This window comes from Pezoporus occidentalis, unplaced genomic scaffold (genome assembly GCF_034315485.1).
Source record: "Pezoporus occidentalis ecotype Australia unplaced genomic scaffold, CSIRO_AGI_Poc_V1 ctg37, whole genome shotgun sequence".
Taxonomy (NCBI): domain Eukaryota; kingdom Metazoa; phylum Chordata; class Aves; order Psittaciformes; family Psittacidae; genus Pezoporus; species Pezoporus occidentalis.
Genome location: NW_026915691.1, coordinates 3,898,547 through 4,467,515, shown reverse-complemented (window position 1 = coordinate 4,467,515; position 568,969 = coordinate 3,898,547). Strand labels below are relative to the sequence as shown.

At 44.7% G+C, this 568,969-nt stretch overlaps 16 protein-coding genes and 7 long non-coding RNA genes across 39 annotated transcripts; 14 read left to right on the top strand and 9 right to left on the bottom strand.

The window, feature by feature from the left end:
* The first annotated feature begins 37,587 nt into the window (after nucleotides 1-37,587).
* LOC134170224 (uncharacterized) lies at nucleotides 37,588-51,142 on the top strand. Its single transcript, XR_009967167.1, has 2 exons — nucleotides 37,588-38,996; nucleotides 49,479-51,142. It is a non-coding gene; the product is annotated as an uncharacterized LOC134170224 (long non-coding RNA).
* Nucleotides 51,143-65,042: 13,900 nt separating this feature from the next.
* On the bottom strand, nucleotides 65,043-68,895 carry SDF2L1 (stromal cell derived factor 2 like 1). Its single transcript, XM_062631440.1, has 3 exons — nucleotides 68,656-68,895; nucleotides 67,696-67,892; nucleotides 65,043-65,722 (listed from the first exon to the last, which is right to left on the bottom strand). The coding sequence occupies exons 1-3, from the start codon at nucleotides 68,822-68,824 to the stop codon at nucleotides 65,444-65,446; spliced, it is 645 nt and encodes a 214-aa protein (XP_062487424.1). The 5' UTR covers nucleotides 68,825-68,895; the 3' UTR covers nucleotides 65,043-65,443.
* Nucleotides 68,896-71,819: 2,924 nt separating this feature from the next.
* On the top strand, nucleotides 71,820-73,442 carry LOC134170221 (uncharacterized). Its single transcript, XR_009967163.1, has 2 exons — nucleotides 71,820-71,891; nucleotides 72,332-73,442. It is a non-coding gene; the product is annotated as an uncharacterized LOC134170221 (long non-coding RNA).
* A 2,033-nt stretch (nucleotides 73,443-75,475) lies between these two features.
* Nucleotides 75,476-90,328, top strand: YDJC (YdjC chitooligosaccharide deacetylase homolog). Of its 3 annotated transcripts, none has more exons than XM_062631438.1 (6): nucleotides 75,476-76,113; nucleotides 79,404-79,576; nucleotides 86,780-86,939; nucleotides 87,653-87,752; nucleotides 88,655-88,832; nucleotides 89,708-90,328. In XM_062631438.1, the coding sequence occupies exons 2-6, from the start codon at nucleotides 79,419-79,421 to the stop codon at nucleotides 90,036-90,038; spliced, it is 927 nt and encodes a 308-aa protein (XP_062487422.1). In that variant the 5' UTR covers nucleotides 75,476-76,113; nucleotides 79,404-79,418; the 3' UTR covers nucleotides 90,039-90,328. The 3 variants fall into 3 exon arrangements, with proteins under 3 accessions (XP_062487422.1, XP_062487423.1, XP_062487421.1); XM_062631439.1 differs by lacking the exon at nucleotides 75,476-76,113 and adding an exon at nucleotides 78,601-78,620; XM_062631437.1 differs by lacking the exon at nucleotides 75,476-76,113 and adding an exon at nucleotides 78,627-78,792.
* A 1,610-nt stretch (nucleotides 90,329-91,938) lies between these two features.
* Nucleotides 91,939-110,345, bottom strand: UBE2L3 (ubiquitin conjugating enzyme E2 L3). The gene is made up of 4 exons (XM_062631441.1): nucleotides 110,229-110,345; nucleotides 101,992-102,087; nucleotides 97,983-98,169; nucleotides 91,939-94,711 (listed from the first exon to the last, which is right to left on the bottom strand). The coding sequence occupies exons 1-4, from the start codon at nucleotides 110,253-110,255 to the stop codon at nucleotides 94,557-94,559; spliced, it is 465 nt and encodes a 154-aa protein (XP_062487425.1). The 5' UTR covers nucleotides 110,256-110,345; the 3' UTR covers nucleotides 91,939-94,556.
* A 506-nt stretch (nucleotides 110,346-110,851) lies between these two features.
* LOC134170220 (uncharacterized) lies at nucleotides 110,852-329,644 on the bottom strand. Of its 3 annotated transcripts, XR_009967159.1 has the most exons (7): nucleotides 329,425-329,644; nucleotides 327,742-327,923; nucleotides 245,833-245,994; nucleotides 184,624-184,700; nucleotides 175,938-176,032; nucleotides 138,848-138,928; nucleotides 124,039-124,450 (listed from the first exon to the last, which is right to left on the bottom strand). It is a non-coding gene; the product is annotated as an uncharacterized LOC134170220 (long non-coding RNA). The 3 variants fall into 3 exon arrangements; XR_009967162.1 differs by lacking the exons at nucleotides 124,039-124,450; nucleotides 138,848-138,928 and adding an exon at nucleotides 110,852-110,920 and having other exon boundaries at nucleotides 329,425-329,641; XR_009967160.1 differs by lacking the exons at nucleotides 124,039-124,450; nucleotides 138,848-138,928 and adding an exon at nucleotides 159,701-160,073 and having other exon boundaries at nucleotides 329,425-329,641.
* Nucleotides 112,286-121,593, bottom strand: LOC134170223 (uncharacterized). 2 transcript variants are annotated; one of them, XR_009967166.1, is made up of 4 exons: nucleotides 121,275-121,592; nucleotides 120,635-120,759; nucleotides 113,748-113,983; nucleotides 112,286-112,767 (listed from the first exon to the last, which is right to left on the bottom strand). It is a non-coding gene; the product is annotated as an uncharacterized LOC134170223 (long non-coding RNA). The 2 variants fall into 2 exon arrangements; XR_009967165.1 differs by lacking the exons at nucleotides 112,286-112,767; nucleotides 113,748-113,983 and adding an exon at nucleotides 115,563-116,259 and having other exon boundaries at nucleotides 121,275-121,593.
* On the top strand, nucleotides 182,590-235,306 carry HIC2 (HIC ZBTB transcriptional repressor 2). The gene is made up of 4 exons (XM_062631436.1): nucleotides 182,590-188,139; nucleotides 197,858-197,927; nucleotides 222,231-222,374; nucleotides 228,517-235,306. Exon 4 carries the CDS (start codon nucleotides 228,553-228,555, stop codon nucleotides 230,263-230,265), a length of 1,713 nt encoding a protein of 570 aa, XP_062487420.1. The 5' UTR covers nucleotides 182,590-188,139; nucleotides 197,858-197,927; nucleotides 222,231-222,374; nucleotides 228,517-228,552; the 3' UTR covers nucleotides 230,266-235,306.
* On the bottom strand, nucleotides 242,521-244,046 carry LOC134170222 (uncharacterized). Its single transcript, XR_009967164.1, has 2 exons — nucleotides 243,739-244,046; nucleotides 242,521-243,325 (listed from the first exon to the last, which is right to left on the bottom strand). It is a non-coding gene; the product is annotated as an uncharacterized LOC134170222 (long non-coding RNA).
* A 1,045-nt stretch (nucleotides 329,645-330,689) lies between the features above and the next one.
* PI4KA (phosphatidylinositol 4-kinase alpha) lies at nucleotides 330,690-387,610 on the bottom strand. 3 transcript variants are annotated; one of them, XM_062631429.1, is made up of 55 exons: nucleotides 387,380-387,610; nucleotides 385,033-385,149; nucleotides 383,751-383,844; nucleotides 382,992-383,080; nucleotides 382,415-382,487; nucleotides 381,872-382,131; nucleotides 381,122-381,188; nucleotides 379,907-380,055; nucleotides 379,241-379,306; nucleotides 378,182-378,278; nucleotides 377,604-377,795; nucleotides 376,795-376,895; nucleotides 375,953-376,082; nucleotides 375,051-375,183; nucleotides 374,234-374,329; nucleotides 373,416-373,599; nucleotides 373,143-373,246; nucleotides 371,987-372,155; nucleotides 369,568-369,618; nucleotides 358,020-358,128; nucleotides 357,379-357,515; nucleotides 356,427-356,560; nucleotides 355,741-355,823; nucleotides 355,393-355,463; nucleotides 355,150-355,274; nucleotides 354,628-354,709; nucleotides 353,874-353,957; nucleotides 353,452-353,541; nucleotides 352,176-352,295; nucleotides 350,484-350,576; nucleotides 349,987-350,143; nucleotides 349,585-349,712; nucleotides 348,291-348,449; nucleotides 347,885-348,036; nucleotides 347,662-347,769; nucleotides 346,814-346,941; nucleotides 346,614-346,733; nucleotides 345,892-345,971; nucleotides 345,554-345,747; nucleotides 344,747-344,837; nucleotides 343,770-343,937; nucleotides 343,172-343,225; nucleotides 342,185-342,305; nucleotides 341,765-341,894; nucleotides 339,912-339,982; nucleotides 338,975-339,047; nucleotides 338,784-338,854; nucleotides 338,090-338,199; nucleotides 337,388-337,492; nucleotides 336,831-336,956; nucleotides 336,393-336,513; nucleotides 335,572-335,731; nucleotides 334,191-334,280; nucleotides 333,238-333,321; nucleotides 330,690-331,387 (listed from the first exon to the last, which is right to left on the bottom strand). In XM_062631429.1, exons 1-55 carry the CDS (start codon nucleotides 387,584-387,586, stop codon nucleotides 331,336-331,338), a joined length of 6,360 nt encoding a protein of 2,119 aa, XP_062487413.1. In that variant the 5' UTR covers nucleotides 387,587-387,610; the 3' UTR covers nucleotides 330,690-331,335. The 3 variants fall into 3 exon arrangements, with proteins under 3 accessions (XP_062487413.1, XP_062487414.1, XP_062487415.1); XM_062631430.1 differs by having other exon boundaries at nucleotides 375,051-375,180; XM_062631431.1 differs by lacking the exons at nucleotides 379,241-379,306; nucleotides 379,907-380,055; nucleotides 381,122-381,188; ... (4 more) ...; nucleotides 385,033-385,149; nucleotides 387,380-387,610 and adding an exon at nucleotides 378,584-378,728.
* Nucleotides 331,275-358,514, top strand: LOC134170214 (uncharacterized). Its single transcript, XR_009967158.1, has 2 exons — nucleotides 331,275-331,412; nucleotides 358,342-358,514. It is a non-coding gene; the product is annotated as an uncharacterized LOC134170214 (long non-coding RNA).
* SERPIND1 (serpin family D member 1) lies at nucleotides 359,473-368,311 on the top strand. The gene is made up of 5 exons (XM_062631435.1): nucleotides 359,473-359,595; nucleotides 361,607-362,478; nucleotides 366,190-366,463; nucleotides 367,420-367,564; nucleotides 367,991-368,311. The coding sequence occupies exons 2-5, from the start codon at nucleotides 361,623-361,625 to the stop codon at nucleotides 368,180-368,182; spliced, it is 1,467 nt and encodes a 488-aa protein (XP_062487419.1). The 5' UTR covers nucleotides 359,473-359,595; nucleotides 361,607-361,622; the 3' UTR covers nucleotides 368,183-368,311.
* A 385-nt stretch (nucleotides 387,611-387,995) lies between the features above and the next one.
* SNAP29 (synaptosome associated protein 29) lies at nucleotides 387,996-397,568 on the top strand. Its single transcript, XM_062631428.1, has 5 exons — nucleotides 387,996-388,228; nucleotides 389,659-389,855; nucleotides 390,582-390,664; nucleotides 391,607-391,711; nucleotides 393,409-397,568. The coding sequence occupies exons 1-5, from the start codon at nucleotides 388,007-388,009 to the stop codon at nucleotides 393,564-393,566; spliced, it is 765 nt and encodes a 254-aa protein (XP_062487412.1). The 5' UTR covers nucleotides 387,996-388,006; the 3' UTR covers nucleotides 393,567-397,568.
* Nucleotides 397,569-399,188: 1,620 nt separating this feature from the next.
* Nucleotides 399,189-409,272, bottom strand: LOC134170209 (uncharacterized). The gene is made up of 3 exons (XR_009967153.1): nucleotides 409,069-409,272; nucleotides 401,340-401,468; nucleotides 399,189-399,329 (listed from the first exon to the last, which is right to left on the bottom strand). It is a non-coding gene; the product is annotated as an uncharacterized LOC134170209 (long non-coding RNA).
* A 471-nt stretch (nucleotides 409,273-409,743) lies between these two features.
* Nucleotides 409,744-446,564, top strand: CLTCL1 (clathrin heavy chain like 1). 5 transcript variants are annotated; one of them, XR_009967155.1, is made up of 34 exons: nucleotides 409,744-410,026; nucleotides 418,315-418,522; nucleotides 422,588-422,856; nucleotides 423,127-423,288; nucleotides 424,058-424,171; nucleotides 425,417-425,590; nucleotides 425,866-426,063; nucleotides 426,446-426,646; nucleotides 426,770-426,922; nucleotides 427,571-427,693; nucleotides 428,341-428,478; nucleotides 428,681-428,845; nucleotides 429,248-429,428; nucleotides 429,806-429,969; nucleotides 430,678-430,803; nucleotides 431,109-431,251; nucleotides 431,848-432,082; nucleotides 433,955-434,077; nucleotides 434,484-434,629; nucleotides 435,007-435,190; nucleotides 435,750-435,942; nucleotides 436,445-436,602; nucleotides 436,696-436,860; nucleotides 437,206-437,313; nucleotides 437,648-437,815; nucleotides 437,899-438,048; nucleotides 438,848-438,979; nucleotides 439,330-439,440; nucleotides 439,997-440,167; nucleotides 440,954-441,175; nucleotides 441,876-441,896; nucleotides 444,138-444,213; nucleotides 444,573-444,707; nucleotides 445,233-445,365. XR_009967155.1 is itself a non-coding variant. In XM_062631432.1 (33 exons), the coding sequence occupies exons 1-33, from the start codon at nucleotides 409,985-409,987 to the stop codon at nucleotides 445,346-445,348; spliced, it is 5,040 nt and encodes a 1,679-aa protein (XP_062487416.1). In that variant the 5' UTR covers nucleotides 409,749-409,984; the 3' UTR covers nucleotides 445,349-446,564. The 5 variants fall into 5 exon arrangements, 3 of the variants coding, with proteins under 3 accessions (XP_062487418.1, XP_062487416.1, XP_062487417.1); XR_009967156.1 differs by lacking the exon at nucleotides 441,876-441,896 and having other exon boundaries at nucleotides 409,747-410,026; XM_062631432.1 differs by lacking the exon at nucleotides 444,573-444,707 and having other exon boundaries at nucleotides 409,749-410,026; nucleotides 445,233-446,564.
* A 6,223-nt stretch (nucleotides 446,565-452,787) lies between these two features.
* SLC25A1 (solute carrier family 25 member 1) lies at nucleotides 452,788-466,767 on the top strand. Its single transcript, XM_062631426.1, has 9 exons — nucleotides 452,788-452,944; nucleotides 463,087-463,194; nucleotides 463,346-463,445; nucleotides 463,667-463,805; nucleotides 464,271-464,355; nucleotides 464,507-464,611; nucleotides 464,814-464,929; nucleotides 465,259-465,332; nucleotides 465,436-466,767. Exons 1-9 carry the CDS (start codon nucleotides 452,866-452,868, stop codon nucleotides 465,548-465,550), a joined length of 921 nt encoding a protein of 306 aa, XP_062487410.1. The 5' UTR covers nucleotides 452,788-452,865; the 3' UTR covers nucleotides 465,551-466,767.
* A 101-nt stretch (nucleotides 466,768-466,868) lies between these two features.
* Nucleotides 466,869-470,162, top strand: LOC134170205 (somatomedin-B and thrombospondin type-1 domain-containing protein-like). Of its 2 annotated transcripts, none has more exons than XM_062631425.1 (6): nucleotides 466,869-467,304; nucleotides 468,022-468,204; nucleotides 468,351-468,441; nucleotides 469,102-469,260; nucleotides 469,599-469,713; nucleotides 469,802-470,162. In XM_062631425.1, the coding sequence occupies exons 1-5, from the start codon at nucleotides 466,935-466,937 to the stop codon at nucleotides 469,702-469,704; spliced, it is 909 nt and encodes a 302-aa protein (XP_062487409.1). In that variant the 5' UTR covers nucleotides 466,869-466,934; the 3' UTR covers nucleotides 469,705-469,713; nucleotides 469,802-470,162. The 2 variants fall into 2 exon arrangements, with proteins under 2 accessions (XP_062487409.1, XP_062487408.1); XM_062631424.1 differs by having other exon boundaries at nucleotides 469,087-469,260.
* Nucleotides 470,163-470,549: 387 nt separating this feature from the next.
* LOC134170204 (tRNA (32-2'-O)-methyltransferase regulator THADA-like) lies at nucleotides 470,550-484,713 on the bottom strand. The gene is made up of 31 exons (XM_062631423.1): nucleotides 484,397-484,713; nucleotides 483,572-483,749; nucleotides 483,259-483,345; nucleotides 482,948-482,975; nucleotides 482,461-482,609; nucleotides 482,147-482,269; nucleotides 481,797-481,917; nucleotides 481,422-481,573; nucleotides 481,209-481,293; nucleotides 480,778-480,914; nucleotides 480,166-480,363; nucleotides 479,093-479,777; nucleotides 478,863-479,015; nucleotides 478,676-478,785; nucleotides 478,378-478,538; nucleotides 477,985-478,151; nucleotides 477,582-477,767; nucleotides 476,897-477,045; nucleotides 476,157-476,300; nucleotides 475,807-475,911; nucleotides 475,418-475,618; nucleotides 474,875-475,025; nucleotides 474,531-474,765; nucleotides 474,149-474,388; nucleotides 473,789-474,014; nucleotides 473,463-473,669; nucleotides 473,029-473,267; nucleotides 472,326-472,508; nucleotides 471,598-471,864; nucleotides 471,296-471,501; nucleotides 470,550-471,196 (listed from the first exon to the last, which is right to left on the bottom strand). The coding sequence occupies exons 1-31, from the start codon at nucleotides 484,516-484,518 to the stop codon at nucleotides 470,925-470,927; spliced, it is 5,667 nt and encodes a 1,888-aa protein (XP_062487407.1). The 5' UTR covers nucleotides 484,519-484,713; the 3' UTR covers nucleotides 470,550-470,924.
* Nucleotides 484,714-488,253: 3,540 nt separating this feature from the next.
* On the top strand, nucleotides 488,254-490,129 carry GSC2 (goosecoid homeobox 2). The gene is made up of 3 exons (XM_062631427.1): nucleotides 488,254-488,598; nucleotides 489,079-489,326; nucleotides 489,853-490,129. Exons 1-3 carry the CDS (start codon nucleotides 488,289-488,291, stop codon nucleotides 489,955-489,957), a joined length of 663 nt encoding a protein of 220 aa, XP_062487411.1. The 5' UTR covers nucleotides 488,254-488,288; the 3' UTR covers nucleotides 489,958-490,129.
* Nucleotides 490,130-490,895: 766 nt separating this feature from the next.
* ESS2 (ess-2 splicing factor homolog) lies at nucleotides 490,896-500,075 on the top strand. 2 transcript variants are annotated; one of them, XM_062631419.1, is made up of 10 exons: nucleotides 490,896-491,074; nucleotides 491,266-491,434; nucleotides 492,349-492,444; nucleotides 493,054-493,220; nucleotides 495,139-495,256; nucleotides 496,005-496,138; nucleotides 496,274-496,376; nucleotides 497,669-497,778; nucleotides 498,691-498,806; nucleotides 499,360-500,075. In XM_062631419.1, the coding sequence occupies exons 1-10, from the start codon at nucleotides 490,940-490,942 to the stop codon at nucleotides 499,643-499,645; spliced, it is 1,434 nt and encodes a 477-aa protein (XP_062487403.1). In that variant the 5' UTR covers nucleotides 490,896-490,939; the 3' UTR covers nucleotides 499,646-500,075. The 2 variants fall into 2 exon arrangements, with proteins under 2 accessions (XP_062487403.1, XP_062487404.1); XM_062631420.1 differs by lacking the exon at nucleotides 490,896-491,074 and having other exon boundaries at nucleotides 491,312-491,434; nucleotides 493,032-493,220.
* Nucleotides 500,076-500,464: 389 nt separating this feature from the next.
* On the bottom strand, nucleotides 500,465-501,685 carry TSSK2 (testis specific serine kinase 2). Its single transcript, XM_062631421.1, has one exon. It carries the CDS (start codon nucleotides 501,593-501,595, stop codon nucleotides 500,666-500,668), a length of 930 nt encoding a protein of 309 aa, XP_062487405.1. The 5' UTR covers nucleotides 501,596-501,685; the 3' UTR covers nucleotides 500,465-500,665.
* A 5,791-nt stretch (nucleotides 501,686-507,476) lies between these two features.
* DGCR2 (DiGeorge syndrome critical region gene 2) lies at nucleotides 507,477-551,847 on the top strand. 3 transcript variants are annotated; one of them, XM_062631415.1, is made up of 11 exons: nucleotides 507,477-507,800; nucleotides 525,021-525,053; nucleotides 529,733-529,855; nucleotides 538,928-539,053; nucleotides 540,363-540,573; nucleotides 541,560-541,636; nucleotides 544,361-544,537; nucleotides 545,628-545,831; nucleotides 549,484-549,636; nucleotides 550,306-550,542; nucleotides 551,339-551,847. In XM_062631415.1, the coding sequence occupies exons 1-11, from the start codon at nucleotides 507,722-507,724 to the stop codon at nucleotides 551,578-551,580; spliced, it is 1,662 nt and encodes a 553-aa protein (XP_062487399.1). In that variant the 5' UTR covers nucleotides 507,477-507,721; the 3' UTR covers nucleotides 551,581-551,847. The 3 variants fall into 3 exon arrangements, with proteins under 3 accessions (XP_062487399.1, XP_062487400.1, XP_062487401.1); XM_062631416.1 differs by lacking the exon at nucleotides 525,021-525,053 and having other exon boundaries at nucleotides 507,478-507,800; XM_062631417.1 differs by lacking the exons at nucleotides 507,477-507,800; nucleotides 525,021-525,053; nucleotides 529,733-529,855 and having other exon boundaries at nucleotides 538,952-539,053; nucleotides 540,314-540,573.
* Nucleotides 551,848-561,318: 9,471 nt separating this feature from the next.
* LOC134170197 (carbonic anhydrase 15-like) lies at nucleotides 561,319-568,468 on the top strand. Of its 2 annotated transcripts, XM_062631413.1 has the most exons (8): nucleotides 561,321-561,523; nucleotides 563,117-563,152; nucleotides 565,215-565,385; nucleotides 565,591-565,751; nucleotides 566,415-566,507; nucleotides 566,816-566,882; nucleotides 567,068-567,234; nucleotides 567,883-568,468. In XM_062631413.1, the coding sequence occupies exons 1-8, from the start codon at nucleotides 561,457-561,459 to the stop codon at nucleotides 568,099-568,101; spliced, it is 981 nt and encodes a 326-aa protein (XP_062487397.1). In that variant the 5' UTR covers nucleotides 561,321-561,456; the 3' UTR covers nucleotides 568,102-568,468. The 2 variants fall into 2 exon arrangements, with proteins under 2 accessions (XP_062487398.1, XP_062487397.1); XM_062631414.1 differs by lacking the exon at nucleotides 563,117-563,152 and having other exon boundaries at nucleotides 561,319-561,523.
* Nucleotides 568,469-568,969: the final 501 nt, after the last annotated feature.

Genomic DNA, 568,969 nt, shown 5'->3' with positions numbered 1-568,969 from the left:
TATCATCAGAGTCCATGTGTGTGTTCTTCCTTCATAGTTCACACTGGAGGATTTAAACAAAAAGGTCTGGATTCAGTTACAATCAGAGATCCAAACCTTGTTCAGAATAAATTGAATCCAAATTCAAATACGTTGAATTCCCCATGAATTTAGGAATTAAACTAGAATTCAACATTTACTTTGAGCACTTCAAAAATGTACTTCATAAGTCCTGGGTACAAACATAGTACACCAATGTAAAATAGCTTGAATTGCGAGCAAGAAATACTTTTGTTGAATTTCTTGTGAAGAAGCTCCATATAGAGCAAGCCTTGCTGGCACAGATAAGACTGGATAACTCATCAGTGGTAAGAAAGCCTTGTAATCAGGGTACTGGCAACAGGCAAAGAAAAGAGGCTGGAAATAGCAAGACTTAACAGGTGACTTGATATGGATGGCTCTCTCTGCTACAAAGCTTTTAAAAGCAAACAGTTCACATAATTTATGAATGGTTTCATAGGAAGGCTCACGTTTATCCCAAGAGGCCATGCCTCGGCATAGCAGACCTCCCAGGAGACTTTTCAGGTGACTATGCCTTTATCAACCTCGGTTTATTACTCCTGGCTCTATTCTTCTGCTGTTTCTCATCATATCGCTTGATATTTTTAAGCTCATCACCTACTGGCAGCTTGGCATTAGATTCCATTGTTCAGAGGAGCTACACACCCTTATTCTGAAATGGACAACAGCAAGAACCTGACCCTTCCCAAGGCAGGGGAAATGCATATAAAAAGAACTGAGGAGGTCAGATTCTGCACACGGTAGGAGCTGAGATGCTGCTGTTAAGCTGAGCATTGTATAACATATCTCACTTGCAGGCTAATGCTCACCCATTGCTCCACATGCACCATCCTCCACCTCTTGGCTTTCACCTGATATTGTGAGGAGTTAAGGAATGGGAACATACAGTGAACAAGATCATTTCCCCCACACTTGACATCAACCATCTCACATGTGGTGCAACACAGCTACTTTGTGTTTCCTGCTGACCCTCCTTACACGGGCTCAGAACCTAGGAGGAATTTCACAGCAATCCTTGGGATGTCTTATTCGCCTCATTGCCTCTCCTGACCTAGCAAGTGGGGGGCAGGATGGGAGTGATCTTCATATCTAGGTCAGATCTTAATCTTTTTGTCCTTTACTCCAGAATCACTCCCTCCTAGTTCCTCTCAGCTCTTTTTCAGGTTTGCCTTTCAACTGCTGCTTGAACACTTGTCTGTCATTCCCTCTTCTACCCAGGGCAGAATCATTTGTACTGAGCAGGGTGGCACTTTACTTCATTTTCTGTCTCACACTTTTCTTTTTCACCCCATCTTTCATACCCCCACATCTGACTGGTGCAATACAAGGAGGCATTTAAAACCACAGAAATTGTGCAAAACAGATTATTTTTTCCTCTTTACCTAATGGCAGAGCAGAAACCAGCTGGGGAGCCACTGATGTAAAACTCACTTTACCACTGAGACTCACTTGGCTGTCTCCAGCCCCATGTTCCACTTGTCAATGAGGCCACGGAGCAGGTGCCATTACTTTATCTTCAGTCCAGCAACTGCTTCACCCAGCATAGAAAGACATAGAGGGAGCTGGGCCAAAGAACCTGTTGACTTTCACTCCATATAGTTCTGATGTTGGGCATACCCCTGCTGCCTGACCCTTCACCCTGCTCTGAACTGTATTACCATGAGCACAATGTTCACAGTTGCCCATTCAAGGAGATTTGGTCCTGTTTTGGCTCACAGCCACGCTGGGACTTGCCCCACACCTTATATGCAAAGCCTTGGGCAAACCTTCTTGCAGCCTTGATTTTTCCTTGGGTAAGTGGCAGACTGATGCAGAGACTTGCTAATATAACTCTTGCACACAGCACACAAGCTTTGAGTAGAGCAAGCTACAATCACCCATTTAACAGGTATCAAAATAAAACTAAAAACAAATTACCACAATACAGGAAATTGCAGAGCAGTGGCAACCACAGGAGGAAAGCAGAACACCACCACAAAGGCCAGGCAGAGACATGGCTCTTCCTGACCCCTCTCCTCTCAAAGGGAGGAAAACTCACCTCCCTCACTCAGCCAGGGGCCCAGCCTGCAGTTAGTCACCCATTTTGGATGACCACAGATACATTCATTTAGCCGACTAGCTAGAAGGAAAGCTTTTGAAAGGAGTATCAAAAAAATCATGGGAGCCCCATGTGTAAGAGCAGGCAGCATGACGTGAAACCTCAGCACAGGCCAGCTGTGATCTGCGTTAAACCACTGAGGCTCTGGCACTTGAGAAATGCCAGTGAAAAAGGTTTGAGATGGTTGCTAAGTTGTACAAGAACTGCTGTGATGAGCTTCCTCTTCTATCTGCCCCTTCTTAGGGAAGAAGGAGCTTGGAAAGGCAATCCCAATTGCTTTTCTTCCCCTCTTCTTCCATTTGCTTGTGGGCTCTGATTCGCAACATGCAGCGGAGCCAGGCTGTGGGCATACATCCTCTTCCAGCTGCCAGCGTTTCAACTAAGAGGTATGTCTCCTGGTTTGCCCTCATTTCTCATCTTCACAGCCTCCTCCTGACTTTTAGAGACGACTGCTATTTGAGAGCTGAGCATCTTGTGTGGCATGCAAGAGGAGATGAGTTAGTTAAAGCAGTAAAGCAAACTAGCCCGACCTGGCTCTCCTAATTCAGACTATGCCACAAGGGGAGGAATCACCTCCAGCAAAGGGAAGGATAGCAAATAAATCAGAGCTGGGGAAGGCTGGAAGAGTAATCAGACTGAGGATGACTCTACAACAGCTAACAGTCCTGGCTGCCAGACTCAGATTCTTCCATCAACAGAGACAAGTAGGTCCCGTATTTTGACCACATACTTCTTGCTGTTGCAGTTTCTCTGGGGGGTGTGTGCAGGGATGTGCCAGAGCTGAGCAGCAGGCTGGCTACTAAGCAGCTTGGATCTCAGCCCATTGCTCAAGAAATGCATGTCAGGGCAGAAAACTGGCATCTAACCCCATCTCATCCCTCTCAGCTTGCCCTCTGAGTCCTGCTCTCCTGGTAGCATCTATACATTGAGTGCTCAGTAATGCTAGGAAAGTACCAAAATTTACTCCTTTACATTTGTCCTTTCCTCCCCTGTTTGTTTTAAGGAAGGGGCAGGAAAGCAAACTCTAGAAAGTGTTTGAAACCTGCCAGTCCCTTGGAGGCTGAAACATTTTCCACTCACATGAGTGTTACTGATTTAAGACTATAGGGCAAATTGCTCATTTATGGCACAGCTAGTGAAATGTTAATGTGTCCGTACCCCTGCTAAGGCTGCAGGATACTTTGGCTACTGGTGAAAGCTTAATCATCCAAGCTTATGTGAACAATTTAGCTGAAGTGAAGAGTTGGTTTCATGCTTCGCTTACTGAAATTCTCTGAGCTGTGAGCTCCCCACTTGCTGCAGTTTGCTGTGTACTCTATGTGGCTTGCTGTCCACATGTGCCACTTGTGTCTGCTGCTCCGATTCTTGCGTGCACCATTAAATTGGAGCAACAAGAGACTTTCAGGTAGACAAAGCCGTAGCTGGGAACTTCCGTTACTGCCCCAGCAGCTGGCACTCATGGCAAGCACCATGATCTCTGTGGGTTCCCAGCAAAGAGGAGAATCAGCCACAGGATGAGTGGTTGGGTTCAACTGCCTTGTGAAGGCAGAGGCTGCTTCCACAGCTCCTCTGCTCCAGCACCTGCAGAGTTCTCCCTCTTTTGCTCCTTGGATGAGAAGTTATTTTTGGCTGTGGTTTGCTATATTAAATATTAGCTCTAGGCTTTCCCCTATGTACTGTGTAATCCTGTTCTGTGCAGGTTTTATATATTGTTCTTTTGACATTATCACTATTGCATATTAATAAATTAAACTTTCAATTCATGTTACTCTCTTGGGCCAATGTATATTGCTAGGGGGTGAAAAGAAGGGATTAAACTGGCTTAAGGTGTTCTGCTCTTGTACCATGTTACAGCAGATGCATAAGAAGGATCATGGGGTTTTCTTGGCTCTGAATTGTTATATTAATAGCAGAATTGTGGGGTCATAATTTTTATTACACTATTTTACTAAGCTGTTGATGCAGACACATTTTACACCTATGGGGAAATATAATTATGCTGGAATTGTAACACTGGATGTTCTTAGCAGAGTATCACAAGGTTTTAGCAAGCCTAGGAAGGGGCCAAGATTCAAGTGGGGGGAGTGAAGATTGAAGATAGAGAATGAAGCATAAAAACAACCTGAATGTCTCTAAGTTTGGGCTTTGAGTTACTGATCAGCATAGCAATCGGGGAGCTGGTGACACAGACCTAACTCTTCAATAGGAGCCTATGCAGGTGTGTGATGTGGTGCTGCATACAGTCAACAAGCTCCAATAATAAAAATGCACTGGAGAAAATCCTCCTAGTAAGATACAGTTTATACTGGGGCTTCAAGACACCTGTCATATCTCTGGTTTACCAAATGCAGTGTCAAGCTGTGGAAAGGCAAAACCCCAACAGATCAGATGTTCCTGTAGCCTGATAAACATACAGTGACTAAAATATGTACAGTGCAATAAGTAGACAAATATGACTTATTTTTAGTAAATGCTTATTTTAGTAAATTATTACTATTTTTACTTATTTTTAGTAGATATAACTTATTTTTACTATGACTATTATTATTTTATATACTGTAGCATTACAGAATATAAAAGTCTCTTTACAAACATTTTAGGAAGTCACTTCATTGCTCTAAAAATCTCACCAAGAACAGAAAATTATTGCCTTAACTCTTTTATTTTGTGATTTAGCACTTGCCATCACTTGACAGGTGAGATACAGGCTCGTTCTATACAGAACTTTGCATTTTTGTCCCAATTGGTGACTCCTGGGTTATGATTCCTGCTTGAAGCCCTGTCAAATGTATCTTAATCTGTTAACAGTTTTGCTCCATTAGGCTGACTCTGCTAAAAGGCTATAAAAAGTAATAGTCCATTTGTGAGTTTACTGCTATTAGATACAAGTGTTAATTCATGTCCAAAAAAAACCTATATAGCTATATAGGTTCAGCCAGTAATGAAGTAGAGGAGATTACATAGTGGGTGAGGAAATGATTCCCATTGTATATTTGGTGCATATTCATTTGTAAATAGTCACCCCTCTGCCTTAAGAAAAAGTGGTAACTTCTTGGGTTTAATCACACTCTGTCAGTTCTAATTGCTTCACAAACAATATCCCGGGGTGGGTAATTGGGCTCTGCAGCTTCTCCATCATAACAGTGTGACTACTCAGGACAGGAAAACAAATCCTTACCCACTCCAAAAGCTAAAGCAAAGAAAGGGATGGAAAGGGACCCTTCTAATTTCAGTGCAAGGTAACACTTACATGTTAATGCTTCATTAACCAAACAAGAACAGGGATCTCCCCAATGAGCTCCTTGCCTGGGGATGTGTAGACAAAACAATTGCATTTGAGAAAGCAGACTCAAACCTACCACCTGCTTTCACACCCATGCAAAGGAAGATGAGCTCGTTGCCACCTTTCACTGTCCTGTTTGTCAGTGCTTCTCCTTTCCAAAGTCTCCTTTACAGAGATGAAAATGAAGCCTGGAAGGTGCTGGGCAGTAATTTTTCCTGCAGAAGTGCCTGTTGCCTCCTCAAGCACCAACACAGCATCCCTGCCTGGCACTGCCTGCCAGCACTGAGCAGAGCCTAGACAAGAGCCACCGAAGTGCCTCTGCAGCAGCCAAATATTAGGGGCTTGGGGCTGGGTTTTTTCTACCAGCAAGAACAAAATCCTGCAAAACTAAAATTCATCAAGGATACCAGTGGAAATCAATGTTCCCTGGCCTTGTACAGCAAAGCACTGTAGTTTCTAAGGTGAGTCCTAATCATATCCCTTTTTGGGAGACCACAGAACAAGGAAAGCCTGACAGCTCAGCATCCCACTGCTGCAGCCAGAGAATTGCTTTAACACACTGCAAAACTTCACCAAGGAAAAGCCCCAGTCCAGCAAAGTGTGTAGCTATGCTATGTAACTATGCTATGTAACTATTACACGTGCTATGTGTAACTTCACTTGTACATACAAGCCATACCTCTGGAGAAGCATTTTCTGGTTTTTTGGGTACCGCTCTGTCAGCACTGTAACACCAAGAGTATTTTTGCCTGGTTTAAATAGGAAACATAAGCATGGCTGTGAGGATAAGATGAATACAAAAAGAAATTATCACAGTTACAGCAAGGCTCGAGTGAGACCACATGGAACGAGACAACAGGGAAACCGATCAAAGAAAAACATCGGAAAAAGCCAGGCCTTATTCAGTGGAATAAGATCCTCAAAATCTGAGGATGTTTGCAAAGCAGTGCCAGTTCTGGGGGGATACCAAGGACTAAAAACCTGCCAGAATTTGTTATCCTGGGTTTAAAACCAATTAGTTTTTAGAAAGTAACAATGTTCCCAATTCTTTTCTTTTTAAGAAGAGGCAGCTCGCTGGACAAGTCTCCAGAAGAAGCAAAAAAACAGGTTGCAACTATGGGTGCCAAGAAAGCAAAAATAAAGCAATGTGCATGCAAGAACCTCATGCTACATCCCAGAGAGCAGAGGAGAAATGTATATAAGCCCTAGGGAAACTATTCTCACCACCCCCTATCAGAATGGTAAAACAAAACTAGTTTTGTGACACAGTGGTCTGCAGTGGCATGTAGGCACATATTTTCTGTGCCCTAGAGCTTATTTTATGGTCATATGCACAGAAACACTATGGTACCTTCTGCCATGTCAAATCTGTCCTGACTGAAATGCCTGGAAATATTTCATTCAGAGCTTAGTCCCTGAAAACCAACATGTGCCTGGTCCAGAAGTTTTGCTTGCTCTTATTTGAAAGAATTTTCAGAGGGTAAAATTTCTAATGATGTTTTTGTTGAATCCCACCTTGTTTGCATTACATCACATAAAAATGCACGGCAGGAAGGTTCTTCATAATGCCATTATGCTATTAGTGATAACGGGAGAAACTGCCATATTTAAGTATCAACAGCAATAACTTCAATGTCTTTCAGAAGAGATGGGAAAGAGAAAAAGGGACAATCAGTTGATATATCAGACATCCACAGACAAGTGATGATTCAGAGAGGGGTCTGATGGTACCAAGGCTAATGAGACCCTGCAGATAATGAGACAAAACTGAGTTCACTTTATAATCTGAGTGTATTATAGAGCTAATCAAAGGAGGAAGAAAGAAAATAAATCACTGCTTGTAGAAGTGGAGAAGGGGTAAAAAAAAAAAAAAAAAAAAATCAACAGATGACTCCTGTTCCTGCGTTAATCCAATTTCAACTGTCCATTGACCTGCCTGGAGAGGTTTGAAGAGTACTTTTTAAAATGTGTTAAGTGTACACTAGATTTTTCCTTGCTGAAAAGACAAAATCAGGACAAGAGATATTTCTAATCTGCCATTTACAGCTAGGGAAGAAACACAGCAGAAGAGGGAGTCTTGACAGTGGCCGATTATAGTTGTGCCTGCTGTGGGGCAGTGTGCACTCATATCAGCTGATGCTGCTCTGGTGATCAAACCTTTAATTTCTTCATTAAAAAAAGTATTTTGCATCAGTGGTCTTTTAATAACACAAGGCATTCGGGTTTAAGTGTTAGGTTTACATCTCTTTCATCACCCTGCTTTCCCTGTATGGGAGGGAACTTCTGATGCTTTACACTTTCTAAAGTGTTCCCCTGCCAGCAAAACCTATGCAAGCAGCAAGCATCCAGCAGTCAGTCGGTTGAAAGATCTGAGAAACACCCATCCAGGATTCACATCTGACTACTGGAAATGCAAATGAGCCGGACTCGGTGCACCAGATTCACTGTAGCTCTGGGAGCAGAGCTCAATACAGTGAAATCCTGACACTCCTTATTGCCTGCCTAGGTTCTGAAAACTTGCTGAAAGTCATAAACTCTTCCCATGCTTTGCTTTCCAAACATCTCAGAAGCAGAGAAACCAGTTTGCAACTTCTGTAGCAAAGTATTTGATGCTGTCTGATTCCATTGGATATCGGTACTGGGAGACTCTGGTATTAAGTTGCCAGGAAGAAACTATTCAAGAGCTTCTGTAACTGGAACTGGTTCACCCTCTATCAATTTAGAGAGAAATTCACTAATATACTGTAGCCTTTTGTAGTCAATGCATTATATTAGCTTGTGTGTCTTGTCATGATCTATTCCAAGTGATATGTGATGACGGCAAATCTGTTATCCATTAAAAAGGTGCTGAAGACCAGCTTGTTGGAAGACTTTTTTCCCCCAGTTTTACTCTTCATTAGTTTTTGAAGCCTGGAAGTTACCGAACAAAGTTCATGCTAAAGGCTACCACTAATATTATCATGCTGCTTTAATGCTGAAGTAATCAAATACATGAAAACTATATTCCCAATTCCTAGCACCACATTTTTACTCTAAACATGAGAAACACACACACACCCTGGAGAGAAAAATGTTTGCAGCTGACTGGTATTTATCTGAAAAGTGTGATTTCCTCTAAAGCAGCTTGATGCAGCTTCCCGCCTGCATGGCTCATGCCATTGGGGCTCTGATTCAATACCTGCATACTCTGCAAGAGGACACTAAGGGGTGTAAATTCATCAGCTTCTACTGAACTTCGTATTCACATGCTGCTGTAAAGTGAGGTCAGAATAAGACTCCAGGCTTTGTTTAGCAGGGTTATTCCCTTTTCATGGCCTTAGGAGGGGTTGTTTTGTTTGTTTTTATGGGTTTTTTAATAATAAAACCACTGGAAGGCAGAATTGATTTTATTCTCAAAAAAACACGATCTAATGGATGGGGGGTTGATTTTTGTGGGTGGTTTTTTTTTGGTTTGTTTTTATTTTTTAGGAGGAAATGATTTATATTCAGGCATCAGACATTTTTCTCTGACTGAACCAACTCAGGTGCTTTCCACCCCACCCTTCACACACTAAAGTTTTGGAACTAACTTTTAGAGCTTTCTCCTTGTATCAGCTAGCAAGAAATCCTGGACACATCCACTTAGTCCTTCCTTAGGGAGCTCAGGATTTATAACAGAAGATTTTGCATATCAATCATTTGGCAATAAACCTCCTCCCTGCCAAGGTTTTAAAATCATCTTTGCATGCTGCTCCTATGCCTTAATACATCTGATAAAAAGTCTATTACAGACCTTTGCAGGATTTATTTGGAGAGAGAGTTCAATGCTATATATCAGAATTCGTGATGATTTAGAACTATTTAATAAATCAGATAAAGACTGACAAAGAAAGTATGATCTTGTTCCAAATGATGCTATTGAGAAACATCACAAAGGAACTTAATAACGTGGAGGCAGAAACTTGTGGAATTCAGAGTTCCCTAGCAAAGCCACAGTCCCAGGCTACACAGAGGGAAGAGCAGAGATACTGGATATCTGATAAAGAATATGATGAAAATCATATGGTAGCACTCTGAGTGGTCTCTTCCAAGTACTTGGACAACAAATTTCTTGAGGTATACATGCAGTTTACAGGCTTTGCCTGGTGCAGATAATGTTTGCACCACCACCACCACTCTATTTACTCCAGAAACTACCTTATTAAGTACTCAATAATAAGCATTATTAAGACTTCTCGTCACCAAAGGTACCTACCCCATAAAGGACTGAAGCCTGCCCATGTAGCTATGCACAGCTATAACAGTAGGAGTGAGGTCTATCATGGTAACAGGGAAGGGCTCTCAGAGCTTTAGCCACTTTTGTGGAAAAAAAGCAAGCCTTGGAATGGACCCTCAAAAAGCTTTCCTGGTCAGACACAGCTATTCTTTGTTCCTGAAAAGCAGCTATTCTAAGACATCTCTTTGTAAGGACAGCCCTGTGAGAGCACATGGCAGCTTTCCAGTATTAACATTCTTTTACTAAAGGTAAAAGAACTTTATCAAGTAGTTGGGCTTTCCTTATCCCTTAAACGATCACTTGCAAATCCCTCCATATACCTGTAAAGGTTTTTAAAGAGATCTCTTTAAAAAACAGAAGCACAACTGCAGAAAACCTCTCTGTGGCAGGGGTCCCAGAAAGATTTTACACTTCTGTTCTGCAGTAGTCACTTTCAGCCTTGCTCTCACTTAGAAAGTGTTGGAGACCTTCCCTCACATCTCTGAGTACAAGGAAGTTCCAGCATCATTTTAAAGGGTGGGAGCTGACAGCAGGCACCACCTATAGATAGGACTGTTTATGCTGATGCGGGATAAATGGATGGAGATCTCCATTAACTGCAACCACTGGAGTAAACCTGGAAGTGTTTTCTTGTACAGAGAGATAGCAATGCAGGCAAGGAGCATAATGGGAGCTGTGCTATAGCTGCAATTGGTTCTTTGCAAGGAAGGTTCCTGCTGTTAATATTATTGCTATCATACCAGATAATACAGTAAAAGGCAGCAGTTTGCAGAAAGACTTAGGCTAGAGTAAACCGAGGAGTACTCTTCTGATTACAGTGTGGGGTAAAGTCCACAGGGTGTTCTCATATCTCTGCAAGCTAACCATTTGTTGTACACCAGGACAGTGCTGCTGTTTGTATTGCAGTAACACCTTCAGACTGAGCAGGAGCAGGGACTCTGCTAGATGCTGTGTAAAACAGAGTCAGACCTGCGCCTGCCTCAGGGAACAGAGACAAGGTAAAGGCTGGGAAATGGGAAAAACCTGTGGTCCATCGCAGTGCGCTGGGACACATCCCGACCCCTCCAGGGAAGGCAGGTGTCCTGTGATCTACCATCAAAGGCAGATGAGCTCCCCCAGAGGAGACAGTGACACTGCTTGGGGCCAGTCCCACTCGTCCCTGGCAATGCTCATGGTGGCAGAGGGATGCTGTTTGTCTCCAAGACGCTTTGAACCCTTGGAAGAAGCACAGCTCTTCTCTTCATGCACCAGTCTTTCCTGATTTACTTTCAGTTCCTTCCTGCAAAGCAGCCCTGTGCAGCATGCATGTCAGGGATGGAGAATATTCGCACCCTGCTTGAGTCCTCTGCAAGTGGCTAATTTACTACAACATAAAGGCAGAAAGGAAGAAGGATAGTGAAACACAGCCAGCCTGGGCCTCGGAGCCATCTCAGGTTCAGAAGGGAAGGAAAGCACAAACAGCTCAGAGACCCCCCAGTCTGGCTTTTTGCAGGACCTCAACATATCAAATTGAAATGGGCCTCTTTTTGCCCCTGGCTGTTCCTATAGTTTAAATGCTTTAACCTTTGAAAGTAGCGTTCAGGAACCATGCTACTTAAGTGTTAAAGCTAACTTGGAGTGTATTTTTGCAAAGGGGAAGGAGTTTTATGGGAGCTTTTACCTCCCAGGCTTGCATTTCATTTCAGCACAGGTCATATGTGTTGCTGGCTCTGTGCATAACCTGTCCATGGTTCCTTGTCTCACCAATTTCCTTAGTCTTGTCCTGAGAAGATCAACAGATTAGGAGCAAAGAGGATTTAAGGCTTCTTTCACAGTGGTGCTGAGAGCCTGCTACTCCTAGTAGTTTTGATAGGAAGGGTGATCAGCACTTCTGCAGGAGGCAGCAATTAATCTCTATCAGTGCCTCTCTATGCCCTGGTCTTTAAAGTTTATTTGAGACACTGAACAAGAAATGAAGAAAAGCCTTTCCCTATCAAAAAACATCAAAACTCTCCTCAATTCTGTTGATACCAATTATCGCTAACTATAGCCCCTGTTCATCCTCAGAGCTGGCCCTGTACAGCCTTTCCTCCTCTTAAACTTTTTTCTTGTCCTGCTATTAAGTAAGCCTTACCCCATGTCAGAAGTGCCACTTTCTCTCTGCTCATTCAATCCTCTAATTCCCATTTTTTATCTCCTTGTCCTCTTCTCTCTTTTCATATCTACTGTTATTTTCTATTTCCTTTGTTTGATGTACAGATCTTGGAAAAGGCTCTCTTGACACAACCAGCTTTCTGCCTCCTCCTTCCTGTTGCTTTCTAAACTTCACCGTTCTTCCATATTGAGTCCCTTTTCCATTTTGGGTTCAAAAGTCTCCTTTTCACAATCACTCTGAGGTACTTGTGTCCTCCTTACAGCCAAGCCAAAAAGGGACCTTTCTCTTCTTACACACGAAGATCACATCCTCCTCAGACACAGGTCAGTGTTCCTTCTTTCCAGACCTCCTCAACTACTAATTTCCCCTTTCCCTGTCTGATGCTCAGGCTCCAGTAATTTCTTTTCTGTCTTGCCAGTATCCTGGCACTCCATGGAGTTCTGTCTGGCTGCCATGCCCTATTACACAATTTTTACTGCTTATCTTAACTACCAGCAACTCTCTCTGCAGGTGACCCCCCACTCATCTGGCAGTGAGAAAGGAGCTCGTTTTCTGGGACAGGTCACCCATTTGAGTCTGTCTGCTGACATCAGCCACAATAGCGCTGAGAAGCTATGTTTTCTTATAAGGATACCTCTACATTAAAACCAAGCAGCAATCAGTTCTTTTCATGCTCTGATTTGCCATTTAAATAGTTCAATTTGGGGCAGGCAAGTATTTATCTGCATTCCTTATAGAACATGAATATAGCAAAATTTCAGCAGCAATCTCCCCAGGACAGAATATTCACTGGGCAATAGCCAGTCTTGCATCCGAAATCAGGCAGGAAGGTGAATATCTCTATATTCCATTACAGAATCAGGCTTCCAGCAAGGCTTAGCAGCCAATGGCTTTTCACTGCTTCCACAACTGTATATCAGAGTAGGTAGCTGAGCACACATGCATTGCTGAGCACACATGCACAACCAATCCCACCCTCCAGGCACTCCATCCCAGCAAAGCCTCAAGAGCAAATGTATTTCTGGTTTCCAGCTAATTCTTCTCTAAAATTGGAAACCAACATGTGATACCTCCTCTTAACCAGGCATAACAGGTCAAACCCACTTCCACCCACACTTCAGCAAAGCCCTCCTACTCCTGTCATACCTCCATGATTTTACAATTTTATTAGTCACTTCTCTGGGCAGAGTTATCCAAAGCAAAAGATTAACTGTAGTAGAAGCCAAACCAAGAATTATTTGGGGGATTTAACGGCACATGGACATAGCTTGCAGCCAGGTTCCCAAAATAACACAAGACATTCCCCCTGTTAGCATGGTGGTGGAGCAGATCCTAGAGGGTCTAAGTCTTCCTCCAACCAAAAAACTCAGCCTTGAGACTCACAAGTGAAATACAGGAGGTAAGATATATGTGAATTGCTTCTGAAATAAAACCAAAGAAGCACAAGATCTCTTTATCACAGAGTAGCCTTAGCCCCAGCTAAGCTCCATGTTAACCATCCCCCAGCGCTCACCCAATGCCTCAAACCAGTCTCTAAGCAGCCAGGCTTTCAGAAAAGAGCAGAGGCTGAATGAACTCAGCACTGCTGAGTGACTCCAGCACTTGAGACAAGAGCAAGCCCTGCAGTGCTGGCATCCCAAGAAGATGCAGCAGTCGGCCAGAAAGCAGAGCAACCTGAACAATGTGTTTCCTGCCTGTAGATCTGCACTGGATCAGTACTAACAAGCTTAAATAGGTTTTCAAATCCAAGGTAGTTGATTGCACTTTTTCATTGGTTTTCTTCTTTTTTTTTTCCCCTTTAAGTAGTTGTTTTTATGAAATAATCTTCATCTTTCCTAAATTGTTGTTGTCCAACTTTCTCTCTTCCTGGTTAAATCTGGGCTAAGGCTTGGTAGCTGTAGGACAGAAGTATGTTAGGAAATTTGATGCAAAGGACAAGAAAACAAAAATCAGAGGTATTTGGTCTGAAAAGAGGCTTTGTCCAAGGCATAATTCTTGTGTATTTAAGGACAGAGTAATAGATTTGGAAGGATAAGTCATATATCTTAGGATTTTCTTCCCTGCCCCCTTTGATTGATTCATTCCAGTCTCTTCAGATCTTTGCCTGTTCCCACAAACCTGGAATCTCAGGATTGTTTGATTAAGTCATGGTTACCATGACAATAAAAGTGCCTCTGGCCAGTTTGACCTTTGACTGGATTCAATTCACTGAGAGAAATGGACAGAGACTATAGAAAAAGCTTCAGCTTCATGTCCACTACTGCATAAAACGGGCTCTCCCGCACTTTCAGATGGCGAGCTGGTCGCCTTTTTTAAACCATAAATTGGGCTGGAATGCTCTGGAAAGCATGGCTGAGGTTTTGGTAACCGGTGTCTCTAAGAATATCACTTCAGATATAAAATGCACGCAATCATATGGTTGGAGACGCATTTTAAAACATGGTGTTTAGCACAAGCAGAACAAAAGCTGAAACGAGGCTTCACACGTCTGATACATGCACACACAGTTTAAAATCACGTCATAGCCATACCCAGCAAATATTTTAAAGGTATCTACAAGTACCTAGCTCCCTGTAGATACGTAGACACGCATAAAAGCAGATTTCAGACTTAAGGCTCATTTCTTGTGGCCATGCCCCACCCCCATGCTGCAGGCTGCAGGCGTTGTGTTGCTGTTGCTCATATAGATAATGATTCCTTCTCAAATACTTTCATTGTAAATCCATTTCAGCAAAAATAAGGGGAGGGTGCGGGGAGAGAGAGATTTCAAAATTAAACCTGTGATGCGATTTGCAAATGGGTCTGACAGAATGACAGCCGAGTGGCCGTTGCAAGGCAATTCATGCATGCAAGATTGCCAGATCCCTGGTGGGAGAGTACACGGTGCCCGCGCACGTGGGGGCTCCACTTGGGCTCTGCTCCTTTCCACTTTGAGCTATGTAGCCCCCTTGATTTTATTGCTCTTTCTTTGCAAAGGGGGGAAATCCTTTCTTTACGCTAGCTCAAAGCAATGATTAAAGACAGCTAAAAGAGGGCTTGCTTCTAGTCACCAGCTCCACAAAATGCAGTGGGTTGACATGGTGGCAGAATCAATGGCATGAGCCACTAGGGAAGAGTGGGCTTCACTGGGCACACCGCAGACGAAGCAATGAACATCCCTTCCTCAGTATATCCAGCCAAGGTGAATGTTAGCCAACGAAATGGCACAGAGCCAAATAAAGGGAAGAAAAATAAACCCAGGCACTGTGAAAACAGAGTGAAAAAGGGTGTCTGGGCTGAGGTAATAGCTGTGATGACCTTACTTGGGTAACAGACAATGCTAGATGTAAAGACAGACCAGAGTGGGCAAGCTGGAAATTAAGGATTAATTTTCCCAGTTTAAGTGAGATGTTTTTTTTGATTTGTCACTTATTTACTGTCAGGAAGTTCTTCCTTCTTCTCACCTAGTTACCTTGATTTCTAAAGTCATGGCAAATAACTGAAGGGGATTATTTGAGCCCTCCCACATAGGCTCTTGGATGTAGAAGCCTCCTGCTTTCCATGCTGGCCATCAGGACCGTATTCTGTCAAGTGGCACAATTTCAACAAGTTCAGTAGAGAGCTGCCATTGTTAAAGGATTTTGGTTCCCAGTGCAAGAACTGAAGAATTGGAAAAGATACTTGTCTGGGAGGGGATAGGGAAGGGAGGATTTTGTTTGGCACCCCCACCACCACCCTTTTTGCTTTTCTGGTGAATGATAGCAGGGGAAATGTCAAGAATGTATACAGAAAAATGATCAGACTGAAGAAAAATCACTAGAAAAGCATTTGTGCCTCCAAAAGAAGTCAAAGATAACATTTTCAAAAGCACCTACCTGACTTTCAGGGAAAATAAACTCCTAGAGATCCTCTGACTTTAGAAAAACATATCTGAGTCCTTCTACTTCCATAGTTCATAAGCGGAACTCTTTGATTTGGAGGACGATGATAATTTCACCTCTGAAGAAATAGCAGTCACCCACCTCACTGGCTCATTCACCATCCCTCACCACAAGATGGGAGAACATTATTAATGTAGAATTTTCCCGTTCCATCTTGGCCTTTCCCTCCCCTCATTCTTTTGATGCTGAGCACTTCCAGTTGTGCCACTCTGCAAACTCTCGGCGGTATTTTGTATTTTCCTTCAGTCTCTCCCTCTCTGTAAGATTTCACCAGCCTATTAGTGCTAGAATGTGAGTGTTTATTAAATCCAGATATCTATTTATCTATTGGTCTATCTTTATGCAATTCATACACATGCATGTCTGCTGAAGCACAGTCCTGGGTATAATGTTCCATTAGAGTGAAATGTTTATGTAAAGGAAACTGAGGAGTTTAGCTATTATAAACCTGGACACTGTCAGTTTACTTACAAGAATGTCATATGCGGTCCATGGCCAACCTTAAATTGAGACCCTATCACATCTCCCCTTCCATGTCTGCCCCTTTTTGTCTTCACTTGTGGCCCATCACAGACATATCATGGATTAGTTCAGATGCAACAGGAATCTTAATATTAGTTAGTAGTATGATTATTGGCAAGACACTGTGTCTGTACAGAGTGAATATCAGACTATTTCTTTTTGTCCAAGAGGATATCTATTCCTATAACCTTGGAAAATTATCACAGACTATTACATCTGTCTCTCCCTCAGAAATTAATCCACACACAGCTACTAATTCTTTTTTTCCCCATTGAATAAAACCCCTCTATTGAAATAGATGACAAGCCCCCAGTCCCCATCCATCCAAGGTAAGCAGTGATTTAAGGAGGGTTAGGGAGGAAGCAAGAGTCACTGGATGAACCAGGGGTACCTACCACAAGGAAAGCAATTTGGAAGTACCTGCCTTTTTGTACAACCTAGATTCTCTGCTCTGTGAAAACACACTTTATTTTTAGATCTAGTAAATAACAGGATGTTAGGTGATCACCAAAGTCAGGGACTGCGATGTTTAAAACCCTGCCAGCTAACTGTTCTCATCTCCAGAGTAACCTTCACCATAGTCACAAACAGCTGGTGTGATTTTAAACGTGTCTGGGCATGGCTAGTAATGGCATTAGCTGAGGGGAGTAAAAACTTCTTTCCCCTCTTGTCCCGGTTGCCAGAGACTGCTGCTCACATGGTGGCTCTCGCTCCCGGCAGTGCAATGTTGCTGCCTGCCCACTCTGCAGCCCAGCTCCCTCCTGCCTCACCCCCCGAAAGGCAGCAGAGCTCTAATGACCTCCCATGCACCTACATCTAACAGATACGTTTTTGAAAACAGAATCGGACCTCACACATCTACAACCACTTTAAAAGGCTTCTCAGCGCACCTTCTGCTCTCTGTTCTCTACACTCAAGTGGAAGAATTGCACAGATCCCCCCCTCTCCCCTCCCTTTTCACCTAGCTCTTCCCGACAGCAAGGAAAACTTACAAGAGCCAAAGGAAAGCTAAAGAAACAACTCTGGGTCATGTCTGCTCAGGGAATAATTTCCATATCTGGCTTTTGATGCTGCTAGAGGGCTGGGTGCAGCTTTACTATCACTTCTCTCCCTCTGTGCCCTCTGCTTTCCACGGCTCCATGTGGGAAGGAATCTGCTTGCTGAGTCAAGCCAGGCAATAGGAGAATCTTTCCTTCACCGCATCCCAAAGACTGTGCCTCTTTCCCTCAGATGCTCACCCACTCATGAAAAAGGGAAACAAGAAGATAATCCCTGAGTCAGTCTTGGTTCACCTCTTCTCTCTTTCTTTATTACTCTGTTACTTCCAGCTGCGAGATTTATGGACTATCTTTTATTGACTGGTGTGGGCTGAGTCATGAGAGGACAAATTTACGGGAATGCATGAGCCTGTGTGTGTCACAAATGGCATATGTCAGAGACTGGAGACAAAGCCGGATCGCATCGCTGATGTGTTATTTGGACTTGTTCACCATTGCACTGGTTAGTGTGGATACTTGAAGTTGTACAAGAGCTTAACAGGCTTTTTCTCCACTCTAAAATAAACAAATAGAAACACTGTGGTAACAAGCCACTGCATGATGCTTTAGCTGGTACAGCCTCGTACCATCTACATGACAGAGAACAGAGGCAACAGGATATACCTCTGAACACACAAATTGATAGCAGAGCCAAAAGCTCTAATCAGTCCTTAGATAAGTAGTAACATAGTGGAAACTAGTTAGGAGGTTTTTAGCATTGGTTCAGAAAAGCCACAACTCCATAAAAGACTTTACTTTGATATAAACTCAGTCTATGAACCCTTAATTCGTAACAGTTTGATAGGACAGCCCTCATACTGAGAAGTTTTACACCAGATCAAGTATCATCTGTCTGTACCATTTCCTGGTGCTGTGCTAGGCATCATACAGCAAAAACTCTGTTGGGTGCTCTTGGTAACTCAGCAGGACCATGTGGCCATGCCCAGTTTGGATAGACCCTGGGCTGCCAGGAGGTCTGGCAGTGCACAGTGACACCTGAGGTCCCTTCGTTTGCTTGTTCCAATTGTGACTTTCTTAAGTAGTTGCAATAAGTTGTTTTCCAAAAGTAAACCAGAAAGACAGCTACCATCCATTTACACTCAACTAGGAGTATACCTTCCTCCATGAGCCCCTCTGCTTTGTTACAATCCCCTCCTTTCAGTGCCACCCCTGGGGCTTTCTCCATTTAGCACCACTTGAACCCAAATGGGTTCTTGGGAAATGGTTTACCTTCCCCAGATGGAAATCTGAGGTACTAGTTGTTTTTTACAGTACTCATTTCTCCCACTAATCATTCCCCTGCACTTCCAAGGTCAAATTGCCCGCCCTTTGCTACTGTTCAGTCATCTCTTCTGTAACGCCTCTTTGGTGCCTAGAGGAAAACAGAACTAGAGAAGATGATTCAGACAAACTAGAACAGTGCTTGGACTTCCTTCAGTTCTGCGTGTTCTCTGAAACAGAGCTGGGGAAACTGCCAGCCCAAAGCAGAGCATCCTCACCCAGTGCGTTCCCTCACTGCCACCCAAACATTACCCCCATTTTTTCTTTGGAAAGAAGGAGATTCTCTGCTGAGAAGCACCTGAGGTGATGATTTTTCTGTTGTTCTGAGGCCAAGGGAAGCCTCTGACGTGCCCAGATACAAGCTGGCAAATTTAATTCTTTTAGCTGCTTCTTCACTAGGTCCGCACTGGCTGCTCATCTGCTGCACCCCTGTAGAAAAGGCATGACTGAGGACCCAAGTTGTCAAAACATCACTTGTCTTTTCCACCAACGCTGGTGGAAGCATGGCTGCGCTCAGCCGGAGCAGGGTTGAGGCAGCTTTTAGAGGGTCCCTGTTTCCAATTTAGCACAGCTCCCAGGAGGTATTACATTTCCTGGTGCAGAGCAGAAAACGCTTTGAGATCCTCAAGCACAAAGCCTTGTTGTTTTATTCATTTGTACTGCTGAGCAAATTCTCTTTTCAAAGCTTTCAGTGGGGAAATTTCCTTCAGTTTCTCCATAGCAGAGTCCAGATTAAAGCTACCTTTATCCTTTTAATGTCTAGAAAGCAAGATTCCTTCAAAGACTGGTTTTATTTCCGGTATTCCTGGAAGATCTTTTTAATTACAAAAAAAAAGAACAACAAAGAACTCTGTTCCTAATTACAAAAGCATTTGAGCTCATCCTCTATTCTGTTGTGTTGTTGGCAAAGCCCCTGGAAGAGCTCTCCAACCTGAAACTTCCAAGGAATCTATTAGGAAACCCACTGCAGCTTCCAGATAACACACTGCCAGCTTTACTAAAAGAGCAATGCTCGAGCAGGCTCATACTCGCATTGCAGTCATTCTTGGCACTCCTGCAGCCTCCTCCATCCAAGTACTCTGCACCGCTCATTCCACTAGCTGCCTCTTCCAGCCATCCCCACCACAAACCTACACAAGCACCTCCAGGAGCACCTGAAGCACATGTATTTGGTAGCACTTCATGAATTGCACCTTATAAAGACTCCCTGCTGTCATTGCCTGCTTTTCCCCAAGAGAGAAACTGAGGCAGGGAGCCAACCGGAGCAGCAGCAGCCCGAGAGGTCTTTGCACCAGCGGCCGGGGCAGGCTGGCTGTCTCGTGAACCCAGGGCAGGCTCTCTGATGTTTAACATGCTTAACACAGCCCTGTCCCTGAGCACTTGTGCTGCCGTTAACTGACCACATCCCGGGGTTCTTCTCGAATTTTCCCCAGATTACAACCAGGGCAAGTTTGCTGCTGCTTCACAGCAACGTTCCTCTGATTACAACCTAGACTGACAATTATAGTGATTTAAAACCAAACTAATTGTGAAGTACTTTGATCATGCTTAGCACAACTTGTGGTTTGTAGGCTGCAAACAGTTGAAAGGAGCCATTGGGCTCACAATTTCCTTGAATATAAATTTTATGTTGATGCGTAAGGTATGATTTTAATATTAAAATTAACCTGGTGTTTGTTTCCCCTTCATCCCATTTCTCCTTTGAATGTTATTGCTGCTGTAATTTTCTCTCCCTAAGCTTAATATTTACCACATAATTTGTTTTAGCTTAAACCCAACTTTCCTTATTAATTTGCTTTTATTTAGAAGGATTTTCTATCATTTTGTTGTTGTTTTGTTTTGGGATTTTTTGTTTTCTCCATCATAAAAATTTTTGGGTTTGGTTTTTTTGGTGGTGATGGTAAAGTTTTTGTTTATCTTTCTTCAAAGAACCTGGCCTGGCAATGCAAGTGGCTTTCTTGCAGGGCAAAGAGAGAATGCATCCAAGCAGCAGCTCAACTGACTCCAGACCTGAGTCACTGTGAGGATCTCTGCTGGTATCACAAAAGTCTTAGCAGCGATTTGCACTGCATTAATACAGCCCATGCACAGGTTTTCACAGTATCACAGTATGCTAGAGATTGGAAGGGACCTCAAAAGATCATCTAGTCCAATCCCCCTGCCGGAGCAGGAACACCTAGTTTTCTTAACTTAGCATGGGAAACAAATCCTTCTATTTCTTTCTCATTTCTTTGCGTTGTTGACAGTGTAGTACATTTGCTTCTGCAACAGCAACAAGCTGCATCAGTTGGTTGTAGCCAAAGCTGCCCTGTTTCTTGCCAAGCACTTGCATGGGTCCATATTTCAGATCACATTTGTTTGCAGCATTCCTTGAGTATAACTAGCAAGGTAGCATAGATGCTGACCCTCTTTAGTGAGATTCCACGTTTCCCTCCATTATATTCTGCTGCTTCTGCCTATGCCTGGAAGAAGCCTCCATCCGGGGCTGCTCTGGCCTTTTCCTGTCTCCAGCCCAGTGCGTGCTTGCTTTCAATGTGATTTCAGGTACGAGTGGCTGGTTCAAAGGGAGGTGCACATGTTGGCCCCATCCCCGAACTGGCGCCTCTCTGCCTGGGAAACCTGAGAGTTTCTGTCCTTGCTTATGAACCGTGACATCTGCGCATTCCTCGGGCGCTGACCCCCGGGGGCCAGAGGTCACCCCAAGGTCAAGCAGTTTCCTCTTTCACCACCAATAGAGACCTTGACTAGAGGTAAATTATGTTGCAGTTTAAGGAAATAATTTGAAACACTCTTGTAATTATAATAAATTTTGCTGTTTACATTTTAATCTCCAACCCCTTCACCCTCTGCTCCTCTTGTTTAAGGAAAAAAGTGGGGAATTATATATTTAACAGAAAAACTCCCGCCATGGCGGACAGTTGAATAAATAAGCGGAGCTCCAATAACACAACAGCTCTAAGGTCTTTGTCTGCCTTCAGCATGAGCATGCAGTTTTGTAAGTGTAAAATCTACTTAATCTTCAGATAAGTATGTTCATGCAGCAAGAATGGAAACATAATATTGTGTTAGGAATGTCACGTGATTCCCAATTCTCCATGTTGAGTAACTGTAAAGTTACTTGAAGAAAAATCTCAAGCACCTTACTCAGGCAAAATTCCAGTTGACTCCAATGAAATTTCGCAGTAAAACAGACTGACTCATGGCTCCAGAAGGAGCAGCTGTTCTACCGAGCATACACTGCCGTTTGATCGTTCTCTCTTGCTGCTCACAAGTGCTGATGGGCTTGGAAAACCTCTCACTCAGAGGAACATACTCAAATAATCACAATGAAGCCCTGTTAGCTTTCAGCAGGGTACCATTACTCCATCCGATATTTTAAAACAAGACCCTGGACATGTACAACTATTCCTCATCTACCTGACACCCACCATCTTCTGAAAACTGGATTTGGAGCAACACAGAGAAGAAGCAAAGCAATTACAGGAGCAAGATCTAAAGTGATGTTAAGAGTTGCAAGAACGAACATTTGAGGAAAGCGAAGGAAACAACAAAACTACTCAGCACAAAACATGAATTCTCACAACTAAAGCACACAGCTTTCCTTGCAAGGATACCTGAACTTTGTGCCCATCACCACTCTGAATGAGAATGAACCAGAGCTCCCATCTGTAGGTGTCAGGGGTTTTGCAGTCCTATACCTCACTCCAAGCACCCCATTTTTGTGCTACGTAGCATAGGCACAATACAATAAGGCCAAGGAAGCAAACATAACAAGTGCAATTAGGATCAGTGGGCTCTAATCTTTGCTCTATCACAGAGGAGATATGCATCCTAAGGCAGGCAACTTAACTTCTCCTTGCTTCATCAATGACATTTGCAAAGCAGATAAAACAACCACCTTCATAAAACATCTTGAGATTTACAATTACAAGCTGCTATTCTTAGCAATACCATGACTGCCTTAGGTGTTATTACAGAGTGCCACGTGTTTTGAGAGCCTTGGATAACAACAGCTTATGAAAAGATAAACATTGCCTTCACAAAAGGAAAAAGGAAACATGGAGAAATAACACAGGCTAAAGGTACTCACTCACCAGCAAATAGAGAAGAACCTGCAGCAAGGAACAGTCAGAACAAGAGCAAAGTGCCCTAGACCTGCCAGACTTAAAACCTAACCCCAGTGCAGCAGGGCTTTCTGGGGAGGGAGTTCCTATAACTGGGAAACTTGGTGCAGCTGGCGAAGTGTTAAGGGGTTTTGCCTGCTGTAACGAATAGATCACTAACACCAGGGGATCTTAAAGCATGGGCAAGATAAGGCACAGCACTGGTTACTGGAGAGAGAAAATGGAGTATAAGGAATCACCGACCAATCAATTTGTTTTTATGTACTTGCTCCAGGGCATGAGTGGTCTCTGCCCCACACAGCTCTGCAGGGACAGAGCTAAGGGGCAACTTCAGTTCCTCCCTTCCTGGAGCAGCCCTGTTTGGGGCAGCAGTATAGCCCTGGCTACCCTGCTGCTGAGCCCACCCATACTTAATTCTGTGAGCTGGTGGATGCACAGGCAGCTGCCTGGCTGTCCTCAGTTGAAATAATCCTTTTCTGCTCTGAAGGGGTAACAGTGGCAGGGAGTAAGAGTGGACCTCTTCCCCTGCAGAAGGATGGCAGGAAGGTGGGGAGTGTGGGGAGCAGAAAGATATTGCTCTGAAATGTAGCTGGTGAGTGCTGTCTTCCTGTTGGCAGGGCATGATCTAAGCCTCTTTATCCTCTTATTTTTTGCTTCCTGGGAAGCCCTTCCCTGGCCAGCTGGAATAGGACACTAGTATCTTGGTCTCCTGGCTTGGCGCAAAATAGAATGCTCTTGTAGCAAGCACTGAGGACAGCGTCCTGTGCCTTTGAATAGATACTCTCCCTTGAGACATACACGCAGCCTCCAGCTAAGCCAATGAATGCTATGCACTTGTGTTCAGAAGCAGGGTTTCAATCCTCACACTGATCCACATCAATGATTTCAACACAAGATGCTGTTGGCGGGATAGGAACTGGAAGCTCTCCAGACCTCACTTCTGGGCTCTAGTGGAAAGTCTATTTCTTTAGCACCCTGGTGCACTTGTTGTACTGCACAAACACAGCCTGATTGTGTAATTCTACCTGCGTCCAGAGTCAGCAGCAAAAGTCCCACTGCTTTCAGAGGGAAACCGTTCCAAGCTCTTCATCTTAATTAAGTGACCAAATTAGAAATTAATCAGCCTTCCATTTTCAAAGAGTTGAAACCAGTGATACCCCATGTCTCCTTAAAACAAATGAACCATTTCTAAACACGGTGTATAAAACAAGACTGTACAGAAAAGCATTGAGCTGGCACACAGACAGTAAAATAGAAACTCCTTTATATTGAATGTTGCTGTAGAATCTGGTCAGTTCCCAGGTCTGACCTCACTGACAGTCCATACCGAGCCTAGGAAATGAGATTTGGTTTCTGCAGTACTTGCTTTTCATTCCTAATGCCCATCTGATGCTGAGAGATTTCTTAAAAGCAATCTCCATCTCTCAGTGCAGAGGACATCCCAGCAATAGCTGAGTTTGGCTACAGGGATTAAGAGAGGTTTTCTCATCCCTAGTTTCTATGAGTACATTGAATTAGATCAGCATCTTCCTTCAGGACAAACCTAGGTAGATTACTCTTTTGATGTACTGTGGCCATGCCATGTTCCTCTGATGGCAGGATATCACAGAAATCATGTAGGAGTTTCCATGGATCCTCCCAAGCAGTAGCAAGTATCTGTCATTCCTATCAGTAGCACTCAGAGACTTGGCAGCAGTGCTGATCCAGACCCATTGCACACATGTAAACCAGTGGAGACAGCGTCAGACCCTACATCACAACAAAATGTTTTGCTGTTTAACTTTGATGAGGTTTTAGGAAACAATGTAAAGCAAGGGAAGGCAAGTGGAAACCTGTCATTAAATAGGCTGGACCACATTTTTGTCCAGCCCTCAGCTGAACCCAGAATTCCTCAGTTACTTTCCCCAGAGAAGCCATTGTCTCAGTCAAATTCTAGAGACAATTTTCTCTGGGAATTCAGCCACAGGACTTCTGTCCTGCATTAGCTGCAAGCATGAGACAAAAGGATATAACTGAAACCCAAGAAGCCTGGACTAAGGACACGCCAGATTATGAAAGCATCAGGGTACTGTGATCATTAGCAATCTCAGTGTCATGTGCTAAGAACAGGTATTTAAGCAGATCTGTGTTCTGAGGATCCTCTCATTTGTTTTCCTGTTGACCATGAGACAGTTTATAAGACTCATGCACAAATCTTCAGCTGCCTCTCCCATTTTCTCTCCAGAACGGGGAGCTGTAAGCCGCAGACACAGCTAACCAGATGGCATGGATATGAGAAGTAGGGATCACTATCAGTAGAGATTACTTCGCCCAGTAGTACATACACCAGGATAAGTCTTGCCTGATTTTATCCTCCAAGAAACAAACAAACTTCCTAGTGGCAAACACATTAGAATCCACTGATTGCTCAGAGCATTTTCTCTTCTTGCATCTGAACATGGATGATCATGCATGACCAAGTGTCAGTCATCTTGTAAGAGGGGTGTTCTACCGTGGGGAGATGGAGAGAGGGACAGGAGGAGAGATGGGGAAACATTCCCCTGGAGAACCTCTGTACCCAGCTGAGCCAGGTCCAAGGTGCCAGTGATGAATGCCCAGCACAGGAAAAGGCAAAAAGAGGTTGTCTCCAAGGAGTACCCAAGTTCTTGCCTTTTACAAACTGTACAGATTTACAAACCTGCTCTTTCCTTCTGTGGAGACATTTGAAGTCTTTGTTTTCCACCCCTCCTTCCTGAGCATTCGTTTTCTTCTCTTACCACCCTAGTTTTGATTCTTTTCTTATAACTGATTACTATATCTCTAATTTTAATTTAGTGATTAGAAATATAACAGAAAGGGTTTTGCACCATGGGTTAAAGACTCAATCTGATTTATTCTATCTGATCTATTCTAGCTTCTTTCTCCTTCTTGAATTAGCAAAGGTAGCTGTTAAAATACTTTGGTAGGTACTCAAGGAAACCCAAAACTCAGGTCATCCTGTGGCCCACAGAAGAGCATTGTGGGGAAGCAAATGGAGGGCAGCTGATTCATCTTTCTAACCTCCACATTTCTGTATGTGTTTGGTACTCAAATGAGAAGCAAAACATGCTGCCCACTCTCAATGTGCTGTCCTGGTTGCCTGTAAAGCAAAAACCGGTTGTGTTGGGATAAACTCCTTGCCTGAGCTTTAAAACAGTTCCAGGAGTGGAAATGGTCTGTCCCAGCCAACAGCAGAAGGAAAACCAGAGCACAGAGTACACACCCTGGCACAGAGGAGCAGAGCCGACATACCTCATGTTCTCTTATGTCTGACTCCAGATAGACCCTTAGCCATTTACCAAGGCTGCTTGCAACAGTGAAAGGGCTCTAACCCCTGTGGTGCTTGTACAGTATAAACTTTGCCCACTCCCTCCTTTATCAAAACAGCTATTCTTCTCCTGAGCTGGTGCAAGTTATTGGGCTCTGGTGTTTCTCTCACTTACTCTTCCTGCAAGCCAGAGTTCAGGAGCCCACTTCTGCTTCTGTTCAGGCAGTGCAGATAATTCATGTCTCTGATGCCTGACTTAACCCCTTTTAGCTCCTATATCCCCATCAAATGTATAACTTTTGTTCTGTTGTGTAGGTCAGTGCTGTCAGGAACCAATGCATCCTGGTGCACTTCACATCTGAAGAAGGAGGGAATGGCAAATTTTCATAGAAACTGAAGAAACCAGAGTAGAGAAAGGAAGGATTGCAGTCATGTTTCATGTACAAGGGTTGCCTTACAATGAGCATGTAAAGCACCTGGCACCAGTAGCCCCTGCCTCATCTGCTGAAAGGCACAGTGGCAGCCTAGGAAGAGTGGAAATCTCTCTAGGACAGATATTTATGTGAGTGACCTGTTTGGCCAGTGAAATCGTTTTGAACAATAAGACAGCTTTTTTCAGTCTGAAGAAATCAGTACGTTCACCCCAGCCACTATTTATTTTATAAGTGTCCTGCATATAATGAAAGGAACAATCTTTCTTACCATCTGCCTTACTGAAAGGCACATTTTGTGTGTTGAACAGTTTCAGAGAGCTAATGGCAAAGTGCACATTACTAGCCCAGCAGTGAAAGCATTTGTAAACATCATCATCATCAAAGAGGCCTAGAGCTGCAAAGGCTGTTTTTTGCCTTGTGAGTTTATGTCTGTAAATGACTAATTGGTAAAGTTTTATCTGCAGAAGGTGGTTGGTGGTGGAAGATATTTACAAGAAAGAAAAGCAGGAAATAATTCATCTTGAGAAGCTGAATCTAATCTGAGATGCTCATGAATTAAAATGGGCTTAAAAAAAATTAGTCTTTCTTTTAGAAAATATATATCTAAAAATACAGGTTTACTTTTTTATGAAAGAAGAAATGGAAAAGCACAGGCAGAGGGTGTAAAAACCTGGAAAACAGGTGACAGTAAAACTCTGTCTTTGCTCAGTGTCTGGCTGCTAGAACATGCAGGAGACACCCCACAGGAGTTTTTTGGGCTTGAGGAGTTGAGCACTTGCACCCACTTGCTCCACTTGCCATTAATATCTGAAAAACAAATGGGATACCAGATTTTGAATGAAACAATAGCTCAGCCCTGGAAAATAACCACTTACATGTTATTGCTTTATTTAGTTTCACCCTCCAGAAGTTATTCTTCTTTGAATGAAAACAAAAAAAAAGAAAGAAAACTGGTCTTGTAGGCTGGAAAACAGTATTTTCCTTTAGGCTATGACATTAAAATCATTTCAGATGAGCTTGGTGTTTAGACTTCACTGCAGGAAACATTGCTCTACCTGTCTGAAATAGCTCTGATCAGGAAAACAACGCTCACTACCTCTGCTGAAAAATCCAGTAGCAACTCTTTAAAACAGTTACACAACCTTTAAAAATTACACAAAATAAATGAACAACAAGGATGCTGGAATCCCCATTACTGAAATGGCCTCCTAGGCTTTCATTGGGTTATGGATGTATTTAACTAATAGAAAACATTGCCCAGTCTGATTCCTGTCTTAGAAGCAGAATAGGGATAATTTAGTATCAGGAGTGATTAATGTCATTTACTTCCCTATTTTGTTATAGCTGTTACTGAATTTAAAATGCTACTCACAAATTAAATATTTTACAACCATTTTGCTCCTAATTAGTTGCAGATCAGAGATTTCCTTTAAACATAATGGCTGGTTGGGGGGGGGGGGGGGGGGGGGATGGCACAATGAACATTGGTTTTTTACAGTCCTTTTTGACATTTGGAGAATTTGTTTAATTTTGATTCATTTCAATGAGATGAGCAAGTGTGATCTCTCTGGAGTGGTCTGCTGTTTGAAAGTGTGGTTTAAGGACACAACATCCTTTAGCATATTAATTTGCACACTTTGCCATATACACATTGGCTTTTAAGGGTCTGAATTAATGTAGCTTAAAGAGATGTTATCTTGATTGTTATTTGGATCAGGGTAGTTTGACATACCCTTAATAAAAACACATACCCTGTCACATAATGAGACTAAAGATTTTAAGGGTTTATTTTGATGGTATCTTTTAATGAAATGTTTAATTCACATGAGAAATAGGGAAACAGAGGGTGCACATCCTCTATGTGAGCAGCAGAGAAAAGCTGGTTACTCCAGCAGGCTAACAAATAGCAGTTTTAGGATGCTAGTGACTTTTGAAAGTTGTACTGAAGCTGAGATAGCTCTGTCAAGAGCCAGGCAAGAGCAGCAGACAAACTTTGTACTGTGTTTGAGTCAACCCCTGTTAGACAAAGCTTATATGCTTATTTAAGAAACCCTGTTTGATTTAAGTATTATCAAGGTGTTCTTACAATGTGGACATTATTTTTTTTTTTTTTTGTTTTAATCCCAACTAATTTACACCTTTCTTCTCTAAAATTTTTACGTGGGGAAGAGAAAAACTCTCTGAGCTCAACAAAATGATGCCTGAAGTTTCCACTGCCTGGTCTTAATAGAGCAATTTTTCTCTAGAATTCTTGAATTTTTTTTTGCAGTATCCACAGTACCAAAGTAGCTTCCTTCTAAGTTTAGGTCAAAAGACATGCTATCTCTGGTTCCTGCAACAAAGTCCACGTCTTCCTCTTCATTGGGAGTATTAAATCAAGTATTTGGAAGAATTGGTGAACTGATTCTGTCCTGCAGTCTCTTACACTTTTCTCTGGTTCCCTGTGCATTTTGTCCACACAAAAAAACAAACCTTCCTTGAAGGCACTGTTAATTCCTCCCAGTTTTTCTCTGCCTACTGGAATTGTCCAGTCATGAAATCCTTCAAACATCCTCCTGCCATTTGATTAGTGCTCCTTTCCTTGCCTTTCTACAGCAGCTTTGCCATGGGACATCTGCCCACCTTAAACCATGTCTGATGTCCTACAGCAACCACACACAGGATACATTTGTCCCTTCCTTCCAAATTCAAACATTTGCTCCCTGATCATCCAAATATTGATTTAAACAGTCTTTGATGTCATTTGGGGAAATGCATTTAAACGTTTTAAATGTGGACTCAGTCCACTACAAGGGATACTCAGAAGATTGAGACAAACAGGGACCCTTTGCACTCTGTTAGCTAATGTCCTACTCCCTGCAGCAGTTACTAAAATCATTTAGTCACAAAGATACCACGGTGGATAAGGAACATTTTTAAATGTTTTGGGAAGACACTGCTTTACCTGTTTGATCTTGACAGATGACTTCTACAATCTAAATTCCATCTTCACCAACAGAAAAAGCTCCTATTCTCTAAGAGAGTGTTTAGAGTGAATCGTGTCTGAATTTGTCCCGGCTTTGGTCACAGGCACCTAACAGGTTTGAGCTGTCATTGAAAAATTCATTCTCCTTATGGGATGTATTTTTTTCCAGGTACAGATTTCAATTGGCGTGAAGAAGCTTTCACACTCTCACAGAAATGTTCCCAGCTACAGACTGGTATATCTAACCAGTTCCTATGTGTATAAACACCAACATTTCATTGCTATTTTCCTCCCATTGACATGAAAGGCATACATAAACATGCTCAAGAGCTAGCTGTGTTGACTGAAATATTTCTGAAGAGTCTTTTACACCTTAAGCACCCACCACTTTCCTGTGGCTAAATGCACAATGTGGGTGAGACACTAACCAAAGAAATTCTGTAAGTACAAACATTACTGCGGGGGCTTTTTAATTCATTTATTCCTCTTTTGCCAACAAAGTCTTGCTTAACTAGTTCAGTACCTTTCATTAGAAGTGATGAGGAATGTTAGATTATAATTAAAGGTAGGTGCTCTGCTCAGTTAACCAGAGGTGCCTGCAAACTGGATGTGAAGTAAAAAGTGATGTTTTAAATATAACTGAACCACAAATCCTTGATGGACTTGAACAATTGGCATACAGCTTGAGAGAAAATAATTTAACTAAATGCCAATATTAAATGTTTTGGATTTGTGAGAAGAGCAAATCACACACGATTTAAGGTAAGGGGAAATTAATCTTGAAACAAAGTTTTTAATAAATGTTGTTTAAAATTAAGCTTCTCTGGTGCTAGTGAGCAATACAAAGATTAAATTTAACTTTGGAAGCATTCACTGAGGCTGCAAGCTTAAAACAAAGTTATATTGGTTAACAGCTAAAAGCAATGGAAATGAGTTTTCAATTCTGTTCTAGAATGCAATTCAGTAGCCATGCCAAGCAAAACTGTGAACACTTCTTTCTGCAGTTTTCTATTTCGTTTTGAAAAGACAGTTTATGGGATAGTCAAACCAAGATCACAGCCACATGTTCACCCCTCCAAAACCCCCAAATTCAAGCTGAAGCTTCACAAGCCTTTTGAACCAAACTGTTTGATAATCAAACCATAATTTCATAATTCCATTTGTATCGATCAGCTCCTTTTAAATATACCAGCAGCATCTGCACAAGTGTTTACAGGTGGGGGTTTGGAGTTAAAAGAAGTGGAAAGGCTAATTTCTGTGTTTAGCAGAGAAACAAACAGCTCTGCTAATACTGCCCAGATACTGCCCTCACACCTCAGCAAACACACAATTGTCTCCACATTTAGCACATATTTTACAGATGCCATAAGAAAGAGAAAACCTTTCTAACTATGTATTTTCATATTAAATTCTGAACTCAGAAGTGAGATGTGCCCCTTGGATAAATCTCCCATAATACCCTGCTGATTCCTCCCGTTTGGTCAGGGCAAACAGATTCATATTAATTGGCAATTCTGCTGGGGATGAAGAGGTGGGGTTTTGCTTCAGTTACTTTTCCTGAATGTCAAACAGATTAGTGCACTAAAATGTCTGGGAGATAAATATGCTGCAGCTTTCAAACAAATGAAATGCCAAAATTGTTTGTTAAGCTAAATTCAGTGAATGAAGGAAATAACTGTCCTTTTTTCATGCTCTCTGAACTGCAGGTCATACACTTTGTTTTAGGTTGGGGGTTTTTAAACTGCTTGGGAAGGACCCTAAGAAATAGGTTTGGAAAGAAGAACTGAACCCCAGGCTTTACTCTGGATCCAGTTTTGTGGATTGTCCTTAAAAAAAAAAAAAAAAAAAAAAAAGCTAAAATAACCTGAAAGTTCTTCTGACACTAAAGCGAAGAGTCAGATCCTGAAACACTTTCTAGTGCAGGTTTTGTCGCTGTAGTGCACTCCTACAAAACTGCTCCAAATCTTTCACAGCAGAGCTCTCTCCTCTCCCTGTCCTTTTGAAAGCACATTTTAATTGTTTGGTACAGCAAAATGACCTTTTAACTGGTGTTCCAAAATGAGTTTAAAGTACAACTCCACAGAATTCTGTGGAGGAGCACATCCTAGGTGTTTTAGGAAGGCATTTTATTTTGTATATATTTTGTTTCAAAATGTACATACAAAAGCTTGTACCATGGTGAAAGGGTGAACTCTCTGGAATTAGCTAATCCTGAAACATATTCTTTCTATTTAAAAAACTTGGTTTGTAACAAAGAAACCCGAGTTCTATAAAACGTCCTGGAAACCTTCTTGTTGCATATTCTGGACAACATAGAAAGAAGTGTTGCATGTTAGTGTGAATTAATACAAAATGTATGGGCAGTTTTCACTGAATAAAAATCATTAAATAAAATTGAGAAACATTTGAACTATGATTTAAACAAAATTTTACATTAAACTCTCTATAAAGAAAAGCTCCTGAATTTTAATAGTGAGTATTAGATAGAAAAAAATTATTTAAAATACTTTTTGTTTTTTTTTCCATGTACAGCTCCACTTAAATTATCTCATTCAAAGTTGTGCACTTTTGAACCAGTAAACTCATTCTTCAGTTAGTGTTACACCGATAAACTAATTTCAAACAAATGGAACTCAGTGCCAACACACAATTTCAACAAGAAACAGAATTACAACAACAAATATCAAACAAACTATTTGACTGTTCGAGCCTGTGTGAAATCTGAGATAGGTGGATTTCTCAAACAATTATTATAGGAACTTTGGGCTGTTTGTTGCTTCGGAGGTTTTTTTCTGTTGAATGCAGTGACGTTACCTTTTACTGATGGAACATTTGCAAGTTGTGTTTTGTTGTCAAATTTTAGGTTTAAAGGAATCTTCAAGGCACAGCTATGCGTTTGCTTTTAAATGATGACTGAGAATGACTTGCTTTCTAAGGAGAGAACACAGCTATTCACTTTTATACCCATGCCAAACCTCTGCAGTATTTCTCTGAGCTAACCTTTATCCCCTTTCTGGACTTGTATCGGTCTCTGCTAGAAAGCAAGTCAGCTGTAATTACTTACAGGTGAGTTATTCCATACTAATGAAATAGCTCTATGAAAACTATGTTATTGAATTGAAATGTAGATGGCAGAAACACATTGATTTATTTTGCATGGATTTTTAAACGCTTAACGATCGCTCCCTCTCCCCTCAGTGCTAAAGAAATTAAGATCCAGCAGGGAGAGAAGTGAACATGAGGTTCACTTGTAAGTTAGACTGGTATCAGTTTTGCACGGTCTGGGGGCAGAATGAAAACTAAACTTGGTTTAAGAGTTTCCTAACAAACTGTCTCGGTTTTTGCTTTCCCCAAGCCCGGCGCTGGCCGCAGCAGGCACAGCCCCTGCACTCTCACCTTCCTCCTGACACTGACTGAAAGATGAATTTGTTTACTCTGTTGTGCTTTTTTAAAAAGTGTGGGTAACTCCACCCATAACTCTGCAACTTCCCACTCACCCAGTCCTGTTTAACCTCTTCAGCACTGCTCCTGCTCCTCCAGCCTCCCTGCCACTGGAGCAGGCGTTTTCAAGCCAGGTCCACTTTTATTGACCAGAACCAGCCTGAAACATCCAGCTCCCAGGTGCAGCCCCCTCCAAAAGTGCCCCCAGCAGCTGTGAAAATAGGGTCTCGTTCTACACCGGTCTGAAGGCGTCTTGCCTGGGGTTGGCAAGAGGAGCCAACTGCCCCTTGAGTGTGTCTGCAGAGAGAGGGCTGCTCTTATGGGGCTCTATTTTCTCCCCCTATGTATTATATAGATATATAATTATTATTTTTTGGCGGGGGAGGGACAGGATTTTGTTTTGTTTTTACAGCAGCCATCCAGAGCCCTGGGTATTGATTTTCGGGCACATGAAAGGGATTTTTTACAGGCCTTCCCTGTGGAAGGGAGCAGCAGTAAAAGGTGATACCACCCACTCCGAAGGAATGCTGTGCATGCAATTAGGAGCAAGCTCCCAGCCAGGGGGTTAGAATTCAAAGCAAGGCAAAAGCTCCCCACCTCCCACAAACAACAAATCCATTAAAACTACCAAAGCCATCAATACTAATCAATGCATCCAGGGGCCATTAACTATTTCGGTGCTCGGACTGGGCTTTTTTTCCTTCCTCCTCTCCTCCCTGCTCCGCTCCGCAGCCGCGGAGGCTGCATCCCTCTGGTGAAATATTCCCAGTTTCGGGTCTGCTGGTGTTTTGTTTTACCGCTTTTCCCCACGCCCGTAGCCGGCCGGGCACTCCAACCAGCCTCATTAAATACCATTAAGTGCAACTGACTTCAAAGGGCTGGCCAGGAGCGGCGGGAGCGCCGGGATCGGCGATGGGAAGCGTCCCCGGGGCAGCCCTGGCCGCATCCTCCCGCCGGCCCCTGGGCAGACCGGTCCGACCCGGCTCGGCTCGGCTCGGCGCAGGAGGAGGCAGGACGGAGGGGTAGCAGCGAAGTGGTTAATCAATACCAGGGCTGCAGGCAGGGGAGGGGCGGGGTGGAAGGGGGATAAAAAATGCAGAAAGGAAGGAAATGGAGGGAGTGAGAATTAGACTCACTATAAAACCTCCCCATTCTGATTTACAAAAGAGGGAGGGGGGGAGAGATGGGGGACGAGTAGAGAGGGGGGGCGGGGGGAGATGAAAATGTGAGCCAAGAAGCACAATGCCCCTCTTTCCTGGAGCGAGAACGTTGACGGGTTTGGGCTAGGGATGGTTTTACTACGACTCCGCAGCCGCGGTGGGATCGCGGGAAAAATCTCATCAATGTAAAACCTAAGGAATTAAACTGATTTTTGCATTAGCTGTGTCTCTCCTCTTCCTCCCCCCTCCGTTTTTTTCTCTTCCCTCCCGTCCAATCCCTCATTCATAACTCCATTTAGTCAATGTTTTTCTCATTGACGCTCCCTCCGCTCGGATCCTGTCAAGCCGAGCACAGGAGCCGCGGGCAGAGCTCAGCTCAGCCGAGTGCAGCTCCTTGGGCTGGCTGCACTTCGGTTCCGTTCAGTCACTTTTGAAGCTATCGATTTGGATGTGTTTATGGAAACATGGAAGGTATTTTGGCCATCTGCTAGCTAGGAAATGATTTAAGATTATTTCATTTTTAGGAAAGAAACAAGGAGTTTTCTCTGCCTGTTTTATTTTCAAGTCTGCAGATAGGAAAAAGTCCTGAAGAAAATGATGTTGCTTTATCACACTAAAACGATTGTTCTGTTAAATAAAGATGTGGCTGAGGGGGGGTGGCTCTGGTGCATTTAAAACTTTTAAAAATCATTTCTGACAGTTTTTCAATTGCTAAAACGTTTCTGAGGATGCCTTTTTATTGTGAATAGTGCTTTTGTTTCCATTATATTTTTATTATTATTTAAAAAGTCCTTCAACGAGCTCCATTTGTTGAAAAACTGTAAGAATCTGGGGGGAAAATAAAGAGTAATTTGAATTTCAGTGATATGCAGCCACAAACATGTGGCTAGAGATAGACATGCACTGAGTAATTTGAAACTGGTTTATTCTCATGTGTCTGAATCAAAGCCCATTCAAAGAAAACTTTTTTTTTTGTAAACTACTTGGGTAAAAACATGGGGCTGGTAAGATCTCACCCATTTTAGGGACAAGTTTTGGGATAATACAAATCAGTCTTTAAATAAAGGGTCCACTTCACTTTGCAAGTATGTGTGTTAAAAAAGAGAAGCCAAGGTAGCTGTGCTAAATGAGAGTGAAAGTTTTAGATGAGCTCAGAGGTGACTGATTTCCAGGCTCTCTGAAGGAGTTGTGATTTTTCTTTTTGAAGTTGATGCAAACCAAAAGTCCATTCTCTTTAAGTTTAAACATTACTAGTCAATGCTGCCCTGTGGACATTTTATGTATCTATTTGTTCCTGTCTCCCATGGAGTTTTATCAATTAATTTTGAATCCAGCTATACAGTTTTGTTCACAGGAGCAAATGTTTGCAACTAGGGAGTTGGGAATAAAAGACAAAACACCGAAAATCAAACCTAGCTTTCCTAAATGTAGCAACCTTCCACGAGGATGGATTTTAAAGTTAATTTATAACAGCCTCTGTAAATATCTCTGGAAACTTCAGCGATTTTTTTCTTGCCCTCCTCTCTTCTCTTTGTTTCTGTCTGTCACCCACATTCACAAAGCATATGTATGTTCAAGACCTAATTAAGAAGGTTTTATATGAGTTTGTACATGTGTTTTCACACAGACGGTAACGGTGAAGTGTGTTACTGGGCTGTTGGTGTGGGACCACGTTAACCTTGCAGATGGGAAGAGTGTTATGAAAGAAATGGTAATTAATAGCATTAAGAAGCTGATTAAAATAAAAAACGCGTTATTGCAGCAGGGGTCTCATTAGGGAACAGTCATGCCTGTCTGCCACAGATTTAAGAACTTTCAGCCACAAGGCCTTGAACTGAGGCAGCTCCAGTTTAAGCAAACGCAGCGGAGACTCCACCCCCCGTGACATCAGATTGAGTTACACTGCAAAAACACCCCAAGATCTGGAGAGGAAAAAAAAAAAGCAACTTTTCTCCCTCCCCTCCTTGATGTTTAAAAATGATAAAAACGCCATTCTTCTCCAGCGCTGGGCGTCTGCAAGGAGCCCTTCTTTAAAGCAAACCAACAGCAGAACAAATGTCTTTTCTTAGCTTTCCTTTCCAAAGGGGGGAAGAGCACACCACCAAAGCCAAAAATAAAACCCCAAAGAATTTCCCGACGCCCCCCAGCCCTGAAATACCAAAATCAAATCAATCACTCCAGCATTACAGCAGAGCAGTTCTCCTCTCACAGGGCAGGCAGGAGCCCTGTGGAAGGACAGGGCTGGGATACACAGCGACAGATCGGGGCTGGGGACCCAGGGGTGGCGGTGGGGACCTTTCCTTGACTTTATTTGCAGTTTGGCGAAAATTAAGCTGACAAACCCGTTCGGAGCTTGCTGTAAAAGTTACACATTTTTCACGTAAACATCCAAGGCAATTGCCTTTCTCTAGGATGTGTCATTTCCTGTGTAGCTATAATAATATATTAAGTAAAGGGATAGCCACGAATTTACATATTTACATATGTATAGACGATGTGCCTAGGAAAGCTGGCAGGATGTTGTATATATACCACAGCAGAAAGCATTTTGTTAAAAAGTTTGGGAAATGACCACGTTGAAATAAGAAACATGCTTCAAATATTATTGGCATTCAAGACAAGGCTGGCAAGGAAAGATTTACAGGCGAGTCAGTGTGGAACAGGAAAGCTGCTGTGTTTAAAGATTCGGGGAGGTGGATGTCATGCTCAGGACACAGGTCACCACAAAGAGCTACAAAACCAACTTGGTTCTTACCTGGTCCCCAGGGGCTTTGTTTTACTCTGAATCTTTCAATGCTAAACATTTAGCAGGGCAGTCCTGGGAGACTCTCTGGCGACTGATAGCGAGCTGAAGGAATGAACTGCGGGGATATAGGGGCTCACCTTTGCTCCAGGAAGGACATCTTCCCTTTTGCTGTAAGATATCTACTTTTTTTTTCCTCCCCAGCAGTAAAGTGTCAAACCCACAAAGGAAGCGATATAATTAGTGCTGGTACCTACTACAAACTCGGAGCTCTGAAGGAAGACCAGTGCAGCTTTTCAAATGGCTACCATTTTGAAATCAGAAAAACATTTTCTAACAGACAGAAGAATCCCTCTTGAATCCCCCCTGGCCCTTTTGAATTCACGCCCTGCCTTACATCAAACGCTTTTTTGCTGATTAACTGCACAATCAGGTCCCTGCAGATCAGGGGAAGAATGGAGAAGAGAAAAGCAACCTCTTTTCCAGAGAACAATACCATTATTTCAGCTCCATTGGACAGGAATGTGTGATTTCACAGCCCACTGCCCTTCTCTCCCATCTCCAAAAACACTGCCAGAGATCCACTGCTCCAGGTCCCCACCCATTAGTACCCAGACCCAGCATTTACAACTTGGGTTCAATATTTGTGCTTGGGGGGCTATGCCCATGCACGCAGATATATATGGAGAAAACATCCAAATCAGAACCAACTCCCAAAACCAAGAATAGATACAAAGGAAGTTTACTTTATTTTTAAAAATAGCTAATATCCTTTTTCTTGCATAATATAAAACTCTAGTTCACACACACACAAGTTGTATTCTGGGGGTAAATTTGATAGGAAGTTAGTTAACAAATGAAAAGAAAAGGTACTTTAAAATTAAAATCATTCAACAGATGAGAGGAAAAATATAGTATTTCCCAAAGACAGATTGTTAATAAAATACCAGTAAATCTATTTAAGAAACGATTTGAGAAGCCTTCTTGCCCACAGCAGTGTGTTGCTGTCTCACAGTTCACCCAGTGCCTTTGCTCTTAAGTTTGTCTCATTGGAGTATGAAAATATTTTCATTTTGCAAACATCTGTTGAAATCAGTTGTTGAAGATCTGATTCCACAAGAGGAACCGTGTCCTTTAAAGGGGAAGCAACCGCCCAGTTGTGATTTTGTTAATTAATGATATAGCAGAAATCTTTTCAGAGAAGAAACTCACCAAGACATTCCCCTCTGAGAGACTCTCAATGACTCTCCCAGTCTTTGTTCAATACTTTATCAACGATTCCTGTGTTTTACAATTTGCAGGGCAAGAGGAATACCACGGAGCTTCCTTCCCTAAACCTTCAACTTTGATATCGCCCGATTTCAACCCAACCGCGCAAACCAAAGGGAAAGCTCTCGTTGTCATAAAGCGCACTGAAGTGACCTGGTGTGTTTTAGGCGCTCTCAGTTCAGACCCTGCCTGCCTTGACGGGGTGCGCGGCTGCGGGAGGAGCGGGCGGGGAACGTGGCGGCCCCGCAGCTGCCCGCCAGGTCGGGGGAAGCGGAGCCGCTTCTCCGGTGGGCACGGACACCCCCCCCCCCAACCAACCCTCTCCACCTCCAGCAATAATTACGCTCCTAAATGTGACAACCGTAGCTGTTTGTTTTGCCCGGGCAGAGCTCGCTTTTCGACTTGCGGGAAAGAGGGTGAGCTTTGAAACCGAAATAGAGGCAAAAGAGCTGCAACCTCTCGGGCAGGGCAGCCCCCCCCACCCCCACCCCGACCGCACCGATCCGGGCCGGGCCCGCTGGGGATAAGGTTTGTTCCCCCAACACCAGCGCTGCCGAACAAAAGGGAGAAAGAGAGAGAAGATAATATTTGCTCAGGTCCCCCCTCTGTTCGCCTTTGATTTATCTGTTTACAAGCGGGACCCCCTCAGTTGAAACAAAAAATCAATGAAAATGTAGTTGGAGAAAAGGCGGGCAAAGTCCTGAGAAAAAAAAAAAAAAAAAAAAAGAAATTTGTGAATGGAAGAATGTGTTTGTGCATTCATTGTTAAAATAAAGAGCGAGCCGTGACGTGAGCGCCCGCCAGCCAATGGGCGCAGGGATAATATTTTTAAATATCCTCCCCGGGAGCCAATGGCGGAGGAGGTGGCAAAGACTAGCGCAGGGGTGAGCCAATGGCGGGGGTGGTATGCTAATGAGGAGTTGGTCAGGCAGGAGCTGAATGTCAACTAGTCAAAGATGGAGGCTGGAGCGGGGCGGCCATGAGGTTGGTACCGGAGGATTTGCCCACGCTGGGATCGATCAGGGACACCCGCCGAGGCGCGCCCGGGGCGGCGGCGGCCGGCGGCGCGGGGCGGCGGGAGGTGGGGTCCGAGGGGTGCGGAGCCGCGGCCGCTCTCACCGCCTCTTTTGCGCCTCTTTTGGCAACTTTCCCCCCCGCGGTGCGGGGATCCGTCCCTCCCGCCGCCAGGTACCGTGCAGCGAGCGGGGCCCGCCGGTCCTGCCGCCGCCCGGGGGCCGCATCCGCCTGCCCGGGCGGAAATGGCGGGAGCTGCGGGCCCCCCGGGCGGAGGGGGCGTGGGGTGACGGCGGGGCGCGCCGCGGATCTGACAATGGCCCGCGGGGCCAGCGGCGGCTGGGCGGGCGGCCGAGGGGCGATCCCCCCCCGGGGCAGTGAGGGCGCGGGGGGGGGGGGAAGCCCTACGAAGAGAGCGGGGCGAAGCGAGGAGCGGGGTCCGCTCGCCGGTGGACCCCGCGCCCTCGTCCCGTGCGGGGGCTGCCCGGCGGGGCCGCGCCGCTTCCCGGCGAGGGCTGCCTGCGGCGCGGGCGTTGCGGGAGCCTCTGGCTCCCCCGCGGTAAGCGGAGCGGTTTCCCGAGCGAAGTTCTCGCTGGTCGGTTTGCTCTCTGGCGTGCGATCGATACGAGGTGTTGAAAAGAGCCGGCGGCCGGAGCCGCCTCGGGCGGCAGCGGGGCTGGGAATAAAACTTGGGAGCGTTAGAAGCGGCGAACAGCGGTGTGTGCCAGCGGAAATAGAGCGGGAGAGGGGCCGGGGGGTGTGCGCCGTCCGTGCGGCTGGCCGGAGGAGCACTGGAGAGACGGCTGCTGGCGGGCTTGGCTGCACATCTCTAGATAGTGGTGAGCTAATTTATTTTTAACCCTACTCTCTCAAACCTTTCACCTTTGCAAACTCTTCTAAGGAATGGAGTGTGGCCCCATCCTCCTGGCCGGGCCGAGCCCGCGCCCCTAGCCCCGCCGGTCTGCGCTTCCCGGGCGGGTTTGCCTGTGCCCGGAGCCGCAGAGCTCCGCCGGGAAAACGCGGTTCCCGGTTCGAAACGCAGGAAAGCTCCTGTCTCTCTAGGCAACATGTTTTGCTAAAAGATCCTGTTAGAGAACACCCCTCTCTTTTTTGCTTAAAGCCCCGAAGAGCGAGGCAGTTAAGTCACATGCTATCTCCAGCCAGTATTTATATTGGCTTAATATTTAAATCTCGTAAAACTAATGCTTTGCTTAAATAGTGTAGAGTTTTTGCAATAAACCAGGGTGCGCAGCCCAAAGTGTTTCTTTGGCATTCTTGCACTTTGCCCCAATTCCGCTCCGTTTCCCTCCAGTGTGTGGTCTTCGAGTTGTGTAAGGAAAGGCTGTACCCTGAGCACAGACCTGGGGCTCGAGAGCCCAAAAACTTCCTAAAGTTTACAGCACGTTCTTTCTTCTAGTTGTTTTCTCTTTCTTTCTCATCCTTCTTCCTTTCTTTCTTTCTTTCTACATTTCCCTTTTTCTTTTTTTCTTTTTAACATTTCCAAACTAGCCGAGGATTCTGTATTAGAGCTAAATTATTGAACAAAAAAAAGGAGGAAGCATTCAAATTAAAGCAAAAAGTAAGAATGATCTAATTCAAGATTCTAACTGAGATTGGACAATTCCAAATCAAATGGCTTTGTTAATATTGCTCTGAAAATCTGACAACTAGAATTCATTTAGAGCATTTTCTAGCTTAGCCCCCCCCCCCCAATCAGTTTAATTCATTTTAGCATTTGCTCTGATTCTCACTTGTCTATACAGTTTATGGAAAGTTGCTTTCAAGTTTGGATTTCTTTGCATCGAATTTCTTTGCATTGTTTGAAGTTTGAAATAAAAGTATTTTATGATTTCTCAAGCGATTCTTATTTAACAAATAGTTACATTTTCCAGCTTTAAGTTTGAAATTGTTTAGAGAAACAAATGGTAAACAGTTGGCAGACTAAAGACTAACAAATTGACTTTTAAATGTTACTTATTGCTAAAATTATTTGGAATGTCTGATTTTTAATGATTAACGGATGTTTTTTCCTTACTACCCATATATCCTTTCTGAAAAAGGAAAAATTACAACAGTAATGTTTTTATGGTGCAAGTAGATGATTTTTAAAGGTCTCTCACTCGTGGGTGGCAGTTGGTTTGGAAGCTTGTTTAGATGCTTGTGTAAAAGAGCAAGACTTCCCTAGCAATTAAAACCAAATAATTTAAGCTCCTACAAGCATGTGTATAATAAATAGCAAATATTGTAGCAGACAATTCAGGTGAAAGCAATGGCAAGGATATGAACATCTCCTCCGTTGTGTCTTTAAGATCACATTTAATTCCATTCATTACACCTACTTTTGTACCATACTGGGGTGCTGAACTGCCAGGAGGACAACCCCAATTCCGGTCTTTGCTTTCATATGCTCTAATGCAATACATTCACAATTGAGAAAGAAAGAAAGAAAAAAGTCCCTAAAATAAGCTTATCTAAATTCTTGCTGAATTTAATTGGAGATGAAGTTGTGAAATACTGAAATCTAATTTTAAAGAATGACATTGAAACCATGTGGTTGTTGAAGAAACTCCTTTTTTTTGACTGTAACAAATCTGTTTTAGAGGAAATCATGCATAGAAGGCCATCACTTGGAGAAGTTTCTAGCTGATTTATCATTTATTTTGGAAAGTCTCTGAAGTATGCTGTTGTCCAGAGCCCTTTTTCTGTTGTACTACTGGCAATTATGATGAGCAGTGCAATATTAAAAGGGCATTGGCTGGCAGAAACATGACCCCCTTTAGCAGCCCACCCTCTTCAGAGTGGGCAAACAACCCTAAAATAGATGCCTCCTCCAGTGTATTTATGCACGTGTGTGAAATAAGGTTTTATACATGTGGGAGTGGTTTTAAATAAGGAGAGAGATTCTGGGTGCTGCATTTTTAGATGTCTTTCTATCGACATGGGCTGGAATGATTTAAACACATCCTATTTAAAACATAAGCTCCAAACATTTCTGGGAGCTTTCAAGGCATCACATTACCTGCTTTGTTTACTTGTAATTAATTATTAACTTCTACACACTTCCAACAATATCTACATTGAAATTTTATAAGGATTCCTTTATAGTTTTTGCCCTGATAGAAACTTTCCCTATATGTTTAAGGTCCCTGTGTCTATAGGGATTTAATGTTGTTGATTTGTTTCTGTAGTGTTTCTACTCTGATTTTTGGGTGGTGACACACACAGATATATGTGAGATGGAAGCACAGGCGCTAGGTATTTTTGTACACAAGTCTCATTTCTGTAACATTTTCCATAGTAAATCAAAGTACTGTGTATTTATACCACTCTATATATACACACACATCAGCCTTTTGCATCTGTACTGGTCAACCACCATAAAACACGCAATACAAATAAGAAAACTTCTGAAGACACAGGAAAGGGCTGGCACTGAAGTGATTTGTTTGAATGGTGTAGTTCAGATTCATTGACTGGCCAATCTGGGCTTTATGGAAACACATACATTTGGGGATGCTGAATTATGGCCCTTGTTCCTTTCTTCTCCATTACTGTAGCAAAATATTTGATTGTATAAAACCTTTATAACGTACCGTGCCTCAATATACTGGGCATGTAGCAAAAGACTGGAATGGTTTGTTTAACAAGCCATACTAACAGTGGTCTTTCTCTACCTCTCTCTCTTCCCCCCTCCCTGTCATTTTTTTTTTACTAACTTTTTGTTGTTAGTTTCCTTTTTTCCCTTTTTTTCTTTTTTTTTTTTTTTTTTTTTTTACCTTGTCTAATTACAATTGCAAATAAACTTTGTCATGCAGAGTTTTATTGGGGCTAAACATAAAAACGTTATTGTGGTTAACACTGTAATGTAACAGTCCCTTACAAAAGGATGCAGGGACAGCTGTGCAGAACGTGACAGTGGCTGCTGGTATCGCTGGCTCTGACAATGTTGCACTACTGTCTGCACAAATAAAGCAGTGCAATAATATTGTCAAAGCATTTGGTTCCAGTCCTAATACATCCTTTATGATCAGTTACTGTTGCACACCCAGTCCCTGACATTATGGGATTCTGTAGTTATTTAATACATTTTAGCAGGGAACCAGCCCCCTCCTCCGATTTCTTCCCCCCATCACAAAGGCTCCAGCGAGCATTAAAATGTCAAAATCATGTAGAAAATGCTTTAAAAACCCAAAACAAAAGCCAAATCCCTACCCATGTGTGTGTTTGTTTGTTTGTTTTGTGTTTAGGTTGCGTGGTCTGTGTGGAAATTCCTTGGGTTTTGTTCCCCGGGTTGACTGTTTCAGTGTGCAAAATGGATTGCCCTTTCTGCCACTAGCCTGGGTCTCTGTGTCCAAGTTGTAAAATAAAAAGCTGGCCTATTCACATTTTAAAGCCCTCTTGTCCTCCTTTAGAGCAATCTCCACCTTGAAAAATACCCTGTCTGGGTTTGAATATTTTCTTGCTTCTGTTTTAAAAATTAGAGGTTTATGAACCTGAAGATGTTATTGTTGTGTATAGAATTCAGTGACTTTAAGATATACACGTGCATTCACAGGCAATTTAATTTTTGCTTCCTCTTGATGTATTTTTCAAGTTCCATCGTATTTCACTTTTGGGGGAATTACTGTTAAGATTAAAGCAATATTGATACCTTCATTTTCATTAAAAAAAAACAAACAAACAACTAGAAGGCACCTAAATAATAATCAATAGGCTTTGAAAGACAATCTTTCCCTGCACTTCCCAATAGAACGCAGAGCGAGTCTGAGAGACGCAGGGATGATGTAGGCCTAGGAACAGCAGTATTGCATTTGGAATTGATCTTTAAATAACAATATGTTGGTGACTGTCACTCGTGGTGCAGTTGGAGGCAGATGTGGTATTTTTGCCTGCAGCTGCTAAGAAAGGGGTTTGGAGGGCTGGGGGATGGGACCTTCCTCCCTTTTTTTATCCTGAAGCCTTGAGCTGTTACCTTGGGAGCAAAGGGTGGGGGTGGGGAGAGCCGTCATATTGGAAATCAAATCTAGGTAAAGGAGCGTTTCCAGCTTGTACCACACATTCCAAGCCAGAACGGGGTGTGCTAGTGAGTGAGCCATGGGGAGGCAGAAAATGGAGGACCACATCCTGGGGGGGGGGTGTTCATGTCCTCTTTTGGAGGGATGAGGGGAAGCTGAATCCTCAGTAGCACACTCCAGTTCTTCAATGAACAAGGAACCAAACAAAAGGCACCTTCTCAGTCCCTCTGTTTCTGGTGGGGAGCTGAAGCCTGTCTCCCTTTCACGCCCAGAGGAGAAGGCTAAGATCTCTGCACCCGAACCAGAGGCAGTGTACTGGTGGTGGATACGGTTCGGCTTCCAGGCCTCAGTGCCGGTAACCTGAGCCGCCATGGCTGCCTTCTCCAGAGCTTTTCTTTTCATCCATCTCTGCATTGTAGCACGGTTGCCATTTTTGAGGGTGTTAAGGAATGAGGAGTCCTGTTTAGCTTTGGCACTTGGCCTCCTCCTCCTAATTTCTGAATAATTAAAAAGTAGGAGAGAGTGAAATCTCTTAAGGGCTGGGGGGGTGTGTGTCCTCCCCCCACCATCAGTAAGAGCGCAAGAGTGACCAGAGTGGAAGCACGAGGGGCCCTTCGCTGCCCCTGACCAAGGAGGATGGGAAGGAGGGTGGACCAGTGGGAAGCTGGAAGCCACCCTGGAGCAGGGCAGTGCTTTGTTCTGTGTGTGTGCTCGTGGAGCCCATCAGCGAGTGGAAATATGTGCTAGTGAAAGCCTTGGTGGGGCTGATGCGGGGCTGTAAGATGGCCTCTCAGACGTGTGAGCCTGCCTTGTTTGGAGGTGGAGAAATCACAGAGGGAATAGATGCGTGCCTGTTTCCCTATATAAAGTTACGTCTTTAAAAATAATATGGTTGCCACACTTGAAAACCTCCCCTGGGCGTGGGGGGGATTTGAGGCTTCTTGTGTTATAGGGAAAGGCCTGTGCGGTGACAAGACCATGTCCCATTCACAGAGGGTGAGGGGACATCTTCTGTGGGCTCCTGCCGGGCACTAGAGCCCATGGAGGGCCTTTCCCTGATCACCAGCTCTCCTGCAGACAGGCTTCAGGGATGGGGGGTGGGCGAGGAAGGGGATCCCTGCAGATTTGGGCCTGGGATGGAGGTTCCACATTCCAAACCCTCCCTTCCCCACTCTCTCTTTTTTCTTTTTTTTTTTATTAACCCTGCCTGGTTGAGGAATGTAACAGTAAAAAAAAAAAAAAAAAAAAAAAAAAGGCACTGGAGGAAAGCAAAGAAAAAAAAAAGAGAGGGGGGGATTCGGAAGCAAAGGCCCCTTCAGGAGTCTGTATTTGTGCAAGGGAAACCATTTGCATGTGTGTGGAGATGCCAGAGTTTGTCTCCAGTTGGGTCGGAGGGGGAGGGCGCGGGAGGAATGCGGGGAATCAGGTCGGGCTGCGGGGGGAAGGGCTTCGGCAGAGCCTCCATCCTGTTGTTGCATAAACTTGTTAAAAGAACCCCTCCTCTGTGGAGGCAGCACACATAGGGTATTAGTGTGGTGGAGGAGGCCAGACCTGCGCCCTGGCTACACAACCAATTGGAGCGGAAAGTGAAATCAGATGGTTTAAGTTTTCAGAGGGATTTTTTTTTTTCAGGGGGACGTTTTGAGTCATTGCATTGAGCGCTAGAGCTGTGTTAAGGTCGCTCCTGCTCTCGCTGCTCTTGGGTGGTTTGGGGAAGGGAGGTGGCCGGGGGGGGGACGACACAGGAGGTGCTGCTTCCCCTTGTGTGGTGCCTGGGTTGGGCTGTAGAGACTTGAGCTTGGGGCCCCCTGAGAACTCACAGCCTTGCCCTGAAGGCGAAGGATGGGCAGTGTATGGGCAGCAGTGCTGTGCAGTGAGGGGAGCCTGACCCCCACCGCGGGGAAGAGTTATCTGGAGACCCTAAGACCAGCCCCTTATGCGCGCCTTCCCCAGCCAAGGCAACCACAAGACCTTCCACTTGCCCTGCGGTACACTGCAGGGCCAGAAGCAGATCGGCACTTCCAAGGTGATAGGGTTTAGCCCTATTTTGCTCCTACATTTAGTACTATAAGTCTTTCTTTTTTTCCTTTTTTTTTTTTTTTTCCATCAGACAGCAAAGCGCTGGTAAACACCATGCAGAAAAGCCGTATTGTGGGGTTACAAAGTCTAGGCTGTTTAAGGAGCTCTGTCATTCCTTTTAATGGAGCTCACTGACGCAGATCTGGCTTCTGCCAGCCGAGGAAATATTGCTGCTGAGAAAAGGGTTATTGAAACCCACAAACTAAATATTATAAGCAAGAATCAAATGACAGGACATTCTGGAGTGTAATCCCTCCTGATTTCAGGAGAAGGGGAACGTGTTGGTAAGTGGCCATGGGTGACAGAATCCCCAAGCTCGGTGAGTGAAACGCTCTTGGGAAGGTGGCGTTTTCAGAGAGGATTATCAACCCTTACTCTCTGGAGTCTCTCACACCTGGACAAGTTGACTCTTGCATGGAAGCAAGAATCCCCTTTTTCTCTGGATGGATTTGTACAAACTTGTTGGATAGACTTAAGGAGCCAGGACTGGAATGCTAAGAATTTTCTCTCTCTCTCTTAAAAAAAAAAAAAAAAAAAAAAAAAAAAAGAATTAAAAAGGCAACACTTCCCAGCTTTAAAACAATGATAAAATTATTAAATAGAAAACTCTAAATCAAATCTCAGCCTACAGCTGTTTCCAAAGTGTTTGCTCTGACCTTTGGTAATGGTGTCAATTCTGCTGCAGAAAACATATTGTAGACTATATAATGTATTTAATTGCGAGATGGCTTTTAAATGGTCTCCTTTCCTCAGGCTAGCAAAATGGCTGTGGCCAGGGAAGCAAGGCTGGCCTGCAGCTCTGCTGCCCTGTTATGTTTTGTGAGGTTGTGACTGAGAGAAAAATTTAAACAACCCGATTGCCCCAAGTGGCATCTTTAACCACAAGAGAAACAAACAAAAAAACAGCAACAAAGGGAAGGGGAAATGGCTCCCTAAACTAAGCGGGGAAGACAGGGTCTGATCCCACAAGGAGCAGAGGCCTCTGAGCTCCAGCGAGTCAGCTCACTACTTTATTTATCTCAAAGCTTCATCGCAAGGACACTTCCAGTCTATTTGTCTGCTAACATCAGAAAAGGGCGGCTTAAACATACAGCAGTGACTCCACTACAGTAAAAGATTCCCCCCATCACACTGCCAAAAAACCAGCTTCCATTATTGAGCAACATATAAAGTGTTATTTCCATACTAGTCTGGGTGACATTTCCATTTAGTTTCTATAACTGTGATTAAAGCCGAGAGAGGTTTCTAAACATATCTAGAGATGCTGAGCCTCCTGGTGTATAAATAGCATGCATTTCATAATCTCGTGTTTAAACGTTTATTTTAAAATAACCCCCATATACATTCCAGAGGCTCCCTGCTATAGGGCATGACATGACCCAGGATTTGCATATTGTTTGCAGACTGGGGGAATATTATTGGAGATTGAGTCAGTCCTGATTTTTCTTGTCTTGTTAGAAAAAAGAAATAGGGGAGGCTGGGGAGTCCTGTGCCAATACAAGTCCACTTGGAGATAAGGAAATTTTTGAGACACATCTAGGCTCTCAGCACAAATCCAGAAACATAAAGTAATGTAATTGCCTTTGCTTGGAACTTAAATTGTGGCTGACGTTTCTAATTACATCCTTTACCCTCTCCTGCCAGTTGTAGCTTCTGCAACTACTGAAATGCTTAAGTTGTGTAGAAATTGTTAAATGGTGCTACACACACACACACTATTGGTGCATTAGTAACGTCACTTGATGTGCAGATTGTATGTTTCCACTGTAAACTTGCCAGTGGGTTTGTCTCTTGGGGTATTGGAGAAGTTAAATTGTGTGTATTAAGTTTAAGTCTTGTTTGAGATAACATCAAGGCTGAAGAGTGGAAAAGACATGGTAAACAATAAACAAAATAGAGACTGGACGGGAATAGATGGAAAGGTAAGGCTGAGCCTAGTTGAGTCTTTTTTTTGTGTGTGTTCTCAGTCCAACTGGATGTCTAGGTTGCAGGGGTAGTGGAGAAGCAGTGGCAGGATTAAACCTGAAGTTTTCCCAAGGTAACAAGAATACAGAAGTTTGATAAAACTCATTCTGAGCTGCTTACAGCCATCTCTGTGAACACAGCCTTTTAGTTAGCACAAGCAAAGGTTAATACAAATAAACAATGTGGAAAAAAATCCCTGTTTGCTTCCACAAGCATCACAAAGTATGGCGAGAAGGAAGGGTTAGGGCAGAATGGAGATTCTGTTTATCAGTCCATTAGGAAAACCACACAATTCAATGGAGTTTCCCCTGTTCCCCATTCTTTGTCATGTCCTTGGGGTTTGGCTGCTTTGAGCAAGTCAGGCAGCATCAAAGAGAATGCAGGGCTGCCTCACACCAGCATGCCAAATGCCAGGGATCTCCAATGGCAAAGACCAGATCAGTGTGGTGTGGATAAATTAGCCAGGACTCTATGAATTAGGGGATTGTCTCTCCATTACACTCCTATTTAATCCACTGGAAAGCAGGCTGAGGAAAGAGAAGCTTAAAGTGTCAAAATCATGACCTGGTGTGGGATGACCTGGGAATGAAGTTTCCTTCCTCCTCTGGACTCTCAAGCATTCCTACGTGACAAATGCATTGGGGCAGGTTAACTGGGAGCCAGGTTGCAGAGCAAGAGCCTAAGTTGGCAGAGCAGCTCTGAAGCTGGAGGTGTCTTGCTTGGCCCCTCCCTGGGAATCATTTCTATGGCTGTTGGTGTGTTCAACACGAAGACAGCCCTAGCTGAAGATTTCTGTCCCTAGGACAGAAAGGGGGGGGGGGGGGGAGAAAAAGCCAAACAAAACAAGCTAGGGCAAAACACGTGTGCGTCTCTAAACACTGTTTAATCTGTGTGCAATAATGTGAAGTCAGTGCTGGAAAGCCAGCCCTGGAGATCCTGTTTCGCTTTCTAATTTTTGGTGTGTACTTAATCCTGTGATTTCCAATGAAGGGTGGGATATTTTAAAACACTGGGCTCTCCAAGTAGGACAGCCCTAGAAAGGAAGTTCTTTAAAGGTTTGATGCCTGTTAGTAAGAGGTTCAAAATACAACTATCAGTTAATCAAATAAATAGCACTTCCCAGCCTCTAACAGGTAACTGAGGTTATTAATAAAGGAGAAAAATTCACAGAGAAGAAGAATGTGAGAACTGGGGATGGAGGTGTCAAAACCTGGATAAAATCCACACTGCAGTTAAATATGCCCTGGGAGAAAGGGGTAGTGCCCATGCACAGATTCTGTGGGGTCAGAGGTTTACTCCAGTCCTGCATCCCCACCCTCCTGGGAGCACATGGTGCTGTGATCCATAGGGCAGTGCACTGCTTTCTAACTTTTTACCCCTTCCCCATTTGCAGGCATGGAATGAAGCTCCCTCCAGTCACCTGCTGCAAGACACATTATCCAGCTTCCTAACCTTAAGGATGAGACCCTATCAATATTGCCTCTGCTTTTGTGATCAGGGTAGTAGTGCAATATTGCTTATAGGGTCTTTTCTTTTGAGGGTTATTCATCACGGACAGAAGAAAGCCACAGCGGGAAAAAAATAATACTATGTGCCCATCGAGTTAAGGGAAAAGTTGTGAAATGCTGAGCGCTGTTAGATAGGCAAGTAACTGCAGAGATGGTTTTTGTGACAAATAATCGTGCTATTATGGTGACTCCGGTTGTGAGTAATGGGCATATTTTTGATGCTATCACACGGGATTCAAAACGGCCTCTTGTCTAAAATGCACAGGAATGATTGAAACCGGAGAAACCCATCACGGCTCCATTTTAAAATAGTATGAGTCCCGAGACATTTGAAGGGTGCCTGTTTTACATAATGATGTAAACACCCACCAAGGGATGGGAGGAGATACATAGCCACACTTGCTGTTTCTGTGCCTGATCCCAGCCCGAAAACCGGTGGTGATGCGAAGCAGAGCACAGCACAAAGAGACAGAGGCTTTAATCCCAGTAACCTCCTCGAAACAAAGCTCATGCCTCCGTTGGCGAGCCGGGCCCGCTAGCTACAGATCTGGGCTCAGCGGCCGGGCCGGGCGCTGCCGCCGGGGGCTGCTCCTGGGTGCAGCGGGGCTGGGGACGGCCTCCGGCCCTTCCCGAGAGCTGCGCACCGAGGTACGTGGGAACGGAGCCGGCATAGGGGTGTTCAATCTCCTCTGCTTTGTGAGGGATCAGCTGGGGGTTGACAGCAGCTGGGATGGCCGAGTGGGTGGCCCTGCCTTCCATTTCAGGTGGTCCCCGCGGTCCCTTTCGGGACCTCAGGGGCCCAGGGAAAGGGTTGGTGGGAGGGGACTGGAGGCCGGATCAGGGCGCGGCGGAGCAGCCGCTGCCGCGGAGCTTTCTGAGCCGGTCCCCCGGAGGCGCTTCTCCCCGCGGCTCGCCTCGCCTCGCCTGCCCGCGGGCGTGCAAGAAAGGGTCCGAAGCCCTACGGCGGGGCCGTGCCCGCTGCCTCCCCATTGAACGGCTGACCCTGCCTCTGCCCTCGGTTTAAATCCACCTCCCCAGCATCATTCTGGGGGGAGGCGTCCAGCTTGGGGACAAAGCCAGGATCGCCCCCCGGGCTCTCCCTCCGTGCACCCGGCCGGGCTGCAGGCCGAGGGGCTGCCGCGGCTGCTGGGCCAGCGCTGGGACCACCGGGCGGGCTGCCCCTCTTTCCCTGTTGCACTACTGTCACGGTCGCAGCGAGCAGTGCAATAATGAAAGGGCGTCAGTGCGCCGGGGAGCGGCGAGAGCCGGGGACGAGCCGGTGACAGCGTGCGGGGACGGGACGTCCCGCCGCCCCCCCGAGAGCCACCTTAACGGAGGAAGTGGGGGGGTTCGGTTGTGCAACTTTCTTTGTTTAAACACGCAGCGGCGGAGCGTGTGCGCGCAGGGGCAGGGCAAGGTGAGCGGCTCCGCGCACCGCCCTGGCCTGGGCGCGCGGCGACTCCCGTCCCACCGGCCCCGGCGGAGCCCGGCCGTGACGCCCCTCCGCTGTGCCCGGCCAGCGGCAAATAAATAAAGTGACTCCTACGTCCCCTGTCGCTGCCTTTTCTTCCTGGTGGGTTTTCTTGCAGGTCTCCAGCCCCTCCCGCCTCCCCCCGCAGCCACAGACCCCCTCGACAGGCTTTTGTCCGGCGATCCGGTGTGCTACGCGCCCGCTGGGATTGGTGGGGAGAGGTTGGAAACGCTAATAGGAAAACGAGCTTCTTCCTTCACTACGGAGCCAAAAAAACGGACTCGAGTCATGCTCTGATGCTGTGTTCAGCGATGGAGCACGGGTAGGAAAGCAAGCATGTGGGGTGGGAGGGTTAGGGTTTGCAATAACGGAGCTGAGAACAGCACTCTGCATCTAGGAACTGTGCTTGGAAGGCCAGGAAATAGCCCTTTGATTATTAGTGGCCATGGTGAAATGGATACTTCTATAAAAGAGAGCTGGTGAGGGGTATTTTCTTTGGCAAAGGACCTTTCCACTCTGGCCTTTTGAACCTGTGCTTCTCCCTGGCACTGTTTCTGCTTCATCATGACTTTTTGCAGAGGAAGGTGAATGCAGAAAGCAGGCAGGCTGTGGAAGAGGGGATGCAAGCTACTCCTGATGAAAAGGTTTTTACAGTCTATGCTTCATTTCCTATTTCTTTTGGATTCTGTCTTCTGTCCCTCACACACACAAGCAGATAAAAAAGCCGAATCCTTCCCTGCAGTCTTTCTCCCAGGGAAAAGTCAGCCCCCTCCCCAGCTTCACCTTCAGGCATTGCGCACACAAAATGGCTGCAGCAGCCTGTGGGTGGGCATGGAGAGCTCAGGAAGCTGCTTTTCTTTTTTCCCACCCTGCCTGCCCAGGAAGCCCTTCTGCTTTTATTTTCTGTGGCATTTTGCTCTTGCATAGCTCTGTGCAAATCCAAGGGGGTCTCCTCTGTGTAATCTATGCATGGAATGGGAGCTGGGGAGGGAAATGGCCAGTTTGCATGAGAAGGGGACCTGTCGGGCCCCAGTGTTTATTTTTTTGCTGACCTTCTGGGGATATGGTCAGTGAGAGCTGTGACAGCTGCTGGAAGCGGCAGGGGCTTTGAAGATTGTGAAGGTTGTGACCTCGAGGCCCCTTTCCTCTCTCTGTCCCAGGAGCTGCTGAGTCAATCAGGGAAAAGGGGAGGTGAAATGGGGGCTGCTCTTTAGCCATTTTTCAATCGGTGAATGAAACAGGAAAGGACAAATGCAAGAAGAAAAAAAGAGCGATTACTTCCACTTTGGTGCATTACTGAGAAGGGGGAATCTCTCTTTGGCAAAAGATTATAACAATAATGGGAAACGACTGTGCTCCTAAGATCCAGCACCTTGAATAAAGGATTTAACTGGGCAAGGAGCTGATGGCAGATCAATAACAGTAAATTAGGGGAAAGCCTACAAGCTCTTCTTGCTTCAAAGCAAGAGGAAATCCACCTCTTATTTCCACCTGATACCAGCTCTAGATAAAGCAGCAGGAACACATTCTCAGTTGGTCTGCTAGCTCCCACCATCTCCTTGACCCTACACTAACACGTCTTCATCTGTGCTGAGCTCAGCTGAACCTTATGGCTGAGGTTGCAGAGGCCACTGAGACCTGCTGCACCACACATGCCAAAATAAAGGGACAAAGTGCATTGTGCAGGGCTCTATCCTTGATGTGCATGTGCTTTCAAATGGCATAAGCTCCCTCGGCAATCCACAGCGCTGGGCAACCCAGGAGAGGGCCATCAATCGGCACCAGAGCCCTCTCTAAGCCCAGTGAGTGGAGTTTAAGTCTTTTTCACTTTCTGGATAACATGATCCTATGGATTTTTCCTTTTAAAATAGTAATCAGAACAGCAAACAGAGCGCCTGGCTTCGGTTGACCAATACACAACAGAAGCAAGGAAGGCAAACAGCAGGCTTTTCAGTTAGTTTACACAGGGGGCACTTAAATACTGTATTGGTTACATAATACCATTTGGGGGTTGGGGTTTTACACATTCTTCTACTAAATATATCTATGAGATTTGTTTTAAAGTGATCAACATAAATCCAGACACAGCTTTAATGGGAAAACTCCTGTGATTAGACCTAATACCACTAGGTAGCTCGAAGCACATCTACTGAGGACTAAGGCACAATAGAATTTTCCCCTGGACCTGCTATTCAGCAGTGTGCTCATTCTGCTATGGTGGAGGGTGTAAGCTGCTCTAGAAGGGCTGCCCTAGACAGCAACTTCCCTGCAGGAAGCACAAGCTGCTGGGTTTTAGGGCCATATCCTGCCACCACTTCACATCCATTCCTCAGGATTCATCCCAGCGCAGACTGAAGACAGGATATGTTCTGGCAATTATGACAAAAGTGCTATGCAGAGGAGGAGGCATGTGAAAGGAAAAATAAATCTAAATCCTAGCTGTGAATGATTATGGAAAAGGTATTCACTGTCAACTCCTCCAGAAAACCCCTTTCATGTAAAGTACGTAGAAGTATATTCCCTTCCTGACAAGCCCTCCAGTAAGCATCTTGCTCCCATCTAAAGAGAGTGGCAGGTGGCCTAACTGCTTCACTGGAGCCTTGACCATGGCATTATCCACCTAGCTTTTCAGCTGAAGACTGGCTCAATCTGTATACAACTTCTGAGATTCCTGCTATACCTTTCCTGGGAATGGCAGCTTCCCCAGGCAAAGCCTGGATCTAACAGCCCTGCTTCCCTGCAAAGAACCTGTCCCTCTGATCAGAAGTGAACAGATGGGAAGAAGAGTCTCAAGACATCAGAGCTTTAAAATCGTGCTCTTTAGTGTGTTGTCACCAGAAGCTCCACGGGCAGGGATCTCTGCCATAAGGAGCTCGCAGAACAGCGGGTGGGCGGCTAATTGAAAATGGAAGTTCCTTGGGGCAAACCAAAATAGTCTTTGTGGCACTGCATGGAACTAGGTACGACACGACATGATGCCTGGGTTCAGCATCAACCACTGACTCAGTACAAATCCTGCTTCCTCGCTCACCTGGGAGGTGGCAGAGCTTGTAAACCTCCTTAGATCTTGTCTTGCAAACCTCCTTTGGCACACAGATCAAGTGATGATGATAAGCCGCTGTGCACAGTGCAAACTCAAATGTACCATTTTGTATGGTGTATGTAATAAGCCGAACACTTTAGAGTCACCTGCTACTACTACAGCAAATGACACACCCCTGCTTCCCTCAAACACTGATCTGCTGAGAAGCAACACTCTTGCCAGGAATCACTACATCTTTGCAAAGCAGTTTGCCCAATCAAAAATCAATCGGGAGTTACAGCGAGTACCATTGCATAGGGCTAGAAGACAAACTGGTTTATTCCTTCACAGTGAATCCCCATCCTATTTCAGAACAAGTTTAGGGTGACAGCAATCTGGTTTTACATAGACCACCAGCAGAAAATTCCAATGCTTGGTTTTTCCTTTTACAGAGGTCACACCTTTAGCATACCTCTAGATTATTTTTTAAGAGGTCAAACAAAAGGGAGGCTTTTGCTCCTAGAACAACATTAAAAGACTCCCATCCCAAAGGAACAGAGAATCTCTCAACAGCCCTAGAAAAGTATGGAGGCCTCCTTCATGAGCAGCTGTTACAGACACTAAGTAAGAGCAAAGCTAAGGATTCCTCACTGCAACACCCCCAAACACCAAGTGATTCATTTAGGGCATTTATAGAAGCGTTTGGAGCAAGTGAAAGGGTAGTTTTGATGTTCTATTGAACCTCTGGACAAATTCTCTGATCAGAATCAATCCCCTTTTCCCCTCTTTTCCCTCTTCATGCAGAGGCATCCCTACTGAAAGGTGTTTACAAGAAAAACAAGCCAACACTCACATCCCCCTACCCACCCCTCCCCCCCCAAAAAACCCAACCAACCGAAAAAAACCCTCACACAAACACACCAAAAAAAACCCCAAAACACCAAAAATACCAAACGCCAAAATTCATCCTGCTCAAAACCAAACACACAAACAAAAACCCCCCAAAACCACCAAAAAGCAGGAGAGAATTTACAGAGGGGCGAGAGAATCAGGATAATATTTAAATCGGGAAAAGTGAAGGTGAGCTGTTTTCCGTTTGTACCCTGTATGAGGGAACCAGTGGAGTAACGGGTCTTCCTCAAACCTCGACCAGCCGAAATGCCCTTGGCACCACAGCAGGACAACCCCTCGCAGTGGGTTAAACCAGCAGCCTCCCCCCCCGACAGAGGAGCGTCCGGCGGCTCCGGCCGGAGGTTCTCTCCGGGCTCTGCTCCGCGCCCGCTGCCCCGACGGGGCGGGCAGCCCCCAGCTGCGCTGCCGCCGGAGCTAAGGAAGGGTTTCGGTGCCAGGGGCTCATCCTCGATGCTCAGGGGAGGGTCGGTACACCGCAGCGGGCAGAGCACGACAGCTACCGCCGGGTGAAACCAGCCACGGTGGGGATTTCGGAGGGTCTCTGCCTCGTGCCTCTTGAAAGAACCCGGCGCTTGGCTCCCACGGCTCTTCCCAAAGAGAAGCCCGAAGAGCTTTCCCCGCCGGGCTGGAGCGGTGCATGCAGAGGGAAAGGGAAGGTGCCCGAAACCACTGCCTTCCCCTCCGCGGGAGGCTCACGTCTACCAGCCCTGGCAGGGACGAGGGGGGGAGGCTCGGACGGTGAAGAGGATGCATCGACTAAAGCCACTTCCCGGCAAAGAGGTCTCAACATATTATCTTGAGGACACACAATAAAATAGATTGGGGGCTGGAGAGGGGAGAAAAGAAACACGCAGCAGGAGAGGCTGTTCGGTAAGTATTGCTCAGGCTACTCATTCACACGTTTCCGATTATTTCTGCCTAAAATAGCCCTGAAATCCAAACACATCCTTTCCTGGCTCTCTATTCAATTGTAAACCCACTGATGCACATAAATGCCCCGAAGGACCAGGCAGGAGGGAACCCGCTGCTGCTCCGACCGTGCCGCCGGGAAAACCCTGCCCGGGCACCCCGGGGGGCTCGGGGCGGTCCCGCCTCCGCCGCACTGGTGTCGCTGCGCTTCCCGCAAAGCGGCGAGCCCCGCGGATCTCCCATAAGCAGACGGTCGATCCAGGGGGGCAGAAAGCACAGGGCGGAAAGACTGCGAGGCATGGGGAGCCCATCACCCCTCAGTGCCGAGCAGCGGCCAGAGCAGTCACGGGAAGGGTGCTCGCAGGACACCCGGTCCCCCTCAGGTTCCTGGGCTGCGGGGCAGGGCTACGCAGGAGCTGCTGCCTTCGAGGGGTAGGGTGCGCTTCGCCATTTTAACTTCTGGGTCCGAGCAGACCCACAGAAGAGAGGTGCAAGTGATCTTCCGCTGTGCTTCCAGCCACGGGGGAAGGACACTGGGGAGATGCGGGGGTCACCTGGGCAGCCCGGACCATGTCCCTAGCCTTCCCGGACTCCAGCCCCGGGTCCTGGCGCACCGCTCACAGACAAGGCAAAGAAAACTTATTACTTCTCTTCCAGCTGGGACGAAGAGGTACCAACATGTTGTTTGGGATCACTTGGTTCTGCAGCTATGAACCGAGTGCTGGTCATCAGTCCAAACCCAGTACCCTAAGCATAGCTTCACCTATCGCTACTATAAGATTCCTCGACTTTCAGTACAAGCCAGTGGCTCGGGGTGAACAACAGATAATTTTCCTTAGGTTTCTTAAAGCATAAGATAAAAAAAAAAAAATATAGTGTCAAGGTGGTTTTCTGGCAAGAGTGATCTAAACTGGGCAACCGTTCGTAATTATCCCTTCTAAAGCGCCTTTCAATGTAACGTCCCACCCAGCACCAGCCCTCCCAGCATCCCTTCCCCGTTACGCCGGTGGCACGCAGCCGGCGGCAGGTCCTCTGCCGGTACTCCGCCGCGGGGTCCCTGCCAGGGGCGTGTTCCGAGTAGGGCGAGGGCTGCCTGACGGGCAGGGCAGGGGATGCCGAGGCTCCCCCTCCTCCCAGTGTGCGTCCCCGCCACGCGTGCGCCCTGCCCTGCTGGGGACCGCCGGGCGCGGAAACCCTCATTTTCCGTCACTTCATTGTGACATCCTCCACATCGGGGACGCCCCTCCTCTTTCCCGTCCCCGCGGAACACGCGCCGCCACCCCTCGGTGCTGCGGGGCTCGCTCCCGGTAGGGCAGGTCTAGAGGCAGGGGTAGCTGTAAAAGCTGCGTGCGATACTTTCAGTCTCGGGAGGGTGTTCAGGCTTTGCTCCACTATCCACTAGAACTCAGAAGGGTATCACTTCCAAAGAAAATCACAATTCCCTCTGCCCTTTCGGGAAGGGAGGAAGAAAGTTGTGCTCTTCCAGCTGAGCACCCCAAGCTGATACATTTGCTCCTTGGGGTGTATCTCTTCTGGCCAGCCCGGTGACCTCACCGTGCTGAGCATCCCTCCTGCCCTCCAGCGCCCGGCTCTACCCCCAGGCGAGGCAGCTTTCCTAAGGTGAAACACGAAGCACTTTCACCTCCAGAGCCGAGACCGAGGGCTCCGAGGCTGCTGGCACTTCTTAGCAAAGTTTCAGTTAATCACAGCAAACAGCCTCTCATCTCGTGAAGAAAATCAGCGGCCACGTAGGGAGACCGGCAAAGATTCTGACGTTTGAAGGTGTTTTGCCCCAGAGACTGAAGTCCCTCAGCTCGACTGAGAGCCCCCGTGGGTTTGTATTGCTGAGGAAACGCAGCATAACATAAACGTGTTTTTCTGTGTAGCTTTATAGAAAAATTGCCCCCAGCTCGGCAGTAACCACCTCCACACCCAGGGAAGGCAGAGGTGATGCCTTCAAAAGTGCAATAGAGACAGCAGCAGTGCTTCCTTGGATGCAATTTCAGGAGAAACCTCTAATTCTGCACTTCCCGACGTCTGCTTCAGCCGCACGGCTGTAAGAGCCCTTTTCCGGCAATGGAGTCACAAGCACACAGGATACAAGCCCAGTATAAGATGCTGCTGGCACGAATCACGAGCCTTCCGGCTTTGAACAAGCGGGAAGCATATGAGTAGAGTAGACCGGTAGGATAGGAACTGCTGTAGGTGCATTACGGCGCGTTTCCCCCTGTAGTCCCAGAAGCCCGGAAGGGCTGGAACCCTCTCCACAAGCCCTCTCACAGTTAAAAGCCTCCATCAGCACGAAGCCCCCCGGACGTCTTAGATGCGGGACAACGCTCAGGACCCCGCGGCTCCCTCTCCCGGACAGGTACCGACGTGCTGCTCGGTCTTGTCGGCACAAGGAGGCTCCTCTCCCCTCTAAGTCCCCAGCCCAACGCTTGAGCTATTAGGCTTTAAACTTGCCACTTGGCCAGAGGAAGTCGGATAGAGGCAGCGGAGGAAGCGGGAAGGGACCCGAGGGCACAGGGCGGGCGTTCCCGGGGCTCAGCCCTGCCACAGCCTCACGGCGAAGCATCACAGTGCCCAGCCGGCGAGGAGCTTTCCTTTCCTCCCAGTGTCCGACTTCCCAGGGCTCCTGCCCTGAGCCGATCTCTGCTCACAGCCGGTGCCCCGTCTGCAGGCCTTCCTCCCGGTACCCTTCGCCTCGCTCTTGCGGGCAAGGCTGAATAAAGAGACGATGACCGTGAGCAGGCAGAAGCCGGGCAGAGTAGGCATGAGGGAAGGAGGCAGAGTGCGGTGTGAGGACAGTTTCGCAACGGGAAAGCGGGAGGAAGCCTCCTGCCATCATCACCCAAGGACCGCTGTTAGCAGAGGCTGGCTGGCAAGGACTGGTACCCAGCAGGAGCCTGCTCCTCAAGGATCATCTTTCCGTTAGACCTGAAGGAATATCGGCAGGCGGCTGATGCTGAGAAACCGAAGCCGCACCGCCGGGCAGGTCTGCCGAAAAAAATCTGCCTATCCGGTAAATGAACAAAGCCCCGGCAATAAGCGCTCCGTCCCCACCGAGGATGGCTGGGTGACCCACGCAGGCAGAGGGAGATGCAGCCCCGCAGGGCGCCAGGGAGGAGCCCCGGGGAAGAGCCTCCCCCCGCTCGCCAACCGATCCCGTCTCAGTAAGAGGTGGTAGCTCGTCTTTCATCCTAACGGCAAAAGGAATCCGCGGCGCATGGCGCAGGGTCTGCTCCTGGGGAAGCAGCGCAGGCAGGAGCCGAGGAGCGCCAGATCAGTTACACTGGGGACCAAGGATGTTCATGTAAGTACTGCCACTGACGTGCGATGTATCTTACACAGATGTCAAAGTATCAAACAGATCGTTTGATTTTAGTTTTTGCTTTTGAGATCTCACAAAATGCAAGCTGATTGTTGTAGGTGATGGATGGAGGCGAGTTCCCTGTTTAGCGGATCCTTCTGGGTCGTGTCGCGTGTTCCGTTCCCATTCGTGTCCCCCCCTTATCTCCTCGAGCGGAAACCGGCATTTAATTTTATGATACAGGTAATTGTCTCAAATGCCTACTGTAAGTGAACAGACTTCAGCCTTTACCGCACTGTATCCAGACTATAGAAAGGCAGCAAACAGAAATGCCTAAAGCATCACTTCATAGCCTACGCCAGTGTCTTACGTTCTTTTCAAATCACCGAGCAGTCAACGACTTGGCGGAGCACACTCAATGCGAGATGCGGCCGCGCAGGAGCTCTCATGACAGTTGCTCGCCTCAGCAATGTAACGAAGGGCAGGCGCATGTTCTTTGGTGTCCCGTCCCCCCCCCCCGAAGAACATATATTTGCAGGTGATGGAAACTACGCTGCTGAAACGTTGCCGGCTGCCAAAGGCACACGGCTCCCAGGGAGCCGCCCGCAGCGGCGAGCCGGCAGCGCTCGGCGGAGGAGCAGCGCTAACTAGCGGCGGCTGCACGGTCCCCACGACACCAGCGACTCTTCGAGCCCCAAGCCGGAGATAAGAAAGACGCGCCCGCCCCTTTCACAACAGCCCTGCTCAGTTACACAGATGATGCAAAGGGCCGTTTCCTTGGCAGGACAGAGAGCTCAGCTGGACTGCACCGAGTGTAAAACAGGCTCCAGTGCAAGAGCGCTGGCGGCGCCTGCACTGTCAGGCAGCAGGGGGAAGGTGGTTGCAGTGACCGCGACTCTGTCAGCCTGCAGCAAAAGGGTCAAAAGGTACTAGTAGAATAACATCATTGGGTACCTATTACATGTTATGTTTAGCTGTGGTTTGACTTATACTTCGATTTTCAGTACCACACATACCTCTGCCACTATTCAGTACTCTCAGAAAATGAAGCTTAGGTGAATAAATACACGATCATCTTCTTTAAGATCAAGCAAAGAGCCTTATATCCAAGTTGAAGCTCAAAAGGTCTCCAGACAGGCAAACCCAACACTCGCATGTTGTTTCTATAGTCCAAAAAAGCATATAGGAACTAAGTAGGTAGCTTTCTAGCTTGCACACATTCTGATTAATTTGTAATGTGTTTCATGAGGGTTTGGTACCCTGGAGATGTCACACAGCTTCTAACCTTAATGAAGCAGGACACCATTTTCCCAAAGGATTGAAGACAGATGAATCCTCACAAAACAGCAGCTTGAATCAACATCAAAGCTGTCATAGGAGAACTCCACTGTGCACTTTATGCTAATTTATAATTAGTACAGTGCCAAATATAGGAAAAGGCTGTTATAATGAGTTTAAGTTGCTGCAATTTAAAGAGGAAGAAGCATTGAAGTGTGTGACTGCTTTAGTCTACTTTCAGGGCGCTTGCTATATTCCCTCCTTGTTTCACACCCCCCCAGACTAAGTCAGTATTATCCTCACAGGAATTGGTTGACCATCTCCTAATCAATTCCCACACATTACTGAAATTATTGGAAGTTTGATTCAGGAAACAGATTAGTATGAGCTAACCTTGGTCCCTGGTGTTCCATCTTTTGCATAGAATAAGTTATTAGGTGTAAGTACTTGAGGTCCTGATAAGGTACTTATAAACATGGAAGCACTCAGATGCTTAGAATGTCAATGGGAGGAGGGGAGAAAGCATAAAATATTTATTCATCTAAGTATTTAAAATAACCTTAGGACCCTAAAGTTTATTACTGTTTGTGACTTGCATACATAATAAATGCTACATACCCTAAAGGTAAGTTTGAATTGCCTTGTGTTTCCAATGCAACTTCAAGGTTGGTAAGGTTGAACATTTTATTCCATCTTGAGGAAGCAAACCCCATGCTTCCCACCCCATAGAACACAATCAAGGGAACTGTAGGAAGAAAGCACCTCCTTAGCTTTGAGTATTCCTGTTTAAGGGTAACTTTATTTTTAAAACTGTTTCCTTAGAAAGGTTTAATGATACAACCATGGGTGTTGTCTGGTAAGCCCAAACATACGGGTTCCTGAAAGGCAGCTGATGAAAACAGCTGTGTTATGAAGCAATTAATCATCAAAGATATTGAATGGTGGCCCAGAGCTGGCTTACAGGAACCCGAGTTTAAAGACAGAACTACAAAATCAAAAGGGCACAGGTGGGAAGTCAAAACTAGGAAAGAGGGGCAGCCAGCATTGCAGCACCCTGAACACACACAGCTCTCACAGGCTCTTGGCCAGTTTCCAGCTGCCAGCAGGGAACCTAAAAGGCTAGGAAGTGTGCCAACCAGGGAGCTGGACACCTAGCAAGGTGCTGCTGCCAGAAGGAGAGATTTCTGAGGTTCAGCCTCTGTCTGGTACAGGTGTGACACAGCATATCTACACTAACTGGCAGTGTTTCAGTACTGGCAAAGAGAGACACAAGAGAAAGATGATTCAGCAAAACTGACTCCAGAATACTGCTGAGTAGCATCCTAGAATCATAGAATCATTAGGGTTGGAAAGGACCTTAAGATCATCTAGTTCCAACCCCTCTGCCATGGACAGGGACACCTTACGCTAAATCGTATCACTGTTATGGGGTTGGTTTGATTGTACTTTTTTTTTTTAATTTATGCTAATTTAAACAAGAACAGACACACTCAAATACTGTTCCCAAGCATACTCAAGAACTGAAATTAAAACATTGGTTTATGTTTAGCCTCAACATTCAGAATGAAGAATTAATGAGCAGTACTGCATTTGTGCTGCCTGAGAAGTCAAAATGTGTGGCAAGCACTTATATGTTGAGCAGTTACACAAAGCTTTAGAAAGCCTTAGGAAATAAAGAGTAAAGATGTTTGTGAACATACATTTCGTGCATCCAAGATTAACATGTTTAAGGAACTCTTTGTCATTTTACATTGACCTAGATATACACATGCATAAAATGCAGTATTTGATAATTTGGGATTTTTTTCCAAAGTAGAGAGTTTAAAGCATGTAGATAGTCTTTAGCAATTATTCCTGCTGAGAACAACTATAAATACACATCTCTCCAACTCTTTTCCCCAAAATAATTTCTAATTTACTACAGGAAGAGTAACAACTTTGGCACAACTTTTCAGAGTTCTTATAGTAGTAGAGAACAAAAAATTGGAAAGCATCTGTCAGTTATTTGAAATAATTATTTTCTGCTACTATCAGAAGCCAAAATAGTTTTCACTTAACCTGAAGTGCATAGAGAATTCTGTCAAGAAATATTATCAAATTTAATTTATCACCTTAATGGGAAAGAAAGAAGCAAACAGCATTCCCAGGTTTCACCTCTCAGTATTTCATGTTTTACCCAAGTCTCAACATCTTTAGGCAGATAAGTCATATAAAAAACAAACAATAAAACCTAACAAGCAAGAACTTGGATTCTCCAAGTCTCTAGTCCTCAGCTGCGGGGGAAGGACTGAACAGCTGAACTGTAAGCAGCCAAAGTAAATAAAACCACCTGAATCAGATTCTGAAATCTCAGTACTTCAGTTTAAAGCATAAAACATGACATTAAACAGACACTAATGAAAGTCTTTTAAATCTAGAAATTGTATACAAAGGAGGGCACACTAGAACAATCCATCTTTTTTCACAGTTACAAGCTTTTGCACTTCCTACATTAACTTAGAGCTCACTAAATGCAGACTACAAAAGTTGTGAGTACCAACAGGTATTTTGTCACTATATCAGACCTTTCCAAAATAAGATTTACTTCCACTTGCTTCATTTAAGAGCCCTTCAACACAACTTTCATAGCAATGAGAAAAAAAGTATCTATTATGAAACATGCATAAGTGAAATATTAAGGTCCAGTGACTTTTACACTTTGCTTAGAATAAAAGTGAAGGAAACTCAGTTCACAGGAATATTGCTGAACACATCTTTAAATAAGGCATATATGGATACATGGGTGTGGCAAAGCTTGGTTCTTCAGGAACAAAAGGTACAAACGTTTTCAAAACTGAGATCGTATTAGAAAGTAAACAGTAAGAACTAGCTTCTTTCTCAGTCTCACCAGACCAATCTGGCTCAAATCCAGAACAGAAAGAGGAAGGTCCAGTAAGATCCCACTCAAGCAGAGTAAGACAGATAAATATCTTTGCTAAAGACAGAAACTCCCAGGCAGAGATAAACGTTGGGTACAAATGGCACCTAGCACACAGAGCAAGATAAGACATAACAGTTCTACCCCTTCTCAACCAACTCAGTATTCCACAAGTGCATGAACACTTAGCCCATATGGTTTATGCATAAAGCTGTTAGTGACAGAGAACTCATTGCCAAATTAATTTCTTCCTCCTACCAAATGCTGCTACACTTTCTGTGTTTACTCATACACCAACTTCAAAAGAAAAGCTCTCCATTTTAATAAAGAAAAGTCAGCTTGTTTATGCAGAAAGTTCGGTTTGTTCATAAATAGTTATCTTCCATAGCTACAATTTCAATACCAATTAGTCAGGAATATCACTAAATCCCAAACATTCATCACACAGAATTTACTTCTAACACAAACCAGCAAAAGCTAATGTTACTCTCCAAAATGTCTGTAATCCTTGAATGCCCACATGCAAACAAGAGTAACAGAAAAACAGTCTTACCTTTTTTGTCAGAGGAAAATAATCAGGTGCACAAAACAACTGTCACAGAGGTTTCTTGTTCCATAGGGTATGAAGGATCAATCACTACTAGTAAGCCCTTAAATAAAACCTGAATCTAGCCTGTACAGCATAACTGCACGCAGCACCACAGGGTATGAAGCATGTATCAGTAAGTATATTTATAAAGCTTAACTGCAACTGCCTGCAGCACCTTCTCAACAGAGCATTCTAACACTGCAGCATGTGACTAGAGCTGTAAAAGCCGTAAATCAGTTTCCTGCTTCTTTAACTGATTGACTAATTAAGACCATCATCAATAAAACTACTTACACATGGAGACAAGAACAGCTGAATTTTCTGAGTTTTCACACTCATCTCATGAACTAAATTTAAAGCAAATAGAAACTGTATGGCACTTTGAATTTTAAGCAGTATTTTCAGTAACGCTATGTAACAAACACATTCAAGAATTAGGTTTTTTTCTCTTTTCAAAGAGGGAACGCACACAGAAATTCGTAAGTTGTGCAAGGAATCTTCATTGAACCATAGTTCAAGATTCTTTTTTCTCTTCTGGATTCACACAAAAAACACCCCACCTGGGCATATACCCCAGTATTTATTTAACCGGATTCTCATACTGATCTTGCACAGTTGACATGCAAGTACAACAACATAAGTAAAACTGAACTGTTCCTTTGCACCACATGGAATTTTATAAAACTCTAATATTAATCAAACAAAAGCAGCTTTCCACACCAGTTCATCCTGCAGAACAGTTTTACCATTTGACAATTAGGAGTATCACCACTACCAGACAATCTGAACTTCCTGGAGAAAGTGAGCAAGTTAAAACTTTTTCTTCTTATTCCAACATACACAATGTTTTCAACTCTTCCAATGCAAGTACACAAGGAAACTCACAAAAGACACTGGAAGCAATTTTCAAATGAACCACATTTTCTGGAAGGCTGAGTAGCTGACTTCAAGCTATTCAAAAGATACCAAATTTGAAAATTATTTTTCCCTTTCTAAACTTCTTCCATCTCCTCATCAATAGCATTCACTAAGAAGTAGAAATCAGTTTACAAATATTTAATTATAATTGGAAAAATATTACAAAATGCAAAATTTTATTGTACTTGGGACTACAGAAATGCATTACTTCAGTTTATCCATTTCCTTCAGATTTGAGAAAAAGTAACAAGCAAGACAAATGACAACGAAAACCAACAGATTTATGAACCAGTTTCACCAATTAAGCTCAAAAATTCAGACAGTATTTTGCCAAATATTCAGATTTCAAAGGCTGAATCTGGCAGATGCCATTCTCCACATAAGTGCTGCATTCCTAGAATGAACTAATGCCCTCCAGTAATACAGAAAGTCAGTCACTCAGGCAAGGCGGGACTTATAAGAGACCAAGAATTAGCATCTCCGAACACTGGAGTAAGCTGAAGCATTTTGGATCCTCTGTCAATTCAGAGCTCATCATGTTTTGCAGGGTCCATACTGGGTTTGATGAAGACGCCCTCCATTGCTTTCCAATAGTTGTGATGATTAGCAGTAGGCATGCCATGAACTTCCCGTTGGCCTCTAATGGGATGGCCATACTGTTCCCCAGTTATTGAAAGGAACACCTCAGTTCCTACGTGCTTGAAGCGCACCGCATCCTCCCGCTCCCAGTAAGTCCCACTGCATTGCACAATCCATATATCGAGGTCATCTCCTTCGCCATCATCACCAAAGGCACTTACTTCCTGTTAGAGACACAAGCTTTCTGAAGTCAAAATGTAACACCTTCAACAGACACACAAAACCATCAACCACAAAGTCAGCAGAGTTTCAAGGCAAGGATGGAGAGAAAAGAAAAAGTGCTGCTGCACTGCTTTACAAGAGTTATCAAAGGCAGAAGCAGTGACTTTCTACTGCTACAATCTGAACACAAAGTGCCAACAAACACTAACATGTTATCTGAGCAAAAGTGCCAACAAACCCCAGCACACATTACAAACAAAATAAAAAGGTGTACTTGAGTACAGAAATCAGAACAATCCTTCTGAGAAAAAATTCAAAAGAAGCAACACTAATGCTGAAGCAAATTTTTCTTCACTCAAAAACATTTATAACTGTAGACATTTAGTTTTGTAGTATGAACATCTTCATAGCTACCATTGCAGCGCTTTTTTTCAGCATGTGTTTTTATCACAACACCCCATTTAGCTTATTAAATTATCATATCCCTTTTTCATTTAATTACACCAAGCTTTCAGTTGGGTCAACAACTATCCTGGTTTATACTATTTCTTCAGATACACTTCTGAATAGCTCTTAAAAAAACATAGGAAGACCATAAAAGTAATTAAATTCTTGATAAAACAAAACAGACAAGATGAGATTTCACTATGTGGCCCCCCCAAAAAAACCTCAAGCATTTCCAGAAACTGGATAGGCTAAACTCCAACTGTTTAGGACTTTTGACAACCTTTAATTCTTAAAAATCTGATAACTAGAAATGATGACCAACTTCAAAACTGAACTGCAGCAGTTTGTATCAGTAACCTAAAATTTCAGGGTCATGTTAGTTCAAGTTCCTGTAGTCCAAAAAGTGTGAAAGACAACATACTAACTGAAAATCCAACTTCTGTTAAGAACATGAAATTAAAGTTTGTGTTCATAACTACGTATTTCAACAATTCATAAATCACAGGCCTGTCAATCTCTGGGAAGTCATGCAAATTTTCCTTGCTCTTAGATACTGTGCAAAACCAAAGAAACACAATGACAGTTGCTGAATATTTTTACATAAATGACAATGTTATACAAATTGTCTAAACTGAGAAATGAACACTGGGAGAAGGTTTTAGAGTCAATCTGTTCTTTAAATCATTATTCTGAAATGCCATTTTCCACCCACTTCTTTTGTTTTTCACAGTCAGTCCAGAAAACTGGACTTTATTGTTTCACCCCTGTTACTCATGATAAAACACAAACCTTTTTCACAGAGTCAGATCTTTCAACTTTGAATGTAATGGCCTATCTACATAGGCTGAAGGAAAACTAAAGTGACTACTACTGACAAAATTCCACGAAGTTTGCATTACCTATTTTAAGTGAGATTTTCTATGTTGGAGAAGCATTTGTTCAAGGGTAAAACTTGAATCTAACTACATTCAGAAATTATGCTCTCCTAGATACATACAAAATGACAAATAATTGCAATCGTCACAGCAGATTTATTTTTCCTGTAGAAAGACAACATATAATTAAGAATATTGAACTGAAATAGGGGTAGCAAGAAGATGACTAATAGATTGGATCACCAAGAAACTCGCATCTAGGAATGCCTAGTGCTGCAACATGATTAGCTGCCTTGCTCTAGAGCAATCTTCGTAACATCAAGGGATGTGCTCAGTCTCCTACACCTTGAAAGTGCTAATTATTTCCCCAGTAGCAATGGTGCATAATAACAATAATAATGATAATAATAGCAGCAGACGTTAAAACTTCTGTGAAATACCGATATTGGTACATATTAAATTTTGCCTCTGTCAAGAACTTAAATACATTATTCCAAGATGCAGAGAAACATACACTTGAATTCTGGATGTGCATAGACTGTTTCTGTCAGCTGGTATCCAAGTCTGATTCTTCAAAAACACGAGAAACTGGAGAGACTATTGTCAACAGCATGCACTATTTATACAAAAGCTTAAGATTTAAAACAACTTACTTGGTTACTGGAAAGTGGTGATGGGAAGTGATGAGTGTGTAAATTTTTTCCTGTGTTAACATGGGTGAGTCGTATGGCTTGCCCACATTTCACCGGTGTCCCGCGCTGGCAACTGCCATCACGCTTCCCACGAATCCGCCAGTAACTGTTAGCATCATCCGAAGCTTCAACTCCTGTCACTGACTGTTGCCCACTTCCTGTTTGAATAGAATTAAATAGCAGGAGACTTAACCCACTTCCCAAGTTCAGGAAGTCCTGAAAGAACTAAATAAATTTGTTTAAATGCTCTCATGTTTTCATGTTTAAGAGATGTTTAATTCTCTCAGTTCATTTACTAACTGTAATGGGCATACAGGTACCAAGTAATCTTTCAGATTGAAGAAGTTAAACACAGCATGCAAAATACATCCAATTCACATTCATTTCTCAAAAATACTACCAAGTTCTTTAGGTCCCCAAACAAATCAGCACCCTTGTTGCCACAACAGATGCTGCCAAGGTAACGTCAAGGCCCTAGACACAGAACAGGGACCACTTTAGAAATGAGGGCAAAGCATCCCTGTCACATCCCAGCTCCAGGACCTGCAAAGCACAGCTGCAATATCTTCCCATACTCCAGGCCTCAGGATCTGCCTCTCCTTACTGGGCTACCATGTCTCCAGTGCAGCCCTCAGCCCCATCCCTGGCCTGCTGCTCCCTCTGCACCAGGGACATAAACCTCAGTAACCTCTGACCACCTTCTCCTTCCCTGCTCCCCTCACAGGCTGCCCCCCCCCCGCCATTTTCCTGCCCCTCACACCCTGCCCCCCGCCATTTTCCTGTCCCCTCACAACCTGTCCGTCCCCCCCCCCCCGCCATTTTCCTGCCCCTCTCACTGTCTGTCCCCTCAATTCTGCCCAGCTGTTGCCATTTCCCAGCCCGCCCCCCTCACGGCTCCCCGCCCGGCCTTGCCCTGCTCACCGGATCCATACTTGACCTCATGTGAGTGGAGCCGCACGCTGTGGCGGGTGTTGAGCAGCTTCAGCACCGAGCCGCAGGTAACAGCGCTCGGCGCCGCTTCCCTGCCGTGACACAGCCCGCGCAGCAGCGCCAGGAGCAAGAGCGGGAAGAGTCGGCAGCCCGCCTGCATCGCGGCGCAGCCCGGCCGGCACCGCCGCCCCCTCAGCGGAGCGCGCTTCCGCACCCCCCTACAAGAGCACAACCAATCGCCCCGCGCCAGCACCATGGCCGGCCAATCCCCGCCCGCCCTCTGCTCGGCCTCGCTTCCGCATTGGGCTTCGGTTTAGTGACCTCACCGCCGCGAGACCTATAGCAGTAGTAGCTCATTGGGCCAAGGGAAAAAGGTGACCAATCAGAGCAAGCGGCGTGGCACCTCCCAGGGAAGGACGCGAAGGAGGATCGCGGTGCTTTTACCTCAGTGGCGCCTCACGGCTGAGCGCGGCTCCCGGCCGGGCCCGCGACGTCTGGGGTGGACCCTATGGGCCGGGTCAGCGCCCAGCGGGGCCCGCAGCGCCTCCACCCGCCGGTGCCTTAGCAGTCAACCTGGCAGCAGAAGCCGTGAGCAGCCCGGTCTGCGCTGACAGGACTGCTCCTGCATCTCTCACTACTGCTAATTGGCTGATGCCGGAGCAGAGCAGGCCATGTTAGTTACAGCAGCCTCTCGTCCGGCAGGTAGTCCAGGCTGTGAGAAAAGTAGTAGCAGGGTCACTGGACTGATTGCTAAGGACCTTGGGAGAAAACGTGCTGCAAGTAGGACTGGTCAGTCGATTACCATGGGAGCAAGGGAAGAATAAATGTCTTCACAGTGAGAGCACTGTCCAGCGTAAAGCAGCTCTACAGTTACTAGCTCACGTACAGGTAATTGTCCAGATACAGTCCCAGGGAGACAGAACTGGCACACGTAGGTCAGTCAGCTTGTGTCGCTACTACATTAAGGACACTTCCAGCTCAGAGCTGGCACATTCATGTTTGCTCCGCCCTGCAGTTCTGGTTCTTACAGTTGTGTAGATATGTACCCATCTGGAGATTTACAGACAAATGTGACATAATGCTGAGAACCAAAGGATATTCGTGGTAGTGAACTGTTTTGTATGATAATAGAGTACTGGTCCTGTAATTTCTGGATTATATGAGAGCTTCTGATGATGAGGCATAAATACTATACAAAGAGCGATTACTGTATCATTAGCTGTAGTGATCACATCTTTGCTTTTGGATCTGGAAGTTCACCTCCTATGATTCAGTCTCTTTTATGAAGTTTTTCTAACAAAAACAGATTATTAAGATCTGTTCAGTATTAAAGACAGCTGCATAAATTTACATACATACTGTCCTCATTGCATATTGCAGACTGAATAAATCTAACCACCCCAAAAAAGTCTCCTTTATCAATAGGCAGCAACCATGGACATAGGATACAGGAACTCCTACAATGGTCCATTAGCTTTTGCCTCTGAAACTGCTCACTGGATCGACCCATATATCACATCACAGTCTGGTGGGAGTGTCATGTAACACTGAGGAATACAAAGTAATTTAACAGAGCAAAAGCTTTTGACCTTCTTAGCAGCAAGGAAGCAGATAGAAGGGCACCTGCCTTGGCACTTAAGTTTGTATAATGATGGTATTCTGTATGTCCAACAGCAAAGAACCGCAACACTGCAGTCTCTATGACAGGATGATTTAGAAAACACATTAATGTTGCTGGCTAGCAGAAACATCATAAGATGCTCAGCTGACTATCTCTTCTACCCGTCCTGGATCTGTGAGTTTTTTTTCCCACCCATGTGATAGCAGTCAATTGAGTGGTTAGTTTTCTTTATGCTGGTTTTTACCCATTTTATATAGTTATATCTATATCTAAGAAAAATCTCTGATTTAAATGTCAGGACTGCATTAAAAACAAGTCCGAGTACTAAACTCAGTCACACACACGCGCACACACACACACACACACACACACTCATTTTTATGAGGACTAAAACCTCGTTTCCTAGTGCCGGAAGTATAAATGTTTGCTCATAGAAAAGCAAAAGATCACCCATTGATAGTCAAATGCGATATTTCTATGTCATTCTAAAAAGCCTTGCAGTTTTGACTAAGACAACAGCTTGCATTTGCTGTTCCTGTTATAAATGGGGCAAAACCAGATGTCTGTGATTGCCATTCTAGCCGTGGAAAATCAATCATATGGGGCTTTAGCTGGCACCTGTCTATCTTTCTGGGAGGTCGCTCAGTCTTCATGCATTTAGTGCCATTTACATGATGCTTCCTACAATGCTTTTCAGTCTTACTTTAGAAACATAATTGGGTTTGAACGGTTGCCAACAAAGAACTTCATCAATGCGAAACACCCATAGCAATTAACTGCCACCTTACTACTACAGGGCCCACTATTGTTTCTAGTAGATTGCTGTAAGCTACAGGTAAAACTGCCACAGAAATTATGTGAGTGCATACTGGTAGCGGCAACATCAGCTTTTTTGAGAGAGATCATTATGATTCTTGTTTATGGACACAAAATAATTTAACAGTGCTGTAAAAGGGGAGAATGTAAAACGTAACTAGAGTGTTTTCTGCCCTCACTTAACTCTGCAGTCCTTCTGCACACTCAATTTTCAAGGATTTTGAAAACACCTACCCTTTCCACTCAGATGCACCTGTAGGTATAACCTGGCCTTCCCTGACAAACACATTTTAGTGGGATTTGGCAGTGCCAAATGCTTTTGGAATTCAGGAATGAGAAATCTGTGTCAAATGAAAACTTCAGAGGGTATATGCTGGCCCAAAGCAACATATAGAAAAGGGTTTTTCCTCCTTTTTATATTGCCCTTGTTAAACATGCTGTAAGCTTTCTGTTTGCTTTGCATGACAAAAGCAGTGACTGGCAACTAAAGCAGCATAGCAGGCAACTCTTGGTCTTGATCTACACCCCAAAAAAACGCACTGGTGCATCTTTTGGCATCAGATCTCATTGATTGGTGGAGAGCACTACAGTAACATCGTCCAGATTCTTTCCCAGACCGTCATTAACATTAGGCAAAACAGATCAGGCATGGTTCTGAACATCTTAGTACCTGATACAAAACCAAGTCCACATGAGCTCTTCCATTGACTTTTCTCTGCAGCTGGTCCTTTTTCCAATATCAGTAAAGATGAACTACACTGAAATCAAGGGAGTAACAGTAGAAAATCAGGTGTGTAACCATTCTGTAATTTTTTTCTGTGCCCTTCTTTCACCCCACACTGATGAACTCCGGTGGTTATAAACCTCATTTCAGATCAAACATTTGTATCTATTGGCATGCCTTACAATAGAGCTCTTCTGTGACCCCTAAGGATAATACAAAGAGTAAACAGTAGTAATAACAATAAAATGCTGAGAAATCAAAATGACAAAAAAGCTTGCAAAAAACTTAGGGAATTACAGAGTTTCTTTTCACTCAGTCTTTCAAGGACTAGAGACTCAAAATCAGCTATTCAGATTTTGGCATTCAGTAGACAGAATAAGCAGAGTTAGTAAAGAAGAAGACATTTGACAAAAAAAGTATCGACATACACGTATTTAAATTGAAGAACTTTTCACCTGGGAGAGAAGAGATGATTAATTTTTTTTATTGCTGTCTTCTGTTTCTAGTTTTTGAGGAAGAAAGGGCTTCCTTGAAAGTGCTGCAAAGCCCTGGTGATCTGTGTCCAGTAGCATTGCCAGCATCTTTCAACTCCTCTCTGACGCCAGTCCTTCAAGATGGAACCTCTCTTCAGAGCTCCAAAAGAATTATCATACATTTCCACTCAACCAGCTGAGATTTTCCAGGTGCTTTCAGTGATGCTGGGAGACAACAGTCGCTGTAAGTGATCTGCCAGAGTAACTTACACTCGTAGTAACATTGCTGAGGACTTCCTGATGTTCTCAATGATAACAGTAGTCCTTTTGTAGAAGGAACTCTTTTGAGATTACAATGAATACTCATGGTTCTACAGCTGTCTCTTCTTCCATGTCTGATAAAATAGGTAGTCCTCCCTGGCTATCATTTATACTAGTAAATGTTTTAGATGTTGTTTCTCTTGAAGCCCAGCAGTAGCCTGCTTTAGTTAGTCTTCCACCTCTCATGGTAGACTTTCAGGGAATTTTGGAGGCAGTAGTTCTGTCATATGCGGCAGAGGAGTGGTATTTTGGCTAACGGGTTTCTTGATTAATTCTACTTTGCCAATACTCATTTTCTGTTTACACAGAAGCTTTTTGTTTCCCTTTTCTGATGTAAGCTTTTGAGATTTATAAGAACTTCAGATTTCCTTGTTTCAGCCCTATCAATTTGTGCTTACAGCCTTATGCCACTACCCTGCACTTTTTTTAAGCCAAACATTCTCTCAAGGTGCACCTTTGTAACAGGAACAAACATAAATCCAAGCTACTCTGGAAGTAATTTTCCACAGTTAGATAAAAGTGTATCTGACTGCATTTTCAATGGGACACTTGCCAGTCTCCTTGTGCTTTCTGAAAAGCCTGTATCCTCCTAACTTTACATTTTTGCTTCCCTACTCCACCCCTTTAGGAAGTGACCTGTTCCTTGTATCTTTAATTAATTTTAATGGCTTCTAATCAACATTTGTAAAAATCAGATTCAGGCTTAACCCTGTTCTTGTTTATACAGAGTAAATTGAAACTGAGGAAGTTATTTTGAATTTGATATTGTAGTTTTGATGACTTTCTATTTCAGCATCAGAAAGTAAAAATGTAACCTATGTTACATCATTTCAGGTAGCTTTTAAAGTAATTTTGTGCTTAATGGGATTTGAAAAACTTCTAGATTTTTTTTATCTGATTCAATAGTAGATAAATATTCATGTAATTCTGAAAATTCCACTAAGGATCTATTTTATAGAAGGATCTTTTATAAAATCATCCACTTTTTGACCTCAGTGAACGTGTTATTTTGCCTAGAGATAATTTCCTCTAGGTACTTTCACCATAAATACAAAAAAAAATGAACTCCAGATACTATAATAACTTCCAGAGAAGGCAGACTTAAGTCCTGAGTTTTGATACAATCAAACAGTTAATCGAATCAGATAGTCTAGTTTAAGCTATTAATCCCCACACTTACACAGCACTCATTTCATTTAATCATCCAGTTGAAGGATTCCCCGTCCCAGCTCTTTTTTTGACCAGGCATCTTTGTATATTTAAAAGACCTTAACATCGGGCAAAGCAGCATCTGGAAAAGGAATGGACAGGCTTTACTTCACCTCAAACCCAGTCAAAAATCACAGATACTAGAGCTTAAATTCAAATTTAAACACTAATCTTTACTCCACATGAGACACTCTGAAGGAAACATAGTGGAAAGAAAGTAACCCTCTGAAAAATGAGAAGGTGGATTAAAATGAGCAATACATAGTCTCTCTAAAGACCCCAAGAGGAGGATTTGCATCAGGGAGCATTTGAGTTTGGTACTTTTAACCAAACTTTACACACATTATAGTATGCCATAATGTAATGCAAGTGTCAAGTTAATAATAAGGTCATGATGGCAATATTGCCTTTATCACTTTAAGCCACCTTGATAGTGCCATGAACTTTGTCAGGTATTGACATTATTTTGTGCTGGTGTGAATTCAGATGGCTTCAGAAAGGGGAGGGAGAAAGTGACAGGCATACTGCCTAGCACATGGTGTGCAGGGAAGCCATTCAGCTCTTGACAGAGGTACCCTGGATTTGGGTGACTTCAGCCCTTTTTGATGCAAGAGGGAGGCAGCTGTTAAATGCAGCAGATTGCAAGTCACAAGTAAGGAGTCTAATCACAGCGTTTTGATGGGTTTATCCAGCATTATAGTTAGTTTTGAATCAGCTTGGAACAATACTCTTTGCTGCTTCCATCTGGAGTAGCAGTGCTTGTGCCCAGGATTTCCAAGAGCTACCTATGGGCAGAACACACCCGCCGTGTCCCCTCCCTCCTGGGGATTTGGGCAATTAATTCAGCCGGCATGCCCTGCCACTGTGCACACCCAGATTCGTGCATGAACTCCTCCGTGCAGTTGCTTTCTAAGGTGGGCGTCATAGGAAGGGCTTGGCACCAAAGCACCCCTGCTTCATCACACAGCTGCACATCCTAGTCTGAGCTCCGGCCCTCCAGAGGAGACCCTCTCAGGCACTGTCAAGCACACCCGCTTGGCAGGGAGGCCCGCATGGTTAGAGGGCCGCTCAGCGGCGGCTGGAAGCGGGATGCCGCCGCTCAGCCTTCCCCTCGCCCTCACTGTCAGCTTCACGAGCAGACACGGCCCCTCCCTCGACACAAAATGGCGCCCACGTGCCTGCCTGCGCAACCGCAACGGCCGCCTCCGCGCGCGGCATGCCGGGAGTTGTAGTTCGAGCGGGTACCGCGGGACAACCGCGATCCACAGCCAGTCTCGTACCTTCGTCCTGGGTCCGGTGCCCCGAGAGCAGTGTCCCACACCCTCATCCATGCCCTGGCCCCACGCTGCACCCAAGTTTCCTGAAAGACTGAGGAAACACTTTTCTGCCTCACCCTAGGCTGGGCATACCTGCGAATTTGGGGAAAACTGCAGTGCAGCTCTGTTTCATCACTGCTGTTCAGGTTCACTTAGCTCAGATGCCCAAAAATTAACACATACTAATGAACACATGTCCCTACAGCATTCTTGCACATCACCTACCTCGGTCTCTGCAAAAGATCCCTTATTTTCTTCTCATTTCTGTGCTATGCCTCGCCACGGTGTCCTACTTCATGTCCTGCCCTGTCAACTGACCAGACAGTTTTGTATCTGGGACTGCAGCCTCAGAGACACATGCTGCATTAGGCTGTTGCATGCTCTCCATCTCTTCTGCAAAGGAGACTGGAATGCAGCTCACTGCTACTAAGAAGAAACTGAGATGAATGCTGACAGCATGAACATAAACGTCTTGTTTTCTCTGAAAACCAGCCTCACTAGAAGAATGAAAATGCTTTAATTTAAGCATTTCTCCAGAAGCCACTGAACTTCAAAGATTTTGTAAATGTTTAAAGCTGGGGAAGACAAGACAATGTTGACACCCTTTGATTTAATGAAAAATGGATTTTACTTTGTCTCATTCAAACATCTTTTAGAATTCCCACTTTCAACAAAATTTCAAGCAAGGAAAAGACAAACCAAGTCCTACTGTGCTACCATTGTAATCCCAAATGAACTAACTCATTGCAGCCAAGGGAACAATAAAAAGAAAATATATTCTTTCTGTCAACATATCAACAGATGGCTTGATGGAAGCAGTAACTGTTATGAAACGCTTTTGTGAAATACAGGAAACCTCTAAAACAGCTACTGAATAACTCAAAGTTCAGGAAAAGAAATTCAAGCTCAAAACCAGTGAAGCAACTGAGGGTGGAGAGAACTCCTGCTCGTTTCTGCAACTAAGATAAGGTATGGCTGTATTTTGTTTCAGTTAAGCTGGAAGATGCAGCCTGTGCTTAGTACATGTCCTGGTTTATGGGGCTTTGCCAGAAATGCTGGCCAATACTTTCATTCATGTCTTCATTGAAGAGGAAAGATCAGCCAGAGGAGCCTGCCCTGCCTTTCAGCTTCAGGCTGAATTTGTAAGAGACTTTCCTCTGGACCGTGTAGGGTTGGCTGCAAGGGGTATTTTGGCAGCCAGCTAGGGCATGCGGAGGAAACATTGTGCTGGGATCCAAGGGGATCATGGCACAGTGGCAAGATTTGCTTGCTGGGAAGATTTTGCTTCCAGTCATGGGAAGAAAAGCTGGGTAAACAGGCAGGAAATTGGAAAAGAAAAGTCTCCAGGAACTTCATTCAGTATTTAAGAAGGATGTTACCATTAATAGCATTAAACACATACTAAGGTTAAGAAGCCTGAGAAGCTTTGTCCAAGATTCTTACATAGTACCTCTCACCTGTGTAGAGGCAAGCACCACGGTAGTACTAGAAAGAGGCAGGAACCCCCAAAGTTTTCATTGGCAAAGGCAGGAGGTGCTTGGTTTTGGTTGTGGACATTACTTCAGAGTTGTGCTGAATTCATCTGCTACAGTACCAGCCCTCATCAGTAGCGAAGCCTTGGGGGAAGGTGGTTTGGCTGTGAGGGTCATCTCCCAGAAGGGGAAGCAAGTACCAGTTGCAAAATATCCACTCTGAAATGCCAAGAGCACTGGAAACCCTTACAGAGCATTAAACACTTCTCTGTAACAGAAACATACAACTATTAAATGATGGAAATGCTCACAGGAATTGCTAGAATGAAAATTTAGCAACTCCTATACAGTATTTTGGTACAGTTTGTTGGAAATTTTATTCTGTACAAGTTTTCCATGAGAAAAGGAATCACTAAGGGGCAGAAGGCTGTCTCCAGCCCTCACCATGATTTCCTGTAGTCCGTGTTCATTTCCTTTTTAAGGGAGAATAAGCTCCAGAAGTGACAGACAGCTGATATCCAGTCTAGATTAAGCAGAAGTCCCCATGGTGCCCATTTCAGTGCTTATAGGGAGAGCACAGCCTAGGAACCAAATTCTTCCAGGACTAACATTGCCACCCCCCCTTCTACTTTTATTTTCCTCTGTCAAAATATTAAAATGTGCTTGCAAACAATCATCCAAATCTTAGCTGCCCCTCAAAGTGCCCTCAGACTATGGAAAAACATTTTTTCCTGCTGCAGAGCCATCCAAGGTGGGAGGCAGAGACTTTCCCCTCCCAGAGTCCTGTAGCAGTTTGCTACATGAACTGCAATTGATGACAGCCTGAAGGTCAACAGGGCTACAACCTACCTGATTCACTGATTCCAAATTCCTTGTGAGGAGGTGCTCATGATCAGATATCTTACACCTCAGCTCTGGGTGTAAAAGCGGTGCAATTCCCTTCGCTAAACTGCTGCTTTGTGTCCACAAACTGATGGTTCTTCATTTGCTGGGAAGGACAGTCAGTCTGGCTGTGCCTGCACATCATTTCCTTGACCTTGGGGCTTCAGTACGCTGTCTGTCTTTTAGGAACTGGATTCTGCTGAAAGGGGGAACACCCAGAGGCTTTGGTTTCTTTATGCTAGGACTGTCCAGAGCTGAGAACAGGGATGCAGTTGGGATGAAAGAGCTAAATTAGCGCAAATGACTTTGCCTTAGTCATGAATTAAGTAACAGGATGGTCTGTCCATTCACACAGAAACAACCCTTGAAGCCTTTCTCAGCTAGTTCCATCCCAGCTGCTCTTCCAAGAAGCTTGTGCTTGGCTTGATGGCTGCTGCTTTTCTTATTCAGCCCTCTTACCTGCACATTGGCACAGATTCAGATGTGGAAATCGCCATAACCCACACAAGGGTTCCATTCACAGCATGATCCCTGCTTCCTGGGACAGGTTAACAGGACGTTACTCTAGCACTTTCTGAACTATCACTCTCTTCCTGCCCCAAACAGCAGTTTGTTGCTCCCCTTGCAATAGCAGGAGCGGGTGAATATCTTGGGATAACATCACAGACCAAAAAGGGATGTGTTCTATTTTGACAGAACTTCATCTTCTTCTACAGGTGAAAAATGCAGCTGTGAAAGTGAAGTGGTTTCATTCTGGTAGGTGAGGATTAGCTTTCCTGCGGTAAGAAAAAGCAGCAGTTCAATGCCAGGACAAACAGGATTTTACATGCAGCCTGAGGTAGAGCTGGCTTTCACTCGGCACTGAAGCACGACAGAAGCTGCCTCTGTTCTTCCTGCCCTTCTCCAGCATCAGGAGCCGCAGGCACTTCCCGACCAGGCTTTACTGACCTGCAGCTCTGCCCTCACGCCGAGCTCACGCTGCCCGCAAGCCGAGGAGCCGGGGGGGGGGACACAACGTGCCTGTCCGGTCGGCGGTGCCAGCCGCGGCCGCCAGGGGCCGCCCCCGTGCTCGCAGCAGTGCGGAGGCGCCGGGCTCTGCAGCGCTGCCGCCGCTCCCCGCCGGTGAGCTCCCGGCTGGGGCTGCTCGGCAGCACCCGGGGACGGGGGGGATGCGCGGCGGGGCGCAGTGGGCAGAGCTCCGCCGCCGGAGCCAGCATCCCCACCCACCCCGGGGCAGCGGTGACGGGGACCGCTGCGCCAGCAGCGACGTCCCTGGGAGAGGGCAGGAGCGCAGGTACGCACTGCCCCGGGGAGAGGGCTGGCGGGGCCTCCTCTGTCCCCGCTGCAGCGGGAGGGCAGGGCCCGAGCCGCACCGCGGGAGGCCGCTCCTTTCCGGTTCTCCTCGGGGATACGCGTCTGCCATCCCCCTACAGCGCTGGATGGCGGGGTCGGTGGCAGCGAGGTGTCGCAGCAGCCTCACATGCCTGGCACCGCTGCCATTTCCCCGGGCACCGCGGGAGAGGATGGGTAGCGGGGAAAGGAATTTGAAACCCCTCCCCCTGTCGGTTCAGTCAGTTCCCGAAGCCCCTGACCCTCTGCACATCCTCATTTACTGCAACACAGAGTGCAGGCAGGCGAGCAGGCAGGCCTGTGCTCCTGCAAAGAAAGGAAGGCTCCGGTCCTCTCTCTGCGGGAGCAGGCAGGTATGGTGTGAGCAGGAAGCCACGCCAAATCCGGCTACTGTGGAAGCTGTGAGACAGCGGGAAGCTGAGGTGGAGCAGGAGGAGTTAGTCAGGGGCTGAGTCACGCTTGGGTTCACCTCCGTTGAACCAGTGTTTTCCTGTTTGCCCGTGATCTGCAAACTACCGATTGTTAAGATTTTCCCTCCTTTACTTTTTTTGCTAGGGATGACCTCCAAGAATGCTTCAGGTGAAGCTAATAGTAACTGGAGATGACTTTGGCTACTGTCCTCGGAGAAACCAAGGCATCGTGGACTGCTTCCGGGCTGGTGCAGTATCTAACGTGTCCCTTCTAGTCAACGGAAGTGCTGCAGCAGATGCAGCCGAGCTGGCACGGAGGTAAGCTACTTTCTCTAGCTCCTTTGTGGACAGCCTCCAGAGGCTATCAAAAGCCTTGCCTTGTAAAATCTGGTCTTCTGTAACGCCAGTATAGATGCTGTATCATAGCCTAGGGTGGCATAAGGAAGCTATTCCAGGCACACTTACTAAGACTCTTCATAGTAAAACCAATTACCTGCCAGCCATACCTGTAATGGGTATCAGGATAGAAAGCCACTTATACAATTTTAGTAGTAGACTTTGGGTGGGCTTTGTTTTCCCACACTTCTAAAAGATGCACCATCAGAATGAAAGTCCACACTATATGCCCAGGCCAAGCTGCTATCTCTAAAACTAGTAAAGCATAAAAGCACAAATCTTTAAATCTCATTTAAGTTGGTGCATTTGGGCAAGGCTGAACACAGGGTCACCCAGGTTCATTGCAGAATCAGGGAAAGGTGTGATTCTGCAAGGGCTTAGTTACAAATCTAGACAGTGGACATTTTTTTCTACCTCAGAAGCCTTTTAAACAAGTACCACAATATTTTTATAAATTTTAGGTTTAATAAATCCATCTGTAAAAATTGCATACACAAAAAGAGGGACCATACCTCATACGTGCCACCTTTACTCCTTCAGGAACTTCTCAGAGGTTGCTGGTATAGTTGTTTCTGTAGCAAATCAAATGTTGTGTTGGCCTCATGGACTAGCCCAGTAAATCCTTTAATAGGAAGCATTACTTGTGTTTAGAAGGTAAAACTCAGCTAATGCTTCAGCTCCAGTGTGGGCATGTGCTTGGAAGCAGGAATATGTCCTGGAAGAGAGAATAGCAGGGTTGAAAAAAAATTCAGAAAAGCAGAAGAGGAAAGGAACTGTGCTAGTAGTAGAGAACTAACCCTTATGCTTCAAATATAGATGCTGCAGGGGACAGTTTAATGAAAGTCATGCTGTCCTTGTTCTCCTTGAGCATCTTTCTTCAATTTGTCTGTGATTTTAGGAGTACTTGGAAATTGCTTGCATCTTGTAGCTTCTTTGGTGTTGGGTGGTATAGGAAAACCAGGGTGTGGTGTTAGTGGCAAACTAATCTTCTGTTAAAAAGGTTAGAAATTACACACAAACATTGAGAGAGGAACTGCCTCTGAGATGATAAGAGAAGACACTGTTGGGATGACTAAAATCCTGTTAGTAAACAAAACAAATGAAATGTAAAACATGAAGATAAAGCCAGAACTTCTCAGACACAGAGGTGCCATGGAAGGCTTTAAGCCTCAATGCTCTGGTAATGTTGTCAGCTATTTTAGTCATGGTCTTTAGCAGGCTTTTAAATATAGAATCCACCTGGCCTCATTTCCATAGTCAGAAAATAGACCATGGAGGTTTAAAAACCATCTTTGAATCCAGTTCATGACACTTGTGCTGACAGCTGATACAGCTGTGAAAAGCCAGGTTGGAGGGGAGGGGACAGGAGAAGATGCAACCTGCTGCTACTGTTTCATTCTTTTGGGGAATAGTTTTGAGTTGTGTCAATGAAATGGATTTAAATCTATTTCTGACAATATAAGCAGGGTGACTCTGGGGACATCTGTCAGCACTGAAGATAACAGCCCAGGTTCTGCAATTCCTCGTTTGTGTAACTCTGTACAGCTGTATTCAGCCCTACTCACCACAGATTTGCCACAAGGGGTTGGTCATGTTCCAATTCAGGTGCTGGTAGTACACCTTAATTGGTACCTGTGCATGCACCCACCCCTAAGATACTTGTTCCTTTATTGCAGAGGTTCACACAAAATCTTTTTAGACACAGGTGTCCAGTAAGTCAGACTTACTGGAAATGTCATTGAATCCTTCTCATCTTGTGGTGTAAAAATGGGAAAGTATAACTGTTGCTTGACTGCCTTTCCACTGTTGTTCTCTCTTCCCCTTGCTTGGTGTTGTCTCCCATCGCACTGTGAATATTGAGGCTTTGCAACATTTTGTGGTTTATGGGATGAAAGCCTGCCCCGTTTTTTTGATCCTCTTTTATCTTTCTCCACAGATCCCAACTAAGTAAATATGTATATACACAATATATATGCACACATGCATATATACTTAACTCCATAGCAGACATTTCAGCCTTGACCAGTGGTATAAGCAGAGACTGGATCTGTCACCTTTCAGGACAGTTCTTCTTAAGCACCTCACACTGCCCTACAATACCAGGATTTGGTATCCTTCAAAAAGGATCACAGTTCCTCTGGAATTCCATTCCTCCCTTCATTTCACAATAATTCTGTAGGCTTCTGGGTATATCAGAAACCCTGTTTTGATAGAAGCATTAGCAGAAATGCGATGGTAGTCAGCAGACCTTTGTACCAGTTCTAACAAAAACTAATTGCAAACCAGCAGAACATCTGGGTTCTGGATCTTGGGGACCCCACTTACTTGAGGCAAAAGAGAAGTTTCAGCATCCTGATCATCCGGCCTCGTCCATCCCCAAATGACAAACCTATTGATAGCGACTGCTGGAGCAGTACATAACAAGAGCAGCAGGCAGGGAACAGACTGCCATTGTGGGGGTTGTCCTTCAGTAACTCGAAACTTTATTCCCCATGGGGCATAGGCTGGCTGCAACTTCCTGGTTATCTATATAATATAGTCTCAATTTTCTACTTATCAAGCCCCACCTTGAAGTCAGCCAGTCTTCCTAGTGATTATTCCAGAGCCTCTCCCTGAGATCTAAAGGTTATTTTGTACCTGAAATTAATAGGTCCATTTTTCCTTAGAAATACAGAAAAAGCAGAAATAGACCTAAGATTGTTTCCTGCCATATTTCCCCCTTTTTATCAACCAGCTTAGTCATGATTGAGTATTAGGACCCTTTTCCAGATGATTATATCCAAAAACTTGATGAAAAGTGACATATTTTAGAACACAACTTCAGTCTTCCTGCCTCTTTTTTTTGCGGTTTAAATGCTGAACATCAGCTATACAAAAGCTGAAGCCCCCACAACATCTGGGTACATTTAGCAGAAGAATCTAACAAAACCACATTTAATTGCTGTCTATGTTTTCACTTCCTTTCCCATCAACACTAATTGCAAAATGTATGTGTAAATTGTGACTTAATTCTGACCCTCCCAAGTCAACATCTGACTAATCCAGAAATCTCTTATGCTTTCCCATCACCCTTTTATTTGACTGTTTATCACCTGGCAGACAGTTCCACAGCTGAGTTGTTTGAATTAGAGGTGGGATCCCAGCTGAGGCCTTAAACTAGAATCTGAGATCAGGTTAACTTTAGTGGCAACAGCGCTTTTTGCTGATGTAAGGTCTCGGACACAGGAGCTTCAGGTGATACAAAGATGTAATTAAAAAGAAAGTCACATCCTTAAGCTATGTTACAGTACCAGTTCCTAACAATACAGAGGCTTTGGAGTGTTTCTTCCAGCAGAAGAGTGGAGCAAGACAAGATGCTATTTGATCTATACAGTTAGATCTTAGCATTTGCTGAAGGGTGAAAGTGGGGTGGTAGGGAAGCATACAAATGCCAACATGGAGAATCCGAGAGGTCTACTTTTTCTGCACTAAGCACAGCCTGGCTTTGTCTGGCTTGAGATACATAGATGTTTACTGGAGCAGGATGTCTAGATACAGATATTTATGTGAGGTTCTTTATTGTGTCACACTTGGGCTGAAACCTGGTGAACCAGTAATTTCCCGGATAAGAATACAAACAGGATGTTGAAAGTGGGATCTGTTTGCCCATGAAAGAAAAGGGCAAGTGCCCTCTTATGCTGCAGCATGCAGCCTTCAGCAAGACAATTGGGCCTGTGCTCAGCGAATTGTATGATTCCCACAGCCACTGCTCCCAGGAATGCAGGGCCTGCACAGAGTCCCTGCTGCGTCCAGGAAGGGCCCAGGGCATCCAAGCTCATCTACCAACCTCAGAAATGTGCAAAGCCGGTGGGCACTTTAAAGAGTGACTCAGTATAGTAACAGTTTCCAGGGACCCTTTACCGCTAAGGATATGAATGAACAGGGATTGCAACTGCACAAAAGCCCATTGCCTTAGCAGAGACATTTGTTCAGAGCTCTAGTGTGGCAAAACAAGAACTACTTGAAAAGGAAGCAGTTTAGCTGATTGCATTTCCTCTCTCTATTTGATGACTGGGCTGGGCTTGCTGTCTCAGAAATCTTGCCAGACTGAACTCTTTGTTGTCCCTTGTAACATTTTTTGTAAGAGGCTATCCTTTCCAAGATAGTCCCATATCTTGACTTTTCTCCATGCCTTTTTTTACAATACATCATGACTTGGCATTGCTCTTTGGTTGCAGAAGCTACATTTCAGTGGTGAGAAGCACTGTGGAGCAAGAGTTAGTCCAATGTGTGTAAATAGGGAAGAAAGCCTGTTGGTTCAGTGTTAAAGCTCAAGCCTTTGGTCAGAGCAGAGCATGACTGGAACCCTTTCTTCCAAGGTACAGCCTTGGCTAATTACTATAATGCTTTAAGTTTTGCTTATGCTTTCATCTCATTGCACTCAGGATATCAGATACTTATGCAGTGTCAGGGCTGTTAGGAATGAACACCAGGCACAGGACATTTGGTGCTGAACCAGAGCATCATCTGGCTCGCTGGATCCAGAGGGAAAGCACATATTTAAATACAGGAAAATGCTAGCTAGCCACAGAATCCTGCTGCGCCCTCTGTGTTGTCCTTCCCATATCCTTCCAGCCTTCCCAGCATGCCTGCTTCTGTGCATCTCCCACAGGGGAATATTTCTGATCAAGTTCCTCACATGCTGTGTTTTCAGTTTTGGTTTCAATCCCTACATTCCAGAGCCTTTAAACACTAGCAGTTCCTCTTTAGACGCCTCAGCATAGACAGTCTGGCAAACCAGCCAGGACTAACTCTAAGAGAAAACTATTAAGATATTCAGCTGGTGTTAGCCAGAGCTCCAAAACATGCTCTTATGTTACAGTCAGAGTCTCCCCTTACAGCAAGAACAAGGGCAGCTCTCTCTGCACTTCCACATTCTGTGCATTCCCCAGCTCTGGGGCTGGTTTCAGCTCAGGCAGAGGAGCAACTCTAATGTTCTCCAGTGAAATGCTTGGCTCCTTGGTGTCCCACACCTGTCAGAGGGGCTTGCCTTTCCTAGAAATAGCTTCCCTGACAGCATGTGAGGCATTGCACAATTGGAGGTAGTTCATCTGATGCTCCTGGGAGACAACCCTGACAGGCTCAGCTGTTCATTTCTTGCCCTCCCACAACACATGAGGAGGAGAGTGCTCAACAAAAAATCTCCCATCTGCTGATTCATGGTAACACATGAATCGTTTTTCTTGTAGACAGCAGTGGTGGTGGTACAAATAATGCTGTCAGCTGATGCAGCTAGAGCTTCCCAGAGACATGATAAAGAGTCTGGGGTGGCCTTCCAAAACAAAACCATGGGCTCCCCTTCCGCCTTTGGGCTCATGAAGAGTGCAAAGTAGGTCACAGGATGAAGGAGAAGTCCTCTTGCCACAGCACTCCTTCTGACTGTGGCTGCCTCCTGCCCTGCCATCAGCCACCTGCTGAAGAGCCCCCACTCCCAATGACAGCATCTTTCAGTTCTTGTATTAGAGAGGAGTTAGTGTGCACGTCATGTGCTCAGCCCCCATGTATGAAAACAAGATGAACATTTTATCAACTATATAGTCAGGCCCTGCTGCAGAAAGAGAAATCAGAAAAGCCAGAGAGGACCTTTCTCTCCACAAGATGTTTTGCTCCATTCAGGAGACATTCAAACTCCCTAATCGCAGAGTGGACTGGAAAGATACGGACTCATTTTGTTTCAGAGCTGTCCATACAATTTGACTTATAACATTTATGTCTTTGAGAAGGAGCAATATCTAGCAACAGACTATACCATCCACCTGGAGCACGAGAGATGGAGGAGCCAGGAAAAGAGTTTCAGTCCTGCAAGAGCCAAAGCCTTAGGATCGGAAGAAGCTAAATGATTAGCTTAGTCCAGTCCATCCACAGACCTGTCCCAAGTGACATGGTGCTTCACTAGTCAGCTTCAGAGCAGCAGACAGAAGGGGAAAATGTTTTTTGCACACTTTGCCTAAGTGGGGATTGCTTTTGTTTTCCCAATTGTTGTATAAGGGCTGTAACAGGAACAGGTCATGCCCAGTTTTAACAGCTCCATGCAGAAGTTCCAGGAAGGATTTAAAGCATCACAGGCTTTATGCCTTGAAATTAACTCTGCATCATGACTCAAAACTGAGAAGCGGAGGAACACTGCAGTGCTGTCGTTTACTTACTGGGGCAGCCAGAGGCCAGGGGTTGTCTTGGGAAAAGTTTCAAAGCATCATTTTGGCCACTGATTCTGAAGATCTCCAGAAGCACTAATGAAACTCAGCACAAGTCTGAGCACACGCAGGCCCTGTTTTTGTTGTAGGGGAATCCACGGCATAGACTAAGAAAGAAAACCAGCACCTTCAGAAGAGCCTGTGGCTGAGAGGCGCTCTGCCAATACACTGCACTGTTTCTTTTTTTAAATGTTGCAGAGTGCAACTAGTAAATAAATTGTACCCTTGTGGTCCCTTAGCAGGGCTCTACTCTTATGCTGGGCCTCCCTGCAGTAATCCTTTGTGCCAGAGGGATGCACAATTCAGCCTTGTCACTCAGTGAGTGATCATCTGCACCAGTAGACAGAAACCCAGACACTGCAGGCAGTTCCAGCTGCAGCCTCTTGGACCCTTTAAGGAAACCCTTAAAGTCAGACAGCATTTACATTTGTAGCCTATGCTGTTGCCATAACAGCTGCTGTGGGCACTGTTTATACATGACTGGATTCTACTTAGGGGAAGCTTTGTAAGTTGTCAATTAAAACTCAAGTGTTTCATAAATGTAGCATCTTTAATAGGGTGAACAACTCTGCCAGTTACTAGTAGCATTCAGGTATTTAGTCTCAGACACCTCATGGCTGCTCTCCCCATATGAGTCAGGGCGGGAACAGAGCTGGGAGTCTCACAGGCCGGCCCTTGGCAGACTGCACAAGGATTCTACCTGGAGATACTCTGCTCTGGTTAGTGTTATTCTGCTTTCCTTTCTAGATGGGTAGAGATACAAAGATGTACTCCAGTGAGCACAGGACCACTTTTTGGATCAGTCCAAGTCTTTCACGGCTATCTTCGGCCTTCAGGCACAATAAGGGAGGTAGAGGTACAAAGCTTAACAGATATTTTGTTCATGTTACAGACACAACATCCCAATAGGTCTCCATGCCAACCTCTCCGAGGGCTCTCCTGTGTGTGAGGCGCTCAAAACAAACTCTTCGCTGCTCAACCAAGATGGATTCTTCCATGGGAAAATGGGATTCAGAACAGCACTATCAAAAGGTCTCCTGAATATGTCAGAGGTAGGAGAAAGCCATATGCAATCACGGAACTTGCTTTCCTGACATCGATCAGTCTGCACTTATCCCAGTACATAACAGCTGAAGATCTTCCCTATGTCCCAGCTGTGAGTAAGCTTAGAGATGAATTTTGAATCTGGGCAGCTGGAGCTGGTTTTCTGGGTCCTTAGCCTAATTCTGCCAAAGGCTCTGCAGCCTTTGAGAACTCATTTCTCCCTGCTTCAGACGCTCATGTCCTGTTAAACTACTTCTCTGAGAGTGCAGAAGGGGCATTGGAACAGATATTTACAAAGAACCTAAGCATTTGTAAAGGGAAAATGACAGAAGTGCTATGCAGGCAGTAAGCCTTTCATCACTTCATGAGAGGATTTTGTTCTCTAGTGAGATGGCTGGTTTTGTCCCATTAGAAGGATGCATGGTGATCAAAACTGCCTATGGGATATGAGCAGCCATTTCCCCGTTCATTCTAAAGGGAAATGGGTATTCAAATGTCCAGTATTTCTAACATAGAAAATCCCAGTGTTGCACCATCCACATAAACAGTACCACAGAGACCACGCCTAGGGGAGGTTCTGGGCACTGCATGTCCATTTAAACATCACAGCACTTTATGCCTCCCAGAGCTGTGTCACAAGTAGAAGCCAGCAGGTCTCCCTTGCACCCTCCTGACCTCACCCTGCTGAGAAGGCTTACTCTGACCCTTCTCTACTGTGCAGGTAAAGCAGGAGCTAAAGGCCCAAGTGGACCTGTTCCATGAGCTGACAGGTCACCTACCTCCTCACATGGATGGGCACCAGCACGTCCATGTCCTCCCAGGTAAGAAAGGAGTCCTCTTCTTCCCAACACTGCAAAGATGAGAGTCAGCTCAGACTGGATTCCCCTTGCCACAGCTCCCTGGTTGGGCAGTAAATCTCACTGAATACCCATTCTACAATTGCAAATTGAATGTTCCCCCCTGGGCCTCAGCTGGGTGCTTGGTGATCTGGGTCTTTCTGTAATATCAGAAGGGGATTAATGGCACAAATGGCTCAGGTTACACCTTTTCCTCCTAGGACTGATAATTCACCTCAGCATCCTAATTGCATGCTCCTGCCCACATCAAGGAGTCCAGTAGCAGGCTGGCCAGTTTAAACTGGAAAGCTTGGGTCTTTCAGGTGCTATAAGAACTCTATCCTGCCAGTTGTGTTTCCACACTGATGTCTGCAGGTGTCAGCATGCTTTACAGAGATAGGCAAGTATCTTTTGTCCCTGTTCTGCAAATAAGGTAACTGTGGTACAGAGATGAAAAACAGAGAGCAAAGCCACCCAGATTTCCCCACTCCAGCACTCAGCTGCCTGTGGGTGTCATTGCTCTTGGCAGTTTACCCTCACAGCAAACCTTGCTGTGCAGGGACTTCATGAAGAACTTGTTCCTGGCAGTGCAGTCACCTCTGGTGCACTTGAGGACCAGAGCTGCTAAGGTAGAAGGGGATGCTGGACCAAATGCTCAGTGGTGAAAGGAAAAACAAGGCACCCACACACATTGAGGCAGTAATGATTCCAGGACAGAAAGTGGCTCCCATCCAGATGAAGAAAACCATTTCAGCAGAAAATAAGCCAAATAGGATTATATTTTCTTTAACATGGAACAGAAAGATGTCTCTGTGCTAACAGTATGCAGGGACCTGATGAGCTGGTTATGCAATTCCTGACCACAGTGTCTGTGTTTTCACTCCCAGAGGTCAGGCACATATTTGCAGAGGTGTTAGAGGAATATGGGATTAAGTACACACGTGTCCCAATAGAGCCAGGCCTCCATAAATGTGACTGGATTTCACCATCCCTGATGGAGTTTTACCTGGGAGTGGAAGAGGATTCTTTTAACACAGTGGATGTGTTTACAAGTCATGGAATAAGGTAAGACAGGCATTACTCATCCTTTTTGTAGTAAAGCTTTAAGATCTTATCACTTCCTGATAGCACCTTTCCAGAACTGAAGACCACCTTTCTTTCCACTTTGGGGCTTAGAAGGTTCAAGAGGAGAACAAAAGTGCTGGGGGCACTAGGGCTTTGTAAGTTCTGCTTGCACAGATGATTCACTTCTCACCTTGAAGGGAATCTTCTTTCCAGGGCATGTTTCTCAGGCGTTCTAGTGAAGCTGGCACCTGGCATGGCAGGAGGATGAGTACTGCACTGACTCCGCATCAGAGTGGAATTCTGAAAGTATAATCTAGGGAAAGTTTTCAAGAATAACTTTTCATCTCCCTGCAATAGTGGAGAAAGGGTTTTAAGTAGCAGGAAAAAGATTAATTGGAAAGAAGTGTTTGCTGTTAAGGGGAGGCAAGTCCAGTGTTCTGCCATTGTTATGGCTCTTTGATATACTTGGGCAGAATGCTCTCTTAGCAGGTTGGTTTCTGTTTTATTTCAGTCACTTTGCTTCCCCTTAGCCAAGGGTTATTAACTAGAGATGGCTATTGTTCAGGCTTTAATTGGCTGGGTGAGTTATTTTGATAGCTTAGAATTGCTCAGTTTAGTTCTCTCTTCCCTCCTGTGCCAACAAAATGCACCTGCGAGCTCGCAGATGCCAAACCCCCTTTGTGCTGTCCCACAGCACATGTAAATACAGTAATAACAGCAGTGCTGAGGCTTTGCTGGGCCTGTCAGACTGAACCCCCTCCCTCTTTTCTATCTGAAGTTTTAGCTTAATTTTGATTCCCAACCCACAGGATGTAACACACTTTTCCTAACCACCTTGTTAGCATTAATATCAGCGTTCCCTCCTCTGGCTACAGGTGGCCAGACATTTACATAGGGTTGACTACCATGGGCAAGAACATGTCTGTCAGTAACATCTGGAGCGCCATCGACAGTGCCATCGCAGAGTTCACATCCAAGGCACCCTCACCCACCGAGCCAACACCACAGAGCAGGACCGTAACGATCGAACTGATGGTGCATCCCGGGTACCCCAGTGTCCCACCCGTCGGCGGCTGCGGGGAAGGACCGGATGACTTCTCGCAGTCCTGGGAGCGCCTTCATGAACTCCAGACGTTAATCAATCCAGAGCTGCAGAGCCATTACAAAACCAGGAACATTCAGCTTTGTTCCTTCAAAGATCTTTAGGCAAGCGACCATACACACCTTTGTTCAGGCTTGCAAGACAGTTACCAGTGCAGTACCTCCTGGTGCAGCTGACAGGGGAATGAACAGCCTGGGGACAGCAGCAGTGTTCATGGAAGAACACCACCGTCAGCAGCTACAGGTAGCACCCCGGTGCCCCGACCAGGAGATTTTAGGTCACAGCCCCCGCTCTGAAGGTGACAGACCTCCCCTGCACCCCATAGCCCTGCACCCTTCCAGCACAGTGTGGCAGCCAAGGCCCAGCCCTCCTCCCAGGGCCCAGTTCCTATGACACAAGCTTTGCTGTGAGACCAAGGAGGACACAGGCACCACCTCGCTTGTATCTGGCGAGACACACACGAAGGTGCACACTACACTGCCTTCAGAACATCTCATCAGAATAGTCAGATCACGCCTTCAGCATGGTGGCATCTGCAGCCACATCCCACGTACAGCCTCAGCCAGCAGGGATTACAGCTCTTCCCATTTACACTGTCTTTTGGCATTAAGCCACTGCAGGACAGTAACATCAGCCACAGCCCCTTCAGAGAGGCTTTCCTTTTTTTCCCTTCTGGATGACTTTGCAAGAACAGCAACTGTTGGGCCATCTGCTATTTCAGTCACTGCTGCACATGAGAGCTCCCCAGCAACTGTTTCTGCACTGCCCACTGCCTCTCAGGGAAAATGCATGGGACAGATGTGGACCAACCACGAGCAAGGTTCCAGATGGAGAAGGTGCATGTGTTTGTCCATCTTTATGTCTGTCATCAGGGTGTTTGAACTTAAGCAAGTCCCAGTAGTCCCAACAGGTCTACCTGCAGCCCGGCTGCTGGCATGCCACTTTCACAGGGGAAGAAGTATTTTTGATTGTTTATGCTCATTTTCTGCCCAAACCTGATCCATTTAATGTAACCATTATTGCCTAAACGTTTTTTTTTTTTCTTTAAATACTAAAAGTGTCAATATGATCATCATTCTTTTAAGTAAAAAATAAACTCAGGTCTTTTTCTAGTAATGCTGCAGGAGGGATTTGCTTTTAGTTATAGCTGAAGGGCAAAGTAAACCCACTCACCTACTGCTGCGGCTGCTGGCAGGGTGCTGAGACACCTTGTTCTGTTCATAATGGAGCCATCTGACCCCCCTGCAAAACAGCTGAGGAAGGCTTTTCTCTGTAAAAGGTAACAGCAGGGCTACTTTAGAAATGTTTCCAGGTTCCTTCCCAAGTCATCATCACAGAATTAATTTGATACAAGCTTGATTTTAACACCCCCTCTGGCAGCACCAAAGAGCCGAGTCTTTTGGCGTGACTCGATGGCTAAAGCCGGGCCCGTCGGTGTTCGACGTCGAAGTTCCTGCTCTGTGGTAACAGAGAACGAATAAATCCCGGCAGGGACCAGACCTGCTCGGAGCAGCCGCGGCCCCCGGCACAGCGAAGCCCGTGAGAGCCACCTAGTGACTGACGGTACTTTGCTATCGTGCAGGGATAAACCCCGGCTATTTAATACCAGAACCCAGTTCACGTTCTGTGACCGTGTTCTGACGAACATCTGTTAACATTTAAGCGGCTCCAAACAAAGGATGTGCTCTCATCACAGCCATCAGGACGTTACCCATGCCCTGGGCACTGTTAGCTGAACACTGAAACATGACAGCAGACTTACCTCGGTTACATTTTGCAAATTCCTTGTTTTTAAATGAACAGTGCTGAACCCAGAGTGTTCTTTTAAATGCAAGGGAGTTTTAAATAGAGAAACTAATAAAGAGCTACTAAAAGACTTTGAAACAGGGAACTTTTAAATTGCCTAAAGCACACAGAGATAAAGGAGGAGCATCACTATACCAGAACACTTAAAAAAAAAGTCTAAATCCCCCCTTTCTGAAAAGAAAACCATGCCACAAAGCCTTTGAGAGCAAATTTTTATTAGGGTAGCAGAATGGAATTGCAGGAAGCCTATACCAGTACTCCTGGGTGTAGTTTTACCAGCATGTTGTATTTTGGATATTAAACTGCACGTTTAGAATTCAGCATGGCTTAGGGAACCGGAGAGAACAAGAGCTTGATTTCCTGAGTTAACATAGGACTTCATACTGTGATTTATTTTCCTCAGACTTCAAGCATACAGCACAGTATCTGATCTTTTTCCAGAGGGCTGCCTACAAACAAAAGCCATCACTTGGGTTACACATCTTGTAGTTTAGAAAATGAACTATGCCGAGCACACCCAGAGAACTGATGGCGATATCTGTCTTCTATGTGACCTTTGCAGATGAAATCGGAATAGCTGGTGTAGTGCTGCTGTAGGCCTGCAGGGATGGAGTGGAGCTCCTCGTGTTACACAGCCCTTCCAGCTCCCTTCAACGGCATCCGAGTCACACCGGTTCAGAGAAACGCAGTCTTTGACCTGAGAGGCTCACAACCAGAAAGTATGCGATTGAGTAGTAACGAGGGCAGCCAACTAGTGCTACAGTCTTGTTTTAACTAAAATCTCAAGGATGGCGAGTTTCCATGCCCACAGACATGATCGGAAGGTACAGTGACTCACGTGATGCGGAAGTTACACACTTCAGCTTGACAGATAATTTGGCATTGTTTTATTATGAATCCGAGCGTGAATGAAACAAAATCAGTACCAACTTTCTGCAAATGAAGACACAAGAGATGTGAAAATCTGGTAATACAGTGCTCTCACAAGCCTGAAAACACTCAGGAAATGCAAGTTTCATGTAAATAAGGTGAATGTGGTTTATTTACCTGCCAAAGAATCTGTCTAAGAACACTTAAAACATAGAATGTCTTAGCTTCCTAACTTATAAAAACAAAGTACTTTCAGAGGTGAGGTACTGAGCTGTCATTGTTTACACTAAGTCGAAATGAAAGCCGGATGGGAGGGATGAATGAAGAAATAGCAAATATACAAGACATTAAAACCAAAAGAGACCTACTGCTTGACACACTAGTTCTGAAAGGTTGCAAAGGCAGAGGCTGTATTAAATCTGAATTTAGGAGTGCAGACAACCACCTGGGTACGAGGGATTTTCTAACTCAGCTTCCTGCATATCACAATGATATGTGCTCCCCGATCCCTGTGGATTTGTGGAGATTTGCTTAGTAACCTACCCAAGTTCAAGAGGCGGGAGGAGGCGGCAGTTTGACTGCATGGCAGTTTGACTGTAGCTACGGTCACGCTTTAGGCTGGGGAAGAAGTGGCGTAGGCAGAAAGCAACAGGCGCAGTAAAGGACGCGCAGTTCTGAGCAGAAAGGGCTTCCCCCTTCAGCATTTGCAGGGGGCCCGGCAGCAGCAGGAACACAGCTCTGCCTGATGAGGTTAGAATGACACAATGAGACCTGATGCACTCATTACATCATCTAACCTGTGTGGTTTCACAACACAGGAGCAGCAGCAGCGAAGCGCACTCCCTTACAGGTCAGTGCTCAGCCCTGCTCTCCTCCCATTCTCAGTCAGAGCTGTGCAGCAATTGGGCTGGCACATGGCACAAGTGCCATCCCATTAATACATGGATATTTGTTACGCATTCTGATGGAGAAGTGTTCCAAGATGGGCAGCAGTGCTGCCAGATTTAGTACTTGAATTCAAAATTAGCATCTCCAGATGACCAGTTTTTAACTCAAAACACAGTTTATCGCTTTGGTACCTCTTGGTCCCCAGTTTCTGAAACTCTTCTGAACTGGTTGGGCTGTTGTTCTGTGGGTGCGCGTCCCCAGCTGCTCTGCAGAGGTGTTAGGAACAGAAGTGAAAGAAGTTTGTAATCACATTCCACTACTCACTTGCTATAGAATTTTTTTCCCCAAAGTTTTCCAAAAGCAGGACATGAGCCGTATTTTAATTCAATGACGCACACAAAAACTTGGGTTTCCCCGTTTAATAAACATTTGGTGGTAACATCAGCCAGATTTACATGAGACCTGGACATTATTTCTGATTGGTTTTGTGGGATCTGTTGATTTATTATGTTACAAACTGAAGTTAAGGGGAACTTGCAGCAAGTCCCACAAAGCACAGTGCAACATTTGGAACGAAAAGTAAACAAAACTGCCAAACACTCAATCATTTTCTGCCAGAACTGGGATATTCTTTCCTAAGACATCGGCTTGGGGAGGGGGATAAAATCCAATAAAGAACTGAGTGAACTCAAGATAGTGGGAACTGCAGAAAAAATAAGTGACAGCCGCAACCTTTTCAATTTAAGGGCAGAATATAAGTCTAAGATATTTTTGATAAATTCTGACAAGAAAAAGAAAACAGCATACTTTAAAGTATATTGAAGCAGTGATTTTTAAACAAAGAAAGCAGAACTAGAACATCTTAAATTTTAATCCTTTCTTTACAGGTTACCTAGCCCACTTTTGATTAAGAAAACTGTAGAAAGTTAGTAACAGCCACAAGTTAACACCGAAAGGTGGCACTTGTCAATTTTCCATAGAGTCCTGCTTTACGGGGTGTCTCAAATGCACTGCTCCGATCTTCTATCATACGTTGCTGACACCAACTGTGTCAGGTTTTAGTCCACTGGTCGCTTTTCACCATATTTCTTTGTAAACTCTTCAGCGTTCTTACAGAATTTTTTACGGTCCTTAGAGTATTCTTCAGCTAGGTCAGCCCGAAGGGGGTGCTCGGGCTGTGGATCATTCACCAGTGCTATGAGGGACTGGATTACTGTCAAAAGAAGTATAAACACCGTCAGGCCAAGATGGTTCATTTCGAAAACATCAAAGTGCAAGCAAAATTCCCCAGTGAGAAAAGAGCTTTAACTGCCTTTAAATACGTCCCATAAACCTGGGTATGAATGAGCCATAGCAATGTGCCAAGATTTAGTTCAAGGACTGTGAATGAACACCAGAAAATCCTACTTGTAAACAAAACTTGAATGGAGACCAAAACACACTACAAACTATTTCCCATGTAACTGGCATCCCAGCCAAAATACTATGGCTAAGGAAGAGCCCGTGTTTCATGGACAAGTCCATCTAAAAGGGCTTGGGTGATGAGGGGATTTCCATCGTGAAGCATTTTTCCTATCACCTGTCACAATAACACAGCTGTAACCAGACTGCATTTGGAAACCATTTCTCAGCTTTCTTTATCTACAACTCTTACTTACAGGGAACAACTCTTCCCTTTTTTCTGAACTGCCAAATGCATCCACTGGCCCAGCCACCTACGCTGGTCAAACAGATGGGTAAGAACTACAGGATGCTTTTCACCCCCCTGTGTACAGCCATTTCATCAACGTTCCCCATCACTTTCAAAGGAAATGTCATTCTTAAAGTAACTGAGCTATACTCAACGCTCAGGCAGCAAACCTCACACCACAGTGACATTTATTGCTACATTTTCCCCATATACATTCTCCCAACCAATTAAAGCCAGACAGGTCACAGCAGGCAGGGAGTTCCCATGTCCATCTGCTAACAGGCACACGTGTAACTGGGCAAGTCTACAGAAAGTGTGGACACAGGAAACGCACTTTGCTGTGCAACAATATTAATACTGCATTTGAGATAAGTTTGGGCTACCCAGAGTAACACAAAGCAGCACCCCAAGAGTTTCCGAAGTAAGTGGAACAGAACTGTTACCTTTGTGCATCGCATGGTACAGCCAGCTGCCTCCTGCTGTGCTCCCCAAACAAACCAACCCCTTAGCCACAGGGAGCTCCACAATTCAGCTACACATCAGAGCCCATCGCTTGTTCTGAAGCTGCCGCTTTGCAGTTTAACTGGATCCTCCCTACTTTTGCAGTGTCAGCTCCTACAATGCTGGTCACTCCAGTAGATGCCAGGATACCAGAGTGGCTTCTTTAAGAGCACTGATTTTTTTCATGCTCATATTCTTTTCCACCCTGATCTGACAGGAATGGGGAAGACACCTCAAAACAAACACTCAAAATCCAGAGAAGCACACCCATCACTATACTGCTGAACAGGAACAGTTCTTACCACAAACCAGAGCTTAAACTGCAACAGCTACCTAAGGAATTTATAAATGATACTAGCTCACTTGGCAGGAACTCACCAGTCCTGGACTTCTAACAACTGTCATCATACTGATCATTACTTATGAAATCAGCATCAATACCACATGCAACAATCTCTTCTCACTGAGAACAAACTTGCTAAAGCACTATAGAGAAAGTGTTACTGTGTAAACACACAAGCTGTTGAGGGGCTTCCTCAATACCCACAGCATTTTAAAATGACACCACAAAAGTCTGTATTAATAGTAAGCATAAACTAATAGAAAGTGCAGCAGTAAGATGCATGTTTAGTCCATGAAAGGCAAATCAGTGACTTACACTGAACCTAATCTCTCCCTGTTCTTGACAACTGACTATCAAACCCAAACACTTGGATGCTACACTTATCACCTTGCATTACTGGAGTTCATTTCTCAGTGCAGAAGAGTTCAGGAGAAAAGTGAACAGGCACTTGAGCAAGGCTGTAATAACATTGTTGCAGGTTCATACAACCATGTAGTAACAACAGATGCTGACACTAAAACAACTTCTTGAAGAAAGAGTTAAAAGACAGATGGAAGACCAGAAAACAGCAGAAATGGAGAGATCTGCAGTATTTTGGTACCCAGGGTTTGTTCCAGATTCTGATTTTAGCACAGCTTTTATTCACTCAGTTAAAAAAGGAACTGCTCTTTCTCAGGGAGACACTGACTACTTCCTGCATGCAAACCACTGTTTCAGCAGTTCCACAACCAACGCCACTTGCATTTCAAGCTAGGCAGATGTATGGTTCCTTTACTTCACAAGAGAAGTGCCAAGGTGTTAACAGAAACCTGCTACATATTGTTTCCATTTCATGCCTTCCAAGGATCTTTGTCTTGTATAATCGGGAATTAATCAACCACTCACTGACCTATTTCACAGGTTCCTTTTTGCCGCCCCTTTGGCTTTCCCCAACATGCAACTGCTTGGTCTTTACTGAAAGAACTACAGGGATTTTCCCATTTCATCTTTGTGGCAAAATCATGCAAACTGTGAGTAGTTTTGTTAGCACACAGAAAAAAGCAATCTTCCATACAGCATCGCCTACTATCAGCAACACAGTTCAAGTGAAAATAACCTTACAGAGGACTGAAAGAAGAAACTACCTCTTCCTACAGAGCAAAACACTTCTGTGTCACTGATGCTCCTGTAATGAACACTACTCATTTGAATTAGTGTTATTAAAAAATACACAGTTCAAGGATGTTTGCTCTTTCTACAGGTAAAATAATAAATGCTTAATATCAAACCAATCATTACCTTACCAAAAACATGACATTCTCACCCCAACTAAAGGGAAGCAACAACAACAGAAATAAAACCCAACTCGGATCCCACTCTCAGTCTGCCACAGAACCTGATGGAACTTTTTTCCTTAAAGTGTTTGAATTCTTACCCAAAGGCACTCGACACAGCAAACCTCACAGCAGCGATCTTTTAAGATCCAAGAGTTTATTTGCATTATGGCATCAGGTTTTGTTTACGACTCCCTATGTATTTCAAACCTTATGTTCAAATCACTGAGCCACACGGCACAGAGCTACACAAAGCCTTGAGGTTTAGGTCCTTAGGTACAGGAACGTCATGAACACCTCTGAACTATAAAGTTTCTGTTTAAAAAGAAACAGGAAATAACCCCCTGACAAAATCCCACCGGAGTTTTTAGGCACATCGAGCACACGCCCGCGATAAACTGCTCGGTCACGAAGAGTGTTGTGGTTTCCAAAGGAGGCAGTGCCACGCGTCAGCGTCATCACCTTACGTTCCAACAACAAAACGAGATTCCACAAGAGTTGCTCACAGCACCTGACTCATGACACAAATCTTATGACAATGAATACGCCGTAAGCGCAGTGACCAGATGACGAGCTTTACATTTAAACACAATATATGGGTTTTGATACCCAGCTCTTTCTCCACATGGAGTCCTACCTTGGTCAGTTTTGGTTGCTGGCTTCCAGTTTTCAGCACTAATTACTGGCAGACAAACCTGCCCCTTTTCATCGATGTTAGGGTGATAGATCTTTGTTTTAAATGTAATCTTAGGAGGTTTGAATGGATATTCTGCTGGGAAGTTGATTTCAATTCTGAAGGCTCCTTTATCATATGGAGGATTGTCCTGCAACAGGAAGGCAAAATGTCAAGAATCTGGCATATTCTAATGGATACAATTAAGTAAAAGCATGCTCCGGGCTTCTATCAATCAAATGACCTCTTCTAAAGGCACTTTTTTCCAACACATACTGCTGTATCTGTGCGTCAGGAAACATCAAAACCTACTTGGTAAGAGAAAGGCACGACAGCCTCTACCTCTGTGTTCACCCTGGAAAAAGAGTTATCACTGTTTTGAAATCGGCTGACATTTCTACTGGTAAGAAAGCACCCAGTCCCATTTACTCCAAAGTCAAAGTCCTATCTACTAGGTAGCTTCACTCCCAACTTTGTGTTCCAAAAAGCAGTGTAAACCCTTTGAGATACAAACAGGAAGCTGACAAGGAAAATTGCTCTCTCTAAACCTAGCTATTTTATGTGTCTCACAACACAGCAAAGCAATTTGATTTGTCAGATTTCCCTGTACGTTCCGAGAACATTTTTGTGCTGACTACACAGAAATGTGCTGAGTATTCAACAGCACTAAAGATAGATATTCACTGCGTCTGCTGATGAGAACATTCTGAATTTGTACGCAGTTTTAGCACCCACTCTTATCAGATCATTGCTGAAGGAGCATGATGAGAGAAACCTGAAGTAAGCCAAGTAGTGCTTCATGCTGCAACAGAAAAAACAATGCCCAGAATCTCATTTAGAAAACCTGTGAGACTATTGTTAGTGCTTCAGATGCTAACTGCAGAAGAAAAATAAACTATTGCTACATGTAAAGCTTATGAAAACACCATTCTGCACCAAAAACAGTAACTATGGCATGAAGCCTTTCCAAACACTCTGGGAACAAGAATCAAAGGATGAAAGTTTCCAGTTAGTGTGAAGTACAACCACACACATTCTTCATGAGCAACCAAACCACTCCCTGCAATCAAACCCACCCCAGGAGCTGAAAAAGGCTTACTAATATTTGGAGGTGAAGAGCATTCTATTAAAATACTGTTCAACAGAACACATTTAGTTTTAGTTTTATCCATATGGAGACCCCTGGCTGTGCGTTTCTAAGTACGGCAATGATTTCTGTGGTCAAGGAAAGGTAACTGGAGTGGCCTGAAAACCACTTTTTATCCAAGCAACCCTAAATGCTTTGGAAGTTTTACAAGTAAGTTGTGGTGGTGGTAACAACTGAAGCAGTTAGTGCCCTCTTCCCCTGCAGCTCACTTGCTCTTGTCTCCATCACATGGTATAGTTTGTGAGGATGTTCATTGAACTGATACGGGGACTGCCCTGGCTTAAAACTGTGCATTTTCTGCTTGACTTTGTCAGAATAGTCCTTCACTATAACCCACCAATAAATTGAACAAAAAATGTATGTAAAGAGCTGTTTGTGTTTTCAACAGACAAACCAGAATATGCAAGCAATCAGTCTCCAATTATTTGCTGTATTTGTTTTGACACTGACAAGGGAGAGAAGCAGAATCATAAATACTAAACCACAAGTGACAAACATAACTAACACTCACTTGGAGTATTCTTAGTCTGCAAAAGTTTGTCCATAGCAAGCAGCTTTGCTTGAGTGACATGAAACTCACAGTACACCAACTGTACCTGACAAGAACATGGAGCCTGGGGCAGATAGACTTGTTTTGATGTTGAAATCAGTGTACCTTTACCATGCACAGTACAAACTACATAAACTACCTTATTCTACAGAATAGGAAAAGGAGTTGACAAGCTGTCTTCAATTTGCTGCTCAACTGAGTAAACACCCTTAAGAACTAACGGTGGTTCAGAAGAACAAAGTATGTTACACACAACAAAACCTTTTAAAGCAGTATTGCTTGCAATAATTCTGGATGAACACTGGTAAAAATACCAACCTTTGCATCTCTCACACCTTCATTAAGCAGCTACCCAAAGTAATGCCTAGTTATAACTGATAACTGGTTAGTCCTGCTAAAGTAGGAGTGACAGATCTTTAAACACAAAGCAGGAACATTTGCTAAAATGGAAGCAGCATGTAAACCTTCAAAAGCAAAAACTGAACCGACAACCAGCTTGTGCATTAGAGCTTGAAGCCATCAACTGCAGCATTGCAACAGCTACAAAATTATGCTAAGACTAAAGCATCTTCTATAGCGTACCCTGAAAATAATAAACCATACTCTTTGAACACTTACAACACAACAATTAATTACTATAGGAATTGTAATTTCATGACAAAATTCCCTCTTAACTTGAGCAATCATTAGTAAATTTAAGGTTATTTCCTCTGTAACAGGGCCTGTTATAGACCACAAGGCAGGTATGAAGCATGGTTTGCGGCATCTAAACACTTAAAATGTGAACTTCTGCAAAACAAACAGTAGGTTTCTAGTGAGCAGAAACTTAAAATAGATGCTGTACACCACATATTGAGGATTTTAACAGGAATAAATATTTTGGTGTTTTGCTTTATCATTCACATTTACCAGTCTTGTACTGCTTCACAGTTTTATCAAAGCAGCAAACTGTTACACATGAACCACAAATATCCAGGTGGCTTATTAAAGATCTGTCATATTTTAATGTCAAATCCCGCTTGCTTTATTTGCAAGGGTAGCCTCAGCCACTCCAAGGAACTCCTCCAGGAATATAAGTAAGCAGTAAACTAAAGGTGTCCTACAGTATTTAAAGGCCTAGCTATTACCTCAGCATGCATGACCTGAATTCAGGAATGGCCTCCAACTAACAAAGCAGCAGCACTGCTAAAGAGATGTCTCAAGGTCTTATAATACAAAACCAGATTGCCACTGGTTGTGGTTTCAGGGTGACCATTCAGGCAGCTCCCAATGAAAAGCAGAACCAATGCCCAGTAGTGGCACAGCCTCTACTGCTGCAGGCTTAGAAGTAGCTCATGTAACAAAGGGAGCACGGGCCATGACAGCAGAAATTACAAGAGGTGAAAAAAACAAGTTGACTGTCAACCAATGAATTTAATATACCAGATTTCCTGCTTTCCCCTCTCTATTTGACCGATACAGCAGTTATCTACTTCTGTCAAACATTCTCTTACAAGACTGCAGTGCTTTTAAAAATATGAATTGTGTTTTTTAATTAATGCCTAAACAAAGAGACTTCCTTTTAAAAGCTCACTTCTGAAAACCTAAGCCCTTTCCTGGCATCAAACCTTTTCCAGTACTCAATTTTCTCCTAGAAACGCAGCCAGTCGATTAAAAAAAATTAAGGAGTAAACAAAATTTTTCATCTTTTTTTTTTTTCAGATATTGTACTTTAAGCTTAATGTAATAAACCACAAACTTCATTTGCTCCCTGCTTCCAACACCCCTCCCAAGTAACCCGGTGCCAGCAGAGTCCACAGTGCTTGCCAGCTGTGGCCCCATGTTGGACCAGGCCTACAATAAGGAAGCATCCAAGTAGGTATTGACCACAGACCTTTCAATTACATATGGATTTTTCTTCAGGCTAGTTGCAAGAAATAACCTCCTAACATTATCAGTCTGGGATAAAACCAAACACAGAAGACACTCAAATAAAAGGAGACAGGGAGATCACACAAGAGGTCTGAAAAGAGACAAGAATGAAATCCAGGAGCACATTTCCCTGCCCAGAGTATGTTTAAGATGCTGCTGAATAAACTTACACTGTATTTATGAACAACCAGCTTTTGCACAAGCCCACAGCTGTGAAAGCCAGGGTTTATAGAAATCAAAGAGATTGTCAGGGTGCAAACATTATCTAACGGTCACCAGCAGTGCTACTGAGCTATGGATCTGAGGGAGAAATGATCCTCGCTTTATTTTAAAGCTCACTGGAATAAAGAGTGATCTATACTCACAGGAACAATAAGCCCTTGCCAGGTCAATAAATTAGCTTCATCAACCTGGATATTACGGAAGTTTTTCATTCCACATTTGCGGATTTCTTCAAGCTCCTGAAAAAACAAAGTGTAAGTTAGTGACAGTATTAAGAAAGATGCTCATGTCCACTCTTCAAAACACTCAGAGGTCAACATGGGTTTCTTTAACACTAAGAAGTTTGAGGTTTCAGTGGTGCAGCCCACACAGACAAGAAACGAAATTGCGTGCTGTGAGAAGTAAAATTCTCTGAGTCAAGGGATTAGAAACCCACTTGTGTGTGTGCATGCCTGTGTGTCAGGAAAATACAACCCCACATTGTTATTAACACTGTTCCAGACACAACAAAGTAAAATGCATTTAAAGGTGTTTTTGTATCTCAAATGCAAACCCATGCCTTGGTAACAGACTACCGATAACTGCGAGACACAGAAATAGAGTGTATCAGCTGGTGATCCAGGTATCACCAAAACAAGTATTTAGACATTTTATAATTAAAACTATGTATAAGCCCTACAGTAGCAACCACTTCGTGGGGTATTTCATGAGACCTAGCCAGAAACACCTCAAGGTTTCACTTCTGCCCACCCCCAAACAGCAACTGTAGCCCTTTGCTGTTGAATTCAGCAGTTCTCTCTTTAATTTAACTGAATTCAAATTTAGAAGTCCTCTATAGTTACATATAAAGCTCTCCTGGTGCTTTCAAAACTGAAGCACATGCCTGCATGTCCACATAGGCTAGGAAAAATGTCGCTTATACAGCAACACTGGAGCACTCTGCAGCACATAGCTCCTCACTGGGCACTAGTGCATTTGCAGAACTGAGCTGTGTATCACTGATAAAACACCAACTACAGCAAAGGCACTGTGCCTGAAAACAAAGAAAGATCAGTTTTCTTGCTATGAGTGCTCTACTGCCCAGGTGTTTTTCCTAAACCAGCTCTGTGTTCATCAAACCTTTCTGCATCCGACTGGCAGAGATTTAATACTTGCAGTAATCTCTTGCATAAACTTAGCATCACGATAAAAACCCAATGGGAAAATGAGATTTCCAAATGCACATTAAAAAACCCAACAAACCCCACATGACAGCCACGCATCAGATGAGCATTTAGATTCCCACCCACTGCACTCACAAAAGCAAGAGCATACTCAGAACACTATAGTTTTAACCTCAGAGTCTTGGATGCTGAACAGATGCCCAATACAGTCTCCATCACACTGCACCCAACTATTTAGTCTAGGCCTGTGGACTAATCCCCAGATTCCACTGCTGTTAGATTTATGCAACATCACACACAGTTTGGGTGGTTTGTTTTGGGGTTGTTTTTTTTTTAGAAAAGGATCAGAGGATTATCCTATTTCCTTACAGCAGGAAAACATCTTAAACCCACCCAGTAATCCCATGAAGCACATTTACAGGGATACAGAGCAACCCAAAATACTCAAAAGAAAATAACCTTTATTATCACAGCTATAGGAGATCCTTTCTGCCCACTGAAACTGCAAATCCAGCCTCATGGTAGTGCTGAGTGCTCAGAGCAGCAGCTGAGGCAGCGTCTGACTGAACCAGACCATCTCTCCCATCAGGGTCAGGACAGTAACCCAGTTGTGAGCAGTTCACTTCCTACACATACAGAACTGCGAAGTCCTGGCAAACCACTACTCCACAATACGTAGAAGGGATAAATCCCATTCCACACTAGATGTAATGTACCAAACACTGGGAACAAAATAAGCTAATTAACCACTAGGTATTTAAGCATAAATAAACATGCATCACAAGTACCTTCACTCTAAAAGAAGGAAAGAAAAACGGGTTTGGACAATTTTCTAGTTACTACATTAAAAACATTATCCACAGGACAGAAATGCCCCCACAATGTCCCAGTGGGAGTGCAGCTTCCATGCAGAACAAGTTCAGATGATAGCATTAACACCGTTTCTGGCCCAGAGAACTATTGCCCAGGCACAGAAAGAGGGAATACTGGGATTCCACAATTCAAGCGTGGCTACTAAGCTAATAGAACAAACTGGAAAAGCATGGCTTCGCATTACAGGAGAACTGAACACCTGATTTCATAACTAGATTCAGGTTAAAAAAACGGATGCAGAATTAAGAAATGCGAGAATCCAACACAGAGATCATTCCAAACTGTAAAACTCTGTATGAAATGAAAGAAAAGTTTAAAACAAGTATGAAAATTGCTCCCCATTTTCCCTCAAGTCCACCACATGAGAGAGGGAAATAAACAGTCTAAAGGATACTAAAGAACTAGCTGAAAACAATTCAAACATCTTCCTCTTTACACTGACCTGTGAAGCCTTTGCAGGAATTCACTTTCAGAATCAAGAAAGTGCTAAATTACTTCAGTGTATCAGGACTATATCCTGTGCTGCTGCTGCCTTGGGTCCAACACACGAATAGATGGGGATAAATGAGGCAATTCTTTTCCTCCCACACAGGCAGGCCTGCAAAGAGAATCAAACCTACCTTGGCAGAGGACTTGCCTGAACTCCATGCTTAAGACAGATTCCAATTCATTTATAAGAGAAATCACTTACACCCAAAGTGTTTAAGATTTCATGTCACTCCCAACTAACCAATTCCATGTCAGACTTGCTTACAAATAGCTTGGTTTTCATTCTACTGTCCCCACAAACACAATGCAATATTATACTCCTAAGTCATGCTGTTAGAGGTCTTGTGTCTAGTGCTCCATAAGATTCACCACTCATTTAAGGGTGTGAGGGGAGGTGTTTTGTTTTTTTCTTCTGGCAAGTATCAAACCCCACAGTAAAGCTCGAACTGCCTCAGAGCTCCAGAGGCAGACACAGCTACACTATAAATGTACTGCTAAAAAAGTGAATGAACTACTAAATACTTCCAAACAGCACAGATTAAAAGTGGACACCGCATTTAACATGGGCTTGAACAAGTCCAAAGGGACAAAAATTACTTTATGTGGTAAAAGGATACAGTCCAGATATTTAATTCAAAATACTACTTAAGAGTCTAGGCAGACAGTAAATAGATTAATTCCTTTTCTTGTCCTCCACCCCTTCATTTCATCAAGTAACATAATTAAAGGAGCAAGTGAGGAGTGTAACTAAAGGTTGAAGGACTGCAATAAGGGCTTCAGTCAGCCTTCATGCCCACTGTTATCAACCTTGCACGTGACCTTGCTGCACTGGGCTTCCCCATTTGTGAAATAGAAAAGCCTTATTGCACAGGCTCTCGAGAGGGGCTGTTTGCAGTTTAGCTGTATTCAGTGTTACACACAGCGCACGAAATGGAGAAAACATTTCAGAGGTGGTGCCTGATCTCCAAGTATAACGCTGAAGGTGGCCATAAAAGCACACGCTACCTCTCATACAATAAGGATTTAAAACTTCGATTTGCAATATTGTGTAATCGTTCATGGTGTTCAGCACAAAATTCTGTTTCTGAAATTGAAAATTAGTTACATCAGCTTAAAATGCAGTTGAGTCATTTAAAACCCTGCAATTGTTTTGGCCATCCATCTTTCAACTGTTGGGACTTCTCTAACAAACCAAGCCAGATAGGAAAATGCAGACAAGCAGTTGTAGGAGTGCAACCCAGGAATATGGGAATACGCCTAAGAGCTCACATTGACTTCGGTAAGCTCTGCATCAAGCCCAAAATGCTATTAAATGCCAAAGAAAACCAAGCCTCCTGAAATACCTCTAAAACATGACTCTCTACTGTTTACAATTTGTGCTTCCCTATTTATAAACACGCTCTCTAAAAGCAGCCTGACAAAGATAAACAGGCTCCCCAACACTGATAAGGCACAGTTTTACTTTCTGAACCTCATACAGAGAAGTGTTAAAACACCTTAAAACAAAACATGACTTTAGCAAAACAAAGCCACAAAACCACCCAAAAAGCAAACCAAATTCTGGCTCTTACAAGAACTATCAGCAAGTTACCTCTGCAACATTACAATCCTGCATGCTCCCGTCTTCTATCGACCGAGTAATTCTGCTTTTTGGCAAGGTATTTTCATTTGATTAAAAATCCTTTTGCCAATTCTCAGTTTCAAAACGGGAAAACGAATCAGCGTTCTCCTGTCTGCATCAGAACAACCGTACAGTGCTCAAAGCCACATTTCCCTTGTTACTGAGAAATGGTGATGGAGCCAATTTAGAATACCAAAGTTGTTGAAAGCCCCTTTCTTTGGGAGGGCTACAGTGTGCACCAGCTCCCAGCATACTGGGGATCACAGGCCATCCACAGCAGGTACCTGGGTGTGGCCTCGTGTACCTGGCTTTTGTCACAGAGTTCACCAGTTGCATAAACGTCTGACTGCAATTGTGGAAGCAGAATGAACACAGTAAGATTAAAACAATCGCCAGCACACCTCACTACGCATCTGAAGTGTTATTTACGCTTCAAATCCGTTTTCAATTTTTAATACTAAAGATACTTTTTAACAACTACACCCAAGAAAACAAAAGCGTGGACTTTAGACACCTCAGCTCGATCACATCACACATCAACACAGAAGGGAGCAGCTCCACACATGGGACAGGACAGCCTCCTCCAAACGCAGCCGTTGAAGGTGCATCTCAGTACCGCACACTAGTACACCATCAGACAAGTACTCCAACTATCTAGCACCGAAATAGCCTTCCCTTCACAACTACCCACTACCTCTCCACATAGTTTTTGGCTACGGATCTCAGCTGGAGAACAGCTTGTTTTACATTAGCGGGTGGCAACTGTGAAAAGCATTTCACTGAAATCTCTGGCATGTCTCTTGGAGATCTATGTTCCCAATCATACATGTTTGGAGACAGTCTGCTTTTCATGAGAAAGGGTCATGAAGCAAAGGAGCTCCCTTCAAAGAAGCAGCCTTAGATCCTTCCCTAAATATAATTACTCTACACTGGTCTGTTTTTACCCTGAGAGATCATCCATAACATATCCCTGACAAAGACTGCTTTATTCCCACCTCTCACATTTCATGAGGAGTCAAGATCTGACAACTGTGGCTCTTTGAAGAGGTGTAATGGTGGCTCACAGATCAAAACTCCACCTCAGATGTCACTGGAATATGATTCATTAGCTATGTTTATTGCACATTTCGCTAACCTAGGAGAGCTCCTGGGAAGGGCACACCTCCACCGATTTCTGTGAATCAGCACAGAGAACTTCACTTAGCCTATTTGATGGTAGAAAGCTCTGCAAAAATAGGCCATAAATAAGGTATTTGGCCTAGGAAAGGTAATTTGCTCAAACAGACCCTGAGATAACAAGACAATCTTATTCTTGTTATAACTTGACTTTCTGTTTCAAAGTGAACTGTACAATGGCAAAATTGTGCTGCTTCTTTCACAAGGAGGCTTGCAAACTGAAGATACAAAGGCTTTCAGAAGCTGGAAAGGACTCCCATTTCCACCTGGAAGAGGAAAGCTATACTCATAGTCCCAGTTTTCTACAGGCAGACAGCATGTTATTACGAGCTCACTACATGCAGCCTCTCTGAGCCACTGTGATTAACACCAATAGCTACGATGCATGACACGAGCCCAGAAAAAATGCAGCACTTCAAAACGTTGGCAAGACCTGAAGGAAATGGTAATTGTTTTATTTTATGTGACCTATAAAAGGGTCAAAGTTTGTTCTCACTTACTGAAGACAAACCTGATATTTAGCTCGAAGAGAAGACAGTTAATGCTTATCCTAAATTAAACATAATTGAGTGGCACACTGAAAACCTCTGTTTCCTTTAGTTATAAACACTCATTCTACAACCCTGAGAAAGACACACCAGAGACTCTTCCACAGTGCAAAACACCACTGTGAAAGACTTTTTTAAAGCAGGTCTATGCATTTGGAACTTTAACGATACTGAGTTGATACACATGCGAGTCTGGACCTTTGAAACATCATCACACTGCAGCAACCCAGATTACATCATCTGTACCAGAGCTCTACCGTGTTCCTACCGAGTTGAATGGCAAAACTCAAAGCCATTTGGGCTGTGACTCGACTCTCCAAAAGGCATGAAGGTGGCTGCTTACTGAACAGCCTTTACAAACCATGGGATGCAGCACCTCGCAGCTCTTGAACTGGCACAAAACACACACATGCAACCCACAAACGTCAGGCAATAGAAATGAAAGTAAAAATTTAAGAGGGAAGCGACTGATGCCTTCTTCCTTCCTAGACCCCTCCCTCCGAGCAGCAACTGCCACACTGTTCTCCAAAAAAGAAGGAGGTCATGTTGTCAAAATCCATTTTTACAGCATTTCAGTGGCAGATTAAAGCACTAACTAGCGTTTCAGAAGGACACTGGAACTGCACTGAGGAGCAGGACTGAACAGCAAGAGGCTCTGCAGATAGTAAGAACAATTTTTTTTTACTTTAATGTCAAGATTTTAATGTTCTAGTTTAAATTTCAAAAGAAGGAATGATTGGAAATATGTTTCCCCTACCAGAACAATAATGACATGCTTTTGGAGAATTAACACTTTGGTTCAAAACAGGCAGAAAAGCTGGCTTGCAAGCATACAGAATTAAATGGTTGTTTACTATCAGAAACTAAGGGAAACCTCATTTCAGTATAAAGCTACAGACTTTAGGATAAGCATAAATATCCGCTGATGACAAAACTAAAGCTGTGCCAATACATAACTATCAAAAATGAAATACAGAAATGAATGCCCTCTCATCAGGATCCTTCAGGACAATTAAATTGTTACTAATTTAATATATAGGAATGACTGCACACAACGTATCCACCAGGTAATGTTTAATCACTCCACAGCCCATTTTAAACAACAAAACTAGCTTTGTGAAAGCACTGCTGAGCTATTTGTTTCTTCAAAAATAACCAGGCTGCAATGGTTAATTATGTACCTGCACAATTAAGGAAACGCAACTTCAACCATTCTACACATCCCAGCCCCACCAGGGCTCCACGTTCTCAAAGCCAGCTGCAAACCTGATATTCAAATACTAAATTTAACAGAAACGCCCCGTATCTGTCAGATCCTAACGCAGGGATACACTGCACCCCACAGGGACAGGGGGTTTAGTACACCAGACAGTTGCCGGGTCTTCCCCCTACGTTTCACAGGACCAGCCTGTGAAGTTCATTGATTTACGCTACAGGCACTTCGCATGCAAATACTGTAGGGTATTGCCACAGCGCTTTATAGATGACTAAATTTAACACCGCTGTGTATGCACGTCCCAGGCAAACCCCACTGCACGCAGCCTGTGATGTTAACTGGCAATTATACACAACACATAGAATAAACTCGCATGCTTTGGGGTCAATGGTCACCATTTTCTGAAAGTATGTACTCCTCAAGCTAAATGAGGAGAAACACAATCCCAAGCCGTATTTCACAACAAACTAAACGTGCTCCCGGTTAAAGCCCAGCTGAGGCCGCGTTTACATTTACGAGTATCAGCCACACTTCCGAGCAAACACAGCGAAAACAGAAACAGCACCGCGTCCGCAGTGAATAAGGAAACTTCTGAACCCAGGTCCACGTTTCAGCGCGATAAATCTCTTACTCATACAAGGAAGAGGTCACCCTCCCATACAGCGAAAACGAAATTATCTCACCCATGAACGCCCGGGGAAGGTTCCTCAGCAAGGGGGGAGCGGGGCAGGGGCGAACCCTTTCCCGCAGGGCGGGAGGACAGGGCGCTGCCCCGCGCCCGGCCGAGCCCTCCCGCGGGCAGAGCCGGCGACCGCGCCGCGGATGCGGCACCACCGCCGGCGGGGCGACCCCTCACACCGCCCCGGGCAGCGCCCCGGCCGGGGGGCGAGGCGTCCCGGCAGCTCCGTTTCCTTCCCCCCCTCGGCCCTTCCTCTTTGCTTAGTCACCGCAGGAGCCCCCCGAGGGAGGGGGACGGGGCGGCCCGCTGCGGCCAGCGGCAGCCGCTGAGTGCCCCCACCCAGCGCCGGGGGGCGGCCGGGGGCTGCGGAGCGCTGCTAGAGCACCGGGAGGCGGCGGGAGAGACAGCGCGGCCCCTCACGGCCGCGGCCTAGGAGCCGGCGGCTCCCGTTCCGGTCGCTCCAGCCCGGGGTGCCACCGAGGGGACGGGAGGAGGCCGCCCCGCCGGGCCGCGGCAAGGAACACTGCCCCCCGCACCCGGAGGGGTACCGGGGCGGAGAACGGTGCCCGCTGCCGCCCGCCCACCGGCCCTGCCCGGCGCGGCGCTGGCTCTTACCTTCATCAGCCTCCTGCTGGCCGCCATCTTGCTCTGCTGCTGCCGCCCCACAATGCATGGCGGCGGCGGGCCGGGCGCTACAGCCCTGCGCTTCCTGGGGCGGCGGCGGGGGCGGGCTGGCGGGGTTGGGCTGTGCTCCGCTCCCCTCGGGCCGCGCCGGTCACCGCCCCGCACCGGCGGCCGCAGCGCTGCCCACAGAGCCTGGCCGGGCCGGGCAGCGCCGCGCCTGTGCGGCAGCGCGGCTCCGTCCTGCGGGCAGAGGAGCGCGCCGGGCCGGGACCGGCCTGCAGCCTCCCGGGCCGGGGCTCCTGCGGCAGCCGCTCGCTGAGGGCCGGCTGCCCGCCTTCCTCCAGCGCTCGGGGATGTCTTTTGTCCCAGCGCGGTTTTAATCCTAGCCCAACGCTTTAACGTTCTGGCGTGGCTTGTTTTATTTACTGGTCATCACCCCAAATCCAGTGTCACTGTGGGGAAAAGGACACCGAGACGTAGCTGCAGGTTTTATCAAACAACACACACGTGTTATTGGTTAGCTTCTTAAAACCCCCGGGGTGGGGGGTGTTCCATCAGAGGCACCTGATCCACAGAAACCACCCCAGGTACATCCCTGCCCTTAGCACTGCCAGTTCAGCCCAGCCTCACCCCGGCACTTCCAGCCTGCCGTGCCCTGCCGCAATCTCCTTGAGGAAAGCAAGCTGTGGAAGAGGACATAATGTCACTGTCAGTGTCAATCAAGGCTGTAAATGGCCATGTGCTTTTTAGCTCTTTAATGGAGCTCTAATTGTAAGTGCTCTCCTGCTCTGATCCTTCCCAGCTGGCCTCTAGCAATGGCTGCAGGAGCAGTTCAGATACCTGACCATAAGCATCCAGTACCATTTCAGGTGCCCTAGGGTAGCCAAGACACAGGGCTAGCAGATACAACATGGGACATAAGTTACCATGCTGTATGACACCTGAAATGCCACCAGACGTGTGTCCGGACACCTGACCTGCTCCTAAAAACGTTCTCTGCGTACTCAGGAATTACTCCAAAATCTGCTCTGCTGATGCGTGGCCTTATTTTCCCTTCCCCCCCCTTCATGTCACTTAATCATGTCCTCAATCTAACACTTGTTCTGTGAACAAGTCACGTGAAAAGGTTCTAAGCTCTAAAATAAGCTTTACAGGCGCAGACAACCCGAAAAGGAAGTGTTATGGTTATTACAAGAGGCTTTCAAAGACTTGTAAAAACGCAACAGAAGTTGTTAATTGTAAAGCCCAGGATGTTATCTTCAAATTATCCCCTGATATAGTGATAGTACCTGATAACCAATATTTTGCATTAATATAGTACTTATTGCTCCAAAACTTAATTAACATTTGTTAATGAAGTAAGCTATACAGCACATACAGGAACCAAGTTAATGCTGCAGCTGCTTCATATAGGTATTATTAAATAATCTGTAAATAATTATTAAACATATTTGGAGATCGTGGAAACTTTATTAAATATCTAAAGATTAGTACATCCAGTTTACTCAAGAAAAATGCAGTCAGAGGCAACTGAAAATGAAAGAGGCAGAGAGCTGTAAAGCAAGTGAGAGCGCTGACTGGCTGCAGGAGTTACACACTACGTACCCGTGGCAGAGACACGCAGTGTGGAAACAGAAGGTGCAGACTCTAATGAGGATTCTGGATGTGCTGCTGAGACGGGATGCTGGTGGCGAAGATTTAAAAAAGCCAACATTGGATAAAAGGGCTAGCTCAGATCATATGATTCAGAAACACCTCAATGTGATACCATGGTAACTTGGAAGCACGGTTCTTACAACTTATTTTCCAGATGTCTACAAATATGAAAACCAAGCTGCTTCAGAAACTATATTGATTTTTTATTTGCCAGAACTCTATTCATATCCTCATCTCATCTTCATTTGACTGCATAATTTTCCAAGACCACCATATGTCTCCAAGTATTTTCTAACCTATTTTTTCCCCCAAAATAGTTATTCAGGCCCACACCTGCGCTGAGGCACATTGCCACCGCACGCGAGAGACACAACTAGAAGCACCACAAAGAATTCCAAATTGATTATATGTAATTTTAATCCACGAATTTATAGCTTGTAAGACAGTGTCAGAATTATCTGGGATAATTATAAATTAATCCACATTTCCTTTGACAAGGACAAAAATACCACCCACACTACAACTAACAATAGCCCAGCCAGTTCTTAAGAAATCACTGTTGAGTGCAGCTGTCCTCACAAGTTGCCACTTCATGTTGAAATCCTTTATTACAACAAGGTGTCTGAGAAGTTTACACAGAGCTAGGCATGTTTCACATACCTGTTGCCAGTGTCCTGGATCCTTTCAGTATCTAGTTTCAGGCTGATCCAGAGTAGATCCTGTGGTGCTAACACTGGTGCATCTCCTGGTTTTGAACAAGGGCTATGAAACCATATTGCATCTCGCCTGGGTAAGTTGCTGGCAGTCATGACATGCTGCTGTACAGACTCAAAGCAGCAGCAGGAATTTCCTTTCAGATAGAATTTCAATATACCTCTTACTTCCCTGTAAGCACCAAGACCAGGTATTGGTTACACTGAGTTTTGCAGATGGTTTTGCATTTTTTAACCTTTTTTAATGTGGTTTCCAGGTTCTATCTGTTCTTTTACTTGACTTTTAAGAGTGTCCAGAATACAGGTTTTAATGCTTATTCTGCGATACCTTCAAGGGACTAGACACTACATTTATGCCTGCTCATTCCCAAAGATAACTTTCTACCACATTTCTGCTGTTTTGGGGAACACAATTCACCTTCTAAAAGAGAAACTGTGTGAGCAGCCCTTCTGAACACACGAGCCACAACAGTGCCCAACACCTGAAAACCTTAGAAAAATTTCTCCTTGCCTCTTTACCGTTATAAAATGGCCATGAAAGAAAACAAGACGTGAAAAACAAAGGGGAGGAGGAAAGAGTAAGGATAATTTTGTTGCTGTATAAAACCTTGGTACCCTCACATCTTGCTTACAAGAGGGACAAGTCCATACACCTGAAGAATACAAAAGAATTACGGAAGGTAAAGAAAAGGGCAGACGCAATGATCCAGAGGGTGAGATAGAGCCATTAGTAAGAGTCTAAAACAGCTGGGGCTCTTCCACCTACAGAGGAGAAGGCTGAGAAAATATGATCAATATGATCAAGGCTTATGAAATCATAAAGGCAATGGCTAAGGTGAATACAAAGTTGTTAGTTATCAGATCTTACAGTACTAGAAGGAAGGTGCGCACTGTGGGACTCATCGGGCACCACTGGGAGCCAGAAGATGGTGCCTTTTGTCACAGCAGGTAATTAATGTCTGGAAATCCCTACCACAGGCTGCAGTAAAGGCGACAGTCAGCAGCTTCAAAAGAAACTAGTCAAACTGGGTAACAGGTCTACAAACAGATTAGAACAGAATAGGTATGGAATCATTATTTAACATCTCTGATTGATGCCTGGTCATAATTATGGATGCTTGGGAGTACTAGATGAGCAGACCAGGAACTTATGTACTGGTTCCTCAATAGAGCAACCTCTATTGCCACGGAAAGGAGAGAGTAGTGGGCAAGATGGACCTCTGTGCTGGTCCAACAGGCCACTCCTTATGTTCAGGATTCCTTGGATATTGCAGAATATAGACAGAATTCAGATTTCAAACAGTTTCTAATTAATTTAGAACATGTTAAAAGGATCTGCCAGTAACACACAAGGGCAAAGTTCATCTCCAGGAGCAACTAAGATAAAAACCTATAAAAGTAATTAATGCCCTAACTCATTAGATGCCTCTCCATTGGCATTATTAAAGCTAAAATGCATTTCAAAAAGTGCACATACTTGCTCCTGTAAAACTGCCAACAAATTGATGTTTTTATGTAGGTTTTCTTGTTCCTTTAGTTTCTAAGATCTTTAATGACAAGCATCTTAAAGCAATTAATTATGTATGGTGATTGGTATTTGACATTTGATCTGTAAGGTAAGTATCTACTACAGAATTATAAACTCTCTCCCTCCTGCATTTTGTATGTCATGTACTTGGATAAAGTGATTGTGCTCTATACAGGCCCCTTTCCTCTTGAGTGCAGTATTTCTTAACCGTTTGTGAAGAACTAAATCCATTAAGTCCCTTTTGCCTCCAAGGAAAAGAAAAGGGAGTTCTATCGATTACCTTTGTACTAACAGTGAACATAACAGACTCCAGCTCAAGTTAACACTGCACAAGCCCTAGTAGATTCTCCAGCTCTTTTAGCACAGGGATGACTGTTTCTTTCATTCTTAACTTGGTGAATTGCTTCCCCTTCCACCTGTGATCACATCACATCTAATTGGTTACGCAGGAATTTGCTTATGTAGAAAAGGCATATGTATCACTGTGTTTTCAGCTGCCTTGCAGTGAAACACAGCAGCATCAAAGAAAGGGTGAGCTCGCACCCAGGCCCCAGCCAGTGCTGCACAGGCAGGGACAAAGCAGATAAAAAATGAATTGCTCACTGGCTAAAGATAAAGGCAATTTAATAAGCAAAGGAAAGAGGATGGGAAAAAACCTGCAAGAGTTTAAAAGATGCTTACCTCCAGGAGGAAGGGGACAGCACAGAGCTTCTGCCAGAGGCTGTGGGTGAAGACATGATGCTGCATGGTCTGAACTCCCTGCCAGAAGTAAGGGCAGGCAGCAGTGATTCTGTGGGAGAGCAGTTGCAGGCAGGAGGGCAGGAAGAGGACTGGCTGCCCGGCAACAGGGACTGGCACCCCAGAGGAGCCTGGGGAGACTATGCAATGTCTTTCAAAATAAGAACTGCCTTCTGAGGAAGGGAAGCTCTTTGGAAGTGTAGCAGGAGGCAAAGTGGCTGAAGCAGAACTGCTTCCACTACCCAGCAACTGGAACAAAGATCCAGGCAACTTTACGAGACCACTTTCAGGGCAATCAGATCTTGATATCTTTTAGATGAGGTGACTAAATGAGACCCAGGAATCAGTAACAAACAAATGTTCCTGAATTGTAGAGTCTTCAAGACAACAACCTGCAAGATTTAAAGTATTCTTAGCTCGATATAGCTATGACCCTTTTGATGGTCCTAATAAGCACCCTAAAGCAGAGCTTCCTGTAGCTACTGGAGAATAAGGTTTGTATCTTTTGAGATATGGATGAGGATGGTTTATTTGAGGGAGAGCTGACTGATGGCAGAGGGGGACAGGTTCCCCCTAATGTGATAGAAGTTTCAAAGGATGACATGATGACAGCTGAGCCTTTGGAGCCAAGTGAGCTCTTGCAGAATGCAGATCACAAAGTGAGATTTTGCAGTAGAAGCATTAAATCTGTGTCATTGTGTTGGCTGATAGACTAGGAGACAAAGAGATTCCTCTTCATCATGCAGCAGTCCCTTATCCAAGAAATCTCACTCTGATCAAACAATTTGCAAGAAATATCACTATTGGCTGGGAGGCCTCCAATTGTGCCAGCTGTGCAGATACTAAATGTGGTTTTATAGCCAGAATGCAAGACTCAGCTCAGAGACTCCATCAGTCATCAAAGATTTGGAGTTTTAAAAAAATCAGACCTACTGAATTCTAGTTCAAAGTATAACAGAAAAAGGAGACTCAGATGAGCAGCAGCATCCTGTCCTGGTAGGGAAAGGCTTCCAAACAGCTCCACAATGTTTGAAAATCAGGAGAATCATTCCTATTTCAGAGGTCACTTGGATGCCAAGCAACAATTATTTGCATGCTGTGTACCCTAATGAAAAGGACTACGTGGCAGAGGGTACTGGTCCACTTTTGAAAGCTTGCTGCCCAATGCCCAGCAAAAAGCACAAGTGAAAGCATAGCCTAAAGACATGAAATGGCAGATTAACCAAGGGAAGCAGGAGCAAAATTCAGCAACAGTGAGATTTGTTACTCCATCTCCTCAACTACCTCATGCTCTGCCAATGTCCAGTGGATGTCTTGTTTACCAGCTGACAATCGGGGCCAGTCAATGCTGGAGGAGCTTCCAAAGGAATAAAATTGCTGTGTGTATCTGTGGACAGAGAGAGACAAAAGTTGCATCTCCAACACTGCAAGCGCCCTGGTGGTTTATCTGAGAGTTGAATAATGTGGCAGATGCTCCTTTCTTCAACCAATAGACAGAAAACCTCACATGGTTGTCCTCTATTTAGAAAACAAAAAAAGTGCACCCTTTCCTGTTCCAACTGAATTTAGGAGTTTTTCTGTTGACTTCTAAAGCATAGGATTAATGTACCCATTCTTTTCTATCTCTAGATCTAAATACAGATATTTGTACCATAAATACATATGTTTTCATTGAAACTGAACAGAGGAGTGACTGCCAAAACCATTCTTCTGCTAAGACATGAATTAAATAACTCTACACACTATAAGGACTATTTATACTCAAGAAAAAGTTTTCTTTAGCACAGATTTTAAAAGAAAGGATTCTGCTCAGTTAGCACTAAGGAACCAATTTTGCGACTATTCTAGCTATACATGGAAATCCCCTATTCAAGTTACATCCAACATCAGAGTCCCACTTTGTGCACTTTATTACACAAAGTGTTTGTTTTCTGTCATCGATTACATAATTTTCCTCATATAGATTTGTTTCCTTGCAATCTTACACTGGTTTGTTAACGTTATTTTTTCCATACTTAAAAGCCTGCCTTTTTTTCTAGGGTGATTGGCTTTGACTGTAAGTGCTGTAAAGGGTGGTTCACAGCTAAATTATATGTGGAGTATTTTTAAGCAAGTGAATGGTCCAACATTTAAATATCACTCTTTAAGATAATTATTTGTTTATAACAGTGGAAAGTTTGCTAGTTTCTAAAGCACTGTTGGTTTCTGTACCTATCTCATTGTTTAAGATACAAATTTGGTTAGGTTTTGGTTGTTGAAAACATGGATGTTGGAGACTGCTTTATTGTAATAAAGGCTTACTTAAAACAAGCTTTTTTTTGTATTTTTTTTAGCATTTTCTTTTAAAGCCACCATTTAGTGAAGGATAAACTTTAAAAACTTATTAAAAGTTATTTTGCCCTTGCGTTGTATTTAGCGCCACAGTTAACTCATAAATGAATCTCTTTGCTGAGAAGGGGATTTTGCAGAGGCAAGGTGACAGGTCTAGTATGGGTTCTACCAGTTTCTGTGGAGAACCCAACCTGTACCTCCCAGATGCTGGGGCAGCCTGTGGGTTGAACACATCACATACACGCACACCGCCCCAGGGACTGTTCTGACTCCTGTCAGACCTAAAGACCCATCAGTAATTTAGAATATGCTTTTTCAATCTTTTCTATTTGTAAGCTACAGATAGCTTTACAGGGAGGTCCAGAAAACTTGAGCCTACTGCTGGCCTAAAGCTGCTTTTCTGACTTATTGCAGCACTACATTTTTGGCTGGACTCAATGATCTTAAGGGTCTTTTCCAATCTAAATTATTGTGTATATCTTAGAAGTAGTCCACAACCCCCTGCTCTAGCGTAAATGAGCCGCTCTGCCATTAGAAACAGCAGAATTCCTTTCTAACACTCAGACATTTCCTAAACTTCTTTAACGGGAGGGAAGGGAAAAACCATCACTGCTTGCTATTGAAGCAGTGCTGCCACCGCAGAAAGAGCCATTTCAGGTGGCTGACTTCAGCCATGCCGGTGGAACCATGAGATGGCAGCAGAGCCCACGGAACGAGCGCCGGGACCCAAAGCTGTACTTGCCCAAGTACCGCTTCAGTCCTAAAGGGCTCTGGTGGTCCCGTCTGCGTGTTTTTAAAGGAACTCTAATCAAAGCACGCTTCATCTCTGTGTTACATTGCAGCTGTGACAAATGCAGCCAGGAATAATGCGCACAGCAGTCAGATCTCTGGTTTAGGAGAAGTGATTTTTCTTTCTCTTTTAGTTTATGCTCATCTTTCTATCTGTCCCTGCTCTGGAAAAGCTTGTCTAAAAGCAAGCTTCGGATTTGAGCCAAACTCGACCTTCTAATGTTCATTCCTCAGACAAGCCTACGTAGGAAAGGAATACTTCATTATAGAAATGTTACTGTACTTAAAAGGTTGTGTTTGGAACCGGGAGGAACCAGATCCCAAGACTCCAGGCACTTAAAAGCAAAAGTGAAGTTCTTTTTACAGCAAATAAACTCTAGAGAGATTGTTTCCACCCCCGAAAATAGCTTGATACTTCCCATTGCTACTATAAACGTTTCATTATGACTAAAAAAAGTTTAAATCCCACTGTCCTAACTGAAAAGGTGTAGAGACATCATCTTTACCACAATAAATTTTACTAAATACAGTATGAACTCAAGCGCTGTATAAAGGGCTGAGGGAGCTATCAGAGGGATGTTTCTCTAGCTGTATAGCTAGAAGTTCAGGAAACAACAGATACAGGAATAATTGAGTGGTCTAGAGCTGGCACGGCTCCTGAAGATGGGCTTAGTGAATTTTGGGGTGAAGAAAAGAGGGGGTAGTATCAGGGACAGCTTGGAGGTGGCCTCTGTGTCATTTGAGGGGAAGCAATGGGGAAGGTTGGAGCTGACATGGTTAGCAGCACACGCCAGGGCGGAGGAAGGGCATTGTAGAGCTGCTGAGAGCCTGGATCAGCCATAACCTTATGGATCATCAGCCACAAATCAGGTTAGGTACCAGCTTGCAGCAGCTGGGCTGTATTCTGTTGTGTATTAGCTATGAATTGGGCTGCCTGCCACTGCAGAGGACACATCCTGGCTCATTACACAGAGTCACACAGAGCAGTACTGAGCCAGGTTGAAACAGAAAGTAATACAGAAATAGATGTAACGCAAGTTTTCTGTGGCATCATAAATATCACTCAGTACAGTTGTCTTGGATATCACCATCCATATGTAACCTGCAAGTTCACTGAAAGATGAGGCAGATGAAGGACAAAGATGAAATCATTTGGCAATGGACTTCAAGGGTATTGAGAGGATAACTGGCAGGTCTTGCACCCCAGGAGGTATTGCTTTTAATTAAAAGAACTGAAATTGCCTTGTGATGCACAAAGCCAGACCAGCCAAAAGGACTCAATAATACTACAAAAGCATGTTCACAGGGAGATGGCATTAGATGACTGATTATTATTTTCATGTCTAATTTCTATGTTTAAAGAGGCCCATAAATCCCCAATTTTATATTAAAGTTGTATTTCATTCACAGCCAGGTTTTAACTTGAAGAACAATTGAGGGGTAACAGAACAAACCAGAATGCTGAATGTAGGTTTTAATAAATCAACTTAGAAGAAAAGCATCATCTCTCAGGAACCACATTTCTTGCACAGATAGCAGAGAAAATGGTCTGGGCTCCTAACCTGAGCCTTTGCCTATACCTGTGCCCTCAAAACCAGATCCCCTTAATGTGCAGGCTGTGAGCTTCTGAGCATGAGCAAAATTCAGCCCTTAGAGCATGCAGGTATGAGAAATGACTGGCAGATGAATGCCTCTGCCAGGCACATCAGAGCAGTCCACAAGGTAACCCCATAAAGTGAAGCCAGAGCACTCATGCTTGCCTTGCTGCAAGAAATACTCTTTTAGAGAAAAGCTGACACTGGCTGGAGATGCAATGCTTGCAATGGTCCTCTATTCCTAGCTCAGTTACCTCTGCACACATCCAATGGAGCAGACCCTGTGGAATGACAGAACATGAAGCTAAGTCTAGATTTATCATATTTCAGGACGTCAGAAAACCTAATATTACCCTAACCAATGAAAAGCAGGAGTGCCACCCACTTGAAGGGGATATATTTTACCATGGCTTTTACCCCGACCTTTCCTGCACAGCGCATTTCAGTCTTGTGACCCAAGCATGACTGGTGCTTGCTATTCAAGCTGTCACATCCGTGAAGGAGGAAGTAGGGCTGGCATTAGCTGCTTACTCTTATAGTCAGGCCTATGACAAGAAGACCCATCCCAAAAGGGGGATCCAGCCCTAGAGGCTGGCACATTTAGAGCACACTGGTTGACAAAAAGATTCCTGCATGTTAGGCATGCACCTTCTTCATGGTGTTCTATGGATATGTTTTCACCTCTTACTGCCCATAGATAAAGATGTGATGAACATGGCTTGACGGGAAAGTTTAGATTGGGATCTTCTTATGTCAAATAACTAAAGACAATCATTCCGTATGTCACTTATTCCCCCACCACATGACCGAAAGCATTTTCCCAGCCAAAAGTGCTGGCATTCTCCATCATACAAGGGGTTCACTTCTGATTGCATGCTAAGGGACAAATGCCTTCATCCCATGTCTCCATTGGTGTCTGTCCAGTCACAGGAGAGCCCATCCTTTCATACATTGAGAGATTAACAGATTTGATAGTTGAACCACAAGTGGACTTCTGTTCACAAGATGGAAAAAACAGTAGAATGGCCAGAGAAATCACTCTGCTACCTTGCATCTGGCTCCCAGCTTTGGTTCTTCACTTTAGTGAAAGGATTTGTTCCCAAATAGGCGGAATAACAGGGTTTCTCACACAGCTGCTGCCTGTCCCTGCTGCATTCCCCGATTCAGCTGCCCTCCAGAAAAACAGAGAAGTGTCAGGAAAATTGCTAGTACAATAGATGACTATCAACTTCTGCTGTCGCTTCTCTCAATGCACAGATATTCAGTTATTAAAAATGTAAGAATACCCTGTATTTTAGGTCGCCTTCCTTTCCTGTCCTTCATCATTAAATGTTGTCATAGTTTTCTTTTAGATCATACTAGTAACCTAGTTCAGAAGGCTCCAGCACAACATGGTTTATAACTGACCTGTGAAACACGAGGACCAAAAAGTTGTCTTTGTTTATTGACTAATGCTATTCATCCCAAGATAAAAGCACACGCAGAAAGTTCTTAATGTTTTAAATAATTAAATCACCAAGTAGGAAACCCACCTGAGCTTTAAAACAAACTCATCACGCATTACCAATGATCTCTGAAGAGGCTGCCAGGTGAGAAGAAACATAGTAAAGACAGTCTGTTCATCAGCTTTTATATCCTGTACTGCAAAATAGCTCTCTAAATCCTAACAGAAATCACCATTCCTTACCTTACCCTAGTAAAGAAGACAAAGAGCACAGGGAGAAGAGAGCTTGCATGGCTTACGGCTTTTAGAAATTACCTGCCAAGAGTGTAATTTTAAAGTGATTGTCTTCCATTAGGGCTACAATAAACAGCATGGTGGAAAATTCAATCTGATTAGCTTTTCTAATGAGCTGCAGGAGGTTGTGGAGGCCAGAGCAGAAGAATCTTAAACATTTCACCACTGATTACAAACCTGCCTCTGAATTAATCAGATAATGAAGTGCATAGATTTAATGAACCTAATGCTGATCAACAAATTATCAGTGATCCTTGTAGATTTTTGTCAGGCTAAACACCTTTTTTTCTAAGCTTTCCTAGAGCAGGAAGGTTACAAAAACTATGTGCTCTTGAGGTAGTTTTTTATGCAATAACCACTAGTTGTAAACTTTATAATTTACACAATTATTTAATTTACTCACAATGTGCTCAAGTTCCTGGTGGGGCTCCAGGAGGGCTGTTGTTATCACGGATACAATTTAATTGAGGCAGCAGCAATTAAAAAGATGAGCTAAATCCTGAGGACTTTTACTACAATCTCACTGGAACAAATGGAGCTTTTACTCTGGAAATGAGAGCGCAACAGGTTTTAGATATTGCCAGTGTACCATGTGCAAACCCAAATTCCTAAACCCGAACTATCTCTTTTGATATAATTTAATTAGCTCCTTCCATTTTGCAACAGAAAAACTAGCCATAGTATCCCAAAGCAGTGCTATCTAGCTGGTTGTAGAACAAAACAGATAAATGCTATTGGTACTCAACATTATATTTAAGTTTCAGCAACCCCAGTGCTCCCTGTGAGGGTAACACTTTTACTACACCTGATCAGCCTGATACCTATTTCTTATGAGACACAGACCTTTAAGGCACAGGGAGAAATGGTTTCACTTGCTGTTTCTTCTGTTTTGGAATGCTCTGCTTTTGGGATTTCTTTCCATTTTCTGCTTAGTCACCAACTTAATACTCACTGAAAGATCAAAGCCATTACTGTTAAAATCTAATATACTGCTCTTGGCTACTGACAGAGTCAGGGTATGGACTAGACAGACCTTTGCTCTGATCCAGTATGGCAGGTCTTATGTTCTTATTATGACTTAAAATTTACTTTCCCCACAGGGATGTGCTTGTAGAAGTCCATCTGTGAAGTGATTCATGAGAAGTGGACATAAAAGAGAACCGAATATGACTAACTGAATACATTAAAAAAATTAAACAAGTATTCCTGACAAATGAACACTTGAAAGATCTTAAATAAAACCCTAAGAACTTGGATTTGTCACCTCTCTAGTATCTGTTTTGCATTTTAAACAGTTGCACCTTTGATGAAACATTTTTTAAACGTTATGTATTGCCCTTTCCTTAGAAAAACATATGTGGCTTTTCCTTTCTATCTCAGTTGTTTTGGATTAAAGAAGAAGAGACAATTACAGCAATATCAAAGAAAGAGACAGAAGCAATCGCATGGATCAAATTATTATCTCATTGAAATCCAGGGGCCTGTTACTTGCAAGTTCAGTTGGACCAGGATTCATCCCCAGTGCCTGGAACAGTGGCAAATTGGTTTTAAACCTTGTGCATTACTCATCTGTGCCCAATATGATTTATCCTGCAATGTTAGGTTTTTGGAATTTGTCTGAATGGCTTTCAATAACAACAGCTCTGGAAATCAAAAATACTCTGAATAAAAGAGCCCAAGTTCTTTTGAAAAGTAAATTTTGTTAGAAATGTCATTTCTATTTCAGTTACTGACTTTGAATGTTCAGAGTCACTGTGAAGGCAGAGCTGATTGATAGACTATTTGCAACATTTGTTATTGAGGAGTGGGAATAGGCTGAATTTTATGGGAATAACCATTTAATACATTATTCCTAACATCACTGTGTATGCTTTCAAGTGATGGCATGCACATGTTGTAAATATGGTATCTTTCTGATTCTGATAGGGGATAATCGTAGTAGATCAACCAAACCAACAGATATGTGACTGCATCTAGGGGTTGAATGGCATAACACTGACACTCATAAAATAATCAAATAATCTCTTTTTCCTGCCAACCGCAGGCTAAGCATTGCTCACTGTGGTTTTGAAGTTGAAATATGTCTCTAAAATGTCTTCTTCTAAGTACAATTTTGAACATCGACTGTCTCACTGCTTTGGAGTTTTCATGACAGTCTTAGTTTACAATGCTAGAAAACAGGATGCTGGAGCATCAGCAAGCTTTTCAAAACCCCTAAAAGAACAAGAATTCTGATGGATGCCATCTTAAGTGAAATGAAAAGATGACAACATCCCAAAAGAAACAAGGATGAAAAGTGGGAAGTACTTCACATCTCATCCTGCTGGCAATGCTCAGCTTTTCTGGTTATCAAACTCTACGCAAGTAAAGTGAGAATAACCCCCCCCCCCAATGAATTGGTTATTTCTCAAGATGAAATACTTAAAAAGGGTTTGTGGTAGATGATGCCTACTTTTGGAACCTCTGAATTTCCAAAGTATTTTTAATATTGAAACTACGACTAATATTTTTATCTTGTGTCTGATGCCAGTTGTTCTTATCCTAGATCAGTTGAGTATATTTGGTTAACTCATTTCTAGTTATTTTGGGGTAGTTCATGCACGCTGAGGCCACTTGCAAGAAGCCCATTAATAAGCTACCAAGACCTCACAAGTTTCAGGAGGCAAAGATACATACAGAAATATCTTCCGCAAGTCACAGAAAGGATTGTGTCTAAATTCAGGCTCAAGGTGGCAGTTTGGGTTTGTTTATTTGTTTTTGCTTTTTCTCTTCTTTCTTGAGAGGAAACCCAGTGGCAGCTGTATGTATTCATATCTTAGTCTCACTGAACTTTTCCTTTTATGTCAGGAGGGTAGATTTGGTCATGAAATTCAGTCTTCCCAACAGTGCGATTTAAATACCTGTTTTGGGACTAAACAATCAGCATTTTTTTCTGTGCACCTCTGCTGGTTCTTCCACATATCCCATCCTGTGAATCACAAGTATTTCTGTCTGGGTATTTTTTAGATACTTCTAAAAACACAGGGCTGGACAGATCCTCAGGATGCACCAATGGTCCGAGCTCTCTGTAAGCTGCAGTCAGTGGTGATTCTTGAGACAGAAGGGGTTTTCCATATCCCACCTACCTGTCCAAACAGCGAATAGGGAAAAAGAATAATAAAAATAATAGGTAGCTCAGACCTCGAAAACGACTGTTTGATCTAAAAATTTTCCCTCTCTGGGATTCCATATCCTTCCCTGACAACCTGTTCCACTGCTCAAGTGTGCTATCCACACACCCAGAAATGATGTGATACTATTTAACCTAATACCCCTTGGTGTAAACTAGCCAGCTCTCTCTCCTTGTGTGTTAGGAAACCTAAGAAGTGACAGTGGACATCTAAAAAAACACCATTATCATTTTTGGAGGCTTGTAGCTTCCCTCATTACCCTTCTAAATGTAATAATGACAGTTGTTTCAACCTGTCCTCCCAGGCCAGGTTTCCTACATCTCTTAGCGCTTTAGTTCTCCCTCTTTCTCCCTCCCTTCCTCTCTCCCCAGTTTAGCTCTGTTCAAACTGCAGAGTTCAGAACTAGATGCAGGAATCTGGCTCAAATCTTACAAGTACCAAACTGTGCAGATCAATCACCCCCTATTTCTATACGTGCCTTTTGCATACACAGTCAGGGACAACTCTTCATGCCATCCAGCTACTCATCCACTACATTCCTGTGCACTTATCTCATGAGGAACACAAGTATTGCCACAAGTAACCAAGAAGAAAAATCATTCTTGATTTTAAAGTTAATTAAATGGCTGAGAGTTAGCAAATTTCCATGTGTCCCAACCCCAAGCAGGCTCAGCATCATTCCAGCTGTGTGCTAGGGTAAGTATAAGAAGGCAGTCCAGAGAAGTCTGTTTACTAGAGCATTATGATGGGTCAAAGAAAGTTCTTGGCAGGCTACACAAGCTCATGGGTCAGATGTTATGCAGTCCTGTTTTATGTCTTGTCTTTTATATGTTAAATTCCTGGGAAGTTGGGAGAGGAAAGGAAAGAAGAGGAGAAAAGAGAAGAGGAGAGAAGAGGAGAGGAGAGAGATGTTCTTTGGACAATATAAGAGCAGTTTATAATAATAAATGCATGGAGAGAATTAAATTCACTGTCATCAGCTGCTCTCATTCTCTTAATTTAAATGAACTTCTGTCCTTTTACTCCAACCTGACCAAATCTCCTGGCAAATACTTTCGAAAGCTTCCAGAGTAGGCAGTCACAGAACTGGGGACTTGCTAGATTAACTGCTTGTCCAGATTTGAGTGACCCAACTGTCACATGTTCACTAATCACTCGGGCCTGCTGGCACCCTGGACCTGTGGCTGCTTTCTCGGTCCTGCAGAACTGTGCAGGCTGCAAGTCAAATCCACTTTAGCTGAGCAAAGTGGCTCGTGTGCCATTTTTGGAATATACAGCTCTATAAATCTCAGTATGGCCTTTGGAACTGTATATTACTACAGAACTGTGGGAAACCCCTTTTGGGAGAGAAGTGGCACAGTTGATATTTAATCACTGCAAAGTCTATTGCAACACACTGTCTCTTTCCTTTGAAATAAAAGCTTTTGAATTACAGATGATCAAATATATTCACACCCCAAGCGAAACCAGAATATTTCTGGCCTCTTGCCAGTATCGGCTTGGGTGTAAAATATTTGACATTTTGCATTAATTTTTTACAGTAATAAAAGCACTTCCTCAGCTAAAATCTCCTTTGCCATCCAGCAAATGCCACTGGGCTTGCACTTAGATTAGATGCATACAAGTAAATCCATAGGTGTCATGACTGGGAAGAACAGTACTTCTGGGCACTGTGCTACATGACTGCTTATAGATGCCACCATGGTACAGTCATCCACCACATCTACAATTTGACAGATTCGCAAGAAGCAATGCTTTGAGATATACTTTAATACAGGTAATTACATTAATCTATGCACGTGACCAGTGAAACAAGGCTGCTATACTGTGTGCAATGTGGCTGAGTTAGCACTGATACAGGCATCTTAACTCAGCATTTCCAAAATCTGTAGCTCTGCAACCTGAATGTTGCATTAACTTACCTTCTTCTTTCATGTATTGACATTTCTTTCCTTTGGGGAAGGAGGCCCAAGATTTTAACAAACTGAGAAAGATGATGTTAACCTTATAAGAGGGATCAGTCGCAGAGTGAGTTAGGAGTTTATTTCTAACACCTGTTGTCATTGCAGTGTTGCTGCTAACAGGGTAAGTATTCCTCTCTCCAGGAAACGAGGAGTCACCCCATTAAACCCTGCTCTTGTACAGTGAGGGGAACTGGGGATGGCAAATCTGTCAGGGCCCGCAGAGCAGAGGCTGACAGGTATCAGCTCCTGAGCTTCCCAGCCCCTGCTGAGGCACAGTGAGGGAACAGATCACACCACCTCTGCAGGCCCTCAGAGACATTTGCTTTCTCTTTTCTTCCTGAGAAAACAGAGCTCTCAGCCCTACTTCCAATGTCTCAACCAAATTGTCTTAGCTGTAATTAAACATGGAGAGGGAGAAGAAGTATTTCCTTTCCTGCTACAACAGTCACATCTAGCATTCAATTTATCTCTGAGCAGAGATCTGTCACTTGGAACGTGGGACACACAGGACAGAAAGAATGCTGCCACCTGTGGCTCTGCATTTTTTAAAAGGAACGTTGCTGGGTATGAGATTTAGACTCTCCCTTCTGGCTCATTTGAAGACAGGCGGCCTGGGCCTGATTTACAAAGGCAGCAAGGTCCCTCATGGTGCAGACAGGAATCCAAGACCCTGAGTCATGTAAGCCTCTAACGTCATGATCTGAACAGGAGTTTTGTGTTCAAACTTTGGGACTTCTGTTCTCTTCCCATAGGTGCTTAAATGCCATTGTGAATCAAGAATGGTTTCATTCTTCAAATGCTCTCTTTCTTGAAAGGAGTAAATAACTGCTGTTTGCCTCTTTACACAGGAAAAATTGCACCATGACACCTAGATCTACAAGCTCTCCAAATTATGGGAGTTTCCCTTATACTTAGCAGACACTGTGAACAACAGGACTGCAGTCTGTGTTTGGAAGCTACCTAACTTCCACCTAAGCCTGTTTCACAAATATATTTCTACCAAAAAAAACAAACCCAAACAAACCAAAAAAGCAACAAAAACCCCAGAAAAAAGAAAACAAAAGGGTAAAAAGAAAAAAAAATCCCTATACCTTAAAAGTGTTCAACTATTTGTGAATGGATCTACATAAGCATCTGTGGGCCAGCAGACTTTCCTGCTCATTTATGATGTTAAGGGTTGGGATACATGACCTAGTGGGCAGGAAATTAGGCACACACACAAGTTTCCCTCTTTCTGCCTCACATAGAAACAGGATAAAGAAAACACAGGGGGGAAGGGGATGGAGCAAGAGAGAATGAGAGACAGAACGGTCACAGTTGTTCCAGCTCTCCAGCACAGTTCTTACCAGCTGCCACCTCCAGCCGCGGATGTTTTGCCTGGGCTCAGGATGCTCTGGGAGAGCTCTGGCCCGTGGGAACAGCCATGTGCATGTGATGTGCAGATGAGAACAAAAGGCCCTGTGAAGCCCGTACATGCTCCACACTGCCTGAAATGCTGAGAGCCACTTTTAGGAGACAACTTACAGAAAAATAAAGAAGTTTACAAACTGGTTTACGAGACAGTTAAATGGTTCTTTGGGGGGGGCTTTATAATTGAATTATAAGAACAAAAGAAATCTGAGGAGCAGGCAGAGGCCTTAAAGGCCCAACATGCTTGACCTCATTTGGTTTAATTGCACTGCTGGCTCTCTCAGTATAACCCTCAGTTGGAGAACAGTCTCTGGAAATCATTTAAACTCCTTGCTTCAGTTGCCTTTGTTAGTGATTTAGTCAATAATTTTATTAGCTCTTTGGTAAGATAGCTCTAAGTGCCCCAGTCTTTAATTAAAAGCCTCTTATGTTTGAATCTTTTAGCAATATGAACATATCTATCCAAGCTCATTATCAGAACCTTCTATATATTTTATAACTTCCTCCTAGTCATCTCGGAGATGCTGTTTTCCACAGCGAATAAACCCAGCTCCATTCGCGTTGTCAGTCTGTCAGGACCACGGCGCAGAGCTGATGGCAAACTGAGCTCTGCAGACCTTCCCAAGCTACAGCGAGGGGCCAGCGGGAGGATGGCCAGGGCTGCGGACGTCACTGGGCAGCGACATCGAAGAAGTGTCTGCAACCAGGGCCAGGAGGGGCCAACAGAGATATTGCAGCACTGTTAAATCAGGATTTGGTCCTACCCTGCCACCTGAAGTACTGTAGCCTGGGGTAATGGAGAGCAGGTTTCGCCTTCCTCTGTGCTATTGGTTAAAGCAACTTCCATGCCACAGTCCCCAAGATTTTTCCCTCTCCTTGACATAACAGATGTTAAATTTTGAGCAAGTCTTAGGTTCAGAGTGACTTTTTTTTTATATCTGCCCTCCAATAACTTCTTTATTTTTAGTACTTAGGTAATTTCTTTGAAATGAGTTCCTGTTTTTTTCAGGAGGGTTTCTGTTCAGTCAGTGATCTCCCAGAAGCACAAATTCAGTGCACCATTTTCAACTCCAAGCAATGTGAATACTTGCAAGGCTGGAAACAGTCATTACTGCTCTGAATACGGTGGTGGTGTTCAGTTTTCTGGGAGCAGAGCAGGGGATGGTAATGAAATGGGCACCATGAAACTCCTGGTAAGCTGATTCCATCAGGGCTCAGTGCTGCTGTGAGAGGGCTGTGGAGGATGGCCTCCTTGGGAGCACATTTTGGAAACATCTGGGTCTGATCCTACTCTCTCATGTTCTGAATCCTGTGCAAAGTGGGTCCACTGTGCTCTCTAATTAGATCTGCTCACCCTAACTGTAAGGATGGAGTTAGGCAAAGGTACAAGCAGTGTTAAGTGAGTCCATCCTGATGGTCTCCAGGAAGACTGATGAGGAAGCTCAAATTGCAAGATAATATACTAGGAGGTGGCACTTCCTTCAGCTGTGCAGAGTGCTTCCAGTCTCTCCCCAGCACAGCATCCACCCAGGCAGACCTGCAGAGGAGTTCATGCAGGCTGCAGTACCCAACAGCAGGCTGCTCTTTGCTCCTGACTGCCTGTAGGCAATGGGAACCCTCAGCAAAATGCTCTCCAGGGCTGGAGGAAGCTCCTTGCACCTCTATCCCCACACTGAATTTGAGAACTATCTGCTTCCCAGCATCAGAAGTTCAGCCAGCTCTCCCATAAAGAAGCACAGGAGTGGTAGTGCCAGCTGTGACACTGTCCTCCAGCCCCAGGCTAAGTCACAACCTTCCTGCCTCAGTTTCCCTTTCTTCAAAATCAAGATAATTGTGCGGGACACCTCAGGTTGGGGGGGATGGAGAGAGCTTAATGAGCTCTTTGTAAAGTGCTCTGACTACAAATAGTGCTATCGATAGTAAGTGTTAACTATCAATTATTAAGTGGGAGTCAGGTTTCAGGAGCTTTATAACAGGGAAAGGTTAAGCTAGTGTAATAGCAGAAGACATGTAATGAAGCTCAGTACTGCCCTGTAGCACTGGCTATGAGAAGCTAATATCCACAGTAAAAATTCCAGCTCTGTGGCCTATGCAGAGTATTTTGCTCTGCTGCTATAATGATGACACTTAGAATTAGACCGACATAACCTAGAGAGCTCTGGGGACTCATCATCTCTGAGATTTCACTTAATTATTGGCAAACTCTGTCATTTAGTATCCCGAGCAGGCTGCGCTATGTATAACCAACACATCTAATTTGATTTCATCTTGAATTGCTCCTATGAGTGGTCTTGAATGGAACCGCATCTGGTATCTTGGCAACGTCGCTTCTTCTCTTGGAGAGAGCTGTCCTTGAATCTATAAAATGGATCTCTTACGGGGGGGGGGGGGGGGAGTATGTGTGCATGTGTTGGGGGGGAAAACCCTCCAAGAGCACACAAAGGGAGGCTTTGCTTCGTGCACATTTGATGCGATTTGGGTTTTAATATCTTTTCCAGATAAATTATATCCATGAATCTTGGTGTAAATCTTTTTTGAACTCGGGCAGTGGATTTAAGAAGCACACAGGTTACTTTGTCCTTAATTGGAACTTTCAAGAGGGAATTGGTTGCTGGTTTGTGTGGACAAAACATGATTGCTTTCTCCCCTCTGTGATACACAATTATATATTGTTGTATATAGGGGAGGGTGGGAGGATCAAGTGTATATTTCAAGGAGGAAAAATAGTGATCATAAAAGTATAGTCAGAAACGGATTTTTCTGGGTAACTTGGCACACAGGGATCGCTCAGCTCCCCACTAACTCAGGACTTCTCTGTCCAGCCAGCTCTCCCTCCTGGCAGCTGGCTTGTGGAGAAGAAAGCTCACGCCAGCTTTCATGTACAGCATAGAAACGGCAGATGATGCACAACCCATCACCTTTTTCAGGGTTTTGGATGTTGTACTTCACATGAGGACAAGCCCAGGTAAATGAATGAGTAGGTTCCACAGAGAAGCTATGCCTTCCACTGTTTTTATGGGGGAGCATGGGGGAGATGTGCAGATAGAGCATATTCATGTGTGACACGGTTTCAGTGACTTCTCTGTTTCTATTAGTCCTTGATAAAATGACATTTTCTGAATTATAGGAACTTCATCTGCCACTTAAGACTTGTTGTGCCCTTTTACTATAGAAAACTTAAATCACTGGACTTATTCCAGGTACTGCAATATCCTACTTGTCAATAAGACTCAATCCTGCAAAGCTGAAAGCACAATGACTCTTCTATTTGTTTCTAGACATGCAGTATCTTGTAACATTTGTAATATGAACAGCTACAGAGAATACTCTCCCTTTACACCATAAATGGAATGTATTTAGGAATCACATTTTGGAAGTAATATGTCTCAGCTATGAAAAACAGAGGCACATCAGGGAAGCTCAGGATAAAAATGAAGTAACAACTCGGGGGGCTTTTTATGCTCTGTAACTCAAAACTATCCGACACTTTCTTTCAGTTTTCTCTTGGTCATTCCCAGACTACCAAGTTAAAATTTTAGTGGGACTACAACACAGATTAGAATCCTGACCATTATCAGCTACTTGGTAACTTGATTAACCACTTTTTTTCACTTGACAAATTGATATTCATAGAACTTTATTTTTCCTTTTCCCTATGGGAAGATCCAGTCTTTCTCTACTCAAAAGAAAGCTGCAGTTATTTTTTTTTAAAGGTAGATCTTTTACCAAAATCAACAAATTTGTGGTGACACAACAGATACTGTCTACTGCCTTTACCTTTCTCAAATCTCTTAAGCACAGTGAAACCACAGTAATGCGTGCATTTGTGAATATGCTGTGTTTGAATGGTCAGTGTACATTCATCAGCTCTAATAAAATGCTCAGTGCTTCCTGGATGTACAGGATATGAATCAGTTAATGTGAAGAAGATGATCACATAGCATCATCATTACAAGATGGCATCGGGGTTCTGCTGCCTGTGGAGCAGCTGCGGTGGTGTGTTGCTCTGCACATTTCAACAGAACGAGCCAAAGAGAGGTAGATGAATGCAATCCTCTGCTCAGGCACATAGGAGTTAATTATGAAAACGTGTGATCTTTGGGATTTTCTTCTGTAATTATATCCCTCACTTAACAGGGCTTCTTTCCGACTGTTCCTCCCAATAACAATATGCTTTTAAGTACCCAGCGATGATTGCTATTCTTATTTGCACTGCTGGTTTGGTCAGATGGTGGAACTTCGTATGACCTTCCAAATACAGAGAGAAAAAAAAATGATGCTAACATCGTGGCATTTTGGGTGATTAATAAGGGAAGCAATGTTTGGAATCAGGATGGAATTGGTAGTGTTGCTGGAGATCTAAGCAACCCTGCTGATGGCTCCTGCAGGCTGAGAGCTATGCTGCATGTGACACTTCCAATTCATGCATTGATTCCACTGCCCTTTAACTAGTAAAGAAAATGTTTATAAGCATCTATGAAAATAAGTGGTTAGGATAATACTAATCAGAACAAAGGGACTTATGTCTATTTAAAGGAATAAGTAGATCTGGCTTTAATTTTTTTGCAAACTTTTGCTCAACATGCCTTTCTCCAATTTAAAGAATAAAATCCAAGTTTCGGTTACTTTTAGATTCAAACCATTGTGCTGGCACTGTGCAGTGGAACATTTTCTTTAAATTCCAAGGCAGTCCTTTGATTAAAAAAACCCTGATGACTGCCAGACTAGACAATCTCTCAAGGTCTCTGCCAGCCTTATGGCTCTATTATTTGTCATCGGTCTGGAAAAGTCTCTGCTCTCATTCCTATCCATGCAGTTGTACTGCCTGCATTTTACAAGGAGTGGTGCCATAGAGAAGCTGAAGCAGCTTGCCAAGAATCAGAAAAGGGATCAATGATCAAGTCTGTGCGGCAATCAGCCTTCTGGTTTTCCACTGTATAACCAAGGAACACAGCCTCTGACAAAACTGCTCAGCTACCCCACAGAGGACTCTCTACAGACCTTGGTGCCTGATACCTGCAGTCAAATGTCAAATCCACAAACAACTGCTTTCATGAATTTCTTTAACATTCCTTCACCCTCCTCCCTCTTTCCCATCTCTTTCTTACTTCCATCTTTTTACATACCCTGCATACCCTCCCAGGTCCCCATTGCTGCTCTGTTCTCCAGGTCAGCATTCCCATCGCTTCTTTCTTGATGGCTTTTGGGGCTGCAGACGGAGTGAACATGTGCAGAGATGGAGAGACGAACCTGAGACAGGTTTGACTTATGGGAAGGGAGAACAGACTGAAGAAGGGGACCCGGGCTGTGCTGGTCTTACCATAAACTGGAGCAGTTTTTGTGAGAACTCTCATGGGAGAATTTAACACAGGCTTACCAGGAAATGCCAAGGACGTTTCAGACTTCCTCCTCGCTGCCATCAGTAGGCAGGAACATGCCAGTGCATATGATACACACAGCCACCAGACTGCAGAGTCCCCAACCTTATTTAAACCAAGCCTGCAATGATTCCTTGGTATTTGGCTTCCAAAGAAAATCAGGATTATGCAGTCACATTGTCTGTCTGTTCCTCGTCCCAGTAAGGTTTGAACTGGATGGCCAGCTTCTAGGAAAACTGCTTCAAAGCTATTAAGTTGCCACATGTTTCATGGAAGTGAGTGTCTGGACAGAACATGAAAGCTTTTGCCACAAGAAGTTCCTATTCCTCATAACAAAAATCTGGAAGAGGATGTGTTGCCCATTCTGCTCTGAGTTAGACTCAAATGTGTCTACATTTTCTTTTGTGAATGATTTTTGAGTCTGAATCTGTTCTTGAAAACCTCTAGCAAGGGGATACCCCATCACTCCCTGGCAAACCCAGAGCAGTCACCTAAGCCTTTGCCTTCCTCCATGCACTGCTGCCGCATCAGCTTGGTATGGGAGACAGTTTTAGAGAAACATAAATAAAGAAGCTTGAAAAGAAACAGAAAAAAGAAAATACTTATGAGTAACAATGCCAAATATCAGTTTTGTGTCCTGAGATAACAGCTTCAAAACACAGCAGCTGCCTAAAGAGGCAGGCCCTTTCAAAACTAAAAAGACTATTTGGAGAAACCAGTCCCAGTAGTCCCATAAGCACCGATCAAAACACAGCAGTGCTGGATGTTGCCAATTTGTTGCTGACAATGCTTTGTGTCACTACCCTCATTTAGGCACTCAAGATGGAAAACACAGTCCTAATACCTAGTTATATCCAGTAGCCTCCGCTCCTTGTGGCACTTCATTTTTGGTATAAATCTACTCTACATGCCATATCCTTTTGTGAGAGGCAGGGACCCGGGGCTAAATGTATGTAAGTATCACTGAGATACATCCTTTAGCCTTGAATCCAAGCGAGGAAGTATTACTCCATTTTGAAGTGCAGTGAGATAAGAGCACACAGCCAAATGGCATCTCCATTAACAGCCCTCGAAAAGCGGAATGGTGCACAGAGCACAAAGGCACTCGAGCGGCAGCGCAGCAGCCTCCTGCGCGCTTCCACGGCCGGAGACCGGAGCTCTGCAGCGTGTCGCTGACCTGCACCATGCCTCCCAGCCCCAAACAGCCCGGGGTTCTGCTTGGGAACCCAGCAGAGGGCACTCCTAAACCAGCACCAGGAGAAGATCTGGGCGCCTGGGGAGAATTCGCGTTGGGATCTTGTTCCAGAGGTTTGTGGCTGGAAGCCTGGCCGGTTTGCTTCCGCTCATGCAGGGGCATTCAGCGGGAGAGGAAATCCTGACACAAAATGAGCTTTCTGGGAAAAAAGCAGAGACATTCACGGGCACGTTGCTCCCCTGATGTGTGGCTGGTTTGCCAGGGGAAAAAGTGATAGTTTTCCATGTCCTCCAGCTCATGGCTGTGGCTGCAACTGCAGTATTTCCGCCCGGTTTGCTGGCAGTGCTTAAGAGCTAGGGATTGTATTTCAATATTTATTAAAAAGAAAGACTATAGGGAAGGATAAAAAAGATCTTGGTTTAATGGGAAGGAAGAAGGAGAATGAGGAATCTGCAGTCTGTGCTTTCCTTTACATTTCTGTGCAAACTGGTCACTTACTGGTTGATGCTCACCTCTCTCAGCCGTCTGGCCTGATGAGCCCGTGTTGCCTTTCAACCATACTGCAGCGCAAAGGAGGTTTAAAACTCCATCAGCACTCACAGAAAGCATTCAGCAGTGCTTCTTAGTCACCTCTGCCTGGACTGCCCTGTTGCTCATCAGTAACTTGTGCCCCTAAATAATTAGAACTACCATGGAGATTTAGTTCTGGCTTTCCCATTTCAGAGCTTTTGTCTGCTTTCAACATGGCATTTTATTTACTGAATACTCTGTCCCTGGACCTTCCACCTTTCCAGGAAAGTTACTTTAGCATTTTGCCAAACATGCTGGGGTAAGGCAGAGGCTGGACAGGGAGGCAGTCAGGCATTGCACCTTCTTCCCAGCACCCATGGCTCCGAAGTGTGCCAGCTTACCATAATCTTCCTGCCTCTTGCCGATGAGTAACTGCCTCTCCATAGGCAAACATCACAGCAAAGATGTAAGAAAGATTTTGTTAAACATTTTGGGAAATAGGGTGCCATTTAGAAATGAATCCCAAAGGTTCAGGGAGGGTTGGAACTGGCAGAAGGGGAAGTGGTTGGGAGACACACACTTCTGAGCCTAGCCCAAGAAACATGGGGGCCTGGCTCCCTGTGTAGGCCTGTGCTGTGGGATGGAGATGCACACACAGTCTCTATTCCACCTTGATTTTATGTCTGCAAGAAGAGATGAAAAACTTCCCCTTGCCCACAGGAAAGAAGTGACAGGTATGAAACAAACCCCAGCTGACTTTGGGGGAATAAAGGCACTAAAAATCAACCCTGCATTTGCTCCTTTGGATTCAGCTCCAGTTAAAATCACCTCTTTCTCCTGATAGGTCTGCTTCTTGTTTAAGTGACAGCAATGCCTATTGTGCTGGTAGCTCAGATCATGGCTCAGCCTTGCTACACAAAGGCTTGTCCATCTACTGCTGGGTGTTTATGTTCTCAAGTTTTGAATTCTTGCAGGTGACTCAAGGAAATAAATCTGATTTAGGGACTTTTAAGAAAAATTATTACTTGTAAGAGACACAGACGGATTGCAAACAAAGGGCTGGTTCCTGCTCCTGGTGAAGGCATGAAGTTGAGGCAGCAGAGTTCATTCCTGACTGCTTTAGGTTTTCAGGGACAAGGAATGAAGTAAGAGCCAGCTGTAAGGGCAGAAGCAAGCACTGACTTGCTATCAGACCCTCATGATTACCTCTGAGGGGAGAAATGCAGCTTGTAAAAAAAATTATAAGAGGATAACTGCACCTTCTTCTTCATGAAAATGAGCAAATTCCAGAGTGTTTCTTTTCCTGCCTGCTATGCCATTTGCTTCACCTTCATTTCACGTGCTGTCTCACACAATAGCCTCCAGGGATTCTCAGGGAAAAAAATTTAGCTGCCTCACCTTCTGTGCCCAACTCCTGCCTTCCTGCAAGAAAATTATCTGCTGCTTTCCTAACAAACCAGCATCAGTTCTCACTGTAGTTAAGGTTATGTCAACACTTCTATTATAAACTGCTCTTGTCAGGAATTTACAAGTCGGCTGTAAAAATTCCCTTTGCACTTAATTCTGGCATAGGCGAAAAAGCCCCAGGAGCACATTCAAGAAAATCAACATTTACGTATTGGATTTAACACTTTCCAAGAAATGAAAATTTCAATGCTAATGCAGGCACTATCATCAAACCAATGGCTCCAGTGAGTGTGTGAATCCTCTACTGGAACAAGTCACCTTGGAATGCCCTGCACTCCAGTGTTGCAAATAAGGAAACAACACTTGAGTGCTACCATAGGAATAAGACCAGAAGTCCCCGGAAAAATCCTTATCTATTTATCCTGCAGTGATTAAAATGCAAGCCATCCTGTTTATTGAGGGATACATCCTGTCCCTCATAGCAAGAAGCTCTGTTTCATGTACAAAGGTTTTGCAGGAGCTGAGGAAAGATTACTTGTATCTGTCTAAAATATTTATCTCACCTTCATCCTCATCAGAGCCCCTTGTAATCACCAGCACATTTAGCTTTTCTGGTGCATTACTGCCATTTATTTTCATTTCAGAAAGAGAACAGTGATAACGGAGAGAGGTCAAATGATTTGCCCAAGGTTGCAGAGGACAAGCCTCTACTCTGGAAAAGGCACTAACACCCATGCCTGGGATCCACCCTGGCAGATCCTCCATCCTCTCGTGGCTTGGTAAGGAGTAACAGCAATTTATCGTCCTTAATACAGCTCTGAGCCTGCAGTTTCTTCTGTCTTCCCCAGGTTACTACTTGGCAGGATTTAATAGTTACTAGCTTCATCCTCCCCCTCTACTTCCAATCCTGCGTTTTTTGGTTTAAGAGGAGCCTGAAAAGCTCTGAATTTGTCTCTGGGGAAGTCAAGAGAGCCCAGGTATGAGCTCCCCAAATCCTTTGCGTATCAGAAATGTTGCTGCTTACAGGTTGAAACAGAGGCCAGGATTTGCTCTATACACAGAGAGGTGTGCTTTTACATTTTGTCTAGTCCCATATGGAAACTGAGGAGTACAGGGCACTAAGGTAAGCTCTGTATGTCTTGAGGGAAAAAAAGGGGAAGGCCAGAAGGAGGAAAAATAAGATACAGAATTAGCAAAAGTGTTGTCGAGACAGTCTTTAGTTAATTTTCAAATGCTACAGGAAATCAACTGAAAGAAATTACAATAATTCAGGCAGACCTAGTGCAGCTTCAGTAAGACCACATTTTAAAAAGTATGATTCCAGCTCTTTAAACTCTTCCACATATTTAATGCATGCAAATATCTACAGCCATGCATATGCCTCTGCAAAGTTATGCTCATGTTTGCAGTGTTGCAAGCCACATTTTAAACAAAGACTTAGATCTCTATCTTCTACCTTCATTTAATTGCACTAGTACATGCACAAGGAATGCTGGTGACAGCTGAGGAGGACAAGTAGTAACCCTGTGACAGTGCAGGTCCAGTTTTGAGCAAAGGACAGTGTAAGTCTGCAAAGAAAAGTGCTGAATTCCGAGTAACAGAATCAGGCCCGAGAAGCGCAAAAGGAATTTACAAAGCAAGATTTTCTGTAATATGGTCCACTGGCTTTTGATAATAAAAACCACATTGTAAATGGCCAAGAAATTAATCTTTAAAAGGCAGCTGTAGCCCATGTGTATTAACTATGTATTTCAAAGACGTTTCCTCTGGATTTTTGTTACCTTCTTTAATACATGTTTCCAGCCATCAGAGATGTTATGCTCTGTGGGCGAAATACAATATGCATTTTGAAAACATTTATAAATATGTATACACCCTATGGATTCACACGGCACTGTAGGAGCTGTGCTCTGGTCTGCCTTGAAATAAAGGCAGTCTTTAAAAAATAATTACAAATATAGTAAGGTGTACGTTGAACACAATGCATGGGGATTTAGCCACATCAATTTCATTAGCGCTAATGAGAGATGTGCAGCTAAAGCCCAGCATATCAAGACATCATGCATAAAGAGAAGCCTGTCTAATGATGTGTTTACTTATTAAACCAGAACAGCTCTGAAGGGCATGCATGTTTATCTATTTTTATTTATTCCTTTTCAAAAGAAATTAAATGCCCACATGCACGCACGCACACATACACAAGCATCTCTATTGTGTAGAACACAGAATGTCTACATTTTTATACATTAATATAGAAAAAATCAATTAAAATTATACTTCTTTTTTTTTTTTTTTTTGCAATAGACAAGATAAAAATATCCCTTGAGGTTGCAAACCAGAAACATGCAAATAATTTCACGATGTGGAATAGCATTTTTGTGCTAGAATAAACAGGTGTGATCATAAAGGCATCAGTGGTATGTTTTAGTAGAGCTGAGATTGTGACATGCAGCATGACTCAAAGCTGGGAAATTCTCAGCTCACCTACCTCGTTTCCTCAGCTCTCACTTTCGTCTTTATAAAACTTCCTTCCTCTTCTCACCAGTGGGGCATGTAGAGGGCACACAGTCTGAGTTAAGGGAAAGCCTTAGTTCTAGTGCATGTATGTGCGTCAGAAACTAGGTATTTTTCATCAGTTTTGTTAATTTCTGGATGCAGTTTCTGCAATTGTTTATTTTCTTCTCTAGATTACAAGTAACTTCCTTTTCTGAATAGCTATAACATGCATTTGCTGCCAAGTTCAGGGTCCGAAGATGTTGCTCCAATGCATCATTTGAACACTTCGATGCCATCTACTAGATCGTTGTGTTAGGGGCCAAGTTAGGGCCAGCAGGGTAAAGGCAATTTATAACCCACATAGTGACATCAATCTAACCTAGCAACCTCCCTAGCAACACTGCCAAAGCATCACAATGTGGCCCCTATAGCTTAGATGATATGAAGATAGTAGCATTGTTAGGGTGGGAGGTTGCCACTTTGGCCTAGCAACAAATAACAGCCTGACCTTGGGATCTATTGAAAGCTGAGAAGCCAAGCAGAACAGAGGGAGAACCACCAAATGAAACCCCATGGGTTCCTGCCTGTTTCTTTTATGTAACCTAAACAAATTCTTCGGAGAAAAATATGGCAATGCTTACAGACATGCTGCATTCATGTATATTCAGCATTGCTTTAGCTGGTTAAACTGGTACATCTTTTATGTTGTGGTTTGGAAATCATAAAACCCAGGTGCAGAAAAAAGGATGAGTACAGAAATCACTACAGCCAGCTCAGAGTGGTGATAAACACATTGCATGTTGCTGTTGAAGCGCACTGATATGTAAGGGCCCACACACCAGGACACGCCGGGTAATCCAGGAGCCCCAGACACACTGGGGTTTGGACTCACACAAGAAATCTAGCTGTAGCCATCTTATATGCAGCATTTTGACACTGAAAATAACAAAATGGATATAAATCACATTCCCCCCTCCGTTCTCTTTCTTCTTGTTACCTCATTCAAATGAGCTCCCTATACATGCCATTGTGCCAGTTCTCCACATGCAGCTGCCGAAGCAAGGTAACATTTTTCATTCCCATATAGGCATCAACTGTAGGACATCCTCTTAAAGACACTCTGGAGCTATAAGGAGTTGCACCTGACCTGCTTGATGTTTCCAGTTTCTAACAATGATCCCATACTCCTGGTGTTTGTAACTGAATACCATTTACAGCATCTTGACAGTTGCTATGATTCAAAAGTGATTCAAAGACAATTGAAGGAAACAAATGGGAAGTACGAAAAAAGCAAGTGATGCATTTGTTTCTGTACAGGTAGCCCTGAATCAGTGGGTGGGGTGGAGGTTACCTGATGCTGAGCTTCCAGGTACCATTCAGTCTTAAGAACATATATAACAGTATTAGCCCAGCAGTTCCTATGGAAATCACAACCTTTGTAATCTCAAAGCTATTCTGTACAGTGACCACTTTTAAGCCCAACCAGAGGGGATAATTCACCTCCCCCTCCCCATTTGCCGGTTTAAGCTACCAGCTGGCCAGTGTGGAGAAGCTCAAATTGCAGCTGCCTTCACCCTCTTCAGCATTCAAGATAAACAGATGACTTCGGTCTGCAGCAACTACATATTGAATATATACTTTCAAAAATGTAATTTCGTTTGTTACATGAAACATATCTGCATGTGTGTGTGGTTCTGCATGTGGGTGTGTTTACACACACGTTTATGTGTGATTACATATACTGAAAAGGGGATTTTGTTAGCTTTTTAATGCCATCCATTTTGTGCCTTGTTTCCCCCTTGTCTAACACTTGGTATCACTTTCAGTTTATAACTTCTCTTGAGAGAGTAGCCACAAGCCACAAATAGTCAATTGTCTGCTTACAGCAGACTTCAACAAAGGGACTGATAGAGCTGAACTGGAAATGGCACGTCTATACTGCAGTCACTGCTACAGCAACCACAACTGCAGTTTTGGTTAACACAAAGTCAGGGGCAATTTATCTTATAAAACCTTAGCACAAGTTCCATCACAGAATATAGCATTTGTCCATTAGATCCATTTGTATTTTCAGTCAAGACCATGACAAATCCAAAGACATTGTATGAAGTGTGTGAGAGTTTGCTCCTTTGCATGTTTCTTAAATTACAAGCTTTAAATGCATTGAAGAATAGTGAGGATTAGGAGAAACCTCTCATGTCCCAGAGCCACTTCATCCATTCCATACTTTTCCAAACTGAAACTGGCCAGATGGATTTTTTTAATCCCTTGAATTTCCCATAACAGCCCTTGTTGGAATTATGTGCATCTGAGTGGCAAAGCAGAAGGGCACAGTGGTAACCCAAGCAGGATGCCTACCTCCCTGCAACACAGACCTGCTGGGATTCCCACAGATGTGAAGAAAAATGGAATTTCAGCTTCCCAAAGCTTTCTCCATGTATTTCCCATTAAGCTCCTTTGTAACAGTGATAATCTTTCTCTAACCCTAATGTTGGCCACAGCTTTCTCCATGGGGAACTGCTCCACATCAGTAAGTGAGCCCTCTCTCCCCCTTTTCCATCTCATTTCCTTCCCCCTTTGAACCATACTTCCTGAAGGAGGGAAGGGCATGGAAGTTACTCCTCCATGCAGGGCTGCCAGAGAATGGTCAATACTGGCTGCATGTCTTTCCCTTGGCACCATGTTCTGCCAATCTGTGGAACATAAGGTGCGAAACACACTTGCAAAAAAATACCCAAGCAGCAGCTCATTTCCTCCTCCCTCCTCGTCCCTCTGCACCTCTGAAACTCCAGCCTGAGCTCTCACCAGTCCTAGCCACAGTCTTCAGAAGCACCAGCTCTGACTGTCCTCTGCCCTCCCAACCCAAATCCAGCCCAGAGCAAGAGCCTGGTGTAATGAGTAACCCAGGGCAGATCCAACAGCACCCAACGCCAGGAAATCTACTTGATTTCTCTGCTTACAAACTTCAGTGTAGTTCATTGTTTCCACAGTTCTTAAGCTGAGTAACTGGGGCAAATACCAGAGTCAGGCTCAGTTACTTAGAGGAGACAGAACACTCTTCCACAAATAGTTCAAGAACCAGGCAATACCGCTAGATGATAGAGGTTAGGGCTGCATTGCATGGATGTCTGTATGTGTGTAAATGTAACATTTTCAATAGCCAAGCTTTTTCTTAAATGAAACCAGAGTTTAAAAATACATACACCTTCTTAAATACTTCAGATTCCTGCCCCTTCCTCTAGGGATCATGCATGACTAACATTGAAACTGGGCCATTACAACCAAAAGAAATGACTGATCCCAATGAGCAGACCCTGATCTGAGCATTGGTGAGCTGGTGAGAGATTACAGTGAACTTGGGATGTTTGGATCTGTTCCACCAGTGAAAGGGAGGATGATGGATGCAGAATCTGGGTAGATGAAGGCAGACTTCATCTATATTCAATGCAAATTTATCTGCCTCTAAATCAGGGTAAACCTCATACATGAGCACTTGGGAAAACACAGGCTCACCCGAACACATTCATTCTTGCACGGAGGGAAAAAGAAGTGGTGCTGCGTTTTGTGAGAGGAATGCAGCTATATATAAGGATCCCCAGTGCCTGCGGTTAATGCCAAGGTCAGCTCCAGCTGACACCGGTGCCCGAGGCTATGGGGGAAGGGATAGCTGTACTCTATAGCGAAGCCACAAGATGTCAGGAGACTGCTGTGCTGCTGCTGCTGCTGCTGTACTGGTGCTGGTGCACTGGGGCTTGACAGGCACTGGGGCTTGGGAGCAGCTTGAAAGCTCCTGCCATCATTTTTCAGGTCAGCTAGCTTCTCCCCTGTTCTAACCCATCTCCTTCCTGTGCCACTTTGTTTCTTCATGAAAAGGTGTGAGCAAGAAAATGAAGAATTCTCTCCCTTTTGATGTCTTTTCCCAAGTCCCTGTTTTACAGCTTGCTAAATCCCCTGCTGTATAGCAACATGCAGTTTTCTCTATTATACCTCACTTAATATGGTTAATTGTGTTTGTGTTCTCCACAGGGTTCTTGGCAGTTACAGCATACTACGAGGTCAGTGATTCACCTCCATGTGTTCAGAAACCTCCTCCCAGTCTCCCCACATAAAGCTGGAAACTAGTCATATGTGAGAAAACAGCAGTTTGCAAGAACACTCATGATAAAAGGGTAAACAAGATCTTACACAGAACCATAGCACTGTTCCCCCTTCCAGACTGCAGCAACCAACATCATTCACTTCTCTGCCCCACTGCAGCCATGGGCATTAGCACCCATCTTTCAGAGTCACCTCTGCAGCTGAAATAATGCTCCACATTGTTCCTCACTGTCCTGAAGAAGTGAAGAACTGTGCCTGCTGTCATAAATAACCCCCTGCTCCACCACTGACCCAGTGGATAGCAGCTCTGAACAGCCAAAGCTATTTCCACATTTGGGGATCCTCAGGACTCTGAGGAGTAGTCTGAACTGAAGCATGTGCTCTCTCACACATAGTCTCCAGCAGCTCAGCACCAATCTATGCCATCGTGCAACCCATCTGGTGGCTATTTATGGAAGCATTTGAGAATTTCAAAGAATTTTAATATACTTTGAATACCCTTGAAGCCAACCTGGTGGTTTCTCTGGGAACCAGCATGCTGCTGCCTGTGGTTCAGGCCTTGCTTAAGGTTAAACAGCTATCAAAGAATGCCACCAAGAGGTGTATGCTGTATACACTGGATATGATCCTTTCCACAGTGGCCATACACCCACCACTGCGCTGGATGCCTTGTGGCACCCATCTCCACTGCTCCGGATTTGAGGATCTGAACCTGACTCCTTTTTGATCACCACATTAATGAAGAATTAATTTTGACAAAACTGGACAAGTGCAGCAGTGACGGGATTGGAACAAGCTTCAGCATGCAACAATCCACCACCACACACCATCCATCTTTCCTGCCCAGAGAGACTCATGACAGATGGAGCCCCAGGTCATGGACTGAATGAACTCAACAAACATTTGCAGGGATGGTCCACCGACTACGGGAATGATCTCTGTGTGTGTGTGTACATATACACATATATGTATATATATCACGTACACATATATATATCTCAAAGGACAGGAAAGGTGATGGTGTCACCTTTGATGGTGGAAAGTGTGAGAACTGCCATCACGTGAATGCTATGGAATAAAGGGTAGATCCTGTCCTGGTTTTGGCTGGGACTGAGTTAATATTTTTCCTTGTAGCTGGTGCAGTGCTGTGTTTTGGCTTCAGTCTGAGAACAGTGCAGGTATCACACTGATGTATTAGTTGTTGCTCAGTAGCACTTACCCTGATGGAATCCTGAGACAAGGACACCAGCTACAGAGCTGCCTGCCTGGACTTTTCTCATCCTTTAGACACTAGGAGCCAGAAGCAGTCCCCATATTTCTGCAGAGCCCCTTTGGAGATGCCTATGGATGCAGATGCTGGGACCAGCGGTAGCTGTTTGTGTCATGCTGAGAAAGGATGCATTCAACAGCTTTGCCAACATGCTGGAGAGCTGGAATGTGTCCACATCCAGCAATGTATTTGTCTTCCCTTGCTCCACAAACAAGGAGCCCAGAATCAGTTTTGCTGTTTAAGGCTCTTGTTCCTCTTGTGCTCTTCCTCATTCCAGTGAGCTCACTGATAGCAGTGTCTTTGCTCAAGCACAGCCCACTGAGGCCAGGCAGAGACAGGATGGCACTGACTTCCGAAAAGCTCTGAGCAGTCAGGAGCTGGCAAGTCAGGAGCCAGGTCTGCCCAGAAATAACACACTGAAGGAAGTGGGCAAGCTGAAAACAGGCAAGAAGAGGAGAGGGTATTCATACAGGTTATTTTGTCCTGTAATGTATAAATACAGAGCTCTCAAAGGTCACATCTCGGTGAAAACTGCTCGGAGAGAGGGTCAGAAACCCCATGAAATGACATTTCAGAAGGATACATCCAGGTTAGTCCCCAACCTCAGAAAGTGCTTGAAAATCTCGCTAGAAATCCTGCTCCAAGACAAGAAGAACACTGTTTACGGGACTGTCATTGCAAATATCTGGTGGCAAACAGGGCTGCTGCCAAGTTTACCCAATACTCTTTGGATTTCAGTTGCATTAGAAAGCTAAGATCCACTGGGAGAGAAACCAGGGATGCGTCTCTAACTAAAACCTGCGTTCAGTAATATCTTGCTGTCACATACGACACTGAACATTTGAGTCAGTGAATTTTCACACTGGGTAGAACGATTTAGCACTTCCTTACTTTCTGGGAAGGTTTTTTAGCAAGAGCAGCAGACTGAGGCTGACTGCTGCCACGATGGATCTTTTTCGGAATAGATGTTAAAAGAACCTGTGTTCTGCAAGTCCAACCCTTTCACAGGGAAACAAGGCCAGCAATGTGTGCGGACCGCTGCACCGCGCAGTGTGGTTTGGTGCCTCACCTTGGCGCAAAAAAACAAGTCGACAGCAGCACAATTTGTAAACCAATTACTGCTTCTGGAATGGATATTCTCGTGCTGCTAAACTGGGCGTCTAACGGAATCAGGTGTTTGACTGCAGCACTGGCCAAACAAGCAATTTCAGTGCTATCCTGAACAGCAAAGAAAATATTCCATTTCTTGCTCTAAATAAGCCACACTGAAGTTTTGATTTAGACCTCAAAGGCTTACATAGAGACCAAAGCAGTATGGTGCTCTCTGATCAGTTTACATTCAAAACAGTAACAATGCCAGACTGAGAAAAAAAAACCAGAAAGACACAGGATTTGCTCTTGCATGGAAAACACAATAAACTGTGGGAGCATTTGCTACTGTGCCTTGTGACCGAACTTCCCCTACCCGTGGATGGTGGATTATCGTCAAAACTATTCAGACACACGCACATGACCTCACAAAAATGCACACTAGCAAAAACAGGCTTTTCTCAAGCCAAAAAGGGAACAAAATTTTTCATAAGAGACCTAAGCCTTGCTCCTGTGCTAGTGATTGGATTAGGTAATGACTAATTAGATGAGGTCATCACTTTCTATGTCATATGTATACAGTATTTATGGAGAATTTGCTCATTCTAATTAACAGAGTAGAAAGAGTTTCTTGACAAACTTCATTTTCCTGAAACTAAGAGCCTTGAATTTGTTCCACTTTTGATCTTTCTTCGGTGGCTATGTTTGCTTTACATTAAAATAACTTCTAACATTCCCATTAAGGATAATCCCTGCAGCAGCCACAGTATGACATTTCTATATTAATCTTTTAAGCATTTTAGAAAAGCAAGGTTTCATGTTTTAATAATCACAGTGTTTTTCTCCGAGGAGTTGTAAAAATTTATGGGGCCTTTCTATCCTATTTGACTTCTACATCTTTAGAGTTTGGTGCTAATGGCCCATTCAGCCTGCTTACTCTTTGACTCCTTTATTTCTTTTTCATCTTCTTACAAAAGAAAAATTGCTTCCGTGCCTTACGATGCTGCAGATGCTGTTCAAGTGGTAAGTCATTTCAAACCAACTAGCTGAAAAAACACCACAGTTTACCCTCATCTCGGAATCACTTGGGGGTCTCCACTGTAGACATGTGCATACCAACCCTTTTATTCTTAATTAAGGATAAAATATAGCCACCTGTTTAAAGCAGCAAAAGCAGCAAGAACAACACACATACAGGTTATTTTAAACAGGTTGTCAGCTTGTCTTAAAAATAAAATACTTTTTCTGCTTTATATTTTATCCCTTTCTTGCTTTTTTTTAGCAGAAATAGAAAAGTAACAGGTTAACTACGTTTATTATAATTTTAAGATAGCCATAAAACTGGCTCTCCAGTGCCCCCGGCAGCATTCTTGCCCCATACTACTCACACTTTATCCTATGCAGAGCCAGGAAAGCCATTGCAACTACTAAAAATCCAGCCACACAATCACAGTAACAAACCAAGCAAATTCCTCGCTCTGCCACCGAGACCTCTCCCAGTGCTCACGATTTCACTTCCTGAGAGCCAACAAATCTCATCCCTCTTGGACAAGGTAAATTCCAAAGCGGAGAGAAAACAATATGCCTGCTCTGAGTCAAGACTGCCTCTGTGATTTCTGCTGCTGAAAACCCTGCAGAAGAGGAGATACAGCATCTCAATTAGGCATGTCTCAAAGCATTTGTGGTTACAGAGAACAAAACCAATATTCTCTGTTCAATGCAAGTGGAAGACACTTAGTGGGATCAATTTCTTGTGAGATGCTTCGCTCAAGAAACAGATTGATGTGATTCACACAAGCAGCATTACTGTGAGAAACAGGGTCCTACCCCTAACTGAAGCCACCACAAGTCAAGTCTCACCTGAATGCCCTATAGAGAACCAAGGAGATCAAAAAGTTTTGCAGTATCTTATAAAGCAACAATACGCTGTTTGTTGATACAGTCTACTGTGGCCCTACAAAGAAACTAGGACAGAGAGGATAAAGAACTGAGCAGTCAGCAACACTTTAGAATAATTTTGATAATGAAGGAGACAGGAGTTTCAGGGGCTGGGAACACTGCAGTAAGTATAGAGGAGTGGGAAACTGTAGTTTCTATTGCATATTCAGGACTGTAATCAAAGAGATACGTGCCAAGAAGATCTGCAGCATCCAGAAATTGTCAGAGTTGTCTTGCCACAGCTTCTTCAGTGATCTTATCCTAAGACAAGTGTTTCATAACAGATTGAATGATACCTAGAATGAATGTTTAAGGATAGACAAGGAAGTAGAAACCTTTTTTTTTGCACCATAAGACTTCATGCCCTACTTAAAAATAAAGGGCATGGTGGCAATTCGGGCACCACCGCCAGAGTCAGCACTGTCTCAATGCCCCCAGCAGCCAGCATGGAGATGGGGCTTCCCTCACTATAGCCTCTGTGATTTACTGCATGCATACAAAGCCCGAGAGCCTCCTGTATGATTTATAGAGGCGTGGGTTGTTCATCTGAGCAGAGGAGTGGGATGCAGAAATGCTTGTGCTCTAACCAGTTTCTGACATGGGCTCCTGCGGCCCAAGGCACGTCATGTTGTTTCTCAGCCTCTGGGCAAGTTCTTAATTCTTACAGCAAATCCTGAGCCTTTTTTGATGTGCTGTTAAAGGTTCCAGAAAAATGGCAAGAGCTTGCAGAAGTGCCTTGCTGTTCCACTTCAGTCCCCCTCCATCTGTGTATCCAGGTCTCCTCTCATTCAACCCCTAACAGCAAGTACTGCTGAACTGTCTGATATGCAAGACAGGGCAATGACTTCCTTCAGGAGCCATCCTTTGTCTCTTGCCTCTAGGAGAGCAAATGCAGCCTATCTGCTGTGCTGGATGAAAGGGCAGGATTGTCATTTGTCTGTTTCACAATCACATACTTCTGGGCCCTCAGCACTCCAGAATTTTCCTTTGGGCATCCTGAGCACTTGGAAGAAAGATTTGCCCCTTTGTTCTTCTATTTGTACAATTATGAGTGTAAAAATTCATTGTTCTGTGGTGTCTTTGGCATTCCCAGTAATGGTATCCAGAGTTCCCTGTCCCTGCACCATCCTGTCACTCATCACCAGTTAGAGCAGGCTAAAAGCTGCCTTAAATGACACGTAAATGGCCCAGGGGCAATAGCAGAGCACTAGGAATTACGTATTTATCTGGGTTTCTAGTATGTCCCTTTTTACATGCATTGTCCTTAAGATAAGTGTGAGTCAGAGATTTTGTGCCTCCAGAGAAACAGAAGGAAGAAAACAATGCAAGTGCTAAAGAGGAAGGAGAAGCAGAGGGTCTGTATTCCCATGCACAGCCCCTAAACTGGTACTGCCTCCAGAAATCTGCAAGAAGGCAGCACTCAGCCCTCAGTGCTGATACAGAGAACAATGGAACTAAATCACCCCAAACATTCATAACCAATCTTGTATCTGCTCCTGAATGCCCCCCCTCCAATCTCTTGTTCTTTGTCCTCTGAACTATAGTCACCTTGCATTACGCGGTATGAAATGACTAGTCAGGCTTCCCATTGTCATTGGTGTTAATCACAGGAGATGAATATGAACTGAACAATGGTGTTTATAACCTTGGCTAACAATACCGGGCACTGGGCTGGAGTCTCCTCACCCTTTCACCCGCGCCAGTCCAGTGGCTCCAGTGTAGCTATTTCAGGTTTGCAGCAGCACTGGGGAAGTCAGATTCCAACAAAAAGGCACTTTTAGGATGGAAAAACCCAACAACACTTTTGAAAAATAAAAAGAATGAAAGCACCAGAACCCGGTGAATTTCTCTGCTTTGCAGCTCAGGCGCACATAAAAGCCACTTTCCATGAAACCAGCATAGTGTATGCGAGAGTAAGGGAGTCTGACCTCTGAAGCAGATCTCCTGCCAGCATAAAGCAAAGCATGGTTCACAGCCATATATTTTAACTAGCATTTGAGAAATCACAGTAAATACAGTCCATGTTGGTACCAAATGAAAACAATGTCTCTCTGGTGGCAGAGAAACTTTTATCTTGGGTCACCAGTGTCCTGCTGGCACTGGGATGTATTTATTTTTTAGCATTCAGTGACCTTTGATACCAGTAACTACAGAGGGCTGCCAAGCTGCCCATGGGCTCTTCCATGCCAGTCTTTATCTGCTTTGTACACTGGGCAGTTTGAAAATGAACTCTGCTTGTTTGTGAAGAGGTAGATAGGATAGGTAACAAACCCAACAGGGACTGTGCCCCGAGTGTGTCAGTGTGTGCGCATGTTACAGATGTGCCTGTGTGTGTGACACTGATTCTGAGGCTGCTGATACCCAGTTAATACACACCCGTGTATGTGTGCATGTAATCAAGGGAACTGTAGTTTCTTTCTCTTATACAATATAAAAGTGGGATTTGCATGGCCATTGGCTTCAAAGGGCAGTCTTCAGCTGGGCTACAACATAGTAATATTCTGGTGCCCACTTTGTATGGAAATGAGGCTTTTTGTTATACTTGTGATTATGTTCTCTACCACATTCATTAAAACCGCTGCTGCGACCTGACCAAACCTGGAGTGCTGCCTGGGTTGTACTTTACCCTGGGCAGTGCCAACTTTGGGGAGTTTGCATAGCCCAGATGCTCTACGACAGTTCAGTTAGTTCAGCCAAGTTCCCATCTGGAGAGGCACACGTGGCCTGAGGTAGCTGTCCTAGCAATGACAGCACGTGGCTCCTGTTCCCCTAAATGTAACTCACTGAGAAAATATCAAGTTAGGGAAGGAGGAAATGGTGGCTTTTAGCTGGACCTCCACCAACTATATCAACCTAAATTACCTGTGCCTTCTGCTTAAGTGCCACTGCTTGAGAAGCAACTTCATTATGTGCGGTTAACACGTAAGCTTAAAAGCATTCAGCTAAAACCAATCCTTCTGCTGTACCCTGGTCACCAACTGGCAACAAAGCTCCACATTGACACCAATCTGGCAACCTGTAGAGTTTGCCCTCTGTTACATTTTGCTTCTATAAGCAAAGCTATTATTGGAACTGCTTACTTGACCATATTGTATGCTTTACCTCCATCTGACAATAATTCATTCTTCCAGCTTGCAACATTAATTACTTATGCATACTATACACACTGCCACTCAAAGTACATGCACATAAACAAAAAGATTTTATGCACAGTTGAGTTTCATGCTTTTTTTCCTGTTATTTGTATCTAATGTGAGGACAAGAAGAGATTTTTAGGTTACCTGTAACCTGAAAACCAACACCAGAAACACTCAGAAATGTAGCATATTAACAAACACTGGCTGGCTCTGTAGGTTATTATAGATAATACAAAGTATAGCTCAGTATGTCTGCACTACCCAGTAAGAAGCAGAATCAAAACTTCACTTAAACATGGATGTATGGTTGGATGTGTGTGCACGTACACACACATTATATACTTACATGTAACCCCCCAAAAATAAAAACAGGACCAAAAAAAGCTGGCCAAAATATACATATGCTTTTGGTGATTAACACTATCCTATCTATCTGTAACACTATAGACATAAGACTGGAAGAGATCCTAGCACTCGGGAATTCCCAGCCTCTACCAGCAACATATCGTACATCTCTCACAGCCATGGATCAGCACTTGTCTGTAAAGCAGTTATGGCTTTCAGCTCTGTTGTTGCTGGGAACCTAGTGTCTTCTATGATCACATTGGGCATCCTGATAGACTAATACCTGTCCTAATACCTGTGATGAGATCCTACACAACAACAGACATGACAGTCCAGCAGCACCTTGTGTCATGCCAGCAGGGCTTTCCTACTGCTGCTGGAAGAACCTTGTCTAGGATTGTATTTGTCATTTCTATTACTGCCTCATGTACTGATGGTTCACAGTCATCCACAAACAAACCAATGCATGCATTTTTTTCTATTTTTTTTACTGTAGTCAGTTTTTTCCTTCAAGAGAATCTAATTTTATTCATCCTGCATAGAGCTCTGTATAGATAATAGAGACACATCCACAGAACAGTTCCTCTTAACCTAAATCAAGAATGTAGAAGAGGCAGGACAGACCTCCAAGGAGCCCTGATGATCAGCTTGAGGAAGCAGCCTGATTTCTGATGGTTAATGGTGAAGTGCATTCCAAATGTATGTTTGGTTTTGCAGGGAATTGCATCCCATTGCCATTGCTCATTGCTTTCACCGTGTTCCAGCTCACGAGCCGTGATGCTCTGACCCTGTTAATAACAGTGCCTCTTGACTGTTTCATCAGAACATTTCTTTAGCATACTCCATCTTAAATGACAATAGATCATTATAGTGAACATTAAACAAGTTTAGTCTTGAATCACCGGTAATCTGTCTATCCCAATAGTAATCTATTGGCACCTCTCCTTCAGACACTTCCTTATGCCTTTTACTGCTCTTTTACTAATCCCCATCTTTTCCATCTTAATTAATAACTTCCCATGTGGCATCACATCAAATGCTTGACTAAAATCCATACAGATTAGATCTACCACATTCCCCTTGCTTAGAAAATCAGTTATCTACGCAAAGAAATAGTTCAGGAAACTCAGCAAAATCAGCACTGCGGTTGTATCCTGTTTATCTTCTCTTTTGTGGCTTCTTTTTTTTCTGGTCCATTATATTTTCTTTCACCACTCTTCTGAAAGCCTCAAATGGTCTTAAAATTAGATAATTTTCAAATATTTTTTAAAATAAAGTATTTAATCAACTATTTTTAAATCATGCAAGAACAACTTTTGGGTCAAATATGTAATTCATATCCTTGCTATCAATCTGGTACTTGTTCCTTTGGAATTCTGGGACGGAAATGATCTGGTTTCTCTAGCTTGAAAATTATGAGCTCTTTTAGATATGCTTTCACCTTTATTGTGATCATTTTGATTTTCATCCCCTCATTCCAACTAATTATGCTGGGTTTGCTCCATTCTTCCTCTTAAAAGCCTTGGAAAAACCTTCATTTGGATTCTTTTTCATTTAGGTTCTTGTCTCATTCCCTGTTTATTTACGTAGCTGAAGAAATGCTTCCTTTTTGTTTTAATTTTCTTCTGACATCTATTTCAGAGTTATTTTCAGCAATTCTCACTTTATTCTTAACACACAGGTAGTGGGTTTGTTCATCAGTTGCTTTCCTTACTTTCTGTTGCTCTCCCATCGTCCAGTGAAACGATGCCATTGCACAGACTATATTAACTAACAGGGTAGACATGGTTAAATACAGATGTTTTGTAGATAGGTACAGAGTGAACATATTTGCAATGAAATTCACAGGCCAACAGAAATCAAAGATCCTGTTATAATGGAAGCAATGTTTTTATCTGATTAGAGTCGAAAACCCCTTGCATCAGCCCTGCCTATGCCAGAATGCCGAGCAAAATGCTTTGGCTTGCAGCAATAAAAATATTGTATGCTTCTTCTCTTCCAAAGGAATTAAAACTTTCAATTACCAAGAATAAAACAGAAGCAGAATTGTACAAAATAGTGCCTAATTTTTCAAACTGTTGCCTTCTGTTTATTTATTTATTTTTAATTGGGTTTCTAATGCCTGATTTTGAGCAGGAGCCTTACACTGCAAACCAGAGCAGAGGTGAGCCAATCTGTGGCCAGCCACACCATAAAACTAGCTCTGAACTGGAAACCTTTGTGCCTATTTTTGATGCTAAGGATTCTGATTACACTTATAGTTTTTGATTTCCCTTGATCACATCTTAGTTCCTTAAAGATTACATTTTCCTCTTCAGCTATGGAAAAATCGTATGTGGAATTTATGCACTATCAAGTTTTGAATTAGTACAAATAGGAGAGATATGAGAAATTCTGGTATCATTATACAAAGGTAAAAGGGAATGTTCTTCGTGTCCACCCACCAACTGCAGTCAAAGGACCATACACAGCAGTGGGGGAACCAACTAATCCAGCTAATTATAAAGAAGCTTTACTGCAGAGGGTATATTCATACAGAGAACATTTGCAGCTAAGAGAGAAAAGATTTTCAAAACCCATCTTAGCATAAAATTGGAGTGTCCTCCATGGACACTTCGAATCAGTTGGAAAAAGACCTTCCAGATGACACATATGTCTGACTGTAGAGAGATAGTTCTATTGAGAGACAATAAAGTAACTTCTTAATTTCACGAGTCATCACCAACTGTTTGTAACCCTTCAATCACCGTTTTCCTGGGTTGATGTGATGACTCAGAGGATGCCTGTCTCAGATCCAGCCTGATGTTCTGGTCCTCTGCATTTCTAGTAGCACTGTCAGGATTGCCTCATTGGAGAGCGATGACTGCAAACCTCTGCTAAGAAAGTATTTTTAGGGCTAAATCCTTATTTATTCTTGAGGAGCAGGCTGGTGAGCCCTCGCTTTCGCTTCTCTTTCTGACATACACCCTACACTGGCACTCTCTGCCCTTTATGTTTTGCTTAGTTCCTTGAATTATAACTTTTAGGTTTTCACTTCAACTTTTCCGCCTAGCTTTACCCATCAGTTTCCTACTGTAAACAACTGTTTTGCCTGCTAGATGGCACTGGACATCCACTAGCGCTGGGACTGAAGGCAGATGGCACTGAAGAGCTGTAAGGGCACACGGCCACCCTTTGGTCGTTATTCTATTTACTTTCTGCAATGGCATTTTCTTTGCTCAGATTACTTCATTCCTCATCCACAGCACTGCCCTGCCACTATAACAGTTCTGCCCGTGTCCTCTTCCTGTTTTATGATGAGTATAAACGTGCTAGTAGCACTGCTATGGAGGATTGGAGCTGTTTCTGAACCCATCAGTTGGTTGAAAACAATTAAAACCAAACAGAAGCCCTGAAATTCCTCTGGGTTTCAGCCATTGACTTGATTTGAGTCCAAGTATTTTGCAAGCAATCTGATTTGGGGGGATAAAATTAATTAAACTTTTCTGCCTAAAAGCAGCATTACAGAGCTATTTGTGAATAGATACTAAGGGCTAATATAAGGCTGGTGTGAAATCTGCTTGTTCTTGCATTCTGGTCTGAATTCTTTGTATATCGTTAGGACAAACATCCTTGGATGTGCCGTGTACAATATATTCATCAACACACCAAAGAGGAAGCTGATGCTTTCATCTGTGCCTGCAGAGCACCCAGCATAACCCACTGTTGCTGTCCTGACTGTGAGCTTCTCTAACTAAATGTTAAAAACCCCACAGTCAAAACAAACTAGAAAACAAAGTTAATCACAGATATCTGCCCAGACACACAAGAGCCTCTTTCTTCAAAGTATCCACTAGCCCTCATGAAGATACCCCTTGTGACACAGCATCTGTAACCAGAGTGCCATCATCACCATTGTAGCCCAGTCTGTCACTTGAGAATGCTGTTCTCTGCACCTACATAATGAGTTTGCTTTTCATGTACACAGGCAGATGTCTCAGCCAGTGCCAGATGTGCCCACAGTGGGTGTGATTTCTTGGAACCTGAGGGTGTACCCTCTGTTTGGATGGCAAGTTCTGTGGCTGTGGTTGCTTGGAGACATTACTGGTATCAAGGTATCTGCCTTGCATGCCTGTAGATGTTTTCCAGGTAGGTGTGGTCATACTTCTACCTGGCTCATCAGATTCCCCACAGATGTCCATGGATCTAGTGACAGAGCCAGGTCTGGCTTTCTCATTAATTCTTTTTCAACCTTATAATTATCATGTATATATGAAGCTGAATGCAGTGCTGCATCCTACCATATCATTTCTAGGTGCCAGACACCTAATTTCTATCTTTTTTTTGTCTCCTCTCCACTAAGAATGTGTCTCTCTCTCCATTTCCTAAGGGATGCTCAAAACTGATCATGCCCAAACCTAGAGAAGATTCAAATAGAAGCAGAGCTTTTCACAGATTAAATCTTGTGTGGCATTTTAGTATGTCTCTCCCCTTCCTCCCAACCTTTTTCATTTCCCTCACTCGGAAAAGTTATCACGTGCTGAAATGCTTGTGCCTTGAGCCATTCCTGTGCAACGCCTGGCACCTCTGCTCAACTGTCTGCAGAACGTGGGTTTGAAGTAAGATGCTGGTCTGTGAAGCGGCAGGGGCACGCAGACTGTTCTGCTGACTCCTGCTGGGGTGGTGAGCTTCAGCGGAAGGAAGGAAGATTGAGGGCAGATGGTGGCATTGTTGAGGTCTTGAGATGCCACACAGATTCACAAAAGTGGCTATTTCTAAACCCAAATGTCTAAACCTGCTTGAAATAACTCTATGATGCATTTTCTCCCTGTTTAGATAACACGGCACAAGGACTTCTGTGTATTTGCCTACCAATTCCTCTGGCACAGCGTGAAGCAAATGGCTACCTACACCTCCCTGGCTATTTGCAAGGCCACTTAGCTTTAAAATACAGCCAAGAACTGCACCACCAATTTTAAATTAACTTTCCTGGTGGGGGGAAGAGTCTTGAATTGATCCTTATCTACTTCACTGGGTCTTGTGCTGACAGTCCGGTTTGCTGTTCTCACCACTGTTAAAGTGTTCTGCTCTTTATTGGGTGTACTGTGAACAAACCCACCAGTCCAGAACTTTCTGATACGGCTGTTGTGATTTGCCTTATCTTTATTTGCTCCTCAAGCCACTTTGGTAGGGCTGAAAAAACCATGTCATGCAAAAAAACTTTGAACTCTGGATGAGCAACTAGAAAATACCATTATTATCAAGGAAGGAGAGCTTAGGCTGCAGCTGGGGTCCAGCTGAAGTGCAGGGAAACTGCAGGGATCTGCACAGGAAGTGGCTGAGAGTCGCTGGCGTGGAGGCTATTAGGGAATTCTTAGAGATGTGTTAAATGGTAGGCTCAGCTTCACTAATGAATCACCTTGCTCAGGCTACACAGAGTTTTGGTTATAGGCGTCTTTGAGGGCACAGAAGAAAAGAAAACGTCATCTCGCACATGCAGCTAATACAGTGATTCCTACACGGGATAGAGGAAGACCTGAGCATGACAACAATAAAAATGTTTATATGCATCACTCCTGTTACTACAAATTAATTAGCTGTTGAGGGAGAAAGTGCTACAAAGGTATAATTCCGATTTCTGCACAGTTGTACTTTGTGGCAATGGTCAGGAAAACTGAGATGGTATCAGTTCACGTTTTACAAAATAATAGTGTGAGCTTGTGGGCTGTGCACATCCAAATAGCCCCTGCTTGCTCAGTGTGATTACTGATGTGCTTAGAGTTAAGCACGCATAAAAGTCTTTGCAGGACCAGGGATGCAAAACAGAAATAACTTTTCCCCTCGATATCTTTCCAATAGGTAAGCAACTAAAAAAGGAATAAAAGAAAAAAGCACGAACTAAAACTTTAGATTTCTACAGATTCTGTGGGTGCAAAGGCCATGTCTTCATCTGTGCCTTGGGTGGTGCAAAACACACTGTCAGTTCTTAACAAACAGACACGAGCGATAAAAAGCTAATATGCAAATTGACCTATACACGAGGATGTTTTCCTAATTTGTGTGTAAACCTCATTTCGGATTCCAATACATGTCTAATCTGTATCATTTCTCTTAACTCACACTTGAGACATCAGTGACGGGAGAAATAACCTTAACAAATGCCTTTTTCAGTGGTCGGAACCCGGCGGGAGCAGCAGCACTCGGGTGGCCGGAGGTAGGGCTGGGGTCGGGGTGCGGGTGGTGGGGAGGGATGGGGGAAGCCCTGGTCCCTCGGTGGGAACGACCCAGCTCCGCGTCTCTCTCCCAGCCCCGCCGCGGCAACATTTATTGCAAAAGCAGGAAATTGCTTATTACTAAACTAGCTGGCCAGGGAGCGGGAGCCGATGCTGTTCCACCCTGGCACAGCACTTGCTTAGCTGCTGCTTCCCCTTGTTCCGCTCTTTCTCCTTCTTCTTCTTCCCCCTCTTTCTCTCCTCTCTGCCTCTCTCTCCTCTTCTTTTTTTCATTTTGGCTTCTATTCAAATGTGGGTCAGGGGTGAGCGGCTCCCAACGTCACAAGCTTGCAAGATGGCGCTGGGAGGAAGGCTGTGAGATGAGGAACAGGCTGGTATAAACCGAGAGGACAGGAGAGGGAGAGGAGGAGGAGGAGGAGAGGGGAAGGGGAAGAAAAGCTGCTGCTCCAGATGCAATAAGAAGGTAACGCGGAGCGGGGCGCGGGTCCCGCTCGGCCGGCCGGGCGCTGCCGGGCTCCGCCGTGCAGCCCAGCCCCGCTCCCCGCTCTTTATTCGCAGCCCCGGTCATTTGCCCATCTGCCCGGGGCCGCTCGGGAGAGTCGCCGGGGTGGCGGCGGTGTCCCCTTGTTCCCTGCCCTGCAGCAGCCGTGCCCGGCACCAGCGGTAGCTCCACTGAAAAGAACAGGGGGGTCATTTTCTTGTCCCCCTTTACCCCACTCCCCGTGCCCCAGGCCCCCTCCCCTCGCTCTGCCGGCGCGCTGCCCACTTGCTTTCGGGGCTGGGGCGTGCATACGGTGAGCCGGCCACCGTGCCTGCCTGGGGATCGCTAATGCTGGTTATTTGGTTGAAGCGGCTGAAAACTTTCCCCTCCTCCCGTGCCATTTGTGTGTATGTGTGTGTGTGTGTGCGCGGTGCCCCTTCCCCGGCGGCGCTGGGGTCGGGCGGGGGCCGCAGCTGCTGCCCGCGGGGCCGGCGGGCGCGGAGGGGACCGGCGGGGCGGGCAGGCAGCCCCGGAGCGGCAGCAGCCTTCTCCCCATCCCCTCTCGCCGCTGAGAGTGAGCCGTATTTTGTTTTAATTGATTTTACCCCCCGAAAGGAGGGAGCGGAGCCTCGGGGTGCCGGGGGGCGTGTTTGTGCTGGGGATCCGGCCGCATTGTGGCGGAGAGGGCAGGGAAGGGGCTCCCGGGACTCGCATCGCCTCCATCCCCCCCGCAGTCCATCCGCGGGGCCGCTAGGAGACGAGCCAGGCCCGGCATCCCCCAACCCCAGCGCCGGCCCCACCAAGCACCCCCTGCCCCACCGGGACCACGGTGAACTTTTGCCCCGGCTCCCCGCTTCCCCGCCGCCCCCCGTGGTCGTTCGCGATCGCGGAGGGAAGGACCCGCTCGCTCTGCCCGTCGCTGCGGGTCTCTGGCTTTTGTTACGGCACCGCTCGGACGCAATGGACGGAGCCGGGATCGCGCACCCTCCCGCGGCCGCGGTCTCCCGGGACCCTGCCCGCCGGCTTTGTGCCCGGGGGCAAGGCGCGCTCCCCGGCCCCGCCAGCCGGGAGCAGAGCTGTGCCCCCCGCTTTAACATAAAACCAGTTCAATTGTCCGTCCAGGCCGGCACTATGCTGCCGAGGCGCGGTACGCTGTAATTCCGGGAGCCGGGAGGCTGATAGCCGCCCGCGGCTGCCCGGTCCCGGGGGAACGGCGCCGCGGAGCCGGGCCGCGCTCCACATCCCCAGGCGCGCCGGTGCCGGTGCCAGCTCGGCGGCGGGGGAGCCGCGCTTTTTGTTTTGTTTGGGGTTTTTTTTCTGGTTGCATTTAAAAGCAAAGGAAAGCCTGCGGGGAGGGGGTGGGGTGGGGTGGTGGGGTGGGGTGGTGGAGGCTGTGTGCGCGGTACGCGGGGGAACCCGCGGTGCCCGCAGCGCCCAGCCTGCTCCCCGCCTGCTCCCGGCCCCTTTTGTATAGGACGGAGAAGTCAATTATTGACTCCGCTTGGCCCGGTCCCAGGTGGCGGCTCTCGGGGCACCCCCCGCGCCCCTGTTATCGTGGGTGCCAGCCGCGCTGTACCCGGGGAGCGCGTACGGACACGCGCGGGGAATCGGTGATTGGGAACTTTCTGCTGCCTTTGGAAACTCGGGCAGCCCCGGCGCTTGTTGAGGCGCGGAACTTCGCGTTCAGCATCCGCGAGTGGGGCGGGTGCAACCTTTACATCGAATTGCTGCATTATATATGAGCCCGAGCAGAGGGTTCCACAAGTCACCCTGGGTGTCACTGAGCCGTTAGAATGAATCTAAGAGAGCAGCCAGAAACAAGTTAAGAAGAGCATCAACACTGCATTCTGCTAATAAAATGTCCTTTGGCCAAAACTGGTTTAAATTTGTTGCGGAATGCTGTTTATATTTGAATGGCTCCCATGTTTTTCCACAAATTAAAGGGGAAAACAATATGCAATAGTCACTTTCATTGGAAAATGTCAGAACTATGAGCAGATGTTTGCTGTGCTTGATAAATACACTGTATAAACAACTAGTATTTCAAGATGACTTACTACTATTTTGTATGACTCAGAACTATTGTATATACTACAGTGGCTCTGGAGAGAAAGCTGTGAATGAGTCCTTAGGATTTCACAGCAAATACATGGGGAAAATGACATATGGAAAGAAAATTGACTTATTTCCACAACTGCAAGTGGCCTCCTTTTGCGCCTTTTCATTAGCAATCTAATCCTAAAAGCATTAGGAGCAATTATTTGCAGTGGTGCCTGACATTCTAGGTCTAATTATTGAAATCAGTTTAACTTTTGATGGTTGACCCATTAGGTCAAATCTGTGTGCCCTTTGTTATATTTATTTAAAAAAAAAGGAGAAGGGAGGGGGGGATGTCTTCAAACTTGCCACCTGCTACTGACATATCATTTTAGCTCCGGAGGAGATCAGCAGTAAGAATAAGCAACCTCTTACATTTGTTACTTTCCATTCTAACACGGGTAAGGGAACCCTGCGGAAGTGCCTTGTTCTTCTGCGTCCAAAATCCATTGCTTAAGCACGGCAGACTTGCATGGCCGCAGGGGTGTGAGCAGGAAGAATGGGAGAACCCGAGGATATGGCAGGTTTTTTGTACGTCCTGCTTCCCTAATCTATGGGGAATGCAGATGAGATGCACATAGGTAAAAAGGATGGGTTTTCAGTGTTTGGGAAAGAAGCTTCTTCCAAGGATCTGGCAGAGCTCTAAATCTTTAATGCATGAAGAAATAGCTCACGTTAGTATTCACATACGTTGCTGGGCAGAATGACTTATGGATGTATAGATAGTAATAAGTATTGCAAGATGCTTGAAGCACTTGGTATCACGTGAAAGGCTGTAGTGTCAGTGCTGAATTGCTTGGCAGAAGCCAATGTGTGACAAGGAGTCGGGGGAGAGAGGAGAGGAAGAGAAGGTGAGAGGCCTTATTTCAGGAGGGTACCAGTTCAATTTATTTTGATTAGTCATTTAAAACAACTAGAACACAACCTAATGCTAATCACTTTGGCTGTGTAATGGATTGAAACTCTCTAAACCAGCCACCACAGCCCAAAATCGGTGGTCACAACGTGAAATTTGAAGTAGTGAACAGCAGGACTTGCAATGAGAGTTCTCATTTTCTAGCATTTTTACAGCCTGTAGTAATTAAGAACTGTCAAACATAGACTGTGTTGTGCATTGCTTTGACCTTGTATAGAAAATAGTGTGTGGCTATTCTCTGAACTCCTGCTACCTTCTTTGGTGATAGATGTAGGGAAATAGGATAATGTTTGAAAACCGAGGTGCATTTGCCTTCATAGCAGAACTCCTGTTTGTGCTGACTGCAGCATTTAACCCTCTCATCCAGTCTGATGAACATATCGTAGCCTGATAGGTAGAGGCTTTGGTGTGATGAGCATGCCATGTTTTCTGTACTGAAAACCCAGTTTCCCATCCCTTAACCAAACCTGGCTGAGAAAATGTATGAACAAAACTGCGGTTTCTGACAACATTCAGGGAAGAATGTTGCCACAAAGCTTCATTGCAGTGCAGCAGCAAATGTGGAGTGGAAGAAAGCAGAATCACATTTGTGCCATAGCCATTATACTGGCTGCACTGTGACAGGCGAGGCTCAATGGAAAGGAGGACATGCCCACCCTGCTGGGTTTGGAGAAAAATTAACAGGGCTCAGCTGTGGGATTGCCACAACAGAGCATCGTCCCAACCATAAGCAGGAGAACATCTTTTAGAAAATAAAGATGACTTCTCCTTTGGTTTGCTGTGGATTGCTCCAGTGATTAAACATCTAGGGCTGCTTCAATTGGTTTTTATCTTGCTGTAGTATTGGGAACAAGGACAGTGCATTGCAGTCGAGATTTCACTCTGCTGAGCAGTAGCTCGTTGACAAAGCAACTGCACTGGTTTGTTTAGGTCTTTTTTTAATCAGGGGTGACTGTGTGCTTACTGCTCTCAAAACCAGCAGAAAAAATGTGAAAAAAGAGTTCCAGAGAGTTGTATTTTCTTGTTCAGTTACGTCTCCAGGTTCCAACAGGATGCCAATTTTAAGCTGGGTTTCTTTCCTTGAAGTGTACACGTATTACAAGCTAGCTGTCCAAACTTGTGAGTTACTCACGCTTGTTTGCAATTCCTGGAAAGAAAATTCACCCTCCAGTGCTGGCTCCCGCAAAACAAGGAAGAACTGAAACAGTGAGGTCAATCCTCAATTTTAAGCTGATATAAAATGGGTTGTTACAATAGCTGTAAGGAGGAGACTACAACACTGCAATAGCTGTACCTGCTCGAAGTGACAGGTGGGAGAAATTCTGTTCTTTTTCATCTGTGTTTGGATGACGGCCCAGTGCTGGCCACAAACTGCAATCCAGGATTAATCCTCACATACTGTTTTCTTTCTATAGATCAGATTTCTCATTTTGTTAATAAGCACAGCCTAGCATGCACTTCAAGTCAGCTGTTCTGGAGTGGAAGCAACAGGGTTTTGCATTATTGAAATGACGGCTCTCGTGCCTTCCTAGAGCCCGTATTGTTTGACCAGGGCAGGGCGGAGGGTGATCCTTGTAATCACAAATACTAAACAGGGATTCCAGTTACTGATTTTACTTAATGAAAAGGGGAGGGGAATGTTGTTTATCCGGGATTACATACGTACTATGTAACATTTTCAGATGTGCGCACTGTGGATTTGAAGGGGCTAAAGAGTGATCTTTTAAACCAAAAACTTCAAACAGCGGTTTGGAACTAGACCTATTGTGGGAAACTTCCTTCAGCACTGACTCTCTTGCTGATGTGGAAATGACAAACTGCTGTGGTCTCCTGCGGAAAGTGCAGAAAACACATGCACTGACAGCTAAGCTGGGAGAGGAAGGGTCCTAGTCTTCAGCTGGCAATAAGAAGTTTAGAGAAGTGCAGGGAGTTTCTTGCTCAACACTGTCATCAGGGGCTGTTCTCCTAGTAAAGACAGCCCTGAAAACAGGGTATACTTCTTGCTTCTGTCACTGAATGTTCTGAGAGATCTATGCAGGGACGTGGAACAACTCCCTCTTGTTCTTTCAGCTTTCGATAGTGGATGGAAAAACTTGCCAACGTTTTCCTCACCCAGGTTCTCGATGAAAGGTAGAAAGCGTTTCATGTCAGTATGCTGGCCTGAGGCACTCGCTGTCCTTCAGTCTCTTGGGTGAAGGAAGAGGAGGTAGCTTTCAATAATATATCAGTTTGCCCTATCCACTCCCTTCCCCCTCCAAACTGAGCACTGTGCAAGATAAAATTGCCTTCAGTTCAGTCTTCTGCCATGAGTTTTAAGAGATACACTACAGGCTGACTGGGGAAGAGGCCTCATATGGTAAACAACCTCACTCTGCTCTTCATGCTGGGCTAGTCCCATTCATTCCTGGCCTGGTTTAAGATGACAGGGGTGTACAGCAGATTCCTTCCCCTAAATGTGTGCTCATTTCCCGTTGTATAAAGAACCATTCAGTATGTGGATTCAGTTTTCCAGGAGTCACATAAAGACACTGCCATGTAGGACTCTACTTACTGCATTTCCATCTGCTGTCAAGATGCCACCAGCCAGTTTGACAGTTTGGAAACCTTTTCTCTTGCCCGATAAAGAACAGGATGGAGTAATTTGCATTGCCAATTTTAACTGAGAATTGAAATCAGCCAACAAGAAACCTTACTTTAAAGCTTGCTTGTTTGTCTATGTGGTTGTTAGTTACTCTCCAGTGGAAAGACTGGATCTCACTGGTTTTTACCTATTAAAACATGTATGGATGTGCAACTAAAAATAACTTTGAAGTAAATCTGGTACTATTTTCTGCTGAGCAGGAGGGCAGGATTTAATGTATTCAAGCTATGATTTAACATGCAAATCAGAAACAAAATTAATATACTATGTTATTGTTTCTGAGAAATGAATCAAACGACTTCTTATATAGCATTAAATTCAATGAAATGCTAAATCTGAGTATACTGAAGTGTTAAATAAAAATATTTGGAAAATACTTTCTCCTCAAAATACTTCCTGGCAACCTTCCCAGGTCTCTTCCTATGTGACTTACTCTATAATTCTTATTCAGCTCCATTTTAAATGCAAAGCAAAGGAAATGTTCATTAAGCAAAAAGGAACTGAGTATTTTCTAGCTATGCTCCTCTTCTGTGAGTTTAGAACTAGCAGATGTTAGTCTCTTAACACCTAGTTTTGATTTGGCGGGAAGGAAGCTTTCTTGCCCTTCTGCCCTTCCTCAAATATCAATTGCTGTGTGCAGTCTGAAAGAACTAGTTTTTGAACTAAAACTGAAAAAAACATCTTCTTTGTCCCTTTACAAAAGGCTCCTGATGCAAAAGGTAAGATAAGTGCCCGGGCTGGATGAAACAGTGAAGTAGTGGCTTTCTCTGTTTAGGGGTTGACTTGCCTCAAAACTTCACTACCAAAAAAATATTGAAGACTGACTTACTTTTAATAAACAAGACCTGTTTACAAGCAGGTTTGCTATTATGCCAGGGTGCAGTGAGACATGAACTGATGCTGCTTTTATTTAATGTTATTTACCCTGGAAGGATGAGGTGCTTCGTTATTCCTAGTTTCTGTTTACCCTCTTGAAGTATTCAGAATGATGCTCACGTGGAACTCTTTGCATCAAACTTCTCAAGTCCTTGAAAAAGGCTCTTTGTTAGTTTTCCAGGCAGTTCAAATGCTCTTTGATAATGTGATATTAGTGACGTGATTATGTCTTGTCCTCAGAGAAAAATGTGGATGTCCTTCTAGGCAGGAAAAATATCTACCAAAGTTGTAGATGGCAGAGAATCCACTAAAAATAAAGGTCTGTGCACATCTATGAGTTGTATATAGCCAGAACTGTAGTACCAAAATGCTCAACAAAAGGTATTTTGGCATGAGAGTTGTCATGTAATTCTTCAGGTGTCAGCAGACTGACGTTTGGCTGAGCATGTTTTAAAAGTAATGTAACTTTGGACTGAAAAAGTTTTACCCAGAAAACTTGGTTATAGGTACTTACTGTTATGAATTGGTGCAGTGGTTAAAGGTATGCACACATCTAATACTTCCGGACGAGTCTGTGGTCTAGGGAATTCTGGGTTCAGTTTCTGTCACTGATTTAAATTTTCCATGCTTTGGTCATGAAGGAAGTTAAGCAGCTTAAGTTTTCTTCATCTTTAAAGTACAGAGAATACAACATCCTTGGTTTATCTTGTATATTTATATTATAAATGCTTATACTTAAAAGTCTGCACAATGGGACCCTGACCTCAGCAAGGGCCTGTAAATGCTGTCATCATACACAGAGTTCTAATACAGCTTCAAAATGGTAAAGCTGCCAAAGGACTAAGGCTTCAGTATTATGCAAAACCCACAGTGGGGGAGGAAGAAGAGAGCAGATTGCTCTCCAGTCCTTCAGAAATGCTACATTTCTTAGTCTCCGCTGTACTTTATCAAACCAGGCTTTCAGAATTGTAATGAAAATTGCAACATGCCAACTATAAAAACTATTCACTTTTTGTGACAGCATTGAAAATATTAACGAGACTTTATCCCCCTGCAGCGAACACTGGGGTGTTTTTTGGAGGTCTGTTTTGCGCTGCCAGTTTCTTCCTGGGAATAAATAAATGTCTCTAACTAACCCCTTTCGGGATGTGCAGAGCAGCAGCTTGTCTTTTTTGTCTTTCCTCCCTGGGCTGCGTGGTGCAGCACCGGCGTCCTGCGTGACGAAACAGTCTTGGAAGTTCTTGGAAAAGCACTTCCGTTTGCTCTAGGTAAAAACTGTGTTGGCAGCAAACCCAACTCTGCTGTTTACAAGCTGGCAGCATTCTTAAGTGAACTCCAAGAAAAGTGGTTTAATGTATGCGGTTCTGCATATCCATCCAAGACGCAGAGGTGTTTGAGACTGTTGGCCTGGTATTATGGGTGGTGCCTCTGGAGAAGGAATGTCTTGAGTATTTCCCCAGGTGTGGACCTCTTTTTAGTAGCTGTAGTCAGCTGGCTTATCCCAGTTTGCTGGGTCTCCCAGTGTCTGGTTGCTACTTATAAGTGATGGCTTTAATTACTCTAGTGATACTCCTTAGCTCCTGAGTAAGGGAAAATTGGACCTGAGCACAGAAAGAGGACTGTAAGCCATTACCTTCATTCTGACAATCTACTTTGGTGGCTAAAAGAAAGAGTTGAATATGAGAATTTGTTTGCCCCTGATTTGTTGCTTGATTCTGCCTGTGTAAGGACATGGTATTTTGCAGATGGGCTGAATTTCCATTAGCATTTAATGAACAGTAAATAACAGTAGTGGCTGCTATTGTCTAATATTTCACCCTGTTAATTGTGCAAGAGGGTTTCAAGCTGAATGCTGTACTAATAATTCAGTATCCTGTAAGTGGAAGCAACTGCAGAGAAAAACTAGTATGTTTGATAGTGCTGTAGTACTGGAAATCACACTGTTATTTAAAAGCTGCATGAGGGTGTAACTAACAATAGAGGACAGTCATGAAAGGAAAATATATTTCAAGGGTCCTGCTGGAACAGTGAACACTGGAGTATGTATTAAAATATTTGCCTATACAGCAAAGAGGTCCTTTCCACCCAAGGATCTCATAATGCCTTCATAATTACTAATCAGAGATTTACAGCTGTGTCTCTGCCATCTTCATATAACCTTTTTTGAGATGTTTATATGAGTTTCTGAAAGCTGCAGAAGGGTTCTTCCATACAGAACAGAAGCCATGGCCATAGCCAGACAAACCAGCTTCCACTCCCAGTACACGCAAATGACTGATTAAGCACCCCAGTTTCTCTCTTGCACTTGTAACAAATAAACAAAATCTCCCTCTCCCTCCAAATTTTGAGAGTTCATACGAAACGAGACCTGGCTTACCTGACGCCAGCCGTAATGTTTCAAAAGACTTATCACTAGTTTTCTACCTAATACCCAGAGAATCTAATACCATATGCCAGAGGCTTGGGATGTTCCCCATCCATGAACTGGTTGGACAAGAAAGGGGGAAAGGACTCCAGGTGAGTCCAAGCAAGTTTCCATGTGAATCTACTCTGCCATTATTCAGAATATTTGCCTATTTGCGCTTGCTTCCTCTGTGGTTACGCATGGACCATGGACCTCTGCGTCTGTCTGTAACAGCTAGGGCTGTACCCTCACCAAAAAGCAAAAAAACAAACCCACCAACCAAACCCAAAGCACTTCCCCTAAGCCTTCTTGGAGAAAAAGCAAAGCATGTCCCCTTTTGAGGTGGAGGGGAAGCTGCTTCATTACAATGGCTTTGACCATCACTGATGGTGAGTGGGAGGGTATCTGACAGTGTTAGCTCTGTGGATTGACTGGCTGGGATCATGTTTTTGTAAGTGAGAAGGTAGCAGCTGTCCTTTGTGGTATGCAGGACGCAGCGTTTCAGGGCAACTTGCAGCCTTTTTTTCCACAAGAACTGCTCCATGCTGTGCCATGCTGCTGTCCCACTCCTCCCTCCTTTGTGCCCAGGGAGGGGAAGGGGCTGGGTGCCCACCAGCAATGCTTGACTGGCACAGGGAAAGCAAGCCTGCCTCTGCTAAACTTAGACATCACTGGAGATGAATCAGTCAAGTATGTTGTTTTGCTTTTGTTTTCAGTTCCCAGGTTTTCAGACCTTTGGGGAAAAGGGTGTCAGCATCCTGACTGAAGTCAGTGTAATGCCAGGGTGTGGGATTTCCGTAATTCAGTGCCTGTCTTACTGCTTTTTAACAAAATGTCTGAAATTAAAGAAGAAGAGAGGTGGTTTTGCAATAAAATAAAAGAATGAACGGTGCAAAGTGGTTGTTGGTCAGATCAGAGTCTTCAGGAGAAACTGTCTCTAATAGATGTCATTGTAAGGGTAATGCTGCACTTGGCACCACAAATTAGATTTAATGCCATAAATGGAGATAAAGCACATTGCAGCTGACAATATACTCCCAGACCATGTCCCTGGGTAAAGAGCTTGCAATGCAAGGCACAAATAGGTGCAGCAGAGATAACTGACTGGGGGGGGTCAGATTCTGCAAGTGCTTACTCAGGCACTTTGCTTGAACTCAGTCTGGAGTAAGAGCTTGCACAATCCAGCTGGAGGAGCGGGGCTGGAGCTTTATAGCTGTTGGGCAAAACAGAACTGCTTGGGGGTTTTATTTATTTTTTAAGTGCCTGGTGAGGCTGGCTTCAAGTAAAAGCCCGCTTCCGACCCTGACTTGCCTGCCTGTTTATTTGCTGCTATCACCTGTAACCCAGAATTGCAAAACTCCTGTGGATACACAAGTGATGCCTCTGCAAAGTTCCCCTAGCAAAACTTCATCTGGATTTTAAAAGCACATGCTTCTTTCAAACCCCTCAGCTATGGAGTTCAGGCTCAGCCTGGTGGGGTGAGAACATTATGGACTAGGTCAGAGGGCCACATCGAATGCTCTGGGTCCAGTTTCCCAGGCTGATCTGTTGCCTGAGCTCTTTGAAGGGAGCGGAGCACCTGCAAATCCCCTTCTGGGGATTCCCTTAAAATGTGGGGAAGCCTCCAACAGGTGTGTGGAGCTGGCATGGCCTTGGCCCAAGGTGGGGAGAGGTGCAGCTGGGACACGTCTGAACCTGCACTTGGGCTGGAGCAGGGAATCAGGCTGTAAGTGGTAGCTGTTCTCAGGTCCTGTGTGTCCCTGAACAGAGGGAAGGGATGCTAACCTCCACCAGGCCCAGTTCAGTAAGATATTCCCGTTAGGAAGCAGGCAGCGGGCAGGGGAGTTGCAGCTGCTTGTCCCCCCGCTCCGAGAGGCAGTGAATTGGCAGCCAGGGCAGATGCTGACTAATTGTATCAGGAAAGACGTGGGAGGCGATAGAGCTGATTCAGGTCCCTGGGTTGAAAATCCTGAGCCCGGCTGGGTGAATGCCTGATTAATGTATTTTCTCCTCAGATTCATTTGCTTTGAGGTCACGGTTCAGAAGCTCAAGAGCAAACAGGCAAGACATTCCGAGTCTTGCTGGATGTGTGTCACACTCACTGCCTAGGTGCTCTCCATTTGAAAGGCTTTGACAAAGTGAAGTCCAGATAGACAGAGGTACTACTGTGTCAGTGAAGGCTCTGCTGGGATGGCAGCATGGGTAGCGGTTTGAATCTTTCTTTAAGAGGCAGTTCGTTGGCTGGCATTAAACTCATTCCTTCTGATGGGTCATTGGATTTTCTTCATAAGAGCTTTCTGGCTTGTTTTAAAAACTTAATGTTTTAGATGTAAATAAAGTATTTTCTTTTGCTTTCACTGAAAAGAGTGTAAGCACTTCATCCAAGTAGGAAAGAAAAGCATGATTATTCATATGAAATCAGTCTCTACAGTGAATGACTGAATGAGTAAGTCCAACTGCAAGAGTACATCAGTTCTACTGAGGGCAACAGACTCTTTAATTCTGTTAATCCCCAGAAGCCTTAGAGAAAAATATGTTTTCTCCCTCCTGCTTCTTGTCAGAGGATTTGGCAGAAAGAAATCTACCTCCTTCCGAATCTAGTTTCTAGAATGTATTTGCTCTTTAAGAACAAGTCAGCACAGTAATCCTGGTCCACGTTAACTGCCATGAAATATGGTGTTAACGTTTTTGCCCTATAGTGGCAGGAAATGGGATTTAAATTTTTTTCCCCTTGAATACAGAAAAGTTTAGGAGCAGGAATAAAAAAAAGAACCAAATCCTTACAATCCTCTCTTCGAGTCTTATTTCCATAAACTAATCTTGCAATTCATCTCATCTGCCTATTATGCAATTTGGTGTATGATTTAAATCATGATAGTCTTTAAATGCAAGTTGACACCTCAGATCTCTGTGCTGGCTTCAACTCTTAGTCCATAGTGTTTGCTTATTTCGATTTATGCTTTGGTTGTCTAACCTGTTGGATTCTTTGCTTCCTCCAGAATGCTCAGTTGTGAACATACTTGCTTTTTCCAAACATTTCTACCTATCTGCTTTATCAGTGTAACCAGTTCATTCCCTGGGCTGTGCCTATTCCTACCTGGTTTCTCTGTCTCTTTCCCCACAAACTTTGCACCATGTTTTGGTCTGTCCTTCACAAATGTAACACTGATTTCTTCACTGTAAGCTACTCCACAACTTCAGAGACTCACAGAATAGTCTAGGGTTACACGCATGCAAGTGTTTGTGTAGCATTTGTTGGTGCATGAAGACTCTCTTTACAATAAGATCCATGTTTTAAAACTCTCTGAAAACATCCTTCCAATTCTAATATTGAAGCCACTTGGCTCAAATCTTTTATTGCCTGACTTGTATGAAACTGATATACCAGTAAATAAGAAAGTATCATTGCAGTTCTCTTTAGGGACAGGGAAAATGAGGAACATCTAACTGACTTGCAGGAAAATCTTCTGGCTGTTCTACTGACAATGTCCTTCCACTTCCCTTAGTATACTTTTTAATGTTTGGTTAATTCTTCTGGAGCAGAAGAGTCATACGATAAAAGTTCTAAGGAATATTCTAAAAGATAAAAACTTTAATGTGTTGCTGCTTTGTTTTGCTCAATACCAGTGGTTAGATTGAAGCCTCTGTTTGTACAATTCCCACTTGTTCTTGACCTCAAACCTCCAGCCTGTGTCAAAGTCCTGTTTTCCAGAACTGCGTGCCCTTATGTCTAGGGAAAACTTGTGACTGATGGAAGGTTTGATACTGAATGCTCTCAATTCCTATTGAAATCAGTAGGTTCAGGGTGCTCATTGCTAAGATTAGGCCCAACAGCTAAGATGCAACTTGCAGATCAGATCCCTCCTGCAGCTGGGTCACAGGGCCTTGGAGAGAAGCAGTACATGGTTTCATTCCCTGCGATGGACAGTCTCAAGCCCTCTCATTAAATTGATCATTATTTGTTATACACACGCACATATGGACTCTTTCTCTATTTTAAATATATGTGAATAATACCAGACATAAGTGTTCCTGTGTGGAATAACTGAACTCGGCATTCAGTTACAACAGGAAAAGATGGGGTTTGGTACTTGGTGCTGAACAGCAGAGGCTAACTCATCAAATTTTTCCATTGCAAAAATGCTATGTCTGAATTTCTTAAATAGTGTGTGTCTATAATAGGCCCAGAGACATGACAGCACATGTGGAGGACATGAAGGGTAAGACACAGGGCATGAATTTTTCTGCAGGTTTTAACAAAGCCAGAATCTTCCGTGCCCTCTCTGCTCTGCCACACAGAACAAAAACCCCAAGGGGGGTGTTTCCAAAGTCATCTGAGAGCTGACAGCACAAAATGAAAGCCCCAAGGGTTTCTCCAGTCATTGAAGGGGCATCCACAGCCTATGAATGTGAAAAGGCAACTGAGCTGCACTTTGAAAGTGAGAGGATAGTGGCCTGGCACAGTCACTGGGGAGTCACTGAACAGTAAAGACTGCCACAATGTGGAACTCACGAGCTTGTGTTTAAAAAAGTCATTTGTTTAACTGGTCTGTGTCTTACTGCATGCTGGTGGCTGTTGGGCCCCAGATCCTGAATGTTCCTCCATCACCCTCCCCGTGTCTGTGTCTAAGTCAGCTTCCCTTTGGGGAAGTGTCCCTCTGGGACACTTGCTGTGGCATAAAGCTTGCTGGAAAATCCCAAAGCCATGCTTCGTTTCAGACCTGGGCATGTCAGATGCCTGGCTCTAACAAGTAACATGAGTTCTCTTCTGCTGTCTTTAGGAGGGACTGCCCATTTCTGTGTCTGGAGGCAAGGGCCCCCATAGCCTGTGAGCAGGAGTCTGCTCCCATTTTTGGCTCCATCACGCAGATACGCAAACTTTGGAAGTGAATGATGTTGTTGACCCATTATGCAGCTCATGGGGCAGAAAGCACTGCAGGAGGGAGCTGGAGGGCAGCATGGGCAATTCAGTTCCTGCTCCAGCCCATGTCTGCCTGAATCCCCATCAGGCAGAGCTGCTACATGGCCACTGTTACGGACAGTTGCACCTGATGTGTAGAGTTACTTGGCACGTTGTGGATGTAGTTTCCCATTGATTTTTGGTGGAATTGATTTATAGAGCTATTTAATGGAATTGATTCTTTTTACAACTTTTTTCCCCTCTTAAAGACCAATTGTTTTTCTTGAGTGATGGCTACAAGTTTGTGTTTGTGTATTAATATGTTCATGCACCAGCAATCCCAACAGTGTTCTTTCTACTTGCACTGCAAAAGAAAGCCTCAATCTCGCATGCCATCTTAAATTTCGATATTATATTTGATGTATGACCTGGAATAAATTAAACGTGCTAGAACTTGCAAGATGAAATCCTAGTGGTGGGTATAACCACAAGGCAGTGTTCTATTAAGCCAAGGACTGTGGAGAATGTCTGTTGTGGTTGTGTCTGGGTTATGAGTGGCTCCCTTTGGTTTAGTGTAGGTGGATATTTTTATTCTGCCTGGCTTGTGAACAAGGGGATGAAAATTCAGAATTTACCTACAAGAAGTGTAAGACTCTGCTGAGTTTTCCTTTACAAGCCCATAGGTAGGAACCACATTTTTATCCTAAACCAAATATTATTATTGTACTTAATGTCTTTCATTGATTGTCACTCCAGAGTGGCTTGCATTAGGAAAATGTGATATTCTGTACCCGGAGGAATACTATGAGAACGTGTGAATATCATCATTCTCTGTTATTGTTTTGCACTTTGCAGGTCAGTTCTGTCAGTAAGCTTAACTTGCAAATTTGTGTTGCGGTTTTAGGCTTCTTTCTTATTTCCTTCCTTTCTGTCTTTCTTCTTTCAAGAAGCACCAAAATAAATTTGGGCAGGATCTTAGCTCTGGGTGGGACTCCTGAGCCAGATATTATACCACCCAAATTTCCAGATTGGAGAGGTTTAAACTTGTGGGCTATCCTAGGATCCAGCTAACAATTGCCTGTCCTGATACAGTGAAATAAATAATCTCTGAAATAGCCAGCACCCAAGCCATACAAGGTATTAGTAATCCAAAAGTACCTCCTTGAATGGCAAAGTGACATAAACATGAACCATCACAGTTGTTCTGTGTGATCCCTGTGTGAAATCTAGCTAAGCGATTTGGCAGCTGTATGTAGTACTAACTGGAGCTTCCAAGCGGTGGTCTGATGTAGCCCTAAGCATAGTACATTTGGGTAATCTAGTTATCACCAGAGAAGTGACAGAGATAGAGTCAGCGCTAGTCAACATCCTATTTGAATAGAGCTCTCAACTTCATGACTGCTTATCAAAACTTCCACCCTTGGCCAGCTATAATCTGTAGCCATCTAAAAACTGTTGAGAACCCAGCAGGCCCCCCTACTGTGCATTTAACTTATACTGTGAGTTTAACAGGATGGCCAAGAATAATATCCTTAGTATGCTGAATGTGCAACTGCTGAAGAAGTGGGCTGTACATGTGAACAAAGCTTAGCAGGAAAACTGTAGATGGTACATGCATGATGCAGAACAGATATAATAGCAGACTATCCGGTTGTCTTTTATCTACAACTCTAAATCCCACATACCATTAATTTCAGAAAAGGACTTCAAATGTAAGCAAATTGCTCTGACCCAGATTTTCAACTGGTAAAGGAACTTGAATTCACATGCGACACAATATGGGCCCTCTTGCAGAACATGGTATTTAAATGTGGCTTGCTTAGAGAAGCTTCCAACAACAATCAGCCTTCAACATGTGTCCCAGAAGACAGCAGAGACTTCATTCAACATCTTAGTGATCCTAAGTGGCAGTCTTTGAGAGGGGAAAGTATATCATTACTTTGCAAATTAAACCTGCAGCAGTTGAATTATACTGTAGTTTTACAGAGGTGTTTTATATACCACAGCCACATTGTAAACTAGATTTTGTTTGCTTGGAGTTATACTAGTAATTTGTAGTCTGTCTCTGACAGACATGTATGTGTCTCCCTCTAACCATCACATGCCCTAAGCAATTATGCAGAGTTAACAAAACCTAGCTAGAGAAGGCAACTGCTCTTATCTGTCTTGCCCCATGCCAAGTCTTTGCCTTCCACTCTCTGCTGGGAAATAGTAGAAATTCCAGGCATTCTTTGGAAGGGAGAGGGTTAAGTTTAAAGAGAAGGGTATCTTGTCTTTCACCACTGCTGGGGTGGAAAGATTTTAACTGTGCTTGCTCCCCAGAGGTGCTTGGCTATGGGTGTGATGATATGGCCTTGGCACGTCCTTGCGGGACAGATTGGATATTGAGGATCTGTACTGCCAAGGTTCTTTCTGGTCATATGGACAGATTCTGGCTCTGTAATTCTCAGGACATCAGAAAAAAGCAGTTACATGAGACTATGAGATTTCATAGTTGGTGTTATGTAAATTGGTCTATAGCAAAGTTTTTCTATAAAAGCGCTGTTTGGCTGAAGGATTGCAGAGCCCTAAGGTTGTCACTGGGTGCTGTACAAGCCCAGTCTCTTCCCTGAAGAAAGTCATAGTCTAAATGGACAAGGCAGAAGGCGAGAAAGGAAGCAGAGACACGAAGAAAAGTATTATTCAGCCAAGATGGTGTGACAGATGGAGGGAACTAGGAGGAGAACCTAAATTTCTTCAAGTTTACTTTGCTACCAAAACTGACTACTGTTATTATAGCACTCTTCTTTGCATCCTTACTCTTCCAACTAAATTAACTTTCCTTGCCTCAAGGACTGACACAGTCCCCATGAAGTCTTCTGGTATATTTTAGCTATTCTGGAAAACTGGAACAGCAAGCATGCAAACAAGTTACTGCACACTGACTGATCATATACTCTCTGTATGTGAGGCTTTAGCTCATGGCAGTGAAAGGTAACCAGATAAAACAGCATTATGCCCAGGAGAAAGCCAGCCACACAAGTAGAAGTTGCTTCTGGATTTACACAGCTATGTGTCAGTCTGGAGATGCCTACCTTGGGTTTTGGTCTCTGGGTTCCTGGTGCTGTGCACAGATGGGTGTAAGGCTAGACGTCCTAATACCACATCAGTCTGCCCTAGCTCCATGTTGGATGCATCTTACCTGGACTGTGTCTGAGCTGTAGCCAGCTCTGCCATGAAGTCAGAATTGTGTAAGTTGTTCTTGACTGCGTAACTTAAGAAGAGCAACATCTGAGTCTGACCTCTGGCCACCTACTCTCAGAACACAGAATGGGCCCTGTTTTTATGAGTCTCCTTGGGACAAAGTGGGAGTAAGAGGAAAGAAATGCAACTTCTTACAGCCCTGTACTCTGCCCTGGCTCCATAGGATGGTTTTATCAGAACGCTCTTGTGGTTGCCCACTCTAATCTTGCTTGTGTTTCAAACTCCTGCCTTACTAAGAGTTTGAGGGATTGCATTTCTGTAGTGCTTGCAGTCAGAAAGCTACAAGATGGAAATAAATATTCCTGCTCCAGAAGATGGTAAACAGAACCAGTTACTTCAACAGTTACTTACTCTTTGTGCGTTGCCTTGGTGGATTTAAAGACTTACATGTATGAAATGATGCAATAGCAAATTCCTTACAAAAAATAAAATGCCTGTAATCAGATAATAGTTGCTTTGGTGCTAGTGGTAACATGGCATTGAATATCTCTTGGTTTGGCTTCCACAGTTCAGGGGTGAGGGGAACTGGAATGGTGTTTACTGAGCCAATAAACTTCTCACTAAACATAATTCATGGGCTCTAGCTGGCTAATAACCAGGACCTCAATGCTCTAACAGTTGGCCCCATACATTTTAAAACAAAGCTTTATTTGAAGTGAAAACTTTAAGAAAAATAAACTTCAGGATTTAGTGGCCTCTAATATTGTCTGCCTCCACAGGCCACGAGAGATCTCATAACTAGAGAGTGCATTTTTAAATGTCTATTGCAGGCTCCTTGACCAATGCCAGAAGACTTGCCTGCTCCAGAGGTTTCCTCAGCATCATTTTTTTGTTTGCTGTTTTTAAGCTTACAGGAATCATACACTTCTTTTAAAAGAAGAACACTGTGCAGGGATTTTTTTCCTATCTGAGTGCCTCAGGCAGTCAGCATTGCTTCAGTTATAAGAAGGTGAAGAGCTGGAACAGCTGAAAAGGCTTACTCTCTTTAAATGGCATTTTAAAAAATTATTTCCATAACCTTTCTTACAGCCCTGTTTTTTCTCTGGAGAGGAGAGATCTTCATCTGAACAGGCTTATTTAAACACTTGCTAGATTATGTACCAGGATTTCCCTTCCCCTCCTCATGAATGAAGACCTGTGCTTCTGCAGGTTCACGCAAGGAGTGCTCCTCCTCGGAGCACTACAGAACTTCAGATCTGGATTGGTTTCAGATCCCCATCATTTCCCTGTTTAGAAGAGTACTCTTGCGTTCTGTGTTTGTTTAGTTTCTCATGAATGAAATTTAAATTCTTAAAGAATCCCTAGCAGTTCTCAGAGGGGTGTGGGTGAGTGGAGGTTCTGCTCTCTGGTGCAGGTGTAATTTGTACTGGGAGCAAAGCAGTTCACTTTGAAGGACTGCAAATCAGGTAATTTAGATTTCTGCTGATGGTTTTACCTTCTCTGGGAGACCTTGCCACTCTGTGCTTCAGCTTCTTTCTTGGACGGATGAAGAAACAACGCCTGCCTGCCTCCTGTCAGATGCTTTGAAGTCTGTAGATGAAAGATACCATATGAATGCAAAGTACTTGCCAGTTAATGTCAGCAAGACATTTTGCTTGTACCTTGATGGAAAAAGCTTTATTGTCAGCTTACAATGAATGGATCTGCATATGCACCAGTAGTTCTTTCGTTTTTACTTAAGTCTTTTGGAGAATTATATTGACTACCTCTCAGCAATAGAGGCAGGTTAAATAACAAGTGATAAAAGAATATCAGAGGCAATTTCTTATCATGCAGCACCCACCTTATAGAGAATACTTTATATATAATATTTTGAAATGAAAATAACGACTGTGCACCCAGCCACAAGGAGTTCCTCCTAAATACTCCCTTATTCTCTGTCTTTCAGAGATTATTTTCTAATGCAGAGTTAAGCCTAGTTCCATCAGTGCATAGGGGAATTCTATTATTATGCACTGACTTGATAAGATAACGTAATTAGTGTATTGGTCCATTGATGCAGACCTCTACTGTCCAAAACTAACATTAGGTTATTAAATCAATTCTCATATTTGTTACAGTAATAAGTTAAACAGCATTATTTAGATATCGCTTGTCTAAACTGAGATAAGTCATTCAACTGTATCTATGTTTGCTTATCCACATTCTCCTGCTTTTAAAAACTGGCACAAATTCACTAGGTAGGTGTAGGCTTTGGATTTCCTGGCTTTTATTGTTTGGTGTGGCTACATCTTCCCTGTCAGTTATTTGTGTCTTGTCCGTGTGGCACTGCCTCCCCTGCAGCAGATGGGCAGTAAGGAAATGAGGGCTCCAGTGGATAAATGCAGCAGCAGCAGCAGCAGCAGCAGCTGCCTTCAAGAAGGGTATCTGTGAAGCAGGTCACAAGTGAGATAGTGTCTGGGCAGCTAATCTGGGCAGATATCTACAAGCAATTTCTGCTGACACAGATTGGGAGACCTGGAATTGAAGGCTAAATTGGCCCAGAGCCAACGTCAACAGAGAGAAGAATTTTTAGGTAGAAAGGCAGGTCTAAGTTTACCCGGATTAGAGTTGTCTTGGGGAGCTTGGGAGCCTTCTGGCTCCAGAGAAGGAAGAAAGAGGCCTTGCCAAATGCACATTTCAAGTAGAAATGCTACCCCAAGCCCCTGGTTCCCAGACTGATACAGGTGCTTACTATTCTGCTGCAAGTGGGTTGACTTACCAAGGTAAAGTTGGTTGTGTTTCGTCGTTTTTAGCTGTAGAGGCACAGATCCTACGGGACAATGGATAATTTAGCCTGATGCTGAGGGGCCTCTGTGTCTCGTGAGATCTGTTTTGATTGACTGATTGATTTATTAATGCTGCATTTTGTATGAACCTGGGCTGCGGACCGCAATTCTGCTCTGTGCCCTGGTTTTGTAACACACTTGCATGAGAAAATCTTGTTTCTTGCATGTGTGAGGACTTCCAGGGCGAGAGCAGAGCCCTGCTTTGCTTTGCTCCCAGATTCTGCAGTGTAACCCAGAACTCTTTGAGAATGCAAAGGGCCAAGCTGTGCTGTTGTGTGCTCCTGGTGTGCTGCTGGCATGACTGTGCAGGGCCAGATGGAGAGGGAAGGCTATTTAATGGGGCCTTGTGTTATTGGAACTTGCCATCTAACATTCCTTGCTTTCCCCAGTGTGCTCTCCCCCTTCCAGGGTGGAATGCAGTAATTGCCATACCAGAAAGAAGCCATGATCTGTCTGTCTAGTCTGGCATCCTTTCTCCAAGAGAGGCAAACACCAGATGCTTGAGGGAAAGGTACAAGAACTCCTAAACCAAACAACTATGGAGTAACTTGCCCATGGAGGAAGTTAGCGGTTGGCGTATGCCCTAAGGCGAAAGTTTCTGGCCTTCACATAAGTGTTCTGTGTAGCTGGGTATTCTCTATCATATACAGCATACTTGAATTTAAACTATTCTTGCTAGCTGTTTGCCTGCTGAACTGGGGACCAAGGAACTCCACCACTGTGCACTGTATTAGAGTGGTCCCCAGTCTTAGATCTTTTGCAGGGGCAGGGATAACAAGATGTGATACTGCTCCATAGTGTGTTGCTGGTATGTTTGCCTGTGGACAATCAGTCACTCTGGGCAGCTGTCATTCACATTTCCTGCTTATTTTATTTGCTGGTTTTGACTGTCTGTTGGCTTTTCTTGGTTGCCTGTTGTAAGAGCCGCTCCTGTGTCTTGTGCTAAAGGCATAAACCGTGTTTGCCTGTGTGCTTTTTCTGTGGGACTGCATTTTGCATACCTCTGTCCTCCACTCTTAGTCCCTTCTATCTCTACCTGTACAGAAGTCTGTGCTGTACACGGCTTCATGCTGTATCGCATGTCTTCCCTGTGGTTTAGGCCTGATGAATATATGAGATGTTCCTGGTCTTTCAGTAGCTCTTCCCTGTTCCTTCTGCACACAAGAGCAGGCGGGCTGGCTCCACTGGTGCTCAATCAGGGCCACCAGTAAGGGACCACTGAACATCTTATTGCGAGGCAAGATAACAACTACTATGTAGTTCCCTCCCTCCTGGTGTTCTCTGTTGGCTAAATCTTTCATCACAAGTTGCACATATGAACAGCATGTCCTGCTGCATAGGAACACTGCTGGTAACTGATGTGAAATAGCCTCCAGCGACTGAAAGCAAGAGGGGGAGAGGCCTGGCTATAAATGAGAAAGACCTCAAGTGATTGTCTCATTCTCTGGTGCTGATGTAGAAGTCAGTATTATGCAGGACCTGTGTTCACCTCAGGGACGAGGAAGGGGAGAGTGCTCTTTTTTAAATTACGTATTGCTAATTCTTTCCCAACCAGCCAGCCTGGGATTTCCTTACATTCTGAGGCAATGCTTTCATCTGTCTCCTGTTTGACAGTCTTGACTTGCTTGTGAAGTTGGTTTTCCTTCTTGTGGAAGACTTCATTGGAGACAGTGTTGTTTACTTAATGTCAATAAGAAAAATTCTGTAGTCTTTTTTCCCTTCCTCTCTTACTCAGAAAGGGGTGGCATGGAGAGTAGCATGTATCTGTGTGTGCGTGTGTGGGGGTGTGTGTGTGTGTAGATCTTTTATGTTCTGTTTAGGAACCACAGCTACCAGACCCCTCTCACTTCAAGCAGTTGTCAGTCTCCTTTGTTCTAGCTGGCCTTTGGTGGTCTGTGGTTCTGATTTGCCACAGCTTCTCCCAGCAATCACAGATAAACTGAAGCAGAGAGGAGAGGTTAAGTCTCTTTTCCTAAACAGCAGCTAGAAACATCTCATTAGCTGCCATTTCTCCTCTGTGAAATGATTTTTGCTGAGCCCTTTTGATGAAAAAACGTTGTGTACATGCAGCTAGCTGAGTTATGGTGTTGTATGACCCTGGATGAAGCTGTAAGAGGTCTGTACTGCATAGGTAAGCTGGAAACATAACTAGTCACTTACAAACAGCTCTGCAATCTCACATCTAAACCTTGAGATCTATTCTCTCTCTTAGGTGGTCAGATCAGTAGCTCATGGAAACGGTGGAGGCCAAATCTAGATCCAGGTCTGTAAGCAGACTGTTCCACAGATGTGGCTGGGATCTAGTGTCTGTCTTTCCTGTGTGTGAAATAATGCCATGAATGTTTCTTAGGAGCTGTTGGCTTTTCCCATTTTCTATGATATCAATGTCCTTCTTCTTTCTGATTCTTAAACAATACATATGTTCTGGTAGATTGAAACAAAAGGCAAATGCAGAGCCAGAGGCAGATTTTTTAATGCAGCTTGAGATCTGTAGGCATGGATAATTATAAAAAAAATGAATTTATAATTTTATTTATCTTATTTTTAAGGGGGGGGTGGGGGGTGGAAAATGAATGTTCTTTAGCATAGAAGTGGGGAGACTTCATATGCCACATTCGACTCCAGCCCGGCATGTAACTTCATCCTTTGTTCAACCCACTAATCCCTGCATGGGCATTCTTAGAATTAAAATGCTCTTAATTCAATAAAAGATAAACCAAATTAAAGTTCCTTTGACTACTGAATGAATGTGTCTGTACAGAGATATAAAGTGGTTTAGCTAAATTACTTTAAATTCACAACTTTAGTTAATCTGAATTAAGTTTCCCAAGTCCTGCGTGTAAAGACCTCTTTATTTAGAAAGAGCTGCTGTTGTGGAAGGAGCAGTGGACTCAGCCCTGTCCTGAGGCATTCTGGCATGCAGCTAGCTTTTTCAGAGAGAGTTTCTGGCCATTAGCAAATTGTCTACCACATCCTTTTCTTCTCCTCTCAGAACGCCTCTGCGCCACGTCCTAATATTGAGGTTTCTGAGCCATTAGTCTGAGTAACTTGCTCTGTTTTTATTTGCTCTGCAGCTGAGGAAACAATATTTCAGCAACTTGCATCATTTCAGAACAGGGGATGTTAAACCCATCCAAAAATCAGCCATGAACATACCTTTCATTTGAAAGGCCCGTCCAGTGATGTTTACTGCCCAGGCCAGGTACAGAGCAGGAAGCAGAATGTGGGATCTGCAAAGGTTTCTGCAGTAAAACTTGGCTTGTATGCATATAGATGGCAAAACCAAACCATCTTTTAGGGCTGGAACTTGAGCTCAGAGATTCACTCCTGGAAATATGTGCTTTGCTGCTTGGAAATGATCTTGTGATCATGTTATACTTTTCTGATGAAAGTAGAAACTGGTCAAATATACCCATTTAGGACAAACATGGCTTAATGAAACTTGCTGCCTGCCAGATGCAGGGAGTGCTGGATCATGTGAATTTTGACTCTAGTTTCACCCAGTTCAGTTCATTGTTTCCCAGCTCTTGCCTTAGTGGGAAATTGTTGGTAGGACCATTGCATTGTGTCATGGGCTGCTGGTTTTGCTACAAGATCAGCTGGGGGAATCAGCTGGCTTCCTCCAAAATTTTGCAATTGGAATTTCCAGTAGGTTGATCATGGAAATTATGAATATTAGGTAGGAGATAACAGAGCAAAAATTAGCTTATTTCATTCCAACTTTGAGTTTGGAGCACACAGGGGAGGTGTTTTTCTGTGGGTCAGCTGATGAATTAGTGCTCCTTCCACCTGGCAGAGTCATGCCTGACATGCTGAAGTCTCTGGAAGCCCTGAAAGCATCATGCACTGTGCGTGTGTATTATAAATAAACTTTGAAAAACATAATTTAAAATCACCTCTGGCAAAGCACATGCTTAACTGAAACTCGCCTGGTGAAAGTTGACTCAGGGGTGTAGGAAGGAGATGAGGAAAGAGCAAGTGGGAGGAAATAAATGGAACCTGCTGTCAGAAAAAAGCCACTTGTTTGTAATTTTCAGGCTGTCCAAGCCCTTGGCATGTCAGCTTTGGGAGATCCCTAGTGCCTTTCTGGATATTCGCCCTTGGCATGCATGTTTGTGTGTGAACTGAGAATTCAAGTATTAACAAAGCTGCATGAACAGGTTTAGTTAAGCTACTAGAAAAGGATCAGATGTCTTGGAATGAAGGTTGATCCTCCACTTCTACATATCCAAAAAGCTCCTACTGACAGTCTCCAATCAATCAGACAGAATAATTTCAACAAGTCCTCTTAATGAATTTTCATGTGTTCAGCCCACGACTTAGATTGCTGCATGCCTTTATTTCAGATAGACAATACTGATCAGCACAGAACCAGAGGCTGTTCGGGGAGATGAAACTCTCTTAGGGTAAATTCCCCTGACAGTGTCAGTGTAGGTATATAATCTGCACTGCTGCTGTCTCAAAGCAGGGCTGGCCTGCTTGCTTGTTTTTCAGAGCTATATGAAGACATGATGCGTTTTGAGAAGGAAAAGGAAGTCTTCTACAGCAAGGCCTCTTTAGATTGGCCACTAAGGAGTTAAACGCATTGCCTAGTTCTAACAAAGACTGTTCCAAGGAAGGCATGGACTGGAATAAGGTTTTGCTGCACACACATGCTGATGTGCTTTCAGCAAAGATTGCAGGCTTATCAGTAAAGATAAACATGCAAAGGCTTCCAAAACTGTGTGTCCCTGCCACTTGTTTGGGATCGTTTTCCAGAGACCAAGAGAAAACACAAGATCTTCTCCAAGATAGATGCTACTTCCAGGACGGCTGCCAGCAGACTTTGTAAACACAGAGACTATGTATTGCTGTGTGGTTTGGTACAGGTACAGGAGATATTAGTTTACCTAATTCAGAATAGTACTTGAGACCTTGCAGGATCTCTCCACTCAATCATCAGTCTTCTGCAGTGTGTCCAAATGCTGGACAATGCTGGGTTTTGTTGCCCTCACTTAGTTACTTGCCACAGCTAATTTCTGCCTGTGGCTTTCTGCTGCCAGGCAATCTCCAGGCTTTACTACCCATTTGTCTGCCATTTCCCACAAATATTTTGAGTATTATTTTATTTTAAGGCTGGTGATGAGAGGAGGAGAATGGAGTAATTTTTCTTTAAATGAATGGAGTAAAATGTACCAGATCAGCTACAGAATTTCTGGGCACAGAAAAGACCTTCTGAGTTGCCTGCAAAAACAGTCACAATGGTAACATTAGGTATAATTATGGTGTAGCCTTGAAAATAATACATTTTTCTTTATTTCCCTCTCTTCCTCCCTTTATTTCCCTCCCTTCCTGTTTCTGTCATCAAAAACAGCAAAGCAGGAGATGCAGAAATCAAGCACCTGGCTTCTTGAGGTCAAATTCCAAAAGCCTGCAATGAAAAATGCAGAAATCATTCCAGATGGGTGAGGACTGGCACTTTCTTTCTGTCCAGGAAAGTCTGTGCCATTCTGAAATCTCAGCCTGGGTCCCTCTGTTTTGCCACCGAGCCTGATTGACACCTACATGTGTGTGGCCCCTTTTACACAGGGGGCCACAGGGGTGGACTTAAGTTTGAAAATCCGGACATTTTTGGACTGTGACACCAGTTGGTATGGTGTTTCAATCTGTATTCTAGTTTTCTTTTAATTAGATATTATTTTATATGGGAGTGAGGCAACAAGAATCAGCGAGGAGAAGAGTTTATAAAAGCAATTGCAAAGTTTCTCTCAGTGGAATGAGTTTTTGAATGTGAAAAGGGAGACTTGTACCATTTCAGAAATTCTCTTAAACTTGCAGAGTGATAGATAAAGCTAGTTCTGAGAATGTGAAAATGTGGGCTCCATGTGCTAAAGCTATTTGAAAAGAGGTGTGAGTGAAGGGGCTGAGGTTGGTGTGAACGTCAGACTTCCTGCCTTCTGCGCTTTCTGTGTCGCAGCTGTAGCACGTTCATAGTGTGGCACTTCTTTCAAAAGGGACTCTGAACTAACCCAGCCTTTCAGGAAAAGGCTAGCTGCAGCCAGAAATTCAGGCCCACTGCAGGATGACAAGAGGAAGAGCTTTGTTACTAGCTTGTGTTTGATCTTAGCTGCTTTTTTTTTTCTGCTCTCAGTAGCATGCTAATGATACCTGTGGGAGGTGAAAAATGGGTGAATTCCTGCTAGGGTGCGGACAAGTTCGCAGTTTAGTTCTTGTCCTCTTCTTCCCCTCTGGTAAAAATTTTGGGGGCTGTCCCAGATACATAAAAAGGACCTTTTTCATAGAATAATTTCTGTCTTACATCTGCTGAGGACTCTGAATCAGAAAGGCAGTAAGTGGTTGACTCAGTTTGTTTTGTCTCCTCTCCCCCTTTCTTTATTTAAAATTATGAGTATTTATGGGAAATGACTGGCTTGAAAGCCTAGGACAAGTCTGAGCTGCCCATAAGCCGTTCCTTTGCTACAGATCAGTTTTGCCTCATTTATTTTTAAGTTTAAAGCTGAAATGCCAAGTGCATCCTGAATTCTGTTTCAAATGCCAGAGTTGCCAGTTTCACATTGCTTACATGTGATTCTCTACATGTCACCCCACTCTTGCTATCAGAGAATCCAGCTGGGTGGGTAAGCTGCTCTCTGGGTCAGAAGCACAGGGCGATGTTGAAACAGAAGGGTGCCAAACGTCAAGGCAAATATGCCCCAGTTTCTGCTGCTGCCCAGGGAGAGGGTCTGCAGGTCTGTGATAAGGAATGGAAAGAGACCAAAAGGGATGGGTGGGCCCCCAAAGGCTGTGATCTGGATGCCAAAATATCTTGCTCCAGCCTTGCAAGGAGCAGCAAGCACGTGCTTCAGAGGGAGGGCTAGCTGTGGTTCGTGGTTTAGGGAGTTGACACAAATAGGCTCAGGACCCTTTTCTGTGGTCCTGCAAAGCAGTATCCTGTCTGGGCAACCAGGGCCTGTCCTCCTTTGTGTAAACCCTTCTGTCTCAGCAGGTTTGAGGCAGTGCTCAGCAGTAGCAGTCAAGGCTGTCCGTCAGAAAGGCTCCTAGATAAAGAAGTAGGGTTTAGCATCCTACATAGCTTATGTTATGTTAAGACTTAGATGAGGATGGACATATCTGTAATTAAACACTTGGGTTTGGTTTCTGTTTTTAAACACCTGTTTTATGTAAATACTGTGGCAAGCAACCTGTGACAATGATTCTGTGCCCAAGAACCTCATGGGCTTGGCTATTTTTTTCCTTCTTTCAGTAAATGAACCGTGTAACTTTTTTGTGGACAAAAAATACAGACCAGCATGTTGACCTTCATTGCTGATCAAACTTAAGTTGCACCAAGATATAACTGATAGCAGGTCTTACCTGGATTTACTTTCTCACAGCGCACGTAGCTGGTCACATGGAGAAGTGAAGTACTTCAATATATATAGCACAAATGCCTGGATGGAATAAGAGGAAACAAAGTGTGTCAAGAGGGGAGAAAGCACTGCAAATCTTTCAAATTCAATAAGAAAACATTTCCATAGGTCAGATATTTCATTCTGCATGACAGGCTGATGCTGAACCTGATAAAAGTCACCCAGATGGAGAGAGATTGCTAGCTAATACGAAACCACCAGCATGCCTATTGACCTGTACTGTGCTCCTGGTACCTGGCAAAGCACTGGTTACGCTAATCCCCCGGTCTGCTTCCCTTCCAATTGAGAGTTCTTCTACAGGGATGGCCAGAGGGAATCTTAGTGATACTACAAAGAAGCCTGTTTGCTTAAGACAGCATATGTACATCTTTTAACAATCTGGTTGTGTACCTCCTTTGTGGGAGGATCCCTGACCTTATACAGAGAGGGACAAGTGCTAATTAACTTAATTCTGGGAACAGGAGGTGGTATGACCTTTTCCAAAGTGATTCGTTTGGGCTACAGTTTACAGAGAGGTATTTGCTAGGACTGGTGCCTGGGTTTGCTATAAAAACATTATTCATAGTAAGGGGTAAAATTCCCTGGTGTGGCTAGGGGAAGACATTCCCCTCCCATCCCTCTGGTTTGGGTTCATGGTTCCTTGCCTAAAAATTGTTGGCACTGTGGCCACATTTATTTTATTATCAAAACACAGTTATGTTTTCTGTCTCATCTTTTAGCACTGAACACAGCAAGCAGATCCAAGTTAATTAGACCATTGTTTTGGCCACAACTCATATGTTGTGAACATTCCATCTTTCATTGGCACCCCAGGAGATTAATTTCTGGGGCTTCTTTTTCCTAGCTGTCAAGATGCTGTCTGTCCTGAGCATCTTCCAGATTCCTCCCTCTTTTGCCAATGAAGTGGTAAGGATTCTTAACGCCATCTCTTTGCTGTATTCCCTCTGTGCAGCTCAGGGACACAATTACAACCACCTCGAGTGTGCCTATGCCATTTGAGTTTTGTTCTTGCTGCCAGCACTAAGCAGTCAGCCCCAGTTGCCCCAGTGTAGACAAAACCAGAGGCAGCTCCAGCACTGCCTTAGCAGCGACTGCAGAGAGCAGAGCTTATGGGGACATGCGTGAGGTGCGCAGGACGGAGGGCCGTCAGTGTGACTGTTGAGGAAATGAAGTGCAGCCCGCATGAAGGAAGCAAGTCACTGAAAATGGCCTGGCTGGCCACGTGTCAGGCTCACAAAGCATCTAGAAAGCCCTGTCCCCTGAGAGGTGGGCAGAAAGCTCGCCACGGGGTCTTACAGCTTGAGAGAGGTAAGAAGGCAGCTGATGAGACTGAATTTTCCTTAGGGGAAGAAAGACCTTTGGTCCCCGCTCCCTGTTGTCTTCTGATGTTTTGGGTTTTTCAAGAAACAATAAAGCAGCTCTTCCTCATTCCCCGGTACCACCCCCAACAACAAAACCCCACAGTTTTACTGGACCCTTAGAGAAACAAATGTAAGCACCTCCTTGGAAAACACTCCAGAGGCCTGCGGCCATCCCGCATTCCAGAGGAGGCTGCAAGCCTGCTCCCCAGCGTGCCTGCCCAGCAGGGCAGCCGGCTCCATGCTGCAATGCCGCCCGGCCCACTGCACCAACGCACCCACCCGGAGCCCGGGCAGGGGCTCGGAGCTCTCCCGAGCCTCTCCTTAGTCGTGTTCTGTGCTGCTCGTGCTCGGGAGGTGACTGCTCAGGAGAGCAGAAGCAGCATCTTTGCCATGTGGCACTTTCTGCCATATTCATTCCAAGGACAGCTCCATGTCTGAAGTGTTGCCAGACTGATCTCTGAACACTGTGAAGCAAACAGCTGCCACGTCCTCATCCTGCTTCTTGTCACGGCATCGCCAGCAGAGCAGGAAGTTTTTCGGTAATGTAACTAGGTAAGGGGTATTTGTTTAGATGAAAATGAAGGTAAAACCCCTATTTCCCAGTTGGTTTGACCCCTATTTACAAAGCTCTAGTAATGCATGTATGTAGAAGAAATATCTACATGAGTGAAAATGTGCTCTGCTAATATTAAAAGGTACACTGTGGAATTTTGCCTAAGGATAAAATGTAATTTTAATTGAAAGCTGCTGTAACTTGATAGGGAATATCCACAACAGTCTTGAGGATCTACTTTAAACTATAGTTAAACACAGAGCCAACTCCCACCACTCTGTCTCTTAGAGCTACATGTCCTCTTTGATCCATCCATGGTGCTTACGATTCCTAAGAGACGGTAGTCAGCTCATTAATATTTATATGATACCTTCCATCTGAAGACGCGTGCTTGGCAATTATTAATTAAAGCAATTCACAAACCCCTAAAATTTAGCTCCATTTCATAGCTTACAAAACAGACCCAGAAAGTTTGTGTGTCCTTGCATGAGACAGAATGCAATCGGGAATGTGGAAGCTTGCCTGCATGGACTCCTATTATGCTGTATTTCTTTTATCTTTCCTTCACCAGTAACTTTTGCAAAGGGAGCACAGGTTTCCTTTGGCAACAAGACGCACTGTGAGCCTAGGCGGTATTGAGAAGGTGAGTGAAGGGAACCTTCTCTTTCACTGTGGTTCTTCACACAGCACTTACTTGCTTTTTAGAAAGCCTCTTTAAAAATACAACCTGGAACAGCTCGTCAGCCCTGCCGAAAAGACCCTGAACAAGCCTTTACTTGAACGTGTTAAACCCTCCCCTAGCAGGCTGTATTTTAGTTCCTGTGTAAGAGCAGGCAAAAGGGATGGTGGGTTATAATCCATGCCAGACGTGGGCTCTCTTCTCTCAGTCCTTCCTGGTGCATATGGAATGAAGGAGCTTGGCTCAGTGTGAGACTGATAACGGGAGGGAGGGCTTGCCGTTCGATTAGCACCATTCACTGTAAACACCTAAGTTGCACAAGGGGCTCAAACTTTGATCTTTTTGTTGTGGAAAAGAAATCTGAGACTGTGAAATCTGCCCTCAGTCACAAACAAGGAGGTGAACATTACTCAAACCCAGCTGTGGAAATGTAAATAGAGTTAAATGTGATCAAAATGGGGGGAAAAAAAAGCACTTCTTTCCTCCCCATCCCCTGCTCCCTGGCATACATAGAGTCCTCTTTTACTAGGGGCTCCTATTCTGACTTGCCTAGCTCTGTTTGTGAGCACAAGCCCCAGTCCCACACCTGAAACGCCCAAATCCAAATGCTCCCCAGTGCTGTCTGGGATAAGGTTTAAGCCACAGGTGCAATTAAGCTTTTAAGTGGTAAGCCTATTTGGTTAGGGGCACACCTAGAGCCTGCAAGAAGCTGAGAGAAAAACGATCAGTCTTTCAAACTGACAGGCGGTTCCTGAAATATTGCTGGAAGGGTTAAGAAGAAGCTACAGCATTCGTAATTCTCCTGGTATTTATTGTAACAACCCTCTAAATAAGTTCTCTGTGGATGCATCTGGCTGCCCTAGTGAGGTGGGACTCAGATTTTAATTACAAATCTGGTAATAGATTATTGAAATGATGGTGTTGCTAAGGCCCTGGGCACACTTTTCCTAGTCCTTTCTTTTTCCCCTTACCCCCTCCTTTCCAGATTTGCCTGAGCAAACACTGGAGCAAAAGGAGAAGTTTCACAAGAGTGTAGGCTGTTAGCCTGTAGTGTCTTTGCCTATTGGCATTTGGAGCTTTGATTAGATTTTTAGAGGAAAAATGTCATGGCAGGTTGTTCAGTGAGAGGCTGGTGAATATTTTAAGATGCAAATGTTCATAAGCATTCAATGAGCGTATGAAAAATGCTGGAGGTGAGACCCGGGCGATTCCTCGACACTCTGATTTCTTTGCAGTGTGTCATAGCTTTGCTTTTATAATCATTAGGACAGCATCAGACCTTTGCTTTGCATAGCCTTGAGTTCTTAGGCAAGGATTTAAAAGTGGAGCATTAAGATGTGTTAGTGAACATGTCCTAATTAGTCTTTACCTTGGCTACCACATGCTCAGAAGCTGTGAGCCTTACCTACACTATGCCTCTAAAACACCTTCAACAATATAGCATTTTATCCTAGTCTAGACAGTCTTAAGGGTTAGGTTGTCTAGTCAACTAATCACTCCTTTTAGTGGGAAAACTGCTTTCCTTTAGGTTTGTTTCTCTGCCTGCTTTTTCCTCCTTTCTCTCTTTTCTTCCCTCTGCATACCTTCCCCGCAGCAACTCCTGTTCCATCTGCTGTAATGTAAGCATTAACTATTTAATTGCTGATTAGGAAAATCTCATCATGTGGGGTTTGGAATGATATGGGAATGGTAATAGAGGAGTGGGAGGCAGAGGAAGGAGATGTGCAAGTTCCCAGTTCTCTATCACAGGCTGAACTGGAGAGCATTAGTCATTCTTGATGCTATGAGGGTGTTTAACATCTCTCCAATCTAATGGGTAGAATAGTTGAATGGGATTTGGATGTAACTGAGTCCTAGTCATCTTTTGCTGCTGAACTTGCTATTTGACCTTGAGGGAGCTAGACCTGGCCTTTCATCCCTTAAGTTGATAGAAGGCAAGTACTGCAGCTAAGTGCTTTGAGATTCTTGAATGCAGAAAAACATATTCATGCAAAGGACTAGTTGCTTTTCCTGTATAATAAAATACTGTAGGCTTTTGGAATTCTTCTTTATGTTTCTGCACTAAGTTACACAGAGTGAGATGAGCAGCTGGAGGAGATCTGCAGTTCTCCAAGCAGTGAAAGCCCTTTTAGCTCCATGTTCCCTAGCAGCCATATGGGGGCTTTTACCCAACCGCCTTATTTCCTTGTGTGATGCGAATTCAGCTGGTGGCCCCCTTCTCTTCCCCTGGCATCAGCTATTCTAAGCATTCTCGCATTATCAGCATTTCAGCTCCTCTTTGCACTTGCAGCACCTAGTTGCCACAGTCATATACAGCCTGTAGTATGATACTTGTAAATATGGAAGACTTCTAGGGCACTGTGGACGATATGGGGAGAGAAGGTGTGCAGATGGACTCTGCAACCCACATAGTCTCTGCCCCAAGAACTTTTCATGGCTACTCGTTATTGGCAGTTTCTCAGTTGGTTTTGCAGTACCCTGACAGCAGAGCTGGAGTGGGAATTGGAGCTTTTCCTTTCTGTCACAAAAGAGAAAGGCCTGAAATATTTTGATAATTGCAGAACTAATGAAATTGCCATTGTAAAAGACAAGAAAATGGTTTTCTTAGCAATTAGGAGGGGAAAGCATTTTAGTCAGACTGAAACTATCTTCTCATTTATATGGGGAGTTTATTGTTAGCAGATGCTTAATTTCCATCAGCAATTAATAGTTGGAAGGCTTACAAATTATTTATGTACATATTTAAAAAACCCTTGTATTTTACTTCAGAGAGTAAGCACTATCTGACCCACTTACTAAAGTAAGTGGGGTCTCCTCAAAGGCCCCACAAAGACCATGACTGGCATTCTTGGTACTTCCAAAGAACAGATGGGGCTATGTGTAGGGGAGCACAGGGGAGAGGGAAAGTGTGTGGGCAGGGAACAGAAATAAAAGATAACCTTTGAGGAAAGGGACAAAAAGTGACAGTATACCTGTGCTGTCTGCCTTCATCACAAACAACTCCCGCCTCACAAAATAACCCAGTTCCATTAGAAAACATCCTTGCGGATCACATGGCAGCTGGCAAAGGCTGCTGCTAGCCCTTCTACCAAAGACAGCTTAGACTCCTGAAACAAAGCAAACTGGGTTGAAATTCTAGGCATTAAAATACTAAAGCAGCTGCCTCCCTGACATCCTGGGTTGGACTCTGATTTCAGTTTCGCTTCTGCTACATCTTAGGTAATGTCATTGGTACGGTGTAACTGAAATGAGAACTTGGGTCTGCTAATCTTTGACATTGGGTCACCCATTGGTAATCCATTTGTTATCTCTGTTACATTTGTGCGAGCACACCCACCCCACTCCCTTTAGACTGCAGTAATTTATTTGGCCTATTTTATGTCTGATGGTCACTTGAAACTGTACCTCTTGCCTGTCAGCAGCTGTAGTTGTTCTGCTAAGTGACTATCTGAAGTGAGACTTCCTTGTGCAAATGTGTATTTTAGACACTGCCACCAGAAATCCAGTGGTTCCTCTCTCTCCCTACCCCTCCTGTCCCCTTCAGCTGTTTAGATATCAGGACACATGGCTTAAATGGACGTATGCTTGGAGTTCGCAAAAATGGCTTGGATGACAGGAGAAATAGGATCACACAATGAGAGTTCAGAACCCAGCCACCAATTGGTACAGCAGGAGTCTGCAACTCCCTTGTGCTCTTCGTTGTCTCGGTATAACATCTAGCACTGTGTGTTTCTCACATCCCCCTCTGAACATGGTAATGCAATTGAAATGAGCAGGCGGAGGAATGTCACCACCTCCCTTTGAGCGGCTGGGCTGTCAGCCTCTGCTCCCTGTGGTACCCCCAAGGGCTGTGGGTATTGGGGTGGAGAATGGCCTGCACACCTTATTGTGCCTTCCTGCTTACGCTGGAGAATCTCCGGCTTATCCTGCCAGTGCAGTGACTGCTTGTGGAGGAGGGGGAGAGGTTGTGTTGCAACCTCTGAGAAAATTAGTTGTCTCTATTTTATCTTTTGCAGCTGCAGCACTTTTTTTCCCCCTCATCACACACAATCTCTCCCCCCCCCCCCCCCAACGTGAGTGGTATGTCTGAACCATATCCTTCAAAACCAGTTTTCTAAGCAGATTAGATGGGGAGCAGAGACAGCTATGCAATCGGGCAAAAATGTGCACTGAAGCCTTCATTTTGTGCGGTGGCCGGAGCAGTAAGTGTCTACCACCTGGCTGGGGTGTTTTTTCTTCATTCTCTCCCTTTCCTGTTATTCTGCAGCGCTGTGGTCTGTTGCTGTTGTAGACTGAAACAAAATGCTCATTCTAGTGCTTAATTATATCAGAAATAGGGAGAGGAAGGAAGTTGTGTTCCTAATACTCATTAACGTGAAATATAAAGCATGCTCCCTGGCTGGCATGCTTCACCATGCAAAGTGACATTTGCTCCCTGTGAGTGTATTGAAGGGTAATCTCGGGATTACCCTTAGGTCCTCTAACACCAATCCTCCCCAGCCGGTCTGGAAAACCAGTGTAGAAGTTTGCTGCTCCTCTGAATTCACTGTACCCTCCTGGACTGCCCCTGCATGTGAATTTGGTCTCTTGCTGCTCCGTATCTTTCAGTGCTCCCCATCAGCCTTGTTGCATGCTAGGAATCTGACAATAAGGGTCTTCACCTGCTTTGAGATATCATGAGAACTCTTAAGCATTGGTATTTGTTTCATGTCTTGTCTCTTATAGGACAACGAGCTGAATTTAGGATTAAGCTCTGCAGACAAGTTTGGAAACCTTACAGCTTGTTCAGTGTGGGTGGAAAAAGGGGCTCCGTTAGTGGGCTGAGTGGCAGACCTGAGGAAAAGAGTTAAGTAAGCTTTGGCTTCCTTCCAGGAGAGGAAATGCAGTGAAGTGTCCCAGGTGCCATTTGTTGCTCCTCTGGAGGAGAGGAAGGAACCGAGAGCAAAGCGATCCAGAAATGCTTCTTAAGTGAGTCTGCAGAAACATGATGGATAAGAGAAAGAGGGAGAAAGAGAACTTGCATGATAAAATGAGAAGTTGGGCAATAAGGTTTGGGGGAAGAAGAGAGAAGGAGAGAAAATAAACCTTTTATTTCCCATATAAGGCATAGAGAAGGAAAGGAAAGAGAAACTAACCCGAAGACTTTTATGTGCTTTATGGGGTAAGGAAGATGCTTTTAGAAGTCCAGACAAATAAAGTTATGTTTGAAATATTGATATAAAACTGTGCTTTAACATGTTGGCACAATGCACTTGATTAGCTTTTGCTGATCCCTTAAGAGTAAAGAATTACTTTAAGAAGAGAAGAAAGCTGCAAACAAAAGGAAGACTCAGTCTTACTGGCATAAAGGGGGTGAGAAAGTGGGTGGAAAGCTGGTTGGATGTGTCAACCACAAAAGTGGTGAGATATGATCACAGAGAATCCAGGGTTTAAAACACAAGGAAATCATGCAGAGATACTTTTCACACTGACTTGTAAATAGTGTCTTTGGGTGTGCAGCACTGCCAAATTTACCCTTGTTACAGGGGCAACTTACAGTAAGTTCCCACCAAAGCCATACGCCATCTGTTTGAATCATTTAAAAGAAAGGTTTGTCTCCTTATTCCCCTTCTATTAGATGTGACAGATTAATGTCTTTGAGGGCAGATCACTGTTAGTCTAAATCTCTCTCTGGTTATGATTCCTTATAACTATAAAACAGTCACAAGGTTATGGGGTTTAAAAAGAGAGGTTTATTGCAGTTTCCAGCACTGGAACTACAGGCTAAGTGTCTCTCCTTTTTCTTTTTTTTTTCTAAAGTAAATCAAACCCATACATGCACTCCACCTTCTCTCAGATATACAGACCTAGGGGTAAGAACACAGAGTCTACAGGAAAACTACTAAAATAATGTTCTGTGAATACACACTAATCCTCACACTGAGTCCTCTACGCTTGAGTAAGAGCTGCTTGTTAAGCATGGGTTGGTGGCATCCCTGACAGTTGGGGCAGAGCTTGGTGCCTTCAGCAGCTCCATCAGTGTTTGTTTCTATGCAGCTACCATAAAAACTGTGTCCATGCCTCAGCTAGAAGCAGGAAGAGATCGACTGTTCAGACATACGTTGCAGAATCTCTAGTTCAATACTTGTCAGGCTCTCCCTACACTAGATGTTATCCTCAGCTGATGAACTCCATCCTACAGTCCCTGGGTCACACTAGGAAGCAGAGGGGTGCTGATGTTGCTGTATTTTAAGTTTCCTGTTAGGGTAAATTTCTGTAAGAGTGAGCTTTGTTCACTGTATTATTTCTGTGACAGTTTGTAAGAGTGCTGCTGTGGTCAGTAGCAGACTGATGTAAGTTTTTTCTTTGAAGAGGCTTTTTCAGGGAAAAACTGAGTTTCTTTAAAATTGAAGATTCCCCCCCCCCCCCCCCCCCCCCCCCAGCAAAGCCCAATTCTAGATTTCTGATCACCTGTAAAATTAATACATAGCTTTTTACCAGAAATATTACATTAACCTGTCTATACTAACTGGGCTTCACCCAGAATTGGTTCAGAATATTGTGCTGGATTCCAGGTAGTCCTTAGCTGTTCAGAGAGCTGTTGTTTGATGTACCCATCCTCTTCTGCTGAACTGCAAGGGCCTTGGTCTTTCCATATGGTGTTACAGCTCTCCTGGAGACTGTGCTGTGCTATGGGACACCTCAGTGTGTGCTATAGGGAGTCTGATCCAGAAGAGAGACCAGGGTTATAAGGCTGCAAGGGTGCAGTTTCTGAGGCAGTGCAAGGTTGTGGGAACAACACAGTTCAAGAGTGTACTGACTCAGAACAAAATTTCTCAGGTCAGGTCACCAAACCAAAATGAACCAACCTTGGTTTCAGTGATGTGAAAATACTCCATTTCAAACGGCACAATATGCACTGGTGTTCGTAAATGAGTGTTGGGGTTGGTTGGTTTTTTTTTTCCTGAACTTCTGAACTTCTGCAGAGAGTCTCTAATCCCAGTTTTTCTCCCCAAATTGGGGTGAGAACAGATGTTGAAGTACTGGAATTTCTTCCTTTCTGGAGAGGAGGCAGCTGATGAGTATGAGCAACCAGTTTTGGGGTTAGGACAGCTGCCTCTGAAGACCTGTACAGTGGAGCTGAGCAGGCGATGGTAGAGCAGATAGGTGATGGAGGCAGGAGGGAAAAGTAGGAGACTGGAATGAGAAGCAGCAATGAGGGCAAGAACAGAGGAGTAAGGGGAGCAGAAGTTTCTGCTTGGCTCCCTGAGCTGTAGGAACTGCCGCATTTTTGTGCTGTGTGCTGTATTTTGTGCTGTTGGCTGTGCCTAGCTCAGCACCTTCTGCTTTGCTCAGTGACCGGCAGACGTGTGAGCTGGTGCTGCACTGAGAGCTCCTGTTAGAGCGAGCTTGGAGCACTTCATGGGGACGGCAAGAGCTGCATGAGGTGGAGCTGGAGGTTCACACCAGCGCACAACCAGTGCTGTGTGGTTTCGCTTCTGCTCACTGAGCAATTGAGTCCTGTGCTAATCTAGCAACTGGTGAATGCAGGACCTTTTGGTCCTCCTTTGAGCATGTCTCAGTTCTCACCTGGCTGCTGAGCAGGGCACTGCAGCCCTTGCAAGCAGAGAATCTCTCTGCCACCAAGTCTTTCTCTGCAAAAACTCTTTCCTGGTGTGACTGGGAAGGGGCAGTAGTGACCTGCAGAGTGTTTATTATGCTGATGCTTTTATTATTTAACAAGTTTCTTAACTTTTTAAAGATACCAAATTGATACATGCCATCCATCAGCAATGCCCTCCAGGAATGAGTAGCTAATTAGAGAGCAGGACTTCTGAAAAGACAAACCCGGGTTATGCACAGAACAGGTTTCTCCAGTATTTATTGCCTATGTTACTGGCCAAGCTTCCTTGTAAGTAATAGTCAAATAATCGGCCTGGGTCCTTTTGTGAATGGCTTGAGCCTGTGTGGTCCTCCTTTGTTAGAGCAGCTCGTGGCTTCTGAAAGCTCCTGCACCCCCTGTTCTGAGCAGCAGAGCCTGGTGGCACCAGCTGCTTCTGCTTGGAACAAACATTTGCATGTGACATTAAAAAAAGGCCAGTTTCAAAATGTATTTGTTTTTCCTTATCCTTTCACTTTTCGGCTCTTCTTAGAAGTCAGGAAATATTTGGAGGATTAATATATTTAGCTTTTGCTACAAGCATCTTTTGAACAAGTAAAGCTTGAAGAGGAAAGAGAAATCTTTCCTTTAGAAATAAAACAGCAGCCAGTGTTTGGAAATATTTTAACAATAGACCATATGGGAGTCCCAAACTATTAAGCTTTATTATTCAGAAGGCGGAAAATGTGGTTTGATATTCAATTGATATACAGCATAAATGAGAGCCGCAAACTCGGCTCCCTTGAGCTGGGATTCAGATGTTCTCTTGAATATAATAACTAACACTTTGGCCTAGTTCCACAGAACGCATCCAGCCTGCTGATCACAAGCCAAGAAAATGTAGGCTTTTTTGTCTGCCTTCCCCTCTCTTCTCCAAAGTACCTTCCTCTCCTGCCAGCATGAGCTTTTGCCCTGAATGTAAATCTCCTGATATTAGATGCATATAGAAGATGAGGAGGATGCTAATAGCATGGAGCAGGAGAGCTGTGTGTGTTCATGTGTGTTTGTTTTTCTTCTGCTTTAATGGTAAGGTTTTCCCTTCGTGATGCGCTATCAGGGGATGACGTTGGTCATCCTAGGTGGGAGGGACTGCTTTGTTCCTGTTCCACTGTTTGTTTCTTGGTGCTGTGGGAGCAGGTGAATGTCTTTTGGGGTTACTGTGAAGTGGTGCCAGAGACAACGTGCGTGTGGAATTTGGAGAGAGAGACTGGAAGTGGTTTCAGTTTCTTTTTTCCTTTGCCTCACTTGACTTGCGTGTATTTATAATTGCCCTTTCCCCTTTCTATCATGTCTCTATGAACTTCCTCTCCAGTGAGGAAAACAGCCCATAAAAGTTGCTTATAAAATCCTACATACATGGACTAAGACTGCCTATATGCAAAGGGAGACTGATAGTTACACAGGTACTGCAATCAAGTAATGGCAGGCTGGATCACCTGCTATTTTTGACACAGGATCCCTGATTCATTCTGTGTACAGGATGGACCAGCTTTGTCAGTGTGAGTGCAGGAGGTGTGGTATGAACAAGGAGTTGCAGGGACAACAGAAATGGTCTTGTGGGTCTGGCAGTTGAATGCTGCCCTGAAATCCTGAGCTCCATGCTGTCTGTGTCAGAGCTCCTCTGAGATGCCAGTATCATCCTTGGAAATGGCTGGACTATGTCCACTGAAACCCTTTGCCCTGAGCCCCCCACCAGAGCCCAACTACCTAGGCACAGACCTCAGGCATGGAAAACCATGCAGATGGTGATGTTTAACAGTCATGTATACCAAACCAAGTCCTCTTCTAACAGTCTAGAAGAAACCTTAAATAGGGTATGTTACCTTGTAACACATGCAACATGAGATGGTTTTGTGTTTTCTGTTGTAGGTATTCAGTATTTCTCTCAGATTTTTGTGCTGCAGGACTTGACAATTGTCTATAAGTAACTCTCCTGGTGTTGTGACACACATCTTCAGCTGGTTGGGTCCTGCCTCTTTTAGCCTCTTAAAATTAGGAAGAACTTTCTTTCTGGTTTGTGATTTCCTCTCAGGAGCCTATGAGACTCTGGCATTTTTCACTAGAAGTGTGATGTGCCCAAGACAGACTTTCACTTTACGTGTAAGTCCAGGAATGCCTGTAATACAGAACACTGTAGAGAATATAAATTATTCATTCTGAATGTGAAGTTCAGTTTTGGCTTCTGTCTTTCCTCCATTTCTGTTTTCAGTTGTTCATGATAGCTGAAATTTTCCATGTTTTTTGTCTCATCCCACACAGAAATTTTTTCCTTTGGGGAAAACTGGAGCAAAATCAATTTTAGTGCAATTTTTCAAGTCTCTTTGACTTGCACCTACATCTGCTTAGTGTGGGGGAGTGGAATTTTATCATAAAACGTTTGATTTATTTAATGTATTCAATAAGCATCCAAGATGTGCCAGGTACTTTCTCAGCCCTTTTTGGATGAGAAATCTTGCAAGCTAAGAACTTAATAAACAAAGAAGCTACAGAACTCAAAGTTTCCCTGCTGTTAAGGTCTCCATATATCTAAGGAATAAACCAAGTTTGAACAGTGCAGATCCAGGACTTGTACAAAAAGTCACATGCAGTACTGATGAGATCTAACATAGGAATAACTGTTCTATACCCATTTTTTGATCCTGTTATTTGGCCACCTTACAACTAACTTGGCTGTGTCTACACCACAGCTCAACTTCCATTGCAACTGTGAGTCTGTTTTTATTGGTGAAGCCATTGCTGTGATTTTATGACTCCGTACTAACAGCTCATCTAAACAGGGTCACTGATTCAGACCAAGGCAAGTTATAAGTCTGAGCAGAAGAGTTATTCCCAATTAACTTCTTCATCCTAACAAAGAGGTGATTTGGAGTAGTTAATAAGGAATAGCTGTTCTAGAATAATCCCTTTTTAAGACAAACCCTTACTCTTTCTATAATTGCATTCTAGGAAGCTATTCTGTACTGAATCAGCATGGGATAGAGTGCCTAGAAGACGTTAAGACCAAGCACAGCTAGTGGTGAGTGAGGCAATATATACTGGGATGCCCTATTGCAACTGTAATGAGTGAGCAGAATAGCAGAACTGGTTCCCTGTGCATCTTTCTAGAAGGCAACAGAAAGTATCCTACCAAAATCACTGTATGGAGGCCCCTATCTCAGCAGGGATGAAGCATGAGCTGCCCTTTACTGTCTGAGCATTAACCTCATGTTACAGACAGATTACATGCTTTAACTTGTAACTGATTGCAAATTGGTTAAATATTGGGGTTTGGAAAGGATCTGTGTGCTTTTTCCAATGTGTATTTACATTATTATGTGGGAGCAATCAATTTATCAAACGCATCTCATTATTCAGTTGTGGAAAAGACAACTGGTTAGAAGAAAACTTGTTTTTAAGGTGGACAGAAAAACAGTTTAGAAGAAATTTGCACACTTTTTTTCTTGAGGAGATCCTACACTAACAAACTAATGAAATGAAGGAAAAAGCCAATAATTTATAATGCTTTGGAAACTCTCCTGCAGCATAAAATTCTGTACTTCACCTTGCAAAGGAGGTTGGACTGGAGTAGAGATGGTGCTCTTGCGCTCTAGTGCATTGTAGTTGTGATCCAGTTACTGTTAATTCATAGTTCTCTAGGTTCTTGGAATTCATCACTTCCCATAAAAGGGAAGGTGGCAGCCTGGAGTGGAGAAGCTCCAACTGCAGCCCTTTGGATGTTAATCCACACTGACTTTCTTAAGCCTCCTACTTAAATCATTATCTTAATGAATCACCATTGCTATCTTCAGTGCTACATAGGAACATGCAAATTTTAAACAGCCTGGGGGAAAGACCTTTTTGTCTGTAAAGGGCTCTGATACTTGCATTTAGATGTTGCCATGATAGGTACCTTGGATACTCTTTTCCACCTAAGACAGATGGATAGATCCTGGGTATAGTGCATCACCGGTGCATGGCTGGTGGGTGGCTCTGGGGCTTGTCCCTGAGAGGAGATGGATGTGATTCTGCTACTGAGTGTAAGCAGCAGCTGGAGCGGTTGAAGCCAGATGCTGTGCAGGTTTGTCATTCCTCTGCCTGCCTGTTGGCTATGCTTTTCTTCAGGTCTGAAATGGCAAGGAGCTGAGGGAGTGAGGATGGGGGACCCCCCCTCAGCTCTGCAGCCGCCATTTCCACTTTGGGGCAAGTTTCTTTCATCTGACTCTTTTCACAGCACAAAGAAATAAGACATGCAAATGTTAATGGATCAGCTAAATTTTCTCCCATGTAAATTTGGCACAGCAGGAAACTAAGCAGCTTGCTACAAAATCTTAAGAACACTTGTTTGAGGAAAAACTGAACATAGTGAAGCCACTGCAGAGTATCTCCAAAATTTTCAGCAGTGTGTTGTGCAAATATGTCCTTGAAGAATCAACTTGGCTTGGCACTGAGCTCTGCCCACTTTCAGCTCTCCCAGATTATCACTTAAATGTTTATTCATAGGTGGTGGGTATGGGGAGAGAGCCATGTATAGCTGTTTCAGACGGCAAATCTTTGTGGTTATTTGCAGTATGCAATGAAAGATTTGATTCCTTTATTCATTAAACCAAGAGCTGAGGGAGCTGGTTTATGCAAATGTCCTAGATGATAAGAAGTACTCCTCTTAAATTGCAGAATAAATTCACCCACTGTCCCCTTTCTGTGCCTTAGAAGAAGAGCCCATTCCCCTATTATGGGTAACTTTTCCTCACCAATAATAGTTCTGCTTCTGGAACAATGGCAACATAAATGCAGAAGATACCAGGTAAACAGAGATCCTCTAATCTCAGGTGGGAAAGGGCCATATTAACAGAACTGAACTTAAATGCATTTACTGCACCAACATTACTAATTGTCAAGTCCTGCTGGGAGAGTTATGCCCACTGGAGGCCAGAACATCTATCTCAGGGAGGGCATCCTTGTTCTTCCCAGCTAAATCTTCTCTGAAACCAGTTGAGCTAGATAGTTTTAGACTAAGAAATGCATTTTCTTGCATGTTTTCACTTAATTACCAGAGAGGGGGAATGTGAGCAAATGGTACGTGCTTTTTGCAACTCATGGCCTGGATGGGTCCGGTGTGTCAGGAGATACTAACTGCTTCCTCACCCCTTGATGTACACCTTCCCAGACCGCAGCAAGTAACCAGTCCTGTGACTGAAACTGTTTTCCTTGCCCGGTGTAGCTGTGACCAGATTGTCACTTTTTTGTAATAGCATTTAAGACACTTCTTGTAAACTGCTTTACAACAGTAACTTTTCTGCTCATTGTGAGCAGACTGTGGTGGATTCTGTATTTGAGCTCTCAGGGGGTTCTGATCCCTCGTTGGATGGCAGTGTTGTATAATACAGGGGGTAAATTAACTGGGGAAGCATGTATTAGGTTCAGCACTTCAAGAACAGTCAGAGTAGGGATTTCAGAAGAAACACCAGAAGTGATTTATGTGTGTGTATAAATACATGGGTGTGTTTGTGTGTGTGTATATATTGTGTGTATACTTCAAAAGAGAAAATTGGGGTGACTAACATTTGAGGCTGAGTGCAAAACTTACAACTTTTTCTCTTTCCAGTCTTAGGAAAGTAATGGTGATGGGTGTCGGCAGGTCTCTGCTGACTTTCTGAATTGCCTGGATGTCAGAGCTCCAGCAAGGAATTTGGTGGAAATTTGTTTTGAGTAAAAGTGATGTTCAATCCCACATTTGTTTCCTTGGAAAACTGAAGGAAAGGGACTCTTCTCCCCAGCACTTAACACGCTCAGTGTTATTTTTGCAGGCACTGTGTGCAAAGTGTTTGGAAAATGAGATCTCCAGAAGGACTGTTTCTTATTTCAGTATGCTGAACTGGCTTACATTATTCACCTAGCTTTTGCATTCTATCTCATGCTTGTAGGTAGTAGTAGAGTTCTGTTGACGTACAAAGGTTACTATTTCTATAGTTTGCTCATTCAAATGTAGAGGTTTCTAACTACAGAAGTACAATGTGTCTGTGCTGTTATTTTCTTACGGTGTCTTGAGCTCCCTTTGTTAACTGTGTGTTTACAGGAGTCTGCTCAGTGTTCTGGTCAGGTGTGCTGAGATGCAGTGTTTCAGCCCGTAACTTGGTTTTGGGTTGTCTTTCTCATGGTGTGTGACAACTGCCTCCTAGAAATTGTGGAACGGGTCACACCAACTACTCTGTTTCTCCCAGCATTCACTACCAAGAAGCACAAAGAAACTGCAGCTGATGAGCACTGTGACTGCCAGTGCTGTTACGAACAAGAGATGCGCATAGCATTAACAGGTAGATGGATTTTAATCTACAAGCATATCTGTCATTAATTTTAAGGGCTTTTGGAACCATGGCAGCTCAGCTAAGAGAGGGGAGATAAACCAAGCAACTACATGAAGCAGCTGTATTTGGTGAAGTACATCTCTTTGGATTAGCAGGGACTCACAAGGCTGGGTAGAGAATGGTGCATCCCACTGCCAAGTCTGATCCTTCAGGACAGTGACCCATTACATGGGAATGCCTGAGAAATTTTTTAAGACTGGAATATTCACTGGGATAAGCTTAAGAAAGTTTCCTTGGTTAGTCAGGATAGATTTTAATGCAACAATGCTTTCACCTGATTGTCGGCAGAACCATGTACTTTCTGCTTCTCTGGCTTGTGGCACTTCTCACTGTATGCACAGGTGAAAGAAAGTGGTGGTGAGCTTTGAGCGGCTGCAAACTTCCATGCTTTTGGGAAGACTTTGCAAGGGGAGGAAATAGGGATTTGAAAGCTGTGAGTCTGACTGGCTTGAATTGGGTAAAACAAACAGAGATCTGTGGCAGCATTTGTGAGGAGATGAAAAATTTCACCTGCACCTCAACAGACTCCCTGAGAGCAGTGCCTGCAGTGAGTCCCCAGAAAGTTCTTGCAGAGACTAATGGCCAGCTGCGAGGAAATGCTGCACTCCCTGAAGAATCAACAAGCTCTCTAGGTGTTTACCCAAGCTGGTAAACCAAACAGAAACCATCAGAATGCTTCATGGTGTGCCAGTATCTTCAACAACATACAGTTCTGGTTGCCACCTCTGGAAGGTAGTGGAGGGCTTGGGAATGTCCAGAGAAGACCATCAAAGATTGGTCTCAGGTCGTGTTGACTGGCTTCTCTTTTACATAGAGAAGAGTTGATGTATTACAGGAATTGCAGATGTTTTATACTGTCATGAATGGGGTGGAGAAGGGGAGTGGGGAGTGATTCTTCATGGTTCTGGTGTTAACTAAATTGATTCAAAGCAGGCAAAGAGGAGGTACTCCGTCAAGCAGCAGTTACCACGTGAAATTCATTGCCAAGGGTGTTATGGATAGCAGAAGTCTAAACAGATAGAAAAATTGATGAAGGACAGATAAGTTCTTACTAAAAATGATAGCCTGGATGCAACCTCTGGATCAGATCTTTAACAACTGCACAAGGGATAAGAAGGGAAAAGACTGCCTGTACACTGTTTTACCGCTTCTTTTTTTTTTACTGCTTCTTCTACCAGCCTCCTTCTTTAAATTGGCCCTATTCTGGCTACTCCTGAAGAACAGAGACCTAGACCTTTGCTCTTGTAATATGACTGGTTTTGTAGTTCAAAACTAGAAAGGAAATGCTCCACTGCAGTGCAGTGAACTAGTTTTGCCTTGCAGCCCACAAGTAATGTAAATGATATAATGATCATTCTCTCTGATTCTGAAGCACACTGAAATGAAGAGAATTAGAGCCAAATTCCTCCTAATACCTTAAAAATGTGTGTTATAAAATGTTTCCATAGCTGATTTTCTTCATTAAAAGTCTGTCTTCCGGACAGGCTCAGATTCCTGTTGAAGCTGAGAGTCACTACAATGTTTCTAGTTATTTTTCTCACTGTGTTTGGTGCTACACTTAGGCTGGATGCCTGAAAATGCACCTCATGGCCTGCCTTAGGCATTTTACCTTGAGTAGTAGGGACACCTTGGGCTGGATGCTGAGGATGGCTGCCCTCCACAGAAAGGGCTGTGGAGCATGATAAGGAGGGAAGCAGCAGCAAGTTGGGAAGGAGGGTGAATGGGAGGGAAGGTATTAAAAATCTCTTGTATGTGCACAAAAGTGGGAAAGTCTAATACAGGGCAGGGCTTATAGTTGTGACTGCAGTGGCAACAGTCAGTTGGTATTTGGGAGGTGAAAAACTCAGTTTTACATTTTGCTAGACGATTGTACTGTAATACAGCAGTGCCTCCTGGCAGGGAAAGCAATGTAATGTAAAGCAATACAGCATGGAAGAGCAGTTGGAGAGCTGTCAGAAGCTGAGTAGCTTGGAATGCTTCCATGTGAACCTGGGAGCAAGCGAGCTCACTGCAGCATGGCATTCCCCTGCCCCGAGGAGGAGTATGGACTGCAGCACAAGCGTGAACAGTGCACCTGACAAACCATGCAGCTCTGGAGCAGGTGTATGAGAGGCTTTTCTAGGCAAAATAGGGAGAGTTTCTTCCTTCTCTTCAAGCTCACAGAGCTCTCCCGAGTTCGTTTGCCAGGCAGCCCTGGGGCAAATGAGTTTGTACCTGTCAGCTGTCATTGCCTGGCACACCTGAGTACTCAAGGGCACCAGGGTGCCAAAGGGGTAGCAGAAGGCTGCAGGAAAGCTGCTGGGTCTCATCTGTCTGAGCAAACAAGGAAGTCATGACTTGCTTTTATTTTTTTTACATATATATATACACACACATTAACAGTTAGTGTTTCCAGAGGGCTTTGGTACATGGCATTGGCTTTTATTCCAGTTTTCAGATGTTGGATATACCTAGCAATCTTACTTGTGATTTTTAACCCTCCCCCTTTCCCTGCCCCCAGCATTTTCCTTCCCTTCAAATCCTCTGCCTCACTCTCCGTATTGCTACTATAAATTGCTGGGGATGATGGGTCCTGCTTCTTGCTTGGAGCCTCTGGATGCTATTAACAAGTAATTGCTGGAAAAGCTTGTTTAAACATCAAACCCCAACGTTATTTTTTAAATTGCCCTTTGAGGTGGCTGAAGTGCTACTGAAAGATTACTTTAATACTGGACAGGGAACTTTATTAGGTAAGGGAAATAGTGTTCTTACTAGACTGTTTCTGAGGTACCAGGCCATCTTTCTTTTACAGAAGAGATGTGTAGTTTTACTCCCCATGCCTCCTTCTCCCCCCACACCAGCAAAACCGATGTTTTAGCAAGGAGCAAAGAGGTTTTATCAGCCTTATCCCTTTCAATGCATCAGCTTTCTCTTTTCAGAAACCTGTAAGAATGGAACGATCCATTCTGCACGTTTCCTATCTAACCACAACCTGAAATCCAGCAATACTGGTAAATTATGCAGGGACATTCTCTCAAAGTCCAGGCTACATTTATCAGGGTTGTCTAGTATGATGTGGGACCAGGGCACTGTATCTAATACATTACATCTCCTGTTGTAATCACATCATTCAGGTTACTGGATGGCTACCCTGCAGTCATGGATGAGTTTGAACAGGATCTCCACCATTCAGAAAACAGCAGTTACACACATGATGCACCTCTCCGGGTTAAGACTGGCTGAAGTGCAACAGGTCTTGCTCAAAATGTAACTGGGGTGTGTTCTGCCAGTGGTGATATGAGTCACCATTAGCCTACCAGCAGCTACTGGATAACCAGGTGGAATTGGCATTTATTTCCCATATTGAAAGCTGCTGGGTGATGTCCTTGCAGGATGAGTGTCTCCTGGCTTTAAGAACATATAGTGCATGCAGACAGAGGGATGCAGTAAATGTATTGCCTTTTTATTCCCCTCCACTCTTTCATGTGAGTGTACACATGTTATTACGAGAAAGCAGCAAGTGAGCTCATAGTTGTGCCTCATCACTTAATGAAGCTTTTGATTTAAAGAAATGACATGGACATTCTGGGGAGGCTGTAGAAGCAGTATCTAGGCTGCCCAGGCCTCAGCCCCAGCAGGCCAAGGGGAAGACCTCATTTCAGGTCTACCTGAGCTTGTCAGGCAGCCAGGTCTGCGCTAGCAACCAAGCTGTGAATTTTATAAATGGAAGTGCTATCTTGGGAAGGAATAAACAAATAAAGGACTTAGTGCAGAAATGGTCTGAGAAATGTTGTGGGTTGTGAAGACAAACATGAATTTGGAATAGCATGGGAAGGTTTCATGAATACCTCTTTCTTTTGCACTTTTCACGTAACATTAAGTCTGATCAGGTGAAGAAGGTCTGTCTTCTGATCCTCTGCCATTTTCCTGATAGCAAATTAAGCTTTATCTTTTTATATCTGTCAGGAACATTAAGAGGTTTTAGGAAAAGATTTCTTTCTAAAATAAGCTGCTAAACAGAATGTGGGCAGTCACAATCACAGCGTCTCAGTATGCATGCCACAGAAAGGGAAGGAGAACACGTCCTGTAAGAAAATGACGGGTACTTCTGCTTTCATGGTGTGCAAGTGCTACTCTTTACCCACTGTTATTTATTTCTATTTGTGTTTAGTAGTCTTTATGTTAGGAATTTGTTGGGATACTCAGCAAAATACAAGCCCATCATAGCCATAGTGGCTAACAGCTACTGAATTGAACAATCTTTTTAATACCTAGGAAAAATGACTTGCTTGAAATAGCAATAGCTGTCTGAAATTTCATAGTGAGTTTAGGTCCGTCCTTATTCAGGCACTACTTGTCTTCTGTGAAAGGTTTAAGGAAAGAGAATGCTCAGCTGCAGAAAATCTGTCCCTAAGCACAAGGAACAAGAGCTTGGAAGAAAGTACTGGGCTTTTGATAGATGTAGCTGCCTTTGCAGGGAGACCTTGAGGCCGTTTTTGCCAAAAGTTTCTTTTTTCCCATCTGACTTTGTTTAATGCAGTAAAGGATTTCAGTTGAGAAAACAGTGAAAGCTTAAGAAACTTAGGATGCTTGTTTTCCTTTTCTAAGCTAGTGAATAAGAACTAATTTAATAGGAGGCAAATATCTAGATTTTGAAGGAAAAGGCAATGAGAATTCAGTTCTAAACCATCAGCTACAGTTCACTTTAATAAAGAGTTTGTTTTAAATGTTAAACATGTTTGGACTTAAATGTTTTACATGCTTGATAGGAAAATGAAGTCAGAAAGTTCTCAATGGATGGTTACTTCTTGAATTTTTGGGCAGTATGAGTCAAATGAGGAAAAATAAAATGTCTAATGAAAGTCATTGGCTGTTTATTGAAATAATAAAAGGAGGAAGTGTGTCAGCTGGATAAATACCTGTAAAATAGAATAAATGTTCAACTGGAGATAGGGCAGCTCTGGTTAATAAAAAATAATACAAATTGAGAGCGGACTATATTTAGTTGCAAATCTATATGACAGTAGTTACCAGCCACTGTTCATGCTTTATGAAAATAACTACAGTGTAAATGTAAAACAAGATTAAAATTGGTAGCTTTAAATTGCTTTGATTTAAATCCAGCCTTTCTCTACTGCTGGATGCTATCTGCATAAATAAATAAGTAAAAGCACATTTAGCTGCTGGCACAGCATTGCCATGGCTTTTCCTGTATTTGCTGTGATACACAGATAAAGGCAACTCCCTCTGGGTGTTCATATATTAAGTAACTAACATAACACTTGGTCCCTTTTTTCCCCTCTCCTTCCTCCATGTCTCATCTCCATTACTCTCCCCCCAAATGTAAATGGGCAAGTGGATTTTGAATTTGCCATGTTTTACATACTTCTCAAGGTGTGTGAGCTGCCTCTGGAGATGAGTGCACCTGGCCTCCTCTTTTCCTGTCTTCTATGTATTTGCTACATACTGCAAGAGAGCCCTGAAGAGGTTTTTCTTATTTTACTCCTGGTCACGTTTGGTGCTGGAACTTCCGAAAATTAAGATTAATTATTGCCTTTGAGGCAGACAGTGCAGCAGTGAAGCAGCCTCTAACTCATCTGAACTCTGAAATCCACTGCTTAAAATTGTGTAAAACTTCCCAATAATTTGCTTATTTGTTATTTCAAGAAAGAAAAGAGCCCTCCTTAATGATGAGTTTGGCTCCTCAATAAAAAAGGGGTCGCTATCTGGCTAATCACTGCTGTGCACTAGGTTATTAATTTTCCTCTTAATGACAGTAGAATTTTTCCCATTTTCCCCCGTAAACCTTCTTCAGTTATACAACAAATGCATTTTTAAGGCACACTCTCTAGGATTTTATGCCCCAAGACAGGCACGTCATGAAATAGCTGGAGGCTGGTGGAGAACCTCAGCTGGATTAAATGCCTGCAAGTCCTGACAGGAGTGGAGGTTGAGCATTTGGATGGAGGCCTGTACAGAGGCTCATGGACAGCTCTGTTCTCAGCAGCTCCTACCTGAAATGAGTTACTTTGTTTTACTCTTAGCTGAAAATTCAGTCTTCAAAGAAGATGTATGTGCTGCTGTCTCTCTGGGGGAGCACCCAGCTCTGCCTGGTTATACAGACAGGTTGCTCCTAAGAAAGCCTGGTTTTCCCAAATTCTGTTTGTGGAAAAATGAAATGAATGACTGCGTTCCTGTACTAAATGGGGGCATTTTCTTTAAGTGGCTTCTTAAATAATTGTTTCTGCATTAGATGTGTCACTAAGTACCAAGATTTCTGGAAGTGTACATCCTGTATACTGCACAGTTATGAAATACAGCTAGGCTTCCATTTCTCTGCTGTGGACACAGACCTGCTCTTGGATTTGGTTTGATGTTGCTTGAGGAAGATGCATCAGGGTGTATCCTAAGATCTTGTGACAAACATGTGAGGCTCAGTGTTCTTACCAGGCTGGCTGCTAACAGGCCAGGACGTCACCAACACTGCGCCTGGCAAAGAGTAAAGGAAATGGTAAATCTTGGTTATGTGAGACCATTCAACATTTAAACTCCTGATGTCTGAGAACATGGGGTTGCATTTGCAACAGATGTTTGCCTGGTAATCAAAGACCCGGTGTAGTATAGCTGGTTAAACAGTTGACCTGGCAGTTAATGTGGATTTTTATGGCTATGGACTTGAGACCTCTTGAAAATGAGAAATGCCAGCAGTAAGAAGTGTACATTTTTCTAGGGGTAGATGGATTTGGGGGCCCTGGGGTCCTGCTCATTTGTTTGAGACTGAAGTAGCATAAACTGGCCTTATTCTGGACTCATTTGAACAGAGTTGGCCAGCAAGATGAACAGATGACTGGGATGTAAGGTATGTGAGAATTTCCCTCTGCTTCCGACCTGCACTGGACTGATGAGTTGGGTTTATTGAACGCACTGTATCACCCAGCCCTGGAGGGGTTATAAAGCAGAGATGCACTGAAAACATCTTACCTATGCCACTTCAGAACACTTAGCTTAGCACTGCCTCCATCCCTGATGGCTGCTTACTATGCCTGGAGCTGTTTACTGTAGGGATGATCAGGCAAACCTGATGTGTGCTCAAACCTGGAAATCTGAATTAATTAACCAGTGGAATAAGTTATAGATGCAGTTGATTCCTCATAAATTACTTTTCATCAAGATTGGTGCATGCACCCCCACTCGTGTACTCTCTCCCCTAAAAGCTGTTGCAAGAATCACTCACTGGCAAATGAAGGCAGAGTAAGAAGAGGATTCTTACAGGGGCCTGTGGTCCTCCACCTCTGGTCATCAGCTTCTCACATCATCGCTGCTCTGGCTGCTTGTTAAGTACTGCAAGATGCCTTTCATGAGATGGGTGGCATGGGGGCAGGTCTTCATGCTGAAGAATGCTTTTGTATTGAAATGCAGTGCTATAGCTAAACCAAGTAGCTCTTCTCTTTTTATTATCTGTGCCAGCCATGAAAATATGACATAAAAAAATGCCATTTGCTGCCCTAAAAAATTTCATCTTGGCTCTTCCAGCTGCTTAGGCCAGCAGCTAGTATCCTCCAAGGCTTAGTGAAGAATTAGGTTGAAATTGCCAAAGGGTGTCTCCTACCGCACTGACTTAGAGAGATGTATGAGGCTCGCTCTCCTTTGTCCTTCCTTCATCCTGAACTAGCCATATCTGCTTGTGCCATGTCAGCATTTTCTACTTGGGAATGGCTGAGTGGACTTCGCTGTGTTAGCCATGCATCTTTTTTTATTTAAAGGAGATCTCCTGAGTGCCTGTTTGGCATAAATCAGATGAGGATTTGCAGGTAGTGTGCAGAGGAGGGAAAGAGAAGTATACTTAGGAGCCCTCCATTCCCTTTCTCTTGGCAGTGCCTCATTCCTGCTCTTGGGGGAGGTCTTTTTGCTTGTCCCTGAATTGATTTAACCCCCCAGAGCACAAATGCTCTGAAGCTGCAGTCTCAGGGTCGCTGTCTGTCTCCAGAAAGCCATGTGGCAAGGGGCTGTGCATGCTATGGAGAGCAGCTCCCCCCGTGTTTGGAGTTACAGGATACTGCTGGGGGTAGCTACAGCTGGTATGCACTGGTACTAATATAATCCCGCCGACTGTATCCATGAGACACAAGTGTGACATGTGAGGTATTTAGGGAGACACACCTGTTCTAGGCACAGGCCTGGGCACTGCATGCCTTGGAAATGGAAGGGTTTGGTGGAGCAGGAAGGACTCTCGTTTCAGTCACAGGAGGGTTTTGCTTGCTTCTTTCCCCTCAGTTTCATGCTATTTTATAATTCCCTAACATTAGGCAATCCTGTGGCCTGTTAGCACGGGGCTGTTTCAAAGGCCAGGCTGGTGTTTGCGTTCGGACTTCTTTTACCTTTAGTGTGTGATTCCAGAGTGATTAGCAGGAGAACAGCTTCTGGGCTGAGTGATGGTTTGGGTGTAACTGCTCCCAAGAAAGGGCAGAGAATTCAGAGAATGTCATCTATGTGCGGGGTTGGGTTTTTCACTCCTTTAGATAATTTAGATTTTATGTTGTGTTTACCTGTATTCCTCTTACAAGGCCTCTCTCTTGTGATTTGGAGCAGTAAATCACATAAAAGTGGTATCATTGCAAATTTTGTACAAAAATGTTGTGTGCTCTTGGTTTGCAATCTCTGTCTTTCCCTCTCTTCTACCCATCTGCCTCCCATCCCCGAAAGCATTGTGAAATGGCTACTTTCCATACCAAAGAAAAAGCAAGCAAAAGCAGAATAAATCTTATTGTTGTGTAGTATAAGGAAATGAACTTGCTCAGATTTTTATCTCTTTTTTTTTTTTTCAGTTAATCTGACACTTGTTTGGCAGAAGATAACCTCTTTTTTGCCATTGAAAAGGGGATGTATTAAGATGGAGGGAAAAGATGGCAGGGTCTATCATGACTTGATTCCGTCTGTCTTGTCTTTCAAGTATAATGGATTTTTTCCTTCAAACTTCATGTTTTAACAACCTTTATTTGATGCTAATGTGGAATCTCCTAGTTTGCCTTGGTCTCACTCCACATGCCGCCTCTTTCCATGGATTGTGCTCTTGGTGAGGTTTTAAGTGCCTGTTGGTTTGGGACAGCTCCCAGGACTGGGGCCAAGATTTCTTCTGTACCTGATGTACTCTTGTGTGAAGATAGCAGCAACTGGACAGTCTTTCCCTCCCATCTTTATTTTAAATAGAATTTGCTAATAAATATTCAGTATGTCAATTGCTTGTAGAACTTATAATGGCTGGTAGAAATAAGGAAGGGAGGGTGAGAGGCGTGTTTTACCCTAGGACCTGATCAGTTTGGGCAGTAAGTTATGTAGGAGAAAGGAAGATGTTATTACCTTCTATCAGAACTCTGCATTCTCAGGGGGGTGGACTGGAATAACCAGACCCTGAAAGGATAACGGATTCTCCTCAGAAATGAAATGCTGTTGGCAGGGGAGAAGATCCTGAGGATGGAGACTCCTCAGCTCCAGCCTCACCTGGCCTCTGATTGTGAGCAGGTCATTGACTCTTATGGCAAGGGGATATAAAACTGAATCTGGTTAATCATAACCTGAAAGATGGCTGCACTGAGGCAAAGGCCTCCTTACCTACATGGATGAGCACAGGTGCTGACCAAAAACCATGGTCCTCTCTAGTCCCTGTGCTGGCATTCGCAGTCTGACCAGCGCCAAAGCCTCAGATCTTTTTCATTCCTTGTGAGCAGACACATTTTTGTACATATGAATGTGCAAATACTTCTGATTGTGATACTAAGAAGCAGAATATCTCATTTTAAGGGAAGAAGCATCCTCATCTAGCTGTGGTGCCTCCCAGGCTAGCTTTGTATCTCTACATCTACGTTTTGCTGCACAGCCTAAGGTAGCTAGCTGGTAATGGTGGGCTGTCTCTCATCCCTGTCCCTACTGGGTTCTCCCAGGGTTAATTGATTTCCAACCAAGAATGAGATTCATTCTGTGGTTTTGGTTGGGTTTTGGCTGGTTTTCAGTGATGTTCTTTTTTTTGGGGGGGGGGGGGGTGGTGAGTTTAGTGTGGGTTTTTGTTCCTTAACTGCACGCTGCAAAATGTCCTGGCTGAGTTGTTTCCAAATACTGACATCTCTAGGGAAGGGGTTATAAATTGCTAATCTAAAGCCTGCAACAGGATAATTAACTAACCAGTTTGATGTAAATGGCTTAATGGGGCTTTACTAGCCCCTTTGAACTTAAAGTAGCACTAAAAAGTAAACTGTAAATACCTTCAAGGAAAGTACTGGCATGCTTGAATGTGGGGCTGCTTGGTTGTAAGGAGCAAGCCTGCTCCACTTGCCAGGAATTCAGTGGCCTGTGTGACAGCAAACATGTCAAGGGGGTGAGGGGGCCAACCAGGCACCCCTTGGGGAAGGTTCTGCAACTACCCTTGTTCGTCAGGAAGCACATACACCCTGATACATCAGGCTTTCAAACCTGCCCTGCCTGCTGTGGCAAATTTAAATCGCAACCTCACTGTAAATGCAACTGTAATGAATTTCATCAGGATTGAAGGAAAAAAACAAAAAGAACCAAACCCCTGAGGGGGAGGCAGCCACTAGAGTCCACCCTAATTTTCCTGGAGTTGTATTTGCATTAAGGTCTTTTGGCAAGTCCAGGCAGAAACACTTATTACACTGTGTTTCAGAAGACCTCGTTACCCACTGAATCTGCTGAGACAGTGTACTGCAGCCCTGCAGCAGATTCCAGTTTCTGATGCGCTTTGGGGACTTTTGGGAGAACTTTAATTTTTGCTGGGCTGTTATAAAATTCCAAGGGAGGGAGTCAACAACTACCAAGCATCTAGAAATGAAGATCATGGCAAAGTGGAAGCATCTCGTAGTTAGGCACTGATCTCGCTCCTGGCTATGCAAACTGGGGTGTTAGAGAGGAGAATTTCAGGCCCAAAAGCAGACAGGAGTATTTCCTTCTGTTCCTGCCCCTATGCAAGAGAAGCTCCTCCTGGTCCAAGTACTGCTCTGCTCCGCTCCATCCTCTCATCACACATGCACTATGCACTTTCAGCAATAATTCACAAGAACTTTCTTTTCTTCATCATTTCTCTGTCTCACCACCATCTTTCACCTATTGCCAGCAGCCTTCCTGGGTACTGGAGGATGTTTTGGAGTCTGAAGCACAGCCTTCAATTACTGCTGTGACCTCTGACACATGGGATTTGGCTTTACAGCCAGTTCTGCTGATGAGTGTTCCTGGTCCTTGGCTCTCTGCTGTACTACCTTGAGGACCATGAGGCTGTAACGCTGAGCCAGACCAGGGCTGATGCAGGAAGAGGGCAAGACCTAAGATTTTCAGTGGTGGCGCTGACTTGGACGGGCTAAACCAGATCATGATGCCTCATCATCTGTAATAATGGATCTGTTTCTCTTGGTGCTGGTTTGTTTGTTTGGCTTTATTCTCCCCAGCCAGGAAAATAATGTGCCACTGGCAGTGTTAATGCTATCTTAAAAAAACCCAACAACCAACCAAAACCACAAAAACCCATAAAAGCACTGAAGTCTGTTGTAGGGGGCAGTGATGCAGAACTGCTACATCTCATTTTAAGAACCATGTCTGACAGAAGAGTCAGTCCTGCACTCTTAATTGTCCAGGTGTCCATGGGCCCGTTGTATGCAAGAATCAAAATGCTCTCCTGTGGCCTTCAGAAGAGGTGATAACATGGCACTTCTCTGTCCTACATGTTGACTGAAGAAGTTGGCACCATGGCACTACCTGCTTGCTGCGTGTGGGTGGGAGCAGTGCAGGATTAATTTGGGGTTGATTGTGTTGGCAGGGATCTGCCAGCAGAGCTGGCCCAGCTGCCTGTGCTACTCTGTAGCTGCTAATCCTTTACTTTTATGAGCACTAACCTAGATCACATAGTTAAAGTTAAAAATGCATGTGCTATTAGAGAGAGACACTTACAGGGGAAGAGCTCTGTACACATGCCGTGTGGATGGCTGGAGACTTCCTTCAAGGAACGCCAGAACACCTTAGCGTGCCAGCTTTGATATCTTGGCATCTGACAGGGAAATGCAAATACTCAGTCTTAATCCATCATTCCCACACGCTGACATGTATCCAAGGGGAACTTCTGTGAATGTGTTGTTATTCCCATATAGTTTCAGCTGCTTCTTTGCTTCCCAGTACTACCCCATCATATGTCCAACTGAGTACAGTGTCTTTCTGGCCTTTTATGTCAGATCTCTTGGATTTCTCACGGGGAGGCAAAGGGGCATCAGCGTGCATGTCTTTATCAGTGATCTGGATGAGGGGATCAACCACACCCTCAGTACGTTTACAGAGGACACCAAGTTGGCTGGGAGTGTTGGTCTGCTGGAGAGCAGGAAGGCTCTGCAGAGGGATCTGGACAGCCTAGATCGATGGGCTGAGGCCAGCTGTGTGAGGTTCAACAAGGGTCCTGCACTGGGGTCAAACAACCCCATGCAATGCTACAGGCTTGGGGAAGAGTGGCTGGGAGGCTGCTCAGTGGAAAAGGACCTGGGGGTGTAAGTTGGCATCTGGCTGAGCATGAGCCAGCGTGTGCCCTGCTGGACAAGGTGGCCGATGGCACTGTGGCTTGAATCAGAAATAGTGTGGCCAGCAGGACTAGGGAGGTCATCATCCCCCTGTACTTGGCACTGGTGAGGCTGCACCTCGAACACTGTGTTCAGTTCTGGGCCCCTCACTACAAGACAGACATTGAGGTGCTGGAGACTGTCCAAAGAACTGCAATGAACTGGTGAAGGGTCTGGAGAACAAGACCTATGAGGAATGGATGAGGTAATTGAGGTTGTTTAAAGTGGAGAAAAGGAGGCTCAGGGGGTCCTCATTGCTCTCTAGAAGTACCTGAAAGGAGGCTGTAGCAAGGTGGATGTTGGTTTCTTCTGCCAAGTGAAAAACGATAGGACAAGAGTAAATGGGCTCAAGTTGTGCCACAGGAGGTTTAGACTGGATATTAGGGAAATATTCTTCACCAGAAGGGTTCTCAAGCATTGGAACAGGCTGCCCAGGAAAGTGGGTGGACTGCCATCCCTGGAGGTATTTACGAGATGTGTGGATGTGGTATGTAGGTACCACATGGTTTAGTGGTGCACTTGGCAGTGCTGGGTTAACAGCTGGACAATGATCTTAAAGAGTCTTTTCCAACCTAAATGGTTCTGTGATTCTATGTGCAGTAGAAGAACAAACCCCGTGTTTGGAGGGGGTGGGTTGGTTTTATGAGGCTTTTCTCTTTCTAATCCCTCCCTCAACAAACCCTTCTGCAGATTTTTAGATTCCTCACTAAGTCCTTTAAATAATAAGATCAGTTGAAAACCAAATGAGGAAAAAAGCTTTTTCACACTTCCCAGGAAAACAAAAATGAAGTTAAAGAAAAAAATGGGTTGTAACAACCCAACCATCCTTCCTTTCACACGAGAGATGGCCAGAGTCGGGACTTTGCCCTGGAGTTCTGGCGTAATTTACATTATCTTCTAACAACCATACTTTTGGTTTTTATAATGAAAAAATTTCTCTCAGTGACCCAGTGTCTCTCAGGGACCAGTTCCTTGTGGGGGAAAGAAGTAATAGCTGCAAGATGGCAAAGCGGTATTTATTTTCTCAGTAATTTCACTATTTGTTATGAATAACTGTCTCTAAAAAACCAACCACAGTAACTCCCCTTCCAATACACCTTTTGTTTTGAAACACACCAAACCTGACACCAATATTTGACTTGCTGGCTCAAGAATAACAGGGAAAATGTGAGCAGTAAACCCTGGCCCAGCACTCTCAAAGGCTCCTGCTAGAGAAGGAGCAAATTACATGTAGCAGTGTGTCCTGACCTTTCCTCTGCTTTTAGAAACATGAAAAATTTCATCATTGCTTTTTCTGCTTATTGCAAATAATAGAAAGTTGTGTGAAAATTAGAACATAATGAAGACAAATTATGGAGTGGTGTCTGCTGCAGGTCTTGGGTGTGTTTGCTGAATTGCCTCCTGCTTAGGGAGCAGCTGGAAAATCCAAGTCCTCTCCCAGCTTGTCAAAACCAACTTTTTCAAAGGTCGCAGTAGCTGTGCCAAAACCCCTTGCCCATTTGTAAGCAAACACATACTACTGGGGCTATCTCTGCCTGGGCCAGCACTCTCACATGCAGCTGGCTGTATTAAATCAATTTGATGAATTACTAGATACTTCTAAAATTTTCTATGGGCAGGTTCCTGCTATTTCTTGCCTGCACAAGATTAAATGGGCTTTTACATTACATACCGTGTTGTAAGACTTTAATTGCCTGGAATGGATCTGTGTGTGCAATGACTGGTTCTGGAAGGGTCTGGGGATTTGGGATTATTGTCAGGCTTCCTACACTGAGGTAGCAGAGAAAGGACGGTGTGAAAGCCATGTTAGCATCCACAGTGGTGGATACCTTATGATAAGAAGGGTGCCACCTATGCCACTTACTCAGATTATTTATTTACTGTTGTTTGATGTCTAGATTTTGGGATGGTTTTCCTGCTGTTAAAACATATTGAGTGAGGTGCCTGCCAAGAAAAAGCCTGGTGAATGGAAAAGACTAACCCTAAATGGACTGACTTGATGGGTCAGAGAAAGCTGGATGGCATCAGAACATCCCTGTGGCTGATGAGGCATATCTCTTGTTGGGTTCATGAGCCTCAGAATGTGTGTGTTTTGGAGCACCTGCACTGTGGCATGACAGAACTACAATTTATTCAGTCTTTTTCTGTGACAGAATTGCATATGTCTAAATAATGTACAGCCAAGGGCCAGGTTCCGAAAGCAGCTTGATACCAGCTACAGGTGTTTGGGAATGCACAGTGCCAAGAGAGAGGTTTTAGTCCAAACATATTCTCACTAAACACACTTTTGCATCTTCTGAGAGTCTCTTTGTGCTGTGATATTAGTGGGTGGTATATATTTATATTGTATATATATATATTAATTGCTGGAAGTGGTAGCGACGTTTTCCTTCCAGTCCAAGGTGTACTATCAGTGTTTGTTGTGGTTGCTAGCAGTAGTTTGTACATTTATTATTCCTTTGGCCAAGCTCTGATCCTGTTTCTGTAGCTATAAAATAACTGAGTTGTCTCCTCTGTGCAAAGGAGGTTTCAGTCTCTCTGGCTGTTCTGGTTTCTCTGTTTTGGTTCCGTTTGGGTTTTTTGGTTTTGATGTAACCACCTTCCTTGCCGAGAGGGGAGAGCTCTATGGGAAGTGATCCAGAAAACTTCTAAATAGCTTTTTAGCGTGTGGGGGGAGTTAACTCTTGCTCAAGCTTTTAAATATGTGAATTCTCACCTGAGCCTATGTAACCTGCCAGCCAAGCCTAAATCTTGCAGGAGGTGCAGCCACAGTGTTCTCGGAGCTCTCTGGCACAGACACCTGGTACACCTGTGTCTCCTGCTAGTTTCAGTGCTGTCACAACTTCACCCCTCATGCCTGTTTCTCTGGTAACTCCAGTTTTTCCCAAGGTTATCTTCTATAAATAGAATCTGCTCCAGCTTTTCACTCCCCCACACCCATCTTGAGGAGAATAATTACCAATGAGATGGTTTTAATAGTGCTTAAAGGAGGGTGATCTATTCTGCTGTGCTCTTTGAGGCTTTTTTCTGACAGGAACTAAATGCTCAAACTGCTTTAGCAATTTCCTTAGGTGACAAATGTAAAGTGAGTAGCTTCTGAAATACTTTGAGTATTTCAACACTTGATAAGCCCTGGGTTATCTGAAGAATAAAATTGTAATTGTTCTGGCATGCAAAGATCGCTATTTTCATAGTCATTTCCTTAATCATCATTCGGTTGGTGGAGGTGACTGTGGTATCTACTGTTCATCTGTCGAGAAACCTAAACTGTGTTCAACCCAGGCTAGCAGAGATGCTTTGGATGGTGAACTATCTGCCAGCACATGATACACCAGCCAAAAGACACAAACATTTAGAGCATTCATAAACCAGAAACATTACTCAAAAAATGGAAAAAAAAAAAAAAAGAAGTGAGAGCATGTAAGGGTTTGAGATGATGATGTTGACTTTACTGTCCTATAAACTATGCCTGCAGCAGCTAAGAGCTTAATGTCACATAAACCAAGAGAAATGAAAGAGAAGCTGTATCTACAGGCTACATGATGCAACCGGTGAGCAACTACTCAGCAGGGTGCTCTGTGTACATTAAGTGCCTACAGATAGAAATGCTGTGTAAAGGAATCACTGCTGGCACACTGACACATGCTGGCAAATTAGACTGTACTTGGTGGAGGGATAAGAATCTACTACAGCTCTTTAAAATCACCCCTGTCGTGATCACCTCATGATAAAAAAATTAGTTTCTCCAGTGTAAATAAAAGTGTAGCACATTTCCCAAAGAATCTTTTGAAGTAAAACCAGATTGGTGTGTAAGAGTAAACCAAGTGGGAACAACCTGTCAACCTACAGTGTTACCAGACGGGGCTCAGAATGAAATGGGAATGGCAGCACCTTTTCAGGTTTTACAGCCACCCTTTTGACAGTTATTTATTACTGCTAATATTGTGCTTTGTAAATTTATGCAGTGCTTTATGAAGTAAGACATGTTTCCTATTTTAAAGGTTTTATAATCTTGTGGGCTGATAAGGGGCTCAGATTATCCCTTGGATGTTCATAAATAGCATTAGCACTGAGAGTTTTATTAGTGCTGGGTCCTTTCAAGCCTGTGGCTCTTTCTTTTTAACGACGCTTTCCTAGTCAAGTACCCAAATCAGGATTTCAACACCTTGATCTTCCAGGCTGGAAAAGTCTGGGCATTCTTTTGTTCTGCTTGTAGGGAAAGAGCAAAACCCAAGCAGAGTCCCAGAGTTGTTGCTCTGCATGGATTTAATCCACTGCCGTTGCTTGCCTCTCTCTTGAGACTACAAATCTGGGTTTTGGGTGATGGCAGCAGAGGGCAAGCTTGGGAGGCGTGTGTGTTTTAAATAAACAAACAATGGAACAGCAACTTCAACAAACTGTGAGTGGTGCTAATTTGTTATAGGGCTGTCTTGCCTTCTGGCAGTGTTGATTTAGGAGAGGCTGAGCAGACTGGAACGGATGCGGGAGCCGCTGGTTCTTTTGCTCTGGGGTGTGTATATGGTTCAGTCGAAAATGCTTCGAGGGGTCCGGTCCTGAGGAGCTTTCAGATTACAGGGTAAAGCACATGCATAGGCTGCCAATCTCCTTTTCAAAACCAAATCTTGGACAGAAGTACCTTCCCCTCTGCCTTGCTTGTCTGCTTCCGCTTTTTTTTAAATGGAGAGATGCTTTAAGTCTTGATTCATGACAAGAACCTACAGTTTGTGTGTTTTGAGGACTGCCAGAAAATCCTTGACAATGATAGTGTCTAGGGAAGGGAAGGAGGAAGATCCTGTGCTTTGGATTACGGCAAAGTTTTCAACACCCCGTGGCCCTGGTGGGCTGCAATCCCCAAAGCTGAGAACCTGACAGAGGGGCTGGCCGAATGCACAAAGTATCTGCAGCCCCAGACCACTCTTGTGCAGTGCTGCAGGATACAGATGGCAGGATGGGAGCCTTGCTGGGAAGAGGTGGATTTCAGAAGTGTAGCATGACCTCCTTGCAGCCTGTGAGCTGAGTTTAAAGAAAGTCTGAATTCTCAAGTGAAGATGACAGAGGAATAAAACAGTCAAAATGAGGAGTCATTGCTGAGGAGAGGCAGCCAAGGAAACAACGAACTTTGAAAACGAGTATACCCTGTTTTCCCCTTAGGTTATCTTCAGGTCAGATAGATTTGGATGCAATGCCCAGCACAGTTTGCAAACCTTTGAGTCTGTTAGGCCTTGTGCTTCATCAAGCAATAGTGGCTTTCTGGCATCTTCTCATTTGCCAGGCTCAGAGATGCAGAAATGCTTTTTGGTGGTTGCAAAGAACCAAATCTATGAAAGTTGAGTGGTCAGTTATGCATCCGATTTGGAGGGATGTTTGGCAGGCAGCAGAGTCTTGATACTGCCAGGACCAACTCTTAAACAGGAGTTTGCTTGAAAGACTTTACTGAAGTGAAGCTTAGACACAAAGATTTCTCTGGGAAGTAGAGGGCTGAGTACAGGATCACGTTCTTGGGGAGAAAAAAAGTGGATAAAGTGCAAAAGGTGCTGTATTTAAGGCATTGTTTATTTATATTAAGAACTGTTTCTGCTGCATCCATAGGTACAAAATGAGATAAAGAAGTGAGACTTGGCATTGTAGAAAAAAACGAGACAGCAGGGTTTGTTCCTGTCCTTACTGGTATCTGGCATGTGGTGAGAGATGACATTTTGGTCCAAGGCTGGTACTACCCATGTCCATGACCTGGAGGGTCAGAATGTTCCTTTTTCTCTGCTATGCCGTATGCTCTTGCCCTAGAGGAATGCTCAGCATGAAGCTGCCATCCTGTGCCCTCGCTGCCAACTGTGCCTACCATACCGGACAGGGCCCAGGCTTTTAGGACCAGAAGCATCTTGTCACTCCATGTAATTCATAGAGTTGCTGATTCTGCCTAACACTCTCTAGGATTAGCTGGGAGGTAGCAACAATACTTTAGTCATGTTCTAAATTCTTGCATTGTAAAGGGAGAATTCTGTACATCAAGGTTCAAAGGTACCAGGGAAACTGAGGAATTTTGCATACCAAAGGAGCCTTAACTGGTGGATGGGCGGAGGGTATCCTTCCTCCTGTGTGGGCTGAGCTACTCCACTGAATATGTGGGTATTTTAGTGCAATAAGGAGTCATTAGATTAGCATGGGACATCAGAACTGCTTTTCCTATTTGCAATTCAGGTACAGTTGGAACTGAGCTTGCTCAGTTGTTGCAGGGCTGCGGAAGAGCCTAACATCTATTGCTGCTCATTAGTTTCTGAGGCTTTATTTGTTTTGTGCCACTGCTGTGTTCCTGAGATCAGCTGTGCTCTGTAGATACGCAGGAATTTTTAGCGCCTGGCTCTGCCTGACAAGACCTGCAATGTCCATGCCTCTCCTCTTCTCCTCCCACTGAAGGGTTTGGGTAGTCATAGGTTCCTTCATATCAGCAGTAAAAATAAACGTACAATATACAAGGGTTCTGTTTAGGAATTGGCAGGAAGCTTCATTTTTGACTGCAGTGTGATGTTCTAACAGTAGGAAACGCTTTTGTTTTAAGCAGTTCTCTGCTAATCTCTGCCCTAGAGGGGAAATAAAACTATGGAGAAGAGCTTCTTACTTCACAGGAGCAAGAAGCCAACTGCTGTAATCTTGAGTGTAAATCTGCATTTGAGCTGCTGTTGAAGAAATACCTTTATGTAGCATTCAGCCTTTCCTAAACAGAGCATTGCTGGTACTGCTGACTGTTTTGCGGTCCCGATGCTGGCAGATGCAGCCAGTAGTATGCTGCTTGCATGCATTCTAGAGTGTGTGATCTCTTGGGGAGGGGGGAGCTCCAAATCCCTGGGGCTCTGGCCCTGATGTTTAAAGCTGCATGCTATCTAAACGTGTTTGGTCTGTTCATGCTGGCAGTTGCCCGTTCAGACTGGTTCAGCAAATGCTCTTGGCTCAGCATAGCCCAGGTCAGTAAGCAAACACTTGCTTACATTTCACTTCTTCATTGTATTGACAAGATTTAAAAATCTTCAGTCTATAGCAGTCAAAACAGGGCAATCTGAATACAAAAGACCTATTAGTTCAGTGTGAAAAGGATTTAGTTACAGAACTGTGGGGATAAGAATGCAGGTGGGAATGATGGGAACACTGTCCTGGGCTTGAGCCCAGCAAATGTCCAGGATGAATGAAGAACTATCTCCTTAGATTCAGCGTCCTTTTTACAAAGACACTTTCTATTTCCCAGGCCAGTGTCCTCCTTTATGTTCTCTCTCGTCCAGCTACATTAATTACTGTAAATCTTTTTCATTTCGCCTCTTACCTTTTAAGGTTGAAATAATAATCAATATTCTTTTAACATTTTAAATGTAAGATTTCTGTCTCTAACAGCACAGCTAGAGACATGCAGCCATCAATGTAACAAGAGCTATGCTGAAGTTTCACTTCACTATGAAGGTCTAAAACCCTATTTTAAATCCCTGCGAGGCTGCAGGCTTGTTTCTGTTCTGCTTTTTGTGTTGTGGGTTTGTTGTCTTATTTTTTTTCCCCGTTGGGGCAGCATCACCACCTGTAGAGAGGGACCAGTCCTTAGCATCTACCCTGAGACTGCCTGGAGCTGATTACAGGAGCTCTGGGGAAAGGAGGGATAGGCACTGCAGAGGATACACTCAGGTTATCAAGCCTAGGGTATCTGTGGGATGTGCTTTTCCCTGACATGGAAAAGATGTTGTTGCTGTTTCCTTTGGGCAGGGAAGGGTGAAATTACAGATCTTGAGTTTTGCGACTCTCATACCACCTGCATTTCCCCATGAATCAACTTGATCTCCAGTCTCCAAGAACCTACATTGAATTAGCAGTGAAGCATCATTATAAATAGAAGATACACACTGTTTTCTTTTCTCGTCTTGCCCTGCAGATGTAACAAAAGCCTGTCTCAATGCCATAACATCTCTAGAAGAACAGGATTCCAAAGGCTTGGGAAGGGGGACTGGAAAATTGGGACAACAGAGATGATCAGTATTGAAGTGTTCCTTCCATTGCGTGGGGAATGAGACCGTGAAGCTCTGGTGCCAGGGCTTTCTTGTAGAGGCATTTCTAAATGGTGATATTTAGTTGCCTGAATTTCCAGGCAGAAGGAAGCTGATGTAGACATCCTGGGATCTGGTGTTCTTGGATACACATGGACTGGTCCCCCTGAAGCTCAGTGCCATTGGGAGCCCTGACTGGAGGTGGCCACAGTCATCAAGAAACTTGCAGAGGCTTTCTGCTGTGTTTCTGTCACAGTTCAGCAGTGCTGGGGAGCTGGGTGGAGGGGAGGTTGTTCTGGTAGTTACATATATAAGGCAGGTGGCCGTTTTAAAATGTACCTTTCAATTTTGATTGCAGTTTTTTAATTGCATTTAACAGCGTCCCTGCTGGTTCTCCATTCTGCATCCGTGCAGCCACGTTCTATTGATGGCCTGTTGTGATTTCAATGGAACATCATGGGATGTACCTGGCACGTCGGGCAGCACTGGATGGAGGTGCCTTTAGCCCAATGTACCTGGCATGGTAAGCGGCAACCAAGTGGTTAATCTGCATTCTACTGCTCATAGTCTCAGCTTGTATAGCAAGGTGTTCCTGCTTTGCTGCAGCCTTGCACTGACTAGAAATCACTTGCTCTCCTGATGTTAGTGCTTTCGTGCACACAGGGCCCTTACCCTTTTCACCCATGGAGATTCCCCTTCTCTGGGCAGTTTGCCATGCAGTAGGGAACGGCCTAGCCATGTTAGGCTCTCCTTGTTATTCTAGGACAGGAAAGAGAAGGGACTGGGAAATCATCTGACTCTTCTCTCCTTTTTGGGCCAGGAGCTGGTAGCAGTAGAGCATGTATTGCCCACGTACCTAATGTCCAAACGCTGCTGCACAGAGGTACCCAAAAGGTGCTTGTGTCCATAAGCAAGGCCATACTGTTTCTGCAGGAGTCCTGCTAGAGCTGCTTCAGGGAGCTGGGAGGGAAGTTCTGCCTGGCACTACTTGGAATGTAACAAACTAAACAATGGCCACTCTTAAGTTTGCTGATGTGGTATCCTCTGTGAAAAGATCCTCCATTCTCCTTCTTTCCATGTCCAAACCTGCCACATCAGCTGCACATCCTGCTCTGTCCTGCATGTCACTTCCTCTCCCTTCCCCAGCTCTGCAGACCTCTCCCCGAGTAACTTGACACATTGGTCTTACCTATTTTGAAGTGAGTTATTCCGGTGAGAAGAACAAGGGTGCTGCATCCTGTTTGCTGCTTGAGCCCACACCACAGAGCTTTTGCTGCTCCACTGCCAATGATGAAAATGCATGCTCTTGCCTCTGTTTCCGAGTTCTGCTGTCTGCCTGCTCACAGGGGATGGGGATAGGGAACCGTTTGGGCTAACACAGTCCCTGCATTCCTCCCCATGTCTCTGCTGCTCTGGAATGTGAATACCTTTAAAAGGCATGGGCTAATGACTGGACTACTGCAGCTCCTGGGGGGAAGCCCACTTCACTGATACATTGCAGAGTCCTGGAAATAGGTTCTGTTGGGATGTGGGGAGAGAAAGATCAGATGAGCCAGAGAGCAACAGGAAAGCTCTCTTCCCAGTGGGGTCCTCAAGTGCAGCGAAGAAGTTAGCTCATCTGAAACTGAAGAGTGCAGAAGTCACCTGTTTCAAGTTTCACCCAGGTCCCATAGCAATTGGACACAGCATTTTTAATGTCGGAAGTAAACCGGTGGGAAAGAGCAATGCAGGAAACAATTGATTTAATTTTGTCTTGTTCTTCCCCACACTCACTGCTGCAGTGTCTGCTCAGCACAGCACAACTGCTTGGGAAGGTGGAGAAATAAGTAAGCAGGCCACTATCTTGCCCTAGGTATATTATAACATGCACAGTAGGCTAATGCTTTAACAGCATCTAATGTGATACATCACATCTAATCTGTTTGTTGGTTTTTATCTGCAGTACTGTTAGTTCACTGTTCAGGTGCTCGGTGTCTAATCTTCTCATCCATCCACAAATCCTCTACGTGAAATGAGTGATTCCTTAGATCTGTTTTTGATTGATTCTTTGCTTCACTGGTGTTGCTTCTTAAAAGGTAAACAATATTCATATGCTGCAATCTATAACTCAGAGATGAAATCAAGTGGCATCTCCTGCCAGAGGTTGCTAAGATAACATATTTAGCATTCACTCAGCAATTCCTTTTAGGAAAAGATTTAGTGATATTAAAGAAAATCAGATCTGCAGTGAATATGTAGATTTTTGCTATTTAAAAGGGTGAAGGGACTCCTGTCTCCTGTACTTTGGCAATGTAATATTCTGTGATGTCCAGAGTCTTTGTGGAAATTGAGAGAAAATGAAGTTTTTCCTGCTTTGTAGTGAGAGCAGCTCAGTTCCTGGAGCTGTCTGTGTGTTCTGCACAATCTTCATGCCCACAGGATCCCAGTGTGCCCCAGGCTGGGCACAGCGGCTGTCAGTTACCCACCTCCTTGGGCAATAAGCTTATGAAGATGCTGTCAGCTCTTAGCTTGCAAAGCTTTGTCTGATGTGTGGCATCTGCTTGCAGCATTACTGTATTCTGTGATTTGTGCCCTGTATTTTTCATGTCTTTGCATGTGCTGTGTGTCTCAGTGTCATGGATATGGTTGAGGTAGTGGGAGCCTCAGTCTTGCCTCATTCCCTACTTGCAGAAGAATATTTGCTCTGAAATCTGTCTTGAATGCCTAGGAAGCAGTCTGAATCTGAAAACCAGGCCATCTCTAATGCTATTTGTCCAAAGCCTTCTGTGATCGTGTTTTAAATGCCAAGGAGTAAAATTCTGCACACCAAATTCAATGATAAAAAAGACTTGGCCCCAGCGAGACATCTACGTACTCTTGGGCTTTGGTTTTTTTACTGGAAATGCATCTGAGCCTTTCCTAAGGCAGGGCTCCCCTGAAGCAGGAATATGGTTTTTCCTGTCTTTTTGAAGAGAACAGAAAAGGAAGGGTTCTTACAAATGACACTGAGATACAACAAATACAAACCACTGTGATTTTTCAGGGCTTTGGGGAGCTTTTGTTGTCATTACTGGTGGTGGTGATGTTATCCAAATGCTGAGGGTTTGTTAAGGGCCAGCTGCAAACTGATAGATAGCAAGGCCTTTGCAAGGCTGTATCTGCCATTTGTTTGAGAAGATCTGCTAACTTTTATCCTGGACTTAACCTTGTAGTTGTGTCTGGTCCCATGCTTCCAGCTAGAAGTGAGATTTTAGGAATGCCTTAGATTAAGGAATAATGCCTGTTTCTCTTTTGCTGACAAGTTTTCCAACACCCCTCTTCCTCCACCTCTGAAATGCATTAAAGAAGGGTTTGTAACTGGTCAGCTCTGGAAAATACTTGGAATGAATTTAGTTTTGTCCAGGACTGCACAAGACACACAAGCCAGGTTGATGCTGTAAAGCTTCTGTCGGTCAGTCAGAGGTGTGTTCTCTGACCACGCTGCTGCCCTGGGCAAAGCCCTCAGTGGGCAATTCTGGCAAAATTTTAAACATGGGGCTGGAAACTTGGCTGAAGGTTTTGCTGCCTTTTCCCATCCCATTTATTTTGTTGGGATTGCTAAATCCATGATAGACTTCAGCTGGCAAATGCAAATTTGACAGGCAGTGTTACAGTGCTTAAACCTGACCACTGCTTTTAAAATCTACTAAAGGTAATAACTGACCTCACACTTACATGCTACTGAACATGAATACTTCTGTACAATTTGACGTGTGAGATAAATAGAGGCAATTTAAACAACTTGTACCATGCTAATTTTTATGCGGCAGAACGTACTGAGGTTTAATAATCTTATTTTCCTCATGAAGGTCACTAAAAAGCAGACTTAAAATTCTACCCCTGTTTCCAGGGCTTTCCCTACAGGCTTATTACCTGTTCTCAATATCATTTAAGGCAGAAAGAAAGAAAAAAGAAATGAAAATGTAACCATATTTTCTATTAGTAGCTGCAGCAAGTCTTTACTATTTGCAAAGACTTAGACAAGTACATACACAGAGGTTTCTAGACCTCTGCTTCAAGTACCACATGAATGGGAAATAAGCTCGCTTTTACTTCAGTAACACACTTTTCTTTTTTTATTAGTCTGTTTAGGAAAAAATATTGGCTGTGCTGTTTCCTTTCCTTTACCATATTTGTACTTTATGGAGCACATAAAAATCATATCCAGGGATTTTGTGTGTTATATGCATGGAAAAGCCACCATTATGTTTGTAGTGAAAATAGCGTAGGAGTAGGCTGTCTCGTGCTATTCTCGAGCAGGATGCAGTTGTGTATATATAGATGCTGTGTTATGTTACAGGCCATGTTTTTGTCCTTCCTTATCAATATATCTTGGTGACCCAGAAGTAAGTGCTTTTACTGGCCTGGCTAGATAAAAGTGGGTATTTGGTGCCTCTGTGCTGTTGCTCCTTCCTCTTAATCAGCAATTCTGGAAGCAAGCCACTAGAACCAGACACATTGCCTGCGTGCTGCAACTCTGATGTAACTCATTACAGCAAAACTTGTTTTTAAAGTGCTCGGCACTGTTCGCTGGTGGTAATCCCTGTCTCTGTCATGTTTTTGGGATGCTGCAGGATGAGCTTCTATGACAGAAACACTACAAATGAAGAAGAAATAGCTGGCAGCACCATGGCAAGCCTGCAGTTCCTCCTGTTGGCTGCTACCCTTTCTAAAGCCAGCCATCTCTGGGAACAACATTAATGTGTACAAAGGCACAGTGGTGAATCCACTGTCTTCTTGGGTTGCCATCCATTGCTGAAACAATATAGAACACAAAAGCAGAGCAGCCATTTCAGCTGCGGGTCAAGGCAGTGAGCCACTGAGATCTGTGTGGATGCTGAATTAGGTGCTGGCGCACTGAACAGCGGCTACCAAATTCTACCAAATGTATAACCAAGTACCAGGCTGACCAGATAACAAAGTGAACGAATTTGTCCTGTGGAGGAAGGGAGGCACATGCTTGGCAGATCTGATATGCTGGAAGAAGTATAAGTACCAGGCTAGCCAGGCAGCAACGCTGGAGGAAAAACTATATTCCTTTACCTTTCAGTAGCTTTTTTCAGAAAGCAAAATCTTTTTGTTGTGCAGAAATGGACGATGTAAATTTACCACCTTTCTGCCAAATTAAATCTTCCTATTTATCACCAGTTAGTAAGAATCAGCTCTGAGATTATTTTTAATACTGATAGTATCGATCCTTATTTCTCTTGTGTACATACCTGACGCAGAGGGAAGTCTAATGCTTCATCATTTGGAATGTGATGGGACAGAATGGGATAATGGGACTCACAAGCAGTAAAGACATTAACTGATTATGATTTTAAGAGAAAATTTAAGCTCTTCATTTCTATGCACTTATGGCCTGCTCCTCCTTCAGTAAGAGAAATCTGTTTCAATAACATGATAAACTAGGGAAAGAAGGAGGTGGAAGGCTAAATGTCGCTGTTGTATCTTTGGTATTTAATTCCTATATTTGAACTCCAGAGACTGTTTGAAATCACTCTTCACAGATAAATGCCCATTACAAGTAGTAGGTGGCTCTTTCAAACAAAACCAAACCAAAAATAAAATTTTATGTTGGATTCCTGAATGCAGCCCCAGATTTAAATTCTGTTTTTTATGTGCTATAGTATCTACCACACATGCAATTGCAATTAGTTCTGATATGCCTCAAACTAGGTATTTCCTACAGTCCATGCTACTGAGAGAATCGATATAAGTATCCAAAATACATTGTGAATACTATTTGTGAAATACATGAACTACACAGAGGTAGCCACAATCTTCCCCTCTTCCCAGCACTTCAGGGTAGAGAGACTGTGACTTGTGTTAGTTACTCGACTCTTACCAGTTTGAACAAAATTCCTTCAAACCTAAAGGCAGGCCAGAATTAACTTAAGAAATCACTTTCAGATTGTTGAAGACATTTGGTGGCATTTAGCTAGCTCAGCATCCTGAACTGCAGCCAGTTCAGGGTTGATTCTAGCCCTTCATGTCAATGGATTTGGGATATGGATATTGCCAGGGGGTGGTTTTTAAGACAGCCTTTCATACTCTTAAGGAGATTCCCCATTCACACCTTGGTGTGATTAATTCCATCTTCAATGGATTTAGTTGCAACATGTCATTTTCTCCACTCCGGAGCAGCTGGGTGTTGTAGGATTTCAACATGTAAGAGCCAAGAATCAAACTACATGTTAAAGCAGGGGAGCTGCAGCTTATGCGAATTATTTTACATGCTCAGATATGCAAATGGAAGTGAAGTAGATGCTGCTTTTTTCTTCCTTTTTTTTTCTTGCTCTTCATCCTCCTTTCAGATTTGTGTCAAGAGAGAGAAACAGCTTTCTCCCATACCTAACTATTGTGTTCCTGCTGGCATCTTTTGAATAGTAATTCCAGCCAATGACGGCTGCTTTTGTAAAGAGATATTTACAAATCTGATTTTTGAAAGACTTGAATCAAAGCTTAATGTGAGAAATAATTCTCCCTGTACTCCAAGCAGGATCACAGCTTGCAGGGCTGAACATACCCAGATCTCCTTAGTCAGTGTCAAGCCTAACATTAACTGCGTTAAGCCAGTCTATTAAATGTAGACTTGTTAGAGTGGAAACAGCAGGTTCACACCCTCTCATCCTCCTCTTTTGCAGGTGGTAAGGTGAAGGTGAAAGGAAGAGAAGGTGGAGATGGAACTGCCAAATCATGCCAAACAACTGCTACTGCAGCTGAACCAGCAACGAGCCAAAGGTTTCCTCTGTGATGTGATCATTGTGGTAGAAAATGCCCTGTTTCGTGCCCATAAGAACATCCTGGCAGCCAGCAGCATGTATTTCAAATCCCTTGTCCTGCATGACAACCTGATTAACTTAGACACAGACATGGTGAACCCCACCGTGTTCCGGCAGGTCTTGGACTTTATTTATACTGGTAAGCTCTTAACGACTGACCAGCCCGGTGAACAGAACTTTAATGCTCTCCTCACCGCAGCAAGCTACCTCCAACTGCACGACCTGGCAGCTCTCTGCAGAAAGAAGCTGAAGCGGAACGGCAAGTCCTTTGCTGGCAAGGCCGGTGGCCTTGGTGTCGGGAGATCTGCCAGGAGTCAGAGACTTTCCACTGCTTCGGTCATCCAAGCTCGCTATTCAGGGTCAAATGAGGGGTTGAAGGGCTCGCACTCAAAAGAGCTGTCAAAGGGAAAGCTCTCCGATGATGAGGTCTTCATCAGTAGCTCCAACCAAGAGAACTGTCACTCCTTAAGCAGGGGAGCCAGTAAGAACGGTGGTGGGAGCGGCAGTGCGAACGGGAGCACTGGGGACCAGGAGCTAGGCCTCGATCTGTCCAAAAAAAGCCCGTCACTCCCTGTTGCAGCCTCCCATGATGACACGCAGCACAGCGAAAGCCAGCATGGCTCTCCCCAATCTGCCTCAGCCCCTGCAGCCAACAGTGCCTCATCGTTTGACGAGTCTGGAGTCGGAGCCCCTCACAGCATGGCAGACAGCAGCGACCCCATGGAGATGGATCTGAGCGAAGAGTGCCACCACTCACTGACGGAGAGCAGCCAGCGCAAGGGCCTCCGACACTCGTCCCGCAAGAAGGAGTGGATCAAGAAAGACAATGCCTTCGACCGAAAGGAGGGAGGCAAAGACAGGGACGAGGGTGAAGGGCTGCCCAATGGTATCCTGCTGGGGCCCTTGTCCAAGTCTGTGGAGAGGAGTCTGGCTGGGGCCTACGGCGCAGACCTACCCTACCCGTGTAAGGAGGAGGTGGAAAATGGCAAGGAGAACAGTGACGACAGCGGCCAGAGCGAGAGTGAGAGCGGCGGGCATACTAGTGCCAACTACGTCTACCGGCAGGAGGGGTTTGAGCCAGTGGCCTACGGTGACAACCTGTATGTCTGTATCCCCTGTGGCAAAGGCTTCCCGAGCTCTGAGCAACTCAACGCCCATGTGGAGACGCACACCGAGGAAGACCTTTACATCAAGGAGGAAGGCACATACGGCGGCAAGGATGAAGCCGAGGATTTGTCCAACCCCAACCAGTCCTACGCCGCGGAATCCCGACCCTTCAAGTGTTCAGTGTGTGAGAAGAGCTACAAGGATCCAGCCACGCTGCGGCAGCACGAGAAGACTCACTGGCTGACACGGCCCTTCCCTTGCAACATCTGCGGCAAGATGTTCACACAGCGGGGCACCATGACACGGCACATGCGCAGCCACTTAGGGCTCAAGCCCTTTGCTTGCGAGGAATGCGGGATGCGCTTTACCCGGCAGTACCGACTGACAGAGCATATGCGTGTCCACTCAGGAGAAAAACCTTACGAATGTCAACTGTGTGGTGGGAAATTCACCCAGCAGCGCAATCTGATCAGCCACCTGCGAATGCATACCTCTCCCACATAAGCCAAAGACTCCAGAATGAGCTTCAAGCCCATCCGCAGTGATTTACCTTTCTGTAGACTTGCTGCTTAAAAAAAAAAAACAAAAAGAAAAAAAAAAAACAAAAAAGGGGGCAAGTCCCCACACTCTGTTCAGTCATGGGAGGCCTAAACAAATGTAGCTTTAACATTTTAAAAAAAAAAGTTCCTTTTTTCCCTTTTTTTAAAAAAAAAGAAAGGTCCACAGCCAAGCTGACGCATTTAGTCCAACTCTCCCTCCGAATCCTGGTGATCTGGTAAGAAATGCCACTTCTTTTTGCACACATTGACTTCATTGTCATACTGATTATCTGGAGCAGGTAGGAGGGGGACCATGGGGAACCTTCTGCTGGCTCCCCACTCCCTGCCTCTTTCCTTCCTGTTACTGTCACCCTACTTGCCTCCTCTCTTAAACCCAAACTCATTAGGGGCATTTCTTGCCATCAAAAAAACAATAAAATACACCTTTCCAGTGGCCTCAATAGCTGTGAAACAACACAGCCTTGCATTCACAAGTGCAGAAGCTGTGTCTGTGGACCATCTCACAGAGCTGGCAGCCCCTTCAGACACTGTGGGAAAGCCATAGCAGTGGTGGAACCCACCACCCTTCCCCTGGCCTGGCGATGGCGGGGAGTGCACCAGCTTGAGCGATGCCTCCCTCACCATGCCTTCCTCTTTTGGTTTTGATCTTTATCCTTGGCACACGTAACCACATGCCACCTCCTTCCCACAAAACACGCAAACCTCTTCTGCCTTACCCATGACTGAACAGGGCCTGGATGCCCTGGGAATTTCTTTCAGTGAGCAGGGGGTCGTCTTTACTTTTCTAGTAGTTTCGTATGGATATTCTTTGCTTAGAGGTACTTGTTTTATTAAAGGAAAAACCATTGTAACGTTTATGTGAATGTTTGAACTGGAAGGTCTGAGGTTAATTCTGGGGGGTGGGTGGGGAGGGGGTTTGATGTAGGCTGGACTTGCTACAAGTTCCTTAGGTACTTTTTTATTATTTTTTATTTTATTTTGTGTGTGTGTGTATGTTTTTAGCTTTCCTCCCTCACTAAAGAGCGAGTCTGTGTGGACAGGCTTGTTACCTTTGCTACCTCTTGACTTCATGAGAACAATAAGATGGTTAGTGAAAGATTAGGCTTTTTTTTCTTTTATTGTAAGTAATTAAATGTATAAAAGTAGAAGCTAAATTAAAGTTAAGGGATTTTTACCACCCTGTCCTTCCATCAAAAGTCAGCTAGAGAAATGTTAAAGCAAAGCTTGGCCAAAGACAAAGCAAAAAACATAGTTTGAGCCAGAGGTTGTGCTGGCTGCTTGGACTGGCTCATTCGCAGTCTCTTGGCTGGTTGTAGTCACTTTTAGATAAAAGAAGAAAACTTCTCTGAGCTTTTTGGGCCCTTTCCAGCTTTGTTTATTGAATCTGGATCCCATGGGGAGGGGAAAATGTCCCCCTCATCTTCCACTCCCCCAGCACATCTGGGTCAGTCTGTAAACACCTGGCAGGACAGAGGGTGAGGGCATAGCAGCCTATAATTTACTAGAATCCAGAGTGCAATAAGGTGGGGGAGAGGAGGAAAAAGCAAACCAAAGTGTTTCATATCCTCCCTTTTAGACAATTTAACACACGCACACAAAAAAAAAAAGAAAAAAAAGGATAAAAAAAAGAAAAATGAAAAGAAAAAGAAACAAAATGTTCTTACAACATCTGCATAAGACATCACAGCCAACAGCTGCTATTGGTTTAGGAGAGAAGACAGAGAACTTAGCCCACCAATTCTTGGCCCCCTTGACTTTGTTGGCGTGACCTTGTGGAAAGCTATGGCTTATTTCAAGCCTCCCGTGACTGTGGTGGTAAAAATTCACAGCCAGTAGAATCACCCCTTCTGAATTGAGTCAGGTTTACACTTGTGTTTTCTCAGTTGTTCTGTTTGGGTTTTTCCCCCACTCAAACCAGTTCAGTCTCTGCGGAAGGTTCTCCAGACCTCACGCTTTGTCTGTTTCAGGAAAGAAACAAAACCAATTTTTTTAAAGTTTTGACCAAAAAAAAAGAAAAAAGCGATCATGTTTGACTAAAACAAAGGAATATAAGCTTCATTTTCTATTGGTTTTTTTTTTATTTGTTTTTTTATTTGTTTGTTAAGGTAGACTAGTCCGTAAGAAGTTTTTGGGTCAATTGAATGAACTGAGGAAACTGGAACCCAGGCTCCAAGCAATAGAGATCCCAAAGGCCGAGCCTTGGCCTGGTGTTATGTTACAGGGAACACGCTGGCCCCTCTCCTGCCCTCCTCCAGGGTGCTGCTCCCAGTGCCATTGTCTGCGGACCCTGCGAGAGGGGAGCATGGATTTGTGTTTTTTCCTGACTGTGCTGAGATGCGCTGTTTTCTTCGGGGGGGGGGGTTAGGTGTGATTTTAGTGTCTTTAGCACTTCCACATTTTGAATATATATTGAATTCTTTTTTCCCTGATTCCTTGCCAAACCCCCCTGAGAACGTCCCCAAAACAGCCCTTGGGGAGGACAGGGAGGGCCCTGCCATCTACCTTTTTCTCAGAGCAAGTCTCAGCAGGGCTGAGGGACAGCAGTGCAACATTAGTTCCTAGGCACTTTCACCCTGCCTTTATCTTCCCTTCAACCACCCTAAAGCTGAGCTGAATCCCACCCTGGCTCAGGCTGCAGCTCCCTTATGGGTTTGGGATGCTGGTCCCCCCCATTCCCTTGTGGCCCTGCAGTTTGCCCAGCAGTGATGGGGCAGCAGGAGGGTGTCTGCAGAAGCCAGCCCTGGGATAGCAGCTCGCTATGACCCACTGAGCCAAGCCATGGAGCAGCCCAAGACATGAGGAAGCAGTGAGCTCCTCAGCAGGCAAATAACCTGCTCCCCCTCTCTTAACTCCATTTCTACAAGCATGTGTGTGGGTGATGTAGCCTCTCCCCTCCCAGGCCCCCTCGTCATTTGTTTCTTAAGCCTTTGAGAACCATGTTGAAGTTTCAGGACCCAATGCTATTTTTTAAAACCATTTTTCAGAGCATCTTTCTTTTTTAACTTGATCCCCTCCCCAGCACTTAAACCATACGACATAAAGTCTGTGTACAGCAAGAGTATTGTACAAAAGGAGATTTTTGTTCTTTTGTTTTCAAGTAGCTGTGTAAAGTTGTGTTCCATAGATTGAGTATAAACAACATTTTCCAAATTGTGACAGTAATAATGAATAATACTCAAAGCTTCAGGGACTGTTTCAGGCCTGCTTGGGGCCTAAACACTCAACTGCATTTATACGACATAGTATTGTATCAAACATTTTTCTGTATTTTAATGAGAAAGCAAAACACTAGTTTCATATTTAAGATTTTAAGAGTTTTAGGGTGGGGGGGAGGGAGCTGCATTTTTTGGTTTGTTTTTTTTATTTTTAATTTTTTTTTTTAATACACAAAGAGCCTCAAGAGGAATAAAACAATTTAAAAACAAACAAAAAAACAAAAATTAAAAAAAAAAAGAAGAGGCCAGGCAGCTTAAGTATATGCTTTAGTCACTTACTTAGTTCCAGAATGTTTTCGGAATAACAGGAAAAAAGATAAAATAGCAAAAGTTGTATAAAAGAATAAAGAAGCTCATACCCAAATTCACAAAACTATTTTTTAAACCAAAGCACATTTGAATGAGTATGGAACCTCACTTGGCTCAGAAAAGTACTAATATATTTATCTCATTGTTTACATAAACTTTTACAGTTTCAGACCTCAACAGATCTAGGGGCCAGTCAAAATTAATCTTTGCTTTTTCCATTGGTTTGTCTGTGAAGGCTACGCAGCGCTCCCCAGCTTGGGAGGGAGACCTGTGTCCCAGCCTGCATTCCAGCGCTGCTCAGGAGGGCAGGGAGAGGGAGGGCAATGACAAATATGGCACGTAGATACTATTTTCTTTGTCTTCAACCCATAAGAGATGTTGCTGGGAATGAGACCCAGGCACTATTGTGGTGGCATTCCAGCCTACCTCTTCCTCAGAGGAGTCTGAGGGTTATCAAGAGGGCAAAGAGAGACGCAAGATGCTCTACAGATAGAGAAGGACGTTGTCAGAAGATGGTGGGAGCTGCTGTACCCAGCACATCTCCTTACTGTTAGCCATGGGGAGCTGGGCTGAGCTGCTTTCCAATCCTTTACTGAAAAACCCCCAAAACCAAATTCCTGGCAAAAAAAGCCCCAAAAGCCCAGCTCTGTGCATGTGGGGGAATTAGCAGGAGCCACAAAGTTCACAGAAGACACCAAAGAGCTATTGACATGCAGCTTCTGTGAAGCTTTGTGGCTGCTGATATGGAAGAGTACGCACAACTCGGAAGGGCCCCTCTGGGCAGGGCTGTGGCAGAGGTGGCTGCTCTTCCTGCGCTGACTTCGGTAGCTTTAATGGTCTGGTGTGAGGGCAAGAGCACAGCCCCTACCTGCCTCCTCCTGTTCAGAGCTGTGCTGGGGCCTGAGCTGTACTGTTGGGACCATCTGAGCCACCTCTTAATTTAACAGCTGGATTGATTCACTCCAGACTTCACAGTCATGCCCAAAGAGCCCAGCCAAAACTCCTAAAGCATTCTAGGTGGGAACCTAAGCTTGATTTGCATGTTAGGACAGTTTAAAGATGACCAGTGAAGGTGGTTTGCTAAAATACTGCTGAAGCCAAAAAAAAAAGGATTAAAAATAAGGCTCCCCATCCTTAGTCTTGACCCGTTGTAGCTTTTACCTTCTACACCAAAGCCACCTCAAAGATTTGAGGGGGGGCTGATGGAAAATGAAATATTAATTTTGCCTGGTCTTAATATCTAACAAAGATGGTGCAAACACTATTTGACAGTGTTGTTTTTGTATCAATATGTATGTGCAGTAATGAATGTATTTATTTCTCAGATTCTGTATGCACAGTTTTGCAATGTAATTCAGAAAGTTGCAAACACAAAGATGTGTCCGCAGGGTCTTCTCTACAGGATTTCAAAAAAAAAAAAAAAAAGAAAAAATATATTAAAAAAAAAAGAAAAAAAAAAAAGGATCTCAGAGACTCTCAGCATAGCCATAAACCATAACCTGTGAAGACAATACAAAGACTGGACTTTTGTAGCTTTGCATAGAAGAGGAATTTATGTTTTGCTGTATTTAAATGTTTCAATTTACAGTGTCACTCTCTTAAGATTCCTGTTTTGGTTTTTTGTTTTTATTTCCTCTCTCTCGTGTGTGTGGAAAGCATTGTTTAACAAGCAGTGCAGGTTCAAAGTCTGGGTTAGCAGTATTTTACCGTGTCGCTTCAGTTCTGAAAAGCAGGAGTGTGGGTCTTGACCAGGGAAACATCCAGTGCACTCAGTGACACAAAAGCAATTCTGAGGTGAGAGCTGGCAAAACCCAGAGAAGGTAAAAGTCATCACGGGAACAGCTGTGTGCTTCTGATTGCAGCTTGTGACTGAGCCCAGCCTCTTGTCCTGCCTGACAGGACATAGCTCCTTTACTCTCCCTCATCCCACTCACTGTTTACTGTGCTAGCAATAAGGATCTCAGAACTGGGGAGCTGATGCCTAAGATACCTAGAGGAAGTTTTGTGCCAAACCCAGCAGCCTCTGTGCCATCTTCTGATGAGCCTTGCAACTATACTGAAGCATCAGACTCCCCGTAGTGTGACGTGCTTAGAGTCCCAGGGTCAAGCTGTACTTCACAAAGCCTCTTACTCCAGCAGTATTGGTGGAGTCAGCAGTTATGGACCTCCTACAGCCTTAAAAATTAGCATAAAGAAGGGATGTTTGCTGATTTATGGATATTTGCCAAATTCAGAAACCTTTCCAATCAGCTGTGCTGGAGTTAAGGGAAAAGCAAAGAGAAAACAAAGAGACAAAACCTTCCTACGTTTTAAAATGGGTTTCAGAAGCTCTACATAGCAAATATCTTGCTCTCCCCAGACAGCATAAATGCTCATCATTGAGATGGCATGTTTGAATGAACATTTGTTTAAGCAAGAGTTTAAAATCTAAAGGAACTCTGAGCTGTAATTCTGGAATAATTCAATAGACTTCTAGCTTTTTTTCCTTAGTTTTTGTTAAACTTAATAATTTGCTCCACATCAGCAGTCTCTCCATTACTTGTAAAACCCCTTTTTTCCATAAGCTTTCCCTTGCAGTCCAGAACTGACCATGTTCTTGGAAATCTGGTGGTTACTTTCAGCGGCTGAAAGTAGCTTGCTGCAATGTTTTAAGTCTCATGGTACTTTATTGTCCTGATTTTAGTGCAGGGGACAAGCAGGCAAACAGTAGCTGATTCTCAGTCTCTTTCCATTCCTCATACTTTGCATTTTTCAGAGTAGGAAATCTCACTTTTGATGATTTCCTATTAAACTTGCTAAATCTGCTGCTTTCCTTGTAAAAGGAGATCTGGAATCCCTTGTGAGGCAGTTCCAGCTCTGCTGTAAGGCTGTAAGCTGGACCTCCTGGTCAGGAAGGATTCTTTCTTTCAGCCCTAGTTAATCCCTGTGTCACAACAGAATTACTATTTATTTTGCTTTCCTTGTTTTAACTGGACTCAGAGACACTGAAATACAAGTTTAGAGCTAGAAATGCATCTTTTGATCAGTTGTCTCCTATCAGTATCCTCTTCTTTCCTTCCTTCCCCAATTTTACTAAGTATTTTGAAGCTCAGTGTTGAACACATGGGGATCAATGGATCAGTGTTTTTGAACAGAGCAGCCCTGTGCAATGCATCATGATACATCATGCTACATGTGTTGGCAGTTGGGGGACGCAATTCCTAGCGTTTGTTTTCCCTGAGGATGGGATGGTTTTAAACATTCTCTTTCACAAGTTATCAGTCGAAGCACCTAACACAACTGTTCTCTAACTTTCACAGGAGTTTGGCTGGCTGGGGATAACTTTTCTATGAGGAGAGGATCTTGTTCTGGCTGGATGGATATTTTTTCCCCATTTTATTTGAATACTGAAAAAGGGATGTTGCATCTCTCTTTGTTTTATTTTAATTTTAAGCCTTAACTATCAGTCAGTTGAGGAGCCCTGGATGTTTCCTGGGGAGGGGAAAGGAGGGAAGGGCAAGGGAAAGGCCGACATTCCTGCTGCAATGTTCTGTTCATTTCCTTCAAGAGCTTGAATTCAGGTCAGAGCCACACATAGTTTGTGGCTTCAACTCAAGTGTCATATAAAAAAAATACAGAAATTATAATATGATCTCAGCATTCAGAAATTTGCAGTCTTAATGTACAGTGATGAGAAACTGTTATTTTATGATCTTTTCATTAAAAGCTTGATTGAAAAATTACATCTTTTGCTCTAGAGTTCACCTTGTTCCTACAGCTAATTCTCTCCATGTCTTCTCATTTATTCTTGCTCAGGGATTTGAACCAGCTACTTCACAACGCAGACAGCCCCCATGCACACAGAGCCAAGAGAGCCACACACAACTTCTCATTTTAAGCCCGTATACAATCTGCTCATAAGCCAAAATCTGATGCTCATTAGAATATATAGAAAGGATGAACTGCATGGGCCTGGTGCACAGTAAATGTGCAGGCAATGAATAATGGAGAAATGGTAATTTCACCTTTCTTGTTGTGACCCTGTGCAAGTTGAGGCTGGTTTTGAACAGTTACCTCTGCCTTGTCCACAGTTTGAAAGCAGCGTTTGGCAGAGACAGTAGATGGACCTGCCAATGCATAAATACCTTCAGTCCACTTGGACTGTAAGTCTGACTCCCTGAGCACACCTCTGAGGAGCAGAAAAGCAGCTGAGGCAGGGAAGTTTCCTAGAAGGAATTATGGTTCTCCATCCACGTGTGGTACAGGTAAAAAGGGGAAATGCTTCCAGGGAAGGTGGCTGTAAGTAACAACAAAAGCACCCACTGCAGATCTCAGCCTCTCAAATGTTAAGATCCAGACATTTTTCTTTAGGCAGGTTAAGTGTGTCCCTAGTAATATTAATGAACGTTTCCTTGGCCTGGGTTCTAAGTGGTGTTTTCTGGTTCCCAAGCCATCTTTCTGGATCTAAGGATCCTTCAATAAAATACCTATTTAATGGAGACAAATTAAGTAAGCATCTTCACCATAACACAAGAGCCAAGCCTAGTATTCTGCAACACTTCCCTTTGTCACACTACTCATCACCACAGTTTTGCTGTTTTCTCCCAGAGCCTGTTGGAATGCCTTAATATACATCAAAATAACCCTGGTGTTGAATTCATGTATTTCGTTTTGATCCTTCTTCCTTTCTTTATGAACACAATGCTGACTATATTTTAAAGTGACTGACTGAAGGAGCTTCAAGTTTAGTCAGTTTTCTGACAGGTTGCACAGTCAGCAGCACTGGTAAGAAAATCATTTTTATTTGTCCTTGGAGATGTGTTTTACCCAGCAAGGTTAAAGAGAAGGACAAAAATGAACAGAAAAACAGATGAAGAGCTACAGAAAACCAGAGGCTGTTTTTCAACAGCTCAGATGTGGTAATGAGCCTGTTCTCTTCCCCCAGCTACCAGGGACTTGTCTTTACCTTTTTCTTTCCTTTATTGCTAATTTCTTCTGGAAGTTTTTGCTTCCTGGCACCCATTTCTCTGTGGCATAAGTGGTTTCCAGCATAGTTAATAGATTGCATGTTCTATTTTACTTTCTTTGCCGTGGTCAGCTCCTTTTCACCTCAAAAGATCCTGTGACAACTATACAAAACTCTTCGTATAATAATTCACAACTGAAATGCAGCTGCCTCTGCAGTGGAACACTGAAATATGTACAACTGAAACACAGAGCACAGGATGTAAAGGATACCAGGTATGTCTGGAATGCCTGGGAATTTGTACTTTCTTCCCTCTGCTTTCATTGCCCCATTTATTGGTAGGACTTCTTTTCTCCCAAACCCACACTTGCTTTCTCTCTACTACTCTTCTCCCTCTTGAAAAGCAAACACAGTTCGGGTCAAACCCTTGAATGACAGGTTTGGTTTTGCTTTTCTTCAGGGAATATAATTTCATCAAAATTGGGGCTTTTCTATTAGAACAAAACTTCTCATTTTCTAAATGAAATTTTATTTCAGCCACTGTTGAGGTCCCGTTTGCTGAACAGATACAGATGCAGAATGTTTGTTTGTTTCATGAGAACTCTGATGTCTGTTCCCTCATTAAGAAGTTACAAGGGAAGGACAGGTTTTTTAATTTCAGTAAAAGCCAAAAGACCAGCACCTCACTTTGCAAATTACTTCTAAAATATGCCTTCATCCTGTTCTATATTGAAAATAAACTCTGAAGGACTGGAGGTTTTATCTGCAAGTAATGCAGAAGCTGTTATCAACTATCAGTTTTGTGTATCTATCTGAGTTTTGTTTGTCTGGATGCACTACAAAGTTGCCCAGGTTTAAACACACTGATTTTGTGTGCACTTGTGCAAAGCCTGCTGTGTACCAAGTTTAGTGTGCCCCAGCTTAAACTGTAAATAGCTAAAGCTGGTGCCTTTACCTCAGCAGAACTCATTGTTCTTTGTCTTCTTTTCTTGTGCAGTGGCAGCCTCCCATAAGCTGTACCTTGAGAATCCAACCTTTTCTCAGTGTTCATCTCATTAAGACTGTGTTCTTCCAGCATCCAAAGCCAACACCCATCCTGCTCCTCACCTTGAAGTACCTGGATTACAAAACCTGGCATACAGGGCCAGAAACACTTCAAAGTTTGCTATTTGGACCAAAATTTTCTTCCTTCTACAACCCCTCTGGGCACTGCTTTTGCCTCAGTTCTGCAGTTCCCTCCTATCCTAGAGGTCACCACACCGCATCTTCCTTCTTTCCTTCCATGGGCTCTGTAGCAGCAGTCAGTTTGGTTTGGGTTTTTGTTGTTTTTTTTTATCTCTGCAGTTGTACTGTCTTAGTGATGAACACTACTGGAAACTGCTGCAGAGCAAGCTCTGAGTCCATATGTTTCAGCTCATAGGTTGAGCCAGCTGTAGAAAAGCATGATCTCCCTGCAATTACAGTGCATCCATACTCCAATACTATAGAGTGAAAAACATTCATCATACTGTCTTCTTCTGTTCCAGGTGCTAAGAAGAGAGGCCAATGTAGCTGGTATGTATCAGTCTAGGAGGTGATTGATGGCCCTGCCTACTTGCTTTGCCTTCTGCCTTCTCACCATTTTGCTCCTTACCTTAGTTCTTTGCTCAGTTACAGAGAGCACTGGGAGAGGAAAGATGTTGTGGGGCTCTCCCAGCAGGACAGTCATCTTTTTGATAACTGGGCTCTGAAGCAAAGACCTAATTCGTCTTCTCTGTTCTTGTCCATCCTCTGCTTCTTGTACACAATAATTAATGGTTTTAAAACCAGACAGAATCCTGCTGACTCTGGATTCAGACTCAGTCTGTTCAGTTACTATTGGTTAGAGATTTTTAACTTGATAAAAATCAAGAACACTTCCAGAAGCCTGACTTGAAACAAGCAGCACTAGTAAAGACATGACACAGCCTTTCCTTGATTCTAGAGGACAGTGGTGGCAGAGCAGATGCTAGCTCTAAGGTTTTCTGGTCAGCCTCCCTGCATATCATGCATGCACATTGTCTGGTTGTTTGGTGTGCACCTACTGAGGGTTCAGATACAGGAACCTGGCCAGACTACGTAACCACATCCCCTGGCTGTGGCCGCACAGGGAGCACTTTATGAGCACAAGGCAGGAACTGAGCTCCACACCTGGGCAGATGCTGCTTCTCTGTAGCCCTACAGATCTGTGTGCCTTTACACTAACGGCCTGGCCATTCAGGGACTGGCCAGACAGATCTGGCCGCAGGACAGAGGAGAGGGCAGCATCACCAGATGGCCCTTATCAGCCTCCCAGGCATGTGTAAAACGTGCAGAACTAAGCTCTAGGTTTATAGCCTTGTCACCAGAGGCTCTTGCTACCCCCATTGCCTGGCAGCAGCCTCCTGCCAACTCCAGCTGGTCCCCTTGCCACAATAGCAGCCAAAGGCCAGCCAGGGAAGATTGCACAACCAGGCCTTGATCTGTATTTTCCACTGCTCAGCCAGCAAACCCCTCCTTTTTTCCAGCACAGCTGTTTTCCATCTCTGCTCAGGAAACATGCCCTGCTTTTGATTCCTGGGTCTTGCTTTATGAAGCAATCATGGGCAGGCTGTCTGGGTGGAACGGGTCACAAAGTGGCTGTGGGATAACTCCGGATTCTGAACGCCAACACAGAACAAAAGCGAGCTTTGCCAAGGCTCAGGTGAGCCTGGGGTCAGCACACAGACACGCTACTGACGCAAGCATGAACGCAGGGTTTTCTTTCTCTGGGCCGTGATGGCTGAATCCCACCTCCCTTTTCCTCTCCTGTCCACTTGCCACAGCCCTTCCCTGGTTAGATCCACGTCTCAGTAACAACGGTGGGTGCAAGGGTGATGGTGTCACACTTTTGCTACATCTGACATAAAACTCCCAGACCAAGGTGGCTGTGCTTTCCTAGGCCACCAGCCATGCATGGCTAGGGTAGTAAGCCGCAAAGTTTGACCCCTTCTAGGCATTCTGGTTGACAGTATCACAACACACAACTGCAGCTTGGTAACTTGTAGCCTTAACATTAAAGACACAGCCCACGGCGCAAGCAGAACATGGGGGTGAGATGGCAGACAGTGGGTGGAAGCCCATGATGAAGCACAGACCCGGATGTACTCCACTCAGGAATACCAGCAGCCATAAGTACACTGGCATTGCACTTCTTGGCCTTTTCCCCAAAACACTGGAAATCAGCCAGCTCCCTGGTCATGCCAACCTAGAAATTAGCTACCCTCCTCAAGGGTTAAGGCATTAATGTTAACACCATCTATATTAACAGAAAATAATATGTGTGCAAAAAGGTCTGAGTTACAGCTGTTGTAGGAGTCATACCTTGGCTCTTCTGAGTCATTTACATGTGAAGTGTGGTCCTTTACAGCAAAGTGTCTTTTAGGCTAGAATGGGTAGAAGGGGCAGTTATGACAACAGCCTTGGAGCTCACACAGATGCACCTTGGAGCAGGCTCCAAGGTTACCAAGGGCAGAACAAGTGGTGGAGGAGCCTGACCCCAGAGGGGCAAAGCTAAAGACTTGCTGGGCACCATCATCAAACTGCCTGGCTATGCTTCTAAGTAGAGGCAACAGACAGAAAAAGAGAAGCAGATTTAGGCCTCCTTTCCCTTTGCAAATTTACACATGATCAGTTCCCAGCCACTCTGACTGGTTTAAGAGTGTCCACACAAAGGACTTGCTGCCATAAGAGGAAGTATTAAAAAATCATTTAATTGAATCATTGCTGTCATCACAAAAGCCACAGTCTGCAACAGCAGCAGTTGACATGTGGGCAGCAACTAGGGAATCTTCCTCTATAGCTACTTCTTTGCTTTTAGTGGGAGCCTTTGTTTCAAAGCAGGGGGTGCAGGTGGGAACTGGAGGAGGGAAAGGAACACAAGCAGCTCAGGTGTCTCTGGCAGTGAGTGCATCACAGTCCTGCCAAACAGACAGCTGAAGCCTGCTCTTCCAGTCTCGGGGCTCTTGTGAGCAGAGCGTGCCACTCACACCAGGTTGTGCAATAGCAGCTTAGGATGTGTACAAACACTGGCAGGAGGGAGAAATGTCAGTCCTTGGTGTACACTCTGACCTATCCTGGCTTCAAGCCACTGGTGGTAGTGGTAAGGTATATAGATGTCAGGGCTTGTCACGCACTCACAGTGCACTCTGCCTTCCCAACAAGGTCTGTCAGGCTACTCCTGTGCATTGCTTTAGATGTGTACACACAGCACAGACTCTGTCCTGCCTCTTTCCTTTGAAGACAGCAAAGGTGAGAGGGATCTCCATTATTTGACAGAGCATTTAGCTTAATGTTCTGAACTCCACCAGATGGGTATCTTCCAAGCCTCCTGACCACTGTGAATACTTTCTACAGAGGCATATTAACTTCCCTTGATTTGGTTGGAATGCCTGCCTGCTCTCATCACCCTTTTGCCACACAGTAGTGCTCTGCAGGCTGTCATACTACAGAAGACCTCTGACCACAAAGTTCAGACCAGTTCCTGGTCCGTAGAAAAACTGTAATACAAGTAAAACAACAATTTTCAGACGGAAAGGTAGCCCAGTAGTGGCTCATGCATAGTCTGTGGGGCACATCCTCCCAGCAGCATGGCCCCTTCACACCCTAGGAACCAGTGAAGCAACATTCTTGAGCAACAAAGGGAAGCATGACACAGTGGCACATAAAGTTAACTTGTTAAACTTCTACTGCCATGTTCTTTCTGCTGGGCTCGGATTTAACCTTATCTCCAATGTCAGTACCTTGCCATTACCTTCATCTCCATTTTGTTTATTCATTTTTACAGTTTCATTTTCTCTTGAACAAGCTTAAAGAAGTTTAGGGAAAAGAAACACTTGATTTGGTTTGATGCCAAAGACAATTTCCGCCCCCCCCTTTTCAGTTTTTTCAATGTAAACAAGAGATGACATACCTTTGAAAAAGCAGCTTTCCTGGGAATGCTGGTGTCCTGAAAACATGTACCCTGGAAATGCCAGTGCTTGAGAGAAGATCAGTCTGTTTTTTTTCTGCACTTGGGGAACTAGAAGATGGGCTGAATTCCATGCTCAGTCTTCCCTAGAAATGACAATATATGAAAACATCAGCACAGAAACATAAGAGCAAATTAAAAGATGAGGCTCCTTTCCCTTTAACAGGATCTCTTAAACAGCCTTCCTTGACATCTTAGTAGAGTTGACTCCACTGAGATACTGAGAAAGGTGATGCTTTGGCAAGCTGATCTCAAATTATGCAGTATACCACTACAGGTAAGAGAACAAACAGACCTAGTCCTAAAAGTTTCTGTATTGGCTGGCTCTACCTGCCTCATTAAGCCTTGTAAAAGGATAGATTTAAAGTGCATTTCTTTAAAATGAAGCAAAGCCTGGCACTGTCTGCTGCTGGAGAGCACTAAGTTCTTCAGACAGCCTTGAGGTGCTTGAAGGGAGGATTTGTGAACACACACAAAAATATGTGAAAGCAAACTATGAAGGCTGTTAAAAAAGCCAGAGAGGTTTAAGCTGTGGTGCCCTTCAAAGAAGGACTGTTCTGAGCAGAATTAGGTAACATCCCACCTAAACCACAACTGCCCATGTCACTTAAGCTGATGGAACCAAACATGTATTAACCAGGCAGGGGGAGGAAAAATTTCAGAAAGGAGCCTTTACAAGCCTTTGATCATCCATTTTGCCTTTTGTTCCCTCATACCTGCTACAGCCAAAGCACTCCACCAGGCAGCTGAGGGGATGGCTGGTTTAGAAGTGTACATAGCAATAAGGAGAGTTAGCAAAGCTATGTCAAGTTGCTTTAGGCCTTATCCAACTGAGGTCAGAATATCTCCGAAGATGGAGCTTTCATACACTTTGCTGGACTACCTGTTCCAACGCTTAACCCACTCTCACTGTGAAATCTTTTTCCTCATATCCAATGGGATAATTAAGGCAGTAGGCTGAGGGGTTTGCCTAAAATGCCAGCATTACACTTTCCTCCCTAACTTGACGTGTGAAGGCTCCAGGCCGTCAGGAATATCACACAGTGACAGCACTACAAAGGGAGCCTGCAATATAATTATGTATGGGCAGACAGGCTGGAGGGGCCCAGGGCTCTGGAGATGACAAAAGACATGGTAACTGTCTGGGCCCTGTCTTTTGTTTCTCAAGGCCTGTGCCAACTGTGCTGCCAACAGTGTGTGCTATGCACATGAGGTAATGGTCTGGGAAAGCCTTCCTTCCAGAGGTATATTCTGTTTGTGGTCTTTGCTGCTATGCAGCCAACCAGTTCTTCTTCCTCTTCCTTAGCTTTGTGAGCCTGGGACTGCGGAGGAGTTGGCCCATGTAAGGGCTGCAAGGAGCAGTCATCCTCTTGCTCAGCTCTTGAGCTTGTGGAGGAGTGGCAGTGTGCAATGCTGAAGGCAGAGCAGGACACAGATCCTGAGCAGCAGGTATGGTATGGCACAGAGCAAGAGAGAGCCTGAGGAGATCCAGAATGCTGAAAGCAACAGATGCCCCTCTTTGTCTCTTAGGTAAGCTGAGTCTAAGCTCAGCTTTCTGTGCTTTTACAATTTAAGAGACAGGGAAATCCGTATTTAGAAAGTGGCAATAGGATGAAGTCAGTTAATACCACCATATATGCATCCACTCTACTTTAAAGAGTACGTAAGGCCTTGCTTTCCTCTGACAAATGGGTGGAGAGGCCAGGGACTGGACATTTATTCGGTTTATTCTCATGGCTTTGAAAGGCTTAGTTATAGTAGGGCTAAGAGCCAAATGAAACTCTGTCTTGAGCTGTTCCTTTTCCTCCCCCACTAAAGAATGATCTTCAAGCTCTGGACCCTCATCTCCACCCAAAATAACTGCCCTGATTTATTTTATGCTTTTTTGTTGTTTCCTTTTAAATCACGTCTAAGCTAAGCTTTTGTTTGCCAAGTTTTCAGCCTGGAGCAAATTTTTAGTCGAATTATAACCTCCTCTCCTTCCCCTTGAAAAAGAGGTGTTTTTCAGGATATGCTGCTGTCCCACCCATTACTCACCTTGCTGCTGGGAGGCAGAGGAGATGGCAAGCATTTTAAATATCAGCATCTCAAAGTTCAGTGTCGCAGGCATGGGCACACATCTGGTTAAACCATTTCCCTCATATCTTGGCTCAAAATCCTTGGCAGAGACATCTCATGGCAGTAGACGTGTCCAGGGAGCTGAGAGGGAGGGAATAAAGGAGACAAAGTGGTTAGGTTTCTCAGAAAGGGAATGGTTGTGGGCTGGAATATAAAGAAATGCCAGGACTGGAGAGTCTGCTCTCTCAGCACGTTAAAGAGCTTTGTCTGTTCAGGGCAGCATGATGAGAACCTGCACTTGAGAAGCCTCCTCCAAAACACAGGCTGCTGAAAGCAGCAAACAGCTGAGGCCAGTGCCTTCCACTGAAGGGACAGATGGGAAATGGTCTGAAAAGGTGCTATGACCTGGAGCTTCAGAGACTTGGACACTTCTTCTCCTCAGGGATTTTGGTTTCCCCAATTAGAGCCCAGTGAAACTGAAAATCCCTGCTCAGCTGCCAGTGAATTTCAAACACTGATTTTGAAGCCAGGAAGGTTCTGGAGAAGACATTTCAAAGTAAGCAACCTCACCTCCCCAGCTGCCTGCTTTACCAAGGGGATCCAGTCCCTCATGCTTAATCACAGCATTTCTAAAAATCAGTGGTCTGGGATGGGGTGTGGGAAGGCACAAATAGGAGAGGAATAAAACATATTTGGAGGGGAATTCCCTGTGGATTTGTCAGATCAGGACTGAAAGTCTTTCACTGGATTAACGAAGTTTCTTGTACAGGAATTGATGCCCAATTACTCTGCATTATGACCTTTCATTATTTTTATCAACTCTACCCCCTCATTCCACAAGATCAGTTATCAAGCAGCAGTTGCCTCTCCCACTCCAGGCAGGTCGCCTGCAGTTCCACCACACTCCCTCTCCTAAGGAACTGCTCCACATTAGGAGCCACCATAGTCTGCAACGACATTTTTACACATGCTGACATTGGCAGCAAGTTACACGATTGCTAGGCTTTAAAATACTCTGTGCATAGGTCTGGCTGTTGACTGGGAAGGGGAACAAACAGCATTCAGCACAACAAAAAGGCCAGTTCTGGTATTGAGCAAAGAAGGGAGCTGGGCTCAGGACTTGGTGACATCAGATGTGAAAAGCCATCAGAAGACAGGGATGAAAAACTGCTCATGTCCTGTATCACAGTCTTCACATTCATTACAAAAGCCCCCCCCCCCCCCCCCATGTCTAGAAGCCTGCAGGATGAGAGATACTTAAAAGCCCATGTGTAAGGCATCTTGTGATGCTTGCCTGAATCTGCAGGCAGCCTGAGAAGCATGAGCTCTTATCTCAACATAAGATAACTAAGAATCACAGATCTGGAAAGGATAAGACAGCGGCAGCTCACTGTCTTTCCCAAAATACTGTATTTCTCACCTAGCCTCCAAACTACTATCCTGGCTTTCCAGGGAAGGAATAATGTGGAGTGCAGACAGAAACCACTGCTCCTTCCTCCACTGTCAGTGGTGTGCCAAGATCCCAAACTGCACTAATTTGACCTTGCCAGACTTTTCAAGGCAACAAGTACATGGGTCTCTGCCCTTAAGACTTGACATTCAAAGCCTCCAACCCTTCAAAACCATCTTCACTTGCTTGGCTTATAGCTGCTCATATCCACATGACATGAATTGAGTTGCAGGCAAAGAAGGGCTGGGACGTGCATTCTATTGCAAGAGTTGTGGGAGAGCAGAAGAGACTATCTAAGGACTAGTAAGTAGTAATGACTAAGGAGAGCAGACTATCACAAACCTTCCCCTCTCCACCAGGTGACAAACTCTACAAACCACGGACCCTTGCAACCTTCGCCCTTGCCTAAAGTCTGATTTTTCCCTAGAATATTTGTCTTTCCTACATTTCCCCTCAGTAATGATCTAATCAAGGAGAATTCTTCTGGTATTAATCAGATGAGCAGGGGAGCACTTTGTGGTTAATATTATCAATGGGGATGTCAGGAAGGCTTTGACAGGATTACCCTTGGAATTTGCCATTTATTAACTAAGCCATTAGCTAAAATGGCACAGCTGGGGTGGGGCTGGTTTTGCTTTGCACATGGGAGATGGCTTGTTTGAGGGTGGGGAAGCTGAGGGTGGTGGAGTTCTGTCTCCATCTGATTCAAAGATCTCAAACAGCTGCCCTGGCAGCCCTGAGATATCTCTCCTCATCTGTGCATCTTTCTTTGCTTTCATCATCTCTTCCCATTATTGGGAAATCATCACAAATGAGGCTGCAGACTGAGCTAGGAGACCTTGCACCACCATGCGTAGGCTTGTGGTCCAGACCTGGGAGGATGGGGATGAAGCCCTGCTGTTACAGGCTGTTCTGCTATGGGAGGCCACAGATGAACACTCCAAACCCCTTAGCCCAGGGCACCAGGAAGGAGAACCCAGGTTTAGAAATAGAAGCATATTAGACTTGCAGAAGCAGCTGGAACACAAAGTAAGCACACACAGGAAGGTTAGGCAAGTGAGAGAAACGAAACGATTACTTTGTTTTCTCTCCTTGAATTTTGCAGAGCTGCTCATCCAACACAGGCAGGTGGATAAACATGGTGGGGGAATGAAAGAATACAATCAAACATTAAAGAGGGAACCAGTGTAAAAGTATAGCTGCAACACCCTCCTCCTCCCAAATTCCAGAAGTGCTAGGCACCATTTGCTGTGCTCCACACAACTTTACATGGGCTGATGCTGGAGGGAACTTCTGCAAACTTCACTCTCAAAGACCACTGCACCAGAGAAAAGACAGAGGCACCCAGCACTGAAAGCGGCTGGGCTGTGGAGAAAAGGGCCAAAGAGTAAAAGAAACTCCCCTAACACAGCAGGGTATGTCTTTATTCATTCCTTATTCAGGCAGGAGCAGGGACATAAAGTAAAATTTCTATTTAGTGCTTTTGTTCTTGATAGCACACCTCAGGAAAGATGGCAGGATTCCCTCTGCACAGCTAGTTCTGCAGGATGAATCCCATGCAACAGCACTGGTTTCCTTGCAGAAAAAGGGTCTCTAGTCCTGGGGGGCAGGTGGAGCACAGAGCTCCAGAGCAGAGATTCTGGGGACAGGACAAAGGCACTCAGGACAGATGTGAGTCAGCGTCTGGGGAGTCTAAAGTGCATGTAGCTCAATGGAGGCCAGGCCTGAAAGCTGCCTCTAAATAGCATCTCACTGCCAGAGACAAACCCCTTACCTGGACAGAACCATCCCAAGGGTGTGCCTCAGCAGGGCAGTTTTTACACTCTTACAAACCCCAGAATACAAAGACATTGACTGAGAGCTTTTAGCATCTCCCCAGGTTTGTACCTGCAGCACCTGTGCATTCAGATATCCCACGGTGTTTACTTGTCATGGGTATGTCAGTGGAGTAACTGGACTCAGCATGGGGCAGAACTGGGCCCTCACAGAGCATTTAGATGGGAAAGAAACACTGCTCTAATCTAGAAAGGCAAATCCTGTCCTGCCTGATCAGCTAAAGAAAGAATTAACACTAGAATCCAAACTGCTGCAGCAACAAAAGCACATCCAACCCATACAGTCTCCTCTACTTCAATACACACAGCATATATTTGTGTAACTCCAGCTACTCTCACTTGAAATGTGGCACTTTTGCAGAGAGAGGCCAGCAAGAGGAGGTCCTTGAAATCTTGGTAAAATTGGTAAGATGTGTTTCCTAGATCATAAACCAAGATCTTGCATCAGCCCTTTACCATTTATTCAGCACAAACAGAATTAACTGAAAATCCAACAGCTACTCCATAACTTCTCACATCGGTTATGGAAAAACCTATCAATTCATGTCTCAAAGTCCAGGTGTGAAATTCCCATTTCTCAATTTGTTCCAGCAATTGCTCTGATGAGGGAACATCATCATTTCTTCACAAGGTACTTTGAAGAAGTCTGGCTCTGAACCCAAATTCTCTATACCAATGTCATCTTCTTCACCTGAAGCAGATCTCCTAGTCTTCATCTAGAAAGAAGGTTATGGGTTCTTGTGGAGGCAGCTTGCTCTGAAGAGGTCCACCCAAAAGGTAAATGAAAAGCCAAAAACATGTCAACATAAAATAGAGACTGAACCTAGCAAAACTGCTGCTGATATTCGGGAGCAGAAACCACATGCCTCTTGCCTGAACAATTTCCAAACCATAAATGATGTTTAATGTGGAAAAAGTCATAAATGTACAAAAGTTACTCCTAAAACCAAAAACACAGAGATTCTTGCTTATGGCTTTGATGAATGAAGTGTTCTGTATTCTGGCGTCACGCTTGGCACTCTAAAGAACCTTGCTGCTAGGTGGAAATTCATGGCACTGTATGTCAGCATGTCCAATGCCTTTGCAGCAGACTGAAGAGTGCCCTTCAAGATCCTAACACAGGCTAGTTCTGTTGACTGCTCAGCAAGATGGAATATGTTCTCCTTTTACCAATGGTATATCATAAGAAAGGGTTAAATGATACTAAAAGGACTTTAGATATTGCTGTGCACTATGTTCTTTCCTACTCTCTGTTCCTACCTGCCTTTCAGCTGCTGTTCAATTCAGCAAGAGACAATGCATGAATACATCACACTCAAGCCAGAAGCAGCGGATTTAGGGATTTCAAAGGACACAGGAGCTAAGGAAACGATGCTCTAGTCTCCTCTCTGTTACTGTTGGTTTGCAGACATTTCCAAGTATGTTCCAAAACTATATTTAAAATTAAGCTTTTAAAGTAAACAGTTTGCACCGGGTGCCAAGACTGCTTTGGTGCCAAAATAGAAAACTCTGTCTGGCACATGCACCACTTTCCAAGCAGGAAATCCAACAAAGCATTTAATACAACAGACATCATTTGATAGTCTCAACCAAGACGCCCACTTGGCACTGGCAATAACCAGTCTTCCATCAACTACATCCAAAAATGATGCTTGCTTAACTCGTTATCATGCAAAACACTGATGGGAGTATCTTCCTCTTTTGAAGTCCGCTGGAACTGGAAGCGTAGGCTGAAAGTGCCTGGTACACAACCATGCAGAACATCTGAGAACCACCCTTCCGAGGTGGAAGCAGACAGAATAACATTGGAAAGCAGAGCTTCCCCAGTCTCTTCTGCACGGTGAGTCACAAAGAGTACGCACCATGCTGGGGAATCCCTACAGGAGCTACAGCCATGGGCAACACAGGGAAGCAAAACCAGAAACCATTGTATGGAAGAGGCTTGCTGGAAGAGGTCAGCAAGCCTGTAGCTATTCTGTCAGCTCTCCAAAGGTAACTAGCGGCTCATGAGCAGACCACAGCCTTGAGTGCCACTATCTGAAATGGTTTCCTTTTCCCCTACCACTAGTTATTTCCATGTTAAGTAATCCCAAGCTTCTGTACAAGGATTTGTTTCTCTTCCTGCACCAGTGAGAGACGGGGTCTTCCCATGGTGTGAGAGAGAGCTATAGTAACTCCTTCACTTGCAAAAGCAGCATCACTTAGAAAAAGCAATGAGGTGGATAGCGTAAGAGCTGCTACAAACATGTAGCAGTATTTTTGCTTAGAAACCTGTGTGTGACGTCAGATCCACAGGACCAAGCTGTACTATCAACACTTGAGGATTCAGTTTTCCTAGGCAAAAATGGTCTGTTGAAAGAAATTCATAGCTGAAAATATTACATCACCATATGATTTGTTGAAACACACTCCTCAGTGATCTTCTGAAACCTTGCCTCTAGGCAGAGAAAAAGGCATGCTACCGACCAATGGATCGCTCTGAGCAGATCCTGATCCCTGTTTCCATCATTTCTAACCACTGAGTGATTCAGTTTTCCTTTTTAACTCCTGCACCTCAATTAAACAGGCTGTCAGTGGCTCAAGGCCAAGTCTGGCCCTCTCACTCTGACAACACACTTTAATTTTGCTGTTCAAGCACTTCTTCCGGGACAGGTGCCCAGTAAGTGCTTTAGAAATCAGAGTTTACTGTTCACAAGAAGAAGAATTTCAGGAAAAATACCATCATAACATCCATGATGGGGGGGGGGGGGTGTTATCACACTCATTACAGCTACACACTTTTGGCCTTCTGAATTGTGCTTTTTTGGGGTCCCACCCACCGTAGGTTGCAAGTTTCCAGTGCACCTGGAGTGAACATTGCCTCAGGTCTGGTAGCATCCAGATCCATGGTGGTGTTCTCCCTGGACACTGGGAAGCAGTGATTAACAGGATCTTTACAGCCAGGTAGTTAGAACTAAAGTATGTCAGAGGAAATATATTCCTCAGCTTACCCACTGTAGCATACTTGGTCCTTCCTTCAAGCTAGAACTGGAAAGACACAAATCCTTTGTGTCTCAGCAGACATTTTATTACTGAAGAGGCAACAAGGTTGAGTGTCCCCCCTAACAATTCATGAAGTTCTCTTTTTCACTGTCAGTCTCTTTTGCTATTTGGTTTCTAACAAGTTTTGTCCCCAGCATAAGCAACTTTTACACTGTATTACTGGCTGGTGCAGCTAGGTTAGAGTCTGCACACCAATGAGCTGTCATACACCAGATGCAGAAGGAAAGATTGAGCTCCACATGAGTGATGAGGCATTCTTCATTGGCGGTACTTCTGTTTTACTCTCTGGTTCATTACTGAATGCTGCTCCTGCCTCTTACCATTTGCCACTGGTAAGAGGCAGGAGCTTCTGTACAGTCCCCAGGAATCCAGGCATTGCTCCCATGCTCCAGCCTGGTGCTTGCTTGTTATTACCCTTCCTGGTTTTCCTATCCTTTTCCAAAAAGGCTGAGGCACTTTTTCCTTTTTCTCAGCTATCCTATGTGTTTTCCTCACACCTATTCAAAATTTCCCACCGTAACAATCCAACAATGCCACCACTGCCTGTGTCACAGCACCAACCTCTGAGCAGTCATTCCTGGAGCTGCCATGGAAACACAAGCACTGCTGAGCAAGAGCCTTCTGGGCAAGGCATGGCTCCTCACCTGCAGCCTGGGCACACCACCTGAACCTGCTGTCACGGCGCCCTGTCTCACTAAGGGTAGAAGGTAAATTGCAATCCTTTATTCCTCCACATGGAGCACAGAAGTAACCTGAATAAATTATTTTTGTTGTTGTTTTAAATATGCTTATTTCTTCTGGGGACTTCCAAACTAGATTTTAAAAATGGTTAGGAATGAAGAATACAGTGGTACCCTATTCCAATGGATGAAGAGTCTCACCATTGTAATGCATTACCCTCTTTCTCTCCTAAATTTACTGAGCTCCAGCTTTTAACCACTGAATAGTGACACTTTTCTTTTTTTCCCTAGTTGGATAATTCCATTATCAAAGCTGTGCTCTCAAAACAAGTACTAAGAGATCACAGTAAGGGCTCCCTTCTATTCAGTAAATTAAACACATTGGTTGACTGGGGTGCTAGAACTGATTCTTAGTTATCAAGAAGTCTCCAGCTCAAAACACATACACCTAGGGCCAAGTGTTGATGCAGCTTTGAGTCATCTGGCATTATTTCCACCAGCACTGGTGAAAAGAGCCAGGTTACAATGCAGTAGAGACATTAGTGAACCCAAATTCCTCTAAAGAATGAAATAGTGCTTAGACCAGGCTTGAAGTTTTCTAGTGAAGAGACACAAAGTATGTCTGGTTGCCACACAAGACTCTGTTTGGTGACTAAGTATACCTGAGTATCTTGTTAACATGCCCTACGATCTTGAAAGCTGACCCTTTGCAATAAGAAGTGTGACAAAGAAACAAGCTCTTGAATGGGGGGAAAAAAGGCTGTATGCCCTAAGCACTGTAACCCGAATAAAGGTGCTTTCTAAAGGAACAAAGATGCTTGTACACAGGTGCCTGCTACAATTGCTGCTCCTTGAGTCAGGGGCAAGTGCAAGACAGCCACACTGCTGGGAAGTGGGCAGCACTGGAGTTTGAAGCAGTGAGGCTGATGCTGGTCTGCGCAGCCTCCCGATGTCACAACAGTTCCTGAAAATTCCCGAGTTCCAGAAGAGCTGCCCGACTTCCTCAGAGCTGCTGCCTCCAGCTGCATGCGCAACACTGGCGGGCTGTGTATTTCAGGAATGTGAAAAACTGGCACAGTGAGCTCTGATTCAGCCAAGATGATGTGTTGGGACATGACTGAAGTTAATTAAAAGGAGCTTAAGACAGACAGACAAAAAAAAGAGTTTGCAAGACTTCTTAAAGAGCCAATTAATTATTATTTGTGGCTGCACACGCCAGCTGGGCCACAACACGGAATCTCCCCTGTGCTCACCACTCACCTCAGAGCCTTTGTACAATGCCAAAGAAAACCCACATGCAGGTCAGCCTTTGGGAGCTCTGGGCTGAAATCCCTGCACTGGAGCTGGGTGAAACTTTACTGCGATCATCAGAATGGCATCATTTACACCCACAGAGTTACGCTAGGTCTTAATGGAACAAGAAATGAACATTATCTTGGTTGACATGTAAAACAGCATGGACTACTGAAGAGCAGGATGACCCAGTGACAATAATCTTTGTGTGCATGGACTGGAAAAGGAAGGACTGGCTCTGCCTGGAGTCAGGGTGGGGAAAGAGAGAATAACTGTGAATAATTTCATCCTCTCTACTGCATTACAGTGATCATTTTCAGAGCTGCACAAGGCACCCACACTAAAAGAAGCCTGGTTTCCCAGAACACACTTCCAGACTAGTTTCCTATAAGGAATTTGTTGCCTCCTTAGCAATTCCCTGACTCTAAACTCCTCTGAACTCCCAAAGACTAAATTCTGAGTTGCAAGTTTATGGCCCCAAACTCTTCATTACCTCCCCAAGGATAGCAAAGCAATGCTCACATGCATGAACAACCTCCTCAATTCTTCTACACATTCAGCTAGTGCTGTCCCAGAGAGAGTGGGTTTTGCCATAGATCAGCCTGGCTGGGAGCTGGAGCCACATGCACTGCACAACAGAGCAGCCAGAGCCACCCATGGGCTGTGCTAGCCCATGCTTTCCAAAACTTCCCCTTTACCTGCTCAAGAGGAACAGACCCCGCTACACCCTTGTCAGTAACCAACACAAATGTTTAAGAGAAGGCTGCAAATTTGAACAAAGGGGACTTCTTAACTTCGGCTGCCTGTCATTCCAGGGGCTGATGGTGATCCCAGCTCACAGGGCTCCTGTGTGCGTGTGAGTGGCACGGCTGGAGCCTCCCTCCCACCGCTGCAGGCCCCACACCTGCTCGCACAGCCCTACCTGCACGTCTACCTTGGCAGCCCCTGTGGCATTTGCTGGGGTGGGGGTGGGAAGACCATGGTGTCATTTACACACAGGTTGAGCAAACCAGGTGCAATCAGCTTGGGTTTGGCTGAAGAATCCTCCACCCTTCTCAAGCTATTTTAACCCCTGCAGTGCCAAACCTTTAGGCATGCCCACGGTAATGAAAGCGTTCGTCTACAGAGAAGAAATCTTTAGGTCAATCATCATTCTCAGATTCCCAAAGGCACCACAGGAGGGACAGGTCATATTAAAGATCTACTGCTTAAAGACAGATGGCAAGTGCTCCAGCTACAGTACTTGGAGAATCATTTTAACCAAAGCAATGAAAACACGAAGCAAGAATCATAAAATCAATTGTCATCTGAAAATGGTCTCATTGCCCTTCTACTGCCTGGCCTTGGACAAGCTAAAATGATGCTTGAAAACCCTCTGAAAAGCACAGCATAGGGTCCAATGCGCTGCAAGTACATTAGGCAATAATACTGTGACCTACCCATTCCTCTCCAGAAGCTGCATCTCTTCTGGTGCCAGTGCGGGAGCATTAGGAAGTGCTCCCTGCTTCAGCCTTGAGACATAGTGCTTGGTTAGCCACCATGCAGGTTAGGTTCAGAAGGTGAGCTGGAGGGACGTATCTTCTACACAGCTTTGAAAATAAAGCACCTACTGCACACAGCAGCATATATGCTGGAGCATAAGCAGATAAACTGGCACTTCTGAGCAGTTCACATGTAATTTAAATGAGTCACAGCCGGGGCACTGTGGTGGCACAGGGACCACTGGGCAACCCAGGCTTCAGTACTGGGAAGCAGCACAGCAGTAGCACTGCACCACCCTTGGTCACAGCTGCACGTTCAGTCCAGCTCTATCCCACAGAGGCAAAATCCCTTGGACCCACGATGGGAAAATCACTCCCTGGTACGCTCACCTTTTGTCTTCCCACCCACTGAGCTCTCTGGTTTGTGGGGTGTACATCTCGTGGCCCTCTGACACAAAGAAGGTTTGGGGATGAGGTTTGTAGGGGCTGGACCATTCATTATCCATCCCTGAGCTCAGGGGTCCATAAAGTCAATTAAGGGCTGCTGCTTACTCTGTCTGTTATGTTGCTCAAAATTAACACTATCATGACAAAACCTTAAGATGGAAACCCCTACGGGAAGTTGCCAACTGAAGATCACACAGGCTGAGGGGGACGTGTGCAGAAAGGCCTGGAACAGCGGATTTCATTTGAGTTTCTATCTCCAGTTGTTCTTCTAAACCTTTCACAAAGGGTTGAAGAAACGGGAGGAATTTGGAGGGAAGTCCTGCCTGAAAGTAGCTCAACACCTTGCTGGATCCTTGCCAAATGCAGTTTCAAATTAACAACTCCAAACTAGCAAAGAAAATGCTTCTTTGGACACCCGGGGGGTCAGTGCGACACCCAAGCACAGGCACAAGGCAGAGCTCAGCTCTGACACTAAAGACAAGGTTGCTCACCTCTCCCGGGGGCTGAAGCCCAGAGAAAGGGGCACTGCTTCCAGGAGGGGACAAAGCCTGCAAGCCCCACAACAAAAGCCACTTTTCAGCAGCACATAAAGGAAGGAGGGCCCGGCTCTGCCCCTCCAGCCAGACCCCACCCCTCGCAGCGTGGAGGCCTTCGCCCCAGCGCCAGCCAAATCTAATCAAGCCTGACACACAAGACAAGCGGACAGCCACTGCCTAAGGCACCCCTGGCCTCCCCGACCCACCGGGGCGCTGCCTTGCTCATGCCAGCCCCACGGTACCTTCCTGCCTCCTGCAGCAGCCTGGCCCCCAGCCCGGCCATCACCACCTCTGGTCAGGCAGGGTGAGGTGAGCCCCCTTCCTCCGCCAGCCTGGGGGCCTGCGACCATCACTGCACCAAAGCGATGGCTCTGCTGGTGTAGGGGGAGAGGCGGCCCATGGCCCTGCTGTAGCTGGGCATGAGCCCTTCCCTGCTTGCTGCCTGGACCCACGTCCCCTCTCCCTCACACCAGCACCCATCAGTGGGTGCTATGTACCCGGGGGAGTCTTTTCCCCCGGTCTTCACAATTTAAAGCACAGTCAGTGTTGATTAAAACATACAGGATCTGGGCCAGATCCTCAACGATACAAGTTTACTGTCAGCTATGAGGAAAAAAAACACCCCAAACCTAAAGCTTTAAAAGAGTTCATTTAAGCATTGCTGGGACAAAGAAGCAAGTGCTGGAGGTAGAAAGCAGCTCCAAGCAGTCAGACCTGTCTCCTAATAGCAGGGAAGGCTGAATATTTCCTAAAATTGCCCCTCCTGCATTACCTACTCCACTGCTCAGGTCAGAGCCCAGTGTGCTCCACAGCGGGTGAGAATCTCGCAAGGAAAGCTGAATAAGCATTGCTTGAAAGGTAGGAGGCAGGAATTCACCAAAGTGAAGAGGAGGAGAGAGCACAGGCTGTTTTTAGAAGTACTGGCACCACCTTAGTCTGCATCGGCCAGGAAACTGGTTGGAAGCCCCAGGACTTGAGTAAGACACCCAGACCTGGGAGCCAGAAGAGGAAGGGACTTGGCAGAAATTCCCCTGCAAAGCAAGGAATCATTCTGCAGCAGAATATTCAGCTTGGCCTCACTGCAAACAATCCCTGCCAGATACCTGATCATGCCACCACCATCAGCACTCTGCTCCCCTGCTCTAATATAGCCATGAATCTTCTTCATCCACATCTATCTTCCATTTGATCTGATTCAAACAGCTTCCCTCTAACCCCAGTCTTCCCGCATTGCCCTGGGGCCATCACAGTGCTCTGCACCAACAGTGTCCCATCCCCCTGGCTTCCAGCTGCCCACCCTCATTCCTCCCACACTTGCCCTTTGGGCACTGTTGTCCCACCCCCTCCTTTGAGAGGCAACGGCTTATAGCACACGGCAGTGTGAAAACCCACTGCTCTGGTCTTCCTGGGGTTAAAGACAAAGAGGCCAAGCATCAAAGAGCCAACTCAGGGAAATTTTGGCACCGTGCAGGAAGCTGAGATAACCTGGCTGATGCATTGCTAAACTCACTGCTTCAGTTTATCTTTATCCTTCCTCTGCGGGACTGGCTGCATGGAGCACACCCCATGCACAGTGTGGTATACAGCCCAGGGCAGCTGGAATGTTTGTAAGGAAACAGAGCAGATAGGATAATATTATAGCACTGCATTTATTTTCTTAACTTGCTTGCAACACAGAAGGACAGCGAGAGATGCAATGCCAGGCAGCTGGGGCGCCTGACACCCACAGTAGCATGATGGAGCTAAAATACACCTCCCTGTCCTGCAGAAAGCTGTGTGTGTCAGGGATCTGGTGCCAGCATAAATCCATAGGCAAAGTCTGAGAGGTTTACAAGAACTTTGAGAAAAATACCACTTCAAACACCCACCTTAAAGCTTCACTGTGTAAACAGCAGCCACGTCCTTGTTTTCTGAACGTGTTTGTCCCTTTTGAAATCAAAACATGAAGTAGAACAATTATAACTGTTAAAGACTTTTTCTAGGGCACAACAATACACTGAATAATTTCCCTTCATCTATTCCACTGAAACAAAAATAACCCTTTTAAGAAGACTATCATCAGTCTATCTCTCCCCAGCAGATGCAGAAAAGATAAATCTATGCTTGAGTTGTAGTCCTAACATGTCATCTAAGAAGACTGTCAATTCCAGTCCAGCTATGAGTATCTGTTGCTAGAGGAATAAAATCCTAGCTGAAAGTCTAGAGCTAAAACGTAACTACCCTGGAAACATCTTGCTAATGAACAAATGACTTGTAAAACATCCACTAGCAGTCACAATTGTATGCTAATTATCCTCTGTGTTGAAAAGCAGCATAAACATAACCAAATTCACTTGCGGAATGCCAAAAATTGAGACAAAATAAAGCAGAGTTCACTTTGGACCTGAGATTTGCCACACCAGCTTTGAAGTTACACAGGAACAGCCCCTTCAGGCCACAGCTCTGGTTCCAGGCCTTTTGTCCAGTGCATCCTGCTGCAGACTGGACCCTGCATTCTTCCCCTTACAGAATCAATGCCTGCAGAGGGAAGGCCTTGTGCCCATACAGCAAAGTGTGTGGCACCAGCAGGCATGGAGGGAAGCACAGAAAATAGGTTTGATCATGGCTAAAGGGATGACTGATAAGCAGAAAAGTACAAATTTTGTTCTTCATTACTTTAAATTAGAATAAGGCCGTATCTTTGGGTGCCTGCCTAGTTTTTCCAAGCTAGCTGGATTCCCATCCTGTCCTCCTTTCCACATACTCAGTTCTGGCCATGAGTTTAAGGCTCCCGAAGGGCACCAGATGTTGAGGGATGTTTGTTTGTTTGAACTCTCCTTGCAAAAACAACAATAAAAGAAGGGAAGAAGATTGGATGAGTGCAGATTTGCTTTCCAGCAGAGTATGACTAAGGCAGGGAGGCAGCTTGGTAAATACACTCAGGGAGGACTAAGCAGAGGGACACAAAAAACGTACAGAGAATCACAAAAGAAGCAAAGGGACAGAAGTTTCCTGTCATTAGCAAAGTGAAGAAAATGGAGACAAAACGGGTGGATCAGGAGAAAGTTTTTGCGGACACAGCCTGGAGGAGGAAAGACAAGAGTTTAATCTCCAGGCACAGTCTAGTACAGACCCAGCAAACTGAAAGCTGAGTCGGTGAGAAAAGCAAGGGCAGGAGAGAGAGCAGAGAATGGGGCTCACTTGCTGGGGAGCAGTCCAAATGTTGTGCTGGACCCTGCTTTGGTCAGTCACTGTTGTGTTACTGGGGATTTCACACTGTCTTTCTAGAAGCTTGTAACATTGGGGAAACTTCTCCAGGAAATCTGCCATGCCTGCATGGAAGAGCACTGTGATCAAGGTGAGCCATGGGAGGTGTAACAGAAAAGCTGCGAGGATGAATATGAGGAAAAAAAGTGTCTAAGAAATCCAAATTGATCCTGGTTTGTGGGACAGGGACAATCTGAGGAGGAAAAGATAGCGTAAACAAGACAAAAAGAAGGCCCTAGAAGGAGAGGACACAAGTTCTTTGAACTGAAATTTTGCTTTACTTTAAAACACACATTGCAAGAGAGATGCGCACATGCACGCACACACAAACAAGTCAAGTATCCACATGAACACAGTTGGTTCTGGATATTCCTTCTTTCTTTAATTGGTCCCAGGTGAGGCATCAACAATCACATCTGGAAATTTTTATACAAATGGCAGGAAAGCCAATGACTCGGGTCACAAATATTTCACGCTCTCTCTTTGCCAGAAACACAGGACAAATGTGGTTTACATCTGCCTCCCTATAAATACACACACTCACACTTGCAAGATTCTCTGCTATGGCAGATACTTCTGCATGGAAAAGCCGAGCTGGTCAGTGTACCTCCCATCCCGCACAAGGGGGATTCGGTCAGAACTGAGAAACTGGATGCTGGGTGATACCTGTGGTCAACACCAGGCTTATCATTAGGATAAGGCTCAAGAGATGGCAAAGACATCCTTACTGTAGAAGTAAAGCACAGAATCAAATTACATGGATGAACACGTTCGAAAGCTGCTGCAGCCCCAGCTTCCCAGAGACAGACTCTCCACGAGACCACAGGAGAGGCTGTGCCACGCACACCCAGGTTTTGCCTGACACGCAAACTCAGCTTAGCTTTCAAAAGCTCATCTTTCAAGGAAAAAAGCCACCAGGCTTCCCTTAATCCCCTATGCTTCCTGCCTGCTGTTAACAGGCTTGCTGAAGAAAGGCAGTGGTGGCAGTAGCTCCCACCTGAATTTATCCATACCTAGCCAAGAAGAGACTGTACTAGTTTCTTGTCTGTGATTCAAGCAGGGCACTCCCTGACTTAACTAATTCTACCCAGTGTCCACTGGTGCTGCAAAATGCTGCACAAATCCAACACATCTTAGTAGTAAGGACCTATCTCTCGGGCATCAGAGCCCAGAACTCAGATCAAGTGCTAACTGTAGCACTGCTTCCTAGCAGAAACACCATGCTCAGCTTCTTTTTGGGAGTAAGCCTCAGAGAACACAGGATACCCTCAACACTGTTGCTATGTGAGCATTACAGTTGAAAAACATGGACACAGCTTCGTTGCTATTCATTCACAGGAATGCAGAGAAGACTTAACTCCTCTTCAGTACCAGCTAATTCTTAGAAGAACCACAAGATCTTTGGTTCTTTGCTCTTCTGGTATGTCCTGCTAGTGTAGATGATGCTGTTAGTAGCTTGCAGTAGATTCTGATTTAGAAGAACTGAGACCTGCTAGGTGCAAAGTGTGCCAAGAAGGCAGTTGGGCAGGAAAAGCTTACACATGAGCCAACTCTGACCCTATCTATGCAACTCTGTGTTGCTCCAGGGGTAAGGAGACTGTAGAGGTGACTAAATTAGATGTCAGAGGGAATCTCCCAACACCACCAAAGCAATCCATTTGGCATTTTTTCATTCCTTCTGCCTGCCCTTAGCATAGTGGATGCAGCAGTAGCTATTTAGAGAGCTCTGCCAACCAGCAGGGTATTTCATGGCAGCTCATGCCATCAGAATTTGTACTGGACATGAGAGTCAACAGCACTCAGTTTACTACATCTCTTGGCTTTGTTTTTTTCTTCATCTATGGTGTTTAGTTAAGGCATCTGGCCATATTTTCCCACATCTAAAACTCTAAAGCAAATTGGAAAGTTCCACGTATGTTCAAGCAAGATCTGATCACTCAGGCAGAACAGCACAGCAAGATACACATTCCCTTCAAGACAGTGGAATTCTAAAGGCAAAGCACTTAGAATTGACAAAAGGTCATTATTTTTTATTCAATGTTTAATTAACACATCCAATTTACCTCCAATCCCACTGTTGCAAGGAAGATCTGAAGAGTTTACTAATTTGGGGGGTTGTTAAAGGATTAAAGAAATTTGATTAAAGATAACAACTTTAGTCATTCATTCATTAGATCTTTAGAGCAATCCATCAGGCAGGGTAAAATGTGTGATGCTGCTGGTACCTGTCCTGTCCTCACAAGTAAAGAACAGGTACTGCCTTAACAAGCACCTCATTCGTTTTGGAGTTTTCCTTGGGGAAGCCTTACAAGGGTTACCACTGGAAACAAGATCACTGAACTGATCAATGAATTTGTCATGGATGGCTCACGCCGTTCTCCTCTGGTGCTTTGGGAGCTTTCCTGAAGCCCACACCAGGTTGGCCAGCATCCCTGCAGGATGGAGATAACACACAGGCCTAAGAGAAACTGAACCAAGCGGAAGCACAAATGGCTGGAGTCCTCATTCCAAGTGCTGACAGACACTGCAGTGCTCTGATTTATCCTCTGGAGCCTTTTTAAGGGTACACATTGAAATGACCTCCCCACGTGTCTCCACCAGCAATCATCTGGTATGCCACAGGTGTGAAGCTGTTGCTGCTCTTAACATCTTTTAAATGTTCTACCAGATGAAGAGATGAATTCCCTTTGTTCCTCGGAGATGGAGTTTCTTTCATTTCCTGCATAAGGATGCAGTCCACACTTCTAGTCAAGGGAACAGATGATGTAGGCCTAGAGGGTAAAGGTGCATTTGCATGGGATGGTTTATCAGGTATTTTTGCACAATTAATCATTTATGCCCATTGGGCTGTACATGTCTGTTAACAGCAGTACTTTTCTGAGGGTGTGCTCTGTTTCACAAGAGCTAAAGAGAAGAAAACCACCCTTTCAAATCCCTTTTCTCTCAGCCCATGGCCAGAGTCACCTTAAAACCAAACCTGAAAGAAAGGACCCTGATTTGGTCTATTTGCATATGTGATTATGTAAATCAACTTACTGCTGCTTATCCCATGGCAGCAGACCTGTCATAACTAGGCTGCAGAAGAGCCTCCAGGTCTGTGCCACAGTGGAGAAGAAGATTGGATTATAGAAAGGGACATATGCGTGAAAACAGGTCCTAGCTGCATATTCACAGTTCATCAGCAGGCACATGTGAAAAGTGGGATTTAACCCTTCACTGTCAGCAGGCAGGGAAGAGGAAGCAGTGCAACAACCATGGAGAATGCTTAAGTATAATGCAGCAGCCTCCGTTTGAACAGTTTAATACTTGAAAATCTAAGCATCCTGTGACCACTCAGAGAGCAGCCTGCTGTGTACAAAAGGGTTAATGTTTTTAAGCCATCGGAAAGATTTCCAGCCCCAGGATCATCACAAGAAGAGTTGTCTCATTCACATATCACTGTCACCGTCTGATGTGCGCACACAATCTGCTTGCTGCTCACCAGCATGTGCAGCACCTACCTCCTGAGATGTATGTTCTGCATAACTACACAGCTATCCTGCACCCCACTGCTGTCTAGACTGTCATCTCTCTTCATAGCTCCAGCCTTCCAGCTCCATCCTAGAGATGCAGCATCTAAACCAATGCTAGCTGCACTGCCTGCATGCCCAGGACATGGCCACAGCCCTCTACCCCTTTGTTCGTACTATGGGCCTGCCTGCTGAGCACTACCCAAACATCTCCCCCAGGGGCCAGGGTGTTACAAAGCAGCTTCTTTTCTTTGTGAGGCTCAACAGATCCTGTCAGTGCAAGAGCACTGCTGGGGTTAACACAACCCCATTTTTAATGCTGTGAGGAAACTGCTGTATGGACTGGAGGACAGGAGCAGAGAGACCAAGCTGTCTCCATCACGAGGAAATGGAAGCAGTGTTCAGGGATGCTTGGAAAGTGACAAGAAGTCACAAGATGTATTTTGCAAGCTTAAATAAACTCTTACTAGGGCTAATAAGGCACCTCTCACACAAAAAAAAAAAAAAAAAAAAGGAAAAAGGAAAAAGAATCAGCACTTCTGGAGAACACATCTGATATGAACCAGCCATCTCCAAGGACTGATTTTAAACTGACTACAGGAATAAGTGACAGTAACTTCAGAGCTCCAAGAAATATCCCGAAGCAGAACTAAATCTGCATCTGGATTTCTCTTTGTTCTGAGATTTGAACTCAGGCTGGTTTTGGCCAAGAGTCACTGAACTTTTAAAGCCAACTTTGCCCAATCTGAAGTTTCTAAACCAGGGCAAATAAAGCAGATTTGGCAGAGGTTTCTTTGGAGGGATTTTGCACACGTGACACAAACTCAAAGCAAAAGGTGTGGGGCAGGGGAAGGAGGGTTGGTTTTGTTTTGTTAATCCTTCCATGACTAGCAACACAGGAGGATTTTAGCAATACTGTAGGTTGTCCAGACCAGTAACATCTCTTCAGATGATGCTGGCTTTTTCTACCCTGGGTCAGCCTTTGTGAGCATAGGGAAGAGCACACTGAGAGGCAGTAGCTGACACTGGCTAACTCCATCTCATTTTCCTACTGCAAGCAGGAATGAGGTGAGAACAAACTGTGCTGAGTCAAAACCCAGCTTAGTGAAACGGCAGTGTTATGCACGGCCTTGGCAGTCCCACAGCACTGCACTTCAAGTACCTGCAGTTTGAAATGCAAACTAATAAGATAAAATTCCTTTACTTACAGGATTCCTCAACATCCTCCCAGTCATCAGGTTTTGATGCCCCTTAAAGCCAAGATCAAAAGCAGGAAACTGGGGTATCTGGATTATATCTGTACTCTAATCCCGCAGTTTAGATGCCACCTTCCTCTTCTGTGGTGGCAAACCATGCTCAGAATCAGGGAAACAACCAACTGTTTCTTTTCACCACCTTTATAGCTAAGACAGAGGCTTAGCTGTGGGGTTTCTTGCACACCCACTGCACTGCTTTAGCCATGGCACTGTACTGATTCTGCAGTCAGAAGGATGACACCATAGGAACAACATCCCTCTAGCTGCAGCAAAAAATATTCTGGCAGCTTACAAGACAGTTATTAAGCTTCCACTCATTTGTGTTTGTTTCCTCACAGTGGAATGCAGGGTATGTGGTGGTGGAGTCCAAACAGCCCTAGAGGGTTGTACATGACTGCCAGTCATGGTCACTCTGGAGGAGAGAGATAAATCAAGAGAAAGGAAGGAATCCAGCTGAGGAAAGGAACATGCATATGGACAAACCCGTCCCACTGAGCACTGCAAGGAAGGGCAGGGTGCTGAGTTCAACACATCCTTAGGGACAGAGCTTGGCAGCAATGGGAAGGACTTTGGATGTACTCAACAGCAGTACGAGCTAGCTGGTGGCAAGGACCATCAATGGCAGCAGTTGCATGTTATGCGTCTCTTTTCCCTTCTTTGAATACCCCTGGTAGGCTTGTACCACTCCAAGTCACCAAGCCCACACATATGCCAAACCTCTTCTGTCTAGTTTCTTCAAGGCTGGACATGGACCTGTTGCTGTTACATGTACCTGAGAAGGCTCAGGAGCAGCTCCCTACAATCCCACTGCTCTCTTGCAGTTAGGAACTGACAAAAAGATGGGGATGTAATTGTATCTGCAGAGACAGCCTGGCATATTTCAGCTGCACCAGCTGGAAAAATAACTGCTGAATACCAGGAACTGCTTTATCCACAGAGTTAGTCTAAGGCAGCTCTTGTCAAACTGATCAAGTGCTTCATGCCCGTATAGTAGGGTACTTGCTACCCCTCCGCTCCTCTGTGTGCTCCTCCCCAGGAGTCCTGTGGCACAGATAAAACAGCCCAAGGTCAGAGTGTGTTCTGAATGGCAGCACCCACAGTGCCCTGTCCCTAGCCTGAGTGAGAGCATCACTGACATGAGGCATCCAGCCCAGCCAGCCTGAGAGATTAGACTCCAGCAACGTCTTCCCATTCCCGGCTGGCTGTCTCCCATGTGGCGACGCACAGCACTATTCACCCGACTATTGGCCCAGCCCAGCACTGTTTTTATTAGAAAACACTAAGGCAAGCCTTTCCAAGCCTCAGAAGAATCATCTTGTAAAGATCTGGGCTTGAGATGCCAAATGATTGCTGCTTTGGCGGAGTCTGCACATTCATTTTTTATTGGTCACAAACGCTTTCCAGATGCTGGCACGCTGGCTGCAGATTGCAGCTCTGGGGACTTGGCTCCCAGCCCCAGTCACTTTGTTAAACTCTTGACCTGCTGTGGGTTAAAAGAAGCAGGGAACGGGACTGAGTCACCATGAGGGCACTGCTAAGAGAGTGCGCACTACACAGCAGAGACCCATTTCAGCAGCTTTCTGCTCTCAGCTGGCATAGAAAACGTTTAAGGTGGTCCACAGCAATTCGGCTCAGCTGCCAAAGCTGGTGACAACTGCAGCAGAACACTGCTCCAGGGTTTAGGAGCAGGGACAGAGAAGCTGCCCTGCAGCTGGATTTTCCAGCACTGCAGCCCATACAATTTCCATCCTTTTTTCCCTCTGCACAAGTGGATTTCCCATCCCTAAAGCAATACTAAAGCAACCCTCTGAGCCAGAGCCATGTGCAACATCACACTGAAAGCTGAAGCCAGGAAACCTTCCTTGGGTTCAGGTTTCAAGACAAGCCTGAAGCTTGTTCATCAAGGAGGTTTGCAAACCTTTGGTGGGGGGGAAGGAGTTTCTGGATCCTTGGTTGCTACAGGATGTCCAAATGGGGGGGGGGGGGAAAAAAAAGAGGAAAAGAAACAAAAAAAGAAGAGAGAGAAGTGACCAGCGGAAGGAAACACAATTTAACATGATTTTGATGCAGCTATTTGATATTTTTATGAATAAAAAAAATTCCCTTTGAAAAACATAGCTGTTAAGAATCATTGGGAGTTTTTTCTCCCCCTCAGTAGGGGAATAGATTTTTTAAAACTGATATTTTGCACTTTTTGATGGATTCCTCAACTGGAATTCTTCTGCAGTTGATGACTTTCTTTAAGCTCAGTTTTCAAGAAAAAAAGTCCTCTCAAAATCTCAGTTCAAAGAGAACACTTTGAGCTGAAACAAAGATTTTTCATTCTGCTTTGAAATATGCAGCCAGAAGCAGTGTTTCAGAGAATGTATTTCCATTCAGAACTTCAGGACAGAAAGGAAATCAGTTCTTGATCAGATCTACTAACCTGTGCTTTTGTGCAGTTTTCCCTTCCCCAGCTCACAGAGCAGAGTCCCTTCAGCATGTCCTCTGCCCAGGACATCACCTCAAGGCGCTCAGCCCTGCTCTCCTATCCACTCCCTTCGCAAAATGCTGCTAAACCACAGCCCTGACTAGCTCCTGATCTCTCTCCTGGGGGAGATGAACTACACTGCACTGGATGTCAACAGTAGACAGGATGCTGATGCAAGAATGCAGATAAGGGCTGGAGATGCACAGAAATTCATGAGCTCCCCCAGCACTCATGCAGTGATGTGGTGGTGACAATGGCCATTAACGCCTGGTCACTTGTCTGCTACTGCTTCAGCTGGGAAAGCTGCTAGTAGAGGTCTGCTTGCTCCTCTCCACACAACCCAGCAGCATCCTGAAAGATGGAGGCCTTTTAAAATGCAGAGAGAAGCAGGATGCTGAGGGATGGCTGGCTGCCTCACCACTCCGGTTGTTACCTTCCTTCAGACCTCTGTGGGAGCTTGATGTCACCCATAACGATGGCCCTTCATTAGAGCAGATGGGGCCTCAGGGTCTTGAGCAAAAAAAAGAAGAGTGAGTGAGCCAGTCCTTCTGCTCAAGCCTTCAACAGCCACCCAAGGAACAGAAGCCACAGGCAAAGGTTTCAGTAGAAGCTGGGATCTGCCTTTGTACTCCTCTGGCCCTAGAGGCCTGCCCACAGTTCTACTGCCCATGGTTGCAAGCAGTGCACAAGCCCTTCAGCATAGCTTGCACACGTAAAAAGCTCTGCAGTCCTGAAGGAATACTGTGAGAAGGTTTTATCCCATGGAGCTGGTCCAGTGATGCTAATTAAATCATCACATTAGAGCTAGGAGCTTTCTTGAGTAAGTGTTACCACTTGAGCTGAATCCCACCTCAGATCATGGCCAGGTGTGCTGAGTAGATTCCAGAGAGCCCTGCCAAACTCATTCCACTTGTGATGCTGAGGCCAATTCTAGCACAGACTCTAGAGATTAATAAGAGTGGAACAAACCAGTGTAAACTTGAAACCTTTTAGATTCAGCCAAGTGGAAATCCAGCCTGACTCCCCACCCAAAAACTAACAACTGAGGAAAAGAGAGAAAGTTTTACATGATAATCTATCCAATGTTACACAGACAGGGTTTCTCCAAGGACATTATGTAATGTCTCATAAGGGCTTTCAGCTGAATTATCAGGTGACTTGCACAATTACTGAAGAGAAAACCAGAATCACAGGTGAGCAGTGGGTGTGAGAATACGCATCTGCCTGTTTTACGTGAGCAGCAGCAGAAGGGATTCAGATTCAACGAGATGTCATTGGAGATAGGCTCATGCTACAGACCTCAAAGTTGACAGCCTGCAAAACCTATAGCTATTTCAATCTGACATTCTGGTCCAGGCTTGTCTTCTCCAGTGGTAGGGAGAACAACTCCACGATCCTTTGCAGAAGGAGAGAGACTCCTCAAGGTATTTTCCTGCCTCCTCACAACTTCAGGTCTTTACACCAGGGATCACTGTTCTGGGACTGAGTATTTGTGACACAAGGATACAAGACAGAGCTCTTGGCTGTTTCCTCTTCCACAGTCCAAGGATGGGAAGGACGAAAACACCCCAGATGAACTGACGCTACATAGATGTTGATGTTTACTTACCCAATATTCTCTCTCCCACCCCTTCCACTCACTGAGAGCTGCAGGGACACAGGAGGAAGGACATATGCAAACACAGCCAGTACATCAAATGATATAACCCCTCATGTCAGTTTACTGACTTCTGTCTTAAACTCTGCTGACAGCAATGAGAAAACCAAAACCAAACCCACCAAACCAGAAAAATGCATCACTTGTTGCTGGGAGCCTGCTCCAGAATTTCTCTCCTCTGATGGTCAGGAACCTTCTAATTACCAGCCTAAAGTTCCTACTGATTAGATGATACCCATCTGCTCCTGTGCCAGTGCTGCCTTTAGTGTAAGCACTTGTTCTTTCTTCCTGGCACTTACCCTCCCTTTTCCTCCTGCCCTAGTGTATTTATAGAATTTCTCTCAGCCTTTGCTTTGTCAGACTAAACTTTTTATCGAGGGAAGATTTATCTAATGGGTTATACATTTGCTTTTGCCATACACTGGTCTGCATTTGTACAGCTTCAATGCCTGAATGGAGCAGCTTTGCTTTCAGATCAGCACTGTCCTTTTAGCGCACCACTGAAGAGGTACCTTATACATCCATTAAATGAATGAATGCTCTATTGCTATGCAGAGTGCTTTGCAACAGAATAAATACACGAAGACAAATCTACAAAGTACTATCACCCATGGTAGTAATTCCTGAAACAACAGGTAGATATCAGCAACAGAAGGCAAGAGAAGAATGAGGTGGATGGTATTGAGAGCTGTTTGAAAGAGACAAGAAAAGGCACTTGGCAGAATGAAGAATTAACTTCCAGAGAAGTGGAGAGAGCCAGTATTGCTCTTCAGCAAGCCCCCAGGCAACAAACCAATGGTGGGCTGCAGTAAGAAGAACTCTTCCTAAAGAAGATGAAAAACAAAGTGTTGCCAGAATTTTTACATTAAAATGTCTTTTCTATAGACAGCTCTAGTAATATCAGAGTAATTCTGCACACGGGATCATAAAATTATAACACAAGAAACTTAAATCCTTCATAATCCCCCACTTACACTATAATCAAATTGCTACTATCATAACCCCATTGTGGTAAAACCAGCCAGACCAGCAAGGAGAATGCCTCTCGGGTGAGTACATAGAAGTCTCAACATGATGTTGGGATGAGATAGGAAGCTCTGTCCTGCCTGCTTTTGGATTCCATCAGTGTTGTAATATAGCTCATATGCATACTACCCTCTCTCCTGTGAGTGCAACACAGAGATACATATGTGAACCCAAGCCAGTGGCTTAAATACATCTGTGAACTGCATTCCCAGCAGAAATTGCCTTAGACTCCATTTTCTGGCAAATTATTGCTCACATTTTGAAGTCATTTCTACTGGAGACATTTTTAAAGCTAGATTTTGTACATGGGTATAAATCAAACAATTCCATTGACAGCTGACAGATTTCTTCCAGATTTCACTGGGGCAGTTGATATAAAATCTCAGCATTTCATGCTCCTCCCAAACTCTGCTGTGGAGTCCTGTTGGTTCACTAACTTTTGTGTTTCACCCAAGAGGCAACTGCATTAGACTAGAGAGTGAATAACTCTGAGTTAATCCGTTAACACTGTGTTGTTTCCTACAGAGAGACCAGTGCTACACAAGAACATAGCCTACTGTAATTGAAGGTAAGTGCAACTGATAGGTAGAATTCTAGGAGATATGGTCAATCACCCAGGAGGCTTTAAAACACATTAATATCTCTTTCCAGCTTTACATTTCATAGATTCAAAGACTTTTACTAACCACTGCAGCAAGCCACCAGCAACACCTACTGTTTAAATGATGGGTGTCCTACCAACAGCTCTTCTGCTCCCCCTAGCACTTGTTCCTGTTATTGCAGATCATTTATTCAATTGCCAATTACTACTAATTTGACAATGTTCTGATTGCAAAGCTGAGTTTCACCCTCCCACACAGAACCTGTGGGAAGGGAGGAATGGTGAGTGTCATGAGAAGAGTCTCCTGAATCAGGCTGGGAAATGCTGATTTCAGCTCACCCCTACACATACTGGCCCTCACCACTTGCAAGGAGTTGCAGAGCTTGCTTCTCCCAGGGTCCACCACAGAAAAGAAAGATCATTTGTTTTTCTCCCGTTCTGGAATCTCATCCCTGTTGCGTTCCTCTTTGGAGTCAGAAAAAGGTATGGTGCTAGTGTTTATGCCTGGATTTGGAATCTCAGACTCACCTACACCAGCATATGAACACACATACACAACACATAGCAAGAGTAAACAGTTCATAGCAGAGCTCCCTGAAATTATTCCACTTTGAGCTCTGCTAAGTATCATCACCATTATTATTATTACTACCTTAGCAGGTTTGCAGGACACAGCATTGCTAAGTCACGGATTCAGAAGATCTCAAACCTCAGCTCTGCTGCCTCTGTATAAATGGACTATGGCTTCCTTTAGCGGCCACCCTGACACAACACATCCCTACAGTCCAATGGGAACTTCCAGCTCAGAGCTCCTCCTGGATCAGCCCTCTGTTGTAATGTGCAACACTGACATCAGCACTTGCATCAGGAATCTCGTTGCTCACTCCTGTTCTCTATGGCTCACTGTCTATTCTCTCATTCCCATCTGGCTCTTTGTAAGTCAGTTTCACCAGTAATAAATAAATTTATGTACACATCCATACTCCAATACCCCAAACCTGTATCTGATACCGTGATGCTGAGAGGCACCTAGAAAGGAACAGTGGGTTTGGGGTTCCTTATCAAGAAGCAAAGACTGATGTTGATATAGCCTCATCCTTAACTAAAACAAGAAGGTGCTCTAAGGATGAGGGGAAAAAGAGAGACTTTTAGGGGACAACCTTTGAAAAGACCTCGGAAATCTCCTATAGACACACCATTTGGGTTCCCTGTGGTTATGGCAGGAGAAGACTCCTCAGAACACACCCCAAGGTTAGGGAGATAGGGGTATGACTAATTCTAGTGCATCATACCTCCGTCCCTCTAAAAAAACAAGGAATGAACGTTGACTGTCAGGGAGCAACCAGCAGTTTGGGACTGGGACTTTTCTTACTGTCATCTCTGCTGACTGGGAAACAAATTTCTCTCCTACACATTTCCTACTTTCTTTCTCTATCACTCCCTTCCTTTGAAAGTGTAAAATGAGCCAGTTGGAAAGCAAAATAAGAGGGAAGAAGATGATGTTCATTAGAAGCTGGGGAGAGTCAATATCTACCTACAGTTGCAGGGATTGGCATGGATTCCTGCCCATAAAGATAAGCCTCCACAGCTATAGCTCTAGGAGGTGAGATCTTTCTCCAAGCACAATAGGCCTCAATCCAGTGGATAGTATAAAGAGAGCAGGGATTTCCCCAATATTGGTACACACTGTATTAAGTTCCACCTTCGGGCAATATATAATGGGTGAATTATAAACCGTTGAAATCTAGTTTTCTAGTACAAACATTGGTAGATCCTTGAAACAGTCATATTGATATAACCATTACACCAGATAGCATTGTTTACTAATGGCAATAAACTATAATCCACCTTGATATTCTAATACTGTACTATGATTACAGCTAAACCAAATATTACACTGAACTAATGCAACTAATTTAGCATATATAAAACTCTTAGCTTAATTTCAAGTTTCACAGTTGCAGAAAGTGCCAAAACAAACTGAAGTTCACAGGCAGAACAAAAGGAAACAGAAGGTTATACAACCAGCAGTCTTCAAAGAGAAAAAGGGAAAAGACAGGCAAAGGGAATCACTTTACAGAATTGGAAGGAAAAGAATCTTGGGAGGGTTATAAAACAACATGGTTAAAATGGTCACAAAAATGTTTGATTTCCCTTTCCTGTAGAGAATTAACAAAATAAGAAAACCACACATGTGCAGTGACAAATGATTTGGTCAAATTTGTTTAATGTGTATACCTTTGGAGAACACACTAAATAAACCTTCAAAACAGACTACACTGCTTTTTCCTGCCGTAACAGCAAGAAGCACCATAACTACTATGATCTGCCATGTGCCCTGGAGGACTGTTCAGACCATTCCACAACCTCTTTCAATGTTCTTTGGAGCTTCAGGAAACATGGTGAGAAGGTTTACAGAGCCGTGATAAAGCCTAGATCATCACAAAAGTGCCCTAGTTGAGTCATTACTAACAGTGCTTCAGAACTGCCACAGGTTGTATAGTTTTGGAACAGACCTGTGGTAGATAAGTTAAAGCAGGAAGATAAATCCATAGTCAGGTAGAAATGAAAGGAAAACATTTCCATTTGCTAACCCTAAAATGCATGTGTGCACACACTCGTCCACACATGCCCTTCCTTATCACAATGCTTTCCAAACACAGCACTGCTGTAGAGTGAATCGTGACTTTGGGGTGACTACTCCTGATGCTTGAGGATGAGGATTCTTTTTTCCACTCTCCCACCTAAGAGTAACATGTTTCTGGCTTTTGCCCTGCCTGATTTTGTTCAATGGCAATCAATTCTAATGTTTGCAGTTAGATGTACAGAGGACTTTTCAAAATGGTGTTGAGTTCTTCTGGTAATCTAATAATTGCAGTGAGCAGGCTGGACAGGTCTTCCTGGCCTACAGGAAGGATGGAACATGCCATCTCTCACTTCCACTCCTAACCCTTCATTCAACAGCCTTCTCATTTGCTTATTTCAGTGCTGGATCCACCCTACACATGAAAGGCTCAGCAAACCATCATGCAAACTAGCAGAGGTTTGTGCAGAAGCCTCTCACACAAGCAGAGCTACAGTTAACATGGGTTTGGGTTAACCCCACAAAACCAGTATCTCCAACTTTCTCAAGAAGAATGCTGACTCTTCTTCTTACCACCCCACACTGTCAGAGGTGAAATGAAGATGTAAACAATTATCATTCATCCCAGACTCACCCGATTCAGCACACATGTACATGAAACAGTGATAGTTCAAGTCGTAAGACTGAAAGTCAGGATGTTCATTTTGGAATTTGGAAACACATGCACACTTAGCCTGGAATATCATAAATACGGTTTGCCCTGATATCACTAGAATGCTTATTCAAGTGTGAGTGACCATCCCATTCTGCTGCCACTCAAAGCACTGTATTACATGTGTGGAAGTACCATTGGACCATGAACTCCGCATCCTTCCTTTGGAGTGAGAGGAGCAGGGTAAGTCTACCAATGCTGAGCTTCCAGCTGCTGCAGGTAGATTTCTACCATCAAAGTGGTTCTGGTACCTCTGCATTACATTGTAGTCACTCAATTTAAGAAGAGAGGATGGAAAAAAAAAATAAAAAATTGAAGACTGATGTTCTATGAAAGTTGAGATTCTCCCCCTCCGCATGATACCATCTCCCACATCAGAGAAAGCCCAAAATAGCCTTGGGCTTCCCATCCAGCTCTGGCTCCTAAATGGCAAAGCTGCAAACAAACCCTAAATTAGGCAATGATTTCAGGTAAAAGCAGAATTACCACACACTTGTCAAACAGCCAATTCAAAACAGCAAGACCTGAGGAGGAGGCTGAAAGTTTGATGGCTTTGCTAGCTCAATTGGCTGCCACAATGCCTAGGACAACCGATGACACTTTGCTGGGCAGGAGCCATCTCCTGCAGGGCCCACACCCTCAGCAGAGGCTGCTCTCCTTCAGAGCAGCTGGCTCCTGCAATGGGTTCATGCCTAGATATTTGCTCCTTCCCAACTTCTGAAACAGGTCCTACTTGGGGGGGGGGAGGACCCTTGGTGTGTCTCTGGTATTTATAATTACACATTTATTGAGCTTGTGCAATCCAAACTCCAGCTTCAGGCCAAAAGTTCATTGCTAGAGGGGTTCAATAAAGAATTTCCTCCTGAGAATGGAGCATTACATCACTTGCCAAGTGTGTCAGGCAGTTTTCCAGCCTCCTGTTGGGTCACACCCATCTGACTACTCTAGTGGCTGGATACTGCACATGCCTGGCCGCATCCCTAAGCTCCATTGGATTAATCGTGTCTGTATGCCCCAGACATCAGAAAACTGAGTAATGCTGTCACACAGCCTTTCCTATGACAGGCCTCAGGACCCCAGAACAACTGAAGCACGTCAACACATAAGGATACAATTAGGTTTCCAAACATCAGCCAGCCAACTGTTGAATGTTCTGCAGGTACAACCCTAAAATATCATACCATTCTTTGCAATATCATTACACAGGCAAGCCTGTGGTGACAATAATGACATTCTTCTGATGGCATGCTTAATAATCTCAGGGACACAGCATTCATCATGCTAGAGACAATGAATACATCATAAAAAATGATGGTTCGTGCCCAAAGACTTCACTCTCTGTGTAACATGATATTCCTTTTGCATTATACTTGTAGCATCATGAATAACTGAATACCTGATAGTGTATTATCATCCTGCACCTAAGGAAATAAAAATCCTGGTCCTTCCACATGCCATTAAAGGATCTTTGCCTGCCTCTCCATACACAAAACACACACCTGAAGACCCTGAAGTTAAGAAAACAGTTCACTTCTAATGCTCTGATGTGATATTTCGCCACACAGCCACGATGATTAACAGAATAATCCTATTGCAAACAGATAAACCTGAACTCTTCCACAGGCAGTTTTAGTTTATTATGAAGTCTGATACCACTGTTGATAGTAAACCAGGGGAATGAAGTTAATTTTGTTATCAAGGTTCATGTGAGTATAAATGCTCTTCCTTATCCTTTATATATCTGCTCCCTCAATGACCTTACTGCATGAAGCCTTACAATGTAATAAACCATTTTTTAGATGGGGAAACTGAGGCAAAAAGTCAGAGACCACTCATGGGATCACGCAGTGACTGAAAACTGAAGCCAAAGACCTGCCTGTTGCTAGTCTATAAATCCCATTTGCTGACCACCAGGCTGAATGTCCTGCACCTCAGATGGGAGTACAGCAAACGGTCTGATTATGAGAAGCAAGATACGTGAAGACATGGATTTCAGTAGAACAGACTGGAGTGAAGGGATTAATGTGATTTAATGGGTCACTTGGGGAAGAGAATTGGCAAACAAACACAATCTTACTCAGTGAAATTTAACTAGCAGATAAACTAGGCCCTAATTGTAGACAGCTTCCCACTCCATTTTCTCCCAATGAAACTAACAGCTCTGTGCCCTCCAGCCTCAGAGCTCCTACACTCAAAAAGGAGCAAGGACCACACAAACATGATTTGGACATACAAACAGCACAGTCTGGTGATTTCTTTCCAAGCTAAGGCTGCCAGAATTGGTATAACCTCTCCAGCTCCAACCCTGATGCAAGAGTATCTTCAACTCCCACTGACCAAGGTGGAAACTGAACATACTAAGAATGCTGTAGTATGAGGCTCTTTGTTAACCATTATTCTAGCACTGATGCCTTCAATCAATGCAAGGATCTTCCGTGGTTCCAAAGTTTCTGAAGCCAAGAGCCTGGAATAACAGAGTTTTTTCATTCCTCATGTTGCACAGCGTCTGGCGTCTGGGATAATGGCCAGTGATTTATTTCTGAATGCGTTTCAGGTCCTACTAAAGGTTTTGAGCCCAGCAGATCCCCATGATAGGCACACATCTCCTTGTGATTTGAGACTGGCTTACTGGCAGCAGCATTACCTGCCATGTTAGTCCCTTAACACAGGGCACGTCACGCATCCATCTGGTCTGAAGAAAATAATCACTGAAATGTTATGTCAATATTTAAACCTACTCACTGTGGCACAGCTTGGCTGGAGAATCCCCTGAAACCCAAGGTAACATTTTTAGACAGACATATATGCAGACTCAGGAGAAAAACAGGGACTGGAAGGAGCCTCCAAATATAAATCAGATTGTTGCTGACCAATAATTGTGCCAGACCACCTTAAATGGACACTGTGCCCATCTGCTCTTCCCCTCTCCTCCCCCACATCTCCTCCCTCAGGGTTGTAAACCATCCTGCAATATTTAAAGTAGCATTGTTCACCTCCCTTCTGAAGCCCCTGGACCATTTGAGTGGCTATATATTCTCTCTGTGCTGTTTGTTATTCCCGAGGACATGCACATTGCTGAACATACTAATAAAAATTTCATAAAAGAGGTTGCCAAAAGGGTGTATATAAGGGGATTTGTAAAGCTCGCTCACACACACACGCACACACACACACACACATACACACACTCCATTCACCATTAAGAAAGGGCTGCAGCAGGCAAATGCAAGTACCTCTGTACAACAAAAAGAAAGGGCTCTGCTCCTGAAAGGGACCAGTCTTAAGTAACAGAGCAAAGATGCACATCATCCAGTGATTCAATATAAGCAAACACAGAAGCATGTTCCTTTGCAACCATGAGCAAATTAAGAGAAAGGCAAGAGGAACTAGCAAGAAAATGCCTGTACAAGGCATGCCAGTGTAATAGTGCTGTGTATGTTGGTGTACTGCCTGCTTACTCATCTACAGTGAGCCTGCTTGTACCTTTCCTGAGTGCAGATTAAAAGGACAAGGAGTAACACCAACTAGGAATCTATCTGGAAAGAACGTGCTATTTTTTTTCCTCCCTCCCCCCCTTGTTTTCTCTAACAGCTTTAGCTTTAGAGACTGAAGCCTCAGCCACATGCTGCCACTTTCATGGGATGGATCTGCCGGGGGCTGCTGGGCTTCCCTCTAGCGGGTATCACCCAAGCCTGCCAGTACCAGCTGGGTCTCTCTGCAGGTTTTGGGATATGGAAGTCCAAGACTTTCCAAGTTCACTTCCTGTAAGGTGACCAACCGCATTAAGGTGTCTGTGGCTTCTTACTGCTAACTACTTTAGCTTAGGTTTGTTGAACATTACTTCATAATGCTTGTTGTCTGCAGCCTGGGACTCAGCAGAGCATCACTGGGGCGGGTACTTGAGTCTAAGCATGCATGCATTTTAAAAAGAGCTAAATAATTGTCTGAAGCACTGAGCAAAACCAGTAGCTCACAGACTGTCTTGCCTCCAAGCTAATCAGAGTTAGATCTCATATGACTGGAGGCATCAAGGAAAGCCAAGGTGCTAAGGAATGCTTTCTGGTGATCCATTTGATTCCTTTTCCCCTTTGCAACTTCCCTAAGTGACCCACACTCTGCTTAGTATATTTAACACTCACTTTCAACAACTCTGTATTGCTAATTAGGATTTTCTGGGCAGGACATAGGATTTTAAGATCTCTTAAAGCTCTTCAAGCTGGTCTGTGTTCCGTATTCAGCAGATGCTGTGCTCCACCTCTGAGCGACTTCTGTGTTGGTGGTGAAATCACACACATTTTAACTGAGCCTCCTGGACGGAAAGCACAGTATAACTGTATGTCATTATAATCAAATACAACCAGGAAAGAAACAAAAACTCCACAAGATCCACGAACGCATGTTTTGTCTGTTCTAAAGAGGTAGAGCATTTATAGAATTGTAAATAAACAACCTAGTGAAGTCAGGCTCTTTGTTAAGCCAGACATTAGGAAATTCTTGCAAGGCAGGTTATTGCCCTCACAGCGAGTAACAGCTCATGTGGAATGGTTATGGCAGAGCATTCAGTTACACATTAGGGATGTTTTTATTATAACACATATTTACAGGCTTCATGATCTGTCTTGTAAATACATATTAAGGAAATGTAAGCAGTCAGCTTTCAGTGCTGTGCCTTAGATATTTGCCAGTTTTACCTCAGATAAACAGGGACAGTCTCACAGCATGAAGAGGTTTCTTTGTAGTTGCCACAATAGCAAACACCCTGAAAGGACAGCAGGTATTTAAAGCAAGTAGCAAGCTTAAGGGAACCAATGATCTTAATGCTAAGGAAAAATGGCTTGCACACAGAAAGACTGATGCTCCAGTGATGAGGCCTACTCCATTCCTTGAAATACAGTTACACAGACGTGGGCATTTATTTGTGCAGGCTAGTGGTTGGGTGCCTGAATCCCCAAGGATTCTTTTGTAACACCATGATGCTATTCCTGCTCAGTTTTCTACCCAAGTCTCATGCACGATCTACTGCTGTACCATAGCAAGCATTAATAATTATTACACAGGCAAACAGACGCACACTGCGTGAACTGCTTTGGCCACAAGTTTACTAAAGTGCAAGAATAAATTCACTGGGAAGAACAAATTCTTTTCCAGATTACAATCTGTATGTGCCGAATATTCCATATCCATTCACTAGCCCAGCAAGCTCCATGTGTGTATATTTAAACACAAAATGTACAGATGTTCACTGTAACTTGCCTCACTGAACATCATGTCTATTTAATCCATTTTGAAGGTCAAATGTATTTTAATATTCTGGCAAATGCCTTTGGAACCAACTTAATTAAACACCACAGTTAAATTGGGCAGTAAGTTTTCCTCAAAAATGCTTACAACAACTAGTCTGAACAATCAGCTACAGGCTTAGGCCAATGCAGCTGGAGAGCTAGAGCTGAGGCAACTGTGCTGTGCCAGACCTGCACTGCAGCACGCTACACAGACGGAGACAAGGAGAACCAGCAGAAGGCACTGAGGCACAGCATGGCAGAAGAAGGAAAAGCTGGAAAAATTAAGCAGTGAAACAGTGAGGAAACTCGGCAATACTCCAAACCCAAGGGCAGCTCATCTACAAAGTGTCTGACAATCATTGTCAAGCATCACACAAATATTAAGGTGAATGAAGCATTAGTGCTCCCAGAAAGGGAGCCAAGAGCTGGGACTGCAACTCAGTAGTTCTTAGAAGATACTGCTTTCATATATAGTCTTTTTCTATATACATAGAAAATATATATATACACATTTTTCTATATATACATATATATACATTTTTCTATATACATAGAAAAAGTCATGCTCATCTCATGGTACACATATATAAAAGTGCAGATGCACTGCTTTGCTACATGAATGCTCAAGCAAGACACTTTTTGCATGTCAGGAGGAGTTTATGCAGGGTTTTCACGTGAAATGTACATCTTATTTCACACGTCAGCTCAACAGCATGCATGAGCACCAGATTGCAGGCACATGTGCACATGCATGTGTTCTTGTGAACTACTCTGGCAAGTATGCAAGCCTGAGGAAAATGTTCTGTCAGACATTATGTTGACAGATGTAGATGCAATGCCTCTTCCAACTTACAGAAACCAGTCCAGACATCATTTTTCCATACACAAAGCCAAAACTGGAGTGTTAAAAATTCAACATCGACATCACATCCAATATTGTAATTGTTATCACTTGACCCTTTGGTCCATGCTTGTTCAAGGCAGCTTCCTTTTTATTAATATCTCAGCACACTGTGTGACACAACTTGAGTGTGTCCTAATTTCATTTTAATTAGCGCCGACTTTTACTTTCCTCACTAATGAAACAGTCTCATTACGAAGTGTAATTGAAGACCCCTAGAGGGAGGGGTGCCTGGAGACCTCATTGTGTTGGTACCCAGCATCCTGCCCAATAAAATTCCCTTCTGAACGAAAGCAGTTTTATCATTAATTCATCCTGCAGGGGGGCTAACTAGCTGCCAGGCGCTGAGTTCATACTGCTCTGAGGAAGAGCCCAAAGCCTGTTTGTTTTCTCCAAAGAAACAATTCCAGTTTTCTAATGACTAAAATACTGACATCGTAAATCCTTCGGTCTCGTTGTTAAAAGTATCTTTGAACGTCAGCTGTTATGAAGTATGCCTCTTCATTAGAAGCAGACTATTCATGAAGTCTTGTGTGTGTGTGTGCTTTTAATTGAGCTTGAATGATACAAATATTGAGTTGTGGTTAACTCTGTTTAAAAAAAAACAAACAAACAAACAAACAAAAAAAAAAAGAGGGAAGGAAACAAGCTCTATTTACAGGCACTCCAAGATGACCCAGGCAATCATAGTAAGAAACAAACTCAGAAGAGCAGGCCAGGCAGGTGGTTAAGTGACCACCCTTTGGATGCACACATGGATTGCCACAAGAAAAGAGACCTCTATGCCCACAGCACCCCCAGACTCACAGTTTCTTGGCTCTGTAGGTATGCAATCATGGTAACTGCAGAAAAAAATTCTTCAGACAACTGCATGTACATTGCTTATGGAATTTTCAGGGCTTTTTTGTAATTTAGGCTTCAAAAGTTTCCCCTCTCCGTTACTGGACAGAACACAGAACTGCCATTGCATGTGCTCCAAGTACTGACAGAATATTCACAGGGATTTATTCAGAAACAGTTACTGCACTTTAGATTCACCTTCTGCTTCATCCCAAGCCAAGATTGGAGCATGCCAAGCCTCTACAACAAGACAGAGTAAAATGGGCCTCCAAGTTTATCAGAACTATCACCATCTCAAACACTGGCAATGGCAGAGTTCTTCTGGCACCAGTGAGAGTCCCAAATCTGGGTAGCTGGCACCACATCTTGCAAGAGCTGAGGGTGCACTTGCCAACAGACACACATATCTGCTCAGGAAGGGGATACAGATTTACATACAAATCTGGTCTAAATTTGCACTAAAACATTCACGTCACCAGTGTGGGATTAGGTTTTACCTACCGTCCACTGGGATCAGAGGCACACACTAGTGTCATCCCAAGTAGTATTTGTGTGAAAAAGGCAACTCCCACAAACAGGGGGTCTGAAGAACACATGGCCTTTTTTGCCAGCACTGGTCATAAGAAAAATGGCAAACATTTTACCTAGAGCACTGGGGACTCCGAGGTCTTTCCCCTCTCTGTAATACGCCACTGTATTAGAATACACCACAGCTTGTATTCTAATAAATATCTGTAATGACAGCAGAATCAGCTCTTTTGGTTTCCAGAGCTTCTCAGAGCAAAGGCCTCCCAGTCAAGTCTGGTGCATGAGTGCTGATTTGTAACGCTTCCTGCCATCCCATTCCAGGGCAACAACAGGTGACTGTTTCCCACATTTGTGTTACCCAGTTTGTATGCACAGGCATTTGCTGGGCTGAAATATGGCTTAATATCACTGCGAACCTGGACAGAGTGTATAATGTGCTCAGAACAAGAAGGAAGATGGCATTTCACACAAACTCAGTCCATCTCCCTAACCTCAAATTAATGACTCTTCATTAACTTTCCTGAGTTGACCTTGTATAAAGCAACAGCAGAATAAAAAGATCCATGGACAATTGTGCATTCCGATGACTCCATTTCCAGTGTAGTTCAGAAGCTGAACCACAATTTAATTGCATCTCATAACAGAAAAATCTCTGTGTTCCCATGTCCATTATAAGCTTGAGCTTTGGTGATTAGAAAGTTGGGGGAGACACAGGGAAGGGATTTTGCCTATTGACTCACAGCACCCATCACCAGCAAAATACCATTAGTGAAACTTGGTCTCTTTAATAACGAAGTGTCTAATAGACACCACTGCTGTGGTTCTGCTATTAATCTTGTCCTGACGCTGTTACATTAGGGGATGTAAACTATCTTTTCTCTCTACTCATTATGGAAACTGTGCAATTCACATCCTCCCAGGAGTGCTCCAATTAGTGCAGCCTGCATCACATTCAGCTTTCCATCAACTCACTGCATTATCCTGTGCTAGAAAAGCTACCCTCCTACCACTGGCATGCTCAGCAACAGCCGGCGGTACTGTATCACTGCTGACTCTTCAGATACATTCTCTCTAAAGCTGCAGGTTTTGGTCTCATCAGCAGTTCCTGAATCTTTATACAAGAAAAGCAAATCCAACAATAAAATATTTTCAAGTAGCTAAGAGAAACACATGATTCTTGATTGCGAGAAAGCAAAGGTTGTGTGTGTAACCATAACCAGGCTACTGCTACCCATCAAGCAAGATTTTGTACTGTGCAGCAATACTACTGAAGGACACACTCTACAGCCTGACTAATGCCCCCCTCTTCCTGTCATAGCACAGTCAATTAGCAATATAGCTTGCTTGGTATTTTGCACCTCTATCATATTTTGGCAGGTTTTTAGCTCACCTTGTGGGCTTTCCTAACTTGCATTTCAAAGTACACCAGCCCTGGTGTTTTACAGAAGTGAGCTCTAAAAAGAGATTAGACTTGCTTCCGCTTTGTTTTGCTTCTTCCAGCTTAAAAGCAAATGATTTCTGCAGTATTTCAATAGTTAATTTCATTCTGGATAGCAAGCACAAAATTATGTGGCTCTCTTAGGTAAGATCAAGTAGAGGTTATGGATTTTGCTTCACAAGTATCTTCTCCATGGGACTAAAGTCTGCTTCACCAGAGGACACTTACAGTGGCTAGAAATCCCTTAGTCTCTTGTTCTGCATGCAGCAGCCAAATGATGATGCTAATTCCCTAGCCCAAGCTCTGCCACTGCATTTCTGATCTGCTAACATGTAACTACATTTGCAGTTGCTCCTTAACTCAATGCTGCTGGTTGAGAAGCTGGCCTGGGGAGGGCAGAAATTTACTGCTGCTTCCTGTGGCTCAACTACAACTGCAGCAGGACATGCAAATGAAACCCACTGCTCCTGGATGTTGCCATCACTTTAGGCCATTTGGGGGGCAGCAGAAGGATGTATAGTGTTTAAGATTTTAACCTTCAGAAGTTAGTATCAAGCTATCCTGCAAGTAGGAAAAAGCAATTACTCATGCAAAGTGATGCAGAGCTGTTGATTACAAAGTCCACACCCTCTGGGCACTGAGCATCCCTGGCACCTCATCACACCTGACTGGGTACCCCAGTCACCAGCGCACACCACAGCACAGCCAAGGAGGCAGAAAGGATGCTGCAGGGGATGCTGCAGAGACCGAGCAGCCCAAAGACACTATTGAACATGCATCATCTGGAGTGTGTACTCTGGAAAGATGGCAAGAGGTTGGCTTTTCTTAACAGCCTCCCTGCAACAGGTAATGTTTAAAGTAAGTTCTAATCCTGATACTTTATGTATATTCCTGAATGGCTGGTGACAGAGACCAGGTCTGAGGGATTTTCAGGAAATAGCTATTACTAGCATTTTCTAAGCTCTCAGCTCTCCATAGTTTGAAATGCAAAGTATGCATATGTGCATTAGCAAAATGGCCCATTCCCCTGCGTGGGAGGGAACCACTCTGGAGGTGACACTGGGCCAGGGTTACATGTGTATGGAGCAGCCAACTGACATGTGAATCCATTACTGTTATCAGCAATGCATTCAAATGACCTACTTTTTAACAGTCACAACTGCCTGACAGAAGAATTCAGTAAATTGCTGGCATGCAGTTCTCTATCTAGAGTGATAGAATAATAACCCAATGCAGATACATAGCAGGCTAATCCTCTTCAGGTATAGCTGCATTTTCCTACACAAAGCTATCAAAGAAAGATAAAAGCCACCAAGAAAGACCTTTTTAATCTTCCAAGTGCTGTTTTCCAGCATGGAGTCAGCAGGTCACCCCATAAGATGGTGCTGTAAATGGCAACTGCCAGAGATCCCAGGTTTCTCACACAAGCTGAGGTTGCAGAAACTCATTCAGCAGCACCCAAGTGGCACAGACAGTTTATCATTGTTCCCCTCCTTTGCTATTCATTGTGCCTTTACATTTCTGTGAATGAACTTTCTGCATAAACAGCAACTGTCTTGTTCTCCCAAGCCAGCATAGCCTGCTGAAAAACATACTGCAGAGCTCCATTCTTATGAGGTAGCATCACTGTTTGCCATCATATTCCTTACATGTGCCTATTTGAAAGAATGAAGTTGTATTGCACCTGCAGAGGTGTACAGATGCAGCCATATGCTTTCAAGCATATCTTGACGTAATGCCTGTAAACGCAGCTCTCCCATTTTAATTGAATCCATTTTAAAAAATCGTAGCTTTTTGTTATTTTAAAAGTAGAACAATTGTACTGACTACAGAAGGATGATAATAAAACAGTAGCCCTACTACAAGTGTGTTGCAAAAAATGCTGAAAAGACAACCACAGATCTTCAGCATTTGCCAGAGATGGGTGTAAGTAATGAAGTAACTCAGATGAAACAAGCCCATCAGCTTCAGAAGGGTCCAGGTTTTCAATCTGGGTCTTAACTGAGATCAGGTCCTCTACACAACACACCTAGTTGAGCCAGAGCTACAGACAATCCTGATCATCTTGCAGCTACATCTGAAGAAACACGACTTCTGCCTTCTGTTCTAAAGGCACTCAGAAGATTGCCACTGCTGGGAGCTGACCAAGCCACCCTTTGGGTTACCAAGGAACCGAGGGCCTGGCACAGATTTAGCACTTCTAAAGTCAAAAAGGGTATGAAAACACAAGAGGAAGAGCCGACTCATTTTGAGGAACAGAGAGCTTTTGGAAATTAAAATCAGTCTGTCCACTACTCACCTGGGAGCCAGGGGAGGAATACAAACTGCAGGACTCTTGTTACATGTCATCTGCCTCTCCACTCTCCTGAATGTGTCTGCTATGAAGTAGATTACAGCTACAAAGGGTTCAGAGACCTTTGGCCAAAAAGCTCTAAGGGGCGGGGAGGGGGGGGAAATAAAAAAATTTATTCTTAGAAAGAAGACAGTAGAAGACTGAAGCAAGCATTTAGTATGTAGGATACTGAAAAGTCTTAGGTTCTCATACATTCCTGGAAGGCTGTAAGCACAGAAAGGTACCTATGTAATACTTACATCAAGAGGAATGCTTAATGTCATGAGTAGAAGAAACCAAATGTTTAGCTCTAGCATAATAAATACAGATATTCTGAGACAATTAAGACCTCCAAGCATGTTTGTGCACACAGGCACACATTGTCACACACACTCATACCACTCCTCCCATTAACAGAAAATCCTCTCTTCTCCGTTTGTCCTTTTCTCACTCTTGTTCTTGGGATGACAAACACAGCTTAGCAAATGGCTGTTTCAGGCCAGGGCACCCCCATACCTTGTGATGCTTTACTCCTTAAAGGTGTTAAAATGTAACACATGCAAGAAGGGGTTCAGCTCACATGGGAACAGGACACTTAACACTTGCAAAGGCTGGTGATGGAGAAGAGGCTTTCCAGACCTGCATCCCCCTGCAGTTAATGGGCAAGAGGCTGGTAGTGTGGGAAAGCTGCCACTCTCTGTAGTTACACACAGAGTATGTCAGGTACTAGCAGCACAATAGCACCAACTTGCTTTGATACCTGAAAATTTGCTTTTGGTATCTGAGTGCCAGACTCCGCTGCTACGACTGCAGTACAAAAGCAAACCGGTTGAAGTCAAATTATTCTTAAGTTTAGAAACAGCCCTCAAGATTCTTCATCTATCAGACATAAGAGCAGCTTTCTTCTCTATAACCAGAGCACAAAAAGCCCCAAACCCTCCAAACCACTTGCACCACAGGAAACCTTTGTAAGCAGCCTGCTAAACACCCTCCTCAGCAGAGTGAACTGTAGCATCCATAGAAGTGGGGTTTTTTTGCATCTGCACCAGAAGCAGGGATTGAATTTCTGCCACTCCTCACACTTGTTCATGCTGGACCAGAAGCTGCTACTGTAGGAATAGGTGGCAGAGATGCTACGTTACTGACACTCATGCTCTTGAAGCACACTGTATTCCATCCCCTGCATAGAAAGGGCCTGTTTTTCAAGCTGTTTATCTGCTCCTCCAGACAGCTGTCCACGAACCAAAGTTTGGGAGTCTGTCTTGACTGTGCTGAGCAGATCTGAATCAGCAGCCTAAGCAAGTCCAATTACAAAGGGGTTTTTCCACAGAGTTTCTTAAAATTAAATCACAAGCAAAAAATGCAGCTTGGTCCTTCAAAAGCTGCAATTTGCTAAGGCCCTGAAGGTATTTTGGCAAAGTCTTCACAACTTCACCCAAATATTATCTACCTCTTTGTGCTGCCAAATTTAAAGATAAACTTCCACGGACTCCTTACTGTTAGTATGAACCTGATAGCAAGACTACAGTCTGGGTGTGCAAACGAGCTCAGACAGCTCAGGTCCTCCTACCAAGGCCACTGAGCTGCTCAGGTCAGGGTGGGAGGAAGATGGAGACTTCTGAAGTTGATGGAGGTTTTGGAGCTGGGGTAAGTAGGTGCCCAGAGTTCAATGTTCAAATGACATGAAGTCTGCTCGCCTCTCAAAGCTCTTCCATTTCACCACACAGTTCTTGTCCTTGGCACTAATGTTAGTTCCAAACTGAAGAGCACTTCTTCATGTTCTGCATAACAAGGAACTCCCTCTATCAGAAGGAAGACATGCCCTTGTGCTTTCAATTGTGTTTTCCACACAACCCTGTTATTCCTGTGATTTCTAGACTTGTTTTATGGCATGAACTTTGATGCATCCTACATGTTTGTCATCTTTCTGGGAGCCTGGAAATACCAAGGCCTCAGGAAACTCTAGGAACATCATTCTTTACTGTATAATTCTTATCGTTCACAATGCACGTTTTTCTTAAACTTTCTCTTCCCAGAAGCATCACACTTTCCAGTTTCATGCTATTTGCCCTTAAGTTCTATTGTGTAACCTCTAACTTTTGTAAGTAATCAGGATTAGCACAAACTTCATTAATGCTTTTGCTATTATAACTAATTACATAATCCAAAGTGGTTTTCTCTTCCTTTCCCAATATAACTCTAATTTCAAAATGTGTCATTTAAATTCAATTTCTGTAAGTTACATTCCAAACTCCTCATACCTTTAGTATTATTATCTAATGAATTTGCATTGGTTTTGCACCAAATCCAGATAGGAATATGTTAATTAGCTTCGCATACAAGCATTTCAGTTCTCAAATTTCCCTTTGTGTTTCCTTTTGCTTTTTATAGTGACTATGATCACTCTACATGAAAAAGAGACTAAAATGGCCAGTTTACACAATGGGACTTGCTGTGGCATGAACCAGCTTTGCAGATGATACAAACACAGACCAAGAGACAGCTTGGAAGATAACATAAAACAGTGAGGCTGTATTACTGGTAAATCCCACTCCTTTTTTCTTGGTAAATGAAGGCTGTTTCTTTCTACAGAATGATCACAGCACAATAAAACAGTGGTAGGACAGCTCTGAAGCTTCCTCTGGTTATGCCCCCTAACTTGTCTAAATACCTCTTTCAAAATGAAGAGGGAGGAGATAAACATATCCAGACCTTCACATGTTCCCTAAACATGTGTGCAGTGTGCAATCCCTAAGACACATACATGCACTCACCTAGCACAGCAGCATTCAGAGAATGTGTGCTTTTTCTCTCCACAACCTATTTTCCAAGTGATGGAAGATTTAAAGTTTCTAATTTTTTCTTTTCCCTTGATGAAAGATATTCACTTTCTTAACCCCCCTTGGGGAGGGAGAGTCACAGAAACAGCAGCAGGTCACTGTAAATCTTCAAAACTAATAATTATTAAACACATAAATCTATTTAATGCATCAAGCCCCAAACATGCTGACTGGGTAATATGAGAGAGAGAGAGAGAGAGAGAGAGAGAGAGAGATTGAGAGAGAGATCCACACATAGCAAAAGGGCCTTGCCATCTTTCCACACAGGAGGCTGGAAATGTATTTCAGTGACAAAGCTGCATTTGCCAGAGCAGCTACTGAGCCCTGGGAAACCTTGGGCTTCCAGCTTTTCATTCCATGCTACCAACAGCTCAGCTGGAGTCCCTGGCAGGAGCTATAAGCAGAAACTAGGAACCAGACCTCCTGGGTTGTTTCAATGACAACTCTCAATCCATGCCAAGCCCTTAGCAATGTTGGGCCCCTGCACAGAAAACAAGGCATCAGCCATGCCCAAGGAATAGCAAGACACCTCTAACTCAGAGCTCTGCAGAGAGTCCCTGCTGCAAGCATGGATAAAGTGGTGCCAATGCACTAGTGCTCAGAGGGCCCTGGCTGAAGAAGTCTCCTCCCTCACCTTCATAGCACCTGGTTCCCTCTCCATCTGTCAGTGGCTAAGACAAAGCTGTCCTAACCTGCTTCATTTTCTACCAGATTAAAGTGGGTACTTCCCTCTTACAAAAACAGGGCCTGAGATTCAGGAGAGGTGGGTTTTAGACACAAGAGTTTGCCTCCACCAATACTCTGGAAAAATGGGGAACAAGTGCCACATCCTCTATCAGGAAGCAGCTTTTGTGCTCGGCACAACAACGTGGTTAATTTGGCCAAAGAACAAGCACCCTGCAGCAGCCATGGGAGAATTAAAATCTCTTCACTGCTGACCTGAGGCTAGCAGGAAGGGTAATGGACCTTTATGGTTTCACCTTCCTATTATGGTTCCCCTTTTAAGTCTCCAAGCCCACTGCTTCTGCACATTTAACTACAGTAGCCTTTTGCCAGGGAATGTAGTTGTCACATTCCTAATCTACCTGTCTTCACTAGCATTTATTTGGCCTCCAAAAAGCAGAAACATTTCAGCAAGCACCTTTGCCTTGCAGTAGTCAAAATGGTATCTGGTGCAATGCAGCAACTGTTTTCAATGCCAGAAAGCTTGGAAGCAGCACTTCTGCAGATCTCTTCTCCACCACCCAACACAAAGGAAAAGGCAAAAGCCTGCTTTCAGGAACAACCTTCCCACTGACACTGCTAGGACATAAATAGATCTGCAAGACTGCAGCTGGAGACAGGGATGAGGTAAGCAAAAGCCTCACATGAGCCAATTCAGTACCTGAACACTGGGACACTTCCTTCCTGTGACTCACACATTTGCCATAAAAAAGAAGGTAAAACTGAAGTGTGATCACTCTATTCTTATTCTTGGTTATGAGTAAGGTACTGCCAGGTTCTCATCAGGGTCATGAGCACCAAACTTGCAAAACAACAAATCACATTACAGACTTTGTGTTTCTCTCCATACATCAGTGCGCATCCACCCCATCCAAGTGATCCCAGTAAAGAAAAATAAATTTTAATGGGTAAAATCTGGTGTGCCTTAGTATATGTTTAATTTCCACCCCAAGCACTATGACAGTAACAAATCTGTATCCCTACAATGTAGAGTTAAGCATCTTTGGATGGTTTTCCATTCCTTCCTTTGTTTGGATTCCTTTACAGTTTTATCTCCATTCTGAATCCCCTAGGTACATAATGCACACTTCTGGAATGACACACAGTGCAATGTTTTACTCTTAAGATACTAGTATATAGTCCCAGCTTCAGCTCTATCTTAGTACAGCCATTTCCTGCAATTATGACTCAATGTGGATCCAAACTTTGCATCTGAGGACTGTCCCTTGCTATTTGCAATGAAGAGAAATATCAAGAATGTAAGATGCTCTGAGCAGAAATGCTCTTAGAAGAAGGCTACCCATGGGACTTTGGTAAATCTCAGAAAAAAATAAAACCACCCAGTGTAGGAATGCGACAGTGAAGTCCAGGATATTAAAATTCAGCTATGCTCAATGAAGAATTTGAGCAGAAGATTGAACAAGATGACCTTCAGTGGTTTCCTCTAACTCAAAGCACTCTATGATTTATGAGAATATCTTCGGGTTTGGCCATTGCAGAATTTGTTTCTATTTGTTTATGTCTTTGCCTATCACTCTTCTCAGCAGATGGAAAATAATAAAGTGTTCCATATTGCTCTGAATCCCACCACTGGAGAAGTTCTTGATGGTGTGGACCAGGCCTCCTCTGGTATGTAATGGAAACATGCTGACTGCAACTGACTGAACAGATAGATCAAACACTGTGAGTGACAGGTTGAGAAAATGAAACAATCATCTCCTTATTTTGTTGTAGGTTTTTTTTTCCAAGAAACTATGTAAGTGAAATGTGGTGGACATGTCCAAGGAGGCTGAATTTATCTCTTTTTGAAGTTGTTTGTGGATGGCAAGAAAAAATGTGAAAAGGATTTTTGGACAGATCTCCTCCTATTTTGCAAGCTAATGGAATTTGCTCAAACAAGACCACCAGCTGCTTTGCTTACAACAGTTTGCAATACATTTCAATACATTCGTTTCCTTCTATTAGGTGCCAAATATGTTCCTCATTGAAGATGGGTCTTATCCAGTGCTACAGATGCAAACATCCCTTTACCATAACAGTACTCAAAATTGGAGGCTACATTTTTCAATATGGAAAGTTTGATGACTCAAACCCTTCAAATCACTCATCTCTACCTTCCGAGTGTGTGCAATGAGATCTTTATTAGAATCCTGTGACCTGGGATCTTGAAAAATAAAGCATGAATTTCCTGTTGGGAATAGGCAAGATAAGAAAGATACTGATAATTATTTTTTTAAGCATTTCTAATGTCTATTTTTAACATTTCTTAGATGTTTGAAAAAGTTCACATCCTTCTTTCCAAACCATCCATTACTTATCGGCTGGTTTCCTGAGAAAACAAGTCTTACACAATCCTGCTCTACGTGTAAGGACATGTCTGTGCAAGTCTCTCCATTAATAACTGTGTGATTTAATACAATTATTACAATACCATACACTACATATTGTTTATTAGTTATGACTTACTGGCCAATAGCTACTAATTTGACAGATAAAGAGATCTTAGAGATAGACAACACTGGTTTTAGCAAAACCGGGTTTTTCTAATTCTGCACATAATTACTGTCCATTTTTTACACATCTCTTTTCTGATTCAAGTCAAGACAGTTCATGAAAATACCCAAAACTGATGGGATTGTCAGTCTGCTACTCTCTGTTGAGCCAGGGAGGTTGGCTAAGTTCCAACGCAAATAGAACTTAGCTAACCAAAATATTGATGTCCATCCTCCTCTAGTAATGAGCCCAGAAGAGAGCAGTGAGAATGATGAGGTCTTAAGCAAATCTGATTTACAAGCAAGAATTACAAGAATTGAGGTTGTTCAGTTTATACTCGCGAGGAATAACAAAACCCTGTGGAGAAATACAACAGAAGCACTCAAACACAGAAAAGGATGTGGGAGGAGGCAATCTATTCTCCAAGTCCATGGCAGATGTAATAAAAATGGACGTAAAATGAACCAAGGGCAGTCCACGTAAGACACCAAGAAGCTGTTTCTTATGGTAAGGAATAATGAAGCAATAGGACAGGACTTTTTGGGAGGCTGCAGAAGCTCTGTCCCTGGAGAGCCCTAAGGACAGGCTGGACATCTCCCAGGAGTGGCACTGGGAAAGTTGAGCCTGCCCTGAGTCAGAGTAACTTTGATTCTCTTTTGAGATCACCTCCAGCTCCATTTGTCTATGCTTCTGTAAGTTGCAGAGTGGCTGGGAAAAGGAGAGAAAGGAAAGAAAAAGAAATAGAGTAGTAATTCTAGGCATTTAGAGAAGGAGAAGCAGAGAGAAGATTAGAAAATGAGATGCATTAAATGAGTCTAAGCATCATTTATTCACTGCTGGAGAGGCAACTGAACAAGAGCTTTCCCTCCTGCCCACAGCTGTGGGCCAGCCAACCTATTCCAGGGTGGGATGTGGAGCCCTTAGTAAGTGCAAGGCCAGATGAGAAACTATCTATCATCATCTTTGTTGCCCTCCAGCTTAAACCATGGAATCTTTTGGTGCAATCTGTCTGTATAGTACAGGGATACCCTGAGAATCTTTGTCATCCTTTATCTGACTGTGAGCAAACCCCCCCAGAGGATGCTATTGTGAGTCTCCCAGCTGTAACACACAGAGAAAGTAAAGACACAACTTGGGACCTACAGAAATTGAGTGTAGGGTCCAGTTCTGCCACACCTCACCTGCAGCACTGTAGAATCATTTAGGTTAGAAAAGACCCTTAAGATCCTTGAGTCCAACTGTTAAACCAGCACTGCCAAGTCCATCACTAAACCATGCCCTTATGTGCCACATCCACACATCTTTTAATACCTCCAGGCATGGCGACTGCCACTTCCCTGGGCAGCCTGTTCCAACACTGAACAACCCCTTTCAGTGAAGAAATTTCTCCTAATAGCCAATCTAAACCTCCCCTGGCACAACTTGAGGCCATAACCATGCCATAAACACTTCGCACCAGTGTGAAGGTTCGCAGAAATTCATTTCTCGGTGTGAATAGGTGATGCGAGTCCAAACTCACAAACCTTTGGAGATGCCTTTGGGACTCCGGAGTGAAAGGGCTCTGTAACTGCTCCAGGAGCACGTTTTGCACATCAAGATGCTGCCACCTAATGGCAAGCGAGGACGAGCAGTACCAGGGTAAATCGCCAACTGCCATTTGCAAGCTTGCAGAGACCCGGGCTTTCTTTGCAGATGTAGAGATGCCTTGAACTTAGCCTAACTGCCAGAAATCCCATTCACTCTCTCCTACTGCTGTACCTTCTAGTAGGCACCATCCTCCCTATGATGTTATTTACTAGTCACACAGTAAGTCATTGTTACTGCCTCCAACTCTCTCCCTTCCATGCATCCCAGCCAGTAAAAGCTTCCCCTGCAGTGTCACATACACATTTAAATATCCATCCCTGTGATCCACGCATGATCGATCCCCCCATCCCACATTACAGTCATGATTAACCTTCTCCCACTACGTCACATATTCAATACACCTCCTTTGCCTCCTTCACTCAGACAAAATGAATCTCCTTAGTACTGTCAATAATAATTTTCCTTATATCCTGCATAACAACATGAGGCAACCTGACAGAGCACTCAGGCAATAATTCAATCTTAGCTTCCCACCGACGTTCATTAAACTGAATATAATAACTTCACCAGAGCTGCCACTGAATTATACCCTCATATCCTTGTGGGAATTGTATATTATTCCCTGGGGAATAGCAGCAATGCAGCTGAAGATGAAATAATTCGTTTTAAAAATCCCAGGATTATATCTGATAGCACATTATTTCTTCATCTTGTTACTCATTTTGCATATTAGTAATTAGCAGGTTATTTCCTCCATCCCTCCCTCACCCCCCCACCCCTACCCCCTTTTTTTGTTTCATTTAATGTCTGATGACATTTAGCTGTGGAAGATAAGATGCAAGATTTTAATATGGCTGAATCTTCACTAGAGGCAGGCAAATCTGCAGAAATTCAAATCCATTTTGGCAGCACCCAAAAATCACTCCTCACCACTCCCCCCTGTATTTTGGCATCTGTCCCTTCCCCTGGAGAATGAACCTCCCCTGGCCCTACTGTGCAGCTGAATGGTGGAAAGCTCACGTGGTCTCTGTGCTGACACCGTGGTGCTGCTCCTACTGCTATCTCCAGCCTGAATTTATCTTGTTTGCTTTTGGAAAGAATCTTATGATTCACCCAACTTTAATGATAAGCACAAGATTTTTCCCAAGTTCACAGTGGTTTCTTGTGAGGCCTTTGGAAGCTATTCTGTGATGCTGCTGTGCCATGGGGAGAGTTTGTGATGTGTCACAGAGGCTGTACCTGTGCACACTGAAAGGAAATCAAAGAAGTGGAACTGAATTTGTTCTCCTGCCTCATGCTGCTTCCTCCAGCCTTCCTGGCCTTTGGGGAGTTCCCTTTAGCCAGCATATACAACCCCATTTCCTACAACAGGACCATGCTGCTGTCAGCAAGATGGCCACTGGTCACAAAGCAACTGAGAACATGCTGCCATCAGCCCCAGTCACAGAACTGTGTCCCAATTCCACCAAAGCCAAAGGGGCTAAAGAGCCTGTGGACAGCTCTGCCAGGCCAGGAGAAGGAAAGGCTCTGCCTTTCACTTCTATTTACAGGCTGTCTATTCCTGTGGGGTTTGGGGACAGAGCCCAACATTCCCCCTCATGTCAGTCTCCTGCTCCTGCACACGTTGCCTGCCGTTAAACCTTATCCTACTGAATACCATGTGTTTGATATTAATTACATGTCCGAGCCCCATGAAAGTCATTGAAATTTAATGAGATGCAGGGATGGAACCACTGAGCCAATGGCATTCATTAAGGGTTGCCATGGAGATCAGTTTGCCAGGCTTGACCCACATTAAGTGCCACTGGTCACCTCCCAAACGGACAAAAACATGAAATTAAACAAAAATTGGAGCCAATTCCTGAGGGGGCTGAGCACTGTGGGCTCTGACAGCCTTTAGTCAGTGCAGCTGGGGCTCAGCAGAGCTCAGCACATGGCCCATGGCTCTGTTAGGGAACAGGGATCTAACAGAAGTCAGGAGATGCTCCTGAGTGGAAAGGAGGGAAGAAACCCACCAACTCACCAACACAAGCCACTTCCTTTCCACCCCTTTCAAGTGGTGCAACTGAACAGGGCTGTCACTTGTGACACATTTTTGCACTATTTCCAAAATAATGCTGTTCCTAGCAAATTTTGTTATTGTGGCTACAAATCTGGGGAGACGGGGTAAGAGAGCAAGAGATAAGGAGAGGGGGAAGAAAAGAGGTTGTAACTCATGACAGAAGTACTAAGATGGAGAAATTTTAAAAGAGAAAGCTTCAGTGAGAACCAAGAATGCCCTGTAACACAGGCCCCAGCTCAGCCACAGTCTCTGCACAGCCTTGGCTGAATCCCTTTCTTGCCATCTTTCCCATTCTCCCTCTGCAAAATCAGGGTCACAAACATGTCCTTCTTCCCTACCCTTGTCAACTGAGAGAAACCAAATCAAAGCACAAAGTGTCCTGCCTGTGTGCTTTTCTAGTGTCTAGTGAAAGGGGCAGCCTGACCTCAGACAGCTCTTTATAGTCTCAGTATAATAATAATAATAATGAAGCAGAATTCATTACCCAACTCACCAATCTGTCTACTTCCCAGCCCACCAGCAATCTGTACAAATCAGACTAAGATGCAGCTGCAGGGGTGGCTGGTGGTGGTGGCAGGGGCAGCAGGGGAAGGCAGCAGAAGGCCAACTGTGCAGTGGTACACACACAGCTCTAACACCCAGGCACTGTCTTATCTCTCAAGTAAACCTGGTGACATCACAGAGCAGTGCCTTCCACAGAGCTTGCTGCAGGTGATCCAGTACAGCAGCAGCAGAACTACCTCTGACTGCCAAACGTATTTTAGTATTTTATTTTTCAACCTTAGCCCAAGCAAACACACACTGTCCCATCCCAAGTTCTAGAAGAGAACCTACAACATGATAGTTTAAGGTACGCTTCAATGAAATTAAAAGTGCCCTCATCACAAGAGTGAAAATGTAAGTTACAATTTATAAGGTAACAAAACCGTAAGCGCAGAGGCCATCCTTTGAAGCACAACCCAAAAACTAGAGAAAAATTGCAACAAACTTATCTGAGTACATCTGCTTTGCCTAACCCATCTGCAGCCCTGGGAAAGAACCCCATTGCCAAAACTGGCTGAAACCTTATCCTTCCAGCCTACGGGTGTTCATATAATTATATCTGACATGAAAACTTGTAGCACATACAAAAAAACTGGAGGGGGAAGAAAAGGTCAACTGTATAAAGATGCAATCACTGTGGAAGGGGCCAAGTTACAGCATGGTGAGCTATTTAAACAGCCAAGATAAATAAGATACAATTAGGGTTACATTTGCTCACCCTTTTGAGATCTCGTATGTGGGTGTATGAACCTTAAGGGAAAAAAAAAGGGCCCAGTTATCAGGACTCAGGACTTGCTGCTTATTTAACTTGGCCCATTTCAAGGCTCAGCCTGTTCTAACTCCATCCCATTCTTGCAGCAAACATCCCATTTCTAGTATTTTTGTACTCATCAAGTGCTTTCTGATCACATCTCTCTTCTTCTTATTGTTTTCATTAGAAAGAGAAAAGTGCTGAGAAAGGGAAGCGAATCTGAACTCACGGCCTCCTACACCAAAGTCAGCAAACCTTATCCTTTTGTGCCAGCCAGCCTCGGGTCTTTGGTCAATAATGAAAGCACAAGATTTTCCAGCATGTTTAGTTACCAACCACAGGGAGCCTGGTACAGCCCCACAAATGGAATAATAACATACTGAAACTAGCAAAGGCAAATCAATTGAAACTATTTTGTGGAAGGGCCACAGAGTTGAAGCCCACTTCTGGTAGGATGCAGAATTTCATGGGATCACGATGTCAGCATTCAAAGCCTGGCTCCTGCAGAGCACCTCAGAATCACACCTTGGGATCAGCATTCCCTAGCCTCTGCAGAGGTTCAGAGATGACTCTTGTATTTCTACATAGCTACCACACTGAAAGGGGCTTGTGTGCAGCAGTGAGGTTAATACAAAACACTTGTTCTAGCTTTGCTCTCTTCAGCACACTTTATAAACAGAAACTTTAGACCCTATATGCCACTCTACCAATGCATTAGTAACCATTTCTGCACATCTTTGAGGCGTCATCTTCATTCACGTGTGAAAGAGTATCTGGTTACTTAATGCGGGGAGGACCACAGTGACAACCATTTGGGGCACAGATCACGGAGCAGGAGGGAGGCCACAGTGATACAGTGCAAACATGTGAGCTATATCCTAGCCGCAGGGAGCAGAGGCAAGAATCAGTGGTGCAAATCTTTTGCTTGGCACCTCAGATCTAACAAGTCTGTTAACGTGCATCTAGCAATGGGATGAGATTTCCTTGCTACATGCACACAGCAAGTCTGCCATGATTAGCACCACAACAATGTCAGCAACACACTACTGGGGAGCCCAGGAGGGATTGTAACACCACCAGTGTTCTCATCTAGGTACCTCATACCCAAGTGAGGACTTTGCTTGCAGTAAAGCACAGATAGTAAAGACAGGCAAGCTGGGAAAGGCTCATGGAGCTCTTTGGAAGAAAAGCATGTCCAAGGCACTGTCATATTCTGTGTCAAGCTCTGAGAAATCTCAGCTCAGGACTAGCTCTAGAGACACACATCTGCTGAAGTCCTCCATACCTGGCATGTCTTCCCGGGCTACAGGCTGCTCTACCACAGCACAAGGGGCAAACCGTTCTCCACTCCCCTTGGCCTGGTGGCACCTGCTCACCCAGTTCATCCCACAGCCCAGCAGGATGGAAGTGCCCATGAGTTTTTAACAGCAGTGCCAGGTTCAAGTGGTCCCCGTACACCAAATATTGCCCACTGAGCCATGAAGAGAAAAGCAGAAATAAAGGAGTTGAAAAGGTCTGAGCCAGAGAGCAGCTTACAATGAGGCACCCCAGGCTGCTGGAGGCCCTTCAGGGCCATCTGGCCCTAACAGCAGCACCAGCCTCCCCCTCTCTCCCACCACACACACACACACACACACACACTCCTTCTCTGGCAAAAAGGCTGGCTCTTTCCAGTTGTGGGGAGGGGCAGTTGCCATATGGGCTTGTGCCTCAGAGACCAGAGGGACACCCAATACAGCAGGCAGATGAAGGTGGGGATAAGCCAAGTGTTCCTGAGAAAAACACACCACCCCCACCTCCTTGCCTCCTCTGTCAGATATTTAGGAACCAACATCTCTGTCCAGTTTCCTTAAACAAAGAAGACCTACCCTTTTGTCTGCTGTCCCTGCCCCATGCCAGACAGGCACTTTGCTTCTCTTGTGCTCCCTGCCTCTGCCTAGCACTCCCCAGAGCCACCAGCACAGGACAGTGATGCAGCTCAGACCAACCAGAAGAGAAGTACCCAGAGGAGGAACCCAGCCATGCAGCCCCTCTTCCCCTCTCCATTCATCACTGTCAAGCTACAATAATTGAACATTTGCATCCCTGATTTCACACAGCCATCCCCCCAACACCCTGCAAATTAGCAGCCACCTATATTTACAGACCAACATGTCTGCAGATACTGCTTGTGGTGAAAGCTGCAGAGGGAGCGGGGAGCAGGAGAACATGGTATTTCTGTTTTGCTGGTGCCTGACAAAAAGTTCTGGCCATGAGGCTTCCAGCAATACTGGGCTTCAATCTTCATGTTCCCCCATTCCAGAGTGTAATGCATCCCAGTGGTGCTACTGCTGCTGTTGGGGGGTTGTTGTGTTTGTTTGCATCATTTCCACTTTTATCTCTTTCCCGTGAGCTTTCATAGAGGTGTCTCCATTTAGTATCCAGGCCTGGTTGACCAGTTGCCATAGCAATCCATTGCGGTCCTCATAATATTGCAGGAAGCAAGATCAAAAAAGCAGGATTGTAATATAGGGTAAAAAAAAAAAAAAAGAGGAAAAGAAGCAGGAGGAACGGTATCTCTCGTGCTTCTCTTCTGACTCACCACACACACAGGTTCTTGGCAAGAGCACATCATTCTGGGAGTGACAGATGAACAGAGTTTCAACAATCACCCTGCCAAAAAGCCAGATACCCACAGGGAAGAAAACAGCATCACTCATTTACAAGTATGGCAGCATGCTCAGCATGAAGCAGCCTCCATTCCCTACAACACTTTATACACCACTTCTTCTCCCTCTGCTAAATTATGTACTATTTGCCTAGAGACAAGGCTTGACCCAGCACCCCCTTACCTACACAGAGGCTCTAAGGACAGCTGAAGCCTAAGCAGCATGTTTATTCATACTATCCACCTCAGCTCAAGAGAGAGCAGCTCACAAGCTCGAGTTTGCAAAGGCCTCCATGACTGGAAGCCAAGCAAAACACTCTTCTCCCTTTATTTCACTGCAGCAATCTCATTTGCTGTTTTTCCTGGATGTGCTTGGGATGCCCATTTGAATCAAGTCTATAAAGTTATAGAAATAAGAACTAACCCAGCCCTTTACACAGTGGCCTCCAAAGTGGTCCACAGACAGCCAAGTCACCAGCATGTACAGCTACGTCTCAGACAAGCACGCCCTTGCAATTAAGGAGTTCAGCACAGGAATGCAACAAACATACACCACAACATTCAATTTGACAACAGTTCCAAAACAGAAAGATCGGCTTGCCTGGCCTTGGGGATGCTGCAGCTGATGCTTATGTCAGCACAAAAGCTGTCTCAGTGCCATTTGGTGCCTGCTCTGACATGTGCTGCTAACCACATACATACTGTTGATTTGTAAGATTATGAGCTTCCTAAATGAAAGGAGAATACAGCCAGTGCTACTTGAAAAACAGATCTGGGCTCATCACCAAGACCAGGCTCTTTGCCCTGCCTCCCCTCAGCCCAGAGCCTTCACCCATGTCTTCCTTCGCCTATCTTTTGCCTCCATTTTGAACATTTTGATTTACCTGCAAAAATACTGAAAAGGAGATTATTCTTTTTTCAATTTCACATTGTCTGAGCAGCTTTAGGAAGCTAGTGAATGAAGACTCCATCCCCAGCGGAGAACATGTGGCTAACGGGGAGATTTAATTTATATGAAGCACACGGCTCTCTCATAAGCCCTGCTTGGCATATTAAACTGGTGTCTTACATCTCCTTCCAGTGCCAGAAATATTCATTTCCCACATCATAAAGACCCATCCATGAATAATAATATTAATAATTAAGCGCCTGACTCTAGGGCTATACTTTGAGCATCATAACACTCTAATCATTTGCTTATCCCATGATAATTACACTCCTCCATCCTATTTCTATGCTCTGTCTTATTGGTTAACCATTTACTTGCTAGGGTGTTTCTTAAGACTCCACCCAAGTTCTCAGACCCCAAGTGTATGTGCTCCAGATTCAAAATTATTTCTTTTAAAAATGAAAGCTATCTGTGCCACCATGAAATGCAAGGAAAAAAAATCTAATTACACCTACTACTTTTTAACCACAGCATAGAAAAAGCACTGCATACTCCTTCCTTAGTCTAAGCAGCAACAGCATTCCGAGGGACAACAGTGCCAAGGCTTTGCTGAAAACCATCTTTCTCGCCAGGCTCACAAAGAGGGGTGCACCAGGAATACAGGGTAATTCGGATGTCCCAGCAGCCTGTGTTTGCACAGAAACAGCCACACTCGTTTCAGGTCCTTCCCAAACTGAGAATTCACCAAAGCAGTAGGAAGGGAGGAGGATGCATCTCTTTCACACAGAACCCGGCAGGTAATTCCAGCTAAGCTCACTCAGCACTAGTGATGAACTAGAAGCAATACAGCTGTGTTAATATGGCATTCTGCCTGGACTAATGAGGTTTTCTGAGAAGCATGATCTATCTCAGCATGGGTCAACCTGAAAAGGCCATTTGTAAAGGGGTTGCTTAGTTCAGTGTTGTTTTTTTTTCAAGCCCATTCCTGTAAAAATTATAGTACCTTCTCCATGCCATAGATAAGTACATTAGCTACTGCACTGATTTCAGATAAAAATATACAGTTACATGCAACTCAGGGCAAGAAAAGGCTTACTGACTGCTTTCACACACAGCCCTTTGCTGTGGTACTTACCTTCCATGTTTCCCATCAAAGCCTGCAAGTGCACCACGGAAGTCCAAGACTTCCCCTCCCTCCTCCCTGGCCGTGTTCAAAGCCAGGTTGGGTGGGGCTTTCAGCAACCTGGTCTAATAGAAGGTGTCCCTGACTGCCTGTGGCAGGGGAATTCAAACTTGATGAGCTTTAAGGTCCTTCCAACCCAAACCATTCTATGCTTCTCAACCATCTTCTTATCCATAGCATTCCTGCAGAGCTAGCCACAAATCTGCCTCATGGAGATACAAATCTCTGGACAGGCAAAGATTCCTCATTACATGTAATCTCACAGCACATAAAGCATCATTTCTGAAGAAGCTTTAGAAAGAGAGAAGGTTCATTAAAAGCAAGTGGATAGCAGCAGTCTGCAAGGCCTTCAATAAGAAGAAAACAACAGCAGAGAAGCCAGAACAAAATAAGCAATAACAACCAGTAGTTCAAAAGCAGAATATATCAAAACTTTTGAGGTCAACAAAGAGGGCTTAAGAAAATAACATGAAAGCAGCAAGACCACAAAAAAAGAACAGATAAGACAAAAAGGCTGGTGTGTCAGGAATGATCTCTAATGTTGGAAAAAAATACTTTTGTAATTGTTTCCAACTCCACACAACAAACAAAAATTTGGCTCTCATGGCTGAATTCAGTTGGAGATTGGTGGTATGGCTTATTTCTTTTGTCTGTTAAATAAAGTACCCCAAAGAAACCTGTTTCTTGCTGTTCTCCCAAAACCAGGGACTAGGAACACTGATTTCAAAGATGATGGGATTTTACATGCTTGCTTGGGTAGAACTTTATCAAAGAGTTACTAGTTACATACGGATGAAGACAAGTCAGATCCTGCAAACTTCACTGATACGAATAACCTCTTGTGCAAAGTCTTTTGAAATCAAGAACATCCAACTGGATGCCAATGCAGGATGATGCATTAGAACAGACGATGCTTTGGCCAGCAATGAAACAAAGTGAGAAAGGGAAGAAAACCCATTTTTCCAAGAAGACATGAAAAGAAGAGAGTTTTATAAAACTGTGACCCATTAGACTCCAGCACTGATGCTAACAGACAAGTATCAGTGCAATTTCTCATCAGATTTTAGTGCCTTGAGGTATGGACATACACAGAGCTACCTCCCAGGAATGATTAGCTCTGCTCATTGGTGTCACGTAGAACACATTAGGTTTTATAAGGAAGTAAATGCCCATACAGCTTGTGGTTCCCTGAATCTCTAAAAGCAAGTCACACAATGTCAAACAGAAACATGACTGCTCCATTGGGAACTTTGCCTGGGGCTTGGGCTGCACTAGAAAGCTGTACCACTTTGTTATACCGAGATACCTACAAACCTACCCTGCCAGCAGACCTTGGCTTAAAGGCATTCTATGCAGATTTCTCTATTCCTATCGGGAAAACGGGACAGACACCTCTTGAAGTGCTGCCCAGAGCGCAATGATATGGAGAACCACATTACCCTTCTTTTTTCTCCTTTGGAACACCACCATGCTGCCCCTCCCCTCTTCTTTATAGTCAAAGAGCTGCACACTAAATGCCTGGAAGGACCTCACAGCAGCTGCTGCTTCACACAGAAGCAAAACGCCACCATCAGCTGCAGGAAGTCAGAGCCAGGAGCAAGTGGAAGCTGATGGTGGTGCCTACCTGCAAGGCCATCCCTCCTGACTTCTTCTGAGCTCAGACAGTATCTTCAGCTCCTCCTGCCTGCCTTGGAATACAGCCTGCTAATAACCTATATATCACTATACCTGCCTTTGTACTCTGACTTCTTACCATTGCAACTGTACCAGCAAGAAGTCATACTGCCCAAGCACAACCAGTCAAAGTATTAAAATTTCAAAGCAAGCTTAACACAAACTATTAAAAAAAAACCAAACCAAAACCACCACAGAAATAGATAAAACCCATTGTTTTAACAGTGTAACACAGCCTTATCTGGTGGTTTATGCAAACATAATACACACCAGAATACTTGCAACACTTCCTGGAATACCTTACTTATCTGGAATATTTGCTAACAACTTGACATAACTATTGACTTTGAGTGTTCTTTTTTGGTGTTCATTACCTGTCCAGTGTGACTAATTGTCTATATCCTGTCCCTGCATTTGCTGCTTGACTAGATGCCTCCCAGAATCAATTTCAGCCTTCATAGTAGCTATTGACTATTTCAGTGTGAACACTTGTGTATGTCCATAGTTAATGGAAGTATCTACAAGACTCTCCTTTCCCCAGTATCTCCATGAATTAAACTATGTTGGTCAGAGTAACCAGGGGAAGCCAAGAGAGGAAGTCAGAGATATCACAGGGATGATATTTTGATAACTCGTACCAGATTCTGCAGTGAAACTGGGATGGGACAATGAAAACCACCAACCATCCATCAGTGACTTTTGTCAGCAGCCATTCAGCTCTATCTGGCACACAACCACCTCTCCACTAGTTATTTCAGCCTTCTTGTCTCAGACAAGCTCTGCACTAAAATCATGTTTTACATTGTTTAAACACAAAGCATATATGCTTGCACAAATGATACACAAGCCCCATTCCATACAGGAGAAGGCAAACTGGAACTTAAACATAAGAGCATCACCTGACAGCCATGAGGACCTACAGCTGAAATCCAACTGTTGCTTTAGACTTTTAATTGTCTGGTAATACAGATTCATTGCATCAGATGCTGTCTCGTGCATGCAAGACTGCAAAAGCTTCAGGGCAGAGGCCATCATTTTTTGTCTGTTTATACAATGCTTACAATAACAATACAGTAGCAAGTGGAAATAAAATAATTAGGTTGTTTTATTAATAATGACAGAGCTGAGAAGCAGTGATGATGGCTGTGTCAATGCTGCATAAATTCATTTAACACTCACACAGAGCTTCTAACCTCCTTGGCCTGTTACAGAGCCTAGCTCTTGAAGGCAGAAAACTGGGAGATAAACTAATGCACTGAGGGCTAGCAGATCTAGTAGGTCAGTACACAGCTGCTAGTTGGGGCAATACAATGGGACAACCAAGGAAACAAATTAGTTCAACTGCTTCAAAATTCCTACTCTGAAAGCTGTGGGTTAAATCCCTCTAACCTACAGAACTGAGTATGAGAAAGATGAATGGGATTTTCTTTTCATGAATAGAGAAACTGGTAACAGAAACTTCTCAGACCCACAAGCTAAGTCAGCCTTGGCACACTCATCACTGCCATTGCACAACACAACAGTTTTCCTCTTAATGAAGTTAAAGTCTCAACACTTCCTTCGGAGGCTGCTTCTACTCAGACAGTTAATTAAAATCAAGACCAGCACAAGGCTGCACATAGCTGTCTTCCATAAACTGGAGTGTAAACACAGTTGGTTTTCAGACCAAAAAGATGAACAGGCAGTGAGGCAAATCCAGCCGCAAGTTCAACTCTGACTCTTTACTACTGGTGCATCAACTCCATTAATAAAAGATCCTTCAGTCCAAGTTACCACAAGACTGTGACCCCATGGCTTTCAGTGGGACACAGGCCAGACAGGACACACCCTGTAATCTATCTATTGACAATTTTCAAGCAGAGCACAGTGCAAATTAATAGATAATGCAGAGATGAAAGAGTAAAAGCTTATTTTTGTCGTTTCTATTAGCTAATATTGTCAATAAAAGCAGCAACATGTTGTCTGTCATGCTAGAAATTCTATGAACATTTATGTCTACTTTTATTTAAGTAGCAACTGCTCTGAACTGATTATGCTCTCAGTTAATAAAAGGCATAACAGGCAGGCGGAAAAGAGGAGATATGGCAATGAATAAATGAGAGCCTTCTGCATACTATGCAGTTTCCATGGCTCTCTACAACCCAAGAGTGAAGGCACCCCTTCTGCACTCATCCGTGGGACCTGTTCATGGTGTCTATGTGTAGTGACCCATGTGCTGCAATGCTTGGCACTGCAAGAGATTTGGACTCACCCAGACAGGGTATGGTGTTCTAAAACAAACCAGACAGGGCACCAAACCAGCTCACATTTGCGCCTGGCCTAAAAGCTCCAAAGACTAAAGCCCTACCCACTTCATTAGATGTCACACTAACATGCTACATGGCTCTGAAATCTTAAAATCTCACCAGGCATGGGGGAACAAGGCGTGCAGTTGTGGAGCTAAAGGCAATAAAACAGACCAGAAACAGTGCTGGGAAAGAGCTCAAGCCCCTGGTGTACTAGCTCAGGGTTTCATCGAGTCACCATACTCCCACTGCCTTACCCACATTTTGCCTTTCAGAGCACAAGGGTTAGACTGTACTGTCACTGCTTGCCTGCACTGTTTTTTCCAACCAGTCCAGCCTGTGCTTTGCCAATGAGTGCCTCTAGCAAATGTGAAAAGGCAGCAAGACCTCTCCTGTATGAAGCAGCAGGAAAAAACAAGTACCAATTACGAGGTTTGTGACTGTCGTTTCAATAGCTGGTCACCTATGGGAGGACCAAGTTCCCAGGAAGAATCAGCAGCTGATGCAACCCTGAAATCCAAATAGCAAAAGATCACAAGGCTCAAAAAAGTCTCTATCCTGAAAGGGGTCAGATGCAGGTCCCAGTAGCCATGCAATTAAACTCTGGCACATGCTATTTATGGAATCATTGGTAAGTCAATGGCTGCTGGCCATGATGCAGCCAGCCATACACCACCCACATCAAGAAGTGGCTCTTGAGTAGATGACTAGACCCTGGACACAGGTTTAGCAGGGGACTTTGCTTTTTTCCCCTCTGTGAGCTCTAGCTTCCCACACAGCCACCTGGATTGCCAGCAATGGCAACCACTTCCAAAGCCAACGGAGGCACTGATTCCTGGCTCCTTCCACTCAGGGAGGCAAAGCACACAGCAGACCTTCAGGGCAACAGTGGGCAAAAGTTTCTTCCTCTTGACAGTGGAAATCTCTCTGTCCCACACCACTACTGTGAGCCTCCCTGCAACATTTGCTGTGCAAGGGAACCGTAAAGTCAGGTGGGAGATTTGAGAACAAAACTGCTGCTCCTCCTTGGAGAAACAAGCATCAAAACCAAAACCCTGCAGCCTGGCAGGGTGACTGCAAGTGAAGCTGGCTCACCCCTGCCACTCAGAGCTGTTTTAGCAGCTGTGAATTTAACAACAGTAATATTAAAATAATTATGCTTGTTTATAAAAGCAGGCAGGCTGAGTGACATTTCTGTTACAGAGCACACAACACCAGGAGATTCCCTGACGCTGCAGCAAACCAACGTAATCTGCATTACGATATACTATCCTCTCTGCAGCATGTACAAGACAGCTGTGCTCTACTGGTACAGCAGCAGCGTTTGATTCTCCTCCCCCCAGAGCTGGGGAAAGTTTTGTTACAGGCTTTGGTGGTAATAAGATCAAGTACTACATCCATGAGTAACCACTAATGTTACTTGCATTCACTCGCCTGTTCATCTTGTATAATCAGCATTATATGTCTTGTGCATCATGCCATCTCTGCAACATCCTGCAGCACGCTGCTCCTCCTCACAGCTCAGTCTGAAATGAGTGCATTCTCTTAGGAGGATGTTGCACAGAATGGCATTGTCACATCACTTCTATTTTACAATGTAAGGCTGAGATTTTCACACACTTAAACATGGGACCACTGAAGTTAAGGAAAGGCTCACATTACATTATTTAGACTCCTTCAAAAATCTCAGCAACACACTGGAATCTATTCTATAGATTCCACTCTCACCCATTACAAAGCCTGCTGCTGTACAGTAGTGTATGTATTAACAAACATAACAAAACAATGAGGTCAGATGCCCTTAATCACACCAGTTTAAATCTAGAGTTACTTAGATAAAATCAATTGGATTATTGATATTTACAACAGCATACAGGAGAGCAGAATTTGACCCCTAATCTCTATAACATGGGTTGCTGCCCTGCAGCAAACTGCAGGCCCCAGTAATCTGTTCAGATGTCATCAGTGTAACATGCAGCAACTGCTCTGCATCTAGCAAATCAGTATAACAACCGAATACTGTGCAGTAAAAGCAATGCTTATATCAAAGACATGCACTGTCCTCTATAGCCATAAAACATACACACAACCTCTGCAGGACACTGCACAAACTAGCTGTACATGCAACACCTCAAAGATGGCCCCCCTGCAATATACCACCTGCTTTATTCTCCCTGACTCAACATTCAGTGGGTGCAATTCTGCCTTTCTAAGGGCATCTCATCTACCTCACGTAAGGTATGAGCAGGACTGTATGCTCACTTCTGTCTGGCTGGACAATCAGTATCCTTCTGCATGAAACTGGTGCTCACAGCAGCAGAATCAGACCTTTTAATAAGAATGGAAGTTGTGGAATGCATTATTCTACTCTTTTGCCCCTTTCTAGTAATGCTACCTACTGAGCTTTGCAAAATGTTCCTTGAATGTACACAGGTCTCATTTGTAACAAAATATTTTTATAATGACTATAGATTAGGAAATGTAATGCTTTCTTGACTTTTTCCACAAAATAATCATTTATCAAAAAATCTAGTCTTTTTTTCCACTATGACTTAGAGGCAAAAAAGTTGTAAATCAAAGCCATAAAGAAAACAATAATATCTTCTATCAAAGACACTAAGCTCTACCCTAGATGCAAAGATGGCAGCAGCACGTGTTCAATCAGAACATGCTTTAATGCTATTCTATGCCATGGTCAAAAGGCATGCATGGTGTAAATCATAATCCCAAAGACTGACACTAAAATTGCCTTAGATGCCTCACAACTCCATATAGCTTTGCTTTTACATATTCATTTGGCTGGAAAAGCTCTGCTTTTCTAGTATTCAAACTGCAAGCAAGATGCAGGGGGACAACTTTTATGCAGGTAGGTGGGCTCTTTTTCCATCCCAGACCACTGCTGAGTTAAAGGTTTATAAACCACAGCAAGAATGCAGCTATCACTGTTAGAAAATGATGCTGTCTTAAAATAGCACAAAGGCAGGTTTCAAAGAAAATAGCATGGTTTCTTTCCACATGCACGCCTGTGTATGTGCCATTCTCATGTTGTGCTGACAGAACAATACTATTAGCATCACTGAATATCTACAGATACAAATACTGTACCTAAATGCTGATGCTCCTTGGCTACAGTGCCTTCATTGCAACTGTCTCCTTTTCAGTACTTGCTCATCATAAATGAATTACCTCCTGAATGAGAATATGTTCATTTAGCTTTTACGTAAGAGACCTGTGCTTTGAAAGAAGTCTCCATTATTAACCCCCTCTCTGATCTAAATAATCTCTCCTTTTTTTGTGGAAGCTGCCTCATGTTTCTAAGAATAAGCACTTCTCCCTGAAAAATTCCTATTTTTCATAATGCTTTTGTGAACACAAAATGGCTGAGAACAGATCCAAAACCTCAGGTGAAGGCTGGAGAGGAAATGTCCAGATCTTAACCAGGAGCAGCTCTGGCTCCTGAGAGTGCTGACAGTCTAAATTAACAGTTACCAACCTTTTCCAGGCTGCAGGTCCTAAAAGTTTCCCAGTGGCTGTCAAGGCTTTGTATAGCAAATCTAAGCACACTGACAAGAGGTTTGCTTTCCTTCAGGCTCTCAGAAGAGCCTCCAGCCCAAAGATGATAAGTCATTAAATCCCTTAAAAAGAAGTGCAAGTTTCTCAGTCGGCTCAACAAGGTGTTAACACCAGAGTGCAGCAGCAGCAATACTTGTGTCAGCACTCCCAACCGGCCTGACAGTGATGACCAACAGAGACATCACCCAGTTTTGCAACTGTGCAAGGATTTGGGGAATGCAGCTGGTGTCAACATCTGTATTTTTAAACCCAGTCTCTGACGCTGGAGTCCCAGGTCACAGAAAGGAGTTTAGTGAAATTTCTGTTTCTCTTCCTACGGCCCCAGTTAGCATTAATATATGCAATTTTTTATGCAAATGCCTAACACTTAAAGGTAAAAACTCCTATTTGTATAATAATTACTTTCTTTTTAAAAAAAGGGTTTTAAAGACCTGTAATTATGAGATGAGAGAGAGCATATAACTATTACAGTTAATATCCTATATAAGTTAAAATTGGCATTGTAGCTAAGGTAAGAAAGCGTTTGCCTTTTAAAGTTCTGATTCAGAAAGATGCTTAAGCATGTAAATAATTTTAAGCATATCAATAAAGGTGTTTGAGAAATATTGGTTGCTGTTCTCAGGAAAATTCAGGGGAAGTTTCTGATTGCCATTATAATATTTTACTTCATTAACCACAACCAGAATTTTTTTTTTTTTTAAAAGCATTTTCAAAACTAAGGAGTTTCTGTCCCCAAACCTAAATTTTTATTTTCCTTTCAAAAGGGAAAAGACAAGAGGAGAAAGTTTCAGTGGATAAAAATTCAGCTCAAAAAAACTATTTTTCTACTTTTCCCCTGCAAGCTTTTCTGTGAGCGTGAAGTTTAACTACGCTTAAATGCTCTGCTGAAACAAAGGCTAGACGGGGTTTCCTTGGATTGGCATGTTAGGGCTGGTCCCTGTAGTCTCTGCTCTGACACCGTAGGCTGGCTGCCCGTCTGCAGTGCGGCATCCCCAAGGCAGTCGGTGATTGCTGAATGCTGCAGCCCAGGCCCTGCACTGGGTCCCAGCTGCTGCTCACCTCCAATTCATTTGTGCCTGACTTAACCCACGCTGCAGCGCGGGGGCTTGCTCTCTTGACTGGTGTGTGCCATGAGCTAATATCCCATGTTAGATGTCACAGATGAACAGGAGGCAGACAAGGGCAGCACACCAGGCCCCAGCCCAGCCGTGAATAACTTATATTTGCCTATAAGAATAGGTAAATCCATAGGCAAATCATCAAGTAATATCTTAATATGATGATGAGATGTACTAAAGGAAACAAACTCTGTGACTGGCTCTGTCTTTACCAGTGAAGCACAACTGGGGCACCAGCCATTCACAGAGCCATCAGGCCAGAAAGGACTCACCCAGGTCACTTTTTTTCCCTTCCTGGATTCACACCTACCAGGTTGCTTGGCTTTGCTTTGAACTTGAACAGAGAATTAGGCAATCCCCTAAAAAAGGGGCTAGGGAGGGAATACAAAAACAAAAAAATGTGCACAAAATTAATCCAAGCCAGTGACAACCTGAGGATGGGGGGGAGGGAGAAGGATTTATTCATTTTCATGACAATAGCCATAGAGAAAAGAAATGCTCTCTTGCCTCTCCCTAGGGACTTGAATTGAATTCCCAGGGCTGCCAATCAGATCAAGAATTTAACACCATTTATTCTGTGGGAAGGCTGTCTGGAGCCAGCACGTCAGCATCTGGATGATGCCCTGAGCCTGCACAAGCAGAGCAGACAGAACCATGTATCTGCCTGGAGTGCCATGTGATGGGGGATTCTGGACACATGCACAGAGAAGCGGTTTCTTTGTCATTTATGACAACATAAAGCTGGAGAGTCAGAAAAGCCTGTATTATTTCACTAAACCTCAAATGCTAGGACATAAGCTTCAGACCAGAAACGATAGACATCTGGACACATGGTGTTGCTGTAGACCCCATTCCCACAAACCAGGATCTCAACTCTGACTCAGTGACTGCCAACAGACTGGTTTAAGCGGTTCCCATATGGAAGAGTGGTTTTGCCCCAATGCAGGCAAGAAAAGAGACCCAGCATGTTACTGGGCTGGCTCTTCTCCCAGGATGGTTTGCAAAGAGTTAAATTGCAGCTTATGTGACTTTTAGCCCACTGCTTGCAAAATGAATTCATGTTCAGGATGTAGAGAACGTGAACGATACAGAGTGCCAGGGGGATGATAAGCTCTTAGGGTCAATTACTGCTCAGATACGTCCCAGTTTAGTTGCCACTGATTTAAGCAATAATTCCACATATATATATTTTATATATTTAGCCTATACAGGTTAGTTGCAGAGAAGCCTGTAATCTACAATAGTTTTCTCCTAAATATCCCTGAGTTTGTATATTTATCACTACAAAGTTTGCAGAACCATTTCTACAGAAACAAACAGCACCATATGGGTATTTCTGCCACTCGCAGTTCAGTCTTTCCCTCACTGCAGTGGAACTTTACTGGAGCATGTGTAGCATTGGCATTTTCAGATGTTTCTTAAAGCATGGCACAGCCAATGCAAGACACTGTGCTCAACTGAAAATCCTGGAAAGGTTTCCTGCCACTAAGAGACTGTTCCCAATTTCCTCAGAAACTGGAGAGCCAAAGGAAAGGATCTCCCACTACAGACACGAAAACTAGTCTCAGACTGCAAAGCATTCCAGGAGACAATTAGCTATGAACAACTAGCAAGTACAGCTAGAGTGAATTACACAGACGTATCACAAAAGTACCACTGGCATTGCCCCACCTTTCCAGGGCACCATCATAGAACCAGAATATAAAACAACTTCATATTCTGTCGGGTGCAGGAAAATTTTCAGCTACTATCAAGGACTCCAACACAGTAGTATTGTTGATGACAATGGATGCCATAACTATGATACATATTTCCCTATATTAAGCTAAACTAGTTTTTATAACGTCTATAAATGGGTGCATGCAATCCATTGGAAATTCCTCATCTAAGTAAAGAACGTTTCTGTAAAGAAATTACAAGCTGGAGGGCAAGGTTTCATTGACAGCACCAAGGAAAAGGTTATGCAAATAACTGCCAGAAAGGCAGGCTGTATTTTAGTGCAACATACAGACTGATCCAAACTAAGAACTCTATATTATTGTTATTCACCCATTTAAGGTCCTATTTTCACTTCAGTTTCCATAGAAACCTGTTGTCCTAAATCTGCAGCACTTATAGCCTTTTAGTGTCATGGGTTCTCTCTTTACAGCTCTAATTACACCATCATCCACAAGGGGAAATGGCTGGGATGCTTTTCCCACCACAGAAACATTCAGGAAGTGCTGCTCTGTAGACAGAGGGAATATAAAACCTAATCATAAACCTTCAGACATCGTCCTTCTTGGACAATTCCCCTATGTCACAGCTGTATGTTTTATTGTTTGGGTTTTGAATGTGGGCCATGGCAGAAATAAGAATGGAATTTGCAGAGGAGAAAAGAATTTTAAGATTTGGGTTAGCTTTTGCCTTTCCTGTGTCTTTTCTAGTCTATGATAAAGAATAATCAAACATGACTGAAGAAACTAGAAAAATACTTGTAAATTAACTATTCTGGTGTCACATGGATAATACATAAGCTTGAACAAGGCATATGGTCCAGAAAGACCTCCCCCTGCCAAAGGAATGAAGCTCAATGTGCCCTTTTATTCATTTAATTCAGCTCTCAGGTCTGCATACAATTTTCTTCTCAGCATATGAGGGGTTAAGGGTCCCACCTATGCATTCCAGATAGACTCAATAAGACTTTTTCAGCGTGCTAATACAAAACACACCGAGACCTTTGTCTTCCTACATGCTGGTAAAATGCCTGTTGTACTATGCAGATTATTATTGTTATTATTATTTCTGGCACTATCACTTCTAGCTATGGCGCTTCAAAGCAATGATATTAAAAACATAAAGGCAGGCAGCCCTTTGGAAATGAGGAATTGCAACAGCAATGTCAAGAACTTTTTATAGTACCCCTTATTGAAACATCTGGAGGAAGTATCATCTAATTAGTGAAGATATCTAAAAAGCCAGGACTCCTATGTTCTGTTTCTAGGTCTGTCACTGCCCACCAACTTCACGGAACCTTGGGCAGGCACCTTAAACGTTATATAAAAGTGGTACCTACCCTAGTTTGTCTCTTTATGGCAAGTAAAAAAGTAATTTCAGATTTGCTGAAACTTTTCCTCTATAAGCAACAGCAAAGATGTATCTACACACAGTTTTCTGCTATTGCTTCAGTGGTACACTGGTGTTTAAGGACACCATCATCCAGAAGCAGTGCTCAGCTCCTCCATCTGCTCCCTTACTCTTCCCATCTCTTCTGACCTTACATAGGTTTCCGTACATTTGCAAAAGGAACACTTCCTGTGAGCACACCCTCATTTTCTTCAGGCAGAGCCAACGAGCTTTCTGTGGCCAACAACTGAAACTGCTTAAAGACAGACACTCAACTTTGCCTGGGGCTCTTCCGGTGGAATATCAGTTGGTAACATCTTTTACCAGTGCAGCTGAATCTGGAAGAAAATGTTTGTCTCTAATCTGACTGATGCAAGTGGTTTTTTTAAGGGAAGAGAATAATGTTAATTCACTAACATCTGCATTTGTTAGTATTCCCTCATATCTGCATAACTATATATAGCCCGGAGGCTGTCCCAGGTCCCAGTGCTTTTCACTATGAGCTCTACTCCTTACCAATATGATTTATGCAGGTATGGAAGTGGTATACGGACCAAGTTTTGAGGTGTAGGATTCCCCTGTTTTGCTGGTAGACACACCAGCAACCTCCTTGTCCTGCTCCCAAAAATGCTTAAACTGGACATTCCACTGACAAGCCTTCTCATGGATCAGTCCATAATGATTGATACAGTGAGACACAAAACAGTTAAAGTATTACAGTAAATTTTAAAAAGAAGATGAGGAAGAAAGAATATTTGTGGTTCTTAGTCTTAAATCAGATTTGAAACTGGAAGAAAATACTTAAACTGAATTCTCCCCTTTAACCTTAAAAACCCAGGATCTCTCCCCCTCTTTGCAAACCCTAAAAAGGCCTCTTCAGTAAGCCATGACCCAGCAATAGTGTCTCCAACATATAGGTTACTGAGCAGATTTAGGACTTCTGCCACAGACTAACACTGTCTTTTGACATCATTTACTCTGCATAAAGTGTATCTGATAAAATGAGACACCTATAAAACTAGTCTTCCTCATGGACATTTTATCTAGTAGCAGCTTGGACTGCTCTTCCAAACAACACCACACAGGTCCAGAGGACAGCGTGAGTGATCTCTGGAGCACTGAAGCACTGCAGCACTGCTTTCTTGTTTTGTATTTAGGAGATACTCCATGCTCTCAGTGTGCCTGCTTCAAGTGACAAGTGTGCCTTATTAAGAGGGGAGAAAAAAAGATGACCTGTGGCTTTCCTGACATAAAAATAAAATATATATTTCCTGATACATAAATAATAGCATCATGTACAGGCAACTGCAATGGTCTTTAATGGCTCCATAACAATCAGAAAAATACTTACATCTCCACATCCACTTCACCTGGCATTACAACTAAAATGATTTAAAAAAAAAAAAGATTGAGACAGTGGCAATCCTGAGATTGTAGGCGGAGATGACTCAGAATACAACACTGTCTTTTCACTCGTTGTGGTCCTCATCTCCCTATTCACCACAGAGCTCTCAAGCCAAAATAGCAGGAATATGAAAACCATGACATCCTGACCATAAACACACTCCTCAGAGCAAATGTTGCAAAAGAAATATTATTTGGCTATGGGAATAACTTTTTGTCATTGCTATGCTCTTGCCATAATTTCTGTGAATAATGAAGCTTCAAAGATGCTTTCCATGATTGCCTGCATCAGCAGAAAGCCACATGCCAAAGTCTTTACAGAAACAGAACAACAAAATTAATCCCAGCAAAATCTGCACCATAACTATTTTTTAGGTTAGGGAATACAAAACATTTAGTCATTTAACCACAAATAGTGACCACAGTTACCAAGTGCAGGCAGCTGTTTAAAAGGCAGCCTATGACAATCCAAAAAGCGCATTCTTCACCCTTCAAAACACAGAAATCCAGTAACTTTTGAATAATAAGCAAATTCAGGAAGAATATTCCATAAAGAGTAGGGCTATATTTATCAGGTAAATTATCTTTTTTGCTTGGTATCCTACATCCTGACACTCTCCAGAAGCAAGGAGCTGCCATGATTTACCAGCATTGCCTGAACACAATGTGCTTCCAAGCCAAACCAGAGGTCACACTAACCCCACCAGCTAAGGCTTGTAATCCCCAAGAGCCATGTGCAGTCTGATACAACTTCGCCCTCATCAAACTGTTACCTGTTCCAAGTGTTTGCAGATGTTTTCCAGCTGCATCAGAGGTCGCCATTATGTTTTGCTGTAACATTTGAAAGGTTTCCTTTAAAAATAGTTCAGGCTCACTTCAGTTACAACTATTGGGAGTGAGGTAGCATACAGGCTCAGTGTTGGCAGTCAGCTCTGCCAAAGCATGTCATGCAAGCCAAGAGCAGCTCTCACATATGATGAGCAGGATGTGGGAACCAAATCACTGGTTTGGCACTGGCAGCCCTTGCAAAGCTATTTCCAAACTATGCATTGAGAGAAAAAGAGGTCACCAAATTGCTTGTTTCCAATTAGCATATGCTTCAGCACTGAAGCAGACTGTGACACATGGGGCCATGTTATACAGGGACATGGCACTGGCTGGAATCTACTCAGGAACAAAAGGAGAAAATATGCATATTTTCAGTGTTGGGAAAAGAGGAATGCAGTAGTAACTGTTCATGCAAGAAAGGTTATACATAAACCAGCCAATACAAATACAGGCAGTAGCTCACCCTACAGGGAAAGGAAGGGGAGGAGGAACCCCTTGTTTCTTGTTTCTGGGTTGACCATTAACACCACCACTGTCCTCCTCAGAGCCAATGAGCCCCTTTTTCCTCCGTGCTGGGTGGTGAGAGTAATTCCAGAATTAACTTAAGTATGGGGAGACTCCTCTCTGCTCCCCCAGACAACACTTCAGACTGAGCCTGTGCTCTGCACAGGCAGGAATGCTCAGCCTCACGCATCTTTGTACTGCATTCATTGCCTGTGTCCAAAGGTTCAGTCGTCCCTTCTATTTGGTCCCATTTCCCAATATGACACACTGGAGAAAGTAACCATGGATGGGTGTTAGGGCTTATGGGATGGGCTGTGCTGTGTGTTAGGAGCACGTATGAAAGCATCTGAGCTCACAAGAGAAACTCAGCAGTTCCAAGATGGAGTTTTTTCTTTCAGTGTTCTAGTTAATTATAGCATACCTCCCTTCTCCCCATCAGAAATCCCCTCTGTCCTTTCCATTACCGTGCTATTAAGCGTATCACACTGACAGGTGACAAATGAAGCCTACGTTGGTTCACCACACTGACCCTTCTTGGCGGGTTTGCTGGCCTGGGCCTGACCTTTTCTTGCAGGCTAAGCAAATTTTCCTTCTCTGGTATTCTGCTCACAGGGTGCTATGCTGTGGCAAAGCACTGAAGTTAGAAGCTTCTCACTTCCCATTATGGGATTAGGAATCCTCCTCTCCTGGCACCTCAATCATCAGGAAAGAGCAGATACAACAGACCGTACGGATTATTCATTGGTAAGTCTGTAAGATTCTTTTTCTAGGCACAGGAAAAAGGGGCTGAGGGGAAATTGAAGCATTGCTGCAGTGTCACCCTGCAATGCCATCCATCCCTTCCAAACAATGGTACTGTGTTTTCCCAAAATACTGAATTTTTCTGCGCAGCTTTCAGCAAACACAAGTTTTCGAAAAGAACTGGTCAGCAACTGTCTGCTTTCATGATAACTTGCAAAGAAGGGCGCAGGAGGGGCGATTTGTGCCTGGTACAAAAACCACAAAGACATCCCATGCAGCAGACACACACAAAGCTGAGCTCTGCACATCAGAATGCTCCCCAGAGAAGGAGTCACAGAATCAAAGCAGAAGAGCAGTGATACAAATAGCCTGACTTTTCAAACACATCAAAGGCCAGAAAACAAGTCCCTCTCAACCCCAGGGACCAAGATAGAAAAGATCTAATAAAGAATTCAAATGCCATAATCACATAATCCAATAAGCTACAGTTAAACCAAAACATCTCTTTAGCAAACATCCATGAGTGGAAGAGGAAAGGCTCCAAAGTGCTAGGCACGGATGGCTCCCTTTGCAGCTCCCTGTTAACACATCACCTCCTGTTGGTGGGACAGATCCAAAGGTTTGATCTTGGTATTAAATTCCCACATGGGAGAATGAAAAAGGGAGATCATCTCAAAAAAAAAAGAAATAGCAGATTGAGTTGCTGAGAGCTGAGCAGTGCAGAATGCATGCTGGACTAACTTGCCATGGAGGACACAGGTTAAGATATCTAAGTTGGAAAGATGAGAAAGGCTAGAGGTTGGAAAAGGAAAAGGGAAGAAAACCATCCTGTTCAGACTATTGACAAGGTAAATCCCTGTCTGTATCCTCCCACAGTACTGCACCCCTTGTTTCCATTTTATTCTGGATACCTTCCTTCCTCTCTTCCAGCCCCCTGCTATCTCTGAGTCTCTCTCTTGTACTCATTCCACCCAAGTATTTGCTCCCTCAGGTGCATCTTTTCCATCATCTTCCTGCCAAATGTGCTAAGCAATAAAATGACCTTTACTCTGCCACTGTCAGCAGTGCCAGCTGCACCGATTATTACAAGTCTGAGGCAGGATGACTGTGATGCTCAGAAAGATCTCCCTTCGACATTGGTATCAGAGGATAGTAAGGCACAGGTAGAGGTTGTTCAAAGAAGTGGTGAATGCTCCATCCCTGGCAGTGTTCAAGGCCAGGTTAGACAGGGCTTGGGCAACGTGGTCTAGTGTGAGGTGTCCCTGTCCATGGCGGGGGGTTGGAACTAGTAAGGTCTTTCCAACCCAAACCATTGGTATCAGCCAGTGGTATCAGTATCAGCCAGGAACTCTGTCTCTCCTTTGACATTCTAGGTAGGACTATCCACCTTCCAAGCTCAGACATGTGGGACAAGAACAGACCTAGAGGGAAATTCTGATGTTGCCTGACAACGAAAGATCTAGACTTACAGTCTTCCCTTTGACAGAACGCCCATCCTTGGCCCAACATGAATAATCAGGGAGAACAAGTTTTGCTGACATACGCATCCCTTAAGTATTTGCTTTTACACCAGCTGTGGAGTACAGTCAGTGAGCAGAGAGCAGTAAATCTCTCTCAAACACAGCAGGAGATGGCAGCATCAGAAAGGGTCATTTCCTCTTGCCAAGACCAGAACAGGCAAGTACCATTCAATGGGTACAAAAGCAAAGGAAAAGGGGCCTCAACTCCACTGATATGTTTGTATATACAGATGCTTCTGCAGAATCTTAATACTGTCCAGTGAATATATAAGTAGTAGAATTAACATTCATAAATACATCAACCTTGTGCTGGCATATTCCATCCTTTTGACCTCCTTTCCTGTACTGTTAGCTCTTCTTCTATGGTAGAAGCCACGTATCTCTGTTTTCTCTGAGAGTGTATTCCCATGAAATACCTTATAAAGTGCTTTGCTAAAATCTAGCTCGGTGATATCTGATGACAATCCAAGACAGGCAAGTTTTCTTATTAAACAAATATATTAAATTAGTTGTAGACACAGGGACAATATAGACCTTGTTGACTCAAATATTGCTGCAGAGCCCTAGAATGCAACATGCATACTCACACCAGCAGCAGTTTCAGATCTGATACCTCAGTTTTCACAGCAAGTGCAAAGTATAGGCACCTTCACAAAGTGCTGGCAAGGCATGAGGAGGAATGCTGGAGTCCAATGAAAAAGCACTTTTTCTTTTCTGTAAGTAATCATTATGGAGGGGAGCACAGCTCTATGCAGCCATTATAATTCTAAGAGTGGGAATTAACTTATTGGAAAAGGTTGGGCAGTAACCCAGACACATGACCCCCATATGGAATAAAGCCAGAAAGGGTCATCAACTCTTTTTAAACTCCTTGCTTTATGCAATATGAAATCATTTACTGTTGATGCAAAACATGACAGCACTTGCATAGGTTATTCAAGAAAAATCCATTACCTTGATGTGCCACATACGTATCTCTGCCACAGAGCAGTGTGCATGAGCACGTTCACAGCAATTGTACAGTGAATTTCAGGAAGAGGGATAGAGCAGAAATGGTGAATTGTTATATATGATCTTTCACATGGTGAGTTACCAGTTGATTTATGTAGTAAGAGTCCCAGGGAGTTAGTTCATGATAAATTCATGAGGCATGTCCTTTTGATCACACAGTGCTCGTCTTATGTCTTGCTGTTTCCAGCTCCCTCTTTATCCACCTTCTGGAGACTGTATCGTACCCACATGGCAAATGGATGCTATAGACAGTAATAATTATAGTTTGCAACCACTCAGTACCCAGAAATAATGTTCCACAGCTAGCTTCAGGACACAAAGGCATCCCTGGGTTATTTTTACTGGGACACTTACATAGCAGGAAGAGCCAGGATGGCATTACAACAGTGGCATGAAGGTAACAGTTGCATGACAAAGCAATGGAACCTGGAGAACTGCCCAAACTTGGCATATCTACAAATCAGAATCTGCCTCTGCAGATTTTTGGCAAATAGTGACCTGTGGGAAAACTGTGGCTTTTCAGCACAGACGGAGTTTGGTGGGAAGGAGAGCAGAGTCTCTGGCATTGAACCAATTGCTATGGTCTAAAGGACTGTAATGAGGACACATTCCAGAGTCACAAGGCCATGTCCACAACTGGGCAGGGAGCGCTGGCTTGAAGCACACATGCTCTAGTGAGAGTAACCAGACCAGATAAATCACATAATGATCTGTGTCTCGTTCTCCCCATCTGTAAGACTTTATAGCAGAAAGACACATAGACAGGAGAGGAACTAGTGAGCTAAGGACTGTGTACAAGGCTTGAACATTCTTGGTGGGAGGGATAAGCCAACCAGGAGACATTTCCTTACATCAAACACCCAGTGCACCACCATTTGGTAAAGAGAGGTCCTTTGGTATCCAGATACTCAGCTCTGATTTTGTGTGTGGTACAAGAACCCTTGTCCTTCTAAACATACTCAATAACTGTGGCACTTTGAGAGACACAATAATTAGCATTAATTGCCAGTTCATCCTCTAATAATGTACAACATGCTCATTAACCCAATTAACCCCACACAGAACAAGCACTATCACAAACAATGCAACTGATGCGGAGGGGAATGGCTGCTTGACAGCCCTGCCACATCCCAGCGTGCTGACATGACACTTGCAAAGGCTGAAGGCAAGTCCCAGCAGCAGGACCCCCGCCCAGCTTGGATACAGGGCATGCTGCCACCTGACCCAGTGCGTTGGCCACAAGCCTGGCTTTCCCCAGCCCCTGTCTCAGGGCAATAGAGGAGTTTCTCCTCCCTCAAGGTTTTGCCTGGAATGGGCCAGTACATTAATTAAGCACTATGTATCAACAACCCCATGCACACACCTCACTTCTCCAACCCCCTCTCCCTGGTAAGAGTCTCAGGTGGGATTCACTAGCCCGCTTTTGCTGCTGCTTAATTCAGTCAGACTGTTAAATAATTCAGCAGGCACTCAGCCAACAAACAAACAGGCAGGCAGCACAAATGGCCAGACAGGGAGATGGAAGAATGAGAGACAGAAAGAAAAAACAAATGAGAGAATGACAGGCTTTGCGGACTTCAAGCAAGATGCTGTTCCTGCTTCATTCACTGAAGTTACACTCTCATCCCCTAAAGAAGGGAGGAGTCTACCTGTCTGACACTGCCATGAGCTACTGACAACCTACTGGTTGGGGCCCAACTGAATGGCCCCCCAGCCTTTTGCTTCACTTTTAGGGAGAGCTTCAGTGCCCTGCTAAGCTCTTCTGCTTTGAAATCTCTCTATGAGGGTACCATCAACTTCTGAGATAGAGCTGGACATGTCCAAGTCTGCATCACTGACTCAAGTATGCTTAGGCCTCTCATTTCCCAGCTGTAAAAGAGATGATGAAGATCCTTCCCAATCAAGGTCTCAGCAAGTCCAATAACCAGGCGCAATGCTGAGAGTCTGACCGTTCTTCTGATGGAATGCCAAGCCTTGACACTTCAAGTCCTGGGATCACAGCAATTTCAACATGAGGCTCTTCACATTGCCCTCTGTTACAGACAGACTGACTGTTTTGCTGACCTTCCCAACATAATGCAGCTCATCAAGTGACCCAGCTGAGAAGAGCTTCCCATTCTGGCAGTTTTGTGCACAGCTCACACCATTTAGGTTAGCTGCATGAGCAACCTGTGGGACTCTCACATCCATGTGGGAAGCTAACCTTGCAGAAGGTGGTTGGAGAGTGGATGCATTATGGTGTTAAGCAGCATCAGTGAAATCCAGCTATCAAAGATGTCACAAACTCCTGATTTTAGTTGGAGGACCCAGCACAAGGCCAAGATGCTACCCATTTTGCTATCCTGTGTGCAGATGTAGGAACCATCTGTCAGGAACTGGCAGCAGAAAAGAGGGAAGACACACTGATCCTCACAAGTGTTTCCAAACTACAGTAGAAGCTGACTCTCCATCAGCTTCCTGGGCTGCTTCTCCATCACATCAACATGCAGAGAGTGAGCAGATAGCAAGCACTAACTTGCAGAATATCAGTTCTCAGGCATGAGATTCCCTATCCCCAGCCAAAGAGAAAGCTACAAGCATTATAGGAATCTGCATCAAAGAGGCTTGCTGCACCTCATCCTGTTAAACAGTCCCATTTGGCCTCACAGACATTCTGTAGAATAGGACCTTTCCAGAAGGTGACCTTTCCAGGCCTATGAATAAGTCAGTCACTGAACATACTAGAAATCTAGATCTACAAGCACTGATGATGCTTCAGTAACATTGCTGTTTCCTACAAGGTGCAAAGGTTATTGCAGACTTGGACAATAACAACCTGATACAGACAACACATCCATACAACAATCAGCATTCTGAGCCATGAGTACCCATTTATTTTATTTCTATAATCTACCCATATCTGTTGCTTCCCCTGATCTGGCCTGGTGTCAGTTTTACACAACACTTGTAGCAGAGAATGTTTGGCTGAACTATTACAGCATAAAAAACGAAAGTTCACCTCACATTTATCCTGCCCAGAGTCCTGCCCCTATGACCAAGCAATGCCTGATCACGTGAAGGGTCCTAAGAATGAAATGTCTAAAATGTGAATAAAAATATACAATCTCTCATTAAAATCAGCTACAGGGTTGCAGCCTTGCAAGGTAACGTGTACCTGCATTTCAAAAAGACCCCCAGGGTTTTCTGGAGAGCTACAGACTCAAATGCTGTAAGCCGGTAAATTAATTTAGAGGTTAATTAAATATAGGAACAGTGACAGTGCTATTCCATGATGGGCTATGAACTGAGGGGTTTTTAAATTAATCTTTTAGAATTCTCGGACTCCATCCATGAATATAGAAATAGACATAATACCAGCAAGCACCAGAAATATAAATTCCAGCCTTACACAAAAGGTGACTTCCACAGAAAACATACTCCAAGGGGAGCTAAGCTTTGGGATCATTCAGGGACAATACTCCACTAATCTGTCTACAAAACCAAACAGTAAACCAGAACATTTTGTAGTGGGGTTTTCTGTGATGCTTAACCTTAAAATAATAATGAAGCTTTTATGAATGATACTTTGAATGAGTTTTCTACACACATGACAAATTAGCATAAGATAACCATATGAATACAGCTAGTTTGTTTTAGCTGGCCATCTGAGCAGCCTATGAAAATACCAATGTATGATGTTACCAACTCAGGAAACTCCCATGCACCAGAATTTTGCCAAAATAAAATCCAGATCTCCAAGTACTATTGGGAGTCAACAGTGTTACCAAAAAGACTTGTGTCTCAATCTGCTGGAATCCCTCTAGGCCATGACCATTTTAGGATGCAAGAAAAGCAGGCATTTGGGGGTAGCTTATACACAGTGTGCTCATTAGGTGAATGCCCTCACTCTGTGCTGACTCCTTGCTACAAGATATTCAGCCAGTTTGCATGTGAGGATTGTCACTGAGCCGTAATTGAAAGACATGAATTTCAAAGGAAGTGACAGAGCATGGTACAAACATATCTTAGATTATCAGTTCCCTGAATCTACCCTTGGAGCCACATAATTACATGATAGCTGCCAAACATCAGGATGCAGAAATACTCTTTGCAAGAGCAGAAGACATGCATGTTGGTTTACTAACATGCTTCATGTGGACATCCTCTGAGTCTCACTGAAATGGATGAAAAAAGCTATGAAAAAGTAACTTCAGTAGGTGCACATACACAGTAATTAGAGGATAACAAAGCTTTTTCAAGCTAGGGAATACCTAAGCAGCTCCTGTAACAAAATACAAAAAAGAGAAAGAAGCAGCAAACAACAGCCACTGCTTGATGAACAGTTGCAGAGTTGTGCCTGCTAGACCCTGTGTAATTTAAAGATCAGGAGCCCAGAGAGACAGTCCAGGAGAAACAGACACCTTCTGCTGGTGAGTACCCAGTCAGCTGCGGAGAAAGCAAAGTGCTCCTCCAGACAAGACTGCCCCTGTAGCGGCTGAGCCGCCATTGCACTACGGTGTGGTGGCAGCGTGGCAAGGTGTGCTCAATGACTCCCTGTCAAGTGTTTAGTTACCTACCACCCACAGTGACAACGGGTTAAAAGGGACGCTGGGCTACCACTAACCAGGTTTAGATACTACTGCTTTTGGGTTTGTTCCTGGACCCACCTTGAGTGAGCAGTGAAGTCACACAAAACCTTCTTAGTGCAGTTCTCAGCAGGGATGTGCAAACCCCGTCTGGTTTTGGCTCAGGCAGGGCCATATTCCCTGAACTTCAGTCTGAGATTTGTTTCAAATACACACAGGCCCTCCAAGTGCAGCCACAGCCAAGTTCAGCCTGGTTGCAAGTCAAATGTTCAGATGGTTTCCACCCCAAATTGTAAATCCCACCCTGTCACCTGGAGCTGAGCCCATTCTGCTCAAACCTCAGCCTGCGTTTGAGGGAAACTTGACCCTCGTTCACTGAAAGGTTTGCAAACCCAGCCCGTGTTCTGGGTTTGTCACAAACCCTCCAGAACAGCCAAAATGCCCTTGGGTTTAGGGTTCATCTGGACCTTGTTGCCAGAGTCATGGTGTCATCTAGTGGTGACAGCTTGTATGGAGAGAGACATAGCACTCCACTTCCCAGTCAGTGTAGCGCAATTTCAGGTCCAGTGAATACCTTTCTCCCAAAGTACATCAACTTTCTGAGAGGCAGAACAGGCTCACCATTTGAGGAAAGGCCATCTACACCTCGAGAAAAGCTTATTGCAAAAGCTGCCTAATAAAGTGAAGGGCAAGCTTTGCTTTTTGTATCACTTCTACACAACTAGTAGATACAAAGTCCTGGGAAATGAGAAAACCACAATAACTTTGAGGGATAGGAATCTGCAGCAGGCTCAGTTGTAAGTAAGTTTTAAATCAGAGTTAGTGTATAAGTTGCATCTGCTGAAAAGTACTTTTACCTATACTGCTACAAATAATGCTAAAAATCCTAGTAACAGGAAAAAAAGTTCTACAATTTCCATTTGTAGTTTGTGAGCTCTCTTGCATAGACACACAAATGTGCTCAGTAATGAAAAAATGGCATCTGATTTTTGGATTCCCAATTTACACCCTATTGGGCTCATGCTCCCTAGCTGCTTTGAGTAGCCAAAGCAGCTCCCAAATCCAGAGCACATCTTTTGCAAGAAATCAAGCTCCTTATGTCTCGCTTCAAGCACTTCTAAAGGGATTTGGTCTACTATATATCCCATGTAACAAGGTTACAGCAACATGAATTCGTGCTCCTCGGTGAAGCTGGGAACTGATGTACCTGCTCTTAAGTCTGCTCTGGTTTTAAGGAAGATTTAAGCTTAGAAATTTTACCTTTCAGCTGAGACAAAGCAGAAACACAAACACAATTGGTTTTCCAGGCTCAGCTGATGGGTAGGAACTCGGTTACATCAGCCCTGTTCCCATAGCCTCAGGCACTGCACTGAGTCACTTGTCCCATAAGCTGATAAAAGCTGTATCTCAAAGGAAAGAAAATTCTCTTCAAATTGGAAGAAGAATCACAGTGTCAGCAGAAAGGCAGGGGAAAAAAATAATTTCAGCACTGTACCAGAAACCAACTGGGCTTTCAGGTTCCTGAGGTCTTTCTGAGGTTTCATCAGGGATCCAGCTCAGGTATTTCTATGGCAGGTTTGTCTTCTTACCTACAGCTTAATCCCCCCTCTGATCTAGTCATCTTGTCTGCAAGCTAATGAGCTTGGAATTACTGTATGTTTGTGTGCCTCTCTGTTTAAACCCTGATCTGTGACAGAGCCACAGCTGCAGTTGGACTTGCTTGATTCTTTATTACCTGGGGTTTCAACCTAAAGACCAGGCTTGATGCTAAAAACATTGAAATTCAAATCCCAGTTTATATGTGGGGTAAGAAGGAGAAAGCACTTTTCAGAGCACAGGTTTCTATTGGGAACCATCCCTACACAACACTTTTTAAACCTGGTAACAGCACAGACCATGGTAGAGGACTCATGGCAGAGAATCCCAAACACCGCATCTCACCTTTGTCACAGACAGCATAGGGAAGACTATTAAATACTACTTGACTATACTCAGAATGACCACAGGAATTATGAATAAGATGGAGCAAAGTGTTTTCTCTTCTTGGACCTGTTTTCTTTCCCCATCTTAACAGGTGTTGGGCTAATTCTGTGAGGCTTCACAGTGCCATCTACAACACTGTATCTATTGCAAAAGCAAAGCCCAACGCAAATCGCTCAAAGGTAAGAGATATTGTTACGTGGGAAGGTTTTTATTTTTTAGTAAGTACTCATGAACCTTAAAATAACAACTTACAGAGCCTACATGTAGAGTACCTTTCACCCCAAAGCTCCTTTCCAAAAGCACAGAACCATAAAAACGTAGCTGTCTCTGGAGCTGAATACAGCTGCTGTTCACCCAGCCCAGCACAATAATAACATGGAGAACTACTGCACTGTCCACGACAAACATCTGTGTTTTTCTGGTAAATGCATTATGAATTTCTGCACACTTGCTATACCAAAGGAGACTCATATATATATTCAAAGGCTTCACCTGAGACAACAGTGCAGAGTCAGCAAAATGTATTTCCTTTATGTCCCTTGGAAGGTCAAAAACCTCAGCAGAATATGCCAGAATACAAACTGCCAGGCTCTTGAGCAATTTCATATCTGATATTCAGGTACTCGCTAGCTCTACCACTCAGTGGCTGCCGTGACAGATATGTCATAGCTAAAGGTCACGGCAAGGTTTTTCCCTGCCAGAGTTGCTGGCTTTACAGGAAAGGCACATTTGTTTCTCCCCGTGGCTCGAGCCGCGTGTCCCAGGCACCATGGCTTGTTTCGGAGTGCCCTCTGCCGCCGAGCCCACAAAGCTGTGCGGCTGCAGTTAATGAAGCCGAGAAAATTAGCGGGATCCCAGTTAAGCAGAGGCAGCAATCAGCACCATTCAGCCTCACATGCAGCGCAGAGTTGAGACCCGAGATCAGCATCTGACTCTAATTACCAGAGCTCTAGAGGCAACACGTTTGGAAAGCACTGCCACCTACCAAGGCTGCAAAGACAATTTTCAGGCCTGTTTTCTGGGGCAACTGTACCTCAGGTGTTACCTACCACACCTCACAAAGCTCCTGCCCAGTTGTTCTCACCTGGGATCCAGAGCACAGCAAAGCAGAGTTTGTTTTGCCAGCCTGGCACTGCAAAACTGAGACAACTTGCTTAAGAACAGACCAAGACACATTCCTAGCTCCGTATGTGTCGCCAGCAAGTGGTTTTCAATTCCCAAAGACATGTGTGGGGTGTTAGGGTATGTAACATAGTCTTCATATGGGACTTGCATCCACACTCCCAACAAGCACTCCCAATTCCCTTCTTCTGGCTGCCATGCACCCCTTGGGAAGAAATACCTGAATGCAGTAAAGTAGGTAACTTCAGGTTCCCTTCAGTTAACTGCTAGCATTGTCTGCCTACGTGATTAACTGTGTCACTGTGTCATCCTCTCTGTTCTGCTCTCCCCGGGCAGGGAGCAAAGCCACGCATAGCATTCCTAAACCTGAACATAAGCACGTGTGCAGTTTCTTGCTGCTACAGTAAGCAATGAGGCTCTAACTATGGCCATGCTGACCCTGGAGAAGGACATATTAAGAGTAATAAAACTCAGAGCAACACTACCACTGCCTTTGGACAACTGATACCGTACCAGAAATAAACACAAAGGCATTGCCTCGAACTGCAAAGCTTTAGTAACAGGGCTGCTGAAGTTGCAATTGCCCATCAGAACAGTTGTATTGGGGAGGTTGTGCTATTATTTAATAAGCCAGCTGATGCCAGGACTGCAAGTTATCATAGCACATCTACTTTTGCCAGTGAAGCAGCCTATCTAGTAAGTACTGAGCCATGTGTTGCCCAGCAGATTCTAGTCCTTGTTATATATGGGACAAGCAAAAATGCCATGATGTCTCAACACCAAGCAGCATAGGTGCAGTACTTTTCATAAAGTCAAAGAATTATTAATCATGCTCTTAAGCTGTATCTATGTTCAGGACAAATTCCTTTACTGCTCTTTTTCTCACAGCGTTCATTGTGGAAGAAAGGGGAAAGGATGGACATACCTATGGTGAAAAAAAAAAAAGTCTAATCTAAACTGTTCTCTTGGCTACAATCCCTTTTGCCCTCTCCAGCATTTTCCAAAGAGGACTCTAGCTACTCTTCCCATGTTTGCTTAGCTCCATGGCTTCTTTACCAAATTCCCATTCCCTGTCAGTACCAACCCTGATGCTATGCAGCATTTGCTGGATGTCTGCAGGGGGTACCAGGACCAGCCAGAACATCACACAGGCACGTCGTGCTAATGGAGGTGGATTGCTGAGCTTCAGTCTCCAACACACATAATGAGATTAGCATTTGAATAGTGCTGATCAAGTTACCAGTAGTACTGAACCCCGGGTCCATCAGATGCAAATGAATCACTATAAATTTTGCTCCTTTCTTAAGGGCTCTTTATATGCATAGCCAACACAGCAAGAACCACAGTGGGTATAGCCAGGGAAGTCTGTCTCTCACCATGACCTGAAATTTCTGAGAGTGAAGAAGCCATAGGAGCATCTTTTATAAAAAGAATTTCATCTAAGAAAGAGCATTCCCCCTCTCCCTCCTCCTTTTGATGCCTCTTCTCCCAGGGCTGTGGAGGCATCAGGACATACTCCAGCATAAGGTTCAGGAACAAAAACCTTCAGAATACCTTCATGGAGGTCTTAATTCTCTACGTTATTAATTACCTGAGCAATTTCTGAAAGTTCTGTCGGCCTCCTGGCATAAAGGACGCATCCTTCTCTGATGGGAGGATGAAGGTGAAGTAAGTCTATGCTGTCTCCAACTGCATTGATTCAGTCCCTCTGAAGTGGTTGCAGTATTCTAGAGTGTCTTGGTATTCTTGCCTCCTCAGTATATCTGGAAGAAACTACAGAACAGATCCCATTTAGGAAGAATCATCTTTAGGATGCCTTGCATGATTAAATGCAAACTGTCTAATTCTCTCTGTATCTCAACAGATGCTCAAGCATAGGGGAGTTTTCCCCCACCTCTATGCTGTGGGCAGGAAGCCTGAGAGGAGGGGAAGCAGGCATATCAACCTGTGAAAATGAAATCTGCAGATTGCAGCAGGTGAGCTTTGGCACACACCGTCACCAGAAACCACAACAAGAAAAGAAGTCACAAGTGCTTGTCACTCCTACTAACATGAAGTTTTAACATGTTCATGAAGTTTCTACAAGCTTTACAGCAGAAGAAATTATACAACTGAGATACATCAAATGCAATAATCTGATAGTTTTTAAGAAGATAACTGCAAAGGAGCTTGTTCTTGTAGTATCTCCAATTGACCTCTACACGCAACTGGCTCCAGCTGCTTTCATTTCATTTCTCTGAACAAACCTAACAGAAGAAAATAAGACCATGTCAGCTCTCTAGCCAGCCTAACTCAAATACAGAAAATAAGGGAGCACTGTGAAGAACACTCAAACTCATTGACTTCCCAATACCAAACTCTGACTTTAACTGCAGTCTAGCAGGTTCTATGCATCTTATGTTAGAACACACAACAACTGCTATGTGGGTTGAAATTTGCAACTGGGAGTAACCTTTTGAAATCCAGCATTAGCAGAGTTGTTTATTATTCCTAATACAGTTATTTGCCAGCTGACAACCACTTCTAATCTCAGATATTTCTAACAATACTACTACAGGCATTTATTGAGAAGTTTACACCTAATCATGTTCGTTTATTCCATACCCATTCAGAAGAATAACCTCTGATGCCATCTCCATTTATGCTAGCTCTTAATTGATCTTCTCATCATAACGCTGCTCGAGACATTCATTTGGGCTTTCATTTTACACAGTACATTTATTTTGAGATGCAGAAAAGGAAAATACATACACACAAGCATTAACTTGAATTTGCAAAACATTAGAACTCCTCACCACCTCCCAAGAGAAAAGAAGAAAGCTTCTCATCTCATCACTCCACCTGCTCCCTGTTACCGGAAAGGCGTGAGGAAGCATACTCCATTTGTAGTGTCAATCAGTTCCTTTTCCTACAGATCCCAAATAGGTACAGCTAACTGCAGGCAGAGAGTACAAAACTTACTCCATGCCCCAGCTGCTTGTATAATACAGCTGAACTAAATCAATAAATAAAGCAGTTCTTGTACACGACTTGTCCCCGGTGAACCTCCAATCGTTTTTAGAAAGCCAGCAGCACCTCCTCACTTTGCTAACAAAGATAGGGGCTCAGGGCCCACCTTGCTGTGAGCCACCCATCACACAGCCAACAGAGAGCTGCACAAGACCCGCACAAGACCCACTTTAACACCCACTACAGAAGCCCAAGCCATTTAATTCAACAGGCTGACTCCAGGGCTTCCATACTGAGAACACCTTCACCACACGCAAAGACCCACCTCACAGGCAGAGGCAAAATGTGCTGCCTTCATAGCCCCTCTCCCGCCCCTGCCTCCCAGAGCTGTGAGCACAGCAGCACACCGCCCTCACGCTGCCTTTGATGCCTTCTCCAGAGGGCACCCCTTCAGATGGCCTGGCTTTGGGCTGGCTGCCCCTAAGCAGCCTCAGCTGGCCCGAGCCAAGGGGACATGCTGGGAGTTCCCTCATTAAAGCAGAAACCCACCCTGATTTAGGTGATGTCTCACACGTACTCAGACTACCGAGAGGAAGACGTGGGTGCAGCCACGTCATCAACCCTGCACAGCAGGTGCCCACTCATGCCCGCACCCTGTTCCCTGCAAGGGTGACCTGCTACCGCAGACCAGCTCCCGGGTAACCCCAGGGGTCCGCCCAAACACCTCCAGCCCAGGGCCCCTCCCCTCAGGGCCACGGCGGCCTCCCGGAGGAGGCTGCCCTCTTGTGAAGGACAACAATCCGCTCCTCACAACGCTCCCCATCCCCTCAGGGCTGAACTCACCTCACGGCGGCACGGGCCCGCCCCAGGGCCGGGTCTCCCTCCCGACGCTTCGGCCCCTCAGGGCTGGGCTCGCCTCGCCTCGCCTCAGCTGCCGGATTCCCCTCAGCGCTGAGCCCGCCCAGGGCGCGCGCTCCCTCGGCTCAGCGCCCCCTGCAGGCGGGGGCGCTCAGGTGCTGGCAGCAGTCACCTCAGCCGCAGCCGCGGAGGGGCCGGCCGGGGCCGGGTTCGGGGGGAAAATGGCCCCTGAAGATGAGGGTGCCTGAGCTGAGCTTCCGAGAGAGCCCCAGCATGGAATCTTGCATGAAACATTAATGTCATTAATGAAAAATGTCGTTTAAGATGGGCAGTAGTGGTAGACAGGATTGTAGCCTTCCAACAGCTAAAGGAGGTCTATAAGAAAGGTGAAGAGAGGCTTGTTACAAGGGCATGTAGCGATAGGACAAGGGGGAATAGCTTTAAACGAAAAAGGGTAGATTTAGGGAGTAATTTCTTTCTACTATTTAATCCATGTGGGTGCTGAGGCGCTGGCACAGGGTGCCCAGAGAAGCTGTGGCTGCCCCATCCCCGGCAGAGCTCAAGGCCAGGTTGGATGCAACCTTCCACCCCAAACCATTCTGTGTGAAGCAGCTGAAGAAGAATCCCCATTTCTCTATTCGGAAGAAAGGTCACAATATAATGACCAGTACACAACCGTGCAGGACGATGTAAACTAAAACTCAGCGCATGGCAAAGGATGTGCAACAGACACAAAGTCTAAAGGTCTTTTATTACATTTTATAGATTAAATATATCTTCAGTAGAGTCTCTTTTTTTAAAACACACAAAAGGAAAAAATACATTCTTCATGTACATATGAAATACTGACCACGTAGCAGGGACCATGTACAGTGCAAAGTATGAACACAGCTACACAGATATCACCACTTGGATGATTATCAGGCTTTTCTACAGTAAAATTAGGAAAATTTAACATTTCTGCTTCCAAAGAGAAATCCATACCCTTCCCATCCATGGCATTTTGTGGGATTGTGCAGGAAAGGGTATTTTTTACTATTTAAAGGTATTAGAAAATCCTTGCATTGCATGAAAACTCATCGGCCTCCACAAGCTTTACCTCTTTCACACATTCATAATCATAGTACAAGTTTTACCGTGATTGCAGCCCAACTCCAAAAACCCAAGGAAAACCAGAAATATATAGAACCTGGTAAAGAGAAAGGAATGAATCAGAGTGATTGTTGCAATGTCCAGGAAACATGTACCCACTTGTACACACACATACACAACAGATGGAAGATAGCGAAGTGTGACTGAGCATCTCCTATTTATTACAGGTTTGGAGTGAGGGCACAGGGTTGCACGTTTCAGTTCGGCAGTGAATCTCTAGTGTCTCTCAGTACGGGATGTCATTCTGGTAGTACTGGATCATGTCGTATGTCCTGCTCCTAGAGAAGAAAAGCAAAGCCAGAGGTAAGTGAAAGCTTAGAAAACCAATGCACCCATTGTCACCGAAACAAACATCAAAATCCCACAGAAACAAAGCATGGGTGAAGGAAATTAGCTGCTAATCAAAACTAGCCCTCTGTGCTTTGAAGGCATTGTGAAGCCCAGTTACTGTTATGAACAGCACAAAACATCCTGCTCTTGTTTAAACTAGGTAAAAAAAGTATTCTCAGTGTGGCAACAGCAGCTTGGATCCTGTGTTTGGATAAGCCAGAGGCACCTCACATTGCATTGGTGGTTTGTTTTAGCAGAAGGAAATGCATATTAAATGAAATAAGATCATCAGGCCTGCATGGAGACAGGATTATGTGGAAATAAAAGGAATCTTAATTAAGGAGAATGCCAATAATGAAAAGTGCAGGGGAAATAACAGCATTAATAGCAGCATCTTTGATGAGTGACTGAACAAACAAATCTAAGCCTTGTTATAGATAACTCAATTATCCATGGGAAGAGCTTATTCAGGTCACAATAACCATGCTACAGGTAGAGAAGCTCCAGCTTATCAGAACTAAGGTGGCTCTGGGCATTCACACTGCACACTGCAGCGTGCTGCCTTTGTAACCTCTAATATTGATCTAAGATTCTGAGCAGATGCACCAGCAGGCACTAGAAAATCCAATTCAGTTTTAGCAGGGCTGTATCTCAGGACTTGAGCCCTTCTGGTCTCAAACTGACCCAAATGGAACTAGGTAAGAGTTTGTATTAGACTCTCCAATATATCCCACAAAGTCTGTATTCTCTGGGATAATAATAATAAAACATGCACTTAAGATATTTAAGTTTTAAATTTATTGCATTTAAAGTATTAAATGTAATAAAATTACATTTCACATGTAATTTCCTTTGAAAAGCTTTGCACAAGATACCAAACTATTTGTTTATTTGAAGGGAAAAAACCCTACAGTTGATGGGCTAGCTGGTGATTAAGTTGGTTTTTAAACTGCTAAATACCTGATAGTATAATTAGTAGTAGATGACAAATAAACATGGCCCAGCCACAAAGACATTCAGAACCCACACTGCCTATGTTCCCTACCTGAGGTATTTTCCCTAGCCAGTATTACATACGTAACATAGGGTCTACAAAATGATTAATATGTTAATGTAGTATCAAGCAACGAAGCAAGAATAGTAGAAAGATTAGAATTCATTTCTAGAGAAGAGTTTTGCACAGAATAACAGCTCAGAATTTCAGGAGGATGTTCAGGCAACTTAATGCCTACAAGCAATTTTGAGAAAGACCTTGGAAAGTCACTGTGGTTCTGTTTCTGCTTCATTCTTACTCAAACCAACAGATCATGTTTTTTAAGAAACCTTCTCCTTACAAAATAATAAGGAACAACCTTCAGGATCAAACTCTATTAATCTGGACCAGAAAGCATGCGACTCCTGTTGCCATTCTTTACTATTTATCCCTTTATTTGTAGAGGTGACCCTACCCTATATAAAAGGAGGTATCACAAGTAGACATCTAACCCTAACAGTACAGTTGGCCAAAGGAACCAAAATGCTTAACTTTGGGTTCAAAGATTCACCCTGACAGAAAATCTTCCATTCCTTAGACTAGCCAGCCTTGCTATTCGAAGAGCCTGGGCTTAAGCCCTCCTCACCAGTGTAAAAGAGAAGAGATGAACCATGTTCAGCAGCAAAGCTGCTATCCTGCATAATCAAAAATACCAACAACTCAAAATGTTTGGTATCTGACTGATAAAACTCTACTTATTAGCTCTGCTCAAAGCTCGATAACCTTCCTTTAGCCATAGGGAGAATACATGCACAGATGCCAAACCTGTTGCTGAGGAAACAATTCTGGATGATCTTGATGATGAAGGTTGCAGCCTCCCGTTCAGTCATGTTGGGGCTGAACCTATGTCTGGATGCAGAAAACCACAAGAAGCAAGAGTAAAAATTAGTGAGCTTTCTTTGGGCATGATACAAATTCGGTTTTGCACATGCTCAGCCAGGTGTGGATTTCACTTGCTGCAAGTACCTACTTTCTTGTGAGAGTACCTCGCTCAAATTACATAATGTTTTAATAAGCACTTGCTGCCTTTAGTCTTACAGGGGAGACAGAGGCTGTGATCATCAGTCTAGTGGTAACTCCAGGAACAGCAGATCCCTCTTTCTAGGCAGCCGCTGTTTTTTACATCTTTGCAACTAACAGTGTCCTCCAGCTCCTGCCCATCATACTTTATACATCTGCACTTATCTTTAGGAAACTGTAGGAAATTACATACAGGAAATGCTCAACTAATTCTGCTCAGTCTGGAGCTAATCCTGGAGGCATAAGCCTGAAGGGTTTAGAGTATCACATCAGAATTTGTCCAAGTTGTTGGGTGTTACAACATATTTCCATTCATTACTGCATTATCTGTAGAACAAATTTTAAGATGCTGTTCTTCAGAGTCCAGCACCATTTCAGAGGACATCAGACCCTGCAACACATTACCTCTCAATTAAAGCAGATCTTTCCTTTATGGTCTTATTTTGCTAGCCCTACAGACTTAGAGATAATCATGTACTTGCACAGTAAATGAACAGCTTGAACTTAATTCTACAAAAAGGCCTCTGGAATTCCTACTTTCTGAGATATTCCATAATCGAAAGTTAAACATCTTTTACAACATTAAGACATCTAAGATTTGAGTAGCATGATACCTATACTCACTGCACAAGTTGTGGCAGTATACATTCTGTGAAGAACATATGACTACTTTCCAGTTCATACATATGCTGACTTACTTCAACAGCTTGATTGTTTGCCCTCGAAAACAGGGCAGCCCTGTATCCAACATCAGTGTAACCAGTGAGACAACAGCATCCATGTAAGGCCTAGAGAAAAAGAGGACAAAAAGGCCGCAGCACTCAAACTCCTGCAGTTTTAGTAGGTAAAGCAGGCAAGCTGAGGGGTTCAACGAGCTGGATCACACCTTTTTCTGTAATTAAATCAACACATACAATCCTCTTTCATTTGCTGGTAGAGTTATACCACTGCTTGTAATCTGCCAGTTTAATTAAATTTCCCTCCTTAATGTTGGACTACCAGATATTCAGAATGCTGCAAGATAAACAGTCTCAAGGAGGATTATACAATACAGTGCTTGATTAAACATTTCTTCAGCATCAGACAGGTGAATCAGTGCATCAAAACAGTACAAAAGGCTGAAACCAGCAATACCACAGTAACAGCTTATCTTGTAATTCCTAATTACTCTACGTAATTCTTTGCTACATCAGCCCAGCTTCCCTTCTCCTTCCTCTCAGAACACTTATTACCTACCAAGCTATTACTCTGATACTTGGATGACATTTTTTTTTCTCAACACAAAACTTTCTCCAGACTGCTCCCCCTCAAGGAACCAAATTGATCTTGACTTCAAGACAGCCCCTTCTGGGACTACTAGCTGAAGAAACTTTGATTCTGTAAGATAACATCAATAATACTTTATAGTTGTGATAGAATGAGCTTTTATATAGACTCTTGTATGCTCCTCCTCCCACCCACGTACAACATCCTATTCAGATAGATTTATTAGTGCTCCTGCATATTAAAGCAAGCCTTATTGGCTTGGTAGAGAGCAAGGTAAAGCTGCAAATCTTTACTGTGAGTGGCTGGCAATCACAGCTGAAGAGTGACGCTACCAAACCCCCCACATATTTTACGACAGGCGATTGTAGCACTTTTTCGCATCTCCTGCATAATTAACTCTAGCTGAAATGGTGATAAATGTGATTGTCCTATTTGGGAAAACAAGAAACATTTTCATTCTCCTGTAGTTTCTTATTGCAAAGGTTTAACAGCATACTAAATGATGTATGGAAATGTGTGTTAATATCACATTTATACATTGAATAGAATGTATACAATTTTTAAATATAACACAAGAACAGATGTCCTGGTTTCAGCCAGAATAGTTCTTTTTCTTCTTAACAACATGAAAAACCGCACAAATTTAGGCTGTAAAATTGCAGGATTATTAAGTTGTTTCAAAGTTTTCAAGATGTACCAGGACAGACTGACAGACTCAGACCCCCTACATGCAATTGTATATTATTATTTGTCTTCTCATCTGGTTTTAGACATGGAAGAATTTCCACTTTTGAGAAGCTAGTAACACCTTACCTGACTGCCAGATAGCCTCTGACACACATCTCCATAAACCATTTGAATGGAGTTGCTTCCATTTTTCCTCCCATTATCATCACCATCTCATCAGTCAGCTTAATGTCAGGCTCCCAGCCCAGATTTCCACCAGGTGAGCTTTCAAACATGAATCCAAAATCTGTGCACAAAAGATAATCTGCCTTATAAACTCTGTTGATTAGTTGTCCACTGTCAAAGCTGACAGAAGAAAGGAGATGTGGATTCCACATATTAATATCTACTTCTTTCTACCAACATTTCAACTCCAACAGTGAAGTGCAAAAACACTAACAAAAGAAACACCACCATAACATCAGACTAGACACAAGAATGACATCAAATAAACTCTCTGCTGAAACATATGTGCAGTTCCAGAAAATCAAAGCTAAAGCAGAGGTTACAGCCTCACATCATTACATAAATTTACTTGCCAAATTTAATTCATACCCATACAGTGATGAAAGGAACCCAAAGATACATGTAAAGATACATTTATGTATCTTTACATACATATACATACATATGCATGCATAAGAACATATACATGTACAATCCATACATATGTGTGTATATACTTTTCTGAAGCTGGTAAAACTCTGCAAAGCTAAATTTACACAGAAGAAGCCAACACAAATATACACACGATACTGAACAGGCATGAAAAAAATCTCATGTATATTTATAAACCCTGAAATCAGAATATAGACTGGAAAGGGAAATGACTTATTGTCTTCTCTGAGCAATACTTCACAGCAGAAGGAAAATGCAACTACAGAAATCTGAATGTGGGCATCACTGACCAATATGAATGATGTGTCCCTTTTTGTCCAGCATGATGTTGCCATTATGCCTGTCTTTAATCTGGAGCAGAAACAGGAGAAGACTGTATGCAGCCATACTGCGGATGAAATTATAACGAGCCTATGCAAACAAGATGATAAAACAAAATCAGAAGAACACAGAGAATTTAATAAGTCTCATCCCAGCAGCAGATACAGCTGAACAATGTTTTTTTTTCCATTCATGATTAGTATGAAGCAATGTACAATGATGATCTTCATACATTTACAGCTGCAATAATTTCTTTAGCTAACTCACTCATAGCTAAAAATGGATTATCAGCATCAGAAAACAAGTACAGCATCATGATAGCTGTTATCCAATTATTTGTCATTATTTCTTATAGCTAGAATGCTTCTCAGTTGAGATTTTACTGTTCTTGCCAACTGGTATTTTACCTTCTGGAATGCAAGGGTAGACTCATCTCCATACTGTCTTGTAAAGTAATCATACATCCCAAAGTCTGTCTGCCTGCCCAGCTGGTCACGGGATGTGCAGTCAGGAATGCATTCAATAACACCACACTGAAGGGGAAGAGGAGAAACAGGTCTGTAAAGCACGCTCCCAAAATATATTTTGCTCATGGCTCTTGGCAGTCATACAGATCCTCTGGGAAATGTGGGAAGCCTACACATCACTGAATTTCTAGTTTACTGATAAAAAAAGTGCATCCATTTTTTTTTAGGATTTCCGCGCAAACTATGTGACTTTCCACTACCCGCACAATGTAGCCCCCAAAAATCAAATGACAAACATGAATAACCACAAGCAGCAAAACTTCAGAGCCAAAAGTTTTAGAAAGCGGGAAGCAGGAGAGGAAAACTTCTTTTTGTTGCTGGTGCTCCAAGTATTTGGCAGTATTTCCCTGCAGTAGGGAATTTTTACGTGTGCTGAAAGAAAATGTCTTTTTTAATTAGGAACTATTTTCTAGAGCCATACAGTTAATCGTACTTACCCCAGGAGCTGTGGCCACCACTCTGTATGGAAACACAAAAAGATCCAGGCCCACCAGCTGAAATATGTTCTTGAAGAGATCGATGATTTGTAAAGCTAACATGTCCTGTTATACAAGGAAAAAAATTGCACAAGCATTACAGGGGTTATGGATCATAAGTCAAGATTACAAAAAATGCTCTGAAGTGAACATTAAAGTTAGCCCAGCAGGTCTGCAGATGTGTGCTTGTGCATGCACAGTGGCGCTCGGGGAAATCAAAATAGGTAAAGATAAATGCTGCTTAAAGTGGGTAGCAAGCCACACTGAGGATTTAACTGCTAACCTAACTATTCCACCACTCTTTGATAAGGGCTACTAGTAACTCCAGGGGAAACAGCTAGCAGTCCCGCTTAATCAAAACCAATCAAATTGCAACATACAAGATACCACCTTGGAAACTACTGCTCTGTTACAAATAGTGCAATTAGGAAATAAGCTCTGAAAAAGAATTTTAAGTCATGGTAAACTGTCTTAAAAGAATGGCCTTTGTTTCCACACCAGAATTTCTCTAGTGGTACAACACAGCTCTTTCCCTCAGTTCGTAACTAGCGGAGACTCTCAAAATTCCAAAGAAAAGTATTTCTATACTTAAATGATTTTCTTCTTACGTATCATCACCTACAAATCTGTCTTTTATAGCTGCAAAGCCCAAAAGCTTTGTACCTGTCTGCAGTCATCGCCCACTTTAAAGATAGCTGCCTGCCAACAGATTTTCTTACTGTCCACCCCTTCTTCTGCACTTTCATCTATGGAATCAGAACGGCAACGCAGACCTGCAAGAAGAGTACAAAGCAAAACCAAGCCATGGACTTCAATTAGTAACCTTCTACCAAGACAAGTCCTCTGCATTCAAAACCACCACATTTCGCTGCAGGTGCACTACAGGTATTTCTGCCTCATAAGGTGAATACCGTAAAATAGTTCCCTTTACTTGAACTGGAACATATCAAGATGGTGTTCATGATTTACTGATAATGCCTGAAATGCATTAAGCTAGTCAGCTAGAGCATCCAACAGAATTTATTATGAGAAAAAACTGTCAAATCCTGGAATTTGCTGCAGGCTAAAACAGAGGGAAAAACAATCAATTGCTGTGTTAGTCTAAATTAACTGTTAAACTTTCTAACAAGTACTATGTGGTCTGTTTCCTGGGACTTAAAAAAATTGAAACAAAAATGGATTTAATGAATTTCTTCTCTCTTCCTTTGATCCAGTTTTATTTCTGAGCTGAATTACAGCAGATAAAATGCAACATGGAAATAATTTTCCTGCTGCTTTACAGGTCACTAAAAGCAATTTTAAAGGAATTGCTCATTCTTAATTAGTAGTGTTGATGCTTTAAGATGCAGTTACTAACCTTCTTTTTCAAGCTCACTAACTCCACATCGTTTCACTTTAAATTTGGCCAGGTAGGGTGCCTTTGCTGCACTAAATTGCAAAAAGACCAAAGATGATAATGAGTGCAAGTTAGCCAAACAAGGATTTATAGAAAAAATACCAACGTATCATGAAGTAACTTAATGGGAGAATATAACAAGAGCACGGTACCTCTGCATAGGAGTTCCTGATTTGTAATCAATGTCCAGAACAATAGCTTCAGGATTGCTGGGCAAGTAACAGCCTGCAAAATGGAGCAGACAGTTGAGAACAAACCCACTGGCTAGTGCAACAATGCAATTTGGAGAGTAACTGATGTTAGCGTCGGTAACTTCAGCACATAGTTCTGGATTAAATAAAATGTTAGAGATAAACTGGAGACGATGGTGTGTGAGCCAGGAAGGATGCAGTATCTCCTTTTTCATTAGTGAGTGATTGCCAGAAACTAACAGAACACAATTTTGAACTAATCCTGCAGAAATGTACAGATACAACTTCTCTTACAACGGTCAATAATAAGATGTGGCAGTGCGTCCCACTGCACTGGGGAGGGCTCTTAGCAACCAACACATGGTAGGAGAATTAAGACCTGTTAGACAGAGATCAGGAAAAGCTTTCATCAAACCCCATTTTAAAGAGAAGATTCAGACTGGGAAACCTATGTTCAAGATTTGAAAGGACTTTCAGACAATGACGTTCAAGGGAATGCCTGATGGGAGTAAAAGAAGAACGAAAGGAACTGGACACACTTCAGTCTTGAGGTAACATTAACTCCTCAAAAGTGCCCCATCTCTTTAAAAAAAAAAAAGGTGGCCCAAAGAAAAAGAGCTTATTTATCTTTTCACTTCAGACATACATTTCTACTTTGATCCACGATGTGCATTATCTAACTTGCTCCTGGGCAAGTTTTGATGCACCATATAGAAATTACTGGGTAAAAATATTTGAATTGTTTCAAGAGAGAAACAATCCAACTGTAACAGAACAGCCCCAGCACCAAAACCGAGAGCTGCCACCTGCAGGTGTTTCTAGATTTGCTTGCAGAAAATACAGTACTCATGTTGAATGCAAAAAGCCCGCTGTATCATATGATTAAATCACTTCTTACCAGGCTGCACTTTCACCTCAGAGAGAGCACTCAAACAAGCTTTTTTTCTTTCATCTCCTTTAGGGAATGGTCTGGAAAGATGAGTGATATATTATATATCTGCATACTATGTATTACCCTATGTACCAGCCTCAAGTTTGTTTCAAATTTACACAAACTTCACTAAAAATGCTTCTTCCTGTAATGACAAAGATCTCTTATTGCACCACTTGTAGAGAACTTACAGGCTCAACACCTTACCAGAACACTTTCTATCTTAATGATGGTTATAGTCTTTGCTTCGTAGCTTTAACATTCATTTGACATACAGGTTGTTGAGAAACCGGAACAGTGCAAGATATGAGACTGAAATATATGAAGGCTCCTCCTCATACACAAATTTTTGCATAATTATACCTGTGTAAGCACTGCTATAGCCACACCAATATAAGTCTCTTTGTGGAACTTATTCTAGAATAAGAACATTGGCAACTGGAAAAGACAAGCCAGCAAAATGCCTGTGCAATTACATGCCTAACTTGTTCACTGCAGGTGTCAACTGGATGATTAGTAAAATGGTGACCAATGGGTACATACAATAACCCAATTGCACAGGCACGTGTGTTAACTGTCTATTGAAGTCAGTCACACAATTGCATGCTCACCCGGTGTAGGAGCATGCAACTGAAAGGCATTACTTATGCTCTAGTTCTAAGCAATGCAGCAGATTACTGAAGCAGCAACAAAATGGTTAAGATAATGAAATCATCGCAGATGATAAATGTATTCATTTGTACCATCTACAAAGCAAACAGCATCTTCTCTGTGTTGCCTTTACATTACAGATGAACAAAACCAGATTCATTTTAAGGCTGGGGTGCAAAATGCAGTGCTTGCAAAACAATTATCAGTTACTTAATTATAACTTGATACTAACAAACAGTGGATTGATTTTATTCTAAATAGAAAGATATTCAGATCCTAAGCCCATCCATCCTAACAGGGTGAAAACATCTTACCATGCACATAGAGAAGGCCTAATATTTGATTTCTGTGATGTGTCCTTTAGCCTGATGCCCTTATACTGGTGGTTTGCAAAGCTTCATTTTAAACAAAGTATGTTCCATGAAACGCATTTTATATGACTCTCAAATACTTTTATACACCAGAGAATGTTTTAAAAATATGTAATGAAACCACATTTACAGTCTTAGAGCTTGCATGCTGAGCTGCTGCCATCCACTGGCAAGCTTTATAAATAGTTAAATTTCATATCCTACTGCAGTCTTTACAGTCAACAATGGGCAGGACTTTGCATTTTAAGAGATCAACAATTCCATTTTTATGGCATCAAATCTTTCTCCCTAACCACAGTTTAGGAAGGAAGGAAAAGAACTTACATATGCAAAAACAACAACTGTCTTTGTATTACGCTGCACAGTGAAATCTCTCTAGAAACAGCAAAAGAATTTCATGGAGTCTTAACAGAAGTTAAAACCATTTACCTATCCTTCAGGTTTTTTGGTTCTGCAGGTTTTTTGATACTCATTCCACTATTAGCAACCACGATGTGTTCAAATTTAGTATCATCTGCTTCTAAAGTTATAGCTGTTCCAGATGGACTGCTAGCTCAAAGCATGAGCACTGAGATCATGACAGATACGAATTATCCCAAGTCAAACCAAAATGAGTCTTTGCATCCTACAACTCTTAAGTTGCATTAAAGAAAAAATTCATTCCTTATAAGTAATTATTTTTGCCTGCAAACACTATCCCAGTACCCTTAAAAACAACTCAGCCTCTTAATTAGGACACTGGCAATTACCAGAACAGTGAGACCCAAAAGAGGACAATTTCTGAAGCACAATACTTACTTGATAATGGCTGAAACGTTGGTGATTTTATTAAAGAAATCAAATTCCCGTTGGTAGAACTCCTTGGCTGGGCCAGACAATGAGCCAGTTATCTCCTCTACTAGCTGCTCCAGAAGTTCCCCAATGTCAGCTGCATGTGGAAAAGGAAGCACCTCTGTCAGCAGCTTATTTCAGAAAGCTAAATTATATGGATATAACCACCTTTGGATAATACTAAAAAAACAAAAAAGTCCTGAGGCAAACATTGCCACATCTTTTGATGGACTGTCAGTTCGAACACTTCTGCAGAATGGGCCCTGCCTCTACAAATGAAAAAGTTCCTAGCTACAAAGATTCCTCCTGCCAAGGAAGAAGCAGGAAGGAGATTTAATCTGAACTGAGACAAAGGAATCAAGCTAGACTGTATTTTAAAGCACTCACGATCTTTTTGATGTCCTTCTTCATCCAGGTAGATATTAGTTTTCATGTTCCAGATGAATTGGTGAGCCAGTAGCTGGGATTTGGCAGCTGCCCACAGGATGTATTCTCTGACATAACCCATCTGCAATTACACCCAGTCCAGTAAGGATCACAGATCATTGCAGCTCCAGTAGGCTCAATATTACTGCTCCTAATAGCTATTATTCAAACACTGAAAATATTTAATGGATGGAAAGAAAAACTCTGCTCTCCCATCCATGTTGCTGAAAAGTCTTTTGAAGAATGACAGTGTATTTCCAGAAGTTGCATTCCCTTTCCTCTACTTTCAACTACTTCTGTAGTCTGTAGATATTTCTATATTTGACTGACATTAACAGACAAGATGTCTGATGTTCATGTTCTTCATTGCAGCAGATATTTATCTATGCAAAGTTCTCAAAGAATAGCAATATATAGTCACCTACACTACCGGCTGGGGACATCTGCACCTGAAAGTTATGTACTGACCAGACTTCACATACCTTGTGGGCAGGTAACAATGATCTTACATTTATGAACTCTGCATTTGGCTGACAAGCTTTACTTCTGGCTTCTGCAAGGTGAAACTAAGTTCTGAAATTCACATATGTGATGGAGCAAAAGACACCCATAGATATCTTCTCTGGTTAGCTCCACAGCAAAATGATTGAGGATAGTAATTTAATGTTATTACTGCTTCTCTCATGCAGACCTTCAAAAGCTTTAATCAAACTCCTCATCTAGGCTTTGCCATAACAAAATCTCTTTCCTTAGATACATAGCCTCTGGTTTCTTAAGTTTATCTGTTCATATAAGAGGTGTATCCAAAGCAAGCCAGCCTCTAGAGACAATTTTTCTTCTCTGTATTAGATACAGTTTAAGCTGAAATTTTTTCTGACCTGCAGTTTCAAGTCTAAAAGCTGCCTTAAAAATCTATTTTGTTCATATGCAGCTGTTTCGTATCCTCACCTTGTCATACCGAAGTGCCTGCACGATCTGTGGAATGTAGAATAAAATGGCATCCTGAGAAAGAAAAGATGGCAGGGGTTTTATTATTATTGTTTTATTAGTTGGAATGGAAGACAGGTCATGTGCACAGGGAAAGGCTCCCTCCAGTTAGATGATGAACAAAATACCACTTCCTCTTTATTTTAAACTATATATATATATATGTCTCCTTGTCAAATCAAAGTATTTTTCTGTCCAGTTACTCCTTTCTAAAATATCTTCAATAATCACATATTTACAATTCTACTACAAGTCTGGCAGGTGTTGAAAATCCAGCCTTCTGTTGCTTTAGAAGCAACACCTTTCCACTGAGAGAAGACTCAAAAGGAACAATTGAGAATGGCAATCTGAAGAACTCAGTTTAGTGTGATGTACAACAAAAGAGTTGCAAGTATGCAAGCCAGGATCACATGGGACAATCAACTTTAAATTTTTATCTATTCACATTCTGAAACGTGGTGTGCCCATTCAGCATACATGCCTCTGTGTGGTATTAAAACAAAGCCTGTGGCCATAACCCTTATTCAGAATGTTCAGACACTCTTGGAACTAGTCTTACCGGAGGAAAAGATCGCAGGACTTTAACCCCATACTGAGCTGTCAGAGGATGAGGTGGATACATGCTTGAAAAATAGGAAAGGCCAGTTGGTGGATCTGTTGGTGCCCAGCACAGAACATGGCTGAGTTCAGGTGCATCAGCATCAATTGTATGCCAGGTAACCAGGTACTGAAAAAGCAGGTCAGACACGTTAGGAGTTTATAGCACCCAATAATGTTCGGGTAGCGCACATCAGACAGTAATGCTATAATCTAGCTTCCTATAGCAAGGGAAGTTAAACATGGTATACTTTCTTTTACAAAACCACAGCTATTTTATCTAAAGCATTTTTTTTCCCCATGGAAAACAAACTGTTGGAACCCCCTCACCTCCCAGATCACCACATGAAGTTACTGAAGTCACGTTACTAAAACCACAATACAGGAGTTCTAGCACAGGGAAGAAGAAGAAAGGATGAGCCCTTTTTTATGAGTCAAAGAAGGTCAAGTTTTTCTGTCATCTGTTTTACAGGTGATGTACAGAATGTAGCTCTGACAAGACTGTCCTTTGCATAACTACAGTGCATCACTGCAGATCAGTATGATGAGTCTCCTCCATTTCAAGGGGCCTCTTGGCATGCAGCACAGGTTCAGCTTCAAATAATTTCAGCAGCACCACGCCCCATGACTCAAGTCCAGTGGTCTTCGCCATATTATGCAAAAGTAACAGAAATGGTGGCTGCACTGCAAGTGATGAGCTTTGAGACATTTTGTGTATGGTGAGAATATACCCAGGAGCAAGATGTACCATTAGCTAACTAGTTACCTACTCTCATTGCTGTGGCTCTTGCCTCAGCACCCTATTTCCACAGCTGTCCTGTCATTCCTACAGAGCTAGAGTTAGAATATACACTGTGTTAAGTAAAGACTGTATTTTCCAATATATCCGAAAGAAATGGGCATACTGGGCCCTGTAACAGTATAAACATTTATGAGTACCTTTATTGCTTCAGGAACATCACTGACAGCTCCCGGGTCCAACCGAACCAGACGGGTTACTTCTGTTCCAATAGCTTCAGTATTCTTAAATCTAAGAGTAACCAGGAACACAGTAACATTATTAGAAAATTTTGACAGCCTCTTCTATTTATGTGAAGATGAGGACAGCAAAAGGCAAGGAAGAATATGCTCAATAAACAAATAGTCCAACTATGAAATAATGCACACCGAAGGACCAATATGCTGAAAAAAGAGGATTTAGGAACAACTGGTTCTTATTCAATGCTTTTATATAAACCACTAGCGTTTTAGCCCACTATTGGATTTTTGGCTGAAATATACTGTCTGATTCTACAGACACCAGTGTGCAGAACTCTACTTGGCAAAAACTATCACTTTTGTAAGGGGGAAAGAATTTCCTTTCCCTTCCGGAGCCAACTATGCTAATTCTCCTATAATACTTACTAAAATGCAAGCCAATACATAGCTAGAGAACACTTCATTCAAAGATACTTTCAATTACTGTTTAAATTCTATGCCTGCTAATGGGCTATTAAAAAACAAACATGATTTCTTCTGAACAAAACACCATCTAAGTGGTAGCAAAGAATGGGTGATAGGCTCCACTAGAGCCTGAGCAAAATGAGTATGTTAAGTACTCCAGTTCTTTTCATTTCAAAGGTCTCAAACAGCTCTGGCAGTATGCGAGGGGGCTGTGAACATGAGCAAGTGCCATCAGTACTTACAGTGTAAGTACTCAGCTGCTACAGCAGCAGGAATTATATCGATTCTTTTGAAATAGCTCACCTGGTAGGCAGCTGTACAGCAAGATGAGGAGAAATGCTCCAAGCCAGATTTACATTATCCTTCCATTGCTTCTCACTAAGACTGATATACTTAGACCTCCAGTTTGCTACACTGCTCTCTCCAGTTTGATCGAGCTCTAGCTCAGGGGAAGACAGTGGATTGTACCATGTGATTAAGCGTTCAATCTCGGTAGCCTGAGGGAAGCAGACAGAAAAGATAATGTTTTCTGGAAGAAGAAAAGCACTCACAATTTCATACTCTAGTTTATGTATCTTGCAACAACAACAACAAGAAGGTCTTAGAAATTCATTAGTTTCTTCATTCTTCTGATGACCTACCAGCAATGAGAGCAGTAATGTTCTTCGCTTCATGTAGTACTTGTGTAGCTGTGTACCTCTGTTGGTCTTCTTAGACATGCCTTGAGAAAAGGATAAAAAAGTTTTCAGTGGCTTTTGTTCAGTGTGTTAAATGGTGCTTTCAGACTGCCCACCCCTGGCAACAGCGACACATAAGAACCAAATAACCACAGGACACTTGTAAGTTTAGATCAGACTGACTTCAGAAAGTCAGCATGCAGCTACTCATTGTACAGCTGTTCTCTGAACACATGGAGTACAACAGGCTACAAGGATATCAATTTAACCAGTATTGCATTCACTTCAGAAACATGACAGCCTACTAGAAAGAAAGAGCACACAGTTTACAACTGTACCAAAACACAGCCCACAGTCTAATGTCACTCTGCTGCCCCAAAAAGCACGAGGGGCATGTTTGCACAAAGCAATTTCCTTATAGGTTTTCAATACAACTTGACCTCCAGCCTTTCTACTTCTGTAGTACAGAATTTAATGTTCTATTAGAAACACACAGGTAACTTCAAAACTTTCCCCTTGCTACCAGTGAGGTTTTTCCTGCCCCCTCTCCGGAGTCTGGTGATTAAATACTCTGCCAGAAGAACACGAGCCCAATATTAAAGGTAAATATCAACTTTAAGCAACATCTGCATATAAAATCTGCCATGAAACTGTCAGCAATGAGCTGGCTGCAATCAAAAAGATACCTGATTTTTTAGATATGGTTGACATGCCACTGGACAAAGGGTAAGTATTTATCCATCCTTGTGTAGCCTGTTGCCGAGATCCAACGTTGATATCAAGGTTGCTCCTGGTGTCTTGATTATCTAACAACAGAGCACAGACCTGATGTAGGAGCCAACCAAAGAAACAACAAGCCTTTGAAACAGCCCCTAAAGGAACTCACCAGGTGGCACAAGTTGGCTGGCAGTCAGATACTTCTTGTCCGAGAACATCGCTGTCCAAAACTTGATCAATATAGTGATATCCTCACGAAGCCTCTTCTCCCCTTGTGTAGGGAACTTTGAGGGACAACTTGGAAGAAATTACACAAATAATGTGAAGTTGAATGTCTTATGAAAAGAAAACCAACCAAACAAATGTCACACAAATCTAAGCAAGTCATCTTTCTTATTCTGATCAGAATCTACAAGGATGAAGCTACACATCACTATGTTTTATCCTCATGGCTTTATTATGCCTGACTGAAGAGTACAAGCTCCCTATTAAAACTGAAAATTAAGGTAGCAGCCTGGATTTATTTGAAATCTAGTATTATGACTGACCTCACATTCAGACATTCCTATCAATTGTATTATTTTCTGTGGTGCCTATGTCAAATGTTGAAATTATCACATTCAGTGTGGATGTGGATTTTCAAACAGTGAAACTATATTTCAGCCACATACTCTGTTAACAATTAATTCTTTAAGTTTTATAAATCTAGGTATGGTTTTGAGCATTGAATAAACTCCAAAATAAGGAAAAAAAAAAGAATAGAAACATTTCTGAAGATACCACTTTATATATAAACCACACATGAAAAACTGGAACTTATATCTAAGCCTCTTTGAGATGGTTTACAAACTGCACAAAAGCGTAAGGAAAATAAAAGTTTCTGTTAAAATGGGCAAAAAAAGGAGAGGAAGACGTTAAATCACTAGAAGTAAATGACAGATGCTGCTTTGAAGTATCACAGAAGGTTCAGGAAATCACACGTATGCTTTCACCGAAAAGTTACAAAGAAAGAAGTACCTGAAATAATCAAAGGCAGTTGAATAAATCTTTTCTCTCAAAACATTTCGAATAGTCGCATTTGGAACCACATCAGCATGCAGCAAAGACAACCCCAGAGTCAGCAACCTAATAAGCAAAATAGAGCATGAAAGTTTTGGCATTCCCAAAACAGTGACAAATGCAACATCATACAAGCCACAGGTACAGCTGTAACTCTGTTCAGTTTCTGAAAAGTACTCACTTAAATCGGGGTCCAATTGCTGCCACATGCCGATTCAAACTGCCTTTTGCCCCTCCAATGTTCAGTGACAGCGACCGCTGGAGCAGGCTGGAGAAGATCTCTATTTGATCAGAACTGCAGTACTTGGCTATTTCAAATCTCTGCACCAAAAACTGAAAGAGACAACATACCATGCCTCCTTTGATCTCTTTTAATCTCAACCTCTCCCAGTCTTTTGTTTCAAACAGCTTTCTCCCCTTCAATTATCATGCTCATCTAAGTGCATGTCTCCTGGCTTTGAGGCAGACAGACTACCAGCATGACTCCAGTCCTTTCCCAAATCATGAGAATTTGTAGTGCAGAGTAGCTTAATTGCAGCCTCACTGCAACACCGCCATAGGTGCAACGTTCCAGATGAAATAAATACCTCTATCCAGACGTAATGTGGGGTCACCTCTGGCGGACAAGGCCTCGGCTGGCTCTCTTCTGATGCTGCTAATGGATCTGCTTCCTTCTGCTCAGCAGAAAACAGGCCAACTTTCTGTTCCACTGTCATTTGCCAGGCTCCTGCCATTTCCCGCATGAACTGCAAAAAGGAAGATGAATATTTCTTGTTTCAAGAGCATCTTCTCATAGATAAAACACAATCTTACTCCAGAGCACACACAAGAATCTAATACATCAATTAAAATTCACTGCAATATTAATGAAGAGGCAGAGACAGGTCTATACATCCCACCTGAAATGTTTCATTCATATCCTGAATTATGAAGGGAAGAAAGACTCCCTGAGAAGTTCAGCTGGTAACAGAAAGACTAGGAGCAAGAGCTGACAAGCCCTCTATTTTGCTGAGAAGACTGAACTGTTAGATTGGCTGGTGCTATTCATCCTCCTGCTCTCCTAAAGGTTACTGCCTCCAACACTAAACAGAGACAATTAGGTTCACTTTTGCTGAACCTGCTCTAGGGACCAGTATCCTCTGATAGAAAGGGCACTCAGCAACCAAAGGTGCTTACGTATCTCCTCAACAAATTACAAAGAAATTTCCCAGAAGCATATGAGAAAACAAATTAAACTGATTCTCAAGTTAAATACTGAAATGTACATGTAAACTGACTTAAGTAAATTTAGATGGATGATTATCTCCAGCAAGTGCTCACTAACTGGAGCAATTACCAGAGGCAGCTTTCTCAGCTATGTGTGGGCTGTCATTACAGCATGCTGAATTGCTTTATTACTATTAGATTCACTCCCACCTCACAAAATACAGCTGGTCTAGGCTTTTACAAGATTAGGACACTTGCAAGAGTGTTTTTTATGCAAGGGTGCAGTGCCAGATGTCAGAAGCTCTGATTGATAAACAAGGCCATTGATTTTAATTTGCTTTAAAACACCATCCTACAAATTGTGATAGTTTAGAACCTGATACATGAGCAGCACAGGCATCTCAGCAGCAAAGTAATTGTACAGCTGAGATCCTAACAGACTTCCTTTGCTGTATAATTCCTACTGCTGAGGAGGATCCGTTTCCCACAGCCCACTTCATGAGGGTGCTCAGACTTCCAACAATACAAGAACAGAGATTTCCTGGCAGGCTAAATTGATTAACAATACATTTAACATCCTTACTTGACACAGATTAACAATAGCTCTGAATCTCTCAAATTTTCTGTCTTCCCCCCTAGCAGGGGCAGAGAAAGAATAGTTAAACAGCTTCCTACCGGCACTTCTATTCCATTCTTGGCAGCAAGCAACCACTCCCAGCAAGCAATTGCTGTTTCCATGCCATGTTCATTGAACATTCGCAGGGGTCCCCAACACAGATGATGAAGGAGCTGGGGATCACAGTCTGAAAACAAACATTCACACAGATTTCTCCAACAGAATAAATAACTGCTTTTCACATCAGCATGAAACTGGTGTGCACAGCATGTATAATCAATTCCTAATAAATAGCTTCTAGTTTAAGAAGGCCTTTCCCCAGTATAAGCCTAATTGAAAAAACCTAAAACACGGTTTGGGTTCAAGTTGATGCATCCTGGGTTTGTATATGGATAGTTTTTGTAGTTTATTACTCTTGGCTTTCACAGCCAGAAAGCAGAACTCCATTTGCTTTTCATTACCTTTGCTGCTTATTAGCAGAGCAGTCAACTTAAACATGGCCTGGGTGTAAAACTCAGCGTGGCCTGATTCAAGAGCATCATTCAGTTCTTTGATCATCAGTTTATTCAGGTCAGATGTTCGTCCTGTAGCATTTGAGAACTGAATCATTCCAGAAACCTGTAAAATATAATGGGGTTTTCAACAGAGAACAGTATTTTTAGGAATCTAGTTTGGTATTGGTCACATGTTGATTAAGGAACTCCACAAAGAGAGACATCTTTTGTTACTATTTTCCTAAATCTTTAGCTTTATCTGCAATCTAAGAACTTTCTGAAAGACCAACAGTAAAACTATCTAATAACCTAGGAAAATTATACCCCTTATCTCGAACGAATTTAGAGTCAGTGCTTAAAATAACAGAACCATACAGCAGTGTATGTTGGAAGGGACACCACCCCCTGAAGAGCCATTGCTGAGCTTGTGGACACTCCACACTCACAAGAAATCCTGCACTTACCTCTCCTGCATAGCGGTTGCGCAAGTTAAGAGAAGCCATGAAGTTGGAGTAGTCCTTCTTCACACAAGTTGGTCTCTCAGTTAGCTGGGTTGCCTATGACCAGACCACACAGAGGTGTTTACACTGTTCATATCCAGCCATTTGTTGGTTTTTTTTCTGTATCATCTCTTATGTTTTAAGTTTAGTTTTCCTTATGCTTATTAATCAGAATAGTATCAGGGCTGTTAACTACAACAGCACCAGGACTGATAAAAAATAAGGAACATGTGTATTTATTCCATGGATACAGTTTGAAATACATACATATTTGGATATACTATTTGAAAGACCAAAACCAAAGCATGAACAAGGTAGAATTTCTGGCACTGCTGCTCCCTTTTCATGAACAGGTAAGGAGGAAGACAGGAGAGGAGGTACTATTTTGGTTCTGCCCTTTCCACACAACAGCTTGCTGAACTGATAGTAATGTAGAGGAGAGAGTATTTTGTTCTTGTCTTTAAGAAGTGCACTAGTGACCCACATTTCCATGTGCAGAAGCACTCGGGAATTCATGTCAGAGGATCTTCCACAAAACCAACAAAAAAAAGAATGCTTCTTTACATTGTAAAATGATCTTTTTGTATTAGGGATTTCTTACTAAAATACAAGCAAACCCAGCAGAAGTTTAACACTCCTGCAACACTTCAGTACTGCTAATGGGCAGCTTGGCTCAGCAATGGATAAACTGTTAAGAACTATTCTTATTACATGTCTTGGATATAAAATTTGAGTACTATCATCTTTTCATTAGCAATGTCCCATCTATGGGAATAAAGCAAAACAAACTGCTAGTAATCTGAGAGCTTTCTGAAAGAGCTTTTGTCACTCAGCTGACATGCAGGAAGGCCGTAATGAAAACAAATACTGTTACCATATTAAGAAAATGAGAGAGTTACTTCTCCTATTTCCTTTCCATTTGTAAAGTTTCCAGTTTCTTCCAGCATAGTCTTTATTCTGTCAAGTTTTTTTCACCTTGTCCCTTTAAGGGAACTACACTGACTACCTTTCCTGAGTCCTTTGAGAGCTCTTTATCCTATTTACATTTAGAGACCAGTGTGTAGAAGGACACTGTAACAGAGAACCAAAAGGAAATCCTGCTAAAGCTGAGCACAAGGGCAGTTTCAGAGCTGCTGCTAGAAAAACTGGCTGATAATACAACAGACACTATTGGATGCCTCTCCAGGAGATCAGAAATTACAACCACAGATGAGGCAAAATTCACAGTAAAAAAGTGCATATAACCGCATTAAAAGTTCAATATGCAAAAGCCTGTTTTGTGTGGATCTCTGTAAAACTCAGAGCAAAAGGGAGTCACCCAACACCTGTGTTACTATTCTAGAAAGCTGCTTATTGCAGCCTTACACAAAGATACTGCTTTCAAAACATTAATCTATAGAAAGCTCTTAAACAGCATCAGAGACAGTTTTATTTTCTTGCTTTTTACCTTCTCACTTTTCACTATTTTATAGAACATGATTACCAGACACCTTGATTTGGGATGGAAAGAAATAAGGTATCTGAGTAATGTTCAAGTGCTACAACAAAGGTGATTTAGAAGATCCGTATTATGCGGCCATACTGAATGTTACAAAATGAGCATGACAACTCTACAGGTGCACAAATGAACAAACAAGATCCATGCCCAATACTCACGCCCAGAGTGGTGTTCTGTCTGTTGTAGCCTGCGAAGTGCAAAACACTTTCTGTAGCCATGGCCAGCCCTGTGTGCTGGGACAAGCCCGACACCCAGTTCTGATGCTTGTTTAGGTACTCCTGACAAACAAAGAGGAAGACGTGTTGGAAAACACCTGTTTTTCAAAACAAGGCAGCTCATAAGCAAATGTTGCATCAGCACAAACTACCAGAAACTTAATTACACACATACCTGACAACAAACAGGCTGTCTCTACTCATCCCTGTAAGGCATTGTTTCCCTGGCAGTAAAAAACTCTGAATAGCCAAGAGTAAGACTCTATCCATTTTGGAACAATAAGGATCAGGTTATCAAGAGAGGTACTTGGAGACTGAGGTCTTCCTTAAAAAACAATCACTTCTGACAAAAAGAACCTTACAAAAGGAGTGCTTTAGACTCCATGGGGGAAGGGAATGTAATCAATTATCCTTTCTCATAAGGATAGAACCCCTTGAGGCTCCTTTTTTTAGGGAAGGAAATCTAAAATTCAGGTAGATGTGCAGCGTCCAAGATCTTGAGCCTCCCTGGAAATTCTGTTATTTGCACCAGATTAGGCACCTTTAGACACAATACTAATCTAACCTGGACCACACAGCTTCTTCAACTACTCACCAAGGATTAACAGACACCTGCATTTATTACAGTGAGACACTTTAAGGTATTTTGTTTGTTTTATTAGCACATTGTTAATAGTCTTTTGTTAATATTTGCTTGCAGTCCTATAATTGCTTTTCACTGAACTCTCACATGAGTGTTTACTACACTCATGCCCAAATTAAGTCTGTAGATTATAGTGGTCTCATACAGTAGCAGTGTTTCTCCACATTTAAAAGAACCACAATGACAGAAGAAAACACCCTCCCAAGAGGGAAACAAGAGACAAGTTTTACATCCTAATCAGCTGTTTCAGTCCAGCTGGTATCTTCAGCTAATGCACCAGCATTAAACTTTGCTAGGCAGATGATTCTGTTACACCAAATTCTGACTTCTGAAGTAAAGCCAGGATAGTCAACTATTCACAAAGGTGTTATTTTCAGATTACTTAGGTTTGGATTACATCAAAAGTCACATCAAACAAAAACATTTTAATTATCCTCTGCAATGCTATAAAGGAAATTTTAAAGCAATAGGAAATTTAAAATTATGCCTGGATAGCCTGAGAAAATGAGAAACACCACAGAATGCTCATTTTGAAGATCAGCAAAACTCCCATGTTCACAGAAGCAGGCTCATTACCTGCAGATGGGATTTCGTAACAGAGGGTGCCCATTTCATTGCTTCTTGCAGAATCATCCCACAGCGTGCGGCAAAATCCTTGACTATACTCTAGAATGAGAGAGCATCAAGACAATCAGTGAAACACAGGACATTTTACAAGAGGCACTGGTTTTAATGGTGTAACAAGTAATGTGGGGAGTAGGTTGCAGTAACACGATCCAGTTCAAGTTTTCTGTTATAAACTACCCTTGACAAGCAAAGAACTGACTCCAGTACAATAATAAGATTCAGAAAGACAAATACCAAGTGTCATATTTTATTGCAAAAAAAGGAACTAGCGAAGGATTCAAAAAAGACCATTTAGAATAGCTCACTAATTTATCTCCAAGACATAATCAGGCATTATTCTGGTCTTTGATAAATCAAGGAGGACCACTTACCTCTCTGGCTTCATGTGTGTCAGGGACAGTTATTCTATATGGAGCATCAGGAATGTCATAGTATGGTTGGTCCTTGTGAATGTCCTAAACAAAAGCATTTATCAACTCTCAGTAAGATAAAATTCATCACTTCACTTGAACACTACAGGAAGCACTCTCCCCCAAGCAGGAAGCCTGACTTACCAAACCTTTTTGCTAATATTTGCTCTCAAAGTCAATTTGAACAGCTCTAACAAACTGCCTGTGTTGCAGTTTGGTTTCTAGTACAGGTCATTTTAAAAATCCAAAGCCCTCTTCAACATTTAGTACAAAAATAAAACTCTATAAAGCATTTCCATCTAAAAAATACTAATATGCAATAAATTCAAGGTACATGGATAAACATGCACAGACTGGAATCACAGCTGATTCTATGATTATAATCTGAAAACCATAATTCATAAATAAAAAGTAAAAAAATCACAAAAACACCACCGATTTTTTATTTCGAATGAGACAGTTCAACAATTACAACCCAGAACTGGTAAAGCTGTTTTATTCTTGATGCTAAACTTGACCTTATGACCACATCTGACAACTTTCTAGCACTAGCTTCACTACCTATGAAATAGAGTTGAAAATGCACTTCCTCACAGAATTTTAAATAAAAGTTTTAACTATCTTCATAATAAAAGAAAACCAAAATAAGAACTCAATAACTATCAAATAAATGCAAAACAAACAAGTCAGTTCTATGAAAGAAAAAGGAACTTACTGCACTAAGAGACAGTGACAGTGTCTGCAGAATATCTAGCATAGTCTTCAACACAGTTCCACTCCACAGCAAGTGAGGAAATCTAGAGCAAGACAGGATTCAGAAACTCAATACTCATGAAGAGCTGAGGAAGGAAATTACTTTATTAAGCAATATAGCTGCTGAAAGAGCTATATAGATCTGTAGGTGAGTTTGTACAGAAGTCTCAAAGCTTGCCATTGCTCACAACAGCCTAGTTCAATATAGAGTGAAAATCTCTCTAAGAGCTATCTCATAGTTGAGATTGCATTTATTTCATGGGCACTTTGCTTTACTCCATCTGTGGCAATACTAAGCAGACACGGTCATTTAAGCAGGGGTTTTAGAGCCCAAGTTAAAAATACTATTGAATGTTAGTTTTCAAGGAGATGCTTCAGCAGATGTACCAGCCACAAAATCCATTTGACTGTCTTCATCAACTACATAAGTAATCAGTGATCTGTCAATGTGAAAAGGGAACAGGGAAATGAAATCTATACTCACTTGTCTACCAGACCAGATAAGTATTTGTCTGCAACTCTCCTGATCCTTTTGTGAATGTGGTTAAAATTCACCAGCAAGAACTGAGCATGTCTCTCCAGCTCTTCTTCGTTCTCCTTAGTTTTAGGCTAAAAAGCATGCCAAAGAGAAGCATGAAGCTTTTCAGGAAAAAAAAACAAGCATACTTTCATAAACTAAATGAGAACATTCACACAAATTCAAAATTTTAGTTTCCATGTAACCTACTTTATCAGCCATCATTGTCAGGAATGCTTCAAACACCTTATCAGCAACAGCTATCACACACTGCATCATGCCTGAGGAATTGAGAGAGGTGACAGGTTTGATTATCAGAATTACATTTGCTTTAATAAACCACGCTTAGCAGTTATAAAGCTTTTATGTTTACTCAGCCAACATAGAACCAAGCTGTTTCAAAACAAAACTGGTGCTCTTGGCAAGAACAAAGCAACAGCAGCCTAGTGAATATGAATCATTTTGTTATGTCATTGCTTTATTTGTTTTAGTTTTGCATGTCTGGAGATAATTTCCAAGTATCTCAAGCTGCAAGACAACCTGGACAGGTAATCTTACCAGATTTGTCTTTTTGAATTGCTTTATCCTCAAAATAGCAGAACATAACTTGGAAGCGATCTTGGTCAGTTGAACGCAACACCCTACAAAAAGAAGAGTTTTGTGGCTAGGACTGTTTTGGCATTTGCTGAATTTGCGTATGATGGAAATATCACATTCGCAGGAATACACTTTTAAAGGAAAAAAACACCAACAAAAAAACCCCACAACAAAACCCCAACAAACAGCCTGTGAATTCAGTATGTCTGACCAGCACAACCTAACACACAGCACCGAGGGGAGAAACGTACACTACCAATAAGATCCCAGCTCCTGCATTACACTGATCCCGCAGAACAGACAACTGTTCTTCAGAGGTGCAAGCACGAGAGTCTGCGCAGAGCAGACGTTACACTTGCAACACATTCCTCTGAAGAACTCATTTGTCCATCTTCTGTTAGTTTCTATACAGAGGAGATTCTGTTTTTCAGGCCTTCCTATATTATCCCATCCTTTTTAAATACCTCAAAGGCATTTTTGCATAGATGAATTCCCAGTCTTGGGATTTTGAACCAAAATACTGATTCTCATTTGTCTTAATGTCTGGCAATTCTGACTTGAATATACATAGCTGGCTTTTTTTTGTTGGCTGGTTTGGTTTTGGGCTGTTTTTTTTTAATTCATCAGTGGAAAAAGCATATCCATACCTCATATACTCTAGGCGGTAGACAGAAAGAAGATAGGTAGACATGGCAAAGTCTAACTTATTGATCAGCGCTGACACTTCTGGAGGGGGATCCAACAGATTTATTATGGTACTCCGCAACTCATTTAATTCAGCCTAGAGATGAATACAAGAAGTTATCTGAAGTGGAAGTACTGTATTAGTCAGGATTCTTCCAATACAGAATTAAACAGAAATAAATACTGGAGTTGAGCTCCCTGCTGAAATAACTGCTAGTTTCCATGCAGTCATACCAATGAACAAATACAATTCCTACACTGAAGGAATGTAAGGCTGATCAACATCAATACTGTCCAGTTTCTGAAACTTCATGGCTCTGTTGTGTAACTCTTTGATGTCACAGAACTAAGTATCCAGGCACAAGGCAGATTTCTGTATTATTTGGGAGCCAGACAAAGACATGTCATCAGCTAGAACTCTTCTACCCACTTTACTGCTACCACAAATAATCCTCTGACAAGATGTATCATGCAAACACTAGAGTGAAAAAAAATATACCAGGACCAAACCAGAGCATAAAAAGCGAAAAAGCTCACTTAATATTTCTCTGAAAGACTGAATACGTTGCTTCCTTCCGAAGCTTGCTGATTTCTTTTAAACAGTGCAAATTTTGACTGTCTGATACAAAACTGATGCAAAATTATTAAAAGGCTTCCATCTCTACAAAGACTTGGTTTCTACACCTAATCAAAACAGGGTAGCTACCACTCTGAACACTTGTATTAACAGTCAGTGAAACTAAACCCAAGCCAGTTACACATACACTGCTGTCATAAGAGTAAAAAAAAAAGCTGTTTTCCACTAATAGAAGGCATGCTGAAGGGGTAGTGTGCAATTTCAGTATATCATGGTTACCACATTGTTCAACATTGACAGACACTATGGAGGAGATAACAGAAGAAATTAATTCTTACAGAAGTTACAGTGTCATTCTTCATGGCAGAATTGTACTGAAGAACAGATCGAAGTGGTTCTTTGCTGGGAAACGTGAGTAATGGAGACTTGGTGGCAATTTCACATACACCTTCATACCATTCTTCTGGCCAAAGACCTGAAGCACAAGTATAAAGAGGAAGGTGGGGTAAGGGAGAAGAATAACATTGAGACCCACACAATCAACCAGCACTATCAAGTTTGGCACTACTTTTGGTCATTTTTTCATGCACTTAAGTACAAACACTCAATACACGTGATCCATGTTCCAGTGATAATAAACATATTTAGATAATTCCAAGTCAAGTTTCTCACTGGACAAGAAGTTTCTACTTCATTACCATTGTACCCTACGTGTCCAGTGCTCCATTTCATACTTAACTAAGGCTATTAACCTGTGGAAATAAATGAAGCACAAGTTGTACTGTGCTGAATCTCATAGCAAACCAGCAGAGATGTAAAGAAATCCAGTCAGAGAAGTGCCACGTTAGCTGTTCATTTTTTAGTGTCATTGTGCCTGTAGTTTTTCTTCAGCCTACTGTGACTGGTTTGCACAGAGTTAGATGCATACTTGTCAGGAGTTTAACTGTGAGGAGCAATGTTCTCTTAGAATTTACACTACCTGATCCTTCCACAGCAAATCCCATCAGCACTGAGTACAACCAGAAGTCACGGAACAGCTTTTGCAGCCTGGGTTTGGCCTCTTTGATGGGTGGCAAGCGTCTGGTGAGCTACCAAAGAAACAAAAATTAACATCAGAGAAGGGTGGGAGCTATAATAACTTAATTTCACTCTAAGGAATCAATTCATGCACCTCCGATTTACAAAGGTAATATTCTTTGGCACCTATGAAAAACAGTATTATAATGCTATTGTTATACTGAAGAAAGTTAGATCTTGTTACAATTATCTGAAATATTAACTTTTGAGATTGTTTTACACAGGAATAATACCATGCTGACACAGTAACCTCTGAGGAGAATACATAATATTAGTGTACTATCAACTGCAGAGATAAAGAGGCCACATGATCCTTTAAACTGTGTTGGAGACAATGCCATGCAGCTCTGCCTAAGTGCAAAGGAACTCAAACCTAAATAAATATTAGTCAAACATACTTCTGGTTGCTATTGTTTATTGGCTTTGTGGAAATACATTGAGGCACCAATTGGGGATCTTTTATTGTCTGCACCCACGCACACAATGACATCAGTTCTGAAGAATTTACTATCTAAACAAGCAAGTAAAAGAGCATTATTTTCAACACTTTTTCCTTAAAACTCTGATACTTTTTGCACAAACAGCTGCTTCCACTGCAGGAGCACAGCCTTCCCTCCCAGCCAACACGATATGCAATTTCAGATAAATTTATGTAACAAACATCATGGTGTGTTATCCTAAAAAGTGTTAGAAGTCCAAGCAGTGTTTAAAAAGTAAGAATAGCTCACTGAACAGCAAGCTTTATTCAATACGACTGTGTATTATTACTGTGAGCTTTATTAAGAAAATGTTAGATTCTAGTCTAGCTTAAAAAGTTTTCACCCAATGTACACTAATTCCCTTGGGGTATGAAAGCCAGCAGTATTTCAGCCAGCAGTATTTCAATGAAACCTTACATAAAGCCAACTTTGGGCGTATTTATAAATCATGAGGCAGATTGTTCATTTAAAAAGAAAAACATGAATAAATCCCTTTAATCCCTTTAAAAGCTGGTGAATGGCACCATGGTAAAAAGTTGCTTGTGCAACACAAATGTTTGCATCACTGTCGCACTGACTGAAGAAGCCTGACCATCACAACCAGAGGCCTCGTCCGTTTCTGCACTAAGATGCCCCCCCCCCCCATTTCAGCACAAAATAGCAGTGACATGGCTTTTACTGGTCAGCAACAGTCAAGTTTATGCGTGTGCTTGACTTTGAAACCTTACATACACGACAAGTTTTGCTCAAAGATCTTCCTCAGAAGTGAACAAGTACCTGCAAAGCCATAAAAGTAGTTCAACAAGCAACATACAATTCAGCAGAGATCACTAGGCAAGGGAGGGATTTTGGCTGACGAAGTAAGTTTAGCAGTGTTTGGTTTAGAGAATGTTTACTTTGGGAGATACACAAAAAACTAGCGTCAAAGTTCAGCTTTAAACCCTGACATTCCTCTTACTTGAGCTATTCAACACATCCTTCCCGTACAGTGGCTTAAAGGTAAGCTTCATTTTCATCTGCTGTTATTTTAGCTAGATCTGACCAAAGACACGTATACTGCAGAGCAGAGGCGAGCTTTGACTATCTTAGTGCAGCTAAGCAGGAACTGAACTTTGGTGAAGACGAGAATGCAAAGTTGGGAACTACAGAAAGCAAATTCCTCCATGCCAAAAGCAGAAAGCATTTAGCAGTGGTTACTGGACCGAGTACCTCAGCCCTAAGGGCCTGACTCCTGGGGGCGGGGAAAGAAAAAGTCATGAATTTGTGAAGAAACAGTAAGAAAAAGGCTGACTTGAGTCATTTCACAGGGTAAAACCATTTAAAGAGCACCTTCTATGGATCCTTCAGTGCTGCAAAACAATGTGATTTTGTTAATATGGGATAATCCCCTTAAATTGTTTCAGGATTTCAGGCAAATGAGTCTGGGGGGAGAATCTTAAATATTCACCTGTTAGCTCAGTTACTTCAGTCCTGCTACAACGTGCTTGAAAATGTTTTCTTTCAAGCACTGGGTTTACTCCCTGAGGTACAGGTATGTATACCCATTTATTTCACTTCTATAGAACAGCTCTTTGGACTATTTCCTAATTTAAAAAGCATTTTAATCAACACCTTGTAAGATTTTTGTTTCATTTCTATTCAACGTTTTGCTCTAATTTATATTGTAAATAACTGCCTTTTTATTCCAAAAAGTACTATTAACAGAAATTTATAAAGTCTTATTTTCTAAAGAAGTTTGAGCAGAAGCCAAGTCCCTGGCATTTCAGTTTCAGATGATACAGAGTTACTGAATACTGACATTTTGGTCTTTATTTGACTGTCACAGAAAGGAATTACACTTTTCATATCTTTTTAAGATCACTGTTATTACTGCAACCCAATATTATAGTGAAAAGTCTCTCAGACCCACTTCTTGGAACAGTGCTTTACAGCTGAGTAAGATCGATTCATTCTCTTCAAACTACAAATATCTTAGATAATTCTTGATTTTAAAACTATCTTTAAAAATGTAATGGTCCAATACTCAGTAGATAAAAAAAGAGATTAACTTTTCCTTTAATGGAGGTTCTACTTAAATACATTCTCAGGTGAGGTTAGAAATTTGCCATTGGGATAACACCAAATGTAGAGAAACAAAGCTCTGATTAGGAACTTACACAGACTTCACAGAATGAAGCAAGCAGAGAGCACTACGTGCTGTGCAGTGCTACAGAAAAGCAAACTGACACAAAACAGAATAAAAAAATCAGAATCAAGCCAATTTCTCATAAAAGCAGCAGATGAGTGCACACAGCTGCAGAAAGCATGCACAGACACCAAGTTTACACATCCGAATTACACCATGAGTAGGCCAGGATACGTGTTTATGCCTTAACACTTCCCACAGTGCAGTCCCACTAACGGTGTTTAGTGCAAATACCCATCTTGCTTCAGGTTTAGTGTTATTTCCCTAGATCTCCCTTATTCTAGCAAATTTCAGCCTTGCTCTTCCAAAAGTACTCCCATAAAACTCCTATTTTTGTTGTAGCTACAGGATGTCTGTTTTTCTAACTCTTCAGGACATCTCAGCCTTCTGGTATGCTCCTGTGGCGGATGCCTAGTCCCTCCTATCAAGCTGGAATCTTCAAACTTAATGTCGTATTCTTAGCATACACTAGTAACACAGTAAATATTTCAAGTGTTATGGGGTTATAAATAAAGAGTCCCACATATTTTAGGTAATGAGTTTGTTACTGCTGAAACATGCCCATAACAACTACTTGTATGGGAGGAGGTCAACCAATTCTTTGGCAGGATGGAGGCATCATGTAAGCAAAACTGCTTTTACTGACTGATCTGTAAGTAAAACAGATTTAACCACCTATTTAGATCTGTTCCATTAAAAAAATGCTGTCAAATAAGGTAACTATAGACCCACTGCTGACAGAGCTCAGCAGGGAACTAAAGTTAGGCAATAGGTAACTAAAACTCAATTACCCTCTGCTCTCTCAACTGTTACGTTGTCTTCCAGGTTTTGATCTGTCAGAATGAAGTTTCTATTTCATTTGCTTGCCCTTGCTCTTGTCATAACCTCCACATTTGGTGGAGTCAAGGACTTCACTCAGCATTTTGAAAGCCTTAAAGATGCACAGCCACATGAAAATGGCACCTATGATATGCCAAATTTACCACTGGAGTTCCACAGAGAAAACACTATCACTAATGACTTGATTCCTGAAGAGGAGGAGGAAGAGGACTACCTAGATCTTGACAAGATACTGGGTGAAGACGACTACAGTGACATTATTGATGCTGCCCCATACATAGTTTCTGAAATTCAGCAAGGAAATATACTTGAACTATTCCAAGGCAAAACCAGAATCCAGCGCCTCAATATCCTCAATGCAAACTTTGGCTTCAACCTTTACCGCAGCGTGGCAGAAAAGACCAACTCTTCAGATAATATTCTCATGGCTCCTGTTGGTATTTCCACTGCAATGGCTATGATTTCTCTGGGTCTGAAGGGTAAAACTCAGCAGGAAGTATTATCTGTCCTTGGCTTTCAGGACTTCATTAATGCCAGCACCAAATACGAGCTCATGACCGTTCATAACCTCTTCCGCAAGCTTACTCATCGGCTCTTCAGGCGCAACTTTGGTTACACACTGAGGTCTGTCAATGATCTTTATATTCAGAAGGACTTTTCTATTCTGAATGATTTCAGAAACAATACAAAAACATACTATTTTGCTGATGCTCAACCAGCTGATTTTTCAGATCCCAGCTTCATAACTAAAACCAATGAACGCATCTTGAAGCTGACCAAAGGATTAATAAAAGAAGCTCTTGTGAATGTAAACCCTACAACATTGATGATGATTCTTAACTGTCTCTACTTTAAAGGTAAGAATCTGCTATCTCAATCTTAGCAATGGATTTTCTCAGTTTGCAATTCACTGCATACTTCGGTAGAAATCCCAATCTGAACTTAAATCTAGACTACACTTCAAAGAAGCCTACCGATTCCCTCATTAAAAAGAATCTCTATTATTAGCCCACTTTTACAGTTTTCTGTAGGACACTGATGTTCCAGTCACACCCTGAAGTTAGTGGGTATTGTACAAGTACAGCAAATGCTTATCACATCCAAAAATCTTATAGACTGTAAGTGAGACTAAAAAACAACATATGAATGCAGAATAACCTCAGAAATCATAAGCTTTGTAGGAGTCTCAGGCAGTGATGTATTAATTCATGTGCAAGTTATTAATCACATTCAGTCCTTCTTCAAGTTATTGGCTTCACTGAAATGGTACAGGTTGATTTCAGTTAAAACATTTAACATTTCCAAAATATTCAAGATTCATAGGAATGACCATGAAAAAATTCAGCTTCAAGTATGGTTTTTTTTCATATAATCAGATCACGATCCCTGTCAACAAGCCTGCACAGGGGACTGAGGAGTATAACCAAAACAGTGTTCTCCTACAGCTAAAACCAAACACATTCACTACTCAGAATAATTCAGCATAAACTGTCTGCTGATATGGGCTCCTACATGTATCCCTGAACAGCTTGAAGTAAATACATTCTTACTATACACCCTTATTTTCTATTTCTGTACATTTAAACTAAGGGTCTGTGGTGAAATTTTCAACACTGCTCTTCTGCCTCAGGTTGAAAGTCTGTGGATCTTTCAATAAACTTTGAAAATGTTATTAAATGAGCCAGGGGTGGGAGGTGCCAATGCAACAGGAACTGAGGAAGAAGAGGAAATTCTCTTACTGACTAAGACAATAATCAGATCAAAGTGACTTAAAACACTGGTAAAGAAGGACAGATTAGCACAAAAGGATAACAGTGTTTGGGAGTACAACATACTCCTTTCCACAGATGATGAAGGAGTTTCTTTTTGTCAATTACATCCCGCTTCCAGGAAACAAATGCTCAAGGGCTGTCTTACACCTTCACAGATTTCACTATAGGAATACCATTCCTCTAAGCTAATGAAACATACCATTTCCCACTCACTTGCAAGGTGTTACTTCCTCGAATAATGCCACTTGTCTCTTTAAAAGATTTGAAGCAGTTATTATTATTAGCATAAGAACCAAATATTCCTCTGGTTTGAAGTACCATCCAAAAGGGACTTATTTATATCCTTAAGTACACCTCTGATGATTATATCTTATTAAATACATGGCTGTACTGTCCATTAGACCATCCTAAGAAAAGAATAATGCAAAGTGAAATGCAAATAATTTTTTTCATGATTTGGTAAAATTTAAAATACCTTTTTGCTTTTGTCTGAAATTATTAAATACTTCTGCTATCTCAAAACCACAAAAACTCCACCAAAACTGAATAGTTTTAGTACTGGCACTCTTGAGTCACCAAGATCAGAAAGACTTTTGGCTTTTTCTTCTGCTCATGGAGTCCTGTTAGGCCAAATTGCCTTGGTGGTGTCTGCTGAAGACTGTAATTTCCAAACCTCAAAACCAAAAAGATCTATTCTTTATTTCTGTCTCTCATTCTTTAATGAGTGACAGCCTCTTGGTAATTCTGAGTAGAACTAAACTTTTTAAAAGCAAGTTCTGCTCCTGGGATTCCCAGTTTCCCCACTGGTCCTCCTAGACATGCTAGCTTTTTCCTCACATCTTTCCATTTACAATATTAACACTGATTGCACCATTGTAGACAAGCTCTGTTAAACTCTCAGAGCTAAGAAACCTATGAGTATTCTCAGATACACCGAGATGCTCAGTACAAGTGATGCTTGTGCTGAATAACTGTAATTGAGTAATGGCATACCTGCCAAACACCATGAAGCCTCAAGCTCCTCTTACATTAAATACCATCAAGAAACTATTGGAAACCATTCACGTTGGCAAGCAGCAAGTTTAATCTTGTCTGTGTCAAATCTACCTCCAGCTGAGACCTACCCTCCATTCAGCAGAGATCTGAACAATCATTTATGAGATCCCTATCAAGTAGGAGCCGGGTATTTTAGCCAAGATAGATCACAGCAGCTTTTGAGAACTGACAGATTCTGACAGGTCCAAAATGACTTTTCTGAGAATCTAGTCATGAACACAAGAGAGAATTCAATCAGTGGAGACAACATTTGCCACTGCAGGTGGGTCCCAAAGACATCTGGGTGGAAGATTCAAAACAGGAAGTCATGAAAGTCAGAGAGTGCCATGTGGTTTCAGAAGACCCCAGAAGGCCACAAGCCTCCCCCTGGAGAACAGTGTTTTACCACAAGACAAAAACACGCTTGCAAAGCTGAACCCAAGAAAAAAGTTCCCCAGCTCCTCTCTTCTGCTAGGAAGAGCTGACAAAAGTCTCTGATTCCTCAGGTGCTGACAGTGCTGCTGAAGCTGCCCTGGCCCACAGCAGCTTGAGTCCTGTGACTGTGAATTCTGTTCCCTGAAGCACAGCAATATGCGATACTGGCTTTTCCTGAAGTGAGACAATTTGTTTGGGAATAGCATAATCCATTTTACATCCCCTTCCCTTCAGCATATTAACCACAGTCTGATCATTTCTCAAACGGCTCCCTATCAGCTCAACATATGAAGAAACTATTAGAATTAAAGTTGGACTAAAGGCTTTTTCTGCTACTTCAATTTGGCAAAGTCAGATTACAGACCTCAAAATTACTTGCAACTGTTTAACAACAAGGTTACCAATCAAGGTTAAATCCATAGTCTCTCCACACAGTTGCAGCCACGTTCCCCATGTACTCATCTGCCAATGGTGACCTAAAATCCAGAGTTATAACAGGAAATATCAGGAACCTTATTTCCACTATAAAATTCTAGCTTTGTCTCCCCATGAAGGAAGAAATGTTCTTTCCAGAGCCATGGTTCTGAAGAAAGATCAGTAAGAATACTGCTTTAAGAGAGCACCTTCTTTACACAGTCAATAAATATCTGGGGTATCCAAAGAAACTTCACATAGAAAGCTTCAAACCTTGATGGACTCTCTGGTCTGCAAAATACAGTGAACTGCATTTTCTGGGCATAAACCTGTCAGATGAAAGGCTCCTGCAGACGTGTTGAAATCACATCGATTTGGGTCATTAAGACAATCCTCAGGATGTGTTAAGACAGAAAGTTAATTGGCTTGAATGGACTAAGTCAAGGTAATGCCTTCAGCATCTCTTTTAAAACTTTATGCAAAACTAAACCAGCCATTACTTAGCTTGAGGTCCCAATACCGTGCTTCTGTGTGGGTTTCAAGTATCAGGTCTCTCAGAAAACACAGCTGTGCCGGTTATTCCACTAGGTGCAAACGCTGCCAAGTGTCTTCCATCTGTTTAACCTTTGTAATGTCTAGGGTCCTCATAGCAAGACAATGGTACACACCAGCCTCTTCCAGATTTCCAGTTCAAGTAATTTTTGCTTTTATAATTCAAAGCACTCAAATCAGACAAATACTATGCTAAAAAACCCAGGAATTTTAAAGTCACTTTAAAATTTGTCTTCTCAATTGAAATCAGCAATCTCCTTCAGTAATTCCCAATGCACATGAATTAAAACTTAATGTAAGAATATTTTATTAAACAAGGATCTCAGGTATTTTTATCTGCCTTCTGCCCTGTATTAACAGGAACCTGGGAGAATAAGTTTCCAGTGGAAATGACTATGAAGAGGAGCTTCCGACTGAATGAGAAGCAAACAATAAAAGTCCCTATGATGCAGACTAAAGGGAACTTCCTAGCTGCTGCAGATCCTGAGTTAGACTGCGGCGTGATCCAGCTCCCGTTCGTGGGGAACATCAGCATGCTGATTGTACTTCCACACAAACTTTCAGGCATGAAAGCCCTAGAAAAGCAGATAACACCTCAAGTGGTGGAAAAATGGCAGAAGAGCATGACAAACAGGTATCTGCTGAAAAGTACATCTTGTTAAAGCCTTAGTGTATTTTCTTGATGAGATAGACAAGGGTAAGTAAAGAGCACAGAAGATAATATGATATTGTGATTAAAAACACTTAACCTAAATAAATCCCCCCAAAAGATGGATTTACTGAATTACAAATTAGGACCAGCAATCAGTCAGGATTTAAATGCTGTCAAGAAGTCAACAATGACTGAGATGGAAAATTCTAACAGAGTTCCAAAATTGTTTCTATTAAGAATTTAATGTTGCAGATTTAAAGAAAAAACTCTTACTGATGAAGTTTACAATGAGGAGGGAAACCAGGAGTACAATAATAACAGGTTATTTGTGCAGAATAATCGCCACCGTATGAAAAGCTGCCTATGCTCATTTCAGCACTATGCATTTCAACACATCTCTTGAGCAAAGGCACATGCTCAGTCATCAACCCCAGACATCACAATTATGGGAGAGAAAAAATTATACAGCCTCTCTTGTGCAAGGTGACAGACTGGGTGGTATCCGTCTTCAGACCTGACAGAAAGATTAAAAGGGCAGATTTGATGAGCTATTCAGGAAGCCAACTTAATTCTATTGTATACAAGAAGTGACAAATCTCCAATTTAGTACTCCAGAAAATCTGACAGTTGGACGTTTATTAGAAGCATATCCAGCCATGCACTGAACTGCTCAAAGCTGTGTACCTGTAAATCACTGCGAGTGAAACACCAAATTGACAAACTAACAGTTCTGGGAGGGGAATTATTTTTAGAATACACAGCTTGAAAGTAATGATTTCCAAGATTTGAAAGTAAAAGTAGATTGAGCAGTCCTGTCTATTCCTGTGTCCTGCTTGCTGAAGACAGCGAACAACCCAAACCACAACAGGTATCTAAAGCGAAGGAGTCATGCAAGTATCTTCTCAATGATTTTTCATTTTTGGTTTTATTTTTACTAGAACAAGAGAAGTGGTTCTGCCTAAATTTAAGCTGGAGAAGAGTTATAACTTGGTTGGTTATCTGAGATCCATGGGAATAGAAGACCTGTTTAATGACAAAGGCGACTACTCTGGTATATCGGATGAGAAAGTCACCATTGACCGGGTATTTACTCCTCTCCTCTTTTCATTTCCTTTCTGATTTAACTGTATCACCTGAAAACATGACAACAGTAAAAACAATTCACAGTAAGCTAAAATAGCTTTTTCTTTCCTCATCTTTCCTGGAAGACAGAAGAGGGATGTGGGTTTCTCTGTATGCACTTGTCTACTCTTACAGTGAGGTACATGTTTAACAAGATGTCAAAGGCACAAGAAGTGTTATGGCCAGCCAGGAACAGTCTTGTTCACACACCAAAACCAAAGGATTGCTGCCATATAAGAGTTACCAGAAAGAGTGTCACAAGGGAGCCACATGCGTGACATGGAGCTGGGGGGGGAAGGCTGTGAGCAGATCATTTGAGAATACTTAAGAGATCCTCAATTTCATTTTTGTTTATTTATCCTCCTTTTTTTTTGTTTGCTTTAACAGTTCAACCATCAAGGCACAATAACTGTGAATGAGGAAGGCACAGAGGCCGGAGCAATAACCAACGTTGGGTTCATGCCTCTTTCCACTCAGATTCGCTTCATTGTCGACCGCCCCTTTTTGTTTCTGATCTATGAACATCGTACCAGCTGCCTCCTGTTTATGGGCAGAGTTGTCAACCCAGCCCAATCCTAAAAGCAGAGAAGATCTCCAACACACCGTTACACCTGGGCTGTATAACTACATGTTAATATACCAGTACCATAAAGGAATTTTTATTGCCATGTTAGCTAATACAAAAGCCACTGGTATCAAAAGAAAATATATTATCTACAGGTAGTTTTATATGAATGGACTCGTAGCAGTAGATAATTATGGTTAGTGCCATGTATTGAAACAAATGTACTAAAAAAAAAAATAGCACAAAGTAACTTACATTTTGTGTTCTACAGTGTATAAAATGTAATCAATAAAACATTTAGACTATCTGGATTCTTGAGGTTTAGCTCTAAATTTGTGCTAGGATGTCTCTTTATAATAAATAGGTATAAGGAAATCCTGAATACCTGACCAGTCTCAGAAACCAAAACCTCTCCTGGGTATTTTACATTACCTAACTTCACCCTATACACAAAGCTTTTTAATATGGCAGCCAATGACATATCAGTATTAGATGAAAGATGATGACGAACTGATATTGAATAGGAAGCTCAGATATTTGTCTCTACTGCCTCACATTGTGCTTCCTTGTAAGTCCACCATCTGGGGTACAATTTTCAGTACTGAAGGTTCACAATAGAAATCACTAGCATCCATATACACATTTTATTGGTTTATCTATATTCAAAAAGAAAAGCATATTCATAAGATTAAATATTCATGCCCTACATTTAATTATTTTATCAGGAATTAAGTCAGCTGCAGCATCTGAAATATGGGGGTTTGAGACCTTAAGTAGCAGAAATTATTTAAGGGAAAGAGGTCAAGCAGAAAAGCAAATCAGCTACTGCTCAAAACTCATGATCTTCATGCATTGTGCAAGAAAGTCAAATATTTGCTTCAACCACCATAATGTAACCATTAACTCTTGCTTCAGATTCTGGCACTATCTGACTCCATTTAAAGGTCACATTGGTTAAGAAAAATACAGTTATCACCAGCTATTCAGAACAGATATATCATCAATAAAAATTTCAAACAGGAAAGTGCTTCCATAACTTTTACAGTAAGTCTCTAACAAGCACTAATCTTTTCTCACTATGCAAGGAATTACATGCCAAACATTACTCAAAGAAATAGCCCCTGCAGAATTATTTAGCTTATGAATTTCTTGAATTCACAACTAGCAACAATTTAATAATCCTGAATCACCAAACATTAATCATTTTGAAATATGTCATTAACAAACAACTGTTTTCCCCCTATCAGAGCAAGAAATACCATTTCACAATACTACATTTCTCTTGGATGCTTACTTCTGCACTAGTTGTTAATCAAACCATTTGACCATGAGTTAGCACTGACACTTGACATAAAGGAGAAATATTCCATTTGCAACAACCCGATCATTGGATACTCACCACAGCAATAACAGGAATAAGCACTCCCAGATTTCCTGCACTACTGGAGGCCTGGAAAAGAAAAAGGAAATTATCGAAACATCTACAAAAGCATTTCTTAAATACCTGCTACAAGACATCACACATTCCTACTGTCTATGCAAATGAAAACATAGACTGCCAATTACAATTCTGTATCTCGTAAACAGATGTGCACGAGGTGGCCAAGAGAGCATCCTAGAAATCCACAGGACTTCCTCAGGGCACACCCTGGAGTCTTTCAGCAAAGCTTTGCAGGTGGCTCCTCACAGACTACCAGGATTCTTTTTCTCTCTCCCAGCACAAGGTCTATGTTTGGAAGTTAGGTATTATGCCTTTAGCTAAAATGAGGGGGAATATTCATTGATATCACATCTATTTTGGCATTCAACAGCTACAAGAAAAATGCTGATATTAAATGGGTGGCCACAGACAAGTGTCAAATGTTTACTAAGTCTCATTTGACTTCCAAAATGAAGCAAAAAATGACAACTTTATAAAAGACACAATTTTCAAGAGTTTATTTAAGCAGTAGGAGCAGCCTTTTCCATTGAAGTAGAAGCATAAGGAAAATACATATTTCCTTTGACTTCTTAGGACTTTCTAATTGTACTCTATACAAGAGTTTTTGCTCTTGGCTAAATACAGTGTTTGAGAACTGAAAACATTCACTGCATGCAGGACATTGTCTCTCACCTTCTATGATGAGGCAAACAGTGACAGCACAGATAACCATGCTCAGAGAGCTCTCTGAGGTCTTGCCCTACCTCCCATACTCCTACATACTGGATTTGGGAGGTAGAGATCTCTCCACCTTTCTCCTTACAAGAGACCAGTTACAGAAACCACTGGTCCCGCAGAGCAGAGGCAAGGCAGACACGCTAACAGAGTACAGCTTTGCATGAAGTGAAGTAAACCAGAAGGAAGCAATTAAAAAGAGGAAGAAGGAAGGAAGGGCAAGAGAGAAAAACAAAGCCAAATAGCCCCCAGATGAAACAGTAATGATACTGTAGCGTCCAAGATAAAGCAAAACAAAAGATGGACCCTTAAATATTTCTGAAGTGACTAGAACAGCACTCGAGTCACTCTAAGGGGTAGAAACAACTGGAAAAAGTCACTATATTTTTTTTTGCTAGCATCAGGACAGCCCACTGCACACAAGAAACTGCTGCACAGAGTTCAGGTGCAAGCTGATAGCAAGAACCCAGCATAGGACATCAATATAAGTGTAGAAAACTCACTTTTCTACTAGCATTTTTGTTACAGAAGTAACAGTACAGAGGGTATCAGCCTCTTTATGATAATCTATGGCACTGAGGATGAAGAAGATGCATTGAATCCCATCCCTGGGCATACTCATGGGACATCTGTGTTAACTATCATCAGTATCCAAAAAACCCCAAGTTTCTCAGAAGCCACTTTTATGATTGAAAAATCCAATCTGACACAGAAAAAAAATAAGCCACTGAATTTGTTCACTGATTAGTGAGCAAGTTTAAGTCCATAAAAAGGCATACTGAGAAGCAAGGACATAGCAAACCATCAAAGAATGTTTGGGAGCAAAACATGTGCAGTGTTTTACCTCTTTGATCTCTTCCGGAAAGTTAAGTAACCCACTCTTCAGAATACCTTTCAGAACTTTTACTCTACATTGAGTGAAGAGTGTTCTAGTGAAAACTGCTATCAGTATCTTCATCATAAAGAAACACTGCCTCCTAGCTCAAATCCATGTTAAATCAATCCTATATTTTTCTGTTTGCAAGCAGCTTTAATCCACTGCAGCAATTGGTCTCCCATAGTGACTCCTAAACTTATAGAAAAAGTATCTCTGAAAGAAGGAGGGTGGAAACTAATTTAGAAGCATCATTTTAGACCAATGTTTACAGTATGCTCTTCACAATTTCAACATGCTTATCTGTGGTTAAAAGAAACAATGAAACCCATGGAGAGAGATTTTCCACCACAGACTTCCTGAAAAGCAGATTCTAGACATGTGTTAGCTCCCTTTTAAGAGAACAGTTGCTGTCCCTGATTAAATGCAGTCTATCTTCAAAGCAAACAGACTCATTTCAAAGGCATTTACCAAGAGTTCATCCTTCCCATAAAGGAATAAAGAACTTAGCACTATTAAAATGTAGCATGCATGGGGGGGGGGGGGGGGGAATGATAGGTTAAAAAGAAGCACCACATTGTTCCTCACTACTAGGAAAATGTACTTATTTCAAATGGAAGTGTTACCTATCTGCCCTAAGAAGCAGGGAACAGCCCCCAGACCGCACCAGTAAGAAAATCTTATCAGTACAAACACATTTGAATTACTGAAACATAAAAATGTATATTTTGTATATAAAATCACTATCAAACATGAGTTTTTTACAACTAAAACCAGCAAACATCTGACCTTCAGTGCCGGTCCTTTTTCACTTGCTCTCTCACTAGCTCTCTTTCCTTCTAGCCCAAGCTGAACGAACAGTTCCAGCAGGTTCATCAGTAGTTCATCCACAAGGTGTTCTCCTTGAATGTTAGCAGCAATGTTAGCCAGGGCATTAATGACTGCTAAAGAACAGTGTCTGGGGAGAAAGAACAGTTATGAACAGTAGGTTCCTCAAAGTTCTGTATTTTCAGTTCTTTCTTTATAATGCTGATAGCAACTCTTGTAACAAGGCTGCTGCCATTCTTTCACTAAGAGTTTTTTGTTTTTATCAGTAGCACATCACTAATAACTCAAATGCAATCAGTATTTAAGTGAAAAATTATTTGTAAGCTTTGTCTCCTTATGATGTTATTACAGCCAAAAGGAAATTACTTTCCTGTATCTGATACAGCTACAGATGAAAAGCAGCAGAGAGCTGCGTTTCTAGATTGGGAAAGCTCTTGAGCAGAAAAATCAGAACTAGGGCGAGTTCTGATTGCTGAGATTACACTGGGACAGACAGTATGCTAAAACATACTGAACGAAGAGGTCCCTTCCAATCTCTAGCATACTGTGATACTGTGTGTGTGAACAGTATCCTTGGTTACTCACATACTACATTAAAAGATACTCAGGCAACCCCAACTATCAACAAAGTCAGTGACAATCTTTAGTTATAACAGACACTACAATGCATACTAAGATACTGAGCATTAAATTGTTAATTGTTTGGATTTAAACCCTAACATGCACTGGGACCACATTAAAAACCAAAACCACCACTCACACACAAAACCCAGTGGAACTTCATCAGCTTTTCTAGGCTAAGATATTAATTACTCTGGTTACAGATAATGTACAACCATCTACAAACATTAACTCCTTAGGAAAAAAAAAAAAAAAAAAAAAAACAATACTACCTGCAGTGAAAACCATTTTTATGAATCTCCATGTTATGAAATGCTACTATTTTTAAAATAATAGCTTTTAAATAATGCTTTTTAAAATCAAAGAAAAAAAAAGGAATGCTATTTATAACCTGGTTATAAAACTTAATATGGGAAAAATGGGAAAAATCACTCAAGTAGCATAAAGGAAATCCAATGTAGTATTCATACAATTCAGGGACACAGCCAAGTGTTACCTGTATCCATGATCCTTATAGTCTTTTGTGGCAGAGTAAACAACTGAGCTTGCTTTAACACTAATTTGCTGAAACAGATTCCACACCTCCTGGTAAATATATTGCTGCAAAAAAACCCAAACAAGCAAATCAGTGAGTAAAGCTTATTGAATACAATCTCTCTAAACAATCACCCTGTAAACACAGTATTTTACATAATAAAGTAAAATAAACATAACAAAACAAAGGAAAGGGATCATGAACTGCCCCTCTCTTAGCCAGTTTTTTCCTTACATTTCCAGTGATGACCAAGCAGCCCAGCTGATCAATAATGAGGACATCAAGATGAGAAGGCGGCTGGCAAAACTTCTGCTGTAAGATCTGTAGGATGGGTTCCATCATTTTTGGGGTGTCCCTCAGTGCCACTGCAATGTGTCCTAAAGCACGAATTGTGTGGTCAGGAATCAAATGAGCTTCCCTGTACAAAACAAATAAACAAAAACCACCATACACGTAACTGTTCAACAGTTAAAGACCTCCAAGAACAGCTACCTTTCACATAAGAGACAGCTGATATACTAAATTCAAACAGTTTTAATATTAACACTCTTGATACCCATCTACTCCTAACATTAACATTAGAGATATACTTGCACAAGCTTGTTTTCAAAATAAAACATAAACCCCAAAACCCCACACAAACATATTATCCAAGAAACCCACACTAATCCATGAACAAACTGTTCTAGAAACCACACCGAAAAGAGGCAAAAGTGATCTGCAAAACACTTAAGACATTATAGTCAGACCAGCTACTACAGGACATCCCTTTGACAGTTTCTTGGTTGACAGATCTCTTAAAGGTGAATCAAGCCAAATGCCACAAGTGACACACTGAATAATGAATCAGATAAAAATGAATCCATAGCTCTCAGTATGAAAATGAGAGCTCAAGTTCTGCACAGGTTTGCATGGGAAGATCTTGACCCCACACAAGCTCACTAATCTCAGAGATACTTAACTCTAAAATAACACTGCCTGTACTTCGATCTTAGAATAAGCTTCAGCTTCACCAAGTGAAGGAAAAATTGATTTGATGACAGAGAACTTACTTATCACTCTCTTGAGAGATGTACAGACGGTTAGATAAACTGGCGAGAAAGGCCTCAACAATCACTGAATCTATAGTCAAGCCAGCTTTCAAGCACCTGAAATAACAATGAACAGAAAACTTGCTGGAACAGAGGAAAAAAAAATATGCATAAGTGAAACATTTCACTTTTTACTACTGTAAACACATTACAGGTAGAAGGGAAAAAAGTTATACTGAAGAACTGCCTGCCTATGAAAACTGCAGATGTATTTTAAATAACGATCAGTTTCTACTGCTGTTTTCTCCAGAAACAATAAAGATGGGAATAAGCAATAACGTAAACTCAGAACCCACTGCTTTACAAACTTCAATCCCTTGTCTCTAGTCACCAGCTCTTTGTCCTCTCTCCAGCTCTCTGTAGCTGTCTACAAGAGAATAATAATCATCACACTGCCCACATTTTAGTGCTTCACAATCCTGTTACAGAGGCTCACTTAACATGACAATCTAAGCAGAAAACAAAAATCCCACTGAATATCAAACTGGTGACTGCATGAGTTACATATGTGGGAAGCAAAACAATGAGACCAAATTGTAATTTTACAATTTGGACAAAAACAGAACCAAGAGATGTGAGGGGGGGTTGGAACTAGATGATCTTAAGGTCCTTTCCAGCCCAAACCATTCTGAGTCTGTGTCCAAACGAAAACGAAGTCATGATCAAAAAAGGCAAAAAGCCTTTATAGAGGCACAGAGCAGCATCTTCTCAATGGTCACAATGCTTTTCTGCTAGGGAAATAGAACACATATTCCAACAAGGTGCAAATCTCTCTTACCGGCAGATGTTGTCTATGGCAATGTCACGCAGCTGCTCGTACATGGATGGTTGACTTTTCTTGCCTGGCATTACATTTAGAGTGGACTCTGAATGCTCATTGGTGACACTAATCTTGATGTCATTGCCACCTACTAAGAACAGAGAGTATGGAGATCAACACCATGTGGAATACCCTTTTTCCCCAAGATGAGAGCACACAGGCAGAGCAATATCTGTCGAGTGCAAACCACTATTTTACAGCTTAGAAAGTTGAGCTGAAGAAATCTGGAAGTGCACGTGTTGTCACTACCTGTACCAGATATTACTGCATTTAACCATTTCTAAGTAATTATTCCTAAAGTTAGCCACCTTCAGTTACCATTTTAGCTGTTCTGCTTTAGAATTACAATTCTGCTTTTGCATTTGCAAGTGATTTAAACTGAACATTATTTTTTTTAAACCATAATATGATATTATAATTTTAAAACAACAACAAAAAAACTGCCAAATGTCATTAAGAAGATCATGGGGCTGGAGCAGAGGAGGTATATGGAGAGTCTGAGGAACCCAACCTTGTTCAGCCTGGAGAAAAAGTGGCTTTGGAGAGACCTAACAGCTGCCTTCTATACTGCAGGAACATTCTTTAGGTGGTGATCTCACTCAGGACGGAAGTGCTGAGTTTCAGCAAAAGAGGCTCAGCAATATTACTGCTAGGATAAAATGTAGTTCTACACACGCTTCTTGCCTTTAGATACAGCTGTATCAGAAGGTGATCAGCATTCCTCCTCTCCACCTCCGAAAAACCCCACAGAAATTATCTCCATTTCCCCCTACACAAAATAGCCAAAAGCATAAAAAAGTCATGTAATTTGGAAAGCAACCACTAGCATGTCCTTTGGAATGCGGCCTTTTTTCTTTTACCTGTGTGATACTGGCTATGATACTTGTAAAGTTTCACGAGCACCGGGGAAGGTATCACAAGAAAGTCTCTCAAGGATGGGTTGACAGAATGAACCACAACAGGAAACCTCTCACACAAACGTCCTAGTCCCTAAAAAAGAAAAACAAAAACACAACACTTAGAATAAAACAGCACAATTTTTATTTCAACTGTAAGACTCCAACTTCAGCTCAGTAGGAAAAAAAAAAAACAAGGCAAAATGAACTACGTGTAGTTCTGAGGGATTCAGTTTTTAAGAGAAGATTTAGGCATTTTAAGCTTCTAATTCTTTTAGATTCTAGAGTGCATCATGCCAGTCACTGCTGCTTGCTTCCTGGGAGATTCCACAGGATTAGATGGAATGAACTGCACTCCTTAAAAAAGAAAGTTACTGGACAAGATCCAACATTTAAGAATGTTGGAATCCTGGTAACTTTACTATTTACTATGTGGTAGAAAATACCACATTTGTAAGACTATGAGTAAGTGCCAAATAAGATGACAAAATTTAGAATAACCAAGCCTTAGTCTTAGAACTCGTAATATGCCAGGCCCAGTATTTGAAGTGTTTATCTAATGGACTAAGAATCCAAATATTTCAGAAATTAAATACTGGTAAAAAAGCCCTCATGAATATTGTTCTTCAAGAAGTAGGTGAGCTAAGAAAATTTTGAAAGCACAGCTCTATTACAGTTCTAGTTTCCACAACAGACCTCTAAAATCCAAATGTAGAACACATTCATGGAAAGTAACACAAATAGCAGACAAAAAGTGTTCTTCTCCCACGACTCTCACAGTAATGTCAAATACTGTAAAGACAGACCTGCAAACAGCAAATTAGCAGTGGCAAGTGAGCAATGATGACTTTGCTTGAGGTTTTTGACTGCAGCTTCTCCGATAACTTGATGCACAGGTTTTCCGCACCTTCAATAAAGATAATTTTTATGGTTTATTTTTCATCAGATTTATTATTAGGCCATACACAATCCAACGCTTACTGGAATTTCTAAAATTTAACAGTTTCACTCTTCTCATGCTACAGTTTCCCAAAGAGTCCTTATCCTGTGAAAACAGTTTTGGAAACTGAGGATCTGCACCAAACAGCTCTGCCAAACACTGAGAGAATGACAGTACGTAAAGTTGATTTTCAGTGCACTTCATATTTGGCAGAAATGAAGTCCTGCAAGGTTCAAAGGAAAAAAATCCTTCACATACTCAGAGGCCATGTACAAACTATACAAGAAAATAGAGAAAAAGTGAGAAAGAGCTTCCAAGTCCTGTTAGCAATGAAGAAAAACCATCTTTTTTACTGAGAAACATGTAAGACACTAGGAGCAGTAATTAAAAACAAACTAGAAAATAAGCAGCTGCATCTAATGCAGCAATTCGACCATCTCCTGCAGATAAGCTAATAGGATGATTCTGTTTCCGTTTCTATAGAGATGTCTAATTACCTACTCAACTAATTTGACAACTTTTTGATGGAAGCTTTACTCTTGTGCTCTAACTGCAAAACATATTTCACTGAAATTGATTTTATATTTCTCTGAGCATCATCTCCTCTCAGACCTTGTAAGTATTTCTACAACTTAAAGACAACAGACCTTCCAGAGACTGAAGAGCATTTATTACCTTGTTCATCTTTGACAGCCCACACCATGAGATCCACACAGGCAGCATTAGCCTGACAACGCAGTTTTAAAGGACTCAGTTCATTGTGCAGCCGATCCACATCATGAAGGATTTTCTGAAGTTCTGACTGACTGCTGTTGAATTGCTCTAGCACAAAATCATGGATTTCCTTCACAAATGAGTTGGGAAGGTCTAAAGAAATAAAAGGAAACAGCATTGTACTAGAAGGATAGGAGTCAGTGTATCAGATTGACAGCACATAAAAATTCATTGCTAAGTTATAAATAAAACTATTTAATGAACTTTCTGTCCTGACTAAATGATAAATTTCATAGTGAAGTCCATCAGTGAGCAGACAACTGAAATGCCATCTATTAATCTTTTTAATAGTGCTTTTTAATGGTTCTATTCCCATAGGACCTATTTTATATTGAAACATTTCAGAATACAAATTTTACAGCCTATGTAGAGTTCCCAGGAAATGCAAAGCCCAGTGTTCAAGCACTCAGTACAATGCAGACAATGCTTTGGATCCTAAAAGTAATGAAGGACAAATTAAAACAATACAAACACTATACCTTTAATATAGTATAAGGTGTCTCTCAGCATTTTAAACTGAGCAAGATAAAGAGGATCACTGAATGTTTTATAATAGAGATCCGTACTAGCACCCGTCTGAAAGAGAAAGGAAACAAGCTGCTAGATTCAAAAGTACTTTCCATTATATAAATAAATCTTATTTGAATCACATGTTCTCCTCTACAAGGTAAACAAGCATTTAACACAGGTACCAGAAGCAGCCTCACAGCTTTTCCTCCCTCTACTTTCACCAAAAGGAAAAGTACAGCCATTCAGTGCACCAAGTAAGATTCACTCTTTTGATTTGAAGAGCACATGTATGCTCTAACAGTGTTTTTAAAGAAAAAAGGACTTGAACCTCTTATCCTCAAAGAGAGAAAGCTGTCTCCACTTAGGCCTACCTTTCAAATACAGCAGTACTTAAAAGAAAGCTGGAGCAAACACCAAAGTTACTTTCTTGCACAACTCAACACATCTTTTCATCACAACTTTACACCCAGAAGGAGATGAGGTTAACTCCATAAAATGTGGTGGAGGCTGTTAAGAGAACTGTTCCCAGGGAAGGAACAAGGACTCACAGAGCTACAGAAACAAGTATGTCACCTCTGAAAGCAAAGGTCCACAAACTTAACACTATTAAACTTGTAGAAATGACACTAAGAAGGCAGCAGCGATTTCCAAGCCAGAAAAATAAACCAACCAACATATGATGAAAAAAGGCAGTGTTACTGTAATATGCAATAAAGACCTTAATCTACGGCAAACCACTTTCGGGCAACCAATGCTGTAACTGAGTAGGACAAGAGTGCTAAAGTAAGAAACGGTTTATTTTTTAGCAAGAATAACTATTTCCTTCTATGTCAGTGAAGAACATTTCCCCTTCACCCCTGCATTTTACACAGTCCAAAGCTACACTTAAGCCACTGAAAGAACAGTTCTAACAGGAAATTAAGATCATTTCGCAGAGAAGAGAAACAGTCATCCAATTATTTTTTCTTAAGACGAAAAAAAAAAAACCCAAACCAACAAATCTTTAAAAAAGGAATTTAAAAACACACCTCTGCAACTTCAGCTACAACTGTATCCAAGGTCTTCAGCAGAGAATCCGCAACAATCTGTTTTACCTATCGAGGAAAATAAGTAAAAAGTAAAGAAAGGATGTTTCTTGATGGTGACTCTAGACAGGAAAGCAATACAACTTTGCCCTTGCACAGAAAACAAGTCACCTGACTGCAAAGTGTCAGATGAAATTAAGGCTACAAGAATTTCTGGTTGCAAGAAGAAGATATACATTTGAGCCACTGTGTGCTGCTTGAAAACAGCTGCTGCAGGAAGCAAATATAGGCAGTAGTTTTTATCTCCTGTGTGAGTTCCCAGCAACTAAACCCTTTCAGGAAAGGGTCTCATTCTCGCAGCAACCAATCTTCTATTTCAGTAACTAGCAGTATGTAAGTTATCTCAGATCAAGTGCTCTCCAAGATTCAAACAGGAAGACATTGACATAAATTTATTTGATTTTACAAATCCCTCTTGGTTTATATGAGAGCTTTTAGGAATGCCATTGAAGCATTTTGTTAAATGCCAGCAAAATAACATTACACAAAGCTTGAGAGACAAACACAGCCTTTTTATTTGCAATTCTAAAAACTTAAACTGCAATGATTTCCAGCACAAATATCAAGAATGCAAACTCACTGCAGCCTTCATAAGAATGCATCACATACCATGTTCAACAGCTGACGGAGCATTTCCAGTGGGATGTTAAACTCTTTATTGTTAATGCCATTGAAAAGAGGAGAAACTGAAAAGCTGGAACTGATTGTAGAGAAGTAATAATCAGGATCCAGTGCACTCCCATCAGGAAGATATGAACCTGATCAGAAAAAATAATAGAAGATTAGGGAAAGAAAGGATGTATTAACTTTATTTACTGGTAATGTTCAGTCACTGCTAAATAGCTATTACCAACACAGGCACAGTCTTTAACTTGCAACTATGAAGAGGCACATTTCAGCTAATCTACTGGTAAATCAAGACAGAAAATGATGAAAAAATACATTTGTTCATTAGAAGTTTACAATCACAATGGAAGAATTCATTTCAATGACTTGTGTCCATGTCAGAGACACTGCTGACAAGAAGTCTCCCCATACTACTGACGTACATTAACCTGAAAACCCAGAAACAGAGAATGCCCAAACTGTTAAAACCCTCAAAGGGCCAGACAAAATCAGAGACCCCCAAACATCTCAGATGCAGAGCTCCTCCACTTGATTCTGTGATAGACAGCTTATTTTCAAATCCTGCTTTGACGTAAGAGCTCACAGCTAGAGCTCTACCAAAACTTAAAGGTTAAGAATTTGTATATTAATGCATGAAACTTTTTCATGTTTCTGCCTTGTATGATCTCAATTAACACACACTAGTGAGCACCCCAGTTTACCCTTTACCATTTCTCACATCAGTAAATAACTAGGTGTTACACAATGACCCATGTCACATTTACTTCATATGGAGCAGCTGGTTTAGATTTATACAATGTGCCACAAACGCCTCAAAATTCCAGATCCTAATGCAACAATTCCATCGTCTTGTGAAGCACAATATTAGCACTTGTTCCTCAAAGCTACTCAGCCTAATCTCCTGAAATATTTTTGGCCTAGTTGAATTAAGCTCTTCAGTACTAGGCACAGCCAAGCAGCAAGGAAATCAGATGTCTCTCAGAAACAAATGAGCTTGGAAACCACTCGTGTTAATAATAACTTCCTACTATCTTTATCTCCCAAAATTTGTTAGTATCCTAGCACGCATGAACCAGGGAATTACTGTAAGAATTCTAGAGGGCACAGAAAGGGGCCAAAAGGATTTTTGTTTTTAGTTTTCTATAAACAGTAACAAAACCCCAGAATCACGCACCATTTCTTTGCAAAATAATTTACCTTCAAAGTAGTGAATTGCAGATCCTCCGGGAGAGCTGGGAGGGGGAATTCCACGTTCAGGACTAACCTGAAACATTACAAAAAAGCCATCATTTAAAAACTACTTATAAAACATTGAAAAATCTTCCAGAGAATGGTTTGTACATTTTATAATGAATCACAGCTTCAAGCGAAACTAGCAGGAACTACTCCCTGCCAGACCAAGCAGCTCAATTCCAGCAGAAAAAGGGAAGTTAAAAAAAGCCAATTCAGTGCTTTTGACTAACGGGAAGCTGTAAGAATAATAACTCATGTCCTATATGAAACTATGCTAGTAACAATCTCTGGTTTTAAAACCAGCACCTGCACCCATTTTTCCCCTAAAACAACAACATCCACAGCTCCTGCTAAAACCAAAGGGAGCTCATGTATCCTCAGCACATCTGAGGACTTTAACCATTAAGTGCCATTTTCCTAAATTCACAGATACATATCGCAATACTTTTGCACAACACAGGGAATAGTGTTTGCCAATTGTCCCATGTGAAGACTTATTAGTACAGTTAATTTAACTGTCACTGATTGTTCTGGAGCTCAGAAACTAAAAACTATTTTGAAACTCAGTTGTGAAATCAAAATAAAGATCTCTGATCAAACAATGTGTTAAGAGACTGTCTGTATACCCAGGCTTAATGCTGTCTTAACTCCCCCAAAGACCATGAAATCATCTAAGCACCAACTCCAACCCAACACAGAGCAAGTCATACAGACCTGTGAGATACTAGATACACTGCTAGCTTTTCTCTTTAGTGTTCCTTCTTGGCAAACAGTGAGTAGAGAACTCGGGAGAATTGATCTAAAATCATTAAAGGATCGTCGGCGAATTCCTTCAAGCTCTTCTGGAACTCTCAGGGAGTGTGGGGGAATTTTGGGGAAAAGCTTTGAAAGAAGAGCCTCCTCTGAATTGCTGTAGCGACCAAAGGCTCGAGAGATTCCTATCAGGCAGGGCACTGCATACTTGCATAAATATACTGGAAGAGAAAAACACACAAAGCAGTTATGTTGACAGTAACTTAGAACTACTATTTCATAGTTTTGCTACCACTTCACTAAACTATTTCAGCCTTATGTGCTTTACAAATACACTTAACACGCTTCCACTTCCACATTTACCAGCCAGCAACAGAATAAATGCGTGCTGAAGAAAACTGGAAGCAAAGCTACTCACTTTTCAGGAGCGATCCTGATAACTAGAAAACACAAGAGAAGTCCAAAGGACAGGAGTTTCAAATACAGTAACAATTTTAATAGTACCTTTATCATGCATTTGTGGCGTCTGGCACATTCCCAACAGGAACTGCATTACTTGTAGAATTGCATCCAAAATCTAAAGTAATCAAGACAGACATACAAAAACATCTTTTGGTGAAGAGATATTATCTCATACTAGATCACCACAACAAATGAAACTTGCAAATATTAAGGTAAGCACCTCTGTAAACAAGATGCTTTAATGCTGTGTGACTAAAGTAGTATCTTGCCTCACTCAGCTTACAAAGCTGCTTTTGTCAAGTCTGCGGTTAGCTGGTATGTACTAGCAGAATAAAACTGCAGCACTCCTGATCTCAGTATCAAAACCTGAATTCAACTGACATTCTCTGACACCCAGAAGGAAGAGCTGATTTATTAATATCTTCTAGATACTTGAGTATCAATTAACACAAGCAAAATAATGCAGCAGTACAAATGTCAACCAATCCCTTTACAAGAGAGGAAGCAGCTGTGGCATACTCTGTACATTTGTCAGTATTGCAGCATCTTTTCCAACCAAAATGATTCTATGACTGAAGAACTGGGTACTACATCAGCACAAACTTAAAATAAACTCTACCTGCTCTCTGAGAGACACATCCTTGTAAGCAACATCTGATAACAATGTTACCAAGCAGAAGCTGAAGTTTTCTGCCACTGGAAGCAAGCCTGCAAAGAAACAGACAGCAAATGAGCCACTTAAGCACTGCTGGAGAACGTCAACATAGAAAGAGCAAATAATAATAAAGGAAGAAGACATAAGTGATTCCCTTGTCATACAGTTCTGAGATAGAATGTAGAAAAACAACATTACATAAAAAATTTAGAAATATACTGTAACCAGTAGAATTTCAGCATGAAATGTTAAAAGAATAATTTAAATAATTGAATTTTTTCCTAGGATTTCAAATAATAATTAAAAAAATACAGTATTACACAAAAGTATTCCTACAGCAATTTCAAGAGATACCAAGTGAGCAAGAAATTAAAGGGTTTAAATAGCAACTAAGCATTTAAGTGAAGAATAGAACGTACAAATCTTAGATTCTACTCTCCTGCTCTAACTGCTATACAATCTTCTCCAATTTAGGAACAAAATATATTGAGCATAGAATTATTGGATAGTGTAATGTATTGCAAAGCAGTCAGGCAAGAAAGGTAGGAGCTACTCAACTTTCTCTCTGCTGCTAAAGAAAATCAGTATTAAAGGCTGTTAAGTCAGGAGGTTAGACTCTAGCAGGACCTGTCAGCTCCCCTTGTACCATGTCCTGAATAACCCTTGTTATTTCTATTTCCTAGCTGTCATACCATAGAAAGATCAAAAAACTCCAAATATCACCTCTGCTTTTCCGTGCATTGCTTTCTTCTATCCATTGGACTTTGGGCAGACCCTTCAGAAGTCGAAGGAGGTATGGAACCACGTTATCTTTGTGCTAAAGAGAAAAACACTCTTCTTAAAATGGAGAAGAAAAGCTGAACCATATCATCTCAAGCTACTTTATAGAGATAGAAAGACTACACTAACCACACACAGAACTTGCTTCTAATGATTACTCCACAGGCTTCTTGAATATTGCAAAATTGATTTCAACACAGGCAAATGAAAATAAACCAATTCAGTGCTATAAATCCAATCCTTTCATTCTAGGCAACAGTTCATGCTCCATGAAAGTTGGAGAAAAAACATTAAGAACAGTAATTAACCCCAAACAATTTATTAATTTACAAGGTCACACAATAATTTTAAGGCATCTAGAAATTCAGAGCACCAGTCCCAATTCAGTACATGTGATCCATCTCATAGCCACCATTTTACACATCTTGTGTAACGCTTCAGCTTCCTAATCTGCAAATCAAAGGGGAACACTTCTCTTCCTCAGAGTTGGATTAATTAATATTAACTGCTGGCTTTGGAAACAAAAAAAAAACCACTACGAAACACAAACAGAACTGCCTTATTTAAACCATACTACAAAAAAATAAAAAACCCCACAACATTAATAACATGCATTCAAAGCTATATCATAGTAACTCAGTATTAAATAGGAAAAACTTCCCGATACAAACCCTAGCAACATTAAACAGCTTAAAGTGAGGACTAATGTCTTTGGACATAGGACTCTATACCCTTCCTTTCCTCTGCATGGAACACCACCACACCCAGGGTTTAAAGGGAAGAGAACCAGCTTGTCATTCACAGGCTGACGGAGACAAAAGGGGTGCTTGCTTACAATGCAGCCCACATGCACTGTCTTTTTATCCTGGGTAGTGTCAGGTATGAAAAGGCCTATTACAAACCTGACATTCAGAAGCATGTAGGGAAGAACAAGCAATGACAAATATGGTTTGAGCAAATCCTCCTGAACAGCCTCTTTTCTCTCCATGAGCCATCATAACCAAAAAACACGACAGCAGTTTGGCTGTGGCAGTGCTGACACACTTGTCAGTGCTGTCCTCATTTCCTTTTGCTCTCCTGCCTGCATCCATCTGTTCTCTCTGATCGTTTTACTTATTTTTATGAAAAGTAAATACCAAATTTCCATTTTCACTGAACAACTAAACCTGAATTCACGCATAAACTTTCACGTTAAACAGAGTTATAGCTTAAGCAGGAAAAATACCTGAAGGTCAGATTCAATTAGAAAGATTCCTAAAGCAATCACAGCATCTCTGCGACGCTCATCTAACTGGAAAATCCCGTGGAAATCCACTGGACACATACAGAGCAGTTTTTGTACCTGAAAAACAGCAGAGGGAAAGAACAGTGGAATAAGACTGAAACTGTCACAACCACCCAAGAGAACAACAGTCAACGTGTTAAAACCGTCTTTTACAAGCCCACCAGCAGACCTCAGGGAAGCAAACAATTGGCTCCCAACTCCTTCTTTATGGCACAGCCCTAGGGCCCAGCAAGCAACGGGCCTGGGGAGCAATGCTACAACTGCAGATGTTTTCAGAGCAGAGGAAGCAGCTGGCTGTGCTTTTCAAGACTCATTCCTGTGCTTGAAGTGGACAGTAGTCTTTCCACCTTCTGGAAGACAGGTGGCCACATTACTCTCCTTTAGTCATCAATCTTAATGAGAGCATCTAAAGGCGAGGAAAAAGTGATGAACGACAGAAACTAAAGACAGAAAAATCTCAAGTCAAACATTTTTACTACAACAGGGGTCAATTTAAAAGTTTTCTTCAACACTTGATCAAGTGTTTCCACATTTCAAAAGAATTTCTGAAACTTTCAGAGCATCACATTCACAAAGCTCATTCCTGCATCCCTGCTACAACAAAGCCTTCCTTCCACTAATTCATTGAGCATTTTGGATGGGCAAGAAATATGCAGCAGGCACATACGTTACATTAACTCCATTCCTGTGAACAAAAACTGGGCGGATGGAGCTTTGGTACAGCTGCATCAATGCCTTCTGCATATACAGCAATGAAAAATAAACTGTCACCTAGCTGGATATGGCTTTTGCTCAAATCCTTTTTTAACACAACAGATTAAGTTTCAAGAACTATTATTTTCTCACTACTTACCTATTATTTCTCTCCGTAGCCTGCAAACACGCATCTAAAAAATACAGTGAATCTCCCAAAATCTCCCAAATACTCCTCCCCCATGGAACTGTTAAGAAAGGGAAAATGCCACAAGCATATTGTCTTTTGATAAATCCCCTTGATGTTAATAAATATTACCTTAAATGAACTGTCGTAATAAATAACTATGTTTGAATACCAAGCTACTTCTGACTTAGATAACTCTTTAAACACTCCACCTCTAAATCTCTAAGCCAAGAAACTATTTCCCTAGAGAATTAGAAGAATTTACTGGATGCTTTGTGGAATTCAAAACTCTGGTCCTTAAACTGCGACACCTCCGAATTACAAGACCTGTAACACAACACAAATAATCCTCAACAGAAAACACCACAGAGGGAATACGAACTTTGTAAAGCAACTTCTGATGTGTATGTCCCACATCAGGTTAGTATCTAAGGTAATATGAATGAATATCTTCTGCTAGATAAGAACTTTTAATATCATTTAAGTCTTGGAAGGGAAAGGAAAGTCCGTGGATATTAGTCAACCAGCAGCAAAGCTTAAAAGAAAGTTATTCAGAGTTGGCTGTCAGACTAATAGCAGACTCCCAGAACAAGAACGAAGAAGCCTGCACCACCAGGCTGTCCACCTTCTGCCCCCTGCAGGATCACCATGCTTGACCATGGCAGCTGCTCCGTGCCAGCAGCGTAGACCCATGAGGGGAACTACCCAGATGGAGATCCCACTGGTCTGGTTTGACGTTCAGGAGAGGTTTATCTCCACCAGGCACATTTTATCTTGAGCTGATTCTATCGCTTGCATTTAACCAGATACAAAGTAGAGCAACCAGCCCCAATTAGACTGAGACTAATTACATCTACGAGACTGTGTTCCACAAACTCAGGGACATGCAACTGCTGTGAGGACCCACGCTCCTCATAAGGACATGGGGCCTGTTCCAACAGCACCGGCCACGGCTGCTGCGGCGACACCTCCTTCAACGACGGTGGTTTTGGGTCAAGATGGGCTACGGGAGCGCCTCACAGGCCCAGCGGCCCCCACTGCCACAGGACAGCCCTCACTGAGGAGAGCGGCATCCCCCGGGCAGCGACACACACCCACCGGCGTGCCTCCAAACAGCACAGGGCCAAGGGAAGCGGCCCCGACCGCGCACCTCACCCAGGGCCACAACCCGACACCCTCCCCGCACACCCGGCACAAGCTTTCCCGCAGGAAGGGCCGGGACCCCCGCCTCCCGCCGCGGCTCCCATCACGCCGACTCTTCCACGCAGACTCCACACGTGTGACAGACAGAGACAAGCCCGGCTCGCATGACGACCCTCCACACCGCAACTACGCGGCTCCCACACACGACAGCCCCAAAGCGCCACAGTCCTCGCAGACGGAACCCCCACACGATCCGCTCCTCACCTTCTCCAGCGGCGCGGGGTTCTGCACCGCCAGCGACCGCGCCAGCGACAGCACCGTGTTGAAATAGAAGCCGCGCGCGGTGCCGGCGCTGCTCCCCCGCCCGGCACCCGGGCAGGGAGCCGCGGCCGCCGCCGCTGTGGTGCTGGCCGCAGCCGTGGCCGCTGTCGCAGCAGCCGCGGCTGCCGCTGCCACCGCCGCGGCCGCCATGTTGTGATGGACTGCCAGGGGCCGCCCTCCCGTCAGTCAGCCAGCCCGCCCCGCCTTCCTCTCGCGAGATCACCAGCTCGCTCGGGATCACAAAGATGGCAGCGTCCGCGGCGGCTTCATCGCTCCGCCCCTCGCCGGTGCCCCTCCCTCCTGCTGCACTGCCCAAGGCCCCGCTCTACAAATGGGCTCCCCCGGCGCCCTAGTGCTCCCTCCCCCGCCGCGATGGTTCCTCCCAGTAACCGCCTATCCTTCAGCGCTGCTCCCGTGTGCCCAGCCCGTCCCGGGGAGGGGAGGCGTACGCGGTGGTTCCGCCCGGCGCGCAGGGTCGGCCTGTGGGCGGAAGGACGGGCGAGGGCCGCGGACTGAGGGGACGCAGCCCCGGAGCGGCCGCCGTTAGGAGCCACCGCCGTCCCCAGCAGCATGTCGGGCCTCCCGAGGAGCTATAACCCCTTCGCCGAGGACGAAGAGGCTGAGGCGGTGTCGCCGTGGTCGGCGAGCGGCGGCGGGGAGGCGGACGGCGCCTCGCGGCAGCGGTACCTGCAGCAGGAGGTGCTGCGTCGCTCCGCCGCTACCGCCGACAGCACCACCCGCTCCCTCTCGCTGCTGTACGAGTCCGAGCGCATCGGCGTGGCCGCCTCTGAGGTGGGTCGCGGAGCGGGGATGGGGACGGAGACGTCGGCCCCGGGGGTGTCGCGACGTACCGGCCGGGGGGATGACAGTGTATTGTTCTTCTTCCCCCCCTCCCAAGCACCTCTTTCCACAGTTGTTTCGGACACAGTGTATCTCTCTGCGCCACTGCGGGCGGGTTTTATGGGTGGAGGCGCGTTTGGAGGGTGTTTTTGAGGTGAAAAAGAAACAACGCTTAGACCCTGGCTGTGCATCGCAGGCTGTGACTCGGATGTGGTGTCAGCTGTTCATTAAGCAGCTCCAGTCAACTCTTACTAGGACTTATTAATGGCATTTGCACCTATTTTTGTCCGACTAAAAAGTTTTCAGTAGTTCTCTCGGCTAAATGAAGAGCCTGCCCTCTTGGCTGTTTGTGATGGCCTGGCTTTGTTCTGATTAATCATTTCCTTCATTCTTCTGGCCGTGTTTCAGAAGTTTGTCTTTAGAGGCATCGCTCAGAGAGGCCTTGTCCACTGTGTCACCTGCTAATGGGACATTTCCTTCAGCGTTAGTAACCAAGAGCACCCACAGACTGCAGGAGGTGCTTATGCTGAAGAGGTTTCTAGGTGGCTCTTCACTGAACTTGTGAGTTGTTTGCCCAGAAAAGCACGAAAGAAGCTCACAACCCTTGAATCGTGTTTGCGTCTTTATTCAGGGGAGAAGAAGAATATTCCACTGGAATTCCCCAAAGTTTAGAGAGAATATGAGCACAAGTTTTTTGTTTTGCACTCATGTGAGCTGCACGTGAGTTTCCTGTCAGAATTAATCTTTGGATTACTTTGGAATAATATTTGTGTTCTTGACTTAGAAAATAACGTAACTGTATATATTAACATTTCTAAACTCTGCACTGTATGTACTTGCACTGCTCAAGTAATGGTATGAAGAAATCATACTTTGATTTATCGCCTTTGGTTATTCTGTTTCTAAGTTACCAGGAACATCCCAGTAATGTCAAAAGAGTATCACTTCCCAATGAAGGTGTCATCCTCAACTAGGAATACTTCTGCTTGCTCATTTCCCTGCTGCAAACCTTTGCATTTTCACTACATCACCCATCTGGTGCCACGCTTTTTCCATCAAGAAGAGACACAAATATCAACCTGACAAAAGACCAATACAGAAAATTCCTGGATGCTCTTTGTAGTAGGAATTGAGAACCTGGCGTTGTGTAGTGATGAGAATATTATAGCTGGCTAATGTAGCTGATAAGCAGCTCATGACTGAAAGGCCCTGGGGGAAGAGGAGTGACTGAAAAAGCTGTATGCCTTCAGAAATAATCTACATGGGATGATGGAACTGCTGTTTTTCTTCAGAGAGTCTCTTAAATGTTTGATGTTTCAGTTTACTGATGCTTCCGTTCATCTTGGCTTAACTACTTCTCTTTTCCTCTTGGTATCTGTTAGGAGCTTGTACGACAAGGAGAGGCACTGAAGCGCACCGAGCAGATGGTAGATAAAATGGACCAGGACTTGAAGACTAGTCAAAGGCACATAAATAGCATTAAGAGTGTTTGGGGGGGCTTGGTGAACTACTTCAAAGCCAAACCTCCAGAGAACAAGCCAGAGCAGAATGGAACGTCTGACTATTATGCTAACAGTAGGTAAGGAAAATCCATTTTTTATTTGGGACTTATCTCCCACAGCATCTCTGAAATGTCATCTCAAAATTGGAACTTAAAAGATCTGTTGATTTGGGCAAGCAGACTCCTGAGATGGTGTCTAGCTCCCTATTTCCTTGTAACTCTTAGGAGAATATTTTCACTTCTATTTATAGTGGTAAGAATAACACTGAGAAATTAATTTGAACAGTTACAGAAAATTACACAAGTGATTCTTCACTCTTCTGAATTATCATGCTTGCTTCAGTCATACCAGGAAGCCATGATCTGTAGCACTGACATGCTTCCAGCCAAGTATTATGTGTGCTTCTTCAGCTTCTACTAAAAGCTGTACATAGAAATTAATTGCTGTGAAATTAGTGTCTCACAGTACTTGTGTCTCTTCAGCTGAGGAATTTGTGTTAAGGCTGGTAGTGGTGCATGGATTGATTTCCTCCTTCCCTTTCCCTCCATTCTCCACTAGCAGAAAGCAATGGGTTGCCTCCAAGATGGAAGATAACAGTTTTGGTTTTGATATCTGAGTTACTTTCAGTGCTAAAGTTCTGCTTTCACTGAAGACAAATGCTAATAGTTTATTTTAAAGTGATATGTTGCATCTGGTGTAATAAATATGCTGCTTTTGTGCTAAGTGTGATACCTATTCTCTAATAGATTGAGCGTGAGGATTGTGGTCCATAGGAATGTTTTCTTTTTATTCTTTGTTACTAGGTTAAAAGAAGCCATGATGTCTAGTAAAGAGCAAGAGTCAAAATACCAGGAAAGTCATCCAAATTTAAGGAAGCTAGATATAGGTTTGTAACTTTATTTTACACTGTCTGTCATCAACGCAGGGTGAAGGCAGAGACCCTTCAACTTGCCCAACTGCTGGCTTATGTTGCTGCTTAATGTCCGGAGATCTGTATCCCAGCCTTCATGGCTCTGAATTCTAGTGAACTGTTTTCCCTAAATCTCTTTGTAGCCAAGAATCCATATAACAGGCAGGCAGCCTTGCTTGCCAAAATGTTAACATGCATGTGGAGGTGGTTCTTTTTAACCATCCCTTGTCATAGTTTTCAGATATATTTTTCTTGTTATTTCAAACAAGGACTATAATACTTCACACTGAAGTCATTACTTGATTCATGCAGGGAAGTATAGGGGTTTGATCTCATTCCTCATTCTCACTGCATCTTCTGTGATGACTTCTGTGTATAAAACAACTGCTCCTTTTTAAAGTGAAGTTCAATTTAGTTTAGCAAGAGTAAGAAAGCAGCAAGAGTAAGAAAGCTGCAGGGTATCTTTACAGTTGTAGTCCTGTACATAAATAAATGCTTTTTTGGTAATGTAAATCTCCATTCCACATCGCGTAGTATTAAAAGGCTGGCCAATAGAGGGCAGAAATAACTCAACTCTGGTGGTTCATCCTGGGGGTACACTAACTGTGCTGGAAGTTACCAGCCCACCTGCTGTGTTACTTGGGTGGCTGGGTTTGTTTTGTTCTTACTATTCCCAACTAAGCAGCAGAAATACAAAAGGCTGCCCAAAACAGAATAACTGTAGCTTAATACCTGTTCATTTTGCGGGATGCCCTATAGATAGCACTGTTGGACTACTTTTGATTCTTCTGCTAACAGGTTATGTGATTACATAGCAGCTGTGGTCAGACCCATTTTTAATAACCCTTCTAAAACTTTAGAGCATCTTCTTACCAGCTTTTATCTTACATAATGTTTTGTACTTTATACTCTTTATAGACAATGATTTCAGCAAAACAGATTCAGTTTCTTCAGGGCCAAGGGATTCCTATCCGAAGAACCAACACCTGCGTGCTTACCACCAGAAAATTGATAACAACTTAGGTGAGTGTGAGAACTGATGCTGTGTCATGTGATGTAATTCTCAATTTTTGGCTCTTCAGCCATGGAAAATTACTAATATGTTGCCAATGAACACTTTTTAGTTTAGTTCACAGGTGGAATTTGATAATTAAAATTGTTTGCTTGTATTTTGCATTTCAAAACTGTCTACATGGCAGAATGCAAAGCTTGATTGAAACATACATTATTTGAATGGTGGAATGCTGTGGGGTCTGTCTGTCAACTACTTGTAAATACTAATAACAAATCTGAGTTAGAAAAGCATTTCACCTGAAACCAGCTAGAGGGAAAGTGGCTAGGAAGCCTGGAAGTGAAAATCTGCTGTGGCAACTGATATGTTATTGGCATTAATACTTCAAATTCTTTTTCAACATGCTTGTGCTTTAGAAATTGATAGAGCTGTCTCTGAGTGAAGAGACCAAGGAGGGAAAAAAGCCCACACACCAAAAGCATGAGTCCTCTTAGATCCTTTACTGACAGTAAGGAAAACACTCTTACCAAATGTGTGTATGCTGGTAAATATATTGTTTGAAAGAGGAAGTGGTGCTTAAGTATCTTAACAGTTGCAATTCAAGATAAGAATGTTTCTCTGAATCGTCCTGTAAGTTGACTGGGATATCATTGGGACAAACAGGCTTATCTGTTCTGAAAAATCTTACTAAGCAGGTGTAGCAGTATTATAAGAAAGACTGCTTCAAATTGACATCCACATTATACCAGCGTGCAGACTTATTGCCTCTTTTTCTAAAGTTTGCTACTTACATTGAAAGATGCACTCAACTTACCTGACAGTTAAACTCAGATATTACATTGCACCTCAGTTTGGACCCAAGGAATTTATAACTGTGTGCAGCTTTTGAAATAAACCTGTTTCACAGAAAATGGAAGAATTGAAGGACACTAAATACTTGATTTGTGAATTTGCTGAGTTGCTTTCATTACTTCCCCAAACCATTCAGCTGACTTTCTCTTCCTTTGTTCTGCAGCATATATACAAAGTGCCTCTTTGTATATATGTGTTTACATGTGTTGCCGTTTAGCTGACCTAGAAATAAGAGATTGGAAAGAAATCAGAAAGGAATGGATCAAAGAGAAATAGTCAAGCATAAGAGTTAGAGGAAGCACATTTGTTCTACTCACAAGCTGTGCAAAGCATATTAGTCTCAAAAGCATTTACCAGTCAATCATGCAATAAAATAGTTTCCCTGTAGCCAAATTAGAAATCTGGAAATGGGATTCTTTATGTTAAATAACTGCTTAAATGGTCAGTGTGTTGGTATCTCTGCATGATGTTTACAGAAAAGCAATTGACTTAGCATATTAAGTATATTGAGAAAGAAAGTGCTCAATTTCATATTTTATATATATAAAATATAAATTATATATATAATTTTAAGTAAAAACTACATTACGGGGTATGTCCCTTTATAAAGGTCCAATTTGGCTTTAAGCATCTGCAGTTAACTTGGAAGAAAGGAAGTGATTATTTCTGGTAGCAATGCAGTGGAAGTATTAATATATCGGTGCTTCCCCTGCTGGAGAAAAACACTCAGACTTGAGCACTTGTAACTAACATTTTCTGACTCGGGGTTTGGAGAAGAGGGAATCCTGACAACATCCATTTAAGCAGTATGCTTTATATGGCCTTGATTCCTTATGGTCACTCTCTTTGTTGACAGATGAGATGTCTTCTGGGTTGAGTCGTCTGAAAAACCTAGCTCTTGGGCTGCAGACAGAAATAGATGAGCAAGATGATATGCTGGATCGGCTAACAAAAAAAGTAGAAACACTGGATGTCAATATTAAAAGCACTGATAAGAAAGTCCGACAACTTTAAAGCATTTTTAGATTTTTTTTTTTTCTTGTCCAGCATCAGTTTTTGGATGTCTCATCTCAACCCATCGCTTACAAAATCTTGGACAGTATCTGCTTCTCTTTGTTTCTTTTATTGATTTTGTTGTCATTAAAATTGCATAATCTTAAATGCAGCTTAATACCTTAACTTTCTTCTTCATGGGAAGTGCATGTTGAGTAAAATCAGCAGTTGGGTCAATGCTTTTGTGCTGGGTACCCCGTGCAATTGTGTAACTGTGCGTCATGTGCGTGGAGGAATTTGCAACCTACAAAGCTTCAGTGTCCTTGGCCTGGGAGCCGTGATGAGCAAAGTAACTGCATTTTGCTTCTGTTTTGAGGAGGGGATGGGGGAACAGAATGTGCTTCTTCGTTCAGAGCAAATGTTGCTGATTCTGTTTACCTGCAGCTATGTGAAGTTCTAACAAAATGCCGATTTCCAGCTGTAAAGATAATTTGAAGTAACTGCTCTCTGGCTTTCTGGGGCTTAAGGAATGAACTGTTCTGTGGAAGTTGTAAAATACCAAGGGTGTCATGCAGTGATAATATCCTGTGTGTGTGTTCGCTTTCCTGAGATGACTTTTACCAAATGGTGGCTCCACAAACTACGGTTTTATATTTGGGTCACTAAATGCCATCACCTTTACAGTGCTTTCAGTAAGTTCTCTAAAGGTAACTTATGGTCTGCAAGAAATGCTGACAGTGACTCCAAGTGTGAGTAACAAAATCAGAACTTAAATGTTCTGTGTATGTGCTCTTAAAAATTCTTTTGTAGAAATTGTCACCATTTGCATTTTTATTTCCTGCTCTTTCTCAGTTTATTCAGTTAGGTGGGTATTTGAAAAATAGCTTCCATTTGAGAAATGGAGAGTTGGGCTGATACTGCACATACAGATCATAGGAGATTGTTATTTGAGTTCACGTTTATTACAAATGTGATTAGGGATTGAGCAGATGTTGCATTTTCCTAAGTAATGTGACTGGTTTTAAGGAACTCGGGTATGGTTCCCATACTTCCTTGTTAGCTTAGCAGGTATGAAAAGTTCCTGAAAATGAAGAACTCAAACATTTTGAGTCTTCCAGATAGAAGTTTGGCCTTGCACTTTGTTTTATTCTTGTATTAACTATCACTGTAGAACAAAATAATTACAATTCCATCCCAGCCTGAAGACATGACAATGAGAACTTGCTGTCTGGAAAACAAGGAAGTTATTTTGGTTTGGAGAGGCCAAGAGACCTGTATCAGTATTGCAGCACTTGCTATCAAGTGACAGATTGTGGCTAAGGAGAGATAGTTACTTTTATTGAGTTGGTGCCATGTTATCTTGTGAATTAAAGGAAGACCTTGGTGTTCAGGGCTATCAAGCTTGTAACCTTCATGAACACCACATTCACACCCTCCCCTTTCCTCCTCCGCCCCCAAGGAATTTGTTACCTTGAGCTCACTTGCTACAGAGTGAACCCAATAGTTGAGATGAAAGAAAACTTGAGCCTTTCTTGTTTTCCTGTGTCTCTTGAGACTTCACTTGTAAATCACTAAAAATGCTACACTTCTTGGACATAGTTTCTTACTAAAGAAACTATTTCTGGGATTTCTACCAAAGAAGAGTTGTGAATTAAAGTGAGCCCCTGCTTCCCCTTATGGTACTGATGTCATTCATTTAGGTCTCTAAAAAAATGTTTTGCAGGGACATAAAACTTCAGCTTTTGAGTACCTTGTGAGCTTACTGAATACCTTTAATTGATTTTAATTTTTCACTGTCATTTATGCTCATTTGGAACCATAGGAAACCTTATTAATATGAGTGTATCCTCTAACTTTTTTGGGTGTATACCATGACTAATTCTCTTTTACTCTGTTAAAGTATTTATGAATTCTGTGATTGGTGTTGATGGCTGATACTTTTTTTACTACTTTTTTTTTTTTAGCAAATGATACAATCATTACTTTCCAAAATACCTCTGTGAAAGAATATTGAAATTTGGATTATACCTGGTTTAGTTTAGTTGACTTTCTCCTTTTATTAAAAGGGTGAAGAGGCTTGTATTTTTAATGCTGAGTAACAAAAACACTTGCATCTTGGAAAGGATGTCTAAATTCTTTCCATAAGAGAGAATATAAAAAGTTGCCTAAAAATGTATAACACCTTGTAGTGTGAAATCTGCTGTCACCTGTATGGAACTACTGTTTTCCAAAGTAAGACTTTACTAACTAGGATGTATGCTGAGACTTCTGATTGCATTATGGTTAATGGAGGAGAAGTATAGCTGGAGGATCTAGTTATGCATAATAAGAAATACAGAGCTTGAATCCAAGCAGGTTTGTTTTTATGTAAGAGTGAAGTGTGCTGCCTTTCTGGTGTAAGCTCTTCCATTCCTTTAGTCTAAATTATTTCACAAAGCAAAGTTGATTTTTTTGGTGAACTCTTGTATTAGCCTTGTGAAATGTTTACTGCATCCTGGATACCTTTGATGCCTTTAAAAACATAGGCAGGGAAGGGAAAATAAAAAAAGCCCTATTTCTGCTTTGAGAACCTCATCATCCAAGCAGAACATCAGGATTTCAGCCATGTGGAAGTTATACAGATGTCTAACTTCTTGTCTCTTCCAGCAGTCCCATTCACTGTATCGGTTGTATATGTCTCTGCTGAGGCTTTCCTGCCCTATTTGTTGTTTTTTTTTTTTTTAATGGCCTTGTTTTAAAGGATTATTTCCCATATTGGATTTCTTTCAGGGGGAGGGCGGGGGGGAATGCTGTAGATTGTGCATGGATATAACTTAATTTCTGCTACAAAGTGAATTTCTTTTCTCTGCTTTCATGCAGATGCTCTATGCTGATAAAGCAGTTAAGTCTAATTGACATAGAGATACCACTGTCTTAGACTAGCGATTAAGTTTTTTGCTTGTTAGAATAACTTTCCATCATGCACAAAGGGGAAGTTTAAACTAAAAACACCACCTGATTTTTGCCTTTCTAGGAAACGTCATTTTGTACCTGTTAGGAAGAACTTAGGTCAGTAGCTTTTCTTATTAGAAAAGTTTTCTTACTAGTAACACTAGATAGTCTTATTTCTTCTTGGATACTGCTGAGAAACTTATCTTGTGTAGGGTCTAGGACTTTCAGTGGAACTACAATTTGCACTCAAGTACTAACCTGATAAGTAATTTTGCCTGAATAGTCGCATTGGGCATAGAAATTGGTGCCCTTGCATTAAAATAGCTGTGGTTAATTCATTCTTATTTGCTTGAGTAGAAGTTTAATATTAAGGTCAGAAGAAGTCAGTAGGAAAAAAAATACAGCCTTTATAAAAGGCAGTTTTCTTGCTTCAAGTGGCTTGCTAATAGATTTTGAAGAGGTTTTAAACACCGGGAAGTAGCATACCCTTCATAACATAGATATAAGACACTAGAAACAGCAAACAAAAAAGGGGGAATAGCCAGTATCTGACTCTTAGCTGTATCTGATTTTTAAGTTTCCTGAGGATTGAGTTAAATATTGTAACAACTGATGTGTGGCTGAATTTGTACTACAAAGGTCTGTTGCTGTGCTGAACTCTACTGGCCTACTGAAATCACTGGGACACTATGAATCAGGTTGGGTTTTTCCAATGTGTGAAATTCATCTGAAATATTTTGCTGCCTTGTAGTTTTGTGATGTCATTTGTTAAATGGTGAAATAGGAAACACTTGCCAACCACTCTGCCTTCTGAACAAAAGAAGTTTTGTAGGCATTTTTACAAGCATACCAGGGTATGTGTTAATTTTTACTTTGAAACGTAGGGGCTTATCTTCAAAATCACAGGTAGCGATTATTTGTGTCTGGCTTTTTTAAATACTACTTTAATTCTGTGCCACCCAGGTATAACACTTTATACATGTCAATTTAAAGTATCTGTTATTTAAATGCTTAACTGGGCTGTAGTTCAGCAATTTAGGAAATGGATTAAGTGTTGAATGTTAGACTGTCAATAAAGGTGCTTATTGTTAATGAAGAGTTTTTGCATTTATTTCCCAATATTCTTTGATTACAACTTTATTGACACTTTTTTCCTGTAACGAGGTCTGTTCAAAGGCTGGAACTACTCTGTCAAGTCTGTGCCAGACTGGAAATAAATTTGCAGCTGGTGGGTTTTGGTTTCTGAGAATAAGCAGAGTGTTACCTTTCTACTTGACTCTTAAGTAGATTCTTTTAGATCCTGGAAGAGGAATGTAAACAGGCATTTATTTTGCAGAACTTTGACTTGTGATAGTAAAATAATTCAAGATACTGCTTGGAAAGTAATCTTGCCGTACTGCTTGATATTACCAGGAATATCATAAACTAAGTGGATGCATGAACAAGGCAGGCAGAGCATCAGTAAGGCAAAAAGGGTATGCACCATCTTCAGAACTGAAAACCAACAGGTATGTAATAATCCCGTGTCATCCCAAATGTGCTGATGGCAGAAAACTCCAGAATGTCCTGACCTTCAGTTAGGTTCCTATCTGTATATGAAGCGGAGGAGCTTGGCTTCTGGGAATGTTTTTGTAGTGAAGTTGACTTAATTTTGTTTGATACCATAAAGCAGAGATTCAGAAGTGCTATTACAAAAGCTTGGAAAAGAGAAAGTCAATACACTAGAGAGAGATTGACAGGCTTCTTAAAACACAGATAACTTTGTTTTGCTGCCTTTGTGCTGAGAGTTCTTCAGCAAATGGCGACCAAGAGCTCTTCCATCTCCGCACCTTATTGTTGCATACAGAAAAAATACTGTGAAGAGCACAATGGAAGATGGTAGAGAATGGAGCAGTGTAGTGGATCCTGGATCTCTGCTGGGGATGTCAGCTTGCTCAGCTTGCATGAAGAATATGAGTCTTTGAAGAGAGTATCTCAGATCTATTTGCTTAAGGCTGGTCAGGCATTTCAGCCCTTCTGTGCTTTCTCAAGGACTTGCTTACAGTGCAGTCCTTGCCTTTCTGGGAAGTGAGAGAGGGAAGGGGAGCTAACGGATGCTCATGTGAGTGTGTAAAACCAGGCAGAGCAGGTGCAGTTTCAGTGAAGGACCCCCATGCTTCTGCTGCTGAAAAGGGGTTTGGTTTTAGGAGGGGGTTCTACAGTTTGTTGTTTTGGTAGGTGGTTGGTTGGTTTCTTTGCTTCCAAATAAATACATCTTCCCAAAATGGGAAAATATGAAGAAAACTGCACTGGGGCAGAAGTGAAGGCTTGGGAAGGCTCAGTGGCAAGAAATCAGGGAGGTGCCCCCAGAATAAACAGACTCCCAAATCAGGAAGATCCCTGAATGCCAGGCAGAGATTTTGGAGCCCTGCCTCAGCTATAAAAAGTCTAGATGGATTGTGACTTTGCTGTTAGTGAAGCAGAACCTTCTAGAAAATGGCCTTCCAGCTCAAGCTGAGGATATTTTGGGGAAGACAATGGGCTTCCTTGGCATCTTCATTCTAGATGGTCTTCCTTTTTCCTCCACATTAATTGTAAATCTGTTGTTTCTGTTAATGGAGAGCAGTCACTTGCCAATGGCGAGTTCTGCCTACACTTGGAAGAAACCCTTGCCCAGGTCCTGTGTGTCTCAGCCTTCCAGGGTCAGCAGGAGTATGAAGGGTGCCACTAAAGCTGTGCTGTGTGTATTAACCCTTCAGTGTAGAAAGAAAACAGAGCGCAGAAGGTTTGGAATGTGTATGTCAGTTGCTGACAAGCCTAGAGGGTGGGAGCCTGCCCAAAGACGTTTATAATTTCACATCGGGCATGTTAGACCTGTTGAGGGAAATAACAGAGTTTAATTAATTCTCTCTTGGCTTTACTCAAAATTTCTTACTGACATTACAGATTTTGTAGAATTCTGTAGAATTTCTGGGCAACCCCAGTGTTAGTTTGCATCTGATGTTTGTTGGCTAGCTGGGGCTTACTGGCTAGCTCATCTGAGTGCCTTTCAAGAAAAACTCCTGCAGGAATTCCCTTGTGTGAAGCAACTGAAAAGGGTGGTGATGCAGTCTGCTTTTGGCTTCCAGTAAGATCCATAGCAGCATCAGTACAAAGCTATTGCATACCAACACTCAGAACATCAGGTTCTGAGATTCTTTATTGCCCTATTTTCACCACTGCCTTGTGCATGGATCAGCCAATGTGTTCATATCTCTGCCCACTGGTCCTTTAGGAGGATGATGACAGGATGTTCCTTCCCTCTTTTGAGTGAAGTCTAGGCAGAGAAGCAGCCAAGGAATCCAACAGTACAATATAAATAGTAAGGTTGCAAAACTGCCATGTACGAAAGCAAAGGTTAAAATCTGATTGCATTCACCTGCCCACGGAGAAAGCTTTGCGAGGTAAGGGCAGCATCCTGCTAACAGCACTGCAAAGGAGACCCATGAGTCATCTTATCTGCTTCATCATACAGTGCTAAGTTATAGGCTGTTGGCATTCTGCCACTCCATGTTCAATTGTGACAGAGCCAGATAGAGAATATTAATTAGAACACACAGTATTGTGATAAGGAGAGGAGAATATTCTTTCCTAAACGACATAGTTGCAGTAATTCAGTGATGGGTTAAATTTTGTTGGTACATGTTTAGCAGGATCTCTAATGAACTAAAAGTGAACTGCAATATTAAGCAAAGTGCAGGTGAGAAAATGAGCTTGTTGGGGTACTGACACCAACCTTAGTAAGCTGCAGAACAACTCCAGTGTGTCACAAACTGACATCTGACACACAGCAAAAGTAGCCTTGTTCTCCAAAGACATAAAAATGGCCTTAGAGCTATGAAAGTGCTTTAGAATGTCTGCTTTCTCCCTCCCAATTAGGTGGCAGACTTTCCTATTGAGCAAAAATATCATGGGGAAACTTTGTGCTGAATTATAGCAGAAAATAACAGATTCCTCTGCTTTTTATGCACACACTTTCTCTTAATGCCCACTTGTATCAGTCAGGGGAGTATCTTCCCATACCAGTACTGTTTCAGAAGTTCATGTAAGTTGTAGTCTAGCTTCTCTATCTGATCTTTCCTAATTTCTGACTTTGAAGAGTTTTTCTTTTCCTCAGCCGTATCCCTCAGCAGTTTTATGTGCCATCCAAGCAATGAATTCATTACTCAAATTTGTGTGATTTAGTAATTTCCTGGCACAATGATTCCAAAACATGTGGGAGGAAAAACAGAAGGATTTTTCCATCTCCAGGTGTTTACTGCCCTAATCCTTGCTCTTGACCATTCTGAATGGCTTTTTGTAGAGCTGCATTTCTACTGCTTGTCAAGTGTAGTGTCTGAGAGACCATGCAGTCAGAGTGTCCAGCTGAAGATGATGGGAAGGAAGCTCATTCTGATGTACCTCACCACTCTTGCATTTCTAGCTTTGAACTTCTGGAGCTGTTTTCCACAATTTCCATAAGATGAAAAGCATCACTTTTTTTCAATTGCCTGCTTTACTAATCAGTGTTTGAGATGCAATATTGAGGCTTTATTCCCTACTCAAGCAAACATGCTGAGTTTACAGTGGCAGCCTGCCAGAAGCCTCAGGGGTTCACCTGTGCCGAAGTGAGGTAAATGAACAGCACACCCAAAGCAGCTCTTCACTGTGGGATACAGCAGCACACTAATGGTCTCCATGTGTCACTGGACACCACATACCCCACCAGCTAGTGGCAATGACAGAGCAGTGTGAATTGGGTGCATTAGGAGGCAAAAAGCCAGTCTTAATTCAAGAATGTACTTATTTATGAAATTGATGTGTATTTATGTTGAGTGTCACAATAAAACCGTTAAGCTTCCTTACATATTTGCAGTTGGACATGTGTAGACTTACTGCTGAGTCAGCCTGGCCATGTGAGTGACCTGTGTGGTTCTCCAGGGAATGTCTCTGCTTCCCCAAGCGCCTCCAGTATCAGGGTTACGAAGCCAATTCCTGTAAAAACATTTTCGTATTTGAGAGCATCATTAATTCCAATTTACCCTTCCTTGGTGTAGTGATAAATAATGGAACTAGATAACATTAGAAGAGACATTTGTTCAGCCTCTACAAACTTCTTACATACCTGCCCAAAAATGCTTAGAAGGAGCTGTCATAAGAAAAGGAAGAGAACTTCTGGCAACAGTCTCAGATGCTCTGTTGTTTAATTGTTCAGTCATCTGTAGGCCATGTAGTATAATGTAGTTTTATTTTTACTCTCATCAACTGCTTTGCTGTTTTAGTACCCCTGTCTTCAGTACGGAGTGACTGGAAGGTTGCCAAGTAAAGGGAAATCTGTGTCTGAACAGCCGGGAGGGATAATATGTAAATCTGTTGGAAAGAGGCAATTAAAGGCAGTGTTGAGATATAATGGAAAATAGACAATATTGAGCTTCTTCAGAAAAGTCAACGTAAACAGCAGCTACTGTACTACATCTCTGAAGTGAACTTGTTGCTTTAAATAACTGCATTCTACAGAAAACAGATGGATCATGAAATCTGTGAGCAGGCTTCCAGAAAACAGTTTTGGTCTTCAGGAACATGTCCATGTTGATGTTCAGTGTGCCCTCCTGGCACAACAGGACTAAAGGCGGCTTCTCCTGCTGTTGTATTTACATAACACGGAGAGGAGCTGGAAACTTGGATTACATGCAAGACAAATATAGCTGAAAATAATACTGCATGTCATATGTAACTATGAATGGACATGAACAGAGAGGAAGTGCTATCTGAGATAAGCAGTACAATAAGCGCAGCCTTCATTGCTTCGTAACCCAACAGATGAGGAGGTAACACACCAGTGAAACAAATCAGGAAGCCCTGACTAACCAGAGGGACCATTCTGACAGTTTACCAGAATCTTGGTGTCACCACCAAATCCAGCTGCATGGGATTTTTACAAGAGTGGGTGGATTGGGAAAAGTCGGAGCATTCCAAAATATTTAACTTTTTATTACAAATGAGGATGGATTCAGGCTGGTTTAATCTTACAGCCTATGTTTGACTGCCCTTGTTTTGAAATCATTGATCAAAAAGCTCAAGATTTCCTGTATTCTACCAGACATTTATGCAGCTGCTTGTTGGCCCCCTTTGTGACTGAACATGATCAGTCACAGCCCAGACATTGCAAATCAAGCTCCTGTTTGCAGACACAAACTTGGCAATATGCATTAACTGAACATAGTTCTTGCATCAGGCAACATATCACGTGCTGTCTCAGTCACATTCTGAACTAGAAGAGAAACATGCAGATATTTCAGGATCTTTGGGAGCGCCTGTGAAAGTGGTTATTTCTTAACATTAAACTTGTTTTTTGATTCTTGAGTGCTCCTCTTCCAGCATAACCAAAGAAACATGAGAAGAGCTGCTTAACAGTTGTGTTTCAGTCTTTATGAAATAGAAATTGATAAAAATATGCACAAGGTGACTCACTTCATCAGCTAGGACGGAAAAAGGAAAATTCTGACACCGGGGCTAGGAATCATACCTTTGCTTCCAGGATGCATCATTGCATGGTGCAGAAAGAGGGAGGCAACAAAAAGCTACTGCAAATAATTGGATCTCCACACATTCTTTTTTTAAATTAATACTTCATTAAATAATGTTTTTTACATACCAAAGTTCTTCAATGAAATGCAACAACAAAATACTAAAGAAATGGTTTAATTAGCACTTCACAGGCTTTCCCTTTTATTTTTGCATTTACTAAAGATACTCTGCATACCTGGACCAGCACAGTTTGCCAAAAATCAATGTCACCTTTTTATATTGCAGGGCACCTCTCAGGCCTTCAGAAAAGCACAAAGTACCAAATCCTTCTTTAATTCAGAAAGACCTTTCTAAAAAGATGGGTACTTCTAAAAAAAAAATAACTATACTCTAAAAAAAAAAGAGGTTTTCTCCCTTTATTTAACATTCCTCATACAAGTAGTATCAGTTACACCAAAAGCATCGGCATAAAGGGAGGGGCATCTAAACTTGTCCTAGTGCAGGGTAACAAACATGCTTATTTATTGCTTCTGCTGGCACTGGTTAGGAGTTTTTTTAAAGGTAATTTAGACATTTCTTTATGAGGACTTAGAGCATGTAAGTCTGTGCTTATCTACAGTTTATTCTAACTCAGCTGTCTTGCTTGTTGTTTTCTCTAAAACCTAAAAAGCAGCAAACAGGTATCATTGTTGAACCTCTCTGGGAAACATCCTTGTGTTGTGTTTGTGTCTTGAATATTCTAGTTAAGACTGAAGCTCCAGAAAAGCCAGTCTGTTACATTCAGCTTATATAGGCCATTAAGAACAGTGAAATGCAAAGAACTTCCATTAAAACCTGTTCCACAAACAAGACAGAGAAAGCCAAGCGTGAGTAAGAAAATTAGGGTGACTTTTATCTTCAGCTTCATGAAATCCTATGAGCTGATAGGAAAACACAGTGCCTTTGTGTTGTGTTAAATAGCATTACGTGGTCTAACAAAAACCCGGTTTTGAAGGGGAGAACATAATTCAGGAAATAATGGTGTTTTCAGGAGGGGATTTCTGAACCTATCTTTAAAGTTAATGTGGACAAAGGTACAGATTCATACAAAAGCAGGAATCTGGGCATAAAGAAAGGGAACAAAAATATTTCATGAACAATGAAACTAAATCAAGAAGGTGCAGACCTTGGTCAAAGATTCTTTTTTTCCATGATTTAGGTTGACTGCTTCATAGAGCTGCCAGTAAGGGTTGAACTCCCACTTCAGCCATTCCTTCGAAATAAAAGTCTCTCTCCACTCTCTGGCTGCTATTCTCATGAGACTTGCAGAAATCGAGTATCTTTGAGCTTATTCTGATCCATCATGGACAGCTGAATTTGGCCAATGTTCTCAAAACTTATTATGGTGTGGAGAAGAAAACAGGCAACCATAGGGAAGGCATAGTCATAAAAGACTTGCTCCCTTCTGGGGCCAAAGGGAATTCATAGCTTATGAATTTAGAGAGTGCTTCTTTCCAGGATTAAAAGGAGAGGAAATATATCATAAAGGCCCTGTAGAAAATTAAGTCTGTTTACCATCTGCATGGTTTACTACTATACTCTAAAACGTAATGAGGTTTCTGCTTTTCTTGGCTTTCTTCTGTTTCCTGGATAATATAATAATGTTAAGAAAATGAATACTGAGGTTCCCCTGTCAAGGGTCTATTTCAAAGGAAATAGCTGAAAGGCCCTAACAGTCAATATATTCAACATTTCCTCAATCACCCTATTAATCTGCAATTAGAAAACATTGGCTCATTCAGTTTTGCTGTAGGACAAAAACCAGAAGAAGCTTTCATGTCCTTTCCAGCCTTTTATTCTTGTATCCTACTTATGCACACTTACTGGTTATGCTTCTAAATGGCATTTAACCACTCAGACCATTTAGACTAAGATTTTACTTGGTCTGTGTAAGTGCAGCTTGGTTTCTGTCATTCCAGAGGGAGTGAAATCAGCAATAGATGAACACTTGAATTATATTAGCTACCCCCTTTCTTTCCATTAGTTATATTTTCAAAGAACACGTTTACCCTCTATCCACTTGATGGATGAGCTGCCAGAGAAAACACTCTGGAGGAATTCAGCTTCTAAAAAGGCTGGCGTAGCAAGCAGCCATGACCTGCCTGTCATGGTTTTGAGGACAGACGTCGACTCCCATGCCCTTTATTGGGCTTTGCGTCACTGACCAGTGGACCTCTGTTTGTACAAGGTTGAGCTGGAGGAGTTGCAGTTTGAGCTGATAAACTGCTGTGCTGCAAGCCCTGGAGAACACAAGTGTCCAGAGAAGAAGCAAACAACTGTGTGAATGTACAGGGAGAATGAATGTCAGCACACTGCACAAAGACAGACAGAAATGGCTTCTGTAAGTGGAAATGCTTCTGGGAGGAAAGATACGTGTATTGTTTGCAAGTTACGAGTAAATTATGTATCATCATGGCATTCTCTGTGGGGAATCTAAAGACCTCCAGCCTGCACTGCTACTGCCTCTATACACTTCTGTTTATTTTGACATTAAATGCCATCAGAATCTATCATCTCCAGCAGAGCTTTCCACGCACAGGAAATACAGGATGGGGCTTCACATACCAAACTAAATTCATGAAGTGACCTTTGTCAGGAGTTAAATCCACCATAATGGAGGTTTTCTTTGAGATACTAAGCGTGGAGAACAGTTCTCCTGCCAGAGAATGATCTAGAGGGAATTTAAACATTAAATAGTTACATAGTAAATAACTGCAACAGAATCTTTACATTTAAAGTAATTTCTCCAGAAACATTACAATTTTTACCAGTCTGCTCACAGGAGCTTGCACAATGACTTAGGAAAACCACAGAAGAAATCCATCCAGAGCCTCAAAGTGCTTTGTATGACCCACAGTTATGTGCTCAGTAAGAACAGATGGGAAAAGGAGAATGGAACGCCATGCAAAAAGAACATTATTCAAATGGAATTCTGCACTAACATGGAGAATGACTGCAGGACATGTTCAAGGAGTGAGTTCTGGATGGGAGATGATGATAGGAGGCAGTTCTTCACTCAGCAGTGAGGAGCCTGTTGGAAGGAGAGGAGAGACAGACTGGAGGAAAAGGGAGGGCTCTGCTGTTTCCAGGAGACAAGCTGGAAAGAAGTCCAAGGGGTGAGGGTGTGGTTTGAAAAACAGGAGTACAATTTCAAACTGGAAAGCAAACAGGGCAGCTTTGGGATGCACGAAATGTCAGTTTTCTCTGTGCAAGACCGAATCAGAACTTCTGAAGTTGTTATGATGCTCTCTCTTTGCTGCACCACATCTTCATGCTGTGACTGTTGACACTGAGTTCCTAAGGCTTGCATTTATCTGTTAGGCAAAACACTGACTGACAGCACCAGAGAGCACACAGCTGGGACAGATGTAGCTCATTCTGTGTTCAGCATCAGCTCTCCAGCAGTTTGCAGTGGTCAGCCACAAGCACACTCAAGTCCAACCCGCAGAGTCCCTGTCACTTGGAGCTTTTCTTGTTCACACTCGGGCAGGTCTCCTGCTGTCAACAAGCAGACGCTCTCCCGTATAGGCCAGAATATGTGCTGGTGCCTTGTAATTTGTTTATTTAAATCAAAACACTGAACTGGCCAAACATTTGCAAATTGAACAGATTTGTAGTTAAAGGGTAATTTGAACTGATGTGGAGGAAGACTCTAAGAGGAACGCTTTAAGAGAAATTCACATTGCTTTTCCACTGAGACCTCCTTAGCTTATTCTGTGGGAAGAAGTCTAGGAACATGCACAATACATACAATATTTTTGCACGTAAATAGCAGCCCCTCCAAGGCAAAAATGCAGCTCCTCTCAGGGCTGCTCCCTCATACTGAAAAAAGAGCATCAGGCTGTCATCCATAGAAGGAGCCAGAAAAGCAAGCATTTGGAGGAGAACAACCTCTGAAAAAACAGAAACATTTACCAGGAGCTTTTCCATCTGCGTTGTTAAGGCATTGCTAGGGATTACAGCCTTCTCAGCTGCAAAGCACTGTGGCTCTGCCTTTTATAAAGGAGCAAGAGAGTAGCAGTTAGCTTATCAGACGGCTACTAGCACAGCAAGCAATTAGAGATTCAAGACCCTTTACATTTCCTGTTAACAGACTACAAACTGTAGGAGAAATACCTTAAATAAGGCCAGTACCTTTCCATTGAGAGATCCCAAGCTAAATAGAAAAGGAGGTTAGAAGATTCAGTTAAAACATCCCTGCACACAGATGACTGAAGACAGGTCAGCCTTTTTAGCAGTGGAAGCTCAGCTAGTTGCAAAGTGAAGAGAATATGGCAAAACACTTTTTGCATTTTGATTTGTGTCAAGATGTCAAAGGCTCTTCAGAGCTGGTATCACTTGCCAAGAACTACTCCTGTGACCTACAAAGCCAGGTGTTAAAAAGAGCAGATATTTAACCACAGAACAGCGTAAAGAAGGTACAAATGAGAAAGCCAGCAGCAGACCAAAGTGTGGAAAGCACTTCAACATACAGGGAGATTCCTTATTTTACTGTGAAAATCATGGGATGTTGTAATTAGGATTTGGCCAGCTGGGAGTGGGCAGGAAGCACTGTATTATTAAAATTGGATTGAAGAAATATAACACACCTTTAATTTTAATTATACTTTAAAAGATATTTGATTTCCTTAGCCAGTGATCTCTCTAGTTCATGTCAGCAGTTTGGTGCCAGGCTACTAAGAGTGATTGCACACAGTACATAGTGATTTTTGTGCATGTGTAATTCTTGTTATTAAAAATCTCAGAGACAAACCTGTTCTTTCCTTTGTCACAATTTTCTTTAAAATACAAATGATATAAAAAAATGTATCCTATAACTGTGTGCATTACTTAAGAGATCCTACTTCATTTGTGACAGAAGTGATGAAAATCCGTGGTTCATTTTTTTCCAGAGTTAATTACCCATGAAATAGAAAGCAAAAGCCAGCAATTACTTTGAATATAAATAAATTGCTTCTATGAAGTGATTGTGAGCTGACAGAGGCAAACACAGAACAAGTTCAGTGTGCCAAAATGGGCTGGTTACAGGTCACATCCTGATGTCCCACTGATGGTCTGGTCTCTGCAGCACTTTTGACTTGCCCTCATTTAGAAATTTATGCAGCTAAAAGTGAACAGCTCCTTACAAACATAGGGAGCTGGTGCTACTCAAACCCTTTTGAGGTCATGCAAAGGAAAAGTTGTCACCACCTCAGCTCCAGTTTTGCTTGCTTTTGAGAGAACACACCTTGGTGCCTAACCCGAATCATGAGTCCTGCAGGAAGAGCTACAGATTCCAGATTTCCTGAGGGATTGGGCTTTAGCAGCACATCAGTTCCAGCACCTTCTGCTACCTGTTCAATGGGCTGTCCAGGCTTTGCAGACCTTTGGATCTTCTAAACACAGCAAAGGGGTTCCCATGGCTGCAGCCTGCAACTGCATGCTCCAGTAGGAACCAAGGTGTCTCTGCAGAGCCATGCCTATGATTCCTTTGGAAACCTAACCCAGTTTTGGTAATTCCCAGCTCCATGTATTAAAAACAAATGAGGTTAAGTGAAAATAATGAGGTTTTAAATTGTAATATATTTTGAATTGTTTTAATCTGCCTTCTGGTTTTGAGTCTTCAGGGGTCCCTTGTTCAGCTTTTCTTTGCAACCCACAGCATGAGAAACTCATTTATGGCGCATTAAATCAGAGATTCTCCTGTAATCTTGTGCTTCCCAGAGCTTGGCTCTCTGAGAAAACGTGAACAACATGATGCTCCGGGTAAAACTGCTGCAGCTAGCAACACCACAGCAGTTTCCTTCTCAAAGGATTACTGTAATTTAGGAGAAATGCTGTAGCAGTAATGTTACCTTCACCTCCCTCGTCTGATGCTAATGGGCTGCCTAGGAGTGAGGGTAAAAGAGAAATGTTGATATACACCTGGCATGCTGGACCCTTCACTTCTTATGCAGTTAACTTTCCAATTTGCCATGTCAGCTCTCTGGGGAAGGAGCCACATTTCTGTTTGGAAATCCAACAGGGAAGGACAGCTTTTCAAACATACCTGGCAACGGTCACAGAACTCCTCACCCACCTTCGGGCACGGCAGTAGGGAGCACAGCCCATGTGGAGCTATGGCCCGATGAAGGGTCACTGAGCTCCTCGAGGCTCTCGGCGGCTGCACCAGGCGGTGCCGGAGCCAACCCCTGCGCCCTGATCCCGTCCACGGCTGGAAAAGGCCGCGCGTCCCCGCGCTCCGCTGGCCGGGACGAGCCGGTGTCCAACCGAGGAGGGGCAGAGCCGCTCTTTGCCACAACCAGCCGCGACGGCAGGTGCTGGGGCAGGCCGCGGGGCTCGCAGGCAAGGGTCGCAGCCGAGCTGCGGGATCAGGACCCCCAAAGCGCTGAGGGGAGCATCACCCCCGGCACCCCCGCCCCTACTGCGGGGCAGGGCGAGAGTGACCCGCGGGGCACCAAGGGCCACCAGACCCCCGCCGTGCTGCGGACAGCTGGGGAGGGGGCCGCGTCACGTGGGTGCGTGTGGCAGCAGCGGAGGGATACAGGGGCTGTGACACCCCACCGGCCGCAGCCGGGACTGGGAAGCCCCCCCATTCTTGTCGGGGTCCAGCCCCAGCCCCAGCACTAAGCGGGAGAGGGGAGCGGCAGGGGAGAGGAGGACGGCAGCGGGGTGAGGGCGGGCAAGAGGCGGGGGCCAAGAGGCGGGGGCAGAGGCGCCGCGGGGTGGGACTATTTGAGGAGACCCTGGCAGGCTGGTGAGGTGCGGAGTGATCCCGCCGTCAGAGTGAGCGGCCCCGAGCTGAGGCAGAAAAGGGCGGTGAGCCCGCGGGGCGCCATCCAGCGCGGCACTGCGCCTGCGCCGATCCCCCCTCCCCGCCGCTGCGTGGGGTGCAGCGGCGCCCGCCCTGCTGCCACCGCCGGCCCCTGCCCCGCGCCCCGGCCCCGGGGAGCTCGCCCTCAGCCATGGCCCAAATACTGCCCATTCGCTTCCAGGAGCACTTCCAGGTGAGCGGAGGGGAGCGGTGGACCTGCAGGGACGGGGTTCCCCCGCCTCTGTCTCACCCTGTCCCTGAGGAGAGTGGGGGGGCCGCGGCCTAGCCGGGCCGGGGGCGCGCTTGAGGGGTGGGGGCCGGGCCGCGGGGAAGCCTTGTGTGGTGGGCGAGCCCCCTCATTCTCTGTGGTGCGGGGCAGCCGTCCCGCTGGGCGCCGCGGAGGTGAGTCCGCTCCCGGTGCGGTCCCTGGGGCTGCCGCCTCCATCCGTCCATCCATCCGCGGCCGCTTCTCCACGGCGTGCGGAGCGACCGCGATTTGTGCAGAGTCACTCGCCGCCGGAGGGACCTCCCGCTCCGGGGAGGGGGAGGCGCTGGGCCGTGGCCGCGCTGTTCGCCCTGGGGGCTACCCTGCTTCGGCTTAGGTGGGCGCCTGAGCCTTGTAGAGAGGGATCGGGGTTGTTCTCTTTTGCCTAAGCTACTGCCAGCCTCCGGATGGCGGGGGCTCCAGGGATCCTATTTCTGTGCAGCTGGTACTGGGAGGAAATTGGTGAGATGAAGTGCAAGAAAACATTTGGACTTGAGAGCCTCTGTCCCTCGTTCCAAGCATAACTGTATTAAAAATAAAGGAAAACCCCAACTTCCCCAAAAATGACATAGTTCTGTTCTGAACAGCCTGTGAAAACCATAATGCCACTATTGGAGAAGATCCATGACTAATGGATGCAGCATAGACAAACCGGTTTATCTGTTTCCTTGTGAACTGGTGGTGAGGGAGGGTTGTAAATGGAATGAGAGCAGCAGGCTCTGAACATGCAGTTTGAGGCAGGAATTAAAGGAATTTGCTAAATGAATGAGAGAACAGGAAGTGGACTTGGCAAGTCATCCTTCTGTCTCTGGACCGCCCCTTTATGTCAAATCAGGCATCCATTTCAAATTATGAACTGGGTATCGTCCCTTGGTGTGGACTTTGTGCCACTTGAAGCATTTCAGCTTGGGAAATGGTTATTGCCACTTCCAGTGTCCGTTGGAAGTGTTTTTCTGCTTGACTGGAAGGACTGTCTTGGTCACTCTAGAAGGAGCCCTAGCCTGGGAATAGGACTGGGAAACTCCATAAATACCGAGCCTCTGTGCCCAAGGGAGCAGGCACTCGTGTCTCCTTGGAGTTGTCATGGGTTAAGAGGGTTTAACGTAGTGCAGAATTATACTGTTGCTTCCCCACCCCAGCCACTGTCCAGCATAGCCGTGATTGTTGTAAACTCAAATGAATTCCTAGGAGCTGCAGTACAGCTGAGTAAGAAACCAGGGATCAAAGTGTTTTGACATCAAACTCTCTTTAGAAGGAAGCATGTAGTTCTCACAATTTAAAACAAGCAGACATAACCAGTTCTGCTGATTGTGTTTAGTCTGTACAACGATGATGAGAGAACATCACACTTAATATGCCATGGGTGTAATATGCTGCTTTGCCTGTTAAATGACTCTTTCTGTGAAGGCTGGGGTTGTGTGTTGTGCAACACTGCCAATATTAGCATTGTGGTACTTCTGTTTTGGGTGGGGGGCTAGCAGCTTCTCAAGGGATTTGTACTGAAGTCATACTCTATTTTTTGCTACCACCTGCTTTTGCTCTTAAATAATTTGATCTTATTGAAAGAGCTAAACCTGTGCTTAAGGGAGTTTTTCTTAGCATGGAGGAGCAGGAGAGGCCTTGGGACTCTAGCTGCTAATATGTAGGAGTAACGTCTCCTTCAAGATTCAGTTTTTCTTGCTTCTCCCCCCAGTCTGAATGTAGTATCTCCAAAGCAGTAGTCTTAGCAAAGAGAAATTGAGATTAGTAGGAGCTGGGAGTAGGAATGCAGTTAGCCTCCTCAGTGCTGCTTCTGCAGTTGTCTCTACGTGGTGGGATAAATGGGGAGGGAAATCAAGAGGCATGTGGGAATTGTAGTGTTTGTTCTGGCTGGGTATCTGCAGTACAGTTTTATCAGCTCTAACTTAATATTATGTATTGTAAACATCTAGAGTAATGAATAAATGATACATGTGCTTATTGTTGACTGGTAGGGAATTCATGAAAACATTAAGCCTCCACTCCTCTTCGTAATGTTTCTCTATTACTCATATTTAGCTTTATCAGCTCAATATTTTTGTTTTCCTACATTATGTTGAAGAAAGTGTCTTGGCTACAGTTTAATTGTTGTATTTAAAATTAGTGTAACAGGTCAACTACACTGCTTTATGATGTTAAATCCAAAAATGTTCCAATTCCTTATAATTGTGCTGTGTTTCATTAAATCTTTCTGTACCATAAGTCAATCTGTGTAGCCTGTATACCTGTAGCCATTTTAATTAATATGGTATTAAGTAGTTAGAAGAGCTGTTAGCAGTATAATTACTCAATTCCATATTCAGCCTGTTGCTGATGAAACATCGTTTCACTTAAATTCAGAGTCTTCCTGAGACAGTTGCTGTACTTCACTGAAAGAACAACTGAAGCATGCAGAAAGTGCTCTCCAGAGAAACTAAACATAAGTTGCAGTGCTAAATACTGAACTTCTCTCCCACTCCCTGTAGCTGGAAGTGGATAAACGTGTTATAAAGTGAAACAGTGATCTTGGGCCATGTAAAATTGGAGTAGTACAAAGGACCAGCAGACTGTTTACATTCCTTGTGAAGCTTATTTTGCTTTATGTTGATCATCCTTCTGACTGAACTGTAGCTCCAAGCCTGTGCAGGAGGAATGCCTGCCAGTCACAGTACACATTGAATTTGAAGTTGTTACAGCTTGTGCATTCAGTTCCTGTGGGAGGTGGAGAATAGCTGCAGTGAAAGAAAGATCCAGGATTTGATATAGTAGTAGTCAAGCTGAGAATTAACACAAGTCTTACTGTTTGTTTAGCTCTGGTTTAATGCAGTTGAATAGTTGCTTTTAGATGTGAAATCTGTAGCTGTGAGTCTTCACAAATTCATAAAGAACTTGCATTTTGCTCATTCTTCCTATAGAGGATGTTATAGTTCAGTCCCCTAGCAAGGGAGGGGGATAAGGACTTAGTTTTTATCTGTCTGGTGGCTGACCAGCTGCAGTAGTCCAAACTGTGGCAACCCTGCTATAGTGAAGTACAGGTGCATGCTGCTTAAGCTGCTGTGGTTTAATCATATTCTTAACTCCAGTGCTTCTGTTGGAGCAGTGAATTATAAATTATTCACTAGATTGAGCTCTTCCAAAGGGATTGGAGTTTACAATGGAAATGCTGTAAAAGACTAAATACACCAGTGTGCAGACTGGAAACAGTACTTGCTGTAATTCAGTGTACAGAGTGTTCTTGATCTAAAATTAAACTTTTTCTTAGTCATTGATTTGCTTTTAAAAGCTTGTCTTTGTCCCCTTTTTTATTTTCCTTCACTAGGAAAGATATGTGCTTACCTGCAGGGAAAACTTGCTTATACAAATCTCAGGTTCCTAGGTTGGGGATTTCATCCCTTAGATGGATAGACACATAGATCTGTAGGCAGGGTTCTCCCTTCTAATGAGTAACTAATGCAGGCTCTTGAACAAAGCCAGCTAATGTGCAGAAAGCTTGTGTGTATGGCATGTTCTTGACACATAAGTTTTATGTGGCTTGGTGCAACACTGAGAAGCTAAGGTATCCTGGTTTGAAACATAAAGGATGTAGATTTACTTCTGTCATTTTCTGGACAAAAACACTTTCTGTTTGGTTAGTCAGAGATGTCTTGTTAAGAATTGCTATCTGTTGTGCAATAGGCATAACTGAGCTGAAGTGTAATGGCTTTCATGAATTTGCTTTGGCTAGACATGTGGACTTGAAAGCACTCAGGATATTTGCAAGTTGTAAATGGCTTCTTGGACTTGTATTCAGACAGTAGAGCTGAATATCATGACATAATTCAGCTATTTAGTGTTGAAGATACCATGTTTGCTCACTGGATCTCTTAAATGCCCTATAGGTTGTAGGGAGACTCATTCAATAGATCTAATCGTCATCACAGATATACAGGAACAGATTTTTGTGTAGGGAGTAACTGTCACTTAAGATGAAAGCCTAATTGCAGCTGCAACTAAAACTTGTGAGCTCATGGTCTTCCATGTTTTAGCTCTTGCATACTTCCTCACCTGTTAAGATTGGAGCTATAGGAGATGAGGTTAGCCTATTGAGAGAGGTTATTGAACCACTGTATGCATATTCTTATACAGCATTATTATAACTCTATAGAGTCACCTGAGTAAGAGTTCTGAGAAACTGTATTAGTGCAATCTTGGGTTGTATTATGCTTGAAATGAGATGTGCTTACAGAACTTTTAGCAGGCATCTTTTAATGGGATACATACAGTGTCTGTCTAAGCATTACTCTTTTCTAATGGGCTTAAAACTCAATAGATCTTGGGGTTCTTAAATTCTTCTGACTCCAGCATTTAACTGATGGTAGGTCCCAAGTACTGAAGTGCCAGTATTAGACAGTAAGTTGTCAGGCTTAAGTGTTTCCCAGTAGAGAAATGGATCTAGCTTGAAGACCTGTATTATCAGTGTCTTGAGTTGGTTTGTGTTGGCTCAGTTTGGTTCAGTGCACTAAACAGAAAGGGAAGTGCATTAGAAAGCCAATATTTAGTAGCACTCTTGTGTAAAGAAAACATAACTTAATTTCTTAACAAATACCATGCTGGTAAAGTAGAATGAGGAAAGACTACATCTTAGATTAATAGTTGTATTTCATAAGTGTAGGACTTGTGTATCTTCATTGAGGTTGAGAATCAAATAATACAACTTGGGTTAATCTTTACCATGTCAGTATCTGTAAGATGCTTCAAAGTAAGTTTGGTATCTAATTCATTCGGCCTGCAGTGATACTAGGTTATCTATGAAGCAAAAATCTGTATCTGGTTCATTCAGCCTGATAGTGAAGATAGTTCCACACTGTAGATAATGGGGATTAGGGCATAAGAGGGCTTTAGGCTGTTGTAGAACAGGATGTTTTCCTTTCCTCTACAGTGAGGCTTACAGTGGGGTGCTTGGTAGGCTTTAACTGGGTTACCCCAAAACAGTGTGTGGTAGAATCATGGAAAGAGGCTATCTCCATAGTAAATGTCTTTGGAATTACTTTGTGATACTGAATCTTTCTTTTCAGAAGGCAGCCTTAGTTTGAGAATACTACTTGCCTAAGAAGCATAACAAAACCCATAAGTTTAATAGCAATTGAGAGGGCCAATGTTCACTCCTTTATGAAAATAAACTATAAAATCTCTAGTTTGTATATACAAACCTCATTAATAACCTGTAACTCCTTCACCTGAGGTCTTTTAAGATACATAGCTAAATGCTTGCAACTTCCTGTAATAAAATTTTCTTAATTCTGTGCTTGAGGAAGAGGGGAAGGTGCTTTAGAACAACGTAGTCCAGATTGTCTTGGCAGCTTTGTCCCATTCAGGATAGAAGTGCTGTCCCTTTGTTTGGTGGTAAAGGGGTTCTGTTCATCTCCTTACCTATAGTCATAAGGAATATGCCTCTTAAACTGCTTCCATGTTATAGGAGCACATGTAATCTGATGAGTATACTTATCACTCTCTTAATGGCAGGATTGGTCTTCAGTGTTTTCGGACTGCTAAAATGTGAAGTTTTCATCATTCACTGAGACTTGGAGTATTCACATGACCATCCTTTAGGTACTAGTGACATTTTGACTTTAAAAAGATGTGACTGACTTCCTAAGGATGGAAGTGACATACATAATTTAGCATTACATGTTCTGAAAACTTTGCTGGATTTTATAACTGCTGAAACAGGAAATCTTAATACCAGAACTTGATGCAAAATCTTGCTTATCTTAGTGAAGATACCCAAAGGGTTGTTATTTAACATGGACCAGATTTTAGAGCAAATAACCTTGGGCTTAAAGCTAAACTTCAAGTAGACTAATGCCTCGATTCTTGCCATGCAGAATGAGTGGCTAGGTGCTGTCTCTTGAAGAGTGTCAAGCTGAAGCACAGTAATTGAGAAGAGACCTTGAGGAGGCTGTTTCAACTTCAGTACTCGAAATACTTCAGTGTTTGGATTAATTAAATCAAGTTAGGAACTTGGCTATGATGCAGTTAGATCTCCTGTCCACTCTTGTGACATTTAATTAGTCTCTTAGAATGAACTGTACTCTATATGTAGATGGACTTAGATCTTGCTCAGCATTAAAGTGCTCAGGTGTCTCCTATGTGAACATGTAATTTGTCACAATAAGCGGATACTCTCCGGTAATCAAGCACAGTGGAATTAAGAGCCCATCATTTATTTCTCTGTTGTTCAGGGTCACAGAATTTGATGGAACTACAACTTGCATGTTTATTGGGTACTAAAACTTCCTGCATTACATATGAAAAGTTCATGAGTTGTCTTGATATGGAAACTTCCTTTCTTACTGATAGAGAAGCCTTCTTTACTGTGAGAGTGACAGATCACTGGAACAGGTTGCCCAGGGGGGTTGTGGAGTTTCCTACATTGGAGATATTCAAGGCCCACCTGGACAAGTTCCTGTGTGATGTACTCTAGGTTACCCTGCTCTTGCAGGAGGGTTGGGCTAGATGATCTTTTGAGGTCCCTTCCAACCCTTAGGATTCTGTGATTCTGTAATAGCCACATGCCCAGTGGACTTGTTTCAGAACTCTAGTTGCAAACAGCTTCTGATGATCTTGTGCCTAAACTTTGATTCTCTTTTGGAATTAATGGCACCTACTGAAGTTTACTAGCATGTATTGAAGTATTTTACCTATAAAGTGAGGTATTGGCTGAATGTGTCTCAATTTTGCTGAGACACGCTTGTGGGAGGGAGTAAATGTCTTTACATGTATGTCCATTTGGCCTGTACTGCATTACTGAAACTTGAGTATGTCAAAATTAGCAGTTACTGAGCCAAATAGCACTTCATTAGTAAGCTGAACAGAAAACAAAACAATTCCTGAGGCATTCTTGGACACAGTCCTGACATACCACACTTACGGGTGTCTGTTACATACCCAGTTTATGATTTAGTGAGTAGCTTTACAGAGGCCATAACAAGCCATGATCAGCCAGATCAAAACACACAAAAATAGTGCTTGTGACACCATTATGGGACTTGTTGCCCAAGGGGTTTGTTTAGTCTCTTTTATGAATGTCCTGGTGGTATGTATAAAAGGAGTAATGACTCAGTGATGCTGGTGGTAGTTTCTATCCTGTATCCTTGAGGGCAGTCATTTTTCACTTGCACTGCACTGAAAAACAGTGTAGGTTAATCCCTTCAGAAGCTTCAGTGAAGCTGATACAGTTCCTGTGCTTGGAAAGCATTGCCCTGGGGCATAAAGCAGGTGCTCTGGCTTGTCACAATTACTGTTCTATAAAATGCAGCGTGTGTACATACCAAGCTGGGGTGTGCTGTATAGGTAAATCTGACTTGCTGTACGGTAATTGAAACAGTGATGCTCATTCATTGCCACCTACTCCTGTTAACCTGAAATTGGAAGTGAATGGAAAGAAGTTAACACAAAAGGATGAGTATGAGAAATGGCCATCTTCTAGGGCAGTCTATTCACTGGCACAAAATGATTTTAAGTTACATTAAGAGTAACTTAATGTAACCTATTGCCATGCCATTGAGCATAAGTTATGTTTTGAGAGCTGGACATAAGGCTGGAGGGGGCCTGCATTGAAATCTCTGTTGGCCCAAATGGCATGGCATCTTGGGCAGGGAGACATGGAATCACTGATTATTTTAACACATCTTTATTTCACTGATAAGAATTAGATTCTAAGAAGCAAGAAGAACAAGACCACTTGTAAAAACAGGCCATTTGACACGTGCTGTGTAGGCTTCATTCCATGATGTTGCTAGGGGTGGTTTGCATAAGGAAAACTGGTTCTTTCAGTAAGACCCACTGATGCTGTATGTTGTAGTTCTGCCACTTAGTAAGTTTTTAATATCAAACTTTCTAACCTTACTAGATGTGGAATAGTGATGCTACTGATACTATACAGCCCATCATATTACTAAAGCCAGGTTAAGCAATAAATGCTCAAGTTAAAAATCCTTTTAGTTTGCATCAATAGCACAACTTGATGTGTCTTTAGGACTCTAATAATGAGAATTGTGTAGCTCTTTACCTTTTGAACAAAGAATCAGAAGGTAAATCCTAGTTCTGTAGCATATGCACTTGTCACAGAAATTTGCCAGCCTTGTGTGTCCTCGAGGGGGAGAGGCTTTTAGGCGTAGAGGCTTGAGTTAGGCTTTCAACATGGGAAGGGATAATAAAGCACTCTCCCGTTTTTCTAGCTCCAAAATTTGGGCATTAACCCAGCAAACATTGGATTCAGTACCCTAACAATGGAATCTGACAAATTCATCTGCATCAGAGAGAAAGTGGGAGAGCAGGCACAAGTAGTGATAATTGACATGAGTGATCCAACAACACCCATCAGACGTCCGATTTCTGCCGAAAGTGCCATCATGAATCCAGCCTCCAAAGTAATTGCGCTAAAAGGTGAGTAATCCATTATTCCTGCAGTACAAAACCTACTGTGTAGCTATATTACTGTTTATGTATGCTCTTAAGCTTAAGATTTATGTAAACTTCCTAAGAAGAATGTATATGAAGATAAAAATTCTTGCCTACACTTGCATGCTGTATTTTTGGCAGTGGATATTCCGGTAAGCTTTGAATGATTTGCCTCCAAGTAGAAGTGAGATGCTCGGGCCTGGCAATGCAGCCTCTTATCCTCACTGAGGACCAGGTCAATAAATTGTATACTTTCCCTTTAAACAGGTGCTGTAAACATAATAGATATGTGTGAATAGGGCTGTAACCACTCTCTCTGCTCTGTTCTGGCCCTTTCTTGTAGCTTTGGAGAAGCTTACCAGTTGCAAACAAAATGTCATAATGACCACTAGCTGTGAAAGCCTGAATGCAGAAGCATGTTAAGTTTGGCAATCATAAGATCTTGCAGATGGAAGATATTTGCTTACCAGTATCTGTGGTGTTGATACTGCCCTTTAAGTAACACTCTGAGCTCAAAGAAATAAATTTTAATATATCTCAGGTTCTTTTCATGAATGACCAACTTCTGTTATTTGATCTCAATAACTGTTACTGACTATATACTTTTCTTCTTGCATCTTATCTAAACAGATGGTGAGTGAACTTTGACATTTCATGTTCAGTAGTACAGAATGGTCTAATCTCATAAAAAGTACTGAACTTAAGGTAGCCATTTGACAGTTCACTTCAGAGCCAGGTTGGGGCATCTTAATCCTCAACTGGCATTATAGTGACAAACGTTCTGCTTTGGCTCATTGCTAACCATTTGGCTGCTTTGGCTATTGACTGTACCCAGTGAAGGAGGGGAGTGTGTTCTTAATGTTTGTGCGTGCGTGTGTGTATTATGGAAGTACAGTTGATAGACAAGTTCAAGTTGCAATATTTTTATGAGAGACCTCTGCTGGCATGTCCTGTGTGCTATTCATTTCTTCATAAGTGTGTGGATTTTGAAAAATCATGGTGAAATTATTTAAGGGTCCAAGAAATGACTGTCCTCAGGACTGGCAAAAAACCTGTAACTTCCTGTTTTGATCACAGGCTCATACTGACATTAGGGGAGAACTGATGTATTAATGTTTGACTTCAGCTGAATCTGTGATTCAGCTAAGATGCTTATACATCTTGCAAAGGACTGCCTTACCTGAGGTGTGGGTAAAGGTAACAATGAAAAAGCTTCATTTCTGTTAAGAGTTCACTGTCCTTAATCTTGAATCCCTTTTACAAACTGTATTGGCAAGGAAAGTGCCTTGTCTTGCACTTCCCACACTAGCAGAGCTTCATTTAGCTCTTAAAACTGGATTATATAGTTCCCTTTTAAAACTAACCTACTAACTAAATGGATTGTCATCAGCTTTGAAGAATATAGCTTTATTCTTGCCAGTGTTAAGACTTGTTCCAAATTAATATAGTTCTGTTCATGCAGAATGAATAAGCCTGTCCTCTGAACAGATAAGGTTGGTGAATGATGTCACATTGACATGCAGAGTTGTGTGGTCACATATTGCAAATTTAGTAATCTCTCCTTTTATCGAATCTAATCTAATGACCAGAGGGTTGGGTAGAAAAGAGGATGAGTAGAGAAACCCAACAAATATTGTTGTTACTCATGGTAACCAGCGGAACTAGAGTGAACTGGACTGAAGAAGTGGTTTAAGTTAGTCTGTCACTCCAGAGTTTTTCCTGCCAATTGAGGCTTCAGTAATCAAACCTGTTGCACATTGTGACTCAACATGCCATGATTGGAAATTGCTCGTAATTTTGGAATTATTGAGCAATAAACATACAAACCCACCCTCAAAAAAAGAAATGAAATGGTTCTTGATTTAAATTGAATACAGTCTGCACAATTTCATTTCTGGATTGCATGTGGCATTCTCCTGGTGTACCAAAATTTATACATTGTCCTTGTGTTGTTCATGGTTCTCTTGTTTTGCTCTGTCTGAGAGTGGTCCCCATTTGGTGTAAGTGGAGAATGCAATACTCAAGGGTGCATCCATTATTTGTGGAATGGAGAAGCTTTATGCTCCAGTGAACTGGAATGTAAATTCTTGTGCCACTGTTCAAAACCCAAATCTGCTAACTTGGCGACACCTGTAGAGAATAGTCTGAGCAGTCTGGTAGCTTGATAAGAAAAACTTAGGTAAGAGTCTGGCTTCTTATCTCAGAAATGTTCAAGTAGATAGAACTCAAACTTATTCCTGCCCTTGCTATGACTTTAAAGCGGGCTCTACTCTTAATGCAAAGAACTTTTTTTATTTTTATTTTTTTAGTTTAATTGCAGTTTAGAGTTCTGAAGTTTGAATTTGTGTTAGTACACTTAAACTATATTGCTATGGCTCCTATGGCTGTCAATGTCCATAGCTAGTGCCTATTGAAGCTTGTAAAGCCATTTTCAAATGTAAAGCACGACAGTCAAATTTAGTCTAGAAAATGAACAAGCATGAGCTTTTAGCTCATTTTAGTAGTTTAACAGTTTCTTCTATGTTTTTAAAACTAGGATAGGCATTCTGCTTCTTTTTCATGAGACTGACTTTGAGAACAGTTTCTGTATGCACATACTGGTGTCCCTGTTTAGATGGTGACTAGGGCCTTTCCAGAACTACTCGTCTGCCTTCTGCATGTGAGGCTGCATGCTGTGGAAGCCAAAATCAATCCATGGTAGCACCAGTCCACTGCTGGACAGATTGTCCAATACAGTAAATATGCTGTTTCCAACTATCAGTTTACAGCTGGTGTTAGGCCTGGGCTTATTGCACTTTTATGTACAGTCACTGCATGTGCAGAGAAGGGTGGTCAGAAAGAGGCTGGTTTTGTCCCAGGAAAGCTAGCAAGCTGTCCTAGGAAATAGTTGATCAGGTTAATGGTTCTTTATGCGGTTAATGCAGGGAACATAAATGTTTTATGTGGTAGTGCTGAAGTTTTACCTTGTCTCTTGGCACTGCATTAAACCTGTATGATCAATTTACTATATAAATGATGTTAAAATACTAGAGCAGTGCAAGATGCATATTAACTTGGGGTTAGTATCTCTTGAGAATGTTTCCTCAGTGGGCAGCAGCCACTTCCCGGTAGAAGGAACATCTACCAGTTTGACAGAAGTGTTACTAACAGGGAAAGCACTTCTGAAGTGTGGATAGAAATAATGGCATTACAAGCCAATACTCTAGCAGTCTGAGTGGGTGTCTTGTGAACAGAAAACAATATTTCTAAAGCTCTGCCGTCTCATATGCAGTGAACTAAAACATCACTTTGACTTTTTAAAAAGAGAGTCCCTTATTCTTTATAGGTTTGTTCAGTTAACATGAGTTTTGAGTGCACTCTTAGTAGGGTGAGGCCTCTGGTAGCTTAAAGTAGTACTAAAGTTAAGCTAAATCATGAAGCAGTAACTTTAACTAGAATGAGAGCTCCAAACCTTTCTATAATCTTTCTGAACTTTTGATTCTCCTCTTCAACAGGCACTTGTATTACTGTTGTACAGAGCCCATCCACTTCCTAGTTAAGTGCACAATTCATTCAACAGAAAAATAGAATGGAAGCTGTGGTCTTCAGCTATCTCAAGAGCTGTTGTGAGTCTCATGCTATTGGACTCAGTCCAGGTCATCTACAGCAGCCATTAAATTAAACTGGAGATACTCTTTCAGTTAATTATACTGAATGACATGTTCTAGACACCAATACTTGGCATACAGTGTTGCTACCTAAACAAGAGTTTACACACTCCGTAGATTAGACTGTCTTTTAACTACAGCTTATAGTTAAAATGTCTTTGCTTGTCAGTTGTTGGAATGTCCATGTACTTGTCCATAAGTAGACTTTTTTTTTTCTGCTTCAGGGGTGGGGAGGGGTTCTCTCTGGTAAGAGTCAAGTATCAAAGGAGACTTGGATGTGACAGGACACTAATCCTGTAACATCACTGAATAGTGGGTTAACCAGGGTGCTTGTAAATAGGCAGACTACAGGATGGCCATTGTGGTAATCTATTATGATGTTTCTTGGGTTTTGTCATACTAGCTGGGAAAACACTTCAGATCTTTAACATTGAGATGAAAAGTAAAATGAAAGCCCACACAATGGCAGAAGAAGTGATCTTCTGGAAGTGGATATCTGTGAATACAGTTGCGTTGGTGACAGAGACAGCAGTCTACCACTGGAGCATGGAGGGAGAATCTCAACCCCAAAAGATGTTTGATAGGCATGCTAGTCTTGCGGGCTGCCAAATCATCAACTACAGGACAGATGAACACCAAAAATGGCTGCTGCTGATAGGAATTTCAGCACAGGTAAGTTACCTGGAACCAGCATGTGATGAAAACCAGTGGGAGAGCCCTGGCCCTGCTTAATAGCTGCTATAGTTTAACTTTGGTTTCTGTAGACCAGAAGTACCTTATGTGTGGGGATAATGTGCTCTATAATGCGATTAAAGCGTTGGAGGAGGGGATGAGAAACATCTTCTGCTTTTTGGTTTACTGTCCCAAAAACCTTGCAATAAACATTTGAAATCTTATCTCTACAGGCTGACCTTTTCTTTGGGCTTTTTTTTTCTTTCCTAGCAAAATCGTGTGGTTGGTGCAATGCAGCTGTATTCAGTTGATAGAAAAGTCTCCCAACCTATAGAGGGCCATGCAGCAGCTTTTGCGGAATTCAAAATAGAGGGAAATGCCAAACCTTCTACCCTCTTCTGTTTTGCTGTGAGGAGTCCTGCAGGGGGCAAGGTAAAGTGTGCAACTGTGTTCCTGTTCTGCTGTAGCAGAGCTCTGCTAATAGAACTTCAGTCATCACACCATTTAGTGTATGCTCTTGTGAAGAACAGCTTGGCAACCATGTGTGTAGTGTATTTGGTCAGCATCAGAATGCTTTCTTTCAATAGGACAAACTGCAAAAAGAGTCCGAGTTGCTTTGGTGAAACTTAGGCGTAAGAACAAATGTAGAAGCAATGAGAACTAAGCTCAGGGTGTTAAAGCATTCATTTATGCCACTGTGGGTTTTTTGTGTGCATGAAGTTAAGTCATTAAGCAGCCTTTTATGTCCTAAGTTCAGTGTAGAAAGAGACTAGATAAGCCTTAGGTCTGTGGCTAGGTTGTTTGCATCAAGCTGAGTGGATTTCAGTAACAGTCTGTGAAGAGCTGAGGTAACACTAAAATGTATTGAGCTTTCTAGTCTTGTCCAGCAAAATTGTTGATGAATTGACAAGTCTCACTCAAAACATCCTGAACAAGTTGTCTTGGGTAAAAATACAGTCTGCTTTCATTGAGAGCATTTTTTTTTAATCTTTTCCTGGTTTTTACTTTATCAAGTTCCAGAAAACTTGTCCCTCTGATAAATATCTGGAGCAGAGCTCTCCATACTGTCTTTGTTCAGGATTGGGCAGATATTCATCAGCCAAGTGTGGCAGGTGACTAGGTAGCATATCTGAAGAGAGGAACTTCTTTCATGTGGCTGCACTTGCAGGCAATCTTGTGACATGTACTTTTTTATTCCTAGCTACACATAATTGAAGTAGGTCAGCCAGCTACTGGAAATCAGCCATTTGTTAAGAAAGCTGTTGATGTGTTTTTCCCACCTGAAGCACAGACTGACTTTCCTGTGGCAATGCAGGTAAATGTTTGACCCAATGAACTTTATAACCTGGCAAGTAGCTGCCATGTCTATTGTAAAGAATGCTTTCTGCTAATGCTTTGCTGTCATTCCTCTTAGTTCTGGGAGGGTTCATAGATTTGTGGGAGGTAGCCTGGACACTAAAATGTAATTCAAACAGAAATATATAGGGTCTTTCAGTATTTTGACAGATATGTCAACTTGAGGTTGTATAAAAAAAGAAAACAAAAACCTCCAACAAAACCCTTAGGAAAAAAAAAACCCAGCGACAACAAAAAAGGGCCCCTAAAAAACTCAGTAGTGTCTTTTAGTAGAATGTCTCTAAACATTGCCTTGGCTATTAAACTTCCTACTAACATTTGGAGTTCTAGATAATGTGATGTAGCTTCACATGAAAGTGGCCTTTCATTACTGTAAAGGCCAGTGGAGTGGGAGGTCCCATATCAGCATACCTCCTGTAGTATCAACACAGAAAAAGGCAGCTTGGTACATTAGTGGGAGGTTCTTTAGGAAGGGACATAACTGATTGCCTTGACAGACCTTCACTTAGCATGTGTGCAGGACTATGAATTGTGTAATTTCTCAGCATGCAACTGCTGACAAGTCTAATAGAGTGACTTTATAAATGAACCGAGGTGCCTTAAACTAAGTTAAACAAAGCAAGCTGTCTACATGACAGGATTCATGTGGCTCTGTACTTCAGAGGCTTCATTAAGAAAGCATCCAAAGTTGTGCTTTTGTTTCAAAGTGAAAGTACTTATTTGAAGACCATTTTGGCTTGAAAGGCTCCCTAGTTGAAGTGACTTGACAGGTAAACTGGAGTACTCAGTAGCTGGGCTTGGTTTGTATTCTGTTGGTGCTTTGGGTAGGCCTTATTGGAAAAGAGTGAGATTATCTCATTATTATTTTTTGAACAGAAAATTGTGCTGACATATCTAGACTAGAATGCAAATTATGCCCAAACTTTCTTCCTTAGCCCTGCTTATTGGGATGAGGAGTATGTCCTTTGCTGCAGATGAATTCTAATTTCCTTTCAGCCTCTTTATTCAGTGTAGCTGTGGCTCCAAATGACCAACGAAGTTATTCATTGCTCTGAGTCTGTAAGGAAGAAGCCTGAAACTATACTTGTTCTTGGTGTCAGTGCAAAGGCATGTCACTGCAGTACTGGCTTGTGACAAGGCTAAAGGCAGCTTACTTAACTGTTACAGTCTTAGTCTTGACTAACAAATCTCCATCTTTTGGCAGATTGGAATTAAGCATGGTGTTATCTACCTGATCACGAAGTATGGATACATTCACATGTATGACTTAGAGTCTGGAGTGTGCATCTACATGAACCGTATTAGTGCTGATACTATCTTTGTCACAGCTCCTCATGAACCTACCTCAGGCATTATTGGTGTGAATAAAAAAGGCCAGGTAACAAATCCAGCATTCTTGTTTTCAGCCTTCTAAAGCTCAGATGGAACGTAGCAAACAGAATGAGTGACTTGATGCAACAAGTGTCATGGAAGGGAGCAAGGAATTATTTAATTAGTCAGGTTTTAACCTCTGCTAGTACAGAACTGCTTGGAAGGAACTTGGGGTTTTTAATGATCTCCTACTTCACTGATGAGCTGCAGAGCCATTTGGTTGCTGTATTTCAGAGTAGTTGTGGAAAGCACAGTACTCAGAATGCCTTTTGTCCTTTTCAGGTGCTTTCTGTATGTGTGGAGGAAGACAACATAGTGAACTATGCTACGAACGTTCTCCAGAATCCCGACTTGGGCCTGCGTATGGCTATACGGAGTAATTTAGCCGGGGCAGAGGAATTATTTGCCAGAAAGTTCAACACACTCTTTGCTCAAGGAAGCTATGCAGATGCTGCTAAAGTAGCTGCATCTGCACCAAAGGTAAATAGCTCCAAAGGTAAATCTTAGGAGCTGTAGGGGTTAGGGATTTGCCTTAGCTTACTGGACTTGCTTAGCTAACTTGCTAATTTCAGTACTTGACATTCAAAAACTGAAGTGCTGCAATGCTTGTCTTAGTACTCTGCAGTTTGACGGTTGTTCTAATATCCTGTATCCCATAAAGTATGTGCTATACTCATCCAAGCACAGACTGGACTTGCTGTGGCCACTGACTTCTTCCTAGAATGTCATCGGTATGAATAATGTTCACCCTGAAGGCTTTAGAGGAGATGCTTCAGTGTAAAGCTTAACACCTGGGTTTTGACTAATACTATTCAACCTTCATTAATTAAACATTGTTCCTCTCTATCTTGTGCCTCTTCAGGGAATCCTACGTACTAGTGATACAATCAGGAAGTTCCAGAGTGTGCCAGCTCAGCCCGGGCAGGCCTCTCCCCTGCTCCAGTACTTTGGAATATTGCTTGACCAGGGGCAGCTGAACAAGTTTGAGTCTCTGGAACTCTGTCGCCCTGTCCTACAGCAGGGCCGCAAGCAGCTTCTGGAGAAGTGGCTGAAGGAAGACAAGGTAGGCTTGATCGTGACACTAGCTTTAATCTTGTTGCCTTCTAACAACTATGTGAACATTACTTCTGTTGATGCTACCATCTGTGAGTTCTTGTGCTTGACAAAATACCACTTTTGACTTCAGCTGGAGTGCTCAGAGGAGCTGGGAGACTTGGTGAAGACAGCTGACCCAACCCTTGCACTCAGTGTCTATCTTCGTGCTAATGTGCCAAACAAAGTGATTCAGTGCTTCGCTGAAACTGGTCAATTCCAGAAAATAGTGCTATATGCCAAAAAGGTAAAGTTGTTTATCACAAACTGCTAGGCTCTATCTTAAGTTGAATGTGTACATTCTCAAGCTATCTTCAGTGAGATAAGTTTAATTCCTGTTACTTAAAACTGATAAGTAGGCAAGATTGAGAGAGTGTTTTTCTTCATTGTCACAGTGCAAATCATAGCGTAGGACTAAGGTCTGAGCAGTCTGCAAAAAATTAAATTGAGAACATCTGGGATTTTGTGAGCTATCAAATTAATGGACTGGCTCAAGCTTATTCTAGAGAATAAAGATAAGAGTCTTCCTAAGTTCATGAGACTCTGCTTTTGACAGATGACAAAACAGTTTGCCAGATGTCCACTTGTAAGTTTAGGACATTACTTGATAGATGGTACCTTCAGACTGTGGAAGGATTTGTCAGTTGATTTTGAATGATTTAGCAATTTTCTTGCCTAGAAAGAGAAAAGCCTTGGCACAAGTTCAGTTGTTAAGTAGGTGAATACTGAATTTCTGTGTCAATAGACAAGCAGTGCTTTTGTCTGAGAATTCCTGGAACATGGGGGCTGGGCATGGCAACCTTGCTATAGTTCATACTGCCTATGTTAAAGAATCTAAAGGCTTAAAGATGTGTAAAGCTTCCCAGACACACGTGACTGTTTCTGAAATCTCTAGGTTGGCTATACCCCAGACTGGATCTTCTTACTGAGAAGTGTGATGAGAGTCAGTCCAGATCAAGGCCTGCAGTTTTCTCAGATGCTGGTACAGGATGAGGAGCCACTGGCTAACATTAACCAGGTGATGCCTACAACAAGAGTACTGGTCTCTTTCTAGACAGAGGTAGTAGCATCGTACCATTCTGGGAACTGGTAAGGCCAGTTCAAGTCTCTAGTTGGCTTGGTTAGAAAAGTGACTAAACTGTTCTAGTCACATTTGGTTATGATTAAGTCCTTAGAGGGAAGTGTGCTCTCAAGTTCTTGTGAAAGCTTTCTGACTTGCTACTGTGATACTGATAGTGAATCTGCCACAGTCTTAGTCGGAGCAGTATTGTTACTGTCCTCCTGATGGCTTTAATGAAGCATACATTAACTCATATCATACAGAGTACTGAACATGTAAATTTAAGTTGAATGCTGTCTGCCAGTGGCCACTTCTGGTTAAATGGACAGAGAAATAAGGCAACAATTTGCATTATTAAATACTTGAAGCTACTTTTAGAAAGTCTTGGCTTTTCTTTTAGCAGCTATCCCAACAAGAGAGAAGGGCTGGGATTTGCATGCTGTGTTAAAACTAAATAGTGAGTAGCAAAATCTGGGCAAAACCAAAGGGAATATAGGATTGTAGATGCTGTGATGAGCTGCCTTTCTAGCCTTCTAGCCAGGCCATTAGTATATACACATAAATCTACATGTGTATTCATGCACCCACTTCTGACTTCTCAACAGATTGTGGATGTGTTCATGGAGAACAGTCTTATTCAGCAATGCACATCATTTCTGTTGGATGCCCTGAAGAATAACCGCCCTGCAGAAGGCCACCTTCAGACTCGTCTCCTGGAAATGAATTTGATTCATGCCCCACAGGTAAGACCTCTTAATTTACTTTTTCCAAAAAGTGAAGAGGAGACAGGAGTAGGCTTGCACAAGAATTATGATGTGTGATTTTGATATCTAGTACTTCAGCAACTTCAAAGACTACTAGTGAGTCACTGCTGTGACTCAACAACTTTTAGGCTGAGCTGCTGTGATTCTTTTGACAGTCTGAATATGAAATGTAATCTCCTAGGTTGCAGATGCCATTCTTGGAAACCAAATGTTTACACACTACGATCGTGCTCATATTGCCCAGTTGTGTGAAAAAGCAGGCTTGCTCCAGCGAGCTTTGGAACACTACACGGATCTCTATGATATTAAACGTGCTGTTGTTCATACTCACCTCTTGAATCCTGAGGTAAGTCTGTTGCACAGAATAAGAAAGTGAACGCTTAAGTAAAGCAAATACTATTTAGCACTTCTGTAGCTGCTAAAATCCCTGCAGCTGCTAGAAGATGGATTGTAGGTACTGAAGTATCACACATAGCTGTGATTCAAGACCACTTGTCCAGTTAATGATTAAACTTTAATCTGTACTTTTGATGGCTTAAATCTGACCTCAGTTTCTTAGGTGGGCATTTAAAATCTTTGAGTATGCATTTCTGTAGTTATGAAGACGGTGAATGTGTTTAAGCCTTAGGCCTTGGCTTGATGGAAGACCTCTCTAGGAGCTGGGGTAGAAACTCCATCTAGTTGTCACATTTGAGAAGTCAATCAAATACTGTATAATTTACTGAGTAAAAATTCTTTCTTTTTGCAGTGGCTTGTGAACTTCTTTGGTTCCCTCTCAGTTGAAGACTCTGTGGAGTGTTTGCGTGCCATGCTGTCAGCCAACATCAGGCAAAACCTGCAGCTCTGTGTGCAAGTTGCTTCTAAATACCATGAGCAGCTTGGTACCCAGTCTCTTGTGGAGCTTTTTGAATCTTTCAAAAGCTATGAAGGTACAGTATTAGAGGGAAGCAGCTTACTTAGAAGCACTACTTGACTGAAGCTAATAGTAAGGATTGTAGCTTTTACAGGAGAGGTACTTGTCACTTGTACTAAGGTGGCCGCACCTTAGGATGCGTTTACTGAAGTGAGCTCATCACAGTGAGTTCCAGGGGTAGCTTGTTTCTAGATAGTTTCTTAACCCTCCTGAGTAAAGATAAGAAAGAAAGGTGAAACCTGAAATAAAGGGAAAAATCCTTATGAGTTCTCCTGCAGTTGAATGGAAGCTACTCTCCCAGCAGGATTGAAATAAGTTGCAAGCTGAAGCCTGTACAGTCTGCATTTGCTTCACTTACTCTTTTAACTGTGTTAAAAACATGACTCTTTCTAGGACTGTTCTATTTCTTGGGTTCCATTGTAAACTTCAGCCAGGATCCAGATGTTCACTTCAAGTACATCCAGGCAGCTTGCAAGACTGGTCAGATAAAGGAAGTGGAAAGAATCTGCCGTGAAAGTAACTGCTATAACCCAGAACGGGTGAAGAACTTTCTGAAGGTAGATACTCTGAGCAGTTCTCTGTATGTTTTGCTTAGCAGCAGAACTAGGGCCTTCCAATGGAGGGAAATACCAACTCAAGGTTTAGCTGGCATGGCTGCTAGTAGTCTACTGTGTAGCTGGAATAGGAGCCTGATAGGCTTCCTCTGGGAAAATAAGCCCAAATTCACCATTCCTTTAAAACTAGCCTGTATGATGTAACTTGTACTGAACTTGAGAATATGTTGTCACCTAAAAAATAGCTGAATTCAGTCTGGCAGAAGGCAAGAATATGCTGAAGTATTCAGCAGGAGCTTTATCAAGGCAAAACAAAGTTCATTAAAACTGGAATCAACATGTGTTACAATGCTTTGCATGCTTTGTAACTGGTAAAATGGGATTTTAGTGCCATTTCATTTTGCATTGTTAAGTTCTTGGCCCAGCAACTGTCTTCTGAGTTGATATGTGAATTGATGGTAATTTTGAAGCTAGAGATGTAGGCCTAATGTGGCACTTCATGAAAAGCCTAAACTTAAAACTCAGCTGAAAGATGGACTGCATGGTAATCATAGTGGGTAACTTGCTTTTGAAGCCAGTTATCTGCTTGGCAGTCTTGAATTTGAATGTGATGCGACTTTCAGTGCTAAGGGAACTTGGTCAGACTTTCCTGCTTTGAAAACGCTTCAGCAAATAGTGGTTGGTTACTTTTGTTCTTTGTACACAATACAGGAGGCAAAGCTCACAGACCAGCTTCCTCTGATCATTGTCTGTGATCGATTTGATTTTGTTCATGACCTGGTCCTGTACTTATATCGCAATAACCTGCAGAAGTATATAGAGATTTACGTACAGAAGGTAAGGAGAATCCAGTCTTAAGCTCTTGCTCTTTCCTTCCTTAGAAGGAGCTTAACTTTCAGTAGACTAAAGCAAATCTGCTGCATTTTTTTTTTTATTCTCGTACACCATGCAGAGCCTTTTGTCTATTACAGACCTGTAAGTGTAGTTTTTCCTGGAGTGTCTATACAGATGTCTTAGTAACTTAAAATTCTCTGCTCTAAAGCATAGTTTAAATTGTTAACTAGAAATTCCCCTTGTGGAAGACTGGGTGTGGGTTATTAATAAATCTAATAACTAATTTTAATGATGGTGGCTTATTCTAGGTGAATCCTAGCCGTATACCAGCAGTGGTTGGAGGGCTTCTTGATGTGGATTGTTCTGAAGATGTCATTAAGAACTTGATCATGGTGGTTAGAGGCCAGTTCTCCACAGATGAGCTGGTGGCTGAAGTGGAAAAAAGAAATCGGTAACACTAATGTATCTGTAGACACCAGTGTTGGGCTTTCATGACCCTGCTATACACCCATGTTGGATTGGATGAAGTTTTGTTGAATGATACAATGCTAATATTGTGTTATGTTTCCTTATAGAAAAGCAGCTTAGATTTGTTAGTCACTCTTGATTATTTGGGCCATATAGGAGTGTCTGACAGCACTGCATGATGGATAACATGACTTTTGAACACTTCCTGTACAGCCAACCATGGGGTTTGCCTTTGAAGTAAATCTGAATAAAACTGTCTTAACAGTCATCTTGTAGGCACACAGCAACTTGTGTAATTAGCTTGTAGTTACTTGTAAAATGAACAAATAGCTTTAAGTATGAAGAGCCAGCTCATAGAACAACTGAAAGACTGCAAAATTAGGGGCATCTGCAGCTTCCCCTGATGGTAAACTGCAGATCTGCCCTCCATTCATCTCAGACTTGTTAAAAACAACTGGCTGGTCTTTGCTTTTAAGTCTAACCAGCAGACTTTCTTGATGGGAAAGCCAGGTATTAATGGGTAGCTGTCAAGTATACCTCAGTCTGACTTATAAACCTAAAATGTTTGCTTCTTCAAAGGCTTAAGCTGCTGTTGCCATGGCTTGAATCAAGGATTCATGAAGGCTGTGAAGAACCTGCGACTCATAATGCCTTGGCCAAAATCTACATTGACAGTAATAATAATCCAGAGCGGTTCCTTCGTGAGAATCCTTACTATGACAGCCGTGTAGTTGGCAAATATTGTGAAAAGAGGGACCCTCATCTGGCCTGCGTTGCTTATGAGAGAGGGCAATGCGATCTGGAACTCATAAAGGTTAGAAAAACTGCATTTATAAACATGTTAAAGAACTACTTGCTGCCTGAAGTGGAATCCTAGCTGGCTATTTGTCTAACATTTGCAGAATCCTGTCTTGTATTCTCAGGAGTTGAGGTAGACAGGTTCTTTTATATGGAGACAGTAATTTTATGTTGATCAGAACTCCTGTGCTTTGTGTCCAAACTGAAATTGTTTAACTCTGCACCTTCAAGGTACCGTTCATGTCTTTCATCCACTGATTCTGCTCAAAACTAAATAGTTTACTGGGCTCAGGTAATGAACATGCCTAATGTTAAAGCTTTGTTAATTTGTGTTCTTTTTTGGGCCTTGAGCACTTGATCAGCAGAAGGGACCTGCCTGACTCTACAGTGGGAGAAAAAGCTTCCCTCAAACTAGAATGGGACTTGTAATTTTCCCTTACTGTGGCTGACCCTTAGTTACATTGCTCCATTATTTAACTAGAATAAGGAAAATAAATGTTGACAGTCAAACTGCAAGGACTTACCCTGATAGCATTCCTCTGCTATCTTAAGCTTGTTGATTCTTAGAACCTCCCTCAGAAGTCCAGGGGCAAGTGAAATTCCCAGGGTTCTCCAAACACATCCTAGCCTCAAACTGAACACCAGAGCTTAATGTCAGACTGTAGTGTTTGTGACTTGAGAAAGAAAACATTCTCCTCCTCCTACCTGCACTTCCACACTAGTATGTGCAAGAATGTCAGCTGTGTGGGGGTAAGAAATAGCCATTTTGTCCTGTTTGAAGGGAAATAAATGCTGTTCCCTGACAAGGCCTATGCTGTGAGTGTTAGAATGGTGGTATAATCTAGGCTTGCTGCTGAAAGTGGATGACTTTCCAGCCTGAGGCATCTATTTTTGAAGTAGTAGCTTCTTTGTAGCTGTAAAAAGAAATGGCTGGCTATGCACAGCTCTTATTTTGGGATATGAAGGTGGCTCTGAGGTTTTGTTTGTTTGTTTTTTTTTACTAGGAAACATTGCTAGGATAAACTTTAACTTTCTGGTTAACCATAAAAACCCATCAGTACCAATTTCTTCCTTGAACTGATGTTCTGAGCAGGTGTTTCTGGTTATGAAAGGATTATCCTCCTGTAAGAATTTTTCTTCAGACTTTGTTGCTTCTTAAAAGAGGGCTCAACTGCTGCAACTAGTAGGTGAACAACATAAAGCAAAATTGTGCTACTACTGATTTGCTTACAGCAAAATATTTGAGATTCCAGGAGCTAATTTGGAAACTAACAAAACATGTCCTATTAGTAGAAAATCAAATAGGCCTTCGGGTTTCTACTCTTATAGTTGAAAATTGAAGCTAGTGGTACTAACAGGATCATAACTCATAACTCTTCCTTGCTGCACTTCTATAAGAGATTTCACATTTATTCTGTGCCCTTAATATTTCAACAGAGGAATATAAGCCACTTGCTACTCTGAACACTTCTAGTGTAAAGCTAATGACACCAAACCTGTAACCTATTTCTAGCTTTAAACACCAGCACTATTCCTCAGTTCACTACTTAACACTGCCCAGGCAAGTGGCTCCCTTTTTAGATATAAAACTTCAGTTCTTCAGGCTTCTGCAGGTCTTCACTTCAGACAGAAGCAAATAGTTACTGTGAAGCCACTGTCACAGTATTTATGTCGGGCAAAACCAAGAGAAGCTATAGAAACTCTGCTGGAGACCTTCTCCATGAGCCTTCCAGATCAGAGGTTGGGTAAGAACCTGTCTGTGACATTTAGCATTGGTTGGCAATTAGTTCTAGTCAGTCTTCTAGACTGTCTGATTCATAGCTAGTTAAATATATCTTGTGGTACTGACTCTTCACATTAATGCTAATGTTTGTAACTCCTCCTTCAGGTCTGCAATGAGAACTCACTGTTTAAGAGTGAGGCTCGCTATCTGGTGCGCAGGAAGGATCCTGAGCTCTGGGCAAATGTTCTGGAAGAAAACAACCCATTCAGGCGGCAGCTTATTGACCAGGTACAGCATGAAGGCTGAACTTTCAGGTCAGGATGTTTAAGAAACATTATGGAGCGCTAAAGTAACTGTCTCTTATTCAGCAAGGTTTCCAGAGGCACCATCTCAACCATACAGAAATTTGTAACTGTGAATGGCAGGTACTAATTCTGACCTTCATGGTCAGAAAATTTAGTTACCAGGAAGATATTATTTCTGTCCTGTGGACTGACCTGTGTCTAGTGAATTTCTCCATGTACAGACCTAGGGTGTGACTTTAATAGCTGTATCCACTATAGAAGTGGCTCTTTCTTGCTGTCTGTTATGAAATATTCTGAAGTTCTGTAGCCTTAATTTGTGGTTCACTGGAATAGGTTGGAAATTTTCTCATTTGTGGAAAATACTTATTCTTTCCTGCCTTCAAAACCAGGTTGTCCAAACAGCTTTATCAGAAACACAGGATCCAGAGGAGGTTTCTGTAACTGTGAAAGCTTTCATGACTGCTGACCTGCCTAATGAATTGATTGAGTTACTGGAAAAAATTGTTTTGGATAATTCTGTATTCAGTGAACACAGGTAAGAAGAAAGCTTTGTCCACAAGTTTAGTCTATTAAGTGCCTTTTTTAAGGTTGAAGTGACCTGAGTTATTAGTAGGTCTCTGAGTTGTAACACATAAGCACTCTTAAATGTGTGTAATCAGGTGAAAAAGCAGGAAAAGTGCTCTGTGCTTTAAGAACAGAGCTAGTTCACACCATGCAGTTAGCAGTGATGTGTTGAGAAAACACTTGATAGTGGGTAAGCAATTTTTCTGAAGGCATCCATGGTTCTCAATCTGGGGATGAAAGGTGGTTGCTAGTGACAGCAAGCGGGTATATTTTTTGCATGTACAATATATGTCACTCAGGCAGGTGTTACCTGCAGTGCTTATAGCCCATGCCTTCTATTAACCAAAGGAATCTCCAGAATCTGCTGATCCTGACTGCCATTAAGGCTGACCGCACTCGTGTGATGGAATACATCAATCGGCTGGATAACTATGATGCCCCAGATATTGCAAACATTGCCATCAGTAATGAGCTATATGAAGAAGCCTTTGCTATATTCAGAAAATTTGATGTTAATACTTCAGCAATTCAGGTGAGGTTGGTTTCTGCATGAAGGTATAGAATACCAGTAATAGAATGTATACTGTTATCGAGTCTCAAGGAGTGATCATCACTTAAATCATTAAGACTTGAGAGTGCAGATCATGTGTGATATCAAGTTGCAGGGAGAAGTGGGATTATATACAAAGAATAGCAAAAAAAGGTCAAAGTAAGACTTCAGAGGCTGATCTCGTCAAAATAATAAAAAGCTTTTGGGGTTTTGCACTTACGTGCTTGAGGTATGTGCACTGCATTTGATTCAGAGTGACTGCCTTGGAGACTTGTACTTGAAAGGTGCAGGAGAAGCAAATGCTACTAGGCATTATGTTCAGGCCACCAATACTGACTCCTGTAAGGTAGAGGAGAAATCAGTAGCAGTAAGAGTCTTATTCTTGCTGCCTCTGCTTCACTGGGCACAAATGGTTGTTCTAAAAGCAGTTAGCTTCACATTGCTTACACAGAACAGTGTCTGCACATGAAGGAGGAGTTCTGTTAGAAAGGACAATGTTATAAAGCTTTGATTTTTAACTTGCAACTTCAATTTCAAACAGGTGCTGATTGAGCACATTGGCAACTTGGACCGTGCTTATGAATTTGCAGAGCGGTGTAATGAACCAGCAGTATGGAGCCAGCTAGCCAGAGCACAGCTCCAGAAGGACTTGGTGAAAGAAGCCATTGACTCCTATATAAAGGCAGATGATCCATCTGCCTACATGGAAGTTGTTCAAGCAGCAAACAGAAATGGTAAGGCAAAGAAAGCATCCTCAAACTTAAGATTGAGATGGGCTAGGTTATTGCATCTACATAAAGTAGCAGAGATTCTTGAGGCTTACAAATTCTGTTTCAGAGGAAATGGGAACAGTGAGTGCGTGGAGTCAGTGAGTCAATGTTTAGCGAAATTCCTGTCAACAAGCTTGTCTGTGTTGCTGTGCCAAAGATAGACCTTCCTGTGGAGATAATTTGGACTGGTATTACCTAAAATATTGCCAAGTGCAATGTATTTATTTAGCTGTATGTGGCAGAATCTCTTGCCAGTTGGATTGTAGAATAATTGCAAGAAGTTCAGCCTTACGTGAAGGTGACTTGGTGCTTAGCAGGGAATTCTGTAACTCAAATGCAAATGGCTTAGTGTTGTGATGGAGGAAATTCTTGAGGCTACTAGTAAAAGCTGTTCTTAAGGTGGGCAAGGTGAGCAATATACAGAATGACTAAATAGAGGACCTTAAATATCTTTTCTCTCTTCAAGATAACTGGGAGGACCTTGTCAAGTTCTTGCAGATGGCCAGGAAGAAGGCTAGAGAGTCCTATGTAGAGACAGAACTTATTTTTGCTTTGGCAAAAACAAATCGTCTGTCAGAACTAGAAGAGTTCATTAGTGGCCCTAATAATGCCCATATACAACAGGTATGTCTTAATCCACAAGAACCATGTATGATGCTACATAGCTGATTCCTGATTCTTGCTGTTACCTTTGTTTACCTTGAACTTCTAATCCAGGTTGGTGATCGCTGTTACGAAGAGGGGATGTATGAGGCTGCAAAACTACTCTATAACAATGTGTCTAACTTTGCTCGCCTGGCATCTACCTTGGTGCACCTTGGAGAGTATCAGGCAGCAGTGGACAGCGGCCGCAAAGCCAATAGCACAAGGACATGGAAAGAGGTAACTTAAACTCAAGTTTATTAATAGCCTTCAGAAATGTGCTTTATTGTTGCTTCTGAGCATCTTGCTTTAGTTCTGATAGTAGCTTGCTAACTGCTTCTGGCTATAGAGTGTGTCTGTAGCTTTATAAGCTGTAATTTCACCCAACATGATAAAGCTGAATTTCAAAACGATGCAAAATCAGAGACTTCAATACCAGAACAAGCATTATAGAAATACCAACTTGGAGCTGTACGTAAGCCTCACATTTGGTAAAGCTTTGCGAATAAAGTTTCCCTTTAATATAAGGAGATTAAGCATTGCTGTGTTCTGCTGTTAACTGACTATTGCTAACTTTCATTACAGGTGTGCTTTGCCTGTGTAGATGGAGAAGAATTCCGCTTGGCACAGATTGGTGGTTTACACATAGTCATCCATGCTGATGAGCTTGAAGAGCTGATCAGCTACTATCAGGTTAGACTACTGTAAAATCCTAGAAGTCTCTAGACAGCATACTTGTATCTGCTGCTGAAGTGGTCACAGATAACACCTCCTGCTCTGCAGGGCTGATGTTTAAATTCATTCTTCCTCCACCTCCATTTCTTAATAGCTGCATGCAATTTTTTCTGTAGTAAATGCAAGGGTGATGGTTTTCACTGTCCCATCTTTTACAATTCTGTTTTTTCACTGGAATAATGTCTAAGCACTCTCGTTTGGAGAGAAAAAGCATGTTGGATGTAAGTAAATATGCATTTAAGTGCCACTCGGTCATGAATTTACAATTAGTCCTTGTTTTTCAAACATCCAGGATCGTGGATATTTTGAAGAACTGATTGGCCTTTTGGAAGCTGCTTTGGGCCTAGAGCGTGCTCACATGGGCATGTTTACTGAACTTGCCATCTTATACTCCAAATTCAAGCCTCAGAAAATGAGGGAACATCTGGAGCTCTTCTGGTCTAGAGTTAATATTCCAAAGGTATGCAGTAAGCTAGCTAGACTGCAAGTGCAGGTGGGAAGCTGTCAGTGAATCACACTGATGTTTTTGTTTGTTTTTATTAGGTGCTCAGAGCTGCAGAACAGGCTCATCTCTGGGCAGAACTTGTATTCCTCTATGACAAGTATGAGGAGTATGACAATGCAATAATCACTATGATGAATCATCCCACTGATGCCTGGAAAGAAGGACAGTTTAAAGACATAATTGCTAAGGTAAGTAACTAGTTAACTGAAAGTGCTGAAAGCTTCTTTCAGAATTAAGACAAAAATGCACAACAGAATTGCTATTTTGAGAATGAGTTTGCTTAAGCTACTACTCTGTTTTCCTGCTGTACTTAAAGCAACTTCCCATCAGTTTACCACAAGAATTAATCTAATCTTACAGCCTTCATTTTCTGCTGTGCAGCACATTTTGTTGAGTGGCAGCCGCAAGCACAATGTTTTCAGAGACTGCTCAGGATCATAGGTCACAAGCAAGAGGCATAAACTCGTTAATACCTTTGAGCTGGCTGCAGGCTTAGTCTGAGGCTGTAACTGTTTTTGAAAGATCTCTGCAAATGTTTCCAGCTGCTTCAGTGTGAGAATTGTGGTCTCGTGAGAATAGTGAATGATGGATAGTTTAGACAAGATTTGAGACTGAATGCATTCTTACTGGTCTTAAGGGTTTCAAGGCAACAAGGCTACAGCCTTTACTGGTTTCAGGAGTTCAGCAAATGGTCACATTAGCTGTAGTGAGATCTTGGATGTGCCAGGATCTTTTCAACTGTGGATGGGTTAGAATTAGTTTGTACTACCCCTGGTAAGCTTGTGACTTGTGCCATCTGGAAGCAGATGGCACAAGCAGTCATAAGATAAATAATTCTGCATGTAGGTCTAACACTTCTGGCCTCTAGAAGGAAACTTCAGCTTTTATTTAGGAGTCAGATAAATTTTGTGCCGAGTTAAGTGGTCCCAACTAAGCACCTTTAGGCTTACTTGTCTGGAAGTGCTAACTAGTGTTTATCCACATCAGGTTGCCAATGTGGAGCTGTACTACAAAGCCTTGCAGTTCTACTTAGACTACAAACCTCTGCTGATCAATGATCTCCTGCTTGTATTATCTCCACGACTGGATCACACCAGGACAGTCAATTTTTTCTCAAAGGTGAGTTCGGGAGATGGTAGATGAACAAGAAATATTCTTGCTCAAGTCTCTGGCTGGAAAAAAGGGTTGACATCTGTCTAGGTAGCTTTGCCTTCAGTACAAAGGACTGAGAAGCAACCTGATCCTGGTTTGATATGGGAAACATTGGAAGAGCTTGTGTAACTGGCATAGGGGGCTGTTTTATTTTACTTCCAGCAATACAAGATGCGTTGAAGCCATGTGACAGTAAGCACAAACTCTTGCAATAACAAGTGAGAATCTGTTTCAGATTATTATGACAGTAAGAAGTGTCATAGAATCATAGAATAGTTTGGGTTGGTACACTCATATTGGAAATCTCTTAATTCCAGGTTAATCAGCTACTTTTAGTAAAGCCTTATCTACGTTCAGTCCAGAACCACAACAACAAAGGAGTTAATGAAGCTCTAAACAACCTTTTAACAGAGGAGGAAGATTTCCAGGTGAGCCCCACAAAGTAGATTGCTAGGCCTGATGCTTTTCTTTCTCCAACAACAAAGGCTATAGTTTGGTTATTCCCGAGCTGACACAGTAATTCTTTTGAGTAGAAGACAACTTCTGCAATACAGTGGGAGTGGGGGTAGAATTGGGTCCTTTGCAGACAGGAGTCTTGAGACACTGATTTGCAAACAAAGCAGGTGCCAGAGTCGTTTTCCTCAGAACAGACTTCACAAAGGTCAGTGTCTGTACTCCTCTGGGCAATGCTTCTGCAAACAGATTTGCTTCTCGCCCAACTGGCTGCTATTTGGAAGATGCTTTGTCTTAAGGTAACTAGCTTCTCTGTTCTATGGAGTCAGTATGACCAAGTTAGCATCTTGCTTTGTTAAAAATCATCTTTTGGAGAGATGTATGAGGTACACAGAATAAACAAGCTGTAGCCATAGTATCAGCATCCAGCTGGCAGAACCTAAACACTTGTGCACCATGCTTAGGTGCTTTCTACTGTAGTTCTTGTCTGCGACTATCTGGAAGCATGTGTAACAACTTTCTCTCAAACAGGGTTTGAGAGCTTCCATTGATGCCTATGACAACTTTGATAACATAACGTTGGCTCAACGTCTGGAAAAGCATGAACTAATTGAATTTAGGCGTATTGCAGCATACTTGTATAAGGGTAACAACCGCTGGAAGCAGAGTGTGGAGCTGTGCAAGAAAGACCGTCTCTATAAGGTGAGTTAATGCATCCTTTCTCCCTGATGGTCAAATAAGTCTGAGCTATAAAGTGTACATCTTCTGGATACTAAGTATGTTTTGCTAGTTTCAGGTTTGGAGTTCTAATTTGTCTTTGCCCTTCACTTAAGTTTAAGGAAAGACTTTTAGAGAAGAAGTGTTTGTAATTTCTAATGTATATCCTAAATCTAATTTCATAATGTTATTCTGTATTTGGAGTTCTGTCTATATCAGTGGGCATCTGACAGTGATCTGTATTGGTACAGAACATCCTCTACAGAACTGAAGACTTCCTTGTAAGGGTGCAGATGAAACATGAGAGCAGTGGTATAGTCTTCAAGCTCATAGTGAGTTCACATGGACCAGGTTTTACCTACTGTGTTGGAGAGCTGGCAAATAGTCTTTCATCTTGCCACATAGTGAACAGTTGATGGAATAATCTCTTCTGTTTTGGGCAGTCCTTAATATCCAATAGTGAGATAGGTGGGTTACCAGCAAGATTGTTTACTTCTCTGCTACAAAACTGAGCAAAATCTCACTGGGTTACTTCAGGTACTTAAGGAAAGCCTGATGGATAATGTTAATATACAAGTATCTGGGTTGCCTCAAAATAAGAGGACTTAACTTGGTGCATGTAGTATAACACCAGTCATGTTCTGTAGGGGTCAAGCTAAAGACTAACTTGATGGAATGCCAGATACCTGGCTTCTCTATTTAGCAATACTGTACACATAAGGTGTAGAGCAAGATGTAACAGCCAAGCTTAACTGCTGTTCTTTTCTGTAGGATGCTATGCAGTATGCTGCAGAGTCCAAAGATGCAGAGCTAGCTGAGAAGCTGCTTCAGTGGTTCCTGGAAGAAGGCAAGCAGGAGTGCTTTGCAGCCTGCCTTTTCACATGTTATGACTTGCTACACCCAGATGTAGTACTTGAGTTGGCATGGAGGCATAACATCATGGACTTTGCAATGCCTTATTTCATCCAAGTGATGAGAGAGTACCTTACCAAAGTGAGTATTGCATAGGCTAAGAAGCTGACACTTCTAGTTTGCTGGGTGATTAGCATTATGTAAACCAGAGCTTTTTGCATATATTTGGAATATTGTTGTTTCTCATAAGACAAAGTCTTATATAAACTTCTGTGGGTTTCATCATTTCAGGCTAGCTAGCAAATCTTATAAATAGACACATTGGGATTTGAAAGGTGTCTAGTTAAACTTGTGGTTTTAACAGTGGATGTAAGCAACTGTACTTTTTCAGAGCAGCTCCATAGTTGAAACTGAAAATTTCTGGTGAGGGTGTGCTGTATCACTGTTTACTTTTAACTATGAAAGTACTCTTGTTACAGAGAATGTAGCTTTTGAGTAGTTAATATTACATGCTATTCCTATGTCAGCCATAGGAGTAGTCTGCTGAAGATTATTTTTTTTTAAATGGAAAACAAAACTTTAGTCTGGCTGTACAATACTGGTGCCAATAGCTAGTCCTCAGTTAGAGAGAAGAGGTACTCTGATCATATATGGTCCTGAAATGCTTGTCTCAAACAGCTGTAAGATACTAAGCTAAGATCTTTCCTTAGAAGGATCTATGGTTGCATAGGACATCATAGGACTGTAAAGAACTCCATTAAAATAAGTAAAATAAAAGTGACTGCTTTAGGTTGCTTCTAATCATATCATGTTAAGTATTCCCCTCTGGATTTTCTTGCAGGTTGATGGGCTGTTCTATAAGGTGACACTCTGATTTCAAACTCTCTGTGTTCATTTGTGTCCCTCAATACCCCGAGTTTCTTTTACAGGAATCTAGCTGTAGCTTCTGCCAGAAGAGCAGTGTAATTTAGCTCTAACTCATTTCCTGTTCACTTTCTAATGCTAAAAGGATAACTGTTCACAAACAACTTGAAAATCCAACCAGATTCTGTTCCTCTTTGTGGGAAACAAGCGATTGAGGAGGACTTGCATGTTTGGGCTCCCGTTTGACATATTACAGCTATCTTGTGGTGGGGAGGATGTTCTTAAGTAAACAAAAGCAGTTGCCATGTAATGGGATTTGTTCCAAGTGAAAATTGTTTGTTACCCTGTAGATCACTGAAGTGTGCAGTCTTTCAGGCATTATGACTTTGAATAGTAGCATAAAGCTTCTGTAAACTTCTTGCCTGTTAGTATAATGAAGGTAGTTGCACAGATCTAAAACACCACCTCCTCATCGTATTCTGCTGAGAAACTTGCCACAGAACTTCATCTGAACTTTCATGTGAGGTTTAGGTCTAAAATAATGTTTTTTAATCTGCTGGTTGGATTTACAAGTAATCATGTGTACTAAATACGGGATAACTTGCCGGAAGGAAAATCTGCATGGTGAAAGTGGTTTACAGTGGAACTAATTTAGTCTGTTGAATTAACTGCAAAACATGGAACTGGAGAATGGGCTTTATAAATGTGGTGTGTCTAAAATTGTCACGTAACTAACTTCAAAAGTACAAAAGAATAGACTAGTTTATCAGCAAAGGTGTGTATGTCTTCTAAAACTTACATTTCTTGTATGCATAATGAGGTGTTAAAGCAGAGTAACCTATGTCCTGCAAGGGGACAGGCACACACAGGCTTATGACACTCATTTGGAAACCTTTTGAACAACATCACTTCTAGGCAGCAAAGCAGACAGACGTTTAGGCTTTTCCAGAGAGCTGCTTTGTCCCTTCTGCAGGATGTCTGCTCTCTGCATGCTTGCTGTTTCTCCATCAGAGGGAGTAACTGTACTTCTGCTCAAAGTTCTGTAGTGCTTTATGGGAGCAGTGAAGAGACAGTGGGAATCCCAGGTCATAAGTAGAGCAATACAAGTTTTGTAACTGGTAGCTCTCCGTTGCTTTGATCCGTAGTAATCTGCATAGTATTTGTAACACCAGTTTTAAGTGTTATCCTGAAGAGCTGTTAGGCTGGCAGCTATCAATGAACCAACTGGAGACCTAGTGCCACTCAAATTACTGATTTGAATTGCAAACTTCAAAAAGTCCAGGGAACTGTTAAACACCAGATCTAGATAACATCCCTGAAGTATATTAAAGACCCCTTCTTGCAGCTCTTCTCAGACCAGATACTGATCCTTGAAGTGGGAAAGGAGGATAAGTGAAATACAGTGAAAGAATAGTGAAATATAGTGAAAGAACTGCCTGTATCCGGATGTGAAGCTGTGTGGTATTTTTTGCATTGCAGTCTTTAGTGTCAATGGCTCTCTTACGGAAAGCATAACTTGTTAAAACTGAGAGAAGGAAGGCAGTGTTGCTTTCTCAGTTTACTCCCCCTGCCCTCCCACATTTCAAAGCTGTGTTCAGGGCTTCTGCATTATTTAGTGTAGCACTTCCACAAATGTGTTTAGCATGAACAGAGCTTTATTTGGCACAACACTGAGATGTGTATAAAGCCACTACTACTAGACCACTTTCTGTGATGGTTCTAGATTTTCCTTTAGAAGGAGTCTATGTGAAACGAATATGGTTAAACCAGTACTCTGCAGGTCAGGTTAGGCTTTAGTCCTACATAGGATCAAACTTCATGGGTCTGGAGTATTTGAAAATATCTGGGTGCTCTCATTGCAGAAGAGAGGAAGAGCAAGTTAACAGTTAAGTGTAGATTAGGCTCATTTGAGATCATGCTTGAAACTGAAATTTGGTGGGCTTGTTTTTTGGGTCATGAAGTTACCAGTGACTAGAACAGGGCCCCAAAAAGTGGTTCTCTTGAAGGTAATGATGACCTCAGCTATGCTTGATAACTATTGCTTATTGCAATAAACCTAAAGAAATTGGGAGGGCAAGTTTGCAACATAGTTTGCTAGGAACAGGCAGACTTTCATAGTCTCCAATTTGGACTAATAACAGGAGCACTTGCTAGCTAAGGTACCAGGCATGAAAAGCTTCACACAATGGTGCAATTCCTAGACAAGGTCTTCATGAATCTCCTGTTCACTTCAATGTAGGTGGATAAACTTGATGCTTCTGAAAGCCTAAGAAAAGAAGAGGAACAAGTAACTGAACCCACTCCAATAGTATTTGGTAGGTGAAAGATTTGGTTTTAATTACCTGTTGTCACTCTGGTCTCTCTTTGTGGAGGTAACTTAAAATGCTACCTCCCATCAAAGCAAACTGGTTTCAACTAGATCATAAAATGGTTGTCTCTGCCAGATGAACTGCATATGTGGAAGTGACATCCACTCTTACAGTACTTATACTTTTCAGCTAAAGTATTGCTCCTTGTACATGGCTCAGAACTCTAGCTTAGGAATAGTCTTTCAGTATGGTAACAGGACAGGGGGTACCAAGGTGTGCACAACCCCAGGAATAACTTAGCATGTGAATTCCTCCTGTCATTCCTGTCTAAGAGGAATGTGTCTGCTTTCTGCTCTTCCAAGTAGAAAGGCAGACTGGCTTTCTAGCTCACCCATTTTAAGACACGTGCAGCCAAAAAAGCATGGCTGCCCTCAAGTGTGCTGCTATTTTAGAAGCCCTTCTGAAGAGGCATTCTGCTAACAAGCACCTAGAAGTGGCTGGTAAGGGAAGGATGTGACTGGTTACTGTCTGATGTAAATGTTAACCTGAATTTAACATATGCATGAGGCATGTGTGGTCCTAGTGATGAAGACAAATCTGTCTAGGTATCTTCAGGCCTTCTGCAACATTCTCCAGACTGTGAGACCTAACAGATCTAACTATGTTCTTGAATTGCTTTACTCTTCAGTTCTGACCATGCATGGATTAAACAGTATCAATTTGTTTGGCTTTCAGTGTGGTGTCTTCAAAACAAGCCATGTTTATCATACCTTCAAGATCAGTTTAATACTTATCTTCGCCCAGAGTCCTGCCTTGCTTTTGTAGTTTTGTGGTAGCAAGAGCAGATGGCCTAGGTGCCCACTCCACAGTGCATGTTGAGTAACAGTATGATTTGTTAGTGTGTTGCTCGCATAGTGGCTGATGTTTAGTTAAAGCCTGTAATCCTGTCCCATAGTACACCTAACATTAGGGAAGTTTGGATTTTTAAACTAACTTTCTTCTTTTTTCCCCTCATGCTTTTCTAGGCCAGCAGCTGATGTTAACAGCAGGCCCAAGTGCAGTACCTCCCCAGGCAAACTTCCCATATGGATACACAGCACCAGGATTCACCCAGCCGCCTGTTTATGGTTTCAATATGTAACTAGCTCTCTGACAGACCTTCACTGTCTCTGTTCTCTTCTTTCCCGTCCCTTTTTAACTTCTCCAAGAAGTGTACAATGGTTCTAAAGGCACAGATGACCTTCTGTTGGCTGAACACACTTGCTGCCTGGCTCAGTGAGGAGACTTCAACGGGATGCCTGTTACTGTTATTTATTGATTATTGTCCGGTTACATTTCAACCTCTGAAAGGCAGCTTTTGTTAATGACATTGTGAGACTCTTGTCTGAAGTTAAGGCACTATTTCACTAACTCATATAGCAATAACTGCTTGAGGCCAGGGAGAAGAGAGCATATTTTTTCTTTCTTTTGCAAAGCCCATTGAAGGCAGCTGGGAAATTGCCTGGCACCAAGTTGTTAAAGCTTTAGCTGAAGCTACTGAAGTAGCAGGGTTGTTAACAATTCAGTGAAGCATCTCGTTAATAATGAATTGTTGAAAGCTTGTGTACATCTGAGTACCCCATTTTATTTGCACTCTTACATGCAAAAGAAAATGGGCTTTCTAATACTTGTGCTCTGAATGTTTAGAGGAATATTGGGAAAGTTTCCTTTTCTGGACAATAATGCTGTTGGGGTTCAATGCTGTTGGAGTCTGTTCTATATTTTTCTGGAGTAGATCTGAGACTTGAAGAAAATAAATCTTCTCATGCCAGAGAGCAAACACTTCCCAGATCCTTCTTGTTTAACAAGAAGAGAGCATGTTACTTATTGACGTTAAATGGTACTAAAGGAAACCTCAGCTATGTGTGGCAAGTGAACATTGGAGTGTGCATGGGCTGCCAAAGTAGTAGAGATGCAAGTGTCCAGTGTCAGGGCTGGGGAGGGGGGCACTGCTAAAATACTGAGGCAGTAGGAAGGGCCCAAATCCTGACATCTTATTTGCACCTTTAACTGATTCTGGCATTGGCTTCCTGCCACGCCATGTTCTGCCCCTGTCTGGTGGGCAGAGTCAGCACCACCTGAACTCCCAGGGTGCGGTGACTCGGTTCTGCTATGCTGCAGTTGTATCAACAGCATGTCCATCACCCACCTCGTTCTTTGAGAATGCCAACAGGGATGTATTATTACTTCATGCCACTTCAAATACATGTATCATTAACGTTTTATGTACTTAGATAACAATGTATAATTTATGGTTATGAATCTTGTGCTAATCTTGAATATTATAAAAGTCCAACTATAAATGTAAAACTGCAGTATCTACTGTGTGGTTCTAGTCTTAATATCTTGGGGATGGGGACTGTTTAGTAGTCATACACTACCACTGTTAGCAGTAGATTTCTTAATGTGGCAACTAAGGGTGCCAGGCAGGAAGAGGGGAACTTGTGCCAAATCATCCAAGATGAATGGCTTAGCAGTTAACTTAAGAGGGAGTTGTGGTCTCTTCACTGGACACATCAGCATGCTTTGTCACATGTGGAGGCCATGCTGCAGCAGGCAGTCATAGGCTTACATCACTTCATTCACAGGACTGGAAAAGCATCAGCCCTGTGCTGAGGGAGATGCTGTAGTTAAATGTTTTCTCTGCTAAAATGCATTAACACAGCAGCAGTAGTGGTAAGCTACACCTTTTCATCCTGAATTCTATGTGAGCAGGGCAAAACATCTGCAAGTGTCAACTCGTAGAGACTGCCAGGATTGTGAAATCAGTAACAGCAGGCTACACTTTGGCACCATTTTGCCTAGTATATTGTCACTCTTGGTCATGGCACTGCAACAGCAATGGCACAGAGATACGGTGTCCACCTTCCTGACACAAGCCAGAATGCTTCAAGCATTAATGCAACATATTAACCTCAGTTTTATACTGATCAGCACACGACGGCTCCGCTTCAAATACTGAGCAGCTAATGACTTCAAGCAAATCTGCACTCTGTCTGGACTTACACCTAGCAGGAACTAGCCAGGTAGCATGCTACTTTCCAGGCAGATGGTAGTTCGGTTTTGTAACCAGTTCCTTGTGGGTAGAAAGGAATTTGGGTAAGTCAGCTAGAACTGAAAGCCAGCTCAAGGGTTAATATGACTGTCAGTTTCCTTCCTCTCAACTTAAAAATTTACTGTGGCTTTATAGTAACAAGTATAAGCTGGTGGTAAATTGCTCAATTAAATACTAGAACAGCTTATGTCCTGTGGAGAATTGGAGCTAGCTTAGGGATCCTTAATAGCTTCACTCTAGAAATCTAATTACAGGAATAACTAAGTTCTCAAGGAAAGCAAAGCTGCCATCTCTGATTAATAGTTCTGCTTTACTTGCTCTCCTGCTAGCTCAAGCTCTTGCTAAGTATAATGGCTTTTGTAAGTTTTGTGATCTTGCATTCTGAAATACATCCAAAAACATACTCCTGGTGCAGTGCAGCTGAACCTGAAATGTGGAACAAACTCTTTGCATACCAGAGTACTGTGTCTTTAACAGTTAAGTCATTCTAAGCAGGAAATAACCACTCTTCTGGTGGGGTAAGTGGAGGATTTAATGCAGTTTGTTGTGTCCATCCAAGGTTTTGAAAACTTTCATAACATTATTTTGCAGAAAATATTTAAAACTAAGCTCACTATTTCCCCCTGCTTCAATGAGATGGTGCGAGGGCTATCACGTAGAATGATTTGTTCATGCATGTTCTAGGCTTACAAGACTGTCAAATAGTAACTTGTCTGAGCACAGCTTTTACTCGTGCTTTTCCTATGTGAAGCAGAGTATGGATTTCCTTCTAGAATAGCTCTTGCAATTTGTCAGTTTTCAGGGGAATTTTCCCTCATCTGGCACACTTCAGGCAGCTATAGCTCTGCATCAGAGGAGACAAGCAACCAGCAAACATTGCTCTGCAGCCACTTTAATGCTTGTGAGCTAGATGGAAACTGATCTCTCCAGAAATGACTGCAAGGACATGTGCTCCTCTTGGCATACAATTCTGACCTGTATTCAGCTGCTCACTCTGTGCTAGCACTTGAGCGCCTTACACTATCCTTTGCTCCCTTGCATCTGTAAAGGTTACTGGTTTCTTTTGGTACAAACACAAGTGAACGGGAAGGAAGAATGTCTGACAAAGCTGCTGCTGTCTGTGCTGTTGGGCCAGATGAGCCACCCCCTATAAACTTGGGAGGAGTTCAACTCGGGAGGAATGCATCGGCCGGGGTAAGTTCTGTTTCTTGCTGGCTACACCATGTTTTTACAAGACTTCGATTTGCCTTCCCCTGTTTTTAGGGCTCTTTAATTAAATGGTAGCATAGCAGAGGAAAATGTTCCTAAGTCATTTTGCTCCTTAAAAACTGTAGGCAGACGGAACTTGTTTAAGTTTGTACAAATTATGAAACAACACAGGAAAGACAGAAGTATCTCTGAGGTCCAAAACTTAATTTTGATTCAGTAGCTTCTTTTTTTAGCAACTGCAGTGCTGAGCGCTAGCACTTCCAGCATGACGTGGTTCCCTTAATAAGGCTGCATGAAACAAGGAACAGCTTCTTTCCCTGGGCAAAACCAGCAACTCGGAAGCAGAAAAGATCTGGTTTTTGAACTTTAACACTGACAAACAAGTCCAACTTTGTCATCTGATATCCCGCCTACAGAAGTGGGCTAACTTTTGTACTTGGGTACATGTGATATACTCGGGTAAAGCTGGCTGTTCAACTGCTGCATAGTTAATGTTTATTCTTCAGTGTGTGACGTTTCAATTGGCAGGCTAGAGCTTGGCCACTGAGAGCCTCTTGATGTGATTAAACCAGCATGAGAGTGGATCCAATTTGTACTGAAACAAACAGGCTAGAAATCTTGCAAATCTTAGAACAAATAGCACTGCACATACCAGGTTCACATATTGAGTGGTTTAGGAAGCGTGCATACTACCTTGTGGCAGGGTTTATTCCTCGTGTAGAACCTCTCAGTCTTTCTAGGTCCTTCCTGTTGTGCTTGGTTTGTCACTTGGTTCCAAGTTGACTGGCTTCTTGCTTTACAGAGTACTCCAGGACTGCTTCCATCTCATTTATTCCCAAAAAGTAAAACGGGCATCTTGAATTTGTGATAAAATGTTATGGAACACAAGGCTGGAAAAGGCTTAGCAACACCAGAGTGCTCTGAGTCAGTAGTGTGTAATTAGACTGTGGTTTGCCAGGTGAATTAACACTTATTATAGCAACCTGCAGGTGCACCAATCCAGCTTAATGGATCTGGGGTCTTTTTATTCTGCTGCATCTCTTCCTTCAGCAGCAAGATACTGACAGATCCTGACTCATGTTTTTATTAACAAAACGCTGCAGAGTTGCTAGCAGAGGTATGTGTTTCAGTCGAGGTCTTTCAGTCTGGAGCCTTTGAGATCATTCAGGAAGGTAACAAACCCCATCTGTTTTCTTCCAAGCTACAAGAGACAATGTTGTCAGCTGTTAAGCTAAAGACAGTGTGAGTTTGAAATACAGATAGGAAAGTCCTGTGTTGCTTTTATGTGTTAGACTTTAGAAATCCTGAGTCAAATTCTGAGTTTTAGTCATGCATTTTCCTGTGTGGTTTCATGACTCAAGGAGAGGATTTTTTTTTTTTTGTCTGCTGTAGTTTTAATCAAGATTTTAAGATCTCTTTGTCTAAAAATATGTATTTCTCCTTTTCCCCCTAGTGGGTATGAAAGGGAGCAATTACAAAGTCATCTGGTATGTTGTTTTGCACAGCGAAGAGGTCTCAAACGTTGTGTAGAGCACAAACTCCCAAAGTGCTGGTTATCCAGCTGGGAAGTGAGGATTGTGTTTAGTAAATGGTGGGTTTAGTAAGTTTTTTGAACTGCTTTACTTTTGGAAGATACTCTTTTTTTCCAGTCAGAGGGTGGGGAAGTGGTCTCATCTAGGGTGGACAGCTACCAGGGTTTGTCAGCTGGAGTAGTTTCTTTTGGTAATCTGTCATGCTGTGAGGGATTCATGACCATGGTTTGGAATGATAACCTGTCAATGCTGTTGCTGTATGTAGATTTTGTCTCCTGAGGTGAGTCAGGCCCACTCAGGTGGTAATGTATTGAGGACATCTGTTGTCTGTCAGGCTCTGGAGAAGCTCAGTTTTGGTAATCCCAGTGAATAATTTTGAGGATCAACAGGAGCTCTTTTTGTGTGTGTGCTCTGCTGAAGTGGGAATGGTGCTAGCTGTTTTGGAATACCATCATCTTTAACAGTCACAGTAGCTCCTGCTGCTGGGGAAAGCTGGGGAAATGTTGACTCAACTCTTCAGTGTGATTACTTCTCCGGGAAGCTCGTTATGTGCAGGATCTGTTACGCATAAAGGAATTGCTCAGTCTCATCGGGGAACCTGAGGAGAAATCAGTTTTCTTATTTTACCATAAGACCCCAAGTGAAAGGGATTAATAACACGTGGGAGGGTTTGTATTACTTGATGAGTTGTAACAATTCAGATAACATAGCTGATGATTCAGTGAAATGATGAGATTCTGTGATTCAAGGGCATGTAATAGAGTGCTACCTGCCCCACACTGACCACTCATGGGCTCTGAAAGCTACTGGGTGCATCAAGCTGTACCAATTACAAGTAAAACCAATAGGGGCAAGAGAGAGAAGTTGGAACTGAAGTGTGGTCACTGCTTCCTAGGATCCAGAAAGCTCTGTCTGCAAACAGTGCTTGTGTTGAAAGCAACTTCTTTGATTTCTTTTCTCTTCAGTAGTTCTCTTTAATTCCAATAGAAGGAGGCCATGAGGTGCACAGGCTGCAATAGCACCTGACCATGTACTTCACAGTTCTGTCTTTCCATGGCAGCAGAAACAAGCACCAACCACTAGCAAGGGAAATGGGTGAGAGGGTTGTTCCCATGAAAATTCCTGAAGTGAGAGCAGTGAGGTAGAGAGCTGATACCCTGCTGTGAGCATAGCTGCTCTTTTATGCTTTAACTAGCCACTTCCTAGGCAATATGCAAGTCTGGTCAAGTCTTTACATTCACATAAGAGGATTTAAAACTCACCTGCTGCAGTCTCCAGTATTTCAGGGTTACTTATCTTCCTTCAGTGCTCTTCTCCTTCAGGCATTCTGCTGACAAGTGGGGTTAACAGCTTCTTGGAGGTCAAGCTGAGATGGCTTGCAATCTGCATGTGGTTAAATATGAATAATCCTTTCCCTGCTCAGCAAAGTAAGCACTGCTGTGAATCCCATTGAGACTGATGAGAATTAAGCAGGTGGTGTAGTGTTTTCTTGGACAGGATGAGATTGTGCACAGGCCTTGCTGACTTGATTTAGGAATCTCTAAGAGCCTGTGTTTGCTGTGAAGATAATCATGGCCTCATGGCAGCAGTGGGTATGTGTGTCTGTGAGCACACAGGAATGTTATTATAATTTGATGGAAAAGGTACTGAGGAGTTGCAGAGATTGGTCAGAAATCCAAATGCATTTGTTTGCCCTTTTTGAAAGGATTCGTCTTATTTTTGCTGTTCCAATGCTGCTAATCTGAACACCTGACACTGTTCTGGGACTGGGACTATGAATGCTTGGTCCCTCTGTGTACCCTTCATGTGCTATTCCCCCCTCACCCCTATTTCCCTGTGCTCAGATGGGTGGCCTTAGACTTTACAAGAGACCACTTCAATATACTTGTCTCTGTTTTCACTCTTCTGAAACCAGCTACAGCTCTGGTCTCACCTGCAGATGAGTTCTGCAATGCAAGTATATGTTAGTTTGCTTGTAATCCTGTAAGGGTATAGGTGCTTTGGCTTCCCCAATGCCCTTTCTGCAGGCAGGCCTTGAAGCCATGGCTGTATCACTGCAGTTAGCTTCCACATGAGGCTGGCACCTGGAATCCATTGCTGAGTCTTGGTTAGCAAAAACCCTGTCACAGGGCACACAGAGAGCAAGCCTCAACAGGAGCAGGCACTGCGCACGGCCGGGGGAGGCTTCCTACACAAAATGTTCCCTCTTCGGAACAGGGCGGCTGCTCCGGGTGCAGGGGATAGCAAAGCTCTGGAGTCCAGCGCCAGCATTTCCTGCCACATGGAAAACTGAAGGGTCGGTTTCACTCCGCAGCATTCCCACACACAGCTTTCACACATGAACTACTGAGGTGCTGTCTTCCTCCATCTGCAGACAAAGGCCAAACCAGTGCTGTGACCTGCACTGTCTTCATCTGACAACGTGTTGGTTTCTCTCCGCGTTGCAGTGCGAGGCGTTCACACGTGATTGCTGCTCGGGGAGCTTCCTCGTCCTCCTCCCTGACCAAAACAGAACGATTCCAGCGCAGGGCAGGGCAGCACCGAGCACCCCCGCCATGAACACCCGCATCAGCGCCCGTGCCGCTGCGCGCACCCCCGGGGCGGGCAGGTTCGGGGCGCCTGAACACCGCGGGTCCTGCGGCTCGGGGTGGGGGGCAGCGTGCAGGGACAGCGGCTTCCCGGGCTCGCTCCCCCGGAGCCCCGCCGGGCGCGCCCCGCCCCGCGAGGATGTGACGCCGCCGGGGCCGCCCCTCGCGGGCGCGGCCCTGAAATAGGGCCCCGGCCGCCGCCGCCGCCGCCGCGGGCAGCGCAGGAGCCGTGGCCATGCCCGCTGCCGCTGCCCCTGCGGCCGCCCCCGCCGGCAAGGCCAAGCTCACGCACCCCGGCAAGGCCATCCTGGCAGGTGAGTGAGCGCCCCGGCACCGGCCGCCGGCGCGGGCATCCCGCGGGCCGGTTGCTGCCGCCACCCGCAGGTGCTGGTCCCGCCGTGCGAGCCCAGCAGCGCCGGGGCCAGCCCGTGCCCCGTCCCGCTGCAGCCCAGCCGGGCTCGTCCCGTGGCAGCTCCCGCGGCTGCATCCCCGGTTTGGGCGGGGGTCGCGGCGGTGCTGTGGGGCTGCGCCTGCAACCTGTGGCCTGGCGGGGAGGGGCCGGTGTGCTCGCAGCCGCCGTGTGCGGCGGGGCAGAGGGACACGTTAGCAGGAGAGTCGGGCCGATGGAGGAGGAAGCGGCAGGGAGCTCCCTGTGCACCCCCCCGGGGGGGATGTGAAGGGAGAAAGCTGGAGCGGCAGCGCTCAGATTGTGCCTGCTCCAGCCGTGTCTTGCACGCTGCTGTGATACAGCTCCTTTTACGGCTTCTTGGTCCCTCCTTTGTGTCTCAGCATCAGTTCCCGTGGACCGGGGCGTGTTTTACCATCATCCTGTTCTGACCATTTCCATGGGATCTAAATAGGCTCTAAGTACAGCAGTAACTGCAGAGTTAACGTGCTCCCTTCTGCTTGTGGCTGGTTTGATCTCTGAGCTGAATGGAGTCCAAGACAGTGGAAGGCTTGTTAAACTCCTTTGTAGCCCTTCATTTAGCTCCCTGGTTTCTTCTGCCACTCCAAGGACAATTCCCAGAGTGCAAATTAGTGTCTTCTCTTTCAAACGAGCCCTCGCAGCCTCCACACGATTGGCATGTTTAGAGCTTTTGTGTTTTCCAGCCAATTCTCCCTCCTACGACTGTGCCTTTGTTCATCTGGCCAACTCTGCTCTGCTCCAAGGGCAGAGCTACAGCGCGACCTGGGGGGAACGAGGCTCTGCCCATCCCGCTGGGCAGGGGAGCAGAGCCCTTTGCCGCGCCAGCCCTGCCTCGGTGGTTGGCTTCTCCTTCTGCAGATCCCGGTTACTGCTGGAGACAGCATCACTGTGGGAAATGGATGCGAGCTCTGGAGCATGCAAAGGGTCATGAGGCTTCCTGGGGTCACGTCAGTGGCATAGAAGGGTCTGTGCTGTCACCAGGGTTGCCCGGCCAGAAGGGCATGAGAAGGCTGCAGCCATGGCTGAACATTCACATGAACCCATCCATGAGGCCTGGCTGCTTCAGAGCTCTGTGTTCCTCAGGGGTCTCAAACTTGTGCTGCCACCCCATCAAAGTGGCTTGTTAGTTCAGGCCTCATCCGCTTTTACTCAGAGGTCTTTTAAATGGGATTTAATCTGAGCTTAGGATGGGATAGACATGATGTTTTCTCCTCATCCAGCCTGCTCAGTCTTTCCCACTTCATTGCCCATGTGTGGTGCATCAGGTTGTCGCTGCTGCCTGGGCCAGTGTACCAGGACACTTCTGTAGCCCTCGCGTAGGTCTGTAATCAGGGATCTTAAGTGCATGGCTTATGGGCACACTCGGAAAGAGGCTGCAGCAGGCCTGCCCTGCTCTCCCCTACCAGAAAAGCTGCCATGAGTGTGCCTGGAAGCTCTTCTGGTGCAAAGGAACGGGCGTGGTGCTTGTGGCCTCTGCTGGGTGTCAGTCTGGGCAACAACGCAAAGCTGCACATGCCCCCACTTGGAGAAGCCCTTCTGGGTCCATGTGAGGCTGCAGAGGTGGAAGAAGGACCCTATTGAGATGCTAGTCTTCTCCTCACACGAATCAAATCAGAGTAATTGGTTAATGGGCAGAAGTCCAGCCAAGCCTCTGTGGTATCTAATTGTATTAGAGAACCACATAAATGGGAAAAAGCTGCTGTTAACTCCCTGCATTCCGGCCTGCTCAACCCTCCAGCCCCTTCTGGGGGGATGCAGTGCAGTTTGTGGTCGTCTCTGACTTTAAGGAGTGTTAGGGACTGATAACTTTTAAGGAGTTAACACCTCTGATGCTCTTGAGGCTTTTCATCTAACCCCTGTCTGCACAACAGGGCTGAGTGCTCCAAAGCTCATCTTCCTTGTAGAGCTGCAGGTTGTTCAGAGACGAGCCATTCCTGCTGTGCTGTGCTGTGCTGGTGGGGTTAAATGAGCTGCCATCATCCCCCCTGGATGCGTGTCTGCTCCCAGACCCTGTGTGTGACTGAGATCCCTGCCAGAAGGGCGCAGCTCCCTCGTGCTGCCCAGACCTGCGCTGGCTCTTGTCTGAAGCGACACAAGTGGAGCTCTGGCTGCCAAGCGCTCTTCTGCTTCCGCTGTTGTGACGGTGAAGGCAAAGTTAAACATTAATTTGCTAATGGTCTCTCCTTTGTCCAAGCAGCCGCTGTGTGCCAGGGCAGCTCCTCACCTTGCTGCAGCCACAGCGCACAGGGACATCTTGGCTGTCCTGGCCATTGGGGTTCGTGTCCCTCCCAGGGCTTGGTCTTCAGGGTTACAGAGGGCAGAGCTGGGTGGGTGTGGGTTCTGCTGCTGTTCAACCCCTACACCCCCTTTGCGAGAGGGGGAGCCCCCACGCTCTGAATTGATGGTACAAAGCTGATTTGAGGGACTGGATCAGAAGTGATGTGGCTGTAGGACACTAAGGGTTGGTATAATGTGGCTTAGTTAAACTGGGTTAAAAGACTGGTAAACGTGCAGGGCTTATACTGAAAGAGATCTTACGTGTGTCTATCTCGTGGGCTGATGCCTGTTGTAAAGCTGGTGTAATTGTGAACTCGTGAGCTGGTTTGAGGTCCTGCTCCTGTCTCCTGTGCTGGGCAATAGCCTGTTTGCAAGCTGAGCTGAGCACCCAGCCCTGTGTCAGCCTCCCTTCAGCAGCTCCCGGTTGCTGTGCTGTGGTTTCCAAACCATCCCGCCGGGCTCCTGTCCCTCCCACCAGCTTCCCACAGGACTTGGTGCTGCTCCTGCACTGCCCAGCTCCCGGCGCGGGCTGTGCTGCAGCGGGCTCAAAGTGAAGCAGCGAGTGGTGAGACAGGAGCTGCTGGGGGGTCACCCCTGTGTTACGCCAGGGGTTTGGGCACCACGGTGCTGTTAGGTCAACTCCAGCCAGCCTGTGGTGGCCGTTTGGAGCCTGGCACAAACAGTCCTTGCCATTTTGCAGGCAAACCTCCTCACCCCAGGGCACCCTCCCCAGCAGGGCTCGCAGTGGCTGTTGGGTCAGCGGCTTTGCCTGCCCTGGCCAGAGTTAAGGACAGCCTTGCTCTGTTTTTAGCCAGCTTTGAAGCCTGGGGTCTGCTCCCTCCCACGGAGCAGCTCCTAGCTGCCTTGCTCTTTGCATGGTACCTCTGCCTGGGGGCTGCTGCGCAGTTGCTGTTCCTGCCTACACCTAATCCTGCCTGCTCAGCGTGCCTGGATGCTGCCCTATGTGATGCTTGGTTTGGAAAGAGCTCGCTGCTGCTCTGGTGTTTGCTACAAACACTGAGTGCTGCTGGGAATTAGCAGTGATGTGCACCAGGGCCCCAGGAGGAGCACGGGCAGAGGGGAGAGGGACTGTGCAGGGAGAAAGAGGGTACAGGGTAGGGCATGAAGCACCCAAAGCAGGGAGCCCAGGATCACAGGAGAAACAAAGCAGTAATTAGAGCTTCAGTCTCCTTTGTTATTCTCCTGATAATGACCTTTCTTGGGAAACACTGTACCTACAGAGGAGAGAGTCAGGGCAGGATGTGAAAGCTGAGGCTTGCTCCTTGCAGAGCAGGACACCATTCCCAAACATCCCAAGTCCACCTGGGCTTCCAGGGCCATTGGCCTCCTGGGAGGGCGGCTGTGCTGCTATAGCCTGTATCGCTGCCTGGCGTTGAGACTGCAGCTCACAGCAGAGCAGGGGATGTATCCCCCTTGACGCTGAGCGGGGGAGCTGGGCGCTGGGCTGGATGTGGCAGTGGGGAGGGTTGGTGAGCATGGAGGGAACCCATCTTGCCTGGTCTGCTGGCCCGTGGTGCATCATGCCTGGCCGTGGTTTGTCTGCTCTGGCTGGTGTGTGCATGGGGAGCGGGGCAGAAGGAGCACGCAGGCCCCGAGTGTGTCCTTGCCTGCCTCTGAGCCCTCATGGACTGCAGAAACCTGGAGCAGCCCCAAGGCTTCTGGTGGGAGGAGGCTGCCAGCCCCAGGGCTGGGAAACCACACTGCGGTTCTACAGCCAGCTCAGCTTGTTCAGTCTGAATGGGTTCTGTGTGAGCTGGGCTTAATCCTGGGCCTTGAAATGTGCTGCTGAGATTTTCACATGCCTGGTGCTGTGCTTGACGTTCTGCAGGCGACCGTTTTCCCTGGGTTGACGTAAATGATCGGAAGAGGCCATCCATCTTCTGGAGGCAATGAGCCCTGTGAGCTGACAGCCCAGGGATGTTGCAGCATCTCTCAGCTCTGATAGCCTTGTGCAGTGCATGCCAATGCAGCTTTGTGCTCCTGCCTGGGCAGTGGTGACCCTGTGCTTGTGCCACGAGGTCTCAGGTCACCTCCTGACAGCAGGGGTTGATCTTTATGCCATCTTTTCTCTCTCCCTGTGCTCCATTGCCTGGTGCTGCAGCCATTTCCCTGTGCTGGTGGCTGTGGGACCAGAGCCTCTCCCCAGGGAAGGCTTCATTCCTGCAGTGGCTCCTTCATCCAGCTACAGGGCTGCACTGAGGGATGTGTCCAGCAGCCCTGGACTCTGACATTGGCTCCTTGTTGCCCATCTTTAGGAGGAGTTTTGGACACTTAAGCAGTAGATGTCTGAAGTGCTGTGGTGGGTTGGTCAGGAGCAAGCTCACAGGGGCATTGCCAGGGCCTTGGGGTGCACAGGGCAGCAGGGAGAAGGTGAGTTGGGCTGGGACAGGGGACTTGGCAGTCCCCAAAGGTGAAGTCAGCACCAAAGGCAGATGATGCTGTGACTGTGAGCAAAGGGAAACGGCTTCTGCCATTGCACTCGCAGCCATGAAGTTTATAATGCTGATTTATTGCAATATTGGCCCATTGAGAAGTAAATGCAAAGGGGTGATGAATGAGCAGGTTGTGAAAGGACAACCTGTTGAAACAGGATGGTTCCAGTAAGATTAGGGACAGATTACTCCATCCCATGGCTAGCATTATCTGCAGCGCTGTTTGCATGGGGCTGTTTACCCACCCGATGGCACAGCGTACAGAGAGGCACATTTCATGTTTGTCATCCTCGGTATCCCTGGTAAGGGGATCAGGCTCTCTCAAGCCTGGCTGTAGCACAATGCCATGACGAAAGCAGACACGTATTTACCGATGGACATGCTGAACGCCCGTGCCTCCCACCGGCCTTGTCCCTATCAGATAGGAGACCATCCAGGGGCCCCAGCGTAGGGGATGGATGCCTTCTGAGGCGGGCTGACCTATTGCAGGACATGTTTTTTCCCCTTCTAAGCAAAACGCAGGTAATGTGGCAGTCTGGCCTGTGGGAAGCAGCCCTGCCCAAGCTCAGTGATGGATGGGATCTGTACAATGCGTAACAGCCCCCGTGGTGGTTTTCCCCAAGGATGGGGCTGCAGATGGGTGGTGAAGGGCTGTGTGTGGCAGGAGGAGGTGTCCGTGGGAGGCTGTTCAAAGGCAGCTCCCTGAGAGCGCTGTCCCCAGCCTGCCTGCGCCTGAGCCCGTTTCACAAGGTAGGGAAAGGAGATGATGGGGTGATGTGGAGAGGGTGGAGCCCGCTCAACCCGTTTCACCACTGCAGGCAGGGCAGGATTTCTCCACCGCTGCCTTTGCTGTGTCATGGATGGCTCAAGAGCACCATGGGTGGCTGCCAAGAGGGGGTCGATCCCTCCACTGCAGGCAGCAAGGGCTGTGCTGTGCTGCTGGTGGGGCAGCATGCGGGCTGCAGAGAACGGTCGTGAGCTGGAGGGGGGCACTGCTGCCTCCCTGGTCTCTAGCACCCTGCTGCTCTTTGAGGCCTTTCATGTTTCATGTACTGAGCTCTGAAAGGCCTCTTGGCCGGAGGGGAAGAGCACCAAGTCCCCTCACGAGGGTAGGAACGGCATTTAGGAGGCAGGCGGGGCTGTGGGCTGTGCCTCCAGCATGTGGTCTGTGTCATGCTTCTCGCCTGCTCAGCTCACCCTGTACACCTTCACCCTCTGCGTGTGGGCTGGGTGCCCTCTCAGTAAGGACAAACATGAGGGTCAGCTCTTGCTGCTGCCCTAGAGAGGAGCTGTTTGTGCCTTCCCGCTGCCCTGAGCCACGCGGACAGCAGGAAGGACAAGCTTCAGGGATGGTCCTGTGAGAGCTCTGCTGCTCTGCTTCCAGGCCCTGAGGAGTAATTTCATCTAGCCTGAAAGGATCCTGCCAAACCTGAAGTTAAAAGGGGCTTTTTGTTTGGGAATCAGATGCTTGTGTACATCTGCATGTGAAATTACCCTTAAAATGGAGAAGCTGAAATTGCTCTCCAGGTGCTCACTTCTCATCAGAGCTGCACAGAGACCTGCTGTTCTGTCCGCAGGAGCAGGATGCTTTTGCAGGCACAGTCACTTGCAGGAGTGGCAGAGGCACAGTGCCAGCTCCTGCCCCTCTGTGGCTCCCAGTCGGGGCAGTGTGTGCTCTCTGGGGCACTTACCTTCACGTAGAGGATTTGGGGGGTGGCAGTGCCAGCCCTGACTGCACAGCCTTGGCTTGTGTCAGCCCCTAGGGCTCTGCTCATCTTCCCCATCGCAGCTGTGTCCTGCTGCCCTTGGCACCCACCCTGTGCTGGGTGCCAGACCTGTGGTCCCTGGGATGAGCTGGCCAGGAGGTGATCGGTGGTGTCCCAGAAGCTGTTTGCTGGTGGGGTTTGAGCTGAACCTGTGTGTGCTGGTGCTGCTGTGCTGCACGAGCATTGCAGAGGTAGCACCCGTCTGCTGTTCCCAAAGCCCCTCTTCTTCCTGCCAGCAATCCCCAGCAGTGTCCAATGCCTGCAGCTGCATCCTCAGGTAACTCTGCTGCCCCCTCTGCAAAGGAGAGACAAGCTTTGTCTGGGAAAACCTTGCTCTGTGGCTGACAAACAGGTACTTTGCCCTTCTCCCCCTTCCCCAGTGTGCCTATGGGGTCAGGATTGCTGGCAGCTGGGGTGCTTGCAGGCTCATTGCAGGCAGGGAGCCATTCCCAGTGCTGGGAGCGGGATCCCCCCCCACCCCAGAGGCACCTTCTCTGGGGCTGTGCAAAGCGACCTTCCCTGAAGGACATCCTCTCTTGTCTGACTCCACCACATCCAGCTAATAGCCCAGAGCCTTGGCTCAGCACCTGGGCTGCCCCACTTGCTCTTTCACTTCCCAAGTGCTTGCTGCAGCTGTTCTGTTGACTCCATGGTGTTGCAAGACCTGAAGCTGCTGGTTAAAGTCCGGGTAAACAGGTTGGAGAGCCCTCGGCAGCCCTGGCGAGGGAGGGGGGGGCTGGAAAAAGCTGCTGCTCATGGGTGATGGGGTGGTTTGTTTGCACAGAATAAGGTTTCCACGGGAATAAAGTGTGGTGGGGAGAGGATGTTTGGCAGCAGAGCAGGAGCTCTGATGTGCCTCACTTTTGGGAGGAAAGGGGCTGTAGGGTGGGTGTTTTGTGCCACCTTGTCTCTCTGCAGGCAAACAGGATAAGATTGCCCCAACTCATGCAGTGTGTCTGGGGTCCCTGCTCCATGCCTCTTCCCGTGGGATCTGGGGCTGGAGCAGCACTGGGGGCAGGGAGGGGCAGCACAGGGAGCACATGTCTCCAAGCAAGACCAGGGAGGTTATCCTCCTCTTCCCTGGGCAGACCTGTTCTCCTACCCTGGAGCTCGCTGCAGGGGTGTCGAGCCTGTCCTGGCTGTGGCAGTACCAGCGCAGCCTGCGGGCACGGTGCCCTCCCCTCTCCTGTTCCCAGCACACAGTGATGGAGGCAGTCGTGGTGCCAGCGTCCAGCCGTGGCTCTGGGATGGAGACACCTTTCCCATCCAGCTCCCTGTAGCAGCCAGCACAAGTGCCCTGTTCCTCCTTCCTTGGCTCAGGCAGCCCCAGTGCACGAGAGGCTGCCAGTTCCCAGGATCAGCATCCTTTGCGGGGCACTTCACAGGCTCCTATGGATGCAGCTTTGCCTGCAGGATGCTGAGCAGAGCCTCTGCCTCCCCTGCACAGACCAAAGCCCTTAATCCCGGTGCTTGCTGAGGCTGTGGGCAAGTTGCAGGAGGTGCAGCATCCCTCCCTGTGCTGCTTGGGGTAGCTGCTGTGCTGGGAGCCCCTGGACTGGTGCCGTCTGGCTCCTGGACCGACAGGGAACATTTACATGTCTTAAAATGCCCAACACTTGAGGTCCACGGCGTGGAGGAAGGGAAGTGGCTTTGGCAGCACTCAGGGTGTTTGTGTGGCCGTGGTGGCAGCAAGGCTTGGTGGCACTATGCTGTGTTAGCGGTGCTGAGAGGTGCCAGCTGGTGCTCAGCTTATTGGGCCCTGCTGCACCCAGCTGGAGGATGCTGCTCCTCATCACAGTGCTCAGCAGGGACCTATGTGGTCCCACAGAAACTCCTTGGCTTTGCAGAAGTGCTTGGGCAGCCCCCGGCCCCAGTATCTGCCATCTCTGATGGACATGCCAAGGACAGGAGAGGGTTGAGGGGAGAGCAGGAGTGCTCTGGGGACCCTTAGGGTGGTGGCTGTCCTCCCCTGGTGCCCCGGGGGTGCTGTGGAGGTGTTACGGCCGGCAGTGGTTGCCCATTGCTGCTGGCTCGGGCTGAGCAGCTCCAGCCCCTCCTGGGAACGCAGGGGGAAACAAGGAGCCTTTGTCTGCTGCGGCAGAGCCCGGCTGGCCCCGCGCCCCGTCCCCAGCACCCCACGGTGCCGGGATGCTGCCAGGCTGGGCTGGCTGGTCCTGCTCTGGGTGTGGGGACCAGCACTCGGTGCCATGGTGTCCCCGTCCCCGCGGTGCCTGCGGGAGGAAGGGGATGCTCTCTGAGCGCGGGGCCGGGCTTTCCTGTCGTCCCAGCTGTGCTCAGTGCTGGCACGGCTTCTTGGCTGCCTTAGGGAGGATGAGACAAGCCTGAGCCCAGTCCCATGCTTCTGGTGCCTGCGGCAAAGTAACCCAGGATAAGGCTGTTTGAAGGTGGGTCCTGCCCAGCTGCTGGAGGGAGTTCTTTGAGGCTGCTTTCCTTTCCCTCCGGAAGGACATGGTGCCATGGGGAATGCCGGGCTGCATACCAGGGTGTCCCCACGCTGTGAGCAGCTTCACCAGGGGCACTTTGTGGGAGGAAGCTGGAGGCAGCACCCTGGGTTAAGGGTGTCTCTTGTAAATTTGGAGGCCATACAGAAGGAATAAGACCATACGGGAAACTGCTGTAGCCTGAGGAGCAGCGGCTGCCCGCTGTTGTCACAGGGAGGAGCCATGGCTCAGCTCCCCATCCCATGGCCCCTATCGGCATCCCCTCGCAGGGTGCTTTGGAGGGTGCTGATAAGCAGAGCTGTGCTCGGCTGTGCTGCACCGGGCTGCAGAGCGGGGGAACCACCACCGGCCCCATGCTTCCTGCTCGCGCCGGCACAAAGAGCTCCCGCTGCTCGGCGGAACCCGGCTGCGCTTTGATGGAAGGAAGCGAGCTGCTGCGGGTCGTGGGCCGGCCGGGGCTGAGCCCGGGACCTCGGCGTGCCAAGGGCAGCCCAGGCACCGGGAGCCGGCATCGCTGCTGCGCGCCGGCACATCCCTGCTCCAGGGCAGGAAGGGCTGCAGCCGTGTAATCGGCGCCCAGCAGCTGCCGCTGCGTGAGCCCGGCGCGGCCGGACAGGCCTGATGATAATGGTGCTTCCGTGGCCAGGTCTGCAAATGGGCTCCTGGGGAGCGGTGCTGGGCCTCATGCCGCGCTGCTCGGCTCCATTGGGTTTATAGATGCCCGTGCTGGCAGCTCCCCGGCAGCACGCAGGGCTCTGGAGGGAGAGAGGTGCCTTTGAGGGGAAGCAGTGCTGAATCAGCAGCCGTGGTTCTCCCACCCCTTTGGCCGATCCTCTTGCCAGCTCTTGCCATGGCGAGGCATGGTGCCTGTGCAGGGTGCCAGGCTGGCACAGGGCCCTGCTGCCCTGTGAGGTTCCCAGGGGGTTGGTGAGGATGGGGACACCGCATCCCAGCCCACACCTGGCTGGTAAGAGGTCTCTGGTTCAGCCGTCACGGAACTGGTAGCGCTGCACAGTGCTGGACTGACATGGCACTGCTCCCAGCCTGCGCATCCCCTCCTCTCCCTCCCAGGTGGCCTGGCCGGAGGGATCGAGATCTGCATCACATTCCCTACCGAGTATGTGAAGACACAGCTGCAGCTGGATGAGAAGGCAAACCCTCCCCGTTACAAGGGCATCGGTGAGCATGCCGGCCTGCTGGATGGGTTCAGAGGCTCCCGGGGAGCCTGGCTGGAGCTGGGGGGTCAGCGGGGTTTGTGGAGTGAGCAGTGGGGCTGGCACAGTGGCCTCAGCATAGCAGGTGATGGTGGTGCCGCTGTGCTCTGCTGCAGGAGACTGTGTGAAACAGACTGTCCGTGACCATGGCATCCGGGGGCTGTACCGGGGGCTCAGCTCGCTGGTGTACGGCTCCATCCCCAAGGCTGCTGTCAGGTAGGTGCCCCGTGATGTGGGGTGAGCTGGGGACTCTAGGCAGCAGCAAACAAAGGGTGGGTTTGCCCTCAGCATCCCCAGTGTCACTTCGCCAAAGGGTGCTTTCCTGGGTGGGAAGGGTCCCCTCGCAGGGTGCATGGCTGCTCCCGGGGGCAGACCCAGAACAGGGGGTGCAGGCCCCTGGCTGGGTGCCCTGGGGTTGCAGAGCGGCTCCTTTGCAGGTTTGGGATGTTCGAGTTCCTCAGTAACCAGATGAGAGATGAGCAGGGGCGGCTGGACAGCACTCGGGGCCTCATCTGCGGGCTGGGTGCCGGCGTGGCCGAGGCTGTGGCCGTTGTTTGCCCCATGGAGACCATAAAGGTGGGTGGGAGCAGCCACCGGTGTCCCCCTGCCCAGCACCCCACCCCGGGCAGAGTCGGGAGGGGATGAGAGCCAGGGATGCTTTCAGGGACCTGAGGGCCACGTGGGTTTGCCCAGGCTGGGTTTGTAGGGGAAGAGCTGATGCTGGAAAGCCCCATGGAGAGGTCAGGTCCAGCAACCACAGTCCCTTTCCCACTCTGGGGAGGAGTCCCCCCACCCAGGAGCCACCCCATCACCCAGTTTAGTACTGTAAAACCCATGTTGTTGCTTTCAGAAGCAGTTTCCCAGGTTTTTCTCTGCAAAATGCCATGGGCACAGGCTTCCCCTGTGGTCTCACCTTTCATTGCTTGGCCAGGAGGGTCAGCTCTGATTTTGGGACCATCCCTGGACAGGTAGCCATTAGCCCTTTGGGGACATTACATCTCCCCATGCCTTGGCCACGACAAGCTCATTGTCTCCCTGCAGGTGAAGTTTATCCATGACCAGTGCTCCCCCAAGCCCAAATACCGTGGCTTCTTCCATGGTGTACGGGAGATTGTTCGGGAACAGGGTGAGTCCCCAGGAAGAGGCACCCTGAGCCCTGGGGTGCTGCCGCACTGCAGGGACGGGGCAGGAGGTGGCACAGGCTGGGACCAGCAGCCTGGGGAGGTTTTTCTCTGCTGGTGGGGTTGGTGCTCTCCTCCAACGCCCTCTTGCTGCAGGACTGAAAGGGACCTACCAAGGCTTAACCGCGACTGTCCTCAAGCAAGGCTCAAACCAGGCCATCCGCTTCTTTGTCATGACCTCCCTCAAGAACTGGTACAAAGGTACGGTGTCCCTGTCCCCACAGCACACCCTGGGTTGCTGGCTTCTCCAGCCCATCCTCGGGAGCTGGGCTTGGGCTTTCCATCAGCCCATCCTCCACTTCTCGTGGCTCAGCCAGACCTGGAGCCTTCCTTGGGCTCCCTCGGGGATGCCGTGCTTCATCCCCACACCACCACTCTGCCCTCAACCTCTCCTCCTTCCCAGGGGATGATCCCAACAAGGTCATCAACCCCTTCGTCACGGGGGTGTTTGGAGCCCTCGCCGGAGCCGCGAGTGTCTTTGGCAACACCCCCTTGGACGTGGTAAAGACGAGGATGCAGGTACAGCACCGGGCATGGTGTGGGACCTCTCTGCCTGTGGTGGGATGGGGCCACTGTTGTTTGGGAGCTGTTTTGTGCAGCCCACAGGGCTGGCACCCAGTGCTGGTGATGTTTGGGAGATGCCTGGGGATGCTGCCCTCTCATAGGTGGGCTGTGGGATGCCAAAAAAGTGCACAGAGAAGATGGGGATGTCCCTGCTGGGTTTGGTGGCCCACAGCAACAAAGGGCAATCGGTTCCTCTTGGCTCCCCCCCAGCTCTGCCTCCCCTGTGAAATCCCCCCAGATGCATCCCTGCCTCTGGCCTCTGACCCTGCTTTTCCCATCCACAGGGGCTGGAAGCGCACAAGTACAAGAGCACCTGGGACTGTGCCTACCAGATCATGAAATACGAAGGGCCCCTTGCGTAAGCGCTGCGAGTGGCATGGGGGGAGCCGGGGAGAAGGATGGGCAAGGACAGGGGTTTCTGAGGGCACCGAGCCCCACGGATCCCCCTCTATCCCTGGCAGGTTTTACAAGGGCACGGTGCCTCGCCTGGGCCGCGTCTGCCTCGATGTGGCCATCGTCTTCATCATCTACGACGAGGTGGTCAAGCTCCTCAACAAGGTGTGGAAAACGGACTGAGGGGGCCAGGCCAGGCGGCCCCCACCTCCCTCACCCTGTGGGGATGCATCTGGAGAGCCGTGACCAAGTCTACTGGGGCCAAGTCTGCCCCACACTCACGCCTTCCCCCCACACCCGGCCACCTTTATGTTTAGTAACAGGCTCTGGAGCAGGTTAAATTATTAGTTGTGCGCTAAAAGGAGCAGGGAGGGAGCAGCATCTGTGTCCAGACCCTCAGCATCCTGGTTATGCCCACCCTGAGCCCCTGGTGACACTTCCTCCTGGTCCCATATCACTTGTAAGCGCCAGTTATCCAGGACAAGGTGTCCCCTGGGACGGTGGCCCAGGACCCCAGCAGCCAGGAGCTGCCTGTGGGCCAGCTCTTTTTTGGGTGCTGAGAGCCCCCCCAAGCCATGTGGGCACAATGTCCATGCTGTGCAGCAAGCACTGCAGCTGGAGGAGGCTCTTGGGGCTGATGCACCAGCTGGAAGCGATGCGGTGGGTCTCACAGCAGCTCCATGGGGATCCACCAGCCCTGCACATCCTGGTATGGGATGGCAGCGACCTCCTGGTGTGGTCCCAGGCTCCCTCCTCTTTGCAACCACCAACCCCCCCTGGGGTGCTGCATCCCAGCCCTGGGTCCTGCTCAGCGCTGGGCTGGCCGGAGTTGCACATACAGCCAGGCCTTTAGTTCTTGCTGCGGGGCCGGGGTGAGCCGGGTGCCCCATCACTTGCCGTTTACAGTCGAGACGCGTGTGCGAGCCGGGGTGTGGAGGCACAGCCCCGTCCCGCAGACTTGGCCCCTCGGCCGGGGTGCAAACCCCTTTTTCTGCCACATTCCCCCCATCTGCCCTCCCACTGCCTCTCTGCAGCTCCATAGGTAATCCTGTAGCTTTCTGAGCTTCATGCTGACCTACTAACACCCGTGGCCGTGGGGCTGGAGCCCTGCTCTGCCCCATGCTGGGCTTGGCCCTGCCGGATTTGTGCCAAACTTCTCCCAAAGGATCAGGGGGTGGGCACGGTAGCCAGGGCTCGACCCATCCCTTCTCCCTCCTGTTGCCCGTGATGAGCGCAGCCTTAACACAGGAGGGCAAAGGAGGAGAAGGAAAGCCCAGGCATGGTTTACCTGTGGCTTTCTGCTCTGAAGCCAGTGAGGGTTGCATTGGGTTTGTTTGGTTATTTTTACTGTTATTCTGTTTTACATTCGCAATTTGAATAAAATCAGTCTGGCTTTAGCAGCCCTGCTGGTGTCCAGGCTGTGCTGGGCACCTGCGGGCAGGGCTTGGGGATGGGGCTCCCCATTGTGTTGAGCTGGAGCTCCTGGGGGAGCATCGGCTTCGTCCCAAGGACAGTGGTGTATTCACCATCCTGGTTTACTGCCCTGGCCACGGAGCGCAGAGCTGGGATGGCAGCGGGCGGTGGAGCAGAAGGGAACAGGCTTTGTCCCCCGCCCAGCGCAGGGGCGGTGCGCTGGGCTCCCAACGCCACCGGCGTAGCCCTTGCTCCTCACCCGGCGTTCGCTGGTGCTGGGCAAAGCCGTCCCTTGGTGCTGCGGGGCGGCCGTGCCATGCGGGGCCTGCTGCTCTGCGGGGGCTGGCTGCTGGCCGCCGGCTGCCTGGTGGGTGCCAGCGGCAGCTGCCGGCACCGGTGCTGCCCGGGCAGGAACAACGCGTGCTGGGTGCTCGGTGTCCGCCGGGCTCACTGCTACTGCGACTCGTACTGCCAGAGGACGGGCGACTGCTGCCAGGACTACCACAGCGTGTGCCGCCGCGCCGGTGAGTGGTGGGAGGGGATGGCACTGGTTGAACCCCGGGGCTGGGAATGCCAGCCTCGGCTGCTGCTTTTGGTGGCAGATGTTTGCTGTTAGCCCTGTGCTTGGAGCACAACAGGATGTGTCTGAGGATCGCGGATGCCCGCTGGGCTGGATTTGGAGCAATATCCCCATTTTCCGCTTTTTTCCACGCTGGATGAGCGGATGCTCTTAGTGTAATGAGAACCGGCGGGGTTGGCCTCCGGTCGGCAGCTGATGGTAGTGCTCTTGTTGCAAGCCTGAGCTGTCAGTGTGGGACCTGAGCAGGATGAGCCCGGGCATCACCCCTGCCGCTGTTGCGGGCAGTGCCTTGCACGGGAACACGGGAATGAGGATGACAAACAGGGAGTGTAGGCTTGGGGGGTGCAGAGCCAGCCCGCCCCGGGAACCCAACCCTGGGGCAGCTCCCACAGCGGCCCCTGCACAATTGCAGCAGTCAGCCCTCCCTAATCTCCGGGGAGATTAGCGGGGTCCCAGCTCAGCGCGATGTAGAGCAGCAGCAGCAGCACGGGGATAAGGGCTGTGGAAGCCGAGCACAATGCCACTGTGCTGGAGCCCGGGGAGAGGGGCTGCCAGGGCCACGCCGGCCCTTTGCCGTCCTCCCATCCTGCATCTCCCCTGCTCCCCTTCCACCTTTGGTGCTACTGAAGCTGTTTCCCTCTGTCTCCCTGCTCTCCGGCAGCTGTGGGCTGTGCGGTGGGGCCCTGGGGGCCGTGGAGCGGGTGCAGCTCCCCGTGCGGGGTGGGCAGCAAGGCCCGCAGCCGCCAGGTCACCGTCCCGCCGCGGCACGGAGGGGAGCCCTGTCCTGACCTCAAGCAGCGCCGCGGCTGCCTGGGCGAGCACCCGACCTGCGGCACAGCCAAAGGTAACGCGGGTCCCGCTGGATGCCCGATCCCTCCTGCGCCGCTGTCCCCAGCGCTGCCAGCCCCGCTGCCTTGCCAGGGCACCGGTAACCACCCGCCTGTGTGTGTGTGTGTGTGTGTGTCCGTGTCCCGGCTGCCCTTCTGCCAGAAGTGGCCAAGATACTACCCGATTCCTTCAGCCAGGACTTCAGGGATCCCTGGCGAAGAGCTGGGATGCTGCTGCTGGAGGAGCCGTCCCGGTAGGTGTGGGGCTGGGGTCCCTCGGCACATCGCCCTGCAGCCACGGCACCTTGTAACCCCCAGATCCACGGTCTCTTTGCACCCCGCAGCCATTACCCTTCTCTCCCCACCCCAAACCATGGCTCCTTTTCACCCTTTTCTTGACCCCTGGCCTGTTTATACCCCACTAGAGCTAATACTTTTCTCCTCCACCACAGCCCCGTGGCCCCTTTGCACCACCCTACAAAATTAAGGCTGCTTTGAACCCCCCTCTTAAAGCTATTACCCCTCCCAAAACCATGATCCCTTTGTATCCCCCTAAATCTATGTCTCCTTTGCCCCCCATAGCCCCTATTCCAATGCTATACAGAGCCATGGCTCCTCTGTAGCCAGCCCCCCCCCCCCCCCCCCCCCAAGAGCTATGTCCCCTCTGCACCCCTCAGGACAATTACCCTTCCACCTCCCCACCCTGAAACAACAACCCATTTGCACCCCCCTCTAAATCCATCATCCCTCTGCAAACTGCCCCAGAGCCATTAACCTTCTCACCCCCAAACCCATGGCCATTCATACCTCCCTCCTCCATCAAGAGAACACCACAACCTCTGCCCTACCATCCAACCACCATTTCCCCCCTCTTTCTCCCCATTTTCCCCCCTCCCCAGCTCTCCCCTCCCCAGCTACTGCGGCTATTTCCGCCTGACACAGGTAGGGCCCCTGTGCCGAGAGCAGGCCTGGAGCCGCCGGCTGCACCCGAACAAGCAAGTGTGTGTAGAGTGCCGGGGGGACACGTCCCAACACCGTCCCCACTGCACCGGGCACGGGCTGCAGGGAGCCAGGTAGGGGGGAAGCCCCTTTGGAGGTGCAATGCACCCTTTAGGGCTCCTCCAAAGGGAGGAGCATCTCTCCGTGTCCCTAAGGCACCTTCCTTTTACATTCTTAATATATAAAATGAATATTATAATATGGCACAGCATGAGAAGTTAAATCGGTAATATGTACTATAAATCAGTAATATATAAAAATAAATAATATACTAATAGAATATTTCAGTTGGAAGGGGCCTACAGTTATCATCTAGTCCAACTGCCAATATGTGCTATATATACACAATATATAACTATAGATATCTAATTGTTTATGGCACACCCCAGCTCTTACCATCTTTCCCTTCCAGGACATTTTGGGTGGCTGCCTCCGTGGCAGGGTGTCAGGGCTCGTGGGTGCAGGAGAGGCTGCAGGAGGGTTGTGTCTGCTCTCCACCAGCTCTCATCTTCGTGTAGCCCCCCCAGGTGAGCTGAGCCGCTCCACTGCTGCTTGCTGGGGAGGCAGGGAATGAAATGAAAACATGGTGTCTTTTGTAATTTCACCCTTCTGCAGGCTTGCTGCTTGCCCTTGGAGCTGACTCCCTGTGCTCTCCATGAAGTATTTGGTTGAAGAGTGGGAAGAAACCCTGCTTATAAAGATTAAAAATAAGGGAGTCGCTGAAGTGTGGTGACTAACGGTGGAAGGACATCACACTGGTGACATGGGAGGACAATGTGATGATGTCAGGCTCAGCTGCGACATCATGCTGTGCAACGAGATGCTGTTGGCGAGCAGCTCGAGGATGGAGATCACATCCTTCCTCTGTGTGTTTGGGCTGGTCCCACTGCAGGGAACTGCTGGGTGAGCCGTGAAGGGCGCTCAGCTGCGTGCTGTGGTTTGCAGAGACAAATTAAACAGAGGTACCCAAAGTCTGCACGTGGGTGATGATGCTGGTGGGTGGCTGGGTTCAGCTGGAGGGAGTGGGGCTGAGCTGTGATGCTGGGCTGTGCTGGTGCCCTCCTCAGCCTGCATGACACGAGCCTGATGGTGGGGTGCCCAGCCCAGCCTTGGTACCCACAGCTGAGACATTGTGCTGGCAGCCTCACCCCTGCCTGCACCCACAAACCACCCCCTGAGTGACTTCACCCCTGCCAGGCTGGGTGCCAGGGGGTCTGTGTACCCTGGGGCTTGGGGTTTGAACCCCCCAGCTGTGGTTGGGAGCTGCTGCCTGTTTGCTGCCCCAGGATGCACCCAGCTCCTGCCGCCTCCCCCTCTCCCCCTGCCCCTCTGGAGCAGGGAAACCACAAGGCTTCAATGGGGATGATGCTCTTGGCCTCTTTATTTGGGATAAAAGCCCAGGTTGACCATGAGCTAAAAAAACACGTGCTGGGAGTTGAGCAGCACAAGATGGGGCAAAGCTCCAGGGAGCATGTCCCCTCCTCCCAGCCAGACCTGAGGGCAGGAATGCCGCAAGCAAGAGCATAGGCACAGGCCAAGGCGACGCTGCACTGGTGTCCTTGGGGTGGAGAGTTAGAAAACACTGGGAACAAAGTGAGTGTGTCCCGCACAGGGAGTGGGGGTCCCCTGAGTTACACCACCGAACCTGCAGTCCTGGCTGGTGGCCATAGACAGCATCCAGCAAATGGAGGGACGCGGCTGCGGGGCTCAGTGTGATGCTGCTCTGTGCCTGGAGCTGTCAGGCAGCCCCAGATGGTGGTCCCGGCTCCCCCAGCGCATTGCCCTGGCAGGGCACAGGGGCCAGCCCGTGCTGCGCCAGCAGCCCCTGCACCAGCTCCAGCTCCTGCTCCAGCTCCTGGGTGCCACAGCCCAGCCCTGGCACGGTGGCAGCATCTTCCCCCAGCACCTGCAGCGCCTGTGCCGCCAGCCGGGCCCTCACCAGCAGCACGGCCATGGCTGCGTGCAGCTTGGCACAGCCCAGCGCCTTCATCCCACAGCGGGCAGCAGCTTCTGCGGAGAGAGCAGGCAAAGGAGCTATGAGCATGGCAGAGCTGGCCTGGGGACAAGGACACCAGCTTGCCTGTCCCAAGGCTGCACGCTGTGCCGTACCTTGGCTCCAGTGCTGCTTGCAGTACTGCAGGTCGTGCAGGACACCGGGGCCTGTGGCTGTCAACCAGTGCAGAGCCGAGGCACGGACTGCAATGCTGGTGGATGCCTTCTCCAGGAGCTGCAGCAGGATGGGGAGCAGCTGCCACGCCAGGACAGCCGGCTCCGCAAAAACATTGGGTTCATCCTCTTTGTACAGGCTGATGGCTCTAGGGGAGAAAGATGAGGTACAAGTGAAGCCAAAGGCCAGCCCCATGGTACCCTGTGCTCCCCTGTACCTCCTGCCCACAGGTCTGGCAACTCACTTGTTGGCCTCCAGCTCCTTCACAATGCCCCTGAGATCTAGGACAGGGAGGTGCTGCAGCAGCATGTCAAAGGTTTCAGGGTGCTCCCCAAACTCTGCCAGGAGGAGCCGCAGGAGGCCCTGCAGCCCCACGTTGTCCTGAACAAAGACGCAGCTGTCGTGGAGCGGCTCCCCGGGGTCCTGCTGCAGGAGGCTGGCGAAACCCGCGGCCTCGTGCCGGACCTCCCGCTCCTCGTCTTGCAGAAGGTGAATGCCCACATTTATCAGCCTGGGGAGAGGGAAGGGAAAGGAAGGTCACTGCACTCCTCAGAGCACCCCCAGCCTGCCTGGAGGGGAGGGAAGGATGAGACCTCCTAGGGGAATGCTTCCCTGAGGGCCTTTTCTCCCGGGTTGTGAAAGGCAGAGCCACCACCCAAGCGCTGGCAGCTGGGGAGGGCAGGGACTGCAACAGGGACTGTGGGACCCAGCAGTGCAATTTGCTGCACAGAAAGGACTGGTTGCTTCTATTAAAATGCCACCCACAAACGTTTTGTAGGCTTGGGTGCTGCTGATTTTTGAATGAGTGGGGTTTTCTTTAAATCCCCTGAGTTTTTTGTAGGGGACATCCTTCACAGTCAGCTAACCCACAGCACCCTGGGGCTGGGGCTCCAAGAGCAGTGCTATTGGGAATGCGTTGCAGCCACGGGCAGTGGGGATGTATGCGGCCAGGGGATGTGCTCAGTGACCTACCGCAGAGCCACGGGGACAAGCACAGGACAGGCAGCACGCAGGGACCGCCGCACCACGGCAGCACCTGCTGTCTGCAGCGAGCGGGCAGCCGCCAGCCGCAGCTCCTCGCACGCAGCGGAGCGGCTGCACTCCTCCAGCGCCGCGCACCATCGCTGGACCAGTGCGCCGTCCTCATCCCCAAACCTGCCAGGGAAGCACGGGGAACTCAGAACACCTTGAGCTCCATCCAGTGGATGGCAGCTACCGCCTGCCCTGAGACTGCAGGACCCAGATGCAAAGATGTGATTCGTAAATCATAGAATCAACTCATTTGGAAAAAGACCTTTAAGTTCATCAAGTCCAGCCACTACCCCAGGACTGCCAAGACCACCACTAAACCCGGTCACTAAGGGCCTCATGTACGTGCTGTCTGAACACTTCCAGGGATGGTGATTTCACCATTGCCCTGGGCAGCCTGTTTCAATACCTGACCACCCTCTCAGTGAAGATTTTTTTCCTAATATCCAATCTAAACCTCCCCTGGTGCAGCTTGAGGCCATTACCTCTTGTCCTGTCACTTGTTACTTGGGAGAAGAGACCGACCCCCACCTCACTACAACCTCCTTTCAGGTAGATGAGAAGTCACAGCTCTGTTTCCAGCAAGGACTAAGGAGAAGTCTCCTGGAAGGGTCAGGCTGAAGCCTTGGCAGCAGCAGGGACCTACCGGTGGGTGAGCAGCAGGCTGGCAGCACACAGCGCCTGGAAGAGGAGATCGGGACCAGGACACTCAGTTTCCACCATGTGCAGCAGCATCTCCAGGCATGCTGCCGAGGAGCCCTGGAGCTTACGGGAAGCTTCCTGGGACCACGAGGAGGGGTCTCTGTAAAGATGCAGCAAAGCCTCAAGGTACAATCTCAGGAACTCTCTGTCCCTTCTCTCTCGCAGCACCGACCGCAAGCTCTCCTAGTTGACAGTGGGAAAGAAGGTACATGGTTAGTGGCCCTGACACAACACGGTGGCAACCTCAGCACAACCAGGCAAGTGCCTGCACCCTCAGCCCAGGGAGCACTGTGCTTCTCAGAGAGCACCCAGGGTCCCATCTGCGCAGTGCAATGGGGACCTTCTGCTTTACTTAGTGACTTTTGAGCCTTGCCATACCAGCAATGTTAGCCCGAGAGCCTTCTTCAGCTCCTCACACGTTCCTTCCTTCCTGGCGATAGCCCAGCTCAGGATGGCAAGCTGGACATCAGGATTTGACTGCTGGACAAGTGAGCAGACAGCACCAATCCTCTTGCTATCCGCCAGCCGCACTGCCTCACTGCACATGAAGCGGGCCATCGTTTGGTGGAGTACGGCCAGGCCCACCTGGAAGCAAACCAAGATTCCCCTTCCAACGCTCAGCCTCAAGTGATGGGACCCATGTCCCACCCCAGGCTCACTGCCAGGAAGGCCATGGCCATGCTTGTCCTGGCAGGCAGTGATACCTGCAGCTCGACACATCCTGGCTTGCCTCCTGGGGGGAGGCTGCCCAGCTCGGTGCTGATGGCATCATGGATGCTCTGGGCCAAGCTAGGGCTGAAGGATGCGGGCAGAAGGGTGAGGACCCGGAGGAAGGCATCACGGATGAGCGGGCAGCGCTGGGCAGGGGTGAGCAGCCAAACACGTGCCTCCAGCTGCAGAGCCACAGGGTGCAGCGTCTCAGCCGACAGCCTGTGGGGAGACACACTGCTCACCACACTGCTCACCACGCTGCTCATCACTGTTCAGCACAGGGCGCTCTGTGGCCAAAAGCTGCGTCTTGGTGCAGAGTGACATGGGCAGGGGCATGGCACAGGAACACTCACCCACTGGTGCCCGCAGTGGGCGCCAGCAGTGCCTGCATCTGCAGCAGGCGCCCATGGACAGCATTGTGCGAGCGGACCTGTCTGGGTGTTGTGGGCAGCTGCTGGGCCAGCTGCAGGAGGAACCCAGGGCGCCGGGGCAGTGGGATGACGGGCACCAGTGCCTTGGCAGCCATCGCTCGCACAGCATAGATGGGGCTCCCTGCCAGCCCCAGCAGCGGCTCCAGGAAGCGAGCAGAGGGGCTGTAAAGCAAAAAGGACACCACACGGTGATGCTCTGGCTGGAGCAAAACCCCCAGAAGACCAGAGCCATCCCCAGCACCACGAGACCACATCCCATCGTGGGAGCCCTTGGATGGGGCAGAGCATCCCCACTGCCCCTTACCTGCTGGGGCCATCAGCACCAGGCTGCAGCTGGGCCAGGAAGGTGAGGATCGCATGGAGTGCAGGGCGCAGGCAGGGCCCCGCTGGCATGGGCCCTTCGGCTGCCTCCAGCTCTCCCAGCAGCACAGCCCCCAGCTGCGGGTGCTGCCCCAGGAATGCCTGCAGGCTCAGCCCCTCCATCGGGCAGCTCTCCCCACGGCTCCGCTGCTGGCCCAGCAGCCGGGATGTGAGGGCGCCTGCACAGAGCATAAATCAGCATCAGGTCCCATCCATTCCCTGCCCGATGCCCCACACTTTGCCCCAGCCAGGTTGGAACCCCACGTGCTCTCTCCCCTCGGTACTCACTGAAGAGCTGGATAGCTGCATTCCTCATGGCCCAGCAGGGCGAGCCAAGGCCCCGCAGTGACAGGGCCACCATCGGCGTGGTGTGCCACAGCAGCGCGCTGCCCAGCCCCGTGCCATGGACCAGCGTCTGCAGCACATGGAGGGCACACACCTGGGGAGAGCGTGAGGGGCTCAGCAGCACTGCACGGGGAGGGGGCTTGTGCTTCTGTGCAAAGGGAAGGTCAGGGAAGAGAGGGTGGGACCAAGGGGCCATCAGCTCTTGGGCTGCTGTGGTCTCTGCACTAGCGCAGTCTCACAGACTCACAGAATGGTTTGGGTTGGAAGGCACCTTGAAGCTCATCCAGTTCCAACTCCCTGCCACGGGCAGGGACACCTTCCACTGGAGCAGGTTGCTCCAAGCCCCGTCCGACCTAGCCTTGAGCACTGCCGGGGATGTGGTTGGGCTGGGGTACCCAGCACAACCCCCTTTACAGGACCTGGCACAGGGCACCCTGTCCTCAAACAGGCTATAGCAGCCAGGAGGTCAGTGCCCACCGCTCTCACCTGGGGGAGGTCGAGGGTCTGGTCCCAGTCCTGCGGCAGGGCTGTGCTGGCCAAGGCCAGCAGTGTCTGGACACAGTGGGTCAGCAGCGGCCGTGCCTGCGCCGGGGCCTCCCCGCTGACGATGCAGAGGAAGAGCACGGGGAAGCCGGCGGCACGGCGTGTGATTGAGCTGCTCCTGGGTCCGCTCAGTGCTTCTAAGCCCTGAGGAGCAAAACCCATCCAAAATACGGCTGGAAACCTGCTGGCCAGAGCCTGCAGCTGCTCTGCAGGGGAGGGCATCGGCTGCACCAACCTTGCACTGCAGCAGCCCCAGTGTGGGGGAACACAGGGACACAGCCCTGAGGTTCCCCAGGGCACAGGGGGAATATGGGGCAGAATGAGCATGGTACCTGCTCCAGCATGGTCTGCGGGATGGCCTGCAGCTCCACATCTGGGTGGTTCAGCAGAGCGGCACAGAATTTGATGAAGCCGGTGCTGCAGCCCTCCACTGCTCCCTAGGGCAGAGAAGTGTCAGGCGCCCCCAGTCCCCAGAAACCTCTTTGCAAAGGGGCAGAAGCAAGCAGGAAGACATGATAGTGTGGGGACATGATGGGATTTGACACTGGGATGCCAGATGGGGCTTCCAACTGTGCCCCATGTCCTGCCCCAGATCAGACCCTGCCTCACCCTCCCTGCACACCAGTAAGAAGCCCCAGCTACTGGCCCGGGGCAGGGCAGCAGGGGTAGGACACGCTCTTACCCAGTGCCGACACCGCAGCAGGATTTCCCGGAACACCCTTGCGGCCATCTGCAGGGTGGGCAGTGAAAGCAGGGGCCCCGATCCAGCCGGCAGCCCTGGGGCCAGCAGCAGCTCGGCCAGGCCCCCCAGGAGCAGCCCTATCTCCTGGGAAGAAGCAGAAGTTCACCAGGACTGGCAGCAGGGCTGCCCCATTCCTGCCCTGCCCCACCACTGCTGCCTCGGGGAAGCACAGCAGATGCTGCCACCACTCCCAGCATGGGCGCTCTCTGTTGCCGGTGCTACCGACATGGCCATGAGCATGCACAAGCTCCACAGCATGGCAGCGTCCCAGCCAGCTGCAAGGTGTGAGTAGCAGAGATGGCCTTTTTCCAGGCATCTGGTGAGGCTGTGGAGGAGATGCTGTGATGGGCGGCTGTCAGAAGGGAGCTGTGATGGGTGGCTGCAAGGCTGCAAGCTGGGAAGACTGGCTCTGCCACAGCTGGGGTCTGTCAGTGCCTGGGAACCAGCTGGGTTCATAGGGGCAGGCAGGGAGGTGGTTGCTTTCAGTGGTCACATCCTCCCTGGCAGGGGTGAGGATGGGTCTGGCAGCTCCAAGGTAAGGGCAGAGATTCACCCTTTTGTCTCCCCAGGGAGGGTGAATGCCCCAAGGGGAGCTGAAGAACCGGCAGGTGGGGTGGGCTGGGTGGTGGGTGCTGTGCCGGGCTGCTCCTCTTTCCAGTGCTATGGGGAGGGGTGCTTACCTTCACTGATACCCAGCAGCAGGTCAGGATCAGGCTGTGTTCCTCTGACAGCAAGACTGAGTCCTCCTCTTCTTCCTGTACCCTGCCTTTGCCCAGCATGATGAGGGAGCCGATGGCGTTCCCCATGTCTGCAAACGATGGGGCAGCAGCTGTGAAAGGGAGAAGCCTGGTATGAATGGGGCAGAGCCTGTGGGGCATGTGGGGTAGAGGGATGTTGTTGGGGGTTTGGGGGACCCGCTGTCCCATTTGGAGTGACATAAATGGCAGTGGCCCCTGTCTTGCAATGTATGCAGGTATGCTTTGCCCTGCTGCTCTTCCTGAGCCATTGCTGTAAGTGCTCCATCAGCCCCTGCTTTCCCAGCTACTTCAACCTGGCAAGTGCCTTGATGCTCCTAGAATGTTCTAGCCTTTACTTCTGCTGCTGTTCTCACATGCAGTTGAGAAAGGGACTCGGACCCAGGCACCAGTCACTCTGCTCCTGCAATTTCCAGAGCATTCTGCAGCACCCTTGCCCCAGGTGTCCTGCTTTGGACCTCGCTCCTGGGCCAACCTCTGCCTGGCCCCACTGCTGCCCCTGCTACAGGCAGCGAGCCCAGAGTGCATTCCCCAAGCCTGGAGAGCTGCTGGGTCAAGGATGGCTGCGTCAATGGCTCCCGGGGCTGGTTCCCCCTGGGGACACGCTCACCTTGCTCATCAGCACCAGGGCCTTGCTGGCTCTGCAGAGCTCCCAGGAGGAAGGAGGTGATGTCCCGCGCCGTGGTCACGAGGCGGGTGAGCAGCTCCTGCCAGCTCTGCGCCAGCTCCGCTGCCCGCATGGAGGCAGCCACCTCCGGCACGTGGAGCAGGCACCTCCGCAGGGCTGCGATGACTCCTGCACAAACACCAGCTCTGGTCACAGCTCCCCTGCCCAGCCTGAGGCCGGAATGGCTCCAGGGCAGGGAGTGAGCAGGGCCCCTGGGGAAGGGGCACACTGGGCAGGTGGTGCAGCAATGCAGGGAAACTGAGGCAAGGACAAGGCATCAGCACTGAGTCCTGCCTGCTCCAGACTCCCAGAGCAAGAGCTGCTGCAGGAACCGCTGGGGCCGTACCGTGCATCGGCGTGGTGGCTGCTGCCTGCAGCAGGTCCTGGCGCGCCGCAGTGTACTGGGCTTGCAGCATGTGCAGAAGGTGCTGAGCAAAGCACAGGCCTCGGTTGGGCAGAGTCAGGGGTGCTTCAGCCTCCAGGGCCAGGCTCTTCATGATGCCGCTGTCTGACCTGGGGGAAGAGGCAGATGCTGCTGTGAGGACAAGGGAGTTTTCTGTCAGTCTTATGCTATGCAGCTCCTGCACTCTGGTCCAGCTCCCCAGTGCAAAGCTATTTCAGACCCAAGCCATTGCTGCCCTGAGCTATAAACGCAGATCCTGGTGAGACACCGGTGCTGCGGACACACTCTCGGGGGCTGCAGTGCCACTGTGGGGAGGGGAAGGCTGTGAGCTCTTACTTCTGCAGGATGGTCTTCATCAGCACAGCTCCGGCTTCAGCTTCCTGCACTCTGGGGCTGCCTAGGGTGTCCTGGGCCAGCTGGAAGAGAGCCAGGGCGATGGGCTCGGGGAACACAGGGGGAAAGTAGCGCACGAGCAGCTCGGAGGCCAAGTCTCTGATCTGTCGAGACAGGAGTTGGGATTGGGAAGAAGGAAAGCAGCCAGAATGGGGCAGGAGGGAAGCATGGTGGCCTTCCCCTCCAAGCCTGCTCGGCGCTGAGGCATCTTTATGATCTCGCCTCGTCTTTACAGGCTCACCTCATTAGTGCTGTCCTGCAAGCAGCTCAGCAGTGCCAACAAATTGGGCTGGGAGAAGAAGTCCCAGCAGCTGCTCTGCCTGGCGTAGCTCAGCAGTGTGGCCATGGTCCCTGCGGTGGGGACAAGGGGTGGTGTGACAGAGTTGGTGGGGAGCACCCCACAGCTGAGAGGTGATGCTCATACTCACGTGGGGGCTGGCCTTTCCTCTTGTCGGGGCTCCATGTGTCTGTGCAGGTCTCCAACACAGCGGACAGGAGCAGCAGACCTGTCTTCTTCCTTTGGAAGTTGGAGCCTGGGCTGAGCGAGGCGATGCTGAGCTGCAGCAGCCACTCCACAAAGCCTGCGGGCAGAGAGCATGGCAGCGAGTGAAGTGCATCCCGCAGGGCTCTGACGGAGGCTGCGGGGCGGCCGCCTCACCTACTGCCTGTGCAAGCTGCCCCTCTCCCTCGCTGGGGTCGGGGTCTCGGGGCTCCTTCCCCCGCAGCTGGGCCAGGGAGCTGTCCCGCAGCCGCACCAGCGCCTTCCTCACCGCCGCCTGCAGCAGCTGCCGGAACGAGGAGGAGTCGCAGTTGAGGTTGAGGGGCAGGAACTGCCGCAGCAGCCGCACCTCGGTGCCCGACAGGGGCTGGTTGGTGCTGGGGCTGCAGCAGAGCAGCCCCATTGCCGCCAGCCGCACGCCCTCCTCGCGGGCCCCCAGGCAGCGGCAGAGCCGCTCCAGCGCCTCGCCGTGCAGCGGCAGAGCCCCCGCCACGCTCTTCTGTGCCTTCAGCAGTGAGACCCAAGCCCGGAGCGACGCCGTGTCCTGGCCACTGAACCGGGCGGCCAGAGGTGCCTGGGCGGCCGGGAGCTGCCGCAGGGTCCAGGCGAGCAGGTAGTTGGCGGCGTTGCTCTGCAGGATGGGCAGGGGGGAGCAGAGCGCCTGGGAGAGCAGCGGCAGCCAGCACAGCGCCCACCGCTCCGCCACAGCCTCCGCAGAGCCCCGCTGCTCCGCGCACTGCTGCCGCACCAGGGCCCTGTAGACCTCGGCGGCTGCAGGACACAAGTGGTTGGTGGAGAGGCAGCTCAGGAGGTGCTGCGGCAGGTCCCGGTAGGTGTCCAGCACCTGCGAGAAAGGCAGACAGCCCTCAGCAGCCTGTCAGGATGAAGGCTACATGGGGTGGGGGGATGGACGGACGGATGACACAGATCTGGGTACAGACCACACTGTGGTCGCCCATGGCACTGAGCATCTCTGGTATCCCAAGTGGCTTTTGGCCAGTTTTTGGTGGGCATCAACAGGCAAAGCTTCCCTCCCTGCTGGTGGTCCCCAGGGATGCATCGCTGTTGCTGCAGCTCACTACCCCACCAAGGATGCTGTCCCTTGGGAGATGCTATAAGGGCCTCTCTGGCTGGAAAGGCTGCCTGCCGGCATGGCTGAGCTGGGCAGGAGGTGACAGGCAGCAGACAGTGACAGCTGGGACAGAACCTCCCTGTCCCCCCACCTTTCCTACCTGCTGGCTGCCCACATAGGGGACGATGGCACAGAGGGGCACATATCTGGCTTTGATTTGCCATGGCATCGAGACCACCCTCTGCAGCATCTGTTGGTAGAGGGGTCTCTCCTGGTCCTGGAAGTGCTGGCACTCAAGGTGGTAGATCTCCAGGAGCAGTCGGAAGGAGCTGTGGATGAACTCGGACACCCCTTCCACCTGAGGGCAGGACAGTAGCAGGAGTGGTTAGGGTGGGCCCCCTCTCCTGTCTTGCTGTCAGGAAAGACCCTTTGCTTTCCTGTATCTGTGGACTTTCAGTACTGGCTGGCAACCGTGGGTTTAGGAGCTGGGATGTGGGGATGCCAGGCAGTGAGCCAGCAGATGTGGACAGACAGGGACTGCACTCGTGGGTGGGTGAAGCACTGAGACAGGGCCCTGCAGAGGTCATGTGTGACATGTCCCAGCCTCAGCACCATGGGTGCCTCTGCCCTGACAGAGGGCAGACACAGGGAAGGGGGTTGCAACAGGCTTTACGGAGCTGAAACAGGCAGGGGTGTGTTATGGGCAGGGGAACAGGAGCGGAGCCGGGTCAAGGAAGGGCTGTGTCTGGCTGCTGCAGCACCCTGGCCTTACCGGGGTCTCAGCATTGTCCCACACCAGCTGGAGGAGCTGCTGGAGGAGCTCGGTGTCCTGGGCCAAGATGCGGGTCCTCTTCAGGGACCAGAGAGCAGGCAGAGTATCCCGCAGGCGCTGCAGCCACAGGGCACAGGCTGCAAAAGAACAGAGCTCCACTGCAACCCTCACCCTGAGACCGCTCTGCAGCAGAGCTGGCACAGGCTGCTGGGCTTAAGGACCACATGTGCAAAGGGAAAGGTTTCCCTGTTAACTACACAAGAGCCCAAGAGCATCCATTGTGCTGGAGCAGAAATTAGCTTCCAAAACAGCTGCCAGGATCCATAAAGCATCTTCCCTGGGAGCAGATGAAGTGCCATGGGTGTTCCGTGCGGCGTTAGCACAGGGAACCTCTCAAACCTCCCCACCATGGGGAGGTCATCGCTTCCTACCTTGGAAGCAGTAGTAGTGGCAGTCCTTCTGCTCCTTGGTCAGGACACACATAGTGGGAAAGATCACATCCAGCAGCAGACAGGCCTGTGGGAGCACAGTGACTCAGGGAGCGGGCAGGGGCAGGCTTTCCAGGGGGAGAAAACCCCACCAGTGGCTGCAGCCCTCTCCAAGGGCTCTCTCAAGCCTTGGCTGCTGGGTTGGAGCTCTCCTACCTTGTGTGTGAAGCTCTCCAGCTGGCAGCTGAGGATGTCCACCTTGCAGCACGTCAGCAAACCTCTGGTGAGCACCAGCTTCTCGAGCCCATCTGGCTCCAGGACCGTGGGGGTCTCCACTGCCAGCTCCCCGAACTTCAGCTCCCCTGTGCCTGGTGGGAAAGGGCTGCATTGGATGGCAGAAAGACTGCAAACCCCAACACTGCTCTGAGTGCAGACTGCCCCAGCTCATCCCAGAGCGACCCAGAGAGCCAGACACAGCAGCAGAGTCCAGCCTGGACTGCTGGTGACTGGCACTGGTCTCTGTCCCCTCACACCCTGTCCATGACACCCCCATCCCGAGAGGCCATCCCTGGCTCGGGATGGAGCACGCACCTTGCTTGGGGAGCTGGAAGAGGCCCAGCACGGCACTGGCCCCATGCTCAGGCTGGGGAGCCATGTTCACCAGCATGCTCAGGGCTGTGCCCACCAGCAGCCTTGTGTCCTTGTTCAGGGCCTGGACTTGCAAGGGAGGCAAAGGCACAGCTCAAAACACCATTTAAACCATTTAACCACCCCCTCCACGCCCATAGGGGCAATTACACAGGGTCCCTCGGACACCCCAGACACTGGGGCTATCCCTGCAGCTTCCCTCAGGGAGGGAAATGGGGAAAGCACCCCGGAAGGATGGCACTGCTCTGCTCCTCGGGCCAGGCAGCACCATCCCTTCCCGGGGCCATACGCACCTTCCCCCACACCACCTCCAGCAGCATCCCCAAGAGGCTCTGCAGGGTCTCACTCTTCCCCTCTGCGCTCCACACCAGGGGGGCCACGTCCTTCGGCAGCGCCTGGAAGAGCTGGAGGCAGGCCTGGAGGAGCAGGAGGGCCGGGGCCCGCGGGATGGCTGTCAGTATCCCTCACCTCTGAAAGAGCTGTGATTCCCCAGGGATGGCCATTCAAAGAGGCTCTGTGCGTTACATCCCTCCCGCGCATCGCTGCCGGCGCCTGGCCGGTCCTTGCAGGGGCTGATCCTTCCCCTGCTGCCGGATTTGGCTCTCACCTTGATGACCAGGTAGCCCCACGTGGTGCTGGACGCAGGCTGGCTCTGCAGCACCCAGCGCAGGGTGGTGGCCAGGCGCTGCAGCAGCGGGGCCAGGTTCTGCTGCCAGTGCTGCCGGCCCAGGCTGCTCTCCTCCATGAACAGGCACACTGCAAGCGAGGGGACAGCATCAGCCCCTGCCGCTGCCCACAACCAGCCCTGCTCCCGGTTAAGCCAAGGACCATGCTGCCGGTAAGCAGGGTGAGGATGGGGCTGGGATGCAGGGGATGCTCTGGCTTTGTCTGGTTTCCAGTTGTCCCAGAGGGGGTGAGCAGAGCCATTGGGTGCTACTGGGGTCTCTGCAGGGATCCCACAGATCCGGCTGATCCCTGATCCCTGTCCCCTCTCCCACGAGCACAGAGGACCTGGTCTGGGTGGGCAGGGGTGTCCTGTGCATTGGTGGTGTGGGCTGGAAGAAACCTCTAGAGGGGAAGGAGTAGAGACTGACCTGACTGAAGGTCCCCAGGAGACAGCACCTGTGGGGGCAGAAGGACAGTTTGTCCCACATGAGAACATGCTGGGGCTCAGTGCCTTGGGCAGAAGGGTCCTGCCTGCACCTGAAGCTGTCCCAGGGGTGACCAAAGGGCTGGTGTGAGGAGCAGCCATGTGTCACCAGCTGCAAGCAACGTCAAACCCCCGCAGTGGTGGGAAGAGAAGCAAAGGACCCCGGGCAGCCCAAACCAGGAGGTCCCTGTCACACACGGGTTCCAGCCAAGCCCCTGCAAAGCCAGTGCCACCACAGAACTGGGGTTCTCTCACCTCTCCCTGCGGGGCCAGGCCAGACAGCAGCAAGCCCACCTCCTGGGCCAGCACGGCTTCCTTCCCCACTGCCAGCTGGGTCACGATCTGCCAAGAGACAGCCCGAGTCAGTGGGTCTGCCCAGACCCCATTAGCTACCCACTGCAGAGTGCAGCTTTCAGGAGAGCAGGGTGGTGGCACTGAGGCCCCTTTGCTGGTGAGGATGCACTCCATGAGAGCTGTGCCACTGCAAGCACAGCTGGGCGAGACCACCACTTGCACTTATGGCTAATAACTGCTCTGAAGCTGCAGCCCTGCCAGTTGCATTACGGACCTGTTCCAGTTTCTGGAAGGAGCTGGAGTTGCTGGTTGCCTCCATCTGGAAAGCCAGGACACAGCGGAGCAGAGGCCTTGCCTCTGCCTCACCCAGCGCCTGCAGACCCTCGCTCAGTGCCCGTGACTGCAGCAGAGCCTCCTCCAGGTGCTTGTCTCGGCATCTCTTGGCAGTACTCCTGAAACAGGATGAGGATGGGGTGAGGATACCTTGGGCTCAGTGGGGATTAGGGTGGTCATGCCCCATCTTAATGTGGATTGGGACAGGGGTGCCCCAGCTCAATGTGGATTGAGGTGGAGGTGCCATGGCCCGGTGGAGATGGGGGGGGGGGGAAGGAGGTGCCCCAGCATGATTTGGAGTAGGGGTGCCGCACCTTGACAGGGATTAGGGCTGGGGTGCCCCTGCTTGCAATGATCCTCTCTGCCAGTTGCACTCAGCATTGCATTGGGTCCGTTCTGGCGAATACAAGCCCGCGGTGGGGCGGTGGGGCGGGGGGTGTGGGATGGCAGAAAGACACAAAAAATCCTACGAACGGCTGCTCCGCTGCTGCAGAGCAGGCTGGGAAGGAACGGTGGCTCTGGCCGGGAACGGAGCCGAGCTTCCCTCCCTCCGTCCCAACCCGTGCCCAGGGGGATGCTCGGGGTACCCATGCCCGGGACATGCCGGTATTCGCGCCAGGGGGGGATGCTCGGGGTACCCGCGCTGGGGGATGCCGATACGCGTGCCCGGGGGGATGCTCGGGGGCTCCACGCCGCGGGACTCCCGATGGACCCGCACCCCTGGAGGGGATACCGGGGGTTCCTCGCCCGAGGTCCGTCCTCTTACCCGGCGAACTGCCGCAGGCATTGCAGGCAGGAGAGCACCGGCTGGGCGATAGCCAGCGCCCCGTAGAATTCAGCGCAGGCCTGCGCCTCCCGCTCGGCTCCCATGGCCGGGGACGGCACCATAGAGCTCGGCCGCGCTCCTGCCTGCTCAGCGGCCCCCCCTACCGCTGTCCCCCGGGCACGCGGGCGGGCTCCGGGGCTGCGGGAAGCTCCGGGCACCGCTGGGTGTCCTGGATGAAGGCAGAGGATGCAGGCGAGCCTCCCCGCCCGGCGGTTGCCTTCGTCAGGATGCTGGATCCACACTAAGAGCCAGTGAAGGGCCTCCTTCCTGCGGGATGGAATGGCCTTTGATTCACTAGAATGATCATCAAATCCAAATGGTTTTATTTGGGTTCTTTTTGCCAGTTGGCACAGGGTTGAGCTATTTTAACAGGCGCGATTTTGAGGTCCCCAAACTGTTCCATGATTCTGTAATTTCTGTGTCTTTCTTAAACCCCTGACTAATGCATCCCACTAAGCATCACCCAGCAGCTGCCACAAAAGTGCTTCTTGCTGGTTTTACCCTTGACAGATGTTTTTTCTCCTCTATTATTTCTTACAGTGGCACTGGGCAAGTGATGGTCATGGGCAGTTTGCATGAGGTGGCATCACAGGACAGCAAAGCTGGCACAAACCAGCATTTGAACTGTGTGACCAAGAGGACACTGAGATGTGGCTCCGTTGGGCAAGCGCTACGCATGGGCACAGAGAGGCCCCTGCCTGTATTTTTTGGCATCATTTACCAGCAGCATCCATCCCTGCTCTGCTTTAGAAATCAGCCTGGAAGCCCAAATCCAGCCAGGGGTCCAGATTTATCCTGATTGCTGCCAAAATCACCAGGGAAGCAGCACAGGGTTTACCCCAGGTAAGGCAGAGCAACACAGGATGATGGTCACGTCCCTCAGACCTGCTCCTCCATTCCCTGAGCACCACGGCCAACCCACATGGGGGATAAGGGATTGGGGAGAAGGGCTGCCAAACCAGAGCCCCCATGGGTGCCAGCAGCCAGGCAGGGGCAAGGCAGGGGAGGGTTCTCCTGTGTTTTAGGGTCTCCAAAGCTCCTGTTCCCATCCCATTGTGCTGCCTGCAGAAAGGGGGGCCGAGGGTGGGAGAAGGGGATTTTTTCTGGTTTCACCATAGGAAGGATTTTCAAACCCTATAAAATTCCCTTTTGACAAGTGAACGGCGAAAGCAGATTAACCTTTTTGCTAATCCTCTATAATGGCTTTAGAATCTCCTTAACCAATAAGAAAATGATAAGAGCCTGTTTCTTTTCTTTTTATCTATATCTATATTGTCCTCCCTTGTCTGCACGTTTTTTCTTTCTTGTTTTATTTTCCTTTCCTTTTCTAATATGAAATAGCCCAGCGATCCTATCTCCTGGAGGCTCAGTAAACAGACCATCAGAAATCCCTTTCCTTTATTCGTCTCTGGTAACAGGGTGCAGAGAAGTGGCAGCCGATTGGGATTTGATTACCAGCAGCTATCAAAAGTCTCTTTGTAAGATCTGGGTCCTAAATCCCATAATTCTTTGATAAAAGAAGTATTACCAGTCCATTTTCTGAAGTGAAAGGTACGGGAGGAATGAAAGAAAGCAATCAGCAGAGATCCTAATAGGCTAAGTGTGTGTGTGGTGGGAAGCAGGGATGGGCAGAGGAGGCCAGGTGAAAGTGTCCTTTGTTAAGGATGGGGAAGGAAAATTAATCTGCTTTGGGTGTATGATTATTACAGCCAAGAGCAGAAAGGGTCTGATCCTGCATCGGGTCACGATATGTCCCAGCTCACCTGCCTACAGTCCCTCTGGAGCAGCACAGTGTGGGGAGCAGAACCTGGCCCCACATCCATTCCCATGTCAGTGCTTGGGTACGTGCTTAAAAGCTGGGAGCAAATTGCAATGATCCCTGGCATTAGTGGATCCCCAATACCTCTCTGGAGCACTGACACCTTGGCAGGGCAGCAGTGAACATGTCCAGACCTGATGGCTACAAAGGTATTCTCCTGTCAAACCTGTAGAAAACATGTGAAGGTTCACAGAGCATGGTTATAACTTCTGTTATGCCACTGGAAGAGCTGAAAAAGAGAGGCAGATAAAGGGACTGAAGAAACAATAGTGGTTTGGTTTTAAGTGAGATTTAACAGAGATTTGAGCGTCACAGGTAGGGTGGCTATGGGACATCCCTTCCCAGCACTGGGAGACCAGCAGGCAGAGGAAGGGCAGGCAGAAAGCAGAGCCCAGGAGCAAAGAATGGGGACTGAGAGGGGGCTCTCCTGGAGACTGGCTCTCGTTTTTGAGCAGTGCTGGAGCAGTTGCTGGGCTATTCAGTGTGAAGTCACGAGGTGCCACGAGGACCTTTGATGTGCAGTGGTTTCACAGCACTCACTTGTGTGTCTCCCTGCTGTACTGGGAGTGGGACTGGTATCTTCTTTCCCCTGCAAAGAAACACCACAAGGGAAAGCGTTCCTGAAGCCTTGCTTAAACCACACTGAAGGCAAGAGAAGTTGGGTTTAAATTTCCCAAGCAACCCGAGCTTGACCACATCTTCTCTCTTTTAACTGGGGCTGCTCATTTCAGTTACAAACCCAAGATGGAAGGTGTCCTCTGTCCTCCTGTGGATCGCATCTGCCTGGCCTTGCTGTTTGCCCTCAGGCTGGTTGGTGCCAGGTGTCCCTTCCTGTCCCAAGCCACCTCTCTCGGCCATGGTCTCACCCCAGTTTCTCTTGCTGGGCAGAAGAAGCTGGGAATTGAACTGATGAAGCTTTGGGGAAGCCTGGCTGCTCCAGGCAGCATGTCCAGGCTGCTCTGGGCTCGCTGAAGCATCCATCAGCTGTGGCACCCTGCCTGGGCTGCTGTGGGACCTCCCTGCCTGCCTGCACATGAAGGCAGTGGGCAGCAATCATTCTCCAGCATTCCAAATGCCAAGCAGGGCTGAAGCTCAGCTGTACAGAGGTGGCTCCATGCCACTAAGCTGTGCCACAGAGCTGCCGCAAGCTGTCAGTAATCTAATTTATTAAGGGCTTTGAATCCTTACAAAGATTATGCTGGATACATGCAAAGCATCTGCATTATCACTGTGATTAGGGCAGCAGAGGTGGAGGAAAGGGGAAGGAGGGAAAATACAATTTCTCCAGTTTCAGCAGAAAATAAATCAACTTTTGCAGAGAGTTCTGGCACAGCCAAAGGCTGTGCTGTCATTAAAAATGATTTTTTATTAAGCTGAACTCTCTCCTCTCTCATATTGTGTGATATGACAGCTCTCTTTTGATGGGAAAGCTTTCATTTGCCCAGAGAAAGGGATAATTTGCTTCTTTTAAGGAGTTAATCCTCTGGTCCATTTCTGAGCTGGGAACAGCTATCCTCCCCCTTCCTTGGATCGGAGGCTGCAGCACAATGGAGATCATAACCACCTCAAATCTACACCCGAGATGGAGAAATCAGATTTCCTTTTCCAGTCATTTTTGTGGGATTAGCTAAATCTTAGATCCACACTAACCCTTCACAAAGCTGCCAAGATTAGTTAGAATTTATTTTATTCACAGGGGGGTTTATGGTTTTCTTTCCAAAGGGATTATATCTCTCTCTATATATATAAATTTAGGGTGGCTTCAGTCATAAAGCAGCTGGGATAGAAGGAGAAAAAGTGTGTGTCTGTATAAAATAAAATCTCAGCTGTGAGAGTGACAGACACTTGAAATGCCAAGACAAAGCAGCGATTCCGGATGTCTTTGCCACTCCATTTCAAAAGCTATGTAAGCTGTGTTTTGGCTTGTGAGACCCCACTGTGGAGTCAGAACACAGAGGGCAAATCCCTTCAACCTGAGCTCTCCATTCCTGTGGCCACTGCTGCTGGCAGAAGATGTCTTCAGAGCCAGGGTCAGATGCCAGCACCGACAAGAGAGGCATAAAGAAGCCGTGTTCATTCAGCATCGAGGACATCCTCTCCAGCCCAGCAGAGAAGAGGCCCCAGGTCCTGGTCCCGCTGTGCCTCCGGAGCATCTTGGACTGCACACCCAGGGGTCTGTGTGAGCTGGAGACCATCCCGGCCAGCTCCCTGCAGGAGGAGGAGGAGGAAGAAGAAGAGGAAGAGCTGGAAGGAGCAGGCTGCAGCTGCTGCTGCTGTTCTCACACGAGCACCCGTTCCCTGCAGGACTCCCCAAGCTGGCTGGGTGAGTGTTTGGGTTCTATTCACGGCATTGGGCTTGTGGAGGGACTGGTGCCAGAACCATGTGCAGGGGAAAACCTGGGCATTGAGTCACAATACAGCATTTGACCTGCCACCACAGTGGTCTCAGATCCCAGTTCCAGGAGCTGAGCTCCAAAGAGCAGGCACTTTTACCTGCAATGCTACCAAGGCTTGAAAGGCAGCAGGTTCTATTACTTGATATTACTGGTTTAGTGTAAAACATTTGAGACATGATGCTTCTAGGGGTGGAAGTTCTCTGTGAAGTGCGGGGCTCCATGGTTGTGCTGCCTAAAAGTGATGCCCTAAGCCCTTCTCTCGCTTGCATGGTGATCACACAGCTTGTCACCCATGCTGGCTGCCTCCTTCCAAACAAGATGTGTGGATGAACTGCCTGAACTGCCTTGAGGAAGATGTGTTTCAGCCCCCCACACCTAACGGTGCTGCGGTACATCTCCCCTTGCAGACACCCGGTTCCCCTGGCCCATGCAGCTCTTCCACTCAGCAGCCAGGGTCTGTAAGAGTCCCCAGGGGAACCCAGCCGAGCTGCAGAGTTGCCACCAGATCCAGCGCCGGACGCGCCGGCACCGCACCATATTCACCGAGGAGCAGCTGCAGGCTCTGGAGACGCTGTTCCATCAGAACCAGTACCCGGACGTCATCACCCGCGAGCACCTCGCAAACCGCATTCACCTGAAGGAGGAGAGGGTAGAGGTGAGATCCTGCCTCCCGGCAGGGTGCTGTTTGCCCCCAAGAACACAGACCAGGGGATGCAGACCCAGGGCCTCAGTTTAAAAACCATTGTTGGGTATTCGACAGAACACTGTTTAGGTCTGGCAAATAACAGAGTAATAGGAAACAGATCTGCTGGGCTGGTTTGTTCAGGTATCTGGCCCCACAAACTTACACCCTCTCTCTCTCCTAGAATCACCTGTATAAACACACAGAGGCCCGATTCAGCTCATCCCCTCACTGAAGTGTTTATTCCTTATTTACGTGATCTGTGTGACTTCTGAATTTGCCGGGGGGGGGGGGGGTCACAGTTCTCTTGTCCCCCTTACATGTACTGAGCAAGATCGCGGGGGAGAGGCTCACTACATTCTGTACCATACCCTTATACTGGGAGGTGTATTACAGTACGCTAAAGCTTATGCTGTACAGTCCAAGGGTGTAAGCTGCTGTCTCCCTTCCAAGCAACACATGGGATATGAAATTTCTTTTCTTGCTTTACGCTTTACAGGTGTGGTTTAAAAACCGTCGGGCCAAGTGGCGGCATCAGAAGAGGGCGTCCGCCTCGGCACTGATCCTTCAAGGCACCAGGAAGTCCCCCGAGGAGAGCTGTTAGCGGTCACAGGCTGCATCTCAGCAGCTGCACGCCCAGCGCACCCATTTCCCATAGCTGACAGGTTCTGTAGGGGGTGACCCGAGGGGGGACTAATGAGGCAAAAGGGAATCTGTGAATCCCAGAGGATGAGGGCAGCTGAAAGCAGACACGGCACATTCACATCCAAGTTTCTCTCCCAGACCTAGCTCATGTGGCACGTAACTCGCCAGCCATGACCCTCAGATGCCAAGGCCCGTGCAGGGGACAGAGCGATGCCAGTGTTCAGTGTGTGTGCTTCAAGAGGAGGGGAGACTCCTCTCCCCGTCTTGCTCCGTGCGGGCAGTATTTGTGCTTGTTTCACTGCTGTACACGTGCAACACACGAATGAATGTTTCCTACTTCCAGCACCACCATGGCACCTGCAGTTGCTTTTGGGGCTGACCCTTAACAACGACACCGGGCCCTCCCCATGCAGGAGGGGACCCCGCGCTGCGGTGCGAGGGGCTGGCACAGCGAGCGCCCTGCTCTCCCCGCACCGCTCTCCCTGGGCGCGTCCCGGGCAGGGCCAAGCACAACGGCGGCAGCGAGGCAAGCGAACGCCCCCGTCCCGCCGCTCCGTACGCGCTGGGCCGTGCCTCGCCCACCGCCGCGGGCCGGCCTCCCGCGGCCCCAACCGCCCAAGCGGCGGTGCGCGCTCCCCGGTGCGCTGAGGGGGCCCGTGGGGGGCTGTGGGCAGAGGGCTCCGCAGCGCGGCACAGCCCATCCGCGTGGCACCCGCCAGCTCCGCTATGACGGAACGAGAGCGGGCGGGTCCTCCCTGCCGGCAGGGGGCGCGCTGCCCGCCGCCAGCACGGCTCCGTGCGTCTCTTCCGTGGGCGGGCCGGCGGGCGCGGGATGTTCCGGCTTCCCGTGGCGCGGCAGTGTGACGTCACGGCGTGTCGCGTTTGCGGCGGCGGCGGCCGAGGGAGGTGTGGGTCTGCCGCGGTGAGCCTGGCCCGGCGCTATGGAGCAAGCGGTGGCTCCGGCGGCCTCCGCCCGTGCCGTGGTGCCGGCCGCGGCCAAGGGCGACGGCGCCGGCGCGACCCCGGCGGCCTCCAGGCGCCCGAAGACGATTCTGGATGAGGAGACCTACATCGAGGTAAGCCGGCGGGCCTGCGCCTGGGCCGAGCGCGGCGGGTCCCGCTGTAACCCGGGCTGCGTTTGGGCCTGGGGGCGAGGCAGCTCTGCGGCCGCCCGACGGGCTCCGGTACGTCCCGTACGCTGCCCGGCAGCCGGCGCGGCGCTCCGAGGTGTCCCGGCGCGGCCCCGCAGCTGTGTCTGTGCTTGCAGCGTCTGGAGAAGATCATTCAGCGAGACTTCTTCCCTGATGTGGCGGTGTTGCGAGCGCAGAAGGATTATCTGGAGGCGGAAGAAAACGGCGACTTGGAGAAAATGAGGCAAATCGCGATCAAATTTGGCTCCTCCTTGGGCAAATCATCGGGGGACGTACCTGTACCCTGTAAGAACTGCATCACTGGGGTGTGAGGGTTGATATCTGATGTTACTGCTCTGATTTAGCTGTGTGAAGGTGGTGCTTATCTTAACCATTCACATTGTCTTTGCATGGGAATTAGCCTGCCAGATTGGGCAGTAGCCACTGTCAGATGAGTGATGGTGAATTTCCATTTGGTGGTGTTTATATTTCCTTCTTGAGGGAATGGTTTTGGCAAAAAAACAGCTACTGAGTAACCATTCCTCACAGGCATCTTTTGCCAAGCTCCTGCTCCCTAGGGAATGTTACATACTTGAATGTGCAATGTTATTGTATCAGAAAACTCTAAGCTATGTTTTGAATTCTTATTATAGTTTTAGGGGTTCTTGTTGAGTCTACAGATGTGTAAGGTGTTTGTTTATGGGGGACAGAAGATGTTGGAAGCTCGTAATTATCAGAGGTTCACACAGCAGACACCCTGTTGTATGTCTGCTTTCTCTTCAGGTTCAGGTGTCTATTACGTTAAAGCCCAGTTTCTGGCTAAGCTTTTGCAGTGGGGTTTAGGCTTTCTTGTGGCAAAGGGCATGTGTCAGCCAGTGATTTCTCTTTCTCCCCTGCTGCAAGGGCTGGTTCTGGCCTAGGTGAAGATTGTTGTGCTGCTGCTTGCTTCTGCAAGCAGAAGCTGTTCATAAGGTGGCAAATATACTGGGCTGTGACTCTCCTGTGAATTTTTCCCAACAGGAGAAAAATGATGTCTTAGATGAGAGCAAAATCTTGTTCAGCGTTTGAGACAGAATTGAATATTTGGCATCTTTTCACAATTTTTAATGAAATCGTGGTTCTCTTGCTATGTGTTCTGTGACTTGTTTGGTATGTGACCCTTTCTGTGGTGGAGGACGTCACAGCATTCTGTGCTCTGCTAACCATTTTTTCTGTCACAGATGTTACGCCAGCCACATTTGAAACCCCAGAAGTGCATCCAGGTGGCCTTCCACTGGAGGATAAATCCAAAGCTGGTGTTAAAGCTGCAGAGGAAGGTAGGAGAATGATGTTTGTTCAGCTGAATTCTTCAGCAGCAGGAAAATACTTTTGTGAGCTCTGTCTCCTGGAAGGATTGTGGGTATTTAGCAGGTGTTGAAGCAGTTTCCTTTAACCTTCTAATGGGTGAAAATGATCACTCTGAAGCTGAACTTGATGTAAAGTTTTGTCGTCTCTGTGAGTTCTCAGTTATGGGTTTAGGGCTGTGTAAATTCTGAACTCAGTTGAACTCTTTGAAGGCAGAAGGTTTTTTTTCTACATCAGCTGAAATTAATTCTGTAAGTAAACAAAGATTGTAGGGGTAGAGCTACTCATATACAATCTTAAAAATGTCTGCTAGCAGCTGTCCATGTGTGCAGTTTCCTTTAACACAGATAGCTATAAATGCCATAAAAAGTTTTATGGGAAGGTTGTTTTTATGTTTTGCAAAAAAGAATGTTTTATTGTACCGCTCTGCATGTGTGTATTTTTTTTTGACACTGAGCTTCATGCTAATTATTAGTGGGTCTGTAGAAGGTTTGCTATCAGAATGATTAAAAATTATGTATAGTGCTGTTGTAGAAAAGGAGGTATTAGCCTTTTTCAGGCTTCTTCCCTCTTTTTGTTAGGAGAAGCAGAGAAAGGTGATAAAGAGGCACTTCCCAGTCTGGACAGCTTCCTAGCAAAACACACAAGTGAAGATAATGCTTCATTTGAGCAGATCATGGAAGTGGCCAAAGAGAAGGAGAAAGTCAAGCATGCTTGGCTATACAGTGCAGAAGAAGAGTATGCCCAGGTATGGAAATGGCGCAGCTGTATCTCTGCTCCTGAGGTGACACAACAGGGAAATACTGTTTTACTGTATGTCTTTCTTGCTTGATTAAAGAAAATATTATCTTTTTGTTTTCGAATCCTACTATAAAAACAGATGGGAGTTCATGGGCTCTGAGTGTGAGGCTATTGCATTAGACCATGGAATTACTCATATTGCAGAATAAGAATAGAAAGGTCTTGATTTTAAGTAGTCGGTGCTTGGCGTGATCACATTAAATCTGAGCTAAGCCTGAGTTTCCTGGGTCCTGTGAGAGCTCGTTGCTTCCTTTGCAGTCCTGCTTTTTCCCCATCTGTAACTCAAGAGCAGTGTTGATATAGCTGTTGAGGATCTATCTCTTCCTAAAGTTGTGAGACTGGAGCATTGCACTGAGTGCAGGTGTTGCTGTTCTTGGCAGTCTCTTCCATAAGCGGCAATATCAAGGAGAGCAGCTGAGAAAAGTTCCTGTTGTTTGTCCATGAGCCCTTTATTATTTGCAGTTAGATTGTATTATTTCTGTTTCTGTAGCCAATAATAATCTATTCAGCTGCTGAAGTAAAGTCCTGTACACAGCATGGCTGGCTGTGCTGTCTGCCTCAGCTAGCTTCATGGGGCATTCAGGGCCTCTTCTGGAGCTGCCATGTCAATCTTTCTCCATCAGCAGTGAGCAGCTGGCATTGATGCCAGATGCATCAGTGATGGATGTAAGTTGCAGTGCCTTTTAATGAAGTTTGGCACTGACACCTGAGTGTTTCCTGCTGTGTTACTGTGAGTGAGGGTTATGGTTTTATCCCAGCTAATGTAAACCCTTGGAGTCCGTTACAATAAAAGTGCTCTTTGTGGCTCATTAAGCATCCTCTTTGCCCGAATGCTTTCATCCAGAATTAAAAGGCAGGCAGCAGGAGACCGTTTGCAAAGCACAGGGGTTGTTTCAGATCAGGGTGAGGTTTCCAGAGCTGGTCTGTGCTGATGCTGTGTGTCTTCCTGTCAGCCAGCACTGTTCAGACCTAGCATTTCCTTGCATTGCATGCCTGTTGATGTAGCAGACAATTTTGCTATGCCTCATTTAACATATCTGGTGACAATACTGCTATTTAAATGTATATGGACAACATCAGTTGATGTCTTTAATATAGAGCTTCTGGCAGTAATTTTCTGGTTTAATTGGTGTGAGAGTTTTTAAATGGAGTAACTTATTGGTGGGTGACTGCATTCTGTTAGGTTTTTTTTGTATCGGTGATGCTAGTATGCTGGTAACAGCACACAAGTAACTGTGTGAGTAAGTGTACACACAAGTAAGTGTAAGTATGTCAAATGCTTTCATACCTGTGTTGCCTATGGAAATGTTTGGAAACTAAGTATTGAAGAAGTGCCCATTCTGGTTTTTACTGCTTGCCTCAGCTAATGCAGTTTGCATGATAACCAGGATAATACAGACACTCTCCCAAGTTTACATGCCAAAGTCTTGTAAACTGCCTTTATGTTAGATATAGTGCCTGATGTTGCTCTTCCCTCTTTTAGCAATGAATACTTCATTTGAGTTTTTATTAGTAGATAGAGAAAAAACAGACAAAGCCTGAACCAAAACAAGTGTTGTCCCAAGATGTAATAAACAAAGTCATAATCTTTATAAGAATTTACTTCTCTGGTTCTCACCTGGTTTTATACCAGAACTTCATATGGAATTGTTTGCAAGCTCAGGTGGGAACAGGATGGTTTCTCAAATGACACTTGCTAGAGAGTGCTTATGCCATGCCAGGAGCAAAGTATGCTATGGCAGGGAGCTGAGCTTGTGATTGAGCTCTGCATGGTGCGGGTGCCTGGTTGAAATGTTGCAGGAGTCAGAACTGGTTCTCCCCCTGCCACCACCCTTTTCTAATCCTTTTTTGTATCATGCTTTCAGCGTCACAGTGAGAACCTGGCGCTTCCTTCAGCAGAACAGCAAGCTCTGGAGAGTGTGAAAGCTGGGCTGGAGACCTGGGAATACACAGCTCGAAACACCCTCATGTATTATCCGACAGGTGAGGTTGCAGGTTTCTCGTGAGGGGCATTGATTCTGAGTAGATTGACTCTGAACAGTGCTAACAGCATAACAGCATTTCTGTAGATGACTGAGCACCTCTTACTGGCAATAGTGCACTTTTTCCTCTGTGAAACTCAGATACATAAAGTTACTTTAAAATGCCTGGGGTTTGCTCTCTCTCTTTTTGTATTTTTTTTCTCTTTTTCTTTATTTGAACTTTGCTCCTTTGCCTTTGATTGCAAAAGGCAGTCAAAGTGTGATCATATTCTGTTTGTCATTGAGAAATTCATTATTACAGAAGCACTTGGTTTCAGGAGCCAAAGCTCTTCCCAGTTTGGTCTTTCTTCTTTATAAGCACTTTCTTGTAATCTTTATTCAATCTTAGCTTCTACTCAGAGAGTGCTTCTTGAGCTTTTTGGGCTTTTGGTTGCTATAGAAAACTATGTAATTTGTAACTGCCCTTTTCTTTGGTTATAAATGGACAATTGGTAACTTCTGCAAACCAGTGAAGTACAGAAAAGAAAGTCTTGTTAACTTAAAAAAAAATAAAAAATCTGATCTTAATTTGTAGATTTCAGCTTCTATCTGGTACAAATTCTGTTTTAAATTGCTAGTGATACACACCGCAATTGCTGATGGATTCTGTGTTGTGTGGGAATGTGTGACAAGTGTGTTGGTCAGGAGCTTTAGAGCACACTGCCTGGTGTTATCTGAGCCCTTTTTTAAAAGGTATTTTGCTTTTCAAGGTGTACCGGATGGGGATGAAGTATTTAAGAAGCCCAGGGAAGTTGTCCATCAAAACACCCGTTTTGTGAAGGACCCTTTTAGCCAAGCCGTGAGCAAATCACAACTCCAACAAGCTGCAGCCCTCAATGCTCAGGTTGGATAATTGCACTTCCAATACTTTGTTAGATTCTTCCCTCTAACGTTGATGAAGCAGGAAAACTGTGTGTGCTAGATAATGCTGGTTCACACCTTTCTCCACATGGATGGCATTGTCTCTTTTTTATTTCAGTACAAACAGGGCAAAGTGGGACCAGATGGGAAAGAACTGATACCCCAAGAGTCTCCAAAAGTGAATGGATATGGATTTGTGGCTACCCCCTCTCCTGCCCCTGGTAAGAGGGATTTCTTATGTTTTCTGATGTAAGATGCTCTGTTTGTTCAACTCTGAGGTATCGTTGTTGGTTTAGACAAGGAGATGAGCTTTCTATCTATGTAAGTGTCATGAGCTGGTGACTTTCTTGTGTACTGTGTATGCTAGCTCAGCCCAGTGCTTAAATCCTAGTCCCATACACTGGCTAGAGGAGTCATGCTGTACCCGAGAGGCTCTGAGCAAGCTGTCATGCCACCACTTAGGAGCCATGTAGAGGGTGGTGAGCCCTCCTAGGCAACTGGGGTGCTGTGGCTGCTTGTTTTATCCCTGGGTTGTGCTTCTGTAGGGCTTAAAGAATTGAGGTCCTTCACAACCATTTACATTCCAATGAATTGTCCTGTAGTTTTTTGAGTGATATTCAGCCTGACTCATAGCAATGTGGCATATCACTTCCTTCACAGTCTAACCTCCTATTTCTCTCCACGTCTGCCGCTTTCTTGGTTCCTCCTTTGTCTGAATACACTTGTGTATTATATATTCCTTTTGTTCACGTGGATTAGCTGTAGGATACTTTTGGTTAGAACAGACGTGATTTTTCTTCCAGTGGAAACGTGGTATCTTAAGTTTTCACCTGCTCCTCGCTAACAGCTGTGTTTCCCTGTCTTTTGTTATTGTGCTAAAAGCTGAACGTACTGAGGCTTTTCCTCCAGAAAGCCAGTAGGTGGCATTTGGAGCGCACCTCACCTCCTTTCTCCATTGAAGTGCCTGTTCATGCCAGGCACTAGCCAGCGACTTAATCGGGCTTTTAGCCTCAATTCATCTTGAGGCTAGCCTATACCAAGCAGTGACTGCGCTTTGTCTGACAGCTACAACCGCAAAATAGATTCTAAGTTTGGCTATTACATGTATTCTAAGTCCTCTGCCTGTTTCTGTGCTTTATAAATAGTTCCTTACATTAAAGAAGTTTTCATGAAGTAACATAGGGGAAGACTAGTACCACAGAGTTAAAAATGAAAGTGGCACTTAGCAAAAGCTCACCAAATGGAAAAATAAACATATGGAAAGGACAGTGCTTGGGTGTTGTCACCTAGAGGGTGACACAGCCGCTGGCAATGCTGTGAGTTTAAGGTCACGCTCTTTCAATGGGAACCACATATTGCTATTGAATATAGGCTGTGATTTCCTCTGCAGTGGAGGGGCTCCTTTTGTGTGTTGATGGATTTGCATTTCATAATTTGCCTCTCTGGATTTTTTTTGTGGTGAATGAACAGTCAAATGTCTTTCATGAGCATGACTCTTAAAATTTGGTTTTAGGTGTGAATGAGTCTCCTTTTATGACATGGGGTGAAATTGAAAGCACCCCTTTGCGCTTAGAAGGGTCAGAAACGCCCTATGTGGACAGAACGCCTGGACCAGCCTTCAAGGTATTCCATGTCATCAGTCAGCATGTCATTCTTTTTTGGGGAGAAGGACTAAGAAGGGAAAGGGAAGTGAGTAACTAATAGGTTAACATTGCTGTAGGAGTGTGACACGTCTCTGGGCTGTGTTCGCAGTCCCTGGTTCCAATAATCTAGGTTCTGCTTGGAGGGTGGAGGTGGACATGAACGCTGCTTGGTGGAGGTACCTGAGGTGGAACACACACTGTTGTCAGGAGAGTGTGACTTCATATTTGGTGATACAAAGCCCAGACATAGGGGTTATCAGAGGAAGCTGAAGAGACGCCAAGTTTATCCAATTTCAGTGTATAAATGGTAGAAACTGTAGGATTTCCCTCTGTCTTGATCTTTTGGCTGTCACAGCCTGAGGCAGGTATATCACTTGAGAATATAAAAGGCACTCTGGCTTTGCTAATGGTACGGGTCCCTGCATGCCACCTGTCTCCTGCTGTTTTCATTGTGTATGAGCTGAGAGTCTTGCTTCAAGAAAGGTGTAATTTGCTGTGTGTGCCTATGTTTTGCTGGACTCGGAAGCCCTTGACTGGTTCTCCTGCTGTGTAGCAATGTCTGTTTGCCTGAGAGCTGGCTGGCCACAGGCCAGGCCATGCAAGACACAGGTGACATTGTTTGTCTAGGAGAGACAGCAGGAGGAAATGCCAGAGGTAATGGCTGCTTCCTTGACTGAACTGGTTCTACCATTTTTGTTACTTGCTTAGGCAGGTTGAAGGTCCCTCTGTGTCCTCTCTGGCTTTTATGTAGCAGCAGAGGGTTGTGGGCTGACCCCGCTTCTCCCCAGTTTAGATCCCTGTAAACTGGAATCCAGCTGTGAAGGTGCTTTGACTCATTTTTGCAGCATTCATGAGAGTCTCTTGGCAACTGAACTGTGTGATGCATTTGTAGATCCTGGAGCCTGGGCGCCGTGAGAGGTTGGGGCTCAAGATGGCCAATGAAGTGGCAGCTAAAAAACGAGCAAAGAAGCTGGAGGCACTTCGAAAAGCAACAGAAAACTTGGCCAGGTGAGATTTGTTCTGACAGCAGAACTGGGGAGGGGTATCTGCTGATGAGGTTTAAATCAACATACATAGAAAGGGAAGAATGATCAGAGTACTGGGAGCAGCGGTAGGTACAGTCAGACTGCAAGTTTTTAGAAATCAGAAAACTTAGTTCCTGAGGGAAGGTGGCTGGTGGCTGTCCTTGATACTCCCTCTTGTCAGCATCACTGTTCTGCATTACAGTCACCCAGCAGTGCATCTGGATCAGTGTCTTGCCTCATTGCAAAGAGGAGACGTGATAAGTCTTGCTTGGCCGTTTCATAGGAAGGATAGAATAGGCTCAAAGGAAAAGGCAGGTGGTACCACTCAGGTTTGGAGGGATGTAGGAGGTTTCTTTGTCACTTGTCTCTAGAGAGACAGGCTGCATTTACCTGTAGCCAGAATGACTTCTGCAGCCAGTGGGTCTGGTCTGTTGTGAGAGTGGATACCAAGCTCATCTGTGGAAGCATTGATGCTCTTCCACATAAGTGGCAGATTTTTACTGTAAAATCTTTTAAACCTGTTTATTCTGTTCCAGCTTCACTCCAAAAGGACTAAGCCCAGCAATGTCACCAGCTTTGCAGAGACTAGTAAACAGGACTGCAAGTAAATATACCGACAAAGCACTGCGAGCCAGCTATACTCCTTCTCCAGCCCACACTGGAACGCCTGGTTACAAGACCCCAGCAAGTGGGCCTCATACACCCACAAGCACCCCACAGTCTAGGACAGTATCTCAGACGCCAGTATCTCAGGATACTACATCAATCACAGACAATTTACTGCAGCTTCCTAAAAGAAGGAAGGCATCTAATTTCATCTGAATATTCCAGTCACCAGCAAGGCAACAGTGAACTGGCTGTGCTCGGCTGTCTGCAAATGGGATGTTGTGAGGCATCGGTGTAAGGGGTGTCTAGATACAGCTGCCAGAATGGAAGCCAGTGGTTAGAAGACTTGGGACCAGCGCTACTCTAAACAATACAGATAAAATAGCCTGTAATGTGCTTTTTGGAAGCAGAGTATCTCTTGCTGTGGTATAAATTCCCGTTGAACTGCATGGGTGGGATGCACAGGGCTGTGGTAGAAAAAGAATGCTTCCTGCAATGGCAGAGAAGATTCTGGACTCTTGGAAAAGGGTGATAATTGTTTGAAGATCCATTTCTTTTTTTAAGATGGCCATGCATTTAAATACATTTCTGTACAGATATGTCTATTTATAAAATGTGGTAAGCCTTCCTAAAAGGTTGAACTGGACTTCCTTTGAGCTTGGCAGACATCTTTGGTTTTGTATTTTGCAGAAGAGCAGATATAATCATGTATATAGTAAGACATGACCCAGAGTTTTTAGAGGGCCTCTCTTTAATTTGAGTTGCTCTTGAATGTGGCTTGGACTTGCCGAGAGAGGTGGTATGTTAGGAAGACAGTATGCGTACAGATTCAGCTATCAGTTCACAATGCCCAGTAACCTACCTGAATACACGGTGTGGTTGATGCACATGTGGATTCTGCAGCCTGTGTAGTCAGAAACTTGAGAAAGGTGAGTGTAAGACCTGTTAAATGCCAGCAGCACTGAAAGAAACTGTCCAGTGTGTTTTGACAGTAACTTCCCTGCAAACCGTATCAGAGACAGGCCTTGAGAACAATAGGGTTAAGCTGTTTATTCACTTCAGCAGATGTACAGTGTCTTCTATTGCTATTCTTTGTAAAGCAAGAGGTGAGGACTGTTGCTGAAGCAGAAGCTAAAGTTGAGAATTAGCAGTTCACAAGTTAGATTGACTTTGTGATACTGTTAAAACCAGCCATCCTTAGGAGGATCCTGTTTACTTCTGTCTTTTCCCTTTTGCTTAATGGCATTTGGCTTGATGGTTTTGCTTTGGCTTTCCTTCATGTGGGTTGTGGGAACACTCACCCTCTTCTGGAGCTGGCAGAGGGGACTCGACAGTGGCATCTGGAGTCTGCAGCCATGAGTGTTTCAAAACTTCATCTATGCACAATCTCTGAGACACATTGGGCTGGAGCAGGTGGTTAATGAGATCCTTGCACTCTACAGTCAGGTGTTTTGTGCTGGGGAAGGAAATCCTGTGTTGTTTCTGAAAAAAAATCATTTTCTTGATGTTGGAATCATCAAATGGCATGGAAGCGTAGACCATTATATACAGGATGACGCCCAGACTCCACATGTCAGAAATCCTGGGGTCACAAGGAATGCCCTGTAGCACTTCAGGGGCTGCATATGCAGCAGACCCACAGAAGGTATTGCTGAGAATCATTTTCCCGTTTTTATCCCAAGACAAGAGTTTGGAAAAGCCAAAGTCTGTCAGCTTGACGTTGAGGCCATCATCAAGAAGGATGTTCTCACATTTCAGGTCCCTGTGAGCAAAGTTTGAGTCATGGCAATGCTTGATGGCAGAAGCCAACTGCTGAAACTTCATGCGAGCAAAGTCCTCTCTCATAGCTCCTGTGATCTTGATGTGGTCCAGGAGGTCTCCCTTTTCCCCCAGCTCCATCACGATGTACACTTTCCCAGCTGATGTCTCAAAAATCTCATAGGTTTTGATGATTGATGGATGTTGCAAACATCTCAAAGCCTCTATTTCCCTGGGGAGAAACCTTTCCCAAAAGTCTCCAGGAGTTTTCATCTTGTCGATGATCTTGACAGCTACTTTGCACTTCAGCCGGTTGCAGAAGGCACATTTCACTTTGCTGTAAGAGCCTTGTCCTAACGTGTCGCTGAGGCTATAGCCTTTCTTTCCAAGCACTGTAACGTCATCCATGGTGGAAGAGCTGGAGGCAGCTGCATGAGGTGGCGCTGGCGTGCATCATGGGTGGTGGCAGATGGTGTGTGCAGCCACCATGGTGGCTGCTTGGGCTGCTGCTGCCGTGGTCGAGTGGCACCGGAGCGCTGGTCCCTATGTGATGTCACAGGTGCTCGGAAGGACCTTGCAGCCCTTTCCTGAAGCTTCAGGATGATGTCATCCAGGGCAGAACTTGGCATCAAGTCACTTGGAAACATCACCCATACCCTGCCTTCATCGTAAACTGATCTTTAGTTTTGCTAATAGGATGGAAGTACCCCAGATGTTTTTCTTTCCTAAAATGTACCCAAGTCTGTTTATATTTATTCATGTTAGGTGAAATTTTGTCATCTTTTTGTATGCCTTGGATGATCTTTCAAGCCCCATGTGGGTGTGCTTCTGCTGTACAGTGGCCTTGCTTCTCCCCAGCCGTTTTCCTCAGAAATGGGCTTGTCATGTCTTAACTGAGGCTGCATTCAAGAGCTAGGTTTGAGTTTGGCTTGGGGTTTTTTCCTTCATGGGCTTGCTAGGGGAAGGACATCGCTTCTTTCAAGTTAATTTCCTTGTTGTTCATCCAGCCCTTCCATTTCATAGCTCTGACTGGCTGCTTCTGTGGGCTTTGCTTTTGCTGTGTGAGGGGGGTTATGTTTTGACTTCTAGCTTCTGGTGTTCTTGAGAAAGGCTCACACAACACCTTCAACACCTTCCTCAGAAGGATTACTGTTCTGTATGTTGACAGCTTCACTGTAACCAGCCTCTGGGGCTTTTTGCTTTCTGTTCATTTCAGCTTTTTCAGATCTGTTGTTACTGCTGCTTTGTGTGTGACACCAAAGACTTGATGGTGTTGATGATCAAAACATGGGGGCTGGGACAACCTTGCTTTGTCCATCAGCATGGGTGACAATGTCATTCTGAAGAACAGAAGTGGCACTTCTGCCAGCTACACTGGGGCTTTTGGGGGGTTTCTCTTCCCATTCTTTGAAACTTGTGGGTAATTATTCTAATCAGCCAAAAGAAAAAGAAAGAGAGGAGAGCAGTTTTACCCATGCACAGCTTGCTCTCAGAGCTGAGTGACTGAGCAGTGGCGTGGTGTGATCCACCCTGGAGCAGCACAGAGCACCTTTTAGCAGGAAGCAGGCGTAGCCAGATGTGTACGCTTCCTGCAGCACGCCTGAGCACAGGGCAGCCTGTGTGACACTTGGAAGTCTTGGACACTTGCTATAATCAGGTGATGTTTTACCGAGGAAACTTCCATGGAAAATCCTCTGCGGCTCTTTGAGCAGTGCCTGCAGCCTTCTGTGAGGTCTGGGGGGGTTTGATGCCGTGTTTTCTTGGTGGAGAGATTCTTCCTGTGAAAAACCCTGAGTGACTCGATTTTTATAGCGCACCTTGTACAAATCAATTGCTCACCATGGCATTGCAAGGAGTTAGCCATTTTTGCCTTTCAGTCAGAAATAATTGAAGGCCAAGTTTTGTCTTTAAGCAAAAAAATTGCTCTCACGTATTCGTGAATGTAAAGGGAGCCCATTTACTGGCGTTTCCATGCTTTCAGAGATGTTCTTTAAGGACTGAACTGGGTAAATAACAATGAGTTTCTTAGGTAATTTAAACAACGAATTATTTATTTCATAATGACCACACATTCCGCTCATCTCCAGTAAATGTAGGACCTCCCTGTTGGGGCACACAGGCAGATGGTGAGGCCCTGGCCTGCAGTTAGAGTCACCCAACAGAGCAGGAGAATGGAGTAGATGTGACATAAAGATGGTTGGATGTAGTAGGCACTGCTGCAGAGAGCACCCAGGGGAATGTTTGAGCTTCACAGATAACTGAGGAGCAGCACAGGGACTACCAGGGTGTGGAGGTGACCCAGTGAGAGGTTATCCGAAACACCAAATTTGGCTGTAGATGTAACAAGGCTGGGCCCAAGGGGAGACAGTAATTAAAGGAGGTTATTTTGGGAAGAGATGAGGGTTAGAGAAAAGGAGGGATTAGAGAACAAGCACGGGAACAGAGAGAAACTGGATGTGTGGAAGCAGGCTGTCATCGGTGTGTGTGTCTCAAGCCCAGTGCCTGATTTCCACCACCTTGTTCACTGATTCCTATCCCTTCTCTGGTTGTGGGAGCTCTCTCTTCTGGACATGGGATGCACGTAAAAGCTGGGTAGTGTTTGAGGACTGCGGATGGGGTGTACATATGGGTCAGGAGTGGGCACACATCTTCCACAGCATTTGAATCTGGTCATGCTCATGCTAAGACATAGTTGGAATGACAGAGGGGAATGTGCTATCTGTGAATGATTAGTTCCATGTTGTGCAATCAATGCTTCTGAGCAGATTGCCTTATATATCCTGTGGGCTGGTGTTGGTTTTGTGTTCACCCTCAAGTGAATGAACCCAGACAGCCCTGGGACTAAAATCCCAGTCTCGGTTCTGCCAGACTGAAAGGCCTTCATGTGTTTGCTGGGAATGTAATTTATTGCTATAAAGCTGGATCTCTTGAAGGGGATGTAGTGCTCTTCAGATAGGCTATTCCTGTAACGCCTCCTGTAGTGTCTGGTCTCCGCTTCCTGCTGCAGTTCAGCTCCTGCTATCTGTAATTAGGGAATCAGTAATAAACTGTTCATTGCCTGATATTTTTGCTGCTGTAGCACTAGCAGATGATGTGCCTTTACAAGGCCAAATCCCATGTGAAAAACCATCTTGGTTCTTCATGACTTGTGATTTTTCCTTTTTCCTCTCTTTTTTGAGAGGGTTATTTTCCTTTTGCTCTTCCTGCATACCTGCATTGTCCAAGGCCCAAGCATGCTTCCTCTCTCAGCCAGAATAGCACCTGGAGCTTACCTCAATGAAGCAAACCGCTGATTACACCAGGCACAACTGCTGCTCTTTGATTTATGGGACACAGGTAAGAACATAATGAGCAGAAGACAAGCAGCAGCCCAGGGTTTGGTGAGGCAAGTAGCTGAGAGCTCCTGTCACCATCACCCCACACCATGCTTTGAGTGAAGAGCCAGGATGGAGGTGGCCAGGGGAGTGGTGGGGCACTGTCCTGGGGCAGGAGGCTGCTCTCCAGCTCATGTTCCTCATCGCCTGTGGGCTACGTGAGCCGTGTCTTGGGGCAGGGGTCTGGCTCTGCAACAGGATGTCCCAAGGCACCCCTGTGCACTTCATCTTGAAGACCAAGAGTGTTTCCCTGGGGCAGATGCAGCCTCCCCTGCTGTGGTACAAGGGGCTGTACAGGGCCTGCAGTTTTCCACCACCCAAACCCAGGTTCCAGTAAGGAGTGGGGCTCTTGAGCTGCTCTCTACTTAGTCGTAGAATGGTTAGGGCTGGAAAGAACCTTATTTAGCCCAGAAGGGAAGCTGTGGTTGGAGTTACTTTGTTGTTCTGGGGGACTGGGCTATTCCTCTGAAGAAAAAAGAAGTAAATGGATCCCCTCGCTCAGGAAAGTGGGAGATGGAGCAATTCCTACTTCCTCATATTTGCATTTGTTTCCTCAAACCCAGCTTGCTGCTGCTGGTGCAGGGCACGAGTGGGTTTGGCCACCCTGCCCGTGAGCCCTTTCCCTCTGCTTCTCCTGAGCACGGCAGCTTTTCTCCACTGCTTTATGGGCACAGGGGATCTGCGCTCGCTGGTTGGAGAAATGCTCACTCCCAGTATGAAACGGGGAGTGCCTGGGATGTGCCAGCTCCCGCACGCCCTCGGCAGAGGCTCGGTGTGTTCTGCTGGCATGCTCCTTGTCCCTGCAGCATCTGCCTGCCGTTGTGTCCTGTCTGGTGGCTTGGGGCTGATGTGACTGCACAGGGCAGCTCCACCTCGCACCTCCCCACAGCCTGGCCAGGGCATTGGTAGTTCCCCAGTGTTGGTGTCCTCAGCACGGCACAGCCTGAGGAAATGGGTGCCTCTTACCCTTCACCTCCGTGCTGTGTGGCTGGGCTGGTTACTGCCTGTTTGCTCAAGGGTGCTGTGTGGGTTGTGGTGCTTACCTGGCACATGTGTGCTCCAGAGCCACCTCTGTTCAGAGCTGGTGAGGTTGCGGTGTGGGGAAATGAGGTCTGCCTTTCCTGGGGCAAAAGCCAGGGACAAGCAGCCTATGCCCTGTTCTGATGTGTTGTAGGGCATTTATTTACACATTGTATGATGTAATTCACAGGCCTTGGTTGCCATGGGCTTGGGGTGGGTAAGGAGTTGTCTTGGATCAGTTTGGGGCTGGCATGTGTGGCTGGGCTGCAAGAAGCCTGGGTGAAAACGGCCTTCCTGCACTGTATCCCCTGGGAGGAACAGAGCTGGGGAGCTGGATGGCTGTGCTTTGTGCTGGAGGGTGCTGCCACGCTTCAGCTCCCTGCAGACACCCGGATCATGACAGTGTCTGGCAGCTCGTGAGAGCTGGCAAAATGTGTTCTGGCCGGAATCTTCAGGCAGCCCCCAGCTGCCTGCAGGTCCCCAAGAGCAGGGCCCCAGGGAAAGGAGCCATTGCACACACTTACTGCTGCCCCAGCAACCTCCCAGCAGGCACCAGCTTCCACTGCCACATTAAACTTCACATTTGGGTATGGAAGAAGCATCTCCCTGATGCTGCTGAGCTGGGCTCGGCTGCAGCTCCTGTGGGGCCAGGGGTAGGGAGTGCACAGGAGAACCCACTGAAGCCTTGTCTCCATGCCTGCAGGTCAGCAGCTGGTGCCTGACCTGGAAGGGAAGCAGAAGCAATGTGAGAGTACATGTATCTGTTATCTGTACATCCATCGGGAATACCCTTGAGGGAGGTTTGCTGCTGGGTATAGTAATTGGTTTTAACAGAGAAACAGGGAGGGTGGGATCTTGGGTCCAAACATTGAAGTATGAAAGTGGAAAAGAGTTGTTGTAAACTTAAAAAAAATACATAAAACCTTCCCAGCAGCTTCCCGAGCTTTGGCTTTGACTCTGGATGGGGTTTTACTGGAAAGCTGGAATTCCCTGCAGCGGAAAGTGCTGACCCTGCAGCCACTGTGGGTCAGCTGCCCCGGCCAGGACCATGTCTGGTGCTACCTGAACACCGCTGCTTCTTTTCCAGTTGCCAGAGGAAAATCCGGCTCAGTTTGGGGAGTGGGTTCTGGAGGCAAAACTGCTTCTGAGCCCAGACCCCACCGGGGCCAGTGCCACCTCCCCAGGCTGGGTCCCCATAGGGACAGCCACCACCCATGGCAGAGCAACACCCAGGGGCAGATTCCTGAAGGCGCCCGTCATTTGCCGGGCCACTGACAATGATCTGGGCTGCACAACTGGTGCTATTCACGTGTTTCCTCTCCGGCTCCCGAGCCTGGAACACAGCGCTTCCAGGAGTACGAAAACACCACCCGGCTCCAGCCCTGCTGTGGGGATGCCACCCGCCCGTTGGGGTCACCCCTGCAGGACTGAACTAGATAAACTCCGTGATACGGTTCAGTGCTGGTCTTGGCAGTCCTGAGGTAATGCTTGGACTTCATCATCTTAAAGGTCTTTTGCAGCCTGGTTGATTCTGTGATCTGGAGGTCCTGTCCAAGTCAAGCCAGTCTATGGTCCATGGTCCATGGTCCATGGTCCATGGTCTACGGTCCATGGTCCATGGTCTACGGTCCATGGTCTACGGTCCATGGTCTATGGTCTACGGCATGTGCAGGTAACGGCTGCGGGCTGGCGCGGCGCAGCGATGGCCCCCGCGGGTAGCTGAGGCCGCGCTCGACCCCGTAGGTGGGCGGGGCTTGTGCCTATCCGTGCGCTCGGCCCCGCCCCCTCGCCGCCGATTGGCGGGTCGGCGCGCTGTGGGGAGGGGTCGTGGCGGCGCGGGGGGCAGGCGGCGGGGAGGTGCGGCCGCCATCTTGTGCGTCGCCGGAGCCAGGCGAGCGGCCCGCAGCGTGGCGCCGCCCGACCCCGCGCTGCTCCCGCCGCAGCCGCCGCCGCAGCCAGGGCCGCTGGCTCCCGCCCGGGGGCGGCGGCGGACGGCGGAGGGGAAGAGCTCGGTGCGGACAGGGGCACCCCCCCCTCCCCCGCGGGTCCGGTGGCGGCGGCGGCCCCTCCTCCCGCCGCTCCTCGCGTGCCTCCCCGCGGGTTTGTGGCGCTGCGCCGGGGGAGGATGAACGGAGGATAAATGGTGCCCAAGGCAGACAGCGGCACCTTCCTCCTCCTCTTCCTCCTGGTGCTGAGCATCACCGAGCCGCTGCGGCCAGGTAGGGGCGGCGGGGGGGGGGAAACGCCGGTCCTCCTTCCTCAGCCCGCGGGCGGGTCCCGGGCCCGGGGCTGGAGCCTGGCGGGGGGCAGCGGGGCTCCCCCGGGGGGGGTGGGCGGGCGAGGGAGGTGGCGGGTCAGTGTCCGAGAAGCGGTGCCACCGGGCGGGCAGCGCTGGGGCCGTCCCCTTCCCGCAGGGCTCAGCGCGCCGGGAGGAGCCCAGCGCTGGGGTCGCCGTGGCCCAGAGCCGGCCCCGGACCCAGGGGTCGGTGTCTGCTGCTTCGTTGTGCGCTAAAAAGAGATGGGACCTGGTTGAGTCATGGGGAAGCGTCGGTCCCTGTGCTGGCTGGCTGGGACTTGGAGGAATGGGAGTTAGGGTCAAAAACCTCATTTTAAAGTTTGAAAGGTTGGGTAAAAGCTTTGTAACACTACAGGTAGTGAGCAGTGGAAGTGGGGTGGCATGGTCAAGTTTTCAGCTGCTTTTTACTTACTTATTTTTATGTTGTGGGCCTTGGGTGCCAGCAAAACAAAACCTTGCTTTCAAAGTGCCATTTGATCATCCCAGAAAGAGAAAACAACCCTACTGCATCTCAGCTGTATGTCATCTTCCTGGTTGTGTTTTTGCTTCTTTTAGGGCAATAATTCAGCAGTGAAGTTGGTGTGGTAGTTGCTAGGCACAGTGCTTTAAAATGTTTAGATTAGTAAGTCTGGAGAAATGGTTGGTGTTTGCTGATTGAAAACTGCAGCCTTTCTAGGTACGTCGCTCAGTTGAGGTTTCTTCTTGGGTGTTGAACTCACTTGGAGCTTGGCAGAGCCCTAGCGTATCTTGGGCTGCTCTTGCCAAAGAGCATCAATAGCTGAAGCGTGAGGCTGCCTGGAGTAGCTTTGCAGGTTTGGAAACCATCCTCCTGTCACACCACGCGACTGCTGCTGGGTGATACTCACTCCTTTATAAACAGGAGAGAAAGAACGATGGTGTGCTTCAAAATCCCCTTGTTCTTTCTCTTCAAAATAGCCTGTATGATCCAGACTAATAAAACGTAACAGTATTAGTGAGCTGTGTTTAAGCAAGTTCCCAGTACAGCTGAAACACAGTTGGGTCAGTGTAGGCAGTCTTATTGAAATAACCAACTTAGGTGTTGAAACTGCTCTGTGTGTTCCTTGTTTTGTTTTAGCTTGTTTTTTTGGCAGTGCAGTGTATATACAGGGCCTATGATATGCTCTGAAGTAGCCAAAAAAAAAGCAGAGTTGCTAACCTAGCATTATTACAGCTAGAGGCTTTACGTGGGAGAAGATGCTATGTAAAACCGATTTCAAGCAGCTTCCTCTGTAGCTGGCACCAAGTGCAACAGACAGCTGAATTACTGGTTGAAAAGGCTCAGCAGAGGTTCATAGCTGTCCGTGTACTTTAACAAGAGGGTAGGTTTGATCTTGAGCTCTGTTGGTGTTGAGCATTGTAGCCTCCTAGAAGTTAGAAAATGGCTTTTTCCTCTTGTGTTGGAACATGTGTTGCTCCAGTTTGATAGCACATCTCTGCCTGATGCTTCATGGATGAAGACAAGTTCTTCGCTGAGGTTTGCTTCTTTAGGGCAAATTGATGTTTTCACTGGTGCTCTGTTGTACCTACTTTGGAGATTTGTGGTGCTGTAGCCACACTGGCAGAAGCATTTTCCATGTGAACAAACCTGGACTCTCATCTGCTCAGGTTATGCACCACTGGCTTTGAAACCCATAGCATTAGGATTTCTCTGTGGGAAGTCCGTATGTGTTCCTTGAGCTTTGCTCAAACCATATGTATTCAGGAACCTAATGTGAAGTAATCCAGCTGGATGTAGTATTGCAGCTGGAATTCCTTGCTGTATGAGGGATTTCTGAATTCCATTTGGAATAGTCTCACCCATCCTTTTTACTTGGATGCTCTGGATGATTCTGGTATTTGAGCTGTCCATGGTGATGCTTCTCCTTCCTCCTCAGGAGAGATCCCATTCCTTCAGGGTGGCCTCATGTCTTTTTGCCAATGTCCTTTGGTTTTTAGCTTGCTTCTTTTAATGTCTTAAGCCTATTCTGTCAGATAGATCACCCATTTACTTGATTAAATAATGTGTGGGTTGATCCTGAAACAAAGGATGCAGATAGGGAGTATCTGGTTTGTGCAAGTATGGAAGGTGTACAGAACCAAATTTATAATTTTAATCAATGGTGAAGAAGTCTCACTTCTCTTTTTGGGAGAGATACGTGGATTTCCTCAGAAACAGTGTTTGGATTTAGAATTTTTCTTCCTAGTGATGGTGGTTTTTCTTTTTCCTTCTTTAAACCTGTGTATTGTAGCAACTGTCTTACGGGTTTACAAAGGATGCCTGCATCATTCTTAGCTTAAATCTGTGCTCAGAGCTATCAAATGAGTGCTGCAGAGTGATGGGAGGTTTTATGTTCCCTGAGATGAATGTGTAGTCCCTTCACAATTCAGTCCCAGCGAATCAGGCACCTCTTTGTACTTCCATGTTAATTTGACACTAGCTTTGTATCCATGTTCTTGCTGTACTCTTCAGATAAATAAAACCTCCTTTTAAGCCTCCTCAACTGTAGTATCTTTTCAGGCAATCTGAAAGGCAGTGATTTTACATGGACCTATTTTTTTTCTGCATTTAAGGGGACATGGAGTTTAGTAAATGAAGAGAGAAATTAATTAGAATTTCCTTTTTTTCCTCTGATTTTTTTCCATCTTGGTTACACAAGTCTGTTTTATGCTACTGCCAGCGCTAACATCATCAGGTACATCCAACATACTGTGGCACCAGCCCTAGCTGGAGGCTTGGGTTCCTGAAGGTATTGTGGGCAGTTAGATTCTTCTGAGCCTGTGAACATTTAATGGTAATTTTGTGCCTTTGACAGTCTCTGTTTAGATGATTTTTTTGTCCTAGTGTTTCCTCTTTCCTTTTCTAACTGTTTTGACCATAAGCTGCTTGTTTTGACTAGTTGCCTGCTTTATAATGCATTGTTGAAAGAGTGTTTTTTTTTAAAGTAGGGCATTTCTCCTTGAGTTGTGTTTCTCATTATGTGTTGGAAGTTGCTGATGTGAATTGAAGCCGAATATGTTGTACTTTTCCAACTATGCGAGTGTACAGTGAAGAAGTAAATATTTTCTTTAAATGCGTACTGAATTGATTATATCTGGTGTTCAGACACTTGTTTTGGGGGGTATTTACCACAGTAGGATTTGGCTTAATAGTATCTTTTCCCGGACAGCTCTAAACATCTGCTTCAGGTTATCTGTGTAGCTGGCTGAGAGCTGCTGTCTTGATGTGAAGAAATATTTCAGCAGTGTGTTAACAGAGTTACAATGAGATGTTCTGGTGCTAGCTCAGATTTAGACTGAGTTTCTGAGCACCACTGCATTCCTGTTGGTTGTCGAAAGAACATCAGAGGTAAATTGTTATGAACTCTGTTCTGCAGCACAAGTTGAGAAGTTCCTGTTTCTGTTAACATCTAATGTGCAATCGAAAAGTAGAGGTTCTGGTGTCTTTATGTAACATGGGGAACTTAAACAGTCTGGAATGATCCGGATGACATGTTTCAGAAGAGTGTTTAGAGGATTAATTAGTATCATCATCGCTGAAGACAACAACATGTTTTCATATTTCTCTAACAAGATGCTGCTGCTTGCTAATGGAAAACACTTAAACATGGTCAGGCTTTATATTGGATTTTGTAATAGTGGTTTAGTACAGCGCCTTGTGAATGTAGGTCATGGGCTTTCTTATTAGAGCATTTGCCAGGCAGCTAAAAGCCAATTGAGTTCTTGCAGCTTTTTTTCTCCACTTCAAAGCTAGCTAGAGGAAGTCACTTTATTACTCAAGTTCTGTTTTTAAGAATTTTGCACAACTTACCTAATCGGCAGTGCTTAAAGACTTGCCAGCACAAGTGGTGCAATTAAAAAGACCAGCAATTTTAGCTTAAAGTTTGAACTTCTCGTATGCTTTGGTGCTTGCTGGTATGCAGCTGGCAGGGAGGTTTGCACTGTGTTGGTATCTTGACACAATACCATTGACAGGTGTGTTTAAATTACCAAGTCTTTCTTGTCACTCAGTTAAAAGTTGTAGGTCCTAAATGCAAGGGAGAGCTCCTGGAGCAGAAGTCTAAACAGAAGTCAGCGTTGTTTCACGAGTGTGCTGTGACCTACCCTGTCTGGTTTTGGCTAGTTGAATTGTTATCAGTTAATTTGGTTGGTGATGCAAATGTTAAAATGTGACCTGGGCACAGCATTCCTCTGCTCTAAAGAGTTTGTTGGTAGGCAAGTGAAAGCCCTTCTTTTACTCTTTGTTCACTGTCTCTGCTTTAGTGAGACCTGTGGTGAGTAATATTTGCTTGGTTCCATGTTGTTGCCAACTACAGTCCCTCTCTTTGTATTTAGCTGAATTCCCAAGTGAGGCCTTCTAGGTTTCAGGGACAGACAGAATGGTTTTTATCACACCTCCTCAGTTCCACTGCAAGTAGGGCTGTCCTGTCTTCCAGTCTTACGGTTACCCATCATCCCCTTTTTACTTAATCTACAGGGTTTAGGTGTTTTTTTTTCTTCTGCTGTTACCTGTGTGCTCTTTTCCTGGTGTTCTGTGCTCTGCAGTTTGCTGTTGTTACGAGCTGCAAATCAAGCCCGATGGATTTGAAAAGGCTTTCTTCCTGCTGCTATCACTGTAGTAGAGAGGCAAGTCAGAAGGTATCAGACCTTGTTAGCAGGTCTGATACTTGAAGGCTGGTAATTCCTGATGTTAATTATAAGGCAAAATTTTTGAGGTGCAAGTGGGTTTGCTATTAGCAGTGGCTACAGAGTAAAGGAGGAAGGGTTCAGTAGGCAGAGGGCTGTCTGTGTTGCTCTGGTTCTGAGAAGTAATAAACCAGAGGGGGAATGTGGGGGTTTGCAAACAAGTGACTTCTATGTCCCTGCAGTAGGTTTGGGAGTAGAGGAAGATCAGGCCAGAGCAACAGAAGTGATGGAGAGCTGCTGCAGTCTTTGTAGCGGGAGGAGGCAGCTGTGGAAGTGCTGCTGCTTTCTCAGTAGTTAGGGGGAAAGGCACAGCTAGCTTGAAGAGAGAATTTTAGATACTTAATATGAATGATGTAGAGTTAGTTCCCCAGTGAATGTCAGAAAACCAGCCAAGACTTCAATGAATTATTCTGTCCCCTGGAATTAGCTTCTTTAGGACTGGTTCTGATGTTGAGTTGTAATGCAAGTGTAGTAACCACCTTTTTGAGTAATGCCTGGGTCTGCGGGTTTGTACATGGTGATGTCTTGCAATTTTTATAAGCTCCCATTTAATTCTATGGGATGCATATAAACAGCTGCTTTTGTGATTAACAAAACTTCCTGTTGCACTTACATGTGTCATACTGTGCAGAGTCTGCGTACCCCGAATTGAACTTCTGGTACCTGATCTGTGGCTGGAGCAGAACCTGGAAGCAGCTCAGGGGCATTGCTGCTCCTGCCCTTCAGGGGTTAACGTGGGTGCTTAGGTTTGTTTTGTATTTTAAAAGAAGTGTGTGAAAGGTTCTTGCACTGGTAGTCTGAACAAGGAAGTCCTTGAGATGGAAAAGAAACAGAGCATGGCTAATGGCTGCTTTGATGAGAGGCTCTGCTGATCTTTGCCCGTGTCATCTCAAGGGCTAACCTGTGATGGGAAGAGGCTTGCTAATGTTTTGTCCTGTGTAGACTGATAGAAAGTTATGGCTAGAAGGGGCGCTAAGAGATTGGGTTATCTGTCTTCCTGCCCTAGAACAAAATCTGGTAAACCAAGGCAATTCCTGAAGGATATTTGTCTAGCACATTTTTAATGACTTCCTGTGATAGAGACTCCAAACACCAGATTCTTTTGGTAGGTCTAGTCATCAGTCTGTTGCTTGTTCTGCAGTTGCAGCTTATTATTCCTGTCTAAATACAGTGTCATGCACGTGTCCCTCTTATGCTACAGTTCTAAAGAACAGCCTGACAGTTTCCCAGGACTGTTTGAGTGCCAGGACCTCTGAGTCTTTCAGCACCAGTCAGTGCAGTTGGTGTTTGGCAATGCCTGTTCCTTCCTGGCTTTCCACTCTCTGGAGGGCATGTACTGTTCAGGATCCTTGCGTGGCAGACTCACACCTTAGCATTGTATTTCCAGTGGTGGTTTTGTAAAGAACTTACTGAGTTGAAGAGAAATCACACTTCCTTTGGGGAAGTCACTGAGCAGCTGTAGCAGAACTCCAGCAATGGAGTTGCTTAAAAACATGAGTTCGGGATTAACCTTTAGTCTGCATTTCCCAAACTGTGAAATCCTCTGGCATCTTGTGGCTTCCTGTGAAACTTTTAGTTTTGCCCTTGTATTAAAGGTTCAGCCTGCTAATTCTGGGTTTTGTGAGCAGCATTTTAATGGTATTTGCTGTGTGGAACTCCTGAGGAAGCTACTATTCATGTTTGAAGCCTAGCATTTAGATTATTTAGAACTACAGTTTTAATGGAAATTGATATTTGCCTCATTAACCATAGCTAAACAAAGTAACATTCAGCTTCCTAGCAAATTAAAATAACTTGATCTAAACATTATATTTAGCTTCTGTTTGTTGATTAGCACTTGACAATTGTCGGCCACCTTGGTGGGTGGCAATGCAGAATTAGCTTTTGGTAACTGCTCTTGGGACATTCCTGCTCTTACTTACTGATCTTTGTCATATTTTCATGAGTGTAACTACTTTTCCTCTGTTATCTTCTGTTTCATATGCCTCATCTGTGCTTCGTTGTACCTTTCCCATATGCGACCAGTTCCTTGGGGTTCCTGGTGAGATTATTTGGGAACAAAAGCTAGTAGAAAAATGGGATTTAGAGCCATTTCTGGTAGAACGATGCTGGGTGTTCTGGGCTCACTGCAGCTTTGTTTTCTTGAGGGAGCTTCAGATGTCACTTTGAAATGCTGAAGCCTCCATTGGTTTGTGTTTTGACTCCGAATCTGCATTGCAGAGTGGGCAATATCACAGCAGCTGAGGTTTGAAGTGGGTGAGCACAGCCTTTAGATGCATATGGAGGGAGGTCACCTCCAGCCTGGCTCTCCCAGCCCAGCTCTGGCCTCAGACCTCTGTGGGAGGGTAGATGTGGTGATACAAGGGTAGGTGTCAAGCATCACCTTTGCATGAGTGTGGAGCTTTAAAACTGAGTTAGTGTTGTCCTTCAGTATCTGCATGTTTCATCTTTGCTCTTACTTATATAGCAATTTAAATAGAAAGGTTTCTTCTGACTTAAAAGTAATGTATCTTCTTTTATACACTTCAAAACGAATAATCCTGCTTCTAACACCTGCTTGGTTTGAGTTTGTGCCCAAGTACCATTTTGCCTTGTGTATGCAAAACTTATAAACCATGTTACAACTTCTTTATCTTAGGAATGGTCAAAACTGCATTTGTGTTTTCTCTCTATTGACTTTGTGATATTATTCATTACACTTAGATTACTCTTTACTGACTAAAATACAGTAGCATAAATGTAATCTATTAATGAGGTCTTGGAAAAGTCTTTATTAAAAATCAAGGGTCTTGTAGGAGTGAGATCCAAGTGCAAGGACTTAATCAGAAGCATGATCCCTCCTCAGTTCAGGTGGTTCCAGATTGGAGAGAAATGGTTCAAGGATGCTGTAGTGAATGAGTGCTTGTCTGTGTCTTTCTGAACAATAATGGAGTTGCATGTAATTTTTTTATTTAGCTAAAAAATGGCAAAGATGAAGTTTCGTGATATAGTACCTGACATGCGTGTGATATAAAAGCTGGTTGAGAAGCTGAAGAGTGCCGGCAGTACTTGAGCTGCTAGAAGGTGTGGGGAATGAGAAAACTAATCTTAAAAGATTAAGTGGCTTTTCATAAATGCGTTGGACTTTTATTTGCTGGCTTCTGATAGAACTGTTAAGGGTTTGATAGATAGATGAAATTTCTGTCTAGGTATTTGTTTTAGCGTGGAAGAAGGAAGGACACTATCTCGTACAGTGTAGACAAATGCAGAAGTGACTTCCATTGCCTGCATTGCTGCCACAGCGGGGTTCACTGGAGGGGGGAATGCTTTTCAAAGCATGAACCATTTGCTCTAATACATGACACTGCACCAGCTGCTGCACAAAGGATAAAAGGTTTTCTGTATTTGAGGTCAGAGTATTTCTGTATATCAGATTTGTGCTTTTAAGTGTTCTAGATACTTGCTCATCAAATCAAGATGTGAAGATGTGTAGAAGAAAGTACAAGATGTGAAGAAAATGAAACAGGAACAAAAGGTTTTTTTTTCAGTGTGACCTTCATTTGAATAGTGTTCATTTGCAGGTTTCTTGTCTCCTTGAATTGTTAGATTCTTGTTTAAGATTCTTGCTTAGACTCTTTCTTGTTTAAGACCATGACCTTCCTTAGGGCCCTGTAGAGAGCCTCTTCATGTTCATTTGGTTTTGTAATTAAGAAATGGCACTAATTATTGGAGTGGAGTGGTTAAAAATATCTGATTTCATAGGTAAGATTTTTGTCACCTGTTCGGTATTAAGGACTCTCACAGTTCCTCATGTTTTAATTCAGCAAGGTATTATAAATACATGTTTGGCCTTACATTGTGTATTTTCATTGGATTTGTTTGGATTGCTCGTGCAGAAAGTTTAAGGATATGCTTAAATACTACTGAAAAAAAGATACTATGTTCTATGTTTTCCTGCAAATCAGGAACATGTGTTGTCTTGTTGAAAGTAAATGGGCTTGCTAGGTAATGGTGCTGAAATCTGGCAATTCCTACTTTCAGTTTAATGGTGGCTACAAATTAGCCTTGATTGCTCTGACAGCTCTTGAATTGCTGTTATCATGTTTCATCGGAATACTCTTGTTGAAACCTGATCTGAAGAAAATACTAATGTAGTTAATGTAAAACTTTTCGATTTAGATTTAACTTTCCTCTGTGGAAAACTCTGTCTATATTTTAGATTTATTTTTTTGCCACCTACAGCTTATTTGGTTAAAGGGAATACTTTTTTCCCCAGTGTTCTTAATCTTAAGTGGAAACTGTTTTGCGTAAGGACAAATACTTGTCCAAGCTGACTTGATAGGATGTCTACTTTCCTAATCCTGAGAATGCCTTTTTTTTTTTTTTTTTGGAAGAGGAAAGGAATTACCTCGCACACTTAGATTTTGGGGGGCCATTTTAGGTAGGCAGCTGTCAGGTAATAGGGTAGATAATAAGACAGAGAAGTATGTTCTTGATTACTGTTATTGGTAGTTTCTTTAGATCACTTCTTCTAAGTGAAGCTGCTTTCCAACAAGCAGCTTGTGTGGTGACTGTCAGAAACTAAAAAAAAAGAAATGTTTTGGTATTCAGATACTTCTGGTCACTACACTGGTCCTTCTAGGGTTGCTGGCATCATTATGTAGTTCTGAACTTCCCAGAGGAGACTCTGAAGTATACTGGAGATTGCATTGGTGGAGGACCACTGCAGATGGCTCCTGGGAGGAAAGAGGTGCAGGTAATACTGAAAACTTGTGAGGACGGAGCTTAGAGCCAGATGCTTTTTCTTTGTTCAGAATGACCCCAACTTTATGAAGAACTGCAAATGAGCAAGAACAATATGTTTATATTAGTAGAATGTTTTAGAGTATTTAGATGCAGTGGAGTGTGAGGACTATTGTAAAAGGTGTGGTTAAGAAGGTAAAGGTTTGAGATGAGGATTGAGAATGGAACCCGGTAGTAGCTAATCTGAGGTACCCAGGTATTTTAAGTGCTTGTGGTCTATGTGGGATAATCCATCTGCCCTGACCTGGGTATATAGATTGTAGGGGTGAAAGTACCACAAACAGTGGTGTTGCTCTTTTCTAGACTGAATTGATGGCTTGTGGAGTATTTTGTTACTGATGTTGTTCTTAATGGACTTTCTCTGTTGCTGCATCTTATGGGAGAATTAATATGTTGTGTGCATGACTGTATTTAAATTCTGTGTGAGGAATGGTGCTGTTTTCTTAGTGCCCATGAGCATGTTTCATAAGTAGTGGGGTCTAATGAAACCAAAGGGCTGTATCTCTATACATCCTCTACTGCAGTACCTTTGCCTGACACCACTGATACAATAAGCCTGTGCCTTCCAATGTCCTCTCTGTCTCCTCTGGCGCAAGGAGGTTGTGAGTCCTCCTGGCTCTCATGCAAGAGTTTGGTTCCCCGATCTCATCACTTTGTTGCCAGCTGCCACTATCACCATCCACTGTGGTGATAGTGCAACGTACAGATGTGCTGGTGGGCTGGCAACTGCTGAACAGTGTGAGCACTTTGGGGGGTCCTGGCCTCTGAACTTCAAGGTGGTCGTGGTTTCCTTCCCCTGTGTTGGCTCTAGGCTTTCCAAAACTTGCCTTCTGTGTTTTTCTGGTCTTTACTTTTCTCCAGCTGGAAATGGAGTGAATTCAGTTGTGAGGTGTGATTGGCACTTTGATCCACTTACAGATTGGGCTTTCTGCAGAGTCAAATATTTGGTGTTGCACATGTTTAGGTCACTTGTCACTATTGTACTAAAAACTAAAGTCCCACCCAAAGCCATACGAAACATCTGAAGTCCTGAATGAGGTTGTTAGTATAGAGCCTACAGTGTAGGCTTTGATTTTGAGCTGTATTAAAGGGTTCTCAGTACCCATGGCTTTGGTTTTGTTTGTGCCATACTGCTGTATTTTGCTTTTCCCTTCTGCCTATTTGCTTACTGTCAGAACAATTTCTTAAGGTGGAAAAAAATGTAAGCCAGTTGCTTAGCTGGTATCATCACTGCTATGAAAATAAACTGGTTTTCAGTCTGGAATGCTGCATTGCCTAATTCACAATATTTTTTCAGTTTAGTTCAAGGAGCAAGTTTTCTGTTTGGTTTTAGCAGTACTGAAGAATTAGGAAATAGATTTTTTCTGTTTCAATCTTAGGAATAAGAGTCCACATTCATAAAGCACAGTCTGTATTTTCTAAGTCTTAGGAAATCGTAGCCAGGGTTCCCATTCACGAAGCTCTGTTGTTGCCCTGGCTGAATGCCGGGTCTCTCGGGCTGTTGTAGCTGGGTTTTGTTGTTGCTATTTTGATTATTTTTGATTATTTTTTTTTCCATCCTTACTGCCATTGAGTCTGGCCTCTGGACAAAGAGCAGACACTGAATTGCGGTGAATGACACTTGTGAGCAAGGAGAAACTGAGTCAGTTCCAAGCTTGTGCAGGGTGTAGGTATAATGTTGAATAGAATTGTAGAATCATTTAGGCTGGAAAAGATCTTTAAGATCATTAAGTCCACCTGTTAACCCAGCGCCGCCAAGTCCACCACTAAACCCTGCGTGCCACAGCCACAATACCTCCAGGGATGGCAGTCCACCCACTTTCCTGGGCAGCCTGTTCCAATGCTTGAGAACCCTTCTGGTGAAGAATATTTCCCTAATATCCATTCTAAACCTCCTGTGGCACAACTTGAGCCCATTTCCTCGTGTCCTATTGCCTATTACTTGGCAGAAGAAACCAACACCCACCTTGCTACAGCCTCCTTTCAGGTACTTGTAGAGAGTGATAAGGACCCCCTGAGCCTCCTTTTCTCCAGTTTAAACAACTCAATTCCCTCATCCATTCCTCACAGGTCTTGTTCTCCAGACCCTTCACCAGTTTCATTGCAGTTCTTTGGACAGTGTCCAGCACCTCAGTGTCTGTCTTGCAGTGAGGAGCCCAGAACTGAACACAGTGTTCGAGGTGCAGCATCACCGGTGCCAAGTACAGGGGGATGATGACCTCCCTAGTCCTGCTGGCCACACTATTTCTGATTCAAGCCACAGTGCCATCGGCTGCCTTGTCCAGCAGGGCACACGCTGGCTCATGCTCAGCCAGATGCCAACTTACACCCCCAGGTCCTTTTCCACCAGGCAGTTTTCCAGCTGCTCTTCTGCAAGCCTCTTCAACACTCCCACCCAACTTGATGTCATTTGTGAACTTACTGAGGGTGTGGTTGATCCCCTCATCCAGATCATTGATAAACAGAACCAGCCTGGATACTGGGCTCTGTGGAGCACCACTTTTGACCAGCCACCAACTGTATTTCACTTCATTTGTGGTCACTCTTTGGGCTCAGCCATTCAGCCAGGTTTTTATACAGCAAACAGTACCCCTGTCCAAGCCATGCGCAGCCAGTTTCTCCAGGAGAATGCTATGGAAATGACATCAAAAGCTTTACTAAAGTCTAGGTAGACAACATCCGCAGCCTTTCCCTCATCCACTAAGCGGGTCACGTTGTCATAGAAGGAGATCGGGTTAGTCAAGCAGGACCTGCCTTTCACAGACTCATGCTGACTGGGCCTGATCACCTGGTTGTCCTGCACGTGATGCGTGATGGCACTCTGGAAGACCTGCTCTATAAGCTTCCCTAGCACCAAGTTCAGGCTGACAGCCTTGTATTGCCCTGGATCTTCCTTCAAGCCGTTTGTGTAGATGGGTGTCGCATTTGCTAACTTCCAGTCAATTGGTACCTCCCTGATTAGCCAGGATTGCTGATAAATGGTGGGAAGTGGCTTGGTGAGCACTTCTGCCTCTGTACCTTCATGTGGATCCCGTCTGGCCCTATAGACCTGTGTATGTCTAAGTGGTGTAGCAGGTCACTGATCATGCACCCTTGGTCTAGAGGAACTTCATTCTGCTTCCTGTCTTCCAGCTCAGGGAGCGGGGTACCCTGAGAACAGATACGAGGGGGTAATGCAAAGGAGACTGCTTCTGTTCCTCACTGTGCTGTAAAATCTTTTGATGGATGTTAGGATCATCTAACATAATTTGCTATGACAGAACACTGAGTAATACAGAATGTTCATTAGAGTTATTCATTAAGGATTTACAGTTTTTAGCTGGAGCGCTGTCACAGGTTTGGTTGCTTCATGACACTGCATGCTGAGGTTATGCAAAAAATGCCAATGCTTCTAAGATGTATTATTTGTCTATTTTTGGAGCTGATGTGTTCCTGCTAAATGGGATTATAACTTCAGAGTCTCTAATTTTCAGGAGCTGGAATTAAATTTGAGCATGGATGCGGGTTGTATTTGGCTGTGTGTATAGCACAGGGCCCAGTTTTTATTTTCCTGGGCTTTGTGCTATGTGCCATTGTGTTTCCATACCCTCCTGTGCAGGCTCAGGTCATGATGAACCAGAGTGACATGACCTAAGGATTGTGTTTAGGCACATTTGCAGTAGCACAGATGAGTGGCTGAACATTGTATCTGAATACAAAAATGGAGTGCTCTGTTCTTCTGTAGCTTTTTAGTTCTTGTGTAGGTTTTTAATTTTAATTAATCTATAGGCTTTTAATTTGAAGAACAGTGAACAACCAGTTTTATTGAGAAACTTTAATGACATTCATCTGTTGACTGGATAATTGTCTGATGGTGATTTGTGAACTTCACAAACACTCTGAAAATAAGGTGGTGGTATCACAGTTAGTTTTTTGCCTGCTGTGGCTTTGTTATCAAGTACTGTATGTACTCCACCGCACTCAGTGCGGTGGTGGGTGAGGTAAGGATAAATTTAAAACCATGTAATGGAAGTAAGATGCACCAAGTGACGTAAAGAAACCTGTGGGAGATTAATAGATAGAGAAAACTCTGCTTTCTGGAGCCGAGGGGAAATACTATTTAGGTACAGCTCCACTTGCCTGAGAGCAGCGCCTTTGCGTGGGATTGGTGATACCTCACAGAGAGGTTAAAACCAAAACCTGCTTAAAGATGTGTCAGAACATCCTCAGGCAGTCAGCTTCTCTGTCACTGAACACTGTTCAGCAGCTGACCTATGGACACCATGAGCAGAGGCTGGGCAGGACTGCAGTGCTCTTCACAAGCTGGCAGGTTTTCAGGAGTTTTGGGATATGGTACCTGCTCTGGTGAGCTTCACCTGTGGACTTGAGACAAGTCCTTGTTACGAAAGCTGCTTTTCAAGTGCAGAGGACTAGATTAAGGATGGGTTTTTACATGAATCTGCTGAGTATTAAATGAATAAAACCATTGTGGTGGTGTTGTATTGGGAATATTAAGAATATTTTAAAGTTTCTGTTACTTCAGTAAATACCAGTCTAGAGAAATACTGTTTGTGTTATGCTTCCGCTTGAACATAAATATTAGATCTGGAGGTGTATGTGTTTGTGTGATGGTGATGGGCGTGGTGTTCCTTTTGTTGTTGTTTCTGATGCTCGTTTTGAGGCATTTGTTGAGCAAAATCTCCAGGAGCCGAGGACTTAGGGGGTTAGGCTCCTTGCTGAAGATGCTAGGAGCTGATCATGCTCATCCAGTTTAGAATGGATTGGGTTATATAGAAACAATGATTTAAGAAAAAGGCAATTTTCACTTTAAGTTAACTTAAATGTGCTAAATGTGAAACAATAGTGCAACATGTAGGTACAGGCCTTTAAGTATGTAGGTGTAATATTAATATAAGAAAGATCTTTTGGACAAGCTAAAATCTGAATAAGAAGAGTTACTGGCCTACACACTTGTAGTTTGAGTTTTTCTTAATGCTTAAATTGGCTTTTGTTAGCTGTAATTGTCTCTGAAATCAGAACAGAGATTCTCTACAAGATGGTTCATCCGCTTGGGGTCAAAGAATGACTTACACTGAGAAAGCAGGAAGTATTTTTGTCCTTTGTTTTCCTTCACTCTGTAGATAAAAATTATGCTAGGGGATGTAGCGGACCCAACCTTGAGAAATGTGACCAAAATGAGTGAACTGCGTGTGAGGTACACACAAAACTGCTACTATTCATTAAAACCTTACATACAAACCCAAACCATGTACTTTAAGGTTATCTTTCCCAATACTTGCATTTCAGAGTAATAGCTTTTAAGTGAATAACATTAAATACTGGGTTTGTGCATTTAATCAAATTTCAATTTCCATACAAATGAAGCTCAGCAGACAAGAACAAACAATTAGTGTGACAAATGAAAAGTGGCATTTCTTTGTACTAAAAGCTGAAATAGTTTCAGATCTATGGTTGCTGTGTAAATGCTGAAGCCAACATGCATCTGCAGTTTTAGCCACCAAAAGAATTTCTTCAACTACCAGACTTTGCTGACTGGTGAATCTCTTTAATAAAGAGAGATTTAGTCATTGCAGGCAGAAGAACTCAAACTTTCATAATTAGTGATTGCAGTCACTGAATTTAATCTCTGTATCAAAGCACTCTCCTGAACTGAGACTTATAATTTTGGAGCCTTTAATTTAGACTTCTGGCTCTTCATCTCTACCTCTTAAATTGTGAATTGCCAAGTCATCAGGGTTTTTTGTGCTGCTAGTGGTTTACATATCAGAGTTAAGAACATTTCTGCTTTAGGAGAGATTTGGGTTTTTACTGTTTAGTTTTGTACTGGTTCTTGTAATGGTAAGCTTCAGTTTCTTGAAAATACAAGGTTGAAATTTGGATTTTGAAAACTTTGTGTTCACCTAATGCTGTGCAGGCGATGTTTATTATATGTACCTGAGACAGGACCTCTGGCATCTCTATTGGATGTAGCATTTCTTCAGGCTGAGTTACTCTTACATCTCTGTCTTAAACTGAAGGAGGATAAGTAGTCCTGTGAAAATAGCATCAAGGCATTCTCATTTACCCGCCAGCTTGTCTTTGCAGAAGTGTTTGATGAGTAAATGGTGCTGTTAGACTAGAAGGGTACTTTTTGAGGTCCATATGCAGTTGGTTTCTGTCGCTTGGCAGACATTTTTAGAGCTTGCTGGTTTTTGCTCATTCCCAAGAGCTATTTTCACCTCTCCAGCTTCTCCTACCCCTGTGGTGGTGTGACCTGGTGCAGGTTTTCATGATCAGAGCTGTGACTCTGGTTGGTAATCGAGGCTTTTCTTACGGTACAGAAGTGAAGGTTCCAGCTATGTTCACAGGGCAGCTTCTGGTTGCACAGGGCTGAAACGAGCTGCTTTGCCTCTGAGGAGATGTGTGTAATCCCAGCATATAGGAAAACATCTTCTATTAGAGCTAATATTTAAAAACAGTAAATGTTTTAGCTTCATTGGCAGACAACTATTATGAGGTCAAATTCCACATTAATGGATACCAGCTCAGTACAATTATATTTCTGCTGAATTAGTTGGAGCATGCGGCCTTTCTGGATGTAGGGGACAAACTGTAGCTGATCTGACTTAAAATTAATGTAGACAGACAATAGCTTAATTTGATCCAAAGCTTGCTATTTCAAAGCCAACTGATCAAATTCATTCAGGAAACTGAACTAGCAAGGTGAACTTCTATTGAATCAACACTTTGCTTCATGTGTCTGTAACAATATTGATTTGATATTGGGAAGCTCTAAAATGAGATTTACTGTGTTGAAAAGTAGTCTCGGGTGCTGGATATAGATCCTCCCTGCCTTTCTTTCAAATAAAACAGTTTGAGTGACTAATTATCCCTTATCTTCTGCAATGAGAAAGTGGAAGGTGAATAAGAAATTGGTTCCAGTGTAAATGCAAGCAGGAGGTGTCCTAATACAAATGCATCTCGGAAAGACTTAAAATGAAGCAGAAAATGCAGGTTGCAGGTACTGTAATGCCCAGGCAGCGTGCTGACCAAGCGTGCATCTGCAGGAAGGATGCACTGTGGCTTCCCAGTGCTCAGGCTCCAGAAGGAAAATGTTCTCAATTACATGGAAAGATTACAAGAGATGATTAAACCTGAAAGGGCTTCCTGGATCGGTTTATAATGGCAAAAATGTGTTTGTTTTATGAAACATGTGAAGCTGGCTGGAAATTAAAGCAGGGGGAGTGTGTGTATTTTATGCATCTGTCATGAAGTCCTTCCTGTGGAAAATGCTTCTAGTAAATGTCTGTTTTGAGTGCTTAGCAGAAAATCTGGAAATTAGCATGCTCTAAAGAAAGCTTAAAAAGCTGGTTGAGCCCTGTGTTGAAATACGTGATGAGTGCTGTGAAACACCTGGCATTCAACATGTAATTGGGAAAATGTCTGGAAGAAAAGCTTTCTGTAAGGATCTAAGCAGCAACCTAAACTTAGGTTTTTTTTTCCCTTGTATGAAACCTAAATTTCTCTATTAGTGAAAAATCTTGTCTGTTTCATCACTAACTTAGAAAAATGATGATGAGGATTTCTTGTTTGTACAGCACACTTTAAATGAATTTATAATCTTGCGTGTTATTTCCGGTGCTGGATTAATTAAGCTTCCAGCTGTTTTGTGAGATTTCTTTCAAATTTCAAATTACAGGTCCATGTCTAGCTTTGGCAAGACTTCTTTCAGGTGAGTGGCTTGTGGCAGATTATGTTACCTAATAATGTGTCCCAGCAAATTGCTACTGGTTTTTTTGGCCTTCACTTGACAGTAAGTTTTATCTTTGGCTATATATTAAGCTTGTAGAGCTGGTGTATGGTCTGAATCTGATTTCCGTTTTCCTTCTTCTTTTTATATATAAAGTTAAGGAGTTTCTTGCCCTCTCTGGCCAATTCATAGCTCTTAATAAACTGTTGCTAGAGTGATCAGGTGGAGTGTTACCAGAGAATGGGTTGTTGTGAATTGTTGATGCTTCTGACAGGCAGACATTCCTTCGGGTAGGGGTGTGCTGGTGAACCAGCAGGTTCCTTGGGTTTTTGGCAAGAAACACAGTGTTGTCATGAAAACATGGAAGCAGCAGTCAGTACAGCTGACTTCTGCTCATAGTCTTATCTGTAGCCTTTGGCAGGCTGTGTAATTTTTCTGTGCTTCCTTGTAGCCACCGGCAGAAGGATGCAGTGGTTGGCAAGGTTGATGAGGGTTAACATTGTACAAGTGCTTTGAGATGCTGAAGTGAAGAGACTATAATGACACCATCGCTTGAAGTGTTTTCGTGTTCTCAGACTGCTTGAACTTTGTGATGTTTTGTAGATTTATACTGCATGTAGTGCAAAAACTACAACTGCTTCTATTTCCAAAGTTTTACTTGCCTCCCATCTTTCCAGCATATGCCAGATGAATTTAATTGCTTTAAAATGAAATTTCAGTGTATGAAATTTTGTATTGTAGCAGAGCTAAGGCTGCATCTGATCGTTGAAAGAAAAAGAAGCCTTTTATGTTAGAATCTCTTATGTGAATCATAATAGTGCTGCTGTAACTTGTCACGTCGTACATGAATGCTGGAGGTGGTTGCATTTCCATTTTTTCACTTCTAGGCAGTTGTTGATGCCGTTAGCTAATGTGGTATCAGTGCCTCTACTCCCACAGCTGCTGGCTTATAGCTGAACTTGTGCCATTACAGATTTCCTAACAAGTTTGAAAATACAAAGTGTTTTATCTTTAACAGCTGGTGGAAAATGTGTGGTTTTAGTGCTGCTAGGAGGTGAAAGGTTAAGATGTTTTCTTCCTCGTCTGCTTTTGCTCACAGCTATTGGTGAGTTACCACCAACAGCTATGAACAGTGCGGGATAACTGGCTTTAGGAACGAAACGGGGACTGGTACTTTTTGAACTTTGCTGTTCTTTTGAAGAACTGGAATCTTGTATGGCTAAAGGAGCCTTGTTTTATTTACCACACTCCTGGAAAGAGCAAAGTCTGACCATCCACTAAGTGATCACTTGCATTTCAGGAAAGATGCATGGTTACACTGTGTTGTACTGCTGTTCACCTCTGCTCATACATCTTCATGAATCATGTTCTGCTGCTGGTGCCATCACTTTTTTTAATGTGGTACAATCATAGAATGGTTAGGGCAGAGAGACTGGCTTGAAATGTTTTCATGTTTCTGCTGGTTTGACTTAACAATAGACTACTGAAATGAAGTGCTTGACAAGGTTGTAGTGACTAGCACCTATTCTGTGCATCCTCACCTCTCCCAAATTTCTCTGTTCTTTGGCCAAATATGTTCATTGTAGACTTCCGTCTATTTTTATGTATGTATTTTACCTCTGAAGGCACCTGCCCTGGCTAGCTGATGTGCTCTGCTGTGGGAGTCATGAGCCTGGTGTGCAGGGCTGTGCGGTGCACACAGGGCTGAGAGGATGGTGTTGGCAGGCGCTCTGCTGCCTGCGCTGCTGACCTTCCCACCCACTGCTGTATGTGGTCTGGGTGACAGCCACCAGTATGGGTATGGTGGGGCCTTAGTGGAAAAACCTGCACTCCATCAGTGGCAGGAGGTTTCTGAAACTGCTGATCTTAAACATCAGTTCTGAAGGAGGCCATCAGTTATGTCCAAACCCACCCTGAGCACAAGTAAGAGGGGCAGTTAGAATTTCTCCGATGATTGCATGTTGTTCCTCTTTGTGTTAAGCCACAGTAGTCATCGTGTCAAAGCAAAACAATTCAGATGAAACTCTTTCGGTAACTGCACAGGATTTATGTAGTTCATTAACATGTGGCTTAGGATAGCTCAGGAGTTGTTACTAGCAGTGTTTGCAGAAAATGGGCATTTTAATTCTGCGGTATTTCTTCAGTGTCACTTTTCCCCCCTGCCTTTGCCATAGAATTACATAGTTTCCTTGGTCTGAAATAATAAGTGCATCTGACATAGCATGGTTTCCATTGGGAACGATTGTTCAGCTGGTTTGAGCGATGTTTTAATAGAAATATTTTCTACTCTTCCATGTATCCACATTCTTCAGAGAGGAGTGTCTGTGACACAGGAGGTAATGACATTACCTCATGTAACTGGCATTTTTTTAATGCCCATAATATTGGGATGGAGTCATCCTTTTATCTGAGCCAGTTGTATGTAATTGTGCATAAAACAGTAATAATGTGTATGAAATAGTAGAGACAAAAATATACTGGTTTTGCCATGTGCATGTTGACTTGTGCTTTCCTGGTGGATGCTGCCTCTGAAACCAGAGGGCTGCAGAACAACTTTCTTCGCAAGGATGTGTGCGTGACTTCCATTACAATCAAGCAGTAAAGAAATTAAGGGTTTATCTAAAGTATTGAACTTTGAATTGAATTTTGCCGTAACTGCAGGGGGGTGCAGCAGTAGAGAAGTGGAACTGGGCTGAGAATAGTCTTTCATGTGTTAAAATATTTACCACAGTCTCCAGTGTAAATTCTGTGCTTGGAACTGCAGTGATAGAACTTTCTAAGTTTCCACTGCGTGCTGACATTGCACAAAAGTGGTGAAAGAAGCTGCAATGATTTACTGAAGACTGGCTGCTTTCTGTGAGCTTCAAATTTGAATAGTTTCAATTTCAGCTGGAGGTTTTGTGTGCGTTTGGTTGTGTTTGGTGTGGGAACCCCCCACTCCAATTTAGAGGTAGATTCTAAATTTTCCTCTTCTGCTACATTGGGCAAGTGAAGCTTAACCTTTTATTCCTGTAATTGGGGGGGAATAACAGGTTTTATTCCCCCTTTTCTCTTTGGGCTAAAGAAAATAACTTCAGTTATTGTTCAGGGAGAGGGAATTATTGTGACCTAAGGTGGTAGATTATTTTATGAGTATTATTTTCCCTGTTAGCTCTTTGGACTGAGTAAAACTCTAACTGGGTGAGCACACTCTTGTCTTGCTGTGGCTGTCAGTAGTCTGGCAGGTCTGTGTGAGTTCTTAGCCATTTTGTGACCTGGATGTTTGCTCTGAGTAGGTGGTTGCTAAGAGGATGTGCCTGCTTTTATTTTTCTAGAAGAGCAGGTCTGTGCTGTGCAGAGAAACCAGTACTGGAGCTGGATTTTAGTCTAACATCAAATTAGAAGCCTATTATCAATATCCTATACCAATTACTAGGTGTACAGGTACAGCTTTTATTGAGAGTGCATGATGACTGGTTTTATTATGACTGGTCATGTTGTCTGAACACTTAAATGTGACCTCTGTCTTGATTTAGCTTAAATGTGTGTTTCAAGAAAGTAATAACTGCAATTACAATTGCTTTTAGGTTGTATACTGTGGACAAGAGAATACATGCTAGTGTGGTAATTCTTCCCTGCAAACAGTTACTTACTTGATCCTTTCACAATCCCCCCCCCATAAGGTGGTCATTCTTTAGACATGGTTTATCTGGGATGATTGTAGCTCACTGAGAGGAGAATGTGCAAAATTCCTCAAAAACGTTGGGTTTGGAATTTTCACAACCACCATCCAGAAGAAAGATGGGCAGTGATGGTCTGGTGCAAAAGTGAACCTGTGGATGCTAATGGGGACCTGCAGACCTGCCATTGTTCACTTGTATAGCCAGATTATGTCTTTTCTCATGGAAAATGTTTTGAGGGACACAAAACGAATCTGTATTATTAGGTGTTGGCATTTGATAGATGGAATTTATATTAAAAAACTATGTAGAAAATTGTACTTTTTATAATGCTAATTAGGTCTGACAGTATAATGATGGCAAGTAGGCAGTACTCTTACAGAAGCAGGAACTAAATGTTTGCAGATATTGACGGTTTCTTGTGAAGGATATGTTTGCATGGAAAAGCACTACAGAAGAGCTTAAGCTAGAAAGTGAAAACATACTCATGGCTATAGAAACTGTTTTACAAATAGGTCTGTGAAATGGCTCTGAATCAGGCTGGACGTTTGCACAAGTCTAGTGGGTCCTGCTGTACATTGGAATGGAAATAAGGGTCTGAATTTATCATGTGATCTAGCACGTAACTACCATAGCATATTTCTGTTGAACTTTGCTTCTGAGAAAAGTGAATAAGCAGTCCTCAGTGCCTCACAAGAAGTAAATGGGTAACTCTGTGGTGATAGCTGCTCCCATGGTGTCCTTATCAGGAAGTTTTTACCAAGGATGTTTAAGAGAATTATTTCCCAAGCATTGGAAGCTGGCCCTCCTGACTGTTAAAACCACACAGTTTAACACATGGAATTGGTCAGAAACAAAGCAGCTTTTTAACAGGCTGAGTTATCCAGAGGTTTTGTCCATTAACATTCAGTGATATGTTACGTGATAGATGATTAATACACGTAAAACTTGCAAGAATAAATAACACTTCAAACAAAGCACAACTTTATTCTTCTTTCCTAGAGCTCCGCTGCACCTCAGGGCAGTTTGCGTGTCAAAGTGGTACCATCCAGTGCATCCCTTCAAATTGGCAGTGTGATGGATGGCCCACCTGTGAGGATGAGAGTGATGAAGTTGACTGTCCAGGTAGGTAAACCTGAGAATACTGCTCATCCCTGTGTCAGCTTGTTTTGCAGCAGTATGCTGACTCTTTAAGGTCATTTGCTTATTTTTCTTTGATAGTGGTGATTGATGGAACTGTATCTGTTATTAACAAACTGAACTGTCTTCTTTTTTTCTTCTTTTTTTTTTTGCTTCCTTTCTTACAGCCTGAGTAGGTATCCTGGAGATGAGAGCTTGTAGTCTAAAAAGAGACTTTCATGACAAGTTAAAAATCATGGTTAAATGAAAATGCTACATAGGCCTGTGGTTAAATTCAGAATTACTGTTTTGGTTGAATGTGTATATCACTCAAACTGGGTGACAGTGTTGGACTTAGGTAGAGAGCTTGTTTTATTGCTGTCTATTCTGATTATGCTTCTTGTGCTTGAGAACTTTGTTCTGCCAAACAAGCTGGTGTATTAACTCTTCATCAGCTTTCGTGATCATATGCTTTCAGAAGCCTGTCAGCAGCAGTGGCGCTCTGCTAAAGCTACTGGATACTGAGATGTCTTAAAAAAGGCAAACAGAAGTTTTTGATTGTGAATATATGTAATCATAATTTTGAACCTCTTTATTTGTTCTTCACAAACAGGCCAGTGCATCTCTTTTATTGTGTGTCTTAAAACTTTTCTCTACAGTGTTACTAAATTACATTCAAAAACTGTTGTAAGAAGTTATTTGCCACTAAACTACTTAATTTGCTTGGGAGAGAATCACATCAGCTTTTCAGTTGTCATCACAGCATGCAGTCTGTCATCATTCTGAATTTTGGGCTACTTTATAGAGGTGCTACAAAATAGTAACATTGGTATTTTACAGCAGCTAGCTCTTCTAAATATACGTGTTTTCTAGTGGAATTAGAGAAGTAAATCTAACACGCAAACTTTGAAGCTGTGCTATAGTTAGCCATCTCCCCAGTGTGTGCTAGGCACAAATAATTGAAAGAATGTGTTCAATGCTCTCTTCTAAAAAGCTCTTGCCTAGTTTGTGTGAGTGTATGTATTCACAGCATGGGGGAAAAAGCTGTTGGTAGTTTCTTCTGACATTGAAAAATAAGCTGTGCCATTGATATCTTGTTAAAGGATATTCTTTACATTCTGGATGTCCTAAAGAAAAATGCCTTTATAGTTGTGCTGTTATTTTCTCTCCTTTTTAACTTTGGCAAAATGTGAAAAAATATGGACCTAGTAAAATTCTGGAGGTTAATGGAAGACAGTGGCTAGAGGAAAGCAAAGTAATGTTTGGATTTACTCAAATAGCCCTGAAGGCTTCACTTGCGGGAATATGGGAACATTTACATTAGTAGAAAACAGTATTTTTATCTTCTCTTGTTGCCTAGTGTACTGATCAGCAATTTAAGTTGTTACTGGGGGATGCAACAGGATGATGTTGACTCAAGGACTGGAGTTACAAAGAATGTTTGGTATATGGCTAGGAAAGGGATTTTTATGAAAGTAACATTTCTCAGTAGATAGGCCTTGCTTTTGTGTTTGGGGTGTACGTCTCACTGGGCTGTCTGGCCTGACACGATAAGAAGAACTTTAAGAAATGAAAGGAGATGTGTAGGAGAGATTTGATTCATTGTCATGTCTGTATGCAGGAAGACAAGAATAACATACATAAAGAATACTAGGGGAGAAAATGATGGACAGCACAGAGAAGGAAAGTATTTCACCTGATGAGAAGAGTAATTGGATAAGTAATTGTTGAAAAGGCTGTGCTTGGTGAAACAGCCAGAAAGCTGGGTGTGGTGGTTATGAAAGAACTGGGGTATTTGCACAGTAATGCAAGGAGCGTAGCCAGCAAACCAGAGGAACAAGAACTACTGGTGTAGGATGCAAAAATTCTATTATACCTGTAACAAAAAAATTGGTGGGACAGCTTTGTGACCCAAAATGGGTGTTGAAGGACATCTGTTACTCAGAACTGTCAAGAATAAGGACAGGTTGGCATGTTGGTGTGCAGGTGAATGGCAGGCTGGATTATGAAGGGGAATAGCATGAAGTAAAAAGTCTGAGGCTAGAATAAGTTTGGAAGAGCATGGTTTTCTTATGTTGGGGAAGGCAATACATATGTGGCTAGTCATAGGAGAGAGTAAGTCCTGGTAAGTTGATCGGGGAGCTAATGCTATTAATAATAGTAGTACATAATCATACTCAGGAGTGATAACTTTCTTCTTTGCCCACTGAATTAACAAGAAATGATGCAGCTTTAAATTTAGAAAATACCTTTGGATTTAGATGAGCAATTGTGAGATGATTCAGCTAAATTTAAATACTTTTTAATTAAGGTTCTTAATTTCAATAAAGGCAGACTGAACACTAAAAGAACAAGTTAATGAAGCCACCTGGACTTGTGAAACACGAAGAACTAAAGTATCTTTAAATTAAAAGGTATGAAATCTCTGTGAAACATGAAAAGAAAGCTTGCAAGAAAGGGTTCTGAATCTGGTTGGGAAGCTTGTTACTTTTCAGCCTTTGAGCTACTAATGGCGCACTCCATGAGGAGCTCTGAAAGATCAATGGCAGTGAATTAGGGTTTTGTGGTGGTGATGAAGGTGTGTTTCAATGACTACTTGTCATGTTGGTGTTTTCAAAGGTTTAATACAAAGACATTGTAAGTTTTGTCACTGTTGGTTTAGTTCACCTTTTGTAGGTCTGATTCATTCACATTAGTAACAAAGCTCCTATTAAAATCAGAGGATCATAAATTTATTAATAAAGTATTTTGGTAATCACATGTTGCCTGAAGTACAAGGAAGCAGCCCAAACCCTAAGACCTTTTTTGCTAGAATAATTTCTTACGGCATTTTTTCAGAACACAAATAGGTACAACATTAATTCATTGACCATCTGAAATAAGTGTATGAAATGCCTATTTTTGCTAGGCCATGTATTTCTCTGAACGTAGTCATAATAACTGTTTTCATTCTTACTGGCTCTTCAGAATTATCATCTTCTTTTAAAACATGGAATTCCTTTCAGTTCCAAACTTGCAGTGTGTGAAGTGCTATTCCCCCTGCCCTTCCCACTAGGCAAGCAAATGTTAGGGGAATCTGCAGCAGTGATTACTCTCAGTTCATCTCTGGTAGACTAAAACTCTTGGCTGCCTGCTCTTGTGAGCATACTAAAAATTGCCGAGAGGGTTTATGTGGCATATGCGAGCAACTCTCTTCCACTTAAGCAGTGGAGACTTAGGAAATTTGTGTACTCTTCCATCTCAACAGTAATTGATCCTAAAAATAATTTATCCCAAAGCGGTGTATTCTGTGACATGGAAGAAACAGGCATTAATCTCTTTAATATGGACTTTTACAAATGGGGATTTCTTATCTCTACTCACTTTCTCTTATGTTTCTATACAAGTACTCAAAAGAGTAACACAACTTTTTCACTGCATTTAAAAAGTTCTGCACTTCAACCCTGAAGAAGGAAGGGCTCTGCAGTTTGCCTGTTGTTACTGCTCATGGGATTTCCAGCCTTGCTTCTACCAGAAGATCAGATCAGCTTCTTCAAGTATCCTATCATCTTTGCAGGCCTGTTGGGTAAAACCCATGTACAGCAGTACAGGGGGAGCAGGGTTGAGTATATCTCTGGCTGTTTACCTGTTTTAATCTTATGCTAGACTTGATGTTTGCTTTCTGTTATGTATGAACAAAAAAATGGATGTCTTAAACTCCAGTGTCTGTTGTAATTGCTATGCCTACCAGTTATTCAGCTTGCAATATATTGGTGGCCAGTCTGTTTTGTCTTTTTATTTATGTTTTAAGTTGAATTCTTCCCAAGAAAAAGTGATCAGATTGTGGTGTCAGCTGTGCTTGGGTTTCTTCCAGCATCTGAATTGGAAACCCTTCAGCTCGTCCTGTAGTGCACACCCTTGCCTAATGCCACATTCTTCTTGTGTAAGTTATTTCTCAGTACTGTTTTCTAGACGTGCTTGGTCAGAAACAGGAGCACTGGGAAGTTTCAGGTTTTCCCTCCCTGAAGCCGGAATCAGCACTGGAGAGCTGGCCACCTTGGTGGCCATGGTCCTGGGCCAGCAGTTGCAAGCAGTGGCTAGTTGGTGGTATGAGCTGCCCTGCAGTTCCATGGGAAACAGTACAACTTTATATGGTTTTTATGTTGAGATTGGGAGCCTAATTTCATACAGAAACAGCCTTACAGGGGAGCCAGCAATAAATGCTTAGCTTGAGTAATGTCCTCTTGTATGCTGTTCTTAAGGACTTCCCCATATACCCTATCAGGAAGAAATGTGCAGACTTGGAGGTCACTTTACCCCAGCGCATACACACTACATCATCTTTGAGGCTGCAAAATCTCCTTTGTGGAGTCCACTGAAGGCAGGTACCATAAAACAGCAGCGTAGCACAGTTTTGCAATCATCATAAACAACCTTGTGTTTTGTTTCACCAAGGTTATTATGTTTGGTCAAAGTGACTCTTGTCATTTGTGCACTTCTTAGTACATCTCTTTTTTAAAAGCTAGATAATAATGATAAAAACTTGATAATTTCCACACCTTTTACAGAACCCTTTCTGAACTCGTACGTGAGTCACCCTTTTTTACCCTACTTTAAATTATTATGAGCACCTTTAAATTATTACGAGCACTTTACTGTTGTTCTATTACTTTGAATAGGGCTCAGCACAGCAGGATGCTGTTCATGGTTGGCTTCTATTTCCTAGCATAGAACAATTGATAATGCAAAGCATGGAGATGCTTTATTTCAGAAGAACCACTCCTCTCTGGAGACTTCTGAACTGTATTTCCAAATCTTTAGGCACAGAACTGGATTTTATCATGAAGTTATCTTGCTTCTCAAATTATCAGATGGAAATAAAAGCTTTCCAAGCTGTAGTAGGTAATGTGTTGGACAAAGTATTGGATGCTGAGGGGACAGGGCGGCTTCCTATGTAAGTTTTGGGAATCTGCGTGTTTAAACAGGTGCAACTCAAATCTTGGAACAAATAAGATATGACAAGACCTGACTGCTTCACAGTTTAATTTTGACATAATTTGACATAGTGCATCCATCCTTTTGAAGGGTTTGTCTTGAGTGACTTGTCATCCGTGACACAGTAGCTCTGGAAGCTAGTTCAGCTCCCCAAAATCCAGTATATCCCCCTTTGAGTCCTCACCCTTCAAGGATCTCTTTCTATTACAGTCAGTGTCTTCTGCCTGCCTGCCCTTTTCTTGGTGCAAAGCAGACCTTGGTGTTTGTGGCAGATTGCAGTTTCTCTTCCAGCTCCGCCAAACACAGTTTTCCATTTGGCGTCCTCTTTGTTCCCCCATGCAGTGCTGCTCGGCACGTGTATGTTCTAGCCTGTTCCCGTCTCAGCTGGTGCCAGCTCTCGCTCTTGTGTGGTCTCAGCTCTTTGGCTCACGTTTCATTTGCACTACTTGGCTCTTTTTTTTCTTCCTTTTACTTGGTCTGAATGATGGAGGTGCTGAGGGGAACAAAAAAGGCGCTTTCTGCTCTGCTTGTGTGCCTGGCTTCCCTTAATGAGATACCATGTGCAAAGAAAGCGTTGCTGAGATCCTGTGGATAAATGCAGCAGGGTAATCTCCATGGGTGCACATGGCAGAGTATGCACAACTTAACTGAATTCCTTCCACCCTCTATGAGTAATGGCAAAGCTCATATTTCTTTCAAACTTAACTGCATTTTTCCCCTTCTGTTTTTTCCACCTTCCCAACAGGAACAGCAGAACTTGTACCATAGCACAAAGCTTTTTCTGTGAGCCTGTGGGCTGAGTTTTGCAGGCTGCAGTGACAGCACTTGTGCAACTACAAGCTAGTTAGAAATGTAAGCATTTTTCCCCTTCCAGTCTCTTAATTTTTGTTCTGAATAATTGTTGAACTGTTTTCATTCAGATCTGAGAAAGTTTATCAATATGAAATGCAGTAGGAGCCATTCAGCATGGCAGATTTCCATTCTGAATTAGTAGCTTAAACTTTTAAACAAGTGAAAATGCTCACAGAATCAGCAGTGTTGGGCAACTTTCTGGATGTATAGCACTATACTTAGACTGTAGTCATGCTAGAGTGAATTAGATAGCAACTGTACATTGACAGGAGTTCTGTGAATACGAAGCATGACTTGATCCATGTGGAAACAGATTGGAGGATGCTTGTGGCCATTGTGCTGTAGTATTTGAGGGGAGAAAAAAGGAATTTGCACCCCATGAATTTTTCCTTGAAACCATTTTTCCCTTTTCCCCACCAGCTGACAATCAGATTTCTTTTCTGGTGTAATTGTACGAAGTCAAAGGAAGCAGGACTCTGTCTTGGCTAGTAAAAATATTGCTGTTGATGTTGGTTATAGTATCTTGAAGAATAAAGGGCTTGGAAAATAGCTGATCTTCCAAAATCTGATAGCTTTCAAAGTACTAAATATGCACATAAGCAATAAAAATGATGGCTTTTCTTTGCTGAAACACTCAAATATGGTTAGTTGTGATTTTCTGGCTTAGGTTGTTATCTTAAAGCTTTGTCTGTGGCACTATTAATTTATCTTTAAAGATAAAAACACCTCTGTGAAGGAAGCATGAACAGCAGAGCACATAGAAAACTTTTCTGCAGAGTGCTGAAAAAGTACAATAGAAAACCAGTCCAATTATGCCTTTGCCACCAGGGTCTGCAGTGGCTTTTCATGGCAGTCAGGTAACTTAGAGGCTTGTTAGCATATCTTTCTTTATTGCCCTGGAAACACATGTCATTGTTGCTTTTCTCAGACTGAAAATTCAGGTCAAATAGAAGCAGTTTAATATTTGAAGAGCACTAGTTTATTAAGCAGCTGACAGTGTTGGGCTTGAAGGAGAAGTGACTTGTGGTGGCTGCTTTCTGCCTCTTCAGTCCTGCCTGGTTTCAGCAGCAAGTCTGCTGACACGGGCAGATGCTGAGGAAAGAATGAGTGTCCTGCTTCCTGGGTGAGGACCGATTGAACTTGCTCTATGTGGGATCTGTGTAGCTGTTTTTCAGAGCATCTGGCATAAATTCTGTCACTTTAAGATGCTAACCCAAGTAACCCTTTCTTAACCTCGCGTGTTAAAACCTGTGAACTTCTGCTTTATTCCCCGGGGGAGGTGGATTGTTAAGTCCTCGTGGGCGTTCTATTTAGCCATGGAGGGTCAGCCATATGGTGTTGCATCTGCTCTCACTTCTGAAAGGGAACTAATTCTTTGTGCGTTTGGTTGTTACTGGTTCTTTGGGTTTAGTTGTTACCATTTAATGCCATGGGAAAATAGAGCTTTCCATGCTGAGCTCAGTTCATCTTTGATAAAGTGTTCTGCATTAGTGTTATTTTTAAGGTCTTGCTATAATTAAAGGTTTGCCTTTTCAGTGTCAGTACTGCTCTGAAAATCACAGTGTAAATACTGCTACTGAACCATTAGGATTAAGAACAAATTCTAAAACTAGATTAGTCTTTAAAAGAATAAAAAATAATCAGCCATCTTCACTGTCAAATTATTTTACCATCTTGTGTCCTTTGAAATGTAGACTAACTGAATTTCTTGGCACTAACTTCTTGCCTGTGATAAATAACATATTTTAATACTGAACAGTAGAATTACTACTTTATTCCTGTAAGGCCACGTGAGTGTATTATGCACAGCCATTTCTTAATGGACTATCTCTGTAGACATGTAATTCCTAGGATAACGTGATAATTAAATATCCCTTGCTTATCCCATTAACCCAGGGCAAACTCGGTATGCTCGAGCCAGATGAATGCAAAGCTACTCTGCTGTTCGTAGGCTCTAGCTAGTGATTCTTTTTGCTCATCTGTGCTCACATTTGTTCCAAGAAGTGCACTGTTTAATGGTGAGTCTTCTGGAGCTCTTTCCCCCCAGGTAATACAGCAAACAGTCTGCAACTCTGGATTTAAATTACCATGAAATTGCTGTGGGCCACTTGCTTTTTAAAGGTAGTCTGAAAAAGGAAAGTTTTATTGACATGGTTTTGAACATATTTCAAATGGATGTAGTTAAACCTGTTGAAGATGACTGTGTAACCCCTCTTTATTTGGGATCATGACTGGTTTATTTGGTTTAGCTAGGCTAAATAGAGCTAATCAGCTTTAAAGGAAAATAAGCTGATCTCTTTATATAGAAATGGATGACTGCAATAGCACTTTGTGCTGGTTAACTGTATTACTTTAATAACATCTGGAAATATTAGATAACGTACTAGCAGATATTTCTAATGCTTACATTCTTGGGTTCTTCATTTTTCTCTTTTTAAGGTTAATCCCTTGTTTCCAGGTTAATCTTTCCCAGTGCACATCTCCATCTTTCTTAAAGGTTTCTCCTCACCACTGTGCCAGCTTTCCTAGGATCTTGCTAGTTTTGCTGGCTACAGCCCATCCTGCAGTGTCTCCACCTGAACTCCTGGTAGGCATGTGGAGCTCCCAGCCCTTTTTCTGGAATAACATCGTGCATTATGTTCTTCCTAAGTTATGTGCACTTGTTAGAAGCCATGACGCTGAGCTGAGGGTGTGTATGTGTTCTGCTTCAGAAATAGCAAACTAACATTTCCTTTAGAAACTTGACAGTGAATAAAAAACCTTGTTCTTCTGGCTGAAGATAGGTTTCCTTTTGTGGTTTTAATTTTGTGCTGGTACTCAGAGAATGTGTTGGAAAGTGTATTGGAAAAGTTGTCTTATATCCTTGAACACACAACTGCAAAATGAAGCAGGTAGAGTGTAGGTAGCTCTGTAAACAAGAACAGATAAAATGCACTGGGGATGATGTGTATGCTGCAGCAATTGAGATGATGAGTGTCAAGTCCTGTGTATAACTGCAGGCTGTTGAGAATCTGCCAGAACATTTTGCTTACTCTGCGAGACTCATGTAATGGCTTGTTGGCTCTTTTCAATTGTGAGTATTTTGGTTACGTATCATGTGAAATGGCCAAGCAGGGATTTACCATCTTGGTTTACCTACATTACTTATTGTATATGTCTTGAATTAAAACCATAATTTCATATATTTCATAAAATGAAATCTGCCTTTGCTTGCATCTTTCACCAGTACTGACTATGCCTTCTGGTCCCCAGGACTGACAGGGGACCAGCGAACTTACCATGGGAAGGAGAATGTGGACTCCAGGCACAGTCGAGGGAGAGGAGGAGAGACAACCCGCTTTCACACTGTCAATATGGCGCAGCCTGTCCGATTTAGCAGTAAGTTGCAGCCTGGGAAATCTGGGCCATCTTCCTGCTAATTAATTTACCAATTTAGGCTACTTTTTTTTTTTTTTAGGGGGAAATGAATAGATTTTACTCTTGCATAGCTTTTTGACCAGATTTTTTTAACATGCACTGCTTTTTAAGGTTTTTGCATGCTTCTTTTATATAAATGTTATGCATTTTACATATTGGTATATTCTATGTATATTCTGTATATTTTATATACCATCTTAGTGATGCTGCTGTATTCTGTCCCTTCTTAGTGATGTGAACAGTATATCTTAAATGAGCCCATATAAATGAAGGGTAAAGAAAAATATTTAGTTCAAGGGCTTCAAATCTGTTTATATATCACTATTTGATGATAAAGATCACTGTTTCTGAAGGGAATAAAGAGGCTTGGGATCAGGAACTCTGAATGCATGTAGCAAACATAAAACAGTTTATGTATTTGAAGTTCTTAAGTGTTGTGCAGAATTAACACTGCAAATGCAGGTGCTAATATAATTTCCCTTCTGTTTCAAATTTCATCTGCCTGTCTCTGTGGTTCTCTCTATTGGTTACCCATCACCCCCAGGAATGCTTGTCAGAAGTCCCTGGGCCTGTTTCATCCAGAAATGTCTCAAGGCTTTTGTTGGATATTCCCTCAGTTGAGTTAATTGAAAGAAAGCAGAAACAGCAGTTCACGCTGTCACCTTGTTGCTAAAGATCCAGTTTGCAGTGATGTTTTTCCAAAGCAAACAACAGTTGCCCCAGAACCCCCATTGTCCTTAATTATTGACTGTGGGAGCAGGATTATGTGAATACTACTGGGACTGTCTGTAAAAGTAGGTTGAAAACTTCACAGCACGTTGGATGTATTGCTAACCACCTAATAGAAAGACACAATCATTAAGTTGACCACCTCTGTTTTTTTCTTCCTGCTTCTTGCTGCTTGTTTTGACTTGGATTGATCGAACTGATTGGTTTTACAAAGATGTGCAGGGAAATATCTTCCACAGTAGATCATCGGTCTTAATTAAAGGCTTTAAAGGCTGTGACAGTGCACTGAAACATTACTTGGAGTTGCATCTTTTAAAATATATTCATAACAATTTTCCTTTATCAAAAGCCATAGTAAAGCATGTCTTCTGTGATCTGTAATACATGCATCTCCTCCTGGTGAGATGAAGTATATGCAGTATGTTGTGTGTACACACCCAGGTGATTATGCATTGCATTGTCATAAACTGATAAGGATGCATTATCTTGAAGATCCTAATTTGGGGGGAATGGTTTCCCTTCTATTCTTCATGTTTCCTAGTTAAGTGCCCAACAGGATGGCACCACTATGAGGGCACAGCCAGCTGTTACAGAGTGTATTTAAATGGAGAGAACTACTGGGATGCTGTGCAGACATGTCAGCGGGTGAATGGATCCCTTGCCACCTTCACTGCAGACCAGGAGCTAAGGTTTATCCTGGCACAGGAGTGGGACTTGGAAGAAAAAACATTTGTAAGGAAGGACCAGCGTAGGTGAGTAAGAAGGAAAGGACAAAGATCTTGTATTACATGAGAATGGTTTCTGTGCAATGTGAATGCTGGTAGTTCAGTTTGCTTACGAAATCTAATGGTAAAATTGACTTCAGGTTACTACCCAGTATGAGTGTGCTGGTTGGTAGTCTGGCAGTGGCCATCTGTATTTTATGTTTAAATTAACATTCAGAGATAGGCTACAATTCAGCAGTCTTTTTATCTTCAGGCTGTCTCAGCAATGTACTAGTGTTCTTGAACTGCAACAAAGAAGATTGACTTTACAATGACTTATTGCTGCCCTGGCTTGTGTAGAAATAATTATTTAAAACTCAACAGAGTTTCTGTTTCCTTTAAGTCCTATGAAAGACTGCAAGTTTGAGATGAGAGTGAAGTAAAAAGCCATTTTGAATTATAAGAATGTTGTGGCTTTAGATATTTCATACTGTTAGTTCACCACAAACAGTTCCTTTCTTTTGCCTGTGGGTTATTTGTCAGTCTCATGGGCTGTTGTGACAGATCACCAGGAGCGGTTCAGTAATGCTGTATCTCTGTCTCTTCAGAGTCAGATGGCTTGATCTGGAATAGTCTTAACATTAGTTGTGTATGCTTATAGAATATTTGACTTCTGGGTGCTTTTGTGTGGTTTTGGGGTTTGAGATCCTGAAATGCTGCTATAAAAACAGAAGAAAGTGCTTATGAGTGGAAATAAAATACGTGGTGAATTACCATTTGTAAACATAGAAAACCATCAAGTATTTCCCTTTATTCTTCAGCTGTATCTGAAGTACATTAGTATTCATACATTAGTACATCATATTATACTAATGAATACATTAGTATTGCTAATGTGTGGGCTGAAATGCTAGGAAAAAATCATCAATGTTTTGAAAGTTAGCTTTGAACTATAAAGACATTGGAAGATTCTGTGTAACTTGTTAGTATGATTTTTGGCTTTTATCTTTAGAATCTAACACAATTTCTTTCAGGTTCTGGGTTGGATATCAGTATGTGATTACCAATCGAAATCACTCTCTAGAAGGTCACTGGGAAGTAGCTTATAAAGGTAGGCCTCCCCAGTTATTACTTGGTTAAATTGCCCATGGAAACTGTCTCAAATATGAATATTACTTGCAAGAACAATTAACTTCTTTCAGTGATAGTGTTGAAATAGTGAAGAGGAACTGCTCTGCTCTACTGCATCAAAAGAATTTATTACTTGACAAGCATCTTATTTTCAGGTGTAATAAGTTTCATAGTTTTCACATTGGTACCTTTTGGAAAGAACTTGGTTTTCAGTTTATTTGGGCTTTCCCCTTGATTAAGCTGAGAAAAGGAAGCTGCTCTGTAGTTCCTTGTTCTTTATCTAGATAAACTGCTGATTCCTGATTCTAGTATTTGCACAGACTAGTGCAAGGAGCATATCTTGAGGTTTTAGCTTTTTAAAAATTGGTAGTTTTTATGCAGACAAAAAAGAAAAAAAATCCCAACCAAACCCAATCTTGAATTTTGGGGAATTACTCAGATTTTTTTCACCTTACAGTACTTCAGATAGTTTATGTAAACCAAGACAAAATTTACCTAATACCAAAAATAAATCCCAGTTTATGTGAAAAGCTGAGCATTAATCTGATAGGCATCACTGAATTTGTTTAGTTACAAAACAAGCAGCTCCCTCTGCTGAAAATGCAGTTATGTTTGTTTTTAATTAATTCAGTTGAGGGATTAGTTAAAGTTGTCATATCGTAGAATCACAGAATGGTTTGGGTTGAAAGAGACCTTAAAGCTCTCCCAGTTCAAACCCCTGCCATGGGCAGGGACACCTTCCACTGGAGCAGGTTGCCAAGCCCCATCCAACCTGGCCTGGAGCACTGCCAGGGATGGGGCAGCCACAGCTTCTCTGGGCAACCTGTGCCAGTGCCTCAGCACCCTCACAAGAAAGATTTCTGCATAGTATCCAATCTAAATCTATTCCTTATCAGTTGCTCTTACATGTGGAATTGAATCTCTAAATGCTGTACTGGTTTAGATAATGGAAAGGGTTTTTTTAAGCATCAGCACTTGAATTCCAGCATAGCATTTGAAAAATAATCGGAGTAGTTTTCCTCTCATATACAAGTTTCAGTAATGGAAAACCTGGAAGGAAAACTGGCCCTTAGGTACAGATCCATAATTTTGAACAGAATTTTGCTGAACGATTGAGTCTTGAAAAATACTTTGACACGTGAGAAGTAATAGAAACCTGCATGGTGCCATGCCCAGCGATATTGCTTTCATCATTTAAGTGAAGAGGGTTGACTCAGTATTCAGAGGAAACTGCTGCTTCTTGTGGAGGCAGGATCATTTCCATTAATTCCTTAAAGCAAAGCACCTGAAGCTGTCTTTGGACAGCAGGGGTAAGGAAGGGAGGAAAGTCCAACTTTTTTCTCATAACAGGGATTTCTGGTCTGGACAGATCTGTTTATGTAGGTAGGTTTCTCCTGGGAAGGCTATATGGGGAAAAAAAAAGGCATTCTCCTTTTAAAGGCCCTTTCTTTGGTGTTCAGAAGGTTGACTGCACTGCCATCTGCTGACAGTGTTTTCTACCAGGGAAGCATAAATGACAGAAGAAATAGTATTTGTCTTTTATCACAAGTTTTATTTAGTTTGATGCATTATATAAATTTAAGCCTTCTCAATACTATCTGTTGTTTTGTTTGCAAGCTTTCTATTTAATAAAGGAGTACTACATGAAATAAAGTACATAGCAGTACCTAGTAGCATTCAGTAGCTTCTGAAAAACTTAAGACTCATTGACTCGTAGTGAGACTTTCTCTGAATTCCTGCTATGTTTGAAAAGTGGTTTAGGCTCTTCTATCTTGGAAATTTTAATCCAGTATTGGGAGATGCAGAAGATAAAGCTTCAAAAACTGATAGCAGAACGTAATTGCATTGTAAAAAAATAAGCATCATACCTAAAAGTGTTTGAAGAGGACGGTAATGTGAGAAGACTGTAATATGCTAACCACAGGAGCTGATAAAATCGATGTTTAAGCACACAGATTTGGAAAGTAACTTCTGAAAGCATAGGCTAATTTTGATAATTGCTGTCGTGGTTGCCCATTAATCTCTGCAACGTTGCATACCAGCAGATTTAATGGTGAAGCAAGTCACTGGTCAAAAATAACATTTTAAAAGTTGTATAATGCCCAGAACACCGCTTGCCCTGTATGCAGCCTATCACAATAGTCTCTTAAGTTACGTGAGTTGGAAGGACCGCATAGTCCATGCCACTACTGCAGCAGCAAAGGCAGCGTTGGAGCCTTGTTCTCTGTGTAGCAGTGCTCTGCACTCTGAGTGAGCAGCATAAAATGTGGGGGAGCAGCACACGAGAGATGTACACACATCTAAGGGGTGCCAGGTACGAGATGGGTACAGGTTATTACTCCGCTAGTTGAAAGCATGGCCAAACTCGGTGTTGTTTGGAAGGGTGCATGACTGTTGGTAGGCAAACCCCATGGGACCCTGGAAAGCGGCACTTGTAGGGATATAAGAACATCACTGCTGCTGGTTCAGAATGACAGAATTACCCGGTACTTTGAAAACAGCAGCCTCTTCTCTCTGTGAGTCACCCCTTCCCTCCTCGCTTTTGCCTTTCCCCGAAGGAAGGAGGAATGTTGCTAATGGAAGCTAAAGCTAGAGGACAGTAGCCTTGTAGCAGAGTTGGTGTGTGTGAAATGAGTGACGTTACAGAGCCTTTCCAAAGCTTTGCATACCCACAGGCTGCTTACACTAATGCATCTCGTTCTAGGCTCTTTGGAAGTATTTTTACCCCCTGATCCTATCTTTGGTACGGCTATGTCTGAAAAGGAAAACGTTCTTTGTGCCCAGCTTCAGTGTTTCCATTTTCCTACCCTTCGGCACCATGGTTTTCACAGCTGGTATGCTGAAAACTGCTACGAGAAATCTTCATTCCTTTGCAAAAGGAGTAAGTTGGTTTTAGTTTAGTGTTTACTGTGTTGTCTGTTTAAATATAACAAATATGGGGGCATTTATTAGTTGTCCTTCCTACCTTTTGCCCAGTGAATTTTAAAGAGTGTAGGAGTTAGTTTTCCGCTTGGTTTAAATAAATAAGAACACTATAATGTGTAGTTGTCAGCCACAGTACAGATTGTCACTAAAAGATTACTGTTGAGCAGCTGCATCCACCCCAAAATAAAGTATACTTGGAGGAGAAAAAGTTAGAATGGAAAAAAAAGTTAGAAAGCAAACAAAAAGTGCCTTAGTAGGAAATATCACTCTTAAATTGTCACATGAAAATGAGGAATGTTTATTTCTGGTTTCATTTTGCATATAGCAAATCCCGTTAAATTCTTTTCAGCCAATGATTAGAACCAGGGGGTGAAAAAAGCAAGTGGAGCTACTGACTTAAAGTGGAAAAAATACAGCTTTCATTCTGTATCTTGCATTTCTTTACTCCAAAAGGCCTGATATCAACAGAGGTATTTGCAGTATTTTCAGGTAACATTTAAGATACCTGATTCTGATGGTGCTTCTTTCAAGGAGGAAGTTTGTTAAACTTTTACTGCAGTTCTTGAAGTTTTTCTGGTTTCCTTTTTCTTTAAAGCAGGAAAAAGAATTGCAGAATGGCAAGAGAGGATAATTCAGCCCTTTATCTGCCTTTGCACCTGAAATATTGAAAAATAGGAAGACAGGATATTACCGTGTCTAACCTGAGATGTAATAAAATCTTGGTATCTGATATTGAAAGATGTGTGTTTTGTCAAATGATGATCAAAAGAGGACCTTTTTGGTCATCCCTGAAAGCGTGCTAACTTCATTGAATACTTAAAACGCACTTAGTCAGTTTTGAGTAAGTCATCCCTCTGTGCCTCCAGACTATCCATTATCTTCCTCACTCCTTGGAGATGTCTTTTCAAAGTTGCTTTAATGTGAAGGTGTGACTTTTAACTGATGGTCTGCTTATGTTTGCAAATCACTTAATGTAACAGAATAAACAGGACTCCTGTCTGGCAGGCTCACAGGCACTTGGATATTGACGTGCATTTCTGTTCTAGGCCAGACTTGTGTTGATATCAAAGACAACATTGTCGATGAAGGCTACTATTTCACTCCAAAAGGGAATGATCCCTGTTTGAGCTGCACATGTCACAACGGTGAACCTGAAATGTGTGTGGCTGCTCTGTGTGAACGGCCCCAGGGGTGTCAGCAGTATCGAAAAGACCCTAAGGAATGCTGCAAATTTACATGCTTAGACCCAGGTAAGAGCTGACTGCTACAGTTTTGTCAAGAGAAATTAGTTCAGTACTCAACTTGGTTATCTTTGGGTATAACATTGTTTGAAATGATGCATCCTTTCCATGCCTCCACATTGCTGGATACAAACTCCCTGTGGGGAAAGATATTAAATCATGGGGAACGGAACATTTCAGACTATGGTTAGAAATAATTAGTCATCCTTGATGCTACTTGTGTAGGAGAAGCAGTAGCTTATTTTCTGTATGGAAGTTGACACTGCACTCAGGATTTTTGGTAGCACTTTTTGCATGGTTCCTTTATTGCGTTTAGTTGTCATGAAAAGAAAATACTTTTCTCTTGAGCACTAATTAAACATCTTTCCCTGGACATGAGGATTTATGTGCCTGGAAGTTCGCATGCAGGATCACACGGGAAGCAGTTTATAAATTATATAGAGGTTTGATAATAATCCAGATGTGCAACTTTGCTTATTGGATTTGGCATCTTGGTGCAGCTTCTTGTTTTGGATCAATAAAGTCTTCAGTTGGCTCTGAACTGTTCTTCAGTCTTCATTTGGGAATGCAGATTTCAGGGGGGGTGGAGTATTTTTCTGTAAAGAGATGTCTAAAAAGAAATGTATCCTACTTGGAATTTACTGTGAGGGTGGTCAAGTACGGGAGCAGATTGCTTGTGGAATCTCTGTCTGCAGGGATATTTAACGCCTGGTTGGATTCTGTCCTGGGCAAATTACTCTAGCTGATGTTGATTGAGCAGGGTTTGGACTAGATGATCTCAGCACATCCCTTCCAACCTCAGCCATTCTGTAACACTGGTATCTCCTAGTATTTTAAAAGAGCCTAATCTTGTGTGAGTGCACTAAGAAACTATTCTGCACTCTGTATGGAAAACATGGAAAGTCAACTCACTTTTCCCATTACAGGCTTCTCTTTCAGCCTGTTACAAAAAAAGGGGTGTTTATTGGCTTCCAAATTTGTAGTCTTTTTTATTTGTCCTAACTACAGAAGTTAATTGTTAAAGGCCTTTGGCTTCTCTTTGCTGTCATTCACATTTGTTCTAAGGGTTAAGCTTTTAACAGGTGTATGTAGCTAGTGTTGCAGGTTGGTCGGTGAAAGAGTGGGGGGAAAAACAGGAGTCTTCCTTCCACTCTTAGCAGCAGACTTTAGGCTTTGTCTTCACTTTTTTTTATATCTTGAGGAACAGTGTCAGCAAAGCATCATCCAGCAGACAGGATAAGATGACCTGGGGTAACCTTGTGCTGTGTTCTTTAATCCTTGCTTATTGCTGTAAGTCTTAACTATTTCATGAATACTGATTTGAAGAGTGTATTTCACCACATCCTTCCTGATCCTTAAGCTCTTCTTTCTGTACTGTTGCTAAATAAGAGACTTTCATTATACTCTTGCCTGAGCTGAAGAATCATCAAGCAGTTGTCAAACTTCCTTCATAATGAAGTTACTTCAGCTAGTGATAAACACTGAAATTTTTAAATGAAGCATTTCAGTTTTCCTTCTGGGTGTTTATAAATGGCTGTTCCAGATGACAAAATTAAGAATTACTTTCTTTAATCAGCATGTATTTATCTTTGTCCAACTTTTACATATATCTTCCCTAAGCTCTGTTGCAAAGGAAAGAAAACAGTTTACTAATCAACAGTAAGTAAATTAATCACCCAAGGAGAGACTGGGGGGAATAAATCCTGCTGTTGGGTTGGCAGGTAATCAGTTCCCACAGTGTGAGTGGGTGAGCAGTGATTACAAGTAGATAGCAAATATTGCTTAAGGATTGATAGTAGGGAAACTTTCCAGTGGTAGGAGTAAGCTGAGCAATCACAGCTATCCTCCCTTGAAAGATGCTTCTCGTCATTTATTTGAAGATAAATAGCAGGGAAAAATCTTTTATGCTGCTCCATGGATGTGGTAGTGGCTCTTGTTTATATAGACCTGCAACTCCTATTTGTGAGAAGATAATCAAATAAATAAAACACTTTGAAAGAGATGATAGTGCAGAAACTTTTCTAGTGACTCAGCTAATGCAGTTACAGGGTATTATGACTGTATTGGGTGTACAACAACCTTTCTGAAATAATCTATTTCTGTTTATGTGGGTTGGAAATCTTTGTGATGATTGTGTACAAGCCGAGTCTTTGACTTTTTTTAATCTAATTTGACCTGACAGTAGTTTATCCAGGTTGAACATTAGGAGCTTTCATGGTGTAATGGAGTGTGATAGAGGCTCAAGATGCCCCAGAAGGTCCATGAATTGCAGTTGTAGCTGGCCTAAGGAGAGTATATGGAAGTCAGACTTTCTGCCTACAACATTGCCTGTGTGTATGTTTTACTTAAGTCACTTCATTTAAGGCAGCTAATAGCACTAATTTACGATGTTCATGAAGTTAGTGTTGCCCTATAATGGAGGGGGAACAACAGCAGGCCTGTGTGTTCAGGAGGGTGTGTTGGTTGGTAGGTGTGTGACTGCATTGGTTTAAGCTCTGACAGTAATGAGTTGCTAAAAGATTTGACAGCACAGAGGCTTTTGTACTGCACAGCCAGATTTGAGAGGGTGTAATATTTGAGCTCTGTGCGCTATTAAATGCATTTCTTGTTGCCAGGAATGCTTCCCACAATAAATACCAGCCTATTAGCAGTGTACTTTAGCGATGTATAAATTTGGTGGATTTTTCTGTTACTAGCATTTGTAGCAAGTCAGTGCTTCATCTGCTTCTTATCCACACCTAACCTGGGTGTGTTTCTCATTCAGAGCTCTTTAGTGGGGAAATTGGTGCAAAGAACACAGCACAGTAATTTTTAGGTCATTTTTCTTTGTGTAGAGTATCTGTATGTGTACATGCTACTTAAGCATAACCAAGTCTGATCAGTTGAATTGTGAAAAATTAATACCTTTCGTGTCTGTCCCTGGTAGAACAGGAATAATTTGCTCACAACAGCCTTCCAAATGTGGATCTGGTTAGCAGTGGTGTACAGCTCTCAGAAGTTCTGAGCTCCTGAGTCTGTTTCGTGTTCTGCCACTTGCTTTCTGTGTGATCTGGGAAAAATTTAATTCCTGTTGACCTTAATCTCTTCTGATTCTGGAAGATGATTGTCATGTTGAGTCACCTTTTTAAGGTATTTTTAGGTCCTGTCATTTAATGATGCTAACCAGTGTACCAATGACATGGAATTTAGATGACCACATCTTGGCAATGACATTGTTTAGAGATTTTGGTGTTGGAAATGTTAAAGGTAAGATGTCCGGAAGTCATTTAGAAATAGTGGGCAGATAACACCGGTTCTCAGGCCTTTCCCATAGCTTCCAGGCTTGATGTTTCCTTTAGTATAACATCATCAGCTATGTCAGGGAGACAAATGCATGTGCAAAATGCCACTAACCTTTCCTTTTCCCCATTTTCAGAGACCTGAAGCCTTCAACATTTTGTCCCTTTTGCCAAGATATTTTCAGAAACCTTTAGATCTTCTTGCAATAAATAGATCAATCACCTGATGATTCATAATTTTCTTCCATTTTTGAAAAGAGAAGTGTTAAACCAGCCTAATGAATCTCCACTCTACATTTCTCTCCATTACTGACAGAAAAACATCAAGAAAAATGAGTCCTGAACAGAAGTATAACAGGCTTCTTGTATATTTTCTGTAACAGATGGCAACAGTTTGTTCGACTCAATGGCCGGTGGAATGCGTCTGATTGTTAGCTGCATTTCCTCCTTCCTCATCCTCTCTCTGCTGCTTTTCATGGTCCACCGGCTACGCCAGAGGCGGAGAGAGCGCATAGAGTCTTTGATTGGAGCAAATTGTAAGTAGCCTGTATCTGTAATAAGTCCTGACTGAAGCAGTGTCTGTGCTTCCGCATGAAGGGAGCAGAAGGAAAGAAATAAAAGTCTGTGTAAAACATCAGGGAAAGTCTGGTAGTAGATTCTAGTCAGTGTTGTACCCAGATGTAGGTCTGTGCTGGCTGCCTGGACTGGTCATGATTTGTGCAAATTTTGGTTCTCTGAACCACTGCACATTCCAAGAAAAATTGTGTATCAACACTTATCTTGTGCCTCATGCTCATTACTGACAGATTGACACACATAAAGGTGAGAAGTGTGATGGTCTTGCTTGACTGTGCCTCTGTGTGTGTGTCTTGGTAAGTTGTTCAGACTTGAACTCCAGACTATAATGGAAAAGTATTTTTTATGTGATCCAAATGTGAAATATCTTTTATGCGTTGCCTTAGTTTGGAGAGGTTAGGTTAAAATTCTGGTGTAAGGCAGGACAAACAGGCTGGGTTCAGGTGGGCCTGGATATCATTGTGTAACAGCAGGGAGTTTACTTGTATAGGTTATGTAGACTTTTTAGGTCTTCAGAAGACATGAGTGTCTTGGGTATAAAAAGTGGAAAAAGGTGTTGAGATCTGCCTTAACCTGAAGAAGAAAGCATGGGATAAAGTCACTTACTACTGTTTCTTCTCTTGAAATAGTGCACCATTTTAACTTGGGCCGCAGGATGCCTGGTTTTGATTATGGTCCTGATGGTTTTGGAACTGGCCTTACTCCACTGCATCTTTCAGATGATGGGGAAGGTGGGGCATTTCATTTCCATGATCCACCTCCACCCTACACTGCTTACAAGTATCCAGATATTCAACATCCAGATGACCCACCTCCTCCATACGAGGCTTCTGTCAATCCAGACAGCATCCTTTGTTCTGCTCCAGGTATGCAGGCAGTAGCTTCTCTTTTGTATCTCTTTTTCATTTTGGCTAGAGGGTAGATTTATTTTATATATTTATTTATTAACTATAATCATGTGGTTTAGTGATTGTGATGAGAAAATATATTTAATAGTAAAATCTATTAATGCAATGGAAAAGTCTTTTGTTAAAAATTTACCATTAAGCTTGTTTTTTCCCAAAGGTTCTTTGGAACACCTAAATTCAAGTAGAGTCCTTGCTGCCGATAGTTTAACTTTGACCTTACCTATTCTCAAGCCTTACCTTGGATGGGTTACCTGGTTACCTAGTTTCCCCTGTTCTGGTACCTTCTCTGATCTTCTGGAGATAGGTCTACAGAGATTGCTATTAAAAAGTAGACGAAATGTCAAGTACAAGAGATCTTGAACAAAATCTATCCGGCGTCTTCTCTCTTCCCCACTTCCCCCACCCACACCCCCCAAAAATTGACCAAAAATACCACTTTCTAATGATTCACCCAGCACTCTTCAGTTTTTGCAGCTGTGCTAGTCACATACTGTAGAAACCATTCCAATTTGGGATTTTTATAGCAGCATATCTCACAAGATAAGTGAGCCTGATTAGTGCAAGTATCTTATTTATGTATCAAAGTTTTATTTTTGCTACCCAGTATTCCTCTTTTGCAATGTCATCTCTTTGTGCATTAATGCAAAACTGAGGAAAAACTCAGAGCTTCTAGAAATACAGATAGTAAATCTATTTGGGAATGTGAAATGATATACCGCACATTCTGATTCTGCTTGCTTTTTGCCTTTTGCAGATGGAGTTCTTTCTCAGACTGTGCAAAGCAGTCCTCCATCACTAGGAAACTGTGATGCATCCCCGCAGCTTACAGAGGGATCGCTTCCTCCCTCAGTTGGTCCTTCTCCAGTGGAGCTGGAAGACTCTGCTGACAGCAGCACCTTTCTTGTCCCTCCTGACACAGTGCTAAATGAAAACACTCCAGCAGAAACTCTTACAGGCAGCTGTCACAGCCACTGTTCTCTCAACACCATTGTATAGAGGAGAAAAAAGCTGATCACCAGTCAGAGAGAGTTTTAGCAACTGTTTGCACAGACAAACACTAATCCGTGGTTTGAACTTCAGAAGGAATCTCCACTTTGTTTTTTGAACACTGCTTTTATGTTCTAGTTTAGGATTGTGCCTCTCGTTTTTTGGCTGTCGTTACTCATTCACTAATCGGTTTGTTCTGTAAATATGGATTGTATAACTGCTCTTTTTCTTCCATTGGCTATGGAAAAGAGTGCAGAGAATTCCTTTCACTTCTAAGGAGGTGAAAAGTATGGGTAGGGGTTTTATTTTGTGGTTTTTTTTTTTCTTAACGTGAGAGGAAACAACATCTACATCAGAAAAAAAGCTGCTTTGATTTGGCTGGATACCACTGGACCCAGGAAATAGGCGATGGAAAAGGCGGGTGGGGGCAGTCACTGCTCAATCAGTTGCTTTCTCTCTTGCTTCAGTGCTATACTTGGAAAAGGCAGAGAAGACAGAACTGCAAGGGAAGGGGCTGGGGCTTGTTTTACAAAGTGGGAACACTGAGGGCCACCAAGTAAGAGTTACACAGTATAACACATTTGCGTGTTTTGATCTGCCTTGCTGTCTCAGAACAGCGATCTACACAATGTGTGACAAGTGGGTACTGAGAAAACTAGGATTTGCAATCACAATTATTTGTTGTTGGTAGCTGCAAAATCTGATGTTGTTGGGTAAACTTCTGGACCATAAACAAAACTGGGTCTGTGTAATGCTTGTGTCCCTTCAGTAGAATCCTCATATGTATTAGCCGGTACTTTAGGGAAAAGATGGGGAGCACTCAATTTTGGTGCAGTCTGACTTCACTGTATGAAGCCCCTGTTTGTTATAACCCCATAAGGAAGAGTGAGGTGTTTTTTCTTTGTAGTTTAACTCCTGAACAGTTGCACAAGACGGGGCTGGATAAAAGACCATTGTTCTTGCTTTTCTTATTGCATGCTATGTTTAGCATGTGTGTTCCCTCCCTTTCACTTCTTTACACTTCTACAAATAACATTGAAAAGCAGTGGTCAACATGCACTATGCACGATGTTTAATTCTAATTGGACATGTGTTCCTTATCAGGGCCCCAGAAATTGCCAGCCCTCTTGTAGGGATTTCCCATGTGTCCCCCAAACCATTTATCCAGGTCCCACAAGGGATTATCATGAGGTTAGTGCACTTAAATGATTTTTAAAAGCAGTTTGCTTCAGTCAGATATGTCATCTTAAATTTCCCCCTTCGATTGAACTCCTTAATTTACAGATGGCAAAATGATTCATTCACTCCCTCACTAAACCCAACATCAAGCACTGTTGGTTTTGATGGTGAATACAAAATAATCTTTACAGGTGGTTTTACGTTTAAATTTGGACTTCAGTGCACAAATAATTTACCCTTTCACCCCATCCTCCTCTTGCCTCTGCTTCTCCTTGACTTACTGTAACAGTCAGCAGATGAGATGCGTTATAAGGAATTTGTGAGAATGCCCCTGTGTTCTTCTGTTACCTTATGAAGGGCACAAGCCTAGAGGGACAGGAAGAAAATACTGCGTGGGGGTGTGTGTGATCTATTTTTCTAGTAATGATGAGGAATCATACTTGTATGACAAATCCTAACCCACTGTTGTGGTTTCCCAGTGCAGCTGACTCTTTCCCCATTGAATATGCTGCTACTTTCTATTCTGTTTCTTGCCTATAGGCTAATACTGTACCTGGGGGATTGGTCTTGACAATTCAACTCCTTTTGCACAGAAAACTGAGTTATTGAGTTCATATCTTGATGTCTTGACATTCAGACACTTGCTAATGATCTTGAATCCATCAGAGAGTGTGAATCACAGTCCTGGGGTGCGCTGCTGGCACTGGAGCGGGAGGAAGCACTGTTAGGAAGCCTCATCTGCCTGGACCTGTACCACCGCCCGCATTTTGACTGGCTCTAACAGCAGTGGTATGAAGCAAGAGGAGCAGTTATCCACCCTGTGGGATCTCTTACTGTCTCTTCCAAGTCCAAGTCCTGGTCTAATGAAATGGATGGATAGCAGTAGTCAGAACCATGCATACAAATCGCTGAGCATTTCTGAAGTATGAAATAAAGCGGGTTTTGTGCGTTTTTGAGCACATTCATACGTTTTATACATTGTATGTACTGATTTTTCCTTAGTTTTATAGGTACGAATGCGTGTGTGCGTGTGTGTGTTTCTGGGTGGTGATATATATATATCTATACATACTGTAGATCGTAACCTTTGTGCTGCGTCCACCTAGGTGGAGGTAAGCACTGGGATATAAACTAGGCTCTTAGGGTTAATACTTCTCTCAAGCTGGCTACACTCTGTTGTAGTACAGGCTCTGATAGCGTACACTTAAGTAGGATGCGAAGTCTGTGCTACTACAATCTGTTCCTGAAAAATACTTCGTTAGCAGTGGGAAACAGAAAACTTTCAGTTTCTTTTGAAGCCAGATGGAATATATTTGTTCTTTGTAGTATCCTAGCGCAATAACGAAAGGCCTTTTGCCTTGGTTTAGTGTCTGAAGCTGTGTTTTGTGGCCGAGGTGAACGGATACCTTACCTCACACTTCTCCTAACACTGCGGGAATCTGTTCGATGTTTTTCTGTTTTACTTTTGATTCTGTGATGAATTTTATTTGAAAATAAGCTCTGTTACAACTGGCAACTTCACGGTGGCTCCTGGTTGTAGCTATTCCAAATGGAGGCTTCTTTGTAGAAGCCTTGGTGTGATATTTTCCCCATTGCTTCTGAGCCTTTCCCACTTGTATGTTGGCATGGAGGCTGCTATTGTTTGTCTTTTCCCCTATCCTCTTTCATCTTACTGTAACCAAGGGAAATTTTGCCTTGAACAGAGCAGCTCACTAAGTAAAGCTCATTTACCTCGGTGAGCTTCTAATTTGGCAATAAAATTGTTTTGTTTTGGTTTTTTATCCCCATTTTAATGTAGCTTTTTTACACTGAGTATTTTCTCTTGGAGTAAGAGCCTTTGTAGCAGAAGACATCACAACTACTCAGACTTCTGGACCAACTGGGGACGAACCTTCCTTGCCCTTGGTAAGCAGTTTGTTTGTCCTGGGCACCAATTAGAGAACTGATGCTTGCCTAAGGAGGACCTTTCCGTTTTGCTTGCCCCATTGGATTGATGAGATCTTTTGGAGTTATTCTGTGCATTGTGTTTTGTTTTCCCCACCACTGATCGCTTTCTCTGGATGTTTTTTCTTAACTACTGATGCATCGCAAATGTCCCTCCAGAGCCAGCGGGGGAGATGGCATTGCCACATTGTTCCCAGCAGCACGTGTGAGCAGAAAGGGCATTTTTCATGGGATATGCTCAACTGCGGTTGTGTTAAGTCACAGTTCTCAGTTCTGCGCGGGGCTCGCACCTCCTGTTGTGGCCTTGGACAAAACTGCTCTTCAGATTCCCTATCCTTACCATGTACTGTGGTGCCATATTGAGGTTTCTGCTGTTCCAGCAAGAACAGCCCTAGATATTCACTTCTGTCCGTGTTATCAGTGATACCCGTTACACAGTCTCGCAGCAGTCTCTAATTTTTTTCCTAGATGAGTTGTAGACTATTGTAATGTTATAGAAGGACGGTGGGTTTCATTCCGTGCTAGAAAATGAAAACTCATTCAGGTGTACAAAGAACTTGCTTGCATAATGTTCAGTCTTGTCTAGTTTTGAGCCTCAGGCTGTTCCTGTGCCCGTTCATGGCAGGTCAATGATCTAGAAGAAGAGTGAAGTAGGTGGGAAATGTTTTTCTGAAGGCTTAACCTCTCAGTGGGCGGGCTCTGCCTCCACAGGTACCATGGTGATGGCCTGTTCACATGTACCTCGAGATTCACTTAGGAAGAAAATGTTGTTGTGACCGGTAGTTATTACTGTTCTTTTCCCATCTAATAATGTTAAATGAATTTGAAGCTGGTTTTACAGATGCTTTTATCTTTCAGATGTGGCTTTTCAGTGGCAAAGCACTGGTGTTTTAATGTTTCCTCATACAACCTGTGATGTGCACCTCTTCTTTTTTCAGTTGCTGAAATGTCTTTGTTCTCCCTGGCTAAGGAACATGCAATGTACAGAAGTGTCTTTTAAATTTCCCTTGCATGGGAAATCTTAAAGAATTTAAAGAATTAAATGGGAGCTGGACCCTAAAATTGGGGCAGATGAGTGTAGAGGAGATGAATCAAAGTTTGCTTCTGATGTCCCCCAGTTCCAAATAAAATGGGGGTTTCTTTTTGGAATAGATGCTTTTAGTGGCAGCAAAGATGTGTTGGAATTAGATGAACTTTAAGGTCCTTTCTACCCCAAACCATTCTGTGATTTCCCCTAACAATAACCTGCATTACCTGCCTGCTACGGTACGACATAGCTTTAATTTGCCAGTATTGTGCACCTTGAACGTGGAGCTGGTTGGAGCCGATGCCAGTGGAGATGCTGTGCTTGCAGGCTGCATGTGTGGCCATGCACGGGCTGGAGGATGCCTGGGAGGCTGTGAGAGAATGAGACACTGCTTTTTACCTTCTCCTGGAAAACAGTGCTAGCCAACACTGCATTCGCAGGCTTTTCCTGTGTAGCTGGTTTGTGACTGGACTTAACTGTGGCAGTGTATAAAAGATTTTGATATTCTATGAAATACCATGTAGGATTTAAATTTGATACTATAATAATTCAGTCCCTGTGACACTGGTTTTTGTTTTGACTTCTTTCCTTGGGGTTGGCACTAATGATTTTTTTCTTCTCAAGATGCTGTGAGAAACATTTCATCCAAATGCCAAATAAATTGTGTTCTGTAAGAGAAATGGCCTGTGCCAAAGCCTCCTGATTTCTGCATCACTGTGGTTCCTCAGCGTTGGGAAGGAAGGTCTTGTTAAATCCCACTTTCGAGCTGTGATCTTGCAACAAGATCAATAGATGCATTTAAGCTCAAGCAGGGAGTCTGCTGAAGTTTTGTGTACAGATTCCAGTGGAATTTAACTCTAATTTTAGGAAGGTCTTGGGGTTGTGCCCAGGAAGGTGAAATGCAGCCTGTTCCTGCTGCGCTCCCTAAACCTGTGGGAAGATGCTGAGCAGGAGGCTCAGGTGGCTGTGCTGGATGGGAGAGGGGGTTCTGCATCCCCAGCTCCTGGTACAGGGCAGGAGGGCTCTGGGAGTGAACTGGGTCAGTCACTGATCCTGCTGGGGAGATGGTGTGAAATGAAGGGGACAGCGTTAGCACCCTTTAGAGTGATGCAGTTTCTGTGCCCATCATGCACTGGGGAGACTGGTGGGAAAGCCTGGTGAGAGGCTGGGCTGTCCTTACCCTCTTCCGCTCCAAACTTCTCACCCCAAACCTTCTGTTAGAAGTTGATAGCTCCACCCTTTCCTTGCCTGTGCTTTACACCCCCTCATGGTAAGGGGGCTGGAGGGAGGGTTCTGGGATGATCTTGTGGTGGGCTGCATGTTCTGGGTTTGTAAAGGTTTCCAGTCCCCTCCGGAACCCGTTGTGTCCTGCGGGAGATGTACAGCAGATGGCGTTTGTGCTCAAACCAGCCCCAAAATGCATTACATGGCAGGCGGCTGCAATTCCCTGTGGAGCTGGGAGGGAACACGAGCTGGGAGAGGCAGCTTTCGGCCCCCTCGGCCTGCTGGGAGGTGATGCTGCCTCTCCTGAAAGAGCCTGTACTCAAATGGTTGAACAAAGCTGGCTGGTAACAGGGAATATTTCCCCCAAGAAACTGGTGGATAAATAAGCCCTTTGAAATAGTGGTGCTGGTTTAGTAATGCAGGTTTGCAGCTGGAGCTGGCAGGTTGGTGGGATATGGGATGGAGCAATACCGAGTCAGAGTCAGTGGCATCTGTCCTGTCCTGGCAAGGTGTTCTCAGCATTACTGCTGGATGCTGCTGTGGGAGTTCCTTGTCCTGCAGCGAGTGTGTGCTCACAGCAGCACGATTGAAGGCTCCAGAGGGTGGTGTGGTCAGTGGGCTGGTCGGAGGACACGTCCTTCCAGAGTGGGGAAAGCTGAGAGTGCCTGCCTGCGCTGCCCCTCTGCTGGAGCAGTCCAGGCAGTGAGTGCAGTGCCACAGCCTGTGTGTCCTCACCCCCTCCTGGGGACGGCTCTGTGGATGGCCTGCAGCGCCACTGCTGCGGTCGGAACTGCCAGAGCCATGCAGAGTCAAACCCACCTTACCTGGGGGAAGCAGGTAAAGAACTAAAACCCGGCCTCCCCATCCCAGCCTGCTGCCAGAAGGGCTGGCTTTGGGCACAGGGAAAGGGCAGCAGCTCTGTTCTGCGTGGTCCAGACCTGGCCCCAGTGCCGCCTGCCTGCCCGTGCTCCGCTCAGCTCGCTGCTGTTTGAAGGGCTGCTGGGCTCGCAGTGTTTGCTGTGGGTCCCCGCTGCATTACTCGTGTCCCCTGCCCTGCTCGTGGCCGCAGGATGTGTTCACTGCCGAGCACCGGGCAGCGTGCAGTGTCACTGTCCCTGTCCCCGCGGGGGCGGGCGGCTCTGCTCTGCTGTGCCCGCAGAGGGCAGCCTCCGCTGCAGCCACCTCGGTCACTGATGGACTTGAAGCAGCTCCCAGAGCTTCATCTCTGCTCTGGGCTGACACTGGCTCAGCTGAGAGGGGTAGGACGCGGCCCTTCTTCTGCTGTTGGTCTCGGGGGACACAAACGTCTTCCTATAGCAACTGCCTGACGTTGGGAGTGCTTGGGGGGGCTCAGTCTGGCAGGGACCCTGTGGGCTCTGTGGATGCTGCAAGACCCTGTGCAGATAGAACTTGCCCTTCTCTCCTGCCCTCTTGCTGCCTGGGGACAGCACTGATGCTGCAGGGAGCAGCCAAAGGTGCCTGGAGCGCAGCTCCTCACCGCTCCCCGGGGACACACGTGTCATGTTGGCACTTGGGTGCTGTGGCAGGGGCACTGCTCAGCACTCTTCTGCTGTCAGCTCTTACCAGCTTAGATGCGTTCTCCTGTGGGGTAGTCAGCAGCTGTGCTCAGTGCCGTGGGTCTGGAGTGCCCAGCTCTGGGAGAATGCCATTGACTTGGGGGTGCGGTTTGGGTGCATGTAAGTGCCACAGGCTGGCAGTGACCCTGGGGGGTGCCAGGCTGTGGGGAGGGAGATGTCACATAGTGAACATGGGATGAATGGAGGGGCTGTGCAGAGGCCTGTGGCCAGTGCGCATCTGGTGGCCACAGAGCCTCCTTTGTGCCAGCTCCTGCTGTGCTCCCTGCCCTGCTCCCGGCTTTCTGCCTGGGCTAGCAGCAAATTCTTATGGAGATCTGAATTCCACATGGAAAACCAGGAGCCACTGAGCATCTATTGCCTGTAAACTTCTCCTCCTCACCGCACTTTCTCCTCTGGATGCCCACAACCCTTGGTGCACCCATCCCTGGGTGATGTGAGCTGTGCAGAAGTCTTGTCCCTGCTCCCACCAGCCCAGGCTCCCAGGCCACCAGCACAGGATTTACCTCCAGGAGCTGTTCCAGTGTGGTGCTTGCTGCCCTGCACGTGGTGGGGGTTCCCAGCAGGGTGGCACCGTGCCCACGACCGATCGATGGCTGCAGCCTCAGTGACTGTCTTTATTTTTCAGTGGCATTTTTTCCCCTCTCCCAGCTCCTGCTCTTGGAGCTGTGACTGCGTGTGTCTGTGCCAGCAGGACGATGGACGGGGTCTCTCCCTGTGACGGCAGCACAGAGCTGCCGGATGGGCTGTGAGCTCCTCACCACCACCACCAAGTACAGAGCAGCTCTTTCAAGGTTTGATCTGGTTCCTATAGAAACCGGAGGTTGCTCCTGCCTGCCGCTGGTGCCAGCAGCCAGTGGTACCTCTGGGGAGCGGGGACAGCGGGGAGCAGGGTACGGCGCAAGCAGAGTGCTGCTGCTGCGTTTTCATGTGTATTGTGTCCCTCTCTGCTTCCTTACTCTGCTCCTGCCCTTCAGCGAGGCCATGCTGAGCCCCACCAAGGCTCAACATATCCTCCAGCCATGGAGGGCTCCCCATGGGACCCTGGGATAGATGTGCTGCTTGCCCTCTGTGGGACAAGGGACTTGTTGCAGTCGCATGCTGTGACACGGTGCTGTGGCTGTGCGGTCTCTGCGGTGACACCTCTGGTCTTGCTGTTTGCCAAAGGTCACCATTGGAGGAGTCTGAAAACCTGAGGGAATGTCCTGGGGACACCTGGTTGATGCCCCGGGGGAAAAATAGCCCAGGGCTGGTGGGTCCCATCGGCACTGGAGCCTCGAGGGTCTGGGCTGCTCTTCCACTGCCTGGCACTGTGGGCTGGTAGGTGGCAGAGGTGCTGGTGCCATTTGTGTTCCCTGGTGCTGGAGCAGTTCCTCTCCCTCCTGGCAGCAATGGGCAGCAGGCTGTGGACCTGGTGCACCCCTCTGCCTCGCCTGCCCGCCTTTGCGGCTGCTCCGGAAGGATGACCGCAGCCCTCTGCAAATACCTCATCCCTGAGCAGGGGCCAAGCTTCAGCCGTGGCTCGGATCCAGAGCAGCTCAGGGGAGCTCTGCCCTGTGCCCTCCTCTGCACCCGGTGCAGGTGCCCAAACACACAGCTTCGTGCTGCCCAGGTGCCTGGGGCTGGTTCTGCCCTGGGGGGAAAAGAGGACCCGAAGAGCCAAGGATGAGCCCCCTGAGTGCGTTGTCCCCTTGTAGCATACAGCAGCCAAGCAGCTCTGCTGAGCCAGAGCATCCCTGGCCAAGCCGGCAGCAGGAGGCTCTTCCCACTGCCCTTGTGCTGCTGCCGCCTTTGCTCATCCTGGCAGCGAGTCGGCGGCGCTCCCGCCAGCGCCAAGTGCCGGCGAGAGGAGCTGCGGGATGGGCCCCGTGGCTTTGCACTCTGCCTGTGGATGGTGGGGAGATCCTGGGGGAACGCGACAACACCATGCTCCTGTGCTCTCACCCCCTTCCTACCCACCCGCTGACAAGATACTGGCTCCCGTGGGACCTGTCTGGATGGGTGCAGTGGGGATGGCATGAGCTGCTTCCATGCTGGGGAGCTGACCATGGGATCCCTGCACCAGGCTCTTGTGATGCCCAGGTGGGTACCAGGGCTCATGTTATGGTGTGGCCTCATGCTGGCTGGAGGGAGAGGAAAGGGTTGAATCCTGCCCCACCAGTGTGTTGCTCCTCAGTGATGCTGATGGCTGAGGGTCCCCATAGTGTGGTTGCAGAGACCACCCAGCCCTGAGGATGGGGCACCACAGGTGCTCACTGGGCTTTGCCCAGGGAGTGGCCTCTGTTTGCAGGGATAAACTGCATGTGGCCTGTGGGTCCCCATGCCATTGTCTGCCCCATATCAGACTCCTGAGGAGAGCTACCATTCTCTGGGCATGGGGGATGCAGGACCCACTGCTGGCTGTGGGGTTGGATGCTGTCCCACGGCATGTGCCTGCGAACAGTGGGGAGAGGATGGGGCAGAGCCGGTGGCCCAGCCCCTTCTGGCTACTGACAGCCCCTCTGAAGCCCACATGTGGCCCCACAGCACTGTGCAGGGGGTGGGATGGGGCACAGTGGGGATGCTGCCGAGCCCCTGCTTTGGGAATGGGGAGCAGGATGGTACTCAGGGCCGCCCCTCGGAGGGGAGCGGGCTCCTCCAGCCCCTGCTCCCTGCCTTGCCCTTGTGCTGGCATCCCGGGCAGGGGCCTGGCACGGCGCGGCGGGGCTGGCTGGGGGCCGGGCCGCTCCCCCGCTCCCCGCTAGCAGCCGAGGAGTTAAAAACTCAGCCCTTGTGATGAATATTTAACAGCAGAGCACAGGCTGGAGCCGAGGATTCCTCCGGGCTGGCTGGGCGCTGGCAGCGCTGCCTGCCCGGGCGCACTGCGCAGGAGGAGGAGGAGGAGGACGGGGTGCTGGGGTCCCCGCTGCCGTTGCCATGGGCACGCAGGGGCTGGGAATAACTTTTCTGACTTTGCCTCTCGTCGTGCAAGCAGCCGCGGGAGGTGAGATGAGATGAGATGAGATGAGATGAGATGAGATGCGCTGCCTCGCTCCCGCCGCGCCTGGGGTGGCTGAGGGGATGGTGGGTCCCATGGTGGGAGATGATGGGGGTCCTGGGCTGCGGGCCGGGGTGCGCCTGTGCCAACCCATTTATTCCTTTCCCTTTGCTATATTCCGGGGGGTTGGGTGCTGGGGGACCTGGTCTGGCCCAGGAGTTCTCTCCTGGACCTCCCAGCACCCTTCTCCCCACTGGTGCATGTCCCCACTGTGCTGCTGCGCTCAGGAGATTTCAGCCTACCCTGGAAGGTGCCTGGGCAGGGTTCCCCTTAGGGCATTAGGGTGCTGGGCTTCAGCTTGTCCACCCCACAGACCTGCATCACCAGTGAGGATGAAACCTCAGAACTGCTGTCCCGGGGCTGAGGCGCTGAGTGCTCACCTGCATCTGGGCCAGGCTCCTTTGGTTGCTGCCAGAGGATGCTCGAGGTCAGGCAAGGGCTGGTGGGTGGGGATCTGAGCACCTCAAAGGAGTTCAGCTTCCCCTCGGCGGGGAGGAGAGCTTGAGGTCCCTGCCCTGGGGAGCCTCGGAGTCCTGCTCCATCCCGCTCCCAGCTCTCCTGTGGGTCTGGTGTGTCCTGTGCTGCCACAGCGAGGATTTGGATGTGCTGCTGCAGGCTGGCACCACGAGCAGCATGGGTTGAGGCAGGCAGGCAGGGCTACTTTCATCCTGCTGGTCCGAGCAGTCGCAACTGGCATGGAAGCATAGCTCATCTCACCTGCAGCAGCCTGCTAGCATGGCCCCATGGCGTCTGTGGGGACCGCTCATGTAGGCTGGCCCTGGGCAGCACCGGGTTGCTCTGTGCCTCCTGCCAGGAGCAGGACAGGGAGCTGAGGAGGGAAGGGACGCGCTCCCTGGCTCCCATTGCAGAGGTGATGGCTCTGGGTGCTGTGCAGACAGCAGGAGCAGGGCTCTGCCTTCCTTGGCATCCTCGGCATCCCCACGTCTGCTGTGCCGGCACCCAGTGTCAGGTGCGCAGTCCCTGTAGCTGCTCTGAGCGCGGGCGCAGCACTGGTGGGAGGTCAGCAGCTCCGGCTCAGGTGGCCCTGAGCGATGGGGCGAGCTTTAAGTCCCCGCAGCGTGGGCACGGGCCTCTCCGTCGGCCCCCAGCAGCCGCCTTCTGCTGCCAGCCCACCCCGGGAGCCGCGGGAATAGCGGTGGGGGCTGCGGCAGCACCTTCAGCTCCCTGCTCACCCAGGGGAAGGTGATGTGTGTGGTGAGGGGCTGCCTGGGCTCCCCACGGTGCGCAGGGGGGGGATGCTCCCGCAGCAGCTGGGGATGGAGCCCCGTGAGCAGTGAGGTTTGGCTGCCACGGAGCGGAGAGATGCTGAGGGAGGTTTCCCTGTGGAGCGGCTGGGGGAGGCAGGGAAGGTGTGAAAGCACCAGTGCTAAGAATAACCGGGATGAACACAAGTGCTGGCGGGACCCCTGGCTGCGATGAGGGGTGCTCTCGCCATGGGGGGGCTGGGCATGGCTGTGGGTGGGTTTGGGGAGTGGGTCCTGTCTCCATCACCTGCACTGAGCTCTCCTCTCTCTGCAGGGCAGTGGTGTTATGACTCACAGGACCCCCAGTGCGGTGAGTGGTGCCATGTGCAGGATGGGGGTGTCAGGGCTGTGTGGGATTCAGACCCCTACATCTCCCCACAGCTCCTGGCCCAGGGCACTCTGGGCAGCATCAATGAGGCTGCAGTGGGGAGCATGGCTTGGAAAAGGGCAGATTCACCCGTATCACACCAAGGTGGGATCGATTCGAGGGGCTTCGCTTTCAGCTGTGCTTATACAGAGACTGGGGACAAGTGCTCAAGACCACTCCACCCAGGTCTGGGAGCCTCCCCGCTTCCACCTGGAGCAAGCTAAATCACGCATGTAAAACATGCCATTAGCAACCCCATCAAGGCATTGAGGGGGCCGTGGGGCACGGGCCTGGCTGGAGGGGGGATAGCTCTGTTTGGGCAGGCAGCAAGTAGGGGAAGGGAAGCATGGCTGGGGGCACTTTGTCTGGAAGCAGGCAAATAGCTTGTAAAAGGTTAATTAAAGATCAACGAGCATTTAATCAGCTGCTACGGTCCAGCTGTTTTACAGCTCTTGGGTTTACACGCCTCGTGCCCAGCGGTCCATGCGCACTGGCCATGGTTGATGTGCATCTGGACTCCACTTATCCCTGCCGGAGCAGCGCTCCGTGCTACCAGCAATCCAACCTCACCGGAGGGGTGGCAGAGCAGGGGAGCAGGGCTGGTGGGAAGCGGCTTGGGCAGCGCTGGGCTGGCCGTATGCCCGCAGCAGGGCTCTGGGGATCGGTGCCTGGGGGCGATGTGTGGGGGTACCCGACAGCAGCGTGCTGGGGAGCTGGTGCGACGGTGGCACGGCCAGGCTGCAGCTCCCAGGGTTTCCGGGCAAAAAGGTGCTTGGAGTTAAGGAGAGGAAAAGGGAAGGACACGGGGCTGAGCCCAGGGGGCAGGAGGTGGAGGTGAGCGTGTGTCTGTGGTTTTGTCTGCCCAAGAGGAAGGGTGGCAAATGCAAGAGGTGCACCGCGGGGTGCTGCTGGAGGAGCAGCCCCTCCAGACCCTGGTTACAGACAAAGGCTGCCCAGCCAGAATGTGTGCCAGAGCAGAAGAGCGGTGCTGAGGGGAGGATGCTCTGAGCTGCCCCGGGATTGGGGGTGCCCTGGGAGGACAGGACTGGAGGTGTCAGGGGAATTCCCATTCCCTGGATGGGATGCAGCCCAATGCCAACACCACCCCAGCACGGGCAGCTCCGGCTGCCCTGGGGCCTTAAGGTGAAGGAGCAGGGTGTCAGGGCAGCCACACTGAAGCAGTGACCAGCAGGGTGGCTATGTCCCACCCCACAGCTGTGGACCGCAAGAAGTGTCCAGTGCTGCAAGAAGAGAGGATGCTGGGGTGACGGGCATGGTGAGCCACACATGTGGTGTGTGGTCTGGCCATGGTGGCAGCCATGGGGGCCATTGCTCAAGGCCCCCAGGCAGCAATCTGTGTTTGCAGTGGGTAAAGCTGGTTGCTGACACTGACAGCTCTTGCCATGGTGACCCCCTACCCTGGCAGCTGCTGATGGGGATCATGCAGTCCTGTGGACCCCATGTGAGATTTGCCCCAGATGCTGTCACCTGCTCCCGCGGGACAAGTGCAGCACACATAGGGGTAAAATGTGCTAAACTGGTAAAACCCAAACCATGTGTCCTGTGAATGGGCCTCAACTCCTCCATCCCTACTCAGTGGCTCCTATCTGTCCTTCCCTCGCAGGTGCTGTATGGGGCAGTGGGATCCCTCTGCATAGAGCACTCCCCTGCCCAGCCCTGGTGTGAGCCCCAGGGGCTGTGGTTGGCAGCCAGCATAGCCCCACAGGGAGGGATTGCTTGCAGGGATGGGCAGAAGGGGCTGGAAGAAAAGCCTGCCCTTCACCAGCAGTGTGCCAGGCTAAATATAGCCCCCAGCCCTGTGAGGAAACCCTGCTGCATTATGGATGAGGCTTGCAATAAGTCCCTGCTCATCAATAGGGAGGAAGGCTGGCCAGGCAGGATGCAGGCGAGCACAGTGGGGCTGACCGGGACTGCAGGGCTCGCTGAGGACCCAGCACCCTGTGCCTCGGTGGCTGCCCGTGGTGCCCCTGCTCCTCCTCTGCAGGCCCCAGCCACTGGAAGGAGCTGAAAGCCACGTGCGGCGGCAGCAAGCAGTCCCCTGTGAACATCGACAGGCGCCGGCTGCAGCGGGACCGGGGCCTCGGGGACATCCTCTTCGAAGGCTACGACCAGGCCCCCCCGGGCAAGTGGAGGCTGACAAATGATGGGCACACAGGTACGAGCTGCATGGGGCACCCTATCCCCCTCCCAGCTCCAAAGCACTGTCCTGCCCCGGCTCAGTTCCACCACCAATCGGGGTGTCCTCTGCCCCTGTGGGGGTGTGTTAGTGCTGGGATGAAGCCTGAGGAGGATGAGTCCAAGTGTGCCAGGGCTGTCCTGCATCCTCACCCCATCCTCACCCCATCCCACTGCCCTTGCAGTGATGCTGAACCTGGCGAGTGAGTTGATCCCTGAGCACATCACCATCAGCAGCGGGGGCCTCCCTGGCAAGTACCGGGCACTGCAGCTCCACTTCCACTGGGGCAGCCCAGCTGGGAATGGCTCCGAGCACACTCTCGACGGGTGCCAGCTCCCCATGGAGGTAGGTGAGACAAAACGCTCTCTGGGTGGCCCGAGTCCTTGGTGTGATGGGAAGGTGTGATGCTGGTGGTTGGGAAGGTGTGATCCTAAGGCTGCCATACAGGCTCTGGGATGCTGTGCTGGCAGGTTTGGCTGTGCTCCCATCACTTGTGCTGATGGTGGGATACAGGCAGCTGCCTGCCGCACAGGGCACCTGGGTGGTTAAAAAGCAGTTGATGCAAGACTCTAAGGTTTTGCTTTGTGGTGTGTGGGCCACACTGCCTTGTTGGAGGCACTGGGTGGGGTTTGGAGGGCTCTGTGCCCCGCTGAGTCAGTGGATGCAAACAGGAGTGCAGGAGTGTGCTCTGCCAAGCATGTTGGGATCCTTCTGGGTGAAAGAGGCTCCGTGCCTCTAAAATAGTAATTATCAGCTGGAGGAGAGCAAAACTGATGTACTGTGGCCAGTGGCCACATGGGACTGCTGCCCCCTTCCCACACCCCTTCAAAAGATGTTCCTTCATGGAGGTGCTTGGATCCTCTAAGCAGCTTCCCCATGGAAGTGCCTGTGGGACCAAGCAGGTTTTTCTGCCCCAAGCTGGCTGGAAGGATCCATGGGCGAGCCCCCCTCCACCGGGGGTCAGCTGGGAGTGGTTGCCCATGCTTGGCCCCTCTGTGCTTTCCCCAGATGCACATTGTGCACATGAATGTCAAGTACCGGACACTGGCAGAGGCCAAGGGGCATCCCAATGGGCTGGCAGTCCTCGGCTTCTTCTTCCAGGTGGGTCTGCAACTGCTGGAGGGAGGGGACCCTGTGCTGGGAACAGGCCCCTCAAGGTGCAGCTGGTGAAGCCTTGTACGGCTGCTCCGAGGGAGCGAGAGGGGCAGGGAGGCTGGGCCAAGGCCGGGAGGTGCTGGAGAACCTCAGTGGTGCAAGGTGCCCACTGCTGGCTCTGTGCAATGGGAGCTGTGAGCTCTTCCCCACTGCTGCTCTGTGGTGACGTGGGGCTGGCTCTGCCTGCGGGTGCTCAGCAGCACAGAATGACCTGGCTCTGCGCCGTCCCAGCCGCTCACCCTCCTCACCCACAGGTCTCCGAAACTCCTAACACCAACTACAACACCATCGTGGCGGGGCTGAGGAACATCTCCCATGCAGGTGAGTCACCTTCTCATTGGCGTAGGGGCGAAAAGGGGAGAACCCTCCTCAGGGGGTTGCACTGGGGGGGGGACCTGACAGCCTATGGCACCATCTGGCTGAGGGGAAACTGATGGGGGTGGCCCTGCTGTCCCCACCACGTCCCTGGCATGGCACAGGCCGAGTGCCCACGTCTCACCCCACAGGGGACTCTGTGGATTTGGCCTCCACCTTCCGCCTGAGCACGCTGCTGCCGCGTGCCGGCCGGCTCTCGGGCTACTACCGCTACCAGGGCTCCCTCACCACCCCCGACTGCAGCGAGGTCGTCGTCTGGACCGTCTTTGAGGAGCCGGTGGAGATCGGTCGGGAGCAGGTACCAGCGTGCACAGCCCGAGGGGATGGGCCTCCCGCGTGCCCCCTCTCCTTGCCCTTCCCCACCCCTCAGCACAGGCAAAGTCATCTCTACAGTAATGCTCCCGGCAACCAGGCAATTAATTTAATGAGGGTTAAGTAATGGAGCCATGGCCACATGCCAGCTCAGAGACATCCTCTCCACAGTGCTCTGCCACCCAGCCCCAGTATTCAGAGGGTGGAATGGGAGCAAACCCACTGGAACTTAGAAGAGGGTCCAAGGGGGTGGGTGGGTGGATGGATGGATGGATGGATGGATGGATGGATGGATGGAGGGATAGAGATTTCCTCTGCTGTCCAAGCATATTAGCAGATGTATCTCCTTGAGGGAGTCATGGCCCAGCTGCTCTTCTAAGTGTTCAGTGCAGCCACTGAAACACAATTACCTCCTTTAAAACTGAAGACCTGATCCTTTTAAGGACCTGGTTCATGTACTTACCCTGCGGGTCTGGTTTTGGGAGAGCAGTGAGGAGTTGCGGGAGGCCCCACTCTGGTGTGGGGCCATGGCATGGGCCCTGTGCACATCAGGGGCAGCAGGGAAGGGGCCTCACAAGTGGGCAGGGGCTGGTGTGCCTGGCACTGGGGCTGCCCACCTGCTCTTCCTGCGCAGCTGCAGGCCTTCGTCAGCACCCTCCACTTCCCGGCCGTGGGCTCCACACTCCCCAAAATGACCAACAACTTCCGCCCGCCGCAGCCCCTCCACGGCCGCAAGGTCTTCGCCTCCCGGGGGGCCACGGCCAGTGGAGGGTCCCCACACAGAGTCCCCCATCAGCTCCTGTCCCCACTGCTCCTCCTGGCCCTGCTCGGCCCCTCCTCACCAGCCCCATAACGCCTGGGCCAGCCGTTCACCAGCCTCCACATGAGCATCTCCCCGCTGCACTGGTGACGCCTCTGGTCCATGGGTAGATGGGACAAAACAGCACAAAGAAGCACGTTGAGACCTTGGCTGGTGAAGGTGTTGCAAACCTGGATCTCTGCAAGCCCAGAAGTGCCCTGCAATGCGCCTGGAGCCGGGTGGTGGAGCTGCTGGGAGCGGGATGCTGTAGGCTCTGGAATCAAGCTGGGGTCCTCGCTGATGGCTGTGGGTTGCTGCCTCTTTGGCTCTGTGTCTCTTTGGCAGGGCTTTGCAGGCAGGCACGGGCCTTCCCCTTTCCTCCTTGTGCAATAAATCCCCGTGGCCAAATCCTGTCCCTGCACGTGGCTCAAAGTCCTTGTGGTCCCTGTGCTGGTGGGACCCTGTTGCTTTCCCAGGAGCTGGGGCTGGCTGGCAGAGGGATGGGGGCTGCTCCTGGGGCCACAGCATCCTCAGTGCCCTGGGGCAGGACACGGGGCACCGATGGCTCTTTCCACAGAGCTAATTTTACACTGGCACAAATCGCTGTGGCTGCCCGCGCTGCTCCTGTGGTCCCCAGCAAGGCAGGGGGAGAGCCAGGGCCTGAGCGAATGGGGCGGTTCATAATTAATGAGCTGAAGCTCCAGGCATGTTCCCGTCTCCTCCTGAATTATGGGTGTAAGGGCCAGGTCGTTATCTGGGAGCAGATCCCCACACCAAGGTGCCTGCAGGCTCTGTGGGTGCTGGGGCTCTATAAACTCACCCCAGATGCAGGTCTGGGAGCAGCCTCCCTGGCCTGTGGAAGGGCGGCAGAGCTGGTGCTTGTGGCTCGGGCTGCTCTTGGCAGCCCACAGGATGCAGCCCA

Excerpts from the sequence above, each read along its gene's own strand:
- SDF2L1 (XM_062631440.1), bottom strand. The coding sequence starts at position 68,824 with ATGCAGGCGGGCTGCCGACTCTTCCCGCTCTTGCTCCTGGCGCTGCTG. Across the intron at positions 67,893-68,655 it reads TGAGGTCAAGTATGGATCCG|GAAGTGGGCAACAGTCAGTG; the intron begins GTGAGCAGGGCA and ends CTATTCAAACAG. Across the intron at positions 65,723-67,695 it reads CACCACTTTCCAGTAACCAA|GAAGTAAGTGCCTTTGGTGA; the intron begins GTAAGTTGTTTT and ends TGTCTCTAACAG.
- YDJC (XM_062631438.1), top strand. The coding sequence starts at position 79,419 with ATGCTTCAGGTGAAGCTAATAGTAACTGGAGATGACTTTGGCTACTGT. Across the intron at positions 79,577-86,779 it reads GCAGCCGAGCTGGCACGGAG|ACACAACATCCCAATAGGTC; the intron begins GTAAGCTACTTT and ends TTCATGTTACAG. Across the intron at positions 86,940-87,652 it reads GTCTCCTGAATATGTCAGAG|GTAAAGCAGGAGCTAAAGGC; the intron begins GTAGGAGAAAGC and ends TCTACTGTGCAG.
- UBE2L3 (XM_062631441.1), bottom strand. The coding sequence starts at position 110,255 with ATGGCGGCCAGCAGGAGGCTGATGAAG. Across the intron at positions 98,170-101,991 it reads GGCAAGGGCTTATTGTTCCT|GACAATCCTCCATATGATAA; the intron begins GTGAGTATAGAT and ends TTCCTGTTGCAG. Across the intron at positions 94,712-97,982 it reads AGCAACCAAAACTGACCAAG|TAATCCAGTCCCTCATAGCA; the intron begins GTAGGACTCCAT and ends TTCTTTTGACAG.
- HIC2 (XM_062631436.1), top strand. The coding sequence starts at position 228,553 with ATGGAACTGCCAAATCATGCCAAACAACTGCTACTGCAGCTGAACCAG.
- SERPIND1 (XM_062631435.1), top strand. The coding sequence starts at position 361,623 with ATGAAGTTTCTATTTCATTTGCTTGCCCTTGCTCTTGTCATAACCTCC. Across the intron at positions 366,464-367,419 it reads CAGAAGAGCATGACAAACAG|AACAAGAGAAGTGGTTCTGC; the intron begins GTATCTGCTGAA and ends TATTTTTACTAG. Across the intron at positions 367,565-367,990 it reads AGAAAGTCACCATTGACCGG|TTCAACCATCAAGGCACAAT; the intron begins GTATTTACTCCT and ends TTGCTTTAACAG.
- PI4KA (XM_062631429.1), bottom strand. The coding sequence starts at position 387,586 with ATGGCGGCCGCGGCGGTGGCAGCGGCAGCCGCGGCTGCTGCGACAGCG. Across the intron at positions 372,156-373,142 it reads TATAAGGATCATGGATACAG|ACACTGTTCTTTAGCAGTCA; the intron begins GTAACACTTGGC and ends CTTTCTCCCCAG. Across the intron at positions 338,855-338,974 it reads TCAGGAACTCCTATGCAGAG|TGCAGCAAAGGCACCCTACC; the intron begins GTACCGTGCTCT and ends TTTGCAATTTAG.
- SNAP29 (XM_062631428.1), top strand. The coding sequence starts at position 388,007 with ATGTCGGGCCTCCCGAGGAGCTATAACCCCTTCGCCGAGGACGAAGAG. Across the intron at positions 389,856-390,581 it reads GACTATTATGCTAACAGTAG|GTTAAAAGAAGCCATGATGT; the intron begins GTAAGGAAAATC and ends CTTTGTTACTAG. Across the intron at positions 391,712-393,408 it reads GAAAATTGATAACAACTTAG|ATGAGATGTCTTCTGGGTTG; the intron begins GTGAGTGTGAGA and ends CTTTGTTGACAG.
- CLTCL1 (XM_062631432.1), top strand. The coding sequence starts at position 409,985 with ATGGCCCAAATACTGCCCATTCGCTTCCAGGAGCACTTCCAG. Across the intron at positions 430,804-431,108 it reads TAGAGATTTACGTACAGAAG|GTGAATCCTAGCCGTATACC; the intron begins GTAAGGAGAATC and ends GGCTTATTCTAG. Across the intron at positions 440,168-440,953 it reads AGAAAGACCGTCTCTATAAG|GATGCTATGCAGTATGCTGC; the intron begins GTGAGTTAATGC and ends TCTTTTCTGTAG.
- SLC25A1 (XM_062631426.1), top strand. The coding sequence starts at position 452,866 with ATGCCCGCTGCCGCTGCCCCTGCGGCCGCCCCCGCCGGCAAGGCCAAG. Across the intron at positions 464,930-465,258 it reads TGGTAAAGACGAGGATGCAG|GGGCTGGAAGCGCACAAGTA; the intron begins GTACAGCACCGG and ends TCCCATCCACAG. Across the intron at positions 465,333-465,435 it reads AAATACGAAGGGCCCCTTGC|GTTTTACAAGGGCACGGTGC; the intron begins GTAAGCGCTGCG and ends TATCCCTGGCAG.
- LOC134170205 (XM_062631424.1), top strand. The coding sequence starts at position 466,935 with ATGGCAGCGGGCGGTGGAGCAGAAGGGAACAGGCTTTGTCCCCCGCCC. Across the intron at positions 467,305-468,021 it reads CAGCGTGTGCCGCCGCGCCG|CTGTGGGCTGTGCGGTGGGG; the intron begins GTGAGTGGTGGG and ends GCTCTCCGGCAG. Across the intron at positions 469,261-469,598 it reads CACGGGCTGCAGGGAGCCAG|GACATTTTGGGTGGCTGCCT; the intron begins GTAGGGGGGAAG and ends TTTCCCTTCCAG.
- LOC134170204 (XM_062631423.1), bottom strand. The coding sequence starts at position 484,518 with ATGGTGCCGTCCCCGGCCATGGGAGCCGAGCGGGAGGCGCAGGCCTGC. Across the intron at positions 479,778-480,165 it reads CCTATGTGGGCAGCCAGCAG|GTGCTGGACACCTACCGGGA; the intron begins GTAGGAAAGGTG and ends CCTTTCTCGCAG. Across the intron at positions 474,766-474,874 it reads TGCAGCTATCCAGCTCTTCA|GCGCCCTCACATCCCGGCTG; the intron begins GTGAGTACCGAG and ends TGCTCTGTGCAG.
- GSC2 (XM_062631427.1), top strand. The coding sequence starts at position 488,289 with ATGTCTTCAGAGCCAGGGTCAGATGCCAGCACCGACAAGAGAGGCATA. Across the intron at positions 488,599-489,078 it reads GGACTCCCCAAGCTGGCTGG|ACACCCGGTTCCCCTGGCCC; the intron begins GTGAGTGTTTGG and ends CTCCCCTTGCAG. Across the intron at positions 489,327-489,852 it reads TGAAGGAGGAGAGGGTAGAG|GTGTGGTTTAAAAACCGTCG; the intron begins GTGAGATCCTGC and ends TACGCTTTACAG.
- ESS2 (XM_062631419.1), top strand. The coding sequence starts at position 490,940 with ATGGAGCAAGCGGTGGCTCCGGCGGCCTCCGCCCGTGCCGTGGTGCCG. Across the intron at positions 492,445-493,053 it reads TGTTAAAGCTGCAGAGGAAG|GAGAAGCAGAGAAAGGTGAT; the intron begins GTAGGAGAATGA and ends TCTTTTTGTTAG. Across the intron at positions 496,139-496,273 it reads CTGCAGCCCTCAATGCTCAG|TACAAACAGGGCAAAGTGGG; the intron begins GTTGGATAATTG and ends TTTTTATTTCAG.
- TSSK2 (XM_062631421.1), bottom strand. The coding sequence starts at position 501,595 with ATGGATGACGTTACAGTGCTTGGAAAGAAAGGCTATAGCCTCAGCGAC.
- DGCR2 (XM_062631415.1), top strand. The coding sequence starts at position 507,722 with ATGGTGCCCAAGGCAGACAGCGGCACCTTCCTCCTCCTCTTCCTCCTG. Across the intron at positions 529,856-538,927 it reads TGATGAAGTTGACTGTCCAG|GACTGACAGGGGACCAGCGA; the intron begins GTAGGTAAACCT and ends TCTGGTCCCCAG. Across the intron at positions 540,574-541,559 it reads GTAAGGAAGGACCAGCGTAG|GTTCTGGGTTGGATATCAGT; the intron begins GTGAGTAAGAAG and ends AATTTCTTTCAG.
- LOC134170197 (XM_062631413.1), top strand. The coding sequence starts at position 561,457 with ATGGGCACGCAGGGGCTGGGAATAACTTTTCTGACTTTGCCTCTCGTC. Across the intron at positions 565,752-566,414 it reads GGTGCCAGCTCCCCATGGAG|ATGCACATTGTGCACATGAA; the intron begins GTAGGTGAGACA and ends TGCTTTCCCCAG. Across the intron at positions 566,508-566,815 it reads TCCTCGGCTTCTTCTTCCAG|GTCTCCGAAACTCCTAACAC; the intron begins GTGGGTCTGCAA and ends CCTCACCCACAG.